This window comes from Semicossyphus pulcher, unplaced genomic scaffold (assembly GCF_022749685.1).
Source record: "Semicossyphus pulcher isolate SPU_LCO1_2020_fin unplaced genomic scaffold, fSemPul1.0.p SCAF_22, whole genome shotgun sequence".
NCBI lineage: Eukaryota > Metazoa > Chordata > Actinopteri > Labriformes > Labridae > Semicossyphus > Semicossyphus pulcher.
The window spans coordinates 16,909,538-17,474,555 of NW_027211696.1; the positions used below are offsets into that span (position 1 = coordinate 16,909,538).

At 41.4% G+C, this 565,018-nt stretch overlaps 8 protein-coding genes across 13 annotated transcripts; 5 read left to right on the top strand and 3 right to left on the bottom strand.

The window, feature by feature from the left end:
- Positions 1 to 4,084: 4,084 nt before the first annotated feature.
- Positions 4,085 to 9,847, bottom strand: arid6 (AT-rich interaction domain 6). Its single transcript, XM_069673488.1, has 6 exons — positions 9,717 to 9,847; positions 9,011 to 9,167; positions 8,238 to 8,290; positions 7,784 to 7,881; positions 7,537 to 7,690; positions 4,085 to 6,924 (listed from the first exon to the last, which is right to left on the bottom strand). Exons 1-6 carry the CDS (start codon positions 9,741 to 9,743, stop codon positions 5,563 to 5,565), a joined length of 1,851 nt encoding a protein of 616 aa, XP_069529589.1. The 5' UTR covers positions 9,744 to 9,847; the 3' UTR covers positions 4,085 to 5,562.
- A 16,754-nt stretch (positions 9,848 to 26,601) lies between these two features.
- Positions 26,602 to 41,635, bottom strand: LOC138601790 (aquaporin-3-like). The gene is made up of 6 exons (XM_069672998.1): positions 41,528 to 41,635; positions 38,934 to 39,060; positions 35,657 to 35,794; positions 32,759 to 32,877; positions 28,289 to 28,506; positions 26,602 to 26,782 (listed from the first exon to the last, which is right to left on the bottom strand). Exons 1-6 carry the CDS (start codon positions 41,633 to 41,635, stop codon positions 26,602 to 26,604), a joined length of 891 nt encoding a protein of 296 aa, XP_069529099.1.
- Positions 41,636 to 142,605: 100,970 nt separating this feature from the next.
- Positions 142,606 to 403,447, top strand: unc5da (unc-5 netrin receptor Da). Of its 2 annotated transcripts, XM_069673462.1 has the most exons (19): positions 142,606 to 142,690; positions 292,478 to 292,684; positions 329,919 to 330,062; positions 330,286 to 330,389; positions 353,110 to 353,284; positions 354,335 to 354,502; positions 357,195 to 357,359; positions 358,887 to 358,919; positions 361,081 to 361,266; positions 366,396 to 366,545; positions 367,238 to 367,241; positions 367,918 to 368,162; positions 370,666 to 370,750; positions 379,407 to 379,578; positions 384,894 to 385,124; positions 390,693 to 390,842; positions 393,593 to 393,757; positions 393,994 to 394,172; positions 400,716 to 403,447. In XM_069673462.1, exons 1-19 carry the CDS (start codon positions 142,606 to 142,608, stop codon positions 400,912 to 400,914), a joined length of 2,847 nt encoding a protein of 948 aa, XP_069529563.1. In that variant the 3' UTR covers positions 400,915 to 403,447. The 2 variants fall into 2 exon arrangements, with proteins under 2 accessions (XP_069529563.1, XP_069529562.1); XM_069673461.1 differs by lacking the exon at positions 367,238 to 367,241 and having other exon boundaries at positions 367,944 to 368,162.
- Positions 403,448 to 419,152: 15,705 nt separating this feature from the next.
- tnfrsfa (tumor necrosis factor receptor superfamily, member a) lies at positions 419,153 to 444,695 on the top strand. Its single transcript, XM_069673906.1, has 10 exons — positions 419,153 to 419,390; positions 432,468 to 432,636; positions 435,321 to 435,452; positions 439,715 to 439,826; positions 439,971 to 440,104; positions 440,193 to 440,291; positions 440,374 to 440,420; positions 440,565 to 440,843; positions 440,938 to 440,974; positions 442,533 to 444,695. The coding sequence occupies exons 1-10, from the start codon at positions 419,361 to 419,363 to the stop codon at positions 442,832 to 442,834; spliced, it is 1,341 nt and encodes a 446-aa protein (XP_069530007.1). The 5' UTR covers positions 419,153 to 419,360; the 3' UTR covers positions 442,835 to 444,695.
- Positions 444,696 to 457,657: 12,962 nt separating this feature from the next.
- On the top strand, positions 457,658 to 471,938 carry trappc13 (trafficking protein particle complex subunit 13). 2 transcript variants are annotated; one of them, XM_069673275.1, is made up of 13 exons: positions 457,658 to 457,780; positions 458,493 to 458,561; positions 461,442 to 461,541; positions 461,634 to 461,718; positions 463,043 to 463,170; positions 463,273 to 463,345; positions 463,674 to 463,718; positions 465,578 to 465,595; positions 469,730 to 469,863; positions 469,947 to 470,145; positions 470,448 to 470,548; positions 471,442 to 471,589; positions 471,668 to 471,938. In XM_069673275.1, the coding sequence occupies exons 1-13, from the start codon at positions 457,735 to 457,737 to the stop codon at positions 471,773 to 471,775; spliced, it is 1,254 nt and encodes a 417-aa protein (XP_069529376.1). In that variant the 5' UTR covers positions 457,658 to 457,734; the 3' UTR covers positions 471,776 to 471,938. The 2 variants fall into 2 exon arrangements, with proteins under 2 accessions (XP_069529376.1, XP_069529377.1); XM_069673276.1 differs by lacking the exon at positions 465,578 to 465,595.
- Positions 471,939 to 473,375: 1,437 nt separating this feature from the next.
- On the bottom strand, positions 473,376 to 483,615 carry sgtb (small glutamine rich tetratricopeptide repeat co-chaperone beta). 2 transcript variants are annotated; one of them, XM_069673597.1, is made up of 12 exons: positions 483,559 to 483,615; positions 481,767 to 481,882; positions 481,364 to 481,467; positions 480,458 to 480,533; positions 478,891 to 478,990; positions 478,020 to 478,124; positions 477,798 to 477,936; positions 477,639 to 477,701; positions 477,213 to 477,250; positions 477,040 to 477,123; positions 475,338 to 475,458; positions 473,376 to 474,198 (listed from the first exon to the last, which is right to left on the bottom strand). In XM_069673597.1, the coding sequence occupies exons 2-11, from the start codon at positions 481,864 to 481,866 to the stop codon at positions 475,347 to 475,349; spliced, it is 921 nt and encodes a 306-aa protein (XP_069529698.1). In that variant the 5' UTR covers positions 481,867 to 481,882; positions 483,559 to 483,615; the 3' UTR covers positions 473,376 to 474,198; positions 475,338 to 475,346. The 2 variants fall into 2 exon arrangements, with proteins under 2 accessions (XP_069529698.1, XP_069529699.1); XM_069673598.1 differs by having other exon boundaries at positions 481,767 to 481,879; positions 483,559 to 483,614.
- A 1,156-nt stretch (positions 483,616 to 484,771) lies between these two features.
- nln (neurolysin (metallopeptidase M3 family)) lies at positions 484,772 to 494,177 on the top strand. The gene is made up of 13 exons (XM_069673882.1): positions 484,772 to 484,803; positions 485,149 to 485,399; positions 486,159 to 486,307; positions 486,826 to 486,930; positions 488,174 to 488,276; positions 488,360 to 488,520; positions 489,853 to 489,988; positions 491,256 to 491,622; positions 491,877 to 492,078; positions 492,163 to 492,349; positions 492,437 to 492,565; positions 492,723 to 492,859; positions 492,944 to 494,177. The coding sequence occupies exons 1-13, from the start codon at positions 484,772 to 484,774 to the stop codon at positions 493,091 to 493,093; spliced, it is 2,109 nt and encodes a 702-aa protein (XP_069529983.1). The 3' UTR covers positions 493,094 to 494,177.
- A 371-nt stretch (positions 494,178 to 494,548) lies between these two features.
- Positions 494,549 to 557,504, top strand: erbin (erbb2 interacting protein). 3 transcript variants are annotated; one of them, XM_069673051.1, is made up of 27 exons: positions 494,549 to 495,116; positions 505,108 to 505,182; positions 520,222 to 520,416; positions 520,676 to 520,793; positions 523,135 to 523,213; positions 523,616 to 523,705; positions 525,368 to 525,424; positions 529,712 to 529,775; positions 531,236 to 531,310; positions 532,032 to 532,176; positions 533,179 to 533,251; positions 535,532 to 535,661; positions 535,800 to 535,915; positions 537,256 to 537,325; positions 540,624 to 540,723; positions 542,707 to 542,828; positions 543,205 to 543,372; positions 543,525 to 543,707; positions 543,818 to 543,935; positions 545,183 to 545,357; positions 545,441 to 546,944; positions 548,004 to 548,147; positions 550,852 to 550,908; positions 551,031 to 551,198; positions 552,795 to 552,887; positions 553,068 to 553,142; positions 553,258 to 557,504. In XM_069673051.1, exons 3-27 carry the CDS (start codon positions 520,231 to 520,233, stop codon positions 553,363 to 553,365), a joined length of 4,218 nt encoding a protein of 1,405 aa, XP_069529152.1. In that variant the 5' UTR covers positions 494,549 to 495,116; positions 505,108 to 505,182; positions 520,222 to 520,230; the 3' UTR covers positions 553,366 to 557,504. The 3 variants fall into 3 exon arrangements, with proteins under 3 accessions (XP_069529152.1, XP_069529153.1, XP_069529154.1); XM_069673052.1 differs by having other exon boundaries at positions 543,818 to 543,920; XM_069673053.1 differs by lacking the exon at positions 548,004 to 548,147.
- The last annotated feature ends 7,514 nt before the right edge of the window (positions 557,505 to 565,018 follow it).

Consider the following 565,018-nt stretch of genomic DNA (forward strand, 5'->3'; position numbering starts at 1 on the left):
ATACGAATAACAGCACGGCATTCAAGTATTGACGATAACAGGGATTTAGGTGTTGACTGCTGTTGTTTATTTTTTACAACTGGAGTTTAAGCGCTGGCTTTTTATGATCTGTTTTTTTTGGCTGTGGGTGTTGGGCGTCAGCGGGGAAGTTAAGCACTTGGCATTTCAGCTAGTGTTGAATACGTATGCTAACAGCCAGGGCTGGGAGGATTTACTTTAAAAATGTGTTCCGATACAGTTACTAATTACCTGTTAAAAAATGTAATTAGAAACCTAATCCAAGTATCACAATGTGAAAGTTACGTGACTGATTACTGTCAGTCACTTTTAGATGACTTCAATCCTAAATCTCCAAATTAAGACAAGAGAAAAGACATTTCAATACTTTTGTAATTTAAATTAATAGCGGTAAATATGTGCATTAAAATGTACTTTGTTAAGTATGTTATTCACACTACTTCACACTTTAACTTCAAGTAAACTGCCATAAACTTATTCCAGTCTGGGGCTTGCCTTTTTACACACACCATCCCGGCCGCAGCCATCACCAGAGTCATAAACTATTTTTCAGTAGTAGAAGAAGCAGACGACAGGTTAGTGAACATTTTTAACTGGAATTCTGTGCAGCTAACGTTAGCGGTTGGTCTTACCTGTAAATGTTTTTTTAAATTAGATGTCGAGTCCTTGGATAATGACAGCTAGAAGGCATAAGTTTTTTCTCCTTTAAAGACAAAGTTACGGCAAAATTTCCACCCAGTGAAAGCATTTGTTTCACCATGGGCCATGGCAACCGCAGTAACGTGTGTCGTGACGTGCACGCGCAGGTGCACGGCATATCAGAGACAATCAGATGGACGGTTTAGAAATGCCAGATGTTATAGAGCATCTTTGGTATTATATCGTCTTCATTTTAAAATGTATTTTAAAATTGAAATCCTGATAGTAATCCCCATTTTTAATAAATGTGTCTGTAATTACCTTTTTTTTCTGTAACTGTAACGGAACACACTTTTTGCATCCTAATTACGTAACGCCGTATTCCATTACTCCCCAAATGCCATGTCATCGATATAAAAGTTAGCAGTTAGCAAACTGCTAACTTTTATATCGATGACATGGCATTTTCTTTAACGTAGCATTCAGTGACAATTCTAATGAGCTGTTTGAAGATGGTAGCACTTCTCAGCTACCTACTCTGATTTCAACTCAGACGATTCACACATACTGTTAAACGCTGCAATATGCAAATTGTCACGTGTGCCGTAGTTGTGTACGAAGTTGTGTTACATAGAAAGTGATTGCAGATAGCTGTTTTGATCTATCTATTCTACAACTAAGGTAATTTTTTTGGATGCTTTCAGTCGAGCTGAAACGGCATTTCGAGAGTATCTAGCTTCCGTATCGTGATGTATTTCCGAGTGAAACAGGACGTGCAGGCGGGACATATCATTAGAGGGATTTGATTTGATCATTGAGAAGTGGGCGTAGACAGACGTTCTCCACAGCGCAGTAGCTAGCTAACTGACCGAGCGTTCTTGGTGCTCTGCGGCTAAATGTTGCAGATTGATTGGTTGAAATTGGTTGGTTCTAGCCTACGTAAGCACACAGGATTTTGTTTTTACAGGAAGAAAAAATGATCGGATTTTGATATACGAATACGAAGAAATAGATTTTCTGTATTTTTTTTGGCCTATATTGTCAAGTAGATGCACAATATTACCGAGGATGTGATCTAAAAGGATTAAAATGACATTTTTCATTTCACCTCGACTTTAACAAGACTTTGATGTCCTATATGCATTCTTGCTATTTCAAGCCAAATTTCCAAAGGCTTTTAAAATGTATTATATGCTCTAATACAAGATGCTTTCTAATAAAGGAAATGTTCTGTTGTAAACAAGTTTGATGAGTAAACATACAATCAAACAATCAAACAATAGCAAAACATGTAGTAAATTTCCTCCTCAAGCTGAATACAGCCAGTATAATGGGACACTCATATACTTGTCACGGGGAAAATATTGTGTGCTTCTTCTCGTAAATAAAGGCCTCGTATCCTCATACCAACAGATGAGGAGATAAGAAATTGGCAGCCTCACCGCTCAGGCTGCGGTTGTCACGGAGCATGACTGAATAGCTTCAACTGTCAGGGAGGTGTGATTTGAGTCGCGCCTGCAGACTGGAATGTTTGTTGCGGTGTGTTTGTCACAAAGAAACTATTTTTATTTGGGAATACATGTGCTGCAGGTAGTTTTGAGGTACGGAAATAGAAATAGATGGGACCTGATGGAGTAAGGCTCATTGGGTGCAGCACCAGCGTTGTTTTTCTTACATTGTTCAACAGGTTTTATTTGTCCCTCTCTTTTTTTTAACAGTTATTGATGACCCCGCCACAGCTGCACTGGGGGGGAGCAGAAACGGGCCTTATTCTATGCGTTTGTGGTGACCACGCCTGGTCAAGGAAGCGGACACGGACATGATAAATGGTGGGATTTCACAATCTGCAGAGGACACATCCAAACTTACTGTTAATATCAGCTATTTTTTTTATACCAATGTGTTTAGGTTCTGTGAAGCCTCTGAGTCGTTAGCCCATAACTTGTAATAAAAGTGAAACACCAGCAACACGCTGCTTGTGTTCAGTTAGAGCACTTTGTGTAGACTGATAAATGAAGATTTCATTCTGCTGCAACTTTTGCCATTAACGCTAAAAAAGTTGTTCTTACTGTGTCTTATTTCTTCATTATTTATATATAAAAGGACCTGTTCAGATTATAGTACTCACTTTGAGTTTCTTTATTTTGAACTTGTACTGAGCTGGTAAGTCACATGTACCTGTGGTAAAAATACATTTGTCGTATTGTAACCTCAACCTTTCAAGAGCATGAATTCCAGTTGGATGCATTCTCTGACTATTCCAGCTTTGCAAGATGATATTAGCAATGTGTAAGCACCATATTGTGGAAGGCCTGAGGGCTTCTTAGACATAAATAAAGGCCTGATACATGTGCACGGAGCAGTAAGTCTCTCTCATTGTCTTGTGGAACTGAAATGCTATTCATAAAGTGTTGCTCCAAACAAAAGTGTTTCTCACAAACATTTTCTTGATACCTCAGCGATGAGTTTCATGCAATAAAAAGCAGGTAAACAATGAACAACAACAACACAGGAAAGGCGTGGAATTAGCCTGTAAGCCGATTGGCTTATTCAGCAAGGCTTCTTCTTTTAATGGTTTAAAGCCTGTTTTAAATGAGAGTCATGTTCTGGACAATGGACCCTAATGGTTATAACAAGACTTTTGTGATTTTAAGGAGCAATTTGCACACAATTATTGGTGTCTAAAGTAACAGTGACGTGTCAGTGTCAGTTCTATTTTCACATTGTACACACACCTATAATTCCACACCTTACGTATTGGATCTAAGAATAATAATTATAATAATAACAATATCATAATAGATGATTGCACATGTAAGCTTAAAGCATGCATGACAAACAAAAACAGGTGATACGAAACAGCAATAGAGGTATCTTCTTTTGCCCTGTCACGATCAGAGTTTCAATGTTTGTGTAAGAAATGTTCCTTAAGTGTGTTTAAATGGTTTTTAAACAAAGAGCCTGAGACTGCTCCTCCCAACTTTACTCAGTTTAAACACAAACAAGAAGTTGTAAATATTGTATATTATATAATAATGGTACTGGAAACTTTTTTTATGGCACAGGTATGTACAGACTACAAAAAGAATAAGTATGCTACCTGCTGCTGGGAGTACAATCGCATAGACATTCCTGCAATAATTACCACACCTCCTCTTTATTATAGCTTAAAGACAGACCAGGTGCGAGGTGTTTTTTTTCTTTGCTCAGACGGCAAAAGAATGCATGACGATAAATAAACTTGATAAAAAGTATCAAGTATCAATCAACAATTGTTTGAATTCATGTAAATACACTCAGAAGTGTAAAGGGAAGACAACATGACGACACGGTCAACAAATGAGTCACAAAACTTTCATATTTTTCAACATGAATTTATTCAAATTTACATTAAAATCATATCTTTTAGTATAAATGTATCAAACCAATAATATATCTGTACAGAAAATCAAGCTTTAATCAAGCTGTTACTGATGTGAGTGAATTATTATTTAGCAAAAGCAAATGTTTTCATTTTACACTTTTTACAAATGTATTTACATATACAGTTTGTGAAACAGGCAGCTTATAAGAGTAGTTTAATGTGGTGTTGGACTGCAGCCCTGTCGCCGAGAAATTCTCTGTATGTACAAGCTGTTTGCAACAAAAAAATTAGGATAGGAATAGGATTTGAGGGAAACATGCAGACCAAAGCACATTTTCTATCATCATAATTTAACAAAAGTTCTTATTAATGTACCTGGCAAGTTGCCCACTTGGAACTCTCTAGAAAAACTTAGTGGATTCTAATTGGACAATAGCTTCCTTTGATGTAACCCGAGAATGGATGGAACCCCGAGTCTTTGGCGTGAAAGTCTTGCACTTTGTATGCCCACCATCCAGCCTAGCCTTATATAAAAGAATAATCAACTCTGTGAACATTGTCTAGGCCCATGGTTCTCAACTGGTGGGTCGGGACGCCAAAAGTGGGTCACGGAGCTGTTTTCAGTGCGCTGCGCTTTTATTTTGAAGGGTTTCCTATGACGTGCGTGCAGTGGTAGTGTACTGTATTCACACGCACTACAGTTACATTTACATTCTTGAAACTTGATGAGCCCTACAGTAGTTGCATTTATGTTGCACTTTTTTAGTGTATTTCTGTTGAAAAAGGCTGCTAAGTGCATAAATTGAGGAAATATTTCCTTGCACTGTGACCTGCTGGTCAGGTAGCTGTCTCAGGTCCAAATTTCATCGTTTTTTTATTAAATAAATTTGAGTGGTTGAAAATTTTCTGAAATTTGGGTCACATTAAGGAAGTGGTGGTGGGTCCTGATGCTAGACCAGTTGAGAACCACTAATCTAGGCAACTTTGTCATCAAAAGGTAATCTCTATCGACAAATATCCGCATGTCAGTACAAAATCGGTAAGCTTCTGTTGGAAGCATCCTGGTTTCAGTTTGATGTCCGGGTAGCATGTTCAATCAAGTTTGAGCAGACTGTTGCGGTTTGCAGGATAATCGTCCATGTATACAGTAAAAGAGGAGGACTACATCGGTAGTAATGCAATCCCGAAACCCATCAGCCATTGTCTGATGAAGATTTTGCATTTTATTAATCTCTATCAACATATATCTGCAGTAAACAATCCTGTTGTAGATGTCAGCTCTCCACCATTCTCGTGTCTGAAGTCCCGCCTCAGACTCAAAGCAACGACCAATGAGCGGAAAAGTAAGTCTCTGTCCTTTATCCTTTTTCTGAATAACCGCTTTATACACTGGAAGCCTTGGAAAATTGTTTGTTGCCCCCAGAGGCCAATGGCTTACAAGATTGAGCAACATAATCAGGTGCGCATTTTTGTAATATCGAGACGTCTTTCTAGGAGACAGGGTTGCAGAGAGTCAGTGTTAATATCTGAACTGATCTAAACTATGAGCTCGAGATGATCTTCTTCAGCTTCATCACCTCCTCAGTGGTGAGGTGCAGCAGTGGAGCGGAGCTGGAACCAAGCATGAGCACCGCTGAGGGACTCATCTCTGACTTCTCCTTCCTGCCCAGGATTGAGTTTTCATTGTAGGATTTAGGGGCTGCAAAGTCCTGCTGAACTGTGAGGGGATTGTGAAAGTCATTTTTCATGCGGATTGGGAAAGCCTGGTTCTTTTGGTCAATGGCATCCCAATACCCTGGGGATTTGGAGGTGTTCGACTTGGTAAGGTCCTGCTGATCAAACGAGTAGACGTCTCGACTGGGTGCGCTTTTCAGAATGCCACCTGAAGACAAAAGCTTGTAGCTGGTTAAGGGATGTTGGCTTGTATTGTTGGGATGTCTTGCCTGCATGGTCGGTGCTGAGGGACTTGGCAAGTTCCTCTTCCTCAGCCTTAGATCCTCAGCGCCCGAGCTCTGGTGTTGGGAGTTCAATGTCAGGTTTGTTGGCAGGACGTCTCTGTCAGAACGACTGCTTTGTTCTTCCACAGAAGGAAGATTTGTTAGCTGGCTTAGTCCATGCATTGTGGCTGTTGACCCACACAACCTGAGCCAGTTATGGAACAAAGACAGCGGTATCTCAATTTCCATCTTGCCTCCGTTCTCCCGAGCAAGGCTGGGCAGCAAGTGGCTGAGGTTGAACCCTCTTACTTCTGGACCCTCCTTCTTCTCTCCTTCTTCTGTTTGCTGGATTATAAAGTCTGTTTTTGGAGAACTGGGTTTTTCTGCCAATGCTGTGGCGCCTCCGTCTGCCCTCAGAGTTGGAGAATATGTGGGGCTGCCTGAGGTTGTTATAGCTTTGACATCGACCACGTATGCCTCCCTATCTTTCGAAGGACAGGAATATGGCTCGTCTCCTAAAACTGCCTCGCCATCTTGGGTCTCACATTCTTCATTTCTCACCCGAGGACTGTGAGGAGTGTACAGAGTGGAGGGTTTATTCAGAAACTTTGGGTTCTTGCTTAATGCAGGTGGGGCGAATGATGAGACAGGGTTTCTGCTGGTTTCCTGTCTTGTTTCTTTAACGCTAAGGTTCAGAGGCTCAGTCAATCCCGATGAGGTCTTGTACTGTTCTGCCAGCGAGCGCAGGTGCTCCAGAGGCTCCTTAACACTTTCAGATGGGTTTGGACAACATGGTTGGAAAGGGAACCAAGGCTGGGGGGCAGGAGGAGTATGTTGTGTCAGCACTTTGGAGGAGATAGGGACGTGGTGCGTCTGAACTGCGGGACTTGGGCGGTAGTAGGGACTGTAAGAAAGAGGCAGAGAGAAGACCCTCCCACGTGGGTCTGACTCGAGGTAATGGGGGCTCTGTTGGAAAGATAAGTGGTCTATTAGGGGTGGAAGGAATAATTTCACATTTAAAGAAATATGCTGATTCACTTTCTTGTAAAAAGTTAGAGCCGAAAAATTATATACATGCAAAATAATAAGCTAACCAGCTTAGCCTAGCTTAGCATACCAATGGGAAAACTTGTAGCTGAAGTGTACTAAAGCCAAATTTGCCAGATCAGGTACAGATACAACAAGACAATAACAGGTTATATGGTTAAACACTTTATAGTGATAGTAACACTTTTTAACCTTTTAGAGCCTATTTCCAGTCTTTATGCTAAGCTAGGCTAATCAGCGACTGACTTCAGCTACATTGTTCATTGTCCTATGAAAGAAAAAGGTTTAAATAACTTGGAATATAAAATAATTGGGGTCTTAAAAGACTCCAGATCTTCACAAGCTAATTAGCACTTCCTATCTATAAGCATCATGGACTCATAGATAACAAGCATTTATATCCCAAACAGACACTTCAGGATGTAATGATTAACTTTAGATAAATATTTATTTAATCATAATCACATAAGTCCAAGTTTGTTTCTGTGCAAAACTCTTTCATTTCCTGTTTTAGCATAAAATAATACCAACCTGCTGAAGACCGATGGATGACAGTCTGCGTTTAGACGGTCTCTGGCCGTCACTATCTTCTTTGGCGTAGTTGGTAAAGGGGAAGGGTTTTGGCTGATGTTGAGACATATTTATCGTTATGCCTTTCAAGTGACACTCGTACGGTAGAAGTAGCCTGCACAAATAACACATTAGATCAGATTAGACTGTTAAGAAATCATACCACCCGCTCTCAGCCAGACAAATACCCATGCGCTTTTTAACTTACTTCTCATAATGTCTGCGGGTGCAGGTGGCTGCGCTCGTGCTTCGAGGGTTTCCTCCCAGCATGTTGTACACCTGTTTCCACATCTGCTGAGCAGTCACCTGGAAGAGTGCGGAGGAAACATTAGTAGACGTATTTGGCAGGAACCAGAGACACATACCACATTATTAGAGCGTAACCTACTTTGCAATGTCAGTTTCTATCAAACTTAGATTGGCCATTATCAAAGACGGAAATGTTTAATGTTATTCTACAGTCACTTTCCAATCAACATGTTAACAGTGACTTTCACTTAGGTCACCTAATGATTAACAATAACATTATGAGTGGCACTAATGTGACAAAATGAACACAAATAAAGATCCTATTATTTTAACCAAATTAAACTTCAAATTATATCAAAAATACAAATAATAGTTATAATAATGTTAATGGTAGATTGGAAAAATGTGGTTACCTGATGGTAGCCTCCCAAGTCTTTGACAGTTTTGAACATCAGATAAAGATCAACTGAAAAACAGGAGAAAATGAACATAATCAAAAACACTTCATTATTAGAAAGTAGGGATGTTATCATTTTCATTATATATTTATCTGCAGATTACTTTATAAATAAATTAAATGATTGATTCTTATATAAAATGCAATTTCCCTGTGTCCAACGTGATGTTGTAAGATCCTTTATTTTATCTGACCAGCAGTCCATCACAAAAGGTTTTCAATTTTTAATCAGTAAAACAGCAAATTTACATATTTGAGAAGCAAAACTATGATTTTCTTTTTCCATTTTTGCTTTAAAAATTTCAAGCCCAGTCACCAGAAAGTAAGCCAGTCATCCTTATCATGCTCGCAACAAAGTCCTTTTTCTTTTATTTCTTTATATTTATATTATTTATTATCTATTTTTATATGGTATGTTTTAATGTAATGTAATGTAAAGTAATAGAGTTGCTGGCTAAATGTCTACCAGTAAACCTTTGTTGGCTTCTGTGGGAGATCACCGGACTGTTCCTGATGATTTTTTGTCAATGAGACTCAATTAATCAATTGTTTAGAATCAGATTTACTATAATTATACAGTAAAATTGACATGAGGAGGCAGGTTAAATAAAAAACACTTGTACCATTTCAAATATAGGTTTGTTTTGTTGCATAAAACATGAAAACTGATGGCTCAAACTTAGAAACTGTGTCTCAAAATGTGATGAAATAAATAATATTGTTAAGTACTTTGTTTGAAGCCCAGATTCGGGATTCTCTCAATGGGCGTATCTCTGTTCTTCATGAAAACGTAGAGATTTTTGAGGAATTCTCTCTCTGGGATCTCCTCCGCCGGGTCTTTGCTTCTCTCCTCTTGGATTTCTCCGTGTGCCATCTCCATGTGTGCCTGAGAACACAGGGAAGAGAAAAGATACGTTTTTTTTATTTTTCTAGTAAACATTTAAAATGTATTTATCATGTCAAAGTTTGATATATGCATTAAATACGTGATCAAACACACTTGTAAACCTGAGATCGTCTGGTAACAACTGCTCTCAGTTTCGAGGTCACGTCATTGACTGATGCTTGTTAAACACTTCTGACCACATGCATGTACTTGCCTCAGCGGAGTAAACACGATCTTAACAAGTAACATACCAACGGTATGACACTCAAAAATGGCATCAATGCACTCCCTAGTTCCCATTGTTTTCGAACACAAATTGCGCACGTATGCTCAAGATTGAAATATGTTCCTTTAAGAATCTTTTTTATCAAATTGTTTCAGCTTTAATGCGAAACATTTTGTTACTACATTACACTTCCCTGATTTTATTTCTGCATAGTTACGCAATAAAAGTTTTAAGAGATCTACTGCTGTTTTAATTCTTGAAAATAAGAATGAATATTATAAATATTAATGAAATAAAGTCACAGAATAACTACGGTTCCTCACCTGTGTTTCCATAGCGAGAATAGGCATGGATCATATTATGATGAGAACGAGCTTCTGGTAGTTGTTCCCTCCGTTCTGGTAAAAGAGACTTGATATCACTGCAGCCAGTTAGTAATGTTGCGCCGTGTCACACACACCTGCTCCAAGTATCTGTGTGACAATGTGGGTAACTGACAGCAGGGGTGTTTACTCCAACGTCTTCCTGCCGACATTTCCCCCGTCAGACAGGTTGAACCTGATCTTGAGCATGTGCCCAAAAACGGTTCACAGAAATAAATTGGCAGAATAATGAAGAAACCAGTGGAAATGTGTCTTCATTACATCCAAGTAACACAGATTATTATTAAAACAAGTCAAACTGAAAATGTTTTGGTTCAACAATCTCTAAGATAAATGCTATGAGGTCTTTATCATGCAATCAAACAAAAGCTTTTTACACACTGCAATCAAAAATTAAGAAAGCAATCCACTATCCACCCTGCAGTGAAACATTTTGAATGAATTAATGACCAAAACTGTATAAATGGATGTAAAAAAAACATTTTTTTTTAATTTAAAAGGCAACATTTGGGATACAAAACTTTTGTATTTTTCCGATCAAACTTTTATTTAAAAGATAAACTTTTGGATTTCTTGATTTAAAAACAAAACGTTTTGATTTGAAAACAAATTTTGGTATTTTTACATTCAAACTTTATTTAAAAGCAAAAATTTTGGGTTTTTAAACAAAACTTGTTGATTTAAAAACAAAACTTTTTGATTTAAAAACAAATCTTTTTGATTTAAAAAAAATTAGGGTTTTAAAAAAACTTTTCGATCCAAAATCTCCAAAATAAAGTATTTGAAAATACATTTACTTAACTTGCCATGAAACATTTTTTTATAGGAGCATTGATTTTACTGCACTCAAACCACTTTTTTAATTTATTGCGAAATGTTCAGCTCTTTTATTTTGTTTTGTGAGTGCATATCAAAGACACAAAGGTAACCTCCTAAAAGGCCATAAAAACATCGGCGTTATTCATTCATTCATTGGAATGGAGATAATAAAGATATTAACAACAGATTTCCTCTGTGGTTCTTATTGTGGTTCTTTAATTTAAGAGTCTAACATTGCATGCATTACAATGTTCACGTGTTAAGTTTTGGCGTGTATATTACCACTGTCACGTGAAATATGGTTATGCAAATGAGTCTCTTATTGTACAAATTGGTTTGGACACATCACATAAAGGTCATGAACCGGTTTTTAGCTAAATTGCTATTACTCATCAGCAGTAGCACATACTGTGGGTGTTTAATTAAGCATAGTAACAGCTAATTGGTCATAATAAAAACATACGAGCCAATTAAGTTCCATTACGTAAGTGCATGAACACAGTGAGATTGATTAATCCTCCTAAGCCTCTTTTTGGGTTTATTGTTTTAGCTCAAATCCATATTTCTAAGCAATATGTACTCCAATACTAACTGAACAACAGATTTAAATAGTGATTCATGACTGCATGTTGTTGTGAGGGTCGGCAAAATAACACAATTAGAATCACAATCAAACCGGCCAAATGGTCAAGGAGTAGTTAAGTGTTCTTTGATTTCTGTTCATCCAACTGAAACACACCTAAGTCCTCTATTTTATTTAGCCAGACTTTAAATTTTGGTGCCATTACAGAAAAACAGAACCAATCTGGAGTCCAAAACTTTTTGAAACAAGTAGCCTGTCGGTCTGACTATTTGGATATAAAGTTGGTTGAAAAGGTTAAATTATCAAAAAGAAAAATTTTAATCACAGGAAAACTCCAAGGAATTGTTAAAAAAGAGATTGTCTTGGTGTTCTGTTGTGATTTTTATGTCTATGTGTATCACTATCTAATGAGCACCTCCAATTTACCCAATTAGAGTCCAATTAGAGGAGAAAAAAACGTACTGTTCACTTGCACAATAAAGGATAGTTACAACTGGGTGGGAAAATGAACAGTCGAGCAGCTCTGTTTGTAGTAAATATTCCGAATAAGAGGGTGTTGCCACAGAAGTCAAAAACTTAATGAGGTATTTATTGTTGAATTATAATTTAAGTTAATTCCCGGGCACGGTAGCAGGTTTTATTCGACATCGACATCTGTCTGCTATCCAGCTGCCAGTCTTTGTGTGCACAAATCATGGGAGTTAACGGGGTGTGGTACTGACCTTATCATAACAAGCCACATTATGTAACAGGGTGTTCATTGTATTAAGCTAACAACTGCACAAATGTAGAAACCTGACCTGGATATTACATGAAATGATGAATGGGAAAAAGTGATGCTAATCCTCTTAAGCTGAAGCAGACTGGAGTGTTATTGTATGCAGTCATGCTGTGTTGATGAGGCATGCTCTCAGTTATGTCGCGTCTGATTCCAGCAGTAGCTCATCTGTCTTTGGTCTGGGTTCGCTCGGAACAAAAAGTTACCTGTCTTAGACGTTGAGGTTCAGAGGTCAGCCAGCTCAAAACGCAAAGATGAATGAATCGTGGCCTAGAAGAAATAATGTATTGGTCAAGAGTGGAAGGAATGTAAAGTTGTTTGCAACGATTCTAAAAATAGACCTGGACAGGATAAAGGAAATGTGATTGATTCCTTTAAAGGTACCCAGAGGACAATAAGCAGTCTGTTGAGTACAGGATAACACCTCCTGTAAAGTAGGATAAAAACAAGAAAAGCTGATAAGACACAAGGAGCCTGAGACTTACAGGATTATTCCCAGCAATGCAAAACAAACAAACTTAATACAGCTCTAAGTAGGACCTGCACACAGGGAGGGGCAGCTTTAATGTACACAGTGTATCTAACATATCATTCTGCAGCTTTTTTCAGGGTTCAACCCAGTGTCTGAAACGTTGTTTCCTCACCTGCCTGTTGCAGGTCACTGAACATTAATCCCGACCAATCAGGTTTTTGTCAGCTACTTTTCAACTCAAGGATTTTCAAAGATTAAGTAATGTAAACTCCACCGCAGCCCAACCAAGAAATTACGAAATGTTTAACATACCAACCAAAGTCAAGCCACATTGATGTCATGCATCAGTTTGTGGATCCGAGCCCCAGGTTCGGTATCGTGGCCATCTTATTGTTTCCAGAAGTGACCATGGTTTTTGACTGTGGACTTTAAGAAGAGCAAGTGGTTAGCAAACACAAAGTTTACAAAATTGTACAGTCTGTGCCCAATGCAAATGCATTAGCTGGCCAATTAGATCCTCATTTCCCAGAGAATGAGATAACCCTAATCCTCTAGCCCCAAGCTTAACTCTCTTTCTCTCACCCCTCACCACAACCCTTACCCAACCCCCTGCTCTAACCACAGAATAAAATAACCCTAACCTTAGTAATCCAAACCCTAGCCCCAACCCCAATGCCTATAATTATCCCCTAACTGCCTAACATCAACCCTAACCCCTATCCCAAACCCCTAACCCCCTTACCCCAGCCCCTAAACCTAAATCCAATGTCTAAAATTAACCCCTAACCCTTACCTCCCGAATGTACCCTAAACCAAACCCCTAACCCTGTACACAGTGGCTAAACTTACCCCTAACCCTGTACCCAAACCCCTATCCCTAACCCCAACACATAAAAATTAACCCTTAATACTAACCCACTTACCCTAATTTAACTCTAATCTCCCCAACCCTACCACTTCCTGAACTATAACCCCAACATACCCTTAGCCCCCCAACCTTAACCCCAACCCCTAAAGCGTACAGTAACCCCTAATACTAGCACCTAACCCCCTTACCCTTACCCCACAAACATGGCCAAGAAGTTAAATTTAGTGGCTCTAATTAGTTGAGGTGGCACCTAGCAGACAGCTAACGCCACCCGCCTCTCATTCAAAGCATCCATGACCTTTAGTCATTTCAGGCAATAACATCATTCAACAGGTGTGCTGAATACAAATACACCTCTTGTGTTGTAATACAGTTCAAGGTTATTGTTTAGATTCTCGGGAAAGACGGAGGTGATAACTGGTAACAAACCACACCCAGCAAACCGGCTACTACACCAAGCCTGTGTACCACAAAATTAGAGCCAAATGTTTGACTGCCAAGTTATTTGATTTATGCTATTTTGCGTTTCCCTCATATTTCTCTCATGAGTTTGCAGTCCCACCCAACGAATGAAGATGACTGTTTATCTTCCAGTGTAAATATTTGGTTGCTAGAAAGAGGACTGAAGTTTATTTAGTTGCCATTCTTGCCACATGAACTTGATAAGCACTCATTGCTGAATTGAATCTTGGGAAATAAAGGAGAATTCAATGTCCCATTATCCAGCAAATGTCACTTGCGGCAACAGCCTGCTTCTTGATACAGTCCTGACAGTCCTGACTCTGACAGAGGATAATCAGGGGGCGGCTGTGGCTCAGTGGTAGGGTCGATCGTCTTTCTATTGAAAGGTCGCAGGTTCGATCCCCAGCTCCCTCAGGCTACATGTTGAAGTGTACAGGTGGCATAGCCAACAGGTATGAATGTGATAACTGACTGACAGTTGGGCACTTTACGTAGCAGCCTCTGCCATCAGTGTATGAATGTGTGTGTGAATGGGTGAATGTGATATGTAGCTTTGAGTGGTCACAAAGTACAGTACAGTCCATTTACCATTCAGCGAGAGGCGGGGTACACCCTGGACTGATTGCCAGTCACTCACAGGGCTGACAGACAACCTTTCATGCTCACTCCCACACTGGCAATCTAGAGTCCGAACATGCATGTCTTTGGACTGTGGGAGTACCCGCATGCACGGGGGAGAACATGCAAACTCCACACAGAAAGGCAACAGCGCTAACCACCACAGTGCAGGCCCCTTGTATAGATATTTACTGCAAAAATAAAGCATGTTAAAGTTATCTGCCCTGCACCAAATGGAAGACAGACAGTTGCATGATGAGGTGAAGTATAAGCAGAGCATAGCTTAGCAGAATTTAGCAGCTTTGGAACCATATATTTTTTCTTGGCATAATTGATGGATGCAATGAATCAGTCAATTTATTTTGGTACTTCTAAACTCCTCAGGGGCCAAACATTGATTAGTGCATGTTTTAAGGTAAATTAAGAAGCAGGAAGCATGAACATGCACACCTTACCGCAAACAAAGCACAAAGACAAAATGTGCAGACATTTTGTTAATAACACAGCTTATGTCAAAACCTCTTCGACCAGTTCAACCAGACACTTATTCATGGGAGCCTGCAGAGTGAAAGCAGACCTTGAACATACATAATGTCTGATGTTTCTGAATCGGTAATGCATACAGTATTATAGTGTCTATAAAACCTACGGCCACAAAAAAAGGATTTTTATTTGTGCGTTTCTTGTGCTACCTTAAACAGGTTATTTCTCAAGCGGAATTACTGTCATCGCTGTGTTTCAATTAAGACGTCTTAATCCATCTTGATGTGACAGTTGTTTCTGGTAATGCCCTGCAGTCTTTCTTCAGTTGACAGCTCGTCACTGTACATGTATTGGTATTTACAAGGTATGAGAGCCTTCAGGTTTACTGGCAGAAGAAGAATATCCAGTAGTATCGGTACGCTTATTATCAGATGAAACATGACAACATCATCTCATGACAACAGATTTCAAAATATAATTTGTTTTACTGCAAGAAAACACAACATAAATACATATATTATTCTGCTTAATTCAAGTCAAACATCATTTTAATTTTACTGTAATGAAGAAAATAACCTTGGAAAAATATTCACAGTAAATAACAGAGTGTCATATTATAGATAAAAACACTGCAGGGTATATATTATGAAACAACGCCACCCTTCAGACGTAAAATATGTATCTTCAGATGTTTACTTTTTAAGAAGAGTAAACAAGTCTCTCTCATGAAGTCGCACGATGAGCTCCTCACATCTCAAATATATTGACTAAACTTGGTACATTGCATGGGAAGGTTCAAGTATGTGACCCTTAATACTTTTATGAATACTATAGTTTCTTTTAAACTTATATGGATGTCTATTGTTACGGTTGTTCTGTTTGTCCCATTTCCCCTTCTGTCTTCCTAACCACAGCAGGTGAATCTGAGTGCTAATGAGGTGCACCTGGCCTCTGATCAGTGGCCTATTTAAGACACCAGCTCTGATACCAGAGAGAGGCTTCTGGAGTGGGGACTGCTGCGGTTCTGCCGCTCAGCAGGGATTTTGTGTTGTTGTATCTTGTTGATCTTTAGTTTATAATTTGGTTGTTTGATTGTTTTTAAATAAATCACATGTATTTGAGTGTTTTAAGGTGTTTCATGTTGTTAATTCTGAGTCAGATTGTGGATACTTGTTAGTCCTGTAGGGCCGCCTTACTGGGAATCTACACCGACACTAGCGTCAGACGGCAGCATCTAGTTGGCAATCTACACCTGCTGCGACTACAGCAAAGAAGAGTCTCAAAGTTAGCCAGTGGTGGTTGCGATTCCTGGGCATAAATGGGGGCGGCAGTGACGCTAAAACCGTAGAAGAAGACAACTTAGCAACTGACTTGTAAACTTGTATCTTAATTGTGCATAAATTCTGTATTTCTGTAGGATGTAGAAGTCAAATGAGAATGAATTAACAGGATTAGTATACCCAGATGTTGAGGAAATGTACATATTCGTGCTCATGTAGCTTATCAATAACTTCAAATGAAGAGATTATATGGTTCAAGATAGATTGCTTGGTTGTGGGCATGTGTTTACATCGCAGCCAATGGCTTTCTACGCTTCACTGACACGCAGCAGCGGGGAGAAATAGACGTGACACGTGAAACGAACGGAGCAGCAGAAAACTACTCGCGTATTACGCCCGCCTCTCGCACAGCATACGCGGCTGTTGGAGATTGCAGCATTGAATAACATTGGAGCGTTTCTGTCCCGGTTCGATGCGTGTCAACAATATGCTTCAACAATACGTTACCAGTGTGGATTCCTCTTTAGGGTGGGGCGTAACACTATTCAGGAGAGGAAAATGATGCAATTTTTAGATTTATTCTTGACATTACAAGTAAAACAAAATAAAGAAATCACAACAGTATTACACTGTAAGAGGGCGTGGTTAATCACATCGATGTAACTCAGAGAAAGTTTGTTTAATTTTTGCAGGAATCACTAAAATCGATATCTGAACACGCTTTGATAAATATTTCAGCATGATTTAGCTTCACTGGGGCTCAATATTTCTGTTTTTCATTCACAGGGTTTCAACTTTTTTTGCCTCATCAAAGTCAGCTTTGATGAAACATAAGAATAAATAGAGAAAAATCCTCCTGAAACACAAAAATCAAAAGGCACAATGTGAGCAATGTGCATATTTCTTTAAGAAATAGGTTGAGCGTTTCTCGTTCCCATCACATTCATGTGCGTTTCACTCGAGTGTTTTCTGCTCATTCCAGGAAGGAAGCGCTGGGTTTGTGAAAGGAATGTAGTTTTACGGCTGTTGACAGGCTGGGAAACATGCAAGTTGTTTGTTGTTTTGACCTCAGTGAAATCATGCAATGTCATGGCTGCCACTGCAGGTAGTTATGTTTAATAAATGTAAGTAGCTGTTGCATGAACACCCCGAGTTCTTTGATGTCTAAACTTTATGCAGACAAATTAATTTTACTTTATTCCAGTTTTTAAGGGAATATTATTCAAAGTTATATTGTCATAATTAACTTAATTCATAGAAAAAAACACATTATGCACTGTGTATTGAAGTAGGCGTAACTTGCCTTGTTTATCAGCTCAAACCGTTGTGAAATATACTATTATATTAAATAATACACAAATATATATTTCGTGCATCTTATTTTTGATCACAAATTCTGATGTCTCATATTTATGCACGAAACTGAGATGCACATACCACGACGGAAGATTCAAGAGATTTTCATGGGTGGAGTCGTTGTGCTTCATCTATCACACACTGAAACTCCACAAGAAGCTGCAGGGAAGAAAAAAAAACAACAACCCAGTTTCCTCTTTCACATAAAATGTGTAACTATCCCGCAGCAGATGCGGTCCTGTTCCTTTAATTAATCGTGTTTGGTGCTGTGACTGGGGAGCAGACTTTCTGAACAGTAGCTCTGAGATTTGTCACATAAAGAGAAAAAGAAATTAGATCATTCATCTGAAACATCGGGACTTTGTCATTCACGTACAGGCGTCATAAAATTCTGTTTTACTATTTAGAGGAGTGAGAATAATGTCAACTCTATCCTATAGATCAATAAAGGAAATGTTTTCAGGCTAACCGGGAAAACTGCAAAACAGAACCTAGCATATGTAGCATCACAGGCTACCTTAAAAATAGAGACATTGCACTCAATAATCAATTCAAAATACAAGTGGAAAATTAAAAATATATAAACAAGATTTATATCTGTAAAACTTTCTTTATCAAAGAAACAAGTTTATCCAAGAAAATAACTAGATTTTGCTTATTTACAGTTAGTTGTTCATAGGAATTGAGTTGTATCTCTTTTTGCTCGGTGTTTACTGCCCAATATTGAAATCCATATCAATTTATCAAAATGAGATTCAAAGCAACCAAAATAAATCACATTAATGCCACTAGATTAAAAAACTGAGACTGTAGTCTGCTGCTACTCTGCTAAGCTAGCATACTAAGCAACCGTTAGCAGGAGATTAGCGAGGTTTTTTTCTCCTTCATGGGTGGATTTAGCTAATGACTCTTTATGTGAAACAAACGGGTAAATTCATTAAAACGTATTTTAACTACAAAAAACAACGTGGGAAAAGTAGCTAACTTTGTTTTTGGTAAGGCTAGCCATGGCTGTCTCACCAGCTAGCTTAACTTTATATAGCAGTTCTTAGCTAGCTGTCTAGCTTCCCCCTGCCACTCCTTTCGGTGATGGCGGGGAAGCAAACAACACACAGACTGAATAGTGAATTTACACCAGGACTTAAAGCGTTAACGCTCACTTATTTATGGCTATAAATCTATCTAGTTAGCTTTTTGTCTAAGTAAGTGCATTTACTAAAGCCTGGGCAGCAATTTAAGCACAATATTTACATAGATTAAGATGGCAAATATTTTTATAGTAAACAAACTTTCAGATTTAGGTCAAAATTCAGTTCTGATGTTTTTGTGGTTCGGCTTCTTGTATTGGTTTTACACTGGAACATACCAACACACCCAGCCAATCCACAACTAAACCATATCTCTTTTACGACTGTACACGTCTAAGATATGTTTGAAATCTTTAGAAACCACAAATTAGTTTGACGTAATGAAATGTTGTCAAAACGACAGAAGGACACTGTACGGTCTGAATGTCTCCTTTCAGACATAGCTGTCTCAGGCGTGGCTGCGACATGTTCTTTCCTGTCAGCCGCTCTAATCAGTTTCACACTGTGTGTTTTTGCTATCGTGAAGATGACATTCATCACAATACATAGCTACAATTTTAAAATGCAGGTATGCTCAGGTTGAAGGGTACAGACAGGCAGAATACCAGAATGTTATCAGATAAGAAACAAGTGTACCGTGCAATGTGCAAGAAAAACACAGCAGAGTTTGGTATGTTATGTTAAAATAAGAGGAGATTTAACAGTGTTACACGGCTACGTGCTGCAGTACAGTACAGACAATACAATCTGCATCAAGAGGTTATGAAAACAGATAATGTGTGAGTAGCTCATGTTAACAAAAACTGGTTGTGGTGTTTGCACCATTGCACTATGGGAGAAATCAATCTCAATATTGGTGACAAATGCATGGTGGTACTAATGCAAACCAAAGTGAACAGATGCTGTTATTTTACATATATTTGCTGACATTTATTCCAGTTGGGTTTTAACATTTGTTTGAACTGATGATGTTTGTGGAATAAAAGACATCTTTATAAAATGACCTGATGAGACTTCTCTCCATTGATAGGGGCCCTGTGGTGTTTACTTACATAAACAGCCGCTGTTTACCTTCAGCGTTGCTCACAAAAACATAGCCTGAAGGGCTTATAACAGGTCAAATAACAGGTGTAATGCATTTTCTTTCAGAGTATCACAAAACCAAACACATTTCAAAGAGAAATTGAAACCAGCCATTGCTTATGTCAATATGTAGTTGCTGTTTTCTCCCCTGCTTTTGCTGCTACATTGCAGCATTTATTGGTGCATTAGCGCTACCAGTAGATCAGAGGAGTGTGGAACCTTTGCAGGAATGTATGTCCACCACAGCACTAATTTCGTTAACGAAAATAATGATGAAAAATGTTCGGCAAAGGCAAATTTTCCATGACGAAGACGAAACGTTGACGAGCTAAAAATAGTTTATAATAAAAACTCCCGACACGCATTGTTTTGTTTTCGTTAACGAGACGACAGGTCTAAATGTGCTCAGAGAAAAAGGGACGTTTTACGCCTCATTTGACGCTTCTTGCACTCAAAAAAGAGCGATCACCGGCTGTCTGCTTCAGTCACAAGAGAAGCGATGATGGATATATAAAAAGTTTTAACTGTTAAAATCAACACTGCTGCTGTTAATAGAGAAGCATGCAAGAGACGAATGTGCAGCAACTGCACGGCTTCATTCTGTGGCTCTGCAACGTGACGTACCAAAAGTTTCCATACGCATATATAACCTCAGCTGAGTCTCTATTACTGCTGGTGCAGAACATCAGGAAACAATTCATGTAAGGACAGATGAAAGGACTTTACAGCAGATTGATTGAATTTAATTTCTTTAAAAAAAGAAAACGTTTTTACTAAAACTATAAAAGGTAAAAATGTGACTAAAACTAATAACCACCTTTACATTACCAATGCTGTTTTTTTGCATTAACTTTTTCCAATTTTGCCATCACCATCTCTTTAGAGCCAAATGTGACAATGTTTTGACGACAGGCCGGAGCAGGAGAGGGTTGGGAGTTGGTAAATGCTTACTTAGTAAAGTTATGAAGTCACTGCCCAATATTTGGCTAATTAGAGGCAGAATGAGATTCTGACTGACTAGACTTTTTTTTTTTTTTTATCAGACTAAAGAAGCTAAGAGACTCTGGAGAGAGAGGGACAGGAGGAGAATATAGCAAACTACATAAAAGAGTCTTCTCACTTCATCACTACGGCCCAACTTCATCTCTGCGGGAATAGCCAACAATAATCCTGATTTACCACTGCCACTGCGAATCAATGAACCAGCTTAAAAGCCAGGTATAGTAAGCGCAACAATACCCACTTATTAGTGCCAACCAATGACTGCATATATAGATGGACGACACGTCTCCATCTGCTCTCATTGTACGAAATTGATGCCAAAGTAGCTGCCATGATAGGCGCTGCCATCTTGCACTGGTGACGTCATTTGGAGCCAAAGGTGCGCAGTATAGATCGGTGGGTGGAGCCGCTTCCGCTGACCAAAACACACTTAAATCACCGAAAAAAACAGCAAGGATCCCGCACGCCATTTAACAACAGAACAGCTTCTTGTGTTGGTCTGAAGTTAACGTTCACAGGTATGGGAACTTCAATGACTGTAGTGATTGTTTTAGTTACGTCTCCTCTAAACGTTCCTCCTCTACTCTGCTAATCTGGAACAGATCGGCTGCAACAGAGCTGTCAATCATCCTTTTGACAGCATCAAATAACTAATTAAAAATAAACTTGTCAGCAAAATGAACACTTCAGCATATAAATCAACATGATAAGAACTAACTATAATGACAGAAACCATGTTTGAGAAAAATGTATTTGGCGTGTATTTTGATTTTATAGTTTGACTCATGTCCCATCTGTTAACATGGAGGAGGCGGGCTTTATGAGCTATACTGCAGCCAGTCAGCAGGGGGCGATAGAGAGGGTTTGGCTTCACTTTAGGGGAGTTGTACATATAAAATAATCCTACAATTACACTTAGCAATAAAGCTGGACTACAGCCTGTGAATCACACAGTAAGAAATATTATGTACAATATTTGCATGAAAAAATTCTCCAAAATGCACCAACAACAAGTTCAGTGTCTAAAAATAGCTAAGATGACAGCTAGCAGTCACATAAAGCAGCCCCTGTTTTTATTCATAGATTTAAGCCTTAATATAAATTAAACAAAAGAGTATGTAAAAATTCCCCCCTCTTTTATTTGTCATAATTGGGGAAATTATCTATAAAAACAAAAACTGTTAATTGTACCAAGCTCCACATAAAGTTTATCTGTTGTAAAGTTGGGTATTTCAAAATGGGGCCTAATGGGGATTGACTCGTTTTGAAACCAGCCCCAAGTGGCCATTCAAAGAACTACAGTTGACACCTGCTCGCTCCCTTAATGCAAGTGGCTGCTTGTGTAGGTTTCAACACAGGAAACCACACGGCAGGTGATAATAAGGTAATCACTTTTATTACACGTGTCTCACTGGTGCCTGTAATGGGTGTCATGTTAGTTTTAATTTACAGACTATTGCCGAGGCAGTTTGGAATGAAAGTATGTCTACCGCCGCCCTCTCTGCAACATGATAGCCCTGCTGCAGTCAAGGCGTTGGTCATAAAATAGAAGGATATGAAGACAATGAGCCTTTCTTTTGATTTCTCTCTCTGTGTGTTCCTCCACCTCTGCCGTCTGTTGCTGTTGCCAAGGGGTAAATAGATGAATGGCAGTGAATGACAGCTGTTTGTTGGGATTACAGTTCATTCAAAAGGGTGTGTCTAATGCTGTCATCAATAATGATGATAATAACTCGGAATAATTGGCCTTCCACACATTCAGGTGGCAGACAGAACAAAGGAGACAAGATTGTTTCTCATGTTAGTCGTGACATGAACTTAATGGTGGAATCTTAATAAGATTTGGTGAAAGCATTGTGAGAATCACATCTCAAATACTTTTATTGAACATTTGGAATTGTTTTAGAAATACAGTAAATTCAGTGTTTTATGGAACTTCAACCCTTTTAATCTACCGGACGTTTTCATGTGCCTTCCTGTAAATACTACCCAGTGGTTAAAGGGCTGAAGTTCTGTGTTTCACCACATGGGGGAGCTGTTGCTCAAGCCAACGCCTGTATGACTTCACAAACAGAACAGGCTGACTGTGGCATATAATATTCTGCATGCTTAATCTTAAATGAAAACCTTGCACCTGTGCGCGTGTACATGTTTATATTTAATATTGAGCACTGTATATGATGCAACAGGTTATATAATACAACAAACAAACGTGTCAGCAACGGAGAGAGTTCTTATTACTCTTTCAGCTCATGTTGCTGATTTTATTCTCTGGTCATAGATAACATTTTTCATTTCTGCCATGTTGTTCCTGCCCCAGCGTCCAAACACCACTGAGTGTAATGCATAGGAAATGAAGAGCGAATACAGCGTTACTGTGTGGTTTTCAAATCATCCAACCTTGTCATATTTGTAATGGAACTTTTTTTTTTTTTTTCACTATTGTTTTTATCGCGGCGTCCATAAAAGCAGAATCAGAGCGCGCGCTCTGCGTCTCGTCTGCAAGTCAAAAGGGAAGGGAAATTGTCATTTCTGCGGCAAACGGTTAGATTGACACCAGATATGTTTGGTGAACTGCTGCAAAGGTCACGCCAAAGAGGGTCTCCAAATGTCAAACAGCCGTCTCTGAAGTTTGAGCCTTTGTGAGATCTGATGGATTGATATTCGCTTCCAGACACACAAAATGTCATTACTGATATTTTGATGCAGTGCGCTTCCCTCTCTGATAATGCTAATAGAGCATTCATTGGCGTCTGTGGAAGACATTGGTTTAGTGATTTGAACTTCTGATTGTGTGTATACGTGTGCGCTGTGTCGTGTAGTGGTAGTGGGAGTGTTATTTTGAGCAAATACCGCTGACCTTTCTTGCCCTTAGTGCCCTTTCAAACCAAAAATCGAATTTCTCTCAGCGATAACCACCTGAGGCACCATGAACCAGAAGTGGAATATTAACACTTTGGAGGGCATTTAGATTGTAGAAAATGTCACTATTTGCATGTAAGTGAGTCTCTAAGGCAAGCTCCGGCTCATAAAAGAAGATTCTCTTTGGTGTTTCAGTCGGCAATAAACCAAATCTTTCTCTTTTTTTGGTAACTTTAACCCTGAGAGGTTGCATAATTGGGGTCAAGTTACAGTCATTCGTACAAAAAAAATGATTAAACACGGTTAAATAAGTGCTCACCAACGTCTGACAATTTCAAAAAATCCTGCAATGATGACATCATCTTAAGCAAGAAGCCAGCTGAACAAACCTTGGCTCAAACATACCCAGAAGGTATTTAGTTAGAGAGGGAACAAGATCTTTGTGCAGCAGGGGGAGGAGGGAATCAAAGTTTCTAATAATGATTTTGTGCAGTCTGAGCCGGGATTATTTTGAGCTGTCAAGGTCTTTTTTTTTTTTATGTATTGTCCCGACAAAATAAAGTTTCTATTCTTGTGAAGAGAGAAATTGTGGTGAAATGAATAGATCCTGAAAATGCCAAAGGCCAACCAAGTCATGAAGTAGAAGTGCACTCAGAGATCGCCGACCTCCGCCAAGATCAACAGTCCACTCTTCTATGATATGCAAATCTGAATGGACAACCACTACAGTATGTCTGGGTATCTTTCCAAAACTACATTTCAATTTAGTCAGTGTTAGTGCTTGTTTGAGATCCTTTGGTGGCGGACAAGTGCAGAAGTGCTGCAACGGCCCAAACGACTTCCATCAGGAGAAAGAAATAGAGATCCGTAGCTGACGGAAGCTAAACTTAGCAGCAGTTACTTTATCAAAGTGATCTGTTCTTTAGAAACCATTTCTCAACTAGTTTTGTTTTCTTGTTATAAAATTGTGTTTCTATGCAGTAGTCTTTGGGGCATGGTCAACCTGAGACACCCCCACTGTTCCACTGAGCGCCCTCCTACAGGCCTGGAGCATTTTTCTGTGTTTTTCTTTTGCATGTGTTTTCTGGGTTCGTGTGTTTTTGACTTTGCATCATACAGTGCGTTTGCTGTTAATGCATTTGTTTCAGGATTTGCAGCGCGTTTCCCTCATAACATTTGTTTTGGACTTTTGCACGCGTCTTTGAATTTGCGGTATGTTTCTCCAAATGGAAATTATTCAGGCAGATGAAGCTCATTTGCACTTATCGACCACCATGGGATCCCTACCCCAAACCGCTCCAAAATTCGAAGGACTCTTCCTCGGCCTATGTCATGCACTTCCACCAAGTTTCACGTAAATCCGACCAGTAGTTTTTCCTGTAATCCAGCTGACGGACAAACTGCAACGAAGCTAAGATAACAGCGTAGGAGCCGTTTTGAGCATGTGTGTTATGGTTGTCTTATGTTGTAAATAGGTTGATGTATATATAGTTATAATGATTTACTTTGACCACTAGGGTGTGTATTTGAGTTGGGTAATTGGTCACATGACTAGCGGTGTGTCCGAAACCGCATACTATCATACTAATCATACTAATCATACTAACCAAGACGTAAAATTGAATATGTCATGCGTTCCCATCTCATAGTATGCAATTTTGTGTATGCTAGAAATGCCCGGATGTATACTAGATCGGCCCGGATATTTGAGTAGGAGACAGGAGCTTACGGGTTGTACTCAACCGCCCCAAAATGCATTGCGGCTATTCAGCTTCTACTATGGCGGAGATGGACCGGAGATCAGACTGGACATACATAAACGATTAAGTCACGTGATACGGAGAAGACGGCTCTGAGTATGATGCCAACGGCATCCTATTAGTCAGGTTAGTAGGTAGTATGCAGTACATACTGTTTGAGTATGTAGTAGGCAGTACGTTAGTATGCGGTTTCGGATACAGCATATGTCATGTGTTTATAGATCACAGGTGAAAGTAAGTTGGTTGGTATAGTTGGAGGGAACATACAGTTCTTACCGTAACACCACAGGAACACAGCACCATTGGATTAATCAACACTCATATCATCAACTGGTAATCACCACTCATATGTTTCATCATTGCAATAAACGGGAACATCACCCAAATATGGATAAAATATGGATCCATCTCTCTAAGGCCATTAGATTTTTACTTAAGGAAGTTTATCAGATTGAATAATTACAATTTAAAAGGCTAGTTTTTGGATTTTAAGTCTGCTCTCCGCACCTATTCTGTTTAATTCGTGACGTATGATATAGCGCACAGTAAATGATCGTACTTTATACGTTACAATAAGTGGCATTTTTCTTCCAAATATCCAATCTTTCATTGGTGAATTTGTAATAAACCCTTTAAACCTGCTTACATGTGAACTGAATTGACAGGATCACACGGATATATATATTCTTTATCAGGTAAGTAAACAACACTTGAGGACAGGTTTTTAAGTGGTGCCTGTAACACTTACAAAATGCTAACACCACATCTTATTTTGGTAGCATTTTTATCCATTCTGATTGAGTCATTAAACGTCTACTTGGATGTTTGAAACAAGACAACTTGCCTCGAGCTCAGGAGGCCCCACAGAGGAGGCATTCTGCACGGCTCTTTCAAATGTGAGGAAAATGTGAGTGTGAATGCTTTTTTGATTTGAGGGTGATTTCAAGGTTTCTTCCACCTTAGACAGAAATAAACAAGCTGCGTTGAAATGCCTCTTCAACTCTAACTGTCTTTTGTTTCGCTTTTTCTCCCTGAGCTGATGTATTTGTTTTGTCAGAGACGCAGCATGGAAGGAAATAGTTTTGTGCTTTGAGTAGATATGAAAGAGCTTACTGGAGTTTAGTGGAGATGAATTCAGAAAACGTGTGCCATCACTGCCTAAGAAACTTCCTGTTTGTGAGCAGAAGAGAACATGTCTTTGCGGTTTTATCCAGAAAGTAAAAAGATTTATTCCCAAACAGCAAAAGATTTAGTTGTAAAACAAGAATGTTGTCTTCTGCGACATAATTGTAAAAAAGAAATTCAGCTGGCTCATACATCCTCGCTGGTTGCCTTATTGGAACATTTCCTTCCCTCCTCCCCTTCCTCCTTCTGCCTCTCTCGCATGTCTCCTTCTAAATGGTATCCAATCATCAGCTGGTACATGAGCACACCCACCACTGCGCCCAAGAAGGGGGCACACATGGGCACAAAGAACCAGTAGGTGTTCGCTCTGTAAGAGAATAAACAAAAAGAACTGTGATGTAATTTACTTACTGTGACAGGCCTGAATAAAATATGAGAGCGTATCAGAGGTTATTGATGTTGTGGGTCAGAAAGCATGTGTCAATATCAACGCACTCTGAGTTTAATTTGTTTAAAGAGGCACTCAGAAACACAGAAAAAAGCTTTTGTTAGAGATGCAAATAAATGGGTAACAAAAATATCCACTTTAATTTATTATTTCTCAGCTGTGGCGACTGGGATCAAATGTTCTCTATAAAGATATTTGGTAAAAAGAGAAGTGTCTTTTGGTATGTATTTTGCTTGCTTGACAGAAGTTTAAAAATCTTGGTAAAACGTGTCCTATGATATCATGTGTCAAGTTATGCACAATTTTTTGTGCCTAATCCTTTGATTGTCCAATGTGTTCTTATTCCGAACAATCAAACACAGTTTCTTTGTCACGACCCGCCTGGTGCTTCTCACACAGACGCACAAGGTAGCTTCCCTTTAGCATTTGTTTGGAAGTACCCTTGAGCGTCTGTTTAAGGACCAGTTTTAGTATTATAGTACCCTGTAGCTAGGTCTGTATTGAGGTACCCTTTAATGCTGGCTTATTTTCCTTAGTAATGCATCTTTAGATATGTTTGACGGTACCCTTTAGTGTCTGTTTTATTCCTATCTGATATGTTGTAAGATCTGTTTAAAGCTGCCCTTTTGACACGTGGCTAGGTTTTTTTTTAAGTTCCAACTTTCCCTATCTAACAAATGGTTAGGGTTGTTTCAGGGTACCCTTTAGCGCCTGCTTTCACCCTCTTCTAGACTGGTCTGTATCAAGGTACCCTTTGGCATTTGTTTTCTTCCTTTCGCACATGTTGCTAGGTCTTTTTATAGGTACGCTTTAATGTTGGCTTATTTTCCTTTCTAGCACATCCTTAGATCTTTTTAAAGTTTACCATTTAGCATGTGTTTTCAACATGTTGTAAGGTCTGTTTTAAGGTACCCTTTAACCTCTATTCTCTGCTTATCTTTTGTCTTCCTTTCTAACATATGGTTTGTTTTAAGGTACGCTTTAGTGTCTTCTCACTGCCTTTCCTAAACATGGCTTGTGTCAAGGCACCTTTGGCATCTGTTTTATTCTTTTCTGTCACAGAAAACAGTTTGTTTGGTTCGGTGACGGATGCAGGTTACAATAATAAGTAAGTAAGTAAGTAATGAGTGAACATTCTGCATTGGTTGAGTCATCCAATTACCCCAAGCTGACTATATCGGTCTTTCTACTACTTCACCTCCCTTTGCCTCAGGTAAGATCCCAAAGTGGCTCATGAATACATTAATTTTATGCAAATTCTAGAGCATTAATTTAGTTATTCCAAGTATGAACATTGTCTAAGAACAGACTGACCCAGACTGTCTCCACTTTGAGCAGATTTTGGTTCGTGATGTCCTGGTTCCTAGGGTCTAGGATTCAACCTGGCATACGGGTTTAATGCAGACCAAAAAGTCTCATACTCACGTGAAAACCTCTGAACCCCAGCCTGCTAGAGCCGTGAAGACTCGAGGTCCCAGGTCTCTGGCTGGGTTGACAGCATAGCCCGAGTTGAAGCCCATTGACAGGCCGATGACCAACACCACGAAGCCGACAGTGAAGGGCTCCAGACCTTTAGGGGTTGGGTTGTTGTGTGGATCAACGATGGCCAGGATGCACACGATCAATGCAGCTGTTCCAATAACCTGAGATACAGTGCAGAGAGATGATCATCTAGAAATACTTTCATTTTCTTTCATTAATTAAAGAGAAAGTCCTGCTGTTGCATGGACAATTAAAAGAAGTCTGTAAATATAAAATTATCTTTTGACACGTCTCGATGGAGACAAAAAACACGTGTGATCCAGCTGAGGTTTAATTAATCACCTTTAAGAAGTTGTGATATTCACAGTGGATTCACTCTGAAAACATTGACAAGCTGTCAAATAAAAAAAAACATGAGAGAATGAATTAATGTTAAATCTGGAAATCAATTCCACTTTTTCATCAGCAAACAGCATGCAGCCTGAACCTCCATCTTCCACTTCTCACATCAATTGATGGAGGAAGCGCCGCGAGGAGAGGTCGGCTGAAGACAGGGTGGTTTCTTCGATTTGCCTGGTTGCATCACAACCACAGGTCTGGACTTGAGAACAATGAGTTTCACAGAATATGTGAACAGTAGATATGCTATGGATTACTCCACATGCTGTGACATGTGGGCTATAATAGTGCCGTAGCAGCAGCAGCGCGGGCTAGTGGCCCCTGCTAGCAGGAGCAGCACTGCTGATGTAATACAGCTGCTAATAACTGATAAGTTAAGACATTTACTGCACTTTTTATGAGCATTCAGGAAGTATCGCTAAGTTTCAACAGGGATCTTGATTTTAAAAAAAATAGTCAGTCAATGGGACAAAGAAGCTGTTCAACAAGTGAGATTAAGCTAGCAAAATGTCAGGCTAACAACAACAGGTAGATATCGAGCAAAGGTATCTAGCTAATAACTGAAAGGTTAAGACATTAACTACACTTTTTATGAGCTTTCAGGAAGTACAGCTAAGTTTCAACAGGGATCTTGAATTTCATTAAAGATAAACTGGGAAAAAAACAGCCAGTAATGGGACAAAGAAGCTGTTCAACAAGTGAGATTAAGCCGAACTAGCAAAATGTCCGGCTAACAACAACAGTAACCTCGGGGTAGGTATCTAGCTAATAACTGAAAGGTTGAGACATTTCCTGCATTTTTTATGAGCGTGCAGGAAGTAGCCTACAGCTAAGTTTCACAGGGATCTTGAATTTCATTAAAGATTAACTGGAAAAAAAAACAGCCAGTAACAGGACAAAGAAGCTGTTCAACAAGTGAGATTAAGCCGAACTAGCATACTGTTGCGCTAACAACAACAGTAATTTATGAGTAGGTATCTAGCGAAGGTATCTAGCTAATAACCGAAAAGTAAAGACATTTACTGCACTTTTTATGAGCTGCAGGAAGTACAGCTAAGTTTCAACAGGGATCTTAGATCTTTTTAAAGCCAACTTGGAAAAAAGAGCATCTCAACAGGGACAAAGAAGCTGTTCTACAAGGGAGATCAGGCCGAGCTTGCATAATTTTGCGCCAAAAATCATTTTTGGTCATCTGTCAAAGATGACACTTTTTGAAATTAGTAAACTTGTTTATTTCTGTTGTATTTTTAAGCTGTAATGTAATGATAAAAAATATTCAGTTAAACCACCTGGTCAGACTGTTTTGACAGTTCTGTTGTGCTACATGTAGCTGTGTGCTGCCTTGCTAGCGTCTTAAACAACAGGCAAATCCACAGGCTTATCTAACAGTTTGGACTTACTTAAACACAATTTTCACCTAAAATGTACCTTTATGTGTTACTAAAATCAACTCTGACATGCTGCAATGATTTTTAACCACAGACACCAATTGTAAAAATGCAGTTCCTCATTTTTTGAACTAATGCTAATAGTTAAGAGCAGAGAATTAGCATGTCAGTCAGTAAAATTAGCCTTATGTTAGCTTCTTCTTTCAGACGCTGAACACAGAGGCTTTTTTTTTAGGTATGTTTTCTTCTTGGTTGAAGAAATTTTATAAAAGAGTGGAAAGATTTTTTCCTGCTGCTCCGTTACACGACAAGACATCTGTAGCATTTTATCTTTGCTCCTCGTCGCAATTTGCTGCGCCCACAATGTAGCTACATGAGTTTTCTACCCTGATGTTATTGTAGACAAACATTTTGATTCTTAGTTTTTCTAAACAACAAGCTTTGCCAGAAATTAAATGTTCTGAAATGTTCTGAATATTGTGAGCATTTAGGCAAAAGGTTGTTGAAATATTGTGTGCATTTCCGTGTGCTCAGACAACCTAACTAATATTTGAAGCACATACTCAGCAAAAAATCTCACTCATGCTTTGTAAGAATGTAGGTTAACTGTAAGATAAATTCATGTAGACATTAGCAGTGCCTTGCATCTGCAGTGTCCAGGTTTTTTTGATGCAAGGCGCATCATTTTTTACGCACACGTGTATCTTCATTAATTATTTGAATCTTCCGACACAGCTGGATCTAATTGACCTTCCCTTCCTTACACACTCACAAGCTGTTCCACTCAGATTCTGGACAATGAGATCAAATGAATAGTGACACTGTCCTGCTCATTACACCGTCTGCTGCTTCGAAAAGGTTAAAGAAGATGAGGGGAGGCCATGTGATGTGATTGGCTATTAGGCTATAACTGGATCGCCAGATTTCCATACAATACTTCTCAGGAACAACAATTTGGGGCCACGCAACAGCACACTTTCCTCAATAGGCATGATTCAGCCATGCTTTTTTACTCCAACAGACTATGGACAATGATGGAAAATTACTGTTTCTAACTTAATATTCTGCAGTACTTGTCCTGCACTTAAGCTGCAGTGTGTGGCCTGTAAGTGGGAATTTGCTGCGTTTATGGATCCACTGCTGAATAGAGGTGAAGTACTTGAAAAATCAAACGGTATTGTGAAAGTTTGCTCCAAGATAATTGGAGCCCAGCAAAGAGACTTGAGCTCCCTCTGGGAGAAACAGGTGACCCAGAAAGCAAGCGAAATCTTCAGCCAATATGACAATGTTCTGTCCAGTGAATTCACCCTAAAGCCCTTAGGTCAGCGTAATGATGTGCCTCTCTGCTACTTTCTTGCTATCAGGCTAATAAAGGCGACAGTGATCATTTAAAATCACCATGTTACACTGTTTTAAAACTTGGATATTAAGATGAACTACAGCTGAAATGTATGTTTCCCTTGGTGCATGTTGTTTTCTTGTATTGACACATGTATGTTAAAGTAATCATCTAAAAGATTTTCATTTAAATAAATATCTGTTAAGTCTCTATCTATCACTGAATGAGGTAACACAATGGTGATTGAGCCTATGGCCCACTGATGAAAGCCTTTGCATTTGCAGAATTACAGACTGGCTGTCTGTGGCGACATTCACAGAAAAATCACAAGCAGCGCCCAGTTAGTGACGCGTTTTCAGTCAGCCAGCAGTGGTTGGTCTGCCAGAGAGGGTAGGCGGAGCTAAGCGGCTGCTTTTCAGGTCTCTTCAAGTGTTGCGTGTAAACAGCAATCTACGGATGACTACAGATACAACTTCCAAAATAAGTGAAAATACAAAGAAAAAGAAACAAAATCGACGCTCAGATGAAGCAAACAGTCTAAAAAGGAAAGCGACCGTCAGCCAGGAAAATCAACAACCGGAGCCAACCGTGGACGTCACACATGCAGCACTGTCTGGATATCTGGGAAGAGTACTCCCGCAATTACTGTTTATCGCCACAGGTGTCGCCAAAGAGAACGAAACTGAGATCTTCAAGATTACAACTTTAATATCTTGACTCTGACATATAACAACATTTTTCTTTGAGGTTTGGTTTTCTGTGTGTGAATCACAGACTGTATACAAAATGAAGCCACTGAGACATCACTAATTACTTTGTCATTTTTCAGTGTTGCTGTGGCCATTTTGTTTTTTTGGATTTGGAAGTAAGTAGAAGGGATATTTGGACGACAATGCAGATACACATTGCTATGTCTCTATTCTGAGTGACACCACAGGTAGCCATGTCCTATAGGATACCAGGCTTTATCTCCTCACTTAAAGAAGACTTAAAACTGGAGATTGAGATCATGAACTCAGTCGGAAAATATTTAATGGGGAAATAAATCAAGTGAGAAGAAGGCAAATTTTCTCATCTGGTTCCACACGTCAAGATTTGTTTTTGCAACCAGTGTAGTCGCCCCCTGCTGGCCATTAGAGAGAATGCAGGTTTAGGACAGTTCTGCATTGGCTTTACTTTGGAAACCAAGAGGCTACATCCGTTCTGTCAATGGACCGAGTAAGCTGCAAATTAAGTGCCCTTTTGGGAGCAATAATGTTGTCTGAACTAAACCGAAGTCGCTGTTACCTGATCAAAGAATCCATTAACCAGGCTGAGATGTTCGGATGGATAAGTGGCAAAAATCCCTGCTGTGGCATTCTTCCCAACGATGATCAGCTCGCCCTGGCTGAAGTCCCATAATGCATCTGGTGAATGAATAAACAAATGTGTTTTCAAAGCAAAAGAATGTATAGAAATGTGATTCTTTATGCATCCTCTTTACACTGCAGCTGTTTTCCTTCTCCGGACTACAGGTGCCTGTGTCAGCTCCTGCCACACTGCATTACAGCTTACATTCAAATCAGATAATATTACTTAAGATACCTGCACATTTAAGGTTAAACTGGCGAGATGATTTATGTTTCAGAGACAAAGCTGACAGCTCCTGCAAACAGTAATACACTTGACATTTGGGCTTCTTGTTTACTTTCTGCTTGATTACATAGCTGCAGGCGGCAGTGGATGGAGGCTGGGGATGCACAGACATGTAGAGAGATACCAGCGAATACATGCATGAACAATAATGGCGCAGGGATCAAAACAACACATATGAAGCATGACACATAGGGTCTCAGATATACTGTATATATATATATATGGTTCCATAGCACATCATGACATGAACATGAACCCATGAACGCATGCATAACTTCTCAAACCTCTTCTTGACCAGATTAAAGCAACATGTCTAAAGGCAGGAACACAATAAAAGATTTTTAAAATCACATGACGACAATTAATGATAGCTTGAACAGTTTTGTTCCTATAGCACACTGGAAATCCCGCAAATTCTCTCGCGGTCAAACGAGACTTTAGAGTAAACAAACATAATGGACGACGGGGAGGAGGAATTGGCGATGATAGTTTTTTGGCTTTTTAAAGAAAAGAGAACAAACTGTGGATGAAGTGGTGGAGACGGAGTGAACATGGGCCGTACATGTTACTTTGAGTTTGCTTTTGTCGCCATGGCTGCGGTTATTGGTTGAGTGCGTGCTCGGCTGTCCTTGTGGTTCCCCCCCACACAACAGGATATCAGATCGTGAATATTGAACATTTAATATTTAAGAATGAAATCGTTGCGGCCACGACGTTCTTCCGAGCAGATCGGGGGAAGTAAAATCCCTCGCACCACAGAACATCTGGAGAGATAATCTTTAGAACCATCATAAAATCTGGACTGTTGCCACCATCAAAACCTTTAACTCTTCCAATACGTTGGTTAATGTCCACTTACCTGCAAAACTACCACACTTACAGTCTGCGTATCTGGTCTTTGGTTGCAGGTAAACATTATACCTGACTAAAAAACGCTGTTAGCATAGTGATTTTGAGCACACTAGCATGCTGATGCTGGCATTTAAGCACTGCTGTGCTTAAGTATAGCCTTACAGAGCTGCTATCAGACTCTGTGTGTCGTTCATTATGTTATCTCTCACACAGGCGGTGAATCAGAATGATTACTTCATGGAAAACTCAGTGGGCGCCTTCTATTGTAGGCCGACTGGAAAATAACATTTGATCACCTGAATAAAAGTATATAAAATGTAGCAATACATATTTGGAAAGCTCCAGTTAATCTTTGAAAATAAGCCTCACAGCAGGTGAAGAAAGGACGTGTTCATTCAGCAGGAGAGATTCAGTGTGAAAAAAGGTGAAAGTGTTCACTGACTTTGTTCAAACCTTCAGGTAGCTACAACCGGTAATGCACTTAAGACTGTCTCCACCAAACTGCTGTAAACTGAAGGGTTGAGGGGACCACAAAGGTCTTCATTAGTCTAAGGCAGGGGTTCTCAAACTTTTCGGGGTCAGGGACCCCTTTCCAGGGAAAACATTTTCCAAGGACCCCCTCATAATCGTAACAACGATTACGCATATGTTTGCAACCTCTTAGATACCACTGGAACCATTTTTTACTCTGTCCCAAGCATAACTTCACACATTTCGAGCGCCTCTTGAAGTACAAGCTCTTTTGCAATTGTATGTGGCTTCTTAGCTTTAGCACTCTGTTGAGCCACCAAAGAAGAAGCCTTCTGTGCTTTCTCTGAAGTTGTGGCCATGTTCACCATCTGTGTTTTCTGGCGGGTGTATTCCTCGCACTTTCGATGGGAAAAAAATCTTTTGTTTTGTCCTTATATTCGGGGTGCTTTGTAATCAGATGTTGCTTGGCTGGCTTCATAGCTTCGATTGCTCGCACCTGAAGACACATGACGCATTTTGGTCTCCTGTCACTCAATAAAACCAAACTCTAAATACCTGTCTCAATTTAGCTAGTTTGAGCTTAGCATCACTTGATGATGTGGACTGATTCACATGAGCTAGCTAGCTGGCAAGTAAGCCAAGCTAAGAAGCTGCAGGAACGGTTCATTGCAACCTGCATGAGTTGAGTGATTCATGACTGACTTGATGTGCCACAATCATTTCAGTTTCTATTGGCCCAAAGTTAACGTGGAGGGGAGTAATGGACACACTATGCTTTTTGATTGGTGCAAATGGTCCTCATACAGTTTTTAATGATACAGCACAATTTTATAATTTATAATACATTTATTTTAATTATTTCATGGACTCCCAGCTTATGGTTCATGGACCCCCAGGGGTCCCAGGACCCCACTTTGAGAACCACCCGTCTAACTGTGCGTTCACACCAAACGCAAAGCGAATATTGATCAAAATTCGTGTTTAAATAATATCGCTTCCGGAATGGAGGAGATGAAGCGGGGCTTATCTCCATGGTTACCAACGGCGTCAGGAGAATCTCGATGTTGACAGGCTTTTGCTACACCACGTGACGTACACATCTCACGCGAATTCGCCCGACACAAATCTTCGTCTACTCGCATCATTGCACTGACTTGATATGGAATCTCGCCGCAGATTCACGTCTATTCCCTTGCCATTATTTAATTCCTCTTCTGTTTTACGTACCGTAATAGAGACCAAACACAATCGCAGCACCCAGGAAGGCTCCGAGAGTCTGGAAGAAAAAGAACAAGGGGAGCTTCCTCCAGGGCTCCCTCCCAAGTAAACACAGAGCGAAGGTCACGGCTGGGTTCAGATGACCACCTACAGAAGAGAAAGACACGATAACCTTGGTATATTTTTACACATATAGGATACATGGAGGCTGCTTTTTCTCCGCAGTACAGCCCCTTCTTTACTGAGACAAAAAAGAGGGTTCTGAGCCCAGTATATCTTCAGTTATTGCGGCCTCAGTAAAGTCCTGTTAGGATGGAGGTTCTCTGTGACACTAATTAAATTGGCGGGATGAAAAGATTCAGAAAAGTCTTCTTTTTTTCTAACCTTGAAGGGGGGAAATCACCGCTCTGATGGCACACTCGTGCGGGCTCCTCGCCTGTATTCACACCTTAATTGTGTCAGTGGAGGAGCTATCTAATTATAACAGCTTATTTTCTCAGCTGCGATGTGTATTAGAGGGGGACAGCCTCATTATAAAGGCACTGAAGAAGCGGCATGAGTGAACTGCAGAAGCCTTTGTTGTGTTTTCTGCTTTTTGACAGAAGATAGTGCGTTTCAGGATTGACTCGCTCGCTGCCGTTTCAATTACAGACAGCATCGTTTTTAATTTAGGAGGTAAATGCCCCCTTCGCCTTCTTCTTCGTCATCTTCTTCTTCTGTGTGTCTTCTTTTCAACTTTGCATTCCTCCGTCCACTGCCTCCTCTTCTTCCTCCCCCGCCGCCTCGAGCTGTCACGCGCGTGGTAAATACTGCTCTTCAGATAACTGCCAGTTTACCTTTTGCTGATATTTAGTGTCTGTCAAGCCATCAATAATAATGACTCCCTGTTATGCTGATGGAAGTTTGAGGCACCGTTTGAGTGACAGGTTCTTCACAGCGGTGATGCAAATGACTGCAGCTCAACCAAGTGTGATTTTTCTTCATGATAATAAAGTTTTCTTCTCTTTAACTAAACCCTTCTGTTTTGTTGACAGGTGCTTTACCTCCCCCATTGTTGCTGCTAATGTGTGAATGAATTTAATATATGCAAAATTAGCCACATTTTCCTTCAACTACAATTGTTCTTCCTTATTAACCCTGTTAAAACCCAATGCACAGACGGTGTTAAAGTGGTAGCTGCTTTTGCACAAGACTTGTTAAAGCACCAATTAAAGAGTTATGTAAGACAGCAAAGCAAAGTTTTGCCTCCTGTCATTCGCACAGTTTTAACCACTCGGCTGTTGTTTTCATCCGCCCAGAGCTGCAAGAGGTTAGCTGTGAGCTAGCTAAGCTAACAGATGTAGCAACCGTGCCTATGGGAGCATTTCTTCTCTGCAGTTTAGTTAGTTAGACCCAATCTCCACACTCGCAGACTTTGAGGCGCGTTCCCGGTATGTGCCTGAGTGCTTAGTGCTGTCCCACTGTCAGATCAGCATGTGTGTGAGGGCTCTGATGCGGACTTTTCAGCTCCAAATTACGGACTTTCCGTGAGCCCGCATATCTGCGGACTTTCCTGTGGGACTAACCCAGGGTTCATGGCAAACTTGTTGACGTATACGAACGTGATTGTCCAGCCCCCAACTAAATGTAAACAAGTGTTCGTAAATTGAAGTAGTTTAATAAAGTTCGACTTAAAAAATAGTCATAAATGTAAACAATGTGAGCATGGACGGTGACGGGAACCGCAAATACGTTAATTTGTAAGTGACAACAATTAAATATTCGCATTAATTAAACATTAATGCCTTTCTGACTTTTGATAGTTTGTTAAATAAAGCTCATCTTATCTTAAAACATGTACACTGCAGGTCGCCTTCTTTACTCATGAGATTTAATGGCCCGGCTGGTTTCCAGGCAGCGTGTGATGCCATGATAGTGTCACACAGACACGCACTGCACGCCTGACGCCATTAGAGTCTGTGAGTGTTCAGTGCTCAGGCATTAGGGTGGAGATTGGGATTGGGCCTTAGATTCTTAAAGCTCTGGAGTTGGAACATCATTTTCTATTTTTGGAGATTATTTTCAGACCATTATTGCGGGGACAAGAGAGAGGGGACGACATGCAGCAAAGGGCGTTGGTGGGAATCAAACTGAGGCTGCTGCAGTGAGGACTTGTCCTCAGTACGTTGGATGCAGACGCCACCAGGCGAGCTACTGGGGAGCCCCAGGTTGACACCAGCAGCGACGTCTGAGAGACGGCTACAGCAACATTCCAACAGGTTGCCGTAGTGGTAGAAATCTAATGTCACTAAGCAATGATTTGTTCTGGCAACGGATGACAAACAGGAGAAACAGTCAGGTGTACGATCAAGAACGTATAATTACTGCTTACACTCTGACTATGGGAGAAAGACTAGTCAGAACTACAGCAGACAGCTGAGCTACAACGACAGGAAGAGAGCATTTGTTCGCATGCCGTAGCCGTCCCTTCAACCGTCGCTGCTTTAAGTCCCTACTTCTTTTAACTGGTGCGGAGGCATCAATTCACACACTCCGGACAGATTCCCTCCTATCGCATCTATGCATCGACCTCATGGACGTCGAAACTGAAAGTGCCGTCATGTTCAGTCTAAACCTCAAAACTCTTTTGGCTTTGCATGAGCCTTTTTATTACTTTTCTTTTCCTATTGGGTTTTACTATTTTATTGTCCTGTGTTTAAATTGGTCTTCGTGTTTTATTGTTGTTGTTTTTCATGTTTGACTGTTGTTTTTAAATGTGCTTCATGAATAGATTTGGACTGGATTCGATTGGATAAGAACAAAATCTCTTGAGCATTTAATTTGCACGTCCCATGTACAGAGGCTCAGTCCTTGATGCAGCGGCCCCGGGTTTAACTCTGACCCTCGGCACTTTGCTGCACGTCATCCCCACTCTGTCTCCAGCAAAGGCCAAAAAGAACAAGACATTTTATGCTAATAAAAAGTAACATCAACACAAACACAGATGTGTACATACTACTACGTAACCATGTCTCACAGGTAGAGTCTCAGAGGCTCCAAAAAGGAAGAAATGTGTACTTTTCAATTCACAATGTACCAGTTAGGAATCTTGTTAATAAGAAAATATCACAACAAAGAAAAAACATGAATCATTTGGGGTTTAAACGAGGTTAAGTATGTTTTATAAGCTTCTGTGGAGGGCCGTGGGCCACTAGGAACTTTAAACAAACAGAACATTGGGGTTAGAAGATTTATAAAAGAAGCAGCAGCTCCTGACCCTTTGAAATACAGAACACAATATCCTCACCTGAGATCTGACCACTCACAAGGATCCCCAAAGTCACAGCAAAACCAAAAGCCAGGTTGACGGAGAGGAACGTGCCGTGGGAGCCTCGGCTCAACACCAGCTGTGCCACCGAACCACAACCAAACATCTGGACCGAGGAGGAGGAAACACAACAAACAATCTGGGTTCACTTACTGAGTTTTTAAGATCAAAACACAAATATGCAGCCGGGTTAAGAAAACAGAGCCTGAGATGAAGTTATTTTTGTAGACAGACAGAAGTAGAAAACCTTCAAAGACAATAATAAAGCCCTACGGCAGCTCGACCTGCAGGCAGGTGTCCGGCTGGGTGTTGCTTCAGGGTGTGTCGCTCTGACCTCAGAGTTCACGAGCATGCTAGCTTTGGCCTTTGTGTGGGACTGTTGATGCTGACAACAATCTGACTCCCCCTGCAGAGTCTTCCCCCAAAGCTCAGACCACCAAGGGGACATGATGGCCGGTGGAGTGAAAGGTCTCCCGGAGTTAACAGATCTGTCGCAGCCGGGGAGCGGAATAACAAACGCTTCGCCGTCGGTGTCAGCTCCTCGTATTTTGATTGTCTGTGGGTTTCCATGAGAAGAAGAGCGGCTCCAGGGTGTTTTGCACCGACTGGAAAACATTTTGTCTTAATTTGAAAGGGCCTCGTGGCCTCCTGTCGTGCTGAACTACATGTAGTAAAGGTATAAAATAAAAGGCTTCTGTGTGTAATTTAAGTACAAAGAAGGAAAACACAGGAGATATTAAACGGAGGGGTCTGAGGTTCTTATGAATATCATTTAAACTGTTCTGTGTTTCATTGACATCTAAGAAAGCAGCTATTTAATGAGCAGCAGTTTAACTTTTTGTTTACCTTTTAGCACTATTGTTACAGCTGCCTTTGAAGAACCTTTTTTATCATTAAACAGACACCACAGCACCTTCACCTCTTTCTCTACACAAACATGTCGGACAAGAAGGACACAGAATCTCTTTAGGGATTTTAAAAGACCTTTTTCTTGTTCGACATGTTCAGTTGAAAAGATGGCAGACGTCTTTAGTTTCTCATGGAGGGAGATCTTACAACTTGTTGAGTCAATACAGCTCTGGAAAAATTTAAGAGACCACCTTAAATCAGCGTCTCTCTCTACATGTCGTGGCCAGTCCAATTCAGATCTGAACCCGACAACAGAGGTGGCAAAAGTACACACATTCTATACTTAAAAAAGACTTTGGTAAAAGTAGAAGTACTGATTCAACTCCTTTACTCGTGAAAGTAAGAAAGTTCAGCCTCTAAATGTACTTAAGTAAAGCAGTAAAAAGTTTTCCTCTGAAGGACATTTTATGGACCACTTCTGTGCAAAGCTAACTAAACCTCACAATAATAATAATGATGATAATAATAGTTCAAAGATAATTAAAATTAAACATTCTAGCTTAAAATAAAATAAAACTATGTACTGCCAATAATGAACATTAACTTTGTTCTAGAGTTGTAACAACACCAGAATTTTGAACTTTTTATTATCTCTGGACACTGTCTGGTTCTGCTGCAAGCCACATTTCAGACAGAATAATAAAGCCTGAACCGAACTGAGGTCCCAAATAAACAGCTGAATCATTTTTACAGCTTTGATATCAGTCTTGACGTTGGGAAGGCAGCGTGCAGAGACCAAAATAAAAATAACCCATACTTACCCTCACATGCATTCAAACTAAAGTAACGAGGCTGTTTTGAGAATGTGAGGAGTCGAAAGTACAGATTTTTGTGTTCAAACGTCGGGAGTAAAAGTCAAAAGTTGTCAGAAAAATAAATACTCAAGTAAAGTACAGATACCTGAAACATCTACTTCAGTACAGTAACAAAGTATTTGTACTTCGTTACTTCCCACCTCTGACAATAAAACTAAAGTTTACATAAACACAAATTTATGAATAGAAGAAGCAGTGGTCTCTGAAGCTGTATGATGGGATGACCTTTGAACTTGTCAACAGAAGGCAATAAGTATTTCCGCATTGTACAGTCTGTCCTAGGTGATGTTAAACATCTGGCATATTAGCAGAGGAAACTTTATCGCCCCAGAGGGAAATTTAGGCAAATTCATAATAAAAACATTTACGATATACTATATTTACTATTTGTAATAATTAGAGATATTAAATACGATTTATTTCAGTCCTAACATAGTAAGAGGCAATACTGTGGCTTAAGGAGTAGGGGAAGAGGTATGATTAAAGTTGTGTTACACTTTTAGGTGACAAAATTAAAATAAAAGTTATTGGCAAAAGGAATAAAATATTGCTTTGTCAACCATGAAGAGATTTCAGATAGCTATTACAATGTAACCAAAGATATTAAGGTATAACCAAAGGTACATTTAAGTCACCCACAACTCCAGGATATTACAATAGAGCAGCCTACATTCTCACTACATGTCATCTCATTGAACCCTAGCAGACAAAAATCCTTTACCATAAATTTTAAACCAATTAATGACTATTTTATACCAAGTATAGTCAATTTAGTCTGTTATCCTCTTTTACTGTTCTTGAGCTAAATGATGTGCTCCGCAGCATCCTGCACTGACGATATTCACTCACCACCAGAATCAAAGTTCCCAGACTCTCCGCCAGGCCCTGACGCAGGAGCACGTGTCGGATCTGAAAGGTCCCCGCCAGTTTCTCCAAGATGTCTTGTTGCTTTCCCATCATGCAGTTTAAACAGGGTTAGCTTGAGGTAGGCTCTGAGGTCTAACGACAAATGTGAGTCTGGTGCTGTGCATCAGCTTTTAGGGGTCTCCAATGGACCCCTCCCTGTGTTTAAAAAAATGGGGGGTCATTTGGACTCCCTGCCACTCCTCACATATTTCCACCGTCACTTCATCTGTGTTTTTTTGGCTGCTGAACTCCTGTTTTGACTTAATTTCTGCTTATCTTTCTGTACAGACAAATAAAAATATAAAGATATAAAGTAGCAAATTTACTCTAGTGGCTTACTGATGGTCGTTTTTTAAGGTTTTACTTTAAAATTTTACCAAAATCCAAGAAAAAATAACTTTCGGTAAATAATTGTGCACAAATATCAAGCAAATTACTTCATCACATTATGTCAGAGGTCCTTCTCTAAACTGAACCCTCTTGACAAGCCCTTCATAACACACACTCTCAAAGCTTTGAAGGGCTCTCCACATTAAAGAGGAATGTATAAATAAACAGGTAAACTGTGGGTTGCACACAACACTCTCGAACATAAGTAGGAACACTGTCACCGTGGATAGACAGATACTGCTCAGCCTGTCACAGAGCCGTATGAGCCCTATATTAGCTCTTAACTGAAGGATTAAGAGAACAATGAGGGCTTGAAACATAGTACTTTGCCTAATATAATAGGAAATAAGTTTAAAGGAGAGCATTTCAGTGTTTGTCTTCTTGTCTGTCAGTTTTTAGGCCTGGAGGATACGACAATTTAATGCGATAGGATCCGATACGATACAATGTGATACGATACAATGCAATACAATGCAATCCGGTGCGATATGATGCGATACAATGCGATACAATGCGATACAGTGCGATGCAATACGATGCAATACATTGCATTACGATACGATGCAATATGCAATACGATGCGATACAATGCGATACGATGCAATACAATACGATACGATACGATACAATGCTATGCGATATGATGCAATGCTATACGATGCGAGGCGATACGATGCAATGCGATACGATGAGATACAATGCAATGCGATATGATGCAATGCAATACGATGCGATACGATACGATGCAATGCGATACGATGAGATAGGATACAATGCTATACGAGGCTATACGATGCTATACGATGCTATGCGATACAATACAATGCGATATGATACAATGCGATAAGATACAATGTGATAAGATACAATGACACGATACGAATCAATACGATGCGATACGATACAATGCAATATGATATAATGCGATACGATGCGATACGATGCGATATGATGCGATGCGTTACAATGAGATACGATACGAATCGATCGGTGCGTTACGATAGAATGCAATATGATATAATGCGATACGATGCGATATGATACAATGCGATACGATGCGATATGATACAATGCGATACGATGAGATATGATACGAATCGATACGATGCGATGCGATACGATACGATACGATGCGATACGATACGATGCAATAGGATATAATGCGATACGATGCAATATGATACGATGAGATACGATGCAATGCAATACGATGCGATGCGATACAATACGAATCGATACGATGCAATGCAATACAATACAATGATACGATATGAATCGATAGGATACGAATCGATAGGATACGAATCAATACAATACAATGAGATACGATACAGTGCAATACAATACGATGAGATACGATACAAATCGATACGATGCGATGCAATGCAATACGATACAATGATACGATACGATACGAATCGATACGATACAATGAGATACGATACAATGAGATACGATACAATGCAATATGATATAATGCGATACGATATAATACAAAAATAATTAGGTTCCTGTCAACATCACTTTGTGTCTTTGTATTTCATTAATAGTAGTAAACTACAGAGCCTTCTTAGCATATTTGTTCTTTTACACCTCAAATGACTCAAATGATCACTTGAGGCAATTCTCACGGTCAGTTTGGGCCAACCTCTGAAGCCCAGTCCTACTTTCAACGTTAGGCTGTCTGCTTAAGCATCACACAACCGAAGTTCAAGTCGAGGAAGTCCACAAAACTGTAGGTGACAAATGGCATTGTGGGTACTGTAGGCACAAGATTTTGACAAGGATGAAGAATGTACAGAAAAAAGATTTGTTTGTATCGGCAGAGACACCCCAGGGAGAAAAGATCAAACATGTTCATGTGATCTTAAAAAACACAAAAACATAATACAAAAAAATCAGCAAAATAGTTCATTGTAAAAAAAACAAAAAACATGCACCTCGTTCACAGGTCAAACATAAAGGGAAAGGGCACTATTGACTGGAAAGCGTAAACAATGTCAGCTTTGGTTTTGTATACAGCAGCCAGACACCTGCAGAGTCCAGGCCAGGTAACTTTTAAAACAACTTCTAGGAACATTTGTTGATGAATATCAATAATCAATACTTATGAATAATGCATGGCAGGTGCACGCCTCAACAGCGGGCAGCATGGAAGATAAATAAGGCTGGTCAAAGGGGGTCAGTTACATTAGAGGAGAAGGAAGTGGTGAAAGGGCGGCACTTATGGCACTTTTCTGATCTTACAACCACAAAACAAAAGTTCATCTCAGTCACACACATGTAAACACCAGAGGATCATTTGGGAGCAGTGAGAGGGTTCTGTAACGGCAGATGTTTAGACCCAAATGCATTTTAAAATAAAACTGTGTTGAAATGATCACAGACAACTGTCAACAGTAAACCTGGGCTGTGTTTAATCTGCTGTTTGCACTGTTTGAATTTAAAGGTAACAGGGTGCATACACAGAGAGAGAGAGGGAGAGAGAGAGAGGGAGAGAGAGAGAGAGAGAGAGAGGGTCAATAACAGCTCAACAGCAAAGAATCCATCCATGCACATCACGGTTATCTGTGATTAAAAGCAGTGATGAAGGCTGAGCTTGACCTTGGTTGTTAAGTGTTACGTTTTATTTAACACGATTAAAGTGTTGATCCTTGAGTCGTCAAAGCACCTTGTCAGTGTTAATCTGAGAAGAAAGCAGAATAAAGCATAAAGAGCTGTTTACTCGAAGATTTTTAACCTTGCTGTAACATTCAACCATTCACCAGAGTGTAAGTGTGTGTGAGTGTCTGTGTGGCTGAGTGTTATCGTTATCTGAGAGCGCAGCGTAATTAAGACGTTCACATTCTCTCCTGCTCGGCCGGAGGAGACGTGATGGTTTATCTTTGAGGTCAGTTAAAATCACACCGGCAAAGCAGAAAAAACACTTAATGATAATCCCAAATTAACATAATCATACAAATACTGATTTATTTAGAGATTATTAATTATTTGCTGATAATATTTTGCAGTTTTGCAAGAAGTTCTCTCGTGAGGCTGCTGCCTGTGTTCTGTGTTGCAGACTCACCTTGCTGAGTAAGAAAGGTACGAGGAGGAATATTTCCTTTTTCCTTTGCTCATGTTTTAGCTTTTTAACGTGCAAAGGAAACTCATGGGAGAGGATTAAAGCCACAGTGAGAAGATTTTTAAATTATTTTTTATTATTATTATTTAATTTATTTATTTGACAAAATTGTGACTTAATTCTCAGAGGCTAAAAAATAAAAATGAAATATATTTTTTTATATGTATTTTAATTTTTTATACTTTACTTATGATTTTTTTAAATTCAAATGTTTAATTTAGTTATTTTTTGATTATTTTTTAACTTAATATCTTTTTTCTGCAAATAAAATCTGAATTCTACATTTAAAGTCAAATTTCCATTTAAAAAAAAAAAGTAATTTTCTTTTCTTTCTGCAAATAAAGTCAGAATTTTAACTTCAATTTAGATTATTTTATTTTATTTTGCGTGAAATTTTCAGTTTTGCTTTGCAAATTTGGTCAAAAGTCTGAGTTTCAACGTCACAATTGGCCCTTATCGTCGTCCGTACAAAATAATATCCCTCTGACAGAACCTCAGTGAACTGACACCTTTATTACTTATGATAGATAATTCCGTCCATCCATCCATTATCTATACAGCTTTCCTGTTCAGGGTCGCGGGGGGCTGGAGCCTATCCCAGCTGTCATTGGGCGAGAGGCGGGGTTACACCTGGACTGATCGCCAGTATATCACAGGGCTGACACATAGAGACAGACAACCTTTCACGCTCACTCTCACACCTACGGACAATTAAGAGTCACCAGTGAACCTAACGAGCATGTCTTTGAACTGTGGGAGGAAGACGGAGTCCCCGGAGAACATGTAAACTCCACACAGAGTTCAAACCTGGAACCTTCTTGCTGTGAGGCGATAGCGTGCAGCAACTATTTATGAAAGTCTACATTTTAAAAATTCACAAGTTGATTCAAAATAATTGCATAAAGTTTTTGGTCATAAAAGAAAATTGCATAAAGTAAAAAGTGTAAGTTCAAAGGAAACTTTATTCTAGAGCAGACATAGTCTTATTCACAAAACCACACATACACACACACACACACACACACACACACACACACACACACACACACACGCACACACACACCTTGTTCCATCAGGACAGAAGACCCAGCCAGCCCCAACCAGCAGGCTGTCACTTCCACTAAAGTGCTTGGTTTGTTTCACTGACGCCTCATGCTTGCAAAATAAATTGATTTTCAAAATAAAATCACAGTGATGCTCACTCTTGTTCCCCCCATCGAGGCCTCTGTCACACTGATTACAATTGTTTGTCTCGGCTATATTGACCTACCACCAGCAGCAGCAGCAGCAGCGGCAGCAGCCAGGGCAGCTTTAATCTTGTCTTTGCACTTTAAAAATTAAACACACATGCTGATGATTTATATTTCATATTCCTGAGCTGGATTCATAATGCATTATGTTGTGCTCTGTGTACAGAATCAAAGGTCATATATTGTTCTTTGTAAAACAGCGTGTAATGGATTTCTGGTGGGGGGGTGGGTGCTGCTGCGTGTGAGACAAAAGGTAAGAGACAAAGACGAATAGGTGTAAGCTTATTATTTACATTGATGTAATTACGCCCGGTGTTCTCCAGCGCCTCCTCTGAATAAAATGACTTTCCATTATCTGCGGATTGTATGAAAATTCACGGCTAATGCTGGAAGGTGCTCAGTGTGTGTGGACACAGTCAGAGTGGCCCACTGCATTAGCATAACATCAATGTCAAGCTTACATCCCTGAATCCAGCTCATCAGTATTCCTGCTGTCATATTAGCGCGGCACTCGGAATCTAAAACACACAGGTATCCTGTAATATCACCAATCAGACACGTCCACACACCTGCAGTTACACTCCAGTGGCATTTATACAACATGTGAAAATACAACTGTGCGGCCCACAGGGGTGAATTATAGACGAGCACAGGCTGGAGAAGGTGATGTTCTGTAATGAGAGAGCACATTATCTCTTATTTTGGTGAGTAGGACTGTGGTTATGCCTCTTCTCGTGCAGGGGTTCTCCAACTCTTCAATAATGTACCCCATTTTAAAGACTTTTTCAGCCAAGCACACACCGATCAGTGCAGAAATAATTTGTTGGAAAAAAGAGAAGTAGCTTCGGGAGGTAAAAACAGGACTCTGTTCTTTCAACGATAAAAGCTCGAACTCTGAGGAGGGTTTAAAACGGGGATTTAAACGTCTCCTTCCTGATACTGATGATATCTTGAAGGCTGTTTCACATTAATTTTTTTACCTCTTACCCTGCCTTAACTGTTTTGCTTCTTTGTTTTAACATCAAATCTGTTTCTTGATTTCCATCTATCATTCAGTATCTAAACTAGCTTCATACATAAAGTTCCCCTGCAGTACCCTACCAGTACCCCTAGAGGTATTAGTGTCCCTGTTAGAGGTTTACACGGGTCCACAAGAAACCGAAGACCCGAACCAGGACCCGGACAGTTTCGGGTCCACGTTTTCTGTGGGCAACCAGTACCGGGTTGTAATACCCGAGTGGATCGGGGGAAACCCGGCCGTGATTAGAGACCGCTGGTCACGATGAAAGAGGTGCAAGCAAGCAAAGTGCAGCTTTGGCCACAATAAGCTGGCCGAGCGAGTGCTCCGTCTGCTTTTGCTACAACACGGATGATAGCAAACTAGAAATGCTAACGTTAGCAGCCGTGGCAAAGAGTAATCATCATCATCGTTGTTCAAAAGGACAAAAAGTCGAAGTTATCTTTATCATGCTAGATGCAACAAACGGCAACGCTGCTGCTAAACGGGCCGCGCATTTGTCATCCGTCTGCGTGACAGCAAGTGGACTTTTAATCTGAAATAACTGGTGGATTAGCATCGCTGTTTTTAGCAACACGAAATGGGTAACAGGAGGATGGATTATACGCACGGCCAGACTCAGGGGAAAAGGCTACGTCACATTAGGTCGGACAAAAAGTTTTGTTTTAAAAACTGACTAACGGTAACTTGTTAATAGCAATCAGCTGTGAAGTCGGTGCTGATCGGGTCTGTTTCACCCGGCTGGAGTCGGGTCTGTCATCTCTTGGTTCTGCGTGAGTAAAATGGTAAATGGACTCTACTTATATAGCGCTTTTCTAGTCTTTGCGACCACTAAAAGCTACTTTTACCCTACATATCACATTCACCCATTCACACACACATTCACACACTGATGGTTGAGGCTGCTACCTAAAGTGCCCAACTGTCAATCAGTTATCACATTGGCTGTTGGCTGTTGGCTATGCCACCGGGAGCAATTCCTTGCCCATGGACACTTGGCCTGAGGGAGCTGGGGATCGAACCTCCGACCTTCCGATTGAAAGACGACCGACTCTACCACTGAGCCACAAATAATGGATGGATCCCAAATTGGTTCCGGGTCGTACATTTCCAGGTCTCTTTGGGTTTGGGTACATTTTGGACCCATGAAGACCTCTAGTCCCTGTTTGAGAAACACTACTGTGGTGTGTTTAAACTATACAAAACATGGACGACATGACAGCTCCGTAAAAGTGAAGCCAAACCCTCTCTATCGCCCCCTGCTGACTGGCTGCAGTATAGCTCATAAAGCCTGCCTCCTCCATGTTAGCAGATGGGACAGATGAGTCAAACTATAAAATCAAAATACACGTCAAATACATTTTTCTCAAACATGGTTTCTGTCATTATAGTTAGTTCTTATCATGCTGATTTATGTCCAAGTGTTCATTTTTCTGACAAGTTTATTTTTTAATTAATTATTTGGTGCAATAAAAAGGATGATTGACAGCTCTGTTGACAAATCCGGCTCCTGCAGCCGATATGTTCCCGATTAGCAGAGTCGAGGAGGACCGGAGAGAGGAGACATAACTAAAGCAATCACTACAGTTATTGAACTTTCCATAACCCCGAATACCTGCCTCAGACCAACACAAGAAGCTGCTCTGCTGCAGACTGAGCCCACCTGGGAGGTCTTCGACGTTTTTTCCGGTAAGTTAAATGTGTGTTTTGGTTAGCAGAAGGGGCGGGACGTCAATACCGCAGCCCCACCAGCTGATCTCTACTGACTCGAGACGCGTCGTCCAGTTTTATATACAGTCAATGGTTATGAAAGAGCTCCAGCAGCATGTTCTATAAGCAGGTACAGTGCAGGTATGATATGTAGTTTTCACAGGGGATTGTTTTACATCGTTTGAGACGACTGTAAAAGCAAAGAAATAGACTCAGCAACAAACTTTAAAATGAACCAGCGTTATAATCTTTGATGCAGCCGCCGTCCAGGGAAAAAAACAAGTCCCGTCGCTTCTGGATTCTTTAGGTTGTTTTGATCAAGTGAAAAATTAATTGCTCCTGCATGGGTTGGGAAATCTTCCACCTTTATAAATAAAAACTGAAAACAGGTTTTTTAGCTCGCAAGCAGCTGACGTTTTTCACAAGACAGTGATGAAAAAGTGCGAGCTGGCAGAGGGAAGAAAAGTTGACTCCGCTCCAGCTGATTCAGTATGCAGAAACACGCATGCCGAGATCTGATCCGTGCATATATAGAGCAGTAATGTGTCTCTGAGCTTTAAGCATGGACTAATAAAACCACCAGAGTCTGTCTGCAGTGTGTGCTCTCTGTGGAGAGAGAATATCATTATATGTATGTATATATTTCACTCAGCTCTGCTTCCCTGCTGTTTGTGACTCCCCGCCTCTCCTGACTCTTCAAAATAAAGCTCTAAACGCTCTCACAATATGTTACTGTTGAATTTATAATTAAAATAAGTGCATTCACACATTACTTTGGTATTATTTCTGCTTGTCAGACACAATTTATTTCACTTACAAGCAGCAAAGAGCTACAAGGATTTGTATGCCAGTGTCTATATATGTATAGCAACAATACCCGGAAGCACTCTAGTATATATAGTGCAGCAAAAGACCAACTAATCCGCATTATTTTCCCCAAGGCTGCATATAATGTATGTAACACACAGACAATTAGTTCCAATTCATTCTTATGCAGAGATGACTGCGATCAGAAAATAGCCACAGACAGGCAGAAGCTGCTCGTACAGAGCGTGTTCAGCATGTGGGACGTGATTAATTAAGGTTCGTATTAAACGTGCTGTCGCTCTGCTTTGCAGCAACACGCCGAGCAGCGTATACTCATGAGAGGTCGACTCCCGAATCAACACCGCAGCCTTTTGCGAAGAGAGCGCATGGTGCATGTCAGTCAACGGGCATCTGGAAAAAGTGGATCATCCAGCATGAGTCATGCGGTCTTGGGTGGTCACAATGCAAACACACAAACAAACAAACAAAGCACTCTCTTTTTAAACATTTGGCCTTAATCTCCACAATACACTCTTTAAAAAGATGGCCGACATGACAGCTCCCTAAAAGTGAAGCCAAACCCTCTCTATCGCCCCCTGCTGACTGGCTGCAGTATAGCTCATAAAGCCCGCCTCCTCCATGTCAACAGATGGGACATGAGTCAAACTATAAAATACACGTCAAATACATTTTTCTGTCATTATAGTTAGTTGTTCTCATGCTGCTTTACGTCCAAGTGTTAATTTTTCTGAGAAGTTTACTTTTAATTAATTATTTGATGCTATAAAAAGGGGGTGTGGCCTCATGACTGACAGCTCTATTGACAAATCCAGCTCCTGCAGCGATCTATTCCCAAGCAGCAGAGTAGAGGAGGAACGGCGAGAGGAGACGTAACTAACACTAACACTACAGTCATTGAAGTTTACATAATATCTGCTTCAGACCGACACAAGAAGCTGCTCTGCTGCAGACCGAGCCCGCCTCCTTTGGGCTCTCCGACTTCTTTTGGTAAGTTAAATGTGTGTTTTGTGTAGCGGCTTCACCAGCTGATCTCTACTGCACAGACTGCAAATGTGCAAGATGGCAGCATCTGCTTCAGGGGTATTTTGGCTTAATTTTTGTACAAGGAGAGGAGGTTGAGACGTATCATCCATCTTTACATACAGTCATTGAACTCCACACCAAAGTTCCCACCAAAGCTGCTTTCCCTCTGGTCAAAAAATACACCCACTAACAACCGACTTTTTTGCTTAATGGCAAATGTTACGGCATTCAGACCCGGGTCAAATAACTCTGCAGTAGACCCGGGTAACTATCACCTCGGCATTGATGGGAACACAAAACATGTGTCCTCACTGCTAATCTCCGCCCCCTTTCCGGAGCGATGCAATGCTCTGTCGATAACTTCTGCAACTCCTTGTCATCTCAGCTACAAATTCCGCCCGTCTCTGTCTGAGCAGCGCTCGAATATCGTTTCGAATTTGTCGGCACCAAGTTTGATACGCAGACTGAATGAGTGATAGATATGTTTCACACTTGAAGAAGGATTCTCAGCGTGTCTTATGATATGACGGCAATGAGCTACAATGTTGCAATACTGTTTACATACACTTTTCTGTTCCAACTAGTTACTGATTACAAGAGAAATTATAACATAAATCTGGTTTAAATCATACAAAAATATTATTGTGACTTCTGTATTTCAGACACAAGTATTTCAGACACAAACCTCTTACAGTCACTGGATCTCAATATCTCGGACAGAAGTTAGCTTAAATTTAAGTTAGCATAGCTAACAACATCTCAACTTCTGTTACAACATGCCTCGTGGAAATATAAGGCCAACTTTCCCAGTCTACCCGTGAACAACTGCCTCTACTACCCCTGAAGTAATTTACACTGAACAAAAATATAAACGCAACACTTTTGTTTTTGCTCCCATTTTTCATGAGCTGAACTCAAAGATCTTAGACTTTCTCTACGTACACAGAAGGCCTATTTCTCTCAAATATTGTTCACAAATTTGTCTAAATCTGTGTTAGTGAGCACTTCTCCTTTGCCGAGATAATCCATCCACCTCACAGGTGTGGCGTATCAAGATGCTGATTAGACAGCATGATTATTGCACAGGTGTGCCTAAGGTTGGCCACAATAAAAGGCCACTCCAAGATGTGCAGTTTTATCACACGGCACAATGCCACAGATGTCGCAAGTTTTGAGGGAGCGTGCAATTGGCATGCTGACTGCAGGAATGTCCACCAGAGCTGTTGCCCGTGAATTGAATGTTCATTTCTCTACCATAAGCCGTCTCCATCCAACCGACCTCACAACCGCAGACCACGTGTAACCACACCAGCCCAAATTTGTGACCAATATTTGAAAGAAATAGGCCTTTTGTGTACATAGACAAAGTCTTAGATCTTTGAGTTCAGGTCATGACAAATGGGAGCAAAAACAAAAGTGTTGCGTTTATATTTTTGTTCAGTGTATGTCTGCTTACCTGCAAAATATACACAAACAGAACACGCTTCTGCACGGCTTCATATGACGGCAATGAGCTACAATGTTGCAATACTGTTTACGTCCAGCAGAAGGACTCGCTAAGCAGCACACCCCATCTTGTGGCGAAAGTGGGTAAATACACATACTTGACTTTAACAGTGCTTTCTGCCAGTGTGTCATTGGAGCCCATAAACTGATACATGAAACAAAAGTCTTCAAGGACACAGTACATGAAAATGAAACAACAGCAATAACGGGGAGTTATTTGGGTTCATAAAAGAGGCACCCCCGCCTCTTTTATGAACCCAAATAACTCCCTGTCCTCACAGATACAATAAAGACCTAACCACCGTAACATCTTCACTGTTTACTAAACCCTGCGCGTTTGTGACGTCAGGCGGTGACGCAGAAGAAAAGAGGCCGACATGAGTATACTTCACTGGCAATGGGAAAAGAGACAATCGACATCTATAAACGGGTCTTCCCAGGTCTGAAAATCCTGCGTCAGTGTGCTAAAGTTAGGTGGGAAAGAGGCGTAAGTGTGACAGTGTTTAGGGCTGTCGTACTAAAAGTGAAGTGCACGAGGCCTCTGATGCAGCCTTGTTAAGGTTAGATCACGCCCTTTCCGTAAGTATTTGCAGACTTTCATGCGCACTTTGCCCAGAGTTTATAGCAAAATTGATGAATTAAAACCTGATTCTATGACTTTTCTAAAATGTATAAACACTGTGATGCAACAAACACACAGGTTTAGCTTTCTTTCCTCTTGTCTAATGGTAATATCTTGTTTCCAGGTAACATGTGAAGTCGCAATGGTTTGCTCCATTCGTAATTTTTCTTCCATTTCAAGCCCTAATGGACTTTCACGTTGATGCACTGCAGCACCCGTGACGTGAGTGAAGTCCTTGAGGGTTCAGTGCTCAGGATTCAGGGTGGGCCTAAGAGTATCGCCATCCAAAGAGCACTCGAATGAACCAATCGAGTCGAGGAAACACTCCTGTCCTTATTGAAACAAGTGCAGCCTTTTGAGTTTTGACCTATAACTGTTGTTTTTATGTAGAAGAAAAAGCCATTGTTGCAGTCACAGCCTCTTTACTCCACTGCAGTTTTTACATACTTGCTATTCACTTCAAAATAAAATCAATATTTGTATAACAGCTCGGTATAATTCAAATGGCAATGTGAAAACAGTGCTATAATGTGAAAGAGGTCGCTGGTACTGATGATCCTATAGAGGATTATTAAAACAAAGTGCAGCTCCACTCTGCTCCTCGGCGCTTTATTGGGATTATAAGGTCTTTTTTTAGCTGCACTTTTCCCCTAATTTAATTCACTCTTATCGCTCTCCTATAGCGTCGTCTTTCACCACAGCAGGCAGCTGTCTTTGGAGGGAAAGAAAAAACATAAAAACAAATCTCCAAACCCGCTGTTCCCTACCTGTTCAGCATCAAACAGCAGTTAAACAGCAGCTGGTGAATATAGCGGAGCATTTAGCTGTCAAAGAGGCAGATATTTCCCTCAGGAGTCGGGGAGTGAATATTTACGCTCACACTCTCCAGATGGCTAACAAGTCTACCATTTAACTTAAAAAGGTGATGATACAGGTGATGTATGTCGTGTATGTCAAAGTGTGTTGACAGCTTGTTCCTGCTGCCCCCTAGTGGTCACACAATATCTGTTAGAACACAAATAGTCAATACGTCTTATCTGACCAAAGATCAGACTTTAAATGAAGGAGTATTTCTCTCCTGATGCTGTGAAGGTGCAGTCAAAGTGTCCACAATGGTATGGTTGTGTACGCCACAGGGTGCTGAATCAATACAGTGAGGTCATTTCATTATTTTATTGACTGAAAACACGGCACTTATTTATTATTGAGGCCAAATAAGCCAAATTTTCATCTTTTTTCTGTTAATGCCTGCTTTTTAATTTACTATTAAGGGATGAAAATATTGATTTTTATTTTGAGTTCAATCATTTAGATTTGAAATACATTAGTTTAGAAATAAAAAATAGTTTAAAAAGTCAGTGAGAAAAACAGAAGCAGAAATGACTCTTTCATCTCTATGACAAATACAGCTTCTGCGGGTTAAAATGATTTTCCACATTACCCGTAATGATAACAATGTTTCAATGGACACCTGAACCTCTGGCATAAAGGGTTAAAGGTCAGCTCCAGTCATGTTTTAAGACATAAAAAAGGCTCTGCTTGAAATAATAAATTGTGTCAAATTTAATAACCTTGTAAAAAAATCCTCCCAAGACATCTCCTCCTTCTCCTCATTAAAAATCAGTTTAGGCCCCGCCCATTATGCACATTTACAACCGCCCCCTTCGCCTGAAAACAAAACACGTCTCTGCCATCGTTTAGTGGCAACTTGTTGAAACTTAGCTAGCTTGAAATGTTGTAATTAGTAGTAGTAGCGTTAACATTAGTAGTCAGTAGTGAGTTTTCAAAAGTTACGAGGACGGTTACAGCTGGAAGTGGTTGCCATAGGTCACAAAGAATGATATGCATAGCGTCACCGCGTCCATTAACGGGATTGGCTCCTTAGGTTTGTGACGTCTCAAACCTGCCAATCTGAAAACGTGTTGTTCAGCCTGTCCTTGGTACACTTCAGTTTAAAAGCAGACAGGCCCAGCCATGGAGATGACTGCTCATGTTGTCCCTGATATGTCTTGTAGCACATGAAATACACCACATGGAGATGTTTACAAGGTTAAACACTTGATTCTCACTGGAGGGGGTCTTTAACAACATATAAATGATGGGACAAAGAAGCCAACTAAACCCAGTTCCCTCCCAATATAGGAAGCAAATTATACAACAATATAAAATGCATCACACATGATTTATTATTTGAATATCCTGTAAAGTTTATGTGCAGTAATAATACTTCATTAAAAGGTGTTTCTTTGCCTTTATTGCCATATCATTTACAATATACATATTGCAAAAGCATGCCCCAAAGCTTTACACAACTATTATTAATGAGGTTGTGAATGTATTTATGTGTACTTTAAAGGGATGAGCGAGTGAATTCTCAAGTGTTTGGCCAATATCCCTGCTAAAAATGGTGGACCACTTACTTATTAAAATATATTCATGTTATCTTTCATTACTGTGAGAAAGAAATAGAACATAATTAATGGAATCTGAGTGTCATGAGTTTCTAGTTTAGTTCTGGTTTTGTCTTGTATTTCGGTGTTCAGTTATAATTTGTTGTTTTAACATGTCACTTTGTCTCCCTGTCATGAGTTCTCATTGTTTAGTTTTGTGTTTAGTGTATTCCATGTTCGGGTCACAATTTAGTCTTGTTTAGTTAAGTATTTCACTTGTGTTTTTTTAAATAGATCATTTCCTGTTTTTCTTTGTCACCTTGTCTCTCGTGTTGGTCCACTTCCTGCCTTTGTGTTTCCCGCTTGTTTGATTGTGTGCCCTGATTGTTTTCACCTGCCCCTTGATTGTCTCACCTGTGTCTGATTAGCCTCACCTCCTAAGTTTATTTAGTCTTTGTGCTCCCCTGTCTCGTTGCTGGTTCATTGTCTGTTCTCTGGAGTTTAGTCTATGTCCCTGACCTGCACTTGGTTCCTTGTGTTTTTTCCCTGGATATTCTTCGTGCTTCCCCTGACCCCTCGTGTCCCTTGGATTACCTGTTCCTGGTTTTGTTGTAAGTTTTTTGCTCTGCCTTTTGATTTTCCTTTTGTTGTCTTTTGTTGGATTTTAGATTTTGTTTTTGCATTTTTTGCCTTTTGTTTATTAAACCTAAGTATGTAAGTCTGCATCTGGGTCCTCACCTTTTTGGTTTTACCGCAAACCGAGAAATATTTTGGTGTTTTGCATTCGGCTAATACCCTAACATATGTGTCATAATTGCAGCAACATTGTATTTCTGCGAGACTGAAAACAGCAAGCAAAAAAAGGGTTGCTATACAATTACTGGTGTCATTATTCTGCAGTGAATCATTATTATATCATGATTTTACGTTGTTACTATAGATTTTGCTCTAAAAAAGATTTAATAGTGTGCTTTTTCTGTAAAATAAAAAATATAAGTTAAAAACAACCCCTATAATTAAGTCACACATGTAAATAACTTGATATTAAAATTACGTGTAATGAAAAAGACCCACCTCCAAATCATACTGCCGTTCAAAATCCTCCACCCTCTGTACGCCTGAAAGTCACCCTTGCAGTCAAAATGTGACATGTGTTACAGCAGACAGCTTCTGCTCAGCTTATAGATACCAGATAATGGTCACGACATTTCCAGGCTGCAAAGCATGCTGGGGCAGTGCACAGGGCAGCAAAATGACACATCGAGCCACTTTGCTGCCTAAAAGGATCAACAGCTACTTGTCTGATTGGCAGCTTTGCCGGCTAGCAGACAATTCTTATTGCTTAGCATTTTTTAAGCTGTCTAGGAGCGACTGTATATAATGTCATTTGGCTGTTTATATGGCTTACATTTGTGGTGCTTAGCTGGATGTACTGCCATATTGTTCTGCTATTTGGCAGGCATCTCATGTCATATATGGAATTTGCTTCAGTCTGCCTTAAAGCTATATATTATTATTTACTCTGTAGGAGACAGTGATTTTGCTCTCTATAGGAAGGTATGTTATACTTGTCAAGTGCTCTCTAAGTTGACTGGAAATTGTCGCAAAAGCTATAGAACATTTATCTTCTTGCTGAGTGTTAGATGATAAATAAACTCTTCTGTTTGACACTGTAGAGCATGATATTTAAATGAATCATCTTAAGAAGTGGGTAGGTATCTCTGAATAAGCAGTGAGTTGGCTTAAGCAGACCACCAGTGGGATACCCCAAGGTTCAATTCTTGGCCCCCTCCTCTTCTCCCTATACGTGCTTCCACTTACTAATATAATCAGCAGTGTCGGGTAACATTACTTTTAAAAGCAACTTGTTACATTACTTTTGCGTTAGCAAAAATTTAACCCCCTTTGCAACTCGTTACACATGTGGGTTATATTGTCAGGACGGCGTGTAGCCTGCTGTACATCTACTTTTGAATGTTTCGACTCCACTGTCTAGCATACCCTCGTTTTAGGGCCCATAATCTGTAACTCTGCAGCCTAATAACAGGAATGACAGATGTAATATATATATTCTCTTTATTATGCTAACAATCTGACAGTGAACTGGGCAGAGGCATACAGTATTAGGCACAGCTGTTTCCATGACAACAATACAACACAGGCCCTTAGTCCCACCAGCGTTGTGGAGCTGTGTTTAGCCGCAGATGCTTCAAATTTGAAGTAAAGCTCTTCACAGCTGACAAGCACTTATCATCCAGACACAACTTACATTTCATCGTCACGTTGTTCTTGTCCCTTTTGCCCAAAAATTCTAAATAATGGGAATATTTCCAAGTAAACGCTATCCTCTCTGCCATCTTGCTAGTTGAATTAGCTTGCTACGCCTGTGCACTGACACAACTGTAGATTTACCTTCCGCTGGTACGCAGCTACCCGACAAAAAGTAGGAGAGAAACAGAAACAGCGCTTCGGGGATTTTCCATTTTTGTGAAATTTTTATCTTGGGGGCAGCCAAATGCCAGACACTGGATTTTAGGTGATTTGTCATCTAATGTAGTACCAGCAGACAGAAATTGAGGAGTAATTTTTGTCACTAAGCTGACCTTTGATTGGCGGTTTTCTTTTGAATATTTTACAAATACTTCATTAAAAAAGTGTGTTTCATAATTCAAAGTTCCATCATCATTATAAAAAGGTCCACAGAAAGTGCCAAAGTTGCTTCCAAAGAAATCTATCAACCTGGAGAGAGGCCTGGCAATGACTAACATCTCCAGCTCCACCCACTCGTCCAAATATGGCCCTGCCTCTGAAAAAACGAAGCTAACGACAGCCAAAATGCGAAACTCAAGGCTTCAAAAGTAGTCCTCAAACCAATAAGTGATTTTAGGGTTGTTACGTCCATTTCTTCAAAACTTGTGGTTCTTCTGATTTCTAAAATTTAAAGGAAAGTGATTAAAATGAAAACTTGTTCAAACCACTCAAGTCAACATCATCATAGTTCACATCACCAGTGGGATACCGCAAGGTTCAATTCTGGGCCCCCTCCGCTTCTCCTTATACATGCTGACCTTTGATTGGCAGTTTTCTTCTGAATATTTTACAAATACGTCATTAGAAAATTGTGTTTCATAATTCAAAGTTCCACCATCATTATAAAAAGTTCTACAGAAAGTTTAAATATCACCACCTTGCATGGTGCATTATTTTTTGATAACTTCACATCTTGACATGGATTAAATTCTTATAGCTTCCTTGACTCTTTGAGCCCACCTCACACTACTATTCTATATTTTATTCTACTAGAACATGTCTCCAAAACTTTATTGTGTGGAAAGTTTTAACGAGGTAAACGAGTGCATGATTCTCTTTAAGCTAGTCACGGCTGTTAGCTAACAACATGGGGCCTGAGAACGACCTTGTTTTGAACCCCGTGCGTGTCATTTTCTTGCACTGTAAGTCTCAGATCTTTGTGTGCCTCTCTAATGATCAAACACAGTGTGGACATGTCCCTGCACTAACTAAAGTCAATTTTTGATTTGATTTGAATTGATTCTTTCGAACCTGTGGAGTGGACTGAGGCAGAAAGGCAGAACACGGGATGGATGCTCGTCTGCAGAGGGAAGAGTCTGTGTGACAGCCAGCGTTTAATCTGTCCGTGTCAATCTGTCACTGTCAGCCGTCACTGTCACAGGATTATACCTGGGGTGGGTGACAGGAAACAGCAGTATGGAACCAAAATGTGCTACTCAGGATCAGATTTACCGTATTCATTTGGTAACATCTTCTCAGATGAATATTGCTTTTATTTCCAGAATTAACTGTTGTCCTTGCTCTTAAACTTTTGTCTAACGCGGAGTAACATTTAATTTAGGTAATTATCACTTAATAAAATGAAAATGTTGGCTTTCATTTGCTTTGTCACTCTCCTCAACGTGTTTCTATGCTTCTTTAGTCTAAAAGAAGCATCTTATTTAGGGACACTTTTGGCTTTGAAAGAACGATTTTTAATTAAGAGCATATCTAGCGACCTAAGACAGGAAAAGGGGTTAAATAAATTATAAGAATTGCAGCCTTTATCATCCTAAAATCCTTCAAAATGTTTTAATACATGTAAATCGCACCTGATACCTTTTAGACACCCAAATATTACCAGGAACTTTGGTTGGCCTTTATATTAAAATGTGGAAAACTTGTGAATACCTTTTTAAAACATTAGACAGCTTTTAAATTGAACACAGCGACCCAAAGTCAAAGTCATTGCATTACGATCCATTCAATATTGCTCCATCATGTGCAGTTTCAGATGCTATTACTGAGACCAAACAGAGAGGGGAGCAAATGAAAAACCCTATTGTGTTAAACTGACCTCAGCGGATATGAGGATACATTATGAGCTTTTACCTTGTGAGAAATTACATTAGGAGGCCCATCAGGGTTTGATAGAGCTTTCAGCGCCTAACACTTTGTCTGAAGGGAGGGTGTGTGGGGGGCGAGTGCTGTGAGATGAAGCACTTTCTACCTGAGGCATCTTTAAAACAAGGTGATGTCTCCGATGATGGGTTTATGTGTGTGAGATTTAAAATGATCTGTGATGAAAAACTGTTTGAGGAAAGAAATGAATTGAATGTAAACTTACTGTCGAGTATGATTATAAACCAGCCAGCAACATTTTAATGTATTGAAATGGCTTTGTAGTCAAAACGTCTTAAACATTACTTTGGAGCTGCAAAGAGAAAGAATTAAACCAATGGGGAGGCGCCTTAAATCTGCATTATTTCTAATGGCCAGCAGGGGGTGACTCTATTAGCTGCAAAAGAAGTCTGCTTTTCAAGTCTATGAGAAAATGACACTACTTGTCAGTTGTTTTATTATATCTTCAAATATGTTCCTATGAAACAGGGTTTCTTTGGGGAAGGCTACCTTGTGATTGGCAAGCTGCTGAGCTGTGGCCCAGTGGTAGAGTCGGTCGTCTCTCAATCAGAAGGTGGGAGGTTCAATCCCTGACAGCTTCAGTAACATGTCAAAGTGTCCTTGGGTAAAACACTGAACCCCAAAATGTTCCTGAAGGCATAGCCATTGGTGTTTGAATGAGCGTAGATACTGATTGGAGATTGGTACTGAGACCTCTGCCATCAGTGTGTGAATGGGTGAATGTGACATGTAGTGTAAAAGCGCTTTGATTGGTCAGAAGACGAGAAGAGCACTATGCAAGTGCAGTCCATTTGCTATTAATCTCTTTGTACTTTCTCAGTCAACATAGGCAAATCAACATTGTTCACAGCAGACCACCAGTGGGATACCCCAAGGTTCAATTCTTAGCCCCCTTCTCTTCTCCCTATACGTGCTTCCACTTGGTTATATAATGAGTCAACATAATGTTTCTTTTTATAGCGATGCTGATGATACAGAGTTATATCAACAACCAAGACACAAAAATCCCAACCGCTTTAATTCTCTCAGAGATTGTCTGAAGGCCATCAAATATTGGACGTCACAAAACTTGATTTTGCTAAATGAAAGCAAAACTGAAACTGGATTTTACAGGATCAAGGTGATTGGTTATCTAATGTGGTTCCATCAGCCAGAAATTTAGGAGTGATTTTTGTCACTAAGCGGACCTTGGATGGGCAGATTTCTTCTTAATATTCTACAAATACTTTGCCTGCATATTAATAAAGTTTGTTTCATAATTAAAAGTTACATCATCATCACACAAAGTTCTACAGAAAGTTTTCAAAGCTGCTTCCAAAGAGACCGAACAATCAGGAGAGAGGCATGGCAATGCTTATCATCCTAAGCTCCACCCACACGTCCAAATATGGTCACAGCTCCAAAAAATTGAAGGCTTCAGAAGTAGTCCACAAACTAACACAAAGGTGATTTTATGGACGCTACTGTCATGAGTTATTCTTGCTTAGCTATGTTTTTGACTTGTATTTCGGTGTTCAGTTATTATTTCTTGTTTTACCTTGTCACTTTGTCTCCCTGTCATGAGTTCTCATTGTTTAGTTTTGTGTTTAGTGTATTCCATGTTAGGGTCACAGTTTAGTCTTGTTAAGTATTTCATTCGTGTGTCATTGGTTAGATCATTTCCTGTTTTACTTTGTCACCTTGTCTCTCGTGTTGGTCCACTTCCTGCCTTTGTGTTTCCCGCTTGTTTGATTATGTGCCCTGCCCTGATTGTTTTCACCTGTCCTTGATTGTCTCACCTGTGTCTGATTAGCCTCACCTCAAGTTTATTTAGTCTTTGTGCTCGCCGGTCTTGTTGCCTGTTCATTGTCGTCTATCCTGTGGAGTCTATGTCTTTGACCTTCCTGGTGTGATTTTGTTCCTCGTGTCTTTTTTGGATTATCTGCTTCCTGGTTTTGTTTGTACTTTTTTTGCTGTGTCTTTTGATTTTCCTTTTTTTGTCTTTTGTTGGAGTTTAGATTTTGTTTGTGCATTTTTGCCCTTTGTTTATTAAACTTATAACATCAAAGTCAGCATCTGGGTCCTCACCTTTTTGGTTTAACCGAAACCGTGACAGCTACATCCATTTCTTCTAATCTTCTAGTCCGTTCTTCTAGTTTCTTCCTGGATTTAAAGAAAAGTGATTAAACATGTTCAAACCAAGATAAAGAATATTCATTCTTAGTATCATAATGGCTCTGAACCTTATGTTATAGCAAACATAACAAGGAGACAAAGGCCTTTAGTTGCACAATTGAGAACAGGAATTCTTCCATTGGCTGCCAAGTCAGCTGATCGAGGACAACAGGTTGTGCAAATTGAGAATCAGAAGTCGATCATATTCATTTTATTCCTCATTATAAAGAGTTAAGAAGAACTTTAGAAGAGTTAAATTATAGGTTAGTTGCTACTTTTGTTCAAAGAGCTTAAAAAATTCTGGATAGTTTATTTCTTTAATATTGTTTGTAATCCACGTGTCTGCTCTGCTTTCTGTTCTCTCTTTCTTTTCCTAAATAATGGTGTCTTGTAAGCTTGTTTTGGGCACAGCATATTATTTATGCATGACACAACAATAAAAGCAAACCATCATTTATAAAGTCTGTGGATTAAAACTCACACCCCGGGCCGTCCTCCGTCCCAAGTTGCTTAAAATCCATGAATCTTTTAAAGCCCTGCGTCCAACATGTCCTACAGGTTTTAAAATTTACAGTCATCTGTTTGATTGGATTCCAGCTCAGGTTAAAGTTAGGTGAAGCTACAGTATGCCAGAAATTACGTGTTATCACCAAACTCCATGTACTAACACTGTAAGAATGATAAAGGTGCAATTTGTCCCCATATCCTAACAGGAGCCACAAAACTGACAGGAAGGTGATAGAGATGTCAGTCAAAGTCACACCCACGCAGTCCTGAGACGTTCAGGGTTTAATCAGGAGAAATAGGTCTGTGTGGGCGGACAATGGAAGTGTAGGGCTTCAAAAATATGTCTAGAGGTTGAAATATAGTGTTATTAGTTACAAATTTCAAGCAGGAAAGCAGGATTACAGGGGATAGGACCCAAAATGCAGACAGGGGCAATGTTGGTGCACTCTATTAAGTTGGTTTGCAAGAAAGTAATGGAGAACAGGATGGAGGTAGCCTGATGCGGTTTAGGTTTAAAGGCATGAAAAGGAAGTCCAAACAGTTCCAACAGGTAGCAGGCCAGAAAGGAAAGACAAACAAAGCAGAGAAGAGAGAGAGGAAACGGGAACAAACACTAGGAAAGGGAACGCTTCACACATGACAAACTGGCAAAAAGAGAAAGGAACACACAGGCTGCCTTCCAATATGCACATTTCCAAACTATTTAGTCTGCCAGAGACAGATTTAGCGTGCCAACATACGTACATGAAATGTGGTAAGCCAAGAATAACAAGATATCCGACTACATCCCATTTTGCAGCCTGCAAGTCAGCATGCATGTCTCCCTATTTTGACCCATAATCCTCTGCAGCTGAAGATACGTCATCAGAACTGAGTCGCAGAGATGTGCTACCGATCGCACCGATTTATGACCCTATCGGTATAATACTGCATGCAAAGTGCGTTCTCATTCCTCGTCGTCAAATACCGCAAGTTTGTCGCTTTCCTTTGGCGTCTCATTAGCATGCACAAGGTAGAATCTGTTGTCTCTTTGCATGGTTAGTGTCTAACGGCCTGTTTGGAAAGGTTAAGGCAAAGAAGCCTACATGGTTATGGTTAGGAAAAACTTCATGGGGTAGGTTACAACCACCGTGCAAGACTTACGTCAAGACGGCCGTCTTGGCAAAGGTCCTGTGTTGTTTGGCCCATCCATCACCACGAACCACCAGTTTCTCAGAGCATCTAACATGATGGGTTTACATTACATTTAGTCGACAGCCCCATCTGTTTTATGGTGACGGACAACTTGAACGTCTGTATGAGACGCCAAGGGCTGTGACAAAGCGTCTGTATTTGACGCCTTGGGAATGAGAATGGGTTCATGCCATGTGAGGGCAGCTGCAGTATGTACTAAAGTAAAAGGAAAAAGTATCGGACTTGGACGACAAGGACAGACTTAATACGCTGGGGAGGTGATGCTGATGAGGCACGGCTGAAACCAATCAGGGCGGGGCGGACTATCAATGAAACAAATGAAACATATCGTGACCTAAGGAGCAAGATGAGGCATGACAACCTGCGCTTTAACTTCTTTAAATGCCTGCTTCAGAATAATCTATCGTCCTCCTACTGTGTCTGCATGGGTTTGCAATCCTGCTGCCTGACACCAGAACTGTTATCTATATTTGTTACCCAAGGGCATTTCAAGAGATTTGTTTGTGTAGAAACAAAAATATTCAGTCATTAACTGGAAACATATTTAAACGGGCCTCTGAATTTATCTCATTTACTTGTAATTATTGCAAAGAGCAATCCTCTTGTCACCAGAGTACTGTCCCTGATGGAGTACACTGGAATATACCAGCGCAGGTTTTCTGTTACCAAGCATCCCTGCTGTAGGCGACACACTGATGCAAGCTCTCAAGTAAAAACCTCTTCAAAGAGCGCCGGCCCGGTGCCTCCCCGCTGTGCTGGGCTTAAGCTGCATTCATTAAGAAGAGTCACACTCTTCTCAAAGTACTGACAAATTGACAAAAGAAAAGTAATTCTCTCTCTATAAGCAGTTCAAGCAAACAGTTTTCTTCTTTTCCAAAAAGTAGAGTATCTCCTGAAATAGCTTGGTTGTACTCTTTTTGTGTGATATGCAGGCGCGTAACCAGAGGTGGCCTGGGGTGACATGGGCCCTCCCCCCTGAAATCCACCCCTAAACTACAGCCTCTTTCACACATGCACTCCTGACAATTCCCAGAACATTTCAAGACCGTCTGCCACTGACATTTTCCAGAGTTACCCTTTCACACATGTCCCTCACAGTGGGAGATGTACCCTGTCTGAACGGGGGTGCAGGAAACGTAAAAAGCACGCTGCAACAGGCGAACTATTACAGTGTCGGCCCTTCCCAGCTAGCAGGGAACGTTCCCAAAACATTGGCTAACATTACCTACAAGTTTTTAATCTAATATTCAAAGAATGTTTGAAGGGTGTTTATCATTTTAAATAAAGTTCTTGTAACGTTAAAACTTAAACTAAGACTTGTTTAAAGTTGTAACTGCAACACTCTGAGGATCTCTTCAGGATGTTAGTACGGCCTCAACTATCAGAACGTGATTTATAAAACGTTCCTGAAATGTGATTTGAACGTTCTCACTGAAAACTTTCTGAAGATGTTTTCAGAGAACGTTCTCCTGCTATTAAAAGGAACATTCTGGGAACCAAATCAAAACTTCCCGCTCAAAACATTACCAGAACATCGCACGAAGCATTCTAAGAACGATTTAGCACCAGAAGTCACAAACCTCTCCAGCTCTCCAGTTTGCCGACATCTTTGCTGTTGTCGTCTTGTAAATGATCCTTCTTCCTCAACCTCGGATGTGTTTAATCCTCCTGTTATGTGTCGCTCTTCTGGTTTTGCACCGGTCACATGATATGAACGTCATCCCGCCTGCTTGCTTGCAGTGAATGTTCCTGAGTATTACCTGCTGCTTTCACACGTCTGCTCACCCCGACTTCTTGCGGATATTTTAGTAGTGCAGTTAGGAGTGCAGTGCATATGAGAAAGAGGCTTCCATCCATCCATTATCGCTTATCCTATATACCGCTTATCCTGTTCAGGGTCGCGGGGGGCGGGAGCCTATCCCAGCTGTAATTGGGCGAAAGGCGGGGTACACCCTGGACTGGTCGCCAGTCGATCACAGGGCTGCAAATTCATCAATGAACAATGATTCTACTGTGGGAGGGAGCCGGAGTTCCCGGAGAGAACCCACGCATGCACAGGGAGAACATGCAAACTCCACACAGAAAGGACAACTTCGCCCAAACCGGGGAACCAGTGACCTTCCAGCTATGAGGCAACAGCGCTAACCACTGCACCGTGCAGCCCAGAAAGAGGCTAATGTTTGGCTAATTGCTCAGTCAAAGGCTGGACTTAATTGATTGGGAAGTTATTGTGTTGTGTTGCAAACTGCTGGAAGATAAATCTTATCTTTTTGAGTCATTACAGAATGAAACATTGAAGATTTATAAGTTGCTGCAATGTGTATGTCAAGGCAGTTAAAGTAGAAATGATTACTGGGCCACCCCAGCCAAAAAAAACTGGACACGCCCCTGGTGATATGTTGGTATCTTTAAGACGTCTTCATCAGCCAAGTTGTTTAACTTCCAAAGTGCAGCTGCACGAAACAGTTTCCGTTTGCAACATGTCACCGCCTGAAAACACTACAGGCATCTGCTTGCAAACAATAAAAGAGAAAATGGGGACACTTTGCACATTAGTGTTTTTTTTCTTGTTTCTTGAGTCGTGCAAACTAATGATATAATCACAGGCCTGTCCTTCTTCCCTTATGCCACTCTTACTTTACTGTTATGGAGCTCTCATTCGAGGAAGTCTGCCGCAAAAAACATAATGTTGTTTACCATTAAAAGATGTCAAACAGAACGTCAGAGGCGTTGAAGTCGTGGAAGAGTGCCAGACAGTTCACTTAAGAGAGAAATACAACAATCAGACTCACACACGCATTATATCGCTGACACTTTCTGGCACCAGACTGAAATATTGCACCAACAGCCTCCTAAGAATGACAAATGTGCGATGATGGGGATAAGGATTAGTATGAAAAATGTGTGTACACAACATCTTTGCGTGGATAATTGTCAGTTGAACAAAAGGCCCAAACAGCAGATGTTGCATTCCCGAGATGGAAAGCCTCATGGTGATGATAATGAAGGTAAACCTGGAGGAAAAACACACACAAACACTAAATCTTCTTTGAAGGTGCTTGGAGTTTCTGTGGAGGGGTTACAGATGCCAGTTAGTGCTCGCTAAATTACGGCAACAGCAAGAGAATGGTCCATCAGAGACAGGTGTTTGCGAACTGTCAGGAAGGAGGTTTTCACTAAACATGACGTTAAGATCAGACATTACAGTCATGTCTCTGGGGGCTTTCGGTGTATCCTTGATCCCTGAAGCTTTTGAAGAAAGGTAATGTGTTTGGTTCAGTGTCATGTCAGTGTTGCACTTCATTAGTGACTTACCTACGCTCCGCTAAGAAATGAAGAATTATGCTTTGGAAGAAACTCATCTCTAAACAGCTGCAGAGATGTGAGCGTTCTGTTTTTCCTTTGCAGTCTGAGGACGATCGTCTACAAGCGTTTCAGTGGGCTTTGGATGTGTGCAGGAAGTCCCTTTCTGTGGAGAGCCAAAGACAGGGAATGCTTCAGCCATGATCCAATCATGGAACCAGTTGGTGGTCATCTTTGACTTCGTCTCTCAGCTCCAACTCCATCGTAGCTTCTGACTGTAAACTATGACCAGCATACGGAAAAGGAAGTCTTGGCCGGATGCCATTTGCAAAACCGCTGGTAAGTTCATAAGCCTCAAAAAATATGTAGTCACTCCAAGAGGTTTTATTGTCATCAGACAATAGCTGTTGGGTCCCCAGATTGAGAAGAAACCCTAAACCCTAACCCAAACATTTATCGTAGAAGCTGTCTGTGAAGGTTCTCAGTCATCCTGGTCATGGTGATTCGAAGCTTAATCCAAAAGGCAGCTGGACTTGGTTGAAGAAGTCGTCTTGAAGACGTTTCACCTCTCATCCGAAAGGCTTCTTCAGTTCTAATCTGACTGGTGGACGGAGCTAGTAATACAAGCCTCTGTGGGTCATTAATATGCTAATTAATACATCTATTAGAGGTGAAACGTCTTCAAGGACTTCAACCAAGTCCAGTTGCCTTTTGGATTAAGCTTTGAATAACAGTCAAATCTATATTTGTGATCATGACTACGGAAGACGTTAGGTTACTAACATTAGGTTAGTACTAATCTCTATTTACATCTATCTTTATTTGTTGGCAGGGATGTGGATTTCCTGGAAGGCAAGTGTTCTGTTTGAACTACGCTTGAAGTCCGAGTAATATTGTCCAATCACGTATCAGCAGGCTGCGGCGTATGCAGGAAAAACTTCTTACAAATCTGCATCATGATGTTGAAATCTCGGCAAATGTAAGACCCCTTAATAACAAGTGAATCACAAGGACACGGTTTCTCTTTCTGTAACAATGCAGCACGTGAAAAAGGAAGTCTTGACAGGAAGTCGTTTATCGCTCACCGCCCGGCACGTTCACCTGTGTGCCCAGAGGCTGTATCGTCTCAGACTATAGCTGACGAGATCTGAGATTGCGTTAGCACCGACATTAGGTATTCCCAACTTCCAATCTAAATGCATCCCAGGACATCTGTTCTCTGAAATTCACAAGCATCTATTGAGCAAACTACAGCAGCAGTTTCAACAGATCCAACTTGGAATATTTGACTTGCATGACTGTCCCATTGGACGTTTCTGTCCAGTACAATGGAGTACAATGGATTGCAGCATTGGTCGCTCTTTCAACTCAACCATGTTTTCCTCATAAGTTTGCCTTTAGCATGCTACATCTTACACACCCTTTTCCACTTGCCTACAAAACCCATCACAAACATCGCAGATTTCTCACATCTTAGAGTTGTTGTGAACCGACCTTAACAAATTTCCCTCTTGCTTTTTGTGCGCTCACCCTCCTTCTCCCTCTGAACCTTGACCCAGCTTTTAATTCTTCTAAACTATGACATGAGATGTGTCTTGGTGTGGTTTTTTTGTCTAGTTTTTATAGTCTGATGCTTCAGACTTTCTCCCGAATGGTGTGAAGGAAAAAAACAAACCTGCACAAACGTCGGATTTCTAAAGACCTTTACACATACATCTCACTTTCTCAACAGAAACCAGAGAAAACAAGTATTTTCAATAAGTGTGACACTTTGACACCATGAAACGGTTAAAAAGAAGAAAACCAGGGAGCTGAGGGCTTAACTGAATAAATGAATACATTAGATGGCGTGTAAATGGAGTCATATGATCTCCAGTCTCTAAAGACCTCAGGAGTGCATTTAAGAGTTAAGTAGGCAATTCAGTAGATAATTGACAGTTCTCTCTCCGCGTTGGACATGGACTCTGATCGGATAAACGACTAATGGAGATAGATCACTGAATTATATCTTCAAACAACAGCCCTGCCTTTTATCCATTACCTGCTCTTGAACCTTCAATGCAAGGTTTCCAGTTGTTGAAGGATATTCGTGTTATTTTCTCACTTGGCTTTGTCAGTTTGTCAGTTTTACAGAACAAGCCGGCTGCAGTTAGTTGAAGGTTAACATTCAAACCACGCAGCCCACAAATCGTCAGATTGAAGCCGTCAACTTTCTGAATGAGTTAGTTTTAATATTTGAAATGAATACTTTGCAAGTCGTAGTCCGTTCAGCTCTGTTGCATAGTACTTAGTACGAGAGTTAACTGACAAGTACAGTGTTCATTTTGGCAGATATTTTAGTCTTCAGATGCTTATTAGCTTAAGTCATATTTTAATCTCTTTTGCCCTTAAAAGTTGAAGTCTAGTTTTAGTCGACAAAACTCAAAACATTTTAGTCCAGTTTTAGTCAATAAAAAGTTATCACATTAAGTTCATAACCACCTTTGTGATACCCGTTATCTCCAACCGGGTTACCCAGTTACAGATATTAATTGCTTGTACTTTAAAGACAGATGAGACACAGATACTTTTATTTGTACATAAAAATATCTGTATAAAATATTAGCAGCAATTAAATCCAATGTAATGAGGTGTGTCTCATTTGTCCAAGTGAGTGTTAACATCTGACATTGACTTGAGGACACTGGGTCACATGACATGGAAGCTATTGAAAAAAAAACTATGTTTCTATAAATAGATGATTTTTTTTTTATTATGTGCGTCTTATACAACGAATTATACAGTATTTGTTTCGTGTTAATGCAGCTTAAAGGTTTAAGGTAATCGGTTTCCTCAGTTGAAATGAGTCGACACAGGAGAGTTTTAAGTTGAGATAAACTACTGAACTAGGTTCATCTTACTTAATTGATAAGTTCAGAATACTCACTCATTTTAAGTTCAATACACTGAATGGAATGGGTACAGTTTACTTAATATATTTAAGTTGCCTTAACAATAAATAACAGAGACAGGTTTCCTCACATGGGGAGTTATCAGGATTTACAGTGTACTTAGAGACATTAAGCGCTCACATATTTTAAAAAGTACAGCTCACTCAAATAACACATGTTCATCCTAAACAATCGTTTCACGACTTCAGTTTAGTTCTTCTACTTACTTTTTGCAAACTTAACTTGTAAGAATTTACAGTGTGAAATTGAAGCAGCTTGTTTTAAGGACTTATCTTTTCTTTTGCTACTGTGAAACTACAGTTTAACGTTAGCTCTAGGCTAATTGGCACAGTGGTAGCAAAGCTAGCTATTTAGCTAAATTAAGAGTTTGAGTTTGAGCAAGTAAGAGATGTACAAGAAATCACCTTTGTCTAGATAGTGTTTTTTATTACTTCCAAAGCAACTTAACCACCTGCAGCTTGGAAAAAGTTTTGGGTGTGTGATGCTAGTAGCAGCTAATGTAGCCTAGTAGCCAAGACCTGACCTGTAAGCCTTAAGCTGAGATGAGATCACTTCTTTCTGACTCGAATCAGAGTTTGTGCAGCTCCCACTGGAAGCACAAAGTCTTTTTCACATATGCAGAAGTACTCCCCGAGACCTGTAAACAGACTTTGATGTGAAAATCGCTGGAGTTCCCCTTTAACTACCGCCAGAATTACTACTTAGAACTGTTGCACCATGAAACAAGTTCATCTTTGATGGAAGCGCAGCTTTTCTGGACTGTGTCTACACTGGCTCTTTGACTCTTCAAAGTCAGGTTTCCATTTGACCAACTAGTGTTTTTCATGTTGCTGGTTTCCATCTCAACCCTCTAAGTCAAAGGAAACCTCAAGCGTATCACGCAGACAAGCCAGGGAGCTCGGCAGCAACATTTGGAAAATGATGTTCTTTGTACCTTTATAAGCACTCACGGAAAACTTCTTTAATGCCGCTGTGTAAACTCTCTCATTCCGCAGCGACTATTATCTTCTGGCCGCTGACTAATACCTTATTCAGTGTTTGATTCAAAGGACTTTGGAGAAACCAACCTGATGTGCAGTGGCTGAAAATGGTGTGCAGTGAAGGGAAAGTGAGGCGAGTGAAAGAACAGAATGTGTGAAATGAACGGTAATTAATGTTGAATAAGTAAAGCTAGAAGAAAAGGCCAGCACGTGCTTCTCTCATCCAGCCTGGCACTAATGGGAATATGATTGCATTCTGTCTTTTTTTCCTCCTCGTGAGGGTTCTTTGTCTAATTCAATCAATACTTCAGGGCATTCAATGCACTCCGAGTGGATGCTCTGAATGAGGTGAAATCAAAGCAAAGCGATTCAGACAGCAAATGAAGCCAGTTTGGCCGGTGGTCTAATTTAGTGAAAAGTCTGAAAATGCTGGAATGTTTTATTCTCAGCGAGCATGACAAACCCTTAAAAAGCACAATGGTGTTCCCAGAGAAATCAGACTGTAACCCCCTGCTGGGCACGGTAATAAGTCTGAGATTTGGAGCCGGATCTTGCATTACATTAGGCTGTGACAGAAGTTGACATTTTCTGCGCGTGATGGAGGAGAATTATATGTGTCTTTCCCCAGAAAGGCTGAGGAACACCACCCACCAAGGGCAGCGGGTGTCAGCAGCTACAGTGTTTTTCAGCAACCTTTTCAACCTCGCCTGACTCCAATTAACTTGCCAAGCCATGTAACACAAAATGTTGACAGGGATGAATGACAAGCGAGCAAAAGGTCCAACCAAGACCATCTGAGAGATTACATCTTTAATATATTGTTAAAAGGTATGGGTGTGCAGTACAGAGGAATTAACAGGCATATATATGCAGTGACTGAGGGATCAATGAATAATGGAAATAGTCTTACCCTAGCCTTTCAATCCCCTTCAAGTAATAATCTCAAAGATTTTCATTTAAATAAATGTCTGTTAAGTCTCTATCTATCACCGAATGAGGTAACACAATGGTGATTGAGCCTATGGCCCACTGATGAAAGCTTTTTCATTTGCAGTATTACAGACTGGGTGTCTGTGACGCCCAGTTAGTGACGCGTTTTCCATCAGCCGGCAGTGGTTGGTCTGCCAGAGAGGGTAGGCGGAGCTAAGCGGCGGCTTTTCCGCTCTCTGCAAGTGTTGCGAGTAAACAGTAATCTACAATGGCTGAACAAACAAAGAAAAGATGGATGACTACAGATACAACTTCAACAACAAGTGAAAATCCAAAGAAATTTGACGCTCAGATGAAGGCAAACAGTCTAAAAAGGAAAGTGACGTCAGCCAGGAAAATCAAGAGTTACAACCGGAGCCAACCGTGGACGTCACACACGCAGCACTGTCTGGATATCTGGGAAGTGTGCTCCTGCAATTACCGTTTATTTAGGTGCCGCCAAAGAGAACAAAATCCTTGAGTTATCACTTTAAGGGAACATTTGGGAAGAAGTATGGAATAAAATACAATTAGTTATTTGAAAGCAAATGTAATAACAAGACATTAATCTGCAATTAATTTTCTAACCATATCTTTAACCACGTTTCCACCAAAAGTACTCAGAACTTTTAGTCAAAGGAACCAATTTTAAAAGGACTAAAAGGTTCCTCCAGCCCATTGTTGCCTGAGGTCTAACAACCCGTGATGTAGTTTAGCTAATGTATGAAAGAGTTTTCTGAAAGTTGCAAAGACCAATCAGATATGTTCAGCACTGCAAGTCCCACCCCTAAAGTCCTTGTACTCTCATAAAGCACTCCCCCTCTAGCAGGGACCATTTGGGGGGTGCAATCTAAAAATTGAGACCTTGTTCCCGATGGTGGAAATGCACCGAATACCTCCTAAACTTCTTGGTCCCTGGAGAAAGTTCTTGCGCTAGAAATGTGGTACTATTGTGGAAGTTAACATCAACAACATGGTGGCGTAAGATAGCTTTAATACAAGTGAGTAATTCCTCTGCACCAAAAAAAAGGCTCCTCATTCGTTATGGAGCGGTTTGGTTTTGCAGCGCTTGACCTTGAGCGCACCACATTACACCTACATTACGCTGTAAAAGTTGGCCAAAGTCTGGGGCATTAAAAAGCACAAGCATGACTTATTTATCCGAGCATCTCATCAGAGGCATGCAGCCCGGTTGGACAGGTTCCTAACACTGCACAAGACAGCAGCAGCCCCAAAACAGCTGCTAAAGGCAGGTAACATAAGCTGCATCCAATCGATTTAAATCATAAATTGGGTCTGGTGCAAAAAAAGAAAAATCAGACATTTTATTTTTCAGGCCGTATCGCCCTGCCCTACTTTTCTCCCTCCCTGTAACACAGGTCTGCACACACCTTTAAATCCATGCTGTATCTCACGCGGCAACAGCAATTATATTCATCATTCGAGCATTTTCTTTTTTTTTAACCAAATCAACCTCCGAAATCTGTGATTCATTCTGTGCAAACCACAGAATGACAAGTGACATACACACGTTATGTTACGAGCCCGACACACTGTGAGTCAAATTGCATAATAGCTCAAAAACCATTCAGCATGAGTCTGCTTCTAAAGTGGAATTGACAATTATAATAGCTGCTCACTGTGAAAGGGGCGTTCAATATATTTTCTGTTGCCGTAATCAGTCCTGTGTGGTTCAACTTAAACCTCGCTGAATGCAGACGGACAAACATCCTCACTCATGCGCATCACTGAGCTGCTCCAGCTCTCCTCCCCCGGTAATTGTGTTTTTCTTTGCTCTTCAGCTATAAAATTGCTTCTGCTGCCTCTCCCCTCCTTTTTTCTCTTCTTCTTTCATTTGCTCCAGATGTTTTATCAACTTCAAGTTATTTCCTCCATGAAAGCCATGTGACCGCAGGGTTTACAAGCTGCAACAGGGAACAATACACTCCTAAAGACACGGACATTTAAAACAGCACTTTGGATCAACCCTGCAGTGCTGCAACACGTCAGATCCTCATATAATCCTTAAAGAACATCATGAGTTGCTAATGTATTCTCCGCTCTGGTGCATGAGATACATTTCTGATAAAATTCAGTTATAATGCCTTAAAAAAGGCCTGTAAAAGTATGCAGGCAAATTGAGTAATTTCAATACACAATACCCTGTGCTTTGTGAAACACACCGCTATAATAAAAGTAGTGGTAGTAAATCACCCTCACAGCCACTGTTGCTGCTTCTCTGCACAGATTGCAACCACCGCTGCTAGACTAAACACTGCTGCACACCATTCTAGGACTCATCTAACACCCCACTATTACCCCAGCATCTGCCTGGAATATACTCCAAAATGAGATCTGGTGGGTTTGCATGGGCAAAATGAAAGTGCCAGAAAGAAGCTCCACATTAGGGCTGTGATATTTGCAGGGTGCCGCAGTGTGCACACATTTACTGAAATGAGAATATACGGATGATTTACAAGATTAATGCAACTATAGGGAGAGGCAGACAAATGATTCTCCGTTCAAGGACAGAGGCAGCGATGTTATATACGTTCGCTTCTGTCAACAAATCCTATTAAAAGCCTGCTTCTAAATACTCGTCTTTGACTGTATATAAAGATGGACGACGCGTCTCTTGTTGCACAAAAATGAAGCCCAAACAACCCCGGGGGTGGGCGCTGCAATCTTGAGAATTTGGAGCCAGACATCCCACCTCTCTCCCTTACCGAAACACACATTAAACTTGCTGAAAAGCCTTCTTGGAGCCCTCAGGTGGGCTCAGTCTGCAGCAGAGCAGCTTCTTGTGTTGGTCTGAAGCAGATATTCACAGTTATGTAAAGTTCAATGACTGTAGTGTTAGTGTTAGTTGAGTCTCCTCTCGCTGCTCCTCCTCTACTCGGGAACAGATCGGCTGCAGGAGCCGGACTTGTCAACACTGCTGTCAATCATGAGGCCACACCCCCTTTTTACAGCATCAAATAACTAATTAAAAGTAATTCTTGTCAGAAAAATGAACACTTGGACGTAAATTAGCATGATAAGAACTAACTATAATGATAGAAAAATGAATTTGACGTGCATTTTATACTTTGACTCATGTCCCATCTGTTAACATGGAGGAGGCGGGCTTTATGACCTATACTGCAGCCAGTCAGCAGGGGGCGATAGAGAGGGTTTGGCTTCACTTATAGGGAGCTGTTATGTGGTATATTGTATCCTTTTATACAGTGTATGCTTAAGACACTCAGCCTTAAGACCTTTTATTTCCCCTGGCGATGTTATTGTGTCTCAGCAACATACTTTCATTTAAAATAACAATCCGACACCAGCTGGGAACGATAAGGTTATAATAATAAATAGAACTTTAAAGTGATGGTGCAATTGTACGAGACAATTTTCAGCAATATAAATACAAAGTCGGTGCTCTGCTGAGTTTTCATGGGAGCACAGAAAACATTGGAGGTCTATGGTGGAGCAGAACAGTTCAAATCAAGCTTTGACTGCACAGGCTCAACTTTATACATAATATTATCTAGATGTATGTCTTTCTGTTGAGTAGTGCTCTCATAAGCTCCCATAACCATTGTGATAAATCAGAGGTATGCAATGATCATGGCATCAGTGATCTGCACCGTCATTTCCTCTTCTACCGTAATGACTATCAAGCCTCAGGCCTAATTAACAACTATCATTCAAGGCTACTTATTTTAATGATACTCTCTGGAAATCTAAAATAAGGGATGGACTGCAATTAGCTCATGCATTTAAATAATGGTTAGCAAATGGTTTAAACTTTGAACTTCTTCGCCTGGTGCCCCGTCCAACCAGAACGTAGATTTGTTGTTGCACTCTTACACAACTGACGATTCGGCATCATGTTGATGTAGCGACGTGAGTCATGAAATGATGAGTCATTCATGCTTTCTGTAATTTCTAATCTCTTTTCCTCCCATCCCATTAACGTTCGGCACTGTGGAGATGATGCTCATGCAATTTGCAGGTCAAATTACACTAAAGCTGAACTCAGCAGACAAGAACTCTGCGGATATTTTTCAGTCACTTGATTGTGTTTATTCGATTCAAAATGGTCCAAACTTTTGCTGTAAAATGTTGCTGTTACTGGAAACCTTAATCCATGTGAGGTATAAAGTAGATTGCACGTTATACCTCCGTTTTTGTGCTTGCATTTAAAGAAGCCTACAGCCATGCTAGCAGCTCTGTGAGGCTGCAACACATAGTAGCTGTGTCCCAATTCAGGAGCTGCAGCCTTTGCAAACGCCTCCTCCGTTTCCCGGCCGCGAGGATCCATCGGGTGCATCCTTCGCAGCCCAACATATCACGAGATGCATTGCGCGCCAATTCAAATGAGATGGCGGACTCTTACCGAGGCATAAACTTTAAAATGTAACAGTTTTCGGGCAAGAGGTTACGGTACGTGGCATTAGTTAATCTAGATAGTTAGCCCGCTAGCTACCTGTTGCTAGGCGACAGGAGCGGCGTTTAGTGACGCAATGTTAAGGGCAGGAACAGTTGGTGACGCAAACAGGAAATGCTCCGTAGACCAAACCGTCTCATTTTAGGTCGGCTTTAATGGTCTACGCAGGCTATGAACGCCACCTCCTGGATTGGGACACAGCTAATATGTTAGCACGCTAAAGCACTCAGAATGCTAATGCTAACTCTAAACAAAAGGTCCAGGTGAGAGTGATCAGAATTTCTTTAGTTTTATAGGTCATAAACCAATGTATTGGAGAGGTTGAACCTTGGATGATGGCACTGGACAGGGCTGAACAGAGCCATTTGGGATTCCACCTCTTGGGACCATGAGTGTACGTGCCAAATGTCATGCTAACCCGTAGTGTTGTTATTGGTATATAATTCACAGAAGGCAACAAATGTCAAGCTCATGGTTGCAGTAGAGATAAAAATGGCAGAACATGAAACTCAGAAGGATTCATCCTCTGGGGAACATGAATATCTGCACAAAGGTCATGGAAAACAATCTTATATTCATTGAGACATTCCAGTTGGGACCAAAATGGTGGGCTGAACAACTGACAGGCCTTCCCATCCCTAGAGCCATCCTGCTATAGGACTGAGAGATCCTAACAAGCAACATCCCACTTCCTACAATTGCACCTTTACACATGCATGAACCAAGCACACACTTGTACATACAGCACAGTAAGTGCAAATACAAGTGACCCCTAAAATCCAGCCAGGAGTGACACTTCCTGCTCAACACTCATCAGGAGGAGCTGCTGGACCTGCTGGGTGGTAAAAGAATGCAGGTCACACACACGCTGACACACACACAGGAAAAACCTGTCTGTGAATAACAACCTCCATTGAAATTCCGAGCCATAGTCTGGGCTCTAAATAAGCACAGAGGTGTAAGGACAGAATCACCATCCCCATTCAAAGGCAGCAAAAACTTCACACCTCCAAACGTCATTATGCTTATCCAAACCCTTATCGCAGCTCAGGAATTACTCAGCCGGGCTGCGGTGGGATCACACGGGGACCTTTGATGCAACCATCCAAGAAGGAAATAAAGCAAAAATATGGTGGAATAAAATGCCCACTGCTACTGTACTATCAGTGCTAAGCTCTGGCTTTCACTCGGGCATGCAGAGGGTGTTTTGTGCTGATAAATTTACCAAGAATACATCAGGGTGCTGGAGAGGGAAGGGACTCAGTGCAAGCCCTGCAGATGTGGTTACCCCAGAGAGGATTATCAACAACAACCACAACCAGTACTACCCTTGTTGGGGCCACAGGCTGCATGATGGTGATATCCATCATTAAGTGCAATGAATGAATGAAGACTTCGCTAAATAAGAATAGCAACAAAAGGAACTTGAGTGCTGCAATTCTGCTAAATCATCACAAATCAAATCATTAAAATGGTGATGATTTGAATATTTTCTGTTTATTTTTTGATTCAAATTACTCAGTGATCTTTTTGCTTGCTTTTCATTGCCTTTATAAAAGAAGCGAACCTAGCCAATGGTTTGAAAATTGAAGCCAATGCGGAAATGCCTGCATTCTTTCTAATGACCAGCAGGGGCAGACTCAAGAAGTCTGATTGTTTCAAACCAGGTAAGAAACAGACCCTACTTCTTAGCTGATTAATTACTTCAGTAACAAATTTCTTATGAGTTTATGGTCTGACTCAAATACCTCTGGAGTGGGCGCTGCCATCTTGTGCATTTGGAGTCAGAGTGTGTGCAGTAGAGATCGGCTGGTGGAGCCCCTTCCTCTACCCAAAACACACGATTAAGTTACCATAGAAACGTCAGTGATCCCTCAGGTGGGCTCAGTCTGCAGCAGAGCAGCTTCTTGTGTTGGTCTGAAGCAGATATTCAAGGTTATGTAAAGATCAGTGACTGTAGTGTTCGTGTTAGTTACGTTTCCTCTCGCTGCTCCTCCTCTACTCTGCTCCTCCAGAACAGATCGGCTGCAGGAGCCAGGTTTGTCAACAGAGCTGTCAATCATGAGGTCACACCCCCTTTTTACAGCAGCAAATAACTAATTAAAAGTAAACTTGACAGAAAAATGAACATTTGGACGTAAATCAGCATGATAAGAACTAATTATAATAAAAGAAACCATGTTTGAGAAAAATGTATTTTGATTTTATAGTTTGATTCATGTCCCATCTGTTAACATGGAGGAGGCGGGCTTTATGACCTATACTGCAGCCAGTCAGCAGGGGGCGATAGAGAGGGTTTGGCTTCACTTTTAGGGAGCTGTCATGTCGGCCATCTTTATACACAGTCGATGGTGGAGATTGATAGTCTTCTTTAATACAACATTATGTACGTTTTGCAAATTACTGCCGACCAAACATTGTTACTTCTGGGTCCAAAAAAACAATATGGCGACAGACAAAATTAAACTCGAGGCTTCAGATGGGGTTTTGACAAACCAGTGGATGACACACTTCTTCCACACAGCCTGTGGTTGCATTTTGGCCACGTTTACGGGTGAAGAGGAGCTTAAAAAATATGTCCTCAGCACCAAGATTAAACTGGACGTTTAAATCTGAGAGCTGTGATGGAACAGTGCAAACTAGGGAGAAATATTAATACAGAAATACAACAATCGAAAAACAGAAATGAAGAAAAGTGAAAAAGATACTCTCAGGCGCATTGATTCTTTTCATGCTCTAAAACCTTGGCTGCCAGGTATGAGCTGTGAGGTGCAGCATACTAATATAGAAAATGCTTTTGAGCTTCGGGGGTCACAACCTGAGACATTTTAGCCAAGGCTCCAATCAATTCCAATTTGTCACTGCAACATCCCCGTGTCACATTTGCGAGCACAAAATAAGAGCAAATTGTTGTGATCTGAGGAAGGACAAAGAGGATGTTCCAGGTCAGCCCTGACACATTTACATCCCGTCAGTAATGGGGCAAAGCATTCTGGGTATTAGTCATAACTCTGTTTACACTAGGGTGAACTTTTCGGGTGCAGTTCGGAAAAAGAAGCGATAAATATGTTGTGGCATGGATGTTGTAGGAACTGTGATGGTTTTTTTGGATGATAAAGTGGGCCCTAACCTTAGTTATTTAAGAGTGTATAAGCAAGAATTATGCGCCATTACCTTCACCTCTGCATAAAACAACTACACTTTGTTTTTTAAGGTTCAAAACGAGGTTCCAGGTCGTGCTTCTAGCAGAGAACGCATGCTCATAAACACTCACACACTAATTCAAATATACACAAAAATCCATGGCACAATGGATGCACAAAAACACCTTTCGCCCATATAAACACCCGTCCACAAACAAATAAACCTTCCCGCTGCGGCAGCATTGTGTGGATTAAGGGTCCTCTGTGGTTGTTTGCCTTTTTAATGGTGTCCTAATTATCATTTAACCCTAATTAACCTGCGTGGATAGGAGCCGGGCCCGATTAATCCTGCACATTGTTGGTCCACTGTGGGGTAGAAATCAACTTCCTCATTCACTCTTTAATCAGCTTTCTGCCAAAGCTTTGCAGAAATTATGTATGGCGGTACACACACACACACACACACACACACACACACACACACACGCAGACACATTCAGAGGCATCTTTGTTGGACGCAAACATCTCCTCACAAGGACACACGGGGTGTTAGGAGGCTCCCAAAGTTTTAGTCCTGCTGTCTTATTTTGAAAAGTTCGTCTCCTTGGTTTTCTCGAATAGAAAAACATAATTCACTCTTATCAGTTTTCCAAATGTGAATCCCTTTGGTGTTTTGTCGACATTCATGTCGTGCTATTGCTTTCCCAAAGTCTCTCTATCCGGTTTTATATATCAATTTGATGCTTTCATGAGCTGCTGGTTTTATTTTGTAGTTTAAGGCACCAGTGCACCTCACATGTATTAGACTCTGCAGAACTGTTTTTGTATCACTTTCTGTGTGTGGAGTATTGGGTGCATTACATTGCCCTCTGGCTGAGAGAAGGGAAAGAAATAAACAATTTCAGAATAGGACCAACAAAATAACATCTGCACTGCTGCGCCCCTCGGAGACACACACCTCCACCATCCTGTAGGGCTGAGGAAGAGTGATGTGTACAAAGATCATAACACAGAAGCCAAGTATGTATTCTGCTTATGGAAGGAGCATGACAGCGTTAGTAAATCAGTGAAGGTGAAGACAAGACAATGAATGATCCAAAGCATTTGTTGTGTTACTTGATTGGAACTATTATTGATGCAAAAGACCATGACAGCCTTTTCATGGGCGACTTGCATCAAATATTAATCTTTAATTAATAATGCAGTAACTCACGATATCTTCCTGTCCAAATGTTGTGGATGTTTTGGTGGATTTAAGTTGATTTCACCTGAAAAGACAACAAAAAACAACAAACCCACAGGCACTGAACTGGACTCATTTCTTCTGCACTAACCACTCTGCCTTTTTGTGCTTTATCATCAACATTGTTACCATTTTACTGCTGTTACCATTTTGCACAAGAACCTTCATACTATGTCTGAAGTCCCCTTAACACTTTGTCCGCAACAGACGGCATGGGTATTGTGTTTTTTTCTGCTGCTCTTTACCTTGTAATGTTTAATGTCTTGTAATTTTTGTTGCTGTTACAATCCAATTTCGCCTCTGGGATTAATAAGGTACTCTGTCTGTCTGTCTGTCTGTCTGTCTGTCTATCCATCTGTCTACCCAGCTATCTAGCCATCTAACCATCTCTCTGTGTATGGAGCCAGCTAGCTAGCTGCTGCCCTTGACCTGTAATGTTTAATGTCTTGTAATTTTTGCTGCTATGACAATCCAATTTCCCCTCTGGGATTAATACAGTACTCTGTCTATCTAGCTATCTCTCCATCCGTCTACCCAGCTATCTGTCTGTCTGTCTGTCTATCTATCCAGCTAGCTAGCTATCTAGCTACCCAGCTAGCTAGCTGCTGCTCTTTACCTTGTAATGTTTAATGTCTTGTAATTTTTGCTGCTATGACAATCCAATTTCGACTCTGGGATTAATAAAGTACTGTCTATCTAGCTCTATCTCTCCATCTGTCTATCTGTCTATCTATCAATCCAGCTAAGCTATCTAGTTATCTATCCATATATGTAATTTGGAACAGCAAGAACAGATTTGGTTGAATATCTTAGCAGATAGTGGGTTTACAGTATATACTCAGTATGTCTTGTTTTGTTGTGCGTTCATACCTGTAATTATTTGAGAAATATGTTTGTTTGCTTTCCTGCTGGTAGTTTTCTGGTTGTGCAAGCCAGAAACAAGATACACAAGAGATTGAACCCAAATTAAGACTTTAGTCAGAGCTGGTGCAGTTACATTTTCTGTGCGGAATAAATCGGTAAATATGTTTATGTGCATAACTGCTGACAGGGTGACCGTCGTGCAAGGAGTCAGGAATGCAGGGATGAGACCCAAAGGTAGAGGTTGTGCAGGGAAAACACAAAGTGAATAAATGTGTAGGTGAGGCTAATATAGGACACGTGAAACTAATAGGGGTGCGAGGGTGATCAAACAAACGCGAGGGAAGAAAGTAGTGTACCTGAAACAGGAACAGATATGACTTTATCAAAATAAAGCAGCAAACAATGAATGAATGAAAGTAGACAAAGAAAAACATAACAAAGGCAGCATAGCAGACATAGACAGGAGATTGACAAGGAGATTGACAACACTGTCATGTCTGTGTAGCAAGAAGTTACAGAAATCTTTCTGAGATAGATAGAAACACAGACTGACAGACAGATTGACAGATAGATTAATCCCTGATCGTTATAGTACTAAAAAAGAGCAACAGGGTGCAGGTACAGAGTCTCAAGGTGAAAGCTAGCTTAGGTTAGCTTGAAAGCTGAGCTTGTCATATATAATGTAAACAAGGGCAAACTTCCAGTCTGGTACTGTATGTAGTAAGCTACTGTAGATCCACCTTTAGTTAGCTCTACAGGTAAGTACAAGTTTTGTCCCTACATACATAAACACAAACTACCATAAAGTGTCCTCCTGTTTTCAGTGTTTAAGCTAATACTAGTTAACCTACCACTAATGGAATGGATAGATACAAGAAGTCACTGTGATTTTCATGACCAAGTATATTCCAAAATGTTTCTGAAAGTTTTAACTTTCACTAAACCTTGGCAAACTTTTCCCTGACTGGCACCTGATACAATATTCTCCACCTGTTACAAAATGCACCGTTCTATTTTTATTTGCCCAAAGCACTCTGAAATGCTCCCCACTGTTTTGACGATAATGCACTACAACTGGGCATAGAATATGTGGGGAAATAATTTGAGGCAGAGCTTGCATCACACCACAGTTTGTCAAAATTATGCGTCTGATGCTTCCCCATTATTTCCCTGAGAGCAGGTCTTCACATCGACACGTTATCTTCTGCAGGACGGCAACAGATGACATTCCAGGGAAAAACTGAAATTCATTAGAAAGCAATTACTTTCCAATCACTGGCTGACATTATCGAGTCACTGTGTCCTGTACCTGTGGAGGCAATACTCCGACAATGACACTGTATCTTTTTGCATATACCTTTCCTTTGCTTATCTGTCTCCCATTTGTTCAACCAGTACTGGCCCAAATGTGGCGGTTCTGAGACACCGTGGTCCAATGCCTTATGGCTGATAAGCTCACCCAGACAGGCTGGCTGGCATTACTCAGTTTTTTTGAAACAGATATTCTATTTTCCATCCTTCAATCCATCCATTTCCCACTGTTTATCTGTGTCCTGGTGGCAGCAGCGTTAGCAGAGAAGCCCAGACGTCCCTCTCTCCGGCCTCCAGCTCCTGTATAGAGAACCTGGGGTGTTCCCAGGCCACGATGGGTGGGCATGGTTTCCTGTCCATGCATATACCTTTCCTTTGCTTATCTGTCTCCCATTTGTTCAACCAGTGCTGTCCCAAATGTGGTGGTTCTGAGACACCGCGGTCCAGACGTCCTTCTCTCCGGCCTCCAGCTCCTTGCATGGAGAACACAGGGTGTTCCCAGGCCACGATGGGTGGGCATGGTTTCCTTCCTGTTGGACATATCTGGAAAACTTCACACGCAGGCACCCAGGAAGCATTTTAATAAGTTAACCTGCCATCTCAAGTGAATCCTTTCAACACTAAAGAACTGTGGTTCAACTCCAAACTCCTCCTGGACATCTGAACGCCTCTCCAGGCAAAGATCCAGTCATGATTTTTAAATCAGTTTTAACCATGTCCTTCAAGACGTTTCATTTTTCCCAAGACTTTTCTTAACTTTCAATATGCTAAAAACTTTTAATACCATGTCACAGAACCTGTTTACCTCAGAGTTTCATAGAGTTATGGTTAAATCATTCTGTCAGCTCCTCTTCTCTGCTCCTGCCAGTGCTGCTCTCTTTCCATATCTTCCTCTCGGATATGACACATCTCCTCCTCTGTGTTGCTCTCTCTGCTGGCTCTCTACCACCCCCTCTGTCTCTCTCATAGACTGTATAGAAGAAGCAGACATAGCCTTCGGGTCTGAAAAGTGATGCCAATGCTTAGGTGCCTCAAACGTGCATTCATTCTAATGACCAGCAGGGGGCCACTCAACCTGCAGAATGTTGTAATGAAGCAGATGAGAAAATACCTCCACTTTAATCATGATTTAAAACCTAAGTGAGCTTTTTCCTAATGACTTTATTTCCTCAACCAAGTGTTCCTTTATACAGCAGAATGTTTCCTTTATAAATTATAATACAAATACAGTCAAATATACAGAATAACGCAGGTTATGATTTAAGGTGTGGCTACCTTGTGTTTGAAATGATGCTACCACAGGACCTGAAACATGCCTTGTTCAGGCTTTGGTTGTACTGAAACTGAAGAAGAGTTTATTTCTGTTAAAGCTTGTTTTGGCTAGACAAATTTAGCATCTCTTTAAAAATAACAGTTAGCAAGAATGATGAATGCACCTTGATTATCAAGCTAGCATCAGCATTAGCCGATAACAAAGCCTTTGCAAACCCCTCAGTCTCCTACAGCCCCACCCTCTTGTCCAAATATGGTCACTTCTGGCCAGTGTTCATTTCGTTAACGAAAATTATGATGATAAATGTTTGTCAACGACCTTGTTTTCAGTGTTGTGACCAAGTCATCTTTGCTCAAGTCTCAAGTCATTTGGTCTGAGTCTTGAGTCATATTTATTTGGGCAAGTCAAGTCACTTTTTTTTCACCCAACATCCAGCACTCCTACCTGTAGTATCCGGTCTTTATAAAGACAAAAGACAAGGTGTTAGCAGCCCGTCTAATAATTATATTATTGGCCAATTTATATAACCTGTTCACAAAGTATGATAATGAATTGTATCTGTATTATCTTGGCACAGACGCAGCCATGATGATGGTCTGGTCTGAGACCGTATTGAGTAGTAACGAGTACGACTGATGAGGCTTCTCTTTGGGGGCTTTGATGTTGCGTGTTGCCATAGCGAGGAGTTTGACTGACAGCCAGCCATCCAGTCATGACAATCACATACCATGGAGTTTTTTGAGTCGTCCAATCATTACTACCAGTTTGCGCTGTGTACATACTTAGTTAGACAGAAAACTTGACAACATGGAATTTTATCATTTTATATTTAACAGCTAACATTCAAACTTATGAACACACGCAAGTCATCCGAGTCATCATGCCTCAAATTTTTGCCTCAAAGTCTCAAGTCAATCATTTGCAAGTCCAAGTCGAGTCTCAGTTCATTTATTTTTTGTCAAGTCAAGTCGCAAGTCATCAAAACAGTGACTCAAGTCCAAGTCACCAAGTCTCAAGTCCACATCTCTGCTTATTTCCCATGAAGAGCAGACATTGATGAACAAAAAGGAGAAGGTTGACAACACGTATGTTTTGTTCGACGAGACAGGACTAAAATGTTAGTGGTGGGCTGTCGGACATTTAAAATGCAAGATATTTTCCCCCTTTGTGCGTCTAATCTATCTGTCAAACTGCAATGCATTCCTGTAATTAGTTGAGGGTCGTGTGCAGATCCCCCTGAATCCGACCCAGTCATACAGGCAAGGATGTCCCAAAGCGACAGCTTGACAACAACATGCCAGCATCCACGTGAAACAGGGTTTGGTCGGAAAAATAGAACAAATGGAGACACTTTATTTATTTAACTTATAGTAACAAGAGACGGGACGACGCCCTGTGGCTACAAGTTAGGTGGAAGAATCGGTGGGAGAGTCGAGGCTAGATTATCAAAGGTGAGGAATCCGGATATTACACGCTTTCATGTTCCGGTAACATCTCACCAGCCGTGGGATTTCAGAATGAGACTTCTTCTTGAACAAGACTGCTGTTTCTGGTTACTCTTTAAAAAAAGGACAATCTTTGTCGGGATCATTTCCGTAATGTTGTCGGACACCTGGAGAAACAATCTGAGCCTGTCGGTGGTAAAAACACTTTTAGTGGATGTACTTTGATCTGGCAGCTACGGCGGAAGCCATCCGCTGGACCGATTCCAAAAGTTTTTGCTCCTATGAGTCATTTCGACACCCACATTTGTAAAAAAAAAAAAAAAATAGGGCCCAGGTTTAAGAAAACCAAACTTCTCCTTTAACACGAATACTAAATCTAAAATCGCTGCCAAAATGAACCCAAGATAGCAACGCTAAAAGGCCAAACTCAAGGCTTCACGGCAGTCTGCAAAGCAAGAGTTTTTTCAGTCTTCTTCTACTCCTTTTTTTCATCACCACAGGGCTCAGAGCCAAAATAATCAAGTTTGAATCTTGCATAGACATCATGGATCACTCCATGAGCCCACTCATTAAATTTTGTACTGCATCAGGACCACTGAAGGTGAATTTAACGTTACTCTTATCACAGGTAATTACATTTTTCACACTCCTCCACATGCTCCGTTCTCACCGGTGAATGCAGCGATGCAACGTAAAGATAACTCCCCATCAGTACAGTATGTCACTGCTGCTTCACAAAATAAACCCAGTGTCGGTTTGTCCTGCTTCTACTTGTTGACAATTAAAATTAAACCATGCTGTTTTTATAGAAGGGGTGGGTGCTGTGAAGTGACTTTATTAGGCATCAAATTGAGTCTTGACACAGCTGCATGCGGGACGCCCTGTGGAACATTTGCCGGAGTAAAAAGAGAGCAAACTCTGAGTCACGTCGGGCGGATTTTCCTGTCCCAGTTTGTGGAATTCCTTCCTGCTGGGATTCATCAGACAGTTTAATTTACTGCTCAGCTTAACATGTTTCCTGACTTGGGATACCAGCGTCTTAAGATGTTAGGGTTTAACGGTTGTCAAACCGGGATGACGTTACTCTTTCCAAGCAATTATATCTTTCACTGCTTAATTTGAATTCCTCCTCGCCATGCAAAACGCTAAGAATTGACCTTTGACCTCCGCTTATTGCAAAGGCAGAGCGGCTTTCAGTATTTCAGCCCAGAGAATAAATTGTACTCAACATTTCCACATATTTTCTTTGTTACATCCCCTGGCAATTAATCAGCAGGCTCATTAAAGAGGACTGTGTCTGAAGTCAGCCAATATAATCAAAGAGAAGAGTTTGAACACTGAGCACATTTACACTATAAAAAAAACAGCATGAAAAGTGTCCTGAACTGCATTTATAGTCCATTAGTCAGTGATGGAAATGTTGTCAATAGGGAATCTTACAACCCGGTTAATATGAATTTATTTCGTTTTTATTCTCAAAGGTTAATTACACAATATCATGCAGCTGTTATCTCGTCAAGATCACCTTGCTCACTTGTTAGCAATGAAACATTCTTTCCAGAAAATTCTGCTTCTTTAAATCTGCAGTCTTTACTGAGCCGTCTCACAATGACAAAAATAAACACACTGCATGTATGAGTTTTGAGACATGCAGAAGTTTCATTATCTATGTTTTTAAACAAATATAAGCATATACAGCACTTTGTTTTTTACCCCCTAACAGTACTTCACAGAGCTGATATCACCTCCAACAAAACGTACCACCCGTCTCACAGAAGATAATTTTTAACCCCTTATGTTAACTTCAAACTTAGAAACATTTATGGTGAAGCCGTGTTGGGTAGGGGTGGATAAACCCGGTTTAGGAGTGTAGCATAAATGAGTAGCAAGATTAATAATAACAAAAGAATTTAGGTTTACCTTAAATTCAGTGTTGGACGACAAAACAGGGAAAACTTATAGTTAATGAATTACTTTAGGCTCATGATCTCAGGGTTGCTACGAGGTTCTTGGTCATAATCACATGGATCAAGGTCTTTATAAATGAAAGGTTTATTAACGACTTTTTTAACAGAATATTAATTAACAAATAAACAGGTACAATGAATACAACGATGAACAACAAATGAATGACAGACCACATTGTAGATGGCATCTATGACTTTGATGTATCTTTGACTAAATGCATCATTTGGCAGTTGAGAGTTTAAGAAGTCACCAGTGAAGATTGTGAAGCAATTCAGAATTAATTCTAATTTTAAAAGATTTTAGGTTATGTTGTTAGTAGCTATGCTAACTTTAATTTAAGCTAACTTCTGTCTGTGATATTGAGATCCAGTGACGGCATATGTAAGAGGTTTGTGTCTGAAATACTTAACGAATTACTGAAAATGTGCAGTTGTTTAAACAGGAGTCACAATAATATTTTCATATAATTTAAACCAGATTTATGTTATAATTTCTCTTGTAAGTATTCGTTGAAAAGAAAAGTGTATGAAAACTCTACTGACACATTGTAGCTCATTGCCGTCATATGAAGCTGTGCAGCAGCGTGTTCTCAGGTTCTTCGTGCTCTTCTGTTTGTGTAGATTTTGCAGTTTTGAATCCTGCATTAAACTTATATAAGACACACTGACAGTCCATCAAGTGTGCAACATTATCACAGGAAAACAGAGTAAATAAAATGTATGGATGCATGTCCGCCTATGGGTTTCTGAAATGAAGTGCTAGAAAATGCTGCGCATCTAAATTGAGACATTTTCAACATGATTTTACTGTACATGAAGTTAAAGAATATTAGGTCAATATATGTGTTATATCAATCATGTTAATACTCCTCTTAAAGTTTCAGTAACAATTGGATGTTTTTCCTGCCTTCATTTTTCAAAACCACGTGCGAGTCACAGATTGACCACCTCCGTTTTTTGATCCCCTGGGTCACACAGTTTGCTCCCTGGTGGATCATTCGTGCACTGCAGTTGTGTGGTTCTATACTACACAAAAATATCACACTGATGATGTAAAGGTCTCAAACTTGTGTATCAAATATAATTCACCGAACAAACGCTCTAAGTTCAGTCTTATTTCAATGAACACAATCAAGTGAGTTTTGTGTTGTTCGGATCTACAGATGTCTAACTGGATTAAGTCAGATTTTAAGGTTGCAGATGATGTAAAATGGATTCTGAATGCCTCCCTGATTGAATCAAGAACCTTCACAATGACTCCTAAATGGCCCAAGTTCTCCACCATTGTCCACATTAAAGCCATTATTGTCCCTGTGATATATCCTTCTCCGGCACCACTAACCTTCTCCTCGCCCTCTTCATTTTTTCTCCCCTTCCTTGCTTTTCATTCTTGCTCTGTCTCTCTCCACAGGCAATTTTCCCCCTTTCGCTGTTCCTCTCCTCCTCATGACTCAAGTCACGAGTCATTAGAAAAGCCTGACCTTCTGGGAGAGGTCTTGGGTAAGCAGTGATAAAGTAGGGCTGGGCCCATTGAAGAAAGCTATGCTGTAGCACTATAATAGGTGCAGCTATAGTCCAGGGAGCGGACTAATGGTCCTTAACCTCAATGTGCCATTAGCCTGAAATAAAGACTGGAGGGAGGGATACAGACTTGAGGGAGGACAAAAGAAGTTTCCCTCCCGTCTACCCCGTCTGATGTGAAGATGACAGAGCATTAAATGTACTTCATGGTGTCTCTGTATTACGTTTCTTTTCTTGATAGTCACCTCAACCATTGAGGAGAAGATACAGGTCTTTGCTAGCTTGAAAGGCACAGGAACAAAGACAGTCTTTAGCCAATGTTCTCCTGTGTCGTATAGAATTTGGCTTTGTGAGGATTTTTCTTTAAAGAAATAAAACAGCAGAGAGAAACACTTTGGTTTTACAGTTCGAGGTGTTACGCAGAAACAGAATGCCTCTGACAATGACAGCAGTATAACCCCGGGTCCGGTTAGGGACTCGTTCTATAATCCAGGTCTGTTCAACCTTATCAGAATCAGAATATCTTTATTGTCATTGTAACAGGTACAACGAAATTAAGTGCAATCCTTTGTAGTGCAACAGAGCTTATAAGTAATAATAAAGAAGAAACACATGAAAAAACACCCACTCACTCATCCACAAAACAATATTTCACACAGTCCTTAAAGTGCATGTGTAATACCCGAGTGGTTCCCGGGAAGACCCGGCCCTGATTAGAAAGGGTACATGATTAAAGTGCTGTGTGCGTCTGTGTGTGTATTTGAACTTGCAACAATGTATCATTCGCATGAGAAAGTGCGGGAAATAAAGTGAAAAAAAAGAAGAAAGTACGCGCAGTTACGTGTAACACGTGTGGCTTCTAAACGAGATATCCTGACTTCTACAACTAGCGTGGATCAAGCTCAATGACTGTATATATAGATGGACAACGCGTCTCCATCTGCTTCCATTGTACGAAATTGAAGCCAAAATAGCCCCTGTGATAGGCGCTGACATCTTGCAATGGTGACCTCATATGGAGCCAGAGTCTGCGCAGTGGAGATCGGCGAGTGAAGCAGCCGTAGCCACTTCCGCTAACCCAAACACAAACTTAGCTTACTGTAAAAACAGCTTCTTCGTGTTGGTCTGAGGTTAACGTTTGCAGGTACGGAAACTTCAATGACTGTAGTGATTGTTTTAGTTACGTTTCCACTCACGGATCGTCCTCCACTCTGCTCACTTGGAACTGATTGGCTGCAGGAGCCGAATTTGTCAACAGAGCTGTCAATCATCATTTTGACAGCATCAAATAACTAATTAAAAATAAATTTGTCAGAAAAATGAACCCTTGGACGTAAATCAGCATGATAAGAACTAACTATAATGACAGAAACCATGTTTGAGAAAAATGTATCGGGCATGTATTTAGATTTTATAGTTTGACTCATGTCCCATCTGTTAACATGGAGGAGGCAGGCTTTATGACCTATACTGCAGCCAGTCAGCAGGGGGCGCCCGAAATGTTTTGGCTTCACTTTTAAGGAGCTGTCATGTCGTCCATCTTTTTATACAGTCTATGGTCAAGCTACAAAAATGCTCAATCCTATAAAACCCATTGTGCACCATGCCTACATGAACCTCAATAGCTCTGGTCCAGTCCAAGAGTCCCGTCAATGATATCATCAGGGTTATTTCCTCATACTTCCCTCCACTAACATAAAGAATAAAGAGTAAAACAATTTAAATCTGAATTTAAAGCCTGTCTGTATCGCTGTACTGTGCCCTCCTTTACAATTTGGATTTGCTTCCTCACTTGGAAACCGTGCACAGATAAATAAAGCGTCACTGTTTACACAGCTCAGTAATGATCCGTATTGATCTCAGCATGAAAGTGACAAACCTGTGACTCCCTGTTAACGTCCAGCTCGTGCAGCAGGCCTGACTCTCATGAGCACATATTTGCAGCAGGGTGTCTGGAAGCCATCCACCACCACCAACCGAGCATAGCAACACAAAACCGGACCAATCAATGAGCTATGGGGGGCTGCTTAAGGTGACACATCCCATAATTCCTAAACCTTGACAACCAGAGAGTTTAGGTGGGGGAAAAAAAACTCTGCACTTTCATTTTATTTATTCATGAGGCACCAGGAGAGTGTCCTTCATTTTCCAACGACAGCCCATACATCATAGAACCTTTATCATGTGTTCCTCTACATGCTACACCTGCACCTCTCAAACATAGGCGTTCTGAATGGTTAGTATTGCTGTTGACTATCTGCTTCCTGCTATTGTTCTTCACTGAGTCAGTGTGCAAAGCTACAGTCATGATAAATAACACCGATGTACGATAATCCTCCTTCTCCGAGTACCAGGAAGGTGCAAAGTACAGGTGCTTAGGAAGACGATTATCTGCAGTTAGCCCAGAAAAAAAACACTAAAATTAGCATAGGTGTTGCTGTAATGTTCCTGCAGAAGTGTGAATAAAAATGGAGGTGTACAAAGTGGGAAGAAACAACAGGTCTTTGTGCATTCAGGGGACCGATTCAAAAGATGGATTTCGCTCCAAGTTGCCTGGAACGAATTCATCTTTGCGTCACTATCTGACCACCCATCCAAGGTCAGGATCGAGCAGGTAAACACACACGTGCGCTTCAAGGCCGTCATGAAAACTATTCACATAACTTCGTCGCTCAGCAGAAGATACAGATGAGCGAGTACAAAACCTCAGGAATGTCTCCAGCTCGTGACTCACGCTGCGGCGATTAAAGCCCCAAACGCTGTGACCAGAGGGAACACGCCAATCTGTTTCACTTTCCTTTGATGCCAATAAAGTTGGAGCCGCTGCATGGCCATTATTGATTTTCATATGTCAGCATGCACGTATCAAAGATTAAAGTGCAACACTCATCCATCCTGTGCTGTCACGCTGCACGGACACATCCTGGAGTAAACTTCTGCATCACCGCAGCAGGAGACGCTGCAGCACACTTTCAGCTGGTGTTTAGTTGTTCTTATTAGGGATGCACGATATTGGATTTTCCCGATATCTGATATTCTCCCTCTCATTTTGGCAGATGCCACACTTACTGAAGAGCCCATCAAGGCTCTCCTGTGACATATTAATATGCCGACTCTTACTCTGATGGCCCCGGGGCAGAGGCATGGAAATGTGCTCATTCACGATGCAAAATGAGAAAACTACTTCAACTTATACATAAAACCTCCATCCATCCATTATAGATACCGCGGATGCTGTTCAGGGTCGCAGGGGGGCTGGATCCTACCATAGCTGTCAATGGGCAAGAGGGTCAATCACAGGGCTGACACACACACAGACAACCTTTCACGCTCACTCTCACACCTACAGGCAATTTTAGAGTCACTGATGAACCTAACGAGCATGTCTTTGGACTGTGGGAGGAAGCCGGAGAACCCGGAGAACATGCACACTCCACACAGAAAGGCCCACTTTGTCCGAACCAGGAACCTTGAAGCGACAGCGCTAACCACCACTTTATTAACCTCAAATAAAGCATGCCATGTTAATTTAATAATACCTTTTTAAAGGTGCCCAGCGCCACCTGCTGTGCGTAGTGAATGGCATTAGATCGTCTGACTATTTAATGACTGGCTTTGCTTGAGCATTATCAACCTATTAATAACTAGCTGCTATATTTAGTAATGTTAAAGAAATTACAGGAAGAAACACAATATTTGCTCTTGAAACTTTTTTTTTATGTGGTTCAAGATGACAAAATTAACATTTTTCTTTTCACATATTTATCATGCATTAAGTTACGGCAGAGGGAATTCTACTTTGGACATTAATGGGTTAAAGCATTATCTTATTGGATGCTTCTATTTAATATTCATGCAGTTATTTGCCTATGACGTGCATTCCAAACGAATATAAACAATTACATTTACAAGAAACATTAAATTCCAAAACATGCAATCAGTGTGTTAAAGTTGTAATCTCGAAGATCTCAGTTTCGTTCTCTTTGGCGCCACCTGTGGTGATAAACTGTAATTGCGGGAGCACACTTCCCAGATATCCAGACAGTGCTGCATGTGTGACGTTCACGGTTGGCTCCTGTTGTAACTCTTGATTTTCCTGGCTGACGGTTGCTTTCCTTTTCAGTCTGTTTGCTTCATCTGAGCGTCGAGTTTGTTTCTTTTTCTTTGGATTTTCACTTCTTGTTGAAGTTGTATCTGTAGTCATCCATCTTTTCTTCGTTTGTTCAGCCATAGTAGATTACTGTTTACTCGCAACGCTCGCAGAGAGCAGAAAAGCAGCCGCTTAGCTCCGCCTACCCTCTCTGGCAGACCAACCACTGCTGGCTGATGGAAAACGCGTCACTAACGTGGTGCCGCTTGTGACACCCAGTCTGTAATACTGCAAATGCAAAGGCTTTCATCAGTGGGCCATAGGCTCAATCACCATTGTGTTACCTCATTCGGCGATAGATAGAGGCTTACCAGACATTTATTTAAATGAAAGCTCTCGAGATTATCATGATGATACATCTTACAGAAATCCCAAACAAATATATACAATTTAGTCGACAAGAAACAAACATTTTCAGAACAGTATCTTATCATTATGTGAAGATACTGATCTCCCAAGTTTGTCTGTTGACACTGCTCCCAAATGTTGAACATTTACAGAAACAGAAAAAGACGCTGGGTCTATTTTTTTTTAAAAAGTGTGTGCAAACAAACTTATAACTCTAACTCTAATAAGATTAAAATACTTGGGATATTTTCACCAAAGCCTGTTAATTTTGCAGCTCATTTCCTCCCACAGTCACCTGTGAGAAAAGATGCTAATATCGCACCGCCGTTTGAACAATCTGCTCCTTTTCCCTGTTCTGTGACTTCAATATTTTGAGGCTGAGATAAACACATTTGTCTTGATTAAAGGCACACGTTATGAGATTATTCTAAGAGATTTACTGAGGGACTTCCTGCGCTGATGGAAAGATATACGCTGATGGCCGCTCTTGAATTCAGTCAATTCTTCAAACAAATCGCACCCTCAGAATCCCTCTCTAAACAACTGTCACCGCACAGGCAGTCTGCTTAGCATATTATGGCTAATCAATTAACTGCTCCGTTGATGAATTGAAGTCTGAGTTAAACCTAGCAGACCAGGAGTGGATGTTAGAGGCCTGCTCCCATGATGCTATCGATCGCAGGAGGGTCAGGGAGCAGAGAGTGTCACTGTAGAAGGAGAGAGCAGCTTCTGGTGCCGGCCTGCGTGCTTTTATTCGGAGCTGGATTATTGAGTTTCTGTCCATCATAACTGTGCTGGAGTAGTCAGATATCCTGCACACAGCGCTGGCACAGGGAGGGAGCAGATGGCGCCATTTTTTATTAATGGCCAACATCAACATTATGCTGTGTACACATCAAAACAAGATGCACATATCACATATCGTAGCAGTGGGCGGATGGACACGTGCAGGGCGGCCCTGAAGCATAAACTATACATACGTCCTCTAATGTGTGCGTTATATAGAGTCTGAAACGGGCTGAAAAATACTGTTTCCATCATGATTGAGGTTACAGAAGCTGCCAAAGGAGCCACTGGATATTTATTTCTATCCACTCCAACAAAACAATATCAAGTCTGGTCAATTCTCTTTGAGCGCTCTCCTCGCAAATCCCATCACACATTCAGGGAACAGCGCTCCATTGGCAAGTAGTTGAGACGACTGTCTATTAATAAGCACGGTCACTGGGGCTCGGCTGCGCCGGGGTTTGTCACTGATAGCATCGGGAAATGGGAAAAAATAAAAATCCTCAGACATGCTACGCTAAGCTTCCGAGCCTGAAACGTAACGCGCTGCCGTGCTGCTCTCCGTGATAATAAGAAGTCAAAGTCTAATCAGAGCGGTCACAGATTACAGCTGAATTGTGAGACGTGGAATCATTTTGTTTGCAGGGAAATTCAAAAGCACTTCTGTGGGAGTGAGAAGGCAGCAGATTACTGTCTGTGTCACGTTATATAACGGGTATGTTTTTAGCTGCGGAGTGTTGCAATTTAATTTATTCTTGAGGCAATAATATATATAATTCTATTAGCTGTAATATCAGCTTGACTATGTCTCATATATCCTTATAACTGTATTATGTAAAGCTTTAATTGTATTTAGAAGCTGGAACTTTCTTATATTAGTTGTATTCTTATGATATAAAAAGAAATCTGTAACATTGGCTCTGGTTACACAGCAGGTGTATTTCAGGTAGACTTTTAACACCTCACCTGGGACTATTTCTTCACAAGTATTTATTAATTTGCACTGTCGCTTCTCAAGTAAACAATTTAAATCAACATTTAACTTCCTGAAATTTGGGCCTTTGCCTATGTTTGACACGGCTGGTGGATAAATGGAAACGAGGGAGGGGGGCGGGGATGACATGCAGCAAAGGGCTGAGGGCTGGAGTCACAGCCCGTGACGCAGCGGCCCCAGGCTGTGACTCTATACATGGAGCGAGTGCTTTAAAGATATCATCTCGAAGATTTTCATTTAAATAAATGTCTGTTAAATCTCTATCTATCACCGAGTGAGGTAACACAATGGTGATTGAGCTGATGGCCCACTGATGAAAGCCTTTGCAGTATTACAGACTGAGTGTCTGTGGCGACTTTAGCAGAAAAAATCACAAGCGGCGCCCAGTTAGTGACGCGTTTCACCCAGCAGTGGTTGGTCTGTCAGAGAGGGTAGGCGGAGCTAAGCGGCTGCTTTTCCGGTCTCTGCAAGTGTTGCGAGTAAACAGTAATCTACTATGGCTGAACAAACAAAGAAAAGATGGATGACTACAGATACAACTTCAACAAGAAGTGAAAATCCAAAGAAAAACAAACAAACTCGATGCTCAGATGAAGGCAAACAGTCTAACCGTGCGTTCACAGCGAATGCAAATAGACGCGGATCTGCGGCAAGATTCCATACAAAGTCAATGCAATGACGAGAGTAGACACAAAAAATTGGCAAATTTGCGTCATGTGGTGTAGCGAAAGCGTACCAACATCGAGATTCTCCTGATGCCATTGGTAACCATGGAGATAAGCCCCGCTTCCTCTCCTCCATTCCAGAAGCGATGGGGAATATTCGCCTGTTATTTAAATGCGAATTTTGATCCGGCAGTCAAACTTGCGTGAGTACCGTTAGGCGAATATTCTCTTTGTTTGTTTGATGTGAACGCACAATCAAGAGTTACAACCGGAGCAAACCGCCAACGTCATACATGCAACACTGTCTGGATATCTGGGAAGTGTGCTCCCGCAATTACCGTTTATCATCACAGGTGCCGCCAAAGACAACGAAACTCAGATCTTCGAGATTTCAACTATAAACCGACGACCCATTTTGGCCTTTTCTTTTACCTCAAATTAGATGCAGTCCATATGCACAAATCCCTGCCCACAAACAGGCAACATCTCCTTCCATAAAGTTTTGTCATTATAACAATTCATCCATTATCTATACTGCATTATCTATACATACTCTTCACTGCTGACGGGGTCACGAGGAGGCTAAAGCCTATCCCAGCTGTCATTGGGCGAGATGCAGGGTACACCCTGGACTGGTCACCAGTCAATCACAGGGCTGACACACAGAGACAGACAACCCTTCACACTCACACCTACGTGCTAATGAACCTAACGAGCCTGTCTTTAGACTGTGGGAGGGAACCCACGCATGCTAACTATTATAACATATGTGTACTGAAAATAATTATATCATATACATACAGAATAAATGCAGAGACTGCAGTGAAATAGCTCTCATTTGCAGGAGACATTAGCAGCTGGCAAAATGAAGTGCCTGAGGTACACACTGCAAAGAAATCTATAAGTCATGTCAAGGCAACTTAAAGATGCATCAGATGTCTAGAGTTGAATATTTTAACAGATGAATATTTACACGACTCAAGTTTACTCTCCTAAAATGCTCTCACTTATGAAAAATACAGGGCTGAAGTCGAGGGCTGCAGAGACGCAGGATTCGGCTTTGCTTTGCCAACAAGGTCTTTCTCTCATAATGAGTGTGATAACATTCATTTATGTTAAAGTAGCTGACATCCTATAATCCAGAATGGTGTAGAGTCAAAAAATAAACTGAAAGCAGGTCTCTTATATATGATAAGAGACACTTTTCAAGTATAATCATGCATTTAAATTTAAAAAGATGAAGGTAAAGGTGTGTTCAAAAAGGAATAGGACAAACCATATACTTGTAGAGGCTCTATATGTATGTTTTCTTTTTAAAGTGGCTTTTGCCTTCATTCATAGGACAGCTGAAGAGAGACAGGACATGTGGGGTAGTAGAGAGTTGGGGAAGACATGCACCAAATGGATCGGCAGACCGGGAGTCGAGTCTGCGATCAGCGCGTTGAGGACTGTAGCTTTTATACATGGGGCGCCTGCTCTACCAACTGAGCTAAACCAGCTATATACTGATGACCCATCCAGACCACACATGACGCTAATTGAAGCAATAAGGTTGACCTCTTTGACCCCATGTTTTAATGACGTTTCTACCTAAAAGTGTCAATAGCAGCTAGTTAAAGCAGACTGAGCAGCCAAGCTAGCAGCTCTGTGATGCTGTACTTAGGCACAGCAGTGTTTTGAGCTAAATGCTAACACCAGCATGCTAAGATGCTCAATATAGCCATGCTAAAATGCTGATGTTTACCATTTCATTGTGTCAGTTTGAAGCATTAGCATGCTAACACACGCTAGTTAGCACTCACAGTAAAGAACAGCTCAGGCTAATGGCAGAGTCGTTACTTTTGCAGGTGTTGTGTGTTGGAATAATTCGGTTTTTGGCCTGATGATTGCACCACATGATTTAGGTTAAGGTCGTGGTTTGCGCCAAATTTCATGTAAATCCATCCAACTGATGTCAAGAGATTTTAGTGATGATCAATATGGTGGTCAAAGCTCATGGCGGCACTAGAGTCTGGGGACCACCACTGTCGATAGGCTTCATCCTCTGGGGACCATGAATCCATCCATCCATACAGCTTATAGTGTTCAGGGTTGCAGCGGGGGAGCTGGAGCCGATCCCAGCTGTCTTTGGGTGAGAGGCTGGTCAATCACAGAGAAAGACACACAGAGACAGACAACCTTTCACGCTCACACTCACACCTACGGGCAATCTAGATTCACCAATGAACCTAACGAGCATGTCTTTGGACTGTGGGAGGAAGCCGGAGTACCCGGAGGGAACCCACTCATGCATACAAACTCCACACAGAGAGGCCAAATTTGTCCAAACCGGGATTCGAACTCGGAACCTTCTATAGCTGTGAGGCCCCGGGACCATGCAGCCCCGGGACCATGCATCTACATCCAAATTTTTATGTTAATCCATCCTTTAGTTGTGGAGATATTTAAGCCTGGTGATCGACAGTAACATAACATCATAACTAAGCTAAAAGCTACGCTGCTAGCATGGCTAAAACTGCCTACTTTTAAACTATTTACACCTTGACTCCCATTTATGTTGTGTTTTATATCTATCCAAACTATTGTGAACTTGCTATGAGGTATGTCGTGTTGTATTTGTCAAGTTGTGTTACTTTGGTGTTGCTGTTCTGTAGTAAAATCAAAGTAACCATGTGTATTCATTATTTAAAGGGGGTATATTTTAGCTGTGCAATTCATTTTCTATTATTCTAATGTGTTTTGGAATCACGTTGGTTTTGTTTTAAAAATTGTATACATATTTAAATTTAATAATTTTTCAGAGCCTCTCCTTCCTCCTGAGACGAACAAGCCGTTTTGCCATTCAAAGGTCAGACCTTAGCCACGATTGGCTGACAGTATTTGGAGTGACCGCGTAGCCCCCGTGTGCGATCCCACGTGGGGTAGCGGCCGCACTTTACTGACCCTGCAAAGTTGTAGACGGCCGCTCTAGGATCAGTTACGCCAGGGACACACCGGACGAGGAAGCTGCAAAGCGCTGCGCAACGAAAATGGCGAGCCGCAGCACTCCCATTCACACCAGACGCGCATTTCTCCACGCTGGTCGACAAGTGCCTCTGCTCCTCAGCTGTCGTTTACTCACATTTGGAGCTGTTTTTTCATCATGGTAAATAACCTGATAGAATTATAACGCCATGTGTCCTGACAACTGTGCATGTTTGTCCACTTAGTAATGACTATTTTTCCGTGAATGAATGTCGTAGGCTATAGTACACACACAAACACAGACAAGGAGTGTATGCTACTACGTTGTGTAGTTGTAGTTGTGGTCTGTAGATATACAGTTGAAATACTGAAATCTTAAATACATGTTTGTTTATCTAGTCTTCATTTTTATTAATTCTTCATCTCTCTCGCGCTCGGTTTAGATACTGACAAATAAATAAAAGCACACAAATATAACATCGCATTTGTCAATCGCGGTGTTTTATTTTGAAAATTGTTTTAATTTAGAAAATTGACCGGTTTCTCCCGTTGTTTCATGTGTGACTTCCTGCCAGGATTGACACGCTCGCGGCTCGCGCAAAAAATAGACCAGACGCCAAAACAATCGCTGCAGGGACACAATCGGTTAACATGGGCGCCGAAAGGAAACTGCCTCCTCGCCTATCCGCGGCGCTTCCTCGTCCGGTGTGTCCCCGGCGTTATTCGGCCTTATATGTACCAGAATCGCCAGGAGGTATCGGAATAGTAAGTTGAAATCTTGACTTGACTACAAGCTGGTGCAAGAAGGCAGCCTGAGGTGAATGGCGGTGAATGACGATTGGACGATTCCAGCAAAAGCGAGGTTCTGCGTAGGAACCTGCAGCTGTTCTGAACGGTCCATTTCAGAGGCGACCTTTTTTAAAAAGGTCATTCTGGAAAAACTTTAATGGAGTTCATTGGGCACATTCAACAGACCTGATATTTACATGCATAATTAACCTTGATAGCCTGTTGTCCTTGAAGCTGGCTCACAGCTACTGTACACTGCAGCTGACATGCAAGCGACAAAGAAATCAATCATTTTATGCAGAAAGGGAAACAGAAACAGGTTAATAACAGGGAGTGTGGCCTTGGCCCGGCTTCCTGCTACACAGGCTGTCAGTGCTAAGACTAAGTAAGAACATGTGAGGTATTAATGAAAATTACTGATCAAAGAGCGGAGGTAGGTTAATTAGAGTGCACATCAAAGACTCTCAGGGTACTCAGGGGGGAGAAGCTTCACATTATGGTTGACACATGGTGGTTCTCTCGGCTTATCACACACATCAGCCTTATGTCTGCTGCTTTTCACTCACAGCAGAGGGTTTTCATAGAAGCGTCAATGTTTATCACAGTGGAAAGGAAATATATCAAACTGTGCCGGCGTGATTTAAAGGAATTTTAGCAAGACATACTTTATGACTTCTGCCCACGAACAGTCCAATGCGAAGCTCTTTCTACACTAAAATACTGTCGGTGCTTTCTGCATCAGTGATCGATCTAATGAAAACAAGGTACCTCTCCTCCCCACATGGTCGCCACCAGACTTTATGTAAACTCCATTAAAACAGCAGCAAAAATGTAATTAGTGTTAGGCATCGCTAAGCATCAGCTCGGCAGTTTTTCCTCTTCTTTTCTTTCCCTCCTATCAATTCAGAAAGAGGGAGGGATGAAATTTCCCGGGGATCCAGGATGTGCATAGAGAGGATTACACAGGAAACACACAGCGACCTGCACTGTAGCATTAAGAGAGGCTTAGGTTTCATACAGTGTGCATATCTATTACTCTTGTGTTTAGAGAACTAATATATGCATGCCGTTATGCTTCGGTCATTTATTATATTGCAGCTCTCTCAGTGGGTATGACCAATTTCATTATTGTATATAATATAGAGGCGGCAGTCATCAATATAAAAAAGGCTGAATTAATCTCCCACACTGAGTGATCGCCTTGTCTTCTGTACATTAAGTGGATTAATTGTGGAGTCACATGTCATCTTAAGCACCTTAAGGAAGAAAGGGAATTAAGAATACAGATAAAGATGCCGTGTACAGTCCATTAGAGACAAATCAGTCCCCGTGATTTAAGCCCATGATTAATATGCATGCAGATGAACATCAGAATATTAAAGAATATGAGTTTCAATTTTAGGACCTCTGCTGTGCACCGCATGAATATCAACTAACGACGATCAAACGTTTAGTTGGCAGGACCGAGCCGGTGAAGGCTTTTTTTTTGGCGTGTGCGTACATGCATCCCTGCACTCTTTGAAATTCATGACGGTGTTAAGACCCCTGGATTTAATTAAACCAATTCAGGCGCGGTGGCAAACCGGATTGGTTAACGCAGCGCTGTGGAACAAGGGGAGACAAACCGGGAGGTCACAGCAGCAGGAGAACCTGTGCTGCTGCAGCACTGATAAAAGCCGAGCTGATGGAGGTGTGGCACAATGAGAGGATGAGAGGAAATGGCGCAGAAGGTTGCCATGACGAGTAAATTGCTAAGGAGCAATTTTTGCAAATGAAAGTAACTCTGTAACTCTTTTGATTAATATAAAGTATATATATCACTGTCACGGCTACATTTGCTCACATAATGGTAAGAATCAATCTGCTTAGTTCTGCCGCTCTCCGTGGTGCTGAAATGATTCAAATGAAAGGTCTGTCTCTGTACCTGCAGTTTCAGCTTAATCAAGTGCCAGCCTGTGTGATGTATTTCCGCCAGTGTGTGGGATTTTTTGAGAATGCATGGGGACACACTTGATTAACGAGGCCATCTTGTTTCTCATATAAATGCATGGCTTTCAATCGCTCAGGCTCAGATTTTACAGGAAGTACAAATGAACGAGGCTAAACATGGAGCCTTACATTTGACCATTTGCTCAGCCTTGCCCCATTAATGATTCTGCTATACTTATGTAGCTTTCATTTCTCACAGAGCACATGAATCCTTTCTTCTTGAAATTACTTAACCGCTAATTAGTCCAGGGTTTGAGTCCACCTTATGGTCTGTATTTAGGTTGTGCAACAAAACCACTTTTGTTAAGGTTAGAGAAAGAGCTAGATTTTAGTTTGATGTTGATAAAAAAATCTTTTGTCTGAAGTCACTGCTGATTTTTTAGCATAAAATACATTATAACGTTTCAGTATAATGTTATACTGAAATGAAATAATCAACTTTGTGACATTAAAAGTATCTTAATTAAATGCATTTTTTCACTTTGACAACTGTAATAATTGTGTTAATTCGGTCGGCATTAGTTATCCCTAAAATGTCTTTTGAATTGATGTCATTTTTTGGGCTGCTTTTCACTCCAAGCTTTAAAACCACAAATTTACGATTAGTTTATAATGTAGGTTGGCCAGCAAGGACGATCGCGCTGCATCGGCCCAAATGATTTCCATTGGAAGTTCAAATTTCAAGGCTGAAAATTCATAAACACATGCAAACACAACAAATGTAACGCACGAAACGTGTTGCAAATGAAAAAAAAAAAGACACGACGCACAAAGCACGCAAACCCAGAAAACACATGCAAAAGAAAAACAGCTGCAAATCCAGTCAGCACGCTCCAGGCCTGTTAGGGGGTGAACTTGCAGCCTGTTTCTTCTAATGGAAATAGCTTGGGCCGTTGCAGCGCCCACCATAATAACGTCTCATTGGAAGTAATATATAACCATGAATGCTAACGATCAACTCTGTGAATACTCAGTCGCTCTTTAACTACACCAGCATGCACATCACTTCACTATGTGCAGAAACCCAAACACTGACAGCCCTGCTGAGGCTCTTTTTGGTTGCGAGGCTGATAGGACGATCACAGTGGGGTTTAGCAAATGCTCTATTACAATTAATTAACAGAACTGATGCTGTTATGCTATGATCTGAACTGAGTGCGACAGTGTCAACAGAAAAGATTATAGAAAAGCCTCAGTTGTAGTTTCTTTTTTCACTGAACAACTTAATTTTGAAGGTTATCGGAAATCTGACAAAAGAGATCAGCACAATAGATATATTTGTAGGACTCTTGCTACTGGCTGAAAGCAGGAAACACTGCATGGTGAAAGTAAAGTACAAGTCAGTTTATGCTTTAACACCTCTGCTGCATGAAATACTGTGACATCGCCAATCAACAGCAAATCATGCCATGGCTACCACAGCAGAGAACTTGTTTTTATCAGCCACTTTGCAGAAACACTCAGGATATTCACAGTAATTGCAAGTGACATGATCTGACACAAAGTATAGCGTCAAACCTTCTCGACAGATGTTTCAGTGAAGCGTCCTTTAGTGCATTAAACTCTGCTTTCTTCAATCCCCAATGAAAGCAAGCGGGTTCAGGTGTGATAAGAGCGGTGGAGACAGTGCATCAAGGACATTCTGGGGTAAAAAATAAAGTGTCTGAAACCTTTAACTGTCCCCACAGGCCAGCCGCTTTACATGCTCTAAATGTTGGAAGACAAAGTTTTTACCCTGCCCAAAAGGTAGCAACTGATTAACAGTCAAAGAATGCAGGACCAACTTTGACGTTTTAAAAGCAAGATAATCCCCGGCTGCTGAGACCTTGAGTAGTCCTGGGCGGCCGCAGTGGGGCCAGGAGACGCAAACCTGAAGTTCTGATCCAGCCTTGATGACAAAATCAATTTAGCAGCCCATCTTTACCTGGAATCAGTCATATTACGTAAAAAAAGATCAGATTCCTCAGATCTTCATTTCAAAATTCACTTTCAGCCCTCAATCTACGCCCCTTATTCAACTTCAGTTGGTAGCAGTAATGCACTTCTGTGCTGGTTTGCAGATTGCCAATGGGCACAGGAAGAAGTAGAAGAAGTAAGAGAATAAGAAGAAGAAGACGAATGGGAAAAAGAAAAACCAGAACAAAACGAACTACAACAAGACAATCGAGACAAATAGAACAAGACGAATGAGACAAACTACAACAAGACGAGAAAACAAGATGAATTAGACTGTTATAAAGTCTGCAACCCCGCAAGATGATAGATTTGTTTTGATTAAGAGGAAGGTGCACATTCCTCTCAAAAATAATTGTACATAATAATTGTTAAATATGTGTGAATTAAACTTCATGATTTATTTTATTTTCTGTTTGAACTTATGATAAAACGGGTGTTTTCATTATTTATTCCTTTAAAATGGCCGCTTGTGCTTTGAGTTCAGTATTTTTCCTTTGTTCAGTTATGCTTTAGTGTAATCAACTCCTGGAGAGGTGAGATTAAGTTCACCTGTGGTCAAGATGGCACTGATTACAGAGCTCACCTGTGATTGGCCTAAAGGCAAGATATAAAAAGGTGCGTGAAATCAACTGTTTGATTGATGTGTGTCAGTTTGGAGGTGAGGGCTGAGGAGAGCCTGTGTTTTCTGTTTGAATAACATCTATTTCTTTTGTCTCTACAGAGGACACTTAATGATGATGATCAATAATGTTTTTTTATGCTTGTCTGGATGGCCTGAATAAATCTACACCTCAACTGGTAAATCGTCAACCTTGTTTTGAATCCTTTTTTTTTGTCTCACTCACACTGCCTGTCATCCAGAAGCGTAACATAGACAAACTGAAACAAGATAAACAAGAAAAATAAGAACAAGACGAACAAGAAGAATGAGACAAACGAGACGAACTACAACAAGATGATTGAGACAAACTACAACTAGATGATCGGAAAGAACTACAACAAGACAAATGAGACAACTAGAACAAGATGAACGAGAACAGGACGAACAAAATGAACTAGAACAAGATGAATGAGAACAAGACTAACAAAACAAGCTAGAACAAAGCGAACAAGACAAACTAGAACAAAAAGAACTAGAACAAGACGAGCTGGAACAAGACGACGTAGAACAAAGCGAACAAGACAAACTAGAACAAAGTGAACAAGAAGAACTAGAACAAGACGACGTAGAACAAAGCAAACAAGACAAACTAGAAAAAGATGAATTAGAACAAGACGAACAAGATGAACTAGAACAAGACGAACAAGACAAGATGATTAAGTAGAGGAAGAAGCTAAAGAACAACAGCAAGAGATCTACTCCCGTTTGATGGATGCAAACTCTGCATCACAGTGTGTAGCCTACACAATGTTATCCCTTTAGCCCAACGTTAAGTCCCGCCCCCTAAAAAAAGAAAAAGCAAAGCTGTTCGAGCGGCTCCTGGAATGAAACAGAGCCATTAGATCCAGATCCCTTCGAAGAGCTATAATTCCCATTACTACCTTGAACAGTGGAGTTGCCATTTTTTAATGCTGTTACAGTTATTAAGCACACTTGGGGCGTGTCTCAGGGGTTAGGACATGGACAATGACCACCATTATGCTGTATAACTAAATACATGGATGAAGCCTCTGACGATCAGAGGTCAGTTTTCTGCAGTGTAAGGATGTTGCAGTGGCCCGGCTGCTGCAGAGGAGAGGTACAGTCTTGATTAAAGGGCAGCTAAATGTTTGATTCATGGCCAATCTTTTATGATGCATGTGTTACAGCACTGCCTCTTGTCCAAGTGTAATTAATTAATGTCTCCTCTTTAAAGGCAGTGATCTCACTGCTTTGATGCACTGCCAGCTCCGTGATGGAGCAGTAACTTCAGACTTTCATCTTTTGCAAGGGAAAGAAACCCTGCTGCCAAACAGAATTGTGTATAGCTGCAAAGTTTGAAGGATGTGCAGCGGCCCGAATGTGCTACAAATACACAAGCATGGGGAAACAATATCTCTTTGTAAATTGACTTATGCATAGATGGATACTGATGCATAATGAACACATTTTCTTACTCCGTAGCAAATACTTTTCTTCCTGTCAAACAACTACAGTATCAAATTGTATTGAAGCAATTACAATCACAATCTTACACCAACGCGCTGTTGTTCATCGCAGCCAGGAACGCTTCAGGCACAGAGGAAATTATGCACAAAGATATTGTATCCAGAGACTCGATGTTGTGCTACGCCTTCCACCACAGGCCTGCAGGTAATGTAGATTCAAGTGTTAATGTGAATATCATTTTACAAACAGTCTCATCTCCTATTTTTCACCCCCCCTCAGAGGTGGGCGTTAACGATGTAACAAAACTTGTTAGTAGACTTTTCTAAGTGAGTCTTCAGGTAAATGTATTTTACTTTAATGTTTAGTTTTTGGACGGCTTACATTAACCCCCTACGTCTGTACTTTCTACACCTCACATCTCAAAACAGGAGGCTTACTTTAGCTTTAACACTCGAACTACCAAGGCAGTCATTTTGACTGCTTTCAAAATTTGCAGCGTCATAACTTTGTTTAAATAAAACCTATGTACCAATAGGACCCTGACTTTTCCTAAATGTGTGTATATTTTATTCTAACATTGTTTTATCATTACAATTTCAAAACACAAAAGAGATCTGAGTATTACTACCTCGTATGACCATAGCAGTCGAACTGACAGCATGCTTTTTACAAGGGGTGTCATATTTCACTATTTGCTACATTTTCCCGCTCTTTCTCCTGCTCTATTGTTTGTTTTGTTTTTTATGCTCTGTGAAGCTAAAATCTAGCTATAGCTTCACTCAAAACCCAAGAGAGGCAAAATTGACAACTACTGACGACATCCTGTTCAAGAAATGCACCAATGAGATGATGTCACGGAGGAACTTCATAATGCGACTCGCAAATGAACTTCGCTCCAGACACATGACGGCAAAAGCCAGACAAATAATGGTGATCATTTTCATTTCATTTTCATTTTGTGTCCTGATGTGTTTTTTACCTATTCCATCAATTTATTCTTAGATCTTTTTATTGATTATCCAAATGATATGCAAATAATGTCTGAGCAGTCAAAATGACTGCTATGGTCATTTTAGTAGTTTCAGAATTCTGGTAGACCGAGTGTTAGTGCATCTGACGGGAAGGATCAATTATTTTTCTTTTGCGTCAATGCACGCCACCTTCCCAACAACAAGACTGATCTCTACAGAAATAGAAAATATCATAGAAAAGAGAATCCCTAAGCATATCCATCGAGCACCACTGACGTAACATGATGAAAACAATGCAATCAGAATGGAATCCAGACGAACAGACAACATCGCTGACGACGTCGGAGCAGATTCAGAGCGGCAAGATGTTTCCCATCCAACTGATGTAGACGTGGGATCAAAGTCAGCGTTCATTCAGTTCAGTATATTATTGTTTTTTATTTGAAGGTATAATAAATTAAGTTTAGTAGCCTTGAAGCTCGAAGCTTCCAGGCTCGAATGCAGGGGGACCTTTCTGCGTGGAGTTTGCATGTTCTCCCCGTGCACGTGTGGGTTCCCTCCAGGTGCTCCAGCTTCCTCAGTCCAAAGACATGCTCGTTAGGTTGTCTCTAAATTGCCTGCAGGTGCGAGTGTGAACGTGAAAGGTTGCCTGCCTCTGTGACTGACTGCTGATCAATCCTCGGTGTAGCGCTCGCCTAATGACAGCTGGGATAGTCTCCGGCCCCCCGCGACCCCTAACAGGATAAGTGGTATAGATAATGGATGGATGGAAGTTTAGTCTGCTAAATATAACATGAGGTTTAGTTAGCTTTGCACAGAAAGAGCAGGCCATTCAGAGTACTGTGAGTACATTTCAGAGCCCATTTTTTAGAGTCTTATCCTTACTTCTGCTTTAACCAGCCTTTGTTTTTAACAAGTATCTGGACTACTCATAACGTAAAGAATGTGCGCCACTTCTGCCTACTCTGCATTCTGTTGTATCGTGCAATATAACAATCTACACAGTTGATATAACAACACAGAGTGAGTCAGTCCTCTGCAGATCCAGGCACGCTGTCAATTTGCCAGCTGTTGAAGCGGCTTTTAATAACTATTGACTGTATATCTTATATTAGATTAGTGTTATTCCATTATGTTTCAACCCTTACCATTCCTCAGCCACCTTATCGATTGAGTCGTTTATTTGAATTCTGTCTACAGCAACAGCCACAAGCTTATGAACAGGGCTTGTTTTGTATTGTTTTAATACTCACACATTCTGATAATATGTTTATAGTTTTATCTACATGTGAGATGTATTGATTTTTGAGTTGGTCTCAAAGGCAACACAAGGCATCCTCTGCAACCTTGGCTTGTTATTTCATTAAACATTTCCATTACAGCTCGCAGTTACAGCCTCACCCATAACAGATGAGAGGCATTGTTGAGCACACAATCGGCATCCTCAAGATTCAATTCTGTTGCCTCAATCACAAAGAGGGGCTCGACTTTCCTGCAGACCACGAAGGTGTGCAACACTGTGCTGGCACGCTGCATTCTTCAAAACAACGCCATTAGTCATGGCACGCCTGGATGACTAATGCTGGAGGGCCGATCTGACTCAAACTGTTTCCAAAGTCAGATAAAGAAGAGAATGTGTGACTGGAAATGTTGGTTTCCTTTCATACATTTAAATAGGCACATTTTCAGAACATATGTTGGAGCCATTTTCACATTATGCTCGTTTTATGGTCTGCTATACCGTTAAAAATAATGTTTGCTTTTTAAATCAACTTGCAGAATTGTTTACTGAATTATTGATGACGTATTTATGAATGTTTGTATGGAGGAATAAAAGCGTCAAGGAAAAAAACAACTAAAGAATTAAATCAATAACTTATTGTTCAATAAAAAGATGCATTTATGAGATCGTTTGCAAATTAAGTAAATACACAATCTCAGATTCCATCGTCTATAGTCCGACGACCAACGGTGAACCTGCCGGGCGTGCAGCCAGCGGTTAGCGATAAACGACTTCCAGTCAAGACTTCCAAGACTTCCGTTTTTCTTGTGATTGACTTTAATTAACGGGTCTTAGCTTTGCTGACATTTCAACACCACGATGCAGATTAGTAAAAAGTCAAAATGAAGCTTTGTCAGGTCTGTCCTCAAGAGGAGAAAACTACTTTAAAATGCTCGTTTGTTGAACGGAGGTCTGATCCATTGTTTCTGATGCATTCGAGGGAGTCGGGAAATCTGAAAACTGAACAGCTTTCGTGACACAGCGTCAAGAGAATTTGTCTCAGATCTAGAACAGATTGTTGGCTGTTAGCATGCAGATGTCTGTTTATAGAGATTAATAAGAAGGTAAGTCATTGTCAGACGACGCTGATGGGAGCCAGGATGTCATTATGGCGGATTACATTTTGCCTTTGCTCTCCACACGGACTGTTTTTCCTGCATATGCCGCAGCCTGCTGATACGTGATTGGTCAATACAACTCAGACTACAAGCGTAGTTAAAACAGAAACCAGAACACTTGCCGTCCCTAAAATCCACGTCCCTGCCTACAGATTTGACATTTCTATGTAGAATGTGTAAATAGAGATCAGTAAATACACAAAACTCTTAGTATTCATGATTTGGTTATAAAATGGGACATAAAAACATTAAGCATCATTAGGATTTCAAAATAAAATCTTAACATCTTAAAATGTTTAAATTAATAAAATGGATTTGCAAAAATAAATCATTTTAAATATGTTTATTATACTATTAATAGATAATAGGATTTAAAATCATATTTGGAGTTTTGTTACAAACCTGAATGACTGGCAAATTGAATTAAAAGTGCAGGTTTCATTAAGGACTTTATAAAGACAATTTCCTGTCCAATTTCTGTTTCCATGTTGGGACCAAAATGTCCTTTTCATTTTAGCTCATAGCAAATAGAAAAAGTCCAATTGAGTAATTTAGTCTATTGTGTAAGGGTTATTAAATAATGAACAGCTTTTATACTAATTCTGGGACTCTTTTAGTCCTCCATATTTTTGGCCCATTCTCAAATTGACCAAAACAAACAATTATGAGTCCTGTTTATATATTTAAAAAGGAGCTAAGAACCATGTTTCGTGCAGTAAATCTGACCCGCAGTGTGTCTAATCTGGTGGCAGCACAGCTTTCCAGAGTCACATATCAGTTGAGATCGAGCACCAGGTCAATTTTTCCTCTGCAGCTGCTGCCCAACAAAGACTGATGAGAGTCAGATATGCAGAGGTGCAGACGGTGGTCTCGTTGCTGACTGATCCTTATCCTGCCTTCAAAGCCCGGGCTTCGCCTCTCCCCGCACAACTCGGCTTACATCTCCCACCGCTAACAGCTGTTTTATCGCCGACCTCGGATTCAACTACTTTCCTAACGGCACATGCTCTGCATACAGCAGAAAGGTCACATACTTTATCTGCTGCGTATGGACCAGTCATGAAAAATAGATCTGCGTGACTTCATTCCAGGTTTCATTACAGTTCCTCACCTTTCCTTTCACATATGAATACTTCGTAATGTAAACAGTTGCTTTTGTTTGACCTTTCGATGTGTGAATAAAGAGGAGGTTTTAGAGGTGAGGCTTTATAGTGAGTAGCTATAATATATGATTAGCATCTGGCCTGAGAGCAGACAGTATCTCATACAGTATAGAGCAGGTGGTCCACTATTCACAGGAGCGTTGGTTTCTCTCCCGGCTCCTCCTTACAGCATGTTCAAATATCTTTGATGCAACAAGGTCATCTGTATCCAGCATCAGCATACTGTAAATATTCGGATGGAGCTCCTCACATTTACTGGCCAAAATTGCATGCAAAGAAAGGATGCTGCAGTCCTGTCTACAGGGCAGCAATCATTTTGTAATGCATGTTGTGAATGCACTCCACCTCGTCTAGGTGTTAAACCAACATGTAGCATCCAAGTGACGGGTCAAACCTGTTTTCCCACTTTGCTTAAGAGCTTTATTAAACCTTGTAACAGGTCTTGTTTTGTATTTTGTGTTGTTCAAGTTTTTAAGTGCATGCCATTATGAAATGCAACATCAAAAAATGCATGATAAATAATGCATGATGTGACAATTTGTTTGTATTTTCTCTTTTTCCTTGTTTGACTAAAGGTAGCAAAAGTAACTCACAGCTCTATAACATTCAAAATTCGTCCCTTGGGCTCAGCTACGTCGTTTTTTACATCAGCTCTGATTAGAGGTAGTGCAATCTAGTATCACAGCAGTGAAATACTCAGGTGTAGGGTTACAAACACTCTCAGAAGCGATTAGCCGTGGCCGGACGACATGTAGGCCCAATCCCGATCTCCACCCCAAAGCCTAAGCACTGAACCCTCACAGACTTCTGTGATGTCAGGCGTGCAGTGCGTGAGTTTGTGAGGGTTTGAGAACTCTATACAAATGAGGAATGGGACACACTGTCGTTGGCCTGGAAACAAGATGCACCATTAAATAAATTTTAAAAAAGCTGACCTCCAGTGGGGGGCGGGACAATCCCGTTTGTGTGTCACCAAGTTGCCTATGAGCTCCGGTAACTACCAATGGAAAGTCTCATGGAAATTCAGCAATTTGCCGTTGAAAAGTCCGCATCAGAGCCCTCACGCACTCGGTCATTTGACAGTGGGACAGCACTAAGCACTCACAATAACCAGAAACGTGCCCCAATGTCCGGGGGTCTGTGAGTGTGGGCTTCCAATGAAGCCGGCGGTTAGCGATAAAAGACTTCCGGTCAAGACGTGCGCTGCATCGTTTACAGTCTGACTGGCAACTTTTGAGTGAGAAAGAAGTTGGAGTTGAGATACGACGTCTAAGAGCGGATTGTTGGCTGCACTTGTCTGTTTTTAGAGATCAATCAAAAGTTTAATCGTTGTCAGATAAAAGCTGATGGTGTCCAGATTGCATTACGGCCAACATGCTCTCCACGCGGACCATTTTGCTGCATACAACCAACAACCGCAGAAATGCCAGTGAATGATACTACACGTCACCTAGAGATTTAGCATTTTTATGTAGATATGTGTTGTTAGAGATGAGGTTAGGGCTAAAGTATGTTCTTTTTCTGAACCTAACAAAGTTTAGTTTAGTAGCTGACCCTTTGCAAACTGCGACCATTTCACCACATTAAATTAAGTATTAAGTAAGGGGGACAGAGCTTTTGCTGTGAGGGCTCCGAAGCTCTGGAACGACCTGCCCGAGGAGGTCAGGTCAGCTGAATCAGTGATCTCTTTTAAGTCCCTTCTTAAAACATACTTTTATCGGCGAGCCTTTCCGGATTTTACTTGAATTTTAATTTAATTTTAATCATAATTTAAATTTAATGTCATTAGAGTTCTTTTAAATGAATTTTATATATTTGTTAAATGAATTATTTTAATATCTGACTTTTATTTAATTACCTGTTTGTTTTGCTTTGCTGTCTCTGTAAAGCACTTTGTAACTTCCATTTTGAAAAGTGCTCTATAAGTAAAGGTTATTATTATTATTATTATTATTATTATTATCGTTTTTAGGCGTTTTGGAGCTAATGGAGTGTGTGAAAGATTTTTCACATTTGTTCTAATAAGCGTTTGCATTTGGTTGAGTGCCTTGTATTGAACTGCTGCATCTGTGTAGCCTCATTTAAGTTTAATCCTTTTATCAGGGGAGAAAAACTGTCGTGGTTAAAGGAGTTTGCCAGGTTTTATTGTTGATGCAGTAAAAGTATTTTTACTGTTTTAAAAGCACGTATACACTCACAAGTATTCAGGACGTCATGTCTGTACGAAACATTCCTTCATTTTAAAGCTCCAGAAACATCACACACTGCTGGTACGCTTTGAACACTCGTGTTTTTCTATGATGTTTTTCTGGTCTTAATTGGCTCCTCAGCAGATTACTCACTCTTCCCTCGCTCACATGTTGATCGATATGTTTCGCATTTTCAGAGTCTGAACATCTGTCATCATTTGGTTATATCTCTCTCCGCCCACGTGTCAAAAAGATTCTTCTTGATGTATGTGTCAAACATACGTTTTAATCATGTCAACCCTGTTATCCTCTTGGAAAACCACAAGCAATCCATACAGAGGCTTTTAATTGTTAAGAATAAAGGCTGCTTCTAATGAGGAGTTATTTTGATTATTCTGTGTTTCTAACTGCTCATTAGTGCTGTCGCTTCATTTGTCAGTGTGTTGCCGAGAAAACGGAACATTTTTCTCTCTCTGCCTCAAAATAAGACATTAAAAAGTTACTTCAAAGAATGTTTCACCTGCATTTTAATTTCCCTTAAATGTTACAAAACCTCAGAACAATGAACAGCCCTGTCTCCTAGAAATAATGATACTACTAATTCGCAACAGCAAGTTCACATTGGAGGAAATGTAATGTTTACTGACCAAGTGTTAAAATTGGTATACCCCCCAAAAAGGCAACCTTGCTATACCCTATTCACTCGTATCGACCACAGCTTTATTCTAACATTATGTATATTTTCAATACAGAAAATGTCGGCAGTGACTTGAGATGGTTATTAAAGAATAACTTTGGTACTTTTAAACCTGGGCCCTATTTTTACCAATTCGGGTGTCGAAACGAGTCACAAGAACAATTTTGGAATTGGTCCAGTAGCTGTGATACGGCCGCAATGGCTGCAACATAATCCACTGGGGCAACTGCGCCCGATCAAAGTACGTCCACTGAAAGTGCAAGTTTTTGCCACCAACAGGCTCAGATTGTTACTCCAGCTGTCCGACAATATTACGGACATGGTGGTGTTACTGGAACAGGATGGTTGAAATGTGAGTTTTAGTTGGATAGAGGATTTGTTCACGTAGAGGACTGCCAGCAAGAATAGATTTCAAACGCCATGGCTGAATATTTACCTGATTTTGACGATGAAGATGAGGCGTTTCAATTCGATAGCCGCCGTTGAGGGGAAACTGACGAGGGGCTCATAGAAACTGAAGAGTGAACGAGGAGAGAGAGAGAGAGGGGCAACAGGCAGAGGAGGGTGAACCAGCTGCCGGCAGAGGCCATCTACTGGACCGAAGTTTTTGATCCTATGAGTCATCTTGTAAAAATAGGGCCCAGGTTTAAAAATACCAATCATTTAACGTTGGTATGTTTTAGTGAACAACAGCTTACATTAGCTTTCAACCAACTCCAAGCTAAGATTAATGTTAGCTAGCTACTTTTTCCTTAAGCTAGCTCCTTTTTTTGTTAGCTAGATAACATTGCTGTAGCTAGGATTTTACGCATAACACTATCAAACTGTAATGTTAGCTGGGAAGTGGTTGAATGCTAACATTAGCTGTTGTCCAGTGGTAGCTAATGGGTCATCAAACTTCATTTTGTCAGACTCTTTGTTTTATGACTTACAAACCTCGTGAATATATCACAACAGCGCAACATTATAATGAGCGTGTCTTTGGAGGGAAAATGGCCGCTGTGTGACTAAAATGAGTTTTTGATGAAGCCTAGCTAAAGGTGGCAGAGGTAATGTGCCAATGGTCAAACAGTTACTTAAAAAACGGCACAAGTTATTGGGCTTCAGCTGCTGTTACCTACATGATTTCATTCTAACATTCAAATACATTTTTCAACATCTATTACCAGGCCTGGTGTTGGAAACTGACACCTAACGTGACAGGATTAATGAGGCAGAGAACTCTCTGATGGAAGCAGCCACTTACTGAAACAGTTAAAGCCAATTTTGTCTCCCTCTCTCCCTGTCTTTTACACTGCACTCACTGGAGCATATGGAAGACACAGGAGCGAGCCCCATTTTTTAAGGTGGAATGCCAGTCGATGTGCGCAGATCCATCAGCGTTTGTCTCCCGCTGCGATACTGAGATGATGGATGGATCTAATGGATTGATTTAAGCCTCGGCTCGTCTAACTGACTGGCTGAATATCGGAGTGAATTCTACAGCAAATAAGTTCAGCTGCCGGGGAATGCATATATCGTGTGCACTTCCTCCACAGTCGAGTTCATCAATCACTCCCGCTGATTGTTATGTAAGCCGCTCTCAAGGTTATTGTGAATGCTTTATTATTTCTTAATAAGGAAGGCATTTGACATCACTTTGTACATGTTTACTTCAATATAACGAAGAATTTTTCACTCGGCTCTTGTTACAGTGACTGATTATGAGGCCCTGCAAGAGGTATTTGTTTTGCAGAAGATAACTTGTACTGTAAGTTATGATGGAGTCTGTGAGGGACGGAAAGATAACTGTAACCCATACTTCAATACATTGATATTAGAAAAGTCAACTACAGCACAGTGCGCAATGAATCCACCTCGTTTTATTCATCGATTCTGATTACACAATATCAGAGTCCTGAAATGCAGCTTTCGTGTGGAAATTTGCATTTTTCATGCGCATGAAACTCAATTTCCCGCCACCAGTTGGTATGCAATCTTTACCCGTGACTGTATTATATTTGGTAACCTCAGGATGGAGATTTATTCATGTTCAAATTATTGGAGAAATGTAGCTGAAATCTGAAAACACTTGGAAAATGACAGACGGCATCTGTTTTTTTTTTAAGGTTAGAAGCAATGAAAAGTGTTATTAGAAAGATCATGTCAGTAGAGATGCAAATCTAAGCAATTACATGCTAATAACAGGGTGTTATGGGCAGAGATCCAAAATCTAGGTCACAGGTTTCCTTGCTGATTAGGAGCTATTGGGCGCACCTGTGATGTTCTCCCTCAGCTGATGGCAATCAGCCGGGCTCGGAGGCTTTATTAGGAGGTCGGGGTTTCCCTGTGCAGTTGGGTGAGAGTCAAGACCATCAGATGGCTTTCTGTGTTTTCTGTTATGAGCTGAGTTAGAAGGTTTATTCTTCTTTCGGCCAGTTAACGATCCCATTCATTTTGTTCCCTCCCTGTCCAGTAACTCCCACTTCTTCTTTGTTTTGGGTCCAATTCTTTCGTTCGTCTATCATTTTGATAGTGTCACTTGGTAGCTGTGGAGAGTTTTCTTCCCACCACCACCTTTTAGAAACCCAAAGGGCCCATTTTTGCTTTGACCCTTTTGGGACGTGCAGTGTTTTGTTAGTTTCCCAAACTGCAACCCCGTCCTTCAGGTGTTGTGTCTGGGGAAACGTAACAAGGACGACAACCTCCCAATGATCGGGTTATATTTGTATGACATGACTTTACCCCCTTCTGTTGCCAAGCTATGTAATTGAGTGACTTTAGAGGCAATAGGTGAGAAACAAAAAAGTCAAAGTTTGGCGACGTGTCAGTTGGGAAGCTAAAGGATTGGTTGGTTTGTTTCTATCACAACAAGCTTCAACCTCCCAAAGCTGACACTGTAAGAGTTATGTTGTGTTCGGGTCACACCAGCTTCTGAGTTATTGTAATTTCAAGGATTTGTCAATAATGTTCATGTCAGCAGTCAAGTTGGACGACAAAAAAGAGGGAACTTTTTCCGTTAAGTTCCGATACATCGGACTTCCAAGGTAATTATTCGGAAAGTACTTCAAAACAGAACAAACATGCATCGCTCTTGTAAGCTAATGTCTGTTTTTAGTCGGTTAGCAACGAGTACTACAGTACGGCGGGAAGTAGCCGCTTCAGATTGAGAACCTTTGAGAGATCGATTTATTACGATATACTTACGTTACGGTGGTAATGTTAGCATTTGTAGATATTGTGGTAGCTGTCCAAAACTAGCAATGTATCTTTTCTATTTAGGTTTCTTTAACGATCATCAAATTAAAAGCAGTTTTTAAGAGGAACATAAAAAGTCTAATTAAATGATACCATCTTGTTAAAGACAATAAATAACAGTGTTTTGTGTTGAATCATTCATTATACCCATGAATTATTTGTAGTTGGCAGTTTAATGTGATTTGTGTGTTAACACATGAGCACTTCTTTGACAGGGAGCAGGAGAGTGAGACTTAATTATGAATATTCTTTATCTAAAGTAATTTTATTCTTCTGTTTCTGTTCAAGGACTCAAGCTGTGGCTTTTTAAAATTCAAAACAACCTTTGAATACCTGCAGTCACTTGTCTACTTAGGATGTATTTAACGGTAAAACGGCACGGCGAAATCAGAAACAATACGTCATCCGCATCACTCAGCAGCTACTCTGTCGCTTTAGCCTTTGATGAAGCTTTCATAAGTGGAGACAGCCTTTTGTTTCGCATGTTTCCAGTCTACTGAGAAAATGTGGCATCATTGTCTCTGAACAACCAGCTGCAGTCAAAAAATAACAGACTCCTGGGTGAGGCCATGAATTAAACATACAGGTGCTCAGCTGGAAGTAAGTGGATCAAAATCAGAGTTTGACTTTGTGCACAAGTTAACGTTGGTTGCAGTAACTGTACAAAAATGGGATAATTTAGGGGAAATAAAAAGACTCAAAGAATGATCACAGCACATTATGTGACGCTCAAAAGAGACTTCATTTTATCTGAATTCCTGTTATCCTGCTTTCACCAAGGTCACGCTGAAGACCCCCGTGCAGCTCATTATCATTGCAGAGACAAGTGAATCATTTCAATTCGGGTGTCATCTACACAATGAACCATGCCTTTTCATGGCCACTGGGGGGTCAGATAGGCTAACTGTGAGCAGGGAAATCAACAGATGAGCAAATAAACAAACAAGAGTGTGAGCCCTGGAACGTGAACGTGTGTCGCATGTAAACACTGAATGGATTAAAAAGTAGGTCTATCTGCACGGAATACGAGTTAACTAAGGACGTGACACGGTTTAACCCGACATCTGTTCTGTGAGAACCTCTGGTCCATCTCTGGTTAGGATTGAAACGTAGATGAGCATCTTGAATTTGTGCCCAACATGCTATCAACGCTCTCATCAGTCGTTTCCATGCCAGCCTTAATATTTCTTATCAAGAGCGAGGCAGAACATTTTCTGCAGCAAGGAGAAGGACGTACTTCTCTTCTCTTTCTTTGCATTTTCTGAACTTCATGCAAACTGTCGTGTAAAATTAATCGTAAGAGAAAGGAACAATGAATCAATAATATGCTTCCATGTCAAACAGCACGACATGCAAAGTAATGTATTTAGAATTCTTAATATATATACTGCTTCCAACATGGAGACCGTTAGGGAGACAGGTAACGTATCACAGAGGCAGGAAGCCCACTGCGGTGATGGTCAAAGTGAGTGATGGGTCAAACAAACACAGGATTTGCACCTTAACTGACCTAAGTAACGTAACGTAACATGACGTGACATGACTCAACTTCCTTCTATTATAGTTTCCTTAACATAAGTAATTTTGGTGATTAAACACAACCATCTGCAGCTGATTTTTCATGCAGAGCCAAACTACTTGGTGAAGTTTCGTGCAAGATAATTGTTTTGGCAAATATAAAACATCAACCTTGTCTTCTTGTTTTCACTGCGGGACACAAACCGCAGTCTCTTAAAGCTCCTGTGAGGAGTTTTTTGCTGGTTGTGAAACAGACTCATATTAATTCTGATTACCAACCCGGGCCATGAGCGACAAGATTGATTATTTCTATATAGTTATTTTTAAGGCCTGAAACTGCTGGCGACTGGTAGTTGTCAGACGAAGCGATTAACTGCCTTTGTTTAGATTTTCCAGGGAAACATTTTTACATGAGTGATACATGTGACTGTTAAAGAAAGCAGGATTATATTTTCATGTTAAAAAACACCACTTAAGCATGTACAGGACAAAAAAAGCAAATAATTAAGAGGTACGGCTTTGTCCACAGGGGGGCGCCAAAATCAACACAAAGTTCCTCACAGGAGCTTTAAGTGAAAGACCCCAAGGCATGCAATGAGGTTGTGCACAACATAAACCTAGAATTAAAATACACTGGCTTGAAATTCATGCTGACTGACACGAAAAAATACTTTTCACAAACTGCTTTAAGACTGGGTTGAATATTTTGAAGATGTTGTCCGCTTAGTCATAATCAGAAATTAGCGTGAACCTTGCCTGCCAATATTTCATGTTGTCAAAATTGTGCTTGGTGGTGGAGTGCCGATTTAGCTCAGTGGTGAAACGCACATCCCATATATAGAGGCTACAGTCCTCAATGCGACAGCCCCAGGATCGACTCCCACCCTCGGCTCTGTGCCGCGTCCTCCTTTCTCTCTGTTTCCGCAACTATCCACCGTCTTCTCTCTTCCAATAAAGGCATAGAAGGCCAGAAAAATAAATCAAAACAATAAAATATTCTGCTTGGTGGGTTAAGAAGAACCACAATGTTATTTACAGCTTGATTAGTGACATGCAGGTCACCAGTTTAAGTGTGAGAACATGTGTGTGGCTATCTTGGGGCAGCGCATCAACACTTAAATATTTACACTTTTTATGGTTAATAAAGGAAAAAAGAAAAGTCCTCTTAACATGCCTGGCAGACACGGAGAATGAATATGATCTATTTCAGTAATGTTAGTGTCCGTATGGATAAAAGTTACGATACTCAACGTTCTTTTTCCTCTGTTTTTGTCTCCACCAGTGTAAAATGAATGCCTATAGCCCTGCATTAGCAAACACTTCTTCCCCACACTTACCTCCTACTGCTTTTGATGACAACACCACCGTTACTTCACATCTCAGCAGAGGGTTCAGCTTGTCTCTCCACTGATCTCTCCAGGGACGGTGCAGCCAACCAGGGAGGAGGCTTCCTGTTAACCCTCGGAGTGTTTGGCAGGACCGTCTTCTCTTTAGTTTTACACTAACCCCTGGAGTCTTATCCCTGTTTTGTTTTCACCCGATGCTTTGCCCTTGTTTTAAGAGAGAAAGGCTGAGTGATTGGGGAGGACAGATGACTATTCAAGTTTGGGTTGGAGCCAATCCCAATCCCTCCTCTTGTTTTGCCGCTCAAGGTCGACGGCAGGAGGAGGGTAAAGGGTGTCGTTCCGTCTCCCAGAGGTACAAATCACAGTGGCAGACAAGCAAAACACCTGAGCGAACATGCACTTACTTAAGACCTTGCAATGCACTTGTCTACTTTTTCACAACTTTTACTCACGTGTAACTGTTTTATATTGCGAGGTGTTGGCCTTCATGTATTTCGATACAGGTAATTTGACATACATGACGCACTATAAAACTTTGGGGGGGGGGTTTTAGCATCAAAAGTAAAACAAGCAGAAGTAGAAGTACAGTCCATTTTTTTTTTCAAAGTAAAAGGCTTTTTTTCCCATCATAACTATTGATTGTAACATGACACTAAACATATCAGTCAGAACTTCAAGAGGGTGAGAGTTATTTCTTTGATCGTGTTGAAAGAAATGTGTTTGAGAGCACAGCCGAAATGTTTAAAAATCTACTGCAAACATTACTTGAACACTACATTTGAAAAGTTCACTCCCCTCACACAACAATCCCATCATCCTCTCACACAGTTTACGGTGTTTTGTTTTGAAATGTAAGGAAATTGAGAGTTGCGTGGTGAGGAAGCAAAAACAGATAATTGGTCTCAGAGGATGTGATACATGATGTGAACTTTGTTCTCAGATATCTTTATGCTGCTTTCAGATGTACACAGCCAGGGGCGGTGCTGGCAGTGAGCCCAGTTTATTTATTTATTTTCTCACAGTTTACTTTCACAACACTTTGACAAACAAACTCACTACTACCAAAACCTGTCAACATAAATACATTTTATATTTCAAGATTTGTTGGTGGGCTAGATGTCTAGTTCTTCTTGCTTCTTGTTCTTTGTAGAATTGAAGCAGAATAAGGATGCATATTTAGTTTTCCTTTCTGCCGTCCTTAGTACCACAAAACTAACCTTTACAGACAACAGTGCAAAATATGTAAAAACATGTAAATGTGGACTCACAGTTGATACAAAATGTGGCTGCAGTGGACATAGCAACGGGTCCTCCTCTGCGACCGAGCAGGGGCTCCTCTCGATACAGCCACAGGTTCTCCTTTGCAACCGAGCAGGGGCTCCGCTCACACGGCTACGGGTTTACCTCTGGGACTGAGCAGGGGCTCCGCTCACACAGCTACGGGTTTACCTCTGGGACTAAGCAGGGGCTCTGCTCACACAGCTACGGGTTTACCTCTGGGACTAAGCAGGGGCTCCGCTCACACGGCTACGGGTTTACCTCTGCGACCGAGCAGGGGCTCCACTCGATACAGCTACGGGTTTAGCTCTGCGACCGAGCAGGGGCTCCACTCGATACAGCTACGGGTTTAGCTCTGCGACCAAGCAGGGGCTCTACTTGACACACACACATGACTAAACTTTGGTAAACTTAGCGAAAACGTAACCAAAGCACAGTCATGAAACTCACACTACATGTAAGCAAGTAATTACAGCCAAAATACTCTTACAGTACATGGGGAGAAGATCACGAGAATAATAGTGTGATGTTTCCTTAGCAACAGTCCCTAGTCAGTCAAATGGGGAAAAAACTGTTATTTCTCCTGGTATGGGTGAAGACAGAAGCAATCTATCTCAGACTGTTAGATTAAGAACACTTTGTAGATCACAGATTAACAATGAAAACCTTCTAGCATTTTAACCATTTTGGGGTTTTAACCATTAATTGGTTTTAGTCAGTCCTCCTGAATGTCCGTTTTTAACCTTATATCAAATGTTAATATTGTTACAGACAAAGAATTTAATACGCTTTTTAAATTGTAACACACTATGAGTGTATTGTCTTTTAACTTAACACCTACAAACGTTCGGGTTCATGCATTTTGTTGAGTTTCATTGCTTAGAAGACAAACCGTCAGAAAACTTCTAATAACATTTGATCTGTCTTGTGTGCGTTCAGGGAGCGCAGAAATACTATTTTGATCACAGTTCTACTTTAACAGGCACACGTGAGAACAACATGTTCAGTATCAGAGTTTCTTTAAGGCAGGTTATATGTCAGTGATTGCATTTTATCCTTGACGTGCATTATTAACCACATACTCTGCAGCATTCCACTTATATATAATGGATATATGAATATCATCATTCACACAGGATACGGTGAAATATAATATAAAACAGGTTTTGATTGGGCACATGATCCATGTGTTTATTCCTCTTCTTGCTTCAGCCTCTTTCTTCTTCTGAGGATTCGAGCTGTATTGCTCAGTCCGCTGATTGGCAGCAGCTCTAAACCCCGGGGCGATACCGCACCAATCACCGAACACAGTTTGTCTTCACCTTTGCATGAATGTCAGAGGCTTCAGGGCAAGATTACTGCAGAGGCTTTAGGGGAATCCAGTTAGTCAATTTTGACATTTGATTTCCATAAATCACAGCAGTGGTATATATCTGTGCGGAGTGAGCTGATTGGAGATGTTTTCGATCAGATTCTGATGTGAGGCCCATAATTTATCTTGGAGGTGTTTTTCTCTGGACACGGTGGTGTGGAAAAGATCTTTATAATGATGCATGTTACTTTCTCAGTTCGTGTTTAAGGTTTATAAAGAGCAACAATAACACAGGTAGCTTTTATAATAGTGTTCAAATTACAAATTAAATACAAATGAATGAGTAGGACTATTGCATGCAAAGACTGTAGAGCCAAATGTCATGTTTCCCTGTTGGTCACATTAATACTCCAAACACAAAAGTGATCATCTCGAAGATCTCAGTTTCGTTTTCTTTGGCGGCAACGATGGCGATAAATTGCGGGAGCACACTTCCCAGATATCCAGACAGTGCTGCATGTGTGACGTCCACGGTTGGCTCCGGTTGTAACTCTTGATTTTCCTGGCTGACGGTCGCTTTCCTTTTTAGACTGTTTGCTTCATCTGAGCGTCGAGTTTGTTTCTTTTTCTTTGGATTTTCACTTCTTGTTGAAGTTGTATCTGTAGTCATCCATCTTTTCTTTGTTTGTTCAGCCATAGTAGATTACTGTTTACTCGCAACACTTGCAGAGAGCGGAAAAGCAGCCGCTTAGCTCCGCCTACCCTCTCTGGCAGACCAACCACTGCTGGCTGATGGAAAACGCGTCACTAACTGGGCGCCGCTTGTGATTTTTTCTGCTGAAGTCGCACCAGACACCCAGTCTGTAATACTGCAAATGCAAAGGCTTTCATCAGTGGGCCATAGGCTCAGTCACCATTGTGTTACCTCATTCTGCGATAGATAGAGACTTAACAGACATTTATTTACATGAAAATCTTCAAGATTATTACTTTAAATAAACTAATTGAAAGGATCCTATGTAACTGGAGTCATTAAGGATTACATATGATTACACACTGGCATCACCACTGGTACACAGTGTCTGTGGTTAAGAGCAGAGAAACGGCGGGAAAAAGAGTAATCAAGTGATAAATAAGACTAAATGAAGATAATAACAACACCTTTTACTTATATAGATATGACTGTTAGAGACACATACACTATTCATTCGTAGCATTAGACTTTACACAGAATACAAATAGAGTCCATGAAAAAAAGATATGTAAAGATATATATTAATAAATGTTACACCAACATGATGGATAATTACCAAGTTTCCATTTGATTACTTTACCTTGAATAAGTAAACGCACAGTCTACTTGTTAGCCGTGTGCTGCCCACACTGCAGTGTATATTTACACATGCCGTATGTAGTTCTGTAATGTAGCCGATGAGCAGAGGAGAGAAAGACCTTCAGTATGACTTCTTCCCTCTGTGTCCTTGCGAGCACAGATTCTCAGAGCATCAACAACAGAAAGTGTTGCCTGAGCGGGTGTCTCCGGGGTCTGCTTCTTTGCTTCTCTATAGTGATGTTGTTACATGTTTGTGTAGTTTCTAAACATTACCAGCGCTGCCTCCGAGATTCTTCTGGAAGCTTTTATTTGTATTAGATTTTCTTTTCTTTTATTAGAATGCAGTAGGGAGGGAATCAGAGGCTTAACGATATTATCACAATACTCACAATACTAGTAATGATACAATAATGGTGATTTTAAACACATTTCTATTCCTTTATTTATCTGCAAATGATGTCCCCAAAGGAAAGATTTATCAGCAATCTGTTCATTTCACTTCAATCTCTCTCTCTCTCTCTCTCTCTCTCTCTCTCTCTCTCTCTCTCTCTCTCTCTCTCTATATATATATATAATGTGAAATGGGATTGTCAAGCAGACAGACAGACTGAAGCGGTCATAAAATTTTGCCATAAATGCATGAAAGCAATCTCGGATCTTATCGGTCTGATACAGCCTCTGGGGACACCGGTGAAAGTGCCGGGCGAAACAGTTTTTTTTCGAAATTTCAACATCCTGATGCAGATTTGTAAGAAGTAAAAACTCAAGCTTTGTCAGGTCTGTCCTCAAGAGGAGAAGAAAACTATTAAAATGCTCGTTTATTGAACGGAGGTCGGATCGTTCTGATGCATTCGAGGAAGTCGGGAAATCTGAACAGCTTTCGTGACACCGCCAAGGGAATTTATCTCAAGTTGAATTTTAGATCTAGAACAGATTGTTAGCTGTTAGCATTCATTCGTCTGTTTATAGAGATTAATAAGAAGCTGAATCTGCGTCAGATCACGCTGATGGGAGCCGGGATGTCATTACGGCGGATTACACTCCACCTGCTTTCGCTCTCCACATGGACGGTTTTTCCTGCTGCAGCCTGCTGATACGTGATTGGTCTATATTACTCCGACAACAGAACACTTGCCTTCAGTGTTCTGCCTACAGAGATTAGCATGAAAGTAATTGTTTCATTTTGGAACTCAAAAACCGTGTCTCTAAATTTGATCTAACCTATTGCTACCATTCCTTGACCCTTGACCTTTGCTTACCTCATGAGGAAAATATGCACCAACTAGTGGACTGAGAGAGCACCTGCTTTTATCATTCTAGCACAAAAACATTAATTTGTATTTGCTCTATTACTGTAATCATTTCTACAATAAACAGCGGCTATATGGGTCTCATGTAATGATACGCAGTTGCCACACAAAATATCACGATACTGTACTGTCACTGCGATCGATTCTTGCAACATATACGTAAATTGGTCAGTGCAAATATTGATTTTGTAAATGTGCTTTCTCTGCATTTTATATTTTGCATCATGCATGAAATAACACACTGAGTCAACTTTTTAGAGATGAGACTATTTGCAATCATGAGGACACTGTGTACTTTCTATACCCTCACATAGCAGCACATAAATTCCTGCAGTCAGCAGCACCTATAGCCAAAGGTGGCTGCGGAGCAGTGGGAGAGAAAGACCTTCACACTGACTTTATCCTCTTTGTCCTTATGTGTAGAGAATCCCCAAGTATCAACAACAAAAAACTGCAGCCTGAGAGCCGGTCCCAGGGGTCTGATTAGCTCCAGGACCCCCGGCCCTGTCACTGGGACGGCTCTCTAAGACTTGAGCCCACTGCTGGAGGGCAATCTGGCTCTTTGTGTTGTACCAAGTGTCTTCTGATTCCATTACCACACACACACACACACACAGACATTCATGCACATATATTACACGTCCCCGCTTATTGTTCACACGCACCTCGGACTTTGAAAGTGACACGTGTCCAGATATTCGTTTATACTTCGAGAGGAAGATGGTACGCTTCCTCCTCAAGGTCTCCAAGGACCCATTTGAGAGGCAAACACAATGCAAGAATGTGTTCTGTTTCCTATTCAAATCATTCAACAGGAGGTTTAAAAAAAAACAACCTTCTCTAGTCTTTAGATCTTAACAGAGAAAGACGAAGATGTGGACAGAAACACAAAGCTTTAATGTTTCAACATGTATCTTTTAACAGAGGTTGAAGTAAACACAAATGATTAAGGCCCTGAACATAAAGAAAATAACAAGAGCTGCATAGAGTTGCAAAGTTTGCTGTTTTGGAAGTCCCTGGTTCCAGAAGTAAAAGTCCCATTCATTTCTCCCATTGATGTTAATGGGAGTTGGACGGAGCGCTGGGCTTTACACGACTCTCTCCTGCCTGAATCAGCAGTACAAAAGTTTAACAACTGCATTAAAAATCTTTCGTCTTTGAAAGTACAATATAAAGTTAACCAGAACTTCCAGCTTGCATTTCAGTCAGAAACATCCAATCATGAAGCGGAAGCTTTGTAATGTGCACGGCTTATAAATGCTAAAGATTAGGATGTTGGGAAAACAGACTGAAATCAATCTACTTTCATATTTTGGATGAACTCTGAAGACTGGTTTCCTCTTTATAGCAACAGCTGCAGGCTTATGGGTATTTAGAGGCCGTCAGCAAAGCATGTGTGAAATGTATCCTCGTACAACAGATCGTATAATATCTTACAAAAACGTTACTGCACAATTTTTCTTGCGTACTTGTAATGATCCAAGCTTGGGGTCCCATACAGATGCACAAGTAGCTTCTCTCTAGGTTAATACCAATGACGGGATATATGGATGGACGACGCGTCTCCATCTGCTCCCATTGTACGTAATTGATGCCAAAATAGCCCCTGCGATAGGCGCTGCCATCTTGCGATGGTGACGTCATACGGAGCCAGAGACCGTGCAGTAGAGATCGGCGAGTGAAGCCTCCGTAGCCACTTCCGCTAACCCAAACACACACTTAACTTACCGAAAAAACAGCAAGGATCTCGCTCGCCGGCATGTTTAACAGCAGAACAGCTTCTCTGTGTTGGTCTGAGGTTAAAGTTCACAGGTATGGAAACTTCAATGATTGTTTTAGTTACGTTTCCACTCGCAGATCGTCCTCCGCTCTGCTCACCCGGAACCGATCGGCTGCAGGAGCCTAATTTGTCAACAGAGCTGTCAATCATCATTTTGACAGCATCAAATTACTAGATAAAAATAAACTTGTCAGAAAAATGAACACTTTGACGTAAATCAGCATGACAAGAACTAACTATAATGACAGAAACCATGTTTGAGAAAAAGGTATCAGGCGTGTATTTTGATTTTATAGTTTGACTCATGTCCCATCTGTTAACATGAAGGAGGCGGGCTTTATGACCTATACTGCAGCCAGTCAGCAGGGGGCGCCCGAAATGTTTTGGCTTCACTTTAAGGGAGCTGTCATGTGGTCCATCTTTTTTATACAGTCTATGGTATTAACACAAAGCGTTAAATGGAGCAGCCTTATTTGTGGCATTGCAGGCAGACGATGTTGAAACAAAGACAAACTGATCAGGATCTTAACTTACATGGTTGTTGCATTATCCAGGAGAGTTCTTCCATATTTATGATTTAAAAGAAACATTTATGCAGGAATACAGAAAGTAGAAAACAACATCTGGAGCCAATGACGCATGCCCCTTTGCACTTTGTTAATAAACCAGTAAACAGAAGTAAATAATGATTTAATTTTATTCGTAGGTTTTCACTGTGAACCCTTTTTGCCTCTGTCTGACTGTCTCAAGAGATTTGTTTTCACCTTCGGTTCAGAGCAACAGCAAATAAGTGAATCTTTACCGAAGTCATGGCTGTTGTATAATCTCCATTAGTGATGAGACACAAAGAGCGTATTTACCACACAGGAAAAACAAACCTGCTGTACAGTAAAACCTCCCACACAATGCCTCGCCGTGATTTTCCTTCTATTAGTTTGTTGAACTGCTTTTTGCCCGAAGGCCGGCAGAACACTGGAGGGAAGCAAGGACGTGTCGGTAAAACGTTTCTATCACGTCTTCAGAATAATCGCTTTGTGTTTGTAAGGACACAGCGGTCACAGATTACCTGCTGCGCTCCGTGCGTGTGTTTGCTGCCTCATCAAAATAAGACTGGTCTCTCTCTCTCCCTCCTGGATTCAGCCGTTAGCATAAACAGGCATGTCAGTGCCGTTTTATAGAAACAGAATATTTACACTAGCTGTGGTAATGTCTGCTTGACACGTAACATCTCTTATCTCTGAGTTCAAGAGGTGTTTTATTTGCAATTTGCTCATGCCTATTGTAGCTAACAGGATTGCAAAGAGGTCGAAACCTGACCAAACCTAGATAGGCAGGGTCTCCACACCCTTTAAATTTGCCACCTAAATGTGAATGCATGAGAAACAATAGACATTAGAAAAAGGACATTTACTGCCTTTGTTAAACTTTGAGGACAAAAAAAGATTTAAAAAATAGTTTAACTGAGAAAATGCAACCAGGCAGCAGTTTAATTTCAAGGTGCAACTTTACCTCCTGAGATCTGAGCTTTATGTGGGATGCATATGCAATATCTCCGAGTTATTTGAGTTCAGTAGGACCTGATGCATTTAAATATCAAGCTTTATCCTTAAAAAGGGGCGCCGGTTTAGCTCAGTGGTTAAATCGGCGGCCATATACAGAGGCTACAGTCCCTGATGTGGCGGCCCCGGCTCAACTCCCGTCCTCGGCCCTTTGCCGCGTGCCATCCCCACTGTCTTCCCCTGTTTCAAACACTATCCACTGTCCTCTCAATAAAGGCAAGAAAGGCACAAAAAAAAATCTTTAAAAAAAACAAAAAGCTTTATCCTTAAAAAAGAGGTAGTTTTAGAAAATAAATAATGTCCTGATATAGGTACGAGTGGCTAATTTTAACTGTTTGTCACAATAAAGTCACCAGTAACAAATCATGAAACGGGTTATTTGACGCCTGAAAATTGCTGTACAAAAAACAAATTGGAACATATCTTACAGACATTTCAAAAATCTTTTTCTTCAACATCAGAGTTTTCTTGGTTTAGACTAATTATTGTCACTCATTTGTATCATGATGGTGACATTGAGGATGTAGTTTATGCTGACTAGGATTGTCATGATGATGATGTCTATGCTGATCTTGTTGATGTTGCTGATGATGATGATTATTATTAAAAAACTAAAACACCCTATACACTGCCTGTTGGCACCAGTGTCCAATCGCACTTGAAGCGCTTTGTTGGCACTTACTGACTTCCTGTCTTGATCGTTGCTTGTGCTGTATTAACAGAAAGTGTCTGTTAAATTAAACTGTAACATTGTAACATCATAAACATAAATTTCGTATCAAAAGGTGCTCTCTTTTACTTTCACTTTGCATGAATGATAATAAATGTCCCAATGTCCTCAAATATGTGCCGTTGTAGCTTGTTACTATCGTTAACAGTTTACACCTTTGTAAGCCACATCAAACTACAAACTTAAAAAATATCTAAAACTATTAACTCGTCAGACAATAAGGTCCTGTGTCCACTAATGGTGTTTTTTTTGCACTGGCAGCACCTATTTTCTATGCGAAGCCAGTGTAGCTCACGGTTTTCAGCACCAAACACTTGGCGCAAAAGTCAGCTGTTTTTTTCCGTCGTTGAAAATAGTTAAACTTTTGGAACACTGCCACACTCATCAACGTCACATCTCCCTCACCGGCCAATCAAAATCAAGAAGGGGTGGGACTTCTGATATCAATTTGTCAACAACAACGGCGGAGGAGAAGCTGATTCCTTCGCTTTTTTCAAGTGCACAATTTCCAGGTGTAGAGCTGCTGCTAACGTCGGGACACGATTCCTTTCCATTGTTTCTGTTTTCTTAGTAAAAATTCTTTGAGTAAAAGCAGATGTTAAGCATACAGAGCGATTTAAAACAGACTTAACTATCACTACCAAAGGACGCGGAAGTGTCGCGATACAACTTAGCGACAGTAAGCGCCGGTGGAGAGTGCTGTGAAATTGAGGTTGTGGGCGGTGCCGGCGCAAAAAAAACACCGTTAGTGGACACAGGCCCTAATTTAGAAAAGATTGCTGCCATCTCGTTTTTTTTTTTTACATTGATTGGTGTATTGTCCTTTTGCGAACACTCGATGGCCTGAAAAGTGTCTACTAATTAAGACAATAAATCTTAGTTCAGCAGAATGAAGTATTAGGTGTAGAAAACCCAAAATGTAATCTCCTCCTATAAGGAGGCAGGGTTGTGATGGTGTATTGTCATAAGCATTGTCCACAGCGTCTGGTAAACATGTCACAGCTCGACCATCACCTTATTGTCACCATTTACTTACACCCGCTGCTGACTCCACTCAAGTCAAGGCAACATGATGCAGGCCAGCAAGGCCAAACAGAAAACAGCCATTGTGATTGTAAGAGGCAGCAGAGCACGTCCTCTACAGCAAAAATGACACGACAGCCTCACTGCACCATTGAGAATGCAAACGACGTATGGTGGACAACAGCAGGAAACATTTTAGTAGTGGATGCATTTACATGCTCAAGGTTACGCTTGAGTTTTTGGATTGTAAGAGAGTTAGATTTAAAAAGGATTGCCAGTATTTTAAACCTAAGCTCTGTTTTTCTAGTCCTGTGCAAAGTACAGGTTTGCAAAGTTTGGAAAATGCCCCTGTGAATTGCTTCAGCCGGGAGCTACAAAATGGGCTGTAACGGCTGAATGTGTGGACAATCGCTGTTTATGTTGCACAGATGTTAGGATCTCATCCATAGACTGTATAAAAAGATGGACGACATGTCAGCTCCCTAAAAGTGAAGCCAAAACATTTTGGGCGCCCCCTGCTGACTGGCTGCAGTATAGGTCATAAAGCCCGCCTCCTCCATGTTAACAGATGGGACATGAGTCAAACTATAAAATCAAAATACACGCCCAATACATTTTTCTCAGACATGGTTTCTGTCATTATAGCTAGTTATTATCATGGTGATTCACGTCAAAGTGTTCATTTTTCTGATAAGTTTATTTTTAATTAGTTATTTGATGCTGTCAAAATGATGATTGACAGCTCTGTTGACAAATTCGGCTCCTGCAGCCAATCAGTTCCGGGTGAGCAGAGCGGAGGACGATCCACGAGTAGAAACATAACTAAAACAATCACTACAGTCATTGAAGTTTCCATATCTGTGAACGTCTGCTTCAGACCAACACAGAGAAGCTATTCTGCTGTTAAACACGCCGGCGTGCGGGATCCATGCTATTTTTTCAGTTAGTCAAGTGTGTATTTGGGTTAGCAGAAGTGGCTACAGCCGCTTCACTCGCCGATCTCTACTGTGCAGACTCTGGCTCCAAATGACGTCACCATCGCAAGATGGCAGCGCCTATCGCAGGGGCTATTTTGGCATCAATTACGTACAATGGGAGAAGATGGAGACGCGTTGTCCATCTATATATACAGTCATTGATCTCAACCCACCACTTAAAAAAACGTCACGCAATAACAGGCAGCCGATCAGAGGAGGGATGGAACTCCCATATTCTGTGAGTTAAATTACTGTTTTTGTCAATGGAGTCTGGTGGCTTCGAAGAAAGATTTAAAAACTGTTTCTGGCTGCAAAAACAAGCTCTTTTAGTGGACATAATTTAATCAGGCACATTTGCCCCAAAGGATTACACTGCAGCCATTACAGCCCAGTTTGCGGCTGCCAGCTGAAGCGATCTACTGGAGCAATTCCAAAACTATTTGTACTCATTTGTGCTTTAATATGCTAAAACTTCGGCCCAGGTTTAAAAGAAACAACCTTACCCTTTAAGATTCCAGTATTTAAAAACAAACTACCAATGTCCACAAAGTCCATGAACGTGGAGATTGATCTATTTGGTTACGCAGCAGTGCTGCAGTGTTTATTACAGCCAACAATCTTACAAGAGTCATCGCTTAAGTCCTATAGTAATCCAATTTTATATGATTAAAGCACTAATTATTGTAAATCTGGAAGATGTAAGAAGGATTATATAAAGAGATTGTCAGTGATTAATCAGATTATGAATTCATGAAGAGTATTGGCAACAGATGCATTATCTGTATGACTGTAATGCAGATATATTTAGTAGGGCTTTAAACAATGTACATGTAAGATGAAAGGGTTCAGAGTCTGTATTCATCATTTAATGAAATGTGACTGCAGCCTCGACAGAACAGAATCTGCCCTTGCACCATATTTTGGGTGCTGTATAGCCACATTTGGGGCCATATTCACATTTATGGTGCCGTATATACGTGCTGGCTGTGCGCCTCCTACACATAAGAACATGATTTACCTCTCAAGAGAAGCCGGTGTCGAAGCTGCTTTCCATTATACGACTGTCATTACGCCCTGGTGGGAGGCGCGCTGCTTTTACAAGAGATGAAAAGACATGCTTTTATTGACCAGCTCCCTTCCGAATCTACTGTTAATGTACACCTCCTTATATAACTCCCTTTCACCACAATGCTGGAGGTGGTCTCTTCTGTTGCCTCTGATCATGAAATTACCTCAGCTTGTTCACATTTAAATTAGCTTGTAAATTGTAGACGTGCTACCGCCTGTGTGTGAGCTTTGATACAAGGAGATCAGGGCTTATCTAATCTTTAATCGATTATTGCTCTTTTGCTTCTGTCGACAGAAAGCTGAAGATCATATGCAGTACGGAAATCCACCAGCAAGATTTTTAACAACAACCTTGAAGAGAAATCTGAACTTTCACTTGATATCCAAAATTATGATGATTTTAGAATTGCACGTTGATTGATATATTGATTTCAAACCTGTAAATACAAGCAGGTTTTTAACTAAAGAACAAAAAGATAAAGAATCAACTTAAAACCTCCTGATTATCAAAAAACTAGGCAACACAAAGTAAACACTACCAAAAAGAGTAGCATGAAGTATACTCTTATCTTTTCCAACTGCTTCCATCGGTTTCTAGAGAATCTACATTTCTTTTTATAACCCAATTATCCAAGTTTCAATAGCAAAAATGTAGACAGTTATCACAACCTTCCTCATATCTACAGCTCTTCTTAAACAGAATAATGTTTGTGCATTTTTAAACTTTCAGATTCAGACAGTTTCACTGATCCACCCCAGTGAGCACCAACCGTGATTTCAACATTGAAATTTATTGAAAACAGGGTGAAATCAAGTCTTTCAACCTGTTTTCAACAGACTAAATTTTGACTATAATTTTGACAATTTGTTAATTTTAGAGTTGAAAGGGCGACGAAAGTGATGATTGTAGCGGCATTTCTCATTTTGCAGCGGTGGGCTAAATCCAGTCTTCACAAAGATGTGATTTCAAAACATTTTATTTTTCATACAAAAATCAAAAATACGTCGTTTTACGGGCTGTATTATGTTAACAAGAAGGTTCAGACAGGGAGCAGTTTTAAACATTCCCCACAGAGGAAGAAAAAGAGCTCTGACTGTGGAGGCAGAACGACCCCTGGATGCTGACGTAGTTCATTAATACCTGACGGAAAATCACAACCCCAGGAGAGTCCAACTCCACCCATGTATGCAAAAAAGTTTTCGTTGGTGACTGTGATGTACACCTCACATATACGATCATTATAGCCGCTATGTGACATTAAAATTGACGTTAAAATATTAGTGAATGTGTGATGAGCCCATTGACAGAAGCAGGTGACGTTTAATCAACCTCTTGTGAAAAAACGGTCACTTTTGAACCAGTTTTGAACGTCTTTTCAACGGTGAAATGCTCACTGGGACCGCACAGATTGCACAACACATACTCCTCGTTGTACGAGCACCCCGTGAGGAGTTATTAACTTGCTATGAAACAGACTGAAATTAACACCGGTGCCATGGTATGACCTACAAAAGCAAACAAGACCATCAAGAGAGATCATTCCTGTATAGTTATTTTTAACGCTGCCAGCGGGTCAGTGTCAGACAGTTTTTGGCACTCTGCCGAAAACAGCCTTTGTATACGTGATCCTTGGCAAAGATTCACAGCGAGTCATATGTTTGACTGTCAAAAGACAGCTGGGATACTACTTACTATGTATGTATGTACAGGACAAGATCAGAAAAGAAATAAACAAAATACTTAATAATTGTGACATGACTTCATTAAAAATGGAATATGTTGTTTTTGAGTTATTTAGCTGTAACATAAAGGATGACATGCAAGATTCCCTCAGGGTAACCGTGCACTATTCTAGTGATTTTTTTCAATAAATAATGCTGTTCCTTTGTCTGAGCTCTTCCATTATTGATTGCAATGACTGATATATGAATAGTAAGCGCTGTGCTATTGAATTAAATAGACAATTACATCCAATACATTGATTTTCTTTCGGTCTTATGGAGCATAATTGTGTCTTTTGGCTATAGCCCCTAAACAACAAATAACAATGGCTGAATTGAATGTGCAGACTATTATTTCATGGCTCACGTCGTGTATTGAATAAGCGTTGCAATATTGCAGAGCCCCGGGAAGGTTGGACTTGTGGGCTGATGAGTAACTGTCTATCATCTCTTAACTATATTTCAAGTGATGCCCTCAAAGGTACCTTGAAGAGATTTCATTATACATTTTATTCTACATTACTCACCAAAACACTATGTACCTTTAAGCCCTAAACGACGTGTGGAATATATTTCCTACCTCATAAAAGATTTGAAAGCAGCGGCCGTCTTCTCTTCCACTTTTATTGACATAAAAAGCTCTTACCTTTTACAGCACTTCATCACCAGCAGCTGCCACCCTCTTCAAGTCTGCAGAAATGAGCATCACATCATTTACAGTACAGAATGTGGCCATACCAGCTCTATAGCATGAATATATACTGTGTGATAGACGAGTCAGCAAAATCCCAGGAAACTAATAGGTGACATTTTGTTAACATCTTGCTCCAATGTTTTTGTAATTATCTGCTCATAGTTGAACTTTGGAAAAAAGATAAAAGGTGTGACATTTTGAAGAAATATGCTTTTTCATGTTCATGGTGAAAATTAGACGAGAATATCAATGGTACTCTTTTTTCCTTACCCTAAATGTGATGACACCATTTCACACAATAAACCTTTAAAACGTCAATACTCATTTACTGTATTTATGCCATTTTTCCCTTCAACATCGTGCTCAGGGTAGGAAGCTCCTAATGCTGCTTTTAGCGTCCAGCTGCTGTGTTTGACTTTATGAATCTTATAAATTCACAAAATCTTACAAACCATTATTTTTTTAACGCTTTAGAACTGAAAATATAATGAACAGTGACAATCTGGAGGGACATCGTGTCATATTTCAAGTTAAAACAACATATGATAACCCATTCAGTACCCTAAGGCAACGGCTAATGTTAGCATTCAAACACTTCCTAGCTTACACTACGTTAGCAAGGAAGTAAATTACTAGCTGACATTACGCCTGAAATTTATTAGTATCATGTTACAGTACAGAAAGTATTTGTTTTCAGCCACTTCCTAGCTAATGGTAATATAAGCTAGTTAGTGGCTAAATGCTAACATTGTCTGACCGTAGCTAAGAGGTTGTCAAATATGTTTCAGCTTGATTTTCCCTAACTATTGTCTTTTCAATTGATGATCAATCAGGAAGCAGTCAAACACTGCCTAGCTTACATTACGTTAGCAAGGAAGTAAAATAGATAACATTATGTAGGCTCTGGATTTGAGGGATTTTTTGTCATCATGTTACAAAACAAAAGTATTTGTTTTCAGCCATTTCCTAGCTAATGGCAATATAAGCTAGTAGCTAAATGCTTATATGAGCTGTTGTCTGACTGTAGCTAAGGATTTGTCAAATAAGATCTAACTTATCCCTACCTACTGTCTTTTCAGTAGCTGATCAATCAGGAAGCAGTCAAACATTGCCTAGCTTACATTACGATAGCAAGGATGTAAACTCTGAGCTAACACTATATAGATTCGAGATTCAGCCTTTTCTATTGTATCATGTAACAATACCAAGAATTATTATTCAACCTCTCCATAGCTTATGGTAATATAAGCTAGCTACTGGCTAAATGCTAACGTCAGATGTTGTCTGATAGTAGCTAACAGGTTATCAAATATGTTTTAACTTAAAATATGGCCAGATCTATTGTTTTTACAGGTGCTGATCAAAGGAAGCAGTGAAATAAAAAAATGTCAGATTCCTAATGCTTATATGACTTACAACCTGGAATACAGCAGTAAGACATTATAACAGCATTTGAGCTTCCCACTGTGAGCTTGACATCAGGGCTGCTTTGTGAATACAATAGTGCATTGTTACACTTAAATTACATTTAAGATATATCATGTCATTTAGTCATTCCTTAGTGTTTGTGGTGGATTTTGTTACCTTTTGACAAAGCTACACTAGCCGTTTCCCCCTGTTTACAGTCTTAATGCTAGGCTAAGCTAGCCGGCTGTTGGAAGTAACTTCATATTAACAATCGAACATGGGAGTGGAATCAATATTCTCATCTAACTCTTGGCAAGAATAGCACATTTCTAACAATATAAACTTTCTCCTTTAAGATAAGCTGTTATACTGTAGGTTATTTAAAGATTGTGGTTAATGAAAATGTAAATTATAATCACACATCTGTGACAGGGTGTGAACTCCACTCACCTGCATGACAGACTGTGAGGTGTAGATTCCCTCTGTTTCAGTGGCAGGTGAGAAACCAATGGATCACATGAGACAGAGGTGAAATGTAAAGCACAATGGTGGCATCTATTATATTCCATTAATGGCACCATGAGACACAACATCATCAGGCTTAAGCTAAAAACAAATAGCTGCATTATATACCCTCCCAGATGCAGGAACTTAGCTGGACAATACCATTAAGGTTGGATCACAACTCCATGAGATGAGACATTTTTACACAAAACCAACACCATACAAAAGAGCCTACAAAGAATTAAAATGTATATAATTAAACATTCATATTAATCAGTGAATAACACATACACTCAAACTAGAACCACAAAGCAGCATTGTTTGTGCCTCTTCTTCCCGCTCCTCCTCATCTTAATGGTTTACCCCGGTCCCCTAAAGCAGGTGCTCAGGCCTGGCAGAAACTTTTGACTCCACCCCCTGCTGAGGAGGCAACCAGGAAGAGGTGAGTGCTGCCTGCTGATGGGAAATTCAGCTCTTCGACGGAAGCTGCATCTTACTCTGTTCCTTTGAGAGACCCTCTCATCTTTCTTTTTTTACTTCTTTTTTGTTGTGTTTTTATGTTACGCTTGTCTATGTCTTGTGGCTGGCAGGTTCTCAAAATAAATGTAAACAAAAGGTGTGGATTTCTTCTTCTTCTCGATTTTATAGTTATAAAACAAGCTTAGAGATGAATTACCGCCACCAACTGGTCTGGAGTGGACCTAGAGGAGTGGATCTACATCTGGCAAAATAAAATGCATGAAGAAGGGCTCTCAAATATGACTGTTCCCCTTTTTTTGTACAAAAGAGCTTGTGAAAGATATGTTGTTTCTGCTGGTGTTCTTCTGTGCTTCACATTTACACAGGATCCAGTGGAGTTTGTATAATTTATTGCAGTTGCAGGGTGACAGATGGACAGTTGTTGCTGGATGATTTTTTTTGTTTTGGCTCTCTCTGTTTTTCCTGGCAGGGTTTGGAGGGGAATAGAGGGGCTCTTTGGTAATGTTCAGTACATCGAGTCTTAAATACCACTCGCCGGCCAAGCACACAGCTGATGCAGAGAGCCCAAGGTTGTGAAAAATGTCTTTAAGTGATTAAACTTTGACTAATGACGTTATTTTTGCTCCTGCTGCAGACTCAATGACTGATTACTGAGGAATGTTACGTTCAGGTCAATATGCCCGTCTGTTGTTGCTTGTTGGGCTTCAGTTTGCCATGTTATGCTTTCAGCATATTTTTGAGCATGCAGTACCTGTTCCTGTTCCAGTATTTGTCATTGTTTTGGAGTGTTGCAGTAATAATAAACATACATTTGCATAAAGGAAGCAAATTTGTCCATTCACATGTTGATAAGAGTTTTAAAAACAAAGATATTTCTTTGAGGTACATTTACAACAGGTAAAAAATGTGCGATTAATTTGGGATTAATCGCGAGTTAACTATGGACAATTATGTGATTAATCGCAATTCAATATTTGAATCGATTAACAGCCCTAGTAAAGATTGATTGATTGATTGTACTGCCATTGATTGAGCTAGCTTGATAAGATAAGATAAAACTTTATTAATCCTGAAGGAAATGACAGCGCCGGATAGTTCCAAAAAATACAGTACAATACAAATAATACAAAAAACAAACAACTCAAATATGAGTGAGAATATAAAATATAAAGTGTTTGGGTTAATGCAAAAGAGACGGTGCCTAAAAGAAAAAAACAATATTACAATAGTTATCTATAAAAGTAGGCAGGAAGTAATGGTGGCAGTTAAACTGATCGTGGTATTGACAGATATTATGTAGTAAGAGCTTCTGTTGCACAAGAGTAATTAGGAAAATATTATATTGCTCCTGATACTGCACATGGTACGTATAAATAAGCGTATTGCACATGATTCTGCATTCCATAAATATCAACATGATACAAATATGTTCAGAAAAATATTATTGCACATAGTGATCATCATATAACCTGATATTGAAAGTGTGATTGCACATGATGTCAGAAGTTGCATATGGTAATAAAAAAAGTCCCATCATGCTCCATTTTTCCTCCTGCTGAACAGTGAGGAGTTATACAGTCTGATGCCCACAGGTAGAAAAGACTTCCTGTGGCGCTCTGTGGTGCTCCTCGGTGGTCTCAGTGTACCGCTGACTGCTTGATAAATGAAATAGGGTAGACGAACGCAAAATTCCATACCCCAAACTCACTTGAGATTTGTGTTTTTTAACACAGGCAGGATGACCAGTCCTCATATTCTTCCTCAAACATCCTCTGGACATACCACAGCAAATAAAGAAAAAAATCAATACGTCTGAAGCGAACACTTCTGTGTCAATCATCCACACAGAGATCCTGATGAACCGTTTACAGTTACAGAAGCATTGGTGCGTATTAGCTCCTCAATTATGGGTATAATTCCAAGAGATACTTGGCTACTCTGTTTAAACGCTAGAAATTAGCGACAAGAATCCTGCTAATCAAGTCACTTTATATTTAACGCACATTTACAAACTATAAAGGTTGGTGACAGGGATTTAAAACTGTAATAACAGTTGGAAACATGTACATACGTAGGTTCAAATAAACACTAAACGAGGCACCTTATAACCTTCACTTGCTACAGTGGAGTTCTTCTAAAAGAGAAGAGTAGCACCCACTGTCTTCACTCCAGTCTGACTTTGTCTCACTATGATTGTGAGGCATGAGGGTGATGCTGCAGAAGACATGCAAGCTCAGCAAAACACTGCATATTAAAAACAATATCAGTCTCACAGGCACGGCTGTTTCCGAAGACAGATTCGGTTGAGTGAGTAGATGATTGACATTCACTGTTCCTCAGCGGAGGGCCTGAAAAGTTGTGAGAAGACTTTAAAATGCTCTGACAAACACACAAACACGCACACACACAGACGATTCGCAGCGGGGGGGGGGGAATTTAAGGAGTACCACGATCCACACCAAATTCAATACACAGAAGACAATAAAGGTGGATTATTTGTGCTTGTCAGTCATCGCCGCTGTGAGCCGGCGCTGCGGCAGCTGGGTGGCGATGAACTTTTTGCCTTGTTCTCTTAAATGCTTTATGTGGTAAAGGCACAAAAAAAATACTGCTTGTGTTGCACTTTTCCATCAGAGGATTTCCACACAAGCCCTGGCACAGAAATCCTTCCATCTGATGGATAAGGCAGGCAAGTCGAGCACAAATAAATAGTGCGATTTTTCTTCCCTTACAGAAACATTGTATCCCTCAGAAAACACGTCTGTTTATTTGCATTTGCAGGATATTTCCCTGCGTTAATGTATTTATTAGAAGGCGCAAACCATGTTTACTTCTTACGTTTGTCAAACAAGAACATAAAATACATTCTTCCTGCACATGCAGAAGCAATTATTTTCCAAATTGCAAGACATGCAAACAATATTTAAGACTGGCGACACATTCATTAGACCAAGATACACAGAATTTCTGCATTAAATTGTGTCGAAACAGACCAAAGACATTGTTTCACACATCAATTAAGAAGTCTGGTGTAGAAATAACACAAGAATTACCTCTGTAAAATATGTCAGTTTGGACCTGCCTGCTTTTGTACACAGGATGGAGCGAAATAAATCTTTAAAGGCTGAAAACGGGCTTTCATCTCGTCTCCGTGGAGGGGTATTATTTATTTATATTTCATTTTTTCATTTATTTTGTGATGAGCTTCGTTTTTTTTGTTTTGGATGGCAGTGACAGTTATCTGAAATATACAGGAACTGCCCAGGAATAGCCATTTTTTTTGGCTCCTGTGGTGATTAGTAAAAGAAAACTGCTGCCAATTTAGTAGAAACACACTAATTCCACCAGTAGTATTATTCCACATAATGAGGTGTTTGAACACTTTAAATTCCCATGAGCGTTTTAGGGGCAATACAGCCCGATGTGCAGCACTTTCGCTGTTACATGTCCTGCTACTTCTGTCATCTGAGGGAGACATCAGGCAGTGAAGATATGGAAAGGTTAGAGTTCAGTAACCCCGAAATATATAACAGACATGTTCATTCAACAAAATAAGAGCCCCCTGCAGTGTCTTCCTGTCGTTTATGGTCCGTCAGGTAGCCTTCAGGGTGTCCCAAAAATTTAACGCAGGGTTTATGGCACCCTTTAGAAATATAATCAGGTAGTTAACCTCGCCCGACAGGCTGACCTCTGGCAGGAACTGTGGGAAATGATCCACTGAATTTCTGGTCAATAGGGTAATTATGTTAGGAGGTCAAACTGCAGTGATTTACATAGAAAAGGAAAGAGACCCACATTCTGAGCTGGATATTCTTTTAATTAACCGAATTAGAGGCCTATATTATCTCAATACATGACAGCAGATGATAACAGACAGCAGCTTATGGGATTTATTCAATTACAGGACTTAAGGACAATTTTGGGGGGAAATTAAATGTTACTTTATACTTTTAGTCGACAATAGTTCTGATGGAAATGTTATAGTATTTACTGTACATCACTCTTAAAGGGCCAGTTCGCTGATTTTCAACCTCAGCCCTATCATGCTATTATGGGGAGCTAACGCCATTATGGTAGGAAAAAAATGTAGTTTGGCTCTGTGCCTTTGGAGGACGCTATCCGCTTCTCCAATGGGCCCTGGAAAACCTCCGCCAGACCATGTAAAACACGTCATCTGGCGGAGGCCAGGGAGCTCGCTAAACTACACTTCCTCAATCTTGGATGCCCGCCTCCGATGTCATGTCTCGTTCAAAATGATTGAAATGTAGACTGCAGACCTGAAGACTTTTAGACGATCCACCGTTATACTCTCGTCGTATTTCAGATTCTGTGCCGCTCTGAGTTGTTGCCTGCAGCAAAACAAAGTAGTATGTCACTGCAGCGTCTTACGCTGGATCATTCCTTTCAGAGAGAGGGGCGCAATGCACGCTGGGTGTTGTAGGAATGTAGAATGGGCGAAACCACAAGCTGTTTGTACAACTTTCTCCACAGCTATGGCGCCAGTTTCAAATATTATTGCTTCTTTTGATTACAGAGAACACCAGCTTTGACTGACAGGGTTTTTTTTCCAGGGACGAACTGCTCCTTTAAAAGTTCTGCGAAAACCTTTGATCATTGTACAGATTGTAATATTAGTTAATCTAAGAAAGAAGTATACCCAATTTCTCCTTGAGTACGATTCTGAGATACTTCTACTCCACTAGCTACTTATAGAGGGAAGGATCTGCTTCTTACTCCACAACATTTATTGACAGCTGTCAGATTATAAAATGAATAATATATGCAATGTACAGTAAATAATAGAACAAACTATTTTATATAGAAAAATAAGCGATAAACAGCTTCACCTCATCTCAAGGCATCAGTAATATTTATCAAATAATATAATATTAAACAATAGAACATTGAAAGAAGCCAATTACCTTGCATAGTATATACTTTCATTTTGATATTTATGGTATTTTTTGCTGGTTAGTTTTTAAAGTAGAGTTTTGTATTTAAGACGTCTGCTTGTAAAGGGAGGATCTTACCTCTGTTGCTACTTTTACAGTCTTGCTATTTGCTTTAGTAAAGGATCTAAATACTTCCACTTAAGACTTCTTCTGCTTCAGTGAAATGACTTTGAAATATCTATCTGACACAAATATAACAACCTGAAAGTCTTCTCTGAAAATCCGTAGTGTTACTTGTAATTTTAGTGTATTGCTTCTTAGCAGTGGGTCTTACACACTCCTTCAGGACAAGATTTGTGAAGTTTTTAATCTGTTTGTATCAAGTGACATTTACAAAATGCATTCACGACAAGAAAGAGAAAAGATGCTAATGTGACTATGATCACAAACCACTAAATTAAATTATTTGGAAAAGGGACATTTGGAAAGAAGTATCCTAATTAAACGAGCTGATGGCTGCTTAATTGGCAACTGGACACCAATCAATGGCCATATGCTCGTAGGCTGAAGATAGGCATTAATTAGTAAAGACATAATTTTCCAGACAACGCCACTGGCAACAGCTCCGAGGCGATCGTGTTGATTTCAGTGACACGTTGGTGTCCAGAAAACAGGGGCGGATGTAACTGGAAATTGAATTAAAAGATGTGGTAATCACAGGCGCGCGCTCAAGCAGGCACCAACGCGTGCGCACATGCACCTTTTGAAATTTCTCAACAGGTCCACGGGGGTTTGTAAGACCCCTCTCTCACTCCCTTCCTCTCTCTCTCTCTTTCTCTCTCTCTCTCTCTGAAACGCGAAAGCTGCCGGCTCGCGCGCGCTCCGTAATTATTCCACTCTCGCTCGCGCAGAAGAGTGCAGACCGCTGAAAGCTCCGCACCACTTTCCACCTCTTCCTTCTCTCCGCACTGCGATTCCGCGAGGTGAAGGCATCTCCTCGCGGACACTTAAGCCCAACACCTGGACAGACCGTTCCGTCAGGGGCACGCGGACGTGTTTTTGAGGTGCCTCGAGCAGACGACAAATGCTCGAGACCCGCCACCAGTGCCCCCAGACCCGATGGGGAGGGAGACACGCAAAGCAGTGATGATGGGACAGTTTTCGGGAGGATGCTACCTGAGTTTTGGCATCCTCGTGCTCCTCGGCTCGCTGGTCCCGGTTACGCTAGCACGAGGTAAGACGCACTCTTTGATGAGCCGAATGTTTTTATTGAATGGGGAGAGCAAACTCGATAAAAAAAGATGTGTGCCTCGACAGATATTGTTTGAAGCTGTGTTTTTTTGTTGGTTCCGCTTCCGAAAAGTGGAATTATAACTGAAACTAGGACATTTTGCAGCTTGTATTTCAGTTATGACAAGTTTTTATTCTTTAAAAGCGCCTCGCGCTGGCTTGGTGTTTAAATTGGTGATTTATTTCGAAAGACTGGTGCCTTTTAAGATTTAAACTGCGACTTTTCTCTAAATTGGCTTTAATTGAGCTTATAAGTGATTCTAAATCGGCTTGGCAGTGGCAGCCACACTGTTGCCCTTTTCCGAGGTTTAAACTGTAATAAAGGAGAGCATATTGTTTCACATCTCAACCAGCCTGCTGTGAAAGTTGCTCATTTTTCTCGTACGTGAGATTTCCCTTCACGTTTCTAGCTGAAAAAAGCCAACGCATGTGGATAATTGCTGGAGGGTCGCATTAACAACATCATGAAATGGCTCATTGAGAAGTTGTCCTGTTGTGGAAATATCAGTAAAACTGTCTGCAGCCTGCCTGTGTGTCCTATTTTGCTCGCTTAGTTAGCCTAAGCTATTGTTTCACACAAATACAGTGCACTCCCAAGGTTGGTTATATGGAGATGATTGCTTCAGGGCTCTGCTCGCTTCTGCAAATTCTAATTGATTTTGGTTGCTTTGAAAGCTTGGGATGCTTTTTTATTTTAATTTCTCAGACGTGTGCAGAAATGTGGTCGCCCTACCAGTTATTTCAAACGAAGCTGTGCCATGAAATACCTGCTTTTATGGCTGATGATGCATATCTTTGTGCATGTGGTAACACTGTGATGTAAGTCTGAGAGAAGACTGAGATTTTCATTGTCTAACAATCTTTTAATGTGGTCAGCGAACGGCTCTCATGAAATCCTTTCTCTTTCCTCTGGTGGATCCGTCGTGACCTATTGACATCCATTCAGCTCACATGGCCGTGTAACAAAGATGCATTTGCAAGTCAATTAGTTAGGTAGCCCTAAGGTTTTCATTTATGCATTTTAAGTCACGAAAATTAGCTTCAAGTTGGAAATTTGCATAGCATAAATATTATATCAGGCATGTGTAGTATATCTTCGGGGTAACTTCTGCATGTCAGGATCAGGAGGGGTTTTTTCTTTTTAGGTGTATCCTTAATGGTGTTGAATATAACCTTTCAAAAATGGCTGTGCATTATATTTACATGATAGCATTTCCTCAGTGGCTCCATTTCTGTGTAAAACACAGCCTGATATTTGAAAGCAGTGACCTATGCATGGCAGCAAAAGCAATAATGTTGGGAGTGCATGAAAGTAAAATGTGCATGAGTACAGAGTGTAATTTTCATAAGCTGCAGAGGTATATGTTGTCATTACATCTGCCAGGTTTTAAAGTGAGGCCTGCATGCGTTTGTGATGGCTCTCTGCCCGGCTGTAAAATAAATATTTATGTCGTGCAATGATATGGATGTCAACAGTCAAATACTTTATGCAGGAATGAGATGAGATGAAATGGAAAAGGCAGACTCCACGAAAAGCTGGCTAAATAATGTAAAGTGTGCAGGCCGGGCGAAGTTACGGAGCATGGTCGAAATGAAAAATTTGGTGCTCTGGCCTCATACAGACTCCCCTACAGTTAATTTAACTTCCATGTAGAAACCAGGTTATAATTCAGTCATATATATAATTCAAGTTACGTCATTTACCTGCACGGATACAGTTAAAGCTCGCTGTGAGAACACCCCGTGATGATAGCAAACCTACCCTTAAGGAGAAACATAGACAGTGCTTACAGGCTGATATGTTCAGCAGCCACATAGAATAAAGCAAAGATGTTTGCAGTGTGATCAGTGAAGCAGCAGTGACGCACTGAGCATGTGCACCACAGCTTGGATATGTTAATATGAAAGTAAGGTGAGTCACATGCGAATGTGGCCACACAACCAGAATCACGTCTGTGAAGAACGACGGCTTTGTATTCTGAGTTCTTCATTTGTCGCTTTGTAGATATAAAAGAGCAATTCATGAGTTCAGAAAATGTTTAATTGGCACATTATTTCAACTGAAGCTAACATCAAAACAATCTGACATTTTGGTTGTGTATTAAAGTTCACTGGAAAAATAAAGAGCATGCACAAAATGCCACAAAAACATGGCGCCAGGTCCAAATGTTGAGCTGTGGCTGCAACAGTGATCATTATGAAGTAAATTACAGATTATTTTGTTGTAAAATTATGAAGAAAAACTCCCAGAATTTGTTAAAGCCAAAGGTGGTGATATTATGTTGCTCGACTTTTTCGCGCCTTTGCTTGAAAAATCACTAAAAATCAATAAATTACCCAGGTACTTCAACACACAAGTAATTGGCTCCAATTTTGAGTCTATTCCACGTACGACATGCTGCTATAAATATTCACCAGGGCACCAGATGTGTGTTAATCTGCAGCTGAAACTAGTCCCCAACAAATGCACGACATTTATTCTTATTAAGTGTAATGTTTGCAGAAAACTACAGTTCCCAGTGCTTTGGGTAAATCATCGTTTTCATGCCACTGAGCCGCTGATAGCTTAGCCCGAGGCATTGTGTTTCAGGTTGTACATCCCATTCTTGTGAGCAGAATATCTGAGGAACGCCTGGAAGGGAATGTCTTCAGATTCGGTGCGAACATCTCTGACTCAAGGATGAAGTCATTAGGATTTGTTTATCAAAAGGTCAAAGGTCAAGGGGATTTTTGGCATTCACTCATGCTAATTATGATGATGTTTTTGGGTTGCTTGCTCATCCGTCCTACATTTGTCGATGCAATATTTCAGGAAGGATGTGTTTTAAGCATCCATATTTTAGAATATGTAGCTTCTGTGCTGCAACATCCTTCTTTGAAGCGTTGTCGTCTTTCATGGCTGCCACTTTGTGTCCCGGAAGAATCGGCTTTTTATATGTCGATGTGAACACACACAGGGAATTTGACTCTTTGCAATCCGAGCAGCAAATGGCAGCTTTTATCATTAGACCCTCGACTTGGACACGGAACTGCTTACATTAACTGCAAAGCATGGCAGCTTTTATTTATATGAAACATTCCAAACCCAGAGGCAATTTATGGGCACAAGGGAAGCAACCTCAAAGAGCAACAGAGGAGGGATCCCTCTCCCAGGACAGACAGACAGATATGTTATTCCCACTGGAAACTAAACCCTTGGTAATGCATGTCCCTAGAGTGATGGCTTCCTTTTCGCCACAAAAATAACTTAAATACATTTTTTATTTAATTCCCTCAACCAATGACTGTTATTACAGATGGACGACGCATCTCCATCTGCTCTCATTGTATGAAATTGATGTCAAAATAGCCCCCGAGATAGGCGCTACCATCTTGCGATGGTGACGTCATTTGGAGCCAGAGTTGCGCAGTGGAGATCTGCGGGTGGAGCCGCCGTAGCCACTTCCGCTTACCAAAACCAAAACACACACTTAAATACAGGAAGAAAAACAGCCAGGATCCCGCACGTTGGCGTTTTTAACAGCAGAGCAGCTTCCTGTGTTGGTTTGAAGTAGACGTTCACAGATACGGGAACATCAATGATCTAGTGATTGTTTTGTTTTCGCCTTTCCTCCTCCACTCTGCTAATCCGGAACAGATCGGCTGCAGGAGCTGGATTTCTCAACAGAGCTGTCAATCATCCTTTTGACAACATCAAATAACTAATTAAAAATAAACTTGTCAGAAAAATGGACATAAATCAGCATGATAAGAACTAACTATAATGACAGAAACCATGTTTGAGAAAAATTTATTTGACGTGTATTTTGATTCTATAGTTTGACTCAGGAGGCAGGCTTTATGACCTATACTGCAGCCAGTCAGCAGGGGGCGATAGAGAGGGTTTGGCTTCACTTTTAGGGAGCTGTATGTCATCCGTCTTTTTATAAAGTCTATGGTCCAGACAGAAGTGGATCTAAACTGCAACTTAACTGGTTTGTGAAGGCACCCAACTGCAGGGTTGTAATTGTAAATAAAACTACACGTCTGTGACCCATTTGTTAGGTTTACATCTTTCATCGTCGAGTGAAAAGTGACACAGACAGGATAGTCGGAAAGCTCTGAAAGACGGACCTTTTAGTGGGATTTGTGACCATTAGAAACACAGAATAATGTCGGCCTCGTCCTTTAAATTGGGACACTTGGATGGTGGTAACTAATTGGATACTACTTGATTTAAAGCACGTATAAACTCCTAATGGGCTGTGTAAGGTTATAGAGGTGAGATCAATAAATGTACCCTGTGCTGCGACACGGACATGACATGTTACTGCTCGGCCACTCTCTATCCTCATGCACAGCAGGAGGAGAGGCACCGGCCCTCCAATGCTACGGATTGACCTTTTAATCATCGTACAGTAGACGCGGTAGGATGACAAGCACTGTGACCTTCCTGCAGCCAGAAAGTCATGTATACTGTAGCTCTGGGGAAGGTCTCAGGAACACAGCTGGGCTGTAGGATACAGGCACACTACAAAACTGTAAATATGCTTTAATTTAAAGCCACTGCAGCTAAAATCCACTATAACCTTCTAGATATTAAATTTAGGGTTGTTATGGTAGAAAGCGTCCTTAAAGTATATGAATTGGTTGACCGTTAGCTTCCAAAGTACTGACACTTGCAGGAGTCTATTTTCCGCTACAGGAGTCGGCCGTCGATGATCTGCTTTTGGTGGTGCGTGTTAGGTGTCAGCAGGGAGCGCTAGCTAACGCTACAGAGTTGTCATTAGCATTGCACTCATAGTTTTAGAAACAAATGGGGGTACGTGAGCTAACGTTTCATGTCCATGCTAACTGCTAGTTTTGGTATGGAAAGCAAAGCACCGTGTAACTCGCCATTCAGTGACCAATTAAATTGCTGATTGTCACGTGCTGTTGTTTTATCGTGGAACCAGGCAGATGTCAATCAAATCTGATAGGCCACGCCCACACAGTCTTCAGAAATGCAGCAAAATGCACTGTTTTTGACCTACTTTTTTAATGCTTGTGAAAGTTTATCTTCAGTCAGATTTTCGTGGATGCTTGATAACACTTTCAACTTTCATGTCATGTATGGATTTTCACAATTTCAAGCCACATTTCCAGAGGCTTTGATCAAATCCGACCATCCCTTTGCATCTGAGGCTCGGAGCTGCAGCCCGTGCAGCCATTGTACCTCCCGCTGCTGAAAACACATCCTGGCTGGAGCGTGGCATGAGTGGAAAAAAAAATTCAAGCTCGAAAATGGAGAAAGCGAGAGCGAGAGAGGAGCAAAGGGCAATGGAGTCATCTCTGCCATGTTTTATTTATCCCAAAAAATGACTGCCAGACGCTTTCTCAAGCTCCAGCTTTGATTCAACTGACATCTCACATGAGATGAATTCGCGAGCACAGCTGGGCTGGTTTCCACAGCTGTTTCTATTCTGTAGGAGATCGCATGGCGGTCATATTGCCCGGTTTCACTATTGCATTATTCAAAGAGAATCCATTTCTCTGTCCAACTCACCACCAACCCCCCCTCCTATCACTTCTACTCCACGTTCAGAGGGAACTCGGCGCACGAGCAGCCGAACAATGTTCGGAAATATGTTGTACTGAAAGGAAATGATGTGGAATTTAGTGCAAAGGAAATACATTTAGTTTAAAGTAAACATGCACACACTCATTAGGCTGATAAAGTGTGATGAGAGTGTGTATTGGACGACGCTACTGTTGTAATCAAATAGCTATTGTTTTGTGTCTTTGGGATATTGGGACTTTGGAATCTGGTCAATAGATAAGCTTTTGTACATGATATTCCCAGGAGAGGCCGGATTGATTGGAACAGAATCCCTTTGTTTGCTCCAATATAAAACAATGCTTTCATTATACGTCTGTTGATGTTGCTTCATACTTTTACTCAATTCCGTTGTGGTTTATGGTTATAGATTAACGGAGGCTCTCTCTCTACTTTGCAATCAGGGTTGCTCTTTGTTGTCTTTCTGTAATTAGATGCGGCCGTTTCTGGCATTTTATTGTTTCGAGTCAGCAATTATTCGAGATGTCAAGTTTTTTGGCTCTGATCCAAATCCTTTTAATATTGGGAATATAATAATGTGAACCTAAATGAAACCGATGCACTGCACAAAGAAAAGCTACAACCTGAAGATAGGGCCCAACGAAACACTAAATGCTTTAAAATAAGAAATAAAAATAAATAAATATAAACTATTTTAAGATGAAGCATGTTTTGTCACCAGAAGGAGATTCTCATCATGTGGAGGAGAAATCAAATTTCAACAATTCATTACAAAATATTCGAAATGTGATGAATATCAATTAATTTGATTTAAAGGAAACATTGGACTATTTCTGTGTAGCTGTTGTACAGATAAAAACATAGTCCTGAAGGAAAGGGCTCGTCGACGTCTTCAAAGTGCAATAAAACATAAAAAAAATTAGAGTATACACTTAAACTGAAATGTTTGTATACATTTAGGAGGTTATAAAGTGGCTGTAATTCCCTCCAAGCACAGGCAGACACACGTGGTTTTCTTGCTAGGTTTAATGGGGACCTCCAAATCCACCGTGAAAACTTCAAGGTAAACAAACAATCTAATGTTAGATAAACATAAATAACATGCACAGCATGTGAATAACATAAAATATAAGTAAACAAAATATAAACAAACAAAACAATGACCTTGTTGGCTGCATGCTATCAAAGGTAATATTTTGACCAGGGGCCCAGCACCGCGTGCTTGATGCTGCTTGCAGGTGATGAATCCCGAGAGCAGCCCAACGACACTTGAAAAAGTAACTTCAAAATAAAAGCACGACTACTTATACTTAACGAAATAATGAAAGGCAACGTATGTGTAACATAAAAGCAAACTTAAACACCAAATCATTTTAACATTAATTATGTGAACAACTTCCTGTCTCTGCTCAGCTGTCCTGTAATTAAAGGGGAAATAATAATCTTAAAAAAAAACAGAATTATACTTGCTATGCTTAAAAAAAAAAAACGTTTATGTTACAGAAAATGCTGATTTACGATTTCATTTAGCAGATGCTTTTGTCCAAAGCGGCGTGCATCTGAAAGTTAATACAGCACAACCAAGGATCAAGACAGGAGGGAACAACGTGAGCAAGTGCCAACAAACAGTTGGAAGAGCAGGCGCACCGTATAGGGAGGCTACAGTCCTCGCCGCGCTGATCGCAGACTCCCGGTCTGCCAATCATGTGGTGCATGTCATCACCTACTCTCTTCACCACACACGCCCCGTCTCTCTTCAGCTGTCACATTAATAAAGCGGAAAAATAATGTTAAAAAAAACAACAAAAGCTTCCAGTGCGATGGGACACAGGTGCCGACAGGCGAGTCGATGCACAGGGTGTCTACATTTATATAGCATCGACATTTTGCACGATATTCTGTGTTTCTCTTGTTTACTATAGAATGTGACTCAGTCTGTATTTTCTGCATTGCAGAAAACACAGGGCCCTATAAATATGAGATAAGATACTTTTTATATGCAGCAGATTCTCAGTTTACAAAATAATTATACACATAACAGCAGAAGATGTGCGGTGTTGATTACATCTAAACTAGCACCTTTAAAAAGCTGGAGCCTGCTAAATGTTGCACGCCTCCTGTTAAATACTGCAGGTCTGATACCCACATTAACCATCAGTGTGGATATCGCCAGCATACATCCCCGGAAACATACTTCATGGTGATTATACTTTCATCACTCAGCATCATTTATACATGTTGCAGCACACATGTCCGTCAGCATGCACCCACTGCAGAGTGACGGTTTGTCAAATGTTTCCTTTCAGCCGCCTCCTGCAGCTTCGCCTCTCAGCCTTGAAGCGTTCTGTTGGATAAGAGCAGGCACTGCTGTCATGTGTTTGCTAATAACACTGAAAGGGAAGCCTTGAAGATAACTGCCCATCCACAATGCACCATTCAATGCCTCACTGGCTTACTCAAGGGCATCGCTACAGAGGCAAGATTCACACCTTCCACCATTCAATTCAATGCCAAACACTAACCCCCCCCCCCCCCCCGTCACCACCTCCTCCCTCCCCGCCTGTCTCTCATCGCTCCCAGTTTGTACCTGTGGGTAGCACTTTTGTTTCCTCCAAAGTGCTTTTATTTCATAAACACCTTGTCCCGTCATCCTTCCTCGTTGTCCACTCCTCCCTCGCTGTTCCTTTTCGGTGTAATTTAGCTTCAGTGGATTGTTGCTGTGACAAATGTTTTGGATCTGGTATCATTTCTCAACTCACCTGGCTGAAGGAGGGAGGCGAGTCGAGCGGGGAGCGGCAGAACGAGGGAGCGGGGATTGTTAGAAGGAGAAAAGAAGGAGTGGGAGAGAGAGAGAGAGACAGATAGGAGGGTTACAGTGCAGAATACTTAAGTATCCATGTTATCAGTAACTGCCACGGCAGTTTGTCAGTAACAGTGAGCACCTGTCACTGCGCTCCCTGATGAATTAATTTCAAGAGTAATCAAAAGCAAATACATATTTAATGACTTTTGGATTAAAGTAGGGGCACAGTGTTTGTTTACGCGCGTGTGTGTGTGTGTGTGTGTGTGTGTGTGTGTGTGTGTGTGTGTGTGTGTGTGTGCAGGGAAGAGAATGTTTTCATGCATCAGTTTTTATGTCAAGCGAAAAAACACGATGAAAGTAAATCAGAAGGAGCACATTAAGACATCAGCATGAATGTTTATTTATTTATGTCTCTCGAGGAAGTCAGAGATCACCGTACATGACAGTATTGATGTGAAGCTTATTGGAAAAACATCACAAGTGACAAATGTAGGAAATCCACAGAGGTGACCGCGTGATTAATTTTCTTGTTAGCGTGTTTCAGAACCACGACGGCACGTGTACCATCATGAAACATGCGCTGTCGTAGATGGAGACGTTGTCTTCATCCATGTTGTGTCTGACTTTGTGTCTCGCGTAGGGATCGCAGGGTTTCCATTTTTAATCAGAAATTGATCGTATTTTAATAATCAAAATCAAAAGCTGCAATTCTTAGTCATTTTTTTTCTCTCCAAGCCGCCTAATTTCACATGTCAGACACTTTTACAGACACTTTTCTTACTGCTTTGAGTTGACAGAAAAACAACAGAACTGCTAAATGCTCCTCCTTCCCTGAAGTCTCAGAGGTGCAACGTTTTTCCATCCACAAGAAACTTGATGGTCTAACAGCAGTGTTTCTATGACTACGTTTACATGCACACTTTTTCATTTTATTCCCTTGTGTACTTAAACATTGTATATTTCACAGATTCAAAGCTTAATCCAAAAGACAACTGGACTTGGTTGAAGTTCTTCAAGACGTTTCACCTCTCATCTGAAAGACTTCTCGAGAGTCCTGTTGCCTTTTGGATTAAGCTTAGAATCACCATGACCGGGATGACTGAGAACCTTCACAGATATATTTCACAGATTTTCCCATTTACATTTAAACTGTAATCGACCCCGGCTTTGCAAACTGTTGGTTACCGTTCCTGGGCATGAAGCCGTGCAGACACAGACTCGTATTCCGAATGCGCTGTTTACATTGTCCAACAACCTGAATATTATCAGCATATCCATCTGTGCATTATCTATACCGCTTATCCTGTTCAGGGTCACGGGAGGGCTGGAGCCTATTCCAGCTGTCACTGGGCGAGAGGCCGGTACACCCTGGACTGATCACCAGTCAATCACAGGGCTGACACATAAGCCGCTTTCCCACTGGTCCGAAAATCCGCCAAACTCCCGGCTTTTTCACTTAATGGTCAAGGCTACAATCAGCATTCAGACCCGGGTCAAATGACTCTGCAGTAGACCCGGGTAATTATCGCCTCGGCTCCGATCGACATTGATGGGAACACAAAACCCGCGTTGACATGCTAATCTCCGCCCCCTTTCAGGCACATTGCTATGCTCCGTCTGCGACTCCTTGTCATCTCAGCTACAAACTCCGCCCGTCTCTGTCCGAGCAGCGCTCAAACATCGTTCAAAATTTGTCAGCGCTGAGTTTGATACAAAGACTGAATGAGTAATAGATACAATAAAGACCTAACCACCGTAACATCTTCACTGTTTACTAACTCTGTTTCAGGCGCGTTTGTGACGTCAGACGGCGACGCAGCAGAAACAATGTGTTAAATTTAGGTGGGAAAGGTTTTACAGAGACAGACAACCCTTCACGCCCACGCTCACACCTACGGGCAATTTAGAGTCAACAATGAACCTAACGAGCGAGTCTTTGGACTGTGGGAGGAAGCCGGAGTACGCAAAAGGGAACATGCAAAGTCAACACAGAAAGGCCCCCTGCATCTGAACCGAGATTCGAACCAGGAACCTTTTAGCTGTGAGGCGACAGCGCTAACCACTGCGCCACTGTGCAGCCATGAGCAACAACTCTTATAAAATGTACATGATGGTTATTGTTTTAAACTTGTTAACTGATTTTGCATTGGTGTAAACTCGCCTTTTGACAATATTGACAGCAATAATAGTGGAAACTTTGTGTACAATTTGTTAATTAATATTAAGATAATTTTAATATCATGGTCTCTAACTATGAGACCATTCAGGTTAGATGATAAATGTTTGAGTAAAGAGCCACAGTGACACAGAAGTTTAGACCCACAGACACACACAGGTTTTTAATGCTTCTCTTGAAGAACTGTGAATCCCCTTTAATGTCCCGGCTCTTTGTCTTTGTCCCGTTTCTGTCTCCTGAACACAGAACAGCTGAAAGGTCGGTTATGGATTAGAAAGGCTTTTCCAAGGTTCGTCCACATTCCTCACATCTAGCCCTGGTTTTGTGTATTCATGTGGAGTTTGTTCTCCCTCTTCCTCCAGCTAAAAAAAAGATGCGATGACATCCGAAGCTGCAGAGAAGAACCTTGCTGTGCTGTATTTCATGCAGCCTGTCTCTTCTCGATGGCCATTTGGTGCTTCGGAGAGTGTCAGAGACGCAGGATGGGGTTTAAGAGTCCCTCTCGGCATAATGCCTCTTTGTAGTCATGTGTGACTGTGAGTTGTAAAACCAACAAAGCCATGTCATCATGAAATAAAGCAGAAAGTGGGATTCCATCGCTCTTTGAAGACGCTTTCTGTGTTCTTCTGAAGAAATGCTCCGTCCTGCAGACACAAGAGAGGCTCAGGAGCTGTCAGGAGCTAAACTAAAACACATTAAACTCAAACTCAGAGATGGAAAAATGATGACTTACGTACTTTGTACATTTCTCTGCAGACAGACTGAATTAAAGGCTAATGGCTTTCTTTAATCCATCTTGCATGAGTCTACAAAAAAACAAGCATCCAAAGATGAATCTAACTGCAAATAAGTTTGCAAAACGGTCCGTCGGAATCCCTCAACTGGAGTGAGATTTTTATTAAAACTTCTACCTGAAGAATTCAGAAACGTCTGACCTCAGCTCCCCCTCGCTGTGTGATTAAAAGTGCAGACAGCAGGAGCTGATTTGCAAGAGAAGATAATCAGAAAAGAAACCTACGGAAAAGGTATAAGGTTCATCGGGAAGAAGAAAGAAACGAGGAGGATTTTTAAAGTCAGAATGACATGAAAAGTGTCTGAATGTGGAGGCTAAAGCTGAACTTTGAAAATAACTTCCAGGAATAAGTGAAAAACGTATCACAAGAGGAACATTTACAGTAATTTTGACTTTCTTTGCACATTTAGAATTTATTCTCAGAAATCCGTTCTTCTCAGAGGTTTAACTTTTTTCGTATGCCTGGCAAATTTCTGACTTTTTAGAAAAATAAGAAAAATGTTCTTCTCTAATGCCTGGCCCTAATCACATGAGGAATTATATAAATATTATAGCCCGACTGATACTTGATTTTTTGTGGCCGATTCCGATGTTGGGGAGTAAAAAAAATTCGATATCGGCCTGTAGAGACGGCCCTCATTTCCCATCATGCCTGTCACCTACTGCTGACTGAGTAGTTTAAGTTTAACTGTTCTAAAATCCAAATAATAATTTTTGTTACTGTTTGGTGCCATTTTCCTCCTGGTTTATAGTTGTAACCATGAGTGACGGGCTGTTACGTCTCTTGACTCCAGCTGTAGTTTGCATTAAGAGCTATCGGTCTGGCCTAAGTGTTGACGAATAAATATAGCGCCCTCTGTTTGGTAACAAACATAATAAAGCTACCTTACACTCGTTAAGGCATCTTATGTTTTATCTTCTGCAAAAATTCATATATTAATATCAGAGGATATATTCGCTGATACAAATATATCTGCGATAAATCGGTCGGGCTCTAATAAATATAGGACATTCAAAACACTATTTATATATATTTTAAAAAGATTATATTTTGGCTGTTTGTCTTTATTTGATAGGACATTGAAGAGCGACAGGAAATATGTGTAAAAGAGAGAAGGAATGACGTGCACCACAGGGATGCGAGTCAGAGTCGAACCCACGTTCGATCTGTTCGTGTGGCGCCTGTTCTGCCGACTGAGCTAAACCGACACCCCCAAAACACTATTTATAAAACCTATTTGGTTTGGAAGCGGAGGAGAAGGATTGTAGGCCAGTTACACCTTCATTTCTGTGTGCGAGTTTACATTATACTAAATGGAATAAATACACAAGCCAGAGGAACATGGAGCTGAAATAAGATGATGAGTAAACCATTAATGATTTACCTTATAAATAAATTGTGTCCCAAAATATTTCTACACATTGTGTCATGCACATCACAGTCACCATCGTGTCTAGAATATGTGCCTTCCCCGTGCTGCGGCCTTAAATCTGCAGTCTTTCTGCAGAGAGCTTTGGTGCTTTATGGTAGAAGTACATTCTTCTTGCAGAGCAGAGAGAGTAAACTCCATGAGATAAAGGGCACGCCTGTGTTTGGAGGAGCGCTTTAAACCCCCGCTGTGATTCACTGCACCTATTCTCTCTAATCATTTACCTTCTCTGTCTTCTCCTTTTTGTTTTTATTTGGCAGTGAGAAGCGGGGCTTATTTTAAAAAAGGGCAGCATCTTCAATCATCACAAGTTCACTTAACAGTCTGTGCAGCTCATCTCCCAGCTTGACTGCTGCATCGTGCCCTTTGCAGGCCTCTCCCCCTCCATCCCATTAGACCCTAACAGCCGTGATCAGCCAGCACTGGTCAGCTGTCCTGCCCTCACTCGGTCATCACTGTGCCAGTAGCTGCTCTTTTTTCTCTTCCCCCTGGCCTTCTCAGTGGTGAAATGTCACTCTTCAGTCAGAACTGCAGAGTCTCTCTTTTCTTTGTGCTACTCCAGCTCTCCTTCAGCCCCGACCACTTACCCAGACCGGGGTTCATAACACCAGTGTTTTGTTGTTCTTTTCGAGCCTGTTATCTGCAGCTGGACTGCTGCTCTTTCTTCTTCAGATATGTCAGCTTTTATCGCTTTACAGCAGGCAATCACTGCATCCATATTCTTTCTTTAAATCATGTTATATTTTTTACATTTGCACAAAAGCCTGACGGATGAGGATTTTTAGACCGATATTAGGACAAATTCAGCACTTACCGATAAGGTTTAAACCAAAACAGACCTTTCCTATGTGGATTTTGCGCCGTTATGAGCATGCAGAAGTACTCTGAAGGCTGCTTTCTAAACAAAATACTTTAATAAAGACTATTTTTAATGTTATTACACATTGTGAACTAGGGGTGGGAATCGCAGGGTAACTCACGATACGATACGTGGCCCAACGGTAACGATAATATCACGATACGATATTAGCGTTATCGATTCTGCGATAATTGATATATTGCAAGACAATCATATAACGGATTATCACGATATGGGATTAACTGAACAATACAAAATGCCCCTGAAATGGTGAAATGCAGAATTAATATATTATTCGAGCGCTGATTTTAAAAAAAAAAAGTAAATATCGGTATTTGGCACCAGCGATACGATAATTGTATCACACCAGTCGCGACAAGGATATAAGGATACCGAGTGCTCAGCTGTGAGGCTCTGCTGCACGTGATGCAGGCAGTGCTGAGACTACTGTAAACTAAGGAGCCCAGGCAGCCTCTGCAGGACAAACTTTGCTGGGGCACTATTTTTAAATCACCCCAAACATAATTTTCCGCATTTTATGTTCTCCAGAAAAAGTTGCATATTGGCACATATTGGAAAACCCACTGTATATGCCGATACTGATATCTGCGATGGGCCCATATCGCCTGATAGTATTGGCTGATCGATATATCGGTCGGGCTCCAATATGCACCCATTCCAAGTAGACAAAACAATATGTAAATAGATTCCGCGTTCACAGTCTTCTGTGTTTTTGTACCCGCGTAACCTCCTGTAAACTTCACCCGTCGGTCACATTTGATGAATGTAAACCTGAATGAGAACTCGAGTGTATTTGTGCTACTGATTTACATTTAAATGAGAATGAATTAAGCATTTAGAAGGAAAAGTGAAAGAAATATGTATCGAACAAATACCCCGTGTTATTTACCTTCTTCCTCTGCCGTGCTGAATCCTCTCCTCTTCTGTATTGACTCTCTTTAATGATTTGAACGGTTGAATTTAAATGTTTATCCATACGTGAGGTTGTGTGTTTTCTTCTGCTCTCTGAGCACCGCGGCAAGGTTACGCATGTGTAACTTTGATGAGGTTCCCCTTCAGCCAAGGACTCCCCTTTGTCATTAAGATAGATAACATCTATTCGCTGCATCGATGTGGCTACATTCATTTAAAGACTACTTTTGTTTCACCTCACAGACAGCCCAATCAATAAAAAGCTTTGCCTATTTCTGCTTCATTTCATCTTAGCTGGTTTAAATCAACTCAGACCCACAGCTGAACACAACACAGCATCTATTAAATCAGGTCTTCTTTTTACACATATTTAATGCTATTATTTAGGAAGTGGTGTTTTTTTAATATCAACAATGTCTCTTAGGACACCATAAACAAAAATGAATTCATCCTAAGTATTTAAATGTGTAGCGACAGCCTGAGTAGCTTTATGCCTCCGAGCTACAGAGCAGCACTGTCATCTGAAAACTATTAAAAACACATTAAACAGCCATACTGTCACACTGGGTGATATGCTTCTTTATTAAAGTCAACATAGGGAGGGTTGTTTATCCTGCAACGACTCCATGGCATAGCTTAGGGTCAGACAGATGTCACGATCAAGCACAAGGTTTCATATGAGCAGAGTAAACAAACATGGTATATTGTGGTGATTATTCCTACTGTAGTTTGGTTTAAGAGAAGAGATAAGATTTGAAGCCACTAGACATCCACAATAACCTTCTGACAGTGTAGCTTAATTTACTGACTAATTAACATAATGGTAATAATCCAAAATAAGTCAAATCCAAATTAAAAATATTTTCCTTTAAAGGAACAATCTCGAACTTTTTCATTTAAATAAATGTCTTTTAACTCAAAATCTATCGCTGAATAAGTTAACACAATGTTGATTGAGCCTTCTGGCCTACTGATGGAAGCCTTTGCATATGCAGTATAACGTATTTTCATGGACTGGGTGTCGGTGGCGACAAAAATCACAAGTGGCGTCCAGTTAGTGACGCGTTTTCCATCACCCAGCAGTGGTTGGTCTGCCAGAGAGGGTAGGCGGAGCTAAGCGGCTTCACTTTCGGTTTCTGTAAGCATTGCGAGTAAACAGTAATCTACTATGGCTGAACAAACAAAGGAAAGGTCGATGGCTACAGATACAACTTCAAAAATAAGTGAAAATCCAAACAAAAAGAAACAAATTTGCAATCAGATGAAGTCAGTCTACAAACGAAAAGTGAGGAAAATCAAGAGTTAGAACTATGGCCAAGGGAGCCAGCCGTAGACGTCTGGTTAAATTGGGAAGAGTGCTCTTATAATTACTGATAATTGCCAGTGGGAGACAAATGAAGCGCTCTGCTTGAAATAATAAATTGTGGTGGATTTTGTTTTTCTGCAAAATAAAAATCCTCCAAAGCATCTCCTCCTTCTGCCTCATTAAAAATTCCTGAATCTGCATAGGCCCTGCCCACATTCCATGCTACGTTTCTCCTTCCTTAAAATTACAGCCGAAAACGAAACACGTCCCTGCCATTGTTTAGTGGCAACTTGTTGAAACTTAGCTAGCTTGAAATGTAGTAATTAGCAGTAGTAACGTTAACGTTAGTAGTCAGTTGTGAGTTTGCGGAAATTACGATGATAGAGCTGGCTTGTGCATTGCCGAAGTGGTTGCCATAGGTTGCATATAATGATATGCATAGCGTCACCCCGTCCATTAACGGGATTGGCTCCTTAGGTTTGTGACGTCACAAACCTGCCAATCTGAAAACGTGTTGTTCAGCCTGTCCTTGGTACACTGCAGTTTAAAGCAGACAGGCCCAGCCATGGAGATGACTGCTGATGTTGTCCCTGATATGTCTTGTAGCGCATGAAGAACACCACATGGAGATGTTTACAAGGTGAAACACTTGATCTTAATTTTCTATAGTTTCTACAGAGTTAAGGTTCTGATATCAGGTTGGAATTGGGTGTGATTACGCTTGTATATTTATCATGAAATCAAACATAAGTCACACAGAAGCTATCTGGCTGTTTACACCTAGCTTTAGCTTCATCTGCTAGCAAAGTGTTAATTGCTCTGGATGTTGAGTGACGTCATTTGTTGTCTATTTTTGTCAGCTGTGTAGTTCGGGCCGTTAATGATCTTTTCCGACCTCGGGTGTTTTGTGTCAGTGGGGGGAGTTTAGTTTCATAATAAAACCGCACTGGCTCATGCTAAGAAGTCGTTCAGAAAACATAGGGGCATGCGTCTCAGCTTGTGTTGCATGTGTTTGCTAACTGCTAGCCATGATATAAAACATTTTGTATTTCACTCTTCAGTGACCAATTCAAAAGAAATATTTGCAGATGTCAGAGCGCTCTCCTCTGTTTATCACACACATATAAAGCTGCACTCATTGATTGCTTCATGCATCTCAGCTGTGTGAGGAGCCAAAGAGATGTCAATCAAAAAGCGTCTTGAGTAGTGGTCTGAACAGCATGGCGAGCTTGTTGTGATAGGTTTTCTAATAGTTTTAAATATTTGTTTTCACTCAGATTTTTGCGGCTGTCCACGGAGACTCTCGTCTTTGATATCATTTTTGAATTTTTTTACAATTTCAAACCAATTTTCCAGAAGCTTTAAACAGGTTTCTGGAAAAAAAACATTTTTCCCGCATTGAAGCTGTGCTCTGCCTGCTTGAATAAAGTGGCTGTGTATTCAAACAAACCTTTATGCTGGGGTTGTGTAGTTTGCCATAGATTACTTTTGTAACTGCACCACTTTGCTGTCAAAAGTCACAGTAGAAAAAGGTGTGAAATGCTGCTTATTAGAGGGGGAGATATCTACAGTATTCTGCTGGATGACTCTCGCAATTGTCTGCCTGTCGTCGTCTCCAACCAGAGCGTACACATGTACTGACAAGATCCATATTCAAAGCACTGAATTGTAGAAGCATCTGAAATTGAAATGTCAGGTTGAAATGAACATGCCTTGAATTAGAATGTGGAAATACAAGAGACAAGCTATTGTGCTGCAGTATCGCGTGTTGACATTTTTCTGTGCATTGTGTTTACTGACTGTGTCCAATACCTTGATGCCAGATCTGCCGAGGAGAAAAGCCGCGTGTTTTCTCTGCAGCTTTTCTACTGTAGAGCTTCATAATGAGACTGCAGCAACGGTCTCATTCTCCCACTTCTAATCAGTTATCTTGTGATCTGTTAATGTCTAGGTATTCCTGTGTATGTGTGTGTTGCGTAGCTGTAATCCAAAACAAGGCCTGATAAAACGAGAGGATAAAACCCAATTACCCAGTAGGCAGTCCTGAGTCATCTCCCATTTGTTCCACCCATTTTCTCCTCGGTCTACTCCCCTTTATCTCGACTTGTATGCTTTACTCAAAGACCACCCCAGCTGATTGTAATCTGTAGGTGAAAAGAAATGAGATAAAAAAATTGTGAAGAAGAAACAGAAGTGATAGAGTGAGCAAATCGATGCCAAGCGGCCTGCACAGAGGGATTTCTCCGTTCTCTTCCGTATAATCTTCCAATGTGATTGTGAAGTTTGTGTGCGCCCGAGCTTCAGAGGGGACCAATTAAGGAGCGGCAGGGCAGGAGCCCGAACCGCTGGCTCTCTTAATAGCCTGCAGGCTGGAGCAGTCCTCCTGATCCATAGTCAGTCGATAATGCAGGCACTCCCTACAGTCACAGCCAATGAATGCACGAATCAAAACCAACGTGGCGAAAGAAAAATTAAAGGTCAGGATGGAAAAAAATACTTTAGCATGTGTGATCGGGGGATTCTGCGTTATGTTGATAAGAGAGAAAAGATGCTGTGGCGCCCGGATCTGTTTATGGTTGACCTCGGTTTATTCTGATAAAAGTGAAAGGATCCCCAGTGCTCCAGCTCCTACACGATATAGCTAGCATGCTGTAGCTTTAAGCTAGCAGCTATCTCTCTTAAAACAACAATTTTCCTGTTAAATGAATTCATTGACAGGTTGCCATACCTGAAAAACACTTAGAAAAATTAAGATGGAGGTATTGTTTGCCTGCTCCAGCTCCTACATAAATAAAATAAACATACAATGTATAAGTTAGCTTATTTATGTGTAACTTCAAGCTAGAAGCAATATCTCATAAAACAAATATTTTTAGGTTGGCATACCCAACAAATTCTTCTGCCCGCTCCATCTCCGACACAAAGAAAATAAATATACAATAGGCACGTTAGCTTTGTTACCTGTAGATTTAAGCTAGCAGCAATCTATCTTACTTTAAACAAGCTGTTTTTCCAAGCCAGTTCATTGAAATCAATATATTGACAGGTTGGCAAACCTGACATTCACCTAGTAAAACAGAACCTCCATGTTTTTTCTGCTGGCTGTCCCCGCTCCTAAACAAAACAGTTAGCCTAGTTTGCTGAAACTTTAAGCTAGCAGCAATCACTATTAAAACAATCATATTTTTTAGTGCCAGATCATTGAAATCAATACATTGACAGATTGGTATACCTGATAAACACCTAATGATACAGAAACTCAATGTTAATTCTACTGCCGGCTCTAGCTCCTACAAAATAGAATTCATAAACAATACGTAGGTTAGCTTAGTTTGCTGTAACTTTAAGCTAGCAGCTAATAGTCTAAAAACAACTATTTTTCAGTGCCAGTTCAATGTAATCAATATATTGATAGGTTGGCATACTTGACACACACTGCGTAAAACATAACCTCCATATTAATTCGAACGCCTGCTCCAGCTCCCACACAATAAAGTAAATGTACAAAAATGTAGATGCTTAGTTAGCCGCTACGCTAAGCTAGCAATTTCTCTTTAAACAACTATTTTTTAGTTTATTAAACTCCGGTTAAAAAATAAAGGCTTGAAAAGACACATTGGAGATAAACTACAAACAGAATTTGATATTTAAGTGGATGTATTAGGATAATAAATTAGCTTAAAGAAATTACACTAGCCTCTCCCACAGGGGAATTGCACAAACGGGGAGATGGGAGGCGCTGAGTGTTGAGGTTCTTCCAGTCAAATATGAACCTATTATGTTTATTTTTTAAGCCTCAAGACAGCATGAAATAAAGGTACATGTTCAGAACTTTCTTTGTTTTTACCATAAAATTTAAGCAAAATGTCTCAGGCAGCAAACTGATGTGAGAATCAATGCTCCCCAATCCTGAACAAACTTGAAGTGAGTGTGAGACACACCGCAGCAGGCTCCTGACCTTTGCTGAGGATGAAAGAATTCACCATCTTTTTAAGCTTTAAGTACACTCTTTTGAGTCCATCTGTAGGGGTGTGTGTGTTCATTTCTCTTTGCTGGACTTGGGTCTGTTTTATGTCCTTGTTGTCTGCGGTGTTTGTTGTAGCCCTCACGTACTGAGGGAATACACTGCTGACATTCAGCTCCCTCTCTGCTGACCTACAAGCTGTATGATAACCTACAGGAACAGCAGGTTTGTTTTTCAGGGCTAATGGAGAACGCTCCCGAGACGGTGGAGAAACCGATGATGTCATGACCCATCTCAAAAGGATTCTGTTCACTCTTACCATTTACCCCTTAGATAGGGGAGAGTGCATAATGTAATGTGACTGCTAAAGTAAAATCAATAGCCTCAGAGATCGTTTACCAGGTTCTTCAAACGCACTAGATTTTGAATTACTGCTTCAAACGCAGGTTTCTATGGTGTGTGTTATCTTCGATATTATCTGTGCGGACCACGGCCTAATCCCAATGACCTCCCCTTGACCCTTTCTTCCATTTGAGTGGCCTCATAAATATGGCATCCTGTTTTATCATAATTTTCAAGCCTTACACACGGGACATTGAAATAACTGTACTGTGCACTCATACTGTCCTGTCTCAATCCGTTGTTAACACTAAGCTCTATTGACCTTGTTAATAGTGATGTATAGAGTTGTTCCTATACTGATCAGGCTCCGAGACAGCCTGAAATGCTGCATCTGGTATCAGCAAGTATTAATTTATTAGCCCCCCAAAAATCAGGTAACGTGTGACAATACCAAACAACATCAGCGCCTTGCTCCTGAGGAGTGTCATGTCAGACGAAGCCAGCAGAATCTCAGCCGTCAGTGTTTTTCCTGACATAACACCTTTTTATCACACTGGTATTGTACAGGTTCATCCATAAATGTTTGCTTTAACAATAAACTGCCTCAGAACGCAAAGCATTCTGGGTATTTTCTTCTTCTGATAGATAGTTCTTTATTGTCACTGTTTATAAACACAATGAAATACAAACACTAGCAACAGCAATATTAACACAAAAGAAGGCGCTACACACAAAAAAAATGGCACGGTGATAATTAATAACAGTTAAATAAATAATAAAGTGTTAGTGTGATGATTGCGGCTGGTTGGAGGGGTTGTTGCTCTCAGCAGCTGGCCTCGGTCACTCTGTCGTAAGGTGAAGGGGACACACTTTTTACCGCCTGTGGAAAGAAGCTGTTTCTAAAGCCTTTTTCACACTGCGGTTCCGCCTCAGCGCCGTAACAAAGCTCCGTCCTCATGCCGCCTTTGTCATTCTACATTAGACCACGCAACGCCAGCGTAAAGCCGTCCCAGTATGTGTTTTTCTGGCATTGCGTAAGCAAAAGGTGCGCGAGGTGTAAACAAACAAACAAAACAAGTGCGTGCTTCACATACACACACGCAGCGCTCTTCTGCCCTGCCGTTTCGCCTCTGTTACTACCTCCAATGCCCGCTCACAGGTGGAATGACTTCGCCCACAATTACGCCTCTGTGCGTTCTACATAGAAGACGGAACGTAACAGGGGCGTAATAATCCCGCCTTGAACTGGCAGTGAAAAAAAGTCTGTTAGTGTCTGTTTGATTGTCCTGTATCTCCTCCCAGAGGGAAGGCGCCAGAACAGGCAGTGTCCAGGGTTGGTGTGGTCTCTTATAATACAGTTGGCTTTCCTGTGGCGCCGGCCAGTGTATATGTCACTGAGGGGTGGTAGGGTGGTCCCAATCACCCCGCCGTAGGTCCTTCTTGTCCTCTGCTGTGCAGCTGCTAAACCACACTGTGCAGCAGTAAGTAAGGAGCATTTCAATGGCGGATCTATCGAGATCACCACGAACCATTGATCTCCAAAAGAATTCGGACACTTTCTCCTGAAGGCAGCAGGCGGGTCAAGTGGTAGAGCCATGGGGGGTAATTAAATTGGGCCTTGTGATGACTAAAGAGTTATTCCCTCTGTTATTGCTTATTGTCAATGTCCAGAGTGTTCTTGTTATTTCTTTGTCTCCCTGCTGTTGACATACATTAGCTTTTCTATGAGTCATGAGGCTCAAGTGTTCTTGCTGGGTTTATCACTCTAACACAGAGAAGAGAACAAGGTTATCTTTAATAACATAAATCCAATTTGAGTGTGTGTTTCGGTTAGCGGAAGTGGCAACCCGCCGATCTCTACTGCGCAGACTCTGGCTCCAAATGACGTCACCATCACAAGATGGCGGCGCCTATCATGGGGGCTATTTTGGCATCAATTCTGTACAATGAGAGCAGATGGAGATGTGTCGTCCATCTATATACAGTCATTGGTCTAGAGCCCAAAAATAATGATGTAATGAACAGTAATTATTCCAGCAGCACTATTCACGGGCCCATGAGTATCACTGTCAAACCACTTCCCACATCATTTGCTGCTTGTACTTTTATAATAACTATAATACATTTCTTTATATTGCATCTGTCTTAACAAGGTTACAAAGTGTTTCACAAAAATACAGAAAAATTAAAAGCAAAGCAAATAAGAACACGGATAAAAGACTGTGAATTCATATAAAGGAGCTTTATGAGAGGATTTAGAAGAAGCTTTTAATATAGTTAAAGCTACAACGGTTCATCGATTAATTGATATGTTTTTCAACTTCAACCTCCGACTCTTTTCATTATCTATTGATCCGTTTTACGTCATTATCTGCTGGTTTCTTTACTCCTCTGTGGCAGGAAGCAGACTATCTTGCGGACCAAACAAGACATTCAAGGAAATCATCCTGAGCTTTTGCAAACACTGATCAACATTACTCACCATGTTCTAATGTTTTATAGATCAAACGTACAAAAAGGAATTGAAAAATGATGAAAGTAATAAGTTGCATCCTAAATGTCATATATTGTGTAAAACATTTCGAGTCTCTGGTTTCTTATCGCGGAGAGACTCGCTGCGCTGACACCTGCAGCACGCCCGGTTTCCTATTATTTCCACCTGTCTCTCTCCGCCGTGACGAATATGGGCACATTTTTTGCATGTCCATTGTTCTCTCTACTGTGTCATTTCATTACAGCAGCCCATTACCTCCCTCTGGGAAATATTGACTATAATACTATGCTATCTTGATAACTGGCAGGAGAAGCTGTCTACCTCGCTCGTACCTGCAGAGATTATGACAACCTTGTGAGATCGTGCACAAATCTGAAGGAAGGGTGTGACGGAAATGTGCGTTTTGGAAGGATTGCTTGTTCTTTGTGTTACGGCAGTGCAGAATGAAAACGTAAAGGAGTGCAGGCTTTCTTTGTTCTGTGCATTAAGTGAATTATTAAGGCAAGATAGATGTATACACTTTGGACCTTTGGAGTTGCACCTGCCTGCCCCTAACTTTTAAACGTTAGAATTGCACATATATAAAAAGCTTTTTCGCAGAATGCTTCGACAGAAGTTAAACCACTGCAGAGGAAATGTAAGATACAGCAGAAATGAGTGTCTGTCAGGCATGCGTGCACCTGTGCAATGTTAATTCTGAGTCAGCAGGAGTGCATACAGGACGGTGAGCGAACACGATTGTCAAACGTGCAGCAAACTATTTATTCCCACGTCTCCATGCCCTCTGACTCTTCATGCTTGCATTTATATTGTCTCTCCCCTCCCCGCGTGTCTCTTTCTATCATTCCTTCTTTTACTTATCCACCACTTGTGACATGATATTACTCACCTACTTTGCACAGAGCACAGAGCTGCATTTTATTATGTGCTCCACATGATTAATGTGCTAATGGCCTGAGACGGGTGTCTTGTTGTAGCAGGAGGCCTGATGTTTGGGCGCACTGCGGCTCGCTGCTTTATCTCTGCTGTTTACAAAGTTTAGAAGAAGAATTGTTGCACCAAGATTTGAAAGAATATTTGGATGTGCTTTTATTTGAAGAAACTTTTAAGGCTCACTGTAAAGCCTTTTATACAATAAAGTAGCATCATGTAGGGCTGCACCATCATGGCCAAAATGATCATCACGATTTTCGTGCTGCTTTTCAGCTCTTGTACAAATTTTGCATCAAACTAAGACTTAAAATGAGCTTCTTTCCCTGATTGGTGCATCTTCTAGAGGCAAACTGCCATGCAAATTGCATTGGTAATTTCAGTGTGTAAATGGACATGGACTGTACTTGTATACACCCATTCACACACACATTCATACAATGCTGGCAGAGGCTGCTACCTAAAGTGCCCAACTGTCAGTCAGTCATCACATTCATACCTGTTGGCTATGCCACCGGGAGTGTCTTCAGAGTCTTGCCCAAGGACACTTCGACATGTAGACTGAGGTAGCTGGGGATCGAACCTCCGACCTTCCGACTGAAGGACGACCGACTCTACCGCTGAGCCACAGCCGCCCCACACCCTGTGTCCTTGGCAGTACAGCGTCGCTGTTACAGATGTCTGGCTTAACCCTGGACAAGAACACGGAGCAGCGACGTTCTTCCTCTCGGCCTTCATTCACTCGTCATGCTGCACTTTGTGCTGTTTTTTTCTGGTGGTTGAAAGAGTTCGCTGTCTTGCTCTGCGGTGCAGACACAGGTTTCATGCACTCTTTGCACATTATTATTTCTTGCTGAACATCACTCTCCCTAAACCTGAAACACCTCCAAATAACAGATGACGAGCCACTTTGTTTACTCTTCCTTAACTGCCGCTACGAGGAGCTACGACACATGCCAGCTCCGCCAAAAGTGAAGCCTCTCGATCGCCCCCTGGGGGAGTGGCTGTTACTTTAGGGAGCGCTTGATTTGATATGCAGCAGAGTTTTCTACAGGCGGAGCATTTTAAACGTCAATATCACCGTCAATCATATTTATTTAATCATGAGAAGCTGAAATCATGGTCATTATCAAAAATATTTAATTAATGTCATCTCTATTTATTTATATGTTTCTTTACTATTTTATTTGTTTCAGTCTTCATCCATTATGTTTGTGTTCACTCTGCAATACTTGTAGGAAGTTTTTTCCTTTGATGTTTTAAATGACTGAACAAATGTGTAAATGCATTTTGCCAACAAATTAATTCCTTTTCACTCCGTCTGATGTGATGGTCACCCCACACCAGCTCGGCAGTGTGGTGGCACGCCGGTAGTTCAGCCTGACACATCAGTGTGCTCCTCCAATTAAAATTTTTTAAAATAGTCAAACTTATTGTTCTCTGAAAAGAAAAAAACTAAAGATATTCCTTCTAGCAGGAATTTAACATTTAGAGGCGTGTGTGGCTCAGAGGTAAAGTGGGTCACGCTCCAATCGGAAGGTTAGTCGTTCGATCCCCGGCTCGCCGAGGTATCCTTGATTAAACATACTGAACCCAGACACATGTGAATGATAAGTTACCTTGCGTGGCACTAAATGTGCTGTGAAAGCTGCTGTGTGCGTGCTGTCCGTTGTTGACAGAATGTGATTGGCTGTTTGATAATGAATGTGTAGTAATAGCTCTAACATTATGTAATAGTGCCTGCTCCCCTTTACTGTTGAGCCATTTCTGCTTTATTGCTTGCAAACAACCACTAATGATTGCACAACAGCACTTAAGTTGCTTTGGTGGCTTGTTACTGTAGTACAATGAGGAAAACATCAAATGGAACTATTAATCCAAACTAAATTTACAGCAGGAATTCAGATGATCGTTTCCTCTCGGTTCAAAACAGGCCATTGCAAACGCTTCTTAACTTTGAGGCCGTTTATTGAAGCATCTCTGTGATCAACTTTAATGTAACTTAACAGCATGATTTGATGGCATCCAAAAGTTTGGATTCTGCTTCAATAACTTACATGAGCTACACAGAACATCTGCATTAACAAAGGTCTATTCAGTGAAGACGTCTTATTTTAAGTTGTGAAACTTGTGTAATGAAAAAATTAGCATATTTATAGATTTTAGACCTTTTGTAGAACTTATTTTGTGTGATTAATCATTTGTGTGAAAAAAGCACACACAAAAAAAGCAGAATACTTTTGCACGCCTAAAAAGATGTCCAACAAAGGACGGCTGATTACAGCGTGTATTCAGAGCTGCAATTACTCTTAAAGGACGGGTGTGCGAGGCTTAGCTTGAGGGAAATGTACTGTATTTGGTTCAATCCCTCTCGGTTTACTTCAGATGAAGCACGAGAGTTTTCACTGAACCCGACTGTACAAGAACACAACAGAACTGTGAGTGTAACTAAATATATAGTAAATATTAATGGTTGTTTTTTAGAGAAACAACTGTCAAAACTTTTAATAAAATGATAATATTTATTTGGCACAGAAATAATGTATCGGCTCCTAAATTAGAGACAGCTCGCCTGATTCGTCCTCGCTCTCCGCGAACGTGCCGCTTCCTCCCCCTGCAGCCTTTTGCACACGTTTTCCTAAGGACAGGTGGAAATAGCGGATGTGAAACTGCAAACCTGTTGTCATCCTTCAAACCTGGCTGAGGGCGAGAGCTGCTGACAAGTCCAACAGCAAAGCTCATTTCTCAGTCATCCTGCTGCTTTGAACTGTGGCTCGTGTTACCCGGCAAACACGGAGGATCAATCTGTTTCCTGAACCGACTGGATCTTTCCCCGCTTCACCCTCCCCGATTTAGGACAGTGCTTTGCTTCTGCATTATGAGGAAGACATTGATTACTAGCAGCATGGAGCCGAGGCGAGGCAGTCATCAGGCATTCCTTTTCATCACTGGCCCCTCCTCTTTTGGCACGCTTTGTGCAGAGACTGTTTTATTTTAATAATGAAGGAGGGACTCTGTTAACACAGAAGACAAAACGCTTCGTCAGCCTCTGTATTGTTGTTTCCACCTTCTTTCAGCGGGCTTAAGCAGGTCACTTTTACACTCCAGTCTCTGTGATATCAGCGCTGGAGTTCAAACACTTCCTCTTTTAAAAGGATGACATCTGTATGCGTCCATCTGGCCCCGTTGGTCCTCAGAGGTTCTGGGAAGCTGCACCAAAGGAAAGTTTCAGGTCTTTTATTTATGTAGATGACCTGGTTCTAGAGGCCCAGCGAAGAGGACAGCCTGTGTTCCAGTTAGCCTGATTAGAGAAGTATTGTTCCAAGTTAGGTGGTCAACTTATCCGTGCTGTGGGATAAACAGCTGTTGTAGAAACGGGTAGGTGGGTGTCGGCTATTTTGGTGTGCTCGTAGCCAGTGATAAAGAAAAAACTATTCATGTCTGATTTTGGTTTGAGGTTTTGTTTTCAGGTAACCAACGTTCACAGTGATGGCCCTTCCTATCCCTATTGTGTCAAATAAGGCAGTCAGAATATGACGCTGAAGGCCTCTCACTAGCATCATGTCTGAATGCTGTCCAGTCATGTGAACCAACTGACTGTTTTTAAGTTACATAATATGCGTTACTTATGTAGGTAAATGTTTTACCTAATGTAGTTAAGCTGGTTATTTAAATAATGTACACAAGTTAGTACTGTTAAAGTTGTAATCTTGACAATCTCAGTTTCGTTCTCTTTGGCGGCACCTGTGGTGATAAACGGTAATTGCGGGAGCACACTTCCCAGATATCCAGACAGTGCTGCATGTGTGACGTCCACGGTTGGCTCCGGTTGTAACTCTTGATTTTCCTGGCTGACGGTCGCTTTCCTTTTCAGACTATTTGCTTCATCTGAGCGTTGAGTTTGTTTCTTTTTCTTTGGATTTTCACTTCTTGTTGAAGTTGTATCTGTAGTCATCCATCTTTTCTTTGTTTGTTCAGCCATAGTAGATTACTGTTTACTCGCAACACTTGCAGAGAGCGGAAAAGCAGCCGCTTAGCTCCGCCTACCCTCTCTGGCAGACCAACCACTGCTGGGTGATGGAAAACGCGTCACTAACTGGGCGCCCCTTGTGTGAAAGTCGCCACAGACACCCAGTCTGTAATACTGCAAATGCAAAGGCTTCCATCAGTGGGCCATAGGCTCAATCACCGTTGTGTTACCTCATTCAGCGACAGATAGAGACTTAACAGACATTTATTTAAATGAAAATCTTATTATCACTTTAACTATCCTGTCAAGGATCAGGAGCCAAACATTTTGGAGCCTAAATGTAACCAAACTATATATTTGCACGTCCAATTAAATTTCATGTTGAATGTTTCCCCAGTAGGGGCTGTACGGTGGTGCAGTGGTTAGCACTGTTACCTCACAGTGTTTGAACCCTGGTTCGGACGTGGTGAGCCTTTTTGTGTTTGCATGTTCTCCCTGTGCGTGCCTGGGTTCCCTCCGGGTTCTCCGGCTTCCTCCCACAGTCCAAAGACATGCTCGTTAGGTTTATTGGTGACTCTAAAATTGCCTGTAGGTGTGAGTTTGAGCGTGAAATGTTGTCTGTCAGCCCCGTGATTGACTGGCGACCAGCCAAGGTGTAACCCGTTTCTTGTCCAGTGACGAGCCTAGATAGAAAATGGATGATTGGATGAATGTTTCCCCAGTAAGCTGTATTTTGAAAGTCTTGTTTCTGTACTATTAACTGTTGTCTTTTAGTTGAAAGAAGGCTGTTCGATCCTCGGCTGCTGCAGTCTACCTGTCAAAGCAACCTGTCAGTGGATGAAAGGGACGCTACCTCTGCTAACCTAACATGACTCATTGCTTCTGTACGTCTTCCTGTGTGACATTTTTCTTGAATTTTTTATAATATGCGTCTGCAGCAAGAAAAAAAACTATATTAGATTTGGAGCAGGAACTCACGACACGGAACCCCAAATTGCTCCCAAAGGCATCGCCATCGGTGTGAATGGTTAGACCATGATTGGAGATCGGTAATTTGTATAGCAGCCTCTGCCATCAGTGTATGAATGTGTGTGTGAAAGGGTGAATGTGGTATATGAGTCGCTTTGGGTCGTCAGAAGACTAGAAAATGGCTGATTTAAACACAGAGCCCTTCACATGCAGAACTGACACTAGAGGGGTAAATAGATGCAGCCCCCTCCACAGGTTAGTACACCGACTACGTGCACAGTGGTGACCGATAATGGGCACATTCTTGCAAACAAAAAATGAAGATGCAATATCTTATTTGGGCCAATATTCTGTCACACGTTGACGAGCAGCAAACAGGAATAAGGAATCCTGCAGACACGAAAATACTTTAGCAGCAATTAAGTAAGAAAATGACAACATGCTACGGGTCTGCAGTCAATCTATCGGGCAGGCAGCATCAGGAAGCAGGAAAACAGGATGCTGCCAGGAAGCCGAGGTAACAATAGCTAATAGGGAGCTAATAGGGAGGGAGAGTAACAGGTGTGCAAGCAGGTGGCTCAGTCTGAAGACTGTCAGGGTGGGGAAACGGAGCAGGGGCGACAAGAGGGCAGGTGAGGAATAAGGAGGACAGCTACATGACGCTGTAATGTACGCGGCTCTGTCTGATGATGTAACGTGAGGTTATTCAAAGCAACCTGTCGGTGGATGAAAGGGACGTTAACCCCGCTAACCTAACCTGACTCGCAGCTTCTGTACGCTCGCCTAAATACGATGTTTTTGTTGAATATTTTATGACGTGCGTCTGCAGAAAGACAAGAAACCTATTAGGTTTCAGAGCAATTCACCTCATCTCTGAAATAAATATAACTTTATTTTGCAGAACAGTATTTATAATGAATATTCCTTAAATATAAAACATCGTTTGTGCTTATTCTGTCAGATTCACTCCTGTTATATCAGATTTAATCTTCCGAACATGCACTGCATGAATTTTAAATCCACACAAACGCATGTCTAAAAGCTTTGATCCCCCCGCTCTCTGCCCCCCTCCCTCCCTCTCCTCTGCAGGTAGCGCAGCATTAACCTTTTGCCCAAAGCTTCTGAAATGAGGGCCGGGGCGGTGGGAGTCTGGTACCCTCATTCAGTACATCCCTAATGTCTCTGCTTCTCGCCCCCGTGAAACCTCCTCATTCATCGAGAAATGGGGGCTCAGGGAAGTCTGCCGGCTTTGATCCGGAGGGCTCTCTCCCCGGGAGCAGCTGATGGCAAACACACGAGCGCGAGGAGGGATTTATTAGCTCAGAAGAGAAAGTGAAACCTGGACGCAGTTTTCAAGTGAAGGCCGGCTGTTTGTGTCTTAAAGTTTGAGAAGTCAAACATTTAGAGTACATTGTGTAATCCCCTTTAAAGCCAAGGAATTGCTTTGAGAAAAAAAAAAGCTATATTTTAGTCGAGACTTTCTCCCCCTTGCGTTTCCGATGTTTTAATTAAAAAGGGAATTAAGTTTTCAGACTGAATGGAGGCTGAAGACTTCTAACTAGAGCAGTGTGCAGTTTCTCCACGGTTGGTAAAAGTGAAATATGCAGTAATGTGTTTTCTGCTTATCTCTGCTCAGTGTACAATTCCTATCTTACGCTATTATACCTAGAGCTCCGAATATATTTGCAAAAACATATATTGGGATAACTTTTTGTTCTGCTGTATTTATCTTGAGTTAAAAAAATACAGGAAATTATACCAGATTAACGTGTTTTTATGTTCATATAAACAATTAACAATCCTACTGTTTATTATTTGGAGCTTTTAAGTGTAAAACACCTCCTACTTTTACCACACTTGGTTCAGAGACTCTGACACCTGCATGAAAAAGTAGAGAGACTTCAGATGGAGCCACGCGTTTCCGTATAAAATAAACACAAACAGACGAATGGGCTGCAGTTAAGCCCAGATTCCACAGGATCTGTGTCCCGGAAGCGTCTCTCCATGCTGCTCCGCTAAAAGTATGCGCAGTCTATTTTTGACGGAGGCCGCTTCAAACACGCGTTGAGCTGAACATAGCAGATCGTTCCAAACAGGAAGTCAGACACGAAAACAGCATACAGCATCCGGCCATGTACAGACTCCAGTTTTTATATCCTATCACCGTGTACTCACACATGGTAGAAGCACAAAAATCACGGAATGATCTCCAAATGAGCAGATGATCAACCTCGGAGGTGCAAACTGAACTGTTGTGTGTGTGTTGCTCTGTGTTAACGTTGATGTCATCGCGTGATACTGCAGTTGTCCTGCGATCTTGTGATCTGGCGAATCCAGCTGCTTGGGCCAGAAACGCCTCCTGTGGGCGAGGGCGAGCGGCGTATGACGGACCAGAACCGTGGTGCACAGGGCGGACACGGATCCTGTGGAATCCAGGCGTTACTTATACGGTGTGTCATCCACCATCTCTGATGAGGTTCAAATGTATGTTTAATCAGCGTGATCAGCACGGTGACGGCAACTTTTGGAAACGAAAGCCCACCGTCTCCTGCTTCCTGTCGACACACACAACCTCAGGCAGTGTGTGCGCTTCGTGGCATGTTTCGTTAACGGTCTGTTTATGTAGCCACAGCGTTAACCGACACCAGGATGAGGTGCTGCTGATAGCGGCAGCACGCACACTGAAAAGCCGCCACGCATAACTAAAGCCTGCCTCGAACATCCCGCTAACACGATCTGTGACGGCAGCAGCATCGCGTGCTCGTGTACAGTTTACCGGCAGGTGACACACAGACTCTGCAGTGGTCAGTTCACTCGGTGCTCTGATGAAGAGCTGCAGTAAGGTCACATCAGACGCACTTTTGTTGTAGATTAGTGATAGGCAACGAGAAACTGCTTTTGCACCAAGCAACAATAAAGTAACAGCTTAACGTGATGCAGTTAATGCGCCTCACAATTGCATGTCATGTGATGTGACTAAAGCGCACATCATAATTGTGATTGTTAAATGATGTATCGTGCAGCCCTGCTAGTGATGTTCAGATTGCACTGACATCCTCAGGCAAACACCGACTGGCTCGGGTCACACAAACGTACATTCTGATTAATGCGGATCAGATGCAGGAGGTGAAATAATGCATCATAAATTAGTTAAATATTAATTACATTCCCTTAAATATGATCATATAGTACACGCAGTGATCCCAACACAACACAAACCGTAAGTGCGTCCCCCCATTAAGAGCAGAGCTGTGAGTGTTCACGCTCCAGGCTCGGCAGCGGAGCTTGATTGATTATTCAAATCTCCAGACTCGCCAACAGGATTTCTCAGGATCTAATGTAAATTAATGATCTGTGTTCTTATACACATGGAAAAGGTCACACACACACACACACACACACACACACACACACAGAGTCCAGGTTCATTCAGTGGAATAGTATCTAATATTTCAAGTAAATTATTAAAAAAAGCACTCATACAATATTCAACACATAATAACGATTATTAGCATTAATGGTGATTTTTGCCTACAGGCAGATTCGGATGATGTGGCTCTGAGCGTCACTAATACTTCACTTTCTCTCCTGGTAGCTAAACGCAAGTTAAATGTGAAGTACTGATCATTATCTTATCTACCGTAAAATCCAGAATATATATGCACACCGAATGACGCAGTCTGTTTTTGGGGGGTATCCCAGAGGAGGTTTTCTACAGCTGCTTATTATAAAAACATGTACACAAGTTATTTCAACACTATTTCAGTTTATTTTCATTTGAAACAAAACACATATTATAACCTACCACCTGTTTGCACCATGTGGAGTTTGCAGTCCTGCTAGCTGCCGGTGCTGCAGTTGAGCTCAGCCTACGGTAACGTTGATCGATGTGAAGGTGGCGGCTGCACTGGTGATCATGATGGTGCATGTCGGCGACGAAGCTTTAGCTGGATTATAGCGCCATTGTCTGGGTAAATTACCGTCACACAAGAACATACCTCTATTGGTCGGTATATAGGACGCAGCCCACTTTCTAGTTGAAAAAAAGTGTGTTAAAAGTGCGTCTTATACACCGAATTTTACGGTACTTTCTACCCAATTTAACACGACAATGTCACAAATAAAACTTCAGTCTACAACTGCAAATTTCTCAGACCGATATTCCTTTAAGGCTCTTTTAGATTAACTTAATTTGATCTAGAGTTGACGTTCTTATGGAGTGAAAAAATCTGCATGCTGGGACGCTGGTTTAGCTCAGTGGGTAAAGCAGGCGCCCCATATACGGAGGCTACATTCCTCGATGCATTGGCCGCATGTTCGACTCCTGTCCTCGGCCCTTTGCTGCATGTCACCCCCACTCTCTCCTCCCCATATGTCCCGTCTCTCTTCAGCTGTCCTATAAATACAGGCGACTTACACTACATGCCACATTCACCCTTTCACACGTATATTCATAAACTGTTGGCAGAGGCTACTGTGCAGGGTGCCAATCTCAGATCAAGATTTAACCCTTCGCGTACGCCGTCGGCTACGCCCTCAGGAGCAATTTGGGGTTCAGCGTCTTGTTCAAGGACACTTCAGTTTCCCATAATTTAACGAACGCTCATTCTAACACAAACTACGGCTTTTTCTTAACATAAACAAGTAATTTCTGCGCCTTACATGAACCTTAACCAGAGTGTTGTCACATCGTAAAAGCTGTTAATTTTTCAGCAGTGAGTTGTAACAGTTTCAGAAGGCACAGACAGATTGTGTTTCCTTCTGATCAGAGAACTCTGAGTGCGCGCGTGTGTGTGTGCGTGTGTGCGTCTGGCCTGTCGGGATGAAAATAAATCAACTGACAATAATGGATATTAACGACAATCACTTCCAGCCTGTCTAATACATGTGACACACATGGTTTGAGCTTTAATTAGTTTTATTAAACCTGTAGCTTTTACTTCAGCCTGCCTTCTTCTGTATTGGTTCTTCTATATGCCATTGCATTTAGCGATTGCGCTGTAATAGTTGCATCACGCCTCTCCTTGCACAGGCAGGAGGAGTGATAGAACAAAACCTTGAGATCTTCTCACTGAGAGAGACTCAGAGCTGTTTAAATGTCTTTTAGCTGCATTACAGTTTGGTGTATTGAGCTGCAGATGGTGGAAATATGATTTCAAACCTCCTGATTTAATACATTACCAGGTGAGCATTCTTCATCATCCTGCGTGCACTGGATTAAGAAATTCCTGCTGCGACGTTCTGCCGAAAGAAATTAAATGTCAGTCTGTCTCTGTAGCTTCATACGAGTGTATTTCACCAGTCACAGGGGACCAAATGCTATTTAATGACAAGTAGCGTGGTTCAGATTTAGCAGCAGAGTGTCCCAGCGCTGCCTCCGAAACCCTGAAGAACCACCGCAGAATTAAAAGAAAACCTCATTCGGAAAAGAAGTGGGATCATAAGTGTGTCAGGGGTGGACGACAGCTCGCTAATATTTCATCAGAGATAAAACAGAAATTCTGAATCTGGTTCATCAGCCATCTGCTCCTCTCTCTTATTTCATTGTGGGCCTGTGATACTCTGTGACACACATTAGACAGATGATGAAGAGTGTGTGTGTGTGTGTGTGTGTGAGGGCTCGGGCTAACCTTTGGGGAAAGGCTAAGAATAAACACTTCAATAAAACGTTTTTGATGGCTGCTAGCTGTTGCTACCTGGACATTCAGACTGTGCACCAGCACGGAAAGGTCACTTGTCCTAAACATACGGGTAATTGGGCCTAAAATACCACCTGGCATGTTTTCTTCCCACACGGTTTACTGCATTCTGGGAACCTCTGCAGACATCCTATTATGTCATATAGAAGGAAACTGTTTTCTTCAGCAACAGAACAACAGTTCAATTTATGCCCAGTGAGTTCAGCGAGTACATTCAGAGTGCTCTTAAGATATCAGAGCTCATGGATAACACTTAATTTATGCATGATTTGATGATACATATATAAAGAAAACAAATCACTGTGGTATTTCTAAGACTCATAGACTTCTCCTGCATGCTTTTGAGGGGTATTCCTATATATTTTAACATAATAATGTATTTTATTTGTGTACGCTTTTCAAAATACTCAAAGGCAAGAAACACAATAAATAGAAACAATTTAAAACGATGAAATAAAATCCGCATCAGAGATTAAAAGCCGTTCTAAAAAGGCGGGTCAGTGATTTGAATGAGGTCAGGTCTTTACAGCCTCGGATGTGTCGGGGGTAGAGAATTCCAGAGGGAGGGGGCAGCTACGGAGAAGGCTCTGTCGCCCCAGGTTCGGTGCTTGGTTCTCAAGGGTGGAGAGAGGAACCTAGGCCCATTTTTTAACATATTTCAGTGTCTAAATGATTCATGGGCACAAAAAGTTTTGGAAATCCTCCAGTAAATTGCTTAAGCTGTAGGCCTGAAAACTGGCTCTAATTGCTGTACCTTAATCCTCGCAGGCAAATGTGCCTGATTAAAATACCTCCACTAAATGTGCTTGTTTTTACCAATGAAGGACTAAAATTCTTCTTCAAAGACTCTGACAACATTACAAAAAGGATCCCTACTGTTGTAGACATTTTCCACGAATGTAATACATTTTATTTTTTTAACCAGAAACAGCGGTTACATCGCTCTCTTCAAAGCCACCAAACTCCATTGAGAAAAACTGTAATTTTACCTTACAGAAAATGAGAGCTGCAGTTCCACTGCTGCCTGGACTGGTAAGTTAGTTTGTGTTGTTGTGTGACTTTTGTCTTTTAAATGGTTAATACAGATCCAACAATTCATTCGTGTAATACACGGGAACACAAAGAAACTAACTCAACAAGGCAGCCGTAGACTAGCACCTACTGTGTTCTGCGAGGTAATATTGCTGTTTTTGTCAATGGAGTCTGGTGGATTTGAAAAGACTTATGTAAATGCAGTTTCTGGTTACAAACAAGGCATCCTACTGTTTAAAGAAAGGTGCATCTCTGTAGGGGTCCTCTTTTATAATGTTGTCAGGCTCTTAGACTGATCTGATCCTGTCAAAAACAAGCACTTCTAGTAAACGTAGTATTTTAATCGGGTGCTTTCACCTCCAAGGTTTACGTTGCAGCCATAACAGCCTGTTTCGCTGCCGCAGGCTGAGCTGATGCTCTGGAGCACTTAAACTTTTTGCACCTTTTAGTCATTTAGACCCGAAAATATGAGATATATAATGTGCAATATGTATGTAACATGTTATATGGGCCCAGGTTTAAATATGTGACTTGCCCTTGTGCATCGCTTCTATTTCATTTTACATTTTACATTGTTGAGATATGTGTTCAGTAGTCACAAACCTCTATAATATAATATTTACAAGACATGAATTCAGTGCAAAAGACAAATGTCATCATTGTCACAGTGCTCAGACCTCATTTCATGATCGAATGCCTCTGACAGATTGTGTTGCGCGTTTGCCATCACGCTTCCTGTGGTCAGTTTCTCAGAAAACATTCGATTGTTTTTCAGCACATTTACGTCAATGTCAGGACATTAGTGTGAGGTTCCTGTCAATATGTGAGTCATGCTGGTCCCTAATGCTTAGAAGAGATGTGGCCTTGGAGGTGAAATGGAACAGAAGAGTTTTTCTCTCCTACTTTTCCTGTGTTTTTATTTCTTAGTCTTTTTTTTTGAAAATGGCAACCAACAAATTACTTTATGTTTGAGTTTGATAGGCAGCAACTAACTGTCCTTATACTGTAATGACATACAGTAAATTTGATTTAGCAAATTGTCAGTGGAACATTTGCACTTTGGTTTCCTTTAGCTTCATAGCAGTACATGGAGCAACAGCAGGGTGTCATCTTTCACAGGGTTTTTACTAGTAGATAAATTATCTCCTCTCCAAAAGCAAAAATGAACCTGGTATCAGTTAAAACTCTGAATAAAGCAGTTTTGCGTTAATAATCTGTTTAGTTCAAAGGCAATTCTTTCGTGAACACAAGACGTCAGGAGGGGCTGCTAGCTAACCTGCTGCTAGCTTATTTCTAGGTGCTAGGCTGGTTTTATTTATATTAAGAATTCCTTTAGTGTACATCTTAAAGTTTTATCTGCAGAGGAACCAGAAATTAAAACCAGTAAAAACACAGACTTAAAGCGGTTTCATGTTAATAACCTGCGTTACTCAAAGGCAACACAAGACTAGCTAAGCTGCTGCTAGCTTAATTCTAGGTGCTAGGCTCTTTTATTTTTGTGTTGTGGATTCCCTTAGTGTACATCTTAAGGTTATATTTGCAGAGGACTCTCTTAAACAAACAGACCCAGACATTAAAACCAGTAAAAACACAGACAAAAGCAGTTTCATGTTAATAACCTGCGTTACTCAGAGGCAACACCAGCGTCAGGAGGGGCTGCTAGCTAATTAGCTTATAAGCTGCTGCTAGCTTAATTCTAGGTGCTAGGCTTGTTTTAATATTAAGGATTCCTTTGGTGTACATCTTAAGGTTTTATCTGCAGAGGACCCAGAAATTAAAACCATTAAAAACAAAGACTAAAGCAGTTTCATGTTAATAGTTCTTTTGTGGACGAATGACGTCAGGAGGGGCTGCTAGCGTATTTCTAGGTTCTCAGCTAGGATTTATTCAATGTACATCTTTCACAAGGTTTTTACCGGAGGCACAATTATCCTCAGAGGATTTGTCTTCCTCCAATACAAATTGACGTTAATGTTCATGTAAAAAAATATCTTTAAGGGGGCTGAGCGTGGAGCTGCTGCTAACTTTAGCTCACTAGCGGACTAAAATCCTCCACCTGATCGAATGTAAAGGTTGTAAATGAGGGTGACATGACTTAGAAAACTTTAAAGTTGCCTCTGATAGACCTACGTCTTTCAGGTTAAACATTTGCTGATGTTGGAGTTTGCAGAAAATAAAAATAGGACTACAATAGTTGAAGCTAAGTGTTGAAAAGCCACACGGATTCAAATGTAAATATCCAGCTCCTGCCCTTATTCTTACGTTATGCAACACTCAAATAATTTGAATTATATGAAAAAAAATAACCTGCTATTGCCTTGTAGCCTGACGTAGGGGGCCTTTCTGTGTGGGGTTTGCATGCTCTCTCCGGGCATGCGTGGGTTCCCTCCGGGGAACTCCGTCCACAGTCCAAAGATATGCTCGTTAGGTTCATTAGTGACTCTAAAATTGCCCGTAAGTGTGAATGTGAGCGTGAAAGAGTCTGTTGTCCGCCCTGTGATTGACTGGTGATCAGTCCAGGGTGTACCCCGCCTCTCACCCAATGACAGCTGGGATAGACTCCAGCCTATCTTTACAGGAAAAGCAGTGCAGATAATGGATGGATGGATTTGTTCAATAGGACAGGAGACATCCAGCAAAAACATCATCTTACTTTTACGGCAGAGCGGTTGTGACATTGAAAGAATGTGTTCCTATAATATGTTTGAGCCGTATATATATTCCTGTCATCTTGTCTCAAAGACTGAATTCCCAAAGCACAAAATACAGTAGGAGTCTCTTAACTTTGGATAAATTACCGTCTTCAGATCCGTATTTATGACAAAGCTTTCGTGTTCCATTACTTTTGATGTTACTCACTTGTGTGGAGGCTGGAAATTGTTGTTCACTCAGAAATGCCAACGCCGAGGGGAGTTGTCAAGCTCTGATCTGCGTTAAGGGCAAACATCGATCCGACCTGTGTTTGAGAGTCCCCACGGACCAACCACACGCAACCCTCGCTTCCCACTGCTTGCTGACGGGTGTGGGAGACCACGAGGTGCCCTCTGCAGCTCGTCTCCTCGTTCTCCGTGTTTTCCTGCTCCCGTACTTTTTGTCTTACTTTTGCGAGGATGAGTAAGGGCTCTGTCCTGGAGGCATTTCACTCTCAGCCCTCGACACCTCTCTGCTTGTTCTCGCCGCCTGCTTCTCTCGAGCTGTTCTTTTTTTAAAAACTCCAGTGTCAAAGTTCTCCGCTCTCCTCTCTAGGCAGGTTTGCACTTTGTCTTAATTTGAGCGCTGTTGTTTTCATCCTGCCTTTTGAGCAACCGCAGAGAGCAAAGAGCAGCTTTGTAGATTTCTGTTTTCTACACCTACACCGCAGAACAACTAATTCTTGTTGTTTGAAGTCTTGTTTATCGGATGCGGTTGTTACAGGAGCTCGTGGAGGATGAAGGCTGATTTGGTAACTTTTCAAAGCTCTCTGTCTCTGAAATTAAACCTTCAATACCTGAACGGTGATCCCTCACTTTTATTTATGTTCATTAATATTCGGGCTCTGTCAGTACTCCCGTGGCATTTAAAACACGCTGAATGAGAGTTAAATGATGTTTTTCATCATAAAGCAGACAGGATAAGGCCTGTAAAACCAAGCGTCTGTGAACTGGAGAATGGATAAAGTGAGAGAAATCATAGTGAGTTACTGCACCACAGCCTCTGAATAGATCATAAATTTACTTTTCCCACCAGACTCGCAGGAATGTTCCCAAAACTGGTGACTTTCATCATCCTTTTCTTTTTTTTTTTGCTTTGAGAAATTACATCTGCAAAGGCAGTATCTCATTTGTGTCGCCGTGTCCTAATTCCACATTTTCTATTACTACACAGTCGACATAATGTGCAAAATAAAACTGATTATTGTACCAGATATAAGATGGGGTGAGGGATATTAATACATTTATTCATTGTATCACTTAAATGCTATTTATCATCTACAGTGAAGCAAAGGAGGGTTGTGGCGTTGTGGGTTTATCACAGCACCAATTTCATTTTTTAACCACAATTTAAATAAAGTTAGTGAGAGTGAGACTTCACTGCCTCTTCTATGTTGCTGTCGTTTGGCCAGTTTCTAGTTTGATGAGCTTCTAACTGGGTCAGCCTCGGCTCAGCTCGCTACCACGGCTTCTTGGATGGTAACTACAAAATATTTTCTACAGCTACTTTCTTTCTTATGTTGAATATTTTGGCGTGGTTGGTGTCAACCATCCTGACTTTGCGTTAACTTGTATGTTTTTGCGCCTTTGAAAAATTAGCTTTGCTTGGTCTGAACAAAACCTTACACTTCTTTCCTGCAAAACTCTTGTTTTAGTGTCTTTGAGCGTCTTTTGTGACGTTAAAACAAACGGGCAAGGAAAATAGAAAGTGTGTGTCCTCGGCCTGGTTATTCAAAAGGTTTAAATCCACTTTTTTTCTATCCACGATCAGATAATCTATCTCACTTTTATCCCAGTTTTTCAAAGAAAACTGGATTGGATCAACCTAGTCTAGAAATCACGAAATTTGGATTACCAGGGACTTCACACTACCTACTTTGTCCACAGGGGGCGCCAAAATCCACACAACATGAAAATCCTCACAGCTACACCAAATTAAATATTTACAGCTATTTGGTGCATATTTTATGGAGACAAAATCCATCCATCCATCCGTTATCTATACCGCTTATCCTGTTCAGCGTCGCAGGGGGGCTGGAGCCTATCCCAGCTGTCATTGGGCGAGAGGCCAATCAATCGCCAGTCATCGCCAGTCAATCACAGGGCTGACACATAGAGACAGACAACCTTTCACTCTCACACATACAATTTAAGTCACCAGTGATCCTAACGAGCATGTCTTTGGACTGTGGGAGGAAGCCGGAGTAGTCGAGGGGAACCCACACATGCACGAGGAGAACATGCAAACTCCACACAGAAAGGCCCACTACATCCAAACTGAGACACGAACAAGGAACCACCGTGCAGCCCTTGGGACCTTACCCTAAATCCAACCCAGTGTCTGCTTTAAATTCTAATTCAATGTAGTATTTATTCATCAACTCAGAAAAGGGTGTTTAGTCGGACCAATTTAAAAGTTGTATTACATTTTGTTCCTGTGATCCAGCCTGAATCCTCCCCTCTGCTTGGATCCTGATTTTTTTGGATCAAAGATATCCCAATCCTACTCAAACGTTTTGAGCACAAACTGGAGGTTGTATTGGGATAAAAACCAAGCTTGGATTACGTAATCCTGTTATTCCTTTTAACAACCCGTTCTCAAGATTAGATCCGATCCCATAGCTTTAATCCCATAAGATTACCTTTGAACTACCGGGCCCTGGTTCTACACTGTTAATAATACAACCTTTGTGCATCGAGGAGTATGGGAATTAAATGAGGTACAACAGCAGACGCTGAGCAGTTTGGTTTAAATATGTTGCGAGACGGATTATTCTTTCATTAGTTTTCAAATAGCATGTTGTGTAATGAGAACATTAAACATTCAGGAGTTTAATTTCAGAGATGAATTTTCCTTGTTTCCCCACGCATGTTTCAGGGGGGTTATCCAAACAGCTTTCGCAGGATATGTAAGATTGAATTCACACCAATAACTCGTTGTCATACAGTGATGGCATATTAGAGTGTTTCCAAACACAGGTGAGAATGCAAGTAGCCAGTAGAAATACACGAGCAGTAATCTCCTTCTCTGCAGCAGATCTTTTACATCCTGATAATGACATTGTTTTTGCGCCTGGAACATAATTAACCTAACGACGAGATGGATCTATTCCTCAGTCGTCTCCCTTACAGTGAGATATAATGAGGCTAGCCTGCATTTCACGAGTTGTTTTTAGCATCATCGTTCCATTTTTAATGTCTCTTTGTGGAAACAGTTTGAGCTAAAGGAGAAAACTGTGATTTATAAGGCGCCGGCTGAGTATTGCCTACTGGCTGCTGGTGACACGCTCGCATTTGTTAGTGTGACTTTCAATGTGGAAACAATCTTTCATCTGACTGAAAGCGGACCCGGAGAAACTTTTTAAAGGACATGTGTGAATGTGACTTATTCCCGTTCTGATTGAGGTTGTCATTCAGCTTTGGAGCAGATGAGAGCAGGTGTAGCTCATGCATTTCTGTTTTAATATCAAAATAAAGGTTATTTATGTATATTGCTCTTTTGGACTTGTGTAGACTTATGGGAAAACATGCAGTAATTCAATGCAGTAGTTATTAAAATTCGCCTTTCCGAGGCGTACAAGCGGTATTAAAGCAGCTTCTGTAACACTCAGTGCCTCGAACAGTATTGTTCTCCTTCCTTTTGTATGAAAATCAGAAAATAGGTTTCATTTTCTGGTTGGAGATTAAAGCTCAAATGTGTGACAAAATATGGATTTACCTCATCCCGCATTCAGACACTCCTGGCTTCAAACGCAGCAGGGACACTCAGTGATTCAGCAACTCAAATGAAGCCAAGACAGCAACAATCACACACTTAACTGTTGCTTCCCCCCCGTGTTATTTCGCTGCTTTCTGCAGAGATGGATTACAATATGCTATTATAATTACAGTTTATCAAAATAAGGGAAACTCCAAGTGTTAAAGGGAATGAAAATTCAATAACCCCGTTGTGCAACCATTAGTTCTGCTCCAAAAAATCCCTTCGAGTTAATTTAAGTGATTAATTACGACAACAAGAAAGTGTTCAGCCTTGGAAAAACACCGACTCACAGTCATTATTTTGCACTCAACAAAACTCAGTCGGTCAAAAACTCATTTGATCGAATCTGCTTATCTTTACTACAGTTGATGTTGCACTGAAATCTCTGCATCTGTGTGTCTTCTTTGCAGACTAACCTTGGTATTACACGGTGGAGAAATGCTGATCGTAGCAGGCACAGCTTTATGAAGAGGAAATACTGCTTTCATTTCAGTAATCTTGCTGGTATTAGTCACGAGTGTTTCCAATAAAACACAGACCGTGGATTTAGCTGACAGCACTTCTCTGCAGGCGCTTTACAAAATGCCAACATGAACATCAAATCTTAAGTCCTCTGATCTCCAACCTATTGAATCTAATTTCATCCTGACGTCTCCGTGCATCTCTAATGCAGTTTAACTTAATTTCAATGAGGTTGCAATAACTGCTTTGCCCTTTCGCTGACTTATTCCAACATATTTCCCCTCAAGATTTCTGTATCCAGTGTATTTAGTGCCAGAACTCTCTGTAAACTTCTTTTTAATTGACACTGCAAATATAGACCTAAACCAAAAAGCCAAAAACTTCCAGCTTAAGCTCTTAAAGCTGTCAGCTACTTCTTAAATGCCAAGCCAATTATCCTGTTTTCTAGTTGCATATCACATTAACCCTACTTGACCTCAACCCAAGAGGTTCAAGCGTTCCTCGGACGCAGTAAACATCTCAAACTTTGTATCACTCCGAGTTTGGCCGTTATGTGCATGCTTCCTCCCTACGGCTGTGTTGTTATCGCCGTGCCTGCGGGAGAGTCATGGCCTTTCATCATCATGACCACCCACTCCTCCATCTACTCCTCTGACTCTGATATGTATCAACATGAAACCTACTTTTTATTAAATTCACTCGCCCACATCGGTCACACCTTCGAACCAGAGCAGATGTTACTTTATCCAAAATACCAGTTGCACCAATTTAAATAGTTGCGAAGCTTCACAAATTGATTTTTTTAACTTCTGAGTGAAGTCAGAGCTGAACTAAGTTTGAGTGCTAAAATTTAAAACTTCTTTGGGTAACTTTTTTATGGATATAAGGAAGTATAATATTATCTTATTTTAAAAAAAGACTAATAGTCTGCAGATATGCTTGCTGCTCTTTGAGCACAGCTGGGAGAAGAGCTAAATGCTAACGTCAGGTTGCTACCATAGTGATGTTTAAAGGAGATATTGTTTGCCATGTACACATTCTTTGATTAGCACCTTAACATAGTGTTGTGTTGTGTTGTGTAGAAGTTAAAGTCACGCTTGTTAGCAATGTCTATGAGCCATTTATTCTCCAACCTTTAGCAACATGAACTGTTGCTTCTGCTGTTGAAGCAGCAACATCATTTGAGCTGTTGCAATATTTTACAAATTAAATTGATTACCTGACTTTGGCTTGAAGTCGGAGTAAGTTTTAGTGTTAAAATTTAAAACTAGTTTGAGTAGCTTTAGCAAGACATGCTAGCAGCTCTTTGAGATTTTACCTACAGCAGTGCCTGGAGCTAAATGCTAACATCAGGATGCTAACATACTCTCTCACTATCTTCTCACTCTAGCAGCTAGCAGCTCTTGGAGATGCTAGCAGCTCTTTTGACATTTACATCAGTGTCTAGAGCTAAATGCTAACCTCAGGATGCTAACATACTCTCTCACTATCTTCTCACTCTAGCAGCTAGCAGCTCTTGGAGATGCTAGCAGCTCTTTTGACATTTACATCAGTGTCTAGAGCTAAATGCTAACCTCGGGATGCTAACATACTCTCTCGCTATCTTCTCACTCTAGCAGCTAGCAGCTCTTGGAGATGCTAGCAGCTCTTTTGACATTTACATCAGTGTCTAGAGCTAAATGCTAACCTCAGGATGCTAACATACTCTCTCACTATCTTCTCACTCTAGCAGCTAGCAGCTCTTGGAGATGCTAGCAGCTCTTTTGACATTTACATCAGTGTCTAGAGCTAAATGCTAACCTCAGGATGCTAACATACTCTCTCACTATCTTCTCACTCTAGCAGCTAGCAGCTCTTGGAGATGCTAGCAGCTCTTTGACATTTACATCAGTGTCTAGAGCTAAATGCTAACCTCAGGATGCTAATATACTCTATCACTATCCTCTTACTCCAGCAGCTAGCCGCTCTTGGAGATGCTAGCAGCTCTTTGACATTTACATCAGTGTCTAGAGCTAAATGCTAACCTCAGGATGCTAACATGCTGCGTTTAAAGGGTTTTTCACTATCTTCTCTTTCTTCGTTGATCCTGTGTGTTGTGTTAGTGTTAAAGACACACTTCTTAGTATTGTCTATGAGCCATTTATTCTCCAACTTTCAGCAGCAGCAACTGTAACATTAGTAAATTTACTAAAAGCTTCCTGCTAGCGAACACAGCAGTACACTCTAGAATAGCAAGCTACACATTAGCCCTTTAACACCTACCAACCTCAACACACTTCTTCCTTAGAAAGCAGATTAATACATAAAAACAAACTGCAAAAAATAAATTAAATTTACAGAAAAGGAACAACTAAAGTGCAGAGAGAAAATGGAAAATTCCCAAGCGAAACATGCTAACGATATTTAGCTAATGCAATATGCTACAGACGGTAAAAAGCTCGCCATACTTTCCTTGACAAGCAACAAGATTTTCCTTTAAGGGAAGGTGTCTAACCTTAACTTTAAGACTAATGTTCTACCTTTAACATTTCACCAAATTAGGATTTTCAACATGTCAAAAAGAAGTAAGAAACATAGAAAATGTGAAAGTCGAAATATGCCATGCCGTGTTCAGAATACATCCCACTGCTACATTAGTATAAAGTGCTGATGAGGCTGATAAACGTTATAGTTTAGCAGGTATTTTATTATAAAAAAGAGAGATCATTATTTTTTACTGATAACAGGGTACACCAAAGTATGAAGCCTTTCAAGAGTTTCAGGCGTTTCATGATTAGAGAAGAATCTCACCACAGCCTAAACTCTGAAAATACCTCAAAGATTTGTGATGCAGAAAAAGCTTTTTACTTGACGAAGAGATAAAAAGCCCGACTCATAAGTTAGAATTTAATATTCTGACAGAAATGTGAATATTGTTGTCTTGTTAGCGGGTATAAAACTCAGTGTGCATAAATAATTCACACAGATCTACTGTACCAACCTCAGGAAGCAGATCATCCTACCTGCATGAAGGAGAAGGAGTGATTCAGACCCTCCTTCATTCTTTACTCCCACTGTGTTACCAGTGCACGTTGTGTCACCGATGTTGTGTTTAAATGGAGAAAAATGATTGACAACAGGGCAGCTGTAAATCCGAGTAGTTATGTTAAATTTATTCTCAAAAGTTTTGATATTTTTTCGTTGCAGCTGTCAGAAGAACACCATTACCATGTTAAGAGACAACAAACAACACGCGCAGAACACTGAGTTTAAAGGTAGAGACTCCTTTGTGACGACTTCTGTAGCTGCGCCGCAGTGTCTCAGACTGACACAGAGGAAAAAACACAGAGGAAACTCTGCACTTTTCTGAAGCTAAAGTGGAACGAAGTGTTACCACATGAATGCAGTTTGAGTCACATCTTAAGTTTAAGAGAGACGTTAGATATCAAAGCGTTGGGAGCGGAAGAAGCGAAAAGGAAAGTCGGTCTGGTAAGGGAGGAATTAGAGCTCAGGTGTTTGAGGTTTAAAACAAAGTTTCTTGGTAATTGGAGTGTCAGTACAGGAAGAAGAACACATGAAACACACTTCTGAGTCTGTTTCTCACTAAAAAGAGGAAGGCAGAGCTTCAAAAGGTAATTACATTTTGGTATCAAAGAGCAGGCAGCAGTTAGAGCTTAAGGCCCAAAAAATACGGTCCAACCTATTCCTCATTACTTCAGAAGACGGGGCCGTACGAATTCAAATTCTCCACACAACCGTCTAACTGTTGTGTGTTTGCTGAGGGTCAGGAGTGTGTACATTTTCCTGTTTGCATATTGTTTGTTGACTTGTCTTTGGCAGGAGCCTTTTACACTTCAGAGAACAAAGGCAATACTTCCAATTATAGTGGATTTCATTTGGTTGATGCATTGTCATGGCTGCAGACTTGGACAGGTGCTGTTAGTTACAGAATGTACGCGCTAGCTCCCACGTCTTTCTTTCCCCCCCCGAATTGCAGCCGCGGGGAGAAAGGGAGGAAAGGATGTAGGGATTCTTAGAGGGTTTTTACTGGCCTGGGGGACAGCTGTAGCACTGTGTTTTTTATTCATTACACAGTAGAAAAACCATCAGTACTGTGTCCTCCAGGGAGTGTTTTGTTCTCGGCTGCTGCGGCCTTCGCTGTATGTCTGGCACGCTTGTTTGAATAGTAAAGCACTGAGAGGGAAATTGGAGTTGCAGGAATTCTCCGTGATTCCGAGGTGGATATCAAATGGAAAAATTGGCATTCATAGCCCGGGATGATGATGATGACAACGTAGACAGTTCCAATATTGGTGACTGATAGCGGTGATTATGATTAAGGATGTTTATGACCCTGATTGAGATGATGATGCAGGCTGTGATGGCGCTGATGGAACCAGTGATGGAGGTCATATATGTGCTCGTTTAAACATAAACACCTAACCGTAAAATGTACAGCATGGAGGTCTTTTTTTACCCTGTAGGGGGTTATTTCCACTGTAATGACTCGCTCCCTGTTCATTATAGAGGCGTAACGACACATCAATACGGATTGAATTTCAATTTAATGACTCGCAACTCAATAATATAATTGTAAAGGGAAAACATTGTTTCCATATCATGATCTTCAAGAAAATAATTTTGAGATCATCGGTCCCTTCCATCAAAACGTCAGGTAAATGGCAAGCAGCCAAGCCTCAATAACATCATCCATCCGACATATTGATTGTGCCGTAATATTAAATCCCCCTAGTGAATAAATTAATTCATCATTTTGGAGAATCTTTACAGAATTGTTTTACCTTTAAACATGAGAAATGTGCTACTTTATAATTGGAGTGAAAAGGTCTATTTTTTTTCTTTTAAGTAAAAAAAAAAATATATATATATATTTTTTTTTAATTCCACAGTTTATACACAAACATTTTTTTGGCTGTATTGTGACAATTTCATAATACAAATTTGTCATTGTTGTTGGTTTTTTGAGGAGTTGACATGAATGTAACTATATTTTATGGCTATATGTTATTATTTCATTTCAACAACACGCCCCTGAATTTAATTGAATCGGATCAAAATCATGTTATGTAACTCTTTGTGATATCGGCAAATATCGTATCGTAATCTCAATGAAGCTTGTGATTTACACCCCTTGTACCCCCTGGCTTATTAGCTATAAGGACACTTACTACATAAATCAACAATTTAAAACTAAATTATTTTAATAATGATTCTCTTAATAATAGTCAGTTTGATTCTACTGCAAAAGTTGAGTCCATCACAAGCTTACTTAGCATAGAATGGAATAGAATATTCTTTACTGTCGTTGTACATGTACAATGAATTGAATGCAACCTTTTCCAGTGCAAAGATAAAAATAGAGCTCATAAAAACAGTAAGACTATAGGGTAAGATAGTACAAAGTAAAGCAGTAAAATTTCAAATATTGCACAATCCCTTTATATTGCTCTCAAGCATATTGCCAAAGTCGAGTCTCAGTGCATTTATTTGGTGTTTAGTGCGATTATTGCTTTTGGATAAAAGCTGTTTTTTTGTCCTGGTTGTAATTGTCCTGTATCTTCTGTAGTAGTTCAAACAGATGATGTCCTGGGTGGGACGGGTCCTTGAGAATGTTGTGGGCTTTGTTGTGGGTTGTGGGCTAGCTGCCCCAAAAACTGTCAAAGTGTATTGACATTTGTTTTCAATCAATCAGTCTTTAAACACCACTACGTGTTCAATTTAATAAATGTATTCTGTCATTTCAGCTCTTTCTGCACTGTTTTCTTCTTCTTCTCCTTTTTTGTGCCAAAGAAAACGGCCTGACGCGGCGTAGTCCTTCAGAGTCTATGACCAGAACTGTAGCAACAGTCCGTTATACGTCTCAGTGTTCCGTTATTCATAAATAACAAACTGTGGAATGCTGCCATTGACCAATCAGAATCCAGTATTCAACAAAGCCTCATCTTAATAAATATATACAATTAATCAGAAACCTCACTGCTTCAGGGGCTTCAGAGGTAAGACAGATTTGAAAACTAGATCATAATTGTGTCCTTCTATATTTGACCACTGGTGTACAGAGGCCCAATAACCTTCATTGGCAGGAGCGCTGTGCGAGCGGTGTCAGGGGTAATCAAGCGTTCTATTTTCCCACTCTCATCAGTTACTGAAAGTGGGCCGCCATCTCCCTGACTGGACCTTGTACGCACACACACACCCACACACACTGCAGCCTACACAATTATCATCAGCATTACATTCGGTCACGTCTATCTGTGGTACTTGAGATGGAATAAAACGTCAATGACAGCCATCATAAAGAGGTCATCATGAAGAATGTAGCAATCAAGAGGAGGTTTAAATGAATCAGGTGGTACGGTGCAGTGTGCATTATTAAAATAAAGCCAGCGTGTTTAAGCAGCAGCCGTTATTAAAGCCAAGTTTTATGAAATTATAAGTGCTAATTTGGAGCGTTGCTTTGATGTGAAGCTTAAGTAAGCACAGGAAATGTGTCTGGTCAAAATGTAGTCCAGCTATTATGAAATTTAAACGACAAATCTGGGTTAAAATGAGGTCTAATTTAGTTTGTGCATATTCAATACCCTGCAGACCACAGCGCTTTGGTTTCGGAGAGGAATATTGAGAAGCCGCACAAGAGAAGGAAGCCAGTTTCTGTTCCTGCTGCAGCAGGAGGAGCAGAGTCAAGAATTCTCCAGACACGCCGTTTCGAGTTTTAGCTATCTCCTCTTTCCCATCTGTTCTGTTCCCTCGCTTTCCCTTTTTATTGTCCTCAACAAAGCTGGAAACCGCTCCCTGCATTCCTCGAGGCTTCGTATCCCTTTCTTGTGAAAGAGGAGCGTGTTCAATAATTAAATAAATAAAAGCTGCCTTAATGTTTTATGAATGGTGTACCCGCTTTTTGAGTTAGCCGCGGTGCTTACGAGCTCTTGCAGTTAAAAAGGGAAGATGCCGGCTCACTTTTCAGGTGAACTTATTAGTACACTTCAAAGATGTCTAATATGCAGTTGTGCTTTTGTTCCTGCATTGCACAAAGGTGTTTTCCTGTGCGTCATGACACTGTTCTTCCCTGCTTTGTTTGCCTCGTGACTTTATCTCTGACTCCTCTCCCATGCACTCCCTGTTCCCGCCCTTACAGCCTATTGAATCAGCCCAGAATCTCCCGTATTTCAGAAGTGCATCGCTTGCCAATTCCTATCTATCAACTGCTCATTGTGACCTTGGGAAGGTGCAAAGAATCACTACTCAATCAATGCTATTAATTAATCACGTTTCCTGCAGGAGTACTTCAGAGCTGCAGGAGAAACACACTTAACTCCTTAGCCGAACAGCCGGCTAACGGAGGTCTTGGGCTCAGAGTTGAAGATATGACTCAACCAAGCAGTCATTAATGCGTGCCTGCCTGTTGTTGCACTTTCCCCGCACTCCCGCCACTTCTTTGTGATGAGGAAATATTGAGTGGAGTGCCGCAAACCCCAGGGTAGTGTCTCAGCGGCCTGCTGATGTGCTTGAACTGTGAAAACGAAACAGGAGGGGGGAGCAGGAGGTGCTGGTGGTGGTGGTGGTGGTGTTGTGGTAAAGGTGGGGAAGGAGGCATAGAGTTTTCACGCAGGTGGAATTGTTTTCTGTCTGCTGAACTGGAAAACATTTCAGAGAGTGTGTGGGAGGTTTTTTTGTCGAGGAATGCCAAACCACCGTGCTGAGAAGTAAAGCTCTGAAGAGACTTTGTTCAAATGTGATTTACTTAATTATATCGCAAATTTGTTTACAATCAGTCTGAGCAAAATAAATATATATAGTACATATCACGGGGGGCTGCACCTAGTAACTTTGATCTTTCGGTTAATCATTAAAAATGGCCGAAGCAATCCGTCCGACCCGAGGGAGAGGTCTTAAAATGTTGTTTGATGCACCAGAAGTCCAAACCATGAATCACCATTATATTAAACAGAGAACAGAATCTAAAGCGGCTTAATTAATGACTGAAATGATTAAATGATAATCAAAATATGTAATCTATTTTCTAAATGTCTTCAGTGGCATGTTTTTCAGTGTTAAACCAAGACGAGTCAGTTCTGTACGCCAACATGCCCGAAGAAAAACTTAAAATCCTCCCAAGGCATCTCCTCCCTCATTAAAAATGCCTGAATCTGCATAGGCCCCGCCCACTATGCAAATGTCCAACCGCCCCCTCCAAAACACATCTCACCATCGTTTAGTGGCAACTTGTTGAAACTGAGCTAGCTTGAAATGTAGTAATTAGCAGTAGTAACGTTAACGTAAATTACAACGACGGTTACAGCTAGCTCGCGCGTCGCCAAAGTGGTTGCCATAGGTTACACATAATGATATGCGTAGCGTCACCCTGTCCATTAACGGGATTGGCTCCTTAGGTTTGTGACGTCACAAACCTGCACGCTGCCTTTCAAGGGCAAAAATGTAAAATGAGTGATACATATGAGTGTTAAAGAAAGCACCACTTAAGCATGAACAGGACAAAGAGGTACTGCTTTGTCCACAGGGCGCGCCAAAATCAACACAGACCGGAAGTTCCTCACAGGAGCTTTAACATTAAATTATTATATTGTTATATATGATTATGATTATGTTTAAGGTATGTTTAAATTCTACTCTTTATAACATGCTAAGAGGCTAACAAACTCCAAAATGGAGTTTACTGTTTCAAAAGCAGGAACAGAAATGAGGTGAAATCATGCTGCCACATACGTTTTTTGAAAGGTATATTCAAAAAACAACAACAACGAGGGCCCGTTGTCTCACACACTTAATATTTTTTTATCTACTACAGGAGCACCAGGAGGGGATCGCCCCTCCCCATCCCTTATGAGTACACCACTGCACTCGGAGTACCTAGACAGACCGGGATAGTGCTTTTGAAGTTGTGTTTGGGGTTGATGGACGGGTAAAACCACGCAGGAGTTTAACCGAAAAGACCAGGGTTTGACGCACTGAACATAACCAAGTCGATTTTTGTGCCTAAATTGAGCCAAACAGGCTGTTTCATGTCACGTTCACGAGGCTGACAAAGTGTCAGTATTTGAGGCATCGGGATAAAACCTGGTTGCAAATGTAACTGTAAGATTCTGCATGAACGTCTGTGCATATCTTTCAGAAACTGTAACATGAGACACTCTGAGCTGGCCGACACAGCGGAGCTTATCACATAGCTGCTGAGTGACATCTGTCACAAGGAAACGTCCTCATACGAGAAGGATAAACGCATAAAGGACCTGACACGGACATGATTCACTGATCATGCTTAGAACAAAAACATCTTAACAGACTCTTGAAGAGATATAAAACATTACGGTCCGGTCTGATCCGGCACTAACCAGCTCGAAAATCAAAACCGTCTCCGTCTGCAGTCAGACAAGCCGCGGTCTCACTTCACTGCTTCCTTGTCACTTGCGCTCAGGTGTGTCACACTCCACCTCTGTTCAGACACACACTATATTTCTGCTGTAATGTGGAGGAGCTTTGATAGTTGAGCTCAGAGTAACTTGCAACCTCAGTGTGACTTTTGTTTTCTTTTTGTCGTCCTTCCTTTCACCCTTTTGTTTTACTTGTTGTCTCACTTTGCGCCCGCTTCTGCGTTTCTTTAATCTTTCTCTCTCATTTCGGGAACATTTGTTCTTTTATGTTCTGTTTGTCGCTGGAAACTGTTTTGGGTAATGCAGCATATCGGTGGTAATTATAGCATCTTCCAAAGAGCAGGGATTAAGGTGACTTCATTCACAACAAAGATTCAGAACTGGGTTACAGATATTATTTTCCCTCGGTGGAGGAGGTCTGGGAGGAACAGGGGGTGTGCACTTTGTTTCTGGGGTCTTGTTCTGATTAAATGCTGCTTTAATTCAGTAAATGAGTTTTATTTTGTAATGTTGGCACGACAGAAGTAATTAGCCTCAATCATTGATGATAAATGTGACAAAGTGAGCAGTGTACATTTTAAACAGGGAATAAAGGTCAGTAAACCTCGAACAGATCTAATTTCCTGCTACGCTGAACGTCGCGTTAAGGGCTAATAAATTGTGCGTTGCAACCTGAAGGTCCTGTAATTTAACGAGGTTTACGTGTAAACAATTACTGCATTCAATTATGGAGTCCGCTCGTGTAATAACCTCCGCTGTCGGGCCCTTACAAACACTTTCGCACTTCTTCCAGCTTTATGTGCTTTAATAGAGGATGCAGAATGAAAAGAGGCGAGCGCGGGGCCGCCGTGGTAAACTGCTGCCCTTGGAGAGAGTCACCTCCAGCAACGCCACCGCTGTATTGTACTCCCCAACGTTATTTGTATAAACAGCTATTGATCCTGCGGTGGGGGAGGGAGGACTGGCACAAGTCAGCAACTTTATCAACAGCTGAAAAGAAATGAAATTACATTTTTTGATGGATGCTCCTGTCAGACAGAAAGAAAAACAAATGCCTGCAGCGTCAGGGCCTGCTGTCCTCGCCAAACAATGATTGTGTGAAGGTAAGCCCGGCTATACTGTAAATGAACGTGCCAGCCTTTAGATCCAACACCTCTCATATTTTATTAAATGAATAGAGCACCTCTGACACTCTTGGAGGTTACTAATTTGTCTCTTTTTGGCTGTTGCACCCTCACATTCCTTTAATGTTGCCTTGTTAACTCCGGCCCTGGTGATCGAAATGTAATTCCCCCGAGCGGAGCAGGCTTGAGCAGCAGCCCTTAGACGGAGAGTGCTAATGAGATCCCAGCGAGCTCTTTCATAATGAAACATCTTTGAGGCCAATTGTCCATCACTAATAATCATATGGTAATAACCGCTGCGCAAAAAAAAAAAAAAAGAACCTGCAATGAGGAATAGAGCTGCACTCGTTTACTCTTTTAAGTGCATTCTCCTTCAAAAGACGGAGAAAAGGGAGGTGATAAAAGTTAAAAAGGCAGAAGATGGTAATGAAGAATGGACGAGTTAAGTGGGAGTTTTATAGGGAGGAAAATAAGGAGGTGGAGAGGAGGAATGAAAGGAAAGCAAGCAGCCGCACAATCCCACGCATTTGATTAATAATGAAAAAGCGCAAATGATCAGTATAAATTTTAGCATGAATAAGTGATCAATTAAAGCATCTGCTGGCGCGTGTGTGCGTCTCTGTTTAGGTTGGGGCGCGGACAGTGTTAGCTAATGTCGGCTTAATGTAGTAGCTAACAAATGGGCCATTCATCATAATGCTCCTTCCTCATTTACAACTGTTGCAGATTGCGAGGACTGCATTAGCGCCACCAGTGGGACCGGCAAGCCGGAGAACGTAATGGAATCTAAATTGATGCCATCAAAAAATCACAGTGTGTGAGAGCAATAATTAGGGATTCAGAGACACACAGAGAGACGTTTTGCATATCAATACTGGCCTGTCACTCGACGTAACAGATAAAGTTTTTCAAACTACTTTTCTTACATATTCTAAAAACATCTGCAGTCGTAATGTTGCCGTCAAAGTCACGGGAGCGTTGCATCACGTTGGAGTGATGCACGTGCAGCATCTTTCTGAAAATCATTAATTGTAGAGAATTAAAAATATCAAGGACAAGGCCCCTCCCGAGGTGTTTTATAATTCTGTCGCCATGGTTATAAGGACAAGACATGTGACTGAACAGAAGGCTCATCACTCTGATGTCATCCGTGACATTTTATTTTCTATCCCTTTTTTATATCAGGGCTAAAATTACAAGGGGGATAAATGGAAAAACCTCCAAAATAAAGCCCGGTTTTCTCAAACACTTTTCAGTTCTGGTCAAAAATGTAATACCTCAGAGGACTGTGGTTGGAAATTGGCACATTAGTGGTATAATTACAGCTCAGGGGAGATGCCCAACGCTCGGAGATTCCAGAAAAGCCATTATCTGTGTGGTGTCGGGGAGTGAGGGCCGCTGCCGGACGCAGCGACGGGTCAATAAGAGACGAAGAAGATGAGGCAGGATAAACAAAAAGGCCACAGTTCCGCCTGGCCCGGCTGACACTGGTCACACTGGTCCTACAAGCGCACAATCACACACATAATACTCGTGGACAAATAAACATACAAATGCTGGAGCGGTGGAGCGTGACAGACTGTTGGTCTGCTGCTGCCGAGGCTGGAAACAGGAAATAGAAATGGCTCGGCGCCCAGCAGACCCTGCTTCTCAATGGAACTCACAACGTTGCGCAATCAGGGACATGTTGTTTTAAGACATCAGATGAAGTCAGTCTGGTGTCAGCTTTGTGTACGTACAACCATAAATTCATCACATAATGTGTGTATGTTGTACAGCACCATGTGTTGCATTCAGGGTGGAGTTTAAATGAAGAGCAAGTACACGCCTCCATACTGACACAAGGAGACAAGTGTGCTCGATCTCGTTAAAAACTTGACAAAGAACAATGTTAATAAAAAACACCTTTAATATTAAGTTTAGTGTTACACAACACAGTGTTTGTTGTCATTTATACCACGGCTAAACAAGATATGGAATGGATGCACGGGTGTCAAAGCAATGATTAATTCCATCAGAACACCAAAGTGATGCATTCAGGTGCTGCCTGGCCCACGCTAAAAGATGTTTAAAATCTTAACAGATGTGTAAAATGTGCGAGACGACACACATGGTGATATATAATCAGAGATGCACACCGCACACTAACGGATTCATTCACAAAAGAGTCCCACTCTCACAACTCGAAATCTCGCTGTATCTCTCGCGGTCAAACAAGACTTTAGAGTAAACAAACATGGCGGACGACGGGCTGAAGAATTGGCGATGATAGTTTTTGGATTTCTTACTGAAAATTCAGGAAGAAAAAAGAACAAACTGTGGATGAAGTGGTGGAGACGGCGTGAACACGGGCTGTACGTGTTACTTTATGCTCCCTGTTTGCTTTGGTCGCCGTAGCTGCAGTTGTTGTGCTTCCTGCTTCAGTCAGCTTGCTTCCCCATTGGCTATTGTTTCATTCCACGTGGCGATCCACAGACTGCGTCCTCGGCTGTCCTCGGCGTTCCCCCCACACAACAGGATAATGGATTGTAAATATTGAACATGTTCAATTGTTACGATTTGAAATCGGTGCGGCCATGACGCCCTTCTGAGCAGATCGGGGGGAAGTAAGATCACTCTTAACATCCCTCACACCACAGGAACAAAGAACCATCACAAAATCAGGACTTTGCTTTCGATTGTCTGAAGGGGGGAATCGAGCCCAAAATCATCCCGATTATCTTGTAGTGTGTGCCCCGCTTCAGATAAGTAACAGACAAAGACTACACTTTAAAGTTTGGATTAAAGCCACTGTGATCACCCATTGGTTCGTGGATAACCATTTTAAAGCTTTGGGTCGTCATTTTGGCCTCACCAGCTGAGGTCGTTGCAGTTAGAAGTGGACATATTTGGACAAGAGGCTGAAGATGATTCAGCACTTAGTTGTTAGCTAACAATAGCGCTAGTTTAGTTTGCAAGGTGCATCTGTAGTTCTCGGTCACAGAGATATTTACTGGGATGCTAATTTGTGCTGTTTAAAACAGGCTTTAAAAAACGAACCATTCTACTCCCCCATGTGTCTTTTAGTCCAGTTTCATGCTGAACAATACATTTGTCAGATTGCAGTCGTAGCAGCTTGTCAATCACAGGTTGTCTTGCCCTGAAGCGCACCCCGCTTTAATGTTGATTGTAAACTGGACCATGATTTCTTAAAGGAACACCACACTTGATTGAAGAGGGCTTGAAACAAGCGATTGAGACCATAACGTCATGAGGAAACTGTTTACTGAAGGAATCAATCAAGTGAGAAGTATGGCGTGTTGTCTCGAGTGGTTCCTCCTGTTGGTGTCACAGAGTCGCCCCATGCTGGCAATTAAGACGAATAAAGCTAATAGGCACTTTGGCTTCACTTTTCAGACATGCAGCTACTTTCACTTCTCATAAACAGTCTATGATTACAGACGTGTTGCGTCTGCACAGTGATTTCACTGGCTGGTGACGATAACTTCCATTAAACTTCTTGAAGAAAATAAATAATTATGCAAGAACCAGCGTTCATTAAAAAGCAATGAAGAAACATAAGAACTGTACCAAACTCTCGGGCTTGGGTTGATATTAATAAGCACGCTAAGTGACCCCAAACCACGAACGATATCGACTTCTGCAGGAGACACTGTTTACATCAGCACTATCCTGCATCATAATTTACCTTTATCAATAAGGATCCACTCGTTATAAGAATTCTGCGATGTTCAGTTTCCACTTTCGGCCCTAATTGAGCTTTCCTTGACCGAGCTTGTCTTGTAATCCTGCAGATTTGATACTTGTTACCTTTCAAAATAAAACAAAATAAAATGTTAACAATGCAGCTCGAGCTGTGTCTGAAGACGGCTGCATTGATCTGCTTTGTCTGTCTGGAAAATAAACAACATATTATGAAATGACACAAAATTAACCTTTGCAGACGCTTCTGCTGAAATCAGATTTTCAGCTCTCTGACGGACATAAAGTTCAACACAATTATAACTTCCGACTGATGTGTCCATCTGGCACTGAGACTTCTGAGTCTTCTGCTTCTTCACTTGCAAAGATTACTGACAGGACAAAGTGTTGTTTCTAAACGAGCAGTAAACATTATAAACGGCTAGCGGAGACGTCTGACCTTGAACCATATGTTTTTACCTCACTGTCTCTGGGCAGACACATCCAGCACATCATTAAAATCCAGGGCTCAGACCAGATCTGATCCAATTGCCATCAGTGGCGAGAAGCGAGGAGCCCTCGGGGTCGGATTGCTTCATAGTTCATTCTTTATACGAGAGAAAAAGGCGCGCTGCTGTTCCTCCCATTTTGTGACCGGCTTATCACATACTGTTGGCCTTTAGGCACTGCAGATTTTTAAACCCGCATTCATCAACATGTTTGATAATAACGTTAAATCAAATGACTGTAATCTGAAGCAGAGCTCGTTGTGCCAGAACGGCAGAGAAAGAAGTGATTCTGCAGCGCTCATTTGCTGTGTTTTACCCACGAGGAGCTTTGCTTCAAAGGGACATGCTCAGATTAACCCATTCTTTCTTACTATTATAGCACCAAACACAAGACAGAAAGAGAAGCTAAAACGGCAGGATTTCTTCTTAGGAGCTGGTGGAGACCAAAACAGAGCTTACAGGTTAAATCTGGTGAATATAAACACAACTCCAAATACCCCTTTCCTACCGGAATTAGTGCTTTGACGCAGGTTTTTCAGACCTGGAGGACCCGCTTATATGTAGATGCCGATTGTCTCTTTTCCCATTGCCGGTGAAGTATACTCCTGTCGGTCTCTTTTCTGCTGCGTCACCGTCTGACGTCACAGACAGTAAACCGTGAAGATTTTACGGTGGTTAGGTCTTTATTGTCTGTTTATCAAACTTTGCGCCGACAAATTTGGAACGATGTTCGAGCGCTGCTAGGACGGAGACTGGCGGAATTTGTAGCTGAGATGACGAGGATTCACAGAAGTTACCGACGGAGCAGAGCATCGCGCTGGATTAGCGTGTCTACCCGGGTTTTGTGTTCCAATCAATGCCGATCGGAGCCGAGGCCATAATTACCCGGGTCTACTGCAGAGTCATTTGACCCGGGTCTGAATGCCAATTGTAGCCTTTCCTATTCAACTGCATGAGTGGCTCTGTTTATTGTGAGTGCAGGAAGGTTATTGGTTGCTACATCTTTGGATGGAAAAATACTACAATATTTTACACCTATGAAGAGCTGAGATCTAAAAATGGATTTTATCAATTCATTCGACTTTGTGGTTTGAGACATCGATTAAAAATGTCAATTTTCTCTAGTGATACAGAGCCGCCGCTGCTTCCCTGAGTTCAGAGTAATGCAGGCCCCCTGAGCAACTGTAGTTTATATTAGTGCTGGAGCTCTACAGGCACAGTTAAAATATTAACATAGGACCAAAATGTTGTCTAGAAATGGTTGGGTTTTGCAGCGTCCGTCCTCAGGCAAACAACTGCCACTGAAAATGTTGGGAAAAAAAGTCTTACCGTTGCCTTTAGTTGTCCAAAATTTTGAGGCTAACAGTGTATTTCAAGAAAAAAACAGGCAACCCAAAAACACACACTCAAAGCAGGTGACATAGACTAAAATTAAAACTAATTGGATGGTGTTTTTGCCACATCGCTCAGCCCTAGGGCCATGTATCCATCTACATTTTCAATGTTGTCTGTTCCCTTGTGGAAAAATCAAACTTCAAGAGGGTTACCGATTTTATCTTTCTAAAATCGTGTAAATTTTAAGTGTAACCGGTTGCACACACCGCCTGATTTGTTCTTTATTTTGTGGACACTGTGAAGCTCGACGCATGCTGCGCTCCGAGACCAGTCAGCCCAGTTCCACAGCCAGCCCCTCCAGCAGCTGTGGATGAAGGTGCATCAGAGGCCTGGTGGGAGCAGGTGGTGGCGAGCGTTAAGTGTAGAGGGGAAGAAAAAGCTGTCGGGGGCACAGCTTCCACTCAAAACAGGAGAAGAAGCAGCTGCTTTTGTAGACAGGACATGCTGCTTCCAAGTGCAAACACAAACCAAATGCTCCAACTGTCTCCTGACCTAGTTAGCATGAGTGTACGTAGATAAGGATCTGTGCAATATACTTTGAATTTTCCTGCACAGGTTGTATTCCCAACTTCAAACATGCAGTGACGCCTGCCAGCTTGCAGGTTTACAGGATTAATTTCAGCATTTCAAAGATTATACATATTTCATGTCCATAAAAGTTGAGAATAATGAAGTACAGGAGGATGCTACCTCATTACATGTATCAGGTACTTTGTAAAAAGTGCTTAACCAGGCTCTGGCACTGCACCAACCATCAATCTGCTCTCTAATCAAACAAAATACTCAATACAGCACAAATCTCCTTCAGAGGACCACTGTAGTAGACTAACTCAAGGATTGTTAACAGCTTTCTCATTGACTTCCACCACTTTGAAGGTTGGAATTAGCTTATCTGTATTTTGTTAGACACACGCTAATTTGCATAGATCTCTATCACAAGTGTGCCTCTCACTGAAGGATGTTCATTTTGTCCCGTGTCTTTAAAGTGCTCTGTGCAGCAGTCTGAGGACAATAAATCTTTTCCATTAGATGTTCCAGTGATGCAATATGGGAAGATGAGCAGAAACTTTAGCAGATGACAACTTTTAAAGCAGTTAGTGAGTGTGATGGATTTTGCTGATCTACTTAAATACTCTCTTCAAGCAATATAGCTGTGACATAATGTACTCATCCTTTAGCTGTTAGCTAACTATCTGCTGTGCTGTCTGCAACAGCTAGCTAGCAACTTGTCAATAACTACAGTTCTTATGGAAAAGAAGAGATGGACAAAAAAATCAGGTAACTGTTAAATTTAAAAAGTAGGATTAGGGGAGAGTGGGGTCTGATGCGCCAGTGGTAAAGGCATTCTACCAACTGTGCACTTTTGATGTCATGTGACCATACTTTCAGGAAGTAGATTATTTCTAACTGAGACGGAGATAAACACACATCTTTTGTTAAAGTAACATTTTATATGTATAGATATATATATAATTATTTATTACAGGGAAAAGTACAAATAACACACAACCAACAGTAAGAACGGGAACGAGGAAGACAGCATTTTTTTCTTTTTTTTTAATGTAAGTTTTGTGGTTGTAACATTTATGCATATCAGATGTAATGATGTAAAAGACATTTACCCAGGTCTAACAATGTTGAAGTTGTGGATTTGCGGTGATACAACCATGTAAATAATTCAGCAAAGGATTAAGCTAACTTGCTACTTTTTTATTTTTCAGTGGTAAATTATACCAGTTGCACGTGTAATACTATCACAAGGCAATGCAGTCAAGTCACTGCCATTGGTCAAAATTCTTAGCTTAGATTAGTTAGTTTTAAGTACCCTAATATTAGCATTAGCATTGCACATGAAAAGAAAGCTCCATTGTAGTGAGCCAGTTTTGCCGTGTTGTTGTAGCTCAGTATGCTACATTTCTCTTGGTTGTAGCGTCTGTGTAGCTAAGCTTAATTTAATGTCAAGTTACTGTTAGCTTAGCTATTATTTAGGTACATATTGGTTAGTTTAAAATGCCTTAATAATAGCATGCAATTGTACAAAAATTGGTTCACTGGAATAAAAAAAAAAGCGTTGTTGTAGTAAGCTAGTTTGGCTGTGTTGCTGTAGCTTAGCTTACTACATTTCTCTTGGGCGCAGCTTCAGAGTAGCTAAGCTAAATTTGTACTTACTGTTAGCCTAGCTGTTATTTAGTTACAGATTGGTTACTTTAAAATGCCCCATATTAGCATTGAATTGTACAAATAATGGTTCACTGTAAAAAACAAACAAAAAAAATCTTCAATGTAGTAAGCTAGTTTTACTGTGTTGCTGTAGCTTAGCATGCTACATTTCTCTTGGATCTAGCTTCAGTGTAGATAAGCTAAATTTAACGTAGAGTTAGTGTTAGCTTAGCTGTTATTTAGGTACAGATTGGTAAGATTAAAATACCCTGAAAATAGCACTGAATTGTACAAATATTGGTTCACACTAAAAACATCTTCGATGTAGCAAGCTAGTTTTACTGTGGTGCTGTAGCTTAGCATGCTACATTTCTCTTGGTTGTAGCGTCAGTGTAGCTAAGCTAAATTTAATGTAGAGTAACTGTTAGCTTAGCCCTCTACAATATAAAAGTATCTTCCCCAACAGTGAACTACTTTTTCTTTCTTTGTTAAGATGAGGGTTCAATTTGCGTGTACATATTTGAAAAGTCTAATTTAAACAAATCAGCAGTGCAGCCTTAGTCATAAACCAGACCTAAAACGAGAGCAATATAATCCTCTGGGATTCACTGTGAACGAGCGCTGACAAATCAAGCTTCTACAAATGTCATTAAAGAGCTTTGTGGCAGACTTTTATCAGTCATATCAGCCTCTGCAATGTGTTGTCTCTGTCTCTTCAGGAAATACACTCCCATCACTTCTTTATACATGCAAATAAACACATTTCACACTGCAGCACCGTTTATTACTTCACTCCCACCGCAGCCTGGATCCGTATCACTAGTTTATAAGCATGAAAAATCGCACTTGGAGGAAACACACACACGCACAGGTACACACACACACACACACGCGTTAAGCACAAAAGGCACGTACCCACTTTGGCAGGGCGTTCTAAATGAATGTAAGCAGGCATCCTTAGCTGACCGCCTCATTATGATGTGATAATTGGCTCGGGAGCATCAGACTGTGAGACGGCGGACTCCAGCCTTGTTATTTTGAATTGCACCTCCATTACACCGGTGTGTGCGTGTGTGCAAATGTAATATGGAGCGAGCTGTGCGTGTATGTGTGTGTGTCTGTTTATGCCATTACCTTTGTCTGTTCCAGCAAGTAAACTAACCAACCCCGCAGAACATTTAACGATTCGATTCAATTACACAATTTAAGTTATCGCAGTAATATATTCAATTACACATTATAGGCTTTCCCATAGATTTCCACGTCTTCTTTGCTGAAGAGGAAGATGTCAGATAAGCTTTAAACTTTCAGAGTAAAATGTCTTTGTGGGAAACTGGAAAGTATCTACATCTACGGGCTGCAATGTGCACAACATTGACGGTTCTGTATCAATTCTGGGGACACAGTTTGTTTGTTTTCTTTACAGCAGGGAAACAAAAAGAGGGAGACAATACATTTTTTCGTAGTTTATTTTGAAACTTTAAAAAAACAAAACAAAAAAAAGTTAAACATTTTACAAATCAGCCAATAACTTTATTTGATTCTTACTGTTTATTTTATTTTCACATATACACGCAAACAAAAAGAGACAATAACAATATTACTAAAAAGATGAACATTGTGCCGGAGAGGTTAGAAGCCAAAAAAGGCTTGTGAAAATACCTCCCCTAGTAAATATCAAGAAAATAAAAGATAAAAACAAAAATTTCCAAAGTGATCAAGACTAAGCAGTAGTAATACAACATTATTAAAGATATCTTGACTTGACTGAAGAATTGACATTAAAATGATATCCATAAAGTGCTAAAAGCTAATATAGAGTCTGCAACAGTTAATAATCTTAAAATGCTGGATTGGTATTTTGTCATTAGGAAAGTTAATAACACAAATTATTACTCAAATGTCATTTATGTGCCGACAAAAGACTTTTAATTCTTAAAATGTGCTGTTTGCGTCACTGGATGTCTGGAAGCTAGGAGAAACAAGCTAAGCTAACGTTAGCAGCAACTCATCGCACTGCCCCTTTATTCTTTTTCTTTTTTTTTTTTTTACTTGTTTTAATAACCGGGTCCATTTGTTTTTTGGAGTTAAGCAGATGTCTATGCATAAATCTGTCCCTGATGAGAGAAAAAAGCGTAAACATTACAGACACTGACGGAGTCCTGACCTTTAAACTGAAGAACGCTGGATAAACACATTTAAAACATTTTAAATAAAGTGAAACTGCTTTATTTACTCTTCCTAACATTTTAAATGATCTTCCTAAAAAAAATGTGTTTTAAAGTTTAACTCTTTAATAAATGTTCTTTGTATAGCACCAAATTAATCTGAGGACACTTTACAGAAAGAGCAGGTCTTAGACTGTACGCTTTGCAGTATTATTTACAGAGACCCAACATGAAGCCACCAATAAGCAAACACTCTGCAACAGCTGCATGAAGACCGTCTTTTTAACGGGCAGAAACATCGAGCAGAAGCACCACCCGCATCGGTAAACAACCGTTTGCCACTGGATGGGCTTTAATAAACTTCATTTGACCTCTATTTGACCTCTGGTTTCTTCAGGGCGTCTTCATTATCAAGATACTCCTCAAACTGGCAGCGGTGTCGCAGTATAGAACGTGAAAAGCAACAATGTTGCTGTATGGCCCCGCCCAGGTGGCACTGTCATAAATTCCACGTTTCCATGGAGACACCTGACTGCCTTTGAACCATGTTGCCATCGCAATTCTGTCGTATTGTTGTCGTACACATGATGAAAGCGTTTCCATGGAGACACCTGACTGCCTTTGAACCATGTTGCCATCGCAATTCTGTCGTATTGTTGTCGTACACATGATGACAATAAAGCTTTGTATTCGTGTTCATCGAGCTCGACTAACCCGTTTAAAACGGCTGATACATCTGATAGACAACATCAGGTGCTCTGCCAAAACTTGCAGGGTAATACTTTTACCTCTGGAACTCCTGTGCAGTGTGTGCAAGTAGTACAAATAAATGGACTATTTTAAGTCACAGGGCGTACCGACCGAGGTGGATTTATCCGGAACACAACGTCCTGTGCTGAACAGTTTGGCAGGAAGATGTGATCCGTTACACCTCTAATCATCGCTGTTTGTTCTTCTTCTTTGTAAACATAAAACAAATACAGTCAGACCCTTTGTTGAACCACATCTGTATGACGGACTGGACACCAGTTGCATGCGTTGGCAGTGTGGATAAATATTAATAGATGCAGGCTGTGATGTTCCGGTCCAAGCTTTGGCTAAACTTCATACCGAGTCCACGCTTCAGTCAGTGTCTCCTCTCAATCTGTCCGCCCGTCCCTGCCAGGATGAGGCCGATTCTCTCTCGTGGCCGCCTGTATCATCGGCTCTTATATGAAGTCCCAGGACGATGATGTCACTGTCTCCACACTGATGTGCTGGAGGCCGGAGCCAGGAGGAGGCCACGGGCGGAGCAGCAGCTGAGGACTGAGTCAGGGAGGCAGAGCTAATCTGTGGCACGCTGCGATTATCACGATGACCAGTCCTCCAAACTGCTGCGCTCTCCATGTGACGCTCTCCGTCTGGTGCAGCTCTGATATGATGGATGTAACATTTGTATGATTAACTACTGATTTTCTCTACGATGCCCTTCACCTGAATCGATTACATGCAGTTTGCATCAATCTGTTTACATTTAGGACGCTCTCGTTCCTTTAATTACCTCGCTCAGTAATAAATGATGCAGTAAATTAATCCAAAGTCTGAGCTTGAAGACTTTGTGCTATATTTGGCAAATAATTAGTTCAGTGAAGCGTATTTTATTTTGAAGGGATCATAAATCAAAGTTAATTTTAGTGTTATTTTTGCAAGAATTTACAAAATAAAAGCATTACTATCAGACATTACGTACAGTGCTTTCACATCTAAAGTCCGTCTGTTTGATCTGAGTCAAAGACCAAATTGTTACAATGTTGCTTTTACCAGCGGACCAATAGTTTTGAGGTGCGAGGAACCTGCTCTCTGATTGGTCGGAATTTCCACGTGGTAAAACTCGTGGACTTGTGAGTTTTCTTTTTACTTTTAACCAACATTATTCCATATTTTCCGCTGCTCATCTTGCTGCGTGGCTGCGTGGCCTCTCTGCAAGTGTCAATATGTTAACAACCCACAATGCAGTGTTTTGCTTTGCTTCCTGTATTAGGTCCTAATAAACTGGTGCTGAAAGAAGCTATGGATAAAACAAACTGTCACAATCAATCTGTATTCTGTCAATCAAAATACTCAACATACGCGCTTCATAGTTATTCAAATCGTATTAAGCCAAAATAATTGTGAATGAACAAAATGTTCTCATCACTCTTTAAGTGATGCATATTTTGCATTTGTTCTCATTTTTAATTGCAGGGTGCAAAGTAGAGATAGGTCATGAATTTTGAGTATTCGAATAGTCATTAATTTATAAAAGTTATACAACTATTATCTTAAAAAAACTTGTTTACATTGTTTCTACCGGTGCCTGGTTGTGATGCGGTGGTTGTGATGTGTTGGCTGTAGCACGTCTGAAAGCTGCTAACCGCCATTAAATAACAAGAGAAGAAGAAAGCATTAGAGACAGGTGCTGGTAAAACGCTGTGGCGCTGTGAATGCAGAAACTACTGCAGCCGTCAAAGAGCTCTGTGTGGAACCAAAATGAGGAAGTGCAAACTTTAAAGTTAAACCTAGCATATCATACAACTACAACAACCACATGCACAGTATGACTGCTCCTCACCGTACGAGAAATGATCCATGTCTGTGTCTTATAAAGGGAAGATGCAGAGTTTATTATACCCTGTGTTTTATAGGGTTTTTGCGGTCCACACTTTGACATGAAAATAAATCCAACAGAGTGGTGGAAAAATAAACGGTCTCTCTTTCTCCTTATGTCCGTCCGTGTTTGTGCACAGGGGGGAAAAGTTCCCGGTGAATATGGAATAGTATTTTTGCTTGAAATGCCCATCCATAGTGCAAAGGGGTTTGATCTGCAGTGGAGACGCTATTATGAGGTCATATGTTCGAGTATCTTCCAAAGCTTCACAATCTAAAGGTTTGTTTGTATCACGGCCACGTCCTTCCACAGTGCAATTTCACCACTTGTTACACTGCAGGTAAAGTGATGTAATAACACCATCGACAAGTGTACAACTTCATGATGCGAAGGACTGAAGCCTTAACTTTCTGTAGCAAAACCAAGGAAGGCTCGAACTAATGTAGTTTTTATTTTGGATCTATTCTGACAGAATCGTGCAAACGCTGATCTCCTCTGGTCACCTCGGTTGCCCACGCACATCACCCAGTTTTATAACGCACGGAACAAAAATGTAATAACGTCATCAACAAAAGATGCAACTTGACGCCACAAAACATGCGGCCACTTTGCTTTCTCCCTTGTGTTGTCATCGTGTAAAGCAGCGCGATGACGTCATAAATGAACATGCAACCTGATGGCTTGAAAGAGGGACGCTGCAGCCTTCCACTGCCGCCCCACTGAAGGCTGAAGCTATTATAGTTTTTATTTTAGATCAATTTAAACAGGATTATGCAAAAGACGGTCTCCTGCGGCTGCCAGTGTGAGGTCCATTTTCACAGTGTTGATATAATACCTGGACAGAAATGTTAATTTGATCCAGCAGCTCGTGAACTCTTGCATAATAAATTCTGTCTTGGTGCAGTTTCAGGTGCTAAAGGGATTACGGTCAGTATTTCAGTTGGTTATTGTGCATTCATTGGAATACATGTCTTAATTTTGAAGCAGGTGAACTGGTTAATGAAGGTGAATCAAGGATGACATGAAATGAGGAGAAATGAGAAAGTGGAGGCAGAAGAGAAGCGGGGGGTTTGGAGATACGGGGCACGGTCGGAGAATGTGAATCAGGGGTCCTGACGGTGACAGGGCGCCTAAGGCTGCATGACACCTGACATGTTTCATCTTCAGCCGTGTCACGTTCCCGCTGCCTCGCCCTCCCTGCTACGTGTGCCGCGCACACACACACACCCAAATAGAAATGACAATGTGGAGCAGAGAAAGGAATTATACACAACCAGAGGCGCTGGACACGGGCTGTGTGCGAGAAGAGACTGGAAAGCAGCCGCTCCGCCTCGGATCTGTCCGTATCGCCGATGCAAAGACGACCCCAAATCCATTACAAGCCAATTATATGATGGCGAGGCCGCGGCCGGGGCCGGGCACTCACTCGTGAACTGCACTGCTTAATCCACAAAGAGGAACTAATAGGAAATTTGAAAATAGAATCCACACTTGAGTAACTTTGGAGGGATTTGGTTGGATTAATGAACTGTCAGGCTCACTGTCAACATGCTGGGGAGTGCAATCCTTTACCAGCGTTTGCTAGTCTCTTTCTAGTCTCCATCTTTCTAGTCTCCCTCTTACACCAGTCTTTAAATTGACATGTTCTCAGGACGCCTGCAGGAATGAAAAAGACCGCCGCACCACCTGCGTTTAATCTGTCTGTGCTAATGTTCCCTGCCTTTAACTGCCTGTACATCTCATCTATCATACGCACAAAGACAAAGGGACACACCGCTGTTTCCCCGAAGAGCGAAGCGCCTAAATGAGCCTCCTCTCCCGGAGCAAAAAGGCAGCGTCTGCTTCAGTCCGAGGGGACACACACTGCAATCACAGGAGTCACACTCAGCCAGCTTAAAGGCAGCGGAAGAGGAGAGTTAAAGAGGGCTGAGAGGTAAGAGCGACAAAGAGCGGCTCGCATTTTGGTTGACAGCCGCACTCACAAACAGATGGGAAAAACACTCAGAGGGAAGAAGTGAAGGGGAGCGATACAACCGATTCAGGATGAGATCAGGACGAGCGGAGAAATGATTGAAACAGAGATACTTATTCAAACAGATCCAATCCCGAGCTGTGGCTGTCTCATTGTTTTGGAGGGCCTTGATAGAAAACAGCCAATGAGGAAGCTCTCGGCGTGAATGATTGTAACATCTGAGACAGTTAGAGGTTTATTTCCCTGACAGAGGATAAAAAGATTTGTGTAAACGGTCTGCACGGCGAGGTGAGAGAGAAAATAACCACAGATGATCTCAATTCAAAATACAAATGAAACAGGAAACACAATAACAACAACACAAATGGGTCCTGTGGCTAACCTGAGGCATGAATGTGTAATCACATTGTTCACCTGTTACGGTGGGACCGCTCTAACACACATTACCGAACACGGATCCTCCCTCTAAACTGGACACACGAGCTTAAATAATGGATGAAAGTGGGCTGAGAGGAATGTGGCGTCACGTTACATCACGCTAAGGTTCACCATTATGTTGATGCTCGCAGCAATTGGACTGAAACATTACCAGTGCACAGAAGTACACCAGGAACTTACTGGCTTTAAGCACCGTCTTCTCCTCTGTTTGATCTGATTTGAGGATGGCATTGAAATTGACTCCACTGCAAGGTTTTGCCAATATTACTGGGCCTCAGAGCCCAGCTCCGGCTTATTATGGCATATTTATGATGTCATAATTCCTGACAGCCACACTTTTTTTATTTATGAAAGATTATGTTTTTGGCCTTCTTTATTTAATAGGACAATCATGGGAAGAGAGAGTTAGAATGACATGCAGCCAGGGGCTGAGGGGCGGAGTCGAACGCAGGGCTGCTGAGCCTCTGTTCATGAGGCGTACAGTTCACTGCCAAATACTGTCTGACCAAAAGTACAACTTTTGTAGACGGCTATAATTTGGATAAGTGATAAGGAAATCTGGGCCCAGCCTTCCGTTCCCTTGGTGTTGTCATTGTTTACAGTCCGCCTAGCAAATCAAACTCAAATATGAACGACTTACACGAGGCAGAGTTACGTAGAAGGCAGTTCAGGTCCAGGTTTGGTACACAGGTAATCACAAGCATAGACTGTATAAAAAGATGGCTGACATGACAGCTCCCTAAAAGTGAAGCCAAACCCTCTCTATCGCCCCCTGCTGACTGGCTGCAGTATAGCTCATAAAGCCCGCCTCCTCCATGTTAACAGATGGGACATGAGTCAAACTATAACATCAAAATACACGTCAAATACATTTTTCTCAAACATGGTTTCTATCATTATAGTTAGTTCTTATCACGCTGATTTATGTCCAAGTGTTCATTTTTCTGACAGGTTTATTTTTAATTAGTTATTTGATGATGTTAAAATGATGATTGACAGCTCTGTTGACAAATGAGGCTCCTGCAGCCGATCTGTTCTGGATGAGCAGAGTGGAGGAGGAACGTTGAGAGGGAATGTAACTAAAACAATCACTGCAGTCATTGAAGTTTCCATACCTGTGAACGTTAACCTCAGACCAACACAAGAAGCTGTTCTGCTGTTAAACACGCCGGCGTGCGGGATCTTTGCTGTTTTTCCGGTAAGTTAAGTGTGTGTGTTTTGGTTAGCGGAAGTGGCTAAGATGGTTCCACCTGCCGATCTGTACTGCGCAGACTCTGGCTCCAAATGACGTCACCATCGCAAGATGGCAGCGCCTATCACAGGGGCTATTTTGGCATCAATTCTGTACATTGAGAGCAGATGGAGACGCGTCGTTCATCTATATATACAGTCATTGATCACAAGCAATAACCAAAAACGGGCAGGCAAAAAGGCAACGTCAAAAATCGGCTACGGTCAAACACAGAAAAATGATTCACTAAAACAATGCTGTAACGAGGCGACACGAAAGAACACTGACAACGAGAGGGAGAACACACAGGGTATATACAGGTAATCAAAGGGAAGCAAGACACAGGTGGGTACAAATAGGGTGGGGGGGGAGACGCATAAGGCGAGAGGCACAGGGAGCAGGGATCTGAAAGACGGAGACGAGGGTGAGTTTCAAAATAAAACAGGAAATGACGATAAGAATGTTTTGTGAGTTACCCTGTGATTCCCACCCATATTTGACACTATAGCTGTGTCCCAATCCACGGGCTGCAGCCTTCCAAGGAGGCGGCCCACGGAAGGCGGTCACCAGCTATTCCTGCCCTTACCCTTGTGTCACCAAACTCCGCTTCTGTCGCATAGCAACAGGTAGCATGATTTGTTTCAAGGGCCGTCTCGTTTCCCTAAACATGTCTAAAGCTAGCTGTTCGATTGAGTTGAAACCAGAATTGGCGCGCAATACATCCTGGGATACGGAGCATCTGAAGGAGCCTTCGAATTGGGACAGCCTTCAACGCACTTCTGTGACGCAGTCGGCCTTCAAATATGGCCTTCGAAGGCTGCAGCCGCTGGATTAGGACTATCTGTTTATAGACTTCAATGTTAGAATGACTAGCATCTATGCTAATAAAGCTCCATTGTGATGGGCTACGTCAGACTTGTAACCAAACCCCATTCTCTTTTTGCCAAAGAGTGATGACCACAAAAGTAACCCTGGCTGGAGTGGGACTTTAATGACCAATACATTGTTTGTTTGAAGTCAACCAACGTCCCTTTTATTGCCCTTGTTTGTGCTCTGTAGCCACATTCAAGTAACGGATGATGTCAGTCGAACATTTTAGAGTCGGGCTCGTCTGGCAATTAAGCTTCTAACTTGGCGTTGAGTTACACTGCTTTCCTCTTCCTTTTTAACTAGCACTGGCTTCAGGAGAGGAAGCTGGAGCAATAAGTAGCAACACCCGACAGCCGGCTGCACCAAAACAACATCACTGCTCGAGATGAATGTTGCGCGGTTTGTTTTGCTGCAGGAGATGTCCAGCTCACTCAGGAGAACAGAGAGGCGCTCGTATAAAAAACAGCACTTAAAGAGAGAGAAAAGACCCGAGCAATGATGGTAGTCCTTGCCCTTGGGAGCAAACAGTAGTAATACTACAAACCAAAGCCCATTCACTTTCTGTCTAATTCTGTAGCCAACACGATTCAGTCCCGAGGCGCACAGCAGCGTGTCACACATGAAACAGATAATCCAAAGGAATAAACAGCGGCTTTTTGTTGTGTGTGGAGTTTGTAATAAATACTGAGTGTTGGAGGAGCAGCTGAAGAACACGGAGCGAGAACATAAGCAGGATTTCTCTTAAATTCTGTTTGAATAATTCACCATTTGCACAACATCCACAGCGGAGCATTATTTAAACGGCCGTACAGAAAGCAGAAATGAACACTCATCACATCTCCTCTATTATCATTTGCCTCCTCCAACCATAAAAGCCCCCCTCCCTCACTCAATCCCATCTTTTCCCTCTTTATTGCCATTGTTCTTCGGCCTCGTCTTCCTCATCTACATTTTCTCTCTTCTCCAGCCGTCATCGTCCACCTCAGACCCCCATAATCACCTTTCCAACCCACTCCTCTTCTTCATCCTCTCCCTCTAACCGCTCCTCTCAAGTCCAGTTCACAGCGCGAGTGGGTGTGCGGAGAGCGCTCTCGTCCTCCACTCTGCACTGTTTTTTACTTGATTGCCTTGCATCTGTCTGTACTATAGGGAGCGAGTATGGCTTACATCCAATTAGGCTGTCAATCCATCAGCACATCCCTAACAAGAATAAAGGGGCAGGGTGGAAGGAACGCGTGAGAGGGAGGGAGCGAGAGACCTTTAATGTTCCCGTGCATGTGCGCGTTTTTCCTGCATGTGGATCACGGCTCTATTAAAGCAATATGAAATGTGAGGTGATAATCTGCCAGCAGAGACAAGACACAAAGCCGAGTGCATCCACGCATCGGCCGCTACATCCTCGTCTTTATCATTGATTTTTTACCCCCCAGACATGATCCATGTTTTTCCATTTACTTGTCACATTTTATGTTCTCAGACACAATACCGATCTAATAAAAGACAGTGTCGGATCCGTTCTCGCCGTTCGCCACTAGCTAACACAAATGTATTGTCCCCGTGCCTGTCGAAACTACAGAGCAGCCTCGGGCGTTCGGTTTGCATTTGTATATGTGCAAGAGAGAAAGAGAGAGAGAGAGATGGTGTTGCAGTGGAGGTGATGTGTTTTGTGTGGGTGAGAGCAGGAGGAGGCTGCAGGCTGATTGACTCCTTTTTCACCCGCTAACAAAGACGAGTGGCTAAAGTTTCCCATCCAAACGAAGTTAAATGTGAAAGTGCAACACTTCTCTCCTTTGTTAATAGCAACCTTCTCCAGTGTAGCAGATAAATGAAACTGAACTTAAGTCAATAAGAAAGCTCTTAAAAGCCTGACTGTACGCCCGGGGGGAGCGTTCTGTGAGTCCTGACACTTCCTGAATGGATATACTCTGCTGAGGTGGTATGAGAGCAGGCTGATATTCTCCATGAGATGACACGGGGAAAAAACAAACAAGTCAATTGTTGCTGGTATTAGTCCAGTGCAGGGTAAAGCCTGATTGATGCAGTCATTACTGCTCCGGGGCCGGAAGGAGCACGCCGCAAACCTGTTTAATCTTGATAAAATACAACGTGGAGGAGATAAAAAAGGAGATGAAGACGTAACTGTCAGGGCGGATTATGACTGCTGGGTTCAGATCAGATACACTACTTTATAGGGAATAACATAATCATGTGGAGAGATGTTCCAATGCAGAGTAACTGTCCGATACCGGTGCCAGACTTATATAAAAATAACAGCTTTATAGTGTTAACCCGATGTGCAGGGGCGGATCCAGAGGGGTGGCCTGGGCCCCCCTTGAAATCTGATTGGCCACCGCAGGTGCCACCCCAAAATCCTAAACTATGATTGGCTATTTGCCTTGTCAGAGGCACATTTCCCTTCGTTGGTAAAGAATTAAGCTTAGAAGATTTATGTTGCCACAAAAAGTGTACACAGGAATATAACAATTTAAATAAATGTCTGTTAAGTCACCATTTATCGCCGAATCAGGTAACACAAAGGTGATTGAGCCTATTGCCCGTTAGCAGCAGGTCAGCTAGCAGCGCCACAAGGATGTGTTCTTCCAGTAGCTGGAGAGGTGCCAGTTCCTTGTGCTTATGTCCATGTGCAGCCCCCTCATTCTCTCCATTAATGCATGTCCTTTTTGTGCTTGTGTGTACTTCGGGCCTATGTGTGTGTCGCATTTTTCTAATAATAACATCGAATTTCCCCTCTGGGATTAATAAAGTATCTCTTCTCCTTCTACAAAGAAGCTAAGCTAACGTTAGCGGCAGCTCAGATAGCAGCCCCCCCTAGCATGTGCTGTTCCTGGTCGAACCGTTGAAGAAACATTGATTTCTTTTTTACTCATAACTGCCTAACTCGGTGCAACTCTGACTAACGTTACATCTCTGCTAGCACGATGTTGTTTACTATCATCTCTGATAAATGATCAGAAATCAGTTCTTCTTCTCTGCTTTTAAACCGTAGTTCCCAGCGGCAGCCATGATACCTCCCTGGTGGCAGTACAGCGCAGCTTACAGTCCAGATTACCTGTTTTTAAACGGCTCAGAAGAATTCACTTTGATTTTATTCCAGGCTAATACATTACTGTATTAGATCAGTGCATGGACTGATATTCTCCTTGTAACTTGCATTACAGGCAACATCAAGGCATTTCCTATACTAGTATCTATATCAGAGCAACTTAACTACTGAGTCCTTTCCCCCTGCTCTTTAAATTAAACCTAAATGAAGACAAACTGGTGCAACATGTGCTTTTATTTTCTGTGTGGTCGGAGCAGTTAGGGAAGCGTTCGTGTCTGCGTCTCTGGTATTCAAGGGAGGATGCATCGCCCTGCTCTCGCTGAAGTTTCCTGACATTGCTCCAAAAGGAGATAAATATGAAATATGAGAGCTTTCAGTACTGCTTAGGCCTGCAAAATAAGTCAATTAGTCACGGCAGGCGGCAGTCAAATGGAGATTCTGCATGATGGTCTTAACGAGGGCCGCGTAGGACAAGCGTCCGACAGCTCGTTAAATTAATCCTTTGGGTCTGCTGCGAGTGGAATGAGGCATGTGTCTGTGTGACCTGCTTATGTCCTCCACATTACATTACAGGAAGATGCGCACACGCTCGCACACTCTGAGCTCCAAATGGACCGCAGAAAGTATTTGTGATCAAAGTTTCATTCTGGCCCCATGGGTGCTGAGATTACAGGAAAAAGCTTGAGCCAGCGGGGAGCTCGGGACTCTCTCTTTCTCTAATACACTCTGTCCCTTTTTCTCAGTGTCACCTTCTTTTTTCTCGGACTCGTTACATCCTATAAACATAGCCCCCCTGCGAACACATGCACGCTCGGTGTGTAGGATGTAATGAGTATGTTACATGATGGCTCGATTCAGGAAACCCCTGTCTTAATGCTGGGGTTTCCTGCACGAGCCGCACGAACCAGTTTTTGCAATGCTTAAGCTAGAAAAAATGTTTTCTATAGCATCTGCAACACTATATATAAGACACATTCTTCCTTCTCATCGTATATCCCTTCCCTTTCTTCCATTTCATCTTTTGCAGTTAACAAAATGCCGGTGTCAGGCCGTTTGCCAACCTCCCATCACACCTCTGTCATATATCACAGATCCCATCTTACTCCACAACCTCTCTCTAAACCACCTTATGAATATCAAAGCCGCCAACACGCTCTATATTTGAGGAAGGACATTCAGCTGCCCTGGTCAGCAATTGGCTTCATCCAATCCATCTCAATCTCTCCGTCTCTGTTTACCCAGGCTTTGGAGAGAGAGCGGGGGTATATGTGCCTGTTTCTTCTATATGAACCGAACGGGAGGCTCCGTCTTATCCTCGGGCCGCTCCGGCTAGCAATTTGCTCCTCTGTTCTCATTTCCCAACCATAACAGAAGCCTATAAATTGCCCAAGGGAACTATTCTTGACCCCCTCATGTTTTCTGCTTTTCCAGACGCCTTCCTTTTAAATCACTGTCTCACCCTCTTTGACACCGGTGTCTCTGTGGCACAATTTAAACATCCTTCAAGACGTAAGCACAAAGCAGCGCTGATAACCTTCACACACACACACACACCCGCACATGCACTGTACCTCAGCCTTGCAGATAATAGCAGTTTGAATATAATTAAAGGTGGTTTAAAGGCAGGAATTGCATTAATGAGTCGTATTAAAGCCTGTGGAAAGCTAAATCTACAATAGCCTCCTTATTATGTAATAAAAGGTGTTATGAACAGAACGGTTAGTGAAGAAGTCTCCAGATTTGATGTACGCTCATTTATGTTTCTGTAAAAGGCTTGGGTTTGAGTCGGCTGTGGTTTTGCTCAGATATTTATTAGGTAATTAAATCTGTGATCCAAGCGTAGGAAAAGTTGCCCTGCAGCTATTTGGCCGCTAACACCTACAAACCTAGCATTAGCATTGTCCGGGGGCCAAGTACGAACAGCCGCAGGTGTTAAGCGTCAACCAGTTCACAATAATTACAGTAATCACATGATGATTTACCTGGAATCACTTCTTCTTTGTTGGTTGGTTTGTCAGAGAAAATCATTCTTGTTGTTGTGTAGCAGGGCTGCCCAATTTGGGGGCCGTGAATCGTGCTGCTGCACCAGGTAAAATAGGAGGGGGGGGGGGGTTGTTTTGTTAAAGCAGCGGTTCCCAAACTTTTTTTTTTCCCTTCTACATCCGGACCGGGTTGATGTACCCCCAACCCCCAACATAGCCTTAAAGGTGCATTAAAGGCATCACGTTTAATTCTGCACAAATATTCAACACATCACAACAATGCGTATTGCAGCTATCGGCTTGTGAGCCGTGAATAAAGAAAGCACTGCGAGGGACTAAACACGGAAGAACACCGTGACTCGCTGTAAGAATAACCCATAAATGAAGCGTATTGCTCCATTTATTAATTCATTCTGGTACAGAACACGAAACACAAAAGGGTACCAATAACCTGCGTGTAAAATCAAAATGTATGCGTACGTGCGGTCAACAGAAATACATCCGCTCCCGAGCTCACCCCCTCTCCGTCTCTGAGTGCCCAGGTGCATGAAATCAGTATCATCAGTGACATTACCGCAAGTACCACCAATAAGAAATCCACAGCAAGCAATAAATAACACTGAGCAAAACTTAGAGTCCAGCAAAACTTACATTTATGGCCTCTACAAGGCGCTCTTACATTCACAACTGAAACTACACTGAAACAAAGTTCCACACAAGTCCTCGTTTTTAAAGAGCGAAGAAGGTGAGTGATTGCGCGCCGGCAGATCGGCCCATCATAAAGGAGATGTGGAACAGGCTGTCATATTTTCAGTGGTAATCATGTTTAACGTAACACAGCGGCTACAGAACATCAGTCGCCTGATTTGAATCAAACTGCAGTCGAGTTACACACGATCCACTAAGTAAAGAATCCTCAGACTGACACGTGCAGAGGCTCAGAAACAGGTCACATGGACATGAAGCGGATCCCACTTGGTGAAATGACTCTATTACATCACTATTAGATTTTTCCTCACGTGCACCCCGTACAGGTAGCTTGTTTGGGAATAGAGGAAAATAGACTTAAAAGTCCCAAACAATAAAAAGTATGATGGTTAGTTGTACACATACATAAAAACACACTGCATTTATCTGGCATAATTCCCAGTGTCGTGCAGCCGTAGATGGAGCGATGGAGGCAGAGGCACACAGATGATGTTTTGTCACGTTAATAAATGTTTGAAGTTTAATTCAAATTTTCATGCTCGATTACAAAGATGGACGATACAGCTGTTTGTTTTCCAAAGCAGCACTTTCTCTAACAAAGGTGTGTTTCCTTTCAAATCTGATTATGTTCTCAAAAAGAAGAAGATGTTTTATCATCTCTGCAAATTAATAAATTTGAGCAGAAATTGCTGTTAGTGTAATTTCACGTAACATTTTGTTTTGGCTGATTAGCTTTTTAATTGTGGATCTTTTCGGGGGTCGTAAATGATGGTCTGGGCGGGTGCCTTGAGTCTTGTACCATAGGCAGATCCTGGTATTGGAACAACTCTAAGAAGAAGAGTCACATGGCCGCTATTCGGCTTTATACACCCAGTATGAGTACAGTGATTATTGACAGCTGGGGTTCTATTTTTAGCTGCGTGAGTTAAGTTCGGGCTGTTGATGATTTCTTTTTGGCGGCCATTGTTGAGTGTCAGCTGGAGCGAGTTTAGCTCCGTAATAGTAGGGCACTATCTGATGCTGCAAAGCCATCATTTGTTAGCGCTGCATTCCACGGCATTGAGAACAAACCCGGGCATGTTAGCTTATGTTGCATGGGTATGCTAACAGCTAACGGACATGTGGATGGAAAAGCATTTTTTAACTCTACATTGGCAGGAGTCCTGCTTCACAGGTGTCAATCAAAATGGGATCGGCCACGCCCACATGGTCTTAAGAAACGGTGTAAACAGGAAAAATTAGCTTGTTTTTTATTTCGGATTTCTCCTATTTTATGTGGAATTTTGTGTATGCTCGATGAGACTCTCAAATGTAAAATAATGTATGATTTTTTTTATATTCAAAGCAGAATTTCCCGAGGTTTGAACAGAGATTTCATCACGCTGTAAAAGCCTGCATGAATGCAGGGCAGGGCAAACCCCTGAGACTGTACAAAGACAGCAGAGAGAGAGAGAGAACAGCTCCAGAGTAAATGAACAGGATGAAGACGTGAGACAGGCTATTGAGGCTAGCTAGCGACCATCATTTGTTTTTCCCGGGTGCAGAGATTATCTGGTTGAGTGATAGAGGTGGCCTTGATCAGCCCTCTCCCTGCATACAGCCGTATATCAGATGTCACGCCGCCGCAAAAACCATCAACCCTTCACTGGCCTGGGACGCACATATTTACCATGGTAAATGGTACCGCTACTCAGTAAACACTCCTGTTTTTCACCCGCCGTCAGCACGCAGGAGTGGATGATGCATCGTTGGCCGCACGCTCTCTGTAATTGCTCGCTGGATGATATCTGGGAAAAAAATGACAAGCAGCGGTTCTTTGAGTGAAATGTTCTGCAGGCAAAAGTTGCTTTTTTTCCCTCCTCTTTCCCCCCTTTTGATTATAGCTCGCCCTCATTAAACTGTCGGCGATGCAATCGTACGAATCTATCAAGTCAATCAGAATTAGCTGCAGGTCTTATTTGGTAAAAGGGGAGTAAAGGCCTGTCATGATAGAGGGAATGAATCAGTTCAGCGAGCAGAGAATGGACCTAGAAAGCTGATTGCGCGGATGGAGGGGAGAGGGGAAATATGTTCACCCATTAATTAATGTAATAGTTTTCATGGGACAAAGAGTGCATATCTCTGCTGCCTGCATTAATGAGAGCCTGGAACAAAGTCATTCACTGCATCCCATTTAAAATGATGTGAGTGTGCGCTAAAGACCAGGAGATGAGGCAGAATACAAAGCCTGGAGAATCAAAGGGCTTTACCATAGCCATACCTCTTCATGCCGCTTATTTAATTGAATGTTCATTGAATACTTTCCCAGCTAAACCCCTTAAAACACACGCTCTGCCGGCTGCAGGTTTCATGTTATATTCTGCAGAGTTCTGGTGATTAATCAGTTATGAGTACCCCATATTGAAAATCAACAAATTAATTTCCAGCTGTTTTGATTGGTTGAAAGCGTTGAAAGAATGGTACCAGGATTTGATTGGAGAATAGGGGTGATATCACAGCTCAGTGGTGCAAAGCGCTTTGGGAAACAGCCTCGATCTTATTGAATTTTAATTCAATGGATCTGTGATGCGTGTGATACAGGGGGAATGGGAGCAGGAGGCCCCTCTGGGCATCGTAATTTACCTTTCCCCGGTTTTTTCCCAGAGATTTCATATGATATCAATTTCATCTTAGGGTATTTTATTACACACCCACAAGTACACACCACGCTGCAGATCCAGACACACATGGGCCGGATTTTCTTTTTTATATCAGCTGTGCTGCTCTCCCTCTCTGGGGGATCTAAAGCTCTCGTGCAGACTTGAATCGTGTGCATTTAAAAAGAAAGGGCAGCTCAGCAAATTAATAGCGGCTGACAGGCTAAAGGTCCTCGGATATTTGATCACACACGTAGGTACGGTATCCTTAAGTAGGCTGTTAGACCGAGAGCGGTGATTATCTCCCCACGCATGATGCGGCGTTTGGCGTAAGTGGGCTGGATATTGATTTGATGGTTAGAACCGCACGTATGTGCAGAAAGGTGTTCCACTAATTAAGCTTATATGTTTGACTTTTGCTGTGTGGACTTCACCTTTGAGTTCTGCAATGCAAAGTGGAGTAATTGCACAGAATATTAAAATAGAACTTAAATGTTCAGGCTTATAAAAGCTTTATTCATAATCTAAATATAAGGACAAGGCGTAAATATGAACCAAGTGCAAGCAACAAGCTAGCTACCTTTAAAAAGATGGTTAAAAAGAGATGTTAGATAGTGAGAGGAAGGTCCCAACTTTCTAATACAGATCATTCAATATGGCTCCTAACAGAGAAAGCTCAGTTGCCCTCAGTCGACACGCTGTCATGAACCCGCTCACACCTTGTCATCTCCTCAGAGGTGATGAAAGGTGACGTTAGCCGATAACAGGCAGAGAAGAGCTGCTCACCAGCAATATCAGGTTTCTGTAGTGGATTTCGTGTTAGATGACTCAAACGCGCACAGAAATAGAGACCTTCATGAAGTTTTATTGCAGGTGAAAAAGGTGAGGATGGGAAATGTGGCTGGAAAAGGTCGAGGGGAGCAGCGGCGCGGCTAGCCGAGGTAGCGTAGCTTTTGATGTTGAGACACACAGGAAGCGAGCGCAGTCGTCAAAGCCCCGGGGAGTGGTTCTCACAATACACTGACTAAGAGGCCGGAGACGGAGGGTATCGCAGCAGTCGGGGTCGATGTACTGCCTTTAGATGAGCTCATCAGCATATAGAAATACAGCTGTTCATGTGATATCTTTGGTGTGTAATCCAATGCATGTCAAATATATTGTCATGGTCCCCTTTAGTGGCTCGTTCAGACACACTGAGGGAAACTTAGAAGGGCCCAGAAAGATTTAAAAAATGAATAGTCGTCAATGATGATAGCGACTGCTTGTGTTTGAGGCCCATAATTCTTTGCAGACACAAGGTAGCCGCTTCTTTAAGGTCTATATTCCACCTTTATATCACGCTAATGTGAAACTGTCCGCTTGGTTAGTCTTGGAACAAAACAACTACTTGGTTATGTTTGGGAAGACGATCATTACGTGGGTTGAAATAATACCTTTATTGCCTTTATAAGACAGGTCTGGAATAAGTGACAGGAAATATCGGGAAGAGAGAACGGCAAGCACCAAAAGGCCGCAAGTCGGAGTCTAAACCGCGGCTGATGCATGGAAGAATTGCCTCTCTATGTGTGGCACATGCTCTACCGACTGAGCTAAACCAGCGCCCCCTAACGTTCACACCGAGCGCGAATAGATGCGAATCTACTAAATATACACCAATATATCCATCTACATTTACAGAAAAAAACTAAGACAAACTGACCTAACAATAACAAAACACAACATAAAAGAAAAGAACCAACTAATAATGAACATAAATAAGTATAAAAAACAATAATAAAAGAAATAAATAATCAATAACAGTATCCCGTGCACACCTAGTGACTGTCACCTCCCCACTTCATCCCTGTATCCTGTGAAAACATTTTCTTTATATTTTGTTTTAAACTGTCTTCCTCGGCGAATTCGCGTGTAGCGAAAGCCTATCAACATCGAGATTCTCCTGACGTCGTTGGTAACCATGGAAATAAGCCCCGCTTCCTCTCCTCCATTCCGGGAGTGAAGCGTGAATATTCAGCTGTTATTTAAACGCAAATTTTGATCCGCCGATCAAACTCGCTCAAGTAACGCAAGGAGAATATTCGCTTCGCGTTCGGTGTGAATGCACAGTAATAATTCTACATTGACTTGTTCCACATGGGGATCGAACCCCAGTCTCCCGGGTATAAGTCCTGCATCGTGAGCCCCCTGACTGCCACCCTGAGCACGCTACTGTGTTTGGTCTGACACCTGACTTCTTACATAAATGATTTGCTTGTCCAACATCACTGGAGATGGGTCCAAATTGGTTCGCATTTACTTGAGTTAAACACCAATTAGAGAGCATCACTTGGCGTAGCTAAAAGTATGTACAGTGAATGATAAAAGCCTGAGCTGATTAAAGGCAGGTGTGCCGTGATGAGAGGCGGAGCAGGAACAATATCGCAGAGCATCAGAGGAATCAGAAGACAGAAGTGGAGAGTAAAACACAGCTAAGATCATTACTTCAGCTGTCAGCGCTTCACTGTAAAGAAATTCCATTTGATGCAGTTTTTAAGTCTGAAAGGAGCTTTTTAAAAGGTGAGTCAATCTGCTTTGTGTCAACAGAGAGAAATAGCTCGGTGTCATTTGCATGACAATGACAACTGATGCCATGACTGTGAATATATTTGCTGCAGGGGCAGCATATAAATGGAAAAGCAAGCAGGTCTGAGAAGAGAACCTTTCATTACCCCACTGGACAAACTCACACGGGAGAAAGTTAAATTACTAACAGATAGAATTACCATAAATTACCGCGCACAAATACACCACGGCTGCAACCCACACTTCCAAGACATTTCAGCAGAATACAGCTGACAGTATCGAATGAAGCACCAAGGTGTAAAAGAACAAAAACCAAGGACTTTTCATCATCGGCGGCTGAGAGCAGTTAATTCAACACTTTGATCAATACGTTTGTAGACTTGGGCTTTAACAGAGCCACTAATTAATGGGAAATTAAAGATGGCTGAGATATTTGGACTGAATCAAATACCTCTTGGAGAAATGTTGTGAGTGGAGGAGGAAGGATAAATGTCTCATCCTGGAAATGACCTTTCTGGGAGAGTATGTGGGGCTGAGATTTCAACTGTAAATGAGCAGCACTTTTTTTTTCACAAGGCCTGTTTGGGGGAGGTGAAGGATCGATCTGCAGCCATATTTAGAAAATAGCTTAAAATTTCTTCACAGGGAGTGATCAGGCCTGACATTTGGGGAGAGAACAATAGCTTCCTCTGTAAATAGGACCCCATAGGAATATGACTGTTTGAGTTAATAATGCCACAGAGAGCTCTTTGAGCCATAACTCCTGCAATTAGATCTTTAGTTAGACTGTAGATGCAGCTGGGAGATTTTTCATCACTGCTCTACCTTTGACAAGCGCTTTGTAGGCCCAGATCCAGGGCAGAGAGGGAAGGTACATTGTGTCTGAAAGTCGTCTAGAAGTGCAAGTTTATTTACTAAACCAGCTTCGTTAGCGGTTTTGTTTTAGAGCTGCTTCTCAGTCGCGGAGGAAATGTGACGGCAAACTACAACGGCATGTTTAGGGACAGATAAAGGCTGATAAAGGTCACATGATCTTAAGATGTTTACAGTTGGATGGCTTTCTGACAACACTATACTATCCACGTCCCTGTCCCACCTGCAACTGGTCCAGAATGCTGCAGCCAGGCTGTTGACAGAGGGAGTATATTAGTCCCGTTTAAGCCTCTCTTCAGCGGCTTCCAGTCCACTTCACGATTGATTTTAAGGTTGCACTGTTTGTATTTAAAGCCCTGAACGACTTGGCCCCCCTCCTATACAACTGACCTCCTCAGCCCTTACAAAAGCTCCAGGCCCCTCAGATCTTCTGACACTGGTCTCCTGGCGGTCCCCTGCTCTAATTTTAAACTTAGATGTAACAGCACTTTCTAAGTCGAGGCCCCTCGACTGTGGAATAGCCTTCCATCCTCGGTCAGGTCTGCCCCGTCTGTCGAGTCTTTCAAGGCTCGCCTCAAAACATACTCTAGCCTTTGAATCCTCTGATCCTGACTCGGCCGCGTGTTGTGTTTTGTTCTGTCTCGTTGCTTTGGTTTCTATGTATTGCTCCTTTTATGCATTGTACAGCACTTTGGTCAGCTGCTGCTGTTTTTGGCCGACCGCCGAGGTCAGCCCTACACATGGCTGTGTATGTGACTGACTGAGTAACTGACTGAGTGACAGTACTTTCAGAGCCGTAGAGAGAGAGAGTTGATATTGGACCTCCACCGACGCGACTCTCTGTGTACATGGCTCAAGATACTTTATTCGGGGAGTAGGCGCAGCTGCTCCTCCGCTGCTCCTCCGCTGTCTTCGCCTACGTCCGCAGCACGCACCTGCTTTCAAACAAGTTGTCATTGTCCTCATAAGGACAGTCCTTGTAACACATTGCCCACAAAAGCGCACACTGACCTGATGCGGTCAGCCACATACCAGGTTTTAACCTGGTCTTGTGTGTGTGCTTTGTATCAATCAATCAAATTTTATTTGTGTAGCGCCAAATCATAACCAAAGTTATCTCAAGACACTTTACAAAAAGAGCAGGTCTAGACAGTACTCTTTGTTGTTTAGAGAGAGACCCAACATGAATCACCATGAGTAGCCCTAAGCAACATTCGGCACATTGGCGAGGAAAAACGTCCTTTTAAAAGGCAGAAACCTCGAGCAGAACCTGACTCATGTTGAACAGACGGACTGGATGGGCAGAAAAGTGGGATCGAAGGAGATGCAGGGTAGAGACGGGCAAAGAGAGCAACAACAATATGTGTTCTTGTTACAACAACAACAACAACAACACTTTATAAATGACTTGACTACCAGAGTAAAGATGGAAGTCAGTTGAGGCAGTATGAAGAGGGAAAGGGTCTGTTTTCGGGGTGGTGGTTGGCAGAAATGGACGGAACAAAGTAACTCGAGAATATTATCTGGGTTCAACTCGACTGGGGAACCAAAAGTCAACAATGGCTTCTTTTACGTTAGGTGCGTAACGTCAATCACGTACTAAACCTTACATCAGTGAAACCATACAAGTATTTAACGTAACTTGCAGGCTTGTTGGAACCCAAACTACAATCGTACCTAAACTTAACCAAAGAGTTGAGCTGACTTGACCCCAATTTTCACCGTGTGTTCCAGTGGTTGTCTGCTAAGGGTTATGATGTGCCTGTATTAGTCATGTCACCTGCCAAAGGTAAGGGCTCTTCAGGGCGTAGGAACAAACCTCTGGATTTGACTGGATTGGAAAACCAATTCAGAAGTATGAAAGCCTGAACATGAAAATGAAAAAGTCCGACTGTAAAAACATTATTAAAGCACTGTGGAAACAAGTCTTTATAATCAGTGATGGGCAGTTTAAATAGGACTGTTTCCACTGCATGGCCGCCTATTGTTGTGCTGATTCCCCTGAATGTGCATGCATGAGCAGGTTGTAGAACCTCATCAGTCATATTGTTTAAACGTTGGAATAATATTAAATTCATTAGCACACTTTCTTTTTAAAGCATCCTGTTTTTAATTGTACCGCCCAGACTTCTGACTGAGAGTTAATCACACAAAAACAGATTAGCAGCTTAAAATGTTGATGAGCTTGGTCTCCCATACGTTTGAGAAATTAACACAAAGCAATTAGGTGTTTGTTTTGTGTTTCTCTTTTTAAATGTGAAACAGAAAGAGACGTGATTTGAAGCGGTCAGGATGGTGCTGCTGGAGTACTGTGCGAGCATGAGCCGCCGTTTGTGCCTTTCATGCAATTATAGTGTTTATATTTGAGCCACTTGCATTGAAGATTGAGTCTGAGTCAGAGAAATAAGCCATGACTGTCATTAAAATAGAATACAAAGTGGAGAAAAAAAAGACGCCACACGGCAGGTCACCTCGCAGAACGTGTTTATTAAGCCATCTCCAAGGAACGCCATATGCAATCTTCTTATTAAGTCCCAAGAAAAGATGGCAATCACAGATAAAAACCTGCTTACTCATCTTGTTCCCATCTTTGTGCTCATTAAAAGCGGTGCTCTTTTGACTGTGTTGCTAATTACGTTGGAAAGCGTCTAGTTGTGGGGCTTTTAAAATTCCGAGTAGTGGAAGAGTGCTGGCTGCTTTTCCTGGAATCACGGGGCGCTTTCTCTTAACTTAGCTACTTCATCTGTGTCGTGAGATTGTAGAGAGATGATGTATGTGGTAGTCTTGTTCAGTTCCTCATCACTGCAACCTAAACGCTCAGTTCCCTCCCTCTGAGAAAACAAAACAAACCCCCTATTTCAGCTGGAAGTGGAGAAAATAGACAGGAGCATTTATCTTCACTCTGACTCTGCCTCCATCTGTTTAGTGCGAGCTTCATATGGACACATGGCGTAGATGCTCTTAGTGCTCGGGACAGTGCTCAAAGGGACTTAGACCCCGAAGCTTTTCCCGAAGAGCGATGACAAACCCGAGGTGGCAAGTTGAAATCCAGTTCAATCCATCAGTCTGAATGAATCTCCAGTAGCACTTTATGTGGACAGGGGGAGACAAAATGAAAACAGAATAGTGTTTTTGTAACGTCGGGTTTAGGGCAGTTCCAGGGAGAACTGCACATCCCATCCAAGCATTAAATTTCACATAGCAGGATTTATTTGTAACAGGGATTTGTCACAACACCTTAAGAGAGAAACCCTTTTTCTTTGGATATCGCACCCCTCAGTTTGCACAGGCGGCCTCCTACCGGCATTGAAAATGGCTAAATCAATTCATACCAACTGAGTCACTGGAATTAGTGGATTCGCTTGTGGGTATGAAGTAAATCTATGCTAATTTCTGCACCAAGTTCACCTCTGATGAACTTTAACCCAAACATGTCTGCTTAAATCAACAGCAGCCTGCTGAGCTTTGAGACAACCGGAGTATTTTTTATATTTCACCCTGTTTTTAGCCTCCTTTGACAAAGCTACACGAGAAAGAAATGCTTTTAAGACCGTAATGGTACAAATACATCTTTTTAATTAACTGTGTGATCTCATTACCATGATAGCAACCAAGCTAACTGGCTGGGAAACTAGTTAGTAAGCGGCTAGAAAGCTCATTAACTCCAAGACGAAGTAGAAATTTAATTAACTTTGACCCACAAATTTAAGTCCTACACCGATAGAAGGCCGAGCTGGTGTTTGAGAGGCTGTAGAGCAACTTGAGGTCAAAATGGAGGAAGCTGTTATAGGGTAGCTATTAACTGTATTTTAGTGTATTTAATGTCCTCTAAAAATATATATAAATATATAAACCCCCTAAAAAAAGCAAGGTTTGCAGGCATTCACAAGACAGCAGCCATGGTACAAATATCTTTTAAATGTGTGAACTTATGCTCCTTTTAAGCTAACAACGCTGAAACTGACAGTTGGTACACAGCTAGCAAGCTAGCCCGTTAGCTCAAACACTTTTTTTTCATCTTCAATAAAACTACTTGTTTAAGGTTAAGTAGGATTTTTCCAACAACAGATTTAAACTGGTCCGCTCCTCCTGGGCTCATTGTCACCAGAAGCTCACTCTCTCGTGCGAAACACGCCCACCCCCCCCCCCCCCCCCCGAGCTAACACCGACAGCATCATGGTTACCTTTGCGCTAGCATGCCAACCGCCGGTTAGCTTGTCCTACCCGGTTTGAGGCACCTACCTGTCCGACAGAAAGAACTCTGCATGTTCGCCGCTCTGAATGGGGCCTACAGAAACAGTAAGAGTAAGATTTAATACAACAATGACATGAATATAAAAATTGTTATTTTCCTCCTAACTCCTGCTAACCCCCATATCACATTTTTTTAGATACACGATCAAAATAATATTTCCTGTTTGTGTTTTGAGGAACATTTTTCCTGCCAGGTACAGCTTGATACCGCAGTAATCAGAGATTTACTGTTCGGGCTTTATCTCCATTGATTTTCTTCCCTCACTTATCCTTTTCATGCTTGGGTGGGGGTGCAGTCGGAGCCTCAACCGGCACATACTAGCCGATGGGCGGGTAACACCCTGCAGAGCACCTGGAGAAAACCTAACCTTGTTCTATAACCTTATGTTCAACTGGCTCAAACATTAAAAATTCACAGACATCTGAGGTTAAAGCAGTCATCCGAACCGGCAAGGGAGCTTTGTTTGTTATTAAGCTAAACACACTCTTGTGCATGGTTGTATTTATCTTTTCGTGCCGTTGCTGTATTACTTCCTGTGTCAATTCAAACCTGTTTAAGAGCTTGCATATTCCAAACACAGCCTTCACTTGATAATCTAGGCAGGTGTGTGCTGATCCTTTGGTAAACCAGGAGGTAATCACTCTATTTGCCGAATCAACAGACTAACCGACAGTGATTTCACACACGGAACTGGAAAAACGGAGAAAGCCACATTATATCCCAGAATAACCATGGGAGTCTCCAAGGGAGGTAGGGAGGGATCGGCGGAGAAGGAAGGGCTGAACGTGGAATAAAGAGAGCTGGAGAGGAGGCCAAGAAAGGAAGTTGGAGTGTGGCAACGCGAGCCAGTGGAAAACGGAAGAGTGCGAGAGAAAGAAAAGGAGTGAGTGAGAGGTAATGAATAGCAAATCAGCTTCTTTATAAAACTCCTGCTTTCAGTGTTCAATCAGAGTAGCCCCGGATTGGCAATTTTCCTCCGGCACAATAGAGCAGGCCCAAGAGGACCCTGGCCTCAGTTCAGAGAGGGAGAGAGAGAAGAGAGAGTGAGAGAAAGAGAGGAAGATAAAGAGAGACCCTGCCAGCACCCAACCCTACCCACCCAGCGCTCTGTCAAGTTTGGCAAAAACATTACAGACAACAGGAGGTATTCAGTAGTGACTTGCTCTTTGACTCCTCTTTTTTTCATACATATTCCTTCTCTTCAATGATGTATGAGGTAATGAGAGCGAGCCTGTGAAGAAGCAGCAGCTACAGCTCCGCGCTACATTCATTTGCATAGAGGAACTCCTCTGTTTCCTCCTGTAATAGGGAATAGCCTCAGGGGTGGAGAGAATGGGTGGTAGAAGCAGACTTTAGAGCAAAAATGACTGACAGTGTGTTCACAGTGTGCGCTCTGCTGGGGCAACAGCACATGCTCCTTTTTGCATTTGTAACTGCTTGGGTGACCTATTTGTCCGTGTGCACAAACGTCTTCTATCTTTACACCGCTCTGCCTGAAAGAGATATTCAAATATTTAGTCAAGACGACCACAAGTCCACTCGCATTTATCAGTCAAATCTCTGCACTTAGCTTTGGCAGGCTGCACATTTTACAAAGCGAGTCTCAAAATGACCCTCAGTGTTCGTCGTTCATGATGTTTTCGGTAAGAGTTGAATCATCACTCCTTTAACAAACAAGCTGACCTTGGAAAAAACATTTAATATATCAGTTTTATTTAAAAAATCTGTGTTTCTTTGCAACTCTTCAGCTGAAACAGGAATTTAGGAGGGGCTGCCAGCCATTCCAATTTACAAGGTTTTTTCCGGGAGTCCAATTATTCACAGAAGTCTCCTACTCTCCAAAACAGACCTTGTAATTAGAACTTGTAAAAACAATAAACAAAACACTTTAATTTTAAAAATCTGTGTTTAAGTGACGCTCTTCAGACAACAAAGGGAGTCAGGCGGGCGCTGCTAGCTGAGCTACGGCTAGTTTGTTTATAGCTGCTCATCTTTGTATTTAAGATAGGATTCTTTACAAGATCGTGGATCGTGAGATTTTTAACCTGGAGCCAAATTGTCAGCAGAGGTTTTCTCCTTTCCAAAATACAACCTGTAAAAACACAAAATAAAGCAGTTACATGTTAAAAAAATCAGACGCAGAGAGTCGGGAGGGGCTGCTAGCTGAGCTGCTGCTAGCTCGTTTGTAGACTCATCTTGTTCCTTCCATGTACAAAAGTCATGATTCAAGGTTTTTACCAGGAGTCCGAGTATTTGCAGAAGTCTCTTACTCTCCACAACAAACAGACCTTGTGAATAAAACCTGTAAAGACGAGAGTTAAAAATCTGTGTTTCTCCAACACTTGGACACAGGAAGTCAGGAGGGGCTGCTAGCTGAGCCGTCACTTTCTAGGCTAGGATTCCTTAAGAGTTCATTTTTACAAGGTTTTTACCTTAAACCAAATGAAGACCTCGTACAAAAACCTGTAAAAACACAAAATAAAGCAGTTACATGCTAAAAATCAGTATTTATCCAACGCTCTTCAGCTAGTAGCCCCTCCTGACTTCCGACAGCTCGCTAAACTTTCGCTAGCTTGTGTAGGTACAGACCATTTTTACGCAATGATTTGTATTAAGAGAGGTCTCCTCCTCTCTAAAACAAATGGAGTCTCTCCGGATCTTTCCGCCATACACAGGAAGTCAGGATCGGCTGCTAGCTTAGCTCCTGCTAGCTTGTTTTAAGGCTAGTATTACTGCTGTGTTTGTCATTTACCAGGAGCAGATCATCTTTCATGGTTTCCTCCTATCCAAAACGAACACACCCAGTAGTTAAAACAGTTTTTGTTTGCTGACAGTACAGGATGAAGACCTCTGTGGCATCATCAACATCAAATCAGTGTTTTCTTTTTGGTGCATTTGTTTGAATTATTATCCATGCATTCTATACACTTTGCGTCGTGTATCTCTAGATTGAACCACCCGTTGAGAGAAGCTGCTTAGAGAGAACTGTTATTGCTGCCATGCTAAATGAAATTGGAAAAGATGCTCATTAAAAGTGAACTGAGCATGAAAGAAAAAAGTCACACACAACTAATTTAGTCCAGTCTAATAACACACTTGATCATAGCCGCTTGAGCATTTATGCTATTAATTATGTGGGGCACAATTTCCCCTCCTTCAAACTGTGGCGGTTACATAAAAGAGGGGGAAACAAAAACGTCCTAATTGCTTCTATAAATTGAGATGAAGTGCGGCACAGGAGGCCAAACCGTTGAAAAGCTTTGTTCACGCAGCGAAACCTGAAATCAAAAACAAACGCACACAGAGACTTCAAAATTCAGTCTTTCAACCAACATAAAGCCACGGTCACACACACACACATCTCCGGCCACATCACGCGCTTTGTATGGCAGGCGGCGTGGCAGGCATTAGAGGCGACTCTCCGGAGAAATAATTACTCTGGACAGCGGTGGGGCTGAATCCAGATGGACTTGGCAGGGCCGTGCGGAAACCTGCTGCCAGTGTACACAACTCATACCTGCCTCGCAGCACTCACTGCTAGGCCACCCGGCCCCTGAAACAGCAACATTTCCCCTCTGCATTCGAGCCAGCCAGCAATTTAGTAAGAAAGCTCAGCACACAAAAGCTAAAGCTGGCGTGGGTGCAGCCCTGGGAAAGCATGAATTATGAGAAAATAGAGCAAGTTGAATTAAAGAAAGAAAGGAATGCGACAGGGGCAATCAAACATAATGCATGTTTTCAAACTGTAATTGTTATAGAAGTCTGTTTCTATCAGTTGTATCCTCTTTATATTTACCTATTGACAGAGGCTGAAAAATGTATTTTTACCGCTTTGCTTCTTGTGTAAGTTTGACATTCAAAGTGTGCCTCTGCTTTTACCGTTTTTCAAGATCTTCCCTTAAAAACGTATGAAGTACCCTGTCTGTTAGTCGTATTTGATGCTGCACACAGCATAAGAGAAGGCTTTTATTCTATTACTGAGCACTCAGAGGCAGAAGGAGCACTTCTGACATCTATGTACGCTAGTTTTTCTTGTCGGTTCTGCGGTGATTCATATTTTTCTGCTCTGAGGTATGCTGAAGTAAAAGGAAGCTCTTTCTCGTTTCTAACAGAAGGAAAGGGAAGGGACAGACAGCAGGGGGTTTAAAAGGGATTTGTTCGGCATTATCGGTTTAATCTGATCAAATAGGAATGATTTGTCCGAAGTGTTCACCTAAACAACCATTAGCTCTCGTATGTTTATTGTTTTCTTGTCTGATAGCATCTGTCTTTTTTATCGCTTGTTATAAAATGGACAAAAACAAGTAAACAGAAGTATTTAGGCGTCATGTGACTCCGATTTTCATTTAAATTCATGTCTATGAAGTCACTATCTTTCGCTGGATGAGGTAACACAATGGTGACTGAGCCTATGGCCCACTGATGAAAGCCTTTGCATCTGCAGTATTACAGACTGGGTGTCTGTGGCGACATTAGCGGAAAAAATCACAAGCGGCGCCCAGTTAGTGACGCGTTTTCCATCAGCCAGCAGTGGTTGGTCTGCCAGAGAGGGTAGGCGGAGCTAAGCGGCTGCTTTTCCGCTCTCTGCAAGTGTTGCGAGTAAACTTAGTAAAATCTACTATGGCTGAACAAACAAAGAAAAGATGGATGACTACAGATACAACTTCAACAAGAAGTGAAAATCCAAAGAAAAAGAAACAAACTCGACGCTCAGATGAAGCAAACAGTCTGAAAAGGAAAGCGACCGTCAGCCAGGAAAATCAAGAGTTAAAGTAGACGTCTGGTTAAATTGGGAAGTGTCCTCCCACAATTACCGTATATCACCATTAAGTGGCGCCCAAGAAAACGAAACTGAAATCTTCGAGATTGTCAGTTTAAGGCAGCATCCATTACAAAATGCATAACTTGCTTTGGATCGGATCCACACTACTCGATGGTTTCAGAGCCCCAAAATGGAAACCTGTGTTGTATTTGTTTTGTCTCGGGCAGTGATACCAAAGCGTTGCAGCGGCCCCAGAAGGTACTGCAGGTTGGCCGAGGGAGGTCTTCTACAATAAGTAGATGAAAAGTTACATTTCAATTTTGCAATCTACTACTTGCACTTATTTTATTGCTTTACAAATAGCCACATATATGTGGATGTATTATTTATTTGCTCTGCATTGCTGAGGGCCCCCTTTGATGCACACAATCACTTTCACCTGCTGATCCGGACATATCATGCATGCCATGCCCTTACCTGATTCATCACATTACTCTTTTCTGTAACAAAGACGGGCGCTAAGGACCTTGCTGTCTATGCTAGCTATTTGCTATATTATAATACTAATACTGCCAACATGTGCAGGATGCTGGCTGTTATTAAAGTGAGTTGTTTTAATGTGAAAATGTTTGAAGCAGGAAATTGACCTGCGACGGTGTAAACATTTTTATATTTATTGATATTTTTGTATTAAATATCACATTTCGTTTGGCACTGACTTTGTGTTTACCGCCAAGTTAAACTATACTGCGATGTTTGTTTGTCTCTTATGATATATTTGAAGCAGTTTGTGACACTAAACTGACATTAAGAAAACACAAATGAAGACAAGAGAGCGCGCTGGCTACAGGAACCGTAGAGCACGTCTACACATCAAATGCCACAGCAATTATAAAATGAGAGACAATATTGTAAAAGTGGGTGTTTGTAATGAGAGGCAAAGAACTGGGACCACAACGTGACACATTCAAGGGACATCCTGACTCAGGCGGGAGAGAGAGAGAGAGAGATGACATGATTCCAAGCTGAGATTGGCTGAATAATTTGAGTTAAAGTTGACATATTGAAAGTTGAGAAGGAAAGATTCAGCACTGAAAGTTCACAAAGTCTTTGAGCTTAACGTGATGATGCATCTCTTGAAGACAAAGGAGCGCGTTTATATGAGGTTAGTGGTGATGCTTTGAACCGTCCTCACATTCTGCTTGTTTTAACGGCCTCTAAAGATGGGAGCGAGACACCGGGCACGCAAAGCACCACAGTTAATGGATACTACGGATTCATCAGAGATGAGACATTTGCAGAATAGCGCGTGTGAGATGTTCCAGGCCGGGATGCTTTGAACGGAAGCCTACAGAATTATCCAAGAGTTGTTTTAGAAACCGTGATACTGCATAGCTTGCATAGCTTAAAATGCTTTATTAAGCTCAGTGCATTCATTTTTTAGCATTTCAAGTGACCTGCATTTTAAAAATCTATTCATGGCAGAAGAAAGCTTAATGTATCATTTGGATGTCACGTTGAAATTGAGAGCATAAAATGCCTCCAAGACAGATTAGACGGAAGCAGAACACGTATCTGAGGACTCGTTTGTGTCACTAAAATGTCTATTTTTCGAGCTGCAGCTAAAGATTACCTTCATTATTGATTAACCTGCTATTTAAATCAAATAAAGGGGAAGAATGGTGGAAGAAGCCCGAGGTGACGTGTTGACATGTCTTTTTTTTGTTCAGCTTAATCCAGAATTGTTTAACAAAAAGACAATCTTCACTGCGGTGACACTGGAACATCCTGATCTCACAGAAATACATGACATGATCACAAACTCATAACACCACATAATGAGGTGGGAGAACATATTGTGTTAAAATTTTGGTGCAGACACCCTGGAAACGATGCTTATGCACAGTGCAAACAGGACAAGATTTAGGCTCCAAAACTAGTTTGTTACATTCAGGAGAAACTTTATTGTTTGGGTTTAAATAGACATTGATGTTGGTAAAGTTACGTACGCACGTTACGCTGCTTACGTGACGTAAGCTCAACCTCAAGTATGTGACAAAAACAAATCAAAGTTGATTTTCAGACGGAAAGTCCTGTGTGTGTTTGACCCATCTTTCACCCTGACCTCCATCCCAACAGACTTTATTGCTTTTTTTATGACATACTGTAAAATTCAGTGTACAAGACAAACTTATTGTACAGTGGGCTGCGTCCTATATACCGGTGCGGCCAATATACCAGTATAAAATGCAGAGAGAGGTACGTTATTGTGTCAGACGATGGAGCTATAATCCAGCTAAAGTTGTCTGTTGTTAAGAGGTGACGTCGCACCTCCGCATTAAACTGGTCCAAGCTACTACAACGTCTCCTATTTACAATATGCTGCAGTGCCGTTTTGTGTTTTACTAACTCGATTGTTGCTAACGCGTCGTCACGGACATGCACCGTCAACGTTACCGTAGGCTGCCAGCTACCGTTAGCTACAGCACCGACGCAAACTTGACACGGTGAAAACAGATGGTAGGCTGTAATTTGTGTTTTGAATGTTTTAAATGAAAATAAATTGAAATAGTGATGAAATAACTTGTATGCACGTTTTTATTAATGAATAGCTGTAGAAAACCTTTTTCCCTCGGGGATACCCCCAAAAACAGACTGCACCTTATATTTCGGTGCGACTTATATTCCACATTTTACGGTAACCAGACTATCAATAGCAGCAGTTACGAAACGTACGAATGATCACACAACCCTGATCAACACTTACAACTAAGATAAGAATATTTACCTACATATTGTGTTTCATATACAGAAAATGATATGTAAAAGGCCTACGCCAATGCAGTGCAAATTAAGATTCCATCTATATTGTTATAATTTGTAAAGCAACAAAATAAGTTTAAATCGCCAAATGTAAAATTAAAGTCGAGCTGAAACGGCATTTGGAGAGTATCTAGCTTCCGTATCGTGACGTATTTCCGAGTGAAACAGGACGTGCAGGCGGGACATATCATTAGAGGGATTTGATTTGATCGTTGAGAAGTGGGCGTAGACAGACGTTCTCCACAGCGCAGTAGCTAGCTAACTGACCGAGCGTTCTTGCTGCTCTGCGGCTAAATGTTGCAGATTGATTGGTTGAAATTGTTTGGTGCTAACCTACGTAAGCACGCGTGAAATTTAGTTTTACCGGAAGAAAAAATGATCGGATTTTGATATAAGAATACGAAGAAATTGATTTTTTGGATTTCTTTTGGCCTATATTGTGAAATAGATGCACAATATTACCGCGGATGTGATCTAAAAGGATTAAAATGACATTTTTATTTCACCTCGACTCTTAAACAAGAAAAAGTTGTATTTGTTTATTGTAAATAACATTCAGGGCCCACCTGCAGTACCTTTAAGGCCCCTTGAGGAATCACTGTTTTAGGGGATTCTTGTGTGCAACACCAAAAAGGATCCTTATTGAATGGATATTAGCATATAGTGCTAACATCTCATTTAACATTTTAGGATTGGAAAGGCACTTTATTATCATTGCATAAAAGAATACAAAGAAATCTGTGTTGCAGGGGGTCTATTTTTAGTCTAAAGAGCATTGAGCATTTTTCTTCTTTTTAAACCAAGGGTCATGTTCAATGTTAGCTTATAAAAGAATGCAGCTGCTGCTTGTTGTCGAGCTCCTTTCAAGGTTCAGTCAGAGGAAACTTGAATTTCTACCAATATTGGATTGAGAAAAATCTGTCAGTGTAGCTCATGTTTATTAAGATATTACACTTGTCTTTCAATATCTAAATTTAATTATGGCATTCAAACGTGTTTAATTATTCCTAACAGCTCCATTTGCCATGTATGTCATGATCTGACAGATAGCTCTGCACATCTCTCCACTTCATTTGATTGTAACTGTAATTACAGTCTTTCTGTTACAGAAAAGGGGAACTATTCGATAGTTATACTCCGAGATGAAATCATTCTGTAGAGTCAGAGTCCAGCCCAAGTTTGGAAAGCAGAGAGCATGTAGCAGCGTCTTGGCTTCCTCTGCCCTCTTTCTGGATGCCTTCAACTTAGTTTGGAGATAAAGTCACAGCTTTGATCTTCAAACAGCCTGCTTGAGATTGGAATTGGATCCCCTTGGTTATTATCACCACACAAGAGCTGGAAGTTTTAATATATTTTCTACTTTTCCAATCTTTTATCTTTTTAATTTTTCAGTGCCACTGCAGCGTTGCACAAAACCAGGAGGGCTCAATAATTCACCACACAAACCTCGTCGGAGGACGAGGCGAAATCTTTGTTGTGGACGTACTTTCTAAAATTAATACGTCTTCAATAATGCAAACTATCTCAACAAAAACGTGCGTGTTTACCTCGAGATGTATGAGATCGTAATGATATCGCCCTTGATTATGTAGCTTTTTAAATTATTGATGCGTGACTCTGAAAACATTACTTATGTCCTCTTCTACGGGTGAATGGCGGCTGAGCGATCCGACGCTGGATGTTAATTAGTCTGAAAAGCACACATCCACAGCAAATAGGAAGCTAAGGCTAATTAGCATTTAAATCATTTTCATTGCTAATGGATAAATCAGAAATCCTCCTGATGTGACTCTGTGATGTGAAGCCATTATGATCAGAAGCAGAGGCTGGCGTGTCGGCCAGGCCGGCTGTGGAGCCCCACTGTGTCCATCTGTGTGTCCGTCCTGCTGGGATCCATGTGGGGCCCGCTGATAGCAGAAAGAGGACGCCTGCATGTGGCCAAAACATGTGGTCGATACATAAATGAGGATGCACTGTGCATGAAGGAGACTGATGAACAAAGGCCCAGTGAGTCAGAAATAAATGATTAGAGGGGAAGAGATCTGAGCATTACAAGACATGCAAGAAATAATATCACTATGAGACATGTCAGGGTTTAGTTTTCAAAGGACCTATCATTTTCTATTTCACATTTAGGGAGGGGAATTTATTTATTTAATTATGTTTTATTTAATTATGTTTTCTTTAACCAGGCATGTCATTAAGCACAAATTCTTATGCACAATGGCGGCCTGGCAAAAGGCAAAGCCTCTTGAGGGAGTGGGGACAGAGGCTGTCAAAAGAGTGACAGAGTAGAGCAACATTTTGCTGTTGATCAACTGATATCGGAAGTCCAAATTGATAATCAAATTCCTTTATTGATTTGGGGCAATTTTCAAGCAGATTTGCCTGCTCAGTGTGGTTCACAGAAATATGTGAAATAACCACAAATTTTAGCACTGCATCGTATCGCTCTTAAAGTCGAGGTGAAATAAAAAATGTCATTTTAATCCTTTTAGATCACATCCTCGGTAATATTGTGCATCTATTTGACAATATAGGCCAAAAAAAATACAGAAAATCAATTTCTTCGTATTCTTATATCAAAATCTGATCATTTTTTCAAACTAAATTTCACACGTGCTTACGTAAGTTAGCACCAAACAATTTCAACCAATCAATCTGCAACATTTAGCCGCAGAGCACCAAGAACGCTCGGTCAGTTAGCTAGCTACTGCGCTGTGGAGAACGTCTGTCTACGCCCACTTCTCAACGATCAAATCAAATCCCTGTAATGATATGTCCCGCCTGCACGTCCTGTTTCACTCGAAAATACGTCACGATTCGGAAGCTAGATACTCTCGACTTTAAATGACAGCAAGAGCTGCAAGGCTTTGGTCTACGTTTGGTGACTTTAGTTTCAGACAGCTAGCTAGCAGGTAGCTTACTAGACAGCTGGTGAGCTAAGTTAGAGTCTGTTAAACTGTTGAGCCCACTTCTATTACCGTAAAATCTGGAATATAAGTCGTACCGGAATATAAAAACAAAAAAGCACCATGGCATGTTGTAAATAGGAGATGTTGCGGCTTGGACCTGGAAACTGAGGAGATGGGGAGTCACAACTTAACAACCAGCTAGTGCCATCGTCTGGGTAAAAGATCCGCAAGCGGCCTTAGGTCCCATGAAAGGTGCTATATAAGTCTTAATAATAAGTTATTATTATGATTATTACTACTCTTGCAGAATTCATGGCTTTGAAGCTGCTTGTCCTTTAAGTCTATGAAGCTAAAGTTTACGTTAACTTATACAGCTAATGTAGAATGACCTTAACAATCAGCCATCAACGGGCGCACTAAAGTGTACATGTTTGCACTTAGGCACTCTTGTTGCTATGAGGATGGGGGACAGTTATTGTAGCACTAGCACACTTACCGAACACGCCATGGTCGCCATAAAAACAGCATTTTTAATACTCTACAAAGGAACAAGCGTCCTGTAGCTCTCGAGAAATGTTCCACTTCCTGTTTGGCCTGACAGCTAACTATTAGCATACTGTCTGCTTCTATCTGAGCCACCAGCGCTATAGTCTGTGATGCTAATCTATGACTCAAGGGCTAGCGTCACAGCCGATGATTCATAGGCTTGCAACAGCCTTGATGATGACAAATTGATTGATTTACCCACATGCAGACGAATCAGCGGTGCTTTGTTTACATTTTATACTGGGTTAGGTTGTAATAGGTGCGGTGGGACAAGATAAACTTCTTTGTAAGTTTAATATTCTGCTATTTATATTAATTATGGTTACAACACTGACAGTGAATGTGGAAAACAGGGACAGTATTATTGATATTTGTCTGAACTCGGGACCCAGCTTAAACAATCAAGGACAAACTGGGACAGCTGGTCACCTTGGCTCCTTAAAATCTGTTTATTTCAGCAATCAGCCTCCGGGTGAGCAGAGACCTTCTTGGTGGTTGTAACTATGTGTTGCATTAAATGGTTTAAAGTCACAATGAATACTTCCTGAAGTGTCTGAAACCCTTTGTTTTGTAAGGAGGGCACGTTGTGTGCACGTTTTTTCTCAGGGCTTACATCTGTACTATGATTAAATATTAGTTACCGTATGCTGTACACCTCTTCCGCGCTTCATTAGGAGTCCAATTTATTGCATGTTTTTGCGTGAAAAAGCACTCTCGAGATTAATTTTGCAGAGTGTTTTGAAAACTTAATCATTTATTTATTTTCGGGGCCCCGGGCTGAGAATATTCATCAGTCTTGTGATGTATAGGTGAACTAATTTGCTTCCATTTTAATTGTTGGGAGGCCAGACGTTTATGGATATTTTGTGTGCAATTAGCGCTCCATGCAGCGTTGATGAAACATTTCACTAAATTACAGGGGATGGATCATGTTTTAATTATCCCTCAATTTATCCTAACAATGCGAAGAAAAATGTGCTCTGAGTTATGACCTTATTTGGTTCATTATTCAGGAATGAGACACCTGTGTTTGTCCTTGGCGCTGCCTGTACACACCTGGGGTCTTAAAGTGGACTTCCAGTGTCCACATTAACGGCTCCCCTGATCTTTGCTCTTACTCTGTAGAAGCCGCAGCTCTTTATCTAAAAAGTGATGATCTCTGGTTGGAGCCGTGGTCCCCGGTGGGTCTTTTAACAAGGCCGGCGTTTGGCTTTGGAACCGAGCTTTTTTCTTTTCCCCCTGGTGGGAAGGAGAGCGGGAGCAGACCTCTGGCTGTCAGGATAATTGGCAAAGGCACCTGGATCATACAGCGGGAATGACAGAGTGACATTCATTACCTTTAATAGTATTTCCTCCATCACTCTGTCACACTCTTCTCTGCTTCTCCCTCTCTTACCTTTCTTTCTCATTCTGTTGTGTCTTTGCCCTCCCACCGTCACCCCGCCATGGGTCCCCATCCAGTGTCTCGCTGCCGTTGTTATCCTTGGCACCCGAGAGATAAAGTCACTCCGGATGACGGATGACCACATGCAGAGATGAGCTGCGATTTGTAATGATACAGATATGCTGTGTGCCTTTTATATAAAGGTCCTCAAGGCTGTGTCTGTACAGCCGTGTCAGGTCACAGGCTGGATCAGCAGTAACATTATGAAGTGCATCATAAAAGTCCTTGTAAATAAAGCAAATGTTCTTCCAAGCAGCAGCCACACCATCGGCCTTGAAACAAGAGGAATAAATGATAGTTTCATCAACCCTTAAGCGGAGGAGTTTCTGACTGAGATTTGAGGCCTTTTTAGTTGAAGAGCTGTTTATGATTCGGCAGCGACTGGAGCAGATAATGACCAGCTGTGGGCATCACTCACCGAGCTTCTCGGGGACCTCATTGGCACGCTGAAAGATCTCATTATGGCACTTTACAGATGTCACCTCTGCCACTTTCGAGGTTTACCGCTTGGCCTTCCACGATACGCTGGACCGGACAATCTGGCCACGGTCAGGCGCTGGTCGGGGACCTACGAGCCGCCGGGTTGCAGAGAGAGGAGGTCGACAGCCAAGATTAGACGTAGTGTGAAGAGCGAGCGAGCTGCTGCTCACATTTTATTCTGTAATCTAATTATGCTGCGGCTCTCTTTTAGCTTTCTGTTCCCTCAGGTGTCTTGGAAGGTACTGGAAGCGAGATGTGAAGTTTGTCACAAACAGGGTTGAAAATAACACTTGGCTTTGTGTTTTTCTGAAGGTGTTAATCATGCAGTCGCAAACATATTTTTGCCTTTTTCTTTGTTGAAGAAAGGACTGTATGTAAAGCCTGATAATCATTTACACAGGAGCTGTTTAAACCATATCGAGGGTTTGTAGGTGACTTCACTGCGGTAACACCCACTGAGTGGCAGAGAGCTGAGAGCTGTACCCTCTATAGAAGACAGTTCAGAGCAGCAGATTTTCTTTGTTTGTGTTGGCTGAAGCCACTGACATGACTACGAAGTACACACTGTGTCATCGCGCATCCTCACTCCTGACATAACTGCAAACATCAACGCTGCTGCATGCGGACATGTCTCTCCAAGTCCTGCCATGCATGCACAATGCACAATGGGCTGTCAAATCTGTCTGCAGCTATCCAAGGTTTCAACGGAGGCTCATTCATTCTCTGACTGTGTTTATCTGCACAAATATAACGTTGGTGACTAGCAGTGTTAGATACGAACAAAGTAGCTAGCTTCAGTGTAATACAAGTAAAAATATTTGTACAAACCTTTCCACATTCAGCCAGAACATCCATCGGTGTCCTCGTCACTTTAATTTCTTGAAGTACGACCAAGCGCCATCTTGGATTTCTGTTAGTGTATTTGGACGAGATGGTGGCTCCCAAATGGGACGTCTCTCTCCTGGTTGACAAGTCGCCTTGGCAGAGACTTGTGAGCTGTGTCTCAATCCAGAGGCTGCATCCTTCGAAGGACGCGGTCTATGGAGGAGGAGTCATTGGTAGCCTGTGTAGACACTGAGGCCGAACTGAAATGAGACGGTCTGGTTTAGGGAGGATTTCCTGTTTGCATCACCAGCTGTTCCCGCCCCTTAACCTTGTGTCACCAAACGTTTCAAGGCCCGTTTCATTTCATTTTTTAAACATTTGTATCTTAAGCTATTCAAGTGAGTTGAAACCAAAAACTTTTACATTTAAATTGTATTCCCCAGCCATCTAAGAGAGCCATATTGTTTGCATTGGCATGCAATGAATCTCAGGATATGTCGGTCGAAGGATGCACCTGATGGATCCTTTTTGGCCCGGGAAAAGGAGGATACATTTTTCGAGCCTTTGCAACTGGACAAAGTTGTATGCGCCGCTGTGACGCTATCGGCCTTCAAATACGGCCTTCGAAGGATGCAGCCCCTGGATTGGGACACAGCTGTGGCAGCCACGCCCTAAAGTATAACCTGCTTTATTATCTGTTTTCCTCTAAATGGGACCATTATTTACAAAATCATGACTTGGAGCGAGGGATTTACGTCTTAAACTCATTTTTAATGAGTTTTAACAACAACCTTGTCTTGTATTTGCTGTGATCTTAGTGATCAGAAAGCTAATGGGCTAAAGGGCATCACCCAAGATGCTGTTATGCATCATAGCATATTGTTTTGACAGCTCAAACCGCCTCCACACAGGGAGTAAGATGCTGTGTATCCAGAAGTTAGTCAGGTGGAAATGTAACTGACTCAACAAACCACAAAGACTAAACATTTAACAAACTAAGAAAATGCAATTTATTCATTCATTTCTGCACTTTAGATTGAAATATGTAGAAGTTTTGTTTCAAGAAAAAATAAATAAGTAAAGAAAAACCGCCCACCTGCACGGAAGCTTAACTCAGCCCACACACACACACACACAGACAGACAGACACAGATGTACAGTACACAGACAAACAAACACTCATAACTAAAGTTTCACTTTAAAACTTTGATAATGACTTTCATTTTATCGGCATTTTTTTATTTTAATATTAATTCTACTGCAGCAGAAAAACCTCCCATGATTAAATCACAGGCTTTAATTTCCTGCAGATATAAAAATTAGAAGTTTTAAAAACATTTATGAGCCGACAGACTCGGCGTGAGTCATGATGAATCATTATTTGCAGGAAATACATTTAGAAAGGAAATCAATGTGCTGTTTTGACTTTGGAGCGAGGTCAGTGCAGGTGAAGGAGATGCTGCAGACCCAGCGTTAACACATGACTGCACAGTGCTGTCTGCAAAGTCACATTTATCCCCGCTGTCTTTAGAGTCACTCAGGTTCAGGGTAAAAGAGCGGGAAGCCAATGCAGAGGACCTTAAACCTGCATTCTATATAATGGCCAGCAGGGGGCGCCTCTACACTGGTTGCAAAAAAATAGCCCTACTTCTCATTTGATTTATGATCTCTGTAAACACTGATAAGTTTATGGTCTCAATCTGTAGTTTCAAGTCTTCTTCAATACAGCACGACGTTCCTTTTATAAATTATTGTCCCATTCAGAGTAAAACAGACGATAAAACAGAGTTTGTTTGGAGCATGGCTACCTGTTTAAGACATATTTAGATGTATGAAAAGGGACAACATAATAAGCTGTCTGAAGCTTGGTCCACTTTGGATAGGATATTATTTCATTCATTTTATTTCTGACATTGTGATAGACATTTAATCCGTTATATTTAATGCAAAGTGGGACGCATGTATTTTTGTTTACACCTGTTTACAAGTGTAAGTGTGCGCACAGTTAACAGGCACAGGCTGTTTGCACTTCTCATTGCGGCTGTACTTCTTCTCATTATTAATTTTATTTCTGACGTTGTGATCGTCCGATCGTCCGTCAGATTTTATCTGAAACATCACCAATGCAATGCTGATTTTGTGTTGTTGTTACTGGGCGCTGTCCAGCGCTGTCCGGTGCTGAAGTCTTTCACCTTGACACGTGAAACTTTTTTATCCTTTGGTCCGTTGTTTTAAGCCTTTAGCTATTTTGTTGAAGAACCGTAGGCTAAATTCAATTAAAAACTACATTTATATTGAATGTGCTTTTTATCAGAGCTGTTGTTACTGATAAAACAGATAAAGAAACATGTCATGAGAATTGTTATTCTCTTTGCACCCCCACGTATTGGTCAAGCTCCCGCTTAGCACGGGTAGAGAAAAAAATCCTGTCGCCGTGCTTGGATAGTGGCCCCAACATGCAGCAGATAATATTAACATAAACATTTTCTAATACATTATTTAGATCATAAAATGCATGTTTTATAATTAAATTTATAACCTATGAAGCTCCAAAGACTTACTTTCTATTAGGAGCCGAAAAAAAAGTATTACTAAAAGGTCTCTAAAGGCTTTTTTTAATAAGCCGTTACATTGGTTTGGTTATGGACAGTAAGAAACAAAACATAAAGAGACGTATCAGAAATAAGAACTCCAGCTGTATCCCCTCCCTCGACCAAATATGGTCACTTCTGGTGCAGAAAAACAAGATGGCGACGTCTTAAACGTCCAAATCCCAAACCCAAGACTATAAAATTAGTAACGGGTAAATGACAAGAGTTGAAAACTGTATTCCTCATTTCTAAGCATTAGGATATTATAAAATAGGGGCTTTGGCTCAGTGGGTCATCGCTCAGTTGTGTTGGTGGTTTGATTCCCCTACATGGCGTCTACATGCAACTTTGTATAACCGTGAATATCTTTTCGGGATCTTTTCTGTAAGTTAAGTGTGTGCTGATCTCTACTGTGCAGTCTGTGGCTCCAAAAAACGTCACCAGCACAAGATGCCAGCCCCCGCCTCAGGGGTATTTTGGCTTCCTAGATAGAAACACGTCATCCATTTTTATATACAGTCACTGGGCGAGGCACTGAGGCCCAAATTGCTTCTGAAGGTGTGTAGCTGCGCTGAATGTCATTATTTAGATCCTGGTGGGCAAATTGGCACTTTGTATGAATGTTAGTGTGGAGGGGTGAATGTGGCACGTAGTGTAAAAGCCCTCTGAGTGATCAGAAAAGTGCTCTGTAAGTGCAGGCCATTCACCATAACCTAAAGCATTTGATTAGTAATTAGCCTGCAGCGCACCGTTTGTTAGGTTGTATTCAGGGCAGAATTGCTGTTAGTTGTTTTCTGCTGTCACGGCTCTTTGCTTTTATCAGTCACACATTTGAAGTGTTTGCAATTCACAACTTGTTGACTCATGAGGGAAAGTGCACACTCCTCACATGCAGGATTTTACAGCTACAAACTGCAGAACGCTACTTGATATTCAATTTATAAATGGCAGGAGTCAACAAGGTGCAGGCCTGCGAGCGCAATCACAGCAACGTGACGAACACTTACAACTCAGCGCCCCTGTTCTGTTTGTGTGATTGTTTCATTCTTCACCGAGGGCCGCTCAGCTCCCGCGCAGCGTTAGCCTCGTTAGCTGTTTGTCTGCAGCCTCGTTAGTCACAGCAGACAGAGGCATTAACGCTGGCAGGGAATGAACGGCCTCAAGCAGCTAATTTGATTTGATTGCATGTAAGAAATGCGCTAGTTTTGTGTGGATCAATATGAGTGTATGAAACGATGATGCGTGGTTCATTACTCATAGACGGTGGAGTGGAGAGAACACGTGATTTATGCTCTATGTTAAATGGGACTGTACTTTCTCTTTGATATTAAAAAAGGCAGGAACAAAAAGCATCTCTTTTTTTGATCATATTCTACACCTTTAACATCAATGTGCCTGTTACATAGTTAATATCGGCCTCACAGAGGAGATAATTGAAGGTTTCGGGTCGTAACCTCTCAATCTGCTGAGATATTTATAGGAGACGGGACATACCGTCACATTCAAAGCAATTTTCTTTGACATTTCCAGGCAATCAAAGTGTTACTCATCTCCCTGACGAAGCGTATCGACACATATAGCGAGCATCAGGAATTCACTTTGTGGTGAAATTAGAAATTGTGCATACATTTGCATAAATGTTTCCTTAAAATCCTTTTGTTTTGCACTTTCCCTCCAGTGAACGATGGCCTATATTCTGACTTCTGATTGCAATCTGAACCCGACGCTGCAGCAGAATGTTAATGGAAAGGCTTTAATTCAGTTAGCTCTTGATTTGTAAGTGAGAGCCTAATATGCATATTAACCGGCAACTTTATTGACAGTATTATTCAAATGTCAATACGCCAAGAATATCAATATAGCCTGAAAGCACGTCCTTAAGAGATACTCTGATGAACGGCAGCTCTTTCCTGCAGCGTCTCTTCATTTATTTCAGGCTGACGAACCACAGCTCACTTTTGTTCAATTTTTAACCGTTACCCATCGTTCACTGTCTTTCACACACATCCCTCAAAAGACTCATGAATGTATTTTTCTTGCTCTCGTATTGATTTGGATCTGACATAATTGATCATCGGGGAGGCACTTAAGACCGCACTCTCTCTCCTTACTTCTATAGGCAAGTCAGCTGCTTTTTTTTTCTCATTCATTTCAAACAAAACCCTCCAGGGATCGTCCGCGGTGGAGAAAACGACGTGGAGAAATAACGGTGAAATAATGGGCTATCAAAACTGTTAACGCACAGAAAATCAACAGATGAAAGAAATAGCAGCGTGACGAGATGAAAGCCGGCGTGATGCATCCCGCTTCATATGTCCTTCTGTTAAGAGTTGATGTCTATGTGTGTTCGTCACATGTGTTGGTAATTAGTTTCATTTGAGTCCGCTATGAAAAAAAGCAGTTTTTCTGCAGCAAGTACCTCAAAGATGGTTTTTTTTATGTGCTTGAAATAACAGATCTCCCTTAAAGGTCACACATGGCACGATCAGAAGGCACACAGTGAACTTGTAACACCTTTAACTTAAACTGGAGTCCTTAACAGTGTTGACAACTTGGCGACTTTCTCGCTAAGTCTGGCGACTTTCCAAATCGTCTTGGCGACTTTTTTTGTCAAAAGCGACAAATCTAGCGACTTTTTCTGGTGTTACTGGAGACTTTTCTGGTGTTTTGGAGACTCTGATGTTAAAGCACGCATCGTTCTGAAGTTACTGTTCTCAATGATCAGCAGGTGCTGCAGGAGCCCTTCCCCCGTCCCAAAGCACTCACAGGCGGTCAGTCTCACAGTAGCCTCGCGCAGCAGTCCCAGCTGCAGTTAGAGCGGAGAGGAGACCCACACCACTCCGCCTCCACACTTCAAATGAATCGCACGTGCGCTAAGCCGCCGCTGATCCTGCCCCGGCTTTCAGAGCGGGATGCAAGAAGAAATGATTTTTAAAAATGTGATATTCTAACATTTAACAATTCAGGACAAAATTGGTTCATGTAATGTGGGTCTAGACAAAGCATTAGTCATGAAGTTATTTTGAGAGGTGATGGCCTATTTCAGTGGCAAAATAAAAAAACAAACCGAGAATCAAAAGAAGAAAGTTAATTTATAGTTCTAAACATATTTAGGGTGTTCTTTACTCACTTTCTGTCTCTCCCACGACGTTATTCCTCTCTCCTACGACGTCCATTACAATATCATGCAAACGGGCAATTATGCAAATTAGGCGATGACGTCATTTAGCGACTTTTAGGGCAGCCAATAGCTACTTTCCTTACTGAAGAGTTGGCAACACTTGTCCTTAAGGTTTAATCTGTACATGCACATATAGAAACACTGTTTAATCAGAGCTTCTATTATTATACCATTAAGATCCCTTGTAATTTCACATTTTGGTTCTTTACAAGAAGTTAATAACCCGTGTTTTCTGCACAACTGTAAGAAATGCTGAGATGTTGTAAGCTAATACGGAAATTTCACAGATGGTGTTTTGCAAATTGCAATCATGTCGTCTTCCTCTGTAAGAAGTTTCTGCAGCGGCGATGACTTCTTGTCACTGAATCTGCAGGACAAATTGTCTGCCGGCTCAATTATTAAGTGAGTCAAGCATATTTTTCCTCTCTGTGGTAAAATATTGAAAGTATCATATTGGGGCCGATTGGAAAACATGTAGGCCAAAACAGATTAAACTATGACTCAGAATTCAGTATCGTGAATCCCTGAATTGAACCCGAATAAAGTTTAAACTTTCAAACTCACACATTAAGATAACTGATGTCTCACTGAGAAGAAACATCTAACTACAGGCACCGTCACTTCACATCAAGGGTTTTCAAAGTTTTAAAACAATACGATCAACAGTACGGAAAGGTACCAAAGCTTTAAAAAACAACACATCTACTGTCAGCCCAAAGCTGCTGCTCGCAAAAGAGGGAGAGCAGCTGTGGTCGAGAGATGTAGACAGGAAGATGTAAATAAAGCAGTGAGACAGAGAAAAAAGATGTTATGTTCTGATTGTTTCACAATGACAAACCAACACGCCTACACCTCCAAACGACCCCGCAGGAAGGGACGGGGTCTTTTTTTTTAAGGCTGAAGCCCCCCTTCATCCTGCCGACTGTGTCTGTCTGCTCCGCCCTCCATCACACCTGGGCGACACAGCCGACTGTTGTCATTCACAGAACGGCAAATTAAGTCCTTTTCACCTCTCATGAAAAGGCAGAAGTTATGATAGTGTCTAGATTTTAAATCTGAACATCTGGCTCGTGGTTTTGATTTAACAAACCGGGCTTCAACTTGTGCGATATTTAGCCACGGGCTCTCATAGCGTGAAGAACAAAACCACACGAGAGTTAGAAAGCCAACGCTAACAGAGAGCAACATAAACATAAGTGCAAAACTAACTTACATATTCATGGACGCACACACGATAAAAAAGAGTCCGTCGGTGATCACTGACGTCTCCGTAGTAGGTGCATTTAACGAGTCCGGGCATGTCTCCATCACTGCCGTGTTTCCAGGGGATGCGCTGAGTCATGCTGCGTTCAGGAGCGCTCAGAAACGTGAGTGATCAGCCACGTTTTTACATATTTTTAAAGATCGATCTCGGGATTTACGAATTAATATTGGGTCGAGATGGACGTCCAGAAATGTGCCAAACACAGCAGAATGATAAGAACAATAGAAACACAGCTTAAAGGCAGATCGTCTGCAGATAGAGACACCAGCTCACACTTCTACCGGTGATTAAGAGGGAATATATAATATAGAAAATCCTGCCTTTCATTAACACTGTGTCAAATTAGCTCGATGGTGTGTAGTGCCTTTTTTTCCCGATGTTTGAAATTGTGGTATCGGGACAACCCTGCCTACTTGTGCGGCAGTATTCAGGAGGCGGTGCACGTTCATGTGGTTTGGCTTTTTTTTACAGTTTGATACTTTAAAAATGGAGCTCACACTTCCTGGTTTCTCCAAAGTTTCCTTCCCCAGCTTTAAGAGCTCGGCTGGAGCCTCAGCCGGGATCTCGGGGTCTCAGCCCAGCCCAAGAGCGTTTGCATTTTCACCAGATAATTGCACCATTTTCAAGTTCTTTCAGAATAAAATGACGTGAGACACTGTGTCCTAACACAAGGTTCTGGTCGGGCCGGCTTTCACAACATGAAATCAAATTATATTAAATGAGTGCAATCTGAGTCTCATTCAACTTCTTCATTATATTTATTTTCAGCAGCAGGAGGAGAAACCCTGACAAAATAAAAGCCCTGCTGTTGAATAAGCAATAATATGCGCGATTTTCTGATGCTTTGTGATGCAGTTGTGAAAGTGTACCAACCCCGGTCTCATGGCTTCTTTTTTCTGTGATGTGACAAGTGCTGCTTTTGTACTGTGAACTGTGTTTACCCTTTAAATGATCCTCTCCTCTCCTTCACCTCTCCAGAAGCTCTTTTGATGTCTCCGTTTACCTCCTCCTCTCCTCCTCTGCTTCCTCCCGTCTGGAACACATAAGAGGGTGTCATCAGCATACACTTAAATTTAATCAAAACTCTTGATATTTGTGTCATGATTGGATAAAAAAATCAGTCAGAATTGTATTGCTTTTCATGACTAACAGTGTAATCAGTGGACTCGTGCTCTCTCCATCTGATAGCATCTATCTGCGCGGCCTCCTTTGTTATTTGTTGTCCCTGTTAGCTGAAGAGCCTCCTCCTCACCAACCTGAGCGTGTAGGTGAGGCAGTGGCACTCTCACGTCCTGACTCATCTGCTGCTACAGCAACAGGAGACACAGGAACTCTTCTAAAACCTCATGCAGCCTCGCCAGCGCCTAGATACCTTTGTCCTTTTTCTTTTTAAAGCATGCTTCTAACATCCATAGCCTTCAAGCTTGGTGAATTGACTGGCAAGCTACCACCCGACTACCAAGGATGACAAGCCCTTTAAGCAGTGCTCTCTCTCTCTCTCCCTCTCTCTCTCTCTCTCTCTCTCTCTTTGTTGAGCTAACACAAAATGCCAAGGTGCATATAGTGTGAAGTAGATCTGCTGCTGAAAGAGAACCCAAAACGACTGTGAATTGTGGCTTCAATGGGGAAAAGGACTGGCAGATGAACAGGTCCAGCTTTGTTTTTTATTAAAGGGGGGGTATTATGCTAATTACAAGCTTTATATTTCACTCTGTGATACCTGTGGAGTAGCTTAGCATAATTTTCAGTTAGAAAAAAAACATCATTTTTCTCACACTGGTGCTCTGTGCAGGCCCTCATACAGCAACTCAGTCAGCTCTGTCCCTTTAAGAAACCCCGCCCCTACAAGCCCGCTTTCTTCTGACTGGCCCACTCTCCGAAGCCTTTGTGCAGCATGTAGACAACCTCCGATGCTGAAACTGCAGTTCCTCGAGTGGCCCATTGAGGCACCAGAAAACAAGAAACAACATTACAGCAGATGGGGAAAATGCCAATTTTTACAGCAGATTTAAACATGTTTACAGCCTGGTACAAAAAACGGTTTTGTTATAAATAGCTCATTTTATTGTTCTTAAATCATAGGGGCCGGCTCTCTTGACAGGTGTATCCTGCTGGCTGTCTGCTAGACGTCAACACAGACACACAGTGACTGAACTTTACTCCTCCCGTTTGTGTTGTTGGAGCCTTTTGGGGATTTTTTCATTCAAAGTTTGGACAAATATTCTGTCTCTCTCTCTGTGTGTTTATGGAACTTTCTGCAAGAAGTCTGAGCTCCAGCTTTTCAGTGAGTTAAATGCTAGTGTTATTGTATTGCTATATTAGCATTACAGGTATCTGTTCTCACAATAGCTGGCTTATAGCCTGTTCAGTGTTTGTCAAACATTTATTTAATTGTCGGCCAGTAAATACGAGTCAGGAGTTGTTGGCTTTTCCCCGGAGAGATTACAGCAGACTGTAGTGATGAGAAGGTTATTTTAAGTTTCCCGTCACGTGTCGGCTCGCCGCTCTCTCACTGGGCAAACGAGCAGCGAGTCCGCCGCTTCTTAACTCTGATAAATAAACATCTGCAGTCAGTCACCGTCACAAACAGAATCTCCTCTGCTGGAAACATGAACTCAAACTAGCTCATTCATTATTTATACTGTCTATTGCAAATAACCGCTAGCTCCGCTGAGAAGCATATAGCCTAGCTTCATAGCCGTAGCTGGTTGATTCTTGCGGCCTGCCCATAAAGCTCAGCCACAGGCTTCAGCTCGCTCACGCTCCACCTCTGGATTGGCCGGCTCTGGCATTTCCAATATGCCGACCGCTAGCGCTGACGCAATTCGGTCTTCATAGCGCTTCTTCAGAAACCAATGGGTGACGTCACTGAGACTACATCCATCATTACACAGTCTATGAGAACAAACCTGTGTTTCACAGCAGCCTGAGGATTACGCCAACATACTTTCACTTGCAGATTTGAAACGTTTAGTCTGCACATCCAACATTGCAACATTATATGTCTTAAAATGTGAAACAGCATGATAACCCCTCTTTAATCTTATTTTGGAAAAGAAGGGGTCGACATACGAATAGCAGTTGAGAAAACCTCCAGTTGATTTGCATTTAAACAGTCCAATGAATGCCCTTTTGTTTTATTCAACTGCTTTAATGTACACAGAGTAATGCAGCAGCATTGGCAGGCTGCATTCTTTACAACAGACTCTTAAAATGACCCTTCACCGTTCATTGCTTCGAAGATTTTAACCAAAAGCAGAATTATCCGCAGAGGTCTTCTCTCCAAAACAAACCGACCTGGTAATTTAGACTAAACGTTGATAATCAGTGTTTCTCTTCGGCGGATCGTTTCAGGGCGGCAGCCTGACTTTACTTTGCTGCTAACTTCAGCTCATTAGCTGCCTAAAGGCAAGTTTACTTCTATAGCACATTTCAGCAACAGTGCAATTCAAAGAGCTTCACCAAAAGCGTCGTGACGAAGGGCAGCAGAAACACATTACAAGAGGGCATTTACAGATTATTAAAACAAGTTCTAACAGAAGCTAAAATATAATACGACAGTTATTTATTTAATGAATTAAGTGAAAGTAAACAGAGAGTCTTCAGATTGAAAAGGACCGAGTGTTTCAGCCGACCGGCCTGTCTCTGTGAGTTTGTTCCAGATATACGGAGCATTAAATCTGAACGCTGCTTCAAGGGACAGAAAGCAGACCTGAGCGCTCTGGATGGTCCGTACTGTATCAGTAGATGAGTTTAGATTAGATTCTTTATTGTCCTTTCCAGGAAATTTGTTGCCGCAGTCCGTACAGTGACTCCCGGAAATGTATTATGGCCCTAAATCATTCAGCGGTTTATAAACCAACATATGGAAGTCTATTCTCAGACAGGGAGTCGGTGTGAAGACCTCAGAACTGGAGCGATGTGATCGACTTTCTTCGTCTTAGTGAGCAGCAGCGCTTTGAATCATCTGCAGACACTGTTACAGTGATGGAGTCGACTGATACGGAAGCCCTTAGCGGACATCCACCCATACATTTTATTTACTCAGTTTTCCTGTAATAACGAGAAGTATCTGGTTGTTTTCTCGAGAACTCCACTTATTTATCTCGAGATAACAAAGCTTGTTTTCTCGTGATAACAGGATCATCTTCTGGTGAACTAGAAACCAAAACAGGCTGGTCGCTGTGATATTACAGACCAGGATGTGCCATGCTGCCACTTCCCACACTAATGAGGTACCTTAAAGTGATAATCTCGAGATTTTCATGTAAATAAATGTCTGTTAAGTCACTATCCATCGCCGAACGAGGTAACACAATGTTGATTGAGCCTATGGCCCAATGATGAAAGCCTTTGCATTTGCATTTTGTGGCAACATTCATGGAAAAAATCCCAAGCAGTGCCTATTTAGTGACGCGTTTTCCATCAGCCAGCAGTGGTCGGTCTGCCAGAGAGGGTAGGCGGAGCTAAGCGGCTGCTTTTCCGGCCTCTGCCAGTGTTGCGAGTAAACAGTAATCTACTATGGCTGAACAAACAAAGAAAAGATGGATGACTACAGATACAACTTCAAAAAGAAGTGAAAATCCAAAGAAAAAGAAACAAACTCGACGCTCAGATGAAGCAAACAGTCTGAAAAGGAAAGCGACCGTCAGCCAGGAAAATCAAGAGTTACAACCGGAGCCAACCGTGGACGTCTGGTTAAATAAGGAAGTGTCCTCCCGCAATTACCGTGTATCGCCATTAGGGGGCGCCCAGAATCTTCGAGATCGTCAGTTTAAGCCTGTTTCTATGTTTGTTTTGTGCTTTTGCAACTCTGGGGATGCGAGTTGTTACAGTGGTGCAGCGTAATCTCGATAACGCAATAAATAAGTTGTGATATTATAAAATGTCACAGGAAAACAGAAAAGCAAATAATATGAATGGCTGCATGTCTGCTTTGGGCTTCCGTAGACTGCAGATAAAAATGCATGGACACGGTTTCCCGGATTCTGCAGAGACATAACTCCGACCAGAAATCGGCGATCCTACAAGTAAAACATAAGCCTCATGTTGGCGTTACACTTCACTGGAAAAAAGAGAATAAAGAGTCAAAGATTTGCTTTGAACAGCTGATTTAACTGATAAAATCCTGAGTCGGGTACAACCCTAAAAATTTCTGCAAACTATTCGTAATCTATTCGGGGCTGTAGCCTTGGAGGCCGGCACCTGAAGACAGCACTTATCTACTTTTTAGATGGCTAACTTTGCAGGTAACACCAGCACCTGTCTGCTCTTTATCTCAGTTAACCAGCAATATTTGCAGCTCTTCCAGGAGTGCGGCACCATCAAACACACCTTTCTTAGATCCTCAGATGTAGCCGGTATAAAGTCTTGTGAAACAGAAATTCTGACTTTAATTTCCATTGCCTGAGGCGAGGAGAGTGGATGTCTCCCAACTTTCAAACCAAACGCTACCCATCAAACAAAAGGATGCTTTCCGTCTGCTGCTATTTCAATAACAGGCCTGACCTGCGGTGCTAAGAGCTGCTCCCTAAACGCTCTTTCTGTTGCTTAACAGGCAGAGACAAGAGAGCGGCCTGAGCTCTCACTGCCTCGCTCTGTTAATGAAAGCATGCGGCCAGGTAATGCACGGTAAATATAATGTATATGTATCTGAAAGCCCTTAATGGACGAGGTATTGACAGTGTCGGTGGGGAAATCGAGTGACACTTATGACCCGGCGCGTGGACAAACAGCGAGCCTCCCCGAGGAGAGCGGCAGCCTCGGAGGAGAATTATGATGAGGGGAGACTGATAGACTTGAAGTGTATTTGTTCTGCAGGCTTGTAATTACAGCCCAGCCAGCCGGGGAATAATTATGTGAGCTCGGTCGCTGAGTGATAGAGGGGAAGGTGGTGGAGAAAATGAAAATGGGAGTTATCATCCACCTCTGGAAAAGGACAGAAGAAAAGTGACTTTATTTCCTTCTTGTGTTCGGACTGAAAAGAAACAAAGAGCGAGGCTTTTCTTCTTCTCCCTCTATCTCGGCGCGCTCTCTAATCTCTCCCTGTTCATTTGTCTGTTTCTTTCTCTTTATTTTTCTGACTTTGCCTTTTCCAATCTTCTCCCTCGCTCCGTCCGTCCGTCCGTCCCTCTCTGCCGGGCTACTCAGGGCAATTACATTTAAAATGACAAAATGGAGATCATCGCCGTGTCACAAGATCAAGTGAAATGAAATGGCCCGTGAAAAAAGCCGACGTATGCTAGTGTGCAGCTGTCTCGTGCACTTCAGTGCAGTCTGTGTGTGCGTGCCTGTTGTGCGTCTCTTCTTCTAACAGTGCCTGACATCTGCCCACCACAGTGCGTTCTGTATCAGAGTCTCGGAGTGAATCGCCCTCAGATGCAGTCAGGGGTAATGTAGTGTAACAGAAGGCAGGGTCGCCCCGGTCCGCTCATTTTCCCAACGCCGTTACTCCCCAACATTTCGCAACCTCGCTCTCGTGATAGCAGCTGCATCCCTCTCGCTGTGATGTCAGCGTTTTTTTATTTTATTTTAAGCCGGTAAAATATATCTAAATCCTGCACGCTCCGCTCCGTGATAGTCATGATCCCTAAGCGGGATTTCATTCTGCATCCTGACACACTTTGACTCCTCTCACAGGCTTTTGAGGAGGAAAGAGAATTGGAGTTTTAGCTGTAAAACACACGCACACACTCGGGTGGCTCCCACTGTATTCTCTGGGCTGTTGATTTCTCCCTCGCTCCTGGAACAGATGGTCTTATAAACTTAACATGAGTTTAGGAAAGCAAAAGAGACTCTAGGAGGGCATCAAGTCCAATTGTGTCATCATTTAAACTCATCTTTACTGCACAGATGCTCCTTGAGTGTTTAAAACGTGTTACCCCACATGATACTGTAAATGTCAACAAGTTCCTTCATACCCTCCCGATACCATCCACAGGAGAGTTTCCAAATCAGCACCACTAGCTAACAGTGGTCCTGATACCCACATGTTCCTACCGCTCAGCTGTAATTCGATTAGGCATCAAAACTACTTGGTTAGGTCTAGAATAAAGATTGTGGTGGACTAGTCTCACATGGTCCTGGCTTTAACATCCCTTCCTGAACTCCAACACATCACTGGGAACGTAATTCTCCTGCCGAAAATAAGCATCAGACGACAGCGTATTTCAGGCACGAAAGCTGGCTCCGTTCCTTTTCCTGTCAGGAAACCGAAACATCCTGTCGAGGCAATAATTAACCATGATAGCAAGTGGTGAAATGCAATGTTAGACTATCAAAATAACATCAACCCGATACGACGCGACTGCTCAGACTCTCTACCACCTACTACTGCACGTTGAGCTAAGGCAGAGTCAGAGACCGCAAGCCCCTCATGTCTCGTGTAACATATAATATCACACACTTTCAGACAAGGTTAAGTAATAATGTTGTAAAAAAATTAACCTGCAAATTGCTCTTTAAATAAATACGCTACCAAGGCTTCTTAAAAAAACACATCTGTGGGCTTTGTAGTGTTGTTCACGAACGATCCGGTTCTTTTGAACGGCTCTTTGGTGCGAATGACGGGAACGAGTAGTTCTTTTTAAAGCTTTTTTCAACTGCAACTCCGTTATACTCGGTCACGTGCAGCGGAATCATGTCACCACGACAGCATGTTGACGGTGAGCAACATTATAACCCTCCGTCGTGTTTGTTTTTTCTCTGTAGTCATACAGAGTTGTATCATAAATTATTGGCAAATCAATGACGCTGATGAATTGTTCCTACATTATTCTGCTGCTTCATTTTACATTTTAGAAGAGCAGAATTTTTAATAGCGTGTGTTGACACAGGAGAATAAAGTGCAGGCATGTTTGCAATACGTACAACGCAGGTCGAATAATTTAGTGCTGCTAAACCTAGTCCACATGTGAATTGAAATTATATTTGTGTCTTAAGTTCAAATCTGATCCAAGCTTTGCCCTATCATTACCCGAGTGATTATTTCGCAGATAAACCTTTATAAAAAAAGAAGGGAAAAAAGAACGATGAGCGGCTCTCGGGAAGGAACGGAGCCATAAGATCAAAGGGCCGTAATTCTCAACACTATTTGTTACGAACATGATGTTACGACGTGAGGTTAAGTATGCAGGTTGCATTACACTGTAATCTGTAACGTCTCCTCTGGCCACTAGAGGTCACTGCCTAACGTAACCTAACTTTAACTTAATAATAGGGATGTTAATCACAAGTTTCATCCCGATACGGTATTATATCACTTCTTTGAACCTCCTAAATTTGGTGAAAGTCTACCTTGATTTAAGTCATGCTGGTCACGCTAATTTAATAAAATCAGTCGAATTCATAACAACTCACACAAAGCAGATAAAATATCATTTGACAATTTTATTACTGAACTTTTCGAGACAAGTCTTTCTTAATATAAAGACAATAAAACCTTCTGTTCACTGTAAAGTGCCACTTTTGCATGTGTATGTGCTGAACTTCCGCTCGCATGTAGGTTAAAGCTGTTTTCCTGATCGAGGTGCCGGGCAGGATTTGCTGGGTTTCCGGAGAATTGGCATTCCTTTGCATGCTGCATGTGCTTTCTCTGTCGAGCCGTCTTCCCTCTGAAATCCAAAATATTTCCACACTGTTGATTCATCCAGCAGAAATGTAAGAGTTGATATTATCAGACTTTTTCTTGGCTGCGTTCCAGGATCTACTCGGTGTTTGGATGGAAGCAGTGACACAGACGTGCCGTGGGAATTTCAGAATAAAGCTGCATCTGTTTTTTCCTTATATTGATGTGATTGAATTGTTTATAAGCGAATCAGTTTCATTACACTCCGACTTTGTGGCTTTAAAACCTGAATCACTCGGGTTCGAATTTCTCCTTGTCACACCCAAAGCTCCGGTTTGATCTCACTGAGCTGTAGCTTTGCCTCAAACAGCTTCCTCTAAGCAGCGTAGCCAGCATTGTCAGAGCAACACATCCTCCACCTCAGCTTTAATTACACTATCGTCAGACAAGCCATGCAGGCAGCCGCCCCCCTCCGGTCGCCATGCTGATCGATAAGTGGACCGACTCCAAAGCCATCGCTGCGTGTACGGAATACGAGCAGAAATCGGGCGGTGGAAAGAAATAGGAGAAAATTGTCTCCACAGAAATCTCGCTTTTATTCATTAGTGTGTTTGTTTCATCACCTTAAAAAACTCATTTGATCCAGTTTGAATCTGATTAGAGGAATGTGTTTTTTTATCTTGTGCAAATTAGCTTAAAAAAGGACTTTTTAGTTCCCCCCCCGAGCTTCATATTCACAGCAGATGTCCTTTTCTTAATGTGTGTGCTGTTTGTCTGAATGCAAAGTGCCCACAGACAGAAAAAATAGAGCCTCACTCGTGCTAAAGTGCATGCTTTTTTCTTTGCTCTTTCAAAATAAAAGCACGTCTGATATTCAGATATAAACAGAGCCACAAACATGGTGTCATTACTAAAGCGAATGCAAAAAGAGAGAGAGAGAGAGAGAGGCAGGGGGTAAAGAGGAAGAGGGATGTGAGGCGAGGGAGACAGCGGGCAGAGGAAGTGCTCGGACGTGCAGAGAGGAAGATTTGTGAGGATGGAGAGCAATGTGGAAGAAGATGATTGGGAAAGATGGATCGGAAAAGATGAGAGACAGAAAAAAAAAAGGAGGGTGATTTACAGACGGTGAGGAAAGCCGAGGAAGAAGAGCTGAAAGGGAGGAGAGAAGCGAGCTGAAGGAGCCGGCGACAGGAAGAGTATACAGGAGGTGTCAGCGTCAAGGGTGTCTCAATGAGATGCCATAAAACACTCTCTTATTCTGCCTACTGTCACAGCTCACAGTCCACAAATAGCGGTGTGAGACTCGCACACACCGACACCAAACACACACCGATGCATAAACATCTCACTCGTGTGTTTGTTTGGCAACTCTTTTGGCTGCAGGTTGTGTCGCAGTGACACTGGTTTTCCCTGCATATCATTTTGTTGAGACAGGACTGAGCAGAAACAAAATCACCACATTTATGTCCGCAGCAGTTTCAGCGTCTGTTGCCCTGGATGTTCTGTCAGACGGCGGGAGGGGGCTGTGTGACAATATTCAGAGGGGAAACAGGGGTCAGGTTCGGGGGAGGGTTATGTTTGTGTTCTTCATGCTGAAGGGAGCGTGACAGAACTGGGAAAAGCAGGAGAGGAGTTAGCTGCATATATGTGGTGATAATAAGCTTCTAATGTGCACAATGGTGGCTATAAGATTCTCACAGTTAGAAGGTTCCTGGTTCGAATCCCGGTTGGGACGTAGTGGGCCTTTCTGTGTGGAGTTTGCATACGTGAGTCCTTGGCCACTCCGGCTCCTCCCACAGTCCAAACACTCGTCAGGTTCATTGGCGACTCTAAATTTGCCTGTAGGTGTGAGTGAGAGCGTGAAAGGTTGTCTGTCTCTGCGTGTCAGCCCTGTGATTGACTGCCGATCAGTCCAGGGCGTACCGCGCCTCTCGCCCAATGACAGCTGGGTTCCTGGCGACCCTGAGCAGGATAAGTGGTACAGATAATGGATGGAGAGATGACGTCTCTTTTTCAAGAGTGTCCTGGCCGAGACAGACAGCAGAAGAATTTTACAGCGTAAGACACAAAACAAACCGCATAACAATTTCAGAAAAAATCTTATCTAAGTGTCACCCTAGTTTGCACTCTTGTGCCCAATAGCGACATCTTTATTATTTTGATGCATTGCAGTGTCTCAGTTCCTTGCCTTCACTCACGGATCACAGGTGTGAGATTGGGTTTGTTTTTGTTGTTGTACTTTATTTGTTTGTTTCTGTTTGTTTGTATTTTCTCATATATCTTTTTATTTTTAATTATTATATGCATGTGTATATTTATGTGTGCATATATTATTTTTTATTATTAATTATATTTATTAATTTATTTATGTGTGTATGTGTATGTGTGTATATATATTCTGTTGTTTGTCCTCTTTGTATTTATAAGTTTTGCTCTGCGTGCATGTTTTCACATTTAGGCGTCGCTGGATCTTCATTCTCTTTTTCACAGATACAGATATTCAATTGACCCATTTATTGTTTTTCACATGTTGTTCATGTTGAAGGAATGTTATCACTCTCTGAAAACTCACATAAAATATCCATCCATCCATCTGTTATCTCTACCGCTTATCCTGTTCAGAGTCACGGGGGGGGGGGCTGGAGCCTTTCCCAGCAGTCATTTGGCGAGAGGCGGGGTACACCCTGGTCAAATAAAATATGAAGCATAAAAAAAAGATCAAAATTCTGAAATTGGAGATCAAAAAACGTCTGTAAACTTTTAAAACATCTGCAGGCTTTCGAGTCACTTTGAATGCATCCAGCGTGACCATCTGACGGTTAATTTAGCTTTGCCTCTTTCAGTTATAAAGAAAAAGTTAGAGATATCTGGATTTAGACAGTTTGCATTCTTTTGCAATCACATAACAATATGTCCACATGTACTGTTACAGACAACTCGTGTGTGTAATAGTTTGGAATGTTTAGCGCCCCGACCCGGAGCAGGTGGATGCCGGGGCTGAAAATATGAGCGCAGTGCTGGAGCAGGGCAGCAACGACAGAGCAGAGGGAGAGAGCGGAAGTCTTGTAGCTTGAATAGACGGTACGTTGGGAGGAAGTGTTTGTCAGGTGATTGTGGAGAGTGACGCATGTCAAGTGAGAAATCAGCATAACTAGCTCGCAAACGCCTACTATTTTGAAGAAAGTTCTTAAAAATGATGAATACAAAGTGTGTCTTACATGAAGAGTTTCCTGTACAATATATATATCATTTTTATAGTACTGTTTTCTTTGTCAGAACAGGCCTCCATGTATTGCACAACTTGCTGAATCCATAATTTTCTCATACTTCAGAGCTGCACAATTCTGCTGCTACATTTAGTTTTTGGGTCATTTTATTCAGATTATTCTATTCATAAAAAAGCTGTTGCTGCATTTACAAGCCTGGTTTACCTTTAAGGCACAACGGGCAAAGTTCAGACTCACTCACTGTGCGAACGCCTGTTTCATTCGGCTCATGATACAGAAACTAACTGAGACCCTCTGAAAACGAGGGTTTCTTGGTGTGAAATCCAAACTGTGTTTTAGCATAAATTCAAATGTTTAACTGCTATTAAATCTGTCTGCTCATCTTGAAGAGTCAAAGAAGAGATCTAAAAAGCAATCCTTGTAAGCACTGAATATATTAGTAAAAGAATGAGTTTTATTCTGGTGTTCTTCCTGGTTTATTTTTAAGCAGCTTTGAGAGCAACTAAAAACCATCCACGTATCATTTGTTCTTGGTCAGGACCAAATGAACAGAACTAAAGGTGTGAAATGAACTTAAGTACAAGCTGTCTCGGCATAACGAGGAGAATATGTCTGAAACGATGAAACTTCGGAGCCAGACTGTAGATGAGGATCTCTGTGGGCTGAAGCTGAACGAGGTTAGCTCCTGAGACGCGCTGTATGTCAGCCAGCAACACATGCAAACAAACCCGTTGCTGAAGATGGTGATTATTTCTTTGTGTCCTAACAGTCCCTGCATGCGACACAGGGCATCAGCTGTGCATCAGTACAGTGCGCTCGGACTCAATAACCCTCCGTGGTCAGGTTGTGCTAATGAAGACGCTGCAGCGCGGTACGAGCAGGCGGCCCGGCGGAGTCGGAGAAAAGGTCAATGAGGCGGCTGAAGTGACACTCGGCTCAATGTTCCTAATTGCTGTGTTTGAGGAGCGAGTGGAAACACGGACATGTGACGGCTTCTCGCTCGGTCTGCTTCAGTGAAAGGACCCCCGCTAATGACAGGCTGCTGCTGGTGTGTATCGGTATCATTACCAGATGTTGTTATTTGTTAATGAGAGCTGTGGAAGTGGAGTGTACGCTCACTGTACGTCTGGAGAGAATACTCCTGGATTTGGCTTCACACATAAGTACCCCTTATAAATAATACCCTCCAGCTAGAATATAAATGGACATTTGTAGTGATTATATTAAGTAGTGTAGGTAATGTTAATTTGGTGTCGAGGTGTCAGCAGGAAAAAGCACACCGTTGTTTTTATGGGCAATCATCGTGTTTGGCTGAGGTGCTGTGCTTTTAGTTTTATTTGGATTCAATTCATAGTTTTTCAGACGAACGAAATCCAGATGGAAACATGCAGACAGGTGACATTAATACATTTATTGTACAGAAGAAAGCTTCTAGGCAGGTAGGCCGGCTTAAAGGAACAGGGTACTGGTAAAAGGAAGAGAGGCAAGTCCTGGTTGGCATGCCAAAAACGGCAAGGCAAAAAAATCACCGACTGTAACGAAGCACACAACAAGGACGAAGAGGCAGTTATAGTTAGTCCAAGCGACAACCTCGGGGGCTAATGCGGAAGAGCCACAAACTGCACTTCCTCCAGTGGCCTCTTGAGGCTGGCTCCAGAAGCAAGTCATTCCCATAGACTGTGTAAAAAGATGGACAACATGACAGCTCGCTATAAGTGAAGCCAAACCCTCTCTGTCGCCCCCTGCTGACTGGCTGCAGTATAGGTCATACAGCCCGCCTCCTCCATGTTAACAGGTGGGACATGAGTCAAACTATAAAATCAAAATACATGTTTCTCAAACATGGTTTCTGTCATTATAGTTCTTATCATGCTGATTTATGTCCAAGTGTTCATTTTACTTTTAATTAAATATTTGATGCTGTGAAAATGATGATTGACAGCTCTGTTGATAAATCCGGCTCCTGCACCCAATTTGTTCCGGATTAGCAGAGTGGAGGACGAATAGCGAGAGGAGACGGAACTAAAACATTCACTACAGTCATTGAAGTTTCCATACCTGTGAACGTTAACCTCAGACCAACACAAAGAAGCTGTTCTGCTGTTAAACACGCCGGCGTGCAGTATCCTTGCTGTTTCTTTCAGTAAGTTAAGTGTGTGTTTATGTTAGCAGAAGTGGCTACAGTGGCGCCACCTGCCAATCTCTACTGCGCAGACTCTGGCGCCAAATGACGTCACCATCGCAAGATGGCAGCACCTGTCAAAGGGACTATTTTGGCAGCACTTTTGTACAATGGGAGCAGATTGAGAAGTCGTTGGTCATTAGCCCCATATTGAAATACTGTGTCAGAACATGTTCGAACACACCTGGAACAAAAAACTGTTTTGGCTTCTTTAAGTTTTTCTCACTTCATGACAACTGAACGGGGACATTCCTATAACTTTCCTGTTTAAATCATGTAACGACTTAATATGGATATAAGGGGCAAGGTCACGTTCTGCTAGCTGTCTGTGAGTCGCCACTGCCTGGTCACATTTGTAGTTTTGGTGCCTTTTGAGATTTTGTCATGCAAATATTAGACAATATTGTTTCCTGTTCGGTTTATTGTACCAACAGGCCGTCCAGGAAGTCTGCGCTCTTGCTTTCTCTGTTAAAGATAATCTAGTGTTATTTAAATGGCAGGAATTTCTGCCTGCGCTCACCGTACCTGGCTTGTAAGCTCGCTCAGTGTTTGTCATACAATGATCATATGGTGGCGGCCCGTGCTTGGGAATCAGGGTTGTTGTTGTTGGCTTCTCCCTCGCAGATGATGATGGGCTGTCGTGTTAAAAAGACCGGTTATTTCAAGGTAATAGGCAAGTCTGGTACGTTCCACAAGCTCTCTTAGCTTCTTTAGTTTTCAAAACAAACACCAGTTCAGCTAACACCACTCAGACTCTCTTTTTGTTTTGTGTGGGAAACACAATGGTCAACTTGCTAATTAGCCAGCTCATGAAGTAGCCAAGAGAGGGGGGACTGTTCAGCTTTGGTAAACTTGGCAGTTGCTGACCCCTCTCTCCTCTCCTGCTCCATCCTCTTGTCCAATTATGGTCACTTCTGGTTCCAGAAGACCAACATGGCAACAACCATAGTGCCAAAGCTGAAAATCATGGCAAAATAGCAGTGGAAAAACAAATGGTAGACGTAGCGTTGGCTTATACAGACTATGAGTTAGACTGATGAGGGAAGTGGAGACAGGTGAACGGGGAAGGTCAGGACAATGAAGGACTGATTCCAACTGGGAAAAGTTGTGGGGAATAGAGGAGAAATCAGAGGTCACAGTTTGTCTGTGACGTAGTTTCTAATGAGCTTTTGCAGCATATTCGATATGTACTGTGTGTATTTACTGCTCAGAGGAGGAACATTACACTCTGTATCGAAAAATCTGCTCACCTGTCATGGACTTAAAACACTGCTTGAGGTCCCAATGCCTTTTTTTTTTTACTGGCATTAGTAGTCTTTTAGTAAAAGTCAGCATTCTCCATTTGCTGATATCAGGATTTCAAGAACAAACCATTAAGCAGCTGTACAGTTCTCCATTAGAAAGAAACAGCCAACAGCTACAAGAACATTAGCAATTTCCTGAAACATTCAGCCGCAGCTTCGACCATTATTCTGCCACTGCAACAAGACCACAGTGTTCCCGGGCCGAGAGTCTTTTCACAGGCCGAGCTCTACTTCCTCTTTTTTGGGGGCGTTTGCACGTTGCTGACACCTGTGGGTTTAAAACTGAGAGGATAAAAGCGCACATGTAGGAAACCAATCAATCATTCAGACCTCTATTTTAGACTCCTATGCATGGTTAAAACTCCATTTAGGCTCCTGCTATGCATGTATCTATCTACATTACATGCCAACATTTTTAATATTTCAAAGGCTTGAGCTACAAGAGAGCTTCTATCATGTGTCCTGTCTATTTCCACTGTAGCGCAATTTAGTCACTTAACTGGCAGGGCAGCAGGCAGAAGGTGGAGTTGGTAAGTGGATTGCCGGCGCCCTAAAGCCGATTTATCTGATAGATGTTTGGACCTGGACCGTTGGGATGACCTCGGGGGCAAACTGTAAATTAGATTTTTTTTCCCCCAGCACAGACTGTGTTGCTGTGTCACCTCTGTTTGTCATCCCGCCACCCACCAACCACCATCTTCAGGAAAGGAATCACTCGGTACACAGATATTATGAAGTCCACAATAGCGAGTGTGTCAGATCTCCTGAGACCCCGGCATAGTACGCCCGATAAAACGATATCGAAAGGGGATTGGATGAAATATGTTGATACAGATGATACACTGGACAGTTTTACTTGATATTGATTGATATCGCAGTTTATCACACAGCAGAAAAAGACGAGCGAGTTGGTCAGCAGGTTTTTGCTTGCTTGTGAAGTACACGCCCATATGCCACTGCAAAGCATCTTTTGAGCCAGCGCTGAAGAAAGAAGCTACGTTCTGTGAAAGAGGGAAAAACATGAGAGGTATTAAATTGAACTCCCCTACTCCTAAAAGCTGAGGAAAATGTCATGTGATGTTAATTAACTGGACGTTAGAAGTTAGCAGCAGCTCAGCTAACAACCTCCTAAGCTCCGCCTTTTTTGATTGTGAACATGCTTTATACGATGTGTTGCTGGTTTTGTTGACCGACCCGGTCCATTGATGATGTAGGTTTTGAGGAGGACGAGACCTCTGGCAATAATTTGGCTCTTGTTTTAAACCTGGACAAAGATAAACACTAAAGGTATCCCAACAAAAAAACAAGCTACACTCCTTGAAACAAGCTAGGCTAATGTTAGCAGCAGCTCAGCTAACAGCCCCCTCACTAGACATCCTGTGTCTGCAAAGTAGCATTGAAAAAACAAGTTTCAACCAGGTACTTTTTTACTGGTTTTCATCTCAACACCATTTTTAACCATTGTAATCAAATGTAATCAGGATTATAGTCCTAGCTAAAGTTAGCAGCAGCTCAGCTAACAGCCCCCTAAGTCCTGCTAAAGAGCATCGAGGGACTTCTGCATGAAAATGCTTAATACGTTGTCTTGGTTTTTAAGACCATAGCTCCATAGCTTTTGGAGAGGAAGAAACTTCCTGTTATGAACCTGGAAAAAATCTCAAAACAAGCTAAGCTCCTCGAAACAAGCTAAGCTAATGTTAGAAGCAGCTCATCTTGCAGGCACTCCTAACGCCCTGTGTCTGTTGAGACACTAATTTTTAATGTGAAACTGCTTTATTAAGTGTATTTAATACATTTATTCATATTAACTTTAAAGCTCCTGTGAGGAACTTTCAGTTTGTGTTGATTTTGGCGCCCCCTGTGGACAAAGCAGCACCTCTTATCTCTTAGCTGATTTATTTTGTCCTGTACATGCTTTAGTGATATCTTATCTTTTTATGATAGTCATATGTATCACTCACTTTACATTTTTGCCCTGGAAAATGTAAACAAAGGCAGCGTGCAGTAAATCGCTTCGTCTGACACCTACCCCCCACCACCAGCAGTTTCAGGCATTAAAAATAACTATATAGAAATAATACATCTTGTTGCTGATGGTTTGGTTTGGTTTTGTAGCTCATATAGAGTCATCAGAATTAATTTTAGTCTGTTTCATAAGCAGTGAAAAACTCCTCACAGGAGCTTTAAATAAAAATAATACAGTCGTTAAAACATAGATAACTTTGGCGAATGTAAATAAACTTGATTCTTACCGTTAACTACCTCCTCGCCCTTTTCCTTCAGGCCTCTTTTATGACGACATTCCCAACACTAGCAGCATTGTTAAATTATACATCATGATAAATATTGAAAACAGTTTTGTGATAATATCTTTTGCCATAATTCACGGCCTTTCCCGGGCATTATACTGATGTTGTGATCCCATGATTAAAGAGAGAAAGACGGTGGAGACAAAGGAGGAGGATTGTTTGGGCTGTGAGTGATAGATGCTGTGGTCAAAGAAATGGTGTGGAAGAGAATGCTGCGTCAAGCAGTCAACTGGCCAGCCATCGATTTAATCTTGTGCGCTCTCCTGATTTGACCGTGTCACAGTGAGATTGAAAAGCCAAAGTGGACGCGGGGCTGTGTTCACTCACCTGAGCACTCCACGCTGCACAATGAAGCTCAAAGTGGGGCCTGCAAACACTGGACGAAACAGAATGAAGGGTGAACATCACAAGACACGCGGTTTGGACAGCTGTTTCAGGCCTGCTAACAAGCGGGCTAAATCCACTGGAGGGGCTGGTCTATCGATTTCTACCGGGGCTGGAGGAGTCACAAAGCTCATGCAATTGGATCCTTTGTATCCAATGGATTTTGACTCAGATATCAGCAGAGATCCCTCTGGCTAAAAGACCATCGATTGAGCTTAAGAGATTTTTATCTAATGAATATTCTAATTGCTGTCATATGAAACAGGGGCGGTTAGCTGTGAAGAATGTGTGTTTGAATAGCTTTGATAGATTCTAATAAAGCATGAGGATTAAGCTGTGGTCTGATGTTTATGTATAGAAGCGGGAAATTGATATTGATCCTGAGGCCGTGTGCCGGTTTCTGTGTTACATGTCTCTTCCCTGCTCATCTTTCCTGCCTCTGTGGTCTGCTTTGAGGAGAACAAATATCACAAAATACTGTAACGTTAGGAAAAAAATCATACATAAATTTGTCCACATTTAAATCTAAACATTTCTTGACATTTAGCCGACTCCAGTTGCATTGTGGGATCAGTCAATGCTCAGGATTAGCTGTAATCCTGGGTGTTTGGCGAACACATTCATTAATGGGGAAACGTGTTCAGACAGAGTATGCACCCCTCTGCTGACTTACATACTTCGCAATTGACTTGCACATGCATGAACACACAGACACATTCGGCCTCACTCAATAAACAGGGTCACAGTTATTTGTCACCTCTTCCTGTTTGTCTGCACATTATGCATTGGCCCTCATGCACATGCACCAAGGCTCTCACACACACACACTTGACATGCTGCATAAACAGGAAGCACGCAGGTCGACACACCCCGGACCCCTCTCTCATGTTTTTTAAGATTGAGTGGCAGCCTCACCTTGACCTCCTGTGACTTCACTGTAATTCTGTATGCCATTATTGAACTCAGGGTTCCCATTAGATGAATTGTCAGGGACAATAAAAACAACATGAATTTTATTGCTGCGTTGCTTTCGTTTTCTTGTAGATTTCCTCTGCCGCTATTAATCACAATTGCTTGTAGATGTGCTCAGCTTAAATTAGGTAAAATAGTTCCTTTCATAATAACATTATTAACAACCAATAGGTGCGCCTTCTCAGCAAACAGGAAGGGAAACTCTATTAAATGCTAACTATGGAGGGGACTGAAGAAGCAAACACAAAGGCTACTGTCACACTGTGTGTGCTAACTGAATGTGATACAATACTAGCAGCCAGGACAAGCTGTTAGCGCAGCAGCAGTTAGCTCTAGTGAACCGTTAATGAGGGAAGAATGCTTCACTGGCTGCCTGCTAGCTGGTGTTAGCACAGGTGCGGTTAGCTCTAGTAAAGTGGGGAAAGTTTTAAGCAGTGCCTCACTTGCTGCCTGCTAGCTGGTGTTAGCACAGGTGCGGATAGCTCTAGTAAAGTGGTGAAAACTTTAAGCAGTGCCTCACTGGCTGCCTGCTAGCTGGTGTTAGCACAGAGGCAATTAGCTCCAGTGAACTGGTGAAAGTTTTAAGCAATGCCTCACTTGCTGCCTGCTAGCTGGTGTTAGCACAGGTGCAGTTAGCTCTAGTAAAGTGGTGAAAGTTTTAAGCAGTGCCTCACTTGCTGCCTGCTAGCTGGTGTTACCACAGGGCAGTTAGCTCTAGAGAAGTGGTGAAAGTTTAAAGAAATGCCTCACTTGCTTCCTGCTAGCTGGTGTTAGCACAGGGTCATTAGCTCTAGTCAACTAGTAAAAGTTTAAAGCAATGCCTCACTTGCTGCCTGCTAGCTGGTGTTACCACAGGGCAGTTAGCTCTAGAGAAGTGGTGAAAGTTTTAAACAATGCCTCACTGGCTGCCTGCTAGCTGGTGTTAGCGCAGAGGCGATTAGCTCCAGTGAAGTGGTAAAAGTTTTAAGCAGTGCCTCACATGCTACCTGCTAGCTGGTGTTAGCGCAGTTGCAGTTAGCTCTAGTGAACTGGTGAAAGTTTTAAGCAATGCCTCACTTCCTGCATGCTAGCTGGTGTTAGCACAGGGGCAGTTAGCTCTAGAGAACTGCTGAAGGTTTTAAGTTTTGAGGAAGGCTAGTTTGCAATGCTAGCTAATGTTTTGGCCTTGAGCTGAACTGAGCTAATGCAAACCAACGCACACACGGGCAGCTGCTTCTACTCCATTGTTCTTTTTCCTGATTGAAATTTCCACCAGGAGCATGATGGGAAATGATCTCTTTTGTAGTCTTGTAGTGTTTCACAGTGACCCTGCAATATATCCAGTCTTTGCTAAATTTGTAGTCCGCAACTAGGATGTCTTCAGATGTGAGTGTCAGACTTAAGCCTTTAAAGTCTTTTAGTGTATGGTTGGCATTAGAGGATATCTGTGATCAGCAGGGATTTACAAGCTTACATGGCATTTTTTATGCTTTAACATTGATTTATTCAGGGGAAGAGGAGGCCATCTCCGCTCCAGCATCATCCTGCTTCACATTCACACAGCTACACACTCGTGCACACGTGGGAGTTGTCCAGTACAACTCCGACTCCGTCTTTTTACTGCCGTCCATTGAGCAGAATATCAGTCCAAAGGGGGGGTTTTTCCCAGCTTTTTGCTTTGCCCAAAGGCGGCACAGCACACATAAATGAGGTGTTTATGTGTGATAGGAAGAGCGAGAGGTGCTGGTTTTCTGGGCTCAAGCTGTCAAGGTCTTCTAATTGAGGCGTTATTGCCTCTCATGGTGGGCTCTAGCAGCAGGTTTATGGTGGATTTAACCTGTTAATTAAAGTCCAACAGGATTTTTAATGAGCAGAAAGATGGCCTTCTGGTTGAGGCCGTGTGGTAGATTTTATTCTCATAACATCCATATGGACATCTGATGGTCCAACCCCCTCCTTATGGCAGCTACAGCCTTTTAGCTAGCTGTACTCAGCATTCTCATGTTATGCTGAGATGGCAAACTTTTACAATGCATATGGTCCCGCTGCATACCTGAGACACTGAAAAATAATGTGCCGCCGCCTTCTTCTTTTTTGTTTGTGGTGAGTGTCTGTATGGTGTGCACAAAAAGCCGGGTTACGTAAGGTGGAATCTGGGACACCGTGTGCAGAGGATGTGCCACAAGGTGCTGAGCGTGCCCCGCTCATTTTGCTCACTCGCTCATTTGCTTGCTTATTTGAAGTGAAGCATTTGTGTGACAACAGCAAAGAGATTGTGTTGACATACTTTTTTTTTTAACGTGTCCATCTAAGCTTGACAAATGAGGGCATTCAGCCGTAAAAGATCCAAATTCTTCTTGTTTAGCTGCTCTTTTCTGTCGCTTTAAAGATTCATTGGGAATTCTCAGCACAGAACACCGGGACTCTTTAGTTATTAAGGAGTAAGATGGGAAATAGTTCATTAGTAATGTATTGCACAGTGAAGCGGGGACTTTGCTCCGCTTTGCTTGGCAGAAATCATATATATTCTGACGGTGAATGAGCTTGTTAGCTAGCAGCAGACTCCCTGATTTAAAAACAACCTTTGCCTCAACTTTGTTCCCTTGTTTATTATTCATGTTATCTTAATCACATGCCATTTGCTGCAGAGCTTTTTTGGCTGGATCACATACTCGCCAGCCACTCAGGTTGCATTACCCGGGCAGTTAAAAGTAACGTTTGAAGGCCTCCGCTGGGCAAACTGCAGGCCAGACCGGGCTCCGACGCGGCTCTTTGAACCTCTGGTCCGCTCGCTAACGGAGGAAAATCAGAGACGAGGTGGGAGAAAAGTGCTCCGTGAGAGGAGAGGTGCGGGATAAAGTTTCGCACTTTCGTGCATTTTTTAGGGGCCATTAGAGATTTTTCCCCTTTGATATATGCAAGAATGCTTTGAGACACGGAAAAGCACTGCACAGGTGTTTGATTGTCATGAATTTTAAATGTCAAGAGACCTCTGACTGCTTTCCTGATGGGCTTTCCGCTGAGCTCCATTTTCTTTAGCTCTGGCACCAACCGATCGTGTCACTGTAGATTCTTTTATTTTTCATTATACTGTACATTCAGGAATAAATATCACGAATGGGGCATTGCTGAGCTGTAGATCTTTTCTGCGGCGTCTTCTCAAATCTCCAGAGGGAGAAAGAAATGTGAGGCTGATGCACAAAATGAGTCAGACTGATATTGGCAGGAGTTAACACCTTCCTGTAAAGTAGAAAGAGTGTTTTCAAATTATAGATAAGCCTTTGAAAATGTTCAAGGCTTTGACGAAGCCTTAAAGCTGAACTCGAAACCTCCGATAGCTCTTAATCTCTCCCGTAAAGCTCTGAAGACAGACCGTGGAATATGATGTGCCGCAATCACAGTGTCACAGGTTGAACAATGATACAGTCGTATACCGCACCATTCATTTTCAATAATGTTTGACTTAAAGGCTTCCAATTTGAAGCCTGTAATTTCGCTTAGTGTGCGCACAGAATGGACAGAGCGCACAGGCTCAGATGGCTCGTATAAAATACTATAGAAATCAAGTGATTTAACAATTCACTTTCATAAAGTTTGGAGACTTTGAGATGGTGAGAGATGTTCCGACTTTTAGCCCTTACTTTTGGTCAAGCTTTATCCCACAGTTCCTTTCCTATAACTTAGTAATATCTTTTCATTTTTACACTATAATTTTGTAACGCAAGCTTTGAAGTCTCAAAACCTGAGCGGAGATAACCGCTGTGATTCATCTCGGGGAATTTTTTTCATCCGACAGAGTTGTTTGACTCCAAGGATTGCGATGTAGGTGTGCTGCTCCCGCGCTTTGGTCCAGGTTGAAATATGTAAAACCCCAAACATTGGTCGGGATTTACTTCAGAACATTTTTCTTTTACTTCATCTTTAATAAACCAGGAAGTGCTTTTTAGACGGAAATCTCTTTTCTGAGGAAGACCTGGCCGAGACAGCACAAGAGAGATGCAAGACGACAGAGATAACAGACATCTAGCACAAAAGAAGACACCTCAAGTAGCACAATTAAGGCGACTGCATTTCTCACTTCAGTGGACTTAAAACAACTTTAAATCTCTCCACAGGGGAATAGATAATTTACTGTAGGTGTGGAACGCTCTGCAGATTATCCCATGTCCAAGCAGCACCTTAGCATCCTGGTGTGGAAGCCACCTGGTGTACAAAAATAATAGAGACAATGAGTGAATTATATTTTTGCTGTTGGTGGAACAGCTACAACAAATCATTAAAGGGTTGCTATATGATGCAGCCAACTGACTCTTGTGACACCTGACCGTCTCTAGAGCCACCATGACGTCACTTTGTCAGGTTTTATTGTGAAACTTCTCAAAAACTAATGAATGGATTCCCATTGTTGCTACATATCCAGCTAGCAGGGAACGTTCCCATAACATTGGCTAACATTACCTACAAGTTGTAATTACATTTGAAAGAAAACGTTTGAATCTAATATTCAAAGAACGTTTTTCAAATACAGTTCTGGTAACATTAAAGACAAAACGTTTTAACTACAACATTCTGAAGACATGTTCAGGATGTTATCGAGGCCTGCGATGTCAGAACGCCTTTTATAAAACATTTGCTCAGTGTTACATAAAAACAAAGGCAGCGCATGCTCACTGCAACACTCTGAGGATCTCATCAGGATGTTAGTACGGCCTGAACTTTCAGAACGGGATTATTAAAACGTTCCTGAAATGTGATTATAGAACGTTCTCACTGCAACTTTCTGAAGATGTTTTCAGAAAACGTTCTCCTACTATTCCAAGGAACATTCTGGGAACATTGCACGTAGCATTCAAAAAGATTTCCAGCTGGGTATAGTCATGTTCCCAGGAGCAGAAACCTTAATGACTTTGATGTTCTCATTCGTAATTCTGTCTGAACCATCCCAACAATCCAACTATTGGATGGGTAATCGACCCCATTTGAACAATTTCCCCAATGTTGCACCATCATCAGGTCAAAATTCCACAATACTTTAACGACCAAGTACCTGCAAAACTTGTGCTTAAATCTAAGCATGCTAATAAGCTAAGCTAAGATGGTAAACATGGTAAACATGATGGCTGTAAGGGCGCCGGTTCGGCCATATACAGAGGCTACAGTACTCGATTCGGCGCCCCCTCGGCCCTTTGCCGTGTCATCCCCACTCTCTTCCCCTGTTTCCAACACTATCCACGGTCCTCTCAGTAAAGGTACGAAAGGCCAAAAACATAATCTTAGGCTGTAAGACATTAAGATGTTAGCAGAATCATTATTAGTGCGCTAGCATGCTTGCGATTAGTAGGACCTTTAGTAGAGCCTCACAGAGCTGCTAGCTTGGCTGTTATGACATTGAGATGTTAGAAAACCTTCTATGACCATAAAAGGAAGTATGAACCTGACATCAAAGGCAGAGCCATCATAACGACTGGAACGATCTTCACGTTTAAAGTCCCCTTCATCACAGTACATGAAAATATGGTGCTCTGTAAAACTGTAGAAGCAGCCTATGACTTCACCCGGCAAAGCTTCGTCTTTACGTCCTGGGTGGATAATGCAACACAAATAGAAGGCCGTGAACTGTTACGGTTTACTGATGGTGATTAATATTTCATTTTTCATGCAGTCCTGCTGCATTGAGAACACATTTCTCCCCGCCCTAATAACACGCAATAAATTCTGTGTTTAATTACCACTTCTAAGGCACAAAGACATTTATTTTTCAAATGAGCCCATTACAGTTAATGAGCCAATTTAAAGGTGTAGTAGAACGCTTTCCTTATTTGTTAGATGATATTAAACCCAACGCGTTGAAGGGAAATGTGAATTCTCTCCTCCAAAGGCAGCGGAGGCACTTTACTGTTCTGAAATAACATAACTTGTGCTGCTGGTACACCGCCAAGTCCTGCACCTTCTTTGTTATTTACTGCCAGCTTGTACAAATAGCAGCGCTCTGTGTCAACAACCATTTGTGCTGTCGATAAAGTTATCGCCATCAAACTTGAGGCATAAGTCTCCCGGAATAGAAAAAGGCTGCAAAACACACCATAAAATTTTGGACATTTTCTCATTTTTAACCAAACATAAAACCACTGACATGCATCTTTAAGAAGGGAGAAGGCTTCAAGGATAACAGCCTCCATAATCAACCTTGTACATAATGACAGATGATTAATGATATTAATACAGACGCTGCGCACTGAGTCATTCACAGGATATTAACTTTTTATTGCACCTCATTTTTTTCCCCCAGCCAAACTTTAAATAAGACGACAAACCGCACTGCTTTAAACCTTTTCTCACCTATCGCCACACGGCGCTAATTTATTCATAAATTCATTCAAAAATAAAGTCCCAGGCTTCTTTGTGGTCTGCGCTGAAGCTCTCAAGAAGACGCGGACGTCTAAATGTGAGAAAAAAGGAGAGTGAGAAGATTGTTTTCTAGGGTTTTTACTTATTTATGGAGCCCCCCCCCATCGCATTAGAGTGAGCTGTCAGGTTGGCGCCGTGATTGCAGCTGAGATTGTATACTTCACACAATGCCTTTAATTATGTCGCTGTCTCTCCTCTGTCAGAAAAGACAAAATGGATCAAAGGCGATGTGGGAAAGAGTAAGTAAGCAATTATCTGCTTTTGTCTGCGATCACTGTCAGTCAACAGAGGCCGGCTCTCTAAACGACGGCGGAGGAGAAGTGGAGAATGAACTCGGATAGATGAGGTAATAATGGTGCCGGCTATAACACGTTACTTCATTTCTGCATCCGTCATTACTTCGAAGCGACTTTGTTGTTCATGCGATAAGAACAAACTAAGTAATAAGAATCCAATCTAGTAGTCTGGAGCCTTCAGATATTACTCACTCTCTCCCTGTCCTCTCTCGTCCAAATGATTGAACTTATTTAGGAACAGAATAGTCAGACAGGAAGAACTTTTTTATTGATAAAGTTTGCCATTAGAGCTTTTCGATGAGCAATATCCCTGAATAAGGGAATAACAGAAGTCTCAGGTGTTCTCTCTCTTTTCCGCCAATGTCCTATTCAGTCTCTGCTCCACTTTTATGACGTCTAAACCAATGACTTTATATAAAGATGGATGACGCCTCTCCATCTCCTGTTATTGTACAAAAGTGGTGTCCAAATACCCCCTGAAGCGGGCGCTGCCATCTTGCACATTAAGAGCCAGACGTCCCGCCCCTTCTGCTAACCAAAAAGAAGATCTCTCCAGATGTTCCTGTGGTGTGACGGATGTTAAGAGTGGTTTTACTTCCCCCGATCTGCTCGGAAGAACTTCGTGGCCGCACCGATTTCAAATCGTAAATATTAAACATGTTCAATATTTACAATCTGATATCCTGTTGTGCGGTGGGAACCCTGAGGACAGTCGAGCATGCAGTCTGTGGATTGTCACCTGGAGCGAAACAGTAGCCAGTCAGGAAGCACAACAACCGCAGCCATGGCGACAAAAGCAAACAGGGAGCATAAAGTAACATGTATACAGCCCATGTTCACGCCGTCTCCACCACTTCATCCCCAGTTGAATTTTCAGTAAAAAGTCCCAAAACTATCAATTCTTCCTCCCCGTCGTCTGCCATGTTTGTTTACTCTAAAGTCTCGTTTGACAGCGAGAGATTTGCGAGATTTCCTGTTATGAGAGTCGGACTCTGGTTGTTGGTGAATGAATCTGTCAGTGTATGGTGTGCGGTTTAGGCGTAATCGTTGCTCTCCACACACTACAGGAACAAAACTGTTCGATCTATGAATCAGTCTATGGGCCAGACAAACTTCAAAGAGCCCTCAGGTGGGCTCAGTCTGCAGCAGAGCAGCTTCTTGTGTTGGTCTTAAGCAGATATTCAGGGAAAGTTCAATGACTGTAGTGTTAGTGTTCGTTACGTCTCCTCTCCCCGTTCCTCCTCTACTCTGCAGGAGATGGATTTGTCAACAGAGCTGTCAATCATGAGGCCACACCCCCTTTTTACAGCATCAAATAACTAATTAAAGTAAACTTGTCAGAAAAATACTTGGACGTAAATCAACATGATAAGAACTATAATGACAGGAAATTGTATTTGATTTTGATTTTATAGTTTGACTCATGTCCCATCTGTTAACATGGAGGAGGCGGGCTTTATGAGCAGCCAGCCAGCAGGGGGCGATAGAGAGGGTTTGGCTTCACTATTAGGGAGCTGCATGGTTTTATTCAGTCTATGGTCTAAAGAGAGAAAACCGAGCTCAAACTTGTGTTTACCTTCAGGGCATTCTGCCAGAAAGCTGTGCCAGGAGATCTTACCTGCTCCAACCAGGCGGTACAGTTCAACAACTGGAAGATTGCGGTCCTGGTTGTGTGATTGCATCCCTTGGTTCAGCTGGTAACAGGAGGAGAGCTTTAACTCTACAGTTTGAGGAACTCTTCAGCCAAACAAACTTATGCTGTTGTAGTATATAAAAAAGTCAATAATTGGTCTTTTTCCATCATGCCATGAGCATCTGCAGATGCAGTGCTTTCCACACGGCAGCAGAAGTTTGGCAGTTTGCTGAGAGTTTTGCAGCAACTTTTCTGCTCAACTTTAGCTGCTCCTTCTTCCTCCGTCATTCCCTGACATATTTAAATCAGATCTTCTTTTAAAAAACACTTCTCTGACAAAAACATTCTTTCCTGTGAGTGCTTCACAATAAAAGTCCCTGTTTTGCTTAGACAACAACACAATAAGGCTCTTATGCAACCGCTGAAATCTGATATAGATGACATTATGTTTTTCATACTTGGGAAGTAAATAAAAACATGCATTATTTCCTGTGAATTTGAATGGCTGAATGGTAACAGTATCCAATGGGCTTCTCTAAAGTTGTTGGATTACAACTTTAATGACTCGAAAACTTCTCGATATGAGGTCACGTCACCCTTCAAGCACACTAAATAACGAAGCCTCTTTTACTGTTCGGCGAGATTAAGACATATTTTAGGAAACAAATTATTGGATGAGAACTCGAACACACCCAGACATCACTGTTTGCAATCAGGAAGTCTCAGTTTAAATTGGTACTGTCCATCACTGAGGCCCGGTCATTTAAACATATGAAGTCAGACGTCTGAGTGGATTTCAGGATTATCCCTGCTCTCTGTGCTGATTCACACGAGGCTGAAGCTTATGCGGATTTCTAGTTTACACTCCTCGTCTTTGTTGCAGGAAAAAAGTCTCCTAGAGAATTCTTAGACATCCCGAACATAAAAAGGCCGATACAAGCGTTTGCTGCTTTTATTTTTGTTTCCCTGCTAATACTAATTTGAATAAACCTAACAGAGATGTGTTGTTGGGATATAGATGGCAGACTTCTTTTTTTTTTGTCAGTTTGACATCCAGGTAACCCACTTTTGCTTCGGCATGTTTACTCTTTGATTATCGGGAGAGCTGAGGGAAGCACTATCTCCCGCCTGCCAAAGCCGGGCTGGCAAGCTGTCACAACACCGATGAAGACGCACATACCACCTGGGTGTTTGTAGGTGACACACATTCACACACACTGTACACACACATACGCTGGGCCGTGAACGTGTTCGCATACACACAACTTAAATTCCTTAGCTTGTAGCTTGTTTGACAACACTATATATACCTGTGGTGTTGGAGCATCACACAAAACACTGCACTTTCCTGTTTGTTCCTTTAGTTTGAGAGATTTACGTGTTTAATATATCCATCTAGCAATTAATGACATTGAGTAACATGCTTTACAAATTGCTGCATTATTAATGGACTAAAGCTACTTAAAGTCACATATACTGGTGCGTCCCAGCAGCCGAATGGTTAATAAATGTACCATGTAACTGCCATGTCCCTGGTTTGACCTCTGTTCCTGTCACATCCCGCTCTCTCTCTTCTTGTTTTATGTCCGCCTCTACACAAGTAGCTATCCAATAAAGGCTCCAATAAACGTCTCCTTGATACAGACGTGAAGCTTGGTGATGGATTGTGTTGCATCTTTAAAACTTAGAGGATCATTCTTTATCAGGAGGGTGTCAACTGTAAGTAGAAACAGATTTTCTTCTACAGGCCTACTAAAAAAAGGACAAAGTTATGTAGTTGGACGTACTTGAAGTAATGTTGTCCTCCGTCATCATTTCTGCATATGGCTAACAACCAACAACCCTGACCTACAAGATAGGCCAGGATGTTGCCTGAGAGACAAAAACCAGGGCAAAGAAATCGAACATATTCAAGGGCTTCTCAGATAAGTTCTGATTAATTAAGTGTTAAATGTCAAGTTTGCACAAAATGTTGCAGCATTACAATACAACAGTATAAACAAACATTGTTTTAGATACTGAATCAATTAGACACCAACGTTATTGGCTTTTGTAAATTCTTTGTTCTGTGCCTTCCCATCTTCCCCTCCCCTTCGTCCTCCAGCCTGTAACCTGGAAATCAATATCCGAGTGTGATCTTGAAGGATTCCTCAATTCCTTCCTTTGTGGAGATCTTTGGGCACCTATGACGTAAAAATAGATGTTATGAGCACTGTTACGCCTGGATCCCACAGGATCCCTGTCTGGCGCGTTCCGTCTGGTCCGTCAGACGGGCAGCGTGTCTGATCCGCAGCGGAGTGCTGGCCCAAGAGCGCTGAATTGAAGATTCGCTGAATTGCGAAATCACGCAATAACGTCAATGTTAAACAGAGCAACACACAAACAGTTCAGTTTGCACCTCCGAGGTTGATTATCTGCTCATTTGGAAATCATTCTGTGATTTTTGTGCTTCTACCATGGCTGAGTACACTACTTAATTAAAAGTGTTATGTTGTGTTGTTGTTATAAAACGGAAAAAAACGGGAGTCTGTACCAGTCTGAACATTTTATTTTGAAATGACCGGATGCTCTATGCTGTTTTCGTGTGTGACTTCCTGTTTGGAACGATCTGCTCTGTTCAGCTTGACGCATGCTTAAAGCGGCATCCGTCTAAAATAGACCCGCCGCGTATCTTTAGCAGAGAGACGCTTCTGGGACGCGCCGGAGACGGACCGCGGCGCGTGCTGCGGAATCACAAGCATTGACTTGAATGGGCGCGATTGACTCCAGAGGTCGCGGCGCACACAGAACGCGCCGGAGACGGGTCCTGTGGAATTTGAGGGTTATGCTAATTTGACACAGATCAGAAAATGCAGCTGTAGGCTACAACAACACAATGACGATATTCACACTGTGTCCATTTACAAGACTTAAACAAAACTTCACCGTTAGCTAGTAAGAGGCTGAAAGTTAATGGTACCGTTCGGTGGTGTTACAGAATGCAATGGGAAAGGCGTAAAAACCTAGCTAACGCAATGTTAGCTAGGAAGTTACATGCTAGCATTAGCTTTTCTCTAACAGTAGCTTAAGGGTTAGGGTTAAATATGTTTTAACTTGAAATATGACCAAATGTCCTCCCAGATTTTCACTGTTTATTACCTTTCAGTTGATAATTAATTGAAAAGTGGTGAAATGATAATAATAGATTCCCTATATTTACATCATTTGCACTAATAGATCTCAGCAGGACGACAACACAACTATTTTCATTTGAGCTTGACATTGAAGAAAATCCTCACCTTGTGAATGTAGTGAATTGATTTATAATAATAATATTTAATTGACTTAGATTTAAACTGATGGCTCAGAGCAGTGTTTTCATCTCCATTTCACCAGTTCTACAGCCACAAAAGCTTGTTGTGATTCCCTCCCAAACACCTACAGTACTGTATCCCTCCTCACTCACATGCAGGAGACATCGTGACGGGCGAGTGTATGAGAAGTGCTTACCCATCCTTTATTTTCCACCATCCAGGTGTCTTTAAATAAGACTCCTAACCCCCTGCTGCTCAAGTGGGTCTGCTGTCCAGCAGATAAGAGTTTGGTCTCACTGAGCAGCTTCCATGTGTGAGTGTAGCTTTGAGTGTGAAGCTGAGCTTTGCTGATAAAACATCCAGATTTTTGAGAAGTCTTCCTGCATTGTATGACGTAAATCGCATGAAATCAAAACAGGAACAGTCGAACAAAAAGTCTAAAAACTGAAGTTGTAGCTGTGAGAGTTTGAAATAGTCCATCAGAGCAGTGAGTCAACATTTATCTGTTCTTCTTTTGATTGGACGTGTGTAAAGACGACTATCTTTCCCTGGGAGTTCTTTACACACATCATCTAACTGCAATGAGTGTCTGTTTGTGTGTGTGTGTGTGTATGTGTGTGCCCGCGCTCGTCTGTTGTGTCCTGAGATGACAGATGAGAGAGGTTTGCATCAATATTTGAACAAAGCGCTCTGGCATCTCTTTTCTGTTGAGGCCACGCTGTTTTTAAGAGTCTGAGAGGCAAGAAGAAGGAATGCATTGCTTGTGTGACTCCTCTTGCAAAGGAAAATTACAAGTTAGAGAGTAGATTTAGAGCTTCTGACATTTCTGCAGTCCGACTGAAGTCGCTGTGAGACTCCCCCGAGGACAGAGAGGAAAGGAACCAGGAGGGAAACAGGAATATGTTACCATAAAATAATGGTATAAACCATAACCTGGTTTCACCTTGAAATCAAACCTGCAGTTTTGCAATATTTTAGAATTCAGCATTCACACGGCAGACATTTTTCTCTAACGTCTGGAGGGTCTGAAGCTCGTAAGCTAATGTAATGTACTGCTGTCTACCAGGTTAGCCTATAAACTTCTGACAAATCATCATCAATCATTACACTGCTTCTCACTTGATCAGCAACTGTAAAGACAATTAATAAAGGAAACCTGGTAGCCATTTTTCAAGTTAAATCATATATTTGATGAGTCATTAGCTGCTGCTAGACAAAAGCTAATGTTAGCATTTAACCACTTCCTAGCTAACATTACTGTTTCATAGTGTTACACAAGACAAAGGCGATAGGAAAGGCACAAATCCCTAGCTAACGGTAATGTTAGCTTATTAAGATAAAAAATTGGTTGAATGCTAGCATTAGCTGTTGTCTAGCAGCAGCTAATAGGTTAAATGTGTTGTTTTACTTTGAAAAAATTGCCTAATTTACGCTGTCCATAATGGTGTTATGTGCTGAACAATCCGGAAGCAGGTCATTGGTCCATTTTTCAAGTTTATAACATATTTGAGAACTTATTAGCTTCCATTAGCCAACAGCCAACAATAAGAGTTAAACCTCTTCATAGCTAAAAATACTTTTTGATTACTAAGGGCAATGTTAGTTTGCTAACCGTATTGTGCTAGGCAAAAGCATTGTTAGCTAGGAATTGGTTGAATGCTAACATTAGCTCTTGTGACAGAGCTGTCGGAAACTAAATCATTGATAACTTCAATAAGACAACACTTAACATTGGCACTTCTAAACTAATAATACTGTTCGATAGTGTTACATGATATGATGGGAAAGGTGTACATTTCTAGCTAACAGTTCTGCTAGCTAGCTAGCTAACGGCATTGCGCAAGCTGAGAGGAGTGTTAGCTAAGAATTGATTGAATGCTAAAGTTAGCTTTTGTGACACAGCTGAGTTGTAGTTTTACCTTGAAGTTTGAGCAGATTTGTCTTTTCAGTTGTGGATAAATGGAGTGGTTAAATGATAACAGTTTGCACAAAAGAATAAAGCGGTACAACACAACATCATTTGTGATGCCAAATGAAAATGGCCACCTCGTGAATGTGGTGAATAACATGGTATCCGAGCTGTTTAGAGTTAAATCTTGAGGAACTACCTCCAGCTGTTGTGCTTAACGGTTGGTTGCTGAGTAGTTCATTACCTGTCAGCTTGTCAGGAGGGCACCATAAACAGGAGGTTGATGTGTTCTTATGTGCTTGAATAGCAGGAAGTGTCTGCAAAACACCGAACACGAGGCTTTCACGTGTTGCCGCCTTTCTCGCTTCATTTGCTGTTTTGCTGGGAGTTCAAGAAATCCCATCTTTTCCTGTCTATCATTTCCCTGTGGCGAAGCTGTCATTCACAAATCCCTGCAGACAGAGAGGAAGTGGGAGTGGGTGCTGTGCATCGCTGAGGTTGTGCTCCTTCAGTGGGCCAAAGTTGGCTGTGAACCAAAAAAAGAAGACGTGCCTGCTGGTTTTTAAGCATTTCCTGAAAAATTCTCAACATTTTTTTTGTCTTCCTACCGTGCACTCTGTTGATCTGAACAGATGCTCCCCCAGTGCTTCTCACTATCTTCCAACACCCACCTATCATCTGCTTCACCAATCTTCCTCCACCCCCATCTCCTCTGCTAGCTTCACCTCTGATCCTCAATCTAGACCATCCATCTGCTGCGCGGAACTGCGTCAATACTGCCTATGAAGACACCTCACACTGGGCATATATAATTAATGCGGCATTGACCAGCGCCCAGCTGTATTTGTTCGTGTATTTACACAGACACATTAGCCTGAGTGAAAGTCAGTGTTTACACAGAGGCAGCGACGCATAGCAGCAAATACAACACCTAAGAATGTCTCAAACCTCGCATGCACCTTATTCCTCAGACTTGTTACTGAAATATCAACATGGTGAAGAAATGAACAACTAATCTGACTCTTAATTACCAAACTGAGAATAAATTAGTAGATTTGTTTGTTAGTTTAGGTGCGAGCAGCTGCTTCCTGCTTATTAATGCTGAGTCGTGTCAAGTAAGTTAAAGCAATTGGAGAAGTTTCTCGTGCTTCTGTCCAGTTTGGTTTTGGACTTTTTTAACATCTCGGCTACATTAATTAGAACTGAAGAGATGTGTTACATGTTATTATTTTAAAACTGCAGCATTTCTCTGATATTAAAAGGACGGTCAGTCCCTCATAATTCCAAAAAACAGATGCTCTGTAAAATGTTAGAGCCTTCTGATTCTCTTGTTTTATGCAAACAGACTCACTGACACTGTTAATTGCTTTTTATTCTGGTGAATCTCGCTCAGTATAAGTTTTTGGTGGCTCGCACCTGTTGGAAGGTGAAAATCAGAGATTACACTTGTGCCAACGTGATGGTGGGTGTTTGCATTCAGTGTGGCACAATGAACAGCTTTCATGAAGAGCGGCTGAAGAGGAGAGCACAAAAGAGGCGCAAACAAGCAAACTTGCATTAACAGCTAGCGAAGTGTACAGAGAGTGGCGGTGCTGCGGTGGCTACAACTGCAAGCGCAAGGTCATTTATAACCATTATTATTCTTTCCAACTGAAGCAAACATGTTTTGTGTGAATGTTACAGCACAAATGATCAGGTCTGTTTACCCGAATAGGCCCACGCACAGTGTGTGGTGCAGGTCGGTCTCTGCAGGGGAGGAACTTGGCTTGGCATTGCAAACGCAGGTACCCTAGCCCACTATATGTTTGTATAGATTCAAGCAGATTGTTGCATTGATTTCTATCCCCTCTGGGCTAAATAATCGTTTGCAAGGTCAGAATTTGCTGTTTATTTTAACATTTTTCACCCAAAAAAAGTGGAGAAAAATCCCCAAATGATGTTAAAGATGCTATATAAATAAAATTAAAAGATATATACATATATATATATAAATAAAGTTATTATTATATTAAATCTGATTTGTAACATCGCTGTCGTCAGCAGCCAATTTAACTGATGTTTAAACATGACAAGGCTGACTGCTAGACAAGTGCTACAAAGCTGCAGTTGTGAACATTGTCTTGCATGAAGAACAATGACCCACATTAACCCAGAACTAATTGTTTTGTTCAAACTGTCAAACAGATTGAGCTAGATTGCATGTTAAAGAGGTGTGACAATTGCTTCCTGTAAAGCGCAGCAGAGGAAAAAGGTTCAGGTTCAGGAGTCAACAGCCTCTTTAAGACTCCCTAAAGAGGATCCACCCCGCAATCAGTTCTGCATCCCTGCACGTGGAGCTGCTTGTTGCCTTTCAAAGTTTTCATGCAGGATGTGTTGTTCATGACGGTGTTGACTTTTTGACTGTTTGTCATTCGTGTTGTTGTGGAGCCTCCCTGATGCTCCACTGCTGCAGATGTTTGAGCTCTAGAGTTGCTTCTTGTCTTTAATATTCAGCGAGCGGATCCAGCAGGTGGATGAAAAGTTAATATTACTGACATTTAGAAGGAGAGTCAGACAGATATCTGTTTGCCGATATCGTCAGACGATATGGGCCTATCACATATATTCGTATTGCAGATGTTTTTCACATAAGGGCCGATATAAAAAATATTTTACAGACAATACAACAGAAAACAATGCTTGGGGCACTTAAGAAATGATGTCGTCACATACTTTGACCAGCAGAGTGCGCTCCAACTCCGACTTTGGTTCACACAATGTGTAATATAAGCATGAAAGAAAAAGTCGATACGTTGAAGTATCAGGATTTTGTGTTTTCTGATACTGTCTTCCTTTTTCGATAACTACGGAAGCCCTGAGCAGACATGCATCATATTTTCTCCACTTTCCCGTGATAACGAGTTATTTCTGATCGTTTTCTCGAGATCTCGCCTTGTTTATCGCGTTATCACGAGATAAGTGTCAAAAGCACAAAATGAACATATAAACAGGCTTAGCTTACCTCATTAGTGTGGGCGATGGCAGCATGACATGTCCTGGTCTGTAATATCACAGCAGCCTGTTGTTTTGTTTTCTAGATCGCCTAAAAATTATCCTGTTATCACAAGAAAACAAGCGTTGTTACATTGAGATAATGAGCCAAATTAATCGTTATAAGAGGTAACCAGCTTTGTTATCTCGAGACAACAAGGACAATAAGTCGAAATCTCAAGAAAACGATCAGAAATAACTCAAATGTGTGGATGCATGTCCGCTAAGGGCTTCCCTAAATACCACTATTGTCCATACAATTACAAATATTTTCTTTTTGACTTAATAGGCGAGTATTTTTTGCTCTAATTACACAAATAAAACTACTATGATGCTGTCATTAATATGCAGATTACATCATTCTGATTGCATGAACAAAGTAAACTATTTTGAAATCAAATTGTTTGCAGACAATGATGTATTCTTTATACAGTTTTGTTAACAAAAGATGATAAAAATGGTAATATATCGCCCTGCTTGAATTTTGAATGAATTTTGCACATTGCCTATATGTATTGAATTGTAACCCCTGTATCGTGATTCGTATCATATCACCAGAACTTGCCGATACACAGCCTAAGTATAAAAATGTTGAATATTCTTGGCCTGATTACCTTTGCATGTCATATCGGTGCTACATCCACATTGAAAACATATTTTTTATTCAAGCTCAAAATTCACTATATCGGCTACTAGTACAGTTTCCCCTCTAAAATCTGTATCGGCCTCCAAAAGCCACATCTGTCAGGCTCTGGTAAAAAGGTTGGAAGATGTTGTGAAAATGTCTTTCTTATCCAAAAAAGGACTTTAAAGCTTAAATTCTTTGTTCATGTTACCACCCTCAGGATTTTATTCACAATTCATTATCTAAAAAAGGGTTAATTATCAAAGCTGTTGTGTTGCAGCCTGCTTCTCCACCAGCTGTGGGTGTTTTGACACTCCTCACAGCGTGCTGTCTTGTGAGATCCATCAGCAGTTTCTTATTTCTGTAATAATGCGATCCTGGCAGAGGTTGTTGCATCACAGGGTGAACTCTCACAGTACTTGGCCATGATCTCGACTCTGAGCAGGATGGTGGAGAGTGTCATCTGCATATTTGATGACTTGGGAGCTGGTGTGCGCACTCCCCTGGTTGCTTCTGTACTGAACAAAAAACAGCAAAGAGGACATTTTGAAGCTGTTGGGGCGCTGTGTTTGTGTAGAGAGGCTGTTAGAGTACCTACTGTTGACCCTGCGATCCTTTCTGTCAAGAAGTCAGGTACCCACAGGATCAGCTGGAAACAGTAGAGCACTTTGTCTGCCAGGTTACCACGTGCTGAAAGGGAATTTGGCAAACGTAAGCCTGGCTGCTACTTTCAGTCTCTCCAAATCACTGCAAGTCTTCTTTCTGTGTGTGAAACAGCCTGGGCTGGCACCCTGAGGCTTTACCAAATTAGTCCAAGCAGCTAGGGGCTCTTTCCCCCTCATTTCTTTTAAATTTCAACTAAATGCTATGAATACATTGAACTGACATAAGAGACCGCACTTACTCGTTGCTCTTAATTTTGCATGTGCAGAGATGGTTGCTGTACTTGAGGAAATTTAAACGTTTGTGAGTTCATTCACAGGTTACATTTCACCTTGATTCAGTGTTGGCAGATCGTGTCAGCGTTTTCCAGGACAAAAGTGTGTTTGTGTGTGAGAGGCACGGAGATAAAAAAGGAAGAAAGGAAGAGAGAGGGTGTCTGATAGAGCCATCACTCAGCCCTTTGGCAGTGATATCTTGTTTTCCTCTCAGACTGGGCTCGATGTATCTGCGCCTCTTATATGTTATTGCCGGGCTGAAGCGCTGGTTGTAGATCACTGTGAAAACTGTGAAGCACAGGGCACAGCGGTCTCCTGAGTGACAGCTGGGAAGCATATTGAGGTGCGATATTGGTCTTCGGTCTGTCAAGGAAACATGCAGATGAACTAATAAAAGCCCTGCACCGGCCGGATATTATGCAAATGTGTGGAGAATTTTAGAAGTGCAAACAGAAAACCCACAGCACCACCGTCATAGTCTGCAGAAGGGCTGCGCGGTAAAAGCTCGACTGAGGATTTAATAAAGTTTATTTTGATAATTTTTTCCTCTATGGATGGATCAAACAGCCCACAACAGAGCACAAATAGCGATGATAGCCATTTGACCTCCAGTATTTTGCTTTAAGTGAAGTACACGGCCACTTCTCCCTGCATAGCATTGTTTGAGCTGCCAGTGAAGAAAGTGGACGTCTTGTGTAAAAGAGAAGTGGATCCAAGGGCCACAAAATGACGGTAAAAGTTTACTCCCTTTATCCTTTAAAGATGGAAGGAAACTGTTGCCAAAAAATGTTAATATGTCTTCAATACTATGTATGCTAGTAGCAGGTTTTAATTTGTCGGCCCTTATGTTTCGAAAATGATTAGAAATAAAGACAAAAGAGGAATCCTGCCGTAGAACTAGCTAAGTTCCAAGAAACAAGCTAAGCTAATATTAGCAGCAACTTGCGCAGACATCCCTTGTTCTCAGAAGAGCATAGGTGCGTTGAATACTAACCTGAAACTACTTAATTCAGTATTTTTACTGTTTTTTAAAGAACAGGTCCTTTTTGTTTTGAAAATTAGGAGACATAAAGACAGAAGAGGAATCCTATCGTAAAAACTAGCCAAGTTCCAAGAAGCAAGCTGAGCTAGAGCAGCAACTTGGCTAGCAGCTTCTCCTGACATCCTACTGAAACTGTTTTATTTATATATAAAAAAACTCTAGTTAATAAACCTTGTCAAATATGAACACTGGAGTTATTAAACTTAACACAGGCTATGCTCCTTCAAACAAGCGAGGCTAATGCTAGTAGCAGCTCAGCTAGCAGCCCCCTTACCATCCCTTGTTCTCAGAAGATCATAGGGGTGTTGAATACTAACCTGAAACTGCTTAATTCAGTGTTTTTACTGGTTTTTTAAACACAGGTCCTTTTGTTTTGAAAATAAAGACAGAAGAGGAATCCTATTGCAAAAACTAGCAATGTTCCTAGAAGCAAGCTGAGCTAATGTTAGCAGCAACTTGGCTAGCAGCTCCTCCTGACATCCTATATTAGAAAAACATTGGCTTTAAACCACAAACTGCTTTATTTAATCAGTAAAAACTACAGGTAAAAAACCTTGTCAGCTATGAAAACTGAAGTTATCAAACGTTATTCAGGCTAGGCTCCTTCAAACAAGCTGGGCTAATGCTAGCAGCAGCTCGGTTAGCAGCTCCATGACATCCTAAGTTAGAGAGACGTTGACTTTAATCCTGAAACAGCTTTATTTAATCAATAAACGCTCCAGGTAAAAAAAACCTTGTCAACTATGGACACTGAAGTTATTAAACTTAATACAGGTTATGCTCCTTCAAACAAGCTGGGCTAATGCTAGCAGCAGTTTGGCTAGCAGCCCCTCATTAGATCCTATGTGTGTGCTGAAGCGTCAGAGAAACACGCAAAGCTGCTTTATTCAGTGTTTTACCAGTTGTTAATATCTTTACATGAACACAGCCTTAAAAATGTGATATTTAACTTAAGCACATGTTAATAGAATATTTTCTAAAGTGTAGCTAATGAACGGTGTAGTTTCTTCAGACCTTGGTCATTACCTGGATACTTTGAAAACTGGCGGCATCAATGAATTTTATTTCACGACCAACTGTTGAATACAGAGAAATTATCACTCTCCTTTTATTTTTGCCGTATCACCCAGCCGTGTTCTGCAGCCACTCTGTTTGAGCCGCCTCTCACATGCTAACACTGTGAGTTATTATCTCATTGCCATGTCTGGACTTACTACAAGGTGCAGTGCCTGAGGGGCATCCTATAGTCCTTGCTCGGTGTTGCACTTTGTGATCTATATTCAGCAATTTCAGGAGCAGAGACAACCTTTTTCTGCTCTCCGAGACGGTAAAGTGCTTGTGTTTCCCCCCTGGAGTCACATGTCCCACCACCAGCCTGAGGTTAAATCACACCAGAGTGTCTTTTCCTGCGTCTCGCCTAATCTGTCTGCTGCAACACTACCCCACCTGCTAAATAAGGAATGAAAAAGTCAACAGAAAACTAACTCTGAAATAAAGTCTGTAATTCTTCTTTAAATCTTACTTCTGCTGTGTATATTTGAGGTATTAGTCGCAGTGGCATTAAGCTGTCATGTTGGCAAGCATTAGTATAATACCTGATCAATTAACAAATGAGTTATTACTTGCAGGCCTGTGGCTTTGTTTGACAGCTGTGTGTTTGTGTATTCATGTTCCCATCCATCATCTTCTGGATGCGTCCTCACGTCTATGTTTTGCATCTATCCAAACACAAACACGCCGTGTCAACGCTCCGTGCGCAAAACAAATTGGAGCGCTCTGTACAAGAAAAGCTTGCCTGGGGCTAGTCATTTTGAAATTAAAAGCATGTCTCTTTGTTCAGCCTCAGTTCCAGGAACGAGGGATGTGAATGTGAATGTGTCGCACAAGAGAAAGGGAGAGAGGAAGACGGAGCGAGCGCTGTGATTTTCACAGCCGGGGAATCACACCGAGTCTTTTATCTATTCCCCTCAATCAGGAGACATCCGGCAGCAAAGGTAGGAGGATTAGATTAGCTAGAGAGAGAGAGACAGAGAGAGTGGGTTCTCTAATCCTGATGGGGTTTCAGAGGTACACCCATCACTGTGGAGAAACAGGCGGTGTGCAGCGAGGGGAGGTGGGATCAGGAGGGGCGGGTGTGGGACGGCGCGTCTCTCTAAACCCTTCACACTTGCATGAAAGAGGTTCCAGCAAACTAGGGGATTAGTCAGAGTGTAATTACACTTGCGAGGCCTCAGAAGCAGCAAAACGTGCGTCGACTGGAACACACCTCAGACGGGAAGGAGTGATGTCTGTTTATGTGTTGCAGGTGTGTCGGTGTCTTTAGTGAACGGCAACATCAGAGAGATCAAAGTGGTCTTTATGAGACGACTGTAGATCTGCCTGATCATCACAACGATGTCTCTCTCTGTCTTATTTATTTAATCCTGTTATACTTTCTTGTTTTGTTTCTGGAGAAAGGAAACCTGTGGATTCTGTTTACACAGAGGTTGGTGAAGAATGGATGCTCGATTATATCAGCACATCCTCGGTAACGGCCAATTAAGGCTTTAAAATTAGATATCCGCAATTACTCAAAGTAAGTATTTCTTCCTACGTAACAGGCCGCTGAAATGGCACTTTGATTGAGCCCACGAGATGCAAGCTGTTCCCTCCTCAAACGATCCAATGCCATTCACTACTCACTCCAATACAGTAGGTAGCGGTAAGCACATTTCAAAATGTAACATCAGATTTAATAAGGCCTATTTTCGCCAGTGAATGTGCACAAGAGAGAATGAAATCAGTGCTAAAAATGAAATTAAAACAATGTCTGGTTGGTCAAAAAGGCATGTAAGCTGATACTGAATTTTTAGAGCGCCCTCTGCTAGATCGGTGGTATTGATCGGATTATAAGACGGGTTTTTTTTACCTTGATATACATCTGAAAAAGTGGGATTGTCTTATATTCGGGGCCTAAACTATTAATTGCCAATATATGCATGGATGTATATGGATGGGGATGAACGATGGAGAGACGCGGTGATCGTCCAGTGGCTCAGAAGTAACCAACAACTGAGGCGCAGTTATGATGCTAATTGTAGGATAATGGTTATCATTGCAACAGTCATTAAACAACTATCAAGCAGCCAAGAAGTACGGTGTCACAGAGTGTAATGTCCGAAGATGGCGAGCCCAAAAAGATGGTCTTAAAAATGCTAACAATCTTAGCTAACAGATGCTAACAGAGAAAATCGTACCGTGGTCCTCAAAGCAGCTGCTTTCAAGAGAATTTTAATGTGACAATTTCGACGATTATAATTTTAATAAAAGTGTGTAGCACAATGGTGATTGAGCCGATGGCCCACTGATGAAAGCCTTTGCATTTGCAGTATTACAGACTGGGTGTCTGTGGCGACTTTCACGGAAAAAATCACAAGCGGCGCCCAGTTAGTGACGCGTTTTCCATCAGCCAGCAGTGGTTGGTCTGCCAGAGAGGGTAGGCGGAGCTAAGCGGCTGCTTTTCCGCTCTCTGCAGGTGTTGTGAGTAAACAGTAATCTACTATGGCTGAACAAACAAAGATAGGATGGATGACTACAGATACAACTTCAAAAATATGTGAAAATCCAAAGAAGAAGAAACAAACTCGACGCTCAGATGAAGCAAACAGTCTGAAAAGGAAAGCGACCATCAGCGAGGGAAATCAAGAGTTACAACTGGAGCCAACCGTGGACGTTACACATGCAGCACTGTCAGGATATCTTTGATGTGTGCTCCCGCAATTACCGTGTATCGCCAAAGAGAACGAAACTTCTTCGAGATTACAAATTTAATGTGAAAGATATTGACAACATGATTTTATTTAAAAGGTAAAAGAAATTTGGTCTTCAAAAAGTCTTAAAAAGGTAGGGTCGTCTTATAATCAGGGTTGTCTTATATCAGGACCAATACGGTATTTCAAACGGGCTGTTGCACCTGTAGACTATAAAATTAGAATTCAAACGGGGCATCATGAAAAGGAACTTCTTCACCCAGTTTCTGACAAATGTGTGCGATTTTAAGCATCATATTTTATGTCTGCATGTGTGCAATCACAGTAAGAGAAGACATAAAATATATATAAATTCCACAACAGCAGTGACTTGATGGTCTCTGCAGTTAGGTGGGAAAATGATCTGTGCATTCTCTTTCATCGGCCAAACACAGTTGAAAACACCGGCATATCAGAAAACTACAAAAAACTTCTTACACTTACATACTTGTAAATTTATTGCTATGGTAACTTTGCATTGCAAAACAAACTTCTTTATATTTCAGGTTTCATCCCACAGCTCAGCCAGTTATCCCGAGGATGTTTCCTGTATGAGAGGTCGTATTTTATTACCCAAACACAGAGAATACAAACATGAAATATCTTTAGGTAACATTGCTGTTGAGATAACCCTAAACCCAAAGTCTCATATTTCCCAGAGGAGCCCTTCACCCTTCATAAAATAAATGTAAAATAGGATGTTAACAAAAAACAACAGCGATGACATTAATTATTCAAAGGTAAACAAGGATGGTACTTTTTCTTATAAATATTTTGCAGCTTTTCAAAATAAATCAGAGCTTAGTTTTCTGCAAAACAGCCTGCAGCACTGTCTGTACGTCACGGTGGCAGTCAGCAGGATCTACAGCGGACTCCCTGTGAAATATTGTATCTAATGCTGAGGCAGAGAATGGACTGTCAGGATGGGCTGGTGTTCTTTTCTTGTGTTATTTGTCACGTTGTGCCTCAGAACGATTTGTTTGAGGGAGCCGTCGCTGTGAGGAGTTATGGCTACTAGTTGGGCATGGTTGCAGGGAGAAGGGAGGCGGCGGAGTGAGGGATTGTGGGAGCTCGGGGAAGACAGAGAGCGAGCTGGTTTTGAGGCGTTTCGTATGTGTTGAAGTTTCGTAACTGCAGGGGAGAAATGTGACATGGCTCGAACTTGCACTAGTCAATTTTCTTCTTCTTTGGTGTCATTTTTTAAATCCCTGCTTTCTTCTTCAGGTCCTCGAGGGGAAGCCCTGCAGCATGGCCAGTCCGGGACGCTGCCGCACTTCCTGGAAGAGCCGGTCGACGCTTACATCGTCAAGAGCAACCCCATCAAGCTCCGGTGTCAGGCTCGGCCCGCTCTGCAGATCTTCTTCAAGTGTAACGGGGAGTGGGTCCACCAGAGCCAGCACATGTCGCAGGAGCACACCGACCTCGGGACAGGTGCGAACACTCATACATCCTTCTGCACACAAAGACAGACAAACATACTGCCGTTCTATATTTCCTGCTGCCAACATCTCCTCCTGTCACTCTACGTTACAAAGCCAGCGTTCGTATATCTGATAGCGAGGACTCTTAAAAAGGAACTTTGCAAATGGGGCTTTGTGACGAAGCCTGCAGCCATGTTCAACCCTGCAAATATACTCGCCTCACCTCTTCATACTGCACACTGTGTCACAATTGATCTAAACTGAAATGACAACTGTTCGACCATGAAAGGCACCTACTACGACGATTTCACGCTTCCACTTTGTACTCTGAATAGTGTCTTTTACTGATGCAACTTGCTGAAATACAGTTGTTGTTGTCTTAACTCCAGAATGAAGTCATTCAAACCCACAAAGAAAATTTCCCTTTTTTTTTCCTCTTCTAAAGTCCTACTATGTTTTTATTGCATCATCTCACTATGGGTATTGCATATCTCAAGACTTCACTTGGATTTATACTCCAAATTGGCAGAAAGAAAGATGAAATATTCAGGGCCTCTGCAGTATTGAAAAGTATGGAGTTAGATTTTGTGATTCAAGCTCTGGTGAGGAGAAAAATATTTGCTTCCAGACTATTGCCCCTATTCCTTTGTCTGAAATGTAGCCAGCACAGCTAAAATGTTAACCACTGTGTGAGTCAGCGCTGGCCAGACAAAACTTGACGTTCTTGACACCAAGGCAAGAAGTATGTCATGCAACTGAATGCACACTCCTGTGCAGAGCTGACACCTTTAAGGAGCAGCAGACAGCTCTGCCTTCAGTGCTTTCAACTGTTCCACACTGAGACAAATGAGTTAGAGAGAAATATGTTTGAGTTGCAATTATATTTATCGCAATTTCATCGTCATGGTAATGTGAGCATTCGCAATAAACGTATCACCATAGATTGCCTTTATCGCAACGAGGGCCTGTGTCCACTAACGGCGTTTTTCGCGCTGCACTCTCAGTTGAAAGTAGTTCAGCTTTTGGAACAGCACCGCACTCATCAGTGTCACTTATCCCTCATTGACCAATCAAGATCCAGAAGGGGCGGGTCTTCCCAACTTTGTCAACAACAGCGGGGGAGGAGACGCTGATCCTTTTGCTTTTTTGAGGGTACAATTTCCAGGTGTAGAGCTGCTGCTAACGCCAGGACATGATCCCTTTCTTTGTAAAATTTCTGTGAATAAAAGCAAATATTAAATATACAGAGCGATTTTAAAACAGTCTTAGGGTCCAATCAGACACAACACGCTTTAGCAGCTGGGGGCAGCTTCATTGTTTTCAATGAGAGGCTTTTTGCGCTCTGCTTTTGCGTTGTAGAGCCCCTCGCGTTTTTGAGGAAACGCTCCAAGCGCCTCGAGTTGAAAAAACTTCAACTTAAAGCAGAAAAGCGCCCCACGTCATGGGCGTTTTTTCTCATTGTCCAATCGGATGAAAGGAGAGGCGGGCCTTCTGTCAGTTTACAGTATAACGGTTAGGTTAATGACAGCTAATGATTCGGTGGTTGCCTTAACAACAGTAACCATAAGCTTCAACAAAAAAGTCCGATCTGGCCCTTATGGTCACTACCGAGAGAACCGGGAAGTGCTGCCCAGACAACTTTTGTAACCTAGCAACAGTAAGAGCAGGTGAGAAGCACTCTTGAAATTGAGGTCCTAGGTGCCCGTTAGTGGACACAGGCCCTTAACGAGAACAGCTGTTTTCTGTACACGCACCATGCAGTAACATCCACACACAAACGTTTCACCTATCCGATGAAGCCCTGGATACACTGACCGTGCATTCACATCACGTTAGCCTCTAACAGCTAACTGTCAGCAAAACTTAATCAGTGTCAAGCGGCTTGCTAAGCTGTAGCCGCCAAGATACTGCCAGGTTAGCAAGCACGCTGGCTGAAAAAGTAGAGAAGAGAGAGGAAGATGTGGTTGATGTTGGGTTACTTCTGATATTTGGAAATATTTTGGATTCAGGTTTGTACCTAAACAGACAGTTATCAATTTGAAAAGTAAGTAAGTAAGCATACTTAAGGTGCAAGTCTTATTTTATAAAATATTCCTGTTTTAATTGTCCAATCTATCCACTGTGAGCAGAAAACAAATAAAAGTATTATCTAAACTAATAATTAGGTCCTGCAGCTGCACCAGACACCTGATAACCATCATCTATTCAGATTGTAACTCTCTGAAAGAGGTTACAATGAAGGCAGAGTATTTACGAGCCTGCCTGCGCTGCTATTAGTGCGACAGTGTTGATGCTTCAGTTAACACACAGCTCCAATCAATATCTCCCTCCAGAGTTAACAACGGACCTCTAAATTTTTACTGCCTCGAGTCTGGATTCACAGCTCTGCTCCCATCTGGCTCCTTATCACCATTCATATCGGTTTCCTCTGGGACAGACGCGAGGAAGGAGAAATATAGAAGGCAGAGGACTGAGAGAGAGAGAGAGGATAAAAGCTGAGAAAGGGGGTATCTTAAAAATCCAGCTGTGCTAGTATCTCATAAAGAAGAAAGATCTGTCCTCGTCTGGTCTGTGTCAGCATGTGTCCACCTAAGCACGAGCTGCAGGCAAATGTCACCAAAAAAAGTCTGGAATTAGAGTTTTTATTATCTTTTTGTAACCTTGACCTTTGCTGAAAATGCTCAATCACCACAGTAACAGATTTTATAACAGACAAGATGGATTCTGCAAATAGACGCATTATCCACCAAATACATGATTGTCAGCGTCGTCAAGCTGAATTGCTGCACTGTAAAAGTTCCAACTAAATGTGGAGTATGTTATTCTGAGAGCTCTTTCCTCTCCATCAACACTTCAGTCTGTTGCTATAGCACCAGCGCTCAAAGGCGAGGTGACAGAGTTACAGGCAACTCTTGCAAAGTTTAAATTTAATGAAGGCAGGAAGCAGTCGTGCTGTTTGTGAAGAGGCTGGAACAAACTGTCTGCAAAACTTTTAACTTCATCTTCCCCCTATGGGAAGAAATAATGTATAGTTTCTATAGCTTAACTGTCTGCGTTATCCCATCGACATGTTTCTCTTAACTACGACGAGGAGCAGTTGCTTAAAGCAGCAGCAACTTTATATTTTTTCGCAGCATCGCTTCCTTCCAAACACTCAACTACAGACAAAGGACGTAAGTGAATAGCTGGTAATAGAATGGACCAATTAACAGCTAATGAGCCAGCTATTTCTCCAAAGGTGGAGGAGACCAAACACAAAAGACAAATCACATTGGAATTACGTTAATACGAGGACAAAAAACACGGCGCTAATTGGATGCTAATGCTGCTGGATGTGTAAATAAGCAACAAATTGCAAAGGTGCTTTATACTGTTTACAAGCGATGTGTGCACGGTTTGTTTCTGCCCCCCCCTAGTGGCCATGGTGTCGTGTGTGCAGGTTTAAACGTAAAGCTGCAGTAGGTAAGATGGAGAAGAGAGCGGACTTTGCTTCAAAATTTAAAAGATTGCAACCTCCAGGTCCCTCCCCCTCTCTCTCTCCACGGCGCTCAGTCCTGCCACTAAAGCCCTTCCTGCAGAAGAAGCTATTATGCAGCGCGCAAGCTAGTAACCACGGCAACTGAAGGAGCCAGATGTACACTATGTACACAACCGCAGCCGTTGTGTTACACCACCAACACTAATGAAAGCAGATACACATCAAACCAGCGGAAATCTGTGTTTTTGCTGTCAACGGTAATCTACAGCTAATTCTGTTTAGCAAAACCAGCAGCACTTAGTTTGCTAACAGAGAAAAAACAGTATCTCACTGATGTTGTGAACATTTAGCCCTGAGAGCACAGGCACACAGAACTATCAGGAGAAAGTAAGAAACGATAACCCTGCCTGGGCACTTCACTAAGATATTTTCAGCCACGCCGCCATGAAACAACGCTGAACAGCAGCCGCATTAAGAACAAGCTAACGTTAGCTCCACTGCAACACCAACGTAGCACAACGTCACAGTAACCGCAGACATGTCAGCAATGTGAAACAAAGACAGCAGAAATGAAGCTGGGGTAATTACCTGTCCCGTAGCTCTCTCCACCTCAGAAATGCCGCTCCAATGTTTACTCTCTGTCCAACTCTTTCTTTTTAGTTAGCTTTTCCTCGTTTCTCTTCTTCGGTGTAACGGTCTTTGTAGTGTAAGCCGTAGTTGGCAGTGCAGGAATGGGCAGTTTTTTTATTTCCTGTGGTTGTTTTTCAGCCTTTGTGGACACAAACCGACCGACGCTGCGCACACTGAAGAAATTGAGCTTGACCGTGTGAGCATGCGCGGAGGAGTGGCGCTACGCAGCGTGTGATTGACAGCAGCCTGAGAGACTGCTCGACTCTGATTGGTTGTTGTGTTTCGGGAGCGTTGGATTCTTACAAACGCCATTGGGAGTAGTAGGAGGAGCCAGAGGAACATGATTTTTATTATCTCGCTCATGTACAGCTGCATGTTGAAAGTGACAGCAAATATGACAAAAAGTTAGTTTTAATAATGTTACCTACTACAGCTTTAAAGGGAATTTTCACCTAACTTTTCTCTGTGTCGATTGAAGCGTTGTATTTCCCAGTGCATGTTACATTGACCAGCAAAGATGACTTCCACACCCTGCTGAGCCGTGCCCGTAGTGTGCCTTCATGGACCAGAATGCATTGCACACAAGTTGTAGCCGCCTCAGCCTCGCTCTGCAGCATTTCCCCGGCCAAACACTAATAAATATCCTGTCAGCCAAAGTAATTTAAAACGTATCCTCCTCTGCACTCCTACTTTGGGATGCCATTTCCGCTGATTGTAGTGTTGTTTCATTGATAGTTTAGACTTTAGCAGATCCTCTTGGCTGCCAACTACATCAAATAACGGTGTTGGTGACAGGAAAGACAACAGATTTTTTCCCGATTTGTCAGGCTGTGCTCCAGAGACACAGAGGAAGCGTTTTTCACACTATATATCTAATTAGCATAGAAAGAGATCAGCATGAAATTAGGTGAAATTTCCCTTTAAGAATATCTTAACCCAGTCCCTTCTATTACAACCACATCCTTGCAGTTTACTGTGTTTCTTTGATAGCGGTACCAGTTTTGCAAAACCCTCATTTGACTCACAAGACAACAAGCTGCATACTGATATCAGTAATTATAGGAGGACACTTCCCAATTTAACCAGACGTCTACGGCTGGCTCCGTTTGTCATGGTTCTAACTCCTGATTTTCCTCGCTTTCCTTTTCAGACTGTTTGCTTCATCCGAGCGTCGAGTTTGTTCCTTTTTCTTTGGATTTTCACTTATTTTTGAAGTTGTATCTGTAGTCATCCATCTTTTCTTTGTTTGTTCAGCCATAGTAGATTACTGTTTACTCGCAACACTTGCAGAGAGCGGAAAAGCAGCCGCTTAGCTCCGCCTACCCTCTCTGGCAGACCAACCACTGCTGGCTGATGGAAAACACGCCACTAACTGGGCGCCGCTTGGGATTTTTTCTGCGAAAGTCGCCACGGACTGCTGTGTCGCATTTTAAGACATATATATAATGTTACAATGTTGGATGTCCAGAGTAAACGTGGGTGAAGTTTCAAATCTGCAGGTAAAAGTGTGTTGGAGTAATCCCCAGGCTTCTCAGCTCAGTCTGCAGGCTGCTGTGAACGCCAGCTTTCACACAGTTTTTTCTACACGCTGCAGCCTCAGCAGGCTTCGGAGGGCTGGCCAATCAGAAGAAAGCGGGCTTGTAGGGACGGGGCTTCTTAAAGGGACAGAGCCGACTGAGTGGTTTCAGGTGGAGGCTGTATGAGGGCCTGCACAGAGCACCAGTGTGAGAAAAATGATGAGTTATTTTTTAACTGTAACTTATGCTAAGCTACTCGACAGGTATCACAGAGTGAAATATGAAGCTTGGAATTAGCACAATTCCCCCGCCCCCTTTAAACTTTATCAACCTCTTTGAATGTATTACATCAGAGAGATAAAGCAGGTGTGTGTTGCACAAAGCAAAAGCCTCTCCCTTGAAAAAGCTAATAAAACACTGTGCAGATTGGAGCGTTTAGTCCATAGTTTATAAGGAACGTTTTAATCATGGCTTGGCTCTGTTGGTTCAAAACTTCTCGACTGTGTTCAATATTCATTAAGAAGACATTTCATCACTAATCATCAGAGTGTAGAGCTTTGTAATCACGCACACGATGGAGCAAATTGTAAGTGGATGCAACAGTTTACTGCTTCAGTTCACAAGAAGATAAAATACACAAAAAAAATCCATGTAGTAGTGGCCCTCTGGCACGGCATGAAAATATCTAGAAAGTGTTACAAGGACTTTATTTGATGATGCGTCCAAAGGAGGAGAGAGAAAAACAAAATGTCCCTAAATGAATGCCAGTATCAGATGATTATTAAGAACACTAGACCTGGCCATCTTTTACAGCCCACACTTGGATGTGACTGCACACTCCACCAGCCTCCCTCTGAAAGCAGTGAAAAAGCTTCCATTGGTAACATTAGCATTGCTTAATTCAACATTTGTGCACAGTGAAGAGGTCCTTTCAAGCATGGTGGCATCATTTTAAAGGAGCAAATAAAAGATTCCACTTCCCTCCTTTCAATCTGACGTTAAATGAGCAGCAGAGTAAAATGATTCCTCTTTAACGCTGACTGTTTTTGCTTTCAGGCGTTTCTTTATTTCACATTTATTTGTTGCGTTCAGGTAAACTGTGATGGGTTTTGAAACTGAAATGGAAATTATAATAGCTGGGAGCAATATTGGCCGTCCTTTTATGGCCTTTTGAAACAAGAATAAACTCTCACATTCTTCTTGGTTAAATTGTGTAGAAGTTTCACTAACGTGCAACAATGAGAGCTGGATATGTTTTCTGTTTGCATGTTGGACGAACACGACACTAAAATCCATTTTATTACAGCTACAGTGCTGCTTTATGCTGGGTTAAGCAGGTAATACAGATGTTGGTAGCATTTCAGAAACACCAGCATAGAACTGAATTACAAGTATTTAACCCCTGTAAATACAGTCTGTATAAAGGCATCACAGGTAATGATGTTTTTACCAACCTTCCAACTTTGAATCTAGTGCCACAAGCAGGAAGGGGTGGGCGGTACACCGGTGTCAATATCGTCACCGGTGTCACACGTTGTGCCACCACATGGATTTTGCAATACTGTCATACCACGATCAGATAAGATGAGATCTTATTTAATTGATCCCCATTAGGGCTGTCAACAAATATTCTTAATTCAAATATATAACCGAATTGTAATAAAAAACGGATATTAAAATTAATATTCGTTGTGACAAAAAAATCAGCACTACCGCGAGTTTGCGAGCTTGCAAGTTCTCATATGTCCTCACGCGCACTCTTGGTTACGGAGCATCCTTGAATGCATCACAACGTCACTATGATACATTAATAATTAGCTTCAGTCTCGCTGGAACGAGCTAAAACAACAACCGCGTGGCGTGCGGTAATGATGTCGAAGAATTTAAATCCCGGCCCGGGCAGACAGAGAGATTCTCACCCCCAGCAGAACAGACAGGTGTAAGTATGTTGACCTGTCACAGCACAGCTCGCTTGGAACGCTGAATGTCCGTTTTACCGAAACCTAATTTGTTTATTTTGAAGGTGTAGGATCTTTTAAAGGCACGTTTCTGTTTAAATCAATATATCTTTGCAAGTAAGTTTGTCTCTCGTTGTGTTGGTATGTCCTCTTGTAGACATATTGTGCAAAAATAGATATTCGAATAGTTTGAACATAAGTGGGTTTTTTTGAAGTAATAATCAAATGTAATTTTTGGCCAATGTTGACAGCACTAATCCCCAGGGGGGAAATTCTGGTGTTGCAGCAGCACAAAGACAAAATAGCAAGTAAGTAAATACAGTAAAAAAAATTAAAAGGGATTTTAAAATGTATTTTTCTTTAGAAATATGAGAAAATCCCTACTATATTATATTTTCAGTGTACCAACCCCACCTCCAAGCGATCACTGAAGCCCCTCCATGATTCCTCTGATGCCCCACCAGGGGAGGAATATGTCAGCATCTCCTCTGTGGAGCTCTGTGGAGCTGAATCATGTTTTGGGTAGAGTACCATTTTCATTTTGTAATACTGCGATAGAATACCGTTACCGGAAAACCCCCCAAAATACAGTGATATCAATTTTAGTTCATATCGCCACCGCTTCAAGCAGGTCAACGTTTTCAACATTCAAGATGTTTATTGTCACTCTAGTTATGGCTCTAGAGGGTAAATATTAAATATAAGAGACACAAAATAGAATGAAAAGATAATAAACTAAGGAAGCAGTAAAATCTGTACATTTTTCTAGATAATCCAATGTGATCCTTTGACTTCAACATTTGTTGGACTACTTTTTGGCACATTGTTATCTCTTATTAAACTTTATACGTTGTAAAAATGAGTCAAATGTCTCGTTAACTATGGTCTGTTTTGTCACAATTTATTGCAAACTGTGGCGATCACCTTCTGTCCAGCTCCATCATGACAACAAATTTGTCTAATAACTCTGTGACAAAGCCATCAGCCTCAGCTGTACTTTGTGCTAATTAGCAAACACTGCAGGCTAACATGCAGGCCGAGATAGAAACAGAGTAAACATTAAAGCCAGACTGATGGATCGCCGGTTTATCTGGCACGTCCCACATACAGAGGCAACAGTCCTCGATGCGGCGGCCCCTGCTTCGACTCCAACCCTCGGCCCTTTGCCGCGTGTCATCTCCACTCTCTCTTCCCCTGTCTCCGACACTATCCACTGTCCTCTCTCTGATAAAGGCATAAAAGCCCCCAAAAATAAATCAATAAATAAGCCAGGAGACTGATACCAGTACCAATTTTAAGAGGGGTAAACTAGATGCAGTTGTCAAATCAAGCTTTATTCAGCTGCGGCTTTTATCCAAGTTTTGTTTTTGATTTCGAAAAAGTTACGCCCGCTTTTATCGCCACCCGTCTTGACTACTGCAACTCACTTTACACTGGTGTTTGCCAAGCCTCTCTGTCTTGCCTGCGGCTTGTTCAGGTCGCGGCAGCTCGTCTTTTAACTCAAATCCCAAGCAGCCACAGACACAATAATTACCGTTCAAGACAGATTTATTTTCATAACAAAACGTTTAACAATGACAAAATGTATTAAACTGAACTCCAGGGTGAATCAAAATAACAAACAAGTCTAACTCAGAAGGTAAATGATCTAACCTATCAACTCAGAGAGAACAGAATCACTTACCTCCCTAACTAAACAGGAGAAAACTACCTTAAATAAATAAGATTCACGCCTACATATTGTTATACTAAATGAAACTGAATATCATGAAACAAATGACAACATGGCCGGTTGGACAGAGAGGGAGACGGGGTTCCCCAAAGCCGCTGCGATGACGTCACGTTGGCTTCTTATCTATGCCGTCTTCGGCAACCACCTGCGGACACTGATGAGGTGCCAGCCAATCAGCTCCGGGGACCTGCGCACAGCTATTTACATACGCTCACTCACAACCGCAAACACAGACACACACAACGTATAGTAATAATAATAATAATAATACAAGAAAAAAAACACATTATGACTATACAGTTGTAACAGGAAGTGATCAAACCGGAAGTGACATCATCTCGTTATGTGATCGATGAAATATTCAAACATTTATAAAAAGTTATACAGTTATTGTTTTCAACTAGAAATAATAACTTACTAACAAATGTTGATTACAATATTACAATTAAGAAAGTTTAATTAAATGCCTGAAGGGCAGCACAGATTGAATTAAAACATGTTGGCATGTATCAGAAAGCATAGATATCGGCCAATAATATCGGTCAACTACTATATCTGTCAAGCTCTAGTAACCATGACTCCCTCTCCTCAGAATCTTAGCGCTGTCATAGCATGCTGTTGTTAGCATTCAGCTCAACGCACTGCTATACAAATACAGCCTCACAGACTAAAGCCCCTTAGTGTTGTTTATGTATTGATTGTACATGACAGTAACTTTTACGGAGGAAATAGCTGCTTGCCTGTGTCTCTCTTTCCTCTTAGCGCTTGAACACAGACAAAAATATCTCAGCTTAAATGCATCAACTTGTATTATAATAATGTGTGCTTGAAACCTCGGAAAAAGGTGCCCTGCATGATGATTGTGGTTCTGCTGCTTAGACATGCTTTAGTAAAAACAGGGGTGGAATATTCGACAAAGGATTTATTTTGAACCTGAGCAGGGTTTTAGTGAGTGTTTTCCAAACAGTGTTGGGCTTTATACGCTGCCAGACATGGACAAACATGCTACGCGTTGATAAAATGAACAATCTCGCCTCGGTCGAGACACTTCTGGCTCATCCAGCTTCATCTGTAGGAGGCGGCTGAACAGCTGTATCTCAGTACAAGCTATTATAGTGTGACTCAGGTGGTAGAATGGCCCCTGGGTTCAGCAGCGAGCAGGGGGCTGTAGCTATTAAAGCAGTAAGCTGTGAATTAAATGCAGACAGACTCAACAACACATGCCCTAACATTGTTTGACCAGCAGCTTTGAGGCAGAGGACAGAGACCGTGTCTGTCCAGAGGCGGCCGACTCAGACAGGCAGATATATTTTCTCTTTGTGTTGTGTTGTTTTTCTCACATTCAGCCCTTGCTCATATGTGGCTTCGAGCAGACGGAGCGGGAGACAAGAAAATATCCATTACAGCGTCTGCGAATAGCTTCAACAGCTGGTGCCATAAGCAGAAGTAAACCTTTCTATTCATGAAGGATGTTGTGTTTCTCAATCTGTGAGATGTGCTGCAGACTAAACATTTATTTTTAACACCGTGTCACAGGTAAATATTTTATACCTGCAACTCATCTCCTCGGCGGGCTAATCCTGACTGCTCAACCTTCCATGACAATGAGCAAGTGTGAGCTGTGCTTGTGTTGTGACTGTGAAAAATTTAGCACAGAAAAAAAACCGCCAGTTCTTTCTAAAAATATGGAATTTGCACATATATTTAAAATGACTAAAAGATACCTGAAGTTTTTGAATCCCTGCAAGCAAATGCCTAAAAAAGGCCTTTTTTTCTCCTTTTTTTTTTTTAACCACTGACAGGTTTGTTATTTGAAAGCTGAGTTTCTGACAACATTTCAAAAAGGATCCCAACAGAAACAGACCTCTTCTTGAAGAGTAAGAGGCTTTTTAAAATCACAAACAGCTTACAATCATGCTCTTTACAGCCACCAGACTCCATTGACAAAAGCAGTAATTTTACCCTGCAGAAGACAAAACGTTGCTGATTTACTGCTGCCTCGATTGGATGTTTTGTTTGTGTAATTGTGTGACTTTGGTGTTTTAAATGTTTAGTTTCGATCAAACACAATATTTTCGTAACACAAAAAAGTTACCGATTGAGGCAGCTGGAAACAAGATACTGCTACTTGCTGCAAGGTAAAATTGCTGTTATTTTCAATGGAGTCTGGTGGCTTTGAAGCGGGGTGATGTAACTGCTGTTTCTGGTTTTAAAAAAGCATGTAACTCTTCATCAAAAAGGTCCATCTCTGCAGAGATCCCTTCCTGATGTTGTTGAACACTTAGAGTAACAGCCTGAGCCTGTCAGCGGCAAAAACAAGCACTTTAGTGGAAGTACTTTGATCCTGCTTATGTCCCATGTCATGGCTGCCGGATGAAGCAGTCTACTGGAGCGATCCCAAAAGGTTTTGAACCTTTCATTCATTTAGACCCTAAAATATTGAAACATAGGGCCCTTGTTTAATAAATATATGGTTTTGTAATACAAATACAGCCTTGTGCTGTTGGCTTTTTTACACAAACCACATTAATGTGGAACACTGTGTATGTAACGTCTTCAAAACGGCAATAATTACAGCAGCGTTAGATGTTAGAATAATTGTCTTTTCTCGATTTGTGGTTTAAATGTGTCCTTCTGGAATGAAAAGAAAGCTCACCATGAAGGATATTAGTGTATAATAAAGCTGTCCGCTTATAGAAAACAGAGCTAATTGGATTATTTCACTGTCATCTATTCAATTAACACTTTCTACAAAGGCCAAAAGTTCAATGACAGTAAAGGTTATTGGTTTCTGATGAGTTAAACCGAAGTTGCTGTCATATATCACTGCAGTATATAATGTAGGTGGTAGAATATCCAAGGAATACAAATCTATTATCATTATCCACTTAATATAAATGATAACGTTGAGCCTTAACCTTAATGTGTGTTGTCAGCTTGATAGATATTGCATTTATCTATAAAGAGATGTTTTGTGAGATAAAAAAGAACCTAAATGTTGGACTTCTCACCTCGTAGCTCCTGTCAGTGTGAGTTTAGTCGAAGCGTTGTCTGTTGTAGTTGTTCTCATATCAGTGTAAAGTAATACGAAACATGTTTCCATAACAGACTCTACAATATAAATGTTAACTGCAGTGGGCTGATGAGTAGTGAGCAGCATGTCCAGTGAAGGCGAAATATTGAATTTTTGAGGGATGCATGAATCAGTTATGAGCAGCGGAGGAAGCAGAATGTTTTTGCCCAAGTGTTGAAAGAAAAAGTTTGATATTTTGGGAAATTCAGTTATTTGCTGTCTGGCCAAAAGTTGGGAAGATCACCAACAGTCTCATCGCTGAGTGTGAAGCTGCAGCACAGTCAGCGGCCGGCTAATTTAGCAGAATGTTTCTCGGCCGGGAGGAGGAAGTTACTGGTACGAATCAGTTTTGACACTTTGTTTTTTAAGCAGGTTAAAGAAACAAGATTTAAAGTGTTACTGAGCGAGCTTTAGAGGTGCCAGCTGCCTGCTGTCATCGGGGGGTCAATGACCCCGGACAAGTGCAATGGAGGGGGCCCTGCAAAGGTCGTTAGGTGACGCTTAAGTTTGATCAAGTACAGCATCTAACTTGGACTAATGACACGACCATTGATGTGTATTTACATGATAAATAAAGTTGAGTTAACATCTGACACAAAAACACCTGCTAATATTGTCAAAATAGTGGAGTGTTATTGTAGTGGAGTGCCGCCTATAGTCCCGCCCTACTGTGCTGTGATTGGCCAGAAAAGCCAACAGGTCAAATATAGGACCTCCTCCTGGTGACCACTGTTTCATTCCCATATGAAATCAGGTGTTGACTCATAGTCCCATGAAATAGATAGAAAAATAGATACACATGTCTTGCATTGATCTTAATAATCTCAATAATGACACAAATTGGTGGGTGTTTTTATTAGGTATTGAAGAGTTTAATTTACTAATTTGCCGGCCATTGTGACGATATATCCTGCCAGTTACTGTCTGGAGTGCAGGACCTATGAGCTAGCTAGCGGGTTAGCATCCCATGCTTACTAATCATTTTTGATTTCCTACCCCCCGTCCCGGCTCTTGCTAGGTTTAGGCACCAACACTACTTGGTTAAGTTTAGGAATAGATTACGGTTAAGGTTTAAAAAATCAGACAACGTTATCTTTACCAAGAATACCAACAGCTGTCTCCTGTACTCCTAGGTTAACCAGCCGAATGTCCTAAAGACAACTTTAAGCTAACGAGAACTAGCTTGTCACAGCACAGTGGGATGGGATTAGTTGGTATTTTATTGGGGGGAAAAAACACTTTGGCTAGCAAAATGTGCAGATCACACCTACAGAGCAAAGTTACTAGCAAAGTTGAAATGCATCGCCAAAAGTATGGGTAGAGAAGAAGAAAAAAATAAAAGGGGCAGCTGGGTAACGACCAAATTTCTGGCCAAAAAAACTTTAGCTAGCTAGCTTAACCTTTCAATAACATTAGCATAAGACTAATATATTGTAAAGGGTCCAAATTAGGGTAAAAATGTCCCCCTGGCTTTAAGTCCTAAAATAAGGTCTGGCCCACGTTCTGGATTTTGTTACCTTCGACCAAAGTCAAGCTAGCTACTTAATCGTTTCCAGTCTTTGCGCTACTCTAAGCTAGCGGTAGCTTCTAGCTTACAGACGAGGAGTGCTATTAATCTTCTTCTCTCACTCCCTGCAAAAAGCAAATAAACAAATGTAATAAAATGTCAAAGTTTCACTTTAAACACACAGATTATGTGGACATTGTTATAATAAAAAAGCAGAGACTCCATTGAGTATCAAGAAGACGCTCTGGATGAGTTAATAAAACTTTGCAACGTGGTGATGAGAGCTGAAGTAGACGGAGAGACAGAGGCATTAAACCTCTCAGCCGCTCTCATTACAGGTCTCATAGCTCTTCAGCAGCTGTGGCAATCAGACTGGCATTTTGAAAATAGCTCACTAAAAGGCGAGGAGAGTTTCTCCAAGTAGGAAAATAACGTTAGGATGATGCAGAGTTTGTACTCGTGAATATAATAATACGGCTCAACAAAATCTGCTGCCTAAGCCAGATGGTGCAGATATTGAAAGGGCAGATGTAGAGTTATGCTGCCTGTGATACTACCCAGTAATATTTCACACTGATCTTAATGTACTTACACACACTGCTGTTGGCTTTAATATCATTTCTACAATATGTAATCGTTTGTTTAAGCCATTTACATGATTGGATCAGTGGGAAATGCATTTATAATTCTGCTGCATCACTCCCATCACAGAGAAGAAAAAATGCATTTCAAGAATTAAAATGAGATGCCACTTTTGGCAGACGGGGAAAAAAAAAAAGGAGGCCATGACGCACGGGAATATTGCCTGCTGGTAATCCAGTGTTTTTTCAGAGAGAGGAGACAGACAGAGTGAGCGAGGAGACGTGATAATGAGAACACAGTGAACCTTTAATTGTCTCAGTTCTCGTCACTGTGAACTGCGTGTGATCAAAGCATCTAAACGTGTCAAATAAAGAAGCAAAATACCATCCGAGCGGTTTGAGGCGCACAGCAGGCGGGGTGGTGTGCAGGAAGTTGGTGCACGAGATTGAATCAATGCAAACAGAGTGGATCAATGTGTGCTGCTTTTAAAATTAAAGGGGCCGGATTTTTTATTTTTATGCCATGCAGCTCTCAGATGTTTGTGAGATTTAATTACAGAAACGGAGGAAGAAAGCATTCATATTTTCAGAATAAAACACCGGTAGATGACAGGTACGAGTAGGAACTACCAATTAATTCTCAACCTCCTGCAGAGTTTTGTCATGAAACCACATCGACTTTCCTCCGAGTGTGCAATTAAAAACTGTTTATTTACGTTATTAGAATGACTCGAGGAATTGTTGCACATTACCTCTGAGATGTTCAGTGCTTATGTCAGAGTGATAAATGTATCAGCTGAGCGGGCTCGTACCAAAAACAAACCCAGTTTTTTTTTTGGGATGTCTATTCTCGCCACATCTAAGATCCAGCTTTTCACCAAACACTTCTCTTTGTGCTTCCTCATTTGAATGGAGCGACTCTCTGTTTGTGCTTCTGCTCGCAGCTTTGTGGCAAACACGTTCGGTATGAAAATACGAAACTGAAAAACAAACTGTCAGATGCTGCTGGTGGTTGTGTTTGCACTGCCAGGAAATTCAGGCTGCTGGTGGGCTAGCAAAGGGAGGATTTTTAAACAGATATCGATCCCTGAAATAGGTGCAACCCAGAAAACAGCGAGGGATGCTAATGAATGACAGAAAAGTGCTTTCCACTTTCTGTTTTTGGCTCGGATTCCTGTACAACTGGATTCAGCCAAGACATAATGCGGATATTGACAACTATACCGGCCAAGTCCAAGGAGAGAGGAGTCCAAAACAACAGAAGAAAACAACTTCTTGAGACCAGATTCAAGTGTCTCAAAACGTGTCCAAAGAGTTGTGCTTTTAATCTGTTGGAGGGAAAAAACATCTTCGTAGGCCTTTTTGATTAAAGTCAGTCTCTGGTATGAAGGAATGGGCAGGCTTGTGTGTATTAAAAACTCTCAGCAACCCATATATTACCATACCTGCCAACATTAGGATGTGAAAGAGGGAGATTTTCCAGTATCAGAAAATTGGCCTACACCCAGCAACCCTGTCGACATATAACCCTAAACCACAGATTAATCAATGAAATAAACAGATGTGCACAATAAACATGCCGATGCTGCAGGATCTCCTCCGTGCCTCAGTGTTTAGCTTGTAAACAGTGAGGTGCACCGCACTGCCTTTTTTGTTAAAGCCTACGGTTAAAGAGAGAGCAGCTCGCTGCACCTTTTGTTTCTACTGTTGTTAAGGCAACCACCGAATCCTTAGCTGTCATTAACCTAACCCTTATATTGTAAACTGACAGAAGGTCCGCCTCTCCTTTCATCCAATTGGACAATGAGAAAAAAACGGCCATGACGTCGGGCGCTTTTCTGCTTTGAGTTGAAGTTTTTTTAACTCGAGGCGCTCGGAGTGTTTCCTCAAAAACACGAGGCGCACAGAGCGGAAAAACGCGAAACGCAAAAAGCATCCCTCTCATTGAAAAGAATGAGGAAAAAGCCGCCCCCAGCTGCTAAAACGCGTTGTGTCTGATCGGACCCTTAGCATGCTTGCTAACATCATACTTCCCACTGTGTTTCATGCTAAAGTCTGTTCTACCCCCCTTACAAAATGCATGGTATGTATCAATGCGGCTAGCAGCAGTAAAGGGGAATTTCTCACACCCAGTGGGGTTAAATTTAAAGGTGTATATTTTCTTCTTTGGGCCCCTTTCAGACATTTTCAGCAGCAAGCTAAGAGAGGTAGCGAGCCGCCGCAGTGAGGAGTGATCCATAGGTACGCCAGGTATAGCGGTTTGTGCATGCTTGCCGCTGCCTCCAGTTGGGTTGCCAGGTCTTATGACACATATCCCACATAGAGGTTGAGGAACACTCGTTTGATTGGTATCAACGTGAAAGAGGGAGATTGTCGGGAGAAATTACAAATCGGGAGTAAAGCGGGAGAGTGGGTTAAAATGTGGGAGAGTCCCGCCCAACTGTGTGTTGGCAGGTCTGTGTTATATTAATGACGCACCAGGAGATGTCAATTGCAAAATGCCTTATTATATTACTATCATTAATAGTATACGAGAGCCAAACCCTCTCTATCGCCCCCTGCTGACTGGCTGCAGTATAGCTCCTAAAGCCCACCTCCTCCATGTTAACAGATGGGACATGAGTCAAACTATAAAATCAAAATACATTATTCTCAAACATGGTTTCTGTCATTATAGTTAGTTCTTATCATGCTGATTGATGTCCAAGTGTTCATTTTACTGACACGCTTATTTTTAATTAGTTATTGTATTATAAAAAGGGGGTGTCACCTCATGATTGACAGCTGTGTTGACACCGCTCATGCAGCGTTCTGTTCCTGAGTAGCAGAGTAGAGGATGGAGAGGAGACGTAACTAACACTACAGTCATTGAACTATCTGCTTCAGACCAACACAAGATGTTCAGCTGCAGACTGAGCCCACCTGAGGGGTGTTTGATGTTTTATCTGTAAGTTAAATGTGTGGTTTGCTAGCAGAAGGGCGGAACGTCAATACTGCACCTCCACCAGCCGATGTCTACGGTTCAGACTCTGGCTCCCAATGTGCAAGAAGGCTTCACTTTTTTACAACGAGAGGAGGTGGAGACACGTCACATCTTTATATACAGTCATAGGGTGATACTGCTAATCTAGTATGCATGCCTTAAAGGTACCTTGGATTTGAGATCTAATTGTAAGAAACATGCATAGAAGAGGAGAGTGTTCGGGGAGGCTGTACTGTCTTGCAGCGAATTAAAAACAATGAAAATAGACCCCAGACGACCCCGACTGGATTGAAGGCCTCTTTGGTTTTGGTGCAACACATTGTGGGTTTATCTCCCGCCCATGCTTCCAGTGATTTAAAAAGGTCACCTCGGGTTCACTGCCTGGGCACATTTTATGGACAGAACTGTAAAACAGAACATCTGCGATGAGTGTTTTTACTGCAAAGTACAAAAGTTCAATCACGAGTGAAGTCGGTGATCCTTGTAAAGACATGGCAGGTTTTTTTACTCAGGTACATTTTCCACTAGTAATTTCCTTTCCATATTCACAAGTTCTTCTTACATTTTTGAGCTTCAGAGTGTCGTTAGCTTGATGGTAGCTGCTTTTTATTGAAAACACTAACAGACACCGAGAGGGAGAGCAGAGGGAAGCCGTTAAAGTCGGCCAGAGGGAGGATGCTTGCCGCAGTCCACATCTGTTGAGCCGGAGAGGGGATTGAGTAAGTAAAAGGAATTGAATTTACAGGATTTTATCAGTTTGTTTACATAAAGATAGTTTCCCTCTCATTTTAGAAGCACTTCTGTGCATTACTTTGTAGTGGTTGCAAGTTTCCCGGTGGGTCTGCGTAACTGTTCGAGGAAAAAGCGCCAATCTGTATTGTGCACACACACGAGAGAGTGTTTCACCCGTCCTGAGTGGATGTTAGGATGTTCAGCAAACAGAGTTTCTGGCTTTACAAGCATCAGAATGTGTCATTATGGTTTGTGTGCCCTCACTTTAGCACTAAAGATGCCATGAAACAAGAGGCTGATCAGGGCTGACAGTAATGGCCGCCGCACATAAACACAAATGGAGAGCGCTGTCTGCGGAGAATATATTCCAGTCCATTCTCAGATATTGTTATGCCGTCCCTGTGGCTGTGAAGGGATGTCCGGCCTAATGCAAGACAACACCTGGAACTGTACTGAGAGACTGGAAGTGAAATGGGAGAGAAAAAGGATCAGAAGTGCTAAACTCTGACAGGAAAGTGCAGTATTTTACTACATTTTGTGTCTCTTATCTGAGGCCTGCGCTGTGGAGCGAGTTCAGCATACCCATTACATCTTTAGTTATCTGGCTTCACTTAGCCGAACAAAAACAATCAGACTAAATGGTCACGACTGTCGTTATCTAGTCGGTAAATCAACCCCGGCTGTCCTGATCTGGCCTTCACATAAAGGGTGCAATATTTACAACAAACCACAAACACATAAACAAAAGAATTTAACTAGTCAGGCTGCATATTTCACAAAGTGCAAACTATAGTGGACAAAAACAACGATGTTGTCACGTAATCCAGGCTTAAAGCAACACAGCCAGCAGCTGTTATATCTTACAGAGCAGCTCCAGTCATGTTGGGACACATATAAAATGTTCTGCTTGGAATAATAAATTGTGTCTGATATGTTTTTTCTGCAGAATACGTTTAATTACCTTTAAAAATCTAAAAAGGTATCTCCTCCTTCTGCTTCATTCAAATTCCTGAATCAGTATAGGCCCCGCCCACTTTGCACATCCAACCACCCCCTCCGTCGTGAAAACAAAACACGTCTCTGCCATCGGCAACTTGTTGAAACTTAGCTAGCTTGAAATGTCGTAATTAGCAGTAGTTAACGTTAATGTTAGTAGTCAGTAGTCAAAATTATGATGATGGTTACGGCTGGCTCGTGCATTGCCGAAGTGGTTGCCATAGGTTACACATAATGATATGCATAGCGTCACCCCGACCATTAACATGATTGGCTCCTTAGGTTTGTGACGTCTGTCCTTGGTACACTGCAGTTTAAAAGCAGCAGGGTGCATGTTGAAAAAAACTTCAACTCAAAGCAGAAAAGTGCCCGACACCATGGCCGTTTTTTCTCATTGTCCAGTCGGATGAAAGGAGAGGCGGGCCTTCTGTCAGTTTACGATATAATGGTTAGGTTAATGACAGCTAATGATTCAGTTGTTGCCTTGACAACAGTAAAAATAAAAAAGGCGCAGCGAGCAGCTCTTTTTTTAACTGTAGGCTTTAACAAAGCAGGCAGTGCGGTGCGCCTCTCGTTTTACAGCCTGCAAAACGCGCTCTGTCTGATCGGGCCCTTACTGCTCCGTCTCCTTCTGTCTCTCAGTTGCCTTCTAGATTTTAAAATTAATGTCAAACATGATTGATAGACCTCTCATGGGGTGAACAGTGATAGGTCTCCAAGCCTTTCGGAAGGTTGAGACTCGATCTGTGAACCAATCAGATAATCCCAGCCAAACATTGGTATCGACCAAGGGGCCAGATCAGATTCCAATTTCAGGGGGTATAAATCGGCCCAAGACTATTCTGAGTCTTTCACCTGTGACCATGTGGGAGTCAAACAGACTTGGGATCGAAAAAAACATAAACACAAAAACTTTATCCAAAGCTGTAAACTGACTGAAATATATATCTTATATGTAAAACAAGTACAAGGCTTTAAAGCTTCAAACAATATATGCAGAAGGATGATCTCAGTGAAGCACAATGAATGATTTTCATACAACAAACCATCTGCTGGTCTCTGAACACTCTTGCCCTCCACCCCTCTTACTATCCATGCTCGAGCTCCAGGATCCAAACGCCTGATTGGTCGGTCGGCTGTGCTTTCGTACAGGTTAATCTGTTATCTCAAACATGACCTGAGCAGACAAGGTGTGCACTATATGTTACGATGGCGCTGCACCCCGTGAACAAGTGATCCATGGGCGTGGTGAAGACCTGCTGCAAAATGACCCGACTGAGGTGTTCAAACTCAGGACTCTTAAAACGGCCCGGTCAGTCCTGAATGATCCGGAACATCCTCGTTTTACTGAGTTCTTGCTGCTTCCTTCTGGCTGCCGTTACATTGTACCGACTTGCAGGACCAACAGACTGAAACAGACCTTTTAAATAGCTTGTTTTTTTGTTTTTTGCTGCCTGTTTTAACCATTTGTGGGTTTCTTATTTAACAACTTATTTAAAACAAATTGCCCCCCGGGGAAGACATCCTTGATCCTTGATCCTCTGTCGTAGGCGTGAGTTAAACATCAGGCTATATCGCTTACGTCTAAATCTACTTTGTTGCACAAGCCTCTGAAATCATTTTTTTTCTTCTAGAAATGGAGCACAAAGATCATCTATTTTATCCTGGTTAAGTTTGGATTTTGTCGAAGTATGAGGCGCATTGATCGGCTTCCTGGACAACCCGATTCTTGCTGCACACTACAGTGCATCTCCAAATTGAGTGCAACAGTGTTATCCCTTTGCGATTGCTAAGCCTTCCGATAAACCACAGGCAGACACGGCTCAGCTGGATATTCCATGTAATCATCGCTACCCAGATTTTAACCTCCCTTCAGGAGAACGGCTCCCGCCGATAAACTCCTTAGAACGATTTTAGGAGGCTGTATCGAGTCTTCACAGTCAGTAAATCAGTCCGTTTGTTTCACTTACAGGGGAATAGCCTTCTTTAAAACTCCAAAGAAAACGAAACACTGAACCAATCCGACCTATCACAGAAGACAACTTTATTTTTGTCTCTGAAACACTGTAAGAGATGGAAATGAGTGATAGAAGCGAGGCGATTATTGAAGGACGGAGTGAAAGGAGAGGAAGGTGGAACAGAGGGGATATCTGTGCTTATAGAGTTCAGCTGAAAGGATGATACCCCGATGGAGAGATAAGAGAAAGAAGGGGAAAAGAGGACATTGGAAAATGGAGAGGGAGCGATGGGAGATGGCTGAAAACGGATACCACGCTGAAGGAGAGGATAGAAGCTCCTGCAGATTCAGCGATGAAGCGATAGCGGTCGAGGGAAGGCGTTTGAATGCGAGGTGGAGAGAGGGGGAAGTATGGATATCTGTTCCTGTTGACGCTCTGTCAAAAGCCTGACTCCAGTGTTGTGTATTCTGATCCGAGCCAGCTGAGAGATACCATCATGGAGTCAGGACGAAGGCAGAAAGGTGGGGACTGGTGGGGGGAAAGCGAGACGCCTCGGAGTCTCTCAGTGTCACCGACTATTAGATAAAGAAATTGAAGTGAAACAAATGAAGTGGCCCACAGAGTGAAATCCACTTAGTATGCTAAACTTGCTCCTAATAAGCAGACACGCGGTTTTTGGATAAACATAAACAAGTCGAGTGGGGGGGAATGACACAAATAAGGACTCGCAGCATTTTAATGGCTGAATTATCATGATTTTTTTATGCACGGAGTAATGCGTCCCTTTGGTTCGGGGATTAAGTATGACACACACAGCTGGGACCAGACTGAAGATGTTGCTGGGAGCATGTTCCGCTTGTCTAGCAGGGTTCATCTGAGTCTGGCCCTCAGCCAGGCCTCGCAGCCCCCACATGCTGAGCTGCATGCCGCAATGTCACATCGCACAAACATTTCCCCAAAGCCGAGTGCACATCAGACCCGCGGCCCACGCCGTGTCACACTCTGTGTACACAGCTGCTTCATGAGGATCCCTCAGACAAAGCGAACTTTGTAAAATCACAGTCCACTGTAGCGTTAAAGTTACCGGAAATCCATAATAGCCTGCTAACTCTGTAACTCAGGCTCTTATGGACGTAATATCCATCCATCAGGCACGGCGCCAGGATGTTTTCTCTACCGGTGCTCAGGGGGAGCTTGACCAACACGCAGGGATGCTAAGAGAATAACAATCCTCAGGACATTAGAGTTTCTTTATAAGTTCTGGTACAAAGCACATTCAATATAAATGTAGTTTTTAATTGAATTTAGCCTACGGTTCTTCAACAAAATAAAAGCTTAAAACAACGGACTAAAGGCAAGGACAAAAAAGTTTCTTGTGTCAAGGTTCAAGACTTCAGCACCCTGCAGCACCGGACAGCGCCCAGCAACAACAACACAATACATCCAAATGAAAAGTGCATGTCTAATGCAAAATCAGACATGGGTGCTGTTTCGGACGAAATCGGACGGACGATCGGAACGCCAGGCATAAAATTAATAATGAGAAGCAGTGCAGCGAGCCTCAACGAGGATTGCAACTGTGCGCACACTTGAACTGAAAAAGTGTAAACAAGAATACATGCGTCCCGTTTTGCTCTGAATATAAAGGATTAAATGTCTATCACAATGTCAGTGTACAAAAGGCTCCATGTTTGATGACCTCATAGCTCCCCCTCATCTGAGTCACGTCAACCAGGACTCTTCACTTGGGACAAGCTATGTTCAGTTAGCTGTTAGCTGTTAGCTGTCTAAGTTCCCTGCCTGAATTACCACTAGTGTTCTGAACCGTGTGCGTCCCTACGAACTAAGTAAGTAAATCCTTTGAGTTGTTGCATTGTGTTAAGAAGTTGTGATTAACATGCGAGGGGTTAGCATTGGCGATTAGCACGCTAGCTAACAAATGTATATATAACTGCATTGCTAACATGTTCATTTACAACAGTAATGTATGCACCTTCATTTAACTTTGTTGTGGTGACAGAGTGGATGTTAGTTTAGCTTTCCCAGGGTGTAATTTGAGTTATATTCTTGTTGAAACTTATGCTAAGTTATGCTAACAGTGTGGTGCTTTAAGACTTAACTCTATGTGTACACTCTTGTTAAGCTAAGCAGTAGTGGTGATAGTAATAGAGAGACAGTGTTTGATTTCTGCTTTATGGTTTGTTGCAGACCACACACACACACACACACACACACACACACACACACACACAGGCACCCAGATATCCCATAAGCCCACTTAGCTGTATCACATGTACACTGGAAATAAAGGAGGCTAAACCCAGCACTACAGTTCTCACCTGGTTCTCACCAACAGTCAGAAAAAAAAGTAATGAAATAATAGCAAAGTGCAGCGAGTGTGTATTAACTGTTTACACACAAACGAGTAACTAACATAAATGTCACAATATTAGTCATATTTGTATTGTAAACAAAAACGCATGCACCCTGCTGCGCATCCAATTTAACAGATTAATGTTGATTACAACAACAGAACCAGGAAGTGTTGTTTTTACAGAAGGACAATGTAGCTGTTGTTGTTTAGTGCAAATGAGTCCATAAGCTTCTGGACATCCAGGACCTTCGTTCTTTCTGCATGAGTGGACGGGCAGGCAGGGCTGCTGAGTCAAGGGGAGGTTAATGGGTTAGTTTTCTAATGACTAATTAAATTCAGGTGACACTGCTTTGACTTGAATTTAAACGTATTTATGTTCATTTCTGTTTGTGTTTAGGCTCATGATTTGTCGGCCCCTGAAATCGTTGTTTAAAATAAGTACATGGTGTTTATATCATACTTGGAAGATATTGTGTGTCAATAAGTAACATAATTTAAGAACACACATAAAAATAAAATATAAACATAAAACATATTTGCGTGCGTGTGTGTGGGTGGGGGGCGAGAGCATTCAGCTGACCTTCTGGAAAGATAAAGCTAGGTTTCTGGCTGCAGAGTGACACAAGGCTGCACACTGATTGGATAGCTTATTTTGGCATGTGTGTGTAATGTGTGTGTGTTATTTAACTCGTCGACAGCCATTCTTTCCTATGACACAGGAAACACTTTAACTGTCACTACAACTTCTCGCTGAAGGCCTCGACACCCTCACTCCTGCTGGCGTGTAAGGTGTGAAATGTTGAATCCGCCACGTCTGTATCCGTGTTAATGACATCAGACATAATTCTGACATGAGGACTGACTCCACTCGAGCATGTGCAGAAACACTGGGATCTTTTGAAGTGTCTGACGTTGACATAACTTAATAAATAAAAATTCATGTTTGTGTTTTCGATGGTTTTATGTCGGCTGCTAATCCTAGGTTAGTGCACAGGGGTGTTACAGGTTATTCGTAATGTTTCCCGTCTCCACTCTTACCTTGCCTTTTTATTATTGCACACTTGCACATCTGACCCTGCCACCTTATTGTTGTGCCTTACCGCTGCTATTTACTTCTTTTAATTGTTGCATTGATGGCGAGTTGCACATTCAATACCGTTGTGCCTGGTGCAACAACGCTAAAAACACGGCTATAGCTTCGACATTAATTTGCCTCCCTAATGACCAAAGTTCGCTTATTAAAGCTGTCATGCATCACCTATCATTTATATATTTACAGACATATCTACTCTTTGTAAAAATGTTTTAGCTTGCAGAAAGAGCACTTGACACATTATTTTCTGCAAAACCATTTCACTGGAAACTGTCTTAGATTGGGATGAATCAGGAGCCCAGTAAATGCACCTGACTTTAAAAATAGTCTTCTGCCCACCTGTAAGTTCCACCCATAAGTGAATGGGGTCAAGCACAGGGTGTGAACTTACAACGCGGGGAGACAGACTGCTGTACTTCATATCCTGCTCCCAGACAATTCTGAGCTCTGCAATCTTCAGATGAGAGAAATAAAACTGCCAAACACATGATGCAATAAAAAAAGGAACTGCTGAGTCAAGAGCCTTACAGCTTCTCCCTCAATATCCCGTGACTTGAAAGAAAGAATAGAATAAAATAGAACAGAATAGAACTTTATTAATCCTGAAGGAAATTCTTGTGCCAGGTTTCTCCAAAGTTACAGCACAAAAACGAGAAATACAAAATAACTTGTGTAAGGGAAATATACGATAAACAATACAGTACAGTACAATATGAAGTATATGGAAGTTAAAGGCCATTAGAAATGGGAGTGCAGCCAAGCAGCAACCTCCGATGTTGAAAAATGAAGCCAATGTGGAAGTGTAAAAAAACTGCAGTTCCTCGAGTGGCCACTTGAGGCTCCAGAAAACAAGAAATAACATAACATCAGATGGGAAAATGCCCATTATAACAGCAGATTTAAACATGTTTATAGCCTGGTTTTGTTATAAATAGCTAATTTTATTGTTCTTAAATCATAGGGGCCGGATCACTTGATTGACAGGTGGATCCTGCTGGCTGTCTGCTAGACGTCAACACAGACACACCTTCTCCTGTTTGTGTTGTTGGAGCCTTTTGGGGATTTTTTCATTCAAAGTTTGGACAAATGTTCTGTCTCTCTCTCTCTCTGTGTTTATGGAACTTTCTGCAAGAAGTCTGAGCTCCAGCTTTTCAGTGAGTTAAATGCTAGTGTTATTATATTGATATATTGTTAGCACTAAGTTACAGGTATCTGTGCTCGCGATAGCTGGCTTATAGCCTGTTCAGTGTTTATCGAACATTTATTTAATCGTCAGCCAGTAAATACGAGTCAGGAGTTGTTGGCTTTTCCCCGGAGAGATTACAGCGGACTTAGCGATGAGAAGGTTATTTTAAGATTCCCGTCACGTGTCGACTCGCCGCTGTCTCTCGCTTGCCCGCCACTTCTTTACTCTGATAAATAAACATCTGCAGTCAGTCACAGTCACAAACAGAATCTCCTCTGCTGGAAACATGAACTCAAACTAACTCATTCATTATTTATACTGTCTATTGCTGATAACTGCTAGCTACGCTGAGGAGCATATAGCCTAGCTTCTTAGCCGTAGCTGGTTGATTCATGCAGCCCGCCCATAAAGCTCAGCCACAGGTTTCAACTCAGTCGCGCGCCACCTCTGGATTAGCCGGCTCTGGCATTTCCAGGCGCAATTCGGGCTTCAAAACGCTTCTTCAGAAACCAATGGGTGACGTCACTGAGACTACGTCCATTATTTACACGGTCTATGTTGGCACCGAGGCTGCTCTAGCTGTGGCATTTACAATAAAATCATCTGAAATGTTTACATTGTTTTCAGCCACTTTCTACTTTAGCATTGCATTCCTAGCTTTGAAATAAATTGGGGCAAGCTAACGTTGCATGTGTATGCTAACTGCTAACAATGATGTGGATTGCAAAGCTTCTTGTCTCTCACTGTTTACTAATCACTTATTTAAAATAATAAATGTCAGATGGCAGGGCTTCTGGTTCTATAGTGCTGAATGTTTATTTTCACTCAGAGTTTTGTGGATGCTCAGTGAGACTCAGCGTTTACATTATATGTGCATTTTTACTCTTTAAAGCCGTTCTTCCAGTGGCTTTAAGTACAACAGACAGAGACATCATGGACCTGGTGGAGCGGAGCGAGACCAGTCGGTTTCAGCTGCTTGGATCTGGAGCCACTTGTAGCTGGCACCGCCCGATCCCCTCAGGGCTTTTTTATAGACTCAGCCAAGGCAAAACAATGAGCCAAAGCTGGGAAAAATCACACCACCAGCCCCTGCGCCAGACAGACTAAAAGAAAGACGGAGAAAGAAAGAAAAAAAACGTGGGCTGATACGTTAGCATTAGCATTGGTGTATCTCTTCCAGATTCCTTTATAGAGACTACATTAAAGACGCATGAAAGGACAAGGATGCTGTAGGTTTGTTGTTGAGGTTTTGTGGCGCTCTGTCAGCAGCCACTGGCATGAGCCCGAAGGGAAGGCAGCAGAAAGAGAGGACACGAGGAAACAAGGCATCTAGGGACAGGAGCTTGAACGGCTGTTTGTGTTTCTGAATCGAGAGAGGTGACCGCGTGACATCGACATGACCGAGCAGTGAACGGATAATTTCTCCAACACAGAGTCATTCCAGGCCGCCTGGAAAAGAGGCTAAGCTCTCTGATCTCTTCCAAATGTGAGGGAAGCTGCGAGTCAGAGTCTTTCTGGTTTCTGTCCATTGTTTATCTCGCCTTAAGCAGAGACCTCACGACTGCTCACTCACACAAACAATAGTGAAGCTGTCATGTCAGGATGTGTTCATTAGTCGGGTCATAGGGCTAACTCTCTCCTTTCCCAGTATCACATAATATTTAGTATGTATGCTGAGAGGAAGATGCCCCTGGTTTCGCAATCTGATCAACGTTTATAAAATTGTGATGTTTGAGAAACATTTTGTGTTTAATCTCTGCTATAATCCAAAGAAGGGAATGTTTACCTTTATGACTTCCCTAACTTATGTTTTGATGCCTTTAGAGGGTGAATTTGATTTTAAGTATTCTTGGCTGAAGCACAGCTGAGTCTCATTTAACTCCAGATAAGAGGAGATTGATTCAAGGAGAGTCAAAGTGGCGGTTTTTATGGAGATCCTAATTGGCCAAATAGGCAATGTCACTCTTTACTGTATTTTTTTTGTTTGTTTTTCACATGTGTTTCTTCTATTTGTGGTGGACTGAATAAATAATTATAATGTGTAAAAAGAAGAAAAGAAAAAAAGTTGTGGAAACTGATTGAAAAAAAAGCTTTTTTTTATTTTTCATTGTTTAACATTTGTCTGCATGGATTAATATTAGGCACAAGGGAAAAAACAAGTTTGTATTTGTATTTTTTAATGATTTTTTTCTTTTTTTGCATTTTGAGAGTAAAGTGGAACAAACAAGCTTTTTATTATTTTATTTTATTTTTTGCAATTTGACAGTAGAGTGGAACCAACAAGTTTTTTATTATTTAATTTTTTACATTTTCTTTTTTTTTTTGCATTTTGAGAGTAAAGTGGAACAAAAAAGTTTTTATTTGCATTTTTTATAATTTTTTTTCTTTTTTTGCATTTTGACAGTAAAGTGGAACAAACAAGTTTTTTATTATTTCATTATTATAATTATTATTATTTTGCATTTTGACAGTAAAACGGAACAAACAAGTTTTTTATTATTTTATTTATTAATTAATTTATTTTTTCCGATTTGGAGAAGAAAGTGGAAATGTCATGAATAAAGTCAAACACTCAGTATTCGTGCCAGGCATATGAAAAAAAAACTGCTATCTTTTTGCATTTTAAGAATAAGGTCAATATGGTTTTTTTTGCCTAACACTAATACTGGGTGTTAACTGCATTCTCAACATTTTGACCTTTTCGTTTAAATGCAAAAACAAATAAAAATCTTTACCTGCTTATTATGCTGCCTCAAAAGCTCTTTAGTTTTCTGTACATATTAAAGCTAACATCATTTTTTTGCCGCTCTAGCTTTGCTGTATGAAATGAGATGAGACAAGCACATTCTTTTGTTTTACTGTATTATTTCTGTGAAGTGATCAGAAATGTTTCTCACTCTGTGCTTTTGTGGAGTGAATCTTTGGAGCTGTTTCTCACTCCGCCCTCTGTGACTCAGTTCGCCTTCTTTCAGCAGAAAAAAAAACATTGCATCGGGCACAGTAAACTGTTGTTTATTCATTGTTGTTTCTTCTGTTTTCTTCGTCATTAATAAAGATGAGGAGGTCTGATTGTGAAAAAGACTTTGTGCATTAGGAGACAACATGCCTAAATCCATTCCCCAGCCCGCACTGTGCTCCAGGCTATTGTCACAATCCAGCAGCGTTATTGCTCATCAAAAAGGACTTACTGAAGTTTAGAGGCTACATCAAAGACAAATATGAAGGTGTGGAAGGGTGGTTATTTTTAACAGTTGCTTACAAGAATATTTAATTCTACACTCACTCTTCACAAAGAGGCCTGTATGAACCAAAACTGTTTCACATTTATGTATCAATTGCTCTGAAACCAGATGCATGCACTGTAGGTAATAGAAATGAAGTTAAATGATGCAACCTCGTTAAAGACGAGACCTCAATGTTTTGGCATTTGTTACAAAAATATCAGTTTTTCTGCTTATGTTAGATTATGTTAGATTATATATTATATTACATGTGTCTGTATGTCTTAGTCCTACATTCATAAAACTTAGTTTGTATGGCTGGCAACAAAATATGCAAAATAACATTCTGTTTATTATGTTCCTGAATTAATTTAACTTCAAAACACAATTTAAAGTTGAACAATACTTTCAAAACTGAGTCCAAGTGAAAATAACTGTTCATGTTACGGGTGGAAATTAAAGCTTAAAATAGGATGGTCTGAAAGTCATAATTGCATTGAGCCATTTTGCAGGATTTTTGGCTCTTTCTTTGTGTGTATAATTGGAGGCGTCCTAGATAAGTCTAACGGTGGTTTAAAGAGTCTATGGAAAAGAAATTACATAGCTATTAGCCAAATTCTTCAAAGCTCTTTTGGCCAGTTTGTCTGCACTTTTCAAACAATTCCTACCTTTAACTTGTCAGGTCTAAATCCACGTGATGTTTTCTCATTTACTGTCACGTCGTCTGCGGAGGATCTGTTAATCTCTAACTCATATTGTAAAACTGGTCTGGTAAAAACGGAGGATAAAATCTCCCTGAATTTCTTAATTTTGTTCCTAAAACAATCTGCACATGTGGGTTTTTAGCCCTAAGTCTACTTCATCTCTTAGAATAAACTGTAACTGAATAATCAAAATGCTAATTAGAAAACTGGATTTTTTTAATCATGTATTCAGTGATTCGTTTTTTTTTTATTTTAGAATTGTGTCTTATCTTGGTCAGGCCTGTCTGTTTCACAAAGTACAAAGATAAAGTACAAGATACAATACGATACAAGGCGATACGTTACGGTTTGTTACGATACGATTCCATGAGATATGATACGTTACAATATGATACAATACCATAACACATACAATACAAAACCACACAATACGACACAATATGATACAATATGATACGATACGATATGATACAATATGATATGATACAATATGATACGAAACAATATAATACGATACGATACGATTAGATAAGATACAATATCTACGATGAGATACGATCCGATACGATACAATATGATACAATACAAAATGTTACCATACAATACCATACAATACAATACAATACAATACAATACAATACAATACAAAACCACACAATACGACACAATATGATACAATATGATACGATACGATATGATACAATATGATATAATACAATATGATACGATACAATATAAAACGATACGATACGATACGATAAGATACAATATGATACAATACAAAATGATACCATACAATACAATACCACACAATACGATACAATATGATACAATACAATGTGATACGATAAGATACAATATAATATGATACGATAAGATAAGATACAATATCGACACAACCTAATATGCAACAATATGCTACGAGATACGAGATACGATACAATATGATACAATACAATATGATGGATACAGCAGTGGCAGCGCGCACAACTCCAAAAATAAGTTACAGTATCGTTTCGGGTGCACGGCAGAAAATGAAATCACGAAAAAACAAAAAGCTCCGGCACTCACAGGATCAAGTAACGCTGACTTTAATGTGGGTCACAGATGAACGCGTTTCGGCTCTTACAACCTACAGCATACAACAGCATGATGAAGACGGCATAAGAGCCTGTGAGTGCCGGAGCTTTTTGTTTTTTCTACAATACAATATGATACCATACAATACAATACAATACACCACCACACAATATGCTATGATACGCTTTGATTCACTACGATACGATACGATACGATACGATACTTTATTGTCCCTGTAGGGAAATTTGTCTTGGACTGAATTCTGCATACATTTAGCTGTCTCCACATTGTGACTAATAAATTACAAACAATGAAAACAAACAAAATGACAACCACAAACAACAAATATTGCACCTTACCCATATACTTCCTGGGACTTCCTGGATTAATAATAAAGAAAGAATGAAAATCTGTTTACATTTTATCACACCTGCAAAAGTTCTGCAGAGTTGTGCTGCTGTGTCACTACTTTAGCAGTTCACACAGTTCACACAATAACCTGAATGTATTCCATTACTAAGGAAACACGATGATGATGAGAAATTATTGGAAGTTATGAGGATATAAAGTTCCTTTTTATAGGATTTCTAAACAATTTTATGGGTTTATCTGACGCCACTGTAAAGCCTGAATTCTGCTGACTGTAGCAGTGTGTGTGTGTGTGTGTGTGTGTGTATCATGTCCTTTTAGAGTGAAAATTAATGTGATTTTGTGACAAATCTTCTTAAAGATATCATTGAAAACAGTCCGATGATGTTCGTATCTGTTCAAGAGGCCTTCCTAGTTGTTTACTTGCACTGAGCACAAAGAGCTGAACTTCAATAACACTCTGAATGTTTCTCATGATGTGTTGACAATTCTGCCTCCTCACTTGAGTATCATCTCCTGTTTTTATTTTCCTGCAGTTAAATCTGCCTCAGCCTCTCTTAATCAGGCGTGTTGATTAAGTCTCTAATTTGCAGCGTTGGAAAGGAGAAGTGTGTGCGTGTGTGTGTGCGCCTGTTGTACATAATATCAGTCAGTCATTGCAGAGGATTACAGTGTCTTCAGAGAACATTTCTGTTTTACATTACTCCATTAGGCTCCCTTTGATAACCTTTCATTTCACATTATTAGTTTTCATTTAATCCCGGCCCGTGTCTAAGCTGCTGTCTGTGGTTCGGCAGGACGGCAGAAAGCCTGCAGAGAGACGACTCGTCTACAAGTGCAGGGCTGCGTAATTAAGCAAGAAGCCACGAGAGGCCAAGTTTTCTCAAAAGCTTGTGTTAGGCACGACTTGTTAGCTTTGCTTAAAATAGTTTTGAAGTGTTGATTTACTGCTTTTGAGAAAATTACCCCAAAATGATCATGAGGTTCTATAATCAGTAAATCTATAACTGATTAGAAACAAAAGTTGACTCAATTCTAATTATTAAAGGTATTGTCACTTTGATTGAACTTATGGTTGGCTTTTCTTAGCAATAGCCGTTCAACATGTTTATATTGTACCATCATGCCATCTCCACACATCAGGAATTCAAAGGAAACCATGAAATTACAAATAGATGACAGTAAAGTTACACACGTTACACAAATATTATGTCAACTAGCCATCACTTTTCCTTTTGAGCTGACGTTCTTTGCTTCACTAGTTTTATTAGTTAACATTTAAGTCTCTATCTATCCCTGAATGAGGTAACACAATGGTGATTGAGCCTATGGCCCACTCATGAAAGCCTTTGCATTCACAGTATAACAGATTGGGTGTCGATGGCGACTTTTGCGGAAAAAATCCCAAGCGGCGCCCAGTTAGTGACGCGTTTTCATCACCCAGCAGAAGTTGGTCTGCCAGAGAGGGTAGGCGGAGCTAAGCGGCTGCTTTTCCGGTCTCTGCAGGTGTGTGTTGCGAGTAAACAGTAATCTACTATGGCTGAACAAACAAAGAAAAGATGGATGACTACAGATAAAACTTCAACAAGAAGTGAAAATCCAGAGAAAAAGAAACAAACTCGACGCTCAGATGAAGCAAACAGTCTAAAAAGGAAAGCGACCGTCAGCCAGGAAAATCAAGAGTTACAACCGGAGCCAACCGTGTAAATAGTCATTGTTTTGTTGTATAAATGACTTGTTTGTATGAATTGTATTTACAGATATGTTTTCTATTAATGCAAAGCCTGCATTGCTGAAGGTGGCAACAAAGCATTTCACTGCACATGTTGTCTGTGACAAATTGCCTTTTGTTGTGAAGCAGCCACAGGAAACACGTTCTTGTCGCTAAGGTTACGGCTGACGGAGATTGTTGATCAAAAATCAGTTTCACCTTGAATCTAATCGGTTTTAGAGGAAATACAGACAAAGAAGTAAAAGCTGCAGTTAGGTAAAGGATTGGAAGCAATATTGTAGCTGGCATGTCGTGGAAAATGAGCAATTATTGACTGACTTTTTCATTGAATCAATATGAGTTTGTTTGTCTGCATTGTAAGCTGGTACACCACTGGCTTCCCAGTTTGCTTTCTGTCATCGTCGCTTCTCAAGGCCCTTGCGAGTAACACCAGTTACCACCAGCCATGAAATATAATTAGCCGGAGCTACTTACGCTGTCATATTTCGTGAATCTTTACCAAAAACTTTGCTAATCAAACGTGACGACAACTTCTGCAACTTTACTTTGTCTTTAGGAAGGAAAATAACAACACAGGCCTGGCTGTAATCAGCGTGAATGGAGCGAAGCCTGGTTGCAAGTTATAGCAGAAAAGTTGGACTTCGCTTCCTCTCCCTGTAGAATATAACTGGCATGAAGGAACATTATTTTGCTTTTTACAGAGAGCTGATAAACCTCCACAAAGCATCTGTTTTACTAGACCCCTGGGTCACGAAACAAGACCCAGAAACAAATCAAAAGTTGACACTAATGGATGCTACATGACAGAGTTCCCAAACTTACAACCAGTGTGTTCACAGATAACAGGAAGTTCCGCTCCATCCAATAAACAAAATATGTGGTGTTATAATTTAATGCTCCGTAAGCCTGTTTAGGCAGCTGTGCTCTGCTTATGCTTTTACTTTAGCCCACTGAAAACTCACTGCTGCTTATGTTTGCCTTTTAATCCGCACCACCTCCACTCCTAAATGTGCCCAATAAGCTTTAATAACACGTTTTTTCTTTGAAGGGGTGGATCTTTGTTATTGTCACTTTCCATTACCCCTGTGTGCATTTTTAATTGCATGTTGCCGGGGGTGACAAGTTTGCAGAATTAAAACCAAAAATGTGCTGTTAATAACTCTGTATTCATATTCTAATAAATCCATTGAAGGTGGCCGTCTGAATTCGGGTTCCTGAATAGAGACATATATTTGTTGAAAGCAGCAATTTCCTAGACACCCAATAAAGCCACCTATCATTCATTAATGGTCCGAGCCAGTCATCTTTTTGTGCACAGAAATCGGGCATAATTAAACCACGGGGCTTTTAAAATTCCCATCGGTTGTCTCAGAAAGTGTTGGTCTCACGCCTAGCTCATTATCACAGACAATATACGGGTATTAACGAATGACCGGCGTGGCATTAAGTTAAGGTTCTGCTGCAGTAATAGATGATTTCATCGTCATTGACAGCGTCTGTGTTCACATGCATCATTTAATTGCATTGTTTGGCTTCTCTTTGCCATCATAAATTACAGCCCCTTCAGATGTTTCAAAGGAAAAGAAATGAGTGCTAACGCTCTCCTTCAGAACGGGAACGGGCTGATGTGTTCCTCCTCTCAGTTAATGCCTCCACTGGAAAGCATTTAGTGTCACTTGTGTGTAAATGGATTATGTTTCATAGATGCTGAAAGAGGGCTCACTTTGTGCATTTCTAGCACACCCTGCATTTTGCTGGCCATTTGTTTGCCAAAAGTGAAGTTAGAAACAGGGGTTTGTCAAATAGCAGTTATGATAGATATCGATATTTATAATTAGGTGGACAGCTCTATGAATTCAAACCGGATAAAAGGAGGGAAGAGTCGCAACTAACATTTTCCTCTTTTCACTTGTGTACTCAAAGACGTTTTGAATGAAATATGTAACATAATCTCTCATAATCCACTCAGGTTTTTCAATGGAGAAAACAAGTGGTGAGGAATTTCACCAAAATAGGACGTTCTTCGGCTGAACCACTTGAGTGTGTGCAAGGTTAAATTGTTACACTGTGAGCTACGGTGGTAGCACAGCTAACAAACATCATACAAAAGAGCAGCTCCAGTTATGTTTTATAACATATAAAGTGTTCTGCTTGGAATAATAAATTGTGTCTGATATGTTTTTTCTGCAGAATATGTTTAATTACCTTTAAAAATCCTCCCGTGGCATCTCCTCCTTCTCCTTCATTAAAAATTCCTGAATCTGCATAGGCCCCGCCCACTATGTGCTACGTTTCTCCTTTCATACAGCCGAAAACAAAACACGTCTCTGCCATCGTTTAGTGGCAACTTGTTAAAACGTAGCTTGCTTGAAATGTTGTTATTAGTAATAGTAATGTTAATGTTAGTAGTTACTAGAGAGTTTGCCAAAATTACGATGATACAGCTGGCTCGTGCATCACCGAAGTGGTTGCCATAGGTTGCACATAATGATATGCATAGCATCACCCCGTCCATTAACGGGATTGGCTCCTTAGGTTTGTGACGTCTCAAACCTGCCAATCTGAAAACGTGTTGTTCAGCCTGTCCTTGGTACACTGCAGTTTAAAAGCAGACAGGCCCAGCCATGGAGATGACTGCTGATGTTGTCCCTGATATGTCTTGTAGCACATGAAGAACACCACATGGAGATGGTTACAAGGTTAAACACTTGATTCTCACTGGAGGGGGTCTTTAAGTTTGATTCCATCGTAATGTGGTCAGTTAATGTATATAACCGTATTTATCTATATATATTTTTTTGACTTTACAGATGTACTAGATGCTGTGTTTGTGTCCTTTCTTGTTAGCAAGTAGGCTACATTGATTACACCTGTACAGCTAGCAAATTTGCTAGATGGAAATTTTAGAAATATTATAGCCCTCTTTCCTGTTAAGAATATATTTAAATGACAAATGCCTGGACACTAAGTATTGCCCCATAAGGCGCATGTTCCTAACAGACCAGAGCTAGCATACATGCTACCATGAGAAAACTATGCTAGCTGGTTAAGAACAGATACATGCAATTAACAGTGGATTTTAGCTTCATGACACACAAACTTGTACAACCTTATATTTGAAAACTACTTACCTTTTTTTTGCAGTCAAGCAAATGTTTTAAGGTCAATTTCATCCCAAAGATGTTATCAGTTAATGTATATAACCTTATTTATAGATTCTTTTTAACTTTCCAGATGTACAAGATGCTGCATTTATATCCTTTCTTGTTAGCAAGTAGGCTACATTGATGAAACCTGCATAGCTAGCAAATTTGATTGATGAAAGTTTTAGAGATAGTATAAACCTCTGTCCTGTTTATAATATATTTGAATGACATCTCACTAAACACAGAGCAATGGCCCATATGGCACTTGTGCCAGAACTAGCATACATGCTAGCATGTAAAAACTATGCTAGCTGATAAAGAATAGATGCATACAGAAAGCTGTGTGGATATTAGCATCACAACACCACCTCTGGATCTTAATCTTTACCTAACTTGTTTTCCAGTCACCATCACCATATTTACATGGCGGCCATTTTTCTCTAACATCAACCAAAATGATGTTATAATGTTTTGTTATCTGTTAGCCACTTCCTATCTTACATTACTGTTGTAACGTGTTAAATAGCACAATAGGAAAAGCTAATATTCCTAGCTAACGGTAATGTTTGCCAGGAAGTAATTGACTGCCAACGTTAGCTGTTAGCATAAGGTAGCTTATAGGTTCTCAAATATGTCGTTTTACCTTGAATCATGGCCCAGTGTACCTCCAGACTTTCACTATCCTTGCCATTTCAGTTGCTGTTAAATCGAGAAGGAGTGTCAGACGCCCTACATTTATATAGCTTGCATCGTAGAACAAAACCGGGACGACATTATAACAGCATTTGAGCCTCCCACCTGAGTGTGACGTCAGAGGAAAATGGCAGCTATTTGTTGAACTCCCTGCAGAGTTGACAAATGAAATAACTCAAGGATAATTACTATGACACTGGCCACAAGCTGATGTGATGAGATCATGATGACATTTACAACTGTAACACATCATGTCTAAGGAGACTCTCCTCTGTACAGTACACTTTCCATTTTCCAAACCAAACCCTGAAATTAATTTGACTTGACCGCCGTTCCCTCCTTCCTCTCCTCCTGGCAAATGGCAGATCTGTTTACTGCTGATAATCTTATCAGATTCAAATTTCACTCATTATTCTGCCCCCACAAATCTCCATCTCTTTGATTAATCACCTCTGTGATGTAATGAAAGTTAATCCGAGCAATCAACAATCTTGTCTGCAGGGCTGAAGATCCGTGAGGTGATGATCAACGTCTCCCGTCAGCAGGTGGAGGACTTTCACGGCCCGGAGGATTACTGGTGCCTGTGTGTCGCCTGGAGCCACCTGGGAACGTCCAAGAGCCGCAAGGCAACCGTCCGCATCGCCTGTAAGCACCTCAATGTCACTTTGATACCAGGCTGACCTTATTGTTCCTGAAAAGGTTATTCGTCTTCAAACTGGTGCCGTGATTTTGTAGAAGGCATCATTTTTTTTCATCTATGTATGAGTGAGGGGGAGAAGGTCAGACATGAAACAAATAGCATTTTTCGGTGCTCTTTCATGCTGTTGTGGTTGTTCTTTAATGCAGCCTTGTTTACTTTCTTCCCCAGACCTGAGGAAGAACTTTGAGCAGGACCCCCAAGGCACCGAGGTGCCTATGAATGGCATGATTGTGTTGCACTGCCGTCCCCCAGAGGGAGTGCCTGTGGCTGAGGTGAGGGCTTCTTGCACTTCAAACAAGTAACATTTTTTCTCCCATGTTGCCTGGAGAGGAGCCGTCATCTGTCTGGTTTGCCTGCACTGTAACTCTGTCTTCATGCTTCAATGTCTTGATACTCTCCAGCTTCAAACACAAAAACAGTTTACTCCAGTGTTCAGGGTAATATTTATTAATTGATTTGATGTGTTTATTGCGAGCGGCAACCTCCGGGACTAAGAATATAAGGCCACAAATTGCAGTTCCTCGAGTGGTCACTTGAGGCTGGCGCCAAAGGAGAGTCAATCTCCATTAGGCCCCATGTTTACAGCCTGGTACAAACAATGGTTGTAGTTTCTATAGCTCTGTACAGCTAACTATACAGGGGGGAAATCTTGTTTTACTCACCTGTTTACATTTTATTAAGGCTTAAAGTTATATATTAGGGACATGGTCCATTTGAGTGACAGGTGACAGGTTAGCTTCTTCAGTCTTTAAAATATACAACTAGCAACCATCATGAAAGAATCTCTGTGAGAAACACGATGTCTAACAAGGTAATTCACCCGCTAACAAATTAGCCACACGCATAGACTTTCATAACTTGGTGTTTGCCAATCCCTGGCTCCTCTTTTGGCTCCAGAAAACCAATATGGCGGCAACCACAGGTGGCTACAATGTGCAGTCGACAAGCCAGTGGTTAAAGCCACAGTGGCTACGTCCATTATTTAAACAGCCTAGTTACATTTTTGGTATCTATAATCACGCTGAAAGATAAGCTGCTTCTTTAGAGATTAACTGAGCTCCTCAAAACTAAAATGAAGCTCTGTACCAGGGGAATTGTACAATTTCTTATAAAGTAGTATAAAGCAAGAGCTGCTGTCGATGAGCTAAAGATGCCATTTGTTTAGTTTTTCCGGCTCCTTCTGTCCACGTTAGAGTGAGCATTCATATAGAGGGAGTAATGTCCATCCGTGTGCATCGCTCTCTTCTCTGTTTGCTGGTAAAAGCCTATACAGCTATGACTTATTTATACGTCTTGTATTCATTTCGCTCTCACTATCATTCCCTCTCTTCCTCCTCTCAGTGTTTATGTGTCTGAAAGAGAGAGCCTGTCATAGCCATTTTAATTTTTACTATGAATTTAAAATGAGGCTCTCGCGGGCGGTCCAGTAGAGTGGTGTGTGTGTGTGTGTGCATGTGTGTGTTGTGCTGTGCTCTGATGTTGTGTGCCTTCATGTGAAGGCTCAGTAGGCAGATATGTCAATATCAAAGCCGGTGTGCCCAAGCATCTGAAGCTTTGCATTTACTTAAAGACACAGTCCGCGAACTGAGCGTAAACAAAGTGACAGCCCTACCGGCAAATTTCAAAGCACAGGACTGGAACCCTGCTATTACTCCCGCAATGATTGACAGGTCTTTGCATACACCGACTAATAAGTTATTGAATGTTAAAGGCCACAATCACACTTGCAGTTTTTGCAGTGAAAGCGTAGACTGCATAAAAGAACTGGAGGTTGCCTGTGGCTCTGGAAAGTGAAGTCAATGAGGAAGTTTCTTTAACATGCATTTTTTCCCCCAAAGACCAGCAGGAGGCGAATCCTCTGGTTACAAGAAGAGTTGTGATTGTAAAGAAGAGAAAATGACCCTTTTCATGTGATTAACTACGTCATTTTCGTACATCACGTTCAATCATGTGTGTCCCTTTAAAACACGGTGATTGACAAGTTGCTATCATGTAGCCTAGAATATTACTTGTTAAGTATGGTAAATGGTAAATGGACTGTACTTATATAGCACTTTACTAGTCTTCAGACCACTCACACATGTCACATTCAGCCATACATACACTCATTCACACGCTGATGGCAAAGGCCGAAGTGCCAATCTCCAATCTGTATCTACACATTCATACACGAGAGCCATGCCTTGGGGGTGGCTGTAGCTAAGTGGTAGAGTTGGTTGTCTCCCTAAATGGCTCCCGGGGGCGTAGCCATCAGGTATGAATGCATAGATCCTGGTTGGAATAGGTCAGAAGACAAGAAAAGTGCTATATAAGTACAGTCCATTTACCATTTGCCTTCAGGAGCCATTTAGGGTTCAGTGTCTCGCCCAAGGACACTCCGACATGTGACTGTAGCAGTCAGGGATCGAACGCCCAACCTACCGATTGAGGGACGACCCACTCTACCACTGAGCCACAACCACAGCCTGTTAAACACTTGGTTATACTGACAGACGTATGAGGGAGTTGGCTGGCGAAGCAAAATTTTACAGTGAATTACAGATGCACCAAGCTAGCACTAGCACTAGCTGCATTTGGTAACAACTCATTCCTCTGCAGCTCCGCCCTCATGTCCAAATACGGTCATCTCAGGCTCCAAAAATAATCCAAGATAATCATAAAAGAATCTCTGTGAGAAACACGATGGTTAACAAGCTAATTCACCAGCTAACAAATTAGCCACACGCATAGACTTTCATAACTTGGTGTTTGCCAATCCCTGGCTCCTCTCCGGCTCCACCCATTCGTCCAAATATGGTCACTTTTGGCTCCAGAAAACCAATATGGCGGCGGCCACAAGTGACTACAAAGTGCAGTCAACAAACCAGTGGTTAAAGATAATCCAAGATGGCGTCGGCCAATATGGTGGATGGACTGTACTTATATAGCGTTTTTCTAGTCTTGCGACCACTCAAAGCTGTTTTTACACTACATGTCACATTCACACAATTATACACACAATCAGTCAGTCCGGGAGCAATTTGGGGTTCAGTGTTTTGCCCAGGGACACATCGACATGGGGATCGAACACCAGAATTGAATCTGTAGTCCTTAAACAAACAGTTGGTTTCTCATGTCCACTTCTGGAATACCATCAATGATAGGAAGGCATCTTTTTCCGGTTGTTTCCTTTAGTCAGTGAGCTTTTTGCACAGTGCTTTTACACCCTGGCACCTTGTGTTTACACTCTCAACCTCTTGAATTGAAAAATCTTTAACTCAGAGCAGAAAAATGCCCGATGGCATTAACATGTTTTATTCTCCTTTTGTCAAATCCAATAAAAAAGTACAGATCTGTACGTTTTCTTTACAGCTCTGTTTTTAAAATTTTATGCTTTAAAAAAAGTCGGAGTGCTGTGTCTTGTGTTTTTCAAGAAGCATTCTTTATGATTGGGCTTTATGTTGTGAATAGTAAAGCTTCTTCATGTTTGTAGGCAGCAGTAAAACAGATATATATTTTTAAATGTGATCAGCTTTTTCATCAGTAAGTTGAACTTTTTAGGAACAGTCAGCAGTAGGATCTATTTGGACATTGTGTCTTTTTTCATGAGCTTGGCTCTTTTCCAGCATGTTGGATTTGCAACGAAAATATGACAAGGTTAAAGAGCTGACCCTGAACTGTGTTTCAAATCAAAAATATTTCTCAAATATTCAATATTCATGCAAAATAAGCAGCAACTAAGGTTACATAAAGATGTTTTTATCAAAAAATCTGCAATTATTATTCTTCTGGACTGTGTGGGTGTGGTGTGGTCAGATTAGATTGACAGTGACCCCACAACCCACACACTGTCATCAGGTTGTAATGCATGGTGCTAAATCCTGATTGTACTAAAGATCATGACCTCTGCTTTTTATAACTAAGCCCCACCCACTTTAAACCAGTCAGAAGAATACAGAGGAGAAATACAGAAATCTCATGTGAACAAACAAAAACTGTTCTGTATTTTGACAGGAAATACTTTATTCATGCAGGATGTGTCAGACACAGGAAGACATCTGTTTTCTAAGGGCCTTCACGGTATTTCATGTTGTTTACATCAGATCGGTGTTGGACTTGAAGCAGTGAAAGAAGGAAATGCTGTTCGTATTAATGTCGACCGGTTCACACTTAAAAACAGGTTTTACCAGCCACAGCTGTTTGTAATATTGTATCTACCCCCCCAATTCCCTTTGAGGGAACAGACTACAAGAAAAAACTAATAACAACCATCTACTGATATAAACCCAAAGCACTACCTGCAGTATTACGATGACCTAATCTTTAATTATCACCTTCGACGCTTCACTAATGTGTTTTTTTTTATCACTAAGACTTTTGTTGGACCACATTTCAATGTGTAAATAGGAAACTGGTAACTCAGCGCTAATTAGTGAAATAATTAACATTATGCCGGCCCACTGGAGGTGTTACAAGTCTCACAGACGTTAATGTGAATCCAGAAAAATACAAACACCACCCTGTGTTGCTCTGCATCAGCATGCATTATTGCCTGCTATACTATAGCCTGCAAAATGAGTCCTTCTTTTGCTTCCTGTTTTCAGAGTACTTGCTAGTTGTTGTGAATGGTGTCCACCATGTGTTCCTGGAAGTGTTAAAAAACAATATTAGCTTTAGCTAGCTAGCTTACAAATTGATTGCAAGAGACAGGCTACATCAGGGCTGTCAGACTTAATCAAAATTAAAATCTGGGTCTAAGTCGAGGGCTGAAACAGGGTCAACATTGAACATGATTCATCCTGGTGTGTTGTTGTTTGGCAACACGAAAAGTGACCCAAGTTTGCTTGCTGCACCCGAGTCTCCCACAGGAGCAGCTCGGCTTGGAAAGCTCTCACTGCATCATACATGTCCGTGATCACACGGTCCTGTCCTTAAAGCTGGAGGTTTAGCGAAGTGAGATACTTAATGTCGCACACAAACGCCAACTTACACAGCTGGTGCTTGCACTGCATTCTGGGATTTGTAGTATCAGTGCTATGCATGCTGTACACAGCTGGTGCTTGCACTGCATTCTGGGATTTGTAGTATCAGTGCTATGCATGCTGTACACAGCTGGTGCTTGCAGTGCATTCTGGGATTTGTAGTATCAGTGCTATGCATGCTATACACAGCCGGTGCTTGCAGTGCATTCTGGGATTTGTAGTATCAGTGGTATGCATGCTATACACAGCCGGTGCTTGCAGTGCATTCTGGGATTTGTAGTATCAGTGGTATGCATGCTATCCACAGCCGGTGCTTGCAGTGCATTCTGGGATTTGTAGTATCAGTGGTATGCATGCTATACAGAGCTAGTGCTTGCAGTGCATTCTGGGATTTGTAGTATCAGTATTATGCATGCTATACACAGCTGCTGCTTGCAGTGCATTCTGGGATTTGGATTCGGCGTTCTCAGCTGAAAATAGTTCAACTTTTGGAACACTGCTGCGCTTCTCCCTCACCGACCAATCAGAATTGGGATTTCAGATATCAATTTTGTAGACAACGATGGTTGAGGAGAAGCTAATCCTTGTTTTAAAGGTACATTATCCAGGTGTAGAGTTGCTGCTAACGCCAGGACACGATTCCTTTACATTGTTTTTACGTGTTTTTTGTGAAGTTATTAAGCACACAGAGGGATTTAAAACAAACTTAACGGTACTATCCGACAATTTCGTATCCTAGCGGAGGTGAGAGGCGCTCAGAAATTGAGGGTTGTGGGCACTGCCAGCACAAAAAATGCCATAGTAGACACTGAGTAGTCACCCTTAGCCAATAAACCACAGGGTTACATCAGATAAAAACACACACCCAGTAAGAAGGTTGATCTCAGTCCAGCTAAGCATGTGTTTAAGTTTCTGAATCCAAAAAGCCCCTGACACGGGCAAAGAGTGAGCAAGCACAAAAAAGTCTGCAGCACAGACCTGGTTTGCTAGCATCTCTAGACTTTAGGCAGAGTTTAAACGTAAGAGACTTTTAGCAAATATTAAATTATAATCGATGTTAACTTATATGTTAATAGAAAGGGCTTTATTTCCACACTCTTTATCTCCTAAATCTGAGCTAAAACTCTGCACTTGTGTTTGAATATGTACTTGAATTACAGTTTTAAGTTCTGTATTTTCAATTTGATCAAATGATCACAAAATATATCAAGCTTGGCTGTTTTTAAACTCCTTTAAGATGACCATCCACAGCCCCTATAATGCACTTGAAACTGTGCTTTCTGTTTGTGTGTATGTGTGATGAATGATTCAGCTCGCACAAATGGAGCAGCGTTGTACCATGAGTGTCCCCCATGCATTGTGGTCATCAAATAGGCAACTCTTCATGCATTCATTAATGGGACTCTGGCTAACAAAGAGAATGGTAATAGTAAATAATGCAGGGACAAATCCGGCTCCCTCTAGGATGACTTGCATCAGAGAGAAAATAAAATAGTCCCATCCAGAGTTGGAGACGGGAGCTCCACTCTTCTCTTTTCATCATCGTTGGCTTTGCTGAGAGGTTAAGGCTTTTATTTTGAAACCAACGCTGTGAAATTTTGGCTCAGAGAGAAGCTGCGGCTCAGCTATAGTTCGAGTTGGAGGAATTGGGGTCACCGTTCACTGTGATCTGTTGAACTCTATTTGTATTCTGAGGCATATTTATTTTGGTCGTGACATCTGTTTGAATCTTTTCATATTTCCTGCAATTTGCAACGGATCCTGATGGAAATTAACAGTTGTGGAGTTGAAGAAATGCAGTTGTCAAGATGCAAATGAAAGCACTTCCAACTCATGCATGCTGTTTTAAGACATAAACGCCGTACGGACCGACTTTACAGCTTGAAATCCCCTTATGTCGCTGCTCTCTTCATGTTCTCAGAGGCAACACTAACACTGAGAGAGGGAAGAACTTTATCCGCATCTCGCTGTGACTAAGCCACCCGGGAGTTTACCCGGCTGCTGTGTGGGATGTTAATGAAAGTGAGAGAATGCCGTATTATCTGTCCCAGCAGTGATAGAGGCAATAATCTGTGCGCGCTGTAAGACCCACCACAGAGGGAGTATCATCGTAAAACAGCTTAGGTTTATTGGTGACAAGAGTCAAGATACCCAAGTCCTTTCACATGGCTCCTCTTTTTATAGACAGGAAGTACTTTAGAGTACACATTATAATCGCTTTTATTTTAAGGTATTGCTTTATTGGCTTTGATTGGAGCAGGATTATCACACTTATAATTTAGCCAAAGCAGTATTAAAATTTCATTTTGCTTATATGTTTTGACTTGTGAAATTTCTGGGGTCAAATTATGTTTCTCTACAATAAGGAAAGAGAAGTTTGTGTTCATTTCTCTGCAGTAACGTAGCATCACACAGAACACGTGTTCATATCGTCACTGTCAGTGCTGCTGCAGCTTGATTCATGCAACGTCTGGTTGTTTTTTGAATCACGGGAATATAGGAGGCATTGAGCCCACTGGTTTACCTGTTGCTGTAAGTTTTGACAGAGTGGTCATTGAGACATACTGTCTTTTAACTATGCGTTCATGTGTGCACGGTGCATGCCCTGCATCTGTCTGGAGCGTTGGCTGTGCACGTCCTCAGAAATGAACACTACGTGAACACAAGATGCATCATGCACATGAAGGTAGGGGCAGCGTAGAGGCAGTGGGGTTCTGACAGGGTCGACCCTGTCACAATCTGATAGACCCAGTCTGCAATTATCCAAATCTGTGCGATGTGTCATTCCCACTGCACAGCGACACACATGCCTGTCAAAACAGCTGGAGACAGATAAGTTCCACTTTAGAAGTCGACGTGGAATCCTTTGAAACTAAATGGAAACAAGTCCGGGACTGTAACGTCCGTGAGGAAAGGAAGAAAATGTAACCTGCCACACATTTTGCAGTTGCATATGGCCTGAGCTTTGTGGTCCTCCAGTAACACGCGTAGTGCACAGCAGTATGTGAACGGTACGCAAACGCAAGGTTGAAAAACAAGTGCATCTCCAGCCTAAGACAACACTGAGTGTGTGGGATGGCAATGACTCAGCCAACGGTGAAATAACATAACCATAGAGTTATACAAAGAGTGCAAAGTGGGAATAGGTGCTAACGTTTGCGGGCTAGGTAAATTGTAGCATGCTTCCTAGCCTAGCTAACTAGCTTCCAATTTGCTGTGTGGAGTATATTCTTAATTTAAAGGAGGAATTCGCCCACTGTCAGTCACAGCTGGTGTTTTCGGTAATTGATAGAAGCTATAATATTTTAAAGTGGTGCCATTGGTGTGGAGAAAGTTGTACAAACAGCTCGTGGTTTCGCCCATTCTACATTCCTACAACACCCAGCGTGCATTGCGCCCCTCCCTCTGGAGTGAAATACTACCGTTTCCGCTGCAAACAACGGCTCAGAGCGGTACAGAATCCGAAATACGACGAGAATATACCGGTGGATCGTATAAAACATCTTCAGGTCTGCAGTCTACATTTCAAACCTGACGATTTTGACCGAGACGTGACATCGGAGGCGGGCGTCCTAGATTGAGGAAGTGTAGTTTAGCGAGCTCCCTGGTGGATAGCGTCCTCCTACCATAATGGAATTAACTCTCCATAATGGTTTGATAGGACTGAGGTTGAAAATCGGCGAACTGGCCCTTTAACAGCAGGAAGGGTCGTCTCTAAGTTGAATGTGTATAGGTAAGATGTCAAATCACTTTACCCTGACAAAAGGGGTAAACATCACGTAACTTCGTCTTGCTACATCCTCCCAAACCTTGATCTTTTACTAACCCAACCAGTAGTTAGTACCTCATGTTTGCTCTGCTTGTTGCGTGTGGTCACGTACATCATTTAGAAGAATAGTTATAGATGTCTTTTAAGCAGCAGGATGTGTTCAAATTCTAGTGTTACATAAAAACAATGAAGTCTTCACTGTAATCATAATCACAAGAGAATAAATATGGTGGACATAAATATGATTGCATAATACATGAAGCTCTAAGGAAACAATTAGTGAGGCATTAAAACCATCAGGGGAGCATCATTTTCTGCGACATCACTGTCACAGTGTTTTTTTCCTTTCCTGGACAAGGTTTGCTGCCGACTCTACACATCTGACGCTCAGCTGTCACTTTGGGATATTTTTTGGAAAGTATCTACTAATGACTAATTAAGCACTGTAGCCGAAGCCAAACAATTAGCATAGAGACAGTTTCAAGCCTCCAAACCTAATAAAAACTCATTTAAAATAGGTTTTGTACATTTAAAGCGACATCCAGGCAAATTACCATTCAGTCGTGCCAGGTCTAAACAAGTGGCAGCTGGCTCTGTGAGGTTAAAAGTTTAGTGGTGGAGACAACTTTGGAAAAAAAACTGTTTTACAATCATTATTCCCGCATTAAGCGCCCAAGTATTCTTCACCGAGCGTAATTAATCATCAAGCCTCTCATCCAAAGTCATTTGAAGTACTTAAAATGTAATTATTCAGCGATGAACATAACATTTCCAGAGATGGTGTGGAGATAAAACCAAGGACACAAACAGGGGGTTTAGCCACCCCCGCCTGCTAGAATATGCTGCTGTCAGATTTGGAGGGCTCATTTGTTTAATTCGATTTCATGAGAGTCGCTGCTGCACAGAGAAAAGGCCATACATGAGGAAGGAAGGAAGGAAGTGAGAGGAGGAGGAGGAGGAGGCTGCCTGTTAATGAAAATCAACCTTAATTGAATCAGATGGAAGAAAACCTACTGCGATGCTTTGTGATCGTCTTCATGTCGCTTTCACTTCCCATTTAAATGATTGTAAATGTAGGTCATTACATTTCAGAATCATGGAAAGACCGGCTTGACTCTTTTTTTTGGTGTTAGGTGATACCTCTCTGCACATAAACACAGAGATGGCTGCAGGCCTGTTGGCTCTCTCATCTCGCCCTCTTCAAACAGCTCGAAGCGATCAGAAATATGAACTGCTGCAGGGTTCACGGACCCCCTGCTGACCATTTGATGCTGCTCTCAATGTATCACGAGCTGTTACGACTCTCTCCTCGGGTTGGAGATGAAGATGTTACTGAAAAGTCAAACTTAGAGTGAAAACTTTCAGAGGGACAGTGTTAGAAGATAATGCTATGATAGCCTGTTATGAGTAAAAACAATGAGGTCTGTTAAAATCTGCTCCGAGGTTAAAAAGATCAAATGAATGAGGATCGATTCAAAACATAAAATAAACAAATGTCACGCTGAAAAACGCTTGAAACGTTTTATTTTATATTGTTCAAGTTCACTGAATCTGCAGTAGAGTTTATCTGTGATCTGCAAAGTGGTCTTAGTTTGATAGCCTGAGATCGATTGCTTCTGTCTTCACCCTTGTATGGGTTGAAATCGCAGTATTTTCCTCATTCGACTACAGATGTCACTGAGGAAACATCATCATTTCAGTCATGTGATAATTTTTCATTTTAAAAAGAGTAATTTAGCTGTAAAAACTTGCTAACGTGTGTGTGTCAAGTGAGTGTCAAGTGAGAGTTTAGCTAACATTTTATGTAAGTTAACTTTAGCAGAATTTAGTAAATCAAGTGTGTGTGAGATCAGATTCAGGTTCTGAATCCTTCGAAGGGCGTATTTGTGCATCCTTTGCTGCCCAACATATCCCAAGATTCATTGCGTGCCAATTCAAACGAGATGGCGGATTCTTACGCGGCCGAGGAATACACTTAAAATGTCAAAGGTTTCAGATCAGTTGAATAGCTAGCGCTACATATGTTTAAAATAACGAAAGGGCCCTTGAAACAAATTATCTTTAAACTAATAGTTTAAGTTACGTTACGTTGGTTATGCTAGCTAGTTAGCCTGCCAGCTACCTGTTGCTAGGCGACAGGAGCAGCGTTTGGAGACGCAAGGTTAAGGGCGGGAAGAGCTAGTGACGCAAACAGGACATCCTCAATTGCAGAGGGAACCCTGTAGCTGTGATGAGTGGAGCCCCTGCTTGGTCGCAGAGGAGAACCTGTAGCTGTGTCGAGTGGAGCCCCTGCTCGGTCGCAGAGGAAACCCTGTAGCTGTGATGAGTGGAGCCCCTGCTTGGTCGCAGAGGAAACCCCATAGCTATATCGAGTGAAGCCCCTGCTCGGTGGCAGAGGAAACCCCATAGCTATATCGAGTGAAGCCCCTGCTCGGTGGCAGAGGAGAACCTGTAGCTATGTCGAGTGAAGCCCCTGCTCGGTCGCAGAGGAATTTCCGTAGCTATATCGAGTTAAGCCCCTGCTCGGTTGCAGAGGAGAACCTGTAGCTGTGTCGAGTGAAGCCCCTGCTCGGTCGCAGAGGAGAACCTGTAGCTGTGTCGATTGGAGCCCCTGCTTAGTCGCAGAGGAAACCCCGTAGCTATATCGAGTGAAGCCCCTGCTCGGTGGCAGAGGAGAACCTGTAGCTGTGTCGAGTGAAGCCCCCGCTCGGTCGCAGAGGAGAACCTGTAGCTGTGTCGATTGGAGCCCCTGCTCGGTCGCAGAGGAGAACCTGTAGCTGTGTCGATTGGAGCCCCTGCTTAGTCGCAGAGGAAACCCCGTAGCTATATCGAGTGAAGCCCCTGCTCGGTGGCAGAGGAGAACCTGTAGCTGTGTCGAGTGAAGCCCCTGCTCGGTCGCAGAGGAGAACCTGTAGCTGTGTCGATTGGAGCCCCTGCTTGGTCGCAGAGGAAAACCCGTAGCTATATCGAGTGAAGCCCCTGCTCGGTTGCAGAGGAGAACCTGTAGCTGTGTCGAGTGCCGCCATATTTGCTATCATTGGGTGAATTCAAATTCACTGGTACACATGTTTTAATATACAGTATTTTGCACTGTTATCTGTAAAGTATGTTTCATGCATTTGGGAATATTTTGTTTTTTGAGGACTTAATATGTTTTAACCACTTTGTACTTAACAGTAATGTAAGAGAAAATAAGGTATTTTTAATCCTTCATACTGTGTACTTTCTACTCTCTACCTTCCTGTCCAAGTTGGTTAGAATAGAAAAACAGATTTACAGAGGGAACATTGCCTGTCACTCTCATATTTATTTCTTCTCATATTTCAGAGGGAGTAACATTTTCAGGTTGAATCCTGTTTAATGGTCGGCATGGCGACCTTGACAGCTCACAACCCCACCACAGGCAGACTGCTGTGAGGTCTGTGTGGCTGGGTTAGGTGCTGTGTAGTTCAACACTGGTCGCCGCTATCTAAGTAGAACAAATTTGCCAATTAAGCAAATCCGTTTCCTGTCCTCCCCAGGCACTGGCTTATCAGGCTCATTTGAGTCCGTCCTGTCCCTGCCTCCTCATCAGCATGTGCATCTCTCTATCGCTTCCCCCTGAAGGGGAGACTCGAGGACCAACACAGAATGCAAATCACACTCTGGGTTTATACACTTCCTACAGCGAACACTGGAAAGGAGTAGAGGAGCGGGAGAGCGAGGGAGATAAATCAAAGCCAAAACATCAGACGCAAAAACCAACCAAAGTATAAGACGGTTATTTTAATTTACTTTAGTAAAAGAATTCCCAGAGATAAGGACTAAAAAAGTGAACACTCAAAGACAAAGATAATTTGCATATTGTTCTCGTACGATCACAGAGGCTCCAGAGGGACAATTATGTGGTCAGTTACACAGAAGAGACACAACTGCGGCTGTAAAATGGTTTAATGAAATTACATCTTTCTACTTCTACTTGGCTAGTTTATCACTTTAAAACGCCTCTACCACTGGGATGTAATGTAGGAGCTTTCCAAAAGAAGTCTTCACCTATACACCTGGAGCCCAGGGACCTGTACGGGTTCAAGGCCTTTCTATCACTGCAGATGCCCCGTCTGTTTATTATTGTATTTAGTACCTAACTGGATCGGAAAAGTATATGCGCTGACTTTGTACGTTTCCTGGTGATATTTAGGATCAGATCACAACTTCGATAGTTGGTAGGAATTTGTATAACCAGGTCTTACAGGTATCACACAGCCCTGACCTGTCCGGCACCTCAGGTGTCTCTCCTCTCTGACTTCTACTGGGTCGAGTCTAAATTATTGCAGTGAAAACACATCTTTGTACGAATGTTAAGGGTCCGCTTGGGTTATAGTTTGTCATATTGGACCTGTGAAAACTCAGTTTTCCACTCCATTTCACAAATGTCTAGATTATTTTCCCTTTCATTAATTATAATATACTTTTAAAAAGTGATAAAGTGGAGTCAATGCCATATTGCTACAGCAGTCAGAAATGAACATATTTTCCTTCTGGGCTGATGACAACCAAAGCCCTTCAGCCTTCTAGGAATACGGTGCATTTGGAAGAGCCTCAACAGGAGAGGTGAATTATTCCTTAAAGTAATCATCTCAAAGATTTTCATGTAAATAAATGTCTGTTAAGCCGCTATCTATCGCCGAATGGTGATTGAGCCTATGGCCCACCGATGAAAGCCTACCAGAGAGGGTAGGCGGAGCTAAGCGGCTGCTTTTCCGGTCTCTGTAAGTGTTGCGAGTAAACAGTGATCTACTATGGCTGAACAAACAAAGACAAGATCGACGACTCAAATCAATCAAATCAAATTTTATTTGTATAGCGCCAAATGATAACCAGACTTACCTCGAGACACTTAACAAAGAGTGGGTCTAGACCTGCTCTTTTTGTAAAGTTATTATACATATACGACTACAGATACAACTTCAAAAATACGTCAAAAAATCCAAAGAAAAAGAAACAAACTCGACGCTCAGATGAAGGCAAACAGTCTGAAAAGGAAAGCGACCGTCAGCCAGGAAAATCAAGAGTTACAACCGGAGCCAACCGTGGACGTCTGGTTAAATTGGGAAGTGTCCTCCTGCGATCACTGTTTATTGCATTAGGTGCTGCCAAAGAGAACGAAACAGAAATCTTCTAGATTATGGCTTTAACACACTATTATAACGTGCTGCAGAATACAGGCAAAACTTAAGCATAGACATGAGAATAACAGTGATAAAGAGAGATGCAAATAAACTACAGTACAACACAGAGCGAGTGCTGGGAACAGAGAGTACAAACACCTTGAATCTCAACAATTGAACAGTGTTGCAGAGAGAAAGAGTGACTGATGCTCAGTGAAGGAAAGATCGATGCCTCAGTAATCCATACTTCGACACTCTCACACAGCTCACTTGTTATCAATACCGGCTAAAAAGGATTGATCGGAAAGCTCTTGTGTTTTATTTAAGTTGGGTTGCAGGCTCCTGGCAGACATATAACGCTCTGAAATGGTGCATGTTTGCAACTTAACACTCGAGAACACTCAAAAGTCTCAAGCTAGCAGTTTTTGTGAGCCCTTTTTATATTTGTCATTACACTGGTTATTAAATCTATCTTGTTACTTTGATACTTACCCGGTTTAGCAGATTAAATACAATGACACGATTGATCCGTTATGAAAACAGTTTATTTGCCTTTGTCTTTGAAATGGAAACAGATTTGTTTTCCTTTATCAGTAACATCCATTCATACATAGTAGAGGCTGCTGGCTCTGTTTTTGTTTGTCACAGCAACCCCTGGCCTTGTGTTACCCCAAGTACACGAGAGTATTTTGTTGTCAGATAGTGAACAAATATAATTAAAAGTTTTTTAATTACTAGCCATGAGCTTGGCTGCATCAGATGCCGCCGATGGGGATTGTCAATATAGTATCAGGGCTTGAGCCAAGGTTTAGAGAGTAACACAAAGCAGCGACAGAAGAAGAGGCAGGCCTATGATGGAGGCCACTTTCTGGAAGTATGCTAAGAATAAAGCCTTTATGTGCTCAGCCTTTTCTCAGTTTTGTCAGGTCCGGTTAAGAATAATACATTATGTAAGACGCTAATGTGTAAAAATAAAAAAAATCTGTCCCCAGAGCTGGTGGAACGGTCAGGTGTGCTGTCTCTGGAGTTACACGTGCTTCCTCTCTGGCAGGGATCAGATCTCACCTGCAGGCTCCCTGTCCGCTTACTCCCCTCCCCTTTCAACCCCTTCCCTATTTCCAGTTACAGTTATAAAAGTAATAAAAGTTTGATCACTCACTCTCCTTGTAAAAATATTCAAGCGTTAGCCTTTCAGTGACCCTGATTTAAGATGTTGGAAATCTTATGCCATTTCACGGACGCTGTATCTTTTCATAAGGGTTTCCTTACTGCTATTAATAATGTATGTAACATAACCTGCAGGGGGTAGACAACCCTTCACCCACAATTTCATATAATGTATTACAATAACACTCTATACTAAGGTATAGATATTCACACTTAACTAGCTGTATATTTTTTGCATACATATCAGAAGCAGTTTGACTCTTTTTGAGAGTTTTCCCTTGAAAACCTCCTTTTGCTAATCATGTATGGACATTGTTGTACATGTATCATAATATGCTGAGCTCAGTATGGGTCACATCAGTGGAAGTACCTCAATACTTAGTCTAGTTAATGGCCAAGAAGCTGTGGAACATAGTATGCAGAATATAGCATTAATAAGTGTTTTATAATGACTAACAAAGAGCCAATATGCTACTTATATGAATGCTAATAAGCAGCTAGTTAGTAAATATGAGTACCGTGATATAAAGTGTTATCTGCAATTCACCATATTCACATTGCGGCCATTTTGGACTGATGTCAAACTGAAGTTGTGAAGCAAAGATGCTGTCTTGTTGTTGGTCTTCTGTGTTCCAGGTTGTATAAACATCAGGAATCATTTATCAGCTACTAGATTAATCAAGAACTGAAAAGACAAATGGATAGTTAAAATTAAGAGGCATCATTGCCACAGGTTTAAAGATAAATAGCATTTTTGATGAGTCATTAGCTACCGTGAGACAACAGCTAACGTTGTCATTCAGCCACTTCCTAGCTAATATTACTGATTAATAGTGGTGGGTTAGGGAAGGCTAATTCCTAGCTTACATTACTGTTTGATAGTGTAAAACGATACGATAGGAAAGGCTAATTCTTCGCTAATGTTAGCTACGTAACAGTGATGTTAGGTGGCTTTCAATAATATAAGCTAGCTAACGGTAATGTAGCCTTCTAGCTAAGGTTTATTTTAGCTAGGATGGCAACATTAGCAGTTGTGGCTGTAATGTTAGCTAGCTAACAGTAATGTAAGCCACAAAGCGGTTGAATTAGCTGTTAGCTGTTGTGACTTAGATAATGAGCTATCAAATGTGCTGTTTAAACTTTTCACTTGTCGTTTCAGTTGCTTATCAATTTAGAAGCACTGACATGAAAACAATTTTTACCCTTTTCCTTTACGGTTTGCAAACCTCAAAATACAGCATGGAAACATTATAAGAACATTTAAGCTCCCTGCCCAGGGTATAAAGTTTTGAGTAACGTTTTTTTTTTTTTTTGCGTTAGAAAAAAATATAGTATTGTGTTATGCTTAGAGGTTTCCCTGCCATTGTGTTCAACAGCTTTAGCCTACACAGGTGCATGATTGACACAAATTAAATGCACACCAATAACTTCTCACTGTCTTCGTAGCGCATTGTAAATGAGTACAAAACACCTCAATGCATTGCTTTTATTACTGATTAAAACATATGGTAGTTGCACATTAATTCAGCTCATTATTTAAACTTGTTACATTCTGATAGAAATTAGATTCATTGTTAAAAAAAAATGCATTTAATGTGATAAAGTGTCTCTGAGTCTTTTGCTTTAGGCAATGCATTTAGTTGTACTTTTCCTGAGGTAGCATATTACCCACTAAGCATTAAAATATATTGAATTTCCTGAACGTAATGTTGGAATCTCAGTCAAGTTCCATCTCAGCACTTCTCTATTAATGTGTCCCATTCGAATACGTATCGGGAGAGAACAAAGGGTTGGGGGTTAATTTTCAATTCAGTGAATTCCCCGCATTCTGTTTTTTCATCATTCTGTTTACAGCCGCCGACTGCCTGCAGGAAATAGTTCTTTAGTTTCTTCTCCTGATGTATAAGGAAGCATATTTTAAAGTAATTTGATATCAGATAAGATAATGTACTGAGGCAATTTGTGTATGAGTTGCTACACAGAGTTTGCGAAACTGACCTTACACAACTAAACTTGTGTTATTATGTAAGTTTTTTCTTATCTAATAGTTGGTGTCATCCCCATTTAATTCATGTGACCTTTTCTCCTATCATAACAACACACGCAGTTTAGTAAAAATAGCCTGAATTTTACTGAAAGCAAGATAAAACAGAAACGCGATATAAGGCTGCAGCTTGAATCTTCCTCTAAATGTAATTTGTTGCTTGTACTCCAGATAACCTGCCGGTCAGTTCAACAAAAGTCACCCGGTGGTTCATTATCAGCTTCCGAAGGCTTTGTCGAACACAATGTCAGCCATTTCCTGGTATCACATTTTCCTCGTCTGCTTCTTCCACTAACTCAGTCGGACCTGCCACTCCCACCTGCCCTGCAATCACCCCTGTGTCCCCCCAACACACCTGCTCCCACTTTCCTATCAGCCCTGTGGCACATACACTTCCATTCATTTGCTGCCAGATCATCTATTGTGTTGCTGTCTTGAAAGTCTAGCCATTTTCTGTGCCTGCCTTAGTTTTGCTTGTTATGACCCCCTACCTGTCTTATGGACACCTGCTCTCCAGCGTGAGTCCCCTGTTGGATATTTTTCCCAATCTCCCCTGCCTCCTTACTTTTGACTTTTGCTTGTTTTCAACCTCGGGTGAACTTTTTATTTTACTGGCCTCTGAGTTGTACTTTTGGGTTCAAACCTGTTTTTTACCGAGCCTTTAAATTGTCTCTCGGTGACTTTAGAGATGCCTTTTGGGGAGAATCATTTCAGACAATACACAGACTACGTATAATGTTGTAAAACAACAGAGTTCACTTCTTTTATCCTTTTGGAAAGAGGCGGCAGTACTTGCAAAGAAGGTGATAAAGCACAAGCCTCCTACTTGTCAAGGTTAATTCTCCACTTCCCAGATAGTAGACAGGGCCGCAGTCAGGTAGAGAGGGTACACTTTGTACGATTAGAGGAAGAACTAGTGCGTACCAGACTCAACTCTAGATTTATAAGAGTCTTATAAGAATTCTCTACATGGATGGATGGATGGATGGATGAGAGAGATGGATGGAGAGGTAGGTAGGTAGATGATGGATTGATAGTGAGAGAGATGGATAGAGACTTAACTTTAGATTTAAAAGGCTATAAAACCTCTTTGGATGGATGTATGGATGGATAAATGGTTGGTTGGATAGATAAATACATAGCTGGACAGATGGATGGAGAGGGAGGTAGGAAGGTAGGAAAGTAGTTGAATGAATTGATGGAGAGAGAGAGAGAGACTTTAGATTCATAAGGCTACAAAACCTCTCACAATGGATGGATAAGTGGATAGAGAAATTAGAGATGGATAGATGGATGGATGGATAAGTGGATATAGAAATGAAGAGGTAGGTAGGTATATAGTCAGATGGATGGATGATGGATGGATGTAGAGCGAGAGAGAATTGGGTATAGAGGCGGATGGATGGTTGGATGGATGGATGGATGGATGGCAAGAGATTCGGGAGAGAAATATTGATGGAGGGATAGCTCCATCCAGAGATTATGGCTGTTGATAGGTAAATGGATGAATGGATAGATCAACGGATTGCTGAATGGAAGGATGGATGGGTGGTTAGATAGATGGACGGACGGACAGACCACCGGATGGAGTTAGGTTGGTAGGGGGATTAATGGGTGGATGGAGGGATGGTTGGCAAGAGGTTGTGGAGAGAAAGATGGATGGAGGGATGGATGATGGTTGGAGAGCAAGAGAGAAATGGGTGTTGAGGCGGATGGATGGATGGAGGGATGGATGGATGGATGGATGGATCAAGAGTTGCACAGAGACAGAGATTATTGCTGTTGATAGGTAAGTGGATGGATGGATAGATCAACGTATGGATGGATAAATTGACGGACGGATGGATGGATGGAGAGGTAGGTTGGTAGGGGGATTAATGGATGGATGTAGGGATGTATGGAGAGAGAGACACAGGCAGAGAAAAAGGGATAGATAGATAGATAGATAGATAGATAGATAGAAAGTGTAAGAGTGCTTGAAGCAGGTGTAGACTCACTGCATAAATAATCCTTTACGATGCATAAAACAGAAATAATCATGTCTATGATGAAACCACAGGAAGGCAGAATTTTCTGATTAAAATGGAAAATGTTCAGTTTTTCTCCACTGTGGAAGTGGAAACTGACTGCTGCTGTAATTGAGTCGACTGATTGTTGCAGCTGTGGAGAATGTAGTTCAGCATGGTCGGCAACACAGGGGTTGATTAGAGACTGGAGGTGTGAAATACTGAAAGACAAAAATATGAAGACAAAGACGGATTGAATGACTGATGTGGCCCACCCTCTGTGGTTGGACGGTTTATCTTGAAAGCTGTGGAGCCAATGATGAAAAAAAGTCAAATTAAAGGCACATGATGAAAGACTTCTTGGCCATCAAAGGGAGAAAAAAAAAGCGTTTGTGACAACGTGACTCCTGATTTATTGATTTCTCAGCTCAATTTTTTCATCCAGGGCGCTTGGAAAGAGCCAAAGCAATCTCGGAGTTTCTTGGCTGTTGTTATAGTCCCTTGGCAAATAGACACTCTGGCGTACAACCCCGTGCACAAACACATGGCTCTCCCAGTGGGGCGGAGTTTTTAATCCTCAAATACACTGCCATAAATCAAACCCCGGTCCCTCATGCCCCGGCTCGTCTCTCTCAATGAAAAGCTCAAGCCAGTGGCACATTAATAGCAATTTACAGGGGCAGTCATGCGAGGAGAGGAGCATCAACAGAGCGTCCTTTATTTTGTAGTTCCTTATTACTTTCAGTCACCACACGGACACTGAATTTGTAACGATAGAAGATGTGCCCTACCGTCTGCATCCCTCCCTCAGAGTGGATGTCACTCATGTTATACCTTTCCCACAAACACCTTATGTTGCAACCCCTCACTTATCTTAATACATGTAGTAAGACAGCTGAGAAATGCCTATTTCTGGTTTAAAGATTATATTTTGAAGTACTGTGGTGCAGTCTTTGGAAAAGCTATGAGAACATTTAAGGAATCACAACATGCAATATACTGTATAACTGTACTTTTATTCAAATCTCTGCTGTGTATAGAGAATGATCAATGAATTGCACTTAAGGGTTTCTATGGATGCATATTAAAGCAACACGCCAACCATCTAAATAAAACTGTGTATGATTATCACCTCATTTAAGCTCACTCAAACATAGTTTAAGGTGTTAATAAGCAACTGTAACGGTTTAACAAACATGCTTAAAAGGCCATAAAAGGCAAGTTTATTTTCATTGCACATTTCATACACAAAGGCAATTCAAGGGCTTTCTAGTATCCATTAAAAACATTTAAAAGAAAGAAAACAGCATTATGTGAAGCGTAGAAGAGAGAGGATGTGAGGGCAGTGCAGTGCAGAACATTTAAATTCAGACTTTAATTGGTCAAAGTTAGTGAAAGTCTTAATGTCCTCTGAAAGTTCGTTCCAGGTCTGTGGTGAAAAGTAACTATATGCTGCTTCTCCGTGTTCGGTTTGCACTCTGGGAACAGTTGACCTGACAGGTTGGAGAGGGTTATATGGTAAAAGACATTCAGAGGTGTAAGCCATTGAGATTTTATAGACAAGCAGCAGTAGAGTTTAAACTCTGTTTTTTGACATGTTGGAGGCCAATGATGAGTCCTGGGAAATGCCGTGATGTGTTCTTGGATTCCAGCAGCAGCAGCATTTCAAATGAGCTGAAGTTGAGTTTTTTGGGGGAAGACCTGAGAGACGACCATTACAGTAACATCCTGCAAATCAAAGCATTGATATGATTCCTTACTCCCAGCAGCTAATTTTAGTGCTGAAAACAAAGTAGTAAACAGAAATGCAGCTTAACTACCATGTTATACAGCCACAGTGAATGTTATGCCTCTTCCCTGAGGACAACAGTGTGGTTAGCAGTGCAAAGTCTTTACTGTTTAGAGGATACACGGAAAGCTGAAGCAATTAACTCAACTAACTAAACAAACGTAATAGACATCATGATAATACATCCATGTATGTGCTAAGTTGGAAAAGAAACTACTGTGTGTATTGGAGGAATCGTAAGTACATTTACAACAATCAGTGTGCTGCCTGTCAAGTTAAGTCATGTAGCAAGTGAGAGTAGCCTATGCAAACTACAAACAAGAGCAGAGAAGATCAAAAAGTTACAGAAACCTGGTCGTAAGCTTAACAATAACAGTTGAATGTGCTAAACGTATGCTACTGAAGTTGTTAGCTTTAGCATCTTATGACTAAACAGCAGAGATGTGGACTTGAGACTTGGTGACTTGGACTTGAGTCGACTTGAGTCACAGTTTTGATTACTTGCGACTTGACTTGACAAAAAAGTAAATGACTTGAGACTCGTCTTGGACTTGCAAGTTAATGACTTTAATGACTTGAGACTTTGAGGCATGATGACTCGGATGACTTGCATGTGTTCATAAGTTTGAATGTTAACTGTTAAATATAAAATGATAAAATTCCATGTTGTCAAGTTTCTGTCTAACTATCAAGTATGTACGCAGCGCAAACTGGGAGTGATGATTGTACGACTCAAAAAGCTCCCTGTATGTGATTGTCAAGATTGGATGGCTGGCTGTCAGTCGAACTCCTCGCTATGGCAACACGCAACATCAAAGCGCCAAAAGAGAAGCCTCATCAGTCGTACTCGTTACTACTCAAAATTGTCTCAGACCAGACCATCATCATGGCTGCGTCTGTGCCAAGATAACACAGATACAATTCATTGTCATACTTTTTGAACAGGTTATATAAGTTGGCCAATAATGTAGTTATTAGACGAGCTGCTAACACCTTGTCTTTTCTCTTTATAAAGACCGGATACTACAGGTGAGAGTGCTGGATCTTGGGTGGAAAAAAAGGGACTTGACTTGTCTTAACTGAGAACTTGACTTGACTTGACTTGCCCAAGAAAAAATGACTTGAGACTTGCTTGAGACTTGAGCAAAGGACTTGCAACTGACTTGGTCACAACGCTGCTAAACAGTTAGCCAACTACTAAAGGGGTAGACAGTTAAATTAGTAATGCTTATATATAACTGCTGTGACATTGTTAGTTAAACATTATAAATTACCAGCTGGAAAATCCAAAAGCAAAACATAAGAACTGCAGTTGTTAGCACAGCAAACAGTTGAAATAGCTAACTGCCAAAAAGAGTCAGTTTGGGGTAAAATGGGCTAAATATTATTAACTAACAGTTGAAATAGCTGAAAGTAAAAGATTTGTAAGTGCAGTTGTTAGCTATTAGCATAGTTGTGTAAACAGTTGAAAAAGCTAACTGCTAAAAATTAGGGATAAAAAAGGTTAAGAAAGTTAAAGCTAGCTAAATGTCCGCTAGCGGATAACCTGCTGAAATACTTTGCTAGCTTAAAGTTAGCAAGTGGATTTAAATGGTTAAGATAATTAGCTAAAAGCAGTGCAATGATGCTTATACTGTATGTTTGTTATAAAGAAAGTGCAACAATCTCCACTTAATAAAAGGGTTGAATAATAATTTTTCCGTTCCATGCAACAGATCATATTTTGAGCGGTGCAGATGAAGGCGTTCTTTGATCAGGCTGTGGACGTACATCAGACAAATAAAGATGAAGAAGCACTGATGTAAACAACTGCTTTGCACCATAATACAAATCAAACTGAAATATATATAACACACTTAACAAGTTCACACATTCAACCAGGGAACACAAACAAAATCTGTTTGTTTGGTATGAAAGATTCTCGACGCACAAGCTCCCTCAGATCATGTCTGTTATAAGGGGGAGGGTCATTTAGAGCTACACACTCTGATATGTGATGTTTTAGCACTAATTGGGTTATTCCTTCTGTTGATTTATCAAATATGTTTACGTCTAGATAAAAGCCTTTAGCCTGTTTAGTAACTCATGTATTTATTCTTCTGTTGACAGGTGGAATGGCTGAAAAATGAGGAGCCTCTCAGCTCTGAAGGTGTCATCGATACCAGAGGCGACCACAATCTCATCATCTCTGAAGCTCGCCTCTCTGATTCTGGAAACTACACCTGCGTTGCCAGCAACATCGTGGCCAAGAGACGCAGCGCAACAGCCACGGTTGTAGTCTATGGTAAGGTATCACATTCAAGAGATATTTTGTTAAAAGAAAAAAAAGGCATGACAGTAGATTCTTCATCTCTGGAGCACAGATGATCAAAACAATGTCAAACTGCCTTCTTGTCTGCATCAAAATATCAACTTTCAGCACAGACGCCGGCTGTCAAATTGGCCCCATAAGCAAATTCCCTAAAGTCATTAATATAAAAAGCTCTGCTCGACCGCAGCGTGTGGTCCTTTTTCACACAAGAGTCTAATGAGCAGGTAATGGGCAAGTGATCCCTCATGTGTGAAAACAAGGAGACACGGGCTCAATATTTACAAGAACTCAATTATTAATGGGGGAAAGGCAGTGACAAGGACTGTGACAACCCCCCCCGCTTTTATCTGCCAGCGCTAAACACCTTGTGTGGAGCGTTTTGTGTAGCTGTAGGCCAGCAGCCACTGTATCCACTATATTTTACAGCCCCTGCAGAGCGCTTTGCAGCAACAAAGGAGAATAAGCGAAATTATAATGTCATACTTGCACCACCTCCTTCTACTCCAGAGGAACACCTTGTTAATTGGAGAGATTCTGCGCTCGTTTTACTGACCTTTCATCCTGTTATTCCTTATTTTTTTCAGAGGGGACATTTAGCAGCTGTGGGAATCCATCTAATTCTTTCTGACACGCCGTTGTTGAGGCCCATCAATCATTACTTTCCTTAATGCTAATGAAGTCTCTGACAGGCTTACTGCTCCCGATTGTCTCCGACAGATGTAGCATAGTGCAGCGTAGTATTTCTTCCTGTGCTTTGACAGCAAATGAGCTTATTAGTCAATCATCTCAAATTATTTTAGGCAACAAATCAGAGGGCGAAATCTAAGTAGACGGAAGGGAAGACGCCATTGATCATCTTTGTAAAGGCACCTCATTCTTTCTTCTTCAGACGTTCTTTGTCACCTTCAAGAGAGCACCTTTGATGCTACTTTTCACGACAGCATACGTATCGTTAAGCTCAGAATCTAGGCCACCTTTTCATTCTTTGTACTTCATTCTCCTCCTTCTTCCTTTGACACACAGTGAATGGAGGCTGGTCGTCGTGGACGGACTGGTCTCCCTGCAACGTGCGCTGCGGTCGCGGTGTGCAGAAGCGTTCCCGCACATGCACAAACCCGGCGCCTCTCAACGGGGGAGCCTTCTGCGAGGGCATGTCGGTGCAGAAGAGCACCTGCAACACACTGTGTCCAGGTGAGTCCAAGGACATCCAGTCTCCATGCTGTTAGTGTTTGTGCACATGCTCAAAGCAACATTATGCAAATGTTTCACCTTAAACATCAAGTACTCGCAGGCAAAGAGGACATTGATTGAGGAAGCTAAGAAGAGATAGTGAGCTACCAAGAGGCTGGACAGGTGTAGGTCTTTTAATTGGCGAGAGAGTGTTCCTAAAAATTGCCTTAAAAGCATGCTGTGCTGTTTAAATGTCTGTGCAACTGTCCTCCAAACACACAGGGTCAAAGTGATAGTTCTGGTGCATTAAAAGGAACTCTGAGATTTGAGACTTTCATATTGTAAAACGGCCTCTTCTTGCATTAAAGGGACAGTGCCACATTTTGGGGGAACATGCTCATTTGCTTTCTTGCAGAGAATTAGATGATAAGATTAAAATCACTCTTATTCGCCTGTTAATTAAAAGATAAGAATGACTTTATTTATCCTGAGGGTAATTGTTGTGCAGCAGTTGCAGTGCAAAGACTGAAGAGTGCAAGTAGGAATATCTATAGGGTGCAAATTAAAAATAAGGTCAATATGTGTAAGAAGAGGTATATAGCTACTAATGTAGGCCTACGATAAGCACTGCTAAATGCTTATAGTTAAATCAGAATGTTCATGAATTTGTGCATGATATTGCAGATGCTGTAATGACTCATTATTGCACATTATGTCCCATAAAATATGAAGCCATAGCCAGCAGGTGGTTAGCTTAGCTCTGCACACAGAGCAGAACCAAGGACGGAAAGAAAATCTGCATTTCAGCAACTAAACTCTCAAATCTCTTCCTATATGTTGCACTCCGTCTTTGAAATCGGCCCGGATTTCTGTTACACGGCGGCCTTTTTTTTGTTTTGTGCATCACCATCCATCCATCCATTTTCGATATCGCTTATCGTGTTCAGGGTCGCGGAAAGGGTTGGAGCAAATCCCAGCTGTCAGTGAGCGAGAGGCGGGGTTACACCCTGGACTGATTGCCAATCAAATACAGGGCTGACAAACAGAGACGGACAACCTTTCACGCTCACACTCACACCTCCAGGCAATTTAGAGAGACCAGTTAACCCACGCATGCACGGAGAGAACATGCAAACTCCACACAGAAAGGCCCCCAATGTCCAAACCACAGTGGTTACATACATTAACTGCTCTACGCACAGAACTATCTTCCTTGTGAATATGATCTACAGTATTGTGTCTGTTTGTATGACATGTAGGGGATAAAACTCCATCTCATTGTGCAGTCCTGCACTGTGTCAGGACAATTATGAAAAACCTTGAAATTGTTTGTTTAATTGGTACAAGGAAAAGGTTACGCAGGCGATTACAGGCCGTGACTTTTTGACGTCTGTCTTCACAGTTACTGTGCCTGACCTCGAAATAGTTCTGCACACAGCACCAGATAAAACCACTAATTGGTGTTTTTACACTTCGCTGTTTGTACAGATTTAACAAACAAGGCGCAGGTTTTAATAAGTGAGCGCTGGAGGTGCTGGTACACAGAGACAGGCAGACATCCTCCTCGACTTGAAGTTTTAAAGCTAAGCTAAACTTAGCGAATTTAACTTGCAAAGGTTTGTCAAGAAAGCAAGTATTTCAAGACGGCAGTTTGGGAGCCGTTCAAAGTCAGCATGTCCTTGAATGCAAGCGGAGAGGTTCCTCGCTGCTCATAGATCTATTACCACATGAATGACAACAATTAGAGGCAACAAAGTGTCCTCTGTGACTGATTGCTCAAAGAGTTTAAAGTCTGTATTTTAATACCTGAATTTATCCGAGAACAAGGTACGCTTTGTGGTTAGCGTTAGCCGCACGTCTCCCCGGCTGACAGTGACAGTGGTTTGTATCTAGAATCGATGCAGCGGACCCGAAAAAACAGCAAATGAAGAGAAAATTAACAGGAAATGGAGATAGGGGGGAAAAATAAAGGGATAAAGAGAACCTGAGAGAGAGACACAAACCGCAGAAGCTTAGTTCGGAGAGTAATCGCAGAGCAAGCAGTTCCAGTTATCAAAACTTTGTGTAATCTGCTCTGCCCAAGTGTTTCTTCAAGACAAGCCCAAATGTATGATTTGAACCAGAGCACCAGTATAAAGGGAAACGCTCATCAGGTTTAAGAAGAAAAAAAGTTATCAGGCGCAGGCAGCGCACTCCTGCAAACATTATCTCCTCTTTGCCAACTGCCTCCTTCTGACGGATTCTTTCTCCCACATCGGAGTTTGAACATAAACAGGGCGCATTTGCGTTTAGATTAGCAGGAAGAAGGGGAACTTTGGGAGCGTTCGGAGGTGGAAAGGAGACTTGATCGAGTGTGGCATAAGTAGAGTCTCTTTGTGTACCGTGAAGTCGGCGAGACAGCGCAACGTTTTGGCACCCTGAGGAGAGAAATGTTTCTGTAAAGATAGAAGTGCAGCTTTTACCTTGAAAGTGTTTTCACGGGAAAGTCCCAGAGATCTATTAAATAAATCAACTTAGGCTTTATGTTTGAATGTTTTATAGGAAAAGTAGGTGTTTTTGTCACGTCAGGTAAAAATAAACGGCTCTCTTTTCTTCCTCTGTGTCTTCTTTCTCTGTTTTTCTGCTGCTTCTTTATTCTTTTTTTGCTTTGCTTGCTTGTGTCGCTGCTTTCATGTGCATGTTTTTAATCTTTTTGTATGTCTTATTGCTGCAGTGGACGGCGGCTGGGGAGAGTGGACAGACTGGTCCGCGTGCAGCTCGGACTGCGAGCATCAGCGCAGCAGAGAGTGCACGGCTCCAGAGCCCAAACATGGAGGGCGGCTGTGCGACGGCGTGGCGCTGGCGACGGAGAACTGCACCGGCGGCCTCTGCACACAGAGTGGGTCAACATCACCGTCTCTGTTCAACGAGAAAAAGATAGTCGAGCATCATTACTGTCAGTCCCGTTGTGTTCAGGCACTGTGTCATTATAGATTTACTGCTCATGTATTTGGCAGCGTGGGCTAGAACATGATCGTCATTATAATTATGCTCATTAGCAGCAGCCTCGTCCATCTTCATTATTCATCCGCTCCACTTCACATGCACAACACGCATCAAACAAACTTAAAGTGCTCAAAAAGTTAAAGCCACTGGAAACTCAAATCCACAACAGATTTATAACTATGTCATTTTGGGTCTAAAGAGAAACTACAAATTAGTTGAATTGGGTGTGGTTATGCTCGGGTCACACAATTAACTCTGCAAACCATTTGTAATAATAGCCACAGAGCAAGTTGGCTGCAAACATCCAGTGTTAGCGTCCACCGCATGTTTATTTTTCGGATGTGGGAGTTAAATTTGAGCCGTCAACGATCTGTTTTCGGCTGCAGATATTGAGCATTTGCAAAGTTAGTTTGGTTTCCTAACAATACGGCACAAGCTAATGCTACAGAGCATCGGTTAGCATTGCATTCAGAAGCTGTGTCCCAATCCAGGGGCTGCAGCCTTGGAAGGACACGGTCTACGGAGGATGAGTCACTCGTAGCCTGTGTAGACGCTAAAGCCGAACTGAAATGAGACTGTTTGGTCTGCAGAGAATTTCCTGTTTCCCTCCTTTAACCTTACATCACCAAACGCTGCTCCTGTCTCCTAGGAACAGGCAGCTAGCAGGCTAACTAGCTAGCATAACTAACGTCACGTAACTTAAGCTATTATTTTAAAGATAATTTGTTTCAAGGGCCCTCAACGTGCAACGCTAGCTATTCGATTGAATTGAAACCAAAAACTTTTACATTTAAGGTGTATTCGTCGGCCGTGACTGGGTTGCGTGACGGCATTTTTCTACCTTAGTTGGAAAAGGAGGCCCCGACGCATTTGTCGGCCTCATCTAAAGGAGCCTTTGACGCTCCGCTGTGACGCAGTCGGCCTTCAAATACAGCCTTCGAAGGACGCAGCCCCTGGATTAAGACACAGCTATAGTTTGAGAGCATCTCGGCTAACATTGCATGTGCATGCTAACGGCTAACTGCTCCCATATCATGATATGGATAGCAAAGCATTTTGTTTCTCCCCATTTAGTTGTGATGAACAACAATCAGGTGGCTGGGCTTCTACCTCCTGACTCAGACCACTGAAACATACCGTTGAGTTCTACACCATGCTAATGTCACATGCGCCGTTGTCGTAGGTAACCGATGTGATAAGCCACGCCCACACAGTCTTAAAAGAGGGTTTAAACAGAAAAAGGAGCTATTTCTAAACTAGGTTTTCCAATAGTTATGAAAGTTTATTTTCAGTCAGGTTTTTGTGGATGCTTACTGAGACTCTTGACTTCGATGTCATATATGCATTTTTAAATATTTCAAGCCAAATTTCTAGAGGCTTTAAGAGGAAGTCTAATATTCTGATGTGTCTGTCCTCGCAGATCGAAAGTTGCTCCATGATGCAAAGCCACAGGGTGAGTTTGTCCTCAGCTTCCATCTCTTACTATTACTTTAACATCTCACTGATTCTGATTGGAGAGAGACGTACAATCATCTCCTTTATGACCAGGCGATGCTCAGTATCGATTCTGGTGTTTTCAGCCTCACTGCTCTATTTTTTTTTAAGCGTCATCATCACTGCTATAAATTACTTCGACTTGTGCTGCTCGTTTCAGCTGTTGCTAGATTAGGCCTTCTGTTATTTATTCGGGAAGCAGCGTTAAGTCTGTGTTTGACGAGCGAGGAAAGTGCCAACACAATGTTTTCATTGAGGATCAGCAGCAGCAGCCTTTTGGCTAACCCTCATCCTTCTGACATATTTTATAAACAAGGGCTAATGACTGGGGACTACAGTAGGCAGCAACCGTCATGACAGGAAGTTATTCATTCGGAGACATTGTTATTTTAGGAAAGTTTTAGACAATTAGGAGTATTTTATTTAAGAAAATGTGGAAGAAACTTGAAGTGTTTAATGTTGTGTCATACTTTAAATTAGGACCCGTGGGAACTCAATATATAGCTCCATCTGTAAGAAAACAGCATATAGGCACAATTTGATCTTTTTCATTGAGGTCTCTGGAAGCCAATAATTGGTATTTTTAAAAGAACTAATAAAACAGACGCAGACACCAAACGTCGTTTGAAACGCACTGATTGACAAAGTCAGGAAAATAGCAATGATAGAATAAAATGACCCTCTTTTGTCTGCAGGTGCACCTGTCTGTACAAAGAAGGGTCGATTCAGCAGTGAGGGAGAGAAATGGAGTCTGTCTGATGGGTGATTCAGCCCAGCAAATCAGTCATTTTACCCTAAGAGAGCACATTTCCCCCCCTAAAATAGAAAACAATGCTTTTATTGTGAAGGCTGGGAAAGTAGCCGTTGTATAACAGGGATAACTCACAGTGACAGGTGTGGTTATGAAAACTAACACACTCTGCATGAGTCATTGTGAAGTCTCCCTTACTTAGAATAGAGGCGAGGGTTATTTCAGATACAAATGTTCAGTCGGACTTAATGCATACAACATTTATGAATAATATGCGGAAATGCAGAACAATTTTCAGCTCATTGCGAGCGCGTATTAAGCAGATAAAAAAAGGACTACATTCCTCTAAAAGCATTAAGTTTCCAGGCTGTCGGGGGTTTTATTTGTCATAACGTCGACATTGTGTAACTGTAGCTGAAATGCTTAGGCAGCAGTCTGTGATGTTATTTCCACTAATAGCATTATTATACATCAGGTGTAGCGTTTCAAGCCTTGCAGCCAGTGTTTTACCACTCCTTATCCATTGCTTTATACATTATTGCCGCCTTGGGTAAAAGACCATTTATGTGTTGATTACTGCTGCATAGTTTGCGCAGTGAAAAACAAATGTGATACCTTCTGAGCCACGGGCAAACGTTCTCCTTACTCGTCCTTTAACACAGTTATGTATTTTTTGTTTGTCACAAACGGGGGGGAAAAAGAATGCAGACCGCCTGCCAAAACTTCCCGAGCCCTCAATTAACCTGCTACTGTAGCTGTTAATGCCGCTTTGCATATTTTGTCAATTTCTCCTCATTTGAGCTTCAGGCTACTTAGAGGATTTCTCCACATGTCCTGTTTCAGAGCAGATCTCATTATCTTTGAAGAACGAGCTTTATTTCCCGCTCGTTCGCTTTCTTTTCTGCAGTTGGACGCTGCAGCAGAACTGGCGGGACCAGATACAGCGTAATCATTGTCGATGAGCTAATTTAATGAATTGGTTTTGTCATATTATCCCAGTGGAAGGCAGAGTGCCTCCAACAGCCGAGCGCAGCAGTGTTTGAAATGACAGTCAGGTGCTGCGTTGATTATAATCGCCTTCCTTCTGAGGTTCCTCATTAGTCGCTTTAACACTCCAGGATGGAGCAATGACGCTGTGCATCAGGAGGAGGAACAGAAAACACAAAAGGTGCTAAAGTAGTTTTAAAACCGGGATCGACTCCCCTCCTATAACAGCCTCCTTAACTCGGCTGATGTTCCTCCGCCACAGTTTCTCAGGTTATTCTGGGAGAAAATGTCTCCTGGCTTCCTAATTAAACGCGTTCGACTTAGAAAGCAAAGAAGTCGCTCACACTGCGCCTCTCTGTCTTCCTCTCTCTCACTCTCTCAGGTGTGGAGAGCAGCAGCGATGTGGCCTTGTACTCAGGCCTGGCTGCGGGGGTAGTGACCGTGGTGCTTCTGATCGTGGCTGTCACTCTTTACCGACGGAGCCAGAGCGAGTACGGCGTGGATGTCATCGACTCGTCCGCACTCACCGGGGGCTTCCAGTCCTTCAGCTTCAAGACCTCACGCCAAGGTGAGACAGCCGATGTGTGTCTTTAGATTTACTCTCAAAATGCAACATCCCAGTGTGAACGAATTCCCCCCACGTACTTCAGAGTAAGTGGAGAAAGATGGAGGTTATTAATGTTACCTGATGATATACGTAGAGGTTGAAATAAAAGGAAACAGTTGTAGCTGTGGTTTATTTCTGTCTACATTTTTATTAAATTAACAAATTAAGAGGGTATCTTACTGGTGTCACAGTCAGCATACCCCATAAATTAACAGGCAAAGTTTAACACACTTACAGTGTCACTCCTGCTGCTATGTGATGGCTAAAGGTACGTAATCCAGTAAAACAGGAAAGCCTCAGACAGTGTGATAAAGTAGCAGTTGTGGTTTTGTGATTTTAAGATCAGAACAGAATCAGAATCTGGGTTTTTGGCTGACCGAGTAAGTGAGTGAGTGAGTGACGGTACTTTCACAGCCGTAGAGAGAGAGAGTTGCAACATCGCAATGGCAGATCACGGAGCATATTGGACCTCCACTGACGCAACTCTCTCTCTATATCGCTCTGGACATTTTGTTCGGGGAGTAGGCGGGGCTGCTCATCCGCTGCTCGTCCGCTGTCGTCACCTATGACCTGCTTATAACACATTGCCCACAAAAGCGCACATTGACCTAATGCAGACCTAGACTAGTTAAAGTAGAATTACACGTATAAGGAATTTGACTTGGTGTTACTGTAACTTAAAATATAATTAAAAATAGGAAACAAAGTAAACAGCTGCACTACTGAAAGCTGGAAAAATATAAATTATCATAAATGTTAAACAGTATTGAATAAAATATGTACAATGTTTCTATTTGGTATGAAAGAGCTGTATGTTTTATACAGGAACGTCTCCACTTTATTCATTCCTTAAATGCTTCATAGAACAGCAAAAAAAGAACACAAAAAATTAATTGAATTTCAAAATAAAACAATAAAATGTTAATTTTATTTTATTTTATTTTATTTAGCCTTTATTTAAACAGGTAATCTCATTGAGATATGAGGTCTCATTCTCAAGAGAGACCTGCTTGGACAGCAGCAACACACAGAGATACAGACAGACAGTAATCATTACTCAGCAATAATCAATAATCAATACAAGGATACAGAGATACAAGCAATACTAAAATCATTAGAGTAATGACCACTAAAAGCTGATAACAATTACTAAACACAAGAGATAACTGTTATTTATTATGCAATATTACTTATCCACAACCGTATCAACATGATACACACCGTGTGTGTGTTTTTGACTTTGTGCAATTTTTTTGTAACCATCCACAATAAGTGACAGGTGTATATATTTATTATTAATATTATTATTATATTTTATTATTGTCTTTTTGTCCTATTACTTGTTTTACCCTGTCCTTTACTTTGAGCTGTTGTAACAAGTAAATGTCCCCCAATCAGTAAAAAAAAAATGAGTTTGTTTTTTTTCTTCATGTTTTGATATGGGAATAATTAGTTGATAATATTCAACCGCTTCAAAACTGTGTGGACAATTGTTGTTATGCTACTGTATGTTTATATATGATCGAAAACTTATGAAATAGTTTAAAAAACAAATAATTAAAATGTAGAAACTAATGCAATAAATGATGATGCACCTTAAGTAAAACAACAAGACTACGTAAGACACTCTTATTTTGAAAAGTCAAAACCTCACTGTTTAAGAGACTGAAAACGGGGGATAAAAGCTGAATCCCCGTGCATTTTAGTGAAGATATTACACTTCAATTAATCAACAAATCAATCAATTAAACAACTTGATTAATCCCACTAGGGGCGATTGGTGTGGAGCAGCTCGTACATAAAAACAACATGAAGACACGGCGACATGCAGACAACAATACATCGTACAGAAGAGCTAAAATATGGAATAAGATCTGAAGTTAATACTGATGATTAAGTTGACTAAAGGATCAGTCTGTCAAGAATTATACAACCTATGGAGCATTAAATGATCTACAGAGGGGATGAATGACTTTGAATACAAGCAGGTGGAATTTAAACTTTTCTCTCTATATAAGGAAACAAAGAGGTGAAAGTCAACATACATGAAAAGAGGTTTGATGGTGTTTTGAAGCACCTCTTCACCACCAGTAAGAGGTATAAAAACAAAGGTCTTTGCACTTGACTTTGCGATAAGAGGCTGTTAAGGTGCAGTTAAAACAAGTACTAAAATAGCTCTGCACCACCTCATTTGCATAAATACAACCTTTACAACCACCTTGGCTCAAGTGGTGATTCTTAGAATGACCTACAGCATTTAAATAACAGCATTTAGTGTCTTTGCAGAAATTATTTATTTATTCTCTGTATTCTCTCTGTTATTTGTGCAGCAATCTGGTATTCTTTGTCAAATAAATGTAGATTTAATTGTTTTTAGTTTTAGAAAAATGGCACAAAGAAATGTGGTTTTATGACTGTCATTAGAATCACAGTCGTCTAATCAGTCTGATGATTCAAGAGAGCCAGAAACTCCGCAGAAAATCAAATTAAAGTCGACAGTTTTGCGAAAGAAAATCAAATTAAGTCGGCAGTTTTGCAAAACATCGAGATGACATTATGATATAAATGAAGTGTCATGTTTCTCTAAACAAAAGAACTGCGCGCGAGCAAGAAGGGTCTAATTTCTCAGCTTGTCTGCATAAGTGAATAAAAATACACGCGCGTGCACGCACACACTCGGAGGCTGCTGAAAGGCGTGCATCTGACTCATTTGCACTTATCATTCATTCAGAAACTGTCAGTATGCTGAGGTAATAATGTCATTATCTGTCATTTCAACATCAGAGCATGCAAACAAGCAATCCAGCTTTGTATATATATGTATATATGTACATATATATGAATAATTCATACATTTCTTTGTGTTGTGATATAAGTACATCAATTATTAAAACGCTTCAGGGGCTTGTATTTATTTTTTTTCACTTCAGCCCTCTGGAGATTCCTTCTGTTTGCTTTAGTGCTCTAAATGTCCAATAACATGCCGTACAAAGCTTAATCTATAAACACACTCTGCATTTATTGCTTTATTGCAAACATCAGTGTCCACCGAGCAATAAACGCTCACGACAACTCATGGTAACAAGCACTTTTTGTGTTTTAAAGTCATTTACAAGTGAAGTCTTATTTATGATTCCTCAGACCTTCTTAAGTACCATAACTTAAGAAAATGTTGGCTGTTTTGGTATTTTCTTACACAACAAAACTTTCATTAATTATTCATGATTGCAAAATTGAAAATATAATTTATAAGTGTTTTATTTCTTTCTTTCACCGGACTCCCACATGGAGCATTTGTGGTCCCGAGTCTCCGCGCACAGAAACATCAGAGCTCAGAAGCGTGCTGAGTTTTTTTCTTTTTTTTACCCCACAGATTGAGGCATATTTTTACAAGGCTGGCATTATGGGTCGCCGCAGCAGCAGCTCTCAGCAGGGTATAATAAAGTTCATTTTGATAACACAGCAGGAGGCTGGGAGGGCTTTAATCTTGGTCCCTGTTCCCTTTGATAGGGGGGGGTAAAACAGCCAAACCGCCATAAAACCCAACATGTCCTCCCTTCACTGTATATTGCAGCCTGCTGCACACAGCTACACAGTAATCACTTCATTTTGGTCCCTGTTTTGCATTTACGTGATATCTTTCCACGTTGTTTACGTGTCTTCTGTTGTAATTTGTTCCTCATAACAATCACGTTTTTCTTATCTATAATAACTTTCTTTGGTGTGTTTCATGATTAGATTCCTTAGGGTTGTTTAGGGTTCATTCATCCATCATTCATACCTACACAAATTATATTTCATGCATATCTACTCCAATATATTATTATACTGTAGTATATATTCAAACTTTGGTACATATATTTCTACATATTTATCACCTGTGCAATTATATCTGTGTAACTACTTTTTTCCTGTGCAGTGTTTACCCTGCAGTATTTCACTTTACTTATCATATCAACATGCGACACAGCATGTGTGTTTTAACAACCGTGTGGATTTTTTTCTGTGCAAATACTTCTATCTATCCATATTGTCTCTTATCTTATCGTATCTTAAAGTATATTATCGTATCATATCGTATTTTATCTTAATGTATATTATGGTATCTTCTTAATGTATCGTACCTCACCTTACCGTACCATAACGTATCATACCGTACCGCACCATAACGTATCGTATCGTTCTGTATTGTACCGTACCGTACTGCACCATAATGTATCCAATTGTACTGTACCGCACCATAACATATTGTATTGCACCATATCGTACAACACCGTAACGTATCGTATTGCACCGTGCCATATCGCACCGTAACGTATCGTATCGCACCGTACCGTACACCACCGCAACGTATGGTATCGCACCGTGCCGTATCGCACCATAACGTATCGTATTGCACCATACCGTATCGCACTGTAACATATCGCATCGCTCCGAATCATACCCTACAGCACCGTACCGCACTGTAACATATCCAATTGTACTGTACAGCACTGTAACGTATCGTTTTGTACCGTACTGCACTGTAACATATTGTATTGTACTGTACTGTTCCGCACCGCACCGTAACATAACATAATGTAATTGACGTGTCATACCGTACCTTATTGTATGAGTCTGCTTTTTGAATTCGAGTACAACATACTGTATAAAAGGCTATAAAGGATGAGACAGATTCAGTGCACCACTTGCTGCAGCTACAGTAACATCATCTGCTCGCCTGAAAATGTAAAGAAAATGTTAAATATTCACACAATAAACCCTGTGAATAAATCTATACCATGACACAATGACACAGTTTCATGTTATTGTCAAGGCATTTTCTTCTAAAGCGCCATGACATCAAATTAAAGCATGTTACTGCTCCCCGGCCCTTGTTATTTCCCATTCGTCACTTTTAATTGAGCCATTGGTATGCAAAGTGGAGTGAAAGTGGATAAAAACTAATTGTCATGACAGACCCGTTTGGTTTTTATCAGTGTTGATGGTGGCATTTCAGTTCAAAGTGTCGCTCTACAGAAATGTAATTGTTGCTTAAAGATGTCTAATTGTTGACAGTAATTTGTTTGATCTGTTTGTGTGTTTTCCAGCAAACCCGCTGCTTATTAATTCATCCATGCAACCTGATCTGACAGTGTCACGCACCTACACCAGCCCCATGTGTTTCCAGGACTCCATCGACAAGGAGCTGATGGCCGAACGCTCGCTCCTTGACCCGCTGCCTGATCTCAAGGTCAAAGGTCAGAAAATAGTTTTTGCAGGGCCACAGCTGTGAAAGTCAACTTCTTTTTGAAAGGCAAAGAATTACAGAGTAGCACACAGTTGTGTCGTTGCACTCAAAGGGATAATCCATCTTGCTCTGAAGCTCCTTTTCCCATGAGGCAATCTATAAGAAAGCTGTCATACAAAGAAAAAATGGTCATCACCTTGAAGGGCATCACGAGTTGACCGTTCAATAAGCCACATCGCCTTTAGTCACTCTTGCTACACCTGTCAAGCTTTCCGCTCTTGCACAGAATACATGTAGTTTACAGTGACATCACCGGCAGATTTATTACTCTAACTTCATGGTTATATTTGAAACAGTGGCTCATTGATTTCAGGTGAAGGTAGTTTCTAGCAATCAAATATCAATATTTATGGATTAAAAAACAACTGTTGCTGGCAGATTTTATCAGCTGAAGCTAAGTAGCTAATTTACCTGACGTTAGCTTCATGTGCTGGTTGAAAACAATGTCTCTGCCTTACTTTTTAAAGTCCAGGTGAGTCATTTTACACTGAGAACTAAATACTGTATATGCTACATACATAATATTATGTCGAGAAAGTGAGGCTAAAGAGGAATCTCTAACGGAAATAGTTAGCATTCCTAGCTGGTGATGATCCATGTAGAAGAAATGTAAATGAAGATAGCATTCTTCTTGTATTGAAGTGTAGTTAGCCCATATTTAAAATATTTTTAAAAAATCATAAAATATCAAACTTCTAGCTATGTTTTTTTTCACTCAGGAGACAAAACTTTAGGAGAAGGATACATAAACTAATGTGTTGTCAAAACATAACTCCACCTGTCATTTAGGAGTTTTTACTGCTATTTTCTACATATTTTAAGCCCACAAACTTGCTTAGAGATCCTCCTCTGCCTTAGAAGTTACTTCCAGTTACAACTCTAGCTAGCTAGTAACAGTAGCATGGCATGCTAACGTTTTTCAGGTTATGTTTTAGCAAATAAACAAATTATTTTATTCATTCCTAACACTAAAACAATCCTCTGAACTCCTTAATGTCTTTAAATGTTGTGTATTACTCCAACTACAACACCTGCAAATCACCTTACCTTGCTGAGTAAAGTGACAGAGTTGCTAGCCGTTTAAAGTTTGCGTTGCTAAGATATGACTTGAAATCCGCTGTTAAGTAGAGGTGTTAGTGAACTGTTAATTGGACACTTATTTTAACTCTTATAGAAATATTCATCTTTTGATATCTTTTTCACAGCTTTTTTTACACGTGTGTCTGCTTTGCTTTTAGCGCTCAGAAACCGAGTATACAGAGATGCCACATCCCTGTCTCCCCTCTTGCCCTTGTTTAAGGTCTGACTTTGTTTGACTGCAGCAGTGTTTTTCTCCTTGTTTCTCTAGGAGTGTCAGAGAGGGCAGAGTATCATGTCATGTCCCACCCTCAGACATTTCCGAGGGGCCTGGCTCCAGACTACAAAGGGGTCGCGGTTGGGACGACGCTGGGCCGAAGAGGCAAAAACCTCTTCACTCCGCAAGTCTCCTTGACTCACAGCAGAGCTCTTCACAAAGCGACCGCTGTGTTTGGTCATGCTGGTGGGAGGCTGGTGGTGCCGAACACAGGTGAGCCCACGGCGGGGAAATTTCATTCGATATGTTCCTCTGTGTGTAAACTGAAATCCCTTCAACATAAAAGTAAAAAATCACAGCAAGTCTGCCGTACAATACCTGATACAAGGCATCTGGTGATGCATTTTGAAGCCGCTTTTATCTAAGAAAGGCTGAGCCCCCCGAGCCCGCACACCCGTACACCAATCAATAAAGCGATTAATTCCAACGGCAAAAATTAACACCAATCAGCCTATAGTTCGCAGATTTGTGGCCAGCAAAGTAGCTATTATATTTGAATGAGGACCAAATATATATATATTTTTTAATAGTTGAACAGACTTTTGATTACGTCATTACATCCTTGACAGCCTTGACATCTTGCAGCTGAAAACTGGCTGTGGGAGATTGTTGAGATTGCATATTAATCTATAAATTGATCTAAAATTAAAATTGTACTAGCTAGAGCACAACTATTACAATTTGAAATATTATTTCAACTATTGAAAACATACGTTAACTTTAGGTCATACAGATTTTAAGGTTATAAAAACATTTGAAGATACTCCAAGAGACTAAAAGTAGACTTGTTTCAACACCAGTGTCAGTATCGGCCTCCGATACAACCTATATTGCTTAGAAGATTTATCTTTTTGCACTGCTATCGGAGGGGAACTCTGTATCGGCATATACTTTAATCTAGTTATCGAGACGGTTTGGTAGGGAAAAAGGTCGGAATTATCGGTTAATCTTAATCTCATAAAAGTAATAATCTCTAAGATTTTCATGTGAATAAATGTCTGTTAAGTCTCTATCTATCTCTGAATGAGGTAACACAATGGTGATTGAGCCTATGGCCCACTGATGAAAGCCTTTGCATCTGCAGTATTACAGACTGGGTGTCTGTGGCGACATTGGCTGAAAAAATCACAAGCAGCGCCCAGTTAGTGACGCGTTTTCCATCAGCCAGCAGTGGTTGGTCTGCCAGAGAGGGTAGGCGGAGCTAAGCGGCTGCTTTTCCGCTCTCTGCAAGTGTTGCGAGTAAACAGTAATCTACTATGGCTGAACAAACAAAGAAAAGATGGATGACTACAGATACAACTTCAAAAAGAAGTGAAAATCCAAAGAAAAAGAAACAAACTCGACGCTCAGATGAAGCAAACAGTCTGAAAAGGAAAGCGACCGTCAGCCAGGAAAATCAAGAGTTACAACCGGAGCCAACCGTGGACGTCACACATGCAGCACTGTCTGGATATCTGGGAAGTGTGCCCCCCACAATTACCGTTTGTCGCCACAGGTGCCGCCAAAGAGAACGAAACTCAGATCCTCGAGATTACTTATTTCTATTCCAGATTAAATTATTAAAACCACTTTGCACTTTTAAATCTTAAACTCATAAAAACAAAGAATTCAAACACCTTATGGAGTGTTTAAAAATGGCTTCTGTTTCTACCTTAGGAAGGACGGTTTTCTGTTAACTTTGAGAAATCTGATTAGAAAGGGACATGTCATATTATTTTGATTTATGTCACAATCTCAATGCAGTCATCCACTATTGTGTTCTCATAACTTACATAGCCTTCTAGCTTACTTTGTACTATTTCTTAGGAAATGAATCATGTCAAAATACTCCATCAAAAGACATCAATTAAGCAAAAATACCAATATAGGCCCTGGCAGACCGTTTCTATTGCAGTTGTACGGGTTGAGTACGGCAGTATATTGCTTATTGTTCTATGATTATAGTCTACATGTCAGTGGAACAGCAATCAACTTTATTGCTGCCACTGTCACTTAGTCGCTTTGTGATTTTTATTCTCATCTTAATGTATAATTATGAGTGTTATTATGGACTGTATGTTGTGTATGTTGTGTGTGATGGAGTATATGCCAGTGCCAAAGATGAATTTCCATTTTATGTTAATTTATTGGACAATTAAGTCATGTGGATGTGTAGTTTGACAGCAGTGGCATTATTAACCGAATACTACATCCAGACAATCAACATTTCTCAGCGTCCCTGTCCGTGTTCAGGCATCATTTTTAGTGTTTCCCTGCCGTAAATTAATTTGAAAAGCATTCCAGGTTTAACGTTTTTAAATTTATACCATCCACCACGAGGAAACTGTTAACACATTTATGTAATGCAAACCTGCGATGCTCCGTCTACTCCACCATTCAGGCAGCTCTTTCTCCTGGCCTACATTCATCATCCTGTCCCTGGAGGGCCTTTATCTACTGCAGTGTAGATTGGCAGTAATTGTTTATCATACAGTACAATATTGTGTGTGTGTGTGTGTGCGCGTGTTTCTGTCCAAGAAAGCGACAGTCTGCGAGTGTGTTGGTGACAGAGAGACTGCTGGCAGCATTGATTCACAAGGCCTTTGGGACTTGCCTCCGTCACCTTTTTCTGGGGCCGTCACCTCTCCGGCTGTCACCTCCAGTAAAGAGACCTGACAGCCCAGCAGGTGTGTGTGTGCGTGCATTGATCGGCTCTTGCATGCCTTCTTCTCTGCAGGTATCAGTCTGCTGGTGCCGCACGGGGGGATCGCAGAAGACACTACCTGGGAAATGTACATGATCATCAACCAGGAGGACAGCAGGTGAGGGACTCTCACTGAGGCGAGGCAGTCTGCTTCTTGGTCTGCTCGCTTTTAATCTTTCAACCCGTCGCGCAGCATCCCTCTCTTTTCTGCCACGCCGTCGTCTCCTCCTCTCTTTGCCAAACATGCACCGCTAACACACACTGATCTCACACACTGATCCTCTCATGCAGCAGTCACATGTTCTCTACACTTACACACAACCAGATGCAGGCATATTCGCACCCAGCACGGGGTCCTTGCTCATCTCGCGGACACAACAGGGGGGGACATGATGTGTCACAAACACATTGGCAGCTGCAGACAGATTGCATTACCGCCTTAAGCAACTGTCTCGGCAGAGAAAGATACTCTCCATGACTCGGGTCGCCTGTTTTGTGTTTGCAGACATAACCGTGACAAGATCTCTTTCCGCTTTGACCGGATAGAGTGGAGAGGACTGTGAACTTTGCGAAGTCATGCTAGGTGGTATTGATTTGTTTTTTGGATCATTTGAACGTGATATGCTGCAAACTTTCATTTCCAGCAGGAGTGTATTCCTGCAACCTCTCTGTTGAGATTTTTCACAAAGCTATTACTTAGGGAGAAAATGGCATGATAGATAAGAAGCGTTCGAAAAGGAGTTTAATACCTTTGCCTCAAAAGGTACTTGACAAGCGCAAGCCAGTTTTTGGACATGTGCTTGATTTCTAGCAGACAGTATCAACGTGTCAGCGGGTCTGTGTGACACCCTGCTAGCGAGATATCACCTTAACAACACCGCTAACCGCCTGTGCTTCAAAATGGAATTCGATTTCTACATCTGAGGGAGAATCATAAGTGCCTCTTAGAGCCGCCTGAAATTAAACTGTGCAGCTTGGCTGTTAAAGCCTCTGGAAATGAGTCTTTAAATGGTAAAAGCATGCATGTTATCAAAGCTGAGTCTCATTTAGCATCCATGAAAGTCTGAGTGAAAATAAACGTACATTGAACTTTGTTAAGGCTTAAACAAGAAGCCCTGCTAACTGATAATTTATTTGGATAATTACTTACTGAATGATGAATTAAAAATGCTTTGGCATCCTTATCCTTAGTATACAACGATGCTACTATTTGTTCCAAAGCTATGCTAAATGCTAGCTTTGTTGCGTTAGCTAGTACCGTATTCCTTCTTAGCTAGGTCTGTATTCTTATGGAGCTAAATTACCGCACTCCAAACCATCTGCCGTTAAAAGTCAGCCACAGCCTTTAGTAGCTCCTACGCTACCGCACTACGCTAACGCTGGGTTTATTCTTATAACTGGCTTGTGCTTGATTTTTGTTATAAATAACAAAGCTCGATCAAACCCATTATGAGAAGGCTTTTAGAGCTTAAATAACAGTATTTCAAATTTGGATGGAAACACAATTTTAATGCTTTTAGAGGGTTATTATTGTGTTCATACGACCCATAATTATATAGTTGGAAGGCTGTTGTGGATTTGGGTTTCAAGTGGCTTTAACCAGAGCAAACAATGGTCTAGTATTAGCTGCTCTGCACTGGCTTTCTGTAACTTTTAAACTGATTATAAAGGGGGGGTATTATGCTGTTTCACATTTTAAGACAAATATATAATTTTACAATGTTGGATGTCCGGACTAAACGTGGGTGAAGTTTCAGGTCTGTAGGTAAAGGTATGTTGCTGCTGTGAACAAAAGTTTTCACAGTTTTTTCTGCACGTACACTTTGTGACATCACAACCTCAGCAGGCCTCAGAGAGCTGACCAATCGGAAGAAAGTGGGCTTGTAGGGTAGGGGTTTCTTAAAGGGACAGACCTGACTTTGCCATTTCAGACAGAGGCTGTATGAGGGCCTGCACAGAGCACCAGTGTGAGAACAAGACTAGGTCACAACCTAGTATGTGGCTGACCGCATCAGGTCAATGTGCGCTTCTGTGGGCAATGTGTGACAAGGACTGTCCTTATGAAGCCGATGACAACGTGTTTGAAAGCAGGTGCGCGCTTCGGACGTAGGTAAGGATGGAGGATGAGCAGCGGAGGAGCAGCCCCGCTTACTCCCCGAACAAAGTATCCAGATGCTCCATGATCTGCCATTGCGATGTCTCAACTCTCTCTCTCTACGGCTCTGAAAGTACCATCACTCACTCACTCAGTCAGTCACATACAGACCTGTGTGTAAGGCTGACCCCAGCAGTCAGCCAAAAATGCTGTAACTGTAAATTATGCTAAGCTACTCCACAGGTATCACAGAGTGAAATGTGAAGCTTGAAATTACCCCCCCCCCCTTTAAAGGGCTTTAAACACAAAGCCCTTAATGTGCTAGGACCAAGCTACATTGCTAACTCTCTTGTTAGCTGTAAGCCTCCAAGAACTCCGCAATCATCTGCTGCTGGTTTATTTGCGGTTCCTAGTAACATCCGAAAGAATGTTTGGGATTAAGCCTTGGTCAATTACACCCCAAAGCTACCGAACAAGCTCTTTTAGATATCAAGGAAGTCAGGTCAATCAATACTTTTAAAAATGAGCTAAAAATGTATCTTCTATTTAGCCTTTAGCTAGCTCTGACTTCAGTCTTTTTTAAACCCTTTGCACTAATGCACCACTTTTTAAATGTTGTATTTTAGTTTATGCAACATATGTACTCAACTTTAATACATCCTTGATTTAATGTTCATTCTGCCTGCTATCATGGGCATTTATTTACCTAATTGTAAAGCTGCATTTCTTGAACAAAAGATGCTATCCAAAATTTCAGTTATCAATATTAAGTGTCATTTCACCTCACCTCACCCAACCATTAAGTGCCTGTAGGGTCATTTGGGTAAAGATACAGATCAAAGGTCACTTATAGGTTGTGGTGCAGAGCTCAGTTAGTGGACAGAGTAATACACTCCCTTGCCTAAAGCCTCTCCAATCCAGCCAAGCCGCTGCCCTCCAGGCTCCTGCTTTGCTCTGATAAGCCCGATGCTGTTTACTTCTCTGGCTGTCGTTTAAGAAGCTGCAGGAGCCGTGCACCACTGAGCTGTCACTCAAAGCCTATCTTCTGACAGCCGCAGAGTCCGCAGGAGAAATTGGATCCTTTTCTTCCCATTCAAAACCCCGGCCATCTACATAAGACGACGCTGTCCTCTGCAGAGAATGGGAATCGATCAGCCCGGGTTCGGTTTCAGGTGTTCACAGGAGGTTTCCTTCATCCTGTGGGCTTTACGAGGTTGTTTTGTGGAGGATCTTCTCCAGCTCGGCGGGGGATGGTGGAAAGTCCAAGGACAGAATCACAGCATGTGAAGAAGTACGCCTGATATGACGCGACTCACAAGCTTGAGTGAATGAGTCGAGCCATATCATCCTGGTAGATTAAGCAGACTTTGCAGGGAGGCACTTATAACTCTGAAGTGTCAGTGTCAGTCATACCTGCCTCCCAATAGGCTCAATTCTGGTTGGTTCTTATTTCGTGTGTCATTATTTGCACTTCAGTATAAGCTGAGTTGACCAAGCATAAGGCTCTAAAATATAGATATCCTCCTTAAATTTACTCTTAAACCTGCCTTTACTACATCTCAGGGCTTCTACAAAAACACTGTACACCCAGCACTGACTTATTATCACCTTCACAGTTGTTGTGGCTAACGTGTAAACAAACAACAGCCTATTTGCACACCCAGCAGGCACAGAGCATCATTATATTTTTTTGGGGAGTTGCATCTCTGGACACCAAAAAACAAACAAAAAAAGACATCTCTGTGTTTGTTTCTGTTCTCTCTCTCACCTTCAGTAGCTTTTAAATGTGAAAAGTTTTTGTTGCTCCAAATCATAGACGGTGTATAAGACGGGTTGAAGCCTCTTGGTGCATACTTTTACTGGCCAGCAGGGGGCGACTCTCAAAACAGTTACAAACTAATGGGTGACATCACAGTGGCTACATCCACTCCTATACATAGTCAGTGCTCCACTGGAAGCTGCAGCAACTCTGATAAATCGTCTTTATATTTCCAATTAGAGTAAATTAGATGATAAAGCATGGTATGCTTCAGGGCGTGGCTTCCTGTGATTGATGTATCGCTACAATGGCGACCTTTCAACCAGGATAGAGGTGTAGCTACAATTTCGCCCAAATATGGTCACTTCTTGCTCCAAAAATCAAGATGGCGACCACCAAAATGCCAAACCTGACTCTCAAAACAGTTACAAACCAATGGGTGACATCACAGTGGCTACATCCACTCCAATTCATAGTCAAATCTCCAATAGAAGCTGCAGTAACTCTGATAAATCGTCTTTGTTTTTCCATTTAGAGTAAACTAGACGATAAAGCAGGGAATACTTTAGGGCGTGGCTTCCTCTGATTGACGTGTTGCTACAATGGCGACCTTTTAACCCAGATAGAGGCGTAGCAATGCGTACCTACCCTTTGGTCCAAATATGGTCAGTTCTGGCTCCAAAAACAAGATGGCGACCGCCAAAATGCCAAACCTGACTCTCAAAACAGTTACAAACCAATACAACCACCTCCTATACATAGTCAATGCTCCAATGGAAGCTGCACTAACTCTGATAAATCTTCTTTATTTTTCCATTTAGAGTAAATTAGACGATAAAGCAGGGAATGCTTCAGGGCGTGGCTTCCTGTGATTGATGTGTTGCTACATTGGCGACCTTTCAACCAGGATAGAGGCGTAGCTACAATTTCGCCCAAATATGGTCACTTCTGGCTCCAAAAAATCAAGATGGCGACTGCCAAAATGCCAAACCTGAGCCTTAAAAACAGTTACAAACCAATGGATGACATCACAGTGGCTACATCCACCTCCTATATACAGTATAGCCAATGGCATTGACTATATATAAAAGGACTATATTTAGACATATAGGCATTGACTCAATGCTCCACTGGAAGCTGCACCAACTCTGATAAATCCTCTGTCTTTCATGCTAGCAGAGGATGCTAAGAGTAGCTTTTTATAGTCCAGGGAATCTAACTCTAAACATTTGACATGTTAGTAATGAATGAATGTCGGAAGAACAAAAGCTGTTCATGTCACTTCTTGTAGATTATGTCCACAGTAACAGGGACTCTGTGTCAACAAAGGGGATTTTTTAAAATGTATATTTATGAGATATTATGAGTTTTATTTGTGTTTTGTTTAATTATTAAATCTGATTGGACTAACCCTTTAACTTGACAGCTTTGAAGCTCAGTTTCATGGCTGTAATTTAGTTGAATTCTGATTCCTACGTCTGTGAGAGCACTAATGAGGCAGAGTGAAAATGTTCTGTGATAATTGTGGTCTCAGAAAAAAGAGAAAGAAAGGAAGTCATGCTGGATTTTATTCTGTGAATAAGTGGAGGAGGTGTGTTGTTTGCACCGCAAATATGAGACTTAACTAATAACCCCAATTAACCATCCACGCATTCACCATCACTGAGGAGTGATATTTCTTTGTTCTCATCAGCACAATCAGAGATGCTAAATAACCATCTTTAATCTTTGCTCACAGGAAGTCTGGCTAATTAGCATAGCTTCAGCAGCAGGTAACCTTGGTTTCCTCTGAGCCGGGGGGCTGATTAGCACAAAAGTGCAGCTGCAGGGCCACGCTGCTGTCTGGATGTGTGATTTTATTTTTAGACAGCGGATCATAACCTCTTTAAATTTTTTAGTGTTGATTGCTAACAGCTTAATGAAGAATAGAGTTTCACACAGCGATCGGCAGCAGAAACTGCTAGAAACAACATCAGCCACACGTCGTGTTGCCTGGGAACGCTTGCTCTCTGCACGCACACACTGAAACATCACACCTCACCTTCCCAGCTCTATCTTATTCATAAAACATTTTCATGCTTTTCACAGGTCGTTGCAGGAATGGAAACTACTAAAATCTCAGCTTCTGTAGAAGTGCTGATTTTATGTGACAGTGCATGTCGTTAAAACTACTGAAGTGTGCAGAAAAAGATTAAAAAATTGTTATGAATTTGCATTTTGAGAGTGAAGTCAAAATATCGAGATGAAGCTTAGAGCCAGGTTTAAGGAAAAAGCCATCAGAGGAGGAACAATTTCTAAATCTGAGGAGATTTTTCCCCAAAATACAGAAAAAAATATTTTATTTTATTTTATGTCTGGCCAAAATTTCTGTAATTTGATGTTAACATTTTGATTTAAAGTGATTATCTGGAAGATTTTCATGTAAATAAATGTCTGTTAAGTCTCTATCGCCGAATGCAGTAACACAATGGTGAGTGAGCCTATGGCCCACTGATGAAAGCCTTTGCATTTGCAGTATTATGGACCGGGTGTCGATGGCGACATTAGCGGAAAAAATCACAAGCGGCGCCCAGTTAGTGACGCGTTTTCCATCAGCCAGCAGTGGTTGGTCTGCCAGAGAGGGTAGGCGGAGCTAAGCAGGCAATAAAAATAACTCTAAAGATAAAATCAATCTTGTCGCTGATGGTCTGGTTTGCTTTTGTAGCTCATATAGAGGCATCAAAATTATTTTCAGTCCGTTTCATAGGAGCTTTAAGTAGTAAAAACTTCTATTGCACAAGATTGTGAATTAAAGATAGCACATGATAACATGATTGTAGATAATAATTAAGAAAAGGTCGTATTGCTCCTGATACTAAAAGTTAAAGTTGCTGTTGTCATCACGGTCCTTGAGGGACAATAGTGCATAAACAGCACATTTAAACACAACTTTTTTAGGATATTTACTTGATCACTGCTCCTGTTTAAACGTATCACACGCTAGAAGTCTTCGTAGAATCGTTGTGTGCAGGATTGAAGTGGAGCACAGCTATTGACTGGGTTATATATGGAGTGAGCTGGTTCGGTTTTTACGTGTCAACATGAAGAGTGGAACCTATAAAAATGACCCTTTCGACTCTCCCTCACTCTGTGGGAGCCTCCTGTGTTTGTGTGCGTACACGTGTGCCTCCACTTTACACGTTTGTGATGCATCATGTCACGGTTTGTCCCCGCCGCAGCTGTATTAATGATGCTGAGAAATATCCACGCTGCTGCGGTGACAACAGCACCAATATTGTGTCCTGTATGTGTGAGGTGTCCAGCCGGGCCAACTGCATGACTGATGGTGGTCCCATTGATTGCTCTCAGTCTTCAGGGCTTCCAGCCAAGATTGGGCCCCCGGCCAAGAGCAGCTTGGCCCAGCTAATCTGTCACCGGGCCGGCCAGAGCAGGCTTCATAAGCTCCATCGACCCACCAAGCTTACACGCTGTGTGCTAGAGCCTGTCCTCCCCGGCCACACTGTCCATTAGTCTTGGTGCTTTAATCTTCCCCTATCTGTGTGTCTGTGTGTCAGCTAGTCAGGGATTGATTCATTATGAGTGTCCGAGGATTTGAGTTTACTTTGTTCCAAGGCAAGGGTCACACTCTGCTACCTGAAGGCCTGTTTAAAGTAGTGATTCATTAGCACTGATGTTTATGTCTTTGTTTTCAGGCTGTCTTAAAGGGCATGGATGTTTTCGCCGTATTCAGAGACGGAGAAAAAGATTTTATTGGGATAGTTTATTGCATTCAGTGTGGCCCTTGTTTGTAGAAGTTAGCCACAGTACAAACACTGCAGCTAAGATATGTTAGCTTATCTGAGAATCGTTATTAATTTAGCTCTTCTTGATTAATCAAACAACTGTAAAGACATGGGGGGAAATCTGTCCATATTTCAAGTTCAGACAACATATGTGATAACCCTTTAGCTATCAGATAACAGCGTTAGCATGTAGCGAGTTACTAGATATTAATACTGTTAGCTAGCAAGTGGCTGTATGCTAATTTTAGTGGCTGATTGTCTTACACAATACAAAAGAAAAGGCCTAGATTCCTAGCATAATGTTAGCTAGAAACAAAAACCTAGCTAATGTGCTCCCTAGCTAACATAATGTTTGCTAAGAAGTGGTTGAATGCTAGCATTAGCTGTTGTGTAACATTAGCTAAAAGATAATCAAATGTGTTGTTTAACCTTGAAATGTGTCACTACAAGTTTTCAGTGTCACTAGCCTTTTCAGTTGCTCATATGTTTATCAGTTTACAACCTGGAATACAGTAAGACACCATGTTAGCTTCCCACCCTGAAAATTACAGACAAAAATGGCCGCTGTGTGAATATGGTGGATAGCATAGCTTCTGTGTCCGTTCTCCGGACGCTTTCAAACAGCTAACCGCCATCTACTGTAGGTAATACACTGCGTATTAATCAGCATGAATTTTATCGGCCAAGTGTGTGTGCACATGCAAGGAATTTGACTTGGTTTTACATTACTGTCAACATGCAAATATTCAGACGCTTAAAACAAGGAGCACAAGTCCGGCAAAAGTAACACAAACACTGAGCACAAACACGAAACTAGTATGTACAGGCTTATAGATATGAATACATTAAGAATTGCACATAAACACATCTATATAAATTACTTATTTCTATATAAATAAATACAACAACAAAGCTTGTAGACAGGAGACAACAGACAACAATGCAATAAAAGGTGTAAAAGGTGCTGAGATAAATATGATTAATCAGGTTTCTGTACAAACAAGAGGTAGATTGATAAGTATCGCATTCGACTCTGCTTCAAAAAAACTGAAAATCCCTTTAATTTCCTCATAAAATTGTGATACCATGTGATTTTTCTGTTTTAATATGTGCTTTTACTTTCACTCTTTGTGTGCAGTTCTGTGTCCGAGGACGGTCCAGAGATCTTTCTGAGCCCCGCCGTCACGTACGGCCCCCCCGGCCTCGACCTGTCCTGTCCTATAGCCATGACCATCGCCCATTGTGCCGAGGTCGCGCCTGAAAACTGGACCATTCGGCTAAGGAGACAAATACAGGACAACAAGTGGGAGGTGAGCATTTTCGTATTAACTTCGGCTGTAATTATGAGGCTTCTCTGCTGTGACATCAGCGCAGAACGGTAACCAGTGCAAACACACGACTTTCATCAGGCGACCAGAATATCAATACGCGGCGATAAAACTGCTACAACTTGCTTTGATGAACATTTTCATCCTGCAGTGTAGTCATGCGAGCACGGAGCCGATTTCAGGGTTGCCAGCTCGGATTCGTCATTCTGCATAAAAATTCAGCCTTTCAAGCTCTACCTCATGCTGACATACATCCAAAAGAAATGTCAGAGCAAATGCAAATGACTGCTATTAGTCACTGAAACATTCATTTCTTTTTCCACTTGATAAGATGATAATGGTATTTTAAAGCATTCCTCTTTTATGACTCTGTGAATTCTGCATTCAGCTGTTAATGAATTTTTGAACACAACAAACACAATTTACATTACAATGAGTACAAAGACAAATATGTTTCAACATTCTGCTCATTTCCTCTGTTTGTTTTTGTTGTTTATTATTGAGCATCTATGTCTGCAATATGGGAATGGTTTAAAAATGGCCTCTATGGTTTTATTATGCTGTGTTAACTTTTCAGGGTACAACCGTGTTGTAACAGGAGCACTTGCAGAATTACTCAGAATAAGTGTTGCACTTTCTGTACTACAGATGAATGCATCAGAGAATATGTTTCACCTCTGTGACTGTGGCTGCTGTGTGTGGATATGTACAGTTAGAATTTGGATTTATGTGAGTTACAGAAAATACTATCAGCCAAAAAGATAGAGCCAATTATTGACACAATTATTTTCATCTTAATTAAATTTCCATTCTGAAAATCTCTTGGTATCAAATGTGATGTAATCGTGTAGTTTGTATCGAGCCAGGGATTAAACACAGACATACATACGGCTGCCCAAACTAAAGATTACCTAATCGACTAGTAGTCATTCATTCAAGCCATTGGACAGCTACTGTCTGCACAGTTAATATGATACAGTACGATAGAATTTGATACAATACATTACAGCACGAAAGGATACAATACGACACGATACGATACAACATGATACGACATGGTACAGATATGATACAATATGATACAATATGATACAGTGCAATACGATACAATAAGATAAAAGATAGTGTATGATACGGTACGATACGATACAGTAGGATATGATACAGTATGATACGATACAGTACGATACGGTACGATACAGTACGATACGATACAGTAGGATATGATACAGTATGATACGATACAGTATGATACGATACGATACAGTACGATACCATACAGTACGATACGATACGATACGACACAACATGATACAGTACGATACGATAAAACGCGATGCGATACACTGTATTGTCCCTGTGGGAAAATTTGTCTTGGACTATGTTGCACACATTTAGTTACCTCCGAATAATATAAAATACAATATATGTTTTATCATGTAAATATATTTTTGGGGAGGTATCAGAAAATGGGTTGAGTTCCAATGCTGGCAAAGTAATTAATATAGTAAACACTTAAAATGGACTGTAATAATGAGCCTTAATATTTTACCAATGAGCTGCCTGGATCCACAATGCTAACAGCAAAAGTGTTAATGATTCAGACTGTGTCGGAACAACCAGTGAGGAGAATAAACATTTTGTTAGTCCCTCCCCTGTCTCCCCCTTAGTGTTACCAAAGAGAGGTTCGCATGACAAACCTTCAGTGATACTTTGGTTAGCGTACTGTTCCCTATTCCGCTTCAGTCCTCCAAAACATTGTTTGAAATCGTCCGGTTTCTTCAGACTGCTTCAGTTAGCTTTAGCATGGCTCGTAGCAGCTATAACTAGCCCTTGCAGTTCTCACTCTTAAAGAACGACCCTTTTGACAACCTAAACTTAAACTTATCTGGACACTGACCCTGCGTCACAGGCAAACATTACCCAGGGTGGGTTTCTGGGATGAGCTGGTTGACTATTACTGGTCAGCCCTAGACCTACAGTATAATTCCTATATATAGAAACAAGTGTAATTCACACAGAATCAGTCTTAAGAACAAATTGTAGTTGAAACAGTGTCCCTGTATTAGCTTTTTAGCTGTGTTAAATATCATATCTCAGAGATTTTAACGACTCGAAGTACCTCGTTCCATTCTGAGACCTCAGTTTGAGCTTTGAGGTCAAAATCTGCGAAGTGTGCGCTCTTTAAAAGATTCAAGACTCCATGTCTATAAATACAGTGTAGTGCTATCTTTGTGATCGCTGCTGTGAGCTTCTTTTTCTCGCAAATAGCTCTCTCGGTAAAATAACACCTCTGTAAAGTCCTTCAACCCTGCCCCGCAGAGCTGCTCTCCAGTCTCTCTGAGACTTGTTCAGACATCTGACTTCAATCCAAACACCCTCTATCCATTATCTCGCCCAGCCTCGGCAGAGTCGACATATCTAAGATGCTCTTTTAATATTTAACTAACCTCATCAAGAAGCTTTGGGGACCTCATCGAGGCGGATTGACCCCCGAGTCGTCGAGTTTGTGTGACCTTGGAGGGCCGGTGGCTTCCTCCCAGCCTGGTCCCTTCAGTCTGTGTGACATTTACACAGATGTAATTTGCCAGCAGCCGTGTTGCACAAAAGGGAGCTATCAAAAGACTGTCACTGATGGGAACTATATGCCAACAGAAAAGGGGAGAATGGAGGAGACAGACAGGGAGACAGGAGGGGTTCAGAGAGAGAAGGCGAGGAGATGTTCTCTAAGAAAATGTAGCGCTGTGACCCGTCTCTGTCACAGTGAAATAATGAGCCCTTTATCTCAGGAAGGATGCTCACTCAGAAGCTAATCTCTGGAATTAGTAATATAATGGGAGATGGAGGTCTTTCTCCCCCTCTTTCTTCTTCCTTCCCTTCTCTCTCGCTCCGTCAGCCTCTCAGTTCCATCCCCATTAAAGCTTGCACTTTTGTACCGCTCGAGTTTGACTCCATCATTTCTCCCCAGCCGCCTGGCGGGGATGAGCTATGTCATGGAGATCCTTCATGTCCGCCGCAGCGCTAATGGGGCAGGTTTAGGAATCCGTGGGCCACTAAATTACCCCACATTGCTTCTTTATGCCTCAGCCAGGCCATATGCAGAGGGGACCCGCGGGTCACAGCTCTGTCTCAGAGGTGATTTGGGGCGGATTGAGCACAAGATGATGAGCAATTGGCCATCGGATACGACTTCACCCCGCTAATCCGTTTTGTCAGTGTTACTGTATCCCCATCTGTTTAGCGAGATGTGTGATTATTCATCTGGCCCTCGTTCAGCTTCACACAGTTCCTCATCCTGAGTGTGTGTACGAGGGACAGTCTCCAGTTTACTGTCTGTGTCTTAATACGATTCAGTCACTTCATGAATTCACAGGAAAAGGCCGCTCGTGGCTCGTCACAAATCTTTGTTGCATTTTCTTTATGGGTATCTTCCTTCAGGTCTACGAGATATATAAGATCTTTAACAAGGAGCATTATTCACATCAGTGTTTGTCAAATGCAGTTCTGCTTACTGAAGGGGATGCTTAAGATGTTTTAAAATGTAGATGTAAAAAATGTTAGTTATCAGGGCGCTGGTTTAGCTCAGTAGGTAGAGCAGGCGCCCCTTTTACAGAGGCGACAGTCCTCGACACACTGAGAACAGGTTAGACTCCAGGTCTGCTCTTCATTTGGTGCATGTCTTCACCCACGTTTAAAAAAAAAAAAAGGAAGCATAATACATAAAATGTTTTATTATTAATAAAAATTCCCAGTGAGCACTAACTGGGATTTCAACGTTGACATTTGGTTGAAAACAGGGTGAAATCAGGTCCGAACGTCTCAGATCAAATTTAAACCTTCATCATCAACGTGTCAGAAACACGTTAACTCATTTTGACAATCTGTTAGTTATAGCGTTGAAAGGGTGACGAGAGTGATGACTGTAGCAGCTTTTCTCAAGTCATTTTCCAGCGGTGGGTCAAATCCGGTCAACACAAAAATGTAATTTCAACACATTATATTTTTCATACAAAAATCAATTTCCCAGTGAGCACCGAGCGGGAGTTGAAATTTGGTTGAAAACATGGTGAAATCAGGACCAAACGTCACCCTGTTTTCAACCATAGTTCGTTAATACCTGACGGGCAAGTGATAGCTAGAAGATGTCATGGGGCAACAGTTAGGAGTGCTTGACCAGAGTGTGGCTATCATGGGATCTAATCCAACTTCATCCATATATTACTTTTTGTTTTTCGTTGGTGACTGTGATGCACTGCTCGCTAGTACAATCATTTTAGCGGCTATGTGCTGTGTGTGAATGTGTGATGAATCTTGTGACAGAAGCAGGTGAAAGCCGGTCTAAACATAAACTTTTAATCGTTGTCTTCAAATAGCCGGTGAAAAAATCAAACCGGTTTTTCAACAGAAAAATGCTCACTGGGTTAAGTTCAACTATGTTTTAAATGTTATATTCCTGTTGTCAATGCTACCTTTACCTGCTGTAAGGCATTAACTGCTGCTGCAAATGCTATCATGTTCAAGATTACGTTCGTTGAATTCCTGTGTGAAACGATGTGGCAATACATCGAAAATACGGAGAAAGAAAAGGGAAGAAAGCAAAACACTGAGCCGACAAAATGCCGTAAAGTCAACATCGATCAATTCATTTTGTTTATACAGCGCCAGCTCGCAACAAAAGTAATTACTCTGAACACATAGATCCGGTCTAGACTGTACTCTTTGTAATATTATTTACATAAAGCAAACTTTATCAACAATCAGAAGGCAGAAACCTTGAACACGAGCAGACTCGTTGGAAAGCCATCCGCCGTGACCTGCTGGGCCATGAGAAAGAAAGCGTTGTACGGCTCATCTGTCCCCGGGCTTTGTGCTCTTTCCAAAGGGACAAATTAGCCAACAGTTGCATAAGGCCAGCGCAGCAAATGTTTTTCTGTTACAAGGTTGTTATTGAGTAAATCAGACGCTGATTGTGCAGGGCTGTATTGAACCTGGCTGTTTTTTCCTGCAGTAATAGCTAAAGGCATTCATGGTATATCAAAGTATTTCAAAGGCGTTATATTATAGATAATGTTTGAGAAGCACAGACTCACTTAACACAGGCTGAATAGTTTGTTGCTTTCGGTTTGTGCTGCAAACAAATACTCAGCAGTAATGTTAATCATCAGAAATCAGCTCCGAGCTAATTAAAATTAGCAAGCAAGCATTCAGACACTGACCTGTTCTTAACCCTGAATGAATGAACTATTTTTGGCTCCAAACCTTAACGCACTCTCTCCTGATGTCTCCTCCCTCCAAAGGAAGTGATGTCAGTGGACGAGGAGAGCACGTCCTGCTACTGTCTGCTGGAGGCCCAGAGGTGCCACGTGCTGCTGGAGCATCCGGGTCGCTACGCCCTGGTGGGGGAGCCTCTGAACCAGGAGGCAGCCAAGCGTCTGAGGCTGGCGGTGTTCGGTAGTCCGGATAACAGCAACTCTCTGGGCTTCACCCTCAGGGTCTACTGTGTGGACGACACGCCCCACGCATTTCAGGTAGAGTGTGGGGGAAGGGGCGGATATACACCTTTTTAAAACAGGAAGAAGTGATATAATTTCAGTGTCTTTACAACCAAATTGGTATGGCCCAAATAACATAGTGCATGGTTGTATTAGTTTAACATAACTTCATAAGATCTACCTGTAACGGTAGACCAGGTGTGCCATTGCAAAGATGCTTTTCCTCTATTTTTCTGAGTGGCATAGAAGGCAAGAATGATGAACCAGGGATGATTCAGTGTTGTTAGTTGAGATGTCATTTGCCTATAGTTAAATACTCTTTTTGAAAACGTCCTATGTATACCTGATAAGTCATAAAACATATCTTTTTATACAACTGGACAAAAATCTGTTTTGTGCAATAAGGAAGGAAAAAAATCCCCAGTGATAATGTGTACCAAGAAATCTTTACCGTTCTCAGTAATCCAAGTCATGATAATTCAAAGCTTAAAGGAGCAATCCGCCCCTGGAAAAAGCCGCTGTCAGTCAAAGCTGGCGTTCTCTGCAATCGATAGAAGCAATAATATTTGAAATTGGCGCCATAGCTGTGGAGAAAGTCGTACAAACAGCTCGTGGTTTCGCCCATTCTACATTCCTACAACACCCAGCGTGCATTGCGCGCCTCCCTCTGAAAGGAACGGCCCAGCGAGAGAAGCTGGAGTGAAATACTATCGTTTCCGCTGCAGACAACGGCTCAGAGCGGTACAGAATCGGAAATACGACGAGAATATACCGGTGGACCGTCTAAAAAATCTTCAGGTCTGCAGTCTATATTTCAAACCTGATCGTGAACGAGGCGCGACATCGGAGGCGGGCGTCCTAGATTGAGGAAGTGTAGTTTAGCGAGCTCCCTGGCTACGTAAAACGCGAGTTTTTACCAGGGCCCTTTGGAGAAGCGGATCGCGTCCTCCAAAGGCATTATGTTTCTACCATAATGGCATTAGCTCCCCATAATAGCATGATAGGACTGAGGTTGAAAATCTGCGAACTGGCCCTTTAATCCAAAAGGCAACTGAGCTTCAATCAATCCAGCTGCCTTTTGGATTAAGCTTCAAATTTCTGTTCTGACCCATCCTAGCTTAAGGTGTTAGCATGCTAACGTTTGCAAATTAGCCCTATAAACAGAGCCTAGCTGAGGCTGACTGGATTTTAAGCAGTTTGGTCAAACAACAAATTATTGGACAAAGTGAAATAGAAAAAAAAAAGATGAATGCACTAGATGAAAAGTAGAGCCCGACTATTAGAGACCAATTTCAGAGTGGAAAACACACTGATTACCAATATGGCTGAGAGAATGACTTTTTCAGCTGGAACTAAATTAGACCAATTCTTCAAGAATTTTGCACCAATATGACTTTAATCAGAAAGTTGAAAACATAAATGTATTGAAACCAATTTATTATATCTATATAACTATAGCTTTATAGCCGCTGAGAGCTAATGCTTAGCTGTAGCGTCATAGCGCTCTGATGGACAAACAACATATTGGCACTGTTTCTAAATCACCCACAGCACTGTTTTCTGCATTATATGTTGTTATATTGGCAAATATTGGAAAATCGATATACTGTACCTTATAGGCCCGTATCCGGCGGTAATATCGGCCTACTGATATATCGGTCAGGCTCTAATTAAAGGATTGTCAGTGTTATTACTGTTCATCTTGAGCTGGTTATGAATGTCTGTACCAAATTACATGGCAATCCATCATCTAATAGCTGTTCTGACATTTGTCTCGAAACTCCAAATGTCAGTGTCATGATGTCACGAGAGGAACGCTAGTCATTAATTAGAAACTTCATGGCGTCTTCTCCATACGTCTTCATATACATGCGTCCGGAGGGAAGCGATGGACAGATTGGCCGAGCGACTGAGCCTCCGACTGAATCAGAATAATGTGATCTAAATATGCGATATAAGAAATTTTAATTGGAAGGGTTTGGAGGATGCGGCTGGTGGTTTTTTGCCTGGAAGAATTGCTGTCTGAGGTTTTTTGTGCATCACTGAAGATCTGCCTGCTCAGTAACATTGCCACTGGGAGATGCTTGATGACTAGCAGACAAAGAGGGACTTTTAATTACAAAGACAACAGATGCTCCAAGGTTGCTTCCCTGCCCTTTCTTTGCGTAATTTAATTTGCTCTCTGTTAATTAAACGTGTTTCTGCATTGCATTCCACATGACAAGCATTTGAACACGTTAAAGTGGGACTCAATCGGAGACGCAGCCTGGGTTCATCACTGTGGTGCTCTGTTTAAAGGTTTGGCCTTGTCCTCACAGCGTGGGCATGAACACACCTCTTTTTGTTCAAGCGTTCTGCAGCCAAAAAGTACTTTTTTTACAGGAGTAGTTTGGTCCCTGTCTTAATTAACCACACACAGTTTTAGTAGTGCAGGTCCTTCCTGCTCAGCCACTAACCCTGCTCCCCTTTTGGCTTCCTTTTAAAGGTAAAGCTGCATGTGGACAAAGAGAAATTGGACGTAGCTGCCAAGAGCCAATCCACTCCACCTCTCCATCAGTCAGACGTGGTTATTTGCTCATTTGCTCCTTTTTGTTGGCTTTTGTTTGTGCTCCATACGACAATTAATTTCCCCTGTGAGCTTGGAACAGAATTGATCAGGTTCAAGACAGCCTGTATGCTTTGCATTTCCCCCCTCTGCGCGCCGGGAGACTGACAGGATAAGCACCGTGCATACAGGACTCACACCCCTAACCCCTCCCTGCGTTCCCCAGACACACCAAATGTAAACACAAACACGCACAACACATGCTCACAGATGTTATTGTTTTCCATGGATCCGGAAATATTACAATATCACGGAGCAGGGAGCCAGAAGTATAATATTGACACAAGAGTTCTGTTTTGATTTTTCCCTCTGTTCATGTGTTCAACCAATATGTCCGCCCGACAGTTCTGGCTGCTCTCTTTATCCAATTGTGCGGCTCCAGCAGAGCCGGTTTGTCGCTCCCGCAGTCAGTCGGTTTGATCTGTTTTGTGTTTGGTCACGAGTTGTGAGCAGCGGTGGCTCCTGGGGGGGGGCGGCTGCTGTTGAGCTTTTCAACTTTTTGAGGTTCAATCATGCTGGATGCATTTGGAAGCTTAAAAACGCAGTGTTCCACCCTGCTTTTATTGTTAGTTTAGAGATGATTTTTTTTTTACCTCATGGTTGCTGGGTTTCTCCGAAATGTGCAAAGAGCAGTGGCAGATAAAAGCGGAGGCTCTCCAGCAGCGCGCACACATGGCTTAAACCAGCGTAACAGTGACTGACAGCTTCTAGAGCGTATTCAACGTTTAATGTTCCTTTGTTTTCATTTGTATTTTTGTGGGGATTTGTGGGTCTTATTTGGACGTTTATTGGAGCTTTCGCGGGGCCTTACAGGGGGGAGTTTACATGGATTTCCTGTTTTTGTAATTGGAGGAAGTTACCAATACTGAAATTGAATTAAGGTACCGTAAAATCTGGAATATAGGTCGCACCAAAATATGAGACACAGGTTGTTTTCGTGGGTATCCCAGAGGGAGAAAAAGGAGTGGCGATATAGAGAACAACATCACTGGGAATTTTCACTCTGTGTATCACTCCGCCTCAGCCAGGTGTTCTGAATACTGTTAAATAACATCACAGCCGACTGTGTATGTTTACATTGACCGAGGTGGTACCTCTGAATCACACAGCAGACTCTTATTTCACTGGTTAATAATAATAATAATAATACATTTTATTTGTATAGCGCTTTTCATGGTTCTCAAAGTCACTTTACATAATAAAAAACATCATCAGGAAACAAAATAAGAACAGAAAAAGAAACTCAATAAGAGGAACTATGTGAGTGTCTTGATCAGAGATTTGAAGGAAGTCAGGTCGGTACAGTCTCGGATGTGTTGGGGTCGAGAGTTCCAGAGGGAGGGGGCAGCTATGGAGAGAGCTCTCTCACCCCAGGTTCGGTGCTTGGTTCTGTGTGGCGGAGAGAGGAGGTTTGCATCACAGGAGCGGAGGCTGCGGGAGGGAGGTCTGTGAGATATGAAGGGGCCTGGTTATGGAGGGCTTTGTGGGTGAGAAGGAGGCTTTGATCTGGACGCGTTGAGGAACAGGGAGCCAGTGGAGTTCCTGGAGGACAGGGGTGATGTGTTCACGGGAGCAGGAGTAGGTGAGGAGGCGGGCAGCAGAGTTCTGAATGTAATGGAGTTTATTAAGGACATTGGAGGATGAACCATATAGGATGCTTTATAAATGAAAACAGATTAATGTACATGATTAAAAACAGCTGATCTGTGGTCACCTGTAGACTGCAGGAGGAGGTTTGGGTTGCTTGGCAACAACAGTCCAGTTTCAGTTAAGTTGTGGAACTAGTTGAGTCAGTGGAGCAAAAAACAATCTGTTGCCTGCGGCCTTGTGCCTACGACCAAATCACAGTGTGATATTGCTTAATTAAATATGAAAAAAAACTTGTATACAAGTTATTTCAATGCAATTTCACTGTATTCATTGAAACACATTTAAAACACACAAATTCTAGCCTACCATCTGTTTTTACCATGTGGAGTTTGCACTCCTGTTAGCTCCCGTTGCTGTAGTGGAGCTCAGCCTACAATAACGTTGATTGTTGTGAGGATGGCGGCTGCACTGGCGATCATAACGGAGCATGTCTGTGACGAAGCTTTAGCTAGATTAAAGCTCCATCGTCTGGGTAAAACACTCAATAAACAATAACATACCTCTCTCTGCATTTTATACTGATATATTGGTTGCACTGGTATATAGGACACAGTCCACTTTTAAGATGAAAAAATGTGTTAAAAGTGCACCGAATATTACAGTACTTAATTGTGGAGAAATTTGCTTCATAGACAAATTATGTATCCTAATTATATAAAAAATATGTAAACTATTGTAAAACCCCTGTGTGATGAAAGATATAAACAGGTTTATAGGATGCAGCCCACTTTTTCGATGAAAAAACTGTATTAAAAGTGCCTCTTACACACCGAATGTTACGGTAAATGTTTTATCTTGAAAGATTTCATCAAAAAAATTGGTACATAGCCACAGAACTTGGTAGATAAGGGCTGCAACTAATGATTGTTTCATTGTCAATGAGTCTTTCGACTTTTTCCTCCATAGATCACATAATACTCCACTCGATGTGCTTGCCTTCATGAGCCCAAAACACACGAAACAAAAGAGAAATAATCCTCAAATTATGAAAATTATAAGACATTTTAGTGTCAAAAATCACCTTAAAAAGATTAAATTAACTGTCAAATTATGCGACGTTTAATTAATATGCAAATTAAAATTCTTCATTCTAAATAAACCGTTATAATTAAGCTCAGATGTGTCGGTGTGAGAGGATGCAGGCTTCTTGTACACGCCTGTGAATTATGAATCAACAGAAACGTTTTGCTGCCCACTAAAAGCTGTGTGTTGTACCTGTGAGCCCTGGCTTGATACACGTCTATCAGTCTATCAACCACTGAAAAAACATCTACCTTTTATCTCTCCTTCCCTAACTCCCTCTACCCACCTCTGGAAAAACAACCCACGCTGGTTCTCCTCCTCATCAGGAGGTTGCGGTGGGCGAGCGCAGCAGGGGCGGCCGGCTGCTGGAGGAGCCCAAAATGATGCTGTTCCGGGGGAACACTTTCAGCCTCCAGGTGTCCATCCAGGACGTCCCACAGTTACTCTGGAGCATCAAGCCTTTCACCACCTGCCAGGTACGTGGTTGTTTGTGTCAGTCAGTGTAAAAACTGCTTGTTCTGCAGTCAATGCAGTCGCTCTGCGGGACAAACTAACCACCATTTCTAAATCAACCCAAACACTGTTTTTTTGTGTTATATGTTTGGAAATTAAGTTTTTATATCGGCACATATTGGAAAATATATACACAAATATCAACACATCTTATAGGCCCATATTATGATAATATCGGCTGACTGATATATCGGTCAGGCTCTAATTAATAATTGTAAAGCAACAAGCAGGTTTGCTATACTTGCATCTCAGCTCAGCCTCCTCAGCACTCCCAAAGAGGAGTGCTGGCATGCTCCAAAGACTCAACAGGGGCCACAAAAATTTGTACTGAATTTCCCCCCTTGGGATCAATAAAGAATTATCTTATCTTCCACGTGGAATATTATTCCCATTCTTGCTAAAGGTGGGGATACACGTATCAACTTTTCATCAACATCAACAGGCAACGTGAACATCAACAAGCAACATGATGAGACACAGGGCAACAGGCCTATGGGACACAAGGCTCTCTGTACTCCTCCGTTTCAGTTCAGACAACTATGGCGTCACCATAGCAACTCCTAGTACGACCGCAATTTAAGCTAGCTCAAACGATCTGATACAAATCTGCTCACTGACAAATTTCATGGCAAAAAAACATCTCATGTGTTTTTAGTTAATAATCAATTAGTTCCTTCTCCTCGGTCCACTGGGCTTGTATGAAAATTTTTCTCATGACCCAAAATCTTCCCTGTGACTGGAGCATTTCTGATGTAATTCTCTATGTTGACCACAGGAGGTCGCTGTTGATCTGACATTTCCTGATCAGAGGAGGTTGACCTTTTTCTATATAAAAGTGTACAGTCAACACTGACTGTTGATGTAAAAGTGGATACGAGTATCACCACCTTAAGAGTTAGACAAGAATATTTTATATGCTATCCTCTCAGTATAGATATTATGAAGCTAGCGAGTTAGCTTAGCTTAGCATAAAGACTGGAAACATGCAGTAGGATGTGTTAAGCATGGACTTCTGTATTAGAAGAAACCATACTTGCATTCTTTCTAACAGCCAGCAGGGGGCGACTGCTAGGTTGCAAAAAGATTACATGGAAGTCTATGTGAAATACGCCTACTTTTCACTTGATTTACTACCTTCATAAACATTCTTTTAAGGAGTTTCAGGTCTTAATCGCTTGTTTCAAGTCTTCTTAAGAAAAGCATGATGTTCAGTTTGTTAATTATGGTCCCATTAGGAGTTAAATATACACTGCAGCAGGATATTCTCAAGGGTGCAGTCACCTGTGATTGATAAGACGTCACTTGAGCAATGTATTTCAATCCTCTCGTCCAAATAAGGTCACCCGAAAAACAAGATGGCGCTCTCTAACTCTAAACAAACCAATGTGCAACTTCACTATGGCTACATCCACCTCTCATATACTGTACAGTATTTAGCTCCTCCATTACCACTGTCTCTCCACTCCCAGTTTCCCTTTCACTTACTTGGTCACATCAAAGCTGCCGCAGAGGACAGCAGCAAGGGCACAGCAGGAGATCACTGAGGCTAGCTATCTCACCCACACACTCCCCCTTTACAATATTAATTATGACTACCAGGCACACACACATGCACACACACACACACATCATCCTAGGGGTCTGCATGCTGCATGTTCAGCTCTGCCCTATGATGTTTAGCCCAGAAGAGACATCCTATTAGCAGAATTAGCCCACCATAGCGCCTCCAGAATACCAACAAGGGTTTTTTTGGGGGAGAATGGGAGGAGCCAAGATGCGAGTCGAGGGTCCTACAGGGGGAAGATGTCTGCAGGCTTCCAGTCAGACACTTCTCTTACCTTAAAGAGGCTTTTACAAGTAGCCATCCTCCTGTCTGATGGATCTGAAGAGAGGATGAATCACCGGTAAAACAGTGTTTTTGACCTGTTCTCACAGCGCCACTGTCTGGGTCACACAGTAGTTAGAAATGGGAGACAAAATTGGTCTTTTGGATTTCCATTCTACACCAAACCTCTGTTACTTTTTTGCTATTTTTCAGCTGCAACTTTTAGAGGATGTGCAGTGCAGATTAGGTAAATTAAGGCGTCTGTGTCCTAATTCCATAATCACATTAGTGTTCTTGATGTTACAGATTAGACTGTACAATAATAAGCAGGGCATTTTTGGAGTATCAGAATTTGGAAAAGACAACACAACAAGCCAATAAAGTGCTTAATATCGATAGGAAACTCTGTAGCTTGTGCTGTAGGCTTTTTAAAGCCCTTCATATGATGATTTCATGTGATTACATAGGCTATTTCTGCTCATAATGTGGGCTTTGGTCTGTAATATTTTCGACCTAATGAGAGCATGTCGGACAAGCCATGCTGCAGGGTTGAAGGCAAAAGTAAGATAAAGTGTCTTAATTATTTCTCAGAAAGTAAAATCATGTCTAATTTAATTCCCTTTCCCACTAATGACTCAAGCTTCTTCAGATGTTAACAGGGCTGTAAATGTTGGTGTCTAACGGGTAAACTGCTTGATTAGGTAATACCATTGATTGTCTAAAGAGGCCCCTCATTCACTCTTAATTAATCATGTAAACAGCAAAGTGGGTGGCGAAGCAGGATTCAAGCGAGGGAGCGTCTTTAGCGGGGGCTTAATGTCTCCTCTGCCTAATCCTTTCATCGTTCTCCCTGTCCGCCCTCTCCTCCGTCCGTCCTCCGCTCTGCAGGAGTTCTCCTTTTCTCAGGTGTGGGCCAGTAACCAGCGTCCCCTGCAGTGTGCCTTCTCTCTGGAGCGCTACAGCCACTCCTCGTCGCAGCTCTCCTGCAAGATCAGCGTCCGGCAGGTCAAAGGCGAGGAGCAGATACTCCAGGTCTACACGTCTGTGGTGGAGGTGAGAAAGCAGAGAGTGTGTGTGCTCCCTGTGTGGGTAGTCATGCGGCTTGGTAATAGCTTCTTGTATTACACTGAATAACTCTTGATTTGATTCAAGAGCTTGCTTAATGAGCCTCTCAGGGAGCTTTTTCATGTATAGATTACAAAATAGTCTTGATAAGTCCTTGTCCTTGTCTTCATATTGAGATTTTCAGCTGCCTGTAGTGCCAAGCTAACACCTGTCTTTTCCCCCAGAATGAAAAGGGAGTGGTTCCTTTTTTCACACAGTCAGACTGCACCATCACCTCTCAGACAGGGTCAAGGGCCTTTAAAATCCCCCTGTCCATCCGTCAGCGGATCAGCGCCACCTTTGACACCGCTAATGCCAAGGGGAAGGACTGGCAGCTCCTGGCTCAAAAGCTGCACATTGACAGGTATGAGTTATAGCACTCTGAAACCAACATTTCATTCTATACAGTGCACGGTTGTCATTTACTTATTGCTGAGTCATTCATAAGTTACACAAGCTCATGCGGTATATATGAAGCAGCTGGTGTGTTTTGTTCAGGTTCAGGTTTTATTACAGATTATTTACCATGATCTGGGCGTATACTCGATTCTGATTGGCTGCCGGGTATCGGTTAATTCCTTATAACGGACATTTAAGTAATATACTGAAACTATCTGTCCGTCTGGACTCAGTCATAGCCTATGTTTTCAATGTAGGCAATCCGTTCACTAGCTAATATCTAGTTACAACAATGAGAGACTTCAACATTTCTTTTAACCTCTTATGACAACTTTGGTGACTGCGATGCTAAACAAAGAGAAGCTGAAAAGAAAACAGTGAAAGATTTCTTCTTTTCAACAGTGAGCGTCGTCCTTCAGTGGATTTGGGCACATTGACATTGCTGGTTAGCTAGCTTTTCTTGTTGTTAAACATACTACCAAATTATATTATTGATATTATGTATGGTAACCGCATGTTATTGACTTGCTAGCATACAGTTAGCTTTCTGCATACAGTTAGCGTTCTGGCTGGTAGCTGAGCCAAATTGTTTATTAGCTGAGCAGACATCCTATTTCCATTACATTAAAACCTTATGAGATTATACTGAGTGTTTCAGGTATTAGTCAAACCCTTACTGTAGGTAAATTAAATCAAAATCAAATTAAATGTACTGTATGTCAACTCAACTTTATGTTATTGACTATGTATGTTGCTAGCATACAGTTAGCTTTCTAGCAAGTAGCTTAGCTGAATTGTTTACTAGCTGAGCAGACAAGAAATATCCCCTGTTGCCTAGTCGTATCAGAGATCCTTTTCACTGTAGAAGTGAACAGCATTTCCATTACATTAGAACTTTATGAGGTGGTATTGATTGTTTTGTAGTAGTTAATCCCTCAGGTGTAACCAGGGAAACAGATTTACTGCTTATCATTTTTTAATGAAATCTTAATATAGGTTTGGGGGTGATGACTTGGCTGTTAGCAGGCCAGTCATGTTGTTAAACATTCTGTCAAATTATATTTACTGTTTGTCAACCACTTGTTGTTCACTTGCTAGCTTACAGTTAGCTTTCTACATACAGTTAGCTTTCTGTCAAGTAGCTGAGCCAAAGTGTTTTTTAGCTGAGCAGAACAGAAATATCCACTGTTGCCAAGTCATATCAGAGATCCTTCCTGTTTTTATTACATTGGAACCTCATGAGAGAGTATTGATTTTTTCAGGTATTAGTCAAATCCTCCGATGTGTCCAGGGAAACTGAGTTATTGATTCTTGTTAAAACAGTAAACATGGCCAGTTGTGAAATCTTGTTATAGATTTAGGGGAAATGACATGGTTAGCTAGCTATGTTGTGTTATCTGTCAAATTATTTACTTTATTTCATCCTAATCAATGTTATTATCTGTGACTCTTTTTAACATACTCTTTGCTCTCTAGCTAATAGCTGAGCCAAATTTACATTGGCAGAGCAGACTAGATGTCCCCTGTCTCCACGTCATATTAGAGATCCATCCTTTTTACTGTAGTAGTGACCAACATTTTCATTAAATTAGAACCTTATGAGATGGTATTGATTATTCCAGGTGTTAGTCAAACCTTCAAATGTGACCGGGGAAGTTATTGCTAATGGAAAGTTTTGCAGCAAACGGTACACATGGCCAACACTTGTTTGTGAAATCTTGATAGAGGTTTGGGGACCATAACATAGCTGGTTAGCAGGTCAGTCATGTTGTTGAACACACTATCAAATTATATTTACTTTAAGTCAACCTTATCTTTGTTAATAAACTATGAGTCTTGCTAGCATACAGTTAGCTTTCTAGTGTCTAGAGGCTGAGCCAAATTGTTTATAAACTCAGCAGACTAGAAATATCCCCTGTTGCTAATTCATATCAGAGATCCATCATTTTTAGTGAACAGCATTTCTGTTACATTAGAACCTTATAAGAGGGTATTGATTGTTTCAGGTATTAGTCAAACCCTCCGATGTGTCCAGGGAAACAGGGAGTTATTGCTTTTGAGAAAACAGTAAACATGTCATGTTTTTTGTGAAATCTTGATATAGATTTAGGGAAATGACATGGTTGGTTAGCTAGCTATGTCATGTTGTTATCATACTGTCAAATTATATTTACATTATTTCACCCTAATCAATTTTATTAACTGTTTATCTTGCTGGCATACAGTTAGCTTTCTGGCTAACAGCATAGCCAAATTTAAATTGTTTTTAGTTGGGCAGACTAGAAATACCCCCTGTTGTCATATCAGAGATCCATCCTATTTTACTGTGGAAGTGAATAACATTTCAGTTACATTAGAACCTTATGAGAGAGTATTGATTGATTCAAGTATTAGTTGATGCCTCAGGTGTGACCAGAAAGTTAATACTTGTGAAAATATTTAGTTTTTGCAGATCATTTTTTGGTGATTTTTTGATGATTGGGGCAAAATGACATGACTGGTTAGCTAGCTAGTCATGTTGTGAAACATAATGCCACTTTATATTGACTGTATGTCAACTGTATGCAGTGTGTTTGACTAGTAATCTTGCTAGGATACAGTTAGCTTTCTGGCTAATAGCCTAGCCAAAGTGTTCTATGAGCCGAGGGAACTTATCTAAGATTTGTCCCATTAACTTAAGTTGTGAACAACATTTCCATGGCATTTGTTTTGAGTTAATGAGTTTTTCATGTATTAGTCATACCCTAAGGCGTGAACAGAGTTATTGCTTGTGGTGAAAACACTACACATGGCCTGTCATATTTTTGTGAAATCTTGATATAGGTCTGGGGATGATGGCTTGACTGGTTTGCTAGCTAGCCTTGTTGTTGTTGTTGTTGTTGTTGTTGTCAAATTAAATTTACAGTATGTCAACTCAACCTAATGTTATTGACTATTAATGTTGCCAGCATGGAGTTAGCTTTCTGGCTAATAGTTTAGCCTAACTGGCCATTAGCTGAGCAGACTACAAATATTCAGTTAGCTAGCTAATGTTGTTGTTTAACTTTGAATTGTGCTAGCATACTGTTAGCTTCGTACCTCATACCTTAGCCAAAGCATTCTATGAGCTCAGCAGACTAGAAATGTCTCGTGTTGCCAAGTCATAAGTAAGATTTGTCCTATTAAGTTGAGTGAACACTTCCATTAAATTAGAACCCTGCGAGTGTGAAGACCAGGGAAGTAAGGCTATAGCTTGTTAAACAAATTTGATTGCAAAGCACATGAAAACATAACCGAATGGTCTTTTTTTTCTCTTAAAGTAAGTGACCAGGGGATAAGCAGGATAACGCACTTCGAGGTGTCCGTTATTAGGGATATTAGGACTCCTTTGAAGCGGCCTCCATGTTCTTAAAGTATAATGAACACATCAGCCAGCGTAATCCCTTATTTATCATACTCAGTTGTCATTTACTTATTGCTGAGTCATCTATGAGTTACACAAGCTCATAAATATAAACCAGTATTTTTGTGCAGGTGTTGTTATAGAATAATGGCTAGAAAGCAGGAAATACTGCGTGTTCAGGTCTCTCCAGTATGTAAACCTTGTCCCACTTTGAATACTATTTTTAATCTAGAATTTAGGCACCGTGTCAGCCCTAATCTTCCATCACCGACCAGCCTTCAGTAACACGCCACACTGCTGATTTCATTATAGATCTCGAAATACATGCACAGAGAGAAAAAGAGAGCGAGGGCTGCAGCACAGTCAGAATAACTGGAGAGAAAGATGCCGTGTTTTGCAGAAATCTGAAGGAAGGTCTCAGACCGCTGACAGGCCAGCCTCTGGCAAGAAAATGTGTTCGTGTTAGCACTCTTCATTAGCAGCATCTCTGCATGTGTTCACCGCTTCGACCCCGGCTAAACTCTCCTGAGGTGGTGCCAGGTCAGTGTTTGCGTGGGCAGTGGGAGGTTTTTTTTCGTTGTTTTGGAATGGGCTGATCTCTATTTAGCGCTTCAGAAGAGAAGTCAATAATCAAATGCTGATAGCTGTGAAGACTCTTAAATCTGTGCAGTCAAGCTCTTGAGGGAAAGCAGTACTAAGTGTGTGTATCCGCTCATTCTTGCCAGTTGGAGGAACATAAGAGGGGAAAGTTGACTAAGAAACTGTGACAGAAACTATGTGATTAAGGAATTTCACTTAAAGCGAGTCTGAAAACAAACATCTGTGACCGAGGAAAGGATTTCAGAGTTTTTCAGCAAAGTCGAAGACACCGAGAAGCATGTAATGGGAATGTCTCTTCCTGGTTAAGCTGATTTTTGTAATTATTTCTCTGAATGTGTGAGGACGACTTCATACCAAGGAGGGAGAGAGGGATAGAGAGGAGACGAGGGGAGAAGGGGACAAAGGAAATCCCATTGTAATGAAACAGTGCACTCTGTTGGATGGGTGTTATAACAACAGCGGAAGAAGAAGACCACTGTGAAGGAAATCTGGCTTTAAGCTTGTTTTTTATACAGTTACCATGTGCTCAGCCTGAAACAGTTAAAACCTACTTATCTACTGTTGTTAACCTTAAGACAAAAGGTCAAGAGCTACCTGTTTAAGAAATCTTGTTTCTAAGAAGTCTTTAAAATGGAGAGAAAAGCAGAAAATACTCAAATTAAGGAAGTAGAAAAGAACTGAACATGAGGCTGCACTGCGACAGCTTAAAGGGCCCTCCATGAGTTTTAAACAGGAAGTTTAGTTTAGGAGAAAGCTCCGACACAGCTATGAAAACAGTTGTATTATGTCTTCTTTAAAAAGCAAATAACCCCCCCTGATATGGGGATGTCATCAAGGCTTGATTTGAGACCTAACTCTTGTAGCAGAGAACCTGTATTACAAATTTGAGATGCTATGTTGGAAAGGGGGAAGTAAAGCTTAAATGAAACAAGCTATGGGATTTATAAGAAGTCATAAAATGCCAATATTTGATAGGAGAGCTGAAGAAGGACGGGAAATGTGGGGAGTAGAGAGTGGGGGATGACATGCACCAAATGATCAGTGGACTGGGAGTCGAGCCTGCGATCAGTGCGTCAAGGACTGTAGCCTCTACACATGGGGCGCCTGCTCTAAGCTAACTAAGCTAAACCAGCGCCCCTCTGAGGAGGAATGTGCCTTGTATGATAGCATACCGGATACCAAGACAAATTCTATACAATACTTATATAAAGAAATATGTACATTATTGCAAAACCCCTGTGTGATGAAAGATATAAATACATAAACATTATGAAAATGAGGATTATTAAAGGAAGAAATGGAAGCAGCCATTAAACTGCAGAAGGCTCAACACTTAGATAAACACGATTGTGTTGATAGATCTCTGTCAGTAATCTATTGTAGATATTAAAGAGGGGATATTTTGCCATTTAACATTTTAAGACATATAACAGTTTTACAATGTTGAATGTCCAGACTAAACGTGGGTGAAGTTTCAAATCTGTAGGTGAAAGTATGTAGGAGTAATCCCCAGGCTTCTCAGCTCAGTCTGCAGGCTGCTGTGAACGCCAGGTTTCACACAGTTTTTTTCTCGGCAGGCTTCTGAGAGCTGGCCAATCAGAAGACAGTGGACTTGTAGGGGCGGGGTTTCTTAAAGGGACAGAGCTGACTGAGTCGTTTCAGGCAGAGGCTGTATGAGGGCCTGCACAGAGCACCAGTGTGAGAGACAAGAAATGTAACTGTAAATTATGCTAAGCTACTCCACAGGTAGAGTGAAATATGAAGCTTGAAATTAGCATAATACCCCCCCTTTAAAAGGGCCAAAAACACATTAATGTTGTCCGGCAGTAGAAATTTCCTGGCCAACAACGTCAGCACAGACCGCTTCAAGAATCACACAACAACCCTTAAATGTAAAACTTATCATTACCACCCATCCATTATCTATACCATAGGGAGGGCTGGAGACTATCCCAGCTGTCATTGGGCGAGAGGCGGGGTTACACCTGGACTGATCGCCAGTCAATCACAGGGCTGACACATAGAGACAGACAACCTTTCACATTTACACCTACGGCCAATTTTAGAGTCACCAATGAACCTAATGAGGATGTCTTTGGACTGTGGAAGGAAGCCCGGAGTGAACCCACGCATGCACGTGGAGAACATGCAAGCTGTGTGGCAACAACAATGTCTTGCAGCCGTTCTGATTAACAGTTATATAAAAACTCCCAATTGTAATATTAACAAAACAGCCGCAGTGAGATTTCTCTTTGACAACAAAAAGATAAGATGTGGGAAACGTCGTGTTTTTAAACGAGAGACTAAAAAGTGTGGGTTTGCCTGCCTCTGCTGCTTTGATTTTGCACATTCTTTTTAAATCCTCTCTTGAGCCCCCCTCATGAGTGTATAAAAGTACTAAAAAAACGCTTATTCACTTGAGCACCCGTTTAAAATATCTCTGTGTTGGTCTCATTTTGTTCTCAGCAGTCAGTCCTAGGCATTTGATCCTCTCTAATACAATATCACACTCTCCTTGGCCTGCAGGAACCTGTGCTACTTCGCCTGTCAGGAGAGCCCGTCATCAGTGATCCTGAGTCTGTGGGAAGTCCAGCACCAGGACTCGGGGGACCTGGACTCTCTGGCCAGTGCCCTTGAGGAAATCAGCAGGGTCCAGTCCCCGAGGACGGCCACTTTGAGCTGCAGCAGAGAAGAGCGGGACTCTGAGTTCGCTAACCTTGGGTAAGGTCAGGTCTACAGCAGATCAGATAATGATGAACTTTAACTGCATGAACACTGACGAGCAGGTGTACTTGCTTACTGATGAGGAGGAGGAGGACTCCATTTTGGACTGTTACTAAAGGGACACCTCTGCTAGACCGAACAGCACATAGAGACAGACGGGAATCAAGGAGCAACCGAGCGAGAAGAGGAAATGTGTCGGGAGCCGAAGGACTGAAGTGTTTGTGTTATTGAGAGGCTGCAAGAAAACATTTTAAAAGGGGGGTTTAAGTATCCCACACCCATCTTTGATTGAGAAATGTCAACTCCTGACACGAGGATTAACGAACATCAGGACTCTCTGCAGCGTGGGTTTTAGACAGACTGCCAATCTGGCTGGTGTTGCGACCTTCCCAGGATCGGATGTGCTGGCACTTGCCCTCAAACAGTCTTCTGGGCTGTCAAAATGTTTAGTGTAACGTCACTATGTTGTCATTCATTTTCCAGATCCCCTTATGCTTCTTTTTCTTTTCTGCACCGTGTCTCTGATGTGACTGCAGGAGATGGAGGAGAAAACAGGAAGCGAGGAATGTTGGATATTAATTTCGTCAGAACTTCTTGTCCGTACTTTGTGGTCAGTGACAATGATTGTTCGCTCTGATAAGCATTTAAAAAGATCTGATGATGTCTACATGCTAAAAACAATGTAAGGATGTATGAAGGTGTGTTCAGACCAAGAGCGAAGCTACATTTCTGCAAGACGAGATCACCAGATAAGTCGATACAGAGACTGAAATGACGCAGAATTGCGCAAAAAGTCACCATTCTTAAACTGACAATCGTAAAGATTTCAGTATCGTTCTCTTGGGCGCCGCCTAATGCGGATATACAGTAATTGCGGGAGGACACGTCACTACAATTGTAACTCTTAAATATGTATCTGTAGTCATCCATCTTTTCTTTGTTTGTTCAGCCATAGTAGATTACTGTTTACTCGCAACACTTGCAGAGACCGGAAAAGCAGCCGCTTAGCTCCGCCTACCCTCTCTGGCAGACCAGCCACTGCTGGCTGATGGAAAACTGGGCGCCGCTTGTGATTTATTCCACGAAAGTCGCCACAGACATCCAGTCCATAAAAATACGATATACTGCAAATGCAAAGGCTTTCATCAGTGGGCCATAGGCTCAATCAGCATTGTGTTACCTCATTTGGTGATAGATAGAGACTTAACACACATTTATTTACATGAAAATCTTCCAGATTATTACTTTATTATTATTTGCTTATTCACTCAACAGTTTACATGAGGCTGCATCACAAAAGCCCATCAGCGATATTCTTCTGACCTCTTAAGATTGCATCAGAAATGGTTTATACCAAACTCCATTAAAAAAACAAGCGTTTTAAAAGTTGTCTGGCTGATTCTTTTCAGACAGACTTAACAAAGCATAACTTTTTACTTTTTACAAATCAGCATCATGAGGAAGGTATTTCGGCATCCTTCCCAACCCAAAAATCACAGCGAAATCTGTAAATTCGGGGTTAATGCTGCTCTACTTTACCAGATTGCAGCCTACATCTGACTTGCCAGATACAGTGATTCTGCCACTGATCAGAGCCAGCACATGGCAGCTGAAACTAATCGCTGGTAGTTGGTGTCCATCCAAGAAATGATGGTACAGAGGTAAGTGGAGCCTGACCTAGCTAACTGGTAATTAAAATGGGCACTGGTTAGCCTGAAGTTGCTGGAAGCAGCAGTAAAGTTAATCCAGACACAGCTCCTGCAGAAGCCAGTGAAATTAACTGAGCACCTGCTGGTGATGTCGTGAGTCCAGACAGGACGAGGTTTGGTTTTCCGACATGTATCTGGAATGCAGAATATTCCCAGGTCGTGTTACCAAAAGGCAGAAATAAGCTTCACTTTTGGTCTGAACACATTTAAAGAGATCGCTTATTTACGGATTTAAGAGAGCTATGTTGGTAGGGATGTCATATATATGGATATCATTTTAAGAAACACCCGCATATAGACCCCATTAGCAGAACTCATTAACAAAGCAAAGGCTGCAGAAGAGAAGTTACCGCAATGTAAAATGCAATGCACCTGACAATGCAGTTAAAGGTGCACCACATCCCTTTATGTCTAGTGATCAACTTCTGGTTCTTTTGGAGGTAAATTACTGTCTCGCTGTGTGATGAGTGACTTTAGAACCAGACAGACAGTGAGAACATTATAAACACTGCAAACTGTTGGTTAAGTGGTGTGTACTTTAAGACCCTCTGGGACTTATTTCTGCTTCATTTTTCAATTTTGACTTTTGATGTGTGGCTTTGCTCGAGCTGCCTTTTCTCTTTCTTTCTGGATCACACGGATCATCGAGTACTTGGACATTATTTGGAGACACTCAGCCGACTCTCACTCCCACTCCTCTGTCTTATCTTCTGCGAGAGAGAGCCAGCATCCTCTTGAACAAAGATACCCTCATGATCAGGACGATCCCTCCATTCAGTTGCTCCACCTGCCCCCTAAACATAATAAAAGTGACTTTGTGTTGAACTCTGTGTTGGCTCTCTCTTTTCATCTTCTCAATGGATTCAATTCCTGAAAGGCCCGACAGCCCACATACTGTACGGAGGAGAAATCAGCTGCAGTAAATCTTTAAAAACTGTCTAAAGCAAAAAAAAAAGATGAAACAGAGGCCCATACAAAGTCCAATCTTCAGAAAGATGGAAAAGAACTTGGAAAGCACTCTCTAGGTTTGGGAGGTGGGGCCTTTTGAACCACGCCAAAAGCCCAGACACGGCTGAGGTATTCACTTTTTATGGATAAGACCCAGAGGACTTGAGATGTTTGAGTAAGAGGCTTCTCTGCCTGACATTTTATTGGTGGTGATTAAATGACTTGCCAATTGTAAAGCTAAAAAGTACTCTAGACACCTGCGCCTTTAGATGGAGAACAAGCCCTCAAAGAAATCTGTTGTTCCCACTAGTTTTTAAATGGTTCAGCAGCCCCCGTCATATTTATCAGTTTAGCGTCTTTAAAAAAGTTGAAACATCTTAGAGTTACCCCAGCCAATCGAAAAAGTGCTGCTTTCAATCTCAATTTAGGCATATTTCCTTGCTCTCTACTTTCGCTTTCTTGCTGGCAGTTAGACGAGAAGATCGATACCTCACTCATATGGTAAATATGGAGCTACAGTTAGCTTAGCTTAGCATAAAAACTGGAAGCAGGGCGAAACAGCTAGCCTGGTTCTGTCCAAAGACAACAAAATCCACTGCTAAAGTTATCCTATTATTTCTTGTTCTTTTGTTTCTTTAATTGATACAAAACCTGATGTGTAAAACGATTTTATGGAGGTATGTGTGGGACTATTTCTATGCCGAGTACACTAACTTATGCTAAACAAATGGTTCAAGAATAGTATCAATCCTCTCCTCTCAAGCCCTTTAATTAGCAAGTTTCATATCAAAGCTACAAAAAAGAAACCAATTTAAGTGTGCTTACGCTGGTTCTGCGTTTCGAAATATATTCCTGTTGACTGAATTATTCTGAGATATCCAACCACAGAAACAGCTCTAACTTTAAACAGCTGCACATGCTGAAAATCAGTTTTCAGTGAGCCGTGACTGCCAAATAATCAAACTGGAAATAACAAAAAGCTGTCCTCTTGTCAGCTAGATTTTGTCTTTCTATCTATACGGATCACAGAGCACCACACGTACTGAAAACCCTCCATAACACAGGACTGATTCTCAGCTATCAGCTGAAAAGGTCACTGTGCAAAAGGCCAAAGCTCGGGATACATTTACAGTGTGGAGGAAACAGACTCACATGGAAGCCTTTCTACAGCTGACACGCGCTGAGGTAGGCTACTGACACAAACTGAAACCTTACCTAAGCATGTATAAAACATACGACAGTGAAGTAAAGTGTCTGTTCTATAAATTGTGGTACATTTAATGATTAGCATCTCCCTCAATCAATTAGCTTTGTGTCTAAAATGTGAGAAATTAGTGAACAATGTCCACAGTCCAAAAGATTGTTAGTTCATCGTGACACAAGGTGAAGAACACTTGTACTCACATCTTAGAAGCCGGTGCCACTGATATTTTGGCCTCTTAGCTTCCTTTTCTGTCCAACTACTAAATAAACAAATGAACTTATAATTACAGCTTTAGAGCTAACTGTATACAGTTAATTAACTTTACAGATTCGTTAAGCTCATCTTGGGGCCAAGACTCTCAAGAGTTATTTCTCTCAGTCGAACAGCTAATCCAAGATTAATGTTATCACCATCCTGACTGAATGCAAGCCTTAAGGTAGTCTAATGAAACCTCTTAATTCCTCTAATTAGCATAACTGCTAAATAAGCTTAAAAAGCAGTGGAGCACTTGGTCCCTTCAACAACACAGTTCAACAGCTTTGCTGTAGGAGCTAGCTAGCATACACCACCCAACCTCTTGGAGCAGAAATTTTGAGATACTTGGAACTTCTTTGTCAAAGTTAAAGAAACAAAAGACAGTATATAGAAGTGGACGCAGCCACCATGACATTAACTGTTTATTTGTGAATGTTTTGAAGCCTTAGTTTGGCATTTTGGCCGTCACATGCTGGTTTTTGGAGCTAGAAGTGACCAGATTTTGACGAGATGGTGGAGCAGGAGAGGAGCTAGGGGTCAGCAAACTATGCTATCAGCTAACGCTAGCTCTAGCTTGGAGGTGGGGCAAGGTGCATCCTAAACTAAATGGCTGTGTTGAAAATGGCATAATACTGTACGCTACATACTGCACACTCCATACTGCGTTCGGCAGTAATATGTGCTACGGAGCTGTTCACATTTATTTCAGGGTTAGTAAACAGTGAAGATGTTACGGTGGTTAGGTCTTTATTTTATCTATTACTCAGTCTGTTTATCAAACTCGGCTCCGGCAAATTTGGAACGATGTTGGAGCGCTGCTCGGACAGAGATGGGCAGAATTTGTAGCTGAGATGACAAGGAGTCGCAGAAGTTACCGACGGAGCATAGCATCGCGCCGGACTAGCGTGTCGAAACAGGTTTTGTGTTCCCATCAATGCCGATCAGAGCTGAGGCGATAATTACCCGGGTCTACTGCAGAGTCATTTGACCCGGGTCTGAATGCCGATTGTAACTTTTCCCATGAAGCAAAAATGCTGGGTGTTAGCGGGTGTCAGCGGGTTTTTTGACCAGTGGGAAAGCAGCTTAAGAGTGCAACCGAACACTAAACAAGTCATTTTTCCGTCTCCATGTCTCTGTAGTAGCTACCTGTCAATCACAAATCAAGTCATGTTGTAATGAAAAAGACTTAAAACTAGAGTCTGATAACTTATTTGTAAAATTAGGTAGCAAATCAAGTCTGAAAAAGGTTCAGTCGCCCCCTGCTGGCCATTAGAAACAATGCAGGTGTAAGGCACTTGTGCATTGGCTTCACTTTTTAGACCCAAAATCAATGCACACAACTTGTGTTGTGAGCAGAGGTGGTCCTGGCTCTGAGGGGATTTGGACCAGCTCGTTTCATTTATCCTCAGTTAAGGATAGCCCGCTGTACATTTATTATTCCCATGCTTAGGACTGCATTAAAGTGGGATTATTCCAGTGCTTGTTTCTTCCAATCGGGATCAACAGCTTCTTTCCAGTACCTCCCGTCACGCTGACACCTGTGGACAAATGTCTCCCACGGTGCCACCTGGAGGAGCAATCTTTCATAGTCTCTATTCAAGCCCTGGTACCTGCAGCAGAGCTGTAGTGTTCACTAATGGCACCAAACGCTGCGTTTCTTGAAAAATATCATCACTGCAGCTGCTCTGAAAAGAGGAAAGAATCATCCGGGTTGAAAGACAGTTTCCTGAGCTATTACCCACAACATATCCCACTGATGCATCATCACCGCGAGAGCTGACTCCTAAGAAATCAGGAGTTGACCTTTCTGCTGAAGCACAAAAAATGTCCTGCCTCATCTGAACGGCCCTTTGCAGTAAATCATATCTGGTGAAACTTTTATCAAAACTTTTTGATTGTATTTACAGATGGATCTGAGCTGAGGATGGGTTCGATCAGATCTTATTGGATCATAAGAAATGGGATACAACACTCGATTCCAGCTCTGTAGAGAGGCCTTTTAGGGCAGTTACTAACGCAAGAAAAAAGCAGAGCCAGCAGAAAGAGTAGAGGGATGACAGGTGGGGTGTTTGTTGGCATTTAGCCTGAATTAATGAGAAATACAGCCCAAAAAACATGTTTTTTGACAGGAGCTCAGGCACTTTTCCTCCGACTATACAGTCCAGGAAAATATCAAAACCCAAACAACAACCAAGGAAAATTACTCCAGAAGACAGAAAGCTTTTAAAATTTTTATGACAACCATCCTGTGAGCGTCTAAACAAGGATCAGGATGCTGCGGCAGAAGGATGAAAGCTGATGGTCTACTGAAGAGCCAAGCTGCTTTTAAAGCACCGGTGTGAGGCGTGAAGGAAACGTCCTGTAGAGACGGGATTCAGCACATTCTTATTTCCACATCACAGTGAAAGGAGCTTGACTTTATTCAGCTTCTAGCACGTCAGAGTTTGATCATTATTCCCTAATTATTAATGATTTCCAGTCGGAGAAGGAGCCACACATCACCTCGCAGGTCTATAACAAACAGTGACAAGACAAAATTCGGCTTCATGCCACCTCGTAAAGATTTAATTGCCACTTTTGGAGGGGAAATTACTTTGGACGTTTGGATTTTGTTTCTGGAAATCTAGATTTTTTTGGCACGAGGCCGAGACACTTATACCCCCCTGATATGTCCACTCAGAATCTGTCATACCTACCTTGATCTTTGGCGTTTTCTTGCATTTATTAAACATTTCATTTGAGTTTTTTCATCTACTTTGCTGTCTTAACTCCCTCATCGCCCATCGACGAACATACATGCAAACCACAAAAGGAAAAGTAATCCTTCAAGTTGCGCATCACAAACAGCGAGCCTGCTCCTGTCCAAAGATGCTAAAATCCACTGCTAAAGCTAATTAGCTAGCACTTGATGTTTAATCAGTGCAAAGACTGGTGTGTAATGATAATTATTTGGGGTTATCTAAGGGACTAATTTCTTGGTCGGATGCATCGTCTTGTTTTGCATCACAAAAAAATCACTGTTTTCTAACTAATTGTGCCTCTCCATGTGGTTTGGTGTCATCACAGAGTCTGTCCAGAGTGTTCTTTATTATTACACACCACATCAGAGAGACTAGTATGTTATATGCAAAAGCTGTATTGCTCATCGTCATGCACAGCAGCCTCCTTGTAAACACAGCAGCGGTGTCGCCGAAGAGTACCGAAGCATTTAAACCCTCTGACGCCAGGATGACTTAAAACGATTCGACCATCTGTCACCTGAGGATGCTCCGTGCGTCCGTCAGTGTCCTTTACATCAGCTCAGAGTGTGTGTGTGTGCGTGTGTGTGTGTGTGTGTGTGTGTGTGTGTGTGCGTGTGCGTGTGCGTGCGAACGAGGGAAAGTTGTGTGTAAAAAGCTGTATTACGTGTATTTGGAAAAATCCAGCCTACAGTCGTGCTGCTCTCTCGGCTTATTCAGACGTGTGATGTAATGTGTTTTCTGAACATCTGCATCGCTTTGGAGAAAATAGACAAAGTTCATCAAACGTGGTGAAAGTTTCATTCAAAACTTTATAACTTTATTTGTTTGGTTGTTTCTGTTTCTCTGCTTTTCTTTCCTGGATGAAAACTACTGCCTTTAAAGTCTGATTCTCTATTTATCAAAGGAAACTGCTGGAAATGATCATTATTTTATTCTTCAGATGTGTACAGTGCTTATATTTCTATGTGTTTGGTTTGAAATAACTCTACATTCTCTGTATTCAACATTTTAATCATATGAATGTTTATGTTAGGAAGGTCATACTGCTGATCACTGGTGTTGTTCTCTTATTTAAGTTCTTTTATTTTCTCTAAGGTTTGCATTTTATTTTGAAAGTGTATATACTGTAATGTGTTGAAATAAATATGCAGTGGAAGCTTAGGACTCACTGTGCAGCTGTGGTTTGTACAAATAGATTCGCTGTCGGATTATTCGGTCTTTTTCAAGGAGCACTCTGATGCTAAAATGGGTAAAACAAGGTTTTTTTGTTTTAATTGATTGAACTCAATTGATGGGGAAACTGATTAAGGGCCTGTGTCCACTAAAAGCGCCCACGACCTCAATTTCAGATAACTGGCACTGTTGCTCGGTTACGAAAGTTGTCTGGTGGCACTTCCGCTTCCCTTGATAGTGACTGTAACGTCTGTTTCAAATTGTATTTACTAGGATAAACTCCTTGAGATGTACCATCTCGTTTTCAAGGGGGTCCCAATCGATAAGTTCACAACTGCTCTGAATGCTTGACAGGAAGTGTGTCCTGGAATTAGCAGCATCTCTCCACCTGGAAACACCCTTGGAAAAATGAAAGGATTAGCTTCTCTTCTGCCATTGTTGCTGACAAAGCTGATTTTGATTGGTCGATGAGGAAAAAGTGACATTGATGAGCGCGGTGGTGTTCCAAAAATGTTACTCTTTTCAACTGAAAGCGACAAAAAACAGCTGATGCTGAGGGTGTTTTTGCGCTGAGCACGCTGAGCGTTAACACGTAACTGCATTGGTTTTCTATAGGAAAAATGCTGCTAGTGGACACAGGCCCTTAATCTACTCTTCCTCCAACATGTTACTTATCCCCGGAGGCCTCACAGTTACATCGATCACCATTCTGATGTAAAATTTACACTATGATGCATTTATCAACTGAGGCACAAGAGAAAACATGTGCTGCCACACTGCAGCAGCTTAAATATCATTGCAAATATCTGCAGAATAGCATGTAAATAATGGTGTGGGAAAAAGAGGATCAAATCACAGCAAATGTATTGGCCTCAGTAAGGATGATAAAGCACACAAGCCAATGACTGCATATAAAGATGGACGACACATCTCCACTTCATTCATGTACAAAAAAGAAGACAAAATACCCCTGGAGCGGGTGCTGCCATATTGCACATTAGGAGCCAGACGTCCTGCCCCTTCCTCTACCCAAAACACACATTTAAAAAACAGCAAAGATCCAGCACGTCGGCGTGTTTAACAGCAGAGCAGCTTCTTGTGTTGGTCTGAAGCAGGTATTCACGGTTATGGAAAGTTCAATGACTGTAGTGTTAGTTACGTCTCTTCTTGCCGTTCCTCCTCTACTCTGCTACTCGGGAACAGAGCGCTGCAGGAGCCTGATTTGTCAACAGAGCAGTCAATCAAGAGGTCACACCCCCTTTTTACAGCATCAAATAACTGATTAAAAATAAGATTGTTAGAAAATAAACTCCTGGATATAAATCAGCATGATAAGAACTAACTATAATGACAGAAAGCATGTTTGAGAGAAATGTATTTGACGTGTATTTTGGTTTTATAGTTTGACTCATGTCCCATCTGTTAACATGGAGGAGGCGGGCTTTATGACCTATACTGCAGCCAGTCAGCAGGGGGCGATAGAGAGGGTTTGGCTTCACTTTTAGGGAGCAAAACAACAGGAAACATATTTGTCTTACTGGCTTCTAACAGAATAAACAGACTCTTAATGTCTTTCTTTTGAAGGTACACTTAAAGAGGGGTCATGCAGCACTTATTACATGCAGGTTAAGAGTCAGATATCTCATTTAAAACAGCCGTGCATTTGTGTTACAGTGACGCCTATTAAAAGTGATCTAAATGAGGTATTTCAAGTGTTTTACTACAGTCACAGAGGTCACCTCCCACTCACAGGCGGAGAGCTATTAGCAACGTTAAGGGCTCTTTTTAAATACAAAGATATATATTTGTTTGAGCTGAGCGTGCCCCTGAATTATAGATATATATGTAACACTTTAAAACCTTTTATTAATTAATGAACCTATGTTCTACACTCTCTACGAATACACTGAATACATTCATTCAGCTTGAACCTTTTAATACTTCACCTATGTGCTGACAGTAAGAAGGAGAGTCGCTGTTTAATGAGGCAGAACCATAAAAAGAAAATTATATTATATATAAATTATACTGCGTGCTATGTGAGGGATCACAGTGTTCATAATTAATCACGTGTTTCTTAATGTAAAACGCCAAATGACTTCTGCTAACACGTTATTATTACTCTCTTGTAATAATTAGCGTGTGAGGATTTAATGCTCTTAAACCTGTTTGAATTAAAGCTTCTTTAATTAGCGATATCGCACAAAGACAGCGCGGACTAAGCAGCATGGAGTGGTGTTTTAACTGTAGTGGGAGGTGTACAGTCTAATGAAGACACTGGGAGCACAATGACGGTGACGAGATGTGACACAGTGCTCAGTTTGATGCGTTAGATTTAGTTCAATGTCGGCGTAATTAAAGGGTTTTATGTGCTGTATTTTAATCTCCATATATGAATCAGAATTATGCAGCAGCACTAAAAATAACTGGGTGATATTTCTCTGATGTTATGAATAATTACAGAAGCGTTTAATGTAACTTCACTGTTACCTTAAAACCCCAATGTGATCCAAACAGCAGAGGGCGCTGCTTGCTTCCTTTGCATTAAAGGTTATCTTGTCCAGGCATGTCTTGACATTCTGCGCACATACACACACACACACACACACACACACACACACACAATTCTGTAGGTTGTTTCCATGACATAAGGCACTAACAGACTTGCGTGTGTGCCCCTTTGCAGAGTGGGAAGGGTCTCGTCACAGGCTGGCACTCTGCAGCAGCTACACCCTGTCTGACAACGCCGCAGGCAGCTCAGGGGGCTGCAGGGGTCCTGTTCCATTACTGCTACAGTACGCAGACATTTTTTTTAACGCCTTACTTTAAACTTACTACTTTACTTCAGTTCTGTTTTGGAATATATTCTGCAGGATTTATTTTAGTTGTGTCACTCTGCCGTGCAAACTCCTGTCCACAGCCGGATGTCATCTGTCCCAGGAAGGCAAACAGGCTGCAGGCTTTCCCAGCAGGCCTCTCTCTTCCCCTCCAGACGCTACACACACACACACACACACACACACATCCCTGGCACAACCAGAGACCCTCTCACCCCTCGTCTAATACGCCCCACCCCGCTCGCCTCTGGACAACTGCTCTGACTCAAACGGATTAAAGATGACTCTCTTCCCTCTCTCTCTCTCGCTCTCTCTCCACTTCTTTTTTCTTTCCATGCCGGATGAAAGGCCTCCCAGACACCCACTCCATGCACATACCATTCAGGCCAGGACACACAGGAAGTCTATGTGCTGCGCGGAGAAGGGGGGGGAAAGGAGGGAAGGAGAGGGAGGGGGCTAAATGCAAGTCATGTGAAGCTCATGAGAACTAACCTACAAAAGTTAGAATCTTGTTTCTCTTTCAGCAAAACTCTCTCTGTGTTATGCTTTTGTTTAATTTCTCGAATTATTAATCTTCATCCTTCATCTCACAACTTCCCCGAGAACAAAACGGTCCTCTGTGCTGACTTTGCTGCAACAGAAGGTCGGTTATGTGGCCGCCAAACGCTAATTAATTGAGGCAATAAAACCCCATTTGCGCACACTATGGACTGTAAGTGTTTTGTGATCATTTTAACAACTTATTCTCATAAAGTTTGATTGCAGCAGAGCCGAGCTGGTGACACAAGTGAGCTGAATACCTTACAGTTGTTTAGAAGATCTGGTTTTTGCAGGAGGCGCCATGCCGTTTAGTTATGAGATTAGCTTCAGCACAAATTTGCTCTGGAACTGTGAATAATTGCATCACGTGGAATGGAGCGCCCATTGGATTGGTACTTTTACAGAGTGTATTTTCTTCTGTGTGTGTGTGTGTGTGTGTGTGTGTGTGTGCGTGGGTGGGTGGGTGACTGCAGCCCCAGCTCTTAGGGTACGGCGTCACGTCGCATGCTTTGAATTACTGTACATTTGTGGCTGGTAGACAGTCTGCTGCCAACTGTGTCTCAGTGGATCAGACAGCTAACATCAGCACTGTGGGTTCTGCCACGAGCCCTCCTTTAATTCCCACTCACCGCCTTTTTTCCAACACACACTTCCCTCACCGCTGTCTCTCGCTGTCTGTCCATCACACACACACTTTCAAACACGCTGTCTCTATTCTCAATCATCTCCACTCTGCCTTTTATTTATTCATGCCTTTTTTTCTCCTCTCGATCACACAGTATATACAACAGCGTGCAGACACTGACACCCACACACATTCCTGTAAAAACACACGCACACACTCGTCCGTGTGTTTACACAGTTCACCAGGCAGCTAATCTTTACGGCACTGCTGACTGAAGCCTGTCTTTTGTCGAGAAACGCTTTAGAAAAAACACAGTCAGGTGACTAATCAGGCCACATTACGAGAGCTAAAGCGCTGCCTTAAACCGCCTGGCCCCTCCTGCGCCTCATGCCCAGGTGGTGCCAGGGAAAGTACTGATGACATCACCACAAAGGTCCCAACAAAGACACAGCATTCCACGCTCAATCGCAATCCGCTCTGTTAATATACAGCCCGACTTAAACCAGACAAAACCAGTCAAGAGACTTGACTCTCACGCTCCTTGCTTCACTTTTAACCCTTTTTCTGACTCACAGGCAAAGCACCTTCAAGGCCCTGGAAGATCCTCCCAAACCGCCTGTGTGAGCTTATTAACAATAAGACACATGACAATATATTTCCAGCATATTCTGCCAGGAACTCCCACACCATCTGTCTTCTTCTTTTGTTATATGACTTTAGGAGCTTGTCATGAGCTGATTTTGATTTTCCATTTGTACTGTACTAAGAGGTCACTGTAGGTGTTCTTCAAAAGTTATCTCATTGTGTATTCTGTTTCAGAAAAACAACCAATTTCAAGGATTCCATGGAATTGTACCCCCTTATTAAGTTACAGAAGTCTTTATTCGTTTTTTTCTGTAAAACTCAATTTTCTTATTTGATTGAAAGACTTTACTTTGACAAATCTAATTCTTCAAGACACAATTCAATTATGTGAGCGGTTATAAAAACAGTTTTTGTGGATATGAGAAATTCACTTTAGCATTGCCAATGTCAGGTCACAATTAAATCATTCGAATAGCAAGCAGCATCAAAACTAATGACGTTCCCATAAGGCCCAGCAGGAGGTCAAGCTAGTAAGCATTTGGTTACATGCAACACACTAAATCAAAGATGAGTACAGTAAATGTAATACCTGTTTCAGCGTGTTAGCATATTAGCATGCTGACATTAGCACTTAGCTCAAAGTAAGTGATAATGTTAGCTCAAAGTAAGTGCTAATGTCACTCACCGCTTAATCAAAGGTGAGCACAGTAAATGTAATACCTGTTTCAGATCAGCATGTTAGCATATGAGCATGCTGACACATTAGCACTTAGCTCAAAGTAAGTGCTAATGTCACTCACCGCTTAATCAAAGGTGAGCACAGTAAATGTAATACCTGTTTCAGATCAGCATGTTAGCATATTAGCATGCTGACATTAGCACTTAGCACAAAGTAAGTGCTAATGTCACTCACCGCTTAATCAAAGGTGAGCACAGTAAATGTAATACCTGTTTCAGATCAGCATGTTAGCATATTAGCATGCTGACATTAGCACTTAGCTCAAAGTAAGTGCTAATGTCACTCACTGCTTAATCAACAGTGAGCACAGTAGATGTAATACCTGTTTCAGATCAGCATGTTAGCATATTAGCATGCTGACATTAGCACTTAGCTCAAAGTAAGTGCTAATGTCACTCACTGCTTAATCAAGGGTGAGCACAGTAGATGTAATACCTGTTTCAGATCAGCATGTTAGCATATTAGCATGCTGACATTAGCACTTAGCTCAAAGTAAGTGCTAATGTCACTCACCCCTTAATCAACAGTGAGCACAGCAAATGTAATACCTGTTTCAGATCAGCATGTTAGCATATTAACATGCTGATATAAGCACTAAGCTCAAAACAATGCTGTGCATTGTAGCGACCAGCATCAGAATGACATCACCGCACACCTTTCAGAGACGCCTTTCATTCATAAATGTCTCCCACAGTTCACACCCACAATCATTCAACAATCCAATCACAACTTTCAAAATAAACCTGGCAGTCTGAGCTCAACCTGCAAGAAAATCTAGCTAGAGCTGCAGTCTCACAGAGCTGCTAGCATGGCCATCGAGTCTTCTTTTAAACAGTGAACAGCTGACAAAAACGAAGCTGATTAGAAGAACACGATCTCACAGAAGTACGTGAAATGAGCACAACTTAGCAACATCCCATTATGTGGTGGTGGCATGTCAAGGGTTGAAATTAAAAGCTGGTACAGGCTAGAACAATGCTAATGCTAATATGTGCTTGTGGGAGAAGAAGAATGACCTTCTAACACAAACAGCCCCAATTTGGTAGGTTTAGGCACCAAAACTACCTGTATAGACCCAAAAAAGGAATGTAGTTAGAGTTTAAATCAGATCTTAAGGAAAAGTTTTGATCTCATACATCTTCTGGGTGAATATCCATTGTTTGTATGACCCACCAATCGCCTCTTCTTAAGCAGACTTCTTCACTTAAAGACCCCCTCTAGTGAAAAGAAAGTCCTTAACCTTGTAAACATCTCCATGTGGTGTTTTTCATGTGCTACAAGACATATCAGGGACACCATAAGCAGTCATCTCCATGACTGGGCCTGTCTGCTTTTAAACTGCAGCGTACCAAGGACAGGCTGAACAACACGTTTTCAGATTGGCCGGTTTGAGACGTCACAAACCTAAGGAGCCAATCCCGTTAATGGACGGGGTGATGCTATGTGCAACCTGCGGCAACCAATTTGGCGATGCGCAAGCCAGCTGTAACTGTCATCGTCATTTATGCAACTCACTACTGACTACTAAAATTAACGTTACTACTACTAATGACTACATTACAAGCTAGCTAAGTTTCAACAAGTTGCCTCTAAACGATGGCAGAGACGTGTTTTGTTTTCGCGATGAGGGGGCAGTTGGAACTTTGCATCGTGGGCGGGGCCTATGCAGATTCAGGAATTTTTAATAAAGGAGGAGATGCCTTTACAAGGCAATTAAACGTATTTTGCAGAAAAAACATATCAGACACAATTTATTATTTCAAGCAGAGCATTTTATATGTCTTAAAACATGACTGGAGCTGGTCTTCAAGGATTGTTATTGACTTTGGATTGACCTTACTTCTGTAATGCGGATACTTAATTCAAACACATGACCACCCCGGAGTCATTCGCTGTAAGAAAGTTCTGGTTATTGCATGGATTTCTGTGAACCTCGGTGGTTAAGAGTGTGATAATAAAGCCATAACCTGAAAGAAGCTAAAACACGTAGTAGAAAAAAGGGGAAACACAGAGTTGTGTGAGGTTTTACATTACTAGAAACCCTGTTCTCACACAAGTTGTCATGTGATCCATTGTAAATATGAAGATATCGATTATAGCCGCATTAAATTCAATCAATTCGCTATAGTGAGTCTCATAATACCGCCACACATGATGATGTGTTTTAACTCTCCTCATGTGTCTGTAAGCGTGAGAAGGAGGAGTGTAGGCTGGATTCATTTCATGCTCCAATCTCTCACACAGCAACAGAAATATAAACAATACCATCAACTTCTGTGTCAGGCTGCGGCCCCTCTTCCCAGTGCATTCACACTGTGACCTTTGACCTTCTGCTGTAAACAGGCGGACATGACCCTCTGCCTGTTGTTGTTGTTGTTGAGAGCTCTTGCAGAAATTGATTACCCCGAGGAATGCATCCATGTTCGCCCCTTTTTCAAATATTATTGGGGCCGTAAATGCCAGAAATAATTGACAACTGTATAAAAAAAAAGACGGTATTTTTCTTTTAATTTTAATGGAAAATCAAGTCACAATGTATCACACAAACAGCCGTAGTGCAGCTGAATGAGAATAATTGTTTCGTGTTTCTGTTTTAACAAATAAAACTAAACTAGAAAATCATTTAACAGCTTATTTCTTACATTGGGTTTATCAGCTTCTCGCTTTTTTCTGTTCAAGCCTTTAACAGCAAGTGAAACAATACCCAGCAAGCGTCACAAGATAAGTTACTGACGCTCAGGAAGGTTTCCCTTCCTCTTATTTTTTCTGCCTTTTCCTCCGCAGGTCACTTCTATGAAAAAACTCTCCCGACTCACCGCCATCTGTTGCGCACACACAAACATGACCATCACACTGCTCCCACACAGGATATGCAAATTACTCTTGTGCTGCACAGCGCTTTGCATATAACTTTATAAAGTGTAATACTCGTCCTTAACCTGCAGATGATAAATTGAATTTTTTCCGCGATATTTGTTATTGCAGAAGTTTGCAATCTGAACTAATCAACCCCGGCAGCCGTAAATACTGACTTGCTCAGGATAAGCCTGCAAATAACTCCATCATACACTTCCTGTTTTCCAGCACGTAGTTGGTGACCTAAGAAGGAGGAGCACAGGATGTTCTCCAAGTGGAAGATACAGATAGAGGTTTCCTAGATAGTTTTAATTGGAACACATGTTGGCAGGAGTGGATGGGATGCATCTGTTGTGCAGCTGGATGCGTGTTACTGTTGGTTATAGAAATAATTGGGTGTGAAGTCTAATCTTTAATAGTTGTGTTCTTCACTGTTTCTCTTTAGCTCCAAACTCAGTGAAAACTCTCCTATTTATTCCACTTTTTCCCGTTTAAAGTTGGATCACATTGGTTGCATTCTGCAGGCCACTGTGAGTAAACAACGTGACCGTGTGAGAACTGTCGTGTCAGTGTTTTAAGATGTTCAGCTGGGCAGCAGAGGTCATCTGTTATTTTTAGCTACCATATGAAAAAAACGCATATTTCACACCAAGGTTTCATCTACCTAATGTTCACCCTGGTGCTTTGACATGCTAACTGACACACATATTAAGAAGTGACCTCCCCTCTCCGGTCACAAGATATTTAACTGATCATCGTAAAAGTTTCACAACACAGTGCTTTTTGTGGACTCAATGAGAAGTGAGACATACGGCAGACAGCATTTACTCAATCAAAACCAAATTGCTCAATCTGTCTGCCACCACAAAACCGTCTGTCTAAGTGGCAGGCCTTAAGTTTATTTATACTGGTGGCTCGTTTGTTTACTTGTTTGTTTGTGTTGTAAATGACCCCATCACGATCTGGTGTAGGTTTGCCCAAATGTCTTCCTCTTTTCCTCCCTAGGCAGACAGGCTTTAGATAAGATTTTGTCAGCAGGAACCACATTTGAGAGGATGTTTGATGTTTGATCTAGAAATAGTTGAATAATGTTACGTTCTCCTTAAACAGTAGTGGACTTCCTCTGTATACTGCCGAGTTCTTAAAGTGCAAAAACTAAGTTGCTATGCTTCTCACTGTGTCAAGCTCAAGTAAAAGACATAGAGTCTATTCCTCATTGTTTTGAAGACCAATAAACCACTTGAGAATCGACTGGTCTGGAGTGTGTATTTGTGCCAAAGGTCATACTTTTAGATCATTCATTCATTGGTGCTTCAACTTGTTGAACAAGTTAGTGACTAATAGGTTACACATTGCATATGCTAGTTAATGGCTATGGTGGCAGGAGTCAATTACTGTTCAGTAAATGTTGATCAAAGGATGAGATTAGAACATATTCATTATAAGCTTGGTTGAAATTAAAGCTACATTTTCACTACACAAGAATATGGCCCTTTAATGACCTGTGGCACTTTTATCATTAATTTTCTTACAGTTCTTCCACAGCCATGTTGTTATCTCACAGTCAAGTTTTTCCAAAAGAAAAGTTAGCTTGTCAGTTTGCACTTTTACAAATGAGTCTTACTGAATATGAACACTGCAAAAAGTAATATTATTGATTATCAGATTATTGTTTGATTATCAGAACTAACTTACTTAGTAAGCTAATTTGACTATTCTTTAGTTGTGTCTATTACTTAAATTCCTGTACATGTCACAGATAATACAAGTAAACGTTCAGCCCCTTGGCAAAACTTTTTCTCAACTCCAGCCCTTCTAAAAAAAGTAATTCAATGGCCTGGTGTAGAGTAACATACCGGTAAATATGTTTTGTTTTGTGTTGAAAGCCTGCACATTGCGCCCAAAAGTTGCACCCATGCTCATTAATTATTATTCCAAGGGAAGCGTTGTGATTGGCTCATCAATACTCTGACGTCAGAGGTACGGCTGAGGCAGAAAAAAAAATCTCCACTGGTGCTCAGACCGAGTTCTCTCCGCTCCCAAAAAACCGCTGTAAAGTTTTGTCAGTGACAGGAGTAAACTCATGAAAGAAGCCGGACGACGGAAAGCTTAAAAGCGGGACTTGTGTGGCTGTTTTTTCATCATAATCGTGTTTTTTTAGAGACTTTTACACTGGTGGTTTGTAACGGCGGAGTCCAGGTCCCAGGGATTTCCTCTCATCTCGAAGTTCCCAAGATGAACTTCGGTCCGGTGTTCGGGAAACTTGTAAGTAACCAAAAAACCTTCTAATACGTACCTGTTTCAATGTATATGACTGTATAACATCAACAGCGGCTCATATAAGTGTTAAAGATGGTTGAATTATGCTCTAAACTTCTGAAAGTTCTTATTTCGAACGTTAATGCGCTCGCGGCGCTTCAGCATGACTGTTAACTTTTTAAGCTAGTTAATATATGTAGCATGTTGATTAAAACAGTCGCCAGGCTGTGAGGAAAGTTTTATTAGCCTCCACCAGACAATTCTTGACTCTTTTGGGAAGCCGTGCTGTAAACCATGTGAGCAGAAATCACGGCCAGGCCTGTGGAGTTGATGGGGAGGATGAAACAAGCACGTTCATTGTCCTGTAAGAGCTCGCGCACAGGAAGCAACACTGTGTTTGTTTGTTGTTTATTAAAGTGTTTATTTCTGCAGCATCTGAAAGCTCCTGTTTCTGCTTTATGTGCTCTGTAACTTACAGTGTACATGTGCTGTATCATTCACTCAGCCCCCCCTTCTCCTCCCCCCTCCTCAACATTACATCCACCATCTGTGTTGGACATCATGTGGTCATATTGTTCAGACATTCAGCATATGATGGCTCCTGTATGGTCTGTCACAGCGGATGTAGCTAGCTGGCCCTGTCCCTAAAGGCACTATTAATAAGTGCAGAGCAGTTATGGCCTGTTGAGGAGTGCACTTAAACTCAAGGAAGCTTTAACACTTAAACTACCAGATTTATTTAACTACTAGAATGGCCATGCAATAATTCTCACTGCTCATACATTATTTAAGCAATACCTCAGAAAAGGGAGTGCTTATGTACTAAATATCAGCACAGCTGTGAAAAGGTAAACAACAGGACAACATTTTTAATTCTAATTCATGTGAAAATACACAAGATAATTGCATTGAATAAGATCATATGCTTTGAAAAATCTTCATGGACACTGTGAAACACGTTTACCCCCCAAAAATCTATCTGAGCACGACAGGAAAGGAATATTAAAATGTATTTAACTGCAAGAAAACAAACTGATTTAGAAAGCCAAGTTTGTTGTTTAGTTAGCCAGAACATTCAGTAACATTATATTGAAAATATCAAATCACAAAGAAAGTGTTCTCCTTGGTAGAGTGGCCTAACTCTACCAAGGGGTTGGGGTTGTTTTCGGTCGCGATGTCCTTCTTCGGTTTTTAGCAGAGTTTTAGCTTTGCAATTGCATGCAAAAATAACTAAAACATCCTTGCTAGGAAACGATGTCAAAGAATTTCAAGAGCAGGAAAAAGGGACAAAAATTATAACCATATACTGTATAGAATGCATATGGTCATTTAATGCAGAGATATTCAGAACTATTATGTTTTGTACTAAAAAAAATATTCACACATCTAGGAAAAATCAGGGTCCTGAGTTACGTGGGTTTTATTTAAGCAAAGTTTTATGGTTGCAGATTTTAAAAACAGTCAAAATGACGGTGTGAGACTCAGACATGAGTTCAGTAATGTCTTGAGTTGTAATCAGTTTTATCCCCCAAAAAAAGCCAAGAATTCATTTTGCCATTTACTCAATTAAAGCCGCAAAGTCTCTCAGCAGTATTTTCCAGTCAAGTTTTATTCCACTCTCAGACTTTCACAGAGGCGTCTTTTCATTCCTCGGCCTGTTGTTTTTTCCAGCTGTGCAGCACCAAAGCTTGACACTATAAATACTGCATGTATATTGACTGTAACACCTTTAAGTGTAACCAATGCATGAAAGGCGTTTGGATCAATGTAAAGTATGTGATTGAATTTCATGCGGGAAACTAGAGGAGTTCTCACTGCCCTTCAAAGCCTCTGCAAATTTGATTTGAAATAGTAAAAATGTACATATTGCTGTTCTCAAGACTGTGGCAGCTTGGTAGATCAGGTTTTGATTGACGTCTGCCTTGTCTTTATTGACATCTTCCTGGCTCCGCACACAGCAATGACGCAAGTGTCAAATCAGGGTAGACTAGCTTTCAACATTTGACTCGTATGATTCAGAAGAGGAAGAGGAAGCACAACCCCTACCATCCGAAGACTGTAGGTTAATTTGGATCAATTAGTCATTAGTCGGTGAGCGACAAAATGCCTGGCTGTCCTGTATAATAGGTAGCAGTTAAGATGCCCTTATTTGTCTCAAGGTATAAATGCAGCGCTAAATGATGAATCGTAGCCAAAGCTAGTGGTGTATTATTATGGAATTAAACTCCCTTTTGCCGATGCCGATCAATCCTTAATAATCAATAGCCCGCACCATAAGCAAGCAGCCGTATAATACACAACTGTGGTGGAGGCTGGACATGGGCATCAGTCAGTAATCACATGTGCATGGCGCTTAAGCTAGCCAAATTGCCGCCATGTGACTATTCTCTAGATTGGTTTGCGTATTTCATTAGATAATATTCCTTAGGCGTAACAAACCCAATTCGAACCAATGTCAGAAAAATTATAGTTTGAATTTTAGATACTTACTGTCGCGTACGTAGGACTCTCAATTACATAGGTAGAAGGCTATCTCTGAAGTTTCCTGGCTTACATACAAGGTATAAGATAAGAAGATGAATCAGAGTTCCTAATAACAAATAAAGGCTTGGCTTCTTTTGTGGATGATAGGGGCAACAGTGTTGGTCATTCAATAGTGTTGCTTATGTGACAGCTGCCCACTGTTCCCACCATAAACTTAACCGCTTAAGTATTGTAGCATCGGCTGATGTGCCTGGAGCTTTAGTGTTTGCTTTCAGCGTTGTCTGATCTGTGTTTCAAGTCATGCAGTGCGCCATTACTGAAATCAGATTTACTTCTCCGGGTGGCAAAGTCAATGTTTATCTCTTCTGTAAACTTCAGTGCATTCTGGAGGCCTCCCTCGCCAGCAGGCCCTGTTGCTGTGGGACCGTGAGGAAACTTCACCCCCTCCCTGTCTTTCCACCCCCATTCCCCCCTGCTCTAATCCCCCCTCCACACCCCTTCAAATTGCCGGAGTGTACGTGCCTGGCTGTCCAGTAAACTTCCTGTCTAGAGTACACAGATATGCTGATATTAGAGGCATCAATTTACTTCTGAGAATTGTCATGCCTAAGCAAATGTACACTAGATTTTTATCGGTGATTATTTTTTTTTTAACTGTGCGTCTGGGTGTTGGTTCACACAGGAAATATCCCTCTCTGTCTCTGTGGACAACACAGACAAGGGTAGGACTGACATTTGGGACAAGTGGAGGCCAATCTGTGCCTCTGGGGACTGAGCAGTGGTCAACAAATTGGCTGCACTAGAGTTCCTGCTTAATACTGTAACTCCTGCTTATTGCTGCTCTGCATGGCGACCATGTGAACAGTTATAACCGAGCCTGTGGCTTAGAGAGGTTACATGGACACTGAATGATGCAATGTGCTGCAACCGACCGAGATACCAGGTGGTTGTTGGACCTTTAATGTTTGCCTGTCACAGTTTGCTGTCAAGTGTTTGGTCTAGAGAGGTCTTTAGTGATGTTTAGTCTCTTTTCTTACTCTTGACAAATCACGCATTCTGTAGGAATTAGGGTTTGGAAAAAAAGTGATCTCGGGAGCAGATGACAATAAAATTAACATCAACAACGGTGATAAACCTTTGACATCTTTTTACACAGTATGACGAACCAACAGCCTATCACTCCGGTAATTCTCGTACTTTTTACACGCCAGAGTTCACACCCACTTCCGACTGAAAAGCATTGTTTGAGCTGTCGGTAAGGATCGTTTAAGTCTTCTATACAACAGGAAAAAAAGAGTTGAACAGAGGGGCTTGAAAACAATACAAAAACTATTGACCAAAAATGGTGACATATGATGACAGCTCGGCTAGCAGGATGACCCCCTTCTTTACATCAAACTTTTATTTTGTGTGTGTGTTGTCCTGGTTTTAACGACTGGGTTCTTAAATTTAAAGAGTAGTAGACATCTGTGGATAATGCTGCCCCAATAAAAGCCTTGTATACAATAAATTGCTAACGCTAACAAACTGAGCTAAAACAGACTCGGCTAATGTAAGTAGCAGCTCTGCTCCCAGCCTCCTGGAAATGCTGTGGCTGCACAAAACATTGATGAGACACTGATTGTTTCCGCGAACTGCATCATTCAATGTTTACGTATTCAGCAACATTGAAAATATTTTTGTGATCATATTTGATGTATTGCCCAACCCTAAAAGGAACTGTTCCTGTTGCCGTCATTGTTGTTTGTGTGAATTACTCTTAAGAATCACAGACCTGCTGACTCACTTAGGTGGTGCCACCTGTTAAGGTGCGGCCTACCCACGTCATGCATACCAAAGGAGGGCATGTCAGTGCTCACACGTGAACGATCCAGGGCATTGCGATAAGTGTGGATAATTTACAGTGCGTCAAACAGCACTATGTAAACACATTAACCTCACACAGATTCATTTAAGATGTTTTTAACATCCAAATAGCAGCTAAATTCCATATCACATGCACTTTAACTAGGAATGTGAGCTACTTTGAGGTGCAGTGCTCTCACACACAGCTCTCTCATGTGTAAACAAGTCATCTGATGGGTCTGATCACATGAGTAAGAAGTAAACTGTCCTTTACACAGATAACACGAGGAATGGACACTATTTGCCAAAGGGTGCAAAGCTTTTCTCAGCAGCTTCTCTTTTTTCTACACTTCTCATTTTATTGATTATTTATCGTATTCTATCTGTGATGTAAGTTTAAATGGTGACTGCAGGGCATTTTTTTCTCTGTCAGAAAGTAGTTGCTGTTTTGTTCTCTGTTTACAAGTATGCTTGGGGCGTGTTTCACCAGTGTGTAGTACATTTTGAAAGCCTATTCAAACTATATTTAAACAAGAGTAAATCGTAGAAGGACATTTTTCTCTCCTATTGCTACTAAAGCAAATGTGTGCATTTCGCTGGAGCTGGAACAATAAGTCAATTACTGTTGAATGAATCGTCCCTGCTTCTTCTTTCTGAGGAATCGCTGCTTTTCTCAGTGCTACGTCATGTCGGCTGAATATCTGTGGGTTTTAAAAGTTGAACAGAGAAAAGAGCTTTTTGCAGAAGTCTCCAAAGGCTTTTGTGTGACATTCTTTAAATGGTTTGGGTGGAATTGATCACAGAAAATAATTTGCAGATTATTTGCTAATGAAAATGAATGTTACTTGCAACCAGTACTTAGTCGAAAAGTATTCTATGCATGCTCAATCAAGAAAACCGTGACACAGAAGGAAATCACCATTAGATTATCTGATTCTTGTAGATTCTGCGCTAGATATATTGTAGACCATACAAGTGATTATAAAGCGTGTAATTAAGAGATCAATTGATAATAAAAATTATCATTTGTAGCCCTACATCTCATTCTTAACAGCTGAAATAGACTGCACTTCAGTAGGGCTGCACAGAGCGATTCTTTTCATAATGCAATAATTTGCAGGTTCTCAGGTAACCTTTAATTCAACTTTTCATTTGGTCTATTAAGCTTAGCTAAAAAAGTCCCTAACAATTTTCAAAAGCCCAAGTTGACATAGTTAGACTTCTTTATTTGTTTAAACAACAGTGCCAAACAGAAATCCTCTATTTACTCTAATAAAGCTTTAAAAAACCGCAAATATTCACATGAGAGGAAGCAACCAGTGACATTTGAGACAAACAGCAGCTGAAACATTTTGGGAAAATAACATGATAATTCTTTGGATTGTCAAGCTGTAAAAGTCGCCATATGTTTAGTCTCTCCACTTTAGTTGAGGTACAGCAGACCTTCAGTGGTGCCTCAGATTTGTGGAACAACACGAGACCGGAGCGGCATAAGGTTTGCATCAGTGCTCTATCCGCTAACTTCCTGCTTTCCTGGATGAATGAGCAGATTACAACAAAAGTTTTGAGTCGAAGAACAAATGCAACCTTTGTCTAGAGAACGGACTTCTGTTTACAAAGACGTAAATCCAACATAAATTCCAAGTATTGATGGTCACTTTATAGCTTGTTGACCTGCGAGCAGCCACATATTCTACATTTTTGCCGCGATTTGTTTATAGAGAAGGCTATAAACTGCCTGCTCTTCAAGGGCTTTTTTTCCTTTTACACAAAGACAGGCTTTAATGGAGCTAATGTGATTGTCTCCAGAGCGAGGTGATGGATTTCTGCACATACTTTAATCTATTAGTCATCCGTTCTTGCCCTTTTCCCTCCTGGATGTCTTGTGAGTCGCCGCTGAGTTTCTCTGTGAAGGGCCTTAATCAGAATTTGAAATGGCTAAGTTGAAAGCACACAAATCTCTAAATTCAATTTGTGGATTGACGTTCAAATTCAAAGTCCCTGCTTATCCCTTAATAACAAGCTGTGTGACTCACTCAGCAAGCATACCCTTTAGAAACCACAGAGACCACCTCAACCTCCAAGCACAAACGTTTCGGTAAATGTGTGTCACGCTGCTGCACCTGCTTACAACATTTGAACCCTGCAAACTTTCAGCTGCCCTCTCTTTTTCAGTCATCAAAACTCCAAGCCCTTTGTATGCTATCCACATTATGCTAGGTGTAGTTCACTCGGGTGTCGATTCCCTGTTTGAATTCTAGAATAGTAAAATAAATGTTTTGATAACAAAAAATATTTTTATTCTTTAAAGCGTAAACTGATCACTTCAAGAGGAAACCCATACGACTCCTCCTAGACCCTTATCAGACGTGCTCATTGTCGTTAAACACAAAGAAACACGTGAGACAGAAGCTTTCATGACATATTTTTCTTAAAACAACTCTTTTTACGAGCACATGAAGTCCAATTTTTGAATGATTGGTAACAAAATGTTCTATTTATCCTTGTAAACCAGTGTTACGTTAATAATGTGACGAATATTTGTCTCTCATATATTACAGGACATCATGTTGTAAAAGCAGACGTGGTTCAACAATTTGTGGATAATAATACTTCGAAGAAAAAGTCCATCTCTGCAGCAACTGGGGCAAAATGGCAACAATAAACACACGTTAGCTGTCCCGGGGCTCTACTGGTGGTGGAAGCTAGGAGCTACTAGCTCTGGCCTGACATCAAACCCTTCACAGACTTGAGCTAATTAGCTTCCCAAATGCATTGAACTTTGCCTTGTCTCCGTTTTCTCTCTGAAAGTGAAGCAAAACTCTCCGGCAGTTCATCTTTCACACTATACAGTCGATGGATATGGTGTTAGCTGTAGCTGTAGACAGATCCTGGCTTCTTACATCCTTAAATATATAATTATTTTCAATACTAAAGATAGATTTGTTGTGTTATTAACCGAAAAGCAGAACCCGAATTCCAGCTTTTGTTCGGGTACCCGGTGCTTGGCATTTAGGACTGCTTCAAGCGCAACAAGTTGTTTCTTGCAACCCTTGTCAACATCAACATCAGCGTGTCATTTCACACAATTTGTGGTTGCAGACTGACTTTCATCATCATCATGTTTTTGTGCTCTCTCTTTCCTCTCTGCCACGAAGGTGAATGTCACCTAACCTGCTTGTGACACACAGTCACATTCGTGTTATCAGTGAAGCGCACCTCCTGAGGAAACTCAAGAATTTGTGTCGTGGAGCTGCAGCTTCCCTGAGTTATAAATATCCAGCCGAGCGGATATGTTGTGGGTCTGATCGGGTGCTGGGCCTGCTCTGAGGCAGGCTGCTGTTAGAGGGAACAGTTTGGAGCTGAACCCTGCATGAAGCCTCTGTATTGTCTTGAGCTTCCTGTGCTCCCTGAGAGGAGGGGGCAGCCGCTTTTCACACGCTCCCACACATACACTGTGTATGTGCATGTGTACTCTATTGTACGTGTGTCTTCTTCACTTTGTGTCTGCAGTTTCTGTGGCGCAACAATGTGGTTTTCACAACCTGCGCTTTCTCTTCAAACTGCTTCAAAATGACACGGGAGTCTTCCTCTTCGTTTTGTATCACTCTGCTTTATAAAGATGAATGTCTCCGAGCTCGGCTGATTTATTCAAAGTGTCAGGCTTCTCTCTCCCGACACGAGCTGGGTTGTACTTGTCTTCATCGTCTAACACAGAATGTCAGTGTAATTTATCACTCAAGGAAAGTTATGCATGATCACCCCTGACTCCGGGGAACGGCAGGCTTTATCTGTGAAGCAGAGCGCGCTCACTGTCCTGTCAAGGTCAGACTCCAGGAATTTGAATCGTACAATACACAACAGAACAGTAAGATAACCCAAAGAGTACTGAAACACAGTCGAGTATAGATGATGTTAAATGAGCTTTATTAAGGTCAAAGTGAACCCATCGTAGATGATCAATTAAGGTATATTGGTTCAATTAGAATTAGGTTAAAAAAAAATGGACTTGAACGTTACTTTTCAATGATAAACTAATAATATTATAGAGGGCATCCGCTGCAGGACAGTGCCTCTGTTCAGTTTGGTGTTCTGTTGTAAGCAGACCAAACAATTGGGAGGTTATGTGAAAGCAGATACTTAACAATTATAGAGCACAAACGGTTAGCCAGTTCACCGATTAGTCAACAAAAAGTAGTTGGTAGTAAGATTCTGATAAATGTTTTATCCTGTCAGTTTTCATGCAAATATTGTGTTTTATTTCTGCTTTGCTAAAGGCTGTTAGATAGCCTATATTCATGTCAAGTAAAACACTCCTTTTCTTCTTCTTATTATCTTATTATTCTTTGCCTCGTATCATAGTGAACATAATACTTTTGCGTTTTGACTTTTGTCTGTACAAAACAAAACGTTTGAAGGATTTAGGAAGGTTTGATTTATCTGACATTACAGAGACTAAAATTAATCCACATAAATTTGTCAATAATGTATTATAGCTAAGGGTTATTTAATCTGTTAGACAAGACATTTGCACAACACTTGGTCACAATTATATAAGTAGATCAGCGGTTATGTATTATGTTTGGTAATGATGCTTTTGGATTTGATTAAGCAGAAAGAAGACAATCTGTTCACACCAGCTTTATTTATTGACAGGGAGGATCGTCGAGGATTTCATTGTCACAGTGTTACGTAACAAGTCGCAGCTGTAATGCAGATACTCCCCTGTTATACGATGGTGTGGGCTGCTCTGTTTCTTGTGGTTGTGAGAGGCGATGACATATGGTAAAGATTGAGCTGTGGTCAGGTCGGCGACAGACTCATATCGTTGACATTTGAAATGAGGTAAACATTTCATGTTTATGTCATTTGTGACGCATTTAAGTCAACATGTTCCCCCTCTTTCATCCTCCAGCAGCCGGCCTGTAAGTCCTCAGATATCATGACGGTTAAACGGCCTACTTTCTCTAAGGTTGTTTGTCAGACTCCCCTCTTTAATCTGATGAACTGATTAAGTTGTTGTTCAACAAATCACAGGTCAAACTCAAACACTGGACTGAATGTCGTACGAAAAAAGGTTAAAATTCTGCGTATTATTAAAGGTCTTTTTAATGTTTCTAGTCCTGCATCCCCGTTACTTTACTAATGCAAAGTGATTCTTGCAATCTGAACTTATCAGGAGCTTTTTTTCTTCCGTCACAATGTTTGATAGTATGGATGTCTGTATCGCTGCTGTTAGAAGTCGCATTTGATTTAAGAAAACGACTAATAAGAAAAGCATGATGTGTGGAGTCAGGTCTGGATACAGGAGTATAATGAGGTGCATCATGCCTGTCCTTACCCGTGTGCTATGATTGAAATCATCTGTCCCGTATGAAATGCAGAATCTCCCGTGGTTTATCTCCCTGCGACGTGTTGTGTGTGCGTTTTCTGTTTTCCAGTTCGGCCCATTTGTTTTATAATAGAGCTCACTGTAACCCCCCTCAGGCTTATGGAGTGATCACAGCCCTCTAAATGGCCCATTGATAACCTAGGTCAACTGAAAGGATGTCCTGTCGTTTAGTCACAAATGCACGCTCAGTGTACATGGCATGTGTAGAGTTTGTGCCAAGGCAATTTGGAAGAACCCGGCGTTTTCAGAGGAAGTGGAGGAAGGCTACTGTTGTCAGATAAACAGAGACCTCCTCATTTTTTTATTGTACGTTTTATTAGTTTAACTTGCATCCTAACCAACCGTACAATACACACACACACACAATAAAAGCATGACAATGGGACACTGTTGCACCGAGTAATCTTCCGCCCTGCCCACATGCTGCACAGAGGATAGGGCAGGCTGTGAAGTGGACTGAACCACTTTGGAGAGTTTCCAGGGATTGTGGGTTTGGAGGGCTTTCTACGCTGAGGTTACGGTCACTCCAGTGTTCCTCGCAGCTTAGTTACAGAGGTAAAACTAAGCCACATTGTGGCAGGCCATTATGTATACATAACATTTACGCTCATGTAGTTTAGCAGCCTTAGGATATCAGCGCGGCGGACACATGTTGGTGGCTTTGTTTGTTTTCCTCGTCTGTTAGCTGGCTGTGTTTGAGACATACCACGGAGAAGGATTCCCTCAGACTTACTGTGTTTATTACTAAATAAAAGCTTTTTGGTTCCCACAGGAGCGCATGGAGAAGTGATTAGACACTTGTATGTTTCTTCTATACTGTAACAGTCTTTAAATCCTCCCCGCTGAGCTGAAACAATTAGCCAGTTTATTTATTGGCTGCTTGAGCGAAAGAATTATAACAGGAAATTAAAATTAACTAGTTTCAGCTTTTTTAATGTGAGAACTTTCAGTGTAGGGGCAGGACCCGACTCAGAATTTAAAGTTTATTTACTTCCAATTCAGCCGCACACGAATCCCCTAGATCAGCCCAAATGAGTCTCGTTTTTATCTGTAAGACAAGTTTATCAGAGTTTTCCATGCACCGACTGTCAGGTGGACTTCAAACATTTACAGCCAACTACTTTCTGAGTGTTTGAAGTCACATCAGAGCCTTTTTTACCTTTATCACTTGGCCTGATTGAGGAGTTTAGTCATCAGAAGCCTGGTTTTAAAGTTATCAGAAAACAGGCAGAGCTGGAGTAAGCAGCAGCGCACCTTGAGCCACAGAAACCCCACCAGAGCGCATCAGAGGAACACTGATTTTTTGCATGAAACCGCTTTATTAAGTAGCCTATTTTCTACTTGGGGTCTTGTTGACTAAAGACTAAAATCTTAAACTTTTTGTGGCAGCTTTATTATAAGAAATATCTGAGTTTTTGGAGTGAAGACTTAAAGGCACCAGTGGTTTCTGGGAAATTTGAACGGCCAGTTTTCTGATGTTTTTAAGACTAAATTATAAAAATCAATTAGCTGTAAAAATAATCATCAAACTAATAGATACAAATGAATCGGTTGTAGCATTCCTCCTCTTTGTAAGATGTGACTGGATCTTTGTGCAGAACAGGTTAGCTCTCTCGCTGCACCTGGGAGTGTTTTTGAATCACATGTCCTGGAATGAACAAAGGCTGGAAATGATGTCATCTCTTTGCTGTCTATGCATCATCACTGTCACAGAGAGACACCTGAGTTTAACTTTTGATTGGACGTGGTGATTTATTACGTGCTTCCACCTGGATAAATAAACTCCTGGACTTTTGGACGTCTGCGCTGCCGAAGTGTAGAATTACCTTCGGCGCAGCCGCTCACTCTTTCCTAGTTGTCTTTTTCCCTCATCTTTTTTTCCACTGTTTTTTAGCGCACAATTTTTCTCTGTCTCGTCTTTTCACACGACCTTTTACTTAGTCTTTTCCCAATTCCACGTCTGTCCCTCTACACCCCCCGACCCGCCTGCAGTCATACACATAGTGTATTCAAGTCTAAAGACTTAGCCTGTGTCATGCAAGCTGTTGCCTCCCCCTCCTCTTTCTCATTTTATCTCCCTCCCCTTTCCCTTCTCTCTTCTGCCTCCCCTCCCTCCCCAGCATGTTTGGATAGATCTAAATGGTGTGATTGTGACTGCTCTGCCGGCCGTCTGCCCTTCCACGTCTGCCTCTCAGCGTCTTTGGAAAGTCTGACGTTAGCAGAGAGAGAGGAAGAAGGGAAAAGGCTGAGTGAGTGAGAGGGAGAAAGAGGGGAAAGTTCTTTTGAACAACAAGGCATGGCGGCCCTCCAGAGAGCCAAGTCTAGCGTCAGGAGTCAGCTCCAGCCTGTCCCTCTTTCTTTACCTCTGTCTATGTGCTCTTTCACTCTTTATTCCTCTAATTCTCCCACACTGTCTTTTTTAGACAACCTATTCCCAGCTGAACGTCCCATCTTCAACTTGCTGGCTTCAATTTCTCACTTTGAATACGACCCTCCCCCTCCCCTTTCTCCCTCTCAACCCGGCCCTCTCCACCCTAACCTGTTCCCTTTCTCTCCCGGTCAGGTTGGTAAAGGTGGAGGGGGAGACAAAAACCTCAAAATCTAGGCCTCTCATTTACCCAGGAGGTGTCGTATTGCGTTTTAGGCGCTTCACGGCGGTGTCACATGTCGCGGCATTCAAAGAGCCGAGGTTTAAGAATGTGGGTCATTTGAAGTAGAGGCACTAAAGTGTGTTGTTTGCCAATGAATGGAGCCTTCTCACATTGACATGGTGAAAAGCGTGTGAATAAACACCAGCGCCTGGGGGCCACACTAAAGTGTTCGGCTGTATTCTTCCCAGTACCCCACCTATACAAGCCGGTTATTATCCCGCTCATGAATGGATTTCTGGAATCACATTTGATACGGGCACCGTGCTGTTGTTAGCTTAGATACCTTTTATCAAACCTTCTCTATAACGCCCACACTAGAAGAATTAGAGTTACTGCTTTTCAAGCTTCCTACAAGCAAAACCAGATCACGCAGTAATTAAGTTTGGTTGCCTGTTGCGCTGCGTGTCGTTCTGTAGCATGTATAGCTCTGCATCCTGCTCACACAGGGCTGTTTTCCTGTAGTTCTAACCGGCTGGATGGCTCCCTTAATTGCTCTCCCACGGCAGATGTTCAGATCAGATGGTTCAAATTAAGTCCTAGATTGCTCACACAAGGTTTCCTATGAAGATAGACTCTCCTCTTTACTGTCTTTCATCTAATGGGTTAGAGTGGGTGAGTCTGTATACAGTGGATACACAAAAATAACGCAAACATTTTTTTTCTCTCCCCCTGTCCGCCTCCTTCTTTCTCACACTGACCTTGATGATTCAGGTGTTGGTGGCAGCGCTCCTCGCCGGGCTGGGTTGTCACGCAGCAGAACCTCCAGCGGCTCAGTGGTCCGGCGATGAATACAAAAACATCACCCTGCGACGGCACAAAACGTGCGTGGAGAACGAGCAGTATCTCCATCAGGGACACTGCTGCCTCAACTGCCAGGCTGGTAAGAAAAAGTTAGAATATGCAGAGGTCATTACAGCTCCAAACATATGAGTCATGTGGCCCTCTGATCTCTCCGCTCATATTGTTGTGTTTCCTGTTTCCTAAAGCACTTTTATCAATAACGCACCACCTTCAACATATCATTTCAGCCAAGCACACCCTTACTAGCGCACAATATTTTCAGTAGGGAAAAACGCCTATATAGAGAGGTACAATAGAGCACTGTGCCATCAGTGTCTTATGCACAACAACAACCCTGTAACTGGAAAATACTTCCTGACATTATGTTACTGTTGGCTAATTTCTCATGCTAAAAAAAGCTCAAAGCCCGAGGAGGGTTTTAAATGTGCGACAAATCATATTCTTGCTTCTTCCTGCCTCTTGCTCTAGTTTCGCTTTTTTTTTCTTTTTTTTTTACTTTTTCCCTGAATTTTCTGTTTCAATGTCATTCAACATTGAAACTTTTGTGACAACTCACAGCAGTTAATGATTGCATTAAAAGTATTTGAGAATATTTAATGTAAATTATGGTTTATACAGATTACATTTACTTATTTTATTAAAGTAATTATGTAAAATAATTCTAGATTTATGTATGATTTATATTTTAAAGTTATAATCTGGACAATCTCAGTTTCATTCTCTCTGGTGACACCTGTGGCGATAAACGGTAATTGCGGGAGCACACTTCCCAGATATCCAGACAGTGTTGCATGTGTGACGTCCACGGTTGGCTCCGGTTGTAACTCCTGATTTTCCTGGCTGACGGTCGCTTTCCTTTTCAGACTGTTTGCTTCATCTGAGCGTCGAGTTTGTTTCTTCTTCTTTGGATTTTCACTTCTTGTTGAAGTTGTATCTGTAGTCATCCATCTTTTCTTTGTTTGTTCAGCCATAGTAGATTACTGTTTACTCGCAACACTTGCAGAGAGCGGAAAAGCAGCCGCTTAGCTCCGCCTACCCTCTCTGGCAGACCAACCACTGCTGGCTGATGGAAAACATGTCACTAACTGGGCGCTGCTTGTGATTTTTTTCCATGAAAGTCGCACCAGACAGCCAGTCTGTAATACTGCAAATGTAAGGGCTTTCATCAGAGGATCATAGGATCAATCACCATTGTGTTACCTCATTCAGCGATAGATAGACACTTAACAGACATTTATTTATATGAACATTTTTGAGATTATCACCTCAAAGTAAAAAATCTCCCCTGTAGTTCTCCAAAGTGCCTCTAGGCGTACTACTCCCCCCATTTAATATACTTTGATCTAAGTCAGTGTAAGCAAGAGCCAAATTCGAAATGCCATTTTGTGTGAGAAAAACTTGAGTCAAATGTCAAACCCATAACCCTGAACTGTTTCCCAAATGGGTTTTGCAAGTAGTCTGTGCCTGCTCTGGAAAGAATGCACGCAGGCCAGAAGCAGGAGGAAAAACTGCTCCATCTCAGCAGAACAGACTGCAGCTCTAAGCGACTGCAAAGTGCAGAATATGAAGGAAAATCCCACGTAATTAAAAGTAGCAACCCATTTTATTTGTTATGTAAATAATTAAGTAACGTTTTTTATTTTTAGCTTAGAACATAATTAGCCAAAATGTAATTACTGCGGCCGGCTGATTAAATCATTTCATTTGCTGTTCTTGATTCTTAGAAATCTCTTAATTTGATCATTCCTGGTTTAGTCTTAGGTCACATTTATAGAAAGATTTCACAACTTTATATGCTTTATATTTAAAACACAGGCCTCTTTATCAAATTACAGGTCCACTTTTCTATTTAACATTTCAGCTAATTTAGTTTGTTTGACTGAAAAAAAACTTTGTGGCCTCCGTTTTTAACGACACGTTTAGTATACGTTTATGTAGAGACATCATCACTTGTTTATGACACTGGTCTGTGAAAACAACTCTTTGGTTTTATGTTGTTTTTTTACCACTCTTGTGATTCTGTTTTCTTGCATTCGTGCCAGTTGCTCAGTTGTTTCCACATTCTTAAGAGCAACTGTGACCACTGGATTATATGAAATGTTCGCTTTCTGCTTCTATTTGTCAGTATGACATTTTATTTAACAAGGCAGATGCTTTGTTTTTCACTGGATGCATGTTAAATATCAGTTTTAGTTTTTAAGTTGCATTGTGTCAGAACAAACTTTTTTTCTGCCTGAATCAACCAAAACATCAGGACTTTATTTACTGACTACTTAATAAGCCATTTGTTTTCTGTTCTCTGCAGTGTCTTTCTTTCTCCTGAAACCCTAAAAACATATGAGAATTAAGTGCTTTTATTCACAGCATGTGTGAAGGGACTAAAACTGGTTAGTTTTGAATTTAACCATTTGAGGAGCTCGGATCACTTCACCGTAATTCCTGCTTCTTTCCAGACCCCATGAGGATTTTACCTTCCTATAAACCTCGAATAAAACTGTCAATCAGGCGCAATTAAATATTATTGCTTCTGATCATTTATATGAAATCAAACTCCCCGTCTCTTCTTAGCTGATATCCAGTGTTTTTTACAGTTTAAAAGCATTCTGACACAGTGTTATCTCTTGCTTTGGTATGTCCTGTCCAAACATCCTACATCAACAGGAAGCACGTCACATTAACGAAGATTCACAGGGCTTTAGTTGCCGGTATATTTTGTATATTTATCACTGGCGTTGTTTGATTGTGTTTGTGTTTTATTTACAGGGACCTTTGTGCACAAAGGATGTGAAAGAGACCAGGAGCAGGGGACGTGTCTTTCCTGCGAGCACGGGCAGACGTACACGGAGCACTCCAACGGGATGAACCGCTGTTTGCCCTGCACACACTGTCGCTCAGGTAACAAGTCTGCATCTTGACGTGTGTTTCTTGTTTAATTTAGATAAGCATCTTTCCAGTTAGATCCAATCAATGCAGATGAATACACTGTTTTTTACACCTATTTTACCATATTCAGAGGGCTACAACGACCATTTGTTTTTATAATTGTCTTGTTTAATAGTTTGATCAATAAAAACTCAGAAAATAGGAAAGAAAAAAGCAATTACATGTTCCAAAAACCCAAGAATTAAAGAAACGTTCCTGTTTTTCTAACCCAAATATACTGACATTTATATATATGGGAAATTACTTAACTCTACTTACCTGAAAGATCAATTTGTGTGACTGTAAGTTATATTAATAAACTTAATTTGAAAAGCACCTTTTCAAAATAAAAGTACAAAGTGCTTCATGACAACCAAACATGAACAGAATGCAAGAAAGTAAAATAAAGCAATGTTTTAATACAATAAATGAAAATAAAGTACATCATAAGATATTCTAATAATAGAACAAATGAAACACACAGCACGGAGTTATGGGACCACTGGCATGTAAATATGCCTTCAAGTGCACGACTATAGTGAGTGCATTGTGTCAGGTCGAACCAGCAAATAGCTTTGTCCTTTTTGAACACTGTAAATAAAGAACGGAAAGTAAATAACATCTAACTGGATTGCCCTTTAATCCCAAAGTAATCCAGCCAGCCAAAGAGATATTGTTTGTGAAAGTTAAAACCTTTTTGTCTGCGGCCCGCTTTCTTTCACATCCACTCATGAAAATGTGATCTTATGATGTTACACCGAGTAGCAGGGCGTGTCTTTGTCGTTTTGTTTCGCGGGGGCTGAATGTGAGCGTGTTAGCCGTCTCCTGAGATTTGCTTGTGTGTCTGTCCTACCTGGCTGAACTGGGTGTGGCCGTGTCTCATTGTCTCCCACACTGGGCGTCTTTGTGTCCAGTGAAAGGCTGGAGCCACAGAAAAGAGACTACAGTTACATAGGATGTGTTTTGTGCTCTTTCATTGCTCTTGAGCCGTGCGTGTTTTTGTACTCTAGTTTGAACTTATTAACAAGCACGTAATCATTAATTTGCTGCACGCCATAGGAAATGAGTTATATTTGGAAGGCGCTGCGGACCACTTGCACTTTAAATGAACTTTGCTGCCATCTGCAACACTCAGTAACCTCCTGGTGGGAAATATCGTACACTGACAAGTCTACAGGGGATAGAATGAATTATTAATGACACCAGATAGAGCTTTCCCTTCTTGACGGCAGAGCCATGTCGTGTCCCCAAAACCAAACCGTATGGATGAATATTGCAGAGGGTATTTAACCTGTGAAAGTGATCCTGGTTCTTATTCAGAACATGTCATTAAACTTTTCAAGTGAGCTTTAGATTAGTTCAAAAGCATGAATAAGTTGAGCCCCTTTTACACAGCCTGTTATTTGCACTCGCTGTTTTGTTTAAAAGGTACAAACACTGAATTTTGGAGTCATATTTTTGCACCAATAATCCAGCAGTGAATATTTTAGCTGGAGTAAAAATGGACCATATCTACATGGGTTGTGCACCGATTTAGTACCAATATGACTTTGCAAAGGTACTCAGGAGGCTGCATTCTTAAAGATAATTAGCCTACAACATTATATATTATATATATTAGAATACATTGTCAATTAATTCTTGTTGAAGCCTCTCGAGGGACAAACTGAAATCACCGTAAGCATCGTTTTCTGCATTTAAACTTCTGTAAAAAATAACGCGAACATTTCCTGTCAGCACATGTTAGAAAACATACACAGTGATACCGATATATCCTGCAAAGGCTGATACCTACTGATAACAAGTGATATATAGTTTGGGCTCCAGCTTCTTCACTGTGTATTTGTGCAGGAGCTCTGTATAAAATAGGCTTTAGATAGATTAGACAGGAAGTACACAGAAAAAGCTTTTGAAGTGTCAGCTAAACAGGCACTTCACTCTAATTTTGCGCCTTGTCTGCCCCGCCCTCCCCTCCCCCAGCCGATAGATTTACACCAAACACCTGCCAATTTACTGGAAAATAACATAATCAAGAAATTATAGTGTATTCCTCAATGCTCCAGCTGCCTGCCTGCTCGCCGAGTTGCCGGTCTGACACTTTTTATTTTAATGGAGGGCTCGGGCTTACCCTGACTCACATCCTATTTAAAGCTTTGTTGCTGTCTCGTGCATGTGTTACATACCAATGAGCACTCAGCACAATTATGCAACAAAACAGAAAAACCATGATGCGTCTACACACTGAGCTGCAGCCGCACACATGCTGTGTTTCCTTATGACGAGCTGTGGAGAGAATCTGCGACCGACACGACACCGCTTTAAGGAAGCAGAAAGTTGTCAACGGTGTGTAAAATGGCTCCGCTGCCATTTGAAAAGAACACTCGGCAACAAATCTTGTTGTCAAGCTTGATATGATTAACTCAAAATGTGAAAAATGGAACATCTGTCCTGAACAATGTCATGAGCATGTTCTAAGTCAAACAAAGTCCTCTTTGTTTTAATTTAACTCTTTGTGCGTATTTGTCTCTCTGGCTTCTTTTTCTTGCATGAAACTTCGACTGGGATCATTGTGAGAACAGAATTTAAACCATGACCATCTTAAACATTTTTTACGAGATGTTATCGTAGTTAATCGGTTTTTACTCAAACGTCTGTGTACAGTCTTCAGAAGAGCTGCAGGGCTGTGAAGTTTTAACAGCAATGCAATAAATTAAAAAGCCTACGTCTTTCGAAATGAAGAACAGAAACAGCCCCCAGAGGAAACGGTTCAACATTGGGGAAATTGTTATTAAACTTTGATTATTATATATCATAAAATAAAACCCATTGTCCCGATAACTTGGCACAATTAATGCGGCAAACTCACTTCCATTTCTCTGCGTGCGTGTGTTTGCGCAGGCACTACCAGGAAAAGTTAAATAAACAAGAACACTGACGAGAGACGAGGACAAAGAGGAGTTCATAAAAATTCATATTATGTGCCAAAAGCACACACTGTGAGCTGGCTATGTAAATATTCGTGCCCTTTGCCTGCATTTTGCAACTCCTAAAATACTGGCTCTTCAAAAGAAATAATAAATTGAGTTTTGAACAAAAAGAAAAAGTCTGCTTGGTGACTAATCTGTAGTCTGTGTGTGTGTTTACATCCATACAATCCAAGTTGTCGCCTTGAGCCTGCAAGTCTGTCCAAATATAGTCTTGTCTCACTTGATTGTAGCCTAAGTTATAGCTGTGATCGTTGTTTGTCTGGTCTCCACAATGTTTTCTTTGTCCTCAATGTCTCGTTGAGTCTCGAGTCTTTCAGTCGGTTCGATCAGTAAACTTCATGTAACACACGACTTCAAACGACAGCTAAAAATAGAATTTCTCCAATAAAACGTTATCTACAAAGCGCTGCTGACACACCCAATCAACAACTCCTCGTAAAGGTGACATCGTGTTTATGAGGAGATGACTAATGGTAGACTTTGTATCCCAGACAGGTGATGTCCTCACCTGTGGAAAAGTTGACTAAACGTTTGACCTCATTTAGAGAATCTCTGGTCAGAGAAATCTGGTTTCTTTCCTCCTCGATGTGGAGACATTTTGACAGTTTATAGACGGAACAACTAATCAGTTAATTGGAAGTATATGAAAACAATAGTTAGTACAATTGCGGCCCTTAACAAGATATGTTTCATGTAATCAAAGCATGTTTTTGATATTTGATTTGTTTACCTGCTGTTGACGTCCACGGTTGGCTCCTGTTGTAACTCTTGATTTTCCTGGCTGACGGTCGCTTTCCTTTTCAGTCTGTTTGCTTCATCTGAGCGTCGAGTTTGTTTCTTTTTCTTTGGATTTTCACTTCTTGTTGAAGTTGTATCTGTAGTCATCCATCTTTTCTTTGTTTGTTCTGCCGTAGTAGATTACTGTTTACTCGCAACACTTGCAGAGAGCGGAAAAGCAGCCGCTTAGTTTAACCTTCCCTCTCTGGCAGACCAACCACTGCTGGCTGATGGAAAACGCGTCACTAACTGGGCGCTGCTTGAAAGTCGCCACAGACACCCAGTCTTTCATACAGCATATGCAAAGGCTGAAGATATTAGTTGATGTACATTTTCTGACTGGTCTCGTGTGTTTCTCTGTATAGATTTCATCTATTTCATTGACTTCATTTATCAGCCTGTCCCTGATTGGGATTATATTTAACAAAAAACAGCTCGTGTCTGACTTTTGATCTTTCTTACAATCCACAGATGAGATCGTAACGGCGACCTGCACCACAACTACAGACACCAAGTGTCAGTGCAGACGAGGAACCTTCTGTGTCCCTGATCAGGCCTGCGAAGTCTGTAAACGCTGTGCCAAGTAAGTCATTTTCGTGAACTAGTTTTCACTTCTACTCTCTCGCCAGAACAGGCTTTCATCATTATTATGTTATTTTATTGGGCGATTGTGCTGTTTTCTCTGGTTTACTAAAACTGAAATGTGTTTTTTTCATTACATTTCCAGGTGTAAGTCAGGGGAGGAGGAGGTGAGGGAGTGCACTCCTTTTTCTAACACCGAGTGTCGAAAACTGAACCCGTCCCCGACTGAAACCTCCCCGGTCCTTCCCACAATCCTCCCTACATCTTCACAAGACATTGGTAACTTCACTTCACTCATTATCCTCAGGTTAGACATTCTTTTAAACTTAATCGTACGTCGTCACTGATTTATGTCTTTTCCCCCCAGTTCTTCCTGTAGCCATTCCCATCATCATCATCATCATCATCCTCTGCCTTATCGGCCTGGCTGTGTGGTGGTTCAAGCAGCAGTCATGTGAAATACCATGTGAGTTGTGTACTGTACATTTACGTTGCTGTTCTGCTGATTAAGTATGTGCTCCTAATGCCATTTATCTGCTTTTAAACAGGTTTAAAGAGCCATTGTGACTCCAATGAAATAGTCAAGATTCCCATAGTAAGTCATTGTTTTGTGTTCATGTTTTTGTAGAGGCTTTATAATTGATTATTCTCGTTTGTTAGCAGGCAGGTCACAGTTAACATGGATAATATGTGGTGCTGCTTTTCTCTCTCTTCAATCCTCCACTCTCTTTGTTTCCAGGACGAGAGCGGATCCACAGAGGAGCGGCAGAACAATCAGAACGCAGGCCTGGAGGGGGAGGAGCCCCGCCCGGAGTCTCGGCCCCTGCTGCAGGAGACCCAGCCTGGGATGACCAAGGCCTCCCCTCCCCAGGAAGACGAGGATAGAGGACTTGGAGACAGTTTACCCAACACCACCAGTTCGTCTCAAACTAGCCTGTCGGCCCTGCCCACAGCCGCTTCCTCTGGAAACACCCCCCACCAGAGCCCTGTTGCCAACAGACTGCCCCCTGCAGACATGGTGAGGAAAGAAACAAATATCTGAAACATGTCAGTTGAATTTTAATCCATCAAATTTTAACCCCCTTCTGTTTGTATTCTCTCTCATGTTGCAGGATGATCCTCTGCGACATCGATTGCTGCCACTTCTAGGTAAGATTCCTGCAGTGGGAGTGTGAGGTTCCCCCTCCACTCACTAATTTCATGAATTTTTCATGCCACTTGATTTGCCCTGAAAGGCAGCTCGCTGCACACAGAAAGCTTCAACGTTTACCAAAGTTCATGTCGGTCCAGAGGGAAATCAAATAAACAGCATTCAGCCAGATCTCACGTTAGCTGCTTTATAGATTAATAATCTCATGACAGTCAGGCCAGAAGCCTTTAAGAGGGGGCGGGAACATGCTGCTTTTTCCCTCCTGATAAACTAAAGAGAACACAGCCTAACAGGTTTGTTAGATCCTCTAATAGACGCCTTATATACTGTAAATAACCCCCGAAGGAAAATGTACTGATTCTTTTGATACTCGTGTAGGAACAATGTATGCACTATGTCATAGCAACAAATGCTGTGTGAGTTCAGTTGGTGGCGAGTTGGTATTAACAATCCATTATGACGGCTTTCTGTGGATCCTTTAGAAGTCTAACAAAGTATTAAATAAGACATTTAAAATGTAAGGCCATAAAATGCAGCGAAGGAGTCTTTATTTCTGATTGTAAGAGCTTTAATTTTGAGTTTCTTCTAAGATTTAATAAGAAGTAGTGTTTAGATCTACCTTTTACCATGTCTAGTGAGTGTTTACAGCAAATTTCTATTGCTCCGCCTCAGTGCCGATGCCACCTTTGTCATTCTACATTGGACCACGCGATGCCGCCGTAAAGCCGCCCAAGTGTGTGTTTTTACAGCGTTCCGGCGTTGCAGAAGCAAAACGTGCGCGAGGTGCAAACAAACGGCGCGTGCTTCAAATACACACACAGTGCTGTTCCACCCTGCCCGCTCTGCAGTTTACACAGCCGCAGTTTCGTCTCGCCCCACCTCTTGCGCCTAGCGGTAGCTGGCAGCATACGGTAACGTTGATTGTTGTGAGGGTGGCGGCTGCAATGGCGATCATGACGGTGCATGTCTGTGACGAAGCGTTAGCAACGAACAAGTTAGTTTAAAACAGCGAAAAAAACACAAAACAGCCCTGCAGCATATTGTAAATAGGAGACGTTGTAGCGGCTCGGACCTGGAAACAGTTTAATGCAGTGAGATGTGACATCACCACTTACAATGATCACTATAAATGTGTAAACTTTTAAAGTTTCTCCTGCATGTGGATCTGGTCTTTCTCAGTTTAATATTGATCTACTGTTCTGGATTTTTGGAGTCTTGCTCGTAGTTTGAAGACACAACTTTGGGTTCCAGAAACCTTTTGGGAATTTGTGTTATTGTTCAACATTTAATCAACATTTAATAAATCAGTTAGTTTCAGCCTGGATTCACTGTACTCAGATGTCATACCTGGGTTTGATTTTTGATCATATAAATATAAAATTCTTATCCATGCTAAAACATGTTTATAGGCTGCTGCAGAGATGATGTTACTTTGTCTTTGATAAAGTCTTATTGACGATTGTAGGAGAGCACAAACATGTAAAATGACAGGAAAAACATTGCCATGCCACTTTGCGTCTCATAATCTTAACTGATCTCTTTTTGTCTGTTTTTCAGGGTCAGAAAAGTCCCTAAAGAAGAGCTTTGATCTGTTCGACGAGTATCTGGACGTGCGGATCCACAACAAGTTCTTCAGGAAGATCGGAGTCAGCGACAATCACATTCGGATCGCAGAGAACAGCCCTCCCGGTGACAAGGTGTACGAACTGCTAAAGAACTGGATGCAGAGGCAGGGACTCAAAGCCGACATCAACGACCTGCTGAATGATCTTCTAAGTATGGACCAGCGGCGCTCAGCTGAGAGCATCGCCTCCGCCGCTCTGCAGAAAGGCTTCTACGTGCACGCAGACACGCCCTGAGGGACGACGTAAACACAAAGTACTTAACGCGAGAAACCTAAAAAGCACATAGACACTAAAGGTGGACGTCTCACGAACAGGCTTACCTCTTTGTGGCTGAGCGGCCATGTTTTTCAGAAGCCAGTAGTTTTAAAAAGAAAAACACAAAAAAGGGGAAAGTCGAGCCGGATTGATCACAGCTCTGAAGACTACTTGCCAAATGTGGTGGTGTAAAAAATTAACATGAAGAATATTCAAGACAAGCATGAAAACGTTAAAAAAAAATAAACACACGAAGGTTTCAACTTCCACAGAAACGGCTGCGTGCTTTAGCTAGAGAAGCGACATGCATCCAGATACTGAAAGCTTAGACGTCTCCGGTCGTGTGTCCCTCATCTGGCCGTCTCACCAGATTCACCAACCTGGAGACGAGGATATACACTGGTTTGTAGGAGTGGCATTAGCTATGTCACAAATACTGGTGCACTGACCTCTGGCACATGTAGGATATAAAACTACAATCATGCTTTTTTTGTTGTTTATATATAAAAGAGTTCATGAACACTTTCCTGACTTGTAGGAAAATATTTGTAATGACAGCGGTCAATATCTAGCCTTACTAATCATCAACTGTACCTCCTCAATGCCATATGATCATCTTAATATATTAAGGTCTCATTTTTTACGATGATTGAATTATGTTCATGGAGCGTGGAGTTCAAAAACGTCACATTTGGAGGAATGTTTCACACACGTTAAAGATTGTAGAACAAGCTGTTTTTCTGTCGGAGTAACTGTTAATAGTTTAGCAACATGTTTCCATAATATTTCCTGGTAACTTCAAGGTTCATTTTTATTTATTGTCATATTTATTGTTATGAATAATAATTAACTTTCATTATTTATATCATTGCCAAAAAAAACAACAACAGCCCTGTAAGGATAACAAGCACGTCCGGCCGCGGGGCATCATGACTGACATTCAATCTTTCAAGGTGTGGTTGAAGCTTGTAATGAATGAACTCTTGTCTATAGTGAAGCACTCTGTTCCACACTGTCAATGTTACGTGTGCCATTTCTTCACGGCGGTGAAGCTTTCATGATGCTAAATGCAGACTTTTGTCATGTCAAATTGAAGTTGAGGTGACGGCAATCATCAGACAATGAGGATTAACCTGTTGTGTCCAGACAGTCTTATGGATGCAGGTACAGATTGTTTAATCTCGGTTAGACTCTGACAAGATGAAGGAAACTATTTTCTGGATTTAAAAAAAAAAGCTCAAATTTATCCCCCTCGATCTGTCCCATGTACATATAAGTGTCCACACAAGCCTCACTAAGTGTATGTGTATATATGCAGCTCTATTAACAGACCAGAATGATTATCGTGAGGTGTGAGGAACAGAAGCACAAGCAGAGTCGTGGAGGTTTTGCCATTTGAGACTATATTTTGCCCGTTTCCCTGCAGTCTCTTGTGTATAAAGGAAAAGTTACAGAGTTATATATTATTGCTGAAGAGTGATGCAACAGTGCTGGCACTGCCATCTACTGACAGACAATGAAAACACAGCCTGCATCAATTTCTAGGGACGCTGTTAAAAACCTCTCTCACTTCCTGTTCTCCCTTCCAACCGTTCCTCAGCTCTTAGATTTCAGTGCATGTTTTGTTCACTCTTTTTTTTTTAACATTATACTTTTACATATTTCATTGCAAGTCTTCAGCTGTTGAATTAACTTCCTGTCACTTTTGTAAAAAACTTTCTATTCAGCGTTTCCGCAAAGCCATTTCCCCCCTTAGTTATTGTTTGCTTGTCATGGATTTCAGATATAAGTTATGCGAATACATCAAAGCTGTTTATATGTCAATTTGAAATAAATGTTTTGTACAGATTGCTGTGTTTGAGTTGTCTGAAATTATAATGTTTTTATGGTTTGTTACTTATTTGGTGTTTAAAGCAAGTAGCTGCACACGTCATATCCCAAGGTGATATTTGAGGGTCTTAATCCTCACACTTTATTATTGTAGCGTGATAACAGAATTATCTCCGGTAATAAAGACCATTAACTGTCTTATTCTATCAAATTATACAGTTATGCTCTTTAATACAGCCAAAAAGCATCCATCCATCATCTATACCGCTTCTCCTGTTTAGGGTCACAGGGGGGCTCCCTGGAGCCTATCCACGCTGTCATTGGGCGAGACGCCGGGGTACACCATGACTCATAGAGACAGACAACCTTTCACGCTCACATTCACACCTACGGGCAATTTAGAGTCACCAATGAACCTAACAAGCATGTCTTTAGACTGTGGGAGGAAGTTGTAGTACCCGGAGGCAACCCACGCATGCACGGGGAGAACATGCAGACTCCGCACAGAAAGGAAGGAGCAACGGTCTAGCTGTGAGGCGACAGCGCTAACCACTGTGCTGCCAGACACTGCATGGTAGTACCAAGGGCTCTATCTAGTATGTGTTTAGATGTTTTGGACCAGACTAAATGGACCAACTAAATGACACTGCCATGCCTGGAGCACAATGCTAGCAAGGCAAGAAATATTCGCATGAATGGAGCAGCAATGGACTGCGGGAGGAAGCCGGAGTACCCGGAGAGAACATGCTAACTCCACACAGAAATAAAGGCCCCCCTATGTCGCACCAGGAAGCTTCTAACTGTGAGGCGACAGCACTAACCACTGCACCACCGTGCAGCCACACAAAAAGCAGATTTATCTTATTATTAATAATAATTAAAGTACTTAAAATGGGCTACATTAAGGACATGTATTTACAAATGTAAATTATGCATAAATATTGGTAGAAGGATTCACTTTGACCACGAGGGTGTGTATTGTGTTGGGTAATGGGTCACATGATAGGTCAGGTGGATAAAGGTCACAGGTGAATAGGAAGTTAGTGGGCATAGATGGAGGGAACACACGGACCCAAACGTAACTTAATCATAATTTTTAATCACAGCGACAGCATTGGACTCATCATCACTCATCTCCTCAAACGGTAATCACTCTATGTCTGTTTCATCCCTGCAGTAAACGTTGGATGACACTGGACAGTCACTACAGTTATATTTACTGTATGAATCCTTATAGCAATCACACATTGCAGCCACTTGAAATGTCTTGCAGTCGGCCAAGTGCGTTGAGCACAATGCACGAGCTTAGATAAAGCACTTAAACTTCTGTTTATTTAGAGGTAGTAGTTCATAGGTGGACATTATCACCTTGCACAGTATAATGTAGATAAAGAGCAGGCAGGTCCGTGATAGCTTCAGCACATACAGCAAAAAGCACTTTCTGTCTATTGAACACATGAGAACAACATTAGGTCTCACAGTGTCAGCACAGTCAGTGCTCTTACAAACAGAATATTACTTAAATATAAAGTTTTATTCACTGCTAACACGGGTAAAATGAGACATCAGTGTTAGCGCTTTCTGTACTTTGCACATTCTTAATGCAGGGTTAAGGCCTTCCAAAAAAGGCAAGATTCTGCACATCAGCCTCCATGACTGTCCTTATTCCTCGCAGTCAGACGTCGGATATACCTGAGCATAGCCTCTTTAAAAACACCATTCTCTGTTTTATCTTCCTTTCTTTTTCTTAGGCGTCGTCTCTTATCATAGGGGTAAAAATTATTCCTCACTCTTTTCATCACTCCATCAATATAATAGAAGTGATCGTATTCATCATCGTCATTGTCTCCGTGGTCCTCGATGGATGGAGGACCCTTTAGCGGCTGTCCTGTGTCCTTAAATGAACCCGTTGGCTCAGTCGTGGAAAATATCTTTGATTCGTCTCTTGTACGTCTCTGCGCACAGTGTCTCCAGCCGGCCTCAGTGCGGTGTATCAATCCTCGGCAGGGTGGTGTGTCGGCAGGCGTAGTCTGTGGAGGAGAGAGTATCATCGGTTGTTTAATGCCATGTCCTTGTCGTCCATCTTTTTACGCAGTCTACATTGAATTTCAAACATTTTTTTAAACGCAATTTCCCTTTAAGTTTTATATAACAATTACATACCTTAACATAGTATCTGTGTGTTAAATATAAGGCTTCAGCCAGCTGCCAATTAGCTTAGCTTAGCACAAAGACTGGAAACAAGGGGAAACTGCTAGCCTGAAGTGTGAGAACAACATTTCTGTTTTATTTCTTTAACTTCAGGAATGACTCAACATGTTGGGAAAAACACTTTCGACAAAGTCTCCAGCTTAGGCTATGAGGCCACATTTAGCAACCAGTTAGCTTAGCCTAGCACAAAGACTGGAGACTAGGGGAAACAGCTAGCCTGGCTCTGCCAATTGTAGCAAACCTGCATCCTAGCGTTTCTGAAGTTCAGTAATTAACCCGTTATATCTTGTATAGTTAATGTGTGCAGAAAACATAAGTGTGAAAACAACAGTTGTTTTATTTCTTTATCTTTGGGAATGACTCAACATTTTAGTAGAAACTGTAAAGCCTCTGGCTATGAGGCTACATTTAGTAACCTATTAGCTTAGCTGTGTACATTTCAATGGTAACACAGTCTGCCTACCAGCGCAGTTAAACTTCACTAATTAATATGTTATATCTCATTTGTTAAATCCCTGTGTGAAAACTAAAGTGGGTGTACAGGGAGGTTCGTGCCAGACGATTTCCTGGCCCGACACAGTCACTTCCTGCGGTCTCTGCTGGCTGCTTGGCAACTGATCAGAGCCAATAAACTGTTTGGCACGTATAACCTCCTGTACACCCACTATGGTTTTCACACGGGGATTAAAGAGACGAGATAAAACATTTTAATTAGTGAACTTTAATTGTGCTGGTAGATTTTATTACCTTTATATGGAGCTCTTTGTTGCTAGGCTAAGCTAATTGGCTGCTAGCTGTAGCCTTGTTCTGACCAGTTCTTTAATTTAAGCAGGATGTTTTAGCAACTTTACTTACTTTTAGAGGCGCATCTTGTTTATGGGTTGTTTTCAAATGTTCTGCAGATGTAAAAGAGTTTGTTGGATCATGTCTGGTGTCTTTTCTCTCATTCTCTGGCCTGCTTGTTGCAGCTCGCGCTTTATTCTCTCTGCCTTTGTGAAGTTTAACTGAGAAATCCTCTCTCATCCTGAGGCCTGGGAACGACTTTTCATTGGTAGTTTGTTTATTAGCGTTAGGTCTGCACCGTATAAATCTGGGCTCAGAGTCTGGACTCGCTGTGGTCGTCCTCGGCGGTCCGTCTGCTTCCCGTGTGCTGCTTTGATTGAAGACGTCCGTGCTCGGTGTCGTCTCTTTTATCTCCTTGTTTACTGTGGGTGTTTCTGTTTTTGCTGTTTCCATTTCAATCATTTTGACTGAGGGAGGTGTCGGGATGACTGATTCCTCTGATGGCGCGTCTTGTTTAGTATGATTTATGCTCATATTTTCACGCGGTGTATTGTTTGTCTCGGTGTGCTCCATTTTCTCTGTTGTAGCTTTGACCCGTTTCTCAGACTCTGTAATAACTTCAGCTGGTTTTATATCCTTTCTCTCGGTTCTTTCCAGTGCATAAATTTCTAATAAAGATGGGGTTTCTTTCACGCACTTAAATCTGGAGTAAATAATAAAGTTTTCCTCTATAAATTCAGGAACAGGTGCAGGGTCATGCAGCTCTTTAATGGGTATATTTACTGTTTTCCACCTAATGTCTGCATCTGCAGCGTCTTCTCTTTCCGTTTGTGCCTCCCTCCGAAGGAATAACACGATTAAAACGTCTTCTCCCACCTCACTAAGCATTTGTTTGTCATCATTATTATCCACGCCTGCTTGTAGGACGTATGCTAATCTTCCCTGGTTTCCATTTTCAATATTTTTATGTGATCGCTCTGTTGCACTTTCTCCCTCCGGGCGCCGCAGCTCGGCTTGTTTTGTGATTATCTTCCCACTGAAATCCTCTTTATTATCATCAAGTGTGGCCCTTATTTTATACTGCGGTTTATTTATGGATTCTGGCTGCTCTCTGGGAACCAACAAGGGCTTCCTCTTAACGTAAAATCCATCATCATCATCGTATACACTCGACGCTTTTAAAGTTTGTTGCCTCGGAGCAGTTTTTTGCAGCAAGAAGCTCAAATGTTCATTTTTCTTTCTTATTCTGAGTGCATTTCTCTGTGTTTGTAACTGTGATTTATCTAAAGGGTGCAGAGCGGCAGCTTTAAACGCTTGTCCTTTATGCTCTAAGAGAACTTTAAAACCCATCGCCCTCTGTTTGCTCTCTTTTTGTCTCTTTTGTCCTTTTTCTTTGGATGTTCTCTTGATAGACTGAGCTCGTTTTACTTCCCTCTCTTTAAAACAGCAGGAGATAACCACAGTTTCAGCAGCACACTTTCTCTCCGTCAGCAGTTTCTGCAGCTTAACAGTGATGGCGGGCGCCCAGCTCAAGGATCTCTCCAGTAAGAAAGCCTGAAAATTGTGGCCCGAGGCAGCCGTGTGATGATGCAGAAACCATGCAGACGCTGAATATGGGAGATGTTTTATCATCCTCATCGGAATATGAGCGGGTTCATCCATAACATGCAGCACTTTTAACGTTTGAGCGCTCCTCCTCTTTCCACAAAGGAGAGAAACGACCTGCAGTGACAGGAAAGGAGGATAAAATTAGTAATTAAACTGCCACAAGACAAATGCATGACTCACAACTTAAAAACAACCTTTAAAGAAGGCTGCTCCATTCATGCGAACATTTTTGCCTTGCTAGCAGCGTTGCTTCAGGCATGGCAGTGTCATACTGTAGGTCCTTTTAATCTAGTCTTACACATTTACACAAATATTAGATGGTTTGTCGTAAGATTCTGTGCAGGCATTCATGCTCCCCAGACGATAGAGCCCTCTAAGTTTGGTCATACCATACTTTTCCTTTGGTGCTACCATGCAATGTCTGGACGTGCATGCGTGCGTACCTTCCTCCCACAGTCCAAAGACATGCTCGTTAGGTTAATTTGTTGACTCTAAAATTGTGCGTAGGTGTGAGTGTGAGCGTGAAAGGTTGTCTGTCTCTGTGTCAGCCCTGTGATTGACTGGCGATCAGTCCAGGGTGTACCCCGCCTCTTGCGCAATGCAAGCAGGGATAGGCTCCAGTCCCCCACGACCCTGAACAGGATTAGCGGCATAGATAATGGATGGATGAGATGTCTCAACAAATGTGGAATGTGAAATTTGGTACAAACATTCTTGTGCCCCTAAGGATGGACTGTAATCATTTTAGTAGTCCCTTAAATTTTCATCTGGTACCTTCATTTTTTATTTCATAAGTGCTAAACTAAAGATATATTTATCTACTACAGCTTTATATTCAGAGCTAATTAGGCAATGTTAACTCACTTCACATTAACATGACAAAAGGGGTCATCACTTTGTTCCCAGGGAGCCAAAGTGCTGATTGGATTGGAAGATATGGAACACAGTGGAAATAGTTGGCATTGGCTGTTGGCAAGAAGTGGATGTAGCCACTTGGTTTCAAATGTGAAGACAGTGTTAACCTCTCCTGCTTAACCTTTCAGGGGAGACTGGGGAGAGTTGCCGCTAGCTTCGGGGGTAACTCCTGTCACTTTACACGCACAGCAGTGAGCGGGAAGCATGACACTGGAGCGTGGCTTCTGTGTGGCATTATTGCACACACAGCCTTACTGTACAGTCGTTCTGTTATTATCTTACAGGTGCATTTCTCTCTGCTAACTCCGCTGCTCCGTTCGCTCTTATCACCCATGCGCACACACTCACTTCCGGTCTCTCACGCACTCAGCTATCCCCAAGAAGAGCTACGCTTAGTACAACAACAGTGTAGGAGTGCCTTAAACCTGCATTCTTTCCAATGGCCAGCAGGGGGCACCTTTTTTATGGTCTCAGTTGCTGGTTTTAATAAAGCATAATGTTCATTTTGTAAATAAAGGTACCATTATGAGTCAAACACACAATAAAACAGGGTATAATTTAGGGAGCGGCAATGAGACGTAGCAATTAGCATCCACGCTCGTCCAAATATGGTCACTTCTGGCTCCAAAAAATCAAAACGGCGATAGCCAAAGAATCAAACAGGAGTCTAGACACCAATGTTTAGCACATGAACAAAATTAATACAGAAAATAAGTAGCTACATATTTGTAACGTTCACACCAACTAAGATTTGAATAAGCATCCCGCTGGTGTAATTTGATTCCTGAGGATTGTGACGGGTGATTTTAACATTTTGACCCAGGAAAACTGACAGTGAACCTTCGACATTAAGAAAAAAACATTGAATGAAACATAAAACCATTTTAAAAGCTAGCAAACTTAGCTCCTCTCCCCATGTTGACAATGATAAGATCAAACCTGCTAAGCATATTAGCATTGTTATTGGGAGCTTGTTAGCTTGTTAGCTTGTTAGCTTAAGTAAACATTTAGTTCCAAGCACAGGACAGTTTCAAAGAGCTGCTAGCATGACTACAATGTTAACTGTTTAGACTTTTAGCAACATGTTTAACTTTTAATCATACTTTTTTGTCCTTAAAAAACCAAGATGGTGACAGACAAAATGTTAAACTAGAGGCTCTAAATCCTCAACACAAGAAAGTTGTATTAGTTGGTCTCGTAACTTGGGAGCTTGGGAACATACTCATTAAACCTGCTAAGCATGGTAGCATGTTGGCCTCGTTATTGGGAGCTTGTTAGCTGAGGTTAGCATTTTGCTCAGGCACAAAAGGACAGCTTCAAAGAGCTGCTAGCATGGCTACAATGTTAATTGTTTAGGCTAGAAGCAACATTTATAACTTTTAATTGTATTTTTTTGTCCTTAAAAAACCAAGATGTTGACAGACAAAATGTTGAACTAGAGGCTTTAAATCCTCAAGACAAGAAAGTTGTATTAGTTGGTCTCGTAACTTGGGAGAGTGGGAACATAGTGTTCTCCCCGTGGTTACAAACATTAAACCTGCTAAGCACGGTAGCATGTTGGCATCGTTATTGGGAGCTTGTTAGCTGAGGTTAGCATTTTGCTCAGGCACAAAAGAACAGCTTCAAAGAGCTGCTACCATGGCTATTGATTTTTAAGGCTAGACGCGACATTTTAAATTTTTAACAGCACATTTTTTGTCCTCCAAAAAACCAAGATGGCAACCGAAGTGAATTCCAAACTAGAGGCTTCAAATCCTCAGCACAAGGAAAGTATTATTTGGTCTCTTAATTGTGTCATACTAAGAGGATATTTAGCAAGGGAACATAGCTCTTCTCCCCATAGAAACAAACATTAAACCTGCTAAGCATGTTAGCATGTTAGCATTATTTTTGGGAGCTGCGTTAGCTGAGGTTAACATTTAGCTGCAAGCACATAAGGACAGCTACAAAGAGCTGCTAGCATGGCTTCACTTTAAGACAAGAAGTGAGATTTTTAGCTTTTAATGGTACATTTTAAGTGCTCTAAAAAAACAAGATGGCGATGGACATTATGTCAAACTACAGGTTTTAAAAGGGAAAAGGTTATTTGTTATTGAAAATAAGCTACTTGTTTAGTGAGGCTCACAACAAGAAGTTTGGAATAAGCATACCGGTGCTGGAATTTGATTCCTGAAGATTATTCCCATAAATTCCTGGTTAGACAAACTGCATCCATAATCATCACAGACTGTGTGCGCCCACTGAAAGGGGGAGGTCCTCTGTTTGTGCTGCACAGAGACACACACACTGTTTCTCTGGATACTCATGCGGCAGCGTTCACTTTGGGCCTTAAGTATCTGCAGTCCTCTGGGAGTCATCCGTCCATTGAGGAGTAGATTTCTGCAGAAACTCCAGTTTTCCATGACCCTGTCCCCGTCTCTGAGGGGGCTCAGGTCAGAGACGAGAGGGGACAGCAGCAGCAGCAGCAGCCACGGCCTCATTGTGCTGAGAAAGAGAGCCTGAAGGCAGCACAAACCCAGCAGTAATGCTCTTATCTTTACTGCATTTTTCTCATGTCACTTTGAATATGCAAACTGTGCAGCAAATAAAGGTTTGCTCTGTCAAACAAGGAGCTGAAATTACAAAGAGGGAACTTTTATTATCAGTTTAACAACAGAACGTTTTACAGGAGGGGTGTTTGTTTTGTGTTACTTCTCCACTTTAAATGTGTTGCTTTTGTACAACGGTCACAAGGACAAATTATACAACATGTTTCATTTCAGGCGAACTTAAAAGACAAATATATTTCCATGTTAATTAATCCTAGAATCATTTATTGTCTTTGCATTTAAAGCCTTTTATACTCAGAATACCACAACTTAATACTGCTGCAGTGGGTCAGTAATTTACTCTGTCCTCCTGCCTGAAATACTCACTACCTCACATGTTTTCTATTAATCTGCAACTTGAAATAGTCCCCAATAAATGCAATATTCACTCCCATTTTAGTAGCATTTCTTAAAAACTACAATACCCAGATGTTTGGGGAAAATGTTTCCAACTAAAAAGCAATTAAACAACGAATATGTCACCTGTTTTAAAGATTTACTTCCTAATTGGGGAAAAATGGGCTGATAGGCTGCAAACTTAGAACAGGCTAACTTTAAAAACAGAGGTAAGCTGTGTGTCGCAAGTTGAGACGATGTTGAGATATCACATTGTCCCTGCTCTTTTAAAGCAGGTGTAAAAGTATACTGCCCTGCACTAACTGTGTGAAAAAGGTTTGCATATAATCAGTCTTGGTCCTGAGGCTGATATCAGGACACGAGTCTTTATGTCATCGCACCTTCTCTGCAGCAGCAGGTAAGAATTCGTCCAGACGAGACGGTAAGTAAAGACTTTTTTTAACTGAAATGTGAAACAAACTGGTGCACGTGTTTTTGTGAATGATGAAAAGAAAGTATTTAATCTTCTGAAGAGAGTTCACTTTAGGTGGCTTAAGCAAACTCTTAGAACAACGATTTTGTTTACTCTCTTTTCCCGTGATAACGAGTAAATTTTCGGTTGTTTTTTTGAGATCCTCACTTATTTATCTCGAGATAACCAAGCTTGTTTTTTTGTCATAATGGGATCATTTTCTGCCGGGCTAAAAAACAGAACTACATGCTGGTCGCTGTGAGGTCACATGCCATGCTGCCACTGCCCGCACTAATGAGGGAAGTTAAGCCTGTGTCCATGTTTGTTTTGTGTTTTTGCAGCTCCGGGGATACGAGTTATGATCATGTGACGTTATGGTGGTGCAGCGATGTTATCTCGAGATAACAAAAATATAAGTTGAGATCTCAAGAAAAGAAGCAGAAATTACTAGTTTTCACGGGAAACTGGAGTAAATAAAATGTATGGATGCATACAACACAAAATTAACATTGCTGAATATTCGCTTTAGTTTTGCTTTCACCTCGCCTTCATGTGGCGTCTGAATTATTGAAAAAATAAGTTATGACTGAACTAAGCTTCGAGTTAGTAAAACAAGTTGGAAATTTGGAAAAGAGTTGACTTACTTCACATCGTGAGATGATGGAGGAGGAAAGTGAATGTTGGCTTAAAGGTCAAAACTTGTTATAAATGAATGTAGCGCAAATTTTGTTACATGTAATTTGTAATAAAGTATTCGGTTGCAACAATTAGCTGGTCACCTCAAGCGAGTAAAAGTGTTTTTTGTAGCGTCCATCTTGTTTCCACATTACGGTTTAATTTCAAGCTTCATATAGCTGCACTTTGTGACGTCACAAAGTGCAGTGTGTAGAAAAAACTGTGTTAGCCTGCAGACTGAGCTGAGCAGCCTGGGGATTACTCAAACATGCTTTTACCTACAGGTCTGAAACTTCACCCACGTTTAGTCTGGACATCCAACATTGTAACATTATATATAATAAAATCTTAAAATGTGAAACAGCATAATACCCGCTCTTTAAAGCACAGCTCTTTAAAGCTCTTTAAAACACACACAAGTTGGAAGAAACTTCTCAACTAGGGATCTGGGACAATCCTAGCAGCGCATGTAGGCAGGGATATTTCATGAGATTGAAGGGCTGAATTAAATGTCCACTTCACATGGCAAAGCTAATTAGCATCTTTGCTTCAGTTCAACTTTGGTTGCACTTTTTTGCAAAGTTCAGGCCTCAGCCTATAACAAAGCAGTGAGTGTGGTTGACCCCACTTGACACTAATCATGTAGAATAAACAAATACAAATTTAGCAGGAGCGATGGCCTTTCTCAGGCATCTGCATGTTTGCCTTTAAGAATTAAAGATAAAAAGTATGAAAATGTGCTTAAAAAGATGTTAGCTGGCCTAAGGGTTCTGTAAATATAAATGTTTAATATGTTCACAAACTTTGATCCAGCATTTGGGGAGTATCACTGATTATTCTTCTATTACAGCCTCAAGCAAGACCTGCAGTCCTGAGCAGTTACACAGCAGCCTTGACAAAATGGGAAACAGCAACACAGCATGCCAGATGAGCAACTACAGCAAAAGAAACGTGCGAGTGTTCGTCCGAGACAAGGCTCTGGAGATGGACGCCTTCATCACCTCGGAGTGCGGAGGAGATGATGAGACGAGCTCGTCTGTCCTTCCTGCAGGGAAAAAGTTCCCCTTTAAGAAGGACGCCGTCTGCGTGCGCCTGCTGGCCTCGCAGACGCGGGACGTGCCCTGGGACGCTCAGCACTTCCTGTCCGTGTTTTTGGAGGATGAAGACGATGAGAACATTTGTGCTAGAAAGATCATACACAACATGCCGCTGACTGCTCCGATGACTGTGCTGCTGTACGACGTGTAGATTAAATCCTTTATTCTCTCACAAAGTAGATTTTATTCCTTATGTTGCCTTGAGATGCAGGTCTAAATCAACTTGGAATATTTTCAAAATAAAGGTGTTTTAACTGCCGTTATCTCTCTTGATTGCTGCAATAAAATAACTGCCCAGCTTTAACAGTCCTCCTGCATTTGCGTGTGTCCTTACATTAACACATTCATGTTTGTGTTGCTCACATGGGGTTGGAAAGATGTGGGTGATTCTAACAAAAGATGATGCATTATGGGAATTGTAGGATCCACTGTTTGCAGAGATTGACAAAAACTAAAAGTCAAGACAAAACGTTGCATGCAGCAGTGCTTTCTGGCCATTAACTGTATATAAACGTTGCATCTGCACCTCCTCAAGAACAAAAATGAAGCCAAAATATCGCCGCCATCTTGTGCTTGTGACTCCGTACTGAAGTCCCGCCCCTTCTGCCACCCAAAATACACATTTAACTTACAGACAAAACGTCAAAGAGCCCTCAGGTGGGCTCAGTCTGCAGCAGAGCAGCTTCTTGTGTTGGTCTGAAGCAGATACTCACGGTTATGGAAAGTTCAATGACTGTAGTGTTAGTGTTATTCTCTTGCAGTTCCTCCTCTACTCTGCTACTCGGGAATGGCTGCAGGAGCCTGGTTTGTCAACAGAGCTGTCAATCATGAGGTCACACCCCCTTTTTAAATAATCAAATAACTAATTAAAAGTAAACTTGTCAGGAAAATGAACACTTGGGCATAAATCAGCATGATAAGAACTAACTATAATGACAGAAACCATGTGTATATTCATGTTATAGTTTGACTCATGTCCCATCTGTTAACATGGAGGAGGCCGGCTTTATGACCTATACAGCAGGGGGCGATAGACAAATTATGTAACTCTTACTCCAATTAACACAACATCCCTCTCTTGTTGCATGAAATAAAACTGTTGCTCAGCTTCGCATGTGTCGTTACAGTTACGTATCGATCTGGTCTCACCCTCCTTTCACGACTTTGATCATCTGCTTCGGTCCAGATCTCAGGATTGTGGCTGAACAGTGGAGGCTTTATCCACGCTGGAGGTCTGTGTGAAAATAGATGACATGGCAACGGGTCTCTGTATGGTTTTTTAAATGTTAACTTCCACCTTAAATCTGTGTAATAAAAAAACACATCTTATTGTTACTTTGATTCTAAATTCCACACGTTTAAATTCCTCATAATCTTATAATCTTTTCCAGATTTCCTGCAGCTCAGTCAACTCAACATGTAAAATAAGCACAAAGTAAGCTATTAATAAACCCGCTCTGAGATGTTAAACTACCTCCTGCTGAGTGTTCTGGATGCTGATTTGGTTATTTTTGGATGAGGCTTCATTTTCATAGAGATTCTAAATCAAGCTGAGATTCTGCTTTAAAATGTTGGACTCAACTCTAGTGAGGTCGTTTCATTAAAAGTCCCTCCTAGACTATCTGGACTGGTAGAGGCACACAGGAGAGGATTTAATTTTATCTGATGGATTGATTAGGCAATAGAGTCTGGCTTTTTATCTGCAATGTATATGTGTTTAGAAGTCTCAAGGGTGTCATTTTGGCTTTGAGTATAAATAATTAAAATCACTTTTGTTCCAAAACTGCTGAACTAAAGCTGCAGTGTTGTTTGATCCTGATGCAGTACCGGTCCAGACCACTAGAGGTCAGTGTACTGCAGTGCAGTGGTAACACCTCGGGATAGTGCACCATGTAGATTTAGATTGGATTAATGTGAAGACTGATACATTATGAAGCAAAAAATAAAGTACAACAATAAGAAGGACGTTAAGATAACACAATCTCAACAAACTACACAGCCAGGGTCATATTTTGGCTTTGTTCATCACATATTTGTATTCGGTTTTGCAATATGGGAGATATGTAAAAACAGAAAAGGAGAGAAAATTAAAGAGAGCAAAAGAAAATAGAGTAAAAATCAGAGCAAACAATAAAAGAAAAGTAAGTAAAGAAAGGATAAGCAAAGAAACAAACCTCTATTGTTGCAGTACCTATTCCGAACATTAAGAGGCAGTATTAAAACAGAACGAATATCAGCGTCCCAAATTGAAAGACGAAAAAGAAACTTACTTCCTGTAAGGTCAGAGTTCATCAGCTAGCCTGTCACAACATCTAGCTAGCATATAAGCTAACATCGCCCGAAAGGACCGTTTTCTCTGTAAAAATGGAAGTAAACCAGGCGAAACAGGAACATCTACTCGCATTAAAAGGTATTTTAATCTCCATTGCAAGAAAAAATAAACAGTGACTCCAGACGTTGTCGTAACAGTAGAACAGAACCGTTAAATTCTCCAGTGCAGTAGTCAGCTGTCATCTGTAATAGCGCGAGCTAAGGCAGTTTATGTTTATAATATGCAACAAAGATTGACTTATGCCAGGTGCAACTTTGCAAGAGATATGCATAACGTTATTACACCTCAAAGCTGCGTTGACAAATACAACTAGTAAAATATTGTAGCACAAACTGAGTCAGCAAGTTAACTTCGTTGTTTTTATGTTCCCGTTTATCTCCTATAGAAACTCGTTAACGGCTAAGTTAATGGGAAGCTACCATAGTCATGTGTCATGCAGCTCTCAAAACTTTGTAATCCTTAAAATTTCTTTATACAGTTTACTTTTTGAGAAATTGACCAGTCAAACGTTCAACCTCCCATATGTTTATTTTCTCTAGTTTATTCCTGTAGTCACTTAGCAGGTATAATGTGATCTTTACTGAATGTGCACAAAGCATACTTATTCATCATAATCCAACACTGTTGATAGATTATTGCCTGTTGTACTCTTTAATAAAAACATGGCTGCTTCTTGCATGACAGAGCATCTGCAAAGAAGCAAGAACAAGTTACAGGCATTAGGTCTGCTCAATACCAACCACCCTGTCTGTCAAATCACTGACCAGTGTCTCTACTTGTGTCTTTACAGTGATGCGGTTAACAAAACCGACACTCTTCACAAACTTGCCGGTGACATGTGAAGACAGAGATCTGCCAGGTAAGTTTGTTCAGCCTAGAGTTTCAAAAACACAGCTTCAATGTAATTGTCTGTAGTGTTTTACATATCCATAGCTTGATCTTGCAGTGTATGTTTCTTCCGCTTGGCGTTATCTCATCACTTCTTAGCTCAGATGTGGACATGGCAATCTGGAGCATTTTGACAGGGAATTCGTTTTATACATGTTTCTGTCGGTGGCTGATCACAACATGTGATTGGACTCCTTGAGCACAACCCATAAAATCAATGGACAGTGTTTGGTTTTATAAGTTCATTACACAGCTGGTGAAAATCCATTTTAAGATTCATTGTTAGATTATGTAACCTGCATGTCTTGAGACTGCTGAAGGAAACCGGAGCACCTGTCGGAAACCAAAGCAGACACGTGGAGTGCGTGCAAGCTCCACGCAGTCTGCCATATCAGGTTTAAACACAGTTCTTACAAGTGAGCCACAGTTAAAATTGTTTCAGCTTGGTCATCACAGACTCCACAGACAAGTTAAAGAGAAAATCATGAACTTCTTTTTGCATACAAATTGTGTTTTTGTAGTTTATTGTTTGTCTGTTTTCATCGCTTATGTTGTACTTTTGTTTTTGTTTAGTAGAATGCAGATAGCAGCTGCTAAATAAATCTTACTTGGAAGCTTCCAACCAACCAGATTTTCTTTTCCTTTTTTTAACATGCACGATCTACAACAACACAGCAGTAAGAACTAGTAAGGCTTTGCCAGGCCCCCACTGATGTTTTATTCCGTTTAATTCAGTCGGTGATTGTGATTTGTCAGTTTGGCTTTGTAAAATTGCTTCAACACAAATGCCAAACCGAAGTTAATGCAACCGTTTTATTACATTCTATCATGCACGTACAAAAGCAACATTATCTCTGAGAGCAGGCTGGGTGTCTTGCTTCCACTTTCTATTTCTCAGAGAGCTTTGCTTCTGCTTTTCTGACTCCTCTTCAAAATAAAAGAGTTCATTAGGTACACCTGAAATCTTTTCCTAAGCTGTCATAGAGGTGTTAATTCAATGATATTTCAGCGTCAAGGTCATAATCGGTGGTGGGGCTGCACTGAGCTGCATTATATTCAGAGGTGTTTCTAATACTCTGGCCCCCTCATGTGTGTAAGTAGGGAGGACAAAAAAATCAGAGGCACATCTCAATATTATATAATTCAGTACAACACACCTTTAACTATGACCTCAGTAATAAACATGATTGAATTTACACACGTCTGACTCTCAACAAAACAAAAGTCAACAAAACTTCATAAAAACGTGCTGTTGTATTGAACTGCATTGGATTGTACAGGTGTACCTAATGAAGTGGCCGGTGAGTGTTTTCTGTGGTTGCATCAACAAAATCCGGCTCAAGACGGCACACGTCCATGTTTATGTTCAAATATTGATTACAGGAAACAACAGCCAATAATAACTTTATTTATATAGCACCTTTAAAAACAGAATGTTTACAAAGTGCTTTGACAGACGAAGCAAAGGCAGGAAGTCTGGAGGATTACGGAATACAAAACAGATTTAAGGAACTTTCAACAATGAGGCCAAACCGAGGGTGTTCAAAAGAAGAAAAATGGACAAAACAGGAACAGAGGCATTTCGAGCAATAAGCCGCTTTGAAACCTGATCTTCAAAGGTCCCGAGTTTGTCTCTGTGATCCTCCCTGCAGAGCACAAAATGCTCAAACACTTTTATCAAACCTGTCAAAACTGTGTCTACATCTCAGACAAGGCGGAGAGCTTTATTTACGCAGCACATTTCACACACAGAGACATTTTAAAGAGCTCGTAACAGGGAGAGGGGTGCATTAGAGTGCTACGTAAAAACAAAGACGAATGAATTAAAATACAATAAAATTAATTGTTAGAATTCAGAATGCAATAAGTTGAGTAAAAATCAGCTGCAGAGCAGATAAGAGGTCATTAAAGGGCCAGTTCAACAATTTTAAATCTCAGTCCTATCATGCTGTTACGGGGAGCTAACGCCATTATGGTAGAATAAAAATGCAACTTGGCTCTGTGCCTTTGGAGGACGCTATCTGCTTCTCCAATGGGCCCTGGAAAACCTCCGACAGACTACATAAAGCCGTCATCTGGCGGAGGCCAGGGAGCTCGCTAAACTCCCCTTCCTCAACCCAGGACGCCCGCCTCCGATGTCGTGTCTCGTTCAAAATCGTCAGGTTTGAAATGTAGACTGCAGACCTGAAGATTTTTAGACAATCCACCGGTATATTCTCGTCGTATTTCAGATTCGCTCTGAGCCGTTGCCTGCAGCGAAACGGTAGTATTTCACTCCAGCGTCTCTCGCTGGGCCCTTCCTTTCAGAGGGAGGGGCGCAATGCACGCCGGGTGTTGTAGGAATGTAGAATGGGCGAAACCACGAGCTGTTTGTACGACTTTCTCCACAGCTATGGCGCCAATTTCAAATATTATTGCTCCCTTAGATTACAGAGAACAGCAGCTTTGACTGACAGCGGCTTTTCCAGGGGTGAACTGCTCCTTTAATAAGTTGTAGGCTTCCCTAATGTAACAAAGTAAAGAAAGCGTAGTAGAGAAGAATCATGTCACAGGAGAGAACAACAGATTTTTTAACTTACATCGACACAGTTCACAGGTTTTACAAAAAGTACAGGCGAGTTCATGGAAACAAATGTTAACAGAAGAAATACTATCCTGCTGCACTTTAACTTGGTGCAGGTGTTTATGTCGTCCTGGCACAGACATAATGAGCTGTGCATTACAACAGAGACAAACATTTTGTTAGGCGGTTTGTCAGGTCTCATGTGTGCTGCAGCTCTCAGAGGAACATGATCCAAATCCATCAACAGATGTCACGTATACATTACACGCACGTGTTGTGTTTTTATAGGGGATTTGTTCGGTCAACTTATGAGGGAGGACCCGTCCACCATCAAAGAGGCAGAGACTCTGATGCTGGGGGAGATGCTCACGCTACCACAGAACTTTGGGTAATAAATGTTACTTTGCTGTGAATAAAAGTTCCTTTTGTTGGGAAAACTTGTGAGCGTGATTTGACTTCCTGTGTTTTTGCTTTACACAGGAACATTTTCCTTGGTGAGACCTTCTCCAGTTATATTAGTGTGCACAACGACAGCAACCAGGTTGTGAAGGACATTCTTGTGAAGGTAATCAAACATCGCTGTCACTTTAAACACTTATTACAAAAGCACGACCGATACAAGCCACTCACAGATACACTGGTGTCGGCGTACGGGGTTACTTTTGAGTCTTTATTATGCAATCAAAAAATACATTTGAGAGCAAGGCTGTTGACACTGCAATCAAAAGATGTTTTATTGCAAAAATACATTTGTGATTAAAACATATTCAGAGCTTGACAACATCTACTGTGAACAAGAGAGTGAGTTTAGAAGACGGAGTCAGTGGACAGTGGAGCCTGCAGGTCTGCAGCCGGACCCCTCTGCCTCCTGTCTCCGATCGAGACTGGCCAATAGACACGTGTTCAGAGGAGGTCCCGCCCACCAGATTCAGCTCAACAACTCGCAAAACTTTTCGATTCTCCAACAAAACTTTTGAATTTTCAAAAAATAAACTTGTGTTTGCAAGCAAAAGTCTTTGATTCGCACTAATGTGTTTTAATCACAAATATATTTTACTTGCAACAAAACATTTCTTGATTGCAGTGTTGAAAGTTTTGCTTTCAAATAAATTTTTTGATTGCATAATAAAGACACAAAAGTAACCCCATGGTCTATTATAAAAGCAGCTGTAGAGAGACAGGACATGTGGGGAGCAGAGAGTGGGGGGTGACATGCACCAAATGATCGGCAGACCGGGAGTCGAGTCTGCGATCAGTGCGTCGAGGACTGTCTCCTCTATCCATAAACGCCTGCTCTACCAGCTGAGCTAAACCAGCGCCCCATTAAAAAGTGTTTAAAGAACATTTATTGTGTAAAGAATGCTTTGGTTGATTTATAGACGTTATCATCATGTTTGTGCAGCAGAGTGCCGTCCAGCTGTTGCTCAGTAGGCTGGGCACTGTCTGAGTGTCACAGCTGCACAATGATTATTGTAACTATACTAAGTTATACCTTTATAGTCATGCCATTGCTATAACCACATTAAAAGGTCTATTTTGGGGCGCTGGTGTAACTGAGTGGCTAAACCGACGGCCCATGTAGAGAGGCTACAGTCCCTGATGAGGGCTCGTCTCCCTCCTTGGGCCCTTTGCTGCGTGTCATCCCCCATTCTCACTTCCCCCTCTCCAACATTATCCACTGTCCTCTCTATCACTAACGGCATAAAAAGCCAAAACAAGGGGGAGGGGCTACGCGGTCACTCCAAATACCGTCAGCCAATCGTGGCTAAGGTCTGACCTTTGAATGGCAGGAGGAAGGAGAGGCTCTGAAAAATAATTAATTTGTATATTTAAAATATGTCCCCTTTAAACCCCTGTTTTTCCCCTAACTCTCCCGCTGTCCGCCGCAGGCTGATCTACAGACCAGCTCACAGAGACTCAACCTGTCTGCATCAAACTCTGCAGTAGGAGAACTCAAACCTGAATGCTGCATTGACGACGTTATCCACCATGAAGTCAAAGAAATCGGAACACACATGTGAGTATAAATCCTCCTGTAAAATCGCTCCCTTGTTTTGCTACAACGCTTCACAGCAACAACCCAGAACCTCCTCTCTTCTCCTCTCTTTCCAATCCACAGCTTAGTTTGCGCCGTCAGTTACACCACGCAGTACGGGGAGAAGCTCTATTTTAGAAAGTTCTTCAAATTCCAGGTGAGATGTATTTGAGCTTTATTATTAGATGACCCTGGTAAACTCTTGTGAAAGCTTGGAGGAGACCTGAGAAATGTCACAGGTCTACAACAGAGCAAAAAGCAATTACCATCCGAGCTGTGGATTTTATGCCCTGTGGTCTTTGGTCCTGAGTTTGTGAACCACTTGTAATCCTATTCCCTTCCCTTCAGCGAGACCTGTGTAATCCTCTCCATAGCCTCAGATTTCCACACTGATTTAGACATTGTTGCATGGAAATAAAACTCCTGCAGACATGGAGCAGTGCGAGAAAACTTCAACGTTCAGTTTTCAATCTATTTTGAATCAGGTTTTGAAGCCGCTGGACGTGAAGACAAAGTTCTACAATGCAGAGGTAAGTTAGCCGCTCTCACACCTCACCGACACCAGCTGCAAATTATGAACAAGTGTTCCTGTCAACATACAGACTCATGTTTCCTTCCATGTCATTCTGCAAATAGAAGAACTGTCTTGTATGACATGCAAGTTCTTACTGTAGCTGTGTAACATGCTTCATATCATATTTCATCTCATAGGAATGTTTACAGATGCTAATAGGAGCAGTTAGTAAAAGACAGGACTCAAGGAAAACGCTCGTCTTCCAGAACTTAAAGGGGAATTCTGGTATTTTTGAACCTGGGCCATTTATTTTGAACTTATTTTGGGGTCTAAATGACTAACAGGAAGCAAAGGTTTGGAGTTGCTCCAGCAGATCGCTTCAGCCGGCTGTATTTCTGCAAACTAATCTTTCAGGGGAAATGCACCCGATCAAAGTACATCAACTAAAGTGCTTCTTATAACCCCTGAAAGGCTCATATTTTTATTATAAATTACAACAAGGATCCCTGCAGACAAAGACAAATAGTTCAAGACAAAGTTCCAGAAGCAACCTCTTTATTGCTCTCTTCAAAGCCACCAGACTCCATCGACAGAAACAGTCATTTTACCGTTCAAAACACAGGAGTTGCTGATCAACCGCTGCCTTAAAGGGCCAGTTCCTTGATTTTCAACCTCAGCCCTATCATGCTTATTATGGGGAGCTAACGCCATTATGGTAGAAAAAAATGCAATTTGGCTCTGTGCCTTTGGAGGACGCTATCCGCTTCTCCAATGGGCCCTGGAAAACCTCCACCAGACTACGTAAACGCGTCATCTGGCGGAGGCCAGGGAGCTTGCAAAACTACACTTCCTCAATATAGGACATCCGCCTCCGATGTCGTTCAAAATCCTCTAGTTTAAAATGTAGACTGCAGACTCGAAGATTTTTTAGACGGTCCACCGGTATGTTCTCGTCGTGTTTCAGATTCTGTCCCGCTCTGAGCCGTTGTCTGCAGAGAAACGGTAGTATTTCACTCCAGCGTCTCTCGCTGGGCCGTTCCTTTCAGAGAGAGGGGCGCAATGCATGCTGGGTGTTGTAGGAATGTAGGATGGGCGAAGCTGTTTGTGCAACTTCCTCCACAGCTATGGCGCCAATTTCAAATATTATTGCTTCTATTGATTACAGAGAACACCGGCTTTGACTGACAGCGGCTTTTTCAAGGGGCGAACTGCTCCTTTAATTTGTTTGTGTTGTGTTGGGTCAGAGCAAGCCCTTTAAAACCCGAAAGTCGCACAACAACACAAACAAACTAAATGTTAAAGGCAGAGGTACAACGGAAACTCCTGAACTCTGCTGGGTAAAATTAGCGTTTTTTTCAATGGAGTCTGGTGGCTATGAAAAGGGTGGAAATGGCTGTTTTTTATCAAAACTAAAAAGTCTTTCTCTGTAGAAACCCTTGTTTTAATGTTTTCAGACAGTTTTAACATCAATCAGAGCCTGTAGGTCACAAAAACAAAACTTTACTGTGCATATTTTGATCAGTCATTGTCCAGCCTTTACAGCCTGTTTTGCAGCTGCTGGCTAAAACAATCTACTGGAGCAATTCCAAATCAAAGTTATCTTACCTATTAGTCACGTAGACCCCAAAGTTAGTAAAATAGGGCCCAGATTTCAAACTAAAAGCATTTCCCCAAACAGGAAAATATTCTGAGTATTAGTGTCTCGAGAGCTGGAGATGAAGCGTTTTCCTCGAAGAGCCAACAAGCTTTTTCCTTTTCCTCATTTTCCACACCAGTAGCTTTTTATATTAGCCTGATGCAAATATTCATTGTCATCGTCTCAAGCATGTAACTTCATTTGTTTTATTATGTCTTGTATTTTATTTTCTCCATTAGAGTGACCTCAGTTCTGTGGTAATTGTTCCTTCTGTTCTCATTGCTGAACATTAGCTTCTCTTAATCCTTTTTGGTGCAGCAGACTTTTTGTTGTCTTTCTGGGGCCAACAGAAAGGTGCAAAGTGGAAGAATGGAAAGTGATTAACACCTGCTCGATAGTCACAGATAAACAAGTACCTTCATTCATTTTAACTCTGCTAGCCTTTTCACATGAACTTTCCATTCTTCTTCTTTTGCCCTTTCTTTGGACGCTCATGCTTTCTTGCAAACTCATCCTACACAGGGCTTGGACTTTTGAAATTAAAGTGTGTGGTGTTAAATTGCGATGGGAGGGGATTTCATTGATTTATACATTCATCATAAGTGAGGAATTTTAAGATGACACTATGATTGTTCTCATTTTCTATTCACCAGGATGTAAATGATAATGTAATACTGCAGACATGAATGATGTTGCTTTAAAGGCTTTTGATTCAAAATTTAACGTATGTGTTGCTTGTTTGAGGGTTACAGTGTAATAAAAGAGGCCAGTTCTGGGGCTATTCTGGTATTTTCAAAGCACAGCCTTGTTTTTACATATTTGGGGATCTAAATGATTAATATGTGCAAACACCTTTGGAATTACTCGAGCAGTTTGTGTCAGCTGGCGGCAGGGAACAGGCCGTAATGGCTGCAACATAATCCTGCAAACAAACCTGATCAAACTCTGTCCAACGGAAGTTCTTGTTTTTGCCACTGGCAGGCTCAGATTGCTTTTATCAGTTATAATTACAAAAAGGATCCCTACAGAGATAGACTTCTTTGTTCCAGACTAAAGCCCCTTTTTACACTGCCAGTTTAAGGTGTGATTGTTACGCCTCTGTTACTTTACGTCTTCTATGTAAAACGCACAGAGGCGGAAAGGTCGGAAACAACTTCGCCCCACCTTTCCGCCTCTGTGCGTTTTACATAGAAGACGTAACGTTGAAGTCGTTCCGCCTCTGAGCCGGCATCAGAGGTAGTAACAGAGGTGAAATGGCGTCTGTGTAAATAGCGGAGCCGGCAGGGCGGAACAGCGGCATGTATGTGAAGCGTGCGTTGTTTGTTTACACATTGCGCACATTTTGTTTACGCAATGCTGGAATGCTGTAAAAACACACACATTACACCATCATTGCTTGGTTCAATGTAAAATGGCAAAGGCTGCATGACCGCGAAGGTTCCTTATGCTGCTGAAGCTGAACCGCAGTGTAAAAAGGGCTTAAGATGCTTATTTTAAACCAGAAACAGCCGTTACATTACTTTCTTTAAAGCTACCGGACTCCATTGGGAAAAACAGTAATTTTACCTTGCAGAATTCAGGACTTACTTGTTCACCGCTGCCTTGTTTGTTTGTTTTTTTTAGGTATAATGTGTTACACAAACACAGTGTTCGATCTGAACTAACCAATTAAAACACCAAAATCACACAATAACACAAACACACCAACCGGTCAACTCCAGAGTTCTTTAATTTAAAAGTAGTGTATTTTTCAATGGAGTCTGGTGGCTTTGAAAAAAAGCAATGTTATGGCTGTCTCTGGTTAGAAAAAGGGATCTTACCTTTACACAAAAGGTAAATCTCTGCAGGGTTTCTCTTTGTGATCATTTGAGCTTGTCACTTTTAATGGACGGACTTTGATCAGAATTTCTCCCCCCAAGGGATTAGTTTTCAACCGCTGCTGCCCGTATCATGTCTGCTAGCTGGAGCGATTCCAAAACGTTATGTTTATTTATTTCGAGCCAAAATATGTAGAAATAGGGTTCAATTTTAAGGTCTTACTGTCAGTGATTATAAGAAACTACTCATCTGTCCCAATCATCTACCAGTGGGTCCTAATTGTTTACGGTTAATGAGACAGATATATTTGTGTGTTACACATTGAGGTTTCAGGTATTGGTTACTGGAATGGCTTTGCATGAACAGAGGTGCTAAGCTCTGTGATTTAACATTAACCTGGTTCAGAATGGTTCCTGGTCAGTTCTTATGTGATGACTTGCAGGCATGAACTAATCTCTGCTTCTCTCTCATTGTATCTGACGGTATAGTAGAGGTTGCACTGGAAGTTTGACACTGTTACTTTTCAAAGCATCGACTAGTTGCCTACATAAAAAAACAATTAAGTAAAACCACTTATTGGTAACAAAACAAGCTGAATATTTTCAAGATAAAGGAGAGCAGCACAGTGATTAGATCCCCTGTGAGAGGCTCTGATGCAGACGAAATGGCAGCCTTTAATACAATTATTGATTAACACAACTAGTCGATGTTTAGAAGACTTTGAATGACTTGCCGACTCTTAAAAAATCATCGTGCAACCCCTACTGTATACTCTGCTGGTCAGCACCTGTACTAACATGTCCTCTAAGGTTCACTGAGCAACTTCATAGAACTCGGTTTGTTTCATGTTTTTATTCAGAGTTCGGTTAATAAATGTTATTCACTTCACTACAACTCTCACATCACCTAGTTTAAAGGATGGGTTCACATTTTTTCCAAGTGTCTCAAAGCATCGCTCACGTGCCCATTGGTACATTCAAAGAGTTAGAGCTGTTAGTAATCGTTCATCCTGCTCATATCAGCCCTTAAAAAGATCTGCTCCTAACCTCCAAGTGTGCAAGAAGTCATTCTTACATTAGTCAAATAGTGTCATGTCCTATTTTGTTTCCCCCCGACCTCTGAACTCATCGGCTATAGTCTGATGACGATACAGCCTCTGGGGACAACGGTGAACATGTCGAGCGTGTAGCCAGTGGTTTATAAAAGACTTCCAGTCAAGACGCCCTTTTTTCGCGTGCTGCACTGTTAACAGAAAAATAACCAGTTTGTCTTTTTATCTTTGCCGAAATTTCAACATCAAGATGCAGATCAGTAAAAAGTAAAAATGAAGCTTTATCGGGTCTGTCCTCAAGACGAGAAGAAAACTACTTTTAAAATGAGCAGTTTGTTGAGCGGAGGTCGGATCATTTCTGACGCATTCGAGGAAGTCGGGAAATCTGAAAAGCTTTCCAGACACAGCGTCAGGGGAATTTATCTCAAGCTTGATTTTAGATCTAGAACAGATTGTTAGCTGAACTTGCTGCAGTTTATAGAGATTAATAAGCAGCTAAATCGTCTTCAGATAGCCACTGATGGGAGTCAGGATGTCATTACGGCGCATCACATTCTGCCTGCTTTTGCTCTCTACGGACTGATTTTCCTACATACGCCGCAGCCTGCTGATACGTGATTGAACAATATTACTTGGACTACATCCATAAAAACCGCGTCCCTGCTTATAGAGATTTGTTTCCCCTAACTGTTTTCTTCCTGAACTGCTGAAAAGGTATAGTAAAACAGTTTCATACTAATAAGGAGAAGCCTTATTGTTTTGTCTCACATCTTGTTGCTCCTAAGGTACACAGATCTGATAGTCCAAGGAAATCCTAAATGGTTCCTTTAGCTTGTTGTCTGAGTTTCTGCCACAGTCTAAAGTCATAACAATATTAGACAAAAAAGCAGCTGAAATAAGAGTATATATGAATAAGTGACTTGGCGTGTCAAAGCCCAATGAACAAAAAACAAACTGCCTCACAGCTGCACACTTGCGTCCATGTACAGATGCTCAGTCCTCGATGCAGCGGCTCCGGGCTCGACTCAGTCGTCCCCACTCTCTCCTCCCAAATTTCCAACTCCATCCACCGTCCTATCAAATAAAGGCAAAGGCCAAAAACATACTCTTTAAATATATGAATGCTGAAATACAAAAAGTATTGCCTCTGAGCAGGGCCAGGGAAATAATGTCCCCAGGATGTACTTTAGACCCTGATCCCTGTGGTGGAAATACACTGAGCTTCACTAAGACTACTAAAGCCTCCTATTAGCTACAAACTTTAATGATGTTTTAAGGGGGTCTTTGGTGTCTCTTACTTTGAAATCCTGAACAGGAAGACAATAACAGCCATCAGTCTCAGGATAGACTTGGAATAATGTGAACCTGTGTCTTTAAGGCCGTAGGATTTTGCACCAACCCTAACCACTCTTAATACCTAACGATGAAGTCGATGTGTTGCTCAGTTGGCCTTGGAGGTTATGCGTTTGTTCTTAGCTCTTAGAAACAAATACTAGTTTGACTTGTGGCTTCTGGGCTGCAGACGGATGAAGTGTTCCTGGAGGCTCAGATCCAGAACATCACGACTTCACCGATGTTCATGGAGAAGGTCTCTCTGGAGCCGTCCATGATGTACAACGTGACAGAGCTCAACACGGTCGCGAGTGGAGAACTAGGGTAACAGCACTTGAGTATTTCTTATGTTAATGCAATAGGGAAATAACTGTAGGTATTTACAGTCTCTATCATTTCACTTGTAGAGAGTCCACATTCGGGAAGATGTCCTACCTGCAGCCCATGGACACACGGCAGTACCTGTACTGCCTGAAGCCGAAGCCGGAGTACGCAGAGAAGGCCGGAGTCATCAAGGGCGTGACGGTGATAGGAAAGCTGGACATCGTCTGGAAGACAAACCTCGGGGAGAGAGGGCGGCTACAGACCAGCCAGCTGCAACGAATGGTATTAGGATGCTTGTTTGATGTGTCCTAAGCTCTTAGGAACCTTTCCTAGGGACTCCTGGAGGTTTCCATCTCAGAGTTCAGGGGCTAAATGAGGGTTAGGGTTAGCTCAGTCGTTAAATCAAGGAGACTGCATTGGATAGAATTGGAAAAAATGTAATGCTTAATTGCAGGTGATGTGTTAATGAGTCAACAGGCTGGGAGAACCTTTTCTTCCCTTGAAAGATGCTTGTGGGACTAAAAGAATTCAGGTGCAAGCATAGCTCTATATTTCTTTTTGTGCTATCCATGTCTGTCCTCCAGGCTCCAGGCTACGGAGACATCAGGCTGTCTTTGGAGATGATCCCTGACACCGTCAACCTCGAAGAACCTTTCGAAATCATCTGTAAAATCACAAACTGCAGGTCAGTTTAAAAGAACTATTAAATCCTTAAAAAATACATATTTTTTAAAATAATTTTTTGGAGCCTCTCCTTCCTCCTGAACCGAACAAGCCATTTTGCGATTCAAAGGTCAGACCTAATGGTGCGTTCCTGTTGTACTGGGAATTTCCGAGTTCCCAGGAAATTTCCGCTGGAATGCCCCTGAAGTCGGATTTCTGACTCGGAAAGTCGGAGGAATCTCACCAACCCCGACCTCATATCTCCGTGCATCAACAGTAAATAAAGCTGTAGTGTCCACTGTTTATTATCACTTCTGTCTTATTTGTGTCTCAATTAAATCAGCCGTACTCACATGTCTGACTTCTATCTGTGGACATGTTGTTATGGTGTTTGTACGCGCAAAATACCGCATAATGCGTCGTTATCGACTGGTATAGCTAACAATGGCTAAAGCTAGAGCGCAACTTGGGTGCGACGTCATTCCCAGTTCCGAGTTCTGACTTCCAAGGTAAATGGAACGCACCGTTAGCCACGATTGGCTGACAGTATTTGGAGTGACCGCATAGCCCCTCCCCCACATGTGTAATCGGGAGCGGCCGCACTCCAAAGTTTTAGAAAACATGGCTGCTGTAGGATCGGTTATTCGGCCTTATATGTACGAACCAGAATCGCCAGCAGGTATCTGTAAATCAGGTAAATGTGCATTTAAATCTTGGCAACAACTCGACTACAAGCTAGAGCAAGGAGGCAGCATGAGGTGAATGACGGTGAATGACGATTGGTCGATTTCAGCGAGAGCCCTGCAGCTGTTCTGAACGGCCCATTTCAGAGGCGACCTTTTTAAAAACTTTTAAAGATATGACATCTTTAAATAACTGAATTAAAACCAGCTTTTTGTCACCTTTGCATTGTAGTGAAAGAACCATGGACCTGGTCCTAGAGATGTGTAACACCAGGTCGATCCACTGGTGTGGTGTTTCAGGGCGACAGCTGGGGAAACTGAGTCCCGGAGCCTTCCTCTCTCTGCCCCTCACGCTCCTCTCGTCCGTCCAGGGTCTGCAGGTACGACCCGGAAAACCTTTAGCTCACATCCTCTCGCTGTTCTCTCTCACTCACATCGTGTTCTTTTCTTTATTTCAGAGCATTTCTGGATTAAGACTCACGGATACATTCTTGAAGAGGACGTACGAATATGACGACATCGCACAAGTGTGTGTGGTCTGCCCGTTTACGAGCCACGAGTGCTAGTTTTAACGACCTTTTTGCATTTTAGATATGAATGGACCAACAGTGAGATTCTGCACATTTCACTCTCTTTTTGCAACCTGCGTGGGATTAAACTGTATTTTAAAATGAATTGTGAATAATATAAATCTCTTTCTTTGAAAATAATCATGTAAATGTGCATAAATGTTAATAAATCTCTGTAATCTTTGATTTGTTATTGCTTTTCATTGAGTGCAGTGTGATGTCATCGCCCACAGACAGAAGTAATCACCTCTGCACTGATTTGATAAACAGTTTGGCTTTGCAGTTTCAGGACCTTCCTGACCGGTAACAGCCTGCCTCTGTCACACTTTAAAGCCCCAGCTTGTGATCTCCAGACCCAAGATGAGGTAACATGATGTCACTATGACATCATCAGGGATATTTTCAGGCTAAAAAGGGCGATGATGGTGGAGTGAGTTATTCAGAAAGTTTAATCTGGATCAGAATGAGCTTTAAATCTTCACTATCCAGGGTCAGATAATCCATATTACTTTTGTGCCTGTTCTTCAGATCAGATTGGATCATCCTGGATTACCAGTGCTATGACTTTAAGTATTAAGTGTGAATGTGAGAGTGTAATTTATGTAAAAACTAGTTTGATATTGAAAGCTATGTGGCTGATTTGGCTCTCTCTGAAAGGCCTTAAATGTACACTAATGTGTGCATGAAATATAGATAAACGTACACAGCTCTGGAAAAATTAAAAGAGCACTCTGATTGTCCTTAAATCAGCATCTCTCTCTGCATGTCATGGCCGGCCCAATCCACATCTGAACCATTGATAACCTCCTGAATGTGATCAAGAGGAAGATTGACGGTCTAACGAGTGCGGCCTAACGTCACCCAACAGCTCTGTGACAGACTGGAGGAGAGCACGCAGAGATGCATGAACGCTGTGATTAAAAACCAGGTCATTCCACCAAACATTGATCTGTGACTCTTCCTGAGTTAAACTTTAGTGTTCTGTTGTTTCAACATGAACTTGTTTTCTTTGCATTATTCGAGCTCTGAAAAACATCTTCAGAGCCAGGTGTCATTTTCTGCAAATAAAAGACCTCAATGGGAATATTTGATTAGAAAGTTTGGAGAAATGTTGCTAACATTTTTCTGGACCTGTACACAGTTTAAAAAATATATTAAAAATATTGTATTTGACTAATTGAAAAGTTTAATCACATTTTAATCTTAATTCCACTCAAGATGAATCAGTGTACACCTGAATTTTGTGCATCATAAGTATCTCAATTCTACTGTAAAGTTTTGGACATTAACTGCAGGTTTGATCCAGAACAGTTACTTTATCTTCTCCGATTTCCGAATCCTTTTTCCTTTTGAGCAACCAGGCCTGTGATGTCACATATCTATAATTTAAACTCTATACAATTTCAACAGTCATAATTAACTGCAAGTAAACCCCCTCGTCCTGCGCGTCTAACATGCAGCAAATACATTTATTCGTTTGCAACGTTTTGGTGCAACATTTTGCATCCTCTCTTACGCACCTCTCTCATGAAACAGAAGTGCAAAGTTTTTCTCTTCATTGAAAAGACGTAATTAAGACAAAAAGAATGAGTCTGAGTAGTTTCAAGACATTTATTCACATGTTTTAGACCAAACATTGTGCTGCCCTAGCATACCTATTGTTTCCATAAAGCATCTGATCTCAAATACCAGATTTAAGAGCATGCAAAATGAACAATGTGGATATGTCGTTACCAGTTAATGAACAATTAAATAGGCTTAAAGGGGGGGACGTTTATGTTCTGCTAAAGTGCAATAACAACATAATGCAGGCTGCAAACTGCTATACACGTAAACTGTTGTCTTAATTAAAAAGTAGTTCTCGTAAAAGCAGTGAAGTGAGTCCTACTTGTTAGAAGATTCTTTTATCCGCCATAAACAAGTAGAGTTTATCTGTCTACAAAAATAACAGATGCAGTATAAACAAGGTAAATGTTTAGTATGAGAAAAAGCTGAAATGTTCCCTGCTATGCTGTAAAAGTACATTCCTCCCAAACCCCTCTATAATTCATCCTGACCAGGCGGACGGATCCTAAACTCATAACATGAAGAGGGCCGCGTGTTCAGCACATAAAAAAACACGATCTGTGCAGAATGTAAAAGCTCCGACGTCCTCTCGGGAAGATGAATGCGTTCTCGGCTCTCTTTATGATGAGGTGTTTTAATATGTTTTACCCTAGATGTGTGGGGATGCTTCATTTCACGGTCCGGTCTCCAGGCCCTCGTCTCTCGCTCGCTGCAGGGCCTTTAGTCACAGTAAAGTGCCTTCAACCCCATCCTTGTCTCTTCAGTCCAGCTATGCCGGGGATTTGACTTTAAGAAATGGGTGTAGAGATTGTAATCGCGCCTATGGTTTGCCCTTTCTTGGAAAAAATGTGAGTCTGAAATAGAAACAGAGCAACTTAATGATACAGATTTATTCAGAATAAATACATGGATCAGCCGTAACATTATGACCACCTGCTTAATATTGTGTAGATCCCCCTTTTGCCGCCGAAACAGCCCTGACTCATCGAGGCATCGGCTCCACTAGACTAGAAGGTGTGCTTAGGTATCTGGCACCAACACGTTAGCAGCAGATCCTTTAGGTCCTGCAAGTTGCGAGGTGGGGCCTCCATGGATCGGACTTGTTTGTGCAGCACACCCCACAGATGCTCGATTGCCTTCTTCCCATCGTGCATCCTGGTGCCATGTCTTCCCCAGGTTGGCGACGCACATGCACCCGTCCATCAACACAGACCAGGCCACCTTCTTCCATCGCTCCGTGGTCCAGTTCACAGGGGTCAGCATGTACACCCTGACCGGTCCGCCGCTACGCAGCCCAATACACAACAAACTGCGATGCTCTGTGTGTTCTGACACCTGTCTATCAGAACCAGCATTAAAGGAGCAGTTCTCCCCTGGAAATAACCACTGTCAGTGAAAGCTGGTGTTCTCTGTTATCGATAGAAGCAATAGTATTTGAAATTGGCGCCATAGCCGTGGAGAAAGTTGTACAAACAGCTCAAGTTTTCGCCCATTCTACATTCCTACAACACCCAGCGTGCATTGCGCCCCTCCCTCTGAAAGGAACGACCCAGCGCGAGACGCTGGAGTGACATACTACCGTTTAAAATTGGCAAACTGGTCCTTTAACGTTTTCAGCAATTTGAGCTACAGTGGCTCGTCTGTTGGATCAGACCACAGGGGGCAGCCTTCGCTCCCCAGGTGAATCAATGAGCCTTCCTTGGACCACTTTTGTTAGGCACTGACCACTGCAGATCGGGGACCCGCCCACAAGAGCTGCAGCTTTGGAGATGCCATAGCCATCACAATTTGGCCCTTGTCAAAGTCGCTCACATCCTTTCGCTTGTTCATTTTTCCTGCTTCCAACACGTCAACTTCGACTTGCTGCCTCGCATATCCCGCCCACTGACAGGTGCCATTGTAACGAGATAATCACCGTGTTTCACTTCACCTGTCCTAATGTTATGGCTGATCAGTGGATGTTAAGCTAAGGTTGGATTTGAATATGAAGTACCTGTGTAGATCATGAGTGCTCCTCAGCGCTGCCGCTGAAGGAGCGGCTCCGGATGTGGTTCCTTAACTGCTCGATCAGCTCCGGGTTCTGCTGCTGGATCTGCTGGGCGAACTGTTGTCCCCTGATAGAGACGAGACATAACACCTGAATTACTTTCTACTTTAATAAGAGCTCACATATTGTGAGATGTGGAAAAATCCAGTTTTTAATATAGAGAGAAATCACCGTCCATTCCCCCCGTGAAGGAATATCTCCTCACATTGTGGACATTAACAGAGCAGATACAAGTCGATTCTTGTCTTGTTTGGGGGTCTGTAGTGTAAATATGTCACATGAATTTAAAGGGTAATTACACACACTGTTGCAGCCTGTCTCTACCCATAATTTTGAGGAATTATGTCCATAAAATGTCCCTAAATCTAAAACTGGAGGTTCTCTAAAATCTGGGTTTGTGCCAGTGAAAACATTGACAAATGATTTGCTCTGTAGCCAACAAGTGGAAGAGAGGAAGACTGATGCCACTCTCAGGAGTGACAAAGTAAAGCTTCTTATCAGTTGATTAATTACCTCATTAAACATTTTAATAATGAGTTTAAGGTCTCAATCGCTAGTTTCAAGTCTTCTTCAATACATCCTCATATATCTGAAAAATAACTAGGTTGTGCCACAGGGGGCAGCAGAGGTATAATACATCTAAAACAGACAATTATTTGACAATAAATAATGATCATGTAAGTCGCTTACAAAGAGACAAAGCAGGGGTGTGAAACTCACAGAATCACAATTAAAATATTCCGATTTTGCTTGATGTGATTAAAAAGAGAATATTTTAGATTTTCTTGGGGAAAATGATGCCTGTGATAAATCTATCATTGGCAATGACTCAGTGAAAAACTGCGGATAGAGAGGGAGACATAAACAAATGAATGGTGCTGATGTGTCTTTTATTTTAAATGTGATTTCTTATGTCTTTTGTTTGATACCCTTGTTTTGCTCTGAATGCTATAAGATGTATTGAGAGCCGTTAAGTTTACTTCTGTATGAATAAGTTGTCAGAACACCTCTGATAAAAACCTGTTCAATTTAAATCTGTTGCTCAAAAACTGGTAACCACGTTCAGCCCTCGACTGAGACCAAGTTTTGTAAGTTTGACTCCACTGAGTTAAAGGATTAAATACCATTCGGTACCATTCTCATGTCTGCACAGTAAAAATGAAGCTCGCATGTTAGCTTAGCTAAGCATTAGGCTGGAAACAGCCTGTAGGAGCCATAATGTAATCAAATAAATAATCAACACAGGTGAAACACTACCTAAAACACTACATTTCCACACTCCTTTTATGGGTTCATTATTATTTCCAGCGGTTTTCTGTTCACCTTTTGCGTTTTGTTTCAGCATCCTTTGATCGTCTTTTTGTTTAATAAAAAGTTCAAACTTATCTGGACTTGGATCGTTTTCTGGAACGATACGCGTCACAGTAACGAGCCTACTTGTGCTCTAAGCGGCATTTTACACAGCCGACCTGATTCTGTGCAAAGGTCACAAAATAAAATGTTCTCTAAAGACGCCAAGAAGTGACTGTGACATGCCATGAATATTCAGCTGTTTAAATGTTTCACTATTAATACTTAATATTCAGCTGTATACCACCATCAAAGTTATTAACAGTCCTTTACTTTATTCTGAGTCTGGTGTACTTACGCTTCAATCAGGCTGGAAATGTCTGACAGTCCTCCCACTCCTGCTGCCGGACCCCCGACCGCGTTAGACATCATTCCTGACATACTGACCGCACAGAGACACGGAGACAGCGAGTCAGAGTGTGTTTAAAAACAGGCAACCTGAAAATGCAGTGAATTCATGCTGACACTCACAGCTGTTGTACTTGCTGGTTCTGCATCACGCTTGCAGCCTGTGAACAGAAAACAAGCTGAAGTCACTCCAAAGTTTAAAAAAGGACGATTTATTTCTACCTGCTTTAACAGCTGTCTGGTTTAGATGCATCTGGACATTGTTGCAGCTATAAAACTCTGGTATGCTTGCAGGAGCGTTCTCGGCCTGGCAGACGTTCCTGCGTGTCATCGTTTCAGTCGGAACTCGGCGGGCCCAGACGGGGTCCTTCAGCTCGATAATAACTCAGCTGATTAACAGCCCGACTGTCAGTCACGGGACTAATTAGGGAAAATATCTGCTCTAACCTTGCCAGGGACAAAACAAGCGTGAGACACCTGTCTGCAGAACAAATGGTGAGTTTACTGAACAGCAGCCAGGCGTGTCGTGTACTTGCGTGTGTGTATTACCATGCTGATGAAGGCAGGGTTGTTGATTAAGCTCGCCATGTCAAATCCCAGTCCGGCTGCTATCTGTACACACATTCACAGATAAAAGTCAATATAACCAGGTTATACATTTAATGTCTAGTAGGGTGTTTATCATATTATACAGCTTGCTTTACTCACGGGGCTCGTCGCTTCTTTCTGCTTCTGCTCTGCGATCTTCAGGTTGGATTTGTAGGTGTCGTTCTCGGGGTCTAATACCAACGCTTTCTTAAAGAAGGTGATGGCCTCTGGATACTTGTTCATCGCAGTCAAAGCCAAACTACAGACACAAAAAGAGCACACTGACGCAGCTTGAAATATACAAGAGTAAATAACGACAAATATATCTTTAGTCTAACTCACCCCATCCTCCCGTACGCTTTGCTGTAGGTCGGATCGATCCCAATCGCTCTCTCGCAGTCACCAGTTGCTTCTGTGTAATTTCCCAGTTTACTGTGAGCTGCAGCTCTGCAAAGTGTAACATGCAGTCCACATTATTACCTTTATAGGCTCGTTCAGGATTAAATTCACTTGGGCCGTCTATTCATCTATCCATAATCTATACTGCTTATCCTGTTCAGGGCCGCAGGAGAGCCCTTGGTTGAGAGGCGAGGTTACACCCTGGACTGACTGACGATCAGCCAGTCAATCACAGGCTGACACATATACCCCTTTCCCACTAAAGTTAGCGCGTTGACGCAGGTTTTTCAGACCCAGGAAGACCAGCTAATAAATGCAGATTGTCTCTTTTCCCATCGCCAGTGAAATATACTCCAGTCGGTGTCAGAAGTTACCGACGGAGCATCGCATCGTGCCGGAAAGGGGGCAGAGATTAGCGCGTCGACACAGGTTTTGTGTCCCATCAATGCCAATCGGAGCTGAGGCGATAATTACCCCATTCTGCTGCTGACCTCACGGCGGCGTTGCGTGGTCCAATGTAGAATGACAAAGGTGGCATGAGGACGGAGCTTCGTTACTGCGCTGAGGCGGAACCGCAGTGTAAAAAAGGCAAACAATTAACCGTTAACGTCTGTGAGAGGAAGCCGGAGTACCCATGCACAGGAAGAAGGAACCTTCTAACTGTCAGGCGACAGCGCGAACCACTGGGCTATCGAGTCCAGGTCAAACATTAAATCAAGTCAGAAAGATTCACTTTTTAAAAATCTATTTCTACTTCACCTTGTGTGTCAACTATCCGCTAACCACAATAGCAGAACACTGCTGCTGTAAATACCTGTTGCAGTAGTACACAGCGTTTCTCAGGTCCAGATCGATGGCCTTTGTGTAGCACTCCACTGCACATCTGTAGTTCTCCTCCTTCATGTGATTGTTCCCTGAAAATAAAACATTAAATGAAACATACAAAAGACTGTGGTTACAACATTGGGTATAAATGATTATGAAAGTAGTTTTGCATGTTAGCATCGTAAGAAGATCTTTAATCCTGAAAACCACAGATAAACGTGGCAGGTGTTTTCTGTTTCATCCCCGGCCCTCAGAGAACAATACGCTACTTTTGCCAAGAACTGAAAACAAAGCTATTAATAAGTCATCCTCGAGGAGCTGCAGAGCTGCAAGACTTCTCTCTACAGGGAACCTGGCAGCCGTTCTGATTTTTTAATCAGATTAATTTGAAATTGCAGTTGTACTTTTAGGATAACCAAGCCGGAGCATCACTTCAAATCATTTTCATTAGAAATACATGGTTGTGTCCCTAAACATGTGATCCCTTTATAAAAGATGTTTTAAAGGAGAACTACACACAATATGTGCGGATGATATAGGTGAGTATTAAGGTGATGTTATTTGAGCTTTGCAGCTTTCCATATGAGCTGATCTGCTACAGGAAAACCATCTTTATCCATCAATCCATCCATTATCTATACCGCTTATCCTGTTCAGGGTGGTGGGGGGGCTGGAGCCTATCCCAGCTGTCATTGGGCGAGAGGCTGGGTACATCCTGGGCTGATCGCCAGTCAGGGATTTGAACCAGGAACCTTCTAGCTGTCAGGCGACAGCGCTAACCACTGCACTACCAAGCAGCCCACTGTCGCCTCACAGCTAGAAGGATCCTGGTTAGAATCCCGGTTCGAGCGTAGTAGGCCTTTCTGCCTGTTCTCTCCGTGCATGCGTGGGTTCCCTCCAGGTACTCCGGCTTCCTCCCTCAGTCCAAAGACATACTCGTTAGTTTCATCGGTGACTCTAAAATTGTGAGTGTGAGCGTGAAAGGTTGTCTGTAGCTTTGTCTCAATACGAAGGATCAGTCATTCGTAGCCTGGGTAGATGCTAAGGCCGAACTGAAAAGAGACGGTCTGGTCTATGGAGGATTTCCTGTTTCTGTCACCAGTTGTTCTTTGACGTTTCAAGGCCCCTTTCCTTTTTCTTTGTTTTTTTACATTTGTTGGAGAGTCCGCCATCTTGTTTGAATCTTTGGATAACTTGGGCCGCTAAGGATGCACCCCTTCGTGGCCCGGGAAAAGGAGGACACATTTGTCGGCCGCATCTGAAGCAGCCTTCGAAATGTGACCGCCTTCGATGCGCCGCTGTGACGCAATCGGCCTTCAAATACATCCTTCGTAGGATGCAGCCCCTTCACTGGGATACGGTGTACCCTGCCTCTCGCCCAATGACAGCTGGGTTAGGCTCCAGCCCCACTGCGACCATGAACAGCTTAAGTGGTATAGATAAAGGATGGATGGATGGTAGTAAAGTTCTCAAAGACAATGATTTCCAGCCAGGGGATGCTACAGAAGAATGAGAACATCTAAAATTAGAGTTAAAACAAAGAGTTTTGTCGTTACCTTCATTCTTAAGCTGCTCTGCTCGTTCAATCTCTTCTGGAGACGGGGAGGTCTCTGGTACGGTGAGGTTGTCATTCTGAAGAGAAAAGAAACATCATTGATGTGAAGCATTGACTGTATTGTAAAACTAAAGATTGTTATTATCAGATGTAACTAGTGTCATTAAGGATGGATGTACTTTACATGGGTGTGCCAATAACCGGCGCCAGAGAACCAGCATGAACTGGCAGAGCTTAATGGGATGCAGCCTTATCAAAATATCTGCTGTGAGAAAGTATTGTGTTGTCTGTGGACGATGCATCATACTGTACATTTGACCAGTTGATAGAGCCTGATGATACAGGATTTTTGAGACCGATACAGACACCGACTTCAGAGCGGGAAATATTAACCGATTACCAATATGGTGGTCGATTTAGTGACCTTTGAACTGGAATGTAAAGAGACCCTGTCTATGTGGATTATGCACCAATTTTGCACCAGTATGACTCTGCATAAAGACCTAAGTTGGTCGCAACATGTCAGCTATCTTTAAAAGATATTTTGTCATGTGAAAAAAAGGCTTTTTAATTCTGCATCAATCCTACAGGGTTGTTTTTCGAAGGACAGTTGCATTTTATAATTTGGTTCATTTTTTCACACATGCTTTGACGTTTTTAAAGATGAATTAAGCACAGCAAAACCGAAGTATCCACCTGTATGTATGTCTTCAAGACTCTGCAGAGGTTCCTCGAGGACATATGGATAAATATATATGACGATACTGAAATATCTGTGAGAGTAGTGAGAGATCGGCTGAGCGCTATATCTGTCAGGCTAAATATACAGTGATCAAATCCCAAGTCTAGTCAACATACTGTCTGGATACATTAAAGCATTAGTCCCAGTGGATCGTGCAGCACCCACCTTGAGCAGGGAGTTGAGGAATATCTCTGTGAGGGGCTGTGGCACTGCAAGATGGCAGTCACTGGAGCTGATCTTAAAGGTGGTCTCCAGACACTGTATGGCAACTGTAGCGACAAAATAATGTGGATTAGGTAGAAGATGTTGGTGAGGTTTGAGGATAACTAAACAATTGGTCTTAGAGAATAATTGTGGCGAGTCAGAACATCCAGAGTAAGACTATGAAACTGTCCTGTCCAACCATGGCTCATATTGCAAACACACAAATTTCAAGTCAGTTGTGATTCTTTTTGCTAATAAGACCTTCTACTTTTAACTCAAAACATATAGTTTTATTCTAAGAGCAGGGTTTCCTATATTTTAAGAGGAGCTTTCCAAAATGTAAGTGCACCCTGAGTTGGCCTACCTTCAAGGCTCTCCTGCTCATCAGAATTCAAAGCACCGCAATGTGTTTGATCTCGTAGGAACTGCACAATAGAGAATGCCAGGCGCTTCTCCACTGCCATTTTTACCTCGACACTGCTGGGCACAGGAAGAGAGGAGCCCACACACATACATGCACAGTTCTTACATGACTCAGGATGGATTATTTGTGATTGTTAAATCGTATTTCATGCTGCATACAATGATTTATACGCCACCACATTAGCTGGAATGTATTTTTACAAAGGGACTTATACTTTTGCAGAACATGCTGTTGTTGCATGAAAGACTTTCAACAACAAAAAACTGTCTTAAAAGGTAAATTAGATCCCACGTGCCGTTACATGTAACACAAACAAAGGCTGTTGGGTCATGCAGCATGTGTTCACCCAGCTCTCAGTGTGATACAAACTGATTAACTGCATCACAGGGCTGGTTTATGTAACCTCTATATGGTGCTATAGGCTGTATATTATTATTACTGCATATATGATGTCGTTGTGAATGAACTAGCAATAGTTTATTGTCTATCAAGCTGTGTCACATAAGACTCATGGTGACCAGGTCGTTTATTAAAGTAAGCAAGATGTTCATGATAATTCTTGTATCAAATCATCTGAAAACTGGGAATAAGTATTCCTAATTGGCATTAAATAATCATGAAAGATCTAGCAGACATCTAAGTGAGAAATAAATAATGTTCTTGCATTATTTATAAAGCGTTTAACACTCAAAAAAGGAGATATAAATCGGCTTTATCAGGACTGTGTGGGTGTTCTAGATGTGGCATTAAACTGTGCATGTAGGAGTCCATTATTATTATTTATGCCTCACTTAAAGACGTTTTAACACTCTTTATTCGTTATAAAATGTTACCACTGAAAGACTGCATTAGTGCCAATCTCAATAATAGGCCTTTAACATAACATAGTCCTGGTTAATTAGTTATTATCTAGCTGTTATCCGGGGCTGGATCATCATCAAAAAGCCGAGATTACCTGCAAATCAATAGAGTTTGATCATTTAATAATGAGGCCTTCTCACGGGTCAATCCAGCTGTGTTATCATACTATTAAAAAGGATGCTGGCGGTGCATTTGGTTTCTGTTTCCAAGACAACTCATAGGAGGATGAAAGCAAACATGAATCTTCTTTATAACAAAAATAACATTGCTGCTCGCAGTTGCAACACGCAGTCCCAAACACAGCCTATAAGTGCAGCAGCGGGGGGGTAAACAAGGCCGACATATTTACAGTAATTTAACCCTTTGGGAGAAATGATTTACAGATACAAACACTGCCTCATATTTCCATCACGTGCTGGAGACTGTCGTTGTTATGTTCATTATGGTCTGGCTAGCACACAGCCACTCCTCCTCCCTGTGTGTGTGTGTGTGTGTTGACACATGCAGTGATGCAGAAGCTGTGATGTAATACCATAACGGTGCACGAGATGTGTTTTTATTCATCATGCAGGCGTTATATTCTTAAATCACAGTGTATTCAAGATAGTACAGATAATGACACTGGTAGTCGGTGTTTGCATTGTCGAGAAACACGTCTTTGCTAACCGTCCCGACAACAAGGCTCGCGCACTGTGCAGCTTGTGGTGATGCTGGCTAAAACAATCAAAACGAGGCAGTAAAAACAGCGCGAGGAGATGAAAAGAAAGGTCAAGCTTAGATCACCCCAAACACTCTGAAGCCAATTTATAAATAACATAGTTTCAAAGGGTGCTATTCGGTGTCCCCCCCCCATCCTCCCCCGCCCACCTACCTGAGCTCTTATCCAGCTGTCTGCTGCCTGCTACCGCGTCATGAGGATTTCTGTCAGATTGATACAGCGAATCTTCATCTTCTGCGGCTGCGCGAGTGATGTGCTGATTACGAACGAGTCGGCTCTCAGAACCGACTCTTTCAAGGGGGTCGGTTCTCTTTCCGGTTTTTCTTTCCTCCCTGTTTTTTGGTAGATACATAAATTATAAAAGGTTGATCCTTTAAATATTTGTTAAATACAATCCAGAAACATCTCACTTTAGTAACAACAGAACTGAAATGAGAAAAATGCATAACAACAAATATTAATATTTTTAAAATTTAGATGATAAAGATGTCTTTATGTCATATTTCATCATACAGGTTAAAAGAAAGATGTGGTAGTATTTATTACATATTATTATTTAGCAGTGTTCTATTTTAGGTGCACATGTAATCATGTTTTATATTTTCTAATCAAGAAAAGGAGCAAAATTATAGTATTTTTGAAATTATGAGGCTTAATAAAATTATATTTAATAATGTTATTGATATATCTGTATACAAACCAATCATAGGTCAAAGTGTTTCTAATCAAACTAAATTATAAAAGTGGTACTAAGGGACTAGGCGTTTGGGAGTCGAAAAATATTCGGCTCTTACTGCTGAGTTGATCCAAATGTTCCGGCTCACCGGAGAAGAACCAAAATTCCCATCGCTAGCCTCCTCGTTGACAACGGAAATGAGGAGGAGACGCATTTTCCACATGCAAGAGAGGAGAGGGAGCCTGCTACTGTTATTGCTACTGCTGCTGCTACTGGACTGAGCTACAGTAAGAGGAGAAGAAAGGTTGTTTTTTTTGCTCGGAATAAAACGCATGAAACCGCTGGCATGTGTGCGTTAAGAGCAGTAGTCTGCCGAACAGTTTGCAGGTATGCTTTTGTATATTCACCGTTTACTAGCTGCCATTTGTAGTCTGTTTATCTAACACCTGTGTGACACATTATTGCAGGGTTACAGTTACATTCAACTCTTAATTTTTAATTGCTGTGTATTTTAATTACTTGTGCACCTGTTTAACATAAAAAAATTAAAAATGATAGCTGCTGTTGAGCACTTTAGAAATAACTGAGCTGCTTGGAAGTGTTGGCTGCGGTTTGTCATAGCTGCCTTTTAATTATCCCACGCTTTTACTGTATGAACTTGTTTTGAAAGGCTTCCGTCCATGCCGTGCAATGAAACTGGACACTGACTGGACATGGAAAAGGTCACAGCTTAGCACGGAAAATATTTAAAGCACGCTTCATGTGCGACCTTGGAGAATTTATTGCTTGTATTAGTGCCAGCTGCTACTAAGTCAAATCCTTCAGTTTTAATGTTAAATGTTATTTCATTTACTAATTATTATAAAGTCGTAATCTAGTGCTTTAAGTTGAATCCTCCTTTGGTTTCTTTCTTATTTCTTACCCTTTTTTTTCTGGCACTTCATTCACAATGTTTCCACTTTTTTCTCGCAATGCAAACAGAAAAAAATGTCCTCTTCTAAATGGTCCTAATGTGCTTCCGTACTTTTAAACTTTTCAACTCCTCTGAATGTTTTGTGTCTTCACAGCGTCTCTAAACCCGTCCTGAGGATGACCATCCACAACGCCTGTGTAATATCTGCCAGGGACTGCTCTCAGCCTGGAAATAAGAGGACCACCCTGAGATGGGACCTGTCTCCAATTGAAATCAGGGCAGCCACAGACAACTTGATTAACAGAGTAAAGAAGATCTACGATGACATCGGATCTCTAAAGATAGAACATGTTTCTGTTGAAAACACCCTGAATGTATTGGCCAATGCCAAGCTGGATTATGCATGTAAGTCAATATGATACCTATATTTATCTGGGTATCATCGACATGAAAAGACCAAAAACAGAAATCACTGTTTCTGTGTAGCAAAAGTTTCTGCGCGATAGAGCGTCAACGTCCAAAAACACATGGAAAATGGGTGAAAATAGTTCCTAACAAATACTCTACATGCTCCTGTGTGAGTTAACGCTTCATGGGGTCTCTCAGCCAAAACAACAACAAGATGTTTTGTGGCATCATGAAGGCATCATGAATTATGTGGGGTCATGGGAGATCAAGGATGCTTCGTACTGGAGTTTGGCTGATATCTGATGTCAGTGTTTTGCAACTAGTTAAACAGTTCACTAAGTGAACAGTTTGCAGAGCTCTCTCACTCTCTGACGTAACATCTGGTGCTTCCTGTCAATCCCCAGGATAGTGTAAGCACCCAACTTTAACAAGATATAACACTGATCTAGTCTTTTTTAGGCTTTTTAATACCTTTTAAGTTTGCTAAAAAAGTTCCCAGCTGAAAGGAAATCAACTGGCCTCTTTCAACATAAAAGTCTATTTTAGAGCTATTTTTTAATCTTTAGAAGGGAAGTCAGAAAGAACTGAGACACACACATTGCTGATTTTGCTCTTTTCATGGGACTTTTGACATGAATCAAAAGATATTTTCATTCCAGCCTTATTCAGCTAAAAAAGTTTCATTCATTTTCCCTTCAATGTTGCAGAAATCACAGTAACATCTCTGCTGTTTTTCTGTTTACTCTGCTCCCTTAGCATCACGCCATGTCCTCGATTTCCCTCAGTATGTTTGTCCCTCCAAAGAGGTTCGAACAGCGAGCACTGAAGCCGACAAGAAACTGTCTGAGTTCGATGTGGAGATAAGTATGAGGGAAGACGTGTTCAAGCGCATCACTGCCTTGCAGGTACGCCTCATCATGTCACTTCCGCTTCAATATATACACATCACTCCCAACATGACGGAGGTGAAAGATGATATGAAAACTGTCCTTAGATCGAACTCCAGTCCACTTAGATCCTAATGAGGTGTTAAAGTCATCTTAACCTTTAACGGAATAGATGTGAAGCTAATGAAATCTAACGTGTGAGGATTTGACACATTAATTGCATTAGCTATGCCAATGATAGATTATCTCACAGGGGTAACTGAGGGCAAGTGATTGATGTGCAACTTTGGAGGCTTCTTATGCGTAGATCAAGGATACCTCCCCTCATTTGACCCCACTACTGCTTCTTATTTAGCTTGGGAAAGAAACTGAATCTGATCTAACCAGTGCCAGCCAACGCCGAACGTTATTCCACACTGGCTGGCTGACCTATTTATGCTGCCAGCCAGTATAAAAAGGGAAATAGCTGAATGAAACAGCTGTAATTCTGCCTGAATGAAGTCTTCTGTTTGTACTTTGTGATTCTTTTTCGACAGAGCAAGCTCCAAGACGACCTGCTGCCCGAAGAAAAAAGGTTCTTAAACAGACTTGTTACGTTAGGCAAGCAGAAAGGACTGCACCTGGCTAAAGATATACAAGAGGTAATGCAAAATACTATTGTACAATTAAAGAGTTTGATTGTAGATACTAGATAAATTAGCGTTTCTTTTCTCCCCCAAACTTGATCATTATATAAAGCTTAAGCATGTTAGCATAAGTTAAGGATGTTAGTATCGACTGCAAATAAACAGATTCAGATCTTTACTGTCCCACATAGGGACATTTTTTTTGCAGCAGGAGGACACAAAATGACACAATACACGTGGAAAACATCAACAGTAAAAACAGACCCAATTAAGATCAAACTTAAAAGTCAGACACAATATAATAGGACAATATCAACAACAGCAATAATAAGATAAGATAATCCTTTATTGATCCCCAGGGGGGAAATTCAATCAGTAAAATATCAGCTCCTACTAAATATGAGCATTGTTTAAAGAAAAGGAAAGCTTGTCTTGTGATTGACTTTAATTAACAGGTCTTAAGTTAAGAAAAGTACTTTTAAAATGTGAAGTTTGTGAAGTCGGATCTATCATTTCTGATGCATTCGAGGAAGTCAGGAAATCGGAACGGCTTTCGTGACACAACGTCAAGGGAATTTATCTCAAGTTTAATTTTAGATCTAGAACAGATTGTTAGCTGTTAGCATGCAGATGTTTAATTAATAAGAAGCTCAGTCATAGTCAGATAGCTGCTGATGGGAGCTGGGATGTCATTACGGCGCATTACGCTCCGCCTGTTTTTGCTCTCCACACAGACTGCTTTTTCCTGCACACGCCGCAGCCTGCTGATACGTGATTGGTCAATATTACTCGGACTACAAGCGTACTACAAACAGAAACCAGAACACTTGCCATCCCTAAAATCCACGTCCCTGCCTGCAGATTCGACATTTCTACATAGAATCTGTAAATCGAGATTAGCAATGTGGAGGTGTGCAATGTGTAAAAACGTAGGCAAGTGCAAGTGAAGCAACCTGAGTGCTGATTGGCATTAAGCATATGAAGCATCTGATGTTTTGTGTAAATAGTAAAGAGTAAGCAGTTTTATTATTTTGACCATCTGCTATCTACCATAGCATTTGATGTTCTCTGCAAACAGGTGAAAAATAATTGTGCAAATATCGGTACCTGTATGGGAAATATCTGCTTATCAGATATCGGCAAAACTCCAATATCATGCCTCTCTAATGGCAAGTGTGACTCATATAAGTTTGATTGTTGAGCCTGTGATGCCACATTGAATTTTCCTGCTTTGACTTCCTTCAATTTCTCTCCCAAGGAAATAAAAAGAACATCCAAGCTTATAAGCGAACTCTCCATCGAGTTCAACAAGAATCTGAATGAGGACAACACGTTCCTCGTCTTTTCCGAGCACGAGCTGGGTAAGCATGTTCGCATGGACCTCAGTCTGCTGTTATGATTGTGCAGTCACTTTGCAGTAATCTTTTCCTGCTCGTCCTTTAAGGTGGGCTAGCTGACAGCTATCTGAATGGACTGGACAAAACAGCAGAGGGGCGCTTTAAGGTGACGCTTGAGTATCCACATTACTACCCCCTCATGAAGAGGTGTCACAATCCGGAGACCAGGAGGAAGATGGAAACAGCTTTTCACAGCAGGTGTAAAGAGGTAACTGGAGTCAATCTGTTTATCCTTCACTGTCCTGACCACAGAAAGTCCCGTCTGTTTTTCACATCAGGTCATGCATTTACACCTTCACAGCAAAAAAATACTGCTCTCACTAATCCTGAAATCAAACCCATTTAAGTTATTTATGGGCGACCTTTTCTTAGCAATGTTTTTACAGTTGCAATAAACTCTATGTGGAGTCTGCCATTTCTGTGATGGACTCACGTTACCCTCGTAACCACAAGGATACCAGAGAGTTAAAGCATTCACTTAACCCAGCGTAAGTGTTTGTAATTGTGTCTTATTGGTATAAAGCTCACTGTATGTGTTTAATCTCTGATAGCTGTGTCAGCGTTGTATTAAATTACTGCTGAACTAAACTAAACTAAACATTTCCGTCTGCTCACATGAGGTGGAACACGGAGGTGCAGCGTCAGTGAGCTTGTAAACAGAGAGGTGCAGGTGAACAAAGTAACTCTAACTCCTTTTGTTCAGAAAGCTACTTACGCCATGTGCAGCATGAAGTTGCTCGTGGTGTGATAGGGAAGACCATTTATTAACTGATTTAATATTTAAAGGACCAGGGGTTTGTTTGGCTGCACAGATAATTTATTATTTCTAAAATGGTGGCTGCATAAAAAAGGAATCTTTGTAGTCAGCAAAACAATAGAAATTAAATTAAAAAAAAAAAGAAAATATAAAAATATATTTCCCCATGTATTTATTCATGTTTTTATGTATATATATATATGTGTGTGTGTATTATTATATGCAAATAAATTAGCCTGAAAGACCTGCCCAAAGCCCCTTGATTGACAGCTCGGCCCTTCAAAGACTAGCATTAGCTAAGGGAAAGAATAAGGAAATAAAGGAAAGGAAACAAAATCTATATATACTGTATATTAAAATAAGATAAATAAAATGAAAATAAACAGAAACAGTAGAGAAATTTATTTGAATAAAATAAAAGATTTTTTTTATTTATTTTTTTTATGTTTATAATAAAATATTATTTTATTTTTTGAATGTATTTTTCTATGCTTCTACTTATTTTTGTGTATATTTTTCTCTTTAAATTTCCTCAATCTTATTCTTTTTAATTTATTTAATTTTTAAATATTCTTTCAATATTCTTATTCTTAAATTTTTTCCCCCTTTACATAAAAACCCAATGACTCCATACTTATGAAGTGTACACTACCTCTGAGAGTCCGGTACCACACCTTCATCTTAGACTAATATCTTAAAGAGTATTACTTTTATAACCAGAAATAAGTAGAAAAATGTAACTATTTGTTTTGTAAAATGTCTCTTGTATCCTTTATTTTCCAGGTAAACACAGCGATCCTCGAGCAGCTGATTCAACTGAGAGCAAAGATGGCAGACTTACTGGGTTACAGTAGCCATGCAAACTATGTGCTGGAGATTAACATGGCCAAGAATGCCAGCAATGTGTCTGACTTTTTAGGTATGACCCCTCATGACATCTCACCTCACATGCACATGTGCAAACACTCAGAGGCTTGGCATTAGGAAAATGTATGCATACATTAGACAGATGGATGTGGAAGCAGATACAGATACTAAACTGTAAGAGAGAAATGCAACACCTCATGCTGTGCTACATGTCACTTGTATGTTGAGTAGCAAACAGTAATTTATGGCGCATGATATGGTCATATATCAGAGGGTGGACAGGGGCTCAGTTACTGAGGTACTATCTTATTATGAAGATTTCCCATTGTAAATCTGTGAGGGTATCTATAGCATAACTTCATTTTTAATTATAAAAAAAATATTTATTTATGTACACTGGATCCCAATTCGTTATTACCCCAGTAACAACCAATTTTCATAGTGTCCAAACTTAAGAAAAAAAGAACATTCAAGATCACCCAACAGAAAATATCAGAGACAGGAAGCACATGGTGAGATTATAAAAAGACATAATGTAGTTTAGGGGTATAGGAAAGAAATTATACACTTGCTTTATGTTTTTACGTCAACAGAACCTTAAATAACACTGTCTTAAGTTGGATACTAATGACTGTATATATAGATGGACGACGCTTCTCCATCTGCTCTCATTGTATGAAATTGATGCCGAAATAGCCCCCTGACGGGCACTGACGTAATTTGGAGCCAGAGTTGCACAGCAGAGATTGGCGGGTGGAGCCGCTGTAGCCACTTCCGCTAACCAAAACACACACTTAACTTACCGGAAAAAACAGCAAGGATCTCGCATGTCGGCGTGTCTTTGTGTTGGCCTGAAGCAAACGTTCACAGATTTGTTATAGTTACGTCTCCTCTCGCCGATCCTCCTCTACTCTGCTAATCCGGAACAGATCGGCTGCGGGAGCCGGATTTGTCAACAGAGCTGTCAATCATCCTTTTTACAGCATCAAATAACTAATTAAAATTTAACTTATAAGTAAAATGAACACTTTGACATAAATCAGCATGATAAGAACTAACTATAATGACAGAAACCATGTTTGAGAAAAATGTATTTGACGTGTATTTTGATTTTATAGTTTGACTCATGTCCCATCTGTTAACATGGAGGAGGCGGGCTTTATGAGCTATACTGCAGCCAGTCAGCAGGGGGCGCTAGAGAGGGTTTGACTCCACTTTTAGGGAGCTGTCATGTCGTCCATCTTTTTATACAGTCTATGTTTGCTACCTTAAGCAATGCTGTCAAATTGACCTTAAAGGCTTTTTTTCTCACTTTACAGATACTTTCTATGAAACACTAAAGCCCATTGGAATCAAGGAGAGGAAATACATCCTGGCACTGAAGAAAAGGGAATGCTTGATGAAAGGCCTCAACTTTGACGGACGGATCAACGCCTGGGACCTTCCTTATTACATGAACCAAGTGGAGCAGTGCAAGTTTGCTGTAAACAAGGACAAACTGATTGAGTATTTCCCACTAGATGTGGTGACAGAAGGACTGTTTGGCATCTACCAGGAGCTGCTGGGTCTGGCCTTCACAGAGGTGGAACACGCTCATGTGTGGCATGAAAATGTCAAGCTTTATTCAGCCCGGGACACGGAGACGGGAGAGGAGGTCGGCCAGTTTTATATGGACTTACATCCCAGGTAGAGCAAGTGTTGGTTCATATGGAGGGCAGGAAGTTGTAGCCTTATAGGGCATAAAGCTTGAGGGTTACAAGGGCTATAAGGGTCAAAGGCTCCATGCATGAAAATGTACATGAGGGGAACATTTTAGGGCTTCAACTGACAAATACGTTTATTATCATTCAAAGCTGCTGTTAATTATGTTAAGTGTCATGTGTGTTAATGTTCAGAGTCAGGTTTTGCTGTGTGACATTTGTGACCTTGTTTTCCACCAGGGAAGGAAAGTACGGCCATGCAGCGTGCTTCGGGCTCCAGCCGGGCTGCAGAGGACCTGACGGAAAACGCCGGCTTCCAGTGGCGGCCATGGTGGCTAACTTTACCAAACCCAGGAAAGGTTGGCCGTCTCTCCTCCAGCACCATGAAGTGGAGACGTACTTTCACGAGTTTGGTCATGTGATGCACGAGCTCTGTTCCAAGGTAGGCCACTGTGAATGCATCATTTTTACATGTGAATACCATATATGGCATATTGAGCTTGATCTTTCTGTGTGTTTGCGTCAGACCACTTTTTCAGAATTCAGTGGCACGCTGGTGGAGACAGACTTTGTTGAGGTCCCTTCGCAGATGCTCGAGAACTGGGTTTGGGAGAAGGAGCCTCTGAGAAGAATGTCTCGCCACTACAAGGACGGCACCCCGATCCCAGACAATCTGCTCGACAAACTGATCGCATCCAGAGTGGCCAACACCGGTCAGAGACATGTTCACAAAACTCTGTAACATTTCTGCATGATTAAAGATTCTCTTAAAAATACCTTGACTTGTTTTTCCCGTTCAGGACTGATGAACCTGCGTCAGGTCGTCCTCAGTAAAGTGGACCAGTCACTACACACCAGCTCTCGTGCAGACTCAGCTGAGGTGTTTGCAAATCACCTCCAGGACATCCTTGGTGTTCCTGCTACACCAGGTCGGTTCTTACATTAGCAATAGTAGCTTGCAAGGTAACTGCTGACTTTTAAGTATGAAATACTAAAGTTGAAATACAAAAAATACCCCGCAGTGGGCAGAAAAGGTTTGTGTTTATTTTCCTGTAAAGTAAACATCTGTTAATGTGTTCTCTGCAGGTACCAATATGACAGCCAGTTTCAGCCACTTGGCCGGAGGATATGATGGTCAGTACTACAGCTATCTGTGGAGTGAGGTCTACTCCATGGACATTTACTTCAATCGTTTTAAAAAGGAAGGCATTATGAATCCAAAGGTGGGTCTGATTGTCATTATATATCATATATATTCAATCTATTTAAATGATTAAAAGTATCAGTTCCTGTGTGCTCGAACACAGGTTGGAAAAGAGTACAGGCGGGTGATTCTGGAAGCAGGCGGCTCTGTGGACGGGATGGACATGCTGAAAACCTTCCTTGGACGTGGCCCACGCCAGGACGCCTTCTTTCAGTGCAAAGGACTGATAAAGTCACAGGAAACAAAAATATAGTGATTTAATGTTGGTTCTTTTTGTCAAAGCAAGGTTTATTTTTAATTGTGAAATGTAGAAAAATAGCTGTGTTCAATTTTTTTTACTTGATTTCTATTTGTTGGCTTTTGTTAACATGTACAGTTGATAATTGAGGGTCCCCATGATCACATGCACAATAGGCTTTATCCCAGTCTCACAGGAAGCCATGGCAGTATTACATTTTCCTAATAAAACTGTAGCTGTGTGCACACCTGCAAGTTATGTGCATTTTATAAAGTGATTTAGCATTTTGAAAGTTGTTGGAGATACCTATGCAAATAAAGTTTATGTATTTGAGATAGACGATACATTGAATGTCCATTGATGTATAGTGATTGGACACTGTGTTCAAGGTACTAGATTTAAAAATTAAAAAATGTAAATAGCAGTACTGCATACATTATTGGATGTTAAAACTGCAAGTGTTCAAGCACAATGTCTCACAAAACCTTACTAAGAATTCCTGCGATACATCCAGATAAGTTCCCTTCTTAAAAGGCATTAGGCTATTGTGAGGGAATATCTCCAAACCTCTTTTCTCAGGAAAAAGTCCTAATTACCAGGGTTATTTTAGTTAACGAAATCTAAAACAAAAAACTAACTGAAATGAAAATAAAAACTACAATTTTTTAAAAAACGAAATAAAAACTCAAATGAACAATGCAACACAAACTAAAACTAAATAGAATCTGAGGTAAAATCAGCTTAGTTTTTGTTTCCCCCCTCAATTCACACTGTGGTTGCTATAGCTCTCTGACTTCTCAAGAGACACTGGCGTCAGCTTCTATAAATCAAGGTTTTCCTCCTAATATCTGAAAAACTAAACTAAAACTAGTCAATCCCTCAAAATAAAAATAAAACTACTTATGAAATTTACAAATAAAAAGAACATTTCAAAACTAGGAAAACTCTGATAACCATATTGTAGAGGAAAGGATTTGCATATTTTTGGAATTGTGCAAATACCATTGCAAGGAAAATGCTATGTATATACACCAGGGGGCGCCAGGGGATTGCAAATACTGGTTTGTGAGTTTAAAATTGTGAAGAAAAATTAATGTTATCGTTGGCATAAAGCAGTTTTTTTCTGATAAGGATTGTTTCCTTTTTTAAATAAAAAAAAAGATTCATGTACGTTTTATCTGATGTCGTTAATGGTCAAACTAACCTGTGTGCATTCATGTAAAGTCGTTTGATAAAATATCTTTTAATACATCAATAAGATAAATTCATAAATTGGACCTAATTAGTAAGGCAAAATGTTATCAAGTGAATGGATTTTGGGAGAGAAAGCCTACGGGGGTTAACTGAAATTTTCTGAGTAAGACAGTGAACGCATCACCTCTGGGGCTCGGTGTGTTAGCTGGAAAGGCGACTTCTGGTGGACAGCCCACTTCTTCATGTAGACACACACACAGAGGTCGCAGAGAAGAAACCCACCGCTTCATGTTGCTCTCTATCAGCCTCCATGTAGCTTCACTCGAGTCTGTCAAAAGCTGCACGATTACGCGAAAGGAGATTATGACTGAAAACACCTGGGTGCGGCACACTTTAGAGGAAAAGCTCTCGCGCTGCCGGAGGTCGTGCGCATTTTTGCCTTTTGTATTTCCTTGCTGAATGTCGTGGACATTTTGGATTTTTTAATGCTCTGTGTCATAAAGTCTTACCAATTAAGAAGCATATTTCGCTTGTTTTTGCTTTCGGTTAGTTTGTGTGAGTTAACATCTGGACGTTTGATACTTTAACGTCTGAAAACAACCGGGGGACGAAACCGTTGAACAACTTGAGGACGCTCGCGCAGGAGAATGTGCGTTCAGGGCCAACGGCTTTAAGTGGGGAACGTTAGCTCGCTGCTAACACTAGCCAAAAACCCTATTGAACTACCCTCAAGCAAATCTCTGAAGCTAGCTAATGCCCACTTCTCGAAATATCTTTTGGATAATAACACCCTGACAATATTCTGGACGTCTAAGAAGGACACATTGTCTCGACATTAGTTAAGGTAAGTGTCTTTGTTTGCGCAAGTTCTGTTTGTGGGGCCCCATACAACATGCTAACATAGCTGCTAGCATCAGCGCAGTACCGTCGGGGTCCCATTCTGATGCTGTCCGACTTGGGTTTTACATAAATTCAGGCCATTTTAACAGTCTAATTATAATATAAAGGGCCGTTTTGAACGTCCTTTATTGGGGTAATAATTCTGTTTCAATATAAGGGTGTTTTCGGATGGTAACAGGATATTAAAGCAGCTGTCTGTTTTCGGTATGTTTCACTCCAACAGCTGTACATGGCTGCCGATTATCTATTTGGGGCCACCAGAATATCCAATCAAACGCTATCTAGTGCATTAAAAAGAATCAATCTATAACCTTAATGTATTTTCTCGCCATCCATATATTAATGTAAACAGCTGCACTGCAACAGCAGCAGCAGCAGCAGCAGCAGACACATCTTTTGTTGCGGAGCACCTTCAGCGCTTCGACGGACGGACGGTGGAGGGATTAGTGAGCTGTACCCTCAACATATCGGCGTTTTCATTTTCTCACCACTTCACTAATCAGATTACTATCCCCCACTTAACTCCAATGTAATTTAATCCTGTTAAGATTGTACATAGATGGTGGAGCTAATCTCTTAGGTTTGATTTTAGGAATTTTCAGCAGGTCTAGCCATTTATCCTGCTATTTTATTGTTGCTTTCATTCTGTCAAAATAAGCAGCCCTGAAAATCTCAGGAAACCGTGAAGCATATAACATCAGGTGCAAAAATTGACATCCGTAAAAGCTTTGTGGTTTTAACACATCATGATGACGGCATGACTCTGCTTGCAATGTCTATCTTCTCAAACCCAAATTAGATGTTGGACTATAAATAAAACCATTCAGATTTATACATTAACACTTCTGGAGATTATTTGACACTGTAAAACTCTATAAATGTAATCTAGATTACCTAACGTTGAAAGTGACGGGATGAGCTACAGGAAGACTAATTTAATTTAAATCCTCAATCTAAATTCATAATAATACCAACTTTTTTCGACAACATTTGCTGATATCACAAAGCATGACACAATACTTTTAAAATTAGTTTTAAGTCTGTGGCCTGCAATCGATATAAGACTATATTGAAGACCCATTTTACTCAATAAGTCACAATTATATCAAATCACAATAAAACAACTCTTCCAGACATTTAAATAATATACAATCTATACTTAAAGACGGATACACATGGTAAAGAACATATTGTAAAGATGGCGTTTTGGATCGATGTTTTCACTTGATATCAATATTGAATTGTTGATCATTGAATTGAAATATTGATTCTTACCAATGGATTGTTACACCTAAGGTATTTGTACACTTAGCATGGTAATATCTTCCATCCAGCTTGTTGGAATAGCTTCTTTAAGCTTCTGCCGCCTTAAAACCCAAACCTTAAATTTGATGACCAGCATTGTCTTGTTGTCAAACAGACACAGTATCAGATTCTGCCTTCAAAGGCCATCTTTGCTGGGATGAAATGTAAATAAATACTAGGACATATCAGCTGCCACTTGCCATTGTTGTAGGTCTTTATTTAGATGATCTTGTAGATTATCCAGTTATCATTTGTGTGTTGATATCTAACATCTGAATGTCTAAAGCCACAAGTAAGGATTTTTGTCATTCTTTGTTATTTGTTGATTATTTTCTTCATTAATCAATTAGTTGTTTGGTCTTCAGAATGTAAGAAAATGGTGTCAAATTTCTTTCTTTCTTTCTTTTTTTTTTTTTTTTAAATATAGGTTACTGTCTTTGAAGAGTAAAGAAACAAGAAAATATTCACGTTTAAAAAGCTGTAATCAGCGAGTTTTTACTTTTTTAACTTTAAAATTACTCAAATCATTTAATCAAAATAGTTGTTTATTAACAAATAGTCCTTAAACTATATAGTACACTTTTGTGTTCTTCTTCTGCCCTCCTTTGATCCCTTTATCTAAGTAAAAGGAAATAATGTTATGCAAGCCCTATCTTCAGTATAATGCACTGCATTAGCCACAGAAACAGTCTTACTACAGTGCTATGTGTTTATATGTTGAAAGCCTGTGTTTGGTGAACATTTCATGCATGAAGTAATTTTTTGTGTGATCATTTACAACAGACCTGATCAAGAACGGAAGATAAGGTTCACTCTAACAAAGGCCCTCTGCCGCACTGTTCTTTTCTCACACTGGTGCCATAGTAGTGTTGTTACAGATACACTTGCATAAGAGTTTGTTGTGCTACTTTAAGACAGAGAGAAAGCAAAGACTAGATTTCAGCCAAAGTTGCAAAGCCACGTGTCCTTATCTTCATCAAGAAATGTTACTGTGGCTGTATAATGGTTAATCCTAAATCAACAATGCCTCCATTAAGATCCTCCCTCCATATCGGCATATCATACATAGAGTTAAAATATAACCCTTGATGGAGTAAGCCTAGGTTACCAAAGATAAAACAAATTTCCCCCCATTAATCAGCACTGACTTTTATAGTTTAACTGTACTAGACTTGGCCTGGCTTTCCTTGATGGTGATACCTTTAAAAGCCAAATGAAATGTTATCTTTACTTCCTTAACATGATGTAATGCCTGTTGAGACAGTGATCATCCTGAACTGTAAACCAATAGGATATCAGTTGAAGAGAAAACAGCTGGGGGGTCAGAAGGGTGTGTTGGTGTTGTACGACTGCTGTACTCACTCACTCACTGCTGTGAGCAAATGTATTTGAGTATCACTGTGACTGTAGGTGTGTTTGTCTAATGGCAAAATTAAAGGAAAGATACCCTCTTTAATATTTCCTTTAATATTGAAGATGCTTTTCCTACCCTTGTCCTGAAAATGAAACGGAGATATTCTGTTTCGTTGACGTAGCCTGAAGGACACATGTTAATGACTAAACACTCATGTGACATAGTTGAAGAGTTGCAATGACGTTGTATTGCGACAGTGAACAAACCTGTGAGAAAATGTTGTCAGGTAGGGAAATGAGCCAGCATGGCAGTAGCAGATTTCTCAGTGTGAATGTGCTAATTGTGTTTTGTTTGTATTGTTCTGAGGCGTGCCAATGACTTTAAAGGGCATAAAAGCACATTTGGCAGGCCAAAATGTTCTTCCTGTTGTCGTTTTGGCAAGCAAAATTAAATTAGATATTAATCAGTTGTTATAAGATTATTCCCACATCATCAAATTTTCATGTAAAGACTTCATGTGGGGTTTTTTTGTTGTTCTTTAAGCAGCCCTGCCCCCCTTCTCTTGAAGCAGGTGCATGCTGGACAAGCTGTTGCATGTGTTGATTTTACTTTCAATACATGGCTTTAGCTTCACAGTTTTGATTCTTGAAAAGCTGAATTGATTAGTAATTGATAACTTGATTGATAAGAAATGATAAATGTATTATCTGTTCTAATCGCCAAGTTTAAAAAGTAAAAATTACAGTCTTTTGCAACATTAGAACAGATTTTTTTAAAGTGAGAATTATAAATGGCAACAACCCTCCATGTATGCTTTCCCATTACCAGTAAAGAGCAAGGATCTTTTCGTCTTTAAAACAGATTTATTAATGCATTTTGTTAATACGTTATTGTACAAATTGGGGACATGTGTTTTCCTGGAGACTAGAGCTGGACAAATACAGCCAAATATCAATACTGCCAAATGCAATACTGAAATCACAGATTCTGACTTGTTTTTTGCTGTTGTGTGACAAAATATCATCATAATTAAGTGCTGCAGAGGTTCTCTGGACTACAAATCTTGTTGTAAGAATGCAAGAAAATATGTCTGTTTGGTCCAGAACTCAACAAATCATAATGATTTTAAAGGCTTTTAAAAGTTTATAAAGTAAAAATGAAAACTGTGTTGCAAAAGGAATACATTCTCACTAACTGTGAATCAAAGACCTCTAACATTTTGATAGATATTGTGATTGTAATGTTTTTAAACACATTGTGCAGTCCAACTGGAAATGCTGTTATACAGTAGTTCGACTAGACCATGTTAATATTACTTTCAGATTAACGTAACTATCAGATAATGAAGCTCAGTACCACCCAAGTAATACATTTCAAGGATTTATAGGTTTAGCATCAACAGTCTCTACAGTTTACTGCTTCTTAGGCTTATCTTTAGCTCCCAAACTAAGATGATAACATTTCTGAATGTCTTGTGCTTAGTGTGGTGAGTATAACTGGCACTATTCTCATCCATTACGTCATATTCTTACTTTAGAAGTTACCGAGGGGGAAGATGGAGCCCACTTCTTCCATTTCAGGTGTGTGTCAAATCTACTTCAGTTTTGCTACTGCATCAGAGCAAGGGTAAATATGGTGTTGACATTTTTAGCTAACTTCTGAAAGAGGGCTCAACTCTGCACACAGTGTCAGTGTTTGAACTGGTGGGACGTCTTTGTTTAAGCTATTAGTAAAATTTAGTGTTTGTGCATGTTCTCTAACTGGTTTGGGTTTGGGTGTTTCTCTTTGTAATGTTTTACTTTGAGCCTTACCATGGCTTTTCCATGAGCCTACTGAAAACCTGCAGGGGCTGGAGATAGGAAGTGTTTTAGTGCCAAGAAGTGCTCGTCCTACAACTTCTAGCAGGTTCAGATCTTGCAGCAGAATGCGCAACAATGATTGTAGGCAGTGTGACGACAGTTTGGTTCAAAATGTGGTCTTCTGACAAAGCGAGGTCATGGGATTATTCAGCCACCAATGGAAAACCATCTGTGGTCAAACCATTGTCATGTTCTAATAGAAATGGAAGAACTGGGAGTGTCCATTTTTTCATAACTGATTTGTCCCAGTAGTAGCACTCTTCATCCGAGTAGATGGGCATAGTACCTTAAGCTGCTGCACTGCTAACTGATCTAGAGCAGGCTATATTCAGACTAGGGATGTCCCAAGATGATATTTATAATTTATAGCAATGTTTTAGTCCCACTGACCTGACTCAGCTTGTATAAAAAGCACTGACACATCACTCAAAGCCAAATTTGTCTGCTTTGTAAGAGACCAGCTATGACTAAAGATACAGGAAGTGCATGTCAGTCTTTACAATGTCAGAAAAAGGTCAAAACATGTTGGGTTTTTCAAAGCTGAAGATCACATCCCCAAATGTCCATAATTGTCCACAACCCAAAGAGATTCACTTTAATTTATGAAGGAGTAAAGAAATATTTACACTTAAGAAGCTGGAATGGGAGAGTTTTTACTTTATTTTCTTAAAATGTTACTCCAACCAGCTAATCGATTAAATGTTTGGTCGACAAGATTATAGTTATTCTGATATTATTTTTTCCTTCCAGATACTGATTCCATACTGGAATATGTAAATTGGCTGATACCAAGTACCAATAACATTGCAAAAGTCTTTGATAGTCAGCCTAACTGAAAAAGAACATAAATAGATAAAATCACTGCTTGGGTGTGACTAATAAATTAAGTTTTTGCATCTTGCACAGAGCAGCGTACTTGCCGATGAAATGCCAGAAAGAAAAATGTCAATCGGTGTTTCCTAAAGGCCAAGGTGATCTCATGAAATGTCCCAAAGATATCAAGTACCCTGTCATAGAGGCGTAAAGAGCCCAGAAAATATTCATATTTGAGAAGCTGGAATCGTATCATTTTCACCTTTTTTTCAACTTGAGGATTAAATGGGTTAATTAAATAATTGACAACTGGACGATTAATATGGTCATTGATGTGACACCTAAACGTGTGGCAGGTGATTTTCATCGACAATCTGAACAAGGTCTGTGGGTCAGCAGCAATACTTAACCACTGCTTTGTTGTGTCATAATTCTAAATCGTTTAAAGACTTAAGTTCATGTTTATTGATTTTTGTTCTTGGTCTGTTGCCCACCGGCCATTAAAGCTGGCTTTACAAATGGCAGGTATATTGATATAAATATTGAATGAATAGCCTATTAAGTGCAAGGAGGGCCTTGCTTACAGTAGATGGATGGTTCCTAACAGGTTCTGTGAGTCTGTATCTTGAATGTGGAAAAAGTTAGATTTGCATAATATTTAACATTTTATTTTATCAGCTTTAACATACATATTAGCATATAAATTCTCCCTAATGATTTCCCTGACCCATTTAAGAGAATACAACTCTGTTCCTGCTTCATTCAGCCTTGCTGTCTGTCAGCATATATGTCAATAAAGCCAAGTCCTTTTTTAGTTTGTCTAATGGCTAATGAGGACACCACATAGAATCAGGATGCTATGATATAAGATATGTAGAAAAACATTTGTAATGGAAGAATTTTGAAAGAGAAACGAAAAGATATTGGACGTAAAACCTGCAAGAAATGGTCTGTTGTAAAATCAGCCACAGATAAGCATCTTATCTCTGCTATAAGCTGCCTTTATACTAAACAGCTCAACTGATTTTATGTGCAGTAGGCTGGGCAATGCATTGTCTACAGGCTGTCTACACATGATCCACAGTCTGAGCTTTACTGCATTGGGTGGGCCACAGAGTAAAGCAATATCTCAGCATGAAGCCCTACTACAATGGTGTATATTTTATCTCTCTTTATGAAGAAGCCATGCAAAATTCATGCTGCGTCTGAGTCCCTGCAAGGTAGAAAATATTTTTATATTATATATTTTATATTTTATTTTTAAGATTTGCTGCTTGAAAGAAAGAACGTAAAAAAAAAACTGTCACAGTTATAGTATATATAATGACTTTGTTGGCTTTATAATGAAGTGTATTTTTAGGCAGAGTTTGGATATGAAATAAGGCTTCTTACAAATCGCAGCTGGCCAATTCAATTATATGATTATAGCTTTGAATTATATGTACTGCTTCAACTAAAATGCGTCTGATGAGTGTCTTAAAAAGGTTTGAGACTGTAATTGGGCTCAGTGCAGCATGCTTCATCCATATTCATGTTCCTTCATATTCACTGCAGAAGAAAATGCGGCCAAAAACTTTTATGTCTATGAATATTGTATATCTTCTGTACTGTACTCCATTTCTTTTCTATTTGATTCTCTTGATATATCCTGTTTTTTTTCCGGCTCATCACAATACTTTCAAACTTTAATGACCTAATACATCCCCAAGAACATCAGTAAATCAATCTTATGATAAACAATTTGACCTGGATCTGTATGTTGCATATAATGGACTGTTTGTCCATAGTTCATATTGATTGGAAAGGCCGGGGCCAACACAAATAATTGATAACCAGTTTCATGGGAAAGGTTGTCCAGGATCCATTTCCTGGACAGATAAGGAGACTGAAATCCGTCTGAACAGACTCAAACCCTGTTCAGACCTACCACCTTTTATTCAGATGATTTCTGTTGGGTGGCATTGTAGCTAAAATCTGGTATCAAAGCTTCATGCACTTTGCACATATCGTAAGTGCTTGTGATCAGATGTTTTCACCTGCTCAATATGCAAATTACTGTTCACATTACTTTCGTTTGGTGCTTAAGCTGCTCAATAAGGTCTATGGTTTGTTATTTCTACTTGTCATGCAATCAGTGATTGCTCTGGCAGAGATATGACACCTTTCAAATACTACGAATGAACTAAATGAACCTCCTGTGTAGTTAAATTTGAATACATATGCGATGACTGTCTCCAAATGCTGTGTGAGTCATTGCATCTGCTGTGTGTTTTGGTTGAAATCACACTTGTTTGGAGAGCTGTTAATTTGTAAAAAGATCCCCCGAGCTGCATTTTAGTTTGAACAGCTCATCGCTATCTAAGGCTGGTGGTAGAAATTGTATGATATATAATCTGGTTTGTGTGCACAGGCAAAGTGGAGGGTTTGGGACCATAAAGTAGCTCCATGTTTGGCTTTCAGTCCCTGCAGTATGCTGCAATTTAAACCCAGCTGAACAGGCACAGGCTGGTCAGCAGCACCTTGTTCACTGACCTTAATTCACCATGGCCTGAGCGTGATGTCATGTGACTGATTGTGTTTACATCTGCTGTTTACCGCTAATGCTAAAGAGTTGTGCCTTTTGCTGTTTCGATCCATGACTGTCTCCTTTCAGTGTTGATGTCGTAATCAAACACTCCTTTTACCTGCAGTGAATATTGCAGTATCTGTTTGTTCAGACCTCTCTGAATGACAGCAGTATGAAAACAAGCCAAATTGGATCTAAGTTTACAGTGTTCTGCAGAGTCTATATTAGCAGAGCAAAGGAACAGAGAGGCCAGAACAAGGAACTGGTATTTCTGATACTCAATTAGCCCAGTAATGAGAAATAATGACGTTATTACCATAGCAAACAAAACAAACAAGCCACTGTATTTCATGGCTCCATATCTGTGATAGAGAGTTGAACAAATGAAGGGTCTAGAAATAGCCACTTTGCCTTTGAGAAATTGTGATAAGCATTTTAGCAATTTATAAAATAATTCCTCTTAGTGATTTAAAGTTTGAAGTGAGATGTTGGGTATAAAGATATACTGACCTATATGTATCAGATACACTTTAAAAGTAGTATTTTTAAATTTATGGCAGAATTCCTGCAACAAAAGCCCATTAATCTTATTGTGCACAGGACAGATTACTTCCTCATTATTAGAGTTCATGTAAACAAGACACAAGGTGATTTCTTGCACCTACTTTTTCATCTGCAGTGGTGATGGTGCTGTCTGAGTGAAATTAAGGTTGCTGCAAAGGAGAGGAGGCTTTTGCTGTAGCTGCAAGGCCCCCATCCCCCTACTGTCAACACCCCCAATTTAAAAATTGACGCGTCTCTCGCTTTATTCCTGCATGTGACGGAGGGAACTTTTGTTTGGCAAGATTCGGTATCCCAAATAGATGAGATGAGGATAAAGGCACCCGAGAGGAAGTGGAGCAGAAACTAATGAGTCAGTGCAGCCCATTGTGTTCCCAGCTGATTGGGAGACCCTATGAATAAGTCAAAATATCTCTTTCCCCTCCCCTCCTTTCTTCTTGCCTCTTTTTATCCCTCCCTGTTTCCTGCTCTATAGCTCTATTGTGCTCAGTGGGGGTAGTGCAGGGATGATGCTATCTTGTAGCTGGTGCGGTTTGTCTTAGATCAGCTAGCAAGGCTAATGCTTTTCCAGACATGCTCAGACAATACACTTGTATTGTGCACTGACATGAGAAGATTTTGTCGTGTTTCAAGGCAGAGACTTGTTCAGGTTTTTTTTAAACAAGATGGCTTGCCTCCAAAACATGGAGATTTTCTCTGTGCTTTTCAATGTACTTTGCTGTAGCAGTGCAGTTTTAAGTACAGCCTTTGTTTCTATCTATGCTTCTTGTGTCCTCAGGCAGGACTATCTCACTGCACATAGGAGGAGCATGGCTATTTCAGTACATCCCCAAACTTAATGAATTCTGCTTCCATTAAACGGCTTTATGAGTGTTTGCTGACAAATCTTTTTCTTTTTTCGAACATACTGAACATTGGCTTTCACAGTTGCAAAGCCAACCCCCCACAAGAATAACTTAACATGATGAGAGAAAAGGAGGCTCTTTTGACCTAATTTTAACTGCTAATTAACATGCGCCATGGCACATTTTAGGGGGAAAAAAGATCTTACAGGAGCGTTATCTAATCCTGTTAATCTGTTGGGATTTGGCAGCTTTTCATCAACACTCACAAGGGATGAGATAAATGATCAATACAGCACTATGTGTTGTATTGTCATCAATAGTTTTAGAACTGTCCATTTTATTTTGTTAAACAGTTGTTTTACATTTCAATAATATTGATTTTATGAACATGTGAATCAGAAAGAACCTCATGATGCAGTGAATTAGTTTTATTTCATGTTTATAAAAAGAAGAGCAAGGACTGACTTTCTTTCTCACTGATCAAGGTCATTTGGTAAGGACTACTGCCATAAAACCCCATCATAAATGGACTGTCTTACAGGCTGTCTACCTGAAGCAGTTGGAGACATGTTGGTGTTTGTCCTGTCTACTTTGGCTTCATTGCTTATGTTGTTTTTGTCTTTTTTCATCAGATAAGCAAATTGTTGCTGTTGGATCTATCATCCGCCATCCACTTGGATCCAGGCGCTTGAGTCCTAAATGACAAGGTATGTGAGGCAGCCCATTCATGTTGTGAAATTTCCTACAGCTAGAATATATTCCTCTATTATCCCAGTAACTCTACCCTGCAGGTTACACAGCCATTAGTTGGTGGTCTGATTTTGTGGTCTTGCCCGTTTGTTTTCAGCAGTGAGGTAACACTTACATTAGCAATTAGAAAAAGACAGATTCGGTTGTGGGGTTTCTTTTATGGATGTGGCTTTTGAAGTTTTGCTCTCACGGAAGTGATGTTTTTATGTCAAACATTCGTCCAGCTCTAACAAGAAACAACAAGAGTGCCCCACCCTGTTCTCCTGGAGGCCAAGACACACGATACACCTGCCAAACTACCTCTGTGTGCAATCAGCATCCTATTTCATCTCAAAAAGGTCATAAAATTGCTTTTGTGGCTGCATAGTTATTTCCGACCTCATTGACTATAGAATACAATGTAGTTTACAACCTTCGAGCACCAATTAGAAAGCACGATTCACACGGATAGAATTTTATTTTTAATTAACACTACGCATCATTTATTTTGAAGGGAGGCAGTTGAGGCATATATTTAGGGACAAATATTTAGCCACACAAGTTTAAAATATAGGCTAAGAGCTGTAAAGTGAAGCAACAATAAGATGGGGAATATTAATTAAAGATTCCCCTGAGCTGCAACATGTATTTAAATCATTGAGTATGCTGAGTATAACGAATCACAGCAGGATACCCTCTCCTTACATTTGGGAAATTTCTCCACTGTGGCAGCTTATGCACTCGACACATTTTATGTACAGCTTTCCTGAAGGCCTGTCTACACAAACCAATTCAAACTTTAAAGAAACAAATCTTCATCTTTGACCCTGCAGAAATGAAACATACCTAGTGACCAGTATTAGTTCTTACTTACTGTTAGTCACACATTTAGCCAAACCTGTGCTGCCTGGGTTAGCACACTATGTCTTTGTGTTTGGAGAACAGGATTATTTAATTTCAACAATTTGGCCTGTGTGTTGAAAACATGGAGAGACAACACATTTCTAGACGTCTAGACGGTCTGTGTTAACCATTAAGTCAGTTTGTCTCCAGGACAATATGGTTGCATGCCTTGTGACCCGAACAGTGAAGACAACAAGACAGGATGACAGGAGGCTAGTCCTACTTGAGTTAGCTGTGCTGACAGGAACAGGTTTACCTTTCGACACTGAAGTGCAGCATTTCTTCATTGACTTGTTTGACGACTTGGCTTTCCCCCGAACTCCTCTGTTTGCTTAACTTTCACATCGCTGCAGGCTTTGCATCAATCTACGCTTGATACCTGGATCTAAACCAAGGTCAACATACAAGCCTCTTTTTGGCTGTTATATGGGTTCCTTTTTTCTATTTTATATTTCAACATCAAATGGCAAAAACAAAATCTAAATGACAGTTATATGGCTATATTAGGCGAGCATACTTTCAGCATTGTGATTAATACATGTCTGTCAGTTAAAGGACTGATACAGACTTCCATTGAGTCGGACAGAAGCTGCTGCTATTAGCTGCTTTAACAAAGGAGCAGGAGCACATCTTTCTGTTTCACTCATGTGTATGGCCATAGTTTACAGAAGGGCCAAAGTTATATCTTATCCTATCCTTTGACATAGTAATAATACGTTTATTTTTTTAAATAGGGCAGAGAGTTTGAAAAGTATGTGACGTTTTGGCTTACTGTTGTATTAACTTGGTTACCCAGGTTGTAACTTGTTACAGGTCCTGGGTTTCTAAAACAAAATCAGTAGTAGTTTGTGAAGAGAACAAATCAGAGAACCAGCTGCATCTGATGCTTGACAGTATCAATAGATTGAATCAACTCTCCTCATGCATGTGATATAATATCTCACCAGAACATCTAATTGATTATCCCGTGAACACAGTTTCAGCTGACAGTGCTTTTAGCATGATTAGATCTACAGAGTTTTCTGGATGATGATGCATGGCACCTCTTATGGCTTTGATAGCAGTGAAGCTAAATATAACTCAGTGACCTTAAACCTGCTATAACTGATTTTTTGGCCAATTTAAGGGTCGAGGTTTAAGTCTAATATGTAAGCAAACCAGCAGTTAGGGCGCTACATTATGCTTCATTTGGAGTCATCTTTTAAGTCCACTGCTAACTCTTAACTCCATTTAGTTCTGCTTTTGGTTTCGACCAACTCCTGAGGCGAATATCTGCCTGTTTTTGGCCAGCTAGTCACTAATTGTATCGGTCTTCTGTTTGCTGCTATATTTTTTTGTAGGTTTATCACTATGACAGACACTTTTTATATCAAAACCGATTTTTCATGTTGTTTTTATAAAAACATTATAGCAACTAGTTATTTGATTCTGTGAATGTACATGTTTCCTTAAATACAGGAAGCTGAGGAGGATATTGTTTGGCGTTTACAGCAGTCAATAGTGCAGAATGTGTTCAAACACAAAAAGTGATGACCCAAAACTGCTCGCTAACTCGTAGGTTCTGTGGCTGGGGGAGGGATGTAAAAGTGCTAGAACGGTTGGAGCGTTTTGGTCACAAAATTAGTAATTGCCGGGGGCGCAGGATGAGTCATCGACATTTTTTGTGTTTTCCTGGAAATAAAACATTTTAAAATGTCAAATAATACCAACAAAATTACTTGTTGGGTCACTGTTGGGCCACATGCCGGATTATAGGCAGCAACCAGTGCAAGATACTGTATATTTGATAAAAAAGTCATTTTGATTTTGTCGAAACTCTCAATGTGAACTTCAGGGTCATTGGACAAAAGTGGAGTCACTATATTCTTCGGCTTTGTCTTCTTGTGTTTTTTTCCCCAACATGTTTCTGATCCAGCTGAGGGATTGTTGATAGAAAAGACAACTTAAAAGGCTCAATAATCAAGATGATTATCTGTCTCCTGAAACAAGACCGTCTGTTAAACCTGTACAAGAAACCCAGCCCTGTGTTTAACTATCAGTTTGTTTTTAAACATGTAACTAAATGTATGCACTAATGACAGTGCTCTCTAATGATGAAAGGGCTTGGTTCTCTAATTCCGAGAGGTCCACTTTGTAAGCTAAAAGGGACTTTATGCAATCATCGTTTTTCATTGTTAACTGCTTTAAAACAGCGTTTAATGAGCAGACTTTCTGACTTTAAAAAAGGCATTGGGAGGATTTTATCCATTACCATGTTCTCCAGCAGGCAAACAAGGAGAATGCGGCAGTTGTCTGCATGGATACATGGCTCTGACCTAAATGTGTCTGACCTGGTTATTGAGACTTGGCAAACTGCATTTTACTCCCTCTGTCGTTCTCGCTCCCATAGACAAACAGACAAGCCACTGTTTCTGATACATAGCCCTGTATCTTGCTTTACAATGGAACCATAATCCTTTCAACACCTCTGTCACCGATGGAGGTTTTTAAGCCATTTATTTTATCGACTAAACTGTCCGTTCATGATTCAAGTTAGAGTTGATACATTTGAGAAGACTTGTTCATCTCACACAAAGCAAAAGTAAGATAATTACCTTAACTTCTATATATTTTAGAATATTGCTTCCTATATCTTGCTTGCTTCTTCACTACCCATTCTAGTGCTTCTTTCCATTCCTGGCCATCTGTGTGAGCAGCCTAGATCATGAGCAGTTAGCCCTCCAGGTCCTCCCGAGCGCTGTGAGTTGGAGACGAGACAACCATCATCGGTCTGTCGCACTTGAACTCACTGTAAACTCATATCCACAAACTTAATTCACTGTAGACACTAATCTGCTGCGTCCTTTGAATGTCAGGGCTCAAAATAAACTAATATACAGGACAGGTTTGTGTATTCAAAGCATGTAGAATGGATTAGGTTCTCAATTCAATGTCAAATAAACACAATGACGTCTATGTTTATTGCTATTTTTGTGGCTGACGCATGGTGCACCACAACAAAATTATATCAAAATAATTCAATTAAGATTTTTTTTTTAATGTTCTAAATCTGAGTAATGTGCAGAAAAGTACCCTGACTTGCAGCTTTGCATTAATGGCTTCCTATAATCTCTTGTCAAGGCCGAAATGTTTATTGGTGTTTTAATCTAGTTTTCAGTAGAAACATTTCAAAGGCAACAGTGGACGTGCAAAATGTCATAAAAAACGTGACCTTTTTTTTTTTGTTTCTGCCATTGTGCAGATTTAATTGAAACAGCTGGCTGATGTTTATTTGTGCTGTATCATAGTTTACTCGTATGTAAAACAATGCATCATTGCAGGAAGGAGTTCCATTGTTTTTGCAGACTGCAGTGAGACTTTATTTGCAGCTGCTGCACCAGTGATGCAGTGTGTTACTGTTACTGCTAGGTTTTGCCTTCATTTCAACAATTGTTTGGCTGGTTAGAAGAAACAGAAACTTAACGATATGATTGTTTTATGATATTGTTGAAATCGAACTGCAAGTGTCTATAGCCTTTTTATATAGCCAAAATGCAACTCTCTGCCTTTCTGGAGTAATGTTTCAGCCTAATGTGTGAATCCAGGATTGTAAAGAAACTAAAAATACAATATAGACTCTACTCCATTATCCTTTTATAGTTACTGCAGTATGGTTAATAGGAGCTAATGTCACAGCTTGGGTCTCCTCTCTGCAGAAACAAGTCTCAGGGGCTCATATTTAACTGGATCTCATATTTAATTAAGAACTTAACTGGCAGAAGGGATTTTGGAGCAGACTACTATTTATAACCAGCAGGTCTGACTGTGTCGCTGCCCTGGTTAGACCATAATGAGCAAGAAACTGCTCTCCAGAAACCCAGACTGCACATGTATTTTGTACGCAACAGCTTAATGTATAGATTTGTGTTTGGTTTATTAAAGTGCTGACAAGAAAAGCACTAATTTATATCCTGAATTCCCCTTTTTAGGCTTCATGAAACTAGTTAGCCATTTAGGGGAAAGACGGAAGTTCAGGATTCAGCAGTCAAATATTTGCAATGAAAGTCGGCCTGTTTTGATAATGCAACATTTATGCAAACATTTCCAGTAAGTCAGAGCCTCCCAGTAGATCAGCAGTAGACTTTTTGTTGCACTGTTTTGCTTACTGCATTTTGTTGTGCGCTCTTTTGGTCCCTAAAAGCCGCTAAAACATTTGAACCATGAACATGTGGAAGTAGGACACCAGGCAATATTAGAAAGGAGAAAGAAAAGGTATGCGTGTGGAGAGCAGCAAAGATGGAAAGTGATGAGCAGAGTGCTTTGCTACAGGAGACAGCCAGCTCACAGTTGATAAAGCAGCCCGTTCACTCGATAAGGCAGCTCTGCTCTCTTTCAACCACAGAAGTCTGATACTGCAACCCTTGTCAATAAATGAGCCTTTTTCTCACTACAAGTGTTTCCACGGATTCACATAGAATACCAAGCAGGTGAAAATATTCAATTAGCCTTACATTTCACTACGCTGAACTCATTTAGTGGGCTTCTCAGGAACCAGCTTTCCTCACAAAGTATTTGAATAGATAGTTTAAAACAAGGACAGACATTTACTTGAAATCACCCTGCCTGAAAGAATCGCGCTTCCGGGGTGGAAATGGAGCATTTTTTTCTTTGACATTCTTTGCATCGAAAATGAAATTAATACTTGACGTCAATTGACGCCTGTGGTGAGCTTACCTTGTTGCACATCTCAGCAGAATTGTCACCAGGAAGTGGCTTTTTGAGACTCAACAAAGTAGTCAAAAGGGGCCGTGGTTGTAGGTCAGATCATGAAACTGTATAAATACAGTATTTGACACGCAAATACAACTCCAGCTGTCTGACATTTAGAACAGTGGTGCATTGGTTCAGTTTTCTTTATGATGTAAAGATAGGACCCGCTTTGAAGTGCACTGAATGTATACATTTTCTGAAAATGCATACATATAAAAATAATGCCTATTATATGATGCATTATAGCAGATTGTCATGAAATATAATCATTATTTTTAATTGCGTTACATTTGTATTATTGGCAGTGAACATTTGTATTATTGGCAGTGAATTATGTTAAGGTTTTGGCAACTTATCATGGTTACTGACACTAGTCCTGCAGGATACAGAGAAAATCTGTGCTGTGGGATAAAATGGTTCAGTACTGAAACAGTGATATGACCTGGATAACGAAACAAATATGGAGATGTGCACATATAACTAAGAGTTCCTGTGCCTTCTCTGCTGCCTGCATGTATTACACAGTATGTGTTCTTTTGTTGTTGTTCTTTTTGACCACATTGTCTCAGTCAACCACTGTTTTAACACCTGTCTTTCCTACCGTAAGCTACCGTGCGAGCTTAAGTAGCTGATTGTCAACTATGAATTAACACTGCACTCTGCACTAAGTGACATCCACATAACACTGAATATCTATACATCTATTCTTAAGCAATAATTTTTTACCTTTTTTTGTTAAATACCAAATGTATTAAATTAATCATACGAGCAGAACATTGCAAGGGTTGATCTACAAATTTCCTAGATGGTGGCATTTTAGTACTAAAAGGATTGTAGGACAGACTGTTAGCAGCTTGCATGAAAGGTCAGAAGATAAACATGCTTATTAATCACCTCGCTGCATGGTATGTAGGACCTAACCTTTGGAAGTGGACTGCTGTATTCCCAGTCTTTGTTGTCCTCTGGAGGATCCATGACATCTCTATAACCTCCAGAGCTGTGAAGGCCTGAACAAATGAAGTAAAAATAAGACGGCATCCATTTGCCCCGGGCCCATCCGTGTCTAAAGAAATAACGTGGGAATTATTCATTAGAGTAATTATGATATTCATCTCAAAGGGAATGGAAGTGAAGGCACTCTGGATTCAGAATATTTGAGATCCTCTGCACTGTGAAGAGTGTGCAGAGTTAAAGAGAGGATAATATGCATCCCAGAGAGACACTGATTTTAAGCATGAAACTACTTTATTCATTGCTTTTACTGTTTTTATTACCAGGTCTGTTTGTTTTGTAGGAGGAGAACTATCAGGCGGTTGGTCCACTAACTTGTAATCCGTTTTGTAAAATTGGCATTTAAAGCAAACCATTTCAAACCTTCTTTCAGGTCTTTATCAATAGTTGTATGAAGCAGTTAATCATAACTAATCAATTAAGAATATAAAGAGCGACTCAAGGCACCAATTTCAATTCAAACATATAGTCTTTTTGGAATATAAAGACTATGCAGTGTACTTTTGTATGCTTTGTTTGACAAATGCAAAGCCCCGCTCGCTGAAACGCAAACATTAGCATTTTATACAAATGGCCTTGTAGTAGATGGGGGCATGTGGTTGTAGGTCATTGTGTGCGGGAGGACTGCATCCTTAAACACAGTGTGTTTTTAGTCAATACTGGGTATTGTAGGCAGTTGTGAAACAGACTGTGTCTTGACAGTGAGCAGACTTATTTTCCTCTGTGAATACTTAGAATACTTGAACTCTTGGATTACTTCCAAGTATTTCCTAAAGAACAGCAGTGTTCTGTACTTTATGATCTGCCTCTTGTTTTTAATGAGTGTTATGATACTAAACAAAAATCTACTGCAATTTATCCCGAAGATGAAGAAACAGCTTTTTCCAGAGAAAACAAATGCTTCAACAATAACATAGTTTTATTCTATTTTATAACAGACCTATTTCAAAGCCTTACTGAATGATATTGTGAGATAAAGGAATGTGTGTAGGTTACATGTAAACGTTTGAATAATCTCAAAGTTGTGTTGTTCTGATGAGTTCAGTCTATCAGAGCCGGTCTGCTCAGAGTAGAAAATTTGGGAAGATGCTGTAAAAGGCACTTTGTCTTTGTCACAGATCAGATTACTTACCCTCATTTCACCACGAATTCAAAGAAAACAATCATGGTTTTGTTTTCTCGAGTCACGCAAGACCACTGAGACCTAAGAACGCCGGTGAGAACCAAAACCAGAGGGAGAGCAAAACTGGAACTTCAGGTTCCACTAAGCTGCATACCCCCGCCACTGCAGATACTGGCAACAGGGTTGTCTTTCTACTGATTTCAGCTGTAATTCCACCCATCTCTTCCTGTCCCTTAGTTTTTGTATTCATGGATTGCTTTTACGTTTAGTTGTCCCACTGTGGGGAAAATCTCAGTAGGTTTACAATCAGAAAGAAAGCATGGATATGTGTCGAAGCTGTGCTTGGGACTGCTGGGTTTCAGAGTATGCAGCATGGAGACATTGCTCTGTTTGTCTTAGTCAGTTGCTGAACTGCTGTCCTCTTAACTCAATATCTCCCTGCATTATTGAGAAGCAGCAGTTCTCCTGTTGTGCCAGCTGGAGTTGAATGTGATGCTATTAATGAGGTGCCCAGAGGAAACACATCACTAGGGACTTTGTTCTACACTGCTCATCAGTGTTGAGATGTTCCCACCATTCAACCTGACTGCACAAACATTACTGGTCAATTGTCCTTCAAACATGTGATCGAAGACATTTAATTGTAAATTTCTGTTGTGGCAGCTGTTTGGTCGACTCTTTAGACCCAGTCCTAGCAGCAAAAAAAAGGATAATTATGAAAGTCCCAAGTTGGCAGTGTGGCTTTTTTTCTTGTCTTTAAAACATATGAACCTCCCTGGGAAAGGACATGATCCCTTGTGAGCAGAGTCAGAGCTACAGTATAGGAAGGGTAAGAGAACAACCCTATAGCCTGCTGGCACTCCGCCCTGCATTGAGGAAGTGATTTTTTTTCTGTCCGCTTCCTTCACAGACAGAGGCAGTTCAAGTGTATCCCACAGGCTCTGCAGGCTCTTACATGTTTTTTTCTTCCACTGCATTGTTTTTGTTGCCTGAACCTCTAATGTAAAATTTCAGGCTTGGCACAGAAATTCTGCAACAGTCCACGGCAATCTGGATCAAAAGCTCCTTTCATAAGGCCAGAGCCAGTCCGTACTAATCACATTCTGCCGTATCAACCAGACGAGTACTATTTGCTATAAATAACGCAAGCTGCTACTGTCAGACACTGCACTTTCGTTTCCGCTTAACCCTATACACAACACATACATGCACACACAAAGCTCAACACAGACACAACAGTACCTATTTAGGTTCTTATGTTGAATATGTTCAGGGGGAATTCTGGTATTTTACATCCTAAAATATTTTAAAACAGGGTCCAGGTTTAAATGACTAAAGTGCAAGAGAGTTCAGAATTACTCTGGTGGAATGCTGAAACAGGCTGTAAAGTAATCTTATAAGGCAAATACGCCTGATCAAAGTACATCCACTAAAAGTGCATGTTTTTCCCACTGACTCAGGCCAGGCCCAGAGTGATCTACAATCTCTGAGACAACAAGACAGAAATGATCCCTACAAAAATTGACCTTTTTTGTTAAGGTTAGATGTTTTTTAACCTGTTCACTCCATCGCTCTTCAAAGCCACCAGACTCCATTGACAAAAACAGTCATTTTACCTTTCAGAATGCAGGAGCTGCTTCTCTACTCCTATCTAGATCTGGAAGCTTAGCTGTGTTATTGTGTTGTGTTGGACCAAAGCTAACCATTTTAAAACACCAAAGTCACACAACAATGCAAACAAACTAACCAGTCAAGGCAGCAGTAGACCAGCAGATCCTATGTTCCAGCTGGTAAAATGACTGTTTCTTTCAATGGTGGCTATAAACGTCTGATTGTGGTAAAGAAGGTGGTTTAGGTTTGGAACAATATTTTCAATAATGTTGTCAGACACCATCTGAGCCTGTCGGTTGCTTAAACAACCACTTTTAGTTGATGTATTTCATCTGTTTTTCCCCCAAGCATCTGAAGCAATCTACTGACACAATTCCAAAACTTCTTTTGCCTATTAGTCATTTAGACCACAAAATATGTAAATAGGGCCCAGCTTTTAAAATACTGGAATCCCCCTTCAGGCTCCTTTTTAAACTATTGTCTATTATTTCATGTCTTTACAAAGCTCCACTGTTGGTTATGGGCTCAAAACAACCCAATTAGGTTGACTAAATTGTTGGAATTTGGTCTTTTTGAAGCTTAGACACATTACAAACTACTAATTTGTTCCCAACACTTTCTAAACTAGAAGTAGGCCAGTGAGTGTTAGTTGGCCGCTGTGAAAGAATTCAGTAACCTCTGGGAAACACACACAGACATCCCAATCTCCGTCTGCCTATTTAGTTCAGTAACAATTCTCTCGCTTTGACCCTTTTATCACCTTTTATAGAGTTCTCTGCACAGCTCTTCTGTAATTTATTCGTCCATGCCAGACTTTATTAGTAGTTAAGCAAGCTCAGCTGTTTATTTTGTGTATGAATTCAGGGGTCACAGAGCCAATCTTACCCTTGACCGCAGTCTCTGTAGCAACAGCACTGACCCAGGAGGCACTTAAGTTACAAGGAGAGGGGTTGTGACAGGGAAGTGGTTTCCTGGCTCTCACTGGGAGAATAAAGTGGGAATCTGTGACTGGGTCTGCCCTCTGGTCTGTTTAATTCTCTGTTGCACAGAGGAAGCCATGGGGATCACTGCCAGGCTGCAGAGTCACATGTCCACCATTCACACATGCACACAAGCATTTTGAAATTTCTGAATAAAGACCAGCAACAGAGTTTTTAAGGCTCTTAAACTTCAGTGCCGTCACTCCAAACAAGCATTTAAGAAAACATGCTGCATTAAATAAGTCGACTAAGAAAGAAAATCCTCAGCAAGAGCTTAACATGTCTGGAAATCTCCAGTGAATGGTTCTGAAATTTCTTAGTTTAGAAGTCAAGAGCCCTTGATGGACGGATGATCATTCCAGTAACATGTAGGTCAGTGGATAAGCTTATCTTTGTTGAAGGCAGTCCGGTTCTCATTAGTGAGCTGCCTTCCAGATTACTCTCAGGGGCTTCAGACAGCCTAGCAGTGTCATCGTTATCCTGCCCATTTCACTTTCTCTATTTTCCTTGAAGGGAAACTTTCTGTTTTTGTAGAAGAAAGCAGAAACAACACGTTCCTTGCACAAAAGTAAGGGGTCACTATGGCGCCAGCCTATGGAAAAAAGCTTCACTTGTGCAGCAGAGCAGTGCATAAACTCTTACATTAACTGTGTTTTATGCATTATGCAAATGTAAGAGGAATTATGCATGGTTTATACATGTGTCTGTTGATTTGTTTGCTGGGTATCTCAAAACTGCAGCCCAGTGGGAGCTGCTGAACTCTCCCCTGTGGAGATTGTTTATTTATTTTGATGGACTATAGTCTCACTCTGAACAGTACCTTACGCACGATTGCATATTTCATGGTCTACTGTTGTTTACAGGTTATCTTTCTTGGCATGTTGACAGCATTGTACAGCATGAATTACTTTATTATGCTTAAAGACAGGTGTTTTTTTGTTTTTGTCAACAAAACCCCTGGAAATACCAAGACCAACAATGTGCTTGTTTACTCCTCAATACTTTGCGTATCACCAGCTATGTTGTTGCTCATACCCAAGCCCTAAAGAAGATGCAAATCTTCTTATACTTTTGCTTTAAATATCCCTAAAACATCAGGGCTTTGAACTCTTAAGGCAAATATAACTCAAATAAGAGTTGTGTGTTTGTTGGGGACTTTTTTTAGCACTGGATTTTTATGTCTCTGGTACTGAAGAGAGTTATGACAGCACAAAGATAATGTATATAGCATAAAGACACTCTGTGCCCAAGTACACCCTCACAGAGACACCAGTGTGGATGTAAACTTATAGTGTTGCTCTATAAAAGTAAAAACTCTGATTTTCTGGTCTTCAACATCATTACTCCTTAAGTTATAAGATCAAATTCGCTTTAACATGTTCACTTCATCCAGTCTGCTCTTCTCTGATTTGCATTGCTTTTTCATTTTAACATTTCAAACCATTTACATCTCTCCCCACAACGTTTCTCTCGACACTGTATCTGCTCTTGCCTCTCCTGATTGCCTTTTCTTGCGTAACTCGCAATAACCCACCACCACCCACTTTCTCTGTTAACCCGTATCCCACTCCCTCTCCTCCCACTCCGGATAGCATGCGTCATTCATACGCTCAGCGCTTGTTACTCGGGGTGAACGGAGCCAAGCCCTCTGTCATCCCCTCTGGTGATAGACCAGATTACTCTGAGTATTTATACATGAGCTGCCTGCTGCTGCAGCAGAGAGTGTGTGGGAGGCTGACAGCCTGTGGGTTGTGCTTACCTCATGTGAGTGTGGGTGTGTGCATACATGAAGCCTTTCCTAATGAGTTGAAGATAGAAATATGGCTGACAGGTCATGCTTTGGACAGATTTCTATAGGAGACTTTTGTTTTATTATGATGAAAATGACAAGTATAAAGTGTATTTCTTTTGAGTGTAGTTTAATAGTTTTCTTCTATAGTATCTTGACTTCAGCTCAATATCATCTGTGTTAATCAATACACTGATGAAGGCGAGGTTGTTGATGAAAGCGATTGGTGATTAAATCGTGGTTTACTGGAAAGATTTGTGCGACTTGTTTTAATTTTGATGGCTTGTATAGAAGCTCTCTGCAGCTGGCTGTGTGCACACTCACAGTAAGAAATAATAGTATCATGACTAATGCCATGGGAGGCTATTAAAGTCATATTTTGAGCAGCTATGAAAATATTGCCACCTACTCTACAATGTCCAGAAAAAGCATCTTTCTTCACTCATGAACAAACATGTACATTGATAAAGAAAGACAATGGGCTGTGTACAGTGAACCAAATTTCACAGAAAATCCTTCCTCGTAGCAAAATCCTCCACAAACATGTGTTCACACCCACTCATCGTCTGCACTGTGCAGGTCAAGGCTATCACAATTTTACAGCTCAGTTATCCAGTCAGGATACACAGCGAGTGAAGGACTTGGAGATTATGAACTGTGGCAGCCCTCAGATTAAGACAAGGGGGAGGAAAAGTCACATTCTCTGCATGCTCCGGGGAACAAAGCCTCTTTTGACCAGCACACATTCCATATTACATACTGTATGTGGTGAAAGTGTCTGCTAAGTTTACACATACATGACTGTAGAGTTTAAAAGACAGCTCACCTCCCCACTTTCCCTTAAACTTTCAAGCAGATTGACAGTTGAAAAGACTTTCAGGCTTTTATTTCTCTTTATTTTGCAGTAGAGGGAGTTCTGGATAGTCAGCGACCAGGATTTCCAAAACGATTCATGGCCTACTTTTTCTTGCATTTTTATTCCCAGCTTCAACCCTGCTGAGGATACAACAAACCCACGATATTGAACAGCTGCTCATTTTTTTCCCACCTATGTAAATTCAGATGAGGAAAACATTTTTTCCCACAAGGAAAAACAGTAAAGGGAAACAGAAAATTAACATTTTATGTCGAGCTTCTCTGGGATGCTCTTTTTAGCAAAACTTTAAAAACGGAAGCACAATTTATATGTCTGCTGTTTTTAATTTTTAATGAACTGTGCGAGCAGTGATTCACTGCATTGTCAGCGATCAGATGTAATCTATATGCAAATTTGAGAACACATTTGCAAGACAATACTTCAGAGGAAATAATAGAATTGAGAGTACATGATCCAAACCCACGGCTGTTTTGAAAGGTCCTTCTACAGAAGTGCCTCTGCCCTGAAGAGCTCTCACACATGAGCTGATTCTGCTGCAACGCTTTTACTCTGTGAATGGCTCACACTGTGGCCTACTCTCTACCTGATCCTGAATTAGACATTTATTTTGAAGTGCAGTTTTCCAAAAATACGACAGATGAACATTTGGATTGAACAATAATGCCATGTTATAGGGAAACTCCACAATTTGTCAACCAATGTTTCATTGTTTGTCCATTTATTCACCACCTACAACCTGGTTATGTCGAGCAACAAAGTGTCTGGGGCATGGAGCACAAACCTCCTACATATTTCCAGGAAACTTAAAATTGTTAGAAGTTAACCACTGAAACAACCAAAGTAAACACAGAAAGTAGTCCCCCTAAAGTCCCTAGAAATGTAGAAACAAACTGGGGAGTGTTGCACTACTCCCATGACTCCTCTGGCATATATATATACTTACAATAATCTTTGTAATGGAGCTTGCATGTACAATTTCATAATGATAATGAAGTCTGAATAGACAAACTATGTGGACATCAAGGTTGAGAAGTAGCAAGATGTCCTTTTAAAGAAGGACCTAAGATTTTTGGGGAAGTGTTAACTTCTTTTTTATGGTTTTTTGAGCCCATCCCATTTTCTAAAGTGTCTGATTGTTGCACTGGGTGCAGACTGGGTGCAGATGCCATGTTCAGACTGAAAGTCAAAATGATTTTTTAAGCTTATCCAGATTGAATTTAGAAGGTCTTGCAACACAATGTAATCCCCCAAAACCAGAGTGACAGAAGTTTATCAGAGAGGCTCAGCAAAACATGCAGATACTTATTCAGCTCGTAAGTTTGTCTTGTGTGACTGAGGGGTTCTGCACCGCAACTTGACAGTGTGATTGTTTTGAGGGCGGGATGATGGATCTCAGTTTTTCATGCTTCTGCGTGGGAGAGCCATGCCACCAGAATACGTAGTTACAGACGTCTTCGTCATTACCACAGGAACCCACACACATAGGTTGTCTGTCCTGTCACACAAAGTGTAGATCACTTGCAAATAAAAGTACAAAGTCAAAGATTCCCATCCACTGCCTTTTCTGCTTCTTAATGGGTGCTTCTCACTTATCAAACCAACATGAGAACACATCAAGCTCACTCCTATTTTGTTGATTTTTTTTTGTGAGTCATTGTTCTCCATGTGTTTTCAGACACAGACTGCTGACAAAGATCTTTTCTGTGGATTGAAAGCACAAAACAACATATGAGTTCTGTTCTGATAATTAAGAGTGCCGTCACATGGTCTTGGATAAGATCCACAGATCAGATGTCATGATCAGTGTGTGTGTATGTGTTTAAAGAGGGGTTATTTATAAGCGCACTAAAACGATTACATGTGAGGTACATGGGGGTTACGAAAGGTTAGAAAAAAACCCTACAAACATGTCCACCTCTTCAACTCCTCCTGATCCTACTCCCTTTACTCATCTCTCTGTTTTCCCTCTCCTAGTGCCTGAGGATGTCCAAGCGGAGCTTGTTTGTTCGTCTGGTGCCGTGCCGCTGCTTGCGGGGTGAGGAGGAGGCAGTAACATCGCTGGACTACTCCCACTGCAGCCTGGAGACTGTTCCTAAGGAGATCTTTAGCTTTGAGAAGACCCTGCAGGAACTCTACCTCGATGCCAACCAGATCGAGGAGCTGCCGAAAGTAAGGCACAGGCACTGATGTATAGAAACATGAAATTCATACACTTTATGAGAGGATTATTCCTGAGGCCCCTGAACATTTGCTTTCTGCATGCCTAGTTTATCTGTCATGAAAAGCTTCCATTGTGGAGTTAATTTAAATATATTTCGAAAGAAGAGCCTTTGGATGATGCAGTTGAACTTTGAAAACAATCAGGACATTTAAACATTAATATTATGCGTATGTTCTTGATACACAATGTTTTCTCTCTCTCCACCAGCAACTGTTTAACTGCCAGTTACTCCACCGACTGAGCATGCCAGATAATGACCTAACAGTGTTGCCGGCAGCGATCGCAAACCTCATCAACCTCAGGGAGCTTGACGTCAGCAAAAACAGTAAGCAAAAAGGCTGCTTTATTTTACTGTATAGCTATTCTTCAGATTCAGGTCAGAAGTATCTTTGACTGGCAGGTTAATGAGTCATGTAAACCGGTTGCATCAGATCATGTTGCTGAAACTTGAAAACTGGCCACAGACGCTCGGGATCAGTAACCTGTGAAGTTCAAATGTGTAACCGTCCTCGTTGTCCTTGTGTTGTCATGGCTGCTAATGACATCAATCAGTGAGAGAATTGGAAAAACTGACAAGTAAGAGTCGCGTAACTGATGCCATTTCAAGATTAGAGATATTCTGAGGTAAAATGTCACAGCATGTCTCATCTACGTCACAAGGCTGCGTGACTGAAACCCCTGATGTGACGGATAGAGGAAATGTACAAGTTCAGGCCTGCATTATACCAGACACTGTCTTTATAGAAAACTCAGTAGCAGGGATGACAGCGATGCAGCTCCTTAGAACTGGTTCTCATCGAAGACTGTGTAAAAAGTGGATGTAGAAATACATGTGAAGTCTTGAGCTTTAGATTTTGTCCTTTGCCATCTTGGTTTTTTGGAGCCAGAAGGGAACATGTAAGGGATGTCAACCTGCTCACTCTACATTATCCCACTTATGAGATGGCTTTTCACTTACAAATTCAATCATTTGAAACAAAATATTGATTTGGGTGTTGATTTAAAAATGATTATATTTCTGTTTAAAAATAGTCTGTTACACCCACAGTGAAAGCTGTGTCCATAGCAATGGTTAAGTCTAACCTTCTTAAAATGAGCTAAGCTAGCTGTTTTTACTTTACATTAAATGGAAACATTTCCACTGATAGTGAAGTCAGTTGACAGGTTGAATGGGACCGCAGGAATCAGCGCAGCGCCTGATTGAGGTTTTCCGTCTCATCACTGAGTCTGAGTCCGCCTTTAAACACCGTTTAAACACATTTTCCAGGACGCTGTAGTAGTCACTGGTCAATAACAAGGTAGCTAAGCCCTTAAGCATACCCTGCTTTATTCTCTAATTTACTCAAAAATGGAACATAATTTACAAATGAACCCCATACTGTATTTAAGAAGACTTAAAACTAGCAATAAGACAATATAGTCATAGTAGGAAAATGTTTACTTTGAGAAGGGTCATTTTTTCATAGACTTGCATACCAGGTGTAGCCTTCACTTTTAGACGCAGAAGCTGAGTGCACTTCTAAACAGAGTCTATGGTTATAATATTGGTGTATGATTGTGTACTGTATCAGTGGGTGACTTTAGTTATGTGATGTTGAAGATGTGTTGTTCACTATTAACTGCTACACGGTGCTCAGCTCAAAGGGTCTTGTCAGTGGTTTCACTGAGCAGGAAAGCGACAGCAGTTGTCAAAGTGTGACATTTACCTTCTTTGAAGATAAACATTTGCTCTGTTGAATGTGACGGAGAGCTTCGTACTTGAAGTCCTTTTTCAATTTTGCCTGTTTGATGAGAACTTTCCGCCATCAGTGTTGTCCTCGTCTGACATTTAAAACAAAAACCAGGAGCGAGGTGTCTGACAGTTCTCTGTTATAACGCCAAGCTACACAAGGAATCAATTAGGTGACTGTGCTATTTTAAAACACCCTCCTGTTGCATATTCCGGACAAAAGGTTTCAAACAAGTCTGCATTTTAACATTATCATCACTATCTGACATTATCTTTGCTCTGCTGTAAGCTAAAAGAAGCTGTGAAACGCGCTGTGTTAGATGATCATCACTGCATAACCTTGAAGCTAAGCAGAACAGAAAAGGAGTGTGCACGCTCAGCAAAACCCTTTCATGGAAAAAAGGTTAAAAGGTAGTTCTGATATGAATGGATGAGCGCAAAGACAGCCCAGATTAAACAAGTGTCGGAGGATGATGTGGTGTTTTGATGACCCAGGGCTGCATGTGCCCTGTTGACATTAAAAGAAGCTTATCGTTCCTCACAAAGCACTCTGCGCTAAGTGTTGTGGACACAAAACAAAGTGGGTGGAAATAAACCTTGAGACTCAGTCACATCCCCTTTGTGGATATTTCGTGAGAACTTGCCGATTGTCACACACTTTTTTTGCAACTATTTTCTTATGTCATATCGAGAGCTCTGCTTTGTGGTGTTTATGGAGGAAAGGTGCTGCAAAGACTTCCTGCCTGTACTCACAATTTGCCTATGCTGAACATTGTAAAATCTTCTCGTTCTAAACACAAGCAAGATGGCTTTCACTGCCCCTCATCCTTTTTGATTTTAAAAGGATTTGTTTGTTTTAATAAAACTGTTGATGTACACAGCATGCAGATATGCAAAGGAACCTCTAATTTGTTTGCTCTTTGCTACCTCCGTCTAGGTATCCAGGAGTTTCCAGAAAACATCAAGAACTGCAAAGTCCTAGCTGTTGTAGAAGCAAGTGTGAATCCCATTTCCAAGTGAGTACTGCCCACCCTCATTTTGGCCCTTAATTCACTCCAATTTATTTGAATGCTGCACATTTAGCTTAAAGTTCTTTGTATTACAGCAGCTCTTTCAGGATTTGTGTAAATGATTTGCTTCCCTTTTCTGTATATTTGGGGATTTAAGTCTGTTTACTTCTTAGCGTATATGTGCATCCGTACCAAAATGGAGTCTGAATATATTTGTCAGTCTGTCTCTGTTCTTTCCACACATTATATTAAAGAGATGTATTATAGCGTTTCCTTATTCCTGTCTTTATTGGTTTTTAATTGAATGCTGCCATCATTGAGTGCATTAGGGGGTTATTAACTCTACATTGCATTAACTTCTATGAAAGTGCATTACAAATGAAGTCTGATCGATTGATGTGTTCACAGGCTCCCAGAAGGCTTCACCCAGCTCCTGAGTCTGACACAGCTCTACCTGAATGATGCCTTCCTCGAGTTCTTACCAGCCAGCTTTGGCAGGTCAGTTCGTTCTCCTTTGGTTTGGATCGGGATAAAATTGTTTCTAACAAACTGAACTAAAGCTGTTTTAATATGGCTCATAGAGAATGTTTTGCAGAAGCCAAATGCAGAAGTATACTGGGTGACGTGGCTCTCACAGATTGTGGTTTATCTGATTTTGAATCGGCAATCTGCAGTGCACTATTTTTGTTAAATTTAATTTGATCAAGAATCCAATTGGGGATACACGATATTATCGGCACATTATCGGCAGATATGTCATTTTTCTGCAGATATTTTCAGCCGATAAAACATTTAAATTTTGCCTAAATGCTCGATGATTCCATAAAAAAGCTTGACGTAATGCTATGACATTAACTTGGCGTGAGTGAGTGTGTGTGTGCATGCCCGCACAAAGTTATCAACAATCTACAATTTCAAAAAGTCAGAGAAACTCAGCCAATGAATAGAAGTTAAACAAGTAGTGCAAAAACATATTGTATGAAAGAATGACACAGAGATATCCTCCCACTGTACGATCTGGAGTAGAGGAAGGTAGTATGCTGACAAATATTGACTTTGACATAAGACTATGTGTGTATTGCGAGGATGACTAAAGCATACAGTATGCTGTATGTTGAAGGATGATCCCTTAAATAAAACTAAATGTTTTATTGGACAACCACATTGTATGATACATATTTTCACTCCAGTTTCTAAAGGGGCTGTAATGAAAGTGGTAATTTCGAAGGGCTCAGTTTCGTTCTCTTTGGCACCACCTGTGGCGATAAACAGTAATTGCGGGGGCACTCTGTAACTCTTGATTTTCCTCGCTGAAGGTTGCTTTCCTTTTTAGACTTTCTTTGAAGTTGTATCTTTTGTCATCGATCTTTTCTTTGTTTGATTAGTGTTTACTCGCAACATTTGCAGTGACCTCTTAGCTCCGCCTACCCTCTCTGGCAGACCAACCACTGCTGGGTGATGGAAAACGCATCACTAACTGGGCGCCGCTTGTGATTTTTTTGCCACAGACATCCAGTCTGTAATACTGCAAATGCAAAGGCTTTTATCAGAGGGCCACAGGCTCAACCACCATTGTGTTGCCTCACTTGGCGATAGATGTGATAGTAACTTAACAGACATTTATTTACATGAAAATGTTGAACTTTATAAAAAGAGCTTGTTTCATTAAAGCAGAGGAGTCTGTCACGCTCTTATGTTTTTGTGTTTTAAACAATAACTTGTGTTGAGCTTTCTGATGACGCAAAAAGTATGACTTGAGTTGCGTACTTCTTCGTCCCATGAGCCTATATTTCACCGTATTATGTTTTTTATTGTCATCCTATTTAGTAGAACATAAGTGATCTTTTGTTTCGGGGGAAAAAATGGCCACAAAATACTGTCATGTCGCTGATTGCAGAGGAAATCATGGCTCTAAAAGCCCTGCCGCATACTGCTGTGGGGCATAATAAGATGAAGGTTTCTTTATTCAAAAGTACTGGGGAATAATTATTGAATTTAAGTGACAATTGTAGGGTGTAAACTAACCATTACAATACACAAAAACAATTGGAAACTTGAAGACTGCTACTGTGTGAGGGTCACATGTTAGACTGTGTTATTTAAATAAAAATGGTTGTTTTTGTACCTTTTTAAAATCTGACATTTGCTTTTTACTTACAGGCTGACTAAACTACAGATCTTGGAGCTGAGGGAGAACCAGTTAAAGATGTTGCCAAAGTAAGTTCATTTTATTACACATTTTCCAAACAATATACTGACGACCTAATGAATATTCTATTTACTCAGTGGGTAATACTAATGTTTGTGTCATAAACGGGGTCAAGAACCATCAGTGTAATCTGATGTGATTTGCTCTAAAGATTTGACTATGTTCCTTTTTTTTATATCAGTTTAGTTTCACACTAAATTACCATATCAGCCTACATGAGTCATGTTTTATCTTAAGAGTTGTGTTTTTACACCTTTCTCTGTTATCAAGAAATACATGTCCACTCAATCAGAGGAAGTATGAGGGCGTGTCTGCCTCATATTCAGTAATAAAATCCCACTGGAGGGATTTTAGAGTTCATTTTCAGGAGAAGAAGTTTTATCACCGTTCTGTTTAAAAGCTGTTAACGGTAGAGAGCTGCCCTAGGTTCCTTTCATTTTCTCCACTTCTATTACAGTTGGTTTCTGGTTTGTGGTTGTTTTGAGACTTGGTTTGTAGTTCACAGCCTGATATGCTTTTGTTACCGCATTGCTTTGTGTCAATTATTGGACTGGCAATACTCAAGGCTTCGGTATATGGGATGTATCATATGGAATATATCAGCTGGGTGGACGGTAGCTCAGTCCATAGGGGCTTGGCTTGGAAACTAGAGGGTGGCCGGTTCAAGTCCTGGTACAGACCACGCCTGGAAATTGGGCTGGAGAGGAGCCAGTTCCTTTCCTTGGCTTTGTCGAGGTGTCCCAGAGCAAGACATAGGATCCCTGATCTCTCCATAACTGCATGTCCATAGAGTTCTGTTTGTGCATGTCTGTATTTCAGGCCTTTGTCTTCCTCATCTCTGTCTTCATCTTCTTTTTCTTCTTCTTCATCTTCTTCTTCTTAAGCGTATGTTTTGTGGTATGCATCCATACTTTATTTACAACATATGAAAAAAACACACTGCTTGGGGTGATTTAGAAATGGTTTAAGAACATAGTTTGTCCAGCACTGCAGGCTCACTTTACACTCTCAGCACATGTAGCAGACAGTTATTTGTTTAAAAAAAGCAGCTCTCTGACTACCTTTTGTATAGTCTCATTGTTGAACAATGGATACACGGTTGGCACAGAAAAGGGGTCTGAAATTCACTTTTTCAGCTGTAATCAGTGAATTTCTCCCGTCTAAAATCTGTATCATTATCAGTCTCAAACACTCCAACGATGGTCGGGCTGTATTCTCTGTAGTCTATTGTCTGTTAGCGTGCAGGTCCAAAGTTTTTTCCCTCACTTCCTCATTATCTTTTTCCTCTCACAACCCCTGCAGTGTCTCTGCTGCGTCCTCCAATCTGCCTCTTTTTTTTCTGTAAAGTCCCTCCCCACCCCTCTCACTGTAGTATTAAATTCCATGGTGTTACATAAGAGCCCCCTTTCTCTGGCTGCTTGCTGTGGCAGGTTTTATAATCCTCCGCTGAGACAGTGCTGAGGGTTATTTCACCATTTGAGAAGTGCCACTGGGAGACAAAAACGTCCCACAAATATTTGAGAAAGCTCCAGGTGATTGTGGGAGAAGTCTCTCTGTCCTCTCTCATGCTTCGCTTGCTGCACCATTCGTTTTATGTCCTTCCCGTTTTCTCAGCAAAAAACTGCATTTCCCTCTTTGCCTTTTTTGTCCTTCCTCCCTCTGGCTCAGTTTCTGTTGTTATCTCACTCACTTTCCTTTTTCTTATTTTCTCTGACTGACGGACGGGGCCTGCCTGTGCTGCAGCTCCAAGCAGCTCCTCTCCTCCCGCTGTGTTTATGTGACGGAGACCAGACCCGTTAAAGGCTGGAGCCCTGACAAAGAAAGGGACTAATGATCGGGAACGTTGCCAGAGTAACACACAAGCATTTCAGAGATGTAAACAAATGTGTGCGTGCACAAAGGGGCGCAGCAGAAGTCTTTTCAGGGCTCCCATATAGAAAAGTGCAGCCTCTTTTCTCTCACACACACCGAGCACATGCATAAACCAAACGTTCCTCTATATTTAAAGAAGGATGCTGCGTTCCTCACAACTTGAGGTCAAAAGGCAAAGTGTGAATTTTCTTTCTAGACGAGCCAGCGCGGCTCATTCGTACTTACCCCCTTCAGCTCACACGGGGGTCGCTGGTGTTCCTGCCAACTTTGAGGTAAGAATGTGACAAAGTTGGCAAACGCTCAAGAACATCCAGATAATTGTTTTCACATTGCAGCAAGTACTTCAAAAACACCAAAGGGCTTAAATCATAACGGTTATTTGTGCCGCATGTCTTACATACTCGTTTTATGAGGAGCACCTAAAAAATAAAACCAACTCCTTCACAGCACTGTTGGCGGGCCTCTTTTTTCCATCTATTCTTTCCATTCCTCTGAATCTCACTCGTGTTTTAAAGCTTCTTTCCTGCTGTGAGAGGATCATCGTATCTGTTCCCAAACACAACTCTGTACATCTCCGTTTCATCTCCTCTCAACCTCTTTTGTTTTGGTTTTGAGTGTTTTCTTTAATTTCTGTCTCGTTTTTACGATGGCACACAAGTTCTACAGAAAAAGTTTTTGAGGGTTTCTAATCTTACTTATGCAAATCTTTAACTCTCCCTTTTTTAGCATTTGACGTATTTCTGTGGGTGTGACACCAGTTTAAAAGACATCAGAATAAAACATCTGTACCCAATTTACAATTTTATGTTTAATTAGGATTTGGCTCAATTTGAAAAAGCAGCTCCTCGGTCCTTTTTGTTCTCTCACTTCAGCACCACAAAAACATCTTTTGTTAGCCTACATGCGTCTCATGTTTGACCTGTATGGCACATGTTTCCCATAAGCACTGGCTGTCAGACGACATAAAAACATTGCCAGCCGAATACTTACAAACTTACAAAGCTTTATTGGCATTATTATGGCGTGCAAGACAACAATACTATTGCGTTGTGATGGCACTCCCTGAGTTAAACCTTTAAATGTCATCAGAAATTTTAGAATAATTTAAGACATGAAAAACATCCATCCATCCATTTTCTATGACGCTTGTCCTGTTCATGGTCGGAGGGGGCTGAAACCCATCCCAGCTGTCATTGGGCGAGAGGCGGGGTTACACCTGGACTGATCGCCAGTCAATCACAGGACTGACGCATAGAGACAGACAACCTTTCACGCTCACATTCACACCTACGGGCAATTTAGAGTCACCAGTGAACCTAACGAGCATGTCTTTGGACTGTCGGAGGAAGCCGGAGTACCCGGAGGGAACCCACGCATGCACGAGGAGAACATGCAAACTCCACACAGAAAGGCCCACTAAGTTTGGACCAGGATTCGAACCAGGAACCTTCTAGCTATGAGGCGACAGCGCTAACCACTGCAGCCCACATGAAAAACAATTAAAACATTAAAAACAGATCAATAAGAGCCTTAAAATGCTTGTGATGTGCAAATAAGCATGTTTCAAGTCATTATTTAACTGACTTTCAAGTAGAGAGCTTAAGGTAGTAGTGGCAGATCTGTTGCAGCCATTTAAGCTCTGCCGAGTGTCAACTAGTGGCAGGTTCCTGAACTATGAACTGAAGAGTCATTTTGATACCAGTTTACAGCGTGCCGTGCTGTTGCTCCTGCATCACTCTGCTTATGGTGACACAGATAGAAAAATAAACCTGCAGAGATTCGACTGACAAAACGGAAAAGCCAAAGTTAATTCCGTTCTTCTGCCGTTTAGAGTTAAATGCCTTCAAAGGCATCTTCTCAGCAGATTTTGCACAAAGGTAGACTAAAGAATACCCACTTTAGCTACCTTAAATGTGAGCTAAGCTTTTTTCTAACCACTACTGATCCTTTGAATATATTAGTGAAGTGTGAGCAGTTTAATCGTCCAGGTTTTTTATCTGCTTGTTTACTTTCTTGCGCAGAATGTGAGACTGTGACCTGAATGTGGGGGAGAAATTCTGGAGCGAGGGCTTAGGGCGAGCATACGTCACATTTTCCATTATTTAAAGCATATTTCTGTCACGCCCGAGTGCTTAGAGGTATTTATTTCCTTGTAAAATTATTCAGCTAAGGGAGCAACATTAGAGTTTGTATGCGATCCAAAATTAAGCGTAAATCTTTTTCTTTTGGCTTGCTTTTTGATACATTTGGCGACTAATCCTCACTGTTCCTCCTGCCTCAACAAAAGGGGGTCAGTTCAGTGACATTCTCCACTTGTGAAATCATTAAATATGAATCTGATGTGATGTAATCATTTGGGAGTGATTTGATTTCCCTGTTGATTTGAAAAGATCTCACTCCCTGTCTGTCCCGTGTGTCCGCAGGAGCATGCATAAGCTCACACAGCTGGAGAGGTTGGACCTGGGGAGTAATGAGTTCACTGAAGTGGTGAGTATCTGTCAGTCGGCCTGCTGATGCCCAGGGCTTTCTACCTTTCTGCTGGTGACTCACCTCCTCTGTCCTTAATCTGTCGCCTTTCCTTCTCTTTCATATTTGAAACTGATTACCTTTTTTCAGGGGGAATTCTAGTATCTTAAAACTGTATATTTTGGGTTCTGAATGACTGATAGGAACAAAACGATTTGGACCCCTTTTAAAGGACGTCCTCTAAAAGTCCTTGTTTTTGCCACAGTGAATATCAACATTACTCAAGGGATCCCTACAGAGATCCACCTTTCTGATAAAGACTAAAATGCTTTTTTGTACTAGAGACAGGTACTGCAACGCTGTCGTTAAATGCCACCAGGCTCTGTTGATAAAAACGGTAATTGTTCCTCACGGAGCAAGTTTCTTGTTAACCGCTGCCTAGGTGTAAATTTATGTTGGCCAAGTATTGTTTTGGATTCATATGAACCATTTAATACGCCAAAGTTGCAAAAGAACACAAACAATCTCAACGATTGAAGCAGCAGTAGACCAGCAACTCGCATGTTCTGCAAGGTAGAATTGCCGTTTTTGTCAATGGAGTCTGGTGGCTGTGAGTAATATAGCCACCATTTCAGGTTTGATAAATCATATTACTCTTTACTTAAAAGGATCCAAACAGAGATAGCGCTTTTTCATAAAGACTAAAATGTTTTTTATACCAGAGACAGCCACTACCACGCTGTCGTGTGATGCCACCAGACCCTATTGACAAACACAGTGATTGTTTCTCACAGAACACCACACTTGTGCACAATAACACAAACAAACTCAACAATTAAAGCAGCAGTAGACCAGCAACTCCCATGTTCTGCAAGGTAAAACATTTTGTCACTGGAGTCTGGTGGCTGTGAAGAGAGTAATATAGCTGGTGTTTCAGGTTTAATAAATCATATAGCTCTTTAATTAAAAGGATCCCTACAGAGATGGAGCATTTTGTTTATGCTGTTAGACACTGTGAATAACAATCTGTCAGTAACTAAAAAAGCACTTTTCTACTTTGATGTATGTACTTTGATTGGGCACATTTGCCTGCAGTATTAAAGCCTGTTTCTCCGCTGTCGGCTAAAGCAGTCCCAAAACTTTTTGTTCCCATTTAGTGTTTAGACCAGAAAAAAATGTAAGAAATAGGGCTCATGATTCAAAATACAAGAATTCCCCTTTAAGCGTACTAAAAATAAGTCTTGTTTTTCGTGGAAGAGAGAACATTTATTATTACATAATTACTGTGAGTGGAATAAATAAATGGCTTTATATTTCCGTTATTAGCTTGTTTATGACCAAACCTCTTCATCCTGTCCCTTCCCAACAGCCACACACACACACACACACACACACACACACACACACACACACACAACACTACAGCACTCATACAATCTCATCCTATCACTTAACCTCCTTTCTCCTCTTTACATCCACAGCCTGAGGTGCTGGAGCAGCTGACTGGAATCAAGGAGCTGTGGATGGACGGGAACAGACTGACGTTTTTACCTGGGGTAAAATCTAAATTCATTCCCCTACACTTACAGAGCCCGAAAACATTGTTTTGAAATTATTTCCCTTTATTTTCAGTTTTTGTGTCAGCTTTAATCTTCTTCAAACTGAGCTGGTGTCAGTTTGCATCAGACTTTGAGCCCTCTGAAAACCAGCAGAGAAGGAGCAGCAGTTTAGACATGTTTCTCTCCCTGGATCAACACAATTAGACTGTTTTACTGAAAAAAAAATACTTTCGGGTTTGCAGATGTCTCAGAAATGGTTACAAAAAAATCTGCAGCTGTGAAGTAATTATTTTCCTTGAACATAATTAATGTATAATGATGTTTTTATAGTCAGAATGTGTTACAAGGGATTCATTTTTCATCCAAATGGCCAGCTTGTTTGTAACTGGGTCATAATTAAAGCATTTGTTCTGCTGCCAGCATTTCAACAGCATCAGCTGTAATCACAGCCTGGCCATTTTAGAAGCAATGACATTTGTATAAATACAGCAACTGTTTTCCTTTGTATATTAAAGTGCATTATTAATTTCAAGTGTAATAATTAAACCAATATTTAACCTGTATATGTTCCTTTACCTCACTACTGAGAATGTTTGGGGGGTTTTTTTATCCACACAACACTACTGCCTAATCCCTGGCATACATTTATTGAGGATAATTGGAGAGAAATAGTGTGTTGTGTATTTATTTCTGGTGTTTGTTATTGTTATTTACCCAGATGCTGGGGACGCTCAAACAGCTGGTGTACCTGGATGTGTCCAAGAACAACCTGGAGATGGTCGATGAGCAAATCTGCGGCTGTGAGAGTCTGCAGGACCTCCTGCTGTCCAACAACGGCCTCACACAGCTGCCAGGCTCCATCGGTAAATATTACAGCACACACACACACACACACACACACACACACACACACACACACACACACACACACACACACACACACACACACACACTCGACCTATTTGAAGAAAATACATTATGAAACACCTCTAACTCTCTTTACTACTGCCAATGCATTTTTTCGTTCCTGGGTCCATTAACATGTTTTGGGAGAAATCTAATTCCAGTAGATGACGAGATTGTGTTTCTCCTGCTTAGCTGAAATACATGTTTTAAACACTAGAAGTGCACCAACTTTAAAGCTCAGAATGTAAGGAAATGCCCAGTCTCCTTGCAGTGGTCCACAGTACAGTAGTGCAAGAAGATGTTGAGTTTTAACCAAAGAAATGTTAAAACTAGACTGCAAATATGTGAATAAAACTGTTTCACATTTTAGGACAGGATGTCCAGACTAAATGTCGGTTTCAAATCTGTAGGTAAAAGTATGTCGCAGTAATCCCCAGGCTGCTCAGCTCAGTCTGCGGGCTGCTGTGAACGCCAGGTTTCACACCGTTTTTTCTGCACACTGCAATATGTGACGTCACAAAGTGCAGCCTCAGCAGGCTTCCAAAGGCTGGCCAATCAGAAGAAAGTGGGCTTGTAGGGACGGGGTTTCTTAAAGGAACAGGGCAGACTGAGTCGTTTCAGGCAGAGCCTGCACAGAGCACCAGTGTAATACAATCTCAGTAGGTAGCATAATATTAAATCGGGTACAATCAATTTATATCCGATGCTTGTTTTATATATTGCAATTATTTGTATTTACTTCCTTTTATCAGCGGGCTAATTAAATCAGATGAGGCCTGACGCACCGTGCACTGCAGATTCAGGGTTGATTACTGTATTGATGACAGCATGAATCAATCCAATTAACTGCAGTGGTGGATATCACTCTTTGTGGTGCAACAGTAAGTGATAATCACTAACTGCCCTAAGCTGCATCCCTCTAATTCTCTCTCTCTGTCTCTCTTTTCTTCCTGTTTTAGGCTCACTAAAGAAACTGACTGCGCTGAAGGTGGATGAGAACCAGCTGATGTACTTGCCAGACTCCATCGGAGGGTGAGCGCAACAGCAGTCGCTTTTAATATCAGCAGAATAAACCCAGAGATCAGTGGATTATTGTGGCGTTCTCATCTGCCATCCCACTGATCACATAAAACGTCTGTCTGGATAAATCAGATATTCCCATTAAGCGTAATGTGTCCTGATGCTTTATTTGTTTTGGTCTAATGCAGATCATATTAAGTAAATTGATAACAGCCATGATTATGAAGCTTGAACGACTATAATTGAAAGTCAAGGTTCAGAGTCAAGTTGATTTATGGAAACGGTTTGAGCTTTGCTTTTATTGTGGCGGGGTCGGTGGTAATCTCGAGCCAGATGACCCTCCGATGCCGCACTGATGGATTAAAAACCGCTGTAGCTCCTCTCAGACTGATATTTTTTTATACAGCAGACAGGTGAATCCAGCAGTCAACAGCTGCTGAGGCCGCTATGAGAGAGCCAGGTCCACATCCTGACCCTTCATCTGCTCTGTGTCGTTGTGGTCCAGCATAAGATTAGGCTCCAATTTAATCCAGCAATGTTTTTTCATCACTCCACTTTCACGTCCACGTTTCAGTGACAAATCTACATGTAGTGACAATTACTCCTGCAGCTCTACGGTTTATTTTCCTCCGTTGTTTCCAAACAACAGCCTCCCTCAATTGTCCGTATGCTAGAACGTGTCTCCTTGTGTAATTTGATACAGATTATGTGATAAAGCCTGTGGTTTAGTTTAATCCCATGCAAGGATTTTAGCTTAAGCAAGCTGATTTTTTTTTTTCATTCATTCCTCGCTGATTTTATTCTGACCCACTGTTGGTTGCACAGAGTTGTTTTTGTCCCTGTTACATATTCAGAGAGGGGTCAAATCCTGTGTTTTGGAATCCGATGGTATTGTTACACAGCAGCTCTCCCACAAGTCGCACTCTGTTTGTATTCATCTGAATTCCCAGAATGCATTTGTATTTTTCATTCAGCAGAAAGCCTCGGCTTCAAGGCAGTCTGTGTCAACATGGGCTCACTTTAAAATGTCAATGCTTTAAATGTTGTCCCATGGAGCTTTTAAGGGGCATCATTGTTGTTGTGGATGTCTCTCAGGGCTGCAGTAACTTTAAGATACTGCCTCATTAGTTGGTGTAAGTAAGAGTTCTTCTTCTTAGTTATTACTGAAGGCATCTCTCTGAGAGTTTACAGCATCATTTGGGGTAGCAAAGTTTCAGAACTAATCTCTGCCAATGCTTGCATGCCTGAAAGCGCATATCACATCTCCATTCACATGCACTTTACATGGGATTACCAGTCTGTCATTCAAAAGCTGCAAAAGTTTGCAGCTAGAGGAGCTGATCTCAGTTTTAAAAAGTAATCGAGGGTTTTTAGGGAAAGTCTTATGGAATTTGTTGTTGTTGTTGTTGGATTGGTTAGTTTAGGCATGTGATTCTGAGTGTTGAACTGGGAGTACAAATTTCTAACAAAGAGCCCTTGTTACAAACCCGGGATGAGTTAAAAAGATGTGAGCGATTATGGAGGTCGAATATATGTTGTTGTTGATGTGCATCTTGAGAATTGTATCACTATCACTTGACGTTTTGGCAAGATTTTCTCTTTACATTCATATTATTAATGCATTGTGAGTTACATTTAGTTTTTTAATCAGTCTTTCTAATCAGAGGGTAACTCACAATACGACACAACATGGCCCACGATAACGATAATATCAGGATACAGCGATTCTGCGATAATTAATATATTCCAAGGCAATCATAACGATACATTACGATATCTGATTAGCTGAAGAAAACAAAATGCCCCTAAAAAGTGCAGGATTAATGTATTATTCACTTCAATTTGGTGTCGTTTCGCAGAATTTCACACAAACTGAAATTAAACAATGTACATGGTTTCAGTCTGTAATTTAAGTTTACACACCTGTGGACCAAATTAGGACTTTAAATTTTCAAGGAGTCATGAATTAGTGACATGGTGAGTCAAAATCACAGGGAAATCTGTTTAGAGCACCTTCTATTTGTAAATTCAAATATCGGTATTTGCAGCTAGTCTAGCAGTAACTGTAATGCACCAGTCAGGATGATGATATGTTGCCGTATCTGTATTTTGTTCCACCACTAGTCTTTCTCAAATCTTTGATTTCTATGAAGGTACACTGCCAAATCAATGAAGTGCCACTTTTCACTTTGATATTCCACATTCTTCAGTCGAGATTCAACCTTGTTCCCAAAGTATGTGCTGTGTATATAGTAATTACACCACATGATTAAAGTCCTCCTGCTTCATCAGGCTGAGCGCGCTGGATGAGCTGGACTGCAGTTTCAATGAGATCGAAGCCTTGCCCTCCTCCATCGGCCAATGCCTCTGCATCCGCACCTTCGCTGCAGATCACAACTTCCTCGCCCAGCTTCCCCCTGAGGTAAGCAATGCACATGCGAGTATAAGTGTGTGTTATGTGGGAATGTGTTAAATGGTGTGTCCTGTCTGTCTGCTCAGCTGTAACAGCTAGCCTGGTCAGCTCATGACTGACTGAGTCTCTGGTTTCTTTCCCTCACAGATGGGCAACTGGAAGAATGCAACTGTGCTCTTCTTGCATTCCAACAAGCTGGAGTCTTTGCCTGAGGAGATGGGTGACATGCAGAAGCTCAAGGTCATAAATCTGAGCAACAACAAGTGAGTCTGGACTGGCAGTGTTCATGCATAATAGGGGTCAAGTTTAAGGGCAAAGGCATTTGAAGGGTTTTTCTCTGTTTATTTTGAACTATTGCTAAGTAATTTTAAAGCAAGTGGTTCACTTTCTCCAGAGGTTTTACTGCTGTATAGTTTTATATCACCGTAAATAGAATTGTTTTTTAAGACGTCACAGTGGGTTTAAGAAAATGTTCCAAGAAAGCTATTTTTTACTGCTTTCTTGTATGAAATATAATTGACTTATTAAAGACAACCTCCAGTGAAAATCCAGTTTTAACCTTGTAAACATCTCCATGTGGTGTTCTTCGTCCGCTACAAGACATATCAGGGACAACATCAGCAGTCATCTCCATGGCTGGGCCTGTCTGCTTTTAAACTGCAGTGTACCAAGGACAGGCTGAACAACACGTTTTCAGATTGGCAGGTTTGAGACATCACAAACCTAAGGAGTCAATCCTATTAATGGACGGGGTGATGCTATGCATATCATTATGTGCAACCTATGGCAGCCACTTTGGCGATGCGCGAGCCAGCTGTAACTATCATCGCCATTTTTGCAAACTGACTACTAACGTTAACGTTACTGCTACTAATGACTACATTTCAAGCTAGCTAAGTTTCAACAAGTTGCCTCTAAACGATGGCAGAGACGTGTTTTGTTGATGAAAGGAGAAACGTAGCACATAGTGGGCGGGGCCTATGCACATTCAGGATTTTTTAATGAGGGAGAAGTAGGAGATGCCACGGGAGGATTTTTAAAGGTAATTAAACATATTTTGCCGAAAAAAACACATCAGACACAATTTATTATTTCAAGCAGAGCTTTTTATGCATCTTAAAACATGACTGGAGCTGGTCTTTAGGAAAATAAATCGGCACATTAACTGAAAAATTAAGATTTAGTTGTAGCTCATTATAAAAGTATCTTTTTGAAAGGCATTCCTGCAGTGGTGCTGTAACTGTTGAATGAATTGGACAAAAAAAGCCACACTGAGTCTTACAACCAGATAATTATGCCATCATGATGGAAGGGTCTTAATTGTGTCCAGAATGAAGATGAGGTTTGGTTTGGAAGCTAAGGCCTGATTGAGGTTTTAATCAGGGGCTTTCCTGATGTCTCTCTGTGCCAAATACACTGATTTTGGCTCAACAGCAATCAAATATTTTAAAGAAAAAGTTCAATATGTTTTCAGCCTAACTTTATAGTGTGCCAAATTATTATTAAACTTATCGCACACAATACATTTGAAACACTTTTTTTTCCCTTTTACATTGTTCATACAAGAGGACTGACTACCTGCGTTGTTTCTGTTTCGCTGCAGGTTAAAGAATCTTCCGTACAGCTTCACTAAACTGAACCAGATGACTGCAATGTGGCTGTCTGAAAATCAGGTAAGATCACATGTGTTATGTATGAGTCACAAGTAAAAGGGTTTGACAAAAGGTGCCTCAAAGTTCAGAGCTGTCAGCCGCTGATTTTTTCTATGGAGGCTGTTATGACAGCATGGTACACTGCAACAATTAGCTGTAACAGGAAGGATTAACAGGAAAACGCATTCAAAATGCAGTGAATCACTTCCTGGACACTTGATCTAAACAGGGCTCAGACTTGGTGATACTCTAAACTCTACATTTTTAAAGTCTTAAAGGATCCTGTTCAAGGTTGCAACATGTTATCCTCACCTTTATACGTGTTAGAGACAGCAATATGGTAATCTAGACTAAACAGACCAAACCCTGCAGAGCACTGTCGCATCAATCGGGATGACAGTGATTTGTAGGAAAAAGCAGCAACTCAGGTTTTAATTTCCATTCATTTCATTTGATAGTACTGAACGACTGAAGGGATTGAATAACACATCAATAATCAAATCTTCAACTCAAAGCCGTGACAAGACCAAGCAAGAGTAGCGGTGGTTGAGCGTGCTAGACAGTGAGTGAAAAGATGAAGCAACCTTATAGAGAACGAGAGTAATTCAGAGAAATAAAACCTTGATTGGTTCAGGGTGGTTAAACACACAAAGAGAAGTCTTACCGTTTTCACCATGGCTTCCATTAAAGGGCAGCTTGCAGGTTGGAGACCCCAGTGCATCTTTGTTTTCTATGTTTTCTTATATTTCTGCATCCAAACAGACAACCAGTCCCACCGATTAATGACAGGTTTAACATGAATAAATATGGATCTAAATGCCAGTCCTGTCATTGAAGATGAAGAAATTGTTAATTCATATGCATATGACGGACCACAAGCTTCTAATTATGAGCCTGTAAAGCGTCAAAGAGACCAGGAACAGGCCAGGATGAGGAGATTTAACCGCCACAGGAGAGGCAGTGAGTTGCAGTGCCACTGGATAACTGGGCAGGCGTCATGATGAGTGACACATCACAACACTGTAAAGTAATCACACACCAAAGGCTATAACAAATCATGAGTAGTAGCAAGTGGGAGCATTAATACTTACCCATTACAGTTACTACTGGGCGAGTGTTGGCTTGTATCAGTTGTCTTTCGTATTGCCTTCCGTACTACGTTTTGCGGTGTGTGAGAGCGCTGACAGTTTCCTGATACTTTGTTTGATAGGTGCTTGTGCTTCCTGAATCCCGTCACTTCACCTGCACAAAAACGCACCCATGCACGAAAGCTACCTCCTTTCCTCTTCCTGTCAGGAAAACAGTGGGCTCGATGTCCTGTAGAGATAGAATTTGTGCAACCGGCACAAACGCGAAAATTAACTACTGACAGTAGTTGAGTCTTTTTCTGCCAGAGAAGGAGACCCTGGATCATGGTCAGATAGTCAAACCTCTCGCTGCTCCACCAGTCTCCTAAATGCTGCAAGTACTGGACCAATCAGAAAAGTTCAGTGCTGTATTTACCACCTCTTTGTTTTTGCAACTTTTGGAAAATAATTTCCCCAAGCAGGGACTTTTTGGTGCATAAAACAATCACCAGTGGCGCTTGATTAAGACCCCGGTCCCTGTGGTTGACACGGGTGTGTGACCAGGAGTTTAGTCAGAAGTCCCTTGTGCCTGTGGAAAATTCCTGTGGTGAAAACGAAGCTAATCAGATGCACAAGGTACCCTTTACTCACTAAACAGACACTAAAGTTTAGTGTCTGTTTCAGACATCCGGAAAGCAAAGGAGAGAGACGGAGATAAAATATCAGCTGGTGGCAACTTTTTTGAGTCCCAACCTGCCAGGGGCTGGCCGGGGCCTCCACACCGCTGCACAAAGGTTGATGCAGAGATCCCAAACACAGCAAAATAATGAAACTACAGGCAGACACCCATCTTGTGCAGATAGAGTAGGAATAGTGCTCATGCTGCCTTTTATTTGCTATTAACATAATTGCCAATTTGTTGGTATGTGTGCAGTTATTTTTCTGTACTAGCACTTTGTGCCAATTGCTAATTTAAGAAAAGATCATATTTTGTGTGACTAAGACTTTCGATCGTTTTGCTGTAGCATATTAAGAAGTATTCAGTATCATTCATTTATACTAAAAGCGTATCATAGTTTTTTAACTTTGGTATTTTGGCCTTCATAGCAGCAGAGAGAAGAAAGCTGCCAGGCAACTTGTAGTGCTTAAAATTTTGACTTTTGCCTTGCCCACTGTGAATGTGGCCCCCGAGAGATAAGCCTATCAGAGGTGGAAACGTTGGAGTCGGCTCAGCTCAGGAAGTGGTTTTGGCTCCCACTTTGTCATAACAGAATATTAGAGAAGAGTTCTTCCCAGCAGAAAGTTTTAATGTACTAAGAAGCAGAGTAAGGTTGCCGAAGTCACCACAGGACTCTTCAGTGTATTTGCTTTCTCCAGCTTATAAATATTTCCAAATTACAGTGTGTTGACTCTCGCCGCATTCTGAAATCAATTATTCATGGATTTTTCTCATCTTAGCCGGTCTATTGTGAGTCTCTGTTCAAATGCCTTAACAAATTGTCACTGAAAACTGCAGCCGTTTCAGAATGCAGCATAAAAGCTGTAATGTAGGGCTGGCAAAGGAGGTCAAATCAGCTGCATATTAAATACAGAATAGATTGTAAGAATTCTTGACTAAAGTCTGGCCGCATCGGAGGCGGGCGTCCTCGATTGAGGAAGCGTAGTTTAGCGAGCTCCCTGGCCTTCGCCAGATGAGGCGTTTATATAGTCTGGTGGAGGTTTTCCAGGGCCCATTGGAGAAGTGGATAGCGTCCTCCAAAGGCAAAGAGCGGCATTAGCATGGCGTTAGCTCCCCATAATAGCATGATAGGACTGAGGTTGAAAATTGGCAAACTGGTTCTTTAACAGGAATTTTAAGGTTACTTAGACGAGCCTGAGCCTGAATTCCTGCTTGTACAAACAACATATTTTTTGTTCCGTTTGTTTTGTACTGAGATCAGAAAAGAAACTTTCCTGACCTTGTTGTCTTGTAAAGCTCTTTGTGACAGTATAAAAGTGCTACATGTATATAAACTGGCTTTTCTTACTTATAATTAGGAGTGCGGCACTGGTGCGGGGCTTGTGTTTGCAGGGCAGAAATGAAACACAGGAGAAAACCTCGTCAAAGCGAGGCCAGTGGGAGGTTTGGAGAATATCATAGAAAGAGAGTTAGCTAAAAGAACAGTGCGACTATGAAGGACAACCACAGTTCTTTCGACAAAGCACGGTTGATTGCAGATAGAACACTCAAACCTACTTTCTGTCTCCCACAGTCGAAGCCCCTGATCCCGCTCCAGAAAGAGGAGGATCCAGAGACGCACAAAACCATGCTGACTAACTACATGTTCCCCCAGCAAACCAGGACTGAGGACTGTGAGTACCCTGCTTTCAACCGGACTAAATTTGTCTTTTATTCTTAGTCTGGCAGACCCTCAAACTACAAACATCTTTGACCCGTTATCCCCAATTAGTTCTTAGAAGCACGAATGGATGTGAGAGACTTAAGCTTGCTAATCAGTCAGTGCTGCAAAATAGCAACTTTACTTGCATGACAAATCAAGCACACTTAATAAAACACCAACAAAGTTTTTCTTTCGCTAAGTTTTACGAAACAAATTTCATGTAAAGTAGAAAATAATTTGAAATCAGATTCTCAGGATGTAGCCGTCTTGACCTCCAGGTCTCTGGTCTTAACCTTGCAGGTAACTTTCAAGGATTCCTGTATTTATATTTTATGAGTGCACACGTTACCTGAGACCGAAGCTGCAGAAGAAACACTAGTCCTCTGCTTCTTGTCGAGCATCTGTTAGTTTGGTTTGGTTTCTTATTACACCTGAGAGCCTGCACTGACCCTGTTGCATCTTAACTTTGAGTAATCATTGGCTCAAGCTCTACATACTTAAACTACAGAAATTATACGCCAACTGCTTGTTTTATTTGCAGTAATTTCAGGGAAGTGTCAAACCACTATAAAATGCACACGTACATGTTAAAGTTTGTAGGTTCTGTCTTATGTTTGGCATCTTGCAGTCATGTTTTATGCCATTTTCCATATTTACCTACTGGGAATTTTTCCAAAACAGTTTTATCTGTTTCCTCGTTTTTCCTGAGAAGCTGGAATAAGTCACGAACTGACAGCAATGATTCTGTTTTACAACTTGTTGATATTGAGACCACACACCAGGTGACTCATATTGTCCAGTGTGCGTGCACTCTCTGTTACGGTGTCAAGCTGTAGCGAACCAGAGATCTCGGTATGATCTACTCTCAGCTGATTATTTCTCAGAATGAGCTGCAATAATTGTTTCACAAGTACCTGTGGTTTTATTAGCTACAGTGTCAACTTCCTTTGAAAGTGTAGCTACAAATTAGCAGGTATGTGTATCTGAATTTAGGGCATAGAGCTTTTTAACACAGGAAACCACACTGACTTATGCATCCCTTTTAAAGCTTCAAGCAGCTTCTTAAAGGGACAGGAAGAACACCTGATATTTAAGGCTGTGTCTCAAATTTGTCGCGCCAGTTGATTCTTGGTTTTGCAACAAGCGTAAGACTTAACAGAGAGCAGGTCAATCAGAATCAGAATCAGAAAGACTTTATTTATTCCCGGGGGCAACGTTTGTATGTTGCTGTAGCTCGATACAAACTAGAAGTATGACGAACAGGAGCAACCGTAACAGGCACATGGTCGTTCAGTGCGCATGTCGGCACATGCACACTGAACAACCATAACCAACTCTTCTAAGAAATTATTTTCATGGTAATCATGGCCATGTTTCTTCTCCCAAAACAAGGAGCGTCAAACAGTACTGATGACATGAGAGTTAAATGAATTTGATGCCAAGTAGTGGTAAATCTTGCAGGAATGTTAATTGTTATGGACTTTGGTATCAGATTGATAAACGGGATCAAGCCTTTCAAAATATTGACCTTGCTTTGTATTGTTTCATTTTCAACAATTAAATGTAGGTGTGAGTTTAAGGGGTGAACTCCTCAATTCCGTTCCTTTAATTCATAGGCATGCCTCATGTTGTCCATGCGCCACCCTGTGGTAAAAGCCAGACTTGCATGCACTAGACACACCACTGATGACTGTCAAAGCTTGACAAATATTCAACTTCAGTTTGTTTAAAGTGCGCATTACCTAAATAGTTCCTTTACACTTAAGAAAAGAAAACACACAATAATACACGTTAAACAGAAAATAATGCGGATATTGCAAACAACAGAATAAAAACAGAGGTCATGTAAAGTGTAACAGGGTTGGTTGACTTTGCAGTGGTAGATTGATACAGAAAATCTGAAGAGTTCTTATTCAATTAAGGCGTCCTCATTGTGTCTCGGTTTCTCTTTCAGACATCCCCAACTCTGACTCTGAGAGCTTCAATCCGGCTCTGTGGGAGGAACAGCGCAAGCACCGAGCTCAGGTGGCCTTTGAGTGTGACGAGGACAAGGATGAGAGAGAGACGCCCCCGAGGGTTCGTGTCAAACAGTTGTTCACATAATTGGGAAGGAGAAATGAGTGTGCTGCCAAAGCTTTTCAAACTGCAAGGACATTGTTCGGCTCGTGAAGCTTTAGTCTGGCTGAAACCTTCACTTTGATGACGCATGTTTCTTGTAAAATGTCCAATTTCCTGCAACAATTTACAGAGGATATGTCACGGTCATTGGTCATCTTTATTCTGTAAAACATCATTTCACTGTTATTTAAGCAAACCACCTTTTATCTATTGGAAATATGTAATTTTAAACGCTCCTTATCCTCCATGTTACTCCCATTTAATCTCTTCTTGTCCCACTTGTGTCAAAACTCCAACCAAAGGATTTTAATTGTGGGTATTTGAACTCTTCCAGGAGGGAAACCTGAAGCGCTACCCGACACCGTACCCAGACGAGCTGAAGAACATGGTGAAGACGGCCCAGTCTGTGGCTCACAGGCTGAAGGAGGATGAGTCGGGTGACGAGGCTGGGAGAGAAGGAAGAGAGAGGAACCACATCGGAGTGCAGGACGTGGGAGTAAAGGTCAGCTACAGCTAGATATTATACTTAGGGAGTAATCTGTCACTTTCATTTCTTGTCCTTGTTTTGGTTCCTCTTTTACAACCTTCATATGCTCAATGCAAAATAAGACTCATCATCGTATCTAACCATCCATCCATGCTGTTTTTGTGCAGGTTATAGAGGCACCCTGTCCTAATGGCACAGCATCAGACATGGAGCCCCAAGTATCCACCAACACATGCGCCCAAAACCTGTCTGCACTGGAATCAAAGGACACATCAGAGTCTTACAGCTCTCAGAGAGTCCCACTCAAATCTTCAGAGGGCTCTATGATGAACCACGAGGACACACTGGAGGTACTACTTAGCACTCTCACCGATGTAGTCCGTACAAGAAATATAACAAGTACATTAAGAAGCTTTAACTTAAGATGCAGCTTTGAGAGAATTGTTGTCTTTGTCTGTAGGATTCTGAGGAGCTGTCTGACGAAGAGGAGGAGATGAAAATAGCAGAGATGAGACCTCCTCTCATTGAGATCTCCATCAACCAGCCTAAAGTGGTGACTTTAAGTAAGGACAAAAAAGGTAAAAGTTTGGTTTGAGAGATTAAAGTCCCTCTTCAGTCTCTTATCTTCTTTATTTTTCTCTTAATGTTCTTTTTGAAACCGAGTATGGGGGTGTGGTTGACAGACGTAGCGAACATTAACATACATTTAAGCAGATTTTTACAATAACCACGGTGGATTGCTCGCCAGGTTCGGTTCCTGGCAACCCCGCCTTTTCTTCTTCCCTGTCTCCTCCAGCATGGTCAGGGGCATCTCTCCTCCACAGTACAACATACAGTACGCAAGCAGCACCATGCCTAAAGACGGCCTCTGGGCTCAGAGGATGACCCTGCCCCCTGAGCACTAAGGCTACCTCCCCCCCTCCTCCTCACTCTCTAGCCAACACCAATTACTCAAACTGTATTCAGGCACCCCCTCAGAGGGGGCGTCACATGGGTCCCAAACCCTCTGGGGACATGTGGGCTAAGGAGAGGCTCCATTCTACTGGAGGCTAGGCTAGAAGCAGCACCCTGCAGCGGCAAAGCAGCACTGCCTTCTCAGCCTCCCTGAAGTCAGAGCAGCTTTAAATCTCCTCAGTACTGTTTCCCCTGTCGTTAAACTGGCCTCCATCAGTCCTGTCCCGGATGCTGAGTGCAGTTTTGTTGTCTTCTTGCCCAGCTCTGAAATATGCATTTCACCATATTGCAGCCAGCATTTCCCGCTTGCTCCCCTCAGGCTTTAAAACCTCCTTCGAGCAGTCCAAAGTCTCTTGCGTGCCGTGTTAATACTTAGACCCCCCGGTTGTTCCCAGCTTCCAGGCAGGGGCATTGAGCTAACTAACTAGCTGACAAAAAGTAAGCAACCTGTTCAGGTTAATCTGTAAGTCAGACATAGCAGCCAGACAACATCAGAGGGAAAACAAGAAATCGTTTTATCCATAAAATCTGATCCAGTTTCACAACAATCAGTGGATGTTTTATACAGTTATTGGTTAGAACCGCCCCCCAGAAACCCAGAGACGGCAGGTCTTGAAAGTGCATCTTAGGACCTAATTCTTCTACTAAAGTGATACTTTGTAATTCAATTTTAGCAACAGCTTAACTTAATTTTGTGCTCAAGTTGTCAAAGAAATATTTGGGGGACAGTTTGGCTAATAAGCATTGTCCGAAAGTGACCAGAATAGCCTGTAGTGTGGCTTTCAAATGTAGAATCTCAAGTTAAAAATTAAACCTGGCAAGTGACAGAGTCTTTAAACAGTGCACTAACAGTGATATCTCTGATTCACAGATGACGCAGACTCCTTGCTGGATGAGACAGTCGCCAACAGCAACCAGAACAACAGTAACTGTTCGTCCCCATCACGCATGTCTGACTCTGTGTCACTGACCACAGACAGCAGTCAGGATAACTCTCTGTGCACCCCGGAGAGAGAGGCCAAGATGCCCTTCCTGCCTAAAACCAGGTCAGTACCCTTCTTCAACCTGTTAATGTAAAACTAAAAGTCTTCTTAGAAAATCTGATGCATCTTCTTGTTCTCTATTTTAGGCAAGAAGATGAGAATATGAACCAGCCGCCTAAAGACACCACCCCTCTCCTCCATAACGGTAACGGCTCTGAAACGTCCCTTCAGGCCCTTTTGAAAACCCAGCAGACCCCTCCAGAGAAAATGGGCGACTACGACCTCTCCATGGAAGCCAGACTGGCCTTCATCGAGAAGGGCATCAACAACGGCATGGGAGAAACGTACACCAAGTGGGATCAGATCAACATGAACGTGTCCAAGCTGCCGACCGACAACATGGTTCAGCTGGACGGGGTGGACAAAACCAAGAATGGCTCGGTAACGCAGGAGGACTTGAACGGCAAGCAGGGTTATAGCAATGACAACATGGAGCATTATCTGAATGGAAACCAGCAGGTCAGTGACTGCATCAATAGCCAGGCGATGCGTGTGGAGACATCTGCGGTGCATGTGGCCTCGACAGGCGTGACAGCCAGCAGTGACATGTCTCTGTCTCGCAGCACAGAGGAGCTGTCTCCAGAGAAAAGGTGCCATCCCCCGCAGGTGATGAAGTCTCACAGCATCAGTAACATAGAAGCAGGGGGGATGAAGATTTACTCCTTTGAAGGGGATGGTGACTCTTATGATGTAGCAGGGAGGATGGCAGGAGCAGGACCAGGAGCGCAGGGTCAGAGCATCGTGAGGAGCAAATCAGCCAGTCAGTTACTAAACGACCAGACTCTGCAGATCTACCCCAGCTCCTCTGCATCCTCCTCAGACCTGCTCTCCTCCTCTAAGCCCCCTGCCAGCACCAGCAGATACCCCATCTCCTCTAGCATGGCCATGGGCATCCCTCCCCCGCAGTACAACATACAGTACACAAGCAGCGCCATGCCTAAAGATGGCCTCTGGGCTCAGAGGACGCCCCTGCCCCCAGAGCACCAAGGCTACCTCCCCCCTCCTCCTCACTCTCTAGCCAACACCAATTACTCAAACCGTAATCAGGCACCTCCTTACCCTCTGCCACCCCAGCAGAGGGGGCCTCCCATGGGTCCCAAACCCTCTGGGGACATGTGGGCTAAGGAGAGGCTCCATTCTACTGCAAGCCAGCCTAGAAGCAGCACCCTGCAGCGGCAAAGCAGCACCGCCTCAACAGCCTCCATAGGCGACCCGAGGCGCATGCAGATGCCTGAAGGGGAGTACATGACGTACAGGGACATTCACACCCTCGCCAGAGGGCCGCTAGCAATGAGCACGGCCATGCAGAGGCCCCTCTCAGCCCGCACTTACAGCATCGATGTACCCGGAGCTTCCAGGCCTGTGAGCGCCAGGCCGCAGCCCCACGAGCTTCCAGAGAGGACCATGTCCGTCAGCGATTTCAACTACCAGCACGGCAGCCCCAACAAGAGGCCGAATGCCAGGGTGAAGTCCGAGCACTCGCTGCTGGACGGGCCGGGACAGGTGTCAGGAGGGGCTGGAGCAGGAAGGGTGCCGTCTGACTGGAGAGACCAGGTGATGCGCCACATTGAGGCCAAGAAATTGGAAAAGGTAAAAAGAGCTTCTGTAATATGGTGAAATCTAATTTCCAACTGCCAAAAATAGTTCACAGGCTGTGTTTTTCTTCTTTGACTCATAAATGCAGTTTCAGAGTGGAACTGGTGTTTTTGTGCTGGTTAACCTATTAAGTGAAGATCACACTTAGGAGACCAACAGTTTGAATACGTGCATCCTTGCAGGGAAGCACAATAAATAAATAACTTTAATCCATAAATCTTAGACAATGTCTCGGTTAATCTGAAAAGTCCCCTGACCTTACTGCCTACTTCTATTTCTGCTCCCTTCTATGATAAAAGGGCAGGAGCAGGTTTGGATTGTATTTCCCATGCGCAATAAAGCACATCAGTACATAAAGAGTAATAAATCTGAATTCTGAATTCTGTCTGGAACCTAATTTTGATTTACAAGGAGCGCTGTCAACGTGGGCTACAACACATCAGACCAACTTAACAAATTGGAGTTTATATGGCATCTAGTTCAAGTAATACACAAACATTTGGCATGACATGATTTCATTGCAAAAACTATTTTGTACAAAACACAAACTATTGTCAGGTATCGCCATTAACGGCAGCCATCTTGGTTTTTGCTACTTTATAATTCAGCAAATATCCACTTAATAATAACAGATAATTCTGCATGAACAGTCTACTAAATATTCCCCAAGTGTTAAAATGCTGTTGCACTGTCGCAGGTCTCAGAATAGCTTGAAACACTTGTTTTTATACAGACGTGAACCCAGATCCAAACAGATCCCTGCAGTCTGAACCCTTCCCTAACTTGGGGTGTTTCAATATCTGCTTGAATAAAACCAAAACAATCTGTATATCTAGATACAATCATGCATATTTGGGTGATTTCATTCTTCAATATTGAGTCTACCAAAGCTTTACTAACCCAGCTGTTTGCTAAATATGTCTGATTAACTGCATGTTTGTTTATGCTGTAAACCTGTTTGTTGTCTTTTTATGCCGACACTCATTGGGTGGATTTGCATGTTCACCGCTGACATGTCCGGTGCTGGTTGTCTCATGTCGTCCCTCTGTTCAGAATGCCTTGTCTCGCTCCTATAATTCCAATAACTCTCCGCTGAGCTGGTCTCACTACGGCAGCTGTAGAGAAATGCATGCCAGCCAAGGCTCTCTGGTGTTTAGTGCCAGGGACGGACAGCCCTACGGAGCTCTGGGCTTCTGTGTGAGTACTGTGTGAACTTGAAGGTAGCTCCTGCAGCTCATACTAAGCCTGGGCTTCCAGTTCCTGCTAGTTTCACATCCTGTAGAAGACAAGAAATGTCTGCTCTTCCTCTCCTCGGTGACCCTCAGAGGCCACCTTTCACTTGACCTTTTATGGGCAAATGAAAGTGTCTCTCCTAATGTCTGATTTCTCACAACTACAAACCTTTTCTTGTACGTGTGATGTCTTGGTAGAGTGATAAATGTCGGTTTCTAACATGGTTTTTGGTGTCGCTCCTCCTAATGTACTGCAGATTGACTTGTTTGAAAGGGGTCCTCTGATTTTTTGTACCATCATCCAATTGATTTAGTGGCTCTACTCCCTCCATGAATCGGAGAAATCTGAGATCTGACTTAATCAAAGTAACAGAGCTTGAGCTAATTTAGAAATTATTTAAATGTGGCTGTTGGTGGCATAAGTAATTAATTTTTGTAAATCCCATTCAAGGGATTAACAAGACACATGCTTGTATCTTGTTATGTCGCAGTGGGAGGCTTGTATTTCTAGTGACACATTTACAGCAGGTCTGTGCTGACACCAAAATGTGTCACAACAACCTGTTATGTAACCGACTTGTTGGGGGGAATTAAAATTTAATTCTAGTTCTTCAAAACTGGGTCCTATTATTACATATTTATGGGTAATAAATGACTTTAAAGGTACAAAAATGTTTGGAATTTCTCCAGTAGCTTGGCTGTAATGGCTGCATCATAATCCTTTGGGGCAAATGTACCCAATCAAAGTACATCCACAAATAGTGCTTGTTTTTGCCACTGATAAGCGGTGTTCCTTTTTCGCAGCTATTTTAGATTTAGTCTTCAGACGAAAATGCTTCTTAGCTTTAGTCGCATTTTAGTCGAAACGTTTTCTCTCGAGTAAATATGACCCTACCTTCAGTCTCCCTCTTCTCGTTTTTACCTGTTTGCTTCAGTTAAAATTAACACTTTAAATTTCAGCAGATCATCCAAACAGTAAAAGCACGACGAGGACACAGCATCTAAAGATTTACTTTTCATCATCCCTTCTCATTTAAACAGTCTGACTGAAGCAGATAACTGATGGTCGCTCCTTTTTGTGCAGAAGAAGCGTCAAATGACTCAAAAAACACAGCTTTTTCTGTGAGCACGCATAGAGCCTGAGGCAGAAAGCCCCCGTTATACACTGCCAGTTCAAGGCAGGATTGTTACACCTCTGTTATGTTTCATCTTCTATGTAAAATGCACAGAGGCAGAATGGTAGGGCGCCTGTGAGCCGGCATCGGAGGTACTAACAGAAGCGTAACGGAGGCAAAACAGCGTCTGTGTGAACAGCGGAGCCGGCAGCGCTGTTTGTTTACACCTTACGCATGTTTTGCTTCCGCAACGGCAGAATGCTGTAAAAACACACACTGGGGCGGCTTAACGCCGACGTTGCTTGGTCCAGTGTAAAATGGCCAAGCCTGCATGACGGCGGAGCTTCGTTACGGCACTGAGGCAGAATTGCAGTGTAAATAGGACTATTGAAAGTTCACAACCACCTTCGTGATACCTGTTCTCTCCAATCGAGTTACCCAGTTACAAGAATACATTGCTTGTATTTTGACAGACAGATTAGATGCACAGTGGGGAGAAAATGTGCATTTTGAATGTCTGACAGCCCACCAGAGTCCCGTCTTGTCTCGTTAACAAAACAAAACATAAGTGCCGCCAGAGTTTTTATCATCAACAATCTATTTTTGGCTCGTCACTGCCTCGTCTTTGTCATTGACGAACATTTTTTGTCATTATTTTAGTTAAAAAAATTAACACTGCTGAAAAGGCTCCAATTTTTCTTCTTGGTGTCTGAAATAGAAAAAAGAATATAGCACACTATAACTGAAAGGATCCAATTCCAAAGCTTTTTGTATCTGTTGGTAATATGACCTCAAAATCTGTGAAAATAAGACCCAGTTTTAAGTTACAGGAATTCCCCTTTAAGCTTTTCAGGCCGATCCCTTCACAAAGATCGCCTACCTTACTTCTTATCCAAGTTGATAATTAGATACGAGCATCATGTATGGTACAAAACACCCCTTTTAAACCCTCCAGGTGTCTTTAAAATCATGATCATTATCCCAGTGGGCTAAAATTAATCCTGTGATTGTAATGCATCTCAGCAACCGTGAATTTCCTCCCCTTTAATTGCACTTTTAATCCTTCCTTTACTCCTTAATCATCTTCAATTCAGCTTTTGACTGCTTCATAACCTCTCACTTTGTGTTTGGGGATGAAAACTGTGTGTGCTAACGGTAAGTGGGTGACGTGTGTGTCGAAGTGATTTAGAAAAGTGGGTGCTAGAATCTGTAGAGGTCTATCTAAAGATGTCTGAGTGTTGTGTAACGCCTTACCCAGCTTAACCTTTACGATTGACTCTATCGCCAGGAGGCTGATATTCAGATTAACATGCTGCTTAGTGTCTGAACAGAGACTAAGCACAGTTTAATCTGAGTTTATCATCATTTAAATCAGATGTCACCCTTTCCTCCTCCCAGCTAAACAACACATTACTACCTAATGTCATTACAAGACATGACAAATGTTCATGTCACTGTCTAATTGTCTGTCCCATCTAATATCCCTTGTGTAAGTGAGTTTCAGTGGAGTGAAGTTAGGGCACAATTAATAATCATTAATTTCTTTCCTTTCAGGATGATGTGTTTGCTCCTCAGGGGCAGCAGAGCTACACCCTGGACCCCCACAGAAAAGTAGGTGTAACACAAACAGCTGCAAATTTCTTAATTTCCTTTCAAAGTTTTAAAGAGTTCAATATGTCGACGCAATTCAACAAAGCAAACTTCTTTCATCACGGTGTGTTTTTGTCTGCCAGGTGCCTTTGATGAACGGTCAGATGGGCACTTCTGGCCGTCCTCAGATGAGCCAGGCACCCATGGCCCGCCACCCCTCTAGAGAGCAGCTGATTGATTACCTGATGCTCAAAGTTTCCCATCAGCCCCAGGGGCCCCCGCGCGTCCAGCACGACACGCTGCAGCAAGAGGTGAAGGATGGTGTATGTGTGACCTTGTGCTAAAAGACAAATCCGTAGGACATCTGTAGGATGTACTTTAATGGCTTGGCTTCAGTTTCATTAAAGGAACAGTTTCCTGTTCTTGCCTAGAGTTAGACAGAACTGGGTTGTCTCATTACCAGCGTTAATGCTAATCTAAGCCGAGCTAACTACCTTCTGGCTGTAGCTTCATGATGGACAGACAGGAAATGCCATCAAGCTTCTCATTTAACTCTGAAAGTTTGAACTCCTTTTAAAGATCAATATCCAGCTTGGGCCAACTGAAAGTTGAAACCTCGGTGTCATGATTGACGACAAGCTTACCTTTAAAGGAGCCACTGTCAGTCAAAGCTGGTGTTCTCTGTAAATGATAGAAGCAATAATATTTGAAATTGGTGTCAAAGGTGTTGAGAAAGTTGTACAAATAGCTCGTGGTTTCGCCCATTCTACATTCCTACAACACCCAGCGTGCATTGCGCCCCTCCCTCTGAAAGGAACGGCCCAGCGAGAGACGCTGGAGTGAAATGCTACAGTTTTCACTGGCAATGGGTCAGAGCGGTACAGAATCCAAAATACGATGAGAATAAAAAATCTTCAGGTCTGCAGTCTACATTTCAAACCTGAAGATTTTAAATGAGGCATGACATCGGAGGCGGGCAGCCTAGATTGAGGAAGTGTAGTTTAGCGAGCTCCCTGGCCTCCGCCAGATGACGCATTTTGCGTTGTCTGGCCGAGGTTTTCCAGGGCCCGTTGGAGAAGCGGATAGCGTCCTCCAAAGGCACAGAGCGGCATTAGCATGGCATTAGCTCCCCATAATAGCATGTTAGGACTGAGGTTAAAAATCGACGAACTGGCCCTTTAAAGTTCATGTGGCCTTTTGTGGATTTGCCCTGTACAACAGGAAGATCAGACACTACCTGTCAGAACACAACTGCACAACTAATATCATGCATTGACTACTGCAACTCCCTACTGGCAGGACATCCTGCATGTACATTCAAACCTCTGCAGATAATCCAGAACGCAGCAGCGCGACTGGTCTTCAATCAGCCCAAAACAGCACGTCATTCCACTGGCTCCAAGTTGCCACTCGCATCAAATACAAAACCCTGTTGCTCGCTTACAAAACAGAATCATAAACGGCTCCTGCCTACCTTAACTGCCTCATCCAGGTCACTACACACTCCCTCCCGCCCACTACGCTCTGCCAGTGAAAGGCACCTGGTACTCCCATCATAACAGGTCCCTAAGTCGCTAACTAGACTCTTCTCCTCTGTTGTCCTCTGGTGGTGGAATGAGTTACCAAACTCCATTCGGTCCGCAGAGTCCCTTTCACCTTTAAGAAGAAGCCAAAGACGCAGCTCTTTCATGCACACTTCCACTCTTAATGATATTGATGATGATGATATTGAGGATGTTGTTGATGTGTATTAGGATACTCATGTTGCTGACAAACCAATTTTAAAAAACTGTTTCTTCACCTCCTGCTGTTTTTTCTCCAGACTTATGACAATGTGTGAAAATTGTGTAATTAACCGTGAATGACTATGCGTAAACGGCTAATGAAAGTGTGTGGGTGTGTTTCAGATCCGCGTGAAAGTGGAGAAGAATCCAGAGCTGGGTTTCAGTATATCAGGAGGAGTGGGAGGCCGGGGGAATCCCTTTCGTCCAGATGACAATGTAAATTCATATCTTTTTTTTATAGTACAGTAAGATGCCTCATATTCCATTAATGTTTGTGTTACTTTCACAGGAAATCCTACTGTATTTCTGAGTTGCTCTGTACATCAACAACATTCAGTACAACTTATTGGTTTCAATATATATATATTAAATATATTATTTTCTGTTTAATTTCAGGGTATTTTTGTGACAAGGGTTCAAACTGAGGGTCCAGCATCCAAGATTCTTCAGCCTGGGGATAAAATCCTCCAGGTATTCTGCCGTCTTACGAGAGCTTAGTGATATTTTGTGAAAAGATTTTATGATTTAATTAAATGTTTTTGTTTTTTTCTTCCATTTTAACATAAAAATCTGTCTTTCCTTGCAGGCTAATGGATACAGCTTTGTGAATATCGATCATGGGAACGCAGTGGCCCTCCTGAAGACATTTCCAAACACTGTGGATTTGACTATCGTGAGAGAAATGCAAGCATAGACTCAACTGACCTCTGAAGGCGAGGGCGGGGCGGGGGACACGAGAAGAGAGACGGAACAGAGAAATTTACGTTGACTCTCATATTTTTATACACAGAGGAGACTGATCTGTCGATACCTGTAAGGACTATTTATAGTAGAGATCTTCATAGCCTTGACTAAACGGGGAAAACCACTGAATGTAGTGGATCAAAGTGAGACGGCGGCAAACCTCTGCAAGTACGAGTCCTCAAAAGGCCATCACTGTGGTATATATATTTTTATACAAAAGAAGCTGAAGATATGACCTGCTCTGAAGCAAATAATTACTGTGGTCTCTGTACAGATCATCTTTTCTTTGTTTTTTTTAGTCCAAACCACATAAATCCTTTATCATACATTAGGTTTTATTTCTGCGGATCGACATGAATTGACCACTAGGGGGCAGGGCTCCCTCTCTTCTGTCATCCAGTTTGCCTTTTTTTTTTTAACTTTTTATTTAAGATGTTGAAACCATTTTCTGGTCTGCCATGAGATATTTGACGGAGGACGATGTTACGTGATTTTCCTGTGGAGACGAATGTAGATCAAGGAGCGGTTTGATTTTCATGTTTCGGAGAGAGATTTATTGTTTTTCTTCTTGCAAAATCGAAGAGCTGAGAAGAGGAAATCATCCACCCCTGCTTTCATGAAACCTGCGATCATCCTCCAGCATGCACGCACTTCTGTGCTCACTTCCTCAAACTGAATCCTCACAGCAACCGCTCTACATGTCACCTGACCAGACCACTACCTGCGCCGTGTGGGGACAACAATCCTTTGCATCATCAACAGATGACAGCCTCTCAGATGTTGGAGAAATGCAGTCAGGGTGTGATCATTTTAACAAGACTGGAGAACTGAAAGGATATTTACATACTGGGGAAGATCAGAGAGGAGAGGTGTAGTTTGTTTGCTCGGCCTTAATCTGTTTTGCAAGTGAGAAGCTTTTGTTTAAAGCAAGGGTCTGACATTTTGGGAAATGTGTTTGAGGTGATTGAAGCGCTAACAGCAGGCTAGCTTTAGCTGAAGCATATAGTTAGCATGGCTGTGTGAAAAGGTGAGAAAACCAACCTTTAGCACCTCTAAAACTCACTAAATTTTAAAGTCTTGTTCAGTTTACTTGTACAAAACTCTGAGAGTCTGAAATTTCCTCTACTTCCTAGAAATACTGCTGGTTGCAAATCAGTGTCAAGAAATCTCTGAGTAAAACATTAAACTTCGAAATTTTAAAAGCCAGTTTTTAAACCTGTTAAACATCACTTTAATAAATATACTTACATTAGTACAATTTGGTTAATGTATTGGTGCTGGAAGGCTTCTGTCTTTGTGCTAAGCTAAGCTAGCCAGCTTCTAGCAGTGTCCTTCGTCTCGTTTAACGGACAGTTGTGAGAGTGATCGCTATCAATCCTCTCCTCTTCTCCGATCCTTTTCCACCATGAATTTCCCAAAATGTCTAAACTTTTCCTGTTAGCATAGAAAGATATTAGCATATGTGCTAGTTAACCAAAGCAAGTTTAGTAATTGTGGACAGAAGGCAAAAGCAGGAGACAACCTAAGAAAGACTTTAGAAGAAGATCATGTCAACGTTTCACTCGTGTGTTTTTATTTTGTAAGGGCTTCATCTTTCACGCAGCCGTCGTGACACGAGGGGTTTCAACATCTGGCAGTTTTTATTTCTTACATGGGAGAAGACCACAGTTTGCCTTTTTGTGTCTGTAAAATGTTCGATCATGCTTTTTACTCATCATTTTCATCCTTTTATTTTTTTCTCTCTTTGCTGTACAGAGAGTAGAGTTGGGAGAAGCAAGTTGTCAAGTGCCATAGACCTTGAACTGTTTGAATAGGGGAGGACCTTTGACCCCAGAGCCCAAGCAATATTCACATATTCACCATCATCTGAGAACATTCGCAGCATATCGGCTTAAAAGCAATATTTAAAGCCTTTATTTTCATTCAGAAAAAAACGACATCAGATCACATTTTTAAATACACACAACCTTTTAGTAATCCCTGATGGTTTTACATGATTTTTATAATGTGAAAAGAATCTTTTTTGTAACGAAATAGCACAGGAAATATATACAGTAGTGCTAAAAAAAAGAGAAAAGATCTCTGCATTGTGTAAAAGTGAATGTCTGTGTCACTTTGCCCAAGGCTTTTTACTGTTTGTTGCTTCGACTACCATCACTCCTGATGTTCATCTGTGCAAAATAATCAATAATTAATCCAGACACAACAGCATCCGGAACATTCCTGGTGTTTGTCAAAGAAATGTCAGAAAGAAAAGCGTGTTTTTAAGTCCACTTTCTGTGTCCTGTTATCATAAGTTCACTTGTAAATAACTTTTCAGTGAGACGTATTTCCAAAAGGAATGGAAATGATAAAATTCACACTCGTAATTAATGGCCCTATAAATTCACCAAGTTTGTGACCACTGAATTGTTCGTCCAATATGTAATAAGCTTTCATCCTGAAGTGGCATTCCCTCAAATTATTTAGTGTCATCATCTTCTGTACTGTTCCTGAATGTACTCAAATTTGACCCATAATTTATTTGTGGCACCTTCAAAGCAAAGTGAAAAAACTGTAGTGATTAAAAACATTAAAGGGGAATAGAGGTATTTTTAAACCTGGGACCTGTTTTTACATATTTTATGGTCTAAATGACTAATAGGTTTTAACGATTGGGGATTGCTCCTGTAGATTGCTTTAGACATCAGCTGCAAGACGAGCTGTAATGGCTGCAATGTAATCTGTTAAAAAGCATCCATTTAAGTGCTTGTTTTTGCCACTGACAAGTTCAGATTGTTATCCTGTGTGTCTGACAACATTACGGAAAGAATCCCTGCAGAGATGGAGCTTTTTGTTCAAGAGGAAGATGATTTACTTGACCAGAAACGGCTCTTTTCAAAGCCACCAAACTCCATTAACAAAAACAGTCATTTTTACCACACAGAACATGGGAGCTGCTGGTTACCCGCTACTTCAACCAGGAAGTTTGTTTGAATTTTTGTGTAACTTTCAGGATTATAAAGGGTTGTTCTTTGATCACAACCAGCACAATAACACCAACAAACTATTTGGTAGAAGCGTCTGTAAAGCAGCAACTCCCTTGTTTTGTGTAGTAAAATTGCTGTTTTTGTCAATGGAGTCTGGTGGCTACGCAGAGAGCTATGAAACGCCTGTTTCTTGTTAAAATAAAAGCATATTACCTTAACAAAAAGCTCTACATCTGTGGTGATACTTTCTGCAATGTTGTCAAAACAGTTTCAATAACAATTTGAGCCTGTTAGTGTTAAAGACGAGCACTAAGAGGACGTGCTTTGATGAAGTGCATTTGCCCCAAGGACGACACTGGAGCTGATTCCAAAATGTCATTTTAGACAGCAAAATAAGGCCCCGGTTTAAACACAGCAATTCCCCTTAAATGGTCCCTATAATAATAATAATAACAGTCATACTGTTTAATTGTAGCTGTTCTAAGTGAAGCTGTACCCTTAGTTTTTAAACTGAATCTAATATTGGTACATTTTATTCACAGGTAAAAATGACAGTATAATTTCCCAAATGTGTCACTGAACATGTCGTGTTTTACACAGATGAATTGTTGTTTATATTATTTTTATTAATTTTGTGGGTGATTTCTGTTGACTTTCTAAGAGTAGGGGGATAAATCTTTCTGGGGTTCTGGTCACTTTATATTCATGGCAAAAAAAAAAATGACAGTCTGACATCGTAGACAATCTTGGGAGATAAAAACATGTTGTCACATTTTCTTCATCCATGTCGGTCTGTTTTCTTACGCTCCCGTACTGTTCTTATTTATTTAGCCTTCAGTGGTTTTTAGACCGTACTAATCAAATTGTAAATACTCTTAAAAGAAATTTGAGAAAAAAGAACTAATAATGGCATTAGTGACTTGCGATTGTAAAACCAGCAATAAATTGCAATGCAGAGGCACCCGTTTTAGTGTATAGCTAGTATTTCTAAGGTTTCTCTGGAAACAGCCACAGTGAGATGATGATGATGATTGATATGCATTTATCCAACATTCCAGATTTTGTACATAATTACCTGTTTCTGAAGTAACCTGTGGAAAATAAAACTAATGCTCTTTAACAGGGAATCCTTTGTTTTCATTTAACCCTCTGTTTGACCTGTGCAGTCAATGAATAACACAGAAAATACAGTACAAATGCACAGTTCAAGGTTCAGGGTAACTGTGTGTGTTCAGGCTACGTTGGTTACAGTGTAAGAGATGTAAACAGTGATGTAATACTGTACGTTAATTCCTTCTGACTGCTGAATAATGGTGCTGTATGTGTCTTAATTTTAAGGGATGCTAGTGCACTTTTACTGTATGTGGATTAAACAGTCTTTGATGTGAATTGTGAGCACAGGAATACCTTTAAATAATGCCTGTAGTGAAACAAACATGCTTCTGACATCTGCCTACACATGTTACACAGATTGTAATATGGGTGACCATTCATAAGCGTTCCTGTGTTTCCCTCCACAGCAGTCAGTTTCCTTAAAATACTGCATACGTTTTAATGTAAGAATCTCAACTGAGACTGTACACTGAGGGCAGGCTGCCGGACCTCTGGCGCCACCTTCAGGCCAAATGTGGCTGTATTTTTGTTGGTTTTTCACCCTGGTATTTAGGAATATTTTTCTGTCCTTTGAAAGCAACTATTTTAAGGCAGTTTGGTATTCATAATTGATTAAATTTTCTTCATATCCTGAATACAATTAAAACATCTAATTCTCTGACATGAATCTTGCCTGTAAAGCACACTGGCTTTGTCTCATGCCTATAAACTAGCTGTATTTTGTGTGTAGAGGCTGCATCATTTTTCTTTGTCTTACAACCCAAATTCATGCTTAATTGCCTAATTAAATAATCCTGTAACACCATCATTTCAGAGACGTTTGCACCAAACATAGTAGCAGAATAGCCCTTTTAAATGTTTCAAAAATGATAGATTATGTGCATTTCTACATCTTCTGTTACCCTTTAATGATTCATTCATAGTTTGAAGTTGATAGACAGTTACGTGTGTATTTTTGTCTTTTGACAGACTTCTCTCAGATCCGTTGTTTTAATCTGTCCAATTTGAGCATTTAACTTCACTGATGGATTCTCAGAACTGTAAATTATGTGAAAATGCTTAATTAGTGTTTACACCGGTTTAAAAAGATCTGTTTCTGGGTTCTAGTAAACAAAGTAACCCAGATGACTTAGGACCTGCTTATTCTGCAAAGTTATTTGCAAGTTTAAGCCCTACACATCATTCACTATTTTAAAAACTGCATCAACCCAATGTCAATAAAGTAAAAATAACATGACTGCAATATAGAGTATAGCTTAAGAAGTCTTTAGTGTTTTACTGAATGCAACAGCTAACCAGCTGGACTGATAGAGTAGTTTAAAACACAGGCTTTGTGATGTTCGGTTGACGTCCTCTCTTAGGGGATCCGGGATTGCCAAAGACACGAAAGAAGAGCTGCCGGAAGAAGTAGAAAAAAACATATTTAAAACCTTTCTATTTAGAAAAAGTTAATGTAACAGTGGTTTTACTAACAGACTATCAAGTATCAGCCTTCAGAATAAATCGTCTCTAATTTATCAAACATAATTCTGTCGCTAAGTAGACCTTAAATTAAGGGGATATATTCAAAGAAGTTACCACCAGCATTTGTTCACATTTTAAGTCTCTAATGTCACATGTGTTATCCTAACAAACTGAAGACTTACTTGGTCAACTGAGACCCGGACGAGCTGCTCTCTCCTGCGATCGAGCGTCTTTCATTCTGTTCAGGAGTGAGCTTTCCTTTTCCTTGTCAAGGTGAGCCTGGAAGTACGTCAGGAACGTCGAGTGTCTGTGAAAGAGATAAACAGGGTGAGTGACATTAATCATATTTGAATTTTTAAATATGTAAAGAGTTAAAGGAATCTTCTTGTCCTCATACCTCTGTTTGCTCTCCAGCTTCTCTTGCATGTCAGATGTGTGTGATTCTTCTTTGTCGTCAAGGTAACCAGGGATGTAGTGCACTTCCTGTCCTTATACCCGATCCTATGTCACTGTTTTCCTCCACGGTAAACGGGAGCTCAGGTGATGAAGAAAGACGGGAACAAAAAGTAAAAAAGTCAGTGAGATGAATTATATTTCCATATACACATGTAACCAGGATTAAATACACATTACTTCCTCCGTCTTTATATTTAAGCTTATATAAGGTTAGTGCTAAATCAGAGGCTAGTACTCATCCACAATGGCAGCAGCTCAGGAGGTTGAGTGAGATAAAAGAAGAGAGAAATAAATGATGGTTAGTAAGATTTATGATTATATAATATAATGAATATCTAAATAAGTGATAATAACAAATAGGTTATAATATTGAGCTAAACGGGTTTGCATTTGCAGCACATCCTTTTTAATATAAGTCAGAAGCTCGTACTCACCTTTTCCGTCCACAGTGAGCAGCTGATGTAGAGTGAAATAAATGTAAGTATGATGGAAGAGTAGTTAGTAAGACAGGTATTCACAAACAGATTTACAATACAATAACACACTTCGTTAATTTGTCTGTACATTAGAGCCTAATCTAAACCCCATTGTTTACATGTCAGAAGTTCATACTCTTTGCAGTTAAAACAACAGCGGCTCAGGAGGTGGAGCGACAACGACTCATAAAGGTTAGTAAGACAGTCAAATGCTATAATCTTAACACACAGGTGAGTCGCTAGTTAAGACAACAGTTAAGTGCATACTTACCTTAAAGTGAAGAGGAGCCGATGATGGATACAAAAAAAAGACAAAATTGATTAGTAAGAGTCTTTAAATTATTGGATAAATGATATTATATGAATGAACAAGATTCAGAAGATCGCACGTACCTTTTTCGGCCTTTTGATAAATAGAAATGGTTAGTAGGGAAGTCTTTAAAATGTTGAATAATGATGTTATATGGATGAACAAGTTTTAAAGGTCATACTTGCCTGATTTTTCTATATTTGGGAAAGAAAGAGCTGTAAGGAGATGTCATGTTACATCAGGTTCCATCCAATAAAGGTCATACTTACCTGTTCTGTCCATATGGGGGAGGGGGGGGGGCTGTAAGATATTATGTGTGAAATGAAATTTGGTGTTTTCAAAGTGCAAGAACTCCAAAATGCTCCAGGCTGAGAGGTGCATGCATCAATTGGTTCCAAATATTTTAGCTGGGGTAAAGAGTGGTCAGTCTTCCTGGAGCTTTCTTGTTGGTAAGATCGTGGAGTCCTTTTTTCGATCTTCTCCTTCCTCCACAGGTCCAAGCTGAAGGTTCCTGTCTGTCTTTGTGCATGAGGTGTCGACAGCCCTGCCAGACGCAAGGGCTACCTGAAGCATCGCTGGCCCTGCCAGACGCAAAAGCCAGCCTTCAGGATTCAACAAATGTCGATCCATCCGTCGTGCCAAAATGAAGAGGTTGTCCCGGTACAAGACGCGACCAATGAGGTGTCGACAGCCCTGCCAGACACGAGGGCTTCCTGATGCAATGCTGGTCCTGCAAGACGCAAAGGCCAGCCATCAGGATCAAAGAAACGTCGACAGCCATTGAGGTCATCCATAAAAGTCCCGGTGCAAGACGCTACCCGGGTTGTCGACAGCCCTGCCAGACGCGAGGGCTTCCTGAGGCATCACAGGTCCTGCAAGACGCAAAGGCCAGCACTCAGGATCAAAGAAACATTGACAGCGATTAAGGTCAAAGGTCCCGGTGCAAGACGCTACCTGGGATGTTTAAAGCCCTGCAAGGCGCAAAGTCTACCTGGGGCTTTGGTTGCCCAGCCAGACGCAAAGGCCAGCCCTCAGGATTAAAGAAACATCGACAGCCACTGAGGTCATCGATAAAGGTCCCAGTGCAAGACGCTTCCTGGGATGTTTAAAGTCCTGCAAGGCGCAAAGTCTACCTGGGGCTTTGGTTGCCCAGCCGGACGCAAAGGCCAGCCCTCAGGATCAAAGAAACATCGTCAGTCATTGAAGTCAACGATAAAGGTCCCGGTGCAAGATGCTTCCTGGGATGTTTAAAGCCCTGCAAGGCGCAAAGTCTACCTAGGGCTTTGGTTGCCCAGCCAGACGCAAAGGCCAGCCCTCAGGATTAAAGAAACATCGAGAGCCATTGAGGTCATCGATAAAGGTCCCGGTGCAAGACGCTTCCTGGGATGTTTAAAGCACTGCAAGGCGTAAAGTCTACCTGGGGCTTTGGTTGCCCAGCCAGACGCAAAGGCCAGCCCTCAGGATCAAAGAAACATCGACATCCATTGAGGTCATCGATAAAGGTCCTGGTGCAAGACGCTACCTGGGATGTTTAAAACCCTGCAAGGCGCAAAGTCTACCTGGGGCTTTGGTTGCCCAGCCAGACGCAAAGGCCAGCCCTCAGGATCAAAGAAACATCGTCAGTCATTGAAGTCAACGATAAAGGTCCCGGTGCAAGACGCTACCTGGGATGTTTAAAGCCCTGCAAGGCGCAAAGTCTACCTAGGGCTTTGGTTGCCCAGCCAGACGCAAAGGCCAGCCCTCAGGATCAAAGAAACATCGTCAGTCATTGAAGTCAACGATAAAGGTCCCGGTGCAAGACGCTACCTGGGATGTTTAAAGCCCTGCAAGGCGCAAAGTCTACCTAGGGCTTTGGTTGCCCAGCCAGACGCAAAGGCCAGCCCTCAGGATTAGAGAAACATCGACAGCCATTGAGGTCATCGATAAAGGTCCCGGTGCAAGACGCTACCTGGGATGTTTAAAGCCCTGCAAGGCGCAAAGTCTACCTAGGGCTTTGGTTGCCCAGCCAGACGCAAAGGCCAGCCCTCAGGATTAAAGAAACATCGACAGCCATTGAGGTCATCGATAAAGGTCCCGGTGCAAGACGCTACCTGGGATGTTTAAAGCCCTGCAAGGCGCAAAGTCTACCTAGGGCTTTGGTTGCCCAGCCAGACGCAAAGGCCAGCCTTCAGGATTAAAGAAACATCGACAGCCATTGAGGTCATCCATAAAGGTCCCGGTGCAAGACGCTACCTGGGATGTTTAAAGCCCTGCAAGGCGCAAAGTCTACCTGGGGCTTTGGTTGCCCAGCCAGACGCAAAGGCCAGCCCTCAGGATCAAAGAAATATCGACAGCCATTGAGGTCATCGATAAAGGTCCCGGTGCAAGACGCTACCTGGGATGTTTAAAGCCCTGCAAGGCGCAAAGTCTACCTAGGGCTTTGGTTGCCCAGCCAGACGCAAAGGCCAGCCCTCAGGATTAAAGAAACATCGAGAGCCATTGAGGTCATCGATAAAGGACCTGGAGCAAGACGCTACCTGGGATGCTTAAAGCCCTGCAAGATGGAGTTGGAGTTAATCCGAATCGCTGTCATCATGGAACCTGCGCCTCTTGAATGGGACCTCCTCCTCCTCTTCTTCGCTCTCTTCCCTGTGTCTTCTTCTTGAATAGCTGTGGCCAGAAGCGGAGGGAAGTGCGGGGTACCATCCAGGGTGACGACTCACGGCAGGAGGTCCAGGGATCTCATCCAAATCCTCACCCAAACCATTGAAGTAACTGGTGCGAGATTCCTCTTCTACCCCTGGCATGAGAAGGTCTTGGAAGGCAAGAACCCGCTCAATGTCATCATCAGTCACCATTTCAAATCCAGAGATGTAAGAAGACACTGAATCCGTAGGTGTGTAAGGAGGAGCCGTAGGTGTGTAAGGACGATCCACAGGTGTGCAAGGACGATCCGCAGGTGTGCAAGGACGATCCGCAAGGGTGTAAGGACGGTCCGCATGAGGAGAAGATGGATTCCCATGAGGGAGACAAGGTTCCGCATGACAGAAAGTAGGCGGATGAGCGCAAGGAAAAGCATGAGGATACCAGTTAGGGAAAGCAGGAGCATAAGCAGGAGCATAAGCAGGAGGGAAAGCAGGAGCATAAGCAGGAGCGTAAGCAGGAGCGTAAGCAGGAGGGAAAGCAGGAGAGTAAGCAGGAGGGAAAGCAGGAGCGTAAGCAGGAGGGAAAGCAGGAGGGTAAGCAGGAGGGAAAGCAGGAGCGTAAGCAGGAGGGTAAGCAGGAGGGAAAGCAGGAGGGAAAGCAGGAGGGTAAGCAGGAGCGTAAGGAGAGTAGGCATGAGGAAATGCAGGAGCATAAGCAGGAGGGAAAGTATGAAAGAAAGCAGGAGGATAAGCAGGAGCAACGGGGGGCAAAGCACAAGGAACTGCAACATGACAAGCAGGATCTGCATGAGGTACAGCAGAGGGAGAATTAGGAGGTAAAGCTGGATCAGCAGTTTGATCAACAGCAGGAGCAGGTGGAGAGGGAAATGGTGAAGGACCATGTTCCCCCTCAGGGTTACCTAAACGAAGTTCAGCCTCCAGATGCCAGTCCACGTCAGCCTGGTCGACAACGCCAACCTCCTCCTGGTCACCGGGGGGGACAGGGTCATCAGGAGGACACTCAGCAGGCACAGTTGGAAAGAGGCCACCTGAGAAAAACAAAAGCATAACAAAGTCACAAAATGCACATTCATAAAACAAAAGCATAACAAAGTCACATAATGCACATTCATTAGAGGCTGAAAACGTAATTTTTGGTCATGATAGTTTAAATAAAGGGTGAGCATGTTGATCACTTCTTTCTTAGGGCTCAGGCCCCCTGTTTCTAATGTCTACATACCCCTGAAGTACATGTGAAATACTAGTTAATTGATCCAAAATATATTTGTCTTCCCCCTAATGAAGACAGTGTTGTTCTTTTTGTTTTTTCTTCTGACAACAATAAACTGAAATAAGTACCAAAGGCCACAGTTCTGTCACACTGCACTTTGCAAATGCATTTTAAAAATGTAAAGAAAATAATCATGCACTGTTGGGAACATGTAGTTCTGACGATTTTCAATGACATAGAAAAGTAATATGTCACTGAGGGGATCTGTGTGTTTCTCAGAGATTGTCACTTTCCTGAAGTTTACAACAAGCTGTGTTAAACATTTAGATGTAGCCAACAGCTTTGATTTTCACAGAACTCGGTGCGTTATTACGCACGGTAAACCTTGGATAACTTGGCTAAATCGTGCGCAACAGTACTTCTCCAAAATAACCACATAAAAATATTTGCTTCTTAGATAGGCATGCTAGTTTACATTACATCTTGTTCCACTCTCAAATCATTAGCTTCGAATAATTCAGCGTGAAGGAGACAGTGGCCTCTCGGGCGCAGGAAGCGCAGAATTACTACTACACAAAGCTCCCTCACTTCCTATTTTCATATAAAAATAACACATGAATGCGCAAAAAGACAACATTTCTATTTGCATTTAACGATTGTATTAATATATCTCAGACTAATTTTAAACAATCATGCCCGCAAACTCGACTATCCCCATAGGAACGGGCTCTAGTCTGTTTACGCCTGCGCATTCTGTTGTTAGCTCCTGAGAGTTCCATCGTTTCCATGGTGCACAAGAAAAATATGTTTTTGCATTATTCGGTGAAAAACAATAATAATTGCCAAATCGCCATATAATTCCTAAATTCCCGACTATAAATTTGACACTTTTAAAGCCCTTAAACTAAAATAACACAATTTACAAATCACTACACAACTGTTAACATATTCCACATCTGT

Coding starts and splice junctions, on each gene's coding strand:
- arid6 (XM_069673488.1), bottom strand. CDS start 9,743: ATGCCTATTCTCGCTATGGAAACACAG. Junction 9,168..9,716: donor TTCTCGCTATGGAAACACAG/GTGAGGAACCGT, acceptor CTGTGTTCTCAG/GCACACATGGAGATGGCACA. Junction 7,882..8,237: donor ACTTGGGAGGCTACCATCAG/GTAACCACATTT, acceptor GCACTCTTCCAG/GTGACTGCTCAGCAGATGTG.
- LOC138601790 (XM_069672998.1), bottom strand. CDS start 41,635: ATGGGAAAGCAACAAGACATCTTGGAGAAACTGGCGGGGACCTTTCAG. Junction 28,507..32,758: donor TTAATGGATTCTTTGATCAG/GTAACAGCGACT, acceptor ACTGTATCTCAG/GTTATTGGAACAGCTGCATT. Junction 26,783..28,288: donor TGGGGTTCAGAGGTTTTCAC/GTGAGTATGAGA, acceptor ATTCTCTTACAG/AGCGAACACCTACTGGTTCT.
- unc5da (XM_069673462.1), top strand. CDS start 142,606: ATGGGACAGTTTTCGGGAGGATGCTACCTGAGTTTTGGCATCCTCGTG. Junction 368,163..370,665: donor GCTGGTGGTGCCGAACACAG/GTGAGCCCACGG, acceptor TCTTCTCTGCAG/GTATCAGTCTGCTGGTGCCG. Junction 379,579..384,893: donor TACAGGACAACAAGTGGGAG/GTGAGCATTTTC, acceptor CTCCCTCCAAAG/GAAGTGATGTCAGTGGACGA.
- tnfrsfa (XM_069673906.1), top strand. CDS start 419,361: ATGAACTTCGGTCCGGTGTTCGGGAAACTT. Junction 435,453..439,714: donor CTGCACACACTGTCGCTCAG/GTAACAAGTCTG, acceptor TACAATCCACAG/ATGAGATCGTAACGGCGACC. Junction 440,975..442,532: donor TCGATTGCTGCCACTTCTAG/GTAAGATTCCTG, acceptor TCTGTTTTTCAG/GGTCAGAAAAGTCCCTAAAG.
- trappc13 (XM_069673275.1), top strand. CDS start 457,735: ATGGAAGTAAACCAGGCGAAACAGGAACATCTACTCGCATTAAAAG. Junction 461,542..461,633: donor ACGCTACCACAGAACTTTGG/GTAATAAATGTT, acceptor TGCTTTACACAG/GAACATTTTCCTTGGTGAGA. Junction 463,171..463,272: donor AAAGAAATCGGAACACACAT/GTGAGTATAAAT, acceptor TCCAATCCACAG/CTTAGTTTGCGCCGTCAGTT.
- sgtb (XM_069673597.1), bottom strand. CDS start 481,866: ATGGCAGTGGAGAAGCGCCTGGCATTCTCTATTGTGCAGTTCCTACGA. Junction 477,702..477,797: donor AGAAAGAAGCGACGAGCCCC/GTGAGTAAAGCA, acceptor ATGTGTGTACAG/ATAGCAGCCGGACTGGGATT. Junction 477,251..477,638: donor ACCCTGCCTTCATCAGCATG/GTAATACACACA, acceptor TTCTGTTCACAG/GCTGCAAGCGTGATGCAGAA.
- nln (XM_069673882.1), top strand. CDS start 484,772: ATGAAACTGGACACTGACTGGACATGGAAAAG. Junction 488,277..488,359: donor CTTTTCCGAGCACGAGCTGG/GTAAGCATGTTC, acceptor TCGTCCTTTAAG/GTGGGCTAGCTGACAGCTAT. Junction 492,079..492,162: donor TGCACGAGCTCTGTTCCAAG/GTAGGCCACTGT, acceptor TGTTTGCGTCAG/ACCACTTTTTCAGAATTCAG.
- erbin (XM_069673051.1), top strand. CDS start 520,231: ATGTCCAAGCGGAGCTTGTTTGTTCGTCTGGTGCCGTGCCGCTGCTTG. Junction 533,252..535,531: donor TTGCCAGACTCCATCGGAGG/GTGAGCGCAACA, acceptor CTGCTTCATCAG/GCTGAGCGCGCTGGATGAGC. Junction 543,373..543,524: donor TGCAGGACGTGGGAGTAAAG/GTCAGCTACAGC, acceptor GTTTTTGTGCAG/GTTATAGAGGCACCCTGTCC.